This window comes from Danio aesculapii, chromosome 11 (assembly GCF_903798145.1).
Source record: "Danio aesculapii chromosome 11, fDanAes4.1, whole genome shotgun sequence".
NCBI lineage: Eukaryota > Metazoa > Chordata > Actinopteri > Cypriniformes > Danionidae > Danio > Danio aesculapii.
In genome coordinates this window covers 13,710,758-14,287,473 of record NC_079445.1, presented here as the reverse complement: position 1 = coordinate 14,287,473, position 576,716 = coordinate 13,710,758, and the positions used below count along the sequence as shown (strand labels likewise).

The following is a 576,716-nucleotide window of genomic DNA, read 5'->3' as shown; positions in this document are numbered from 1 at the left end:
AATTTACCCTTTGCAAGACCTAGGTTTTAAATTTTAGACAAACAATAACATTTTTAGTTCATGCTAGTTCCCCTTTTATACTGCACAAAGGTATGTACTTATTTGTGAAGAACAAGTACATACATTTGATTGTGTGACAGAAGACAAGTTCTGTATTTGATCATATTTGACTCTTTAATGTACTGTGGTGTTACTTAATTACATGCATTGTCACCATGTAAACTGGCTTCTCATTACTGTTGTCACAGTTACATCCTCCACATTTTTTTTGTATTATTAATGTTCTGCTGTACTGGAGATGAAGTAGCACAGTAGCAAAGTGACCTTTACACACTTAACTTGATGTGTCTGAGAAAATCAAAATATGCATCTCAGCTCTCAGAACTACATAGAGTAAATAAAAACAAAGACTGTTTTTCTTTTTATGCTCCATATGTGGTATTAATGGAAGGCAATGGGGCAAAACAGCCACCAATAGTAAATTAGGGAGAAAAAAATGAAAATCTAACAATGCATAAAACAATGCGAAGCGTCCCTGAGGTGGGCCATCTGGGGAGGAGGGAATTTGCTCTTTCCCCGCTGGAGGGCGGGGCACGTTATTTAAAGGCGTAAAAAAAAAAAAAAAAAAAAAACGCCATCAAAATCCTCAGTGAAAGAGCACTTTTCCCCTCCTCCGGATGTGACAGCCCGAACACTGCCAGTCTGGGACGCTATGCCTTCCAGCTCGCAGGATCGGTGCATTTCGCCAATGGCTCATGGAGCACGAGAGAACGGTCTCCTTTCTCTCCACTCCCAGCCCCTCTCCTGGAGTTTGAGTGCGAGACGAGAACATCTCCTCTCCTGCTCTCCTGTGGGACCCCAGCGCTCCCCGGATGAGCCCACTCACTCCACGCTGCCCCGCCGCTGGCACGTCAGCGATCGTGCGGGTGGGACCATTTGCGGGGGGCTCTGCCTGCCTGGTTAGCGCGGGCCAGCCCATCGCAATGGCTCATCCATACGACCAGACTCGGCTATGCGATTCAGTTCGCTAAACGGCCTCCCAGGTTCACGGGCGACCAGGGTCAGTCCTGCGTCCGCCCCTGTCTTGCGAGAGGAGATTGCTGTCCTCCTGGCGAAGGATGCAATCGAGCCGGCCCTCCAGCCGAGATGGAGCGCGGGTTTTACAGCCCGCACTTCATCGTGCCCCAAAAAAAAAAAAAAAAAAAAAAAAAAGCGGTGGGCTATGGCTAATCCTATATCTGCACATTTTGAACCGCTGCCTTCACAGGCTGCGCTTCGGAATGCTTACGCAGATGCGCATCACGCGATGCGTTCGTCCTCAGGATTGGTTTGCAACAATAGATCTGAAGGACGCGTATTTTCATATCTCCACACTTCCACGCCACCGGCAGTTTCTGCGGTTTGCGTTTGAAGGTCGAGCGTGGCAATACAAGGTCCTCCCCTTCGGGCTCTCTCTGTCTCCGCGAGTTTTCACCAAGCTCGCGGGGGGTGCCCTCGCGCCCCTTCGGCTCGCCGGCATCCGCACGCTCAATTATTTCGATGACTGGCTGATTTTTAGCCCACTCTCGGGAGCAATTGATTATGCACAGAGACAAGGTGCTCCGGCACCTCCGCCCGTTGGGGTTTCAGGTCAACCGAGAAAAGAGCAAGCTCGCCCCCGTGCAGAGCATCTCCTTTCTCGGGTTGGAGCTGGACTCGATCACTATGGAGGCGCGCCTCTCACGAGAGCGCGCCGAGGTAATGCTGAACTGTCAGAGAGTTCGACAGGAAAAAAAGTGGTCCCCCTGAAATTATTTCAGAGGCTCCTGGGGCATATGGCATCCGTAGCCGCGGCCACGCCGCTCGGATTGCTCCATATGAGACCACTACAGCATTTGCTTCACGATCGGGTCCCCAGACGCGCATGGCACGCGGGCCCACACCTAGTGACTGTCACTGCGCTGTGTCACCGCACCCGCACCCCCTGGAAAGGACCCCTCCTTCCTACAGGCCAGTGTGCCCCTAGGTCAGGCGTCCAGGCAGGCTGTCGTTTCGGCAGATGCCTCCAGTATGGGGTGGGGGGGCCGTGTGTAGCGGGCATGCTGCTGCGGACCTGTGGAGGGGAACCCAGCTGCATTGGCATATCAACTGCCTAGAGCTGTTGGCAGTGTTTCTCGCTCTGCGCCGCTTTTTACCGGTGCTGAGGGGGCAACACGTGCTGGTCAGGACGGACAGCATGGCCGCGGTAGCGTATTCCATCCGGATGGGGGGTATACGCTCCCGCTGCATGTCTCAGCTCGCTCGCCGTCTGCTCCTCTGGAGTCATACGCGGCTGAAGTCGCTGCTTGCTATTCACACCCCGGATGGGCTCAACCGTGCGGCCAACAGGCTCTCACGGCAGCTCCTTCCCCGGGAGAATGGCGACTCCACCCCGAGTCATGCGTAAGTATGCACTCCCCCCAGTGAGCCTACTCGCGCAGTTTCTGTGCAAGGTCAGGGAGGACGAGGGGCAGGTCTTGCTAGTTGCACCTCTGGCCCAACCGGACCTGGATATCAGAACTCTCCCTCCTCGCGACGCCCCCCCTGGCGAGTCCCTTTGAGAGAGGACCTACTCTCTCAGGGACAGGGCACCATCTGGCACCCTCGCTTAGTTCTGTGGAACCTCCACGTGGGGTCCATAAGACGTGACGAGGAAGACTTAGGTAACCTACCGGTGGCGGTGGTTAATACCATCACTCAGGCTTGTGCACCCTCTACGAGGCATGCCTACGCCCTGGAGTGGAGTCTATTCACTGAGTGGTGCGCTTCTCGCCGAGAAGACCCCCGATCTTGCCAGATCAGTGTTGTGCTTTCTTTCCTTCAGGACAGGTGGAGCGAAGGCTGTCGCGCTCCACACTGAGGGTTTACGTGGCCACCATCTCCGCTCATCATGGTGCGTGGATGGCGGCACCGTGGGGAGGCATAACCTCATCATCCAGCTCCTCAGAGGTGCTAGGCGGTTGTTTCCACTCCGCCCCCCTCTCATACCCTCTTGAGATCTCGCGGTAGTGCTACGAGCCTACGTGGGGATCCCTTCGAACCACTCGACTCAGTATCCTTGAGATTTCTGTCCTTGAAGACAGCTCTGCTGGTCGTGTTGGCATCGGTTAAGAGGGTTAGGTACCTGGAGGCATTTTCGGTCAGTGACTCGTGCCTAGAATTCGGGCCGGCCTACTCTCATGTTGTCCTGAGACCCCGGCCCGGCTATGTGCCCAAGGTTCCTACCACGCCGTTTAAGAATCAGGTAGTGAGCCTGCAAGCGCTGCCCGCGGAGGAGGCAGACCCAGCCCTTTCATTGTTGTGTCCTGTTCGCGCTTTGCGAATATATGTGGACCACACTCAGAGCCTTAGATCCTCTGACCAGCTCTTTGTCCATTACAGTGGTCGGCAGATGGGAAGTGCCGTATCTAAACAGAGGTTGGCCCACGGGATAGTGGATGCCATCTCCCTCGCCTTTGGGCCAGGGTGAGCCGTGTCCCCCGGGGGTGAGAGCGCACTCCACTACGGAGCATCGCATCCTCCTGGGCGTTAGCACGCGGTGCCTCTCTGACAGACATTTGTAGAGCTACGGGTTGGGTGACACCCAATACATTTGCAAGGTTACAATCTGCGAGTGGAGCCGGTTTCCTCAAGGGTATTAGGCAACCCTTGGTGATTGAGGAAACGATTCGGTTGAGGTGTCGAAACACGCTTGCTGCGCCACTCTCCCTAACCCGGAGATACGTGCGCTTTTTCAGCTTTGTCAGTTTAGTTCCCCATTTCTTTGGCGAACCCTGCAGAGTTCCTCCGAGGCCCCCAGCACCTGACTCAGCGGAGGAGTCAGGTGTTGGCCCGTTACGTTGTCGGCATGCCCGCTGGTCAGCCCGCGTTCTGGGTATAGGTGCCTGCTATGTGTGATCCCCGCTGGCGATCCCATACGTTCACTCAGCCACGGTATAGTCCCCCCTTCTAGGGCAGGCTCGTGTCTTCCCTCCCCGCTAACCATCCTTATGCAAGGACTCCCCATCTCTGGGCTAGTCCATAGGTTGTCACCAGGTCTCCCCCCACTGGGTAACAGGTGAGCTCCGCAGCGTCCTCCCTATCGGGACTGAACGCTTTCCCAACGTACTGTCGTATCAAAACCTATTTTACTGGGTTATTGCGACTCCCCGAAAAACATAACTGTTCTGAACAGGTAAGTGAGGGCCAGGGGACACGTTGGAAGACTGTGTCTCGGGGCGTTGTAGGTGCGCTCGCTCTACTGCGTGGCACACCCTTCGCCAGGGACGCAGTAAGGTTCTTTCGTTGTGGCGTTTTCCATAGATTTCCCCATAGTGGAAGTTTCCACATAGCATTGGAGTTCCCCATCCGAAGGGGAACGCTACGGTTACTAAAGTAACCCTTCGTTCCCCGAGGGGGGGAACGGAAATGCTATGTTCCTTCGCCACAACGATTGTCCCTTAGCTGTTGAGCGTGAAAGTCTCTTCAGCTAGAAAAGGATGTCGAGCATAGCACTGGCTGCGTCTTTATAGCATGACTGATTGTCATTGACGCCAGCTGTGCACGCTGACGCTGCCAACTCATTGGCATTTCATTGGCCCGTTTTTATACTCTTTCAGATGATTGGATTCTGACGAAATCCCCATAGTGGAAGTTTCCACATAGCATTTCCGTTCCCCCCCTCGGGGAACGAAGGGTTACTTTAGTAACCGTAGCGTTTTGTGTGTTTTTCACTAAATCAGTGACATCCTTTTTGGCAAATAAAGAGTTAAAATCCTGTAATTTTCTAAGCAGTTTAGTATTTTGATCAGGACTGAAGGTAGGACATAGGATTTATGCAAAAAAAAGAAAAAAAGAAAATGAACAAAATATTTATCTGATATGCATTTTCTCAAAACGTGTCAAAATAAGATTCATCACCAAACATCTTTCCACTAGCTAAAACACAGAGAAAGTAATTGCCAAATTAAGAGTGGATGTAAACATCCCCAGCAGTACATTAGGGTTAGCATTAAATGTGTTTTGGACATTACTAGCCACAATTAGAGTGTGCATAGATCAGCACCTTGAATATTGTACATGAAATAGTAGAACACCTCGGTAACTTCTGAATATTCATTTCAACATATGGTTTGGGACACACTAATTCTAATTTCCACTGCTATTAAGTTGGATAGCATACAATATGGGATGCAGCAAAATACATATCACACAGCTGTCAAAAAAAGGGCATACTTACAAAACGTGATTTTGTAAAATAAAGAAAACAAATAGTCTGCACTTTCTGCTGGTTCAATGTCCACCTTGTTTGGCATGATTTCTGCCATCTTTTGAAATCATGGGTTTTTATAATAAGATTATAATGTATTGATTGACCCTTTCCATCTAAGTATGTGCTATCTATGTCCCATACAAGCAGCAGTTTTCAAGTGTTGACCAGTCTTAATCTACTAATTATACTGTATGATTTATTTGTGGTGCAACATGGTAGATAGCAATATAAGGGCACATAATATGAGAGTTGTGATTGGTAACATCATCTTTTTATCAAACTACTTGCAAAGGGTCAATTATGGTCAGTTATGCGGCACTGATACAATTTTTGTTGCATTTTATTTTTATGTTTCCCAGAAAAACATGACATTGAAGGTGCATTCAGTAGTATGAAATCACAATAGTGTCGTTGATTAATGTGGTCACATATAAATTACATTGAATTATATTGAGAGCATATAATAATCTATATCATACGTCTCAAACTCCATTTCTGAAGAGCCGTAGCTCTGAACAGATTTGCTCCAGCCCTAATCCAACACAGCTGATTCAACTAATCAAGGTGTTCAAGACTACTACAGACTATTAAGCAGGTGTGAGTTTGAGGTGGTTGGAGCTAAACTCTGCAGAGCTTTGGCTCTCCAGGAATTGAGTTTGAGACCACTGATCTATATAATGATGCATTACCCAAATTGTAAAAATAAACAAAACTACTACTCTCTATCCATTTTTCTCCGTCATTAAATCTGTCCACACCGCATACTTGGCCAATGTTTAAATCTGATTGTTTTTAAATAAGTGTTTTGGCATGCAAATAAAATGACACGATTTCAAGTTGTCATGAGTTATCGAAACTTATTGTTTATTTCATCACTAAAACGTTAATAAGCATGTCAACGTCTAATTTTCACTTTATGCAAAAGGATTTTCTTCAGTATTTAATAAAACATTGCTTGTCATGACATGGTGAACCATTTCTGCATGGCATAAAACATAAATAAAACACCTTTTCTTCAAATTAATTCTCGCAAAACACCATTCTTCATGCGAAAAGTTTAGCACCAAGCTACTGAATGCACTTTTAATTATACGTTACATTGGAAGGTTTGTTGAAGATTATTACATTTGTTTTGTACTTTGTAAATGACTTGTTTAATTTTATTTGACTGCAAATGAATTCCCTTGAAATTATGAACCATTTCAAGGGAATTAAGTTATCCTGCTAGCTGGTCAAGGTGATCTAGATGTGCATGTGTTTTACTATGTGGTTATATTTATTATTTCAGTTCAGTTAACATGTCGAATATCTCTCGTTTTGAAGGGAAACTCAACTTTTTTCTTTTAACTCCATTTAAACAGCTTATTTTTAACATTTTTTTTTAATTATACATTCAGCTGATCTCTTGGTTTGGCTGGAACAATTTTAGCTAAGCTTAGCTTAGCATAGATATCATCATTTGGCATAATTTCGCTCAAAAATGACCAAAGAGTTTGATCATTTTCCTATTCAAAGCTGGATGCTTCTATAGTTTATGTACTAAGACCAACAGAATGAAATGTTGCCATTTTCTAGGCCTGTAAGACTAGGAACTACACTAGCATTCTGGCGTAATAATCAAGGAATTTGGTTGTACCATGACTGCAGCAGGCACAATAATATTATGCAGTGCCTGAAAATAGTGCCCAGCAAGGTAACTTCCAATGTAACTGACTGCCTAGAATCAGGGGCAGATTTAGTGGCTTTGGGGTCCTAAGCAATTTTCAGCCATAGGGCCCAAGTCCTGAAATGCACCCTTTTAACTTTTATTTAATATTTATTTAAATTGCTGTTTTTTTTATATCACTTAATCTTCTTTTTAACATTTTAAATTGATGCAATCTCTCCATTTTAAATGATTAATCTTCTTAAAATGAATTTACAACTAAAAATCATAAATATAAATATAAATATATATATATATATAAATATATATATATATATATATAAATTTGACTGCTGGAATGCTCCATGATGGATTTTATTTTGTAATATGAGTATTATTACATAACATTACATTATTATAATTATTTTATATTTGATTTGTATATTAAATAATACTTATTATAAGTAATACATTTTGAACACCCTCCATACATTTTATAATAACTTTAGGTTTCAACTGGGAACACTAGCAAGGTTTTAACTTACAGTATATTTACTAAATATTAATATAAGAAACTAATCCAAAACTACAACATTATTCATATACTAAATAAACAGCTATCAAATCTACCTAATTCAGCAGGTTGGTGTTGATAGAGCTGCAGAAATAATGGTGTTGCCTTGATTACTGCAGTAAACAAAGCAGCCATGATGTCAAATTTAGCAGGATTTTATAGATTTCATAAACTGCACAGCATTCTGATATTCACAGATTTAACTCAAGCAAACTTTAGCATACAGCCATAAATTTCATAATCAAAAATGATAAAAATGTAATACCTTGCAAAATAGCATTTAAGACTTTTTAATACATTGATTTTTCAACATTTTATTACTTTTTAAGACACCGCAGACACCCTGTATCAGTTTAAAAATTAATTGTCCATTGATCTTACACTACATAGTACACTTTGTAACTAAAGAAGAGGGAAGCTTTTAATAGGAAAATTATCACATCTCTTTGGTCATTTTTGAGCATGATGCTAAAGGAGCTCGGCTGAATGGATTCAGAAATTGTAAAACTCAACAGTTTATCTGTTGATAAACTGTTGTAAATTGAAATTGGAATTATAAAATGAACCTATTTTTTTAAATTGGGGTTTCCTTTTGACATTTTTTAAAATATCAATTTAACTGCCCAAATCATTGGGAAGAACTTTGTGGAAATGTGTTCAGATTCCCAGCAGGCAAATGAGATTAGCATGAATGCAAAAAAAGCCTTTCTGATGTATCTTGTTCATTTATGTGCACATTTTCACCTAACCATGTTCACATTTCATGAATATAAAATAGAATTTTATGGATTAGCTGATCTGTCCTCAACTTGGCCTCATATACTTTAAAGTCTTTGCGTCACTGTGAGTTTCATATTTATTTTCTGGCTCAATTTACTGTCCATCATTACTAACATTCCAGTTCCAATGTGTTCCTCACCCCTAATTGCCTTGTTGTCTGGCCATGGGCCTGACATATCTCTTTTATATAGATGCATGCTTTTATAGGCACATAAATCACACGTAGCTACATATACATATCCATTTTCCTGTTAATGATAATGTTCCAGTGCATAATGTTCCAGTGCATGAGTCCCTAACCCCTTATGACAGGCTGAGTTCAAAGACACATCAGAACAGAGGACAACGTAGGAATACAATAAACTGGTTTTAGTTACTGGATTGGGCATTCCAGTCAGATAGGGTACTTAACTGGCCATCACAGCCCTGGTTCTTCTGATAGCGAGTGTGTGTGCTTTTACTGCCACTGTTGACTGTGTGTTGTGAAGGTCTGCTTTCTAATCAACTCGAGTTGTAGAAAGAGTTGGAACGAGACATTAAAATGTGACGTGTTTTAATGAAATCTCAGCCTCTGTCCTTTTTTGCTCTTTTTTTAGAGTATATGCATAAATCTTAATGTATTACCCATTGCACTTTTTTTGCTGATATTCACTAACCAAAAAAAAAAAAAAAAAAAAAAAAAAACATTAACTAAAATGTACAAAAAAATGTATAAATCAATGATGTTTGTACACATTCATTTACAAAATGTTGTGCACAGCAAAAAAACTAATGAAAACCTGGCATTGTATATAATTAATATGGTTCTTAATTTAGAAATCATGTTGAATAAACTTTTCTGGTAAATGTTGGAGTATAAATCCGTAGTCTGATTTGTGAATTTATTGTTGTTATGTAGTAAATCAATAAACATACAGCATGACTAATCTGATTCAAAAACATATGACACTTTCAAAGTCCCTCAGTTTTTTGTATGTTAGCATCAATATGTTAGTGGTCAACAATGCAGCTCCCTAAAGACACTATAGGAAAATTTTAATAATTTTAGATGCAACCATGCATTTCCTAAATATGTAACACTTTAGAATAATGGTCCGTTAGTTAATGTATTTACTAGCATTAACTTGAAGTATGAATAATCTTGTAAAGCATTTATTAATCATAGGTCTACATTAACGAATGCATTATCAAAATCCAATGTTGTGCTTGTTAACATTAGTTAATGCACTGAGTTAACATGACCTAACGTTATTTAACTTACAGTTGAAGTTAGAATTATTAGCCTCCCTGAATTATTAGCCCCCGTTTATTTTTTTCCCCAATTTCTGTTTAACGGAGAGAAGATTTTTTTAACACATTTCTAAACAATAGTTTTAATAACTCATTTCTAATAACTGATTTATTTTATCTTTGCCATGATGACAGTAAATAATAATTTACTAGATATTTTTCAAGATACTTCTATACAGCTTAAAGTGACATTTAAAGGCTTAACTAGGTTAATTAGGTTAACTAGGTAGGATAGGGTAATTTGGCAAGTTATTGTGTAACAATGGTTTGTTCTATAGAAAAATATATAGCTTAAAGGGGCTAAAAATTTTGACCTTAAAATGTTTTTTTTTTTTATTTAAAACTGCTTTTATTCTAGCTGAAATGAAACAATTAAGACTTTCTCCAGAAAAAAAATTCTCAGACATACTGTGAAAATTCCCTTGCTCTGTTAAACATCATTTTGGGAAATATTTAAAAAAGAAAAATAAATTCAAAAGGGCGGCTAATAATTCTGACTTTAACTGTAAATACATTAACTAGCATTAACAAAGATTAATAAATAATGTAATCAATGTATTACTAATAGTTTGTTCATGTTAGTAAATACATTAACTAACAATAATTAATGGACCATTATTTTAAAATGTTGTCCCTAAATATTTTGATATATTTAAGTGAATATATTTATACAAAATAATAAATGCTACATAAAGACAAAATAATAAATGCTCCACAGTGTTGATGTGAACTCGTCCAAGTGAATAAGTACAAAGAGGGGTGGAACCAAAAAAAGCAAGGATGCACACAATTGCCATTTTCTCCGGTGCACTATTATTGAATTGCATATGTGTCGATAAAAATGAAGTAGCTAAATATAGTGTTTGAACTTTTCCAGAAAACAAAAAAAAAATATACCATAAAAAAAAATACACCATAAAAAACAATACTTCTCAAAAAGGCAACTTTCTCTCCCAATATGCGTTATTCTTTGTTAACAATAATTACTATATAGTTGAATGCAAATATTATTTCACTATTTTAGACTTAGTTTAAAGGGATAGTTCACCCAAAATGAACATTTGCTGACTATTTAATCACCGTCAAGTGGTTCCAAATGTTTATGAAAACCCAACAGTCCACTTTATTAAATGAAATGAGTGTAGTTAACTCAAATTTTACTGAAAGTTAATTCTACTCACTTGAAAAGAGTTTTGAGCTCAGTGTTGAAGGTAATGAGTTTCTTACATACCTCATTACTTTAACTTAAATGGAGTAAGTTCACAGTACTCATACATTAATTTGTTTGTTTTTTAGCTCAAATGGTTCTTTGCAATCGGTTTCCTTCAAACGCTTTGAGTTGCATTAACTTATTGGGTTTTAATGTACTCAAATTGTTTCGTTTACTCAAATGGATTAAGTTCACAGTACTCATTAGGATTAGTTTTTGAACTTAAATGTTTTGTTGAAATTGGTTTCCTCAAATGGTTTGAGTTACCTCAACAGTTACAGTGTATATTTTTTTTTCTGTTGAGAGGATACTTTGAAGAAAGCTATAACCATTGACTTCCATAACAGGGAAAACAAATACTATGGAATAGGTATCCGGCTATCTTCAAAATGTCTTCTTTTGTATTCAACAGAACTATTCTATGTAACAGTGATCTATTCTGATTGGCTAGTGAGATTTTGATAAAGGCTTACTGTCCTAGAGACTTCAGTGAGCGTACTTACATGCATGTTGTTGTTTTTTAGTCAGGCACCATAAATATGATTTCCATTTCCATAATGTTTTTGCATTAGTTTCACAGTTTGATCTTTTCCAGAGACACAACAGCATAGAGCAGATCATACGATAACAAAAATCAATGAAACTTATTAGACTGATCTTTTAGTATTTTAAAAGATAAATAAATAAACATATTTTATTTATTTATAAAATTAAATCTTGTTTCAGGCCTAGCAACGAGAACTAAGGAATGTTACTGTTGCTATTCAGAACTAAGAGCCACTGCATTTTTGTCATTCCTATTGTTGGTGGCTAAATGACCAGGCTTCAGAGCAACTATGCGGTGCATTATGGGATAGCAGAGGGGTATTCTCAGCTTTTGTGCAACGTTTGCTGATTATAGCAGTATTCCAGACTGGTATCCCTGCCCTCAGCACACTCACAGACACACACAGCTACTACATGCATGCATGCACTGAATCTCTGACTGTGAGCCAGGTCACCCCACACACACTTTGGCCTTTTATGCTTAAGATGATTCTGCTCGTTTTGGCAGAGAACTGTAATTACCACATGCAGCCATATTGGAGGAGGAGCTTTACCAGAGCAAGTGAACCAAAACACAAGTTTTATGGGTAGTAGTTGAAAACTTGTTGTTCGGTCTGGCTGATATGGTCTAGACCAGATTGATACCTGCAGTGGTACTGATGGGGAAGGCCAGGCCTGTTTTCAGCTGTATGAAACACAATGGTCTTGCCATTTCCATGGAAATACAAAAGGTAAGATGAGTTATTCCAAGCAGGAAATAATGTTTTATTTTGAGGACTAACAACAAAATAAAATAAAAATGCATATAAAAAAGTAAATAATTTGTACAATTAAAAAAAAAATAATAAAAATTATGCACTTCTTTAACGCAAATTCATCCACAGACTGGACTCCTCAGGATAAAGTTGAGCTCATTTCATGCTAGTGTCTCCCTGTGAAGCTCTAAGAAGCAAGATCCGCATCAAATACCAGCTCATAGAAGCATGTTCAAGTACACTCCTCCTTGGCAGGTGTTGTGCAACAGTCTAGATCATGATTTTAAGGTAAGGTTGCACAGACATTTACAGTGTTCAGCATATAAGTACACCCCTCACAAATCTCTCATTTAAATTAATATTTTCTATAGGATACTTTACAATATTATATTTGTGCACATACATTAGATTAGTCAGTATCGAAGCCAAATCTGGAGCTAATATAACAAAATAGATTACAATAAAAGCTCAAATTTATATGTTAGAAAAAAATGTTATAACATTTTTTTTTTCATTTTTTAGCTTGTAATTTTTTTCAATATTTTGCTTGAATTTAAATGTATTATCTTTTTATTTCTAAAGATGTTCAGTGACTAAATTATATTTTAATAAATATATCTGTTTAATAAATCTGTTTTGTTCAAATTCACCAATGCATAATAATATTCATTTTCAAAATGGGGTGTATTAATTTATGCTGAGCACTGTATGTTTAAAGAAGTTCATGTATGCAAGGACTTTAAAATTAATTTTATTCTACAATAATTTTCCTAGACCTCTCCTAAACAGCTTCATAAAACCTTTATACACGTGCTGACTTTCATTCGTCTGTAAATAAAACGAAATAAAATATATATTTGTATAGCATTACACTGTAAAAATTATCTGTTAATTAACGGTCTCCGTATTTAGTGTTTTTTGCCTATTTAAGGTTGTGAATTCATAATGAGGCCTTGATCTTTGCTTTGTCCACTTTTGATGTTGAAAATTCAACTGTACGGTTTAGCAAAGAGACATTTTTGTAGTTTGAAGTAATATAATGTATAAGAAATAATATATAAATAAATGAATCTGTAAAATAACAGAAAATATATTGGCAGTTTATTACAAGGTTGTTGCAGCATAAAATACAACACCAAACGTGACAATATATCACTTTAAACTATTGAAAATGTTCATAAAAGTCACTTTTTCCAAAAGTGTCAGAGGAAAGATCAAGGTCACAAAAATGAGATTCAAAGGCATGAATAATAGTAATAAATAATGAATAAATCACAAAATACAGAAAACTGTTAATTTATGGATATTTTTTACAGTGTAATACAAACTTTATGATGCTAATAAAACAACTGTTGTTTAAAGAAGTATGCGTATGCAAGGGATATAAAAATTTATTTATTTTGCAATAATTTGTAAAACTGGACCCTAAACCTTACCTAAACAGCTTTATAAAACATACAAACCTTTTATACATATTGATCTTCACTTATCTGTACATAAAATATAATTTGAGTTTGTACAAACTTTATGATGCTAATATAGCTATTAAAATACTTGTAGCTAAATACCTTTTCTGAACATGTTTTAATTGGATTATGACATGTAAATAAATGCTGGATTTCTTTAGCTGTGCAAAAAAAAAAAAAAAAAAAAACTAAAATATTAGCTTCAAACATTCAACAATTATTGGAAACCTCTTGAAGAACTGCTGTGGTTAAAATTGTAGTTTAGCTTAAAAAAAAAACGTATTGTTCCAAACATGTATGTGTTTCTTCCTCTAAACTAGGGCTGCACAATATACCATTTCAGGATTGATATCGCAATTATAGCAAATTAATACTATACAATGTTATTTTAGATTTTGTAATTTTTTTTTTTTGTAAGATTTATTTGCCTCAATATTGTTAGATTCCACTAAAACCATACCATAAAGCACTGTTTATTTCATTTGTATCTATGTTCTGTTATTTTCATCTGTGCTTTATTTTTTTAAATTACATTTTAAAATAATTTTGGATCTTTTATGCAGACGCATTCCCCTACAAAATGATCCCAATGGATGTAAAATTATGAATACTTCCTAAACAAAATACAAAATATCGCAATGTCAGCTTTTTCCAAATATCATGCAGTCCTACTCTGAACACAAAAGAAGACATTTTTGATGGGGAAAAAGATAACTAAACAGTCAATTGACTTTTAAATTGACTTTAAAACCCTTTGACTGCCCCTCCATCAAACGGTTGACCCTGTTTTTACTGTTTTAAATAATGACTGTTAAATAATGGTTTACACACACAGCATTGTTGGTTTACAAAAAATTAAACAAACATCCTGTTGCACAAAAAAAAAAAAAAAAAAGAAAGCTTGTTAAATGAGAATCTGAAATATTTTATGGCATATGTAAAAAAATGAGATTTAGTATTTTAAAATGTTTTATTTTGAATACTTTAAATAAATTGGCCTTACACTTCATATTTTCAGATTTTTCATACCATAAACTGACATATCAACCATTTGGTAGAGGCTAATATTTTAGAAAATATGGAATGTGTTAAAAAAATGCATTGAGTGTGTTAACTAGCAACATTAGGAGTTAAGAAATGCAATCCAAACATTGTTTTTCTTGGTGGGGTAGTCAAAGGGTTCAAAACAATAATAACAACCTTGGAAGTCAAACATTTTTCGATTTTGGGCTGGGAAATCTCTTAAAATATCCCAAGTTTTTTTTTTGTCCACTAGATGTCAGCATTTGTACTTTAATAATTATTTGTAATCCCGTAGAAACATTTGCTCAAAAAGATTAAATGATTTTATTATGAACAATTCTCTACATGATCAGTTAAAGAATAACTAGGTATGATTTACAAAAAATACTTTTACCGCCATAAATTCAGGAATGTAATATATGAGTGTCATGCTCTGCAGTTTTCACTCCTCTCATCTGCTCTGACACAAGGGAGTTTCATTGTACAGCTCAAATGACAGCTTCAGCTTTTATTTTAATTGCACTTCTGTTGTTAAACCTCCCTATGCATACATGTAAACGGAATTAATAAGAATGTTTATGAGTTTAGTCATTAAAAGCCTCTTATTTTAATTCCGTAAACAGAAGATTCAGAAACAGGCTGTAATGTTAATGTGCCAGATGATTATTCTCATTCAAAACTGCATCCAAAACTATCAGTGTGCTGTACTGTTGTAGTCTGGGTGAGGGGTGTGTCTATGCATGCATATGTGATATTAGCTGAACTTTGTCAAGTCAGTGCAGTAAAGACAGAAGTGTCTACTGATGCATGTGACACTACAGCTTCTGACTCCACAACTGATCTCGGAAGGTGAGTGGTGGTTACTTTACTTTGGCTGAATAATTTTATAAAAATTATGTTACTTTAGGATAAATATTTCATGCACTGCAAAACAAAAATGCTTACTTAAAGTTTTTGTCTTGTTTCTTGTCTAAATATCTACAAATTCTTAAATCAGGATGCATTTTCAAGATGAGAAAAAGTATATATTGCTTTGTTTTCAGAAATAATAAGTCAAAATCAAGTGTCTTTTGTTATTAGAAGTAAACAAAATTGGAACACTGTCATTTTAGGTGACCTGATGAAGACATTGGTTGAAACCCCATTAACAGATTATTTTGCTTGTTTTAGGGAAAAACACTTCATTTTGACTTATTTTTAAAAACTAAATACAATATATTTTTTACTATTTGGACTACAAATTAGAAAAAAAAACTCTGTGTAAGAAATAATAGCTTACATTTATATACCTCTTTTGTTTTGAAATGCACTTTTTTGCAGTGTATTACAAAAGAGAAAGGACATGGGTGAATATTTAAGACGCCTAAATCAGAGGAGAACAGAAAGGGGTTTAATGTAAAGTAATTTAAAACAATTACTTGTTACAGTAGGTTAAATAAAAGGGTTATATATCTTATGAATGATCTATCTATCTATCTATCTATCTATCTATCTATCTATCTATCTATCTATCTATCTATCTATCTATCTATCTATCTATCTATCTATCTATCTATCTATCTATCTGCATCTGAAAGAAAGTGAAAGTGCAGCAAGATGTCCTATTTGTGCATATTTTCCACATTACACCGAATATCTAAGAAAACATGGCTGTTCTGTTCTCATTGGTTGTTTCAATAGAATTGACCATCATGAAATTGCATCTAGATATGAAACTGTTACCTAGTGCCAATATTTAAAAATATTTTATAAAGACTATTTTAAGGGTTATTTATTATTACTACTTAAGGGTAAAGAGGCATTACTTGCCAGATTCATTGGTCTTAAAACATTCGTGAAGCTAAAGTATATTTTCAGCAATTTTTGGGACACCCCTCAGACAGTTTCAACCAATCAGCGCAGGCAAAGCAGTAGTTTCCAGGAAACCAGCCTGCTGTCATTTTATCAGTAGTTCACAGTTCACGATGTCACACATAGACACCCACTGACAGTGAGCAAAACTCCCTTACAACTACGTAAGCTTGTTCAAAGTGGCAGACAGTTTTATCTATTGTTTTGATGCAGTATTTAGCAAAAGGGAATAATAAATAGCTGTTAAAAGACAGTTATTGCAGAACTCTCCAGTAACGTGAGGTGAGTAACAGCTTCTAAAACTTATGTAATCACTGACTTATGACTCTTTAAAAATGTAATGAATGCTGAATAATCTAAAATAATGAAAATTTATTTAATTATAGATATATCATTTGAATAAACAATCAACTTCAAATGTATGCAATATAATTTGCGTTGTGTAGCATTTGTTTTTCCTATGGACGTCAGTGGTTACAGGTTTTCAGCTCTCTTAAAAATATCTTCTTTAGTGTTCAACAAAATAAAGAAACTCAAAGGTTTGAAACAACTTAAAACTATTAGTTTGAATGAATTAAATAGTAAGCATTTTTATTTTTGTCTTTTTTTAAACATGAAATTGGTTAATTAGTTAATAAAAAGAAACATGCTTTTTCAGTCAATAAGCTTTGAAGTTGGTTAAACTATGACAATTTGACATGATTTTTCTATAGTAAGTAAAATATTCTATTATTAATTATCATTCTGAACACTATAAAGGAATTTATTTTTGCAATTAGTTTTCATTTTAATATTATTGAAGTTCATTTAAAACAAATAAAGTTTATTAAAATAAACATAACTTATAAAATAAATATAATAAATTCAATCAATATAAACTGATAATAAATTGATAAACTAAATATTGTTAAAAACATGTAAAAAATAAAACTAAATTAAATTAAACAGAACAAATAACGACTATTAAATGGCTACATTTTGGTTATTCTACTGCTAAGGTTTCGCAAGAGAAACATGTCAGAAATAAAATTATCATCTGCTTCCAATGTTTTTATCAGATATTGTTATGTACAATATAATGTTCTAAAGTAATTAATGTCAAATTTTTTAGAAATATTATAATTGTACTTTCTAAATGCTTTTCGCTCTTATTTGGCATGCCAGTTCTTTAAAGTTCAGGCATCCTAAACATTGTACGCATCTTTAAAAAGCACTGAAGTACTTTTTTTATTGTACTTATTGGACATTCTACCAGAAATGTACATTATCTGTTTATGAAATAAGAAACATAAATACAATACATTTCTAAAATGGACTGATGGTTGATATCTGTGAGTTGTTCTGTAAAGGAATATGTCATTTATTTGGTTCTCAGATTTGTGTTCTTTATTAAAAACACTTTACAAATGTACAAACCCTGTCATTGTCCTTGTCCTCAGCCCAATTGAAGCTACAGCTTTAATAGTTTTGTTATGCTAAAAACTGCTATTTGGAAAAAGTTACTTTAGAAATAGCAAGTTTAAGTTGTTATCATTCACATCAATTGATTAAAAACATGAAATTATAAAAAAATCTACAATTAAATACTACAAATATATAATACAAACTCATTTAAAATTGTCCCCATGTTTCTGTCAGTCCTGTCACATTTGCATTAAATGTTACATAAAATGCGTGCAATACACATTTAAGGCTATGACTTGGAAGTGACATCATTTGACAGAGAAGAAGCTGACAGTGTTCAAGGATGCATTTTATCATTGAATTGTATAATTTTATGCTTGTTTTTGTATGATTTTGTTTTGAGGACAACAAGCTTAAGTTAGGCCCTGTCACATCTTTCATAAGTGAACATGTATGTTTCTGGTAGAATGTCCCTTTTAAACAATGAATTAACGAGGTTGATTAGTAAAGCTCTCTTTTTTTGTTGTTACCCAGAGACAGGCATCAACTGTGACAGTCAACCCATATGATGCATACACACACCCCTTAGCAGAGAAACAGGCTGTGATCTATTCCCATTCTTCTTTGAGACCTTCACTTCCAAGGCCTTCCCAAAATCACCTACCACCCAGAGTCCCCATGACTAGCAACCCAAAGCGTTGGGTGATAAAGCCCTTCTCCCCTAAGCTAGAACAGTTGGATTTACGCTCCATATTGAGCCCTACTGACCCACCACAGTCGCTAGAGAAAATGTGGAGTAGCAGTCAGGACGGTGACTCTTTCAGTTATAGCCTGGTAAGCACAACAGTAACAAGCATGCAGCCCACTGTGATGGTGTCATCTGGGAGTGGCAAAAGCACTCCAGAAGTGGTTGTCCAGGCTCGACAAGTGTCTGTGTCTGAGGATGGAAGTGACAGTGAAGAATGGAGGCCCAGTACTCCAAGCAACCCCAGCAGCCCTAACAGCAGCACAGGTTCACATGTCGGGTTCTATTCATTTGTAGATGACCCAGCAAGCCCAGAAGCAGAGCTTAATAAAGTTTACATGGTTTCTCCGACAAGACAGGCAAAGCTGAACACCCTGAAACAGAAGAACACCTTTAAACTGCAGACTTACACAGAGGGTAAGAGACCTGGACGGCTGTTTGAAGAAACGAATGGAGATGACCTTTACAGAGTTGAGGAAGCCTCCACAGTGAATGAAAAGGAGGAAAATCCAGACCGAATTGAGATCATTCGAAATCAGGCACCCAAGAAAAGCCCTGCCCTTAAAGAACAGTGGAGTGCCTTAGAAAATCTGGACCTCAGTAACACTCCAAAAAGGCTTCTGGACGGGTTTAGTTTGCTCTACAAACCAGTGAGTGTCAAGACTGAACAGGTCAGGGTTGAGCCTGAAACCATAGACAAGGAGCAAATCGACTTCAACGCAGCACGAAAGCAGTTTCTAATAATGGAACAATCAAAAAAGAATGCCTTCCAACAGAGTCATCAGCATCTTCCTTACTCCCCCAAAATGCGAGGACGAACTATGTCCTCAACTGCCAGCATCTTTACTCCAAAAGAAGTAAGCAAAGAGAATAGCTTAGAAGAGAATCAGTTCACACTAGCAGCACAGCAAAAGACAGAAGTAAACACTGTGACTGTGACAGAAGATCAAGAAGATGGAGTTCTGAGTGTTGCTACAGATGATGTTGAATCTGGTTTTGGTGATCTAACAGTAGGTTATACCAGTGATGAGAGAATTTCAAATGACCCTTCCATTTCAGAGATGGAAAGCAGCTTTGCATTGCTTAGTACGGAGACCCCCATTCAAAGGGAAATTAGAATTTCTAGGGAACGAGAAGAGGATTTGCGGCGATCAAGGGGTATCTTGCGCACAGACATTTCGGAGATGGTGGAGATCAGGACAAAACCAATTCTTTCCCTTTCATCACAGATAAAAGCTGCAAAATCCAAAGAACCAAACAGAGTGAGCTTTCTTATTCAGAGAGAGCTTGAACTTGAGAAACAACGACAGTTCCCAATCCCAGATCATAATCGGGAAAACCAAGCACAGGACAAGAAGTCATCATTTGAGTCACATCCCCAAGATATTCCAAACATATCTTTGAAGCCAAGTCAAAGGGAAAATGAACTAGAGCAAAGAACAGTTTCTGCAGATGACATGTGGATTACAGAGCAACCTGTACTAGTAGAGGAAGGTGACCTCTCTGATACAAAGGAAGTTCTTTCCCCTTGCTGTCCACATAGACATCCTGATGAATCTACACTTCAGAGAAACACTGACTGCAGCACTTCTGGAAGCAAAGTCCAAATAGGTGCATATTCGGAGGAAAACGACTATTCTAAAGTAAGGGTTTATAATGAAAATGGTGTTGACAGTCGAAACATTAATCCTGGAACACAGAAAAAATCATCCTGGATTGTGGAAAATGACAATAGCATGACACAAAAGAACAGAGTATACTCTCCAACTATGCTGTCCCAACTGGATCTTGAAAAAACTAGGTACAGCTCTTCCTGGAGATCTCACCTAGAGCCAACCAAGTGGAGACCTAAAATGCAGAATGCTCCAGACAGTATCCGCCAAGAAATTGAAGAGGACCTCAGGAGAGAACAAGAGCTTCAAGAACTAAGAGAGTCTCTCTCAGTACCCAACTCAGCTGTGACATCTCTGAAAACTTATTCTGAACCCAGATCTCCACTAATTGGCAATGACGAAAACTTATTATCGCCAGAAACTCCACACATTGTACCTCCAGAAAAGAAGACTGATCATAGTTCCACTTATTCCTGGAGTCTGGCTACTTCTTCTGTATCCCAGCTATCCATGGCAGGTATAATAATCTGTTTGGCTACAATGCACTCAAAACATGCTAAACATAGAAAATGGGTAAGGTGAGACTGCACACAGGTACCATTGTCATTTCAATTACCTGTTGCCAGGAAACTGTCTTATTGTTCTGTATAAATGCATTTCATAACTTTCTTGTTCATAGCTAACTGATTAACTTAAGTGTTAAATGTTTATGGATGTCACCAGCACCAAGGAATGAGAAAGAATTGCCAACTTAGTTTCTGAACTTTGGACATAACATGGTATTCTGCTTCACTGAAGATTGATTAATCATTTACTTTGTGGATGTGAATCTACATTTCAAGTTAAGGTTTACTTTTCAAACAATCAAATGTCATGCTTTCCAATGTAATTTGTGTTGGTGGATAGTGCCCTCTAGATATAAAGCAAGGATTTATGTAAGTCCACAGTACATAAATCAATTCAGAATCTGTATAGTCAAAATATAATAATCAAATTGATATATAATCAAATTGATTCATAGAAGCTTTTGCTTCAACAATGCTCAGTAGAAAACACGAATAGCAGAAGTCTGAGCAAAACGTGCAATAATACAGCGAAAAAAGTATAGTAAAACAACTGACTTATATAAATATGGTTCACACTTTACAATAAGGTTTCCTTAGTTAATGTTAGTAAATGTATTTACTAACATAAACAAATAATGAACAATACTTCTAAACAATTTATAAATCATAGTACAACTCATTATTAAAATCCATATTCATGTTAACTTTAGCTCGGTGAGTTACTATAAACTAGCAATGAATGACTTTATTTTCATTAACTAACGCTAACAAAGATGAATAAATACTGTCATTAATGTATTGTCTATTCATTGTTTGTTCATATTCGAAGATACATTAACTAACTAATACAACCGTATAGTAAAGTGTTACCAATGTGTGAATAAAGCCTAGTTTTGTTTTTTCTTATCTTTCCAGATAAAAGTCAACAGATGGCCTCACCACAACAGAATTCCAGACTGCCCTCTATGTCTATTATAATACCCCAGCCATGGGGCAACCCAAAACCCATGTCTCCAACTGTATCTTTGGTAACCCCCATCAAACCCTTAAGTGCACCGGTTGATATGTCATCTCCCATCTCCCAGAAAGGTCTGACTGAGACATTGCTCAAGGACTTTGAGGACAGGAGAATCAAACTGAAGCTGGAAGAAAGTGCAGTGAGTAATCTTAGTTGGCTAAATGTTATTAAAAAAAAAATAAATAAATAAAATAAACAACCCTTTAAAATATAGTTCAACCAACATTTTTTTTAGAATTTTCTCACCTTACTGTTGTCCCAAATCTATGGAAGAAACATGTCATACAAGTTTAAAATGTCACAAGAATGAGCAAGAAATGACAGCAGTTTTATTTTGGGCAGAACTATACTTTTCCAAGCTTAATGTCATAATCAGCAGTGTTTCTCAACCAAGTTTCTGGAGACCCACCAACATTGCATATTTTGGATGTTTCCTTTGTCTGTCACACCCACTACAGGTCTTTCAGTCTATGCTAATGTCATTTTCAGTCTCTGCTGGTGTGTTTGGTTAAAGAAACACGGAAAATGTGCAGAGCTGGTGGTCATCCAAGAACGTGGTTGAGAAACACTGATATAAAGTAATGTACAGACACACAGTATGACAGTTATACAACTGATTTGAAGGGATAGTTCACCTAAAAAGGAAAAATAAATACTCACTAATTACTCACCCTCAAGTGGTTCCAAACCTTTATGTGTTTCTTTACAATACTGAACATTAAATTAGATAATTTGAAGAAAGCTGAACTCCTGTAACCATCGACATCCATACTAGGAAAAAAATACTATGCTATACTAAGTCAATGGTTACATGTTTCCAGCTTACTTTAAATGTGAAAACGCAGTGCGTTTTATTAATTTGTTTGTGTTGTGAGAAAATGCAGCGTGTTTTATTAATTTGTTTGTGTTGTGTAAAAATGCAGCGCGTTTTATTAATTTGTTTGTGTTGTGTGAAAATGCAGCGTGTTTTATAATTTGTTTGTGTTGTGTGAAAATGCAGCGCGTTTTATTAATTTGTTTGCGTTGTGTGAAAATGCAGTGCGTTTTATTATTTTGTTTGTGTTGTGAGAAAATGCAGCGTGTTTTATTAATTTGTTTGTGTTGTGTGAAAATGCAGCGCGTTTTATTATTTTGTTTATGTTGTGTGAAAATGCAGCGCGTTTTATTAATTTGTTTGTGTTGTGAAAAAATGCAGTGTGTTTTATTAACTTGTTTGTGTTGTGTGAAAATGCAGCGCATTTTATTATTTTGTTTGTGTTGTGTGAAAATGCAGAGCGTTTTATTAATTTGTTTGTGTTGTGTGAAAATGCAGCGCGTTTTAATAATTTGTTTGTGTTGTGTGAAAATGCAGCTTATTTTATTAATTTGTTTGCATTGTGTGAAAATGGAGCGCGTTTTATTCATTTGTTTGTGTTGTGATAAAATGCAGCGCGTTTTAATAATTTGTTTGTGTTGTGAGAAAATGGAGCGCATTTTAATAATTTGTTTGTGTTGTGTGAAAATGCAGCTTATTTTATTAATTTGTTTGTGTTGTGAGAAAATGCAGTGCGTTTTAATAATTTGTTTGTGCTGTGAGAAAATGCAGCGCGCTTTATTAATTTGTTTGTGTTGTGAGACAATGCAGCACGTTTTATTAATTTGTTTGCATTGTGTGAAAATGCAGCTCGTTTTATTAACTTGTTTGTGTTGTGAGAAAATGCAGCACGTTTTATTGATTTGTTTGTGTTGTGTGAAAATGCAGCGCGCTTTATTAATTTGTTTGTGTTGTGAGACAATGCAGCGCGTTTTATTAATTTGTTTGCATTGTGTGAAAATGCAGCTCGTTTTATTAACTTGTTTGTGTTGTGAGAAAATGCAGCGCGTTTTATTAATTTGTTTGTGTTGTGTGAAAATGCAGCGCATTTTATTATTAATTTGTTTGTGTTGTTTGAAAATGCAACGCGTTTTATTAATTTGTTTGTGTTGTGTGAAAATGCAGTGCGTTTTATTATTTTGTTTGTGTTGTGTGAAATAGCAACGGGTTTTATTAACTTGTTTGTGTTGTGTGAAAATGCAGCGCGTTTTAATCATTTGTTTGTGTTGTGCGAAAATGCAGCGCGTTTTATTAATTTGTTTGTGTTGGGTGAAAATGCAGCGCGTTTTATTAATTTGTTTGTGTTGTGTGAAAATGCAGCGCTTTTCATTAATTTGTTTGCATTGTATAAAAATGCAGCGCGTTTTATTATTTAGTTTGCATTGTGTGAAAATGCAGCGTGTTTTATTAATTTCTTTGTGTTGTGAGAAAATGCAGCGAGTTTTATTAATTTCTTTGTGCTGTGTAAAAATGCAGAGCGTTTTTTTTAATTTGTTTGTGTTGTGAGAAAATGCAGCGCGTTTTATTATTTTGTTTGTGTTGTGCGAAAATTGAGCGAGTTTTATTTATTTATTTGTGTTGTGTGAAAATGCAGCACGTTTTATTAATTTGTTTGTGTTGTGTAAAAATGCAGCGTGTTTTATTAATTAGTTTGTTTTGTGTGAAAATGCAGCACGTTTAATTATTTTGTTTGTGTTTTGTGAAAATGCAGCGCGTTTTATTAATTTGTTTGTGTTTTGTGAAAATGCAGCACGTTTTATTAATTTGTTTGCGTTGTGTGAAAATGCAGCACGTTTTATTCATTTGTTTGTGTTGTGTGAAAATGCAGCACGGTTTATTAGTTTGTTTGTGTTGTGAGAAAATGCAGCGCATTTTAATAATTTGTTTGTGTTGTGATAAAATGCAGCGTGTTTTATTAATTTGTTTGTGTTGTGTAAAAATGCAGCGCGCTTTAATAATTTGTTTGTGTTGTGTGAAAATGCAGCATATTTTATTAATTTGTTTGCATTGTGTGAAAATGCAGCGTGTTTTATTAATTTGTTTGTGTTGTGTGAAAATGCAGCGCGCTTTATTAATTTGTTTGTGTTGTGTGAAAATGCAGCGTGTTTTATTAATTTGTTTGTGTCGTGCGAAAATTGAGCGCGTTTTATTAATTTGTTTGTGTTGTGTGAAAATGCAGCACGTTTTATTAATTTATTTGTGTTTTGTGAAAATGCAGAGCGTTTTAATAATTTGTTTGTGTTGTGAGAAAATGCAGCGCGTTTTTTTTAAATGTGTTTGCGTAGTGACGATTTGCAGCATGTGTGCTGTCAAACTGATGAAGTTCTTTTCTCAATTTGCTGGCTTTTTTGTAATTGCATGTGTTTTCTTAAATTGCAGCATGTTAAGCTTTCTCGGCCACCGTTGCTTTAACTTGTTTAAAATGTTAAGACATGCCCTAAAAACACAAGCAATTGATAAATTTTCACTTAAATATAGTTAAACTGAAATGACTCCAATGTGCTCTGAACTGTTGTACCTGGTATAATCCTGACTCCACAATATACATCCTGCAATGTGACTATTGCATATTGACACATTGCAATATCGATACTGAAAGAATATATTGTGCAGCCCTAATACAAACCCTTTAAATGGGACCCATTATGCCCATTTTTACAAGATAAATAAGTGTCTAATGTCCCTAGAGTGTGTTTGTGAAGTTTAAGCTCAAAATACCCCATAAATAATATTTAGCAACTCTTTGAAACTGCTCCTTTTAGGCTGTGTTTCAAACTGGGCCATTTGGTGACTGTCAGCTTATATTTAAAAGAGTTGAATATAAGAAGGGATGTTTGTGCTCTTTTCAAAAGATGGCAGAGTTCTAAACAGCTATGTGTCAGCATAGCAACAGATTCAAAATAGGACTAACATTGTCTATGTGAAACCTTAAAATGTGCATAGAAGCGTGTCAGAAGTAGGCAATCTATAGAGACCATGGAGTTCATTTGTGCATCCTAAAACTAATGGCCGACGGTGGCGTCTAACTTAGGGCTGTCTGTGTTAATGAGGAAGAGATTGTCAATAATGGGCGAGCCTTTTAAGTGTGATTTTAAAAAATAGAATTTTTTTTACCATTAGAGGCTGACTATACAGACACAACTATGTTTAAACTACTTTTAATAGATCTTTGCATAATAGGCTCCCTTTAAAACTAATCTAATAGTACTTTCCTCATTTCTTTCTCTCAGTATGCTGGAATCCAACCTATCGATGCCATAAACAATGAGGTAAGATGAGGTTTTCAATGTCTAGTGCATTCTGCTGATTCGGTTTGATCACGTTGTGTAACTGGTTTCTCTGCAGGTCGTAGAGGCCACCCGTGTAACAAGGCATAAAAACCAACGAGCCTTGCAGTGGGAGGCAGGCATGTACACCAACCAGGAGAGCGAATGAATCGGCGGCAACTTAACAGATGCAACAACATAACAACTGCAATCCTTCAGTGGACTGGATTTAATCCCATACTGCATTTACAAGCAAACTACACTTGCACCACCTCACTATATAAAGTCAATGCATTTCTAACATGGACATTTCATTCACAGTTTAGCTAGCTGTTCAGAATCGACTGACATGGTGGAATTAGGTGTAGGTGTGGAGAGCATCTTGCCTGCTTGAGGTGAAGTGTATACATTACCCAGATTAGTAATGTCACCAACTGTCAAATAGTTTGTAGGTTAGGCTTGCTTTTTAAATGATGAATACAATTAAATAAGTAAATTAGAAGCACGGCCGAGTTTTAACACAAATAGAAGGGCCCATGAAATCTGGACCTGGACACAAACTCATTTAGACACAAGCTTGTAGATTTAACTAAGTAATTTCTACTTTGAAGTAATGCTGAATATCGCTTTTTACTGAAAAATTATTAACTGAAGATTTTTATGTCATTTTTATTTTTATTATTTGTATTGAATATTGAAGTTGGTAAATATTTGGAGATTTTTGCAGTATTGTTAGGCTTCATGTCTAAAAAACTATTTTAAAGTCTTTGCTTTATTAAAGTTGTTTAAGCATTTTGTTTTAGTCTGTGTATAATACCAAGAGATGATACTGTTGTATTATGTTTTTACTAATAGGCCTAATAGTAATCATAAAAGATTTTTTTTATCAAATTCTATATTAAGAAAACCAAAATAAAACGAATTTGGGATTGGTTTACTTGATGTATTTACTAGTCATCTGTATTTAAACTGCACCTGTTTGTTGTGATAGTGATGCTGACTTTGTTTCGAGTTTAAAAAGCTGCGTTTGAGCAATGTTAATATGTTGGGACAAATAAGCTATTTAATTTGTAATTTAACAAAAGTTATTATGGAGAAAAATCTTTCAAGCAGCTAATAGTACGTTCATTATCTGAGCGTCTTGTTTGCTAATGTTCACAAACACATTCTCATCCCGCTGTCAAGAATCTAGCATATCTAGCCTACCTTCTGTCTTTCCTCACATGCATAGTTTCAGGTCCTAATCCCTCTTTTAGCATAACTCTTTGCATTTTTTTATTTTTTTTTTTTGAATTATATTATCAAGCTAAATAATTACTGTTCAAAAACTGTTCTTTTAATTTTTCTTTGAATGCAGTACATGTAAGACCATGGGACTACGGCGCCCCCTAGTGAATAAACATCATTAACATAACATTCTAAAAGAATGCACTTCAATTAGCTGAAGTGTTTGGTCATTTACACAATATATTAAATAAAGCCATAAACCGCAGAAAAATCACATCTGAGACTGAACCCCTGTGTTGGCGACACTTTGTTTTATGTTCTCTGAGGTGAAGTAAGTGCAATCTCATCAATTTACAAGAAGCAACAAGTTTTCTTTAAAATCACTTTCATTTCAGTCACACAGCTTCCATCCTGCATAATCCTTTGCACTTTCATATCAATTAAAATTTATTCCTGTTGGATACACTCCTGTGAGTATGTATGTTGTTTTCTTTCCCTGCATAAATCTATTGAGATCTATTTAAATGCATGTATCCATGTTTAATTGTGTGTATAATAAGTGTAAAATTTATCATGTTGATCTAAAAACTAATATACAGAATAATCTCTTGACCTTATGAACAATACTTGTAGTGGTCAACGTCATATGACGTTGAAGGCAAAATTATTTCCTCCTGTTACATTTTAAAGTTTTAACATTCTTTAAAGTGCTGTTTAACAGAACATTTAAAAAAAATAAATATTTTAATTATTAGTTTTAATAGCTCATCTCTAATAAATATTTTTTTGTCTTTGTCATGATGACAGAAAAAAATATTTTACTGGTTATTTTAGAAGATACCATTCAGCTTAACATGGAATTTATAGGTTAATTGGCAAGTCTTTGGACAATATTTGTTTAATCTGTAGCCAACTGAAAAAAAAAGTGGGATAATAATAAGACTTTTTAATGTTAATATTATTTCTTAATATTATGTTGTGAAAATCTCCTTGCTCTGTTAAACATCACTTGGGAAATGTCTGAAAAAATTCAGATAAAAATTTTACAAGAGCTATTACATTCAACTGTGTGTGTGTGTGTGTGTGTGTGTGTGTGTGTGTGTGTGTGTGTGTGTGTGTGTGTGTGTGTGTGTATATATGTATATATATATATATATATATATATATATATATATATATATATATATATATATATATATATATATATATATATATACACAACAAATAATAACTTGACTTCTAGTTGATCATTTGGTAACGTGGCTTAAATGAAAGGCAAAGGCCTCTAGATTACGCTTATTTTACCAAAATAAAATATGACCATGCCTTGATTTTTAATTATTTAATTAGGACAATAAGGTCTGACTTTGCTTAGGCAAAAGTCGTGGCACTTAACAGAAATAATGTACAATATAGAATAGGTGCTGTGGAAAAAGAATTATTATTGTGCATGACTCCCATGAGCTGCGTCCATACATCTTTGCAATGACTTAAAGAAAGCGTTCTTGCAGGACTCCCAGAGTTCATCAAGATTCTTTGGATTCATCTTCAATGCCCATCTTACCCCAGAACTGCTCAATAATGTTCATATCTGGTGACTGGGCTGGCCAATCCTGGATCACCTTGACCTTCTTTACTTTCAGGAACTTTGATGTGAAGGCTGAAGTATGAAAAGGAGTGCTATCCTGCTGAAGAATTTCCCCTTTTCCTGTGGTTTGTAATGTAATGGGCAGCACAAATGTCTTGATACATCAGGCTGTTGATGTTGCCATCCATTCTGCAGATCTCTCGCAATGCCCCCATTCTGAATGTATGAATCAATGATCAACTAGAAGTCAAGTTATTATTTGTTGCTTTTACAACTGGGATGGCTATATATATATATATATATATATATATATATATATATATATTCTTAACTACTTCTTTTTTTTTACTTAAAGATTCAAAAATCAGTCTCAAGATTCCACCCTGTCAATTAAATGGAGGCCATTCTGACTTTAGTGGAGCCAGTGGTTGTCATCAATAAACTGGGGACATCGTTCTTTGAGATGGCCCTTACACAGACCGTGTACAACCATTCGCTAAGGAAAACAGCAGGAGACAGCAATGCAGCGCAGGCAATGTCCTCACGCTTTCTTCTTATTCAGAGTGTGTTGTCCTCTGTGACGGCAATGTTGTCCATTATTCCACTGAGTCGTATGGCAGACAATCATGGACCTAAAGTCTTCCTGGTGTCCTCTCAAATGGGTTCAGTGTTGGGCATGTTTATGCTTGTCATCTTCATGTACTGTGAGGTTCCTCTAGAGTTTCTTTACTTGGGATCTTTGTTGCATGGATTGAGCGGAGGTGGGCCAATGTTCTGGGCCGGGGTGGCTGCTTTGGCATCTCTGAGCTCGGAGCAGGGAAAACGCACTCTTAAACTCAACACCGTGGACTTCTGTTTTGGGATTGCAGGGGTTGTGGGAGGTCTTCTTTCTGGATATCTGTACCAGGTGGGACCATCAGTTCTCCTCCTGACAGCCATTCTGATCACTGCTGTTGCACTACTGTACTCTGTGTTCGCCCTCTCTGATTCAAGATTGTCCTCCTCTGAGGGTGAGCCACTCCTGCCAGAATCTGAAAGCGGGAACACAATGGATCGAGTTTCTATAGGCATGTTAATGACAGCCATGGTGTTGTTCATGCTAGGAATGGTCGGGGCAGAAAATGTGCTCCAGCTGTTTGTGCTGAAGCCTCCTCTGAGCTGGGACTCAGTGTGGGCAGGATATGGCAGGGCCGCCACCAGCGCCATGTACCTCAGTAGCTTCTTAGGGGTCTTGAGTTTGTTCAATGTGATGGGGGACACAGCCCTTACTCTTCTTGGTATTGTGTCCAACTGCACTGGGATGGCAATCATGGCATTCGCAATGGAAAGCTGGGTCTACTTCCTTGGTGAGTTGATCTTAAGATAATTAAAAATCTTTTTTATGTGTGCCCTGGGTGATATATATTGGAACATCACAAATGGCAATACATGAATAAGTGTCCTAGACCAGGGGTTTTCAACCAAGGTGTTTGAAACCTTGGTAAACTCCTGAGGGATTTTAAATAAATAAGCAAAAAAAAAAAAAAAACTAAACATTGGGTTTGTGTATAATTTTAGTTCTCATTGTCTTACAAACTTGGATATAGGAGACATGAGATGAACCCTCAGGTCTTTTCTACAGAATAGGATAGTGCCATCATCCAAATTCACCACATTTTTTGCATTTGATCAGTTTATTCTAAAGTAAAAAGTAACAAATGTAGTCAAAAAAATTTTATTCTTCTTTAATTATAGTCAATCAACTTTTAATGCTAAGTCATAAACAGTATAAAATGTTCAAATACAGAACAATGGAACATAAAATGTACTTCAAAATCTACATCTTGAATCCAATATGTACAGGCCCATAGCCAGCCTGCTGAAAGGGGTGGTGCTTTTTTCTTGAAAAGTAGACTTTTTTTGCAGTTAATCGCCTCATTTTTTCATTTGAGGTTTATATATGGCAATTTAGTGACATTTTAACGACATTCATTAACGACATTAACGATTCATAACGCCAATTTTTAATGTACCAAAAACAATTCCTAAATATTTAGAATAAAGAAATATAAAAAAAAATACTTTATATTTTATTTTTAAAATACGAAGTTATTACATTATATATCATAAGAAAATAAAGGAATCTGTTAAAGTTCTAAATTTAAAAATGTAGTCTATTGTCAAACAAATTGGCTAGCACATTTAACTTTTTCCTGCATTTGGCCATTTGAATAATAAAAAAATTAAAACATAATAAAATAATAATAATAACAACAATGTAGAGATTCACAATTTTTGTAGTCTCTCTTGTATATTTGAAAATTCATAGATAACAACAATAGCCTAATTAGTATTAAAATTTACTTTAATATGCTTCAGAATTACCTTTTGGTGCTTCACTCGTTTTTCTTTGTCATTTTTTTATTCAAGAATATGGTCCAAGATTTAGAATAAAAGTTACTTGTAAACTGTATTCTCTATTTAACATCAAGCAGTGAAAGAAGACACTTATGTCAGATTCCGCTTGGTCTTAAAGCATTCTTTGATGAGTTATTTTCACATTTTATGCTGGCATAGCAGTCAAAATAGGACAAATGAGCTCATGTATGGGACAAATTCTGGTCGTTTGTCAGTGGGGGGGGGGGTCTTTCGAATTTACCAATAGTAATGACAATATTTATAACACATCTGAAGATGAGACTTCAAAAATCTGACTTAATTTCAGCTTTACTTCTGAATTCACTTTGCAATTTATGGATATATAATGCATATATAAACAATCTTTTGAAGAGTATCCCTTGAAAGAGCCAGATGTGATGCGGTGGCCAGAAATATATTTCAGACAGAATACAAAAATGTTTGTTGAATTAATGCAGACAGAGAAAATAGAGAATTAAAACACAAACATAAACATATACTCAATCCTGTGTTTAACGATTAATCTTTTAATTGTTCATTTTGGGACTTTTAAGTTCTTTATTGTTAATAGTTTTATAAAAAACAAAACAATCAAATATTAACTGTATGTTAACATTATATATAATAACAAAATACTGTAAACAGACAGCTAACAGCTATATAAAAGTACAAATAAATTATTTTATTCTATATTTCGGAAAATATAAAGTAATAAGTTCTTTTTAAGTTTAAATAAAATTGTAAGGAGTAAAAAAATAGTTTTCTTCGGAAATGTTCACAAGTTATCATACAAGTAGTACACATAAAGGGATGGTTCACCCATAAATGAAAATTTACTCACTATTAACTCCCCCCTCAAGTGGTTCCAAACCTTTATGAGTTTCTTAGTTCTGTTAAAATGAAAGAAGATATTTTGAAGAAAGTTGAAAACCTCTTAACAATTGACTTCAATAATAGGAAAAACCAATTATCATCTTTTGTATTTAGCAGAAGAAAGAAACTCATAAAAGTTTGAAACAAGTATAGGTTGAGTAAATGATGACAGAATTTTCTTTTTCGGTGAATCTTTAAGTCAAGCAAAGTAAACCAACTCAAGTGTTTTGAACTCCTGGTAAAGCAGCAAGGGACTCAAACTGCAACAGGTGACAGAAATGGAAGGGAAGAAATTTGAGAGATTGAAAAAAACAAAACTCAAAGGAACAATGGCAACAATGACAATAAAGAAGTTTATTTTTAAAAGTGTCTGAAGAACCAATAATTGTGTGCAAAGAAAAAGACACTACATTGATATATCCATCAGACAACATGCTTAAAGACATTTTTGAAAACTTTCATGTAGAAAAAAAGAAATGTACAATATAAATCAGGACGTAATCTATTAGAGACTGGAATATAAGTACATACAATCACAAAGTGATAAGAACAATAAGTAACAAATTAGAAATAAAAAGAAAAACTAAACAAAACTAAATAAAGAAAGGGGAATTACAAAATTAAATAAAAAAACACAGAAAGCATCAAAGATTAACTTACTGGAAGCATGATGTAGATGAAGAATTTTGCATATAGTATAAAAAAGTATATAAAATATTTTTATATAATATAAAAACAGTATATATATAATATTTATATATATATATTTTTATATATATATATATATATATATATATATATATATATATATATATATATATATATATATATATATATATATACTGTTTTTATATTATATAAAAATATTTTATATACTTTTTTATACTGTAAGCAAAATTCTTCATCTACAAACAAAACATTCTTAAATCTCTTCCCTCATTTGCCCATTCAAAGCTTTGATGCTTTCTGTGTTTTTTATTTAATTTTGTATATATGTATATACATACATTTCATTTTTATTTTTGGGATTAAAATAATAACAAATATGGAAGATGTTCCCTTCCGTAGACCCACTGTGTGATAGATGCAGTCAAACCCCGCCATCGCTCGGTCACATGTTTTAGAGTTGTCCTAAAATAGTTAATTAATAGATTTCGGTTTTTCAATTAATATCAGAAGTGGTGGGAAAACAAATATACCCCAGGTCTATTTTAGCTAAAGTTGAAATCAGAATTATTAGCCCCCTTTTTAATTTTTTTTTCTTTTTTTATAAAAATTAAAAACTGCTATTATTCTAGCCGAAATAAAACTAATAAGACTTTCTCCAGAAGAAAAAATATTATCAGACATACTGTGAAAATTTCCTTGCTCTGTTAAAGATCATTTGGGAAATATTTAAAAAAGAAAAAAAATATTCAAAGGGGGGCTAATAAGTCTGACTTCGACTGTATATTTATTCTTAATTGTTAAACAGCCAGAGGAATCATGATGTTTGCCTGCGTACCCATGCCAACACTGCGAGCTATGCTCTCCAAGAACCTGCATCCTCAACAATATGGTAAACTCACAACTGCAAAGAAGAAAATATATAGGAACAACATAATTGTGAGGTCTTAATGTTATAATGTAAAATAACTGATATATTAAGCGTCTTCTGCTTTGTCTCTTGGCAGGCCGAGTCTTTGGGCTGCTCCAGTTGCTTCTGGCTGTAACCGATCTTTTATCAAACGTCTGTTTCACTTCCATTTACCCGCTAACTCTCAGGTGGTTCAGTGGCTTCTGCTTTATCCTCTCCTGTGCCATTAGTTATATCAGCGCTGTCCCGATCATGTAAGTAAATCTGACAAATCTGATGATTCTTCTCAGATCATGCATAACAGCTTATTTTGTTTTTCAGTTATCTAAGTGGCAGAACCTTGAGAGATGGAGCCATCTGAGATGAGTGCCATTTACATGAAAAGTTTTGATTCACTGCTAAGGAGTCCAAAGAGGGCATGGTGATGAATGAATAAATAAATAAATAAATAAATAGATAAATAAATAAATAAATAAATAAAATGCTTTTAAACTTTCGCTCTCAAAACTTTTCTATATATTCCCCTAGAAACTTTTTATTTACTTAGAAAATCTTTGTGTTTGGAAGCAAAATGTTAATATTCCCCATGAAACAAAGTTTTGTAAGATGGAAAAAAAATCTAAACTAAAAATGTAAAATTGTAACAAATAGGTTTCTGGTGGAACACAAAGGTTTCATGAGAAAAAACAAATGTCTGTCTTGTCAAAAATATATTAATATTATTATTAAAGTGGAAAAACTGTGTTGGCTTCTTTTGTTGCTGATTCTTTGTGTATGGTTTCTTTTGTTACTATTTGATTCCTTGTTGGTATTCACAATTAACCTCCTTTAAAGAGCTTGTTCAATAATATTCATTGAAACATGCATGCTAATTGTGTTTTACTTATTTATAGCCTATTAAATCTACTGCCTAAAATGTAAAAATATACACTGATACTGATAAGTCACATAAATATAAGAGATGAATAGAACATTTAGTAAACATACCTTCACCGCTGTCTGATCATAAATCCATTATTCTATAATTATTCTAATTATGTTTTTAGCTCAGTTGGAGGTTTACATTTTTTGTTGCGTTGTGTGCCTCCTTTTTGTGCAGTCTCTGATCCACCTTTAGTCAAATCTGGCCCTAAAGGTTCTTAAGATGCTTTTATTTTTGACAACACAAACGTATTTGTTAACCAAAATCTTCTCAGTTCTCTTACAAAGATATTCACACAGTCATTAATAGATCTCAGATTTCTTTACCTGTTTGCATAGGTTTTTTTAATAATATATTTGGAGACACCGTTTTAGCTTCTTCAGATAAAAAAAAAATTATCTAATAAAGCTGTTAAAGTCTCAATCAAAATCATTCACAATTGCTACCCAATAAATAGTAAACGAGCTAAATTTAATAGCAATATTTTCCCCAAATGCTAATTTTGTACTTAATATGAAGAAACACTAAATCATTTATTTTTTGAGTGGACTTACTGTAAAGTGTTTTGGATTGACTCTTTCAATTTTTTAAAAGATTCTTATTTCCAAACTTCTGTATATCCCTAAAATTTGCATTCTTCAGTAACTCCTTAAACCTAGACCCATCTCAATGTAAATTAAAAATTAATTAATTTATTGCTTTTTCTGGCTAAATTTTACATCAATAAATGAATGAAATGAAATGAAATAAAAGAAATACCCTTACTTTTTATTTTCAGAAAGGATTTTGATGTATATGTGAACTCCTTAAAAGTCTCTAATGATTATGCTGCATGTAAAACTTTTTCTTAGTGTAAATCTTTTAAACTTATATAATTTGCCGAGGTTTATGTAACCCTTTTGTCTCTTTGTTCACATTGTGTCTTTGTAATACTTTCTTGCATAATAACAATAAAAAAACATTTGGTAAACAATTCACAAATTAAATTATATATATAAAAAAAGTTCTGAACCAGTTAGTGTTTGATCTGTAATGTCCTATAGATGCCACGTGGTGTCACCTAATCGCCTATTTACTGCCTCTTTTGGCAGGCGGAAAAATGTGCAAAACCTTAACTTGACAACCTATTAAACTATTTTAGACAGGTAGTATTGTATTTTGACAAATCACAATTATTATTTCGACGAGTATTTTAAGGAACTCTTGTTAATTGTAATTTTGACGATTTTTAATTTCGACGAGCGAAGAGCATTTCATGCTACAACGTCTTGCCATATAAATACGGCTCGTACGGCTGATGTCGACGTATTTCCGCTAGAATCTCAGCGTCTATGCGAGTTTCCGTTGTGCGTCTGATTGTAAATTAGTTAAAGTGTTAATAAAAAGGCTATATAATAAATAGTTATGAATTCAAGAAGCTTTAAATACCTGCGTCGTGAATGTGCATCTTCTCGGTATTGCTGTGTCCCGTTTTGTAAAATGTCCTCAAGGTTTAATTCTGTGATCAGTTTCCATAGGTTACCTTTGGACAGAGTAACACGCAAGATGTGGCTTCTTAATATTCGGCGAAAGACTTTTGAAGTCAGCCTCAATTCAAGAGTTTGTGGCCGACACTTCACAAATGATGATTTTATTGAGCCATCGTCTCCTACAGCACGCAGACTGCTAAAGAAGGGTGCTGTGCCCACGTTGTTCCGGTGGAACAACTATTCCACATCAGGCCAAAAGCGCTTTGGACTATGGAAAAAGAAAGGTTCCTCCACTGATCAGGAAAAAGAACTTGTGCCTATGGACTTCCAGCATGAGGACCATAATTACTATTGCACATCTCTGGTCCAAAATGATAAGGTTGTGGATCCGACTGATGATCTCCGAAATGAAGTGGAGGTTCTGAAGAGAAAGATTGCGGAGTTTTCCGGCCACCAGAGATTTTGTTTGGGGCGATTTGCTGCATCTGATGAAGACATAAGATTTTACACAAGGTAAGGGCTTAATGATTTCCCCTTGGCTTTCCATTCTCTTTTGAATGTACTGTGATTGTATATTCTCATTTTTGCATTAAAAAAAAAAAAAAAAAAAAACCTAAATGGATATGTTAGATTTTTTTAACTTGTGGTGTACAACTGTAATAATCGCTATATTTTTAAGTTAATATTTTACATTATATTTTTAAATGTTCTTAATTCTTAACACATCAATTTTTTGATGGCCCAAGACTTTTGCCCAGTAATGAATATTTCCATATTTAAAACTTATTTAGGTCTTATTTATTTAGGGGGTTAAATGTAGGCCTATACAAAATTAGTAAAAACAACGACTATTTACATTTATAGATGTAAATAGGGCCAATATTTATATTTAAAGTATGTACATTTTAATAAAATATTGGATTAACAATACAACGTGTTTTTTTTCTTTTCAAAACAAAACAAAACAAAACAAAAAAACATTTTCAAAGGAACATGGAAACAAAAAAGACATACAATACAAGTGTCACCAAATACAATCTTATTTACATTCTGATTTATGGTTAATGGTTGCTATATATAATTTTGTTAAGGGTTGGGTATCAAAAATCAGCAGGCTCCAGATATATATATATATATATATATATATATATATATATAAATAAAAGCACCACAATAAAATGAAAACAGTACATTTCTTCTCAACCATTTACCCCAGTGTGCAGATATTTTATAGGCCTGTTGTCTCAATGAAGGTGTAAGTATTTTCATATTATACACCTCTTTTACAAAACCATGCCATTCACCTAAAGATGGAGGATTTTCCTTGAGCCATTTCTTTGTAATGGCCTTTTGCTAGTTGTTAGTAGTGTATTAAGAAGAAAAGCATCTTTTTTTTTTGTATTTTCGAAGGGTAATTTCCCAGGTTCATGGTTTTAAAATTACATTTCAGATTCAATCCCATTATTGCATTTATCTTGGCAATAGGTGTGTGTATAATATGACAACCCCAAAGTATGTGGAAATGATCAGCCAATACATTTCTACATTTTCTGCAACATTCACCATTTTTTTTGATCTCTAGTTTGAAAGTATTTTATTTTAGGTGTCATAAAGAACCTTACATTTTCCTAAATAAATTCCCTCCATGAATCTGAATTAATTGTGATCATCTGTGTTTCTCAAATATTTAACTGTTTCTCATTTGTTATAATTATATTGGCTTCCTTTTAGCAACACAATTTTCTTTGAAAAATTACTTTGAAACAAAATAACGTCCTTGGCACCAGACACCACTTTAACTGTTTGGAGAGACTGTCTTAAAGTTTTCTGAAATAATTTGATATGCCAGGCTTTGTTCAGCATTACCCAGAGTTCATTAGCTGCTTTATCTTTCTGTCCACTGGAAATTTTCCAGAGGGACTTTTTGGAGGCAATTTCATAATTGTCTGTTTTTCCTCAGCTTTTTTCTCCAAATATGATTTCACTATATTTAGCAATGTGTTTGGGAAGAAAACATAAAACAATTACCCATGATCCCTTGTGTAAATATAGGGACCAATTTAGAGTGATCTATACAAAGAGGAGAGAGGTATGATCTAATTGATTAGAATGATGGATGGATAATTCTAAATATAAGATGCAATAGATAAAGTAAAGTGTTTTGCATTTTTTAGTGATATAAATACTGATGAAAATTTTGAAAATGGCTCGGACAATTGAAACTATCTAACTCAAGAGTTTTAAAGAATACAGCAGAATACAATAAATATGTATGAAAGAATATAAACTGTGTTAGACCAGATTTGATGAAAACAAGATGCTTTTGCAATTTCTTGAAAATGGCTAAAGTCTCACCTGCTGTACACAACAAAGAGAATAGAATAAAATTACATAAAATATGTCAGCTATATTTTTATTTAGTTTTAATGTATTTAGCTGGTACTTAAATGTGGTTTTAAAGCTTGTAACTGCTGTAAAAATATTTTTGTAAAGGTATGCTTATTTGTTTTTTAATCTTACAGGGATTTCTGTGTTTTACATGTTTTATTATATATTATCTGTAACGTCCCAAATCTCATGCAGATTTGCAACGTACAACCACTTGATGGCGTTCTGGAGAATCATTCAGCCTGCCTCCCACAACATGCTTCGTGTAACCAGAGCAAGGGCAGATGCAACAAAGTGTGATGTTCAAGTATCAAACAATGCATCTGTAAATAAGTCTTTTTTTTTATTTATTATTAATTTATTATATCAGGGTTCAACATTAAGGATTTTTTTTCTACTGGCCCCACCAAAAAAAAAAAAAAAAAAGGAAACGTGTACCCATGTAAATGTCTGCTTCCAAGACCTTCTTTTAGCCTCATAATTTGATGTTGCCTTCACTTTGCGGTACTGGTTTTTACCAAGTTACAAAAAAAAAGACATGCTCACAACATCCAATCAGATAAGAGGAACTGAAAAGCAATATGGTGTTTACGACATCACAGAGAAGGTAGCATTAAAGCTTAAAAGCACAAACTGTTTCTCGATTCAAAGACTGTATTTAGATGCAATTGACAAATAGTTGCAGGCAAATTAAACTTGTGACAAGGCAGCACAGATCGGGCCAGTAACAATCCTGTCTACTGTTCCGAGCGCCTCGCACACTGGGCCCGGGCCATCGGGCAGTCGCTATTGTTGAGCCCTGATATCACATTGTTACATGTTGCATTTTGTAGGCAAGAAAATGTAATGTTACCTGTATTTAAAATTTTGTTATTTTAACAGTTTCAGTCCTTGCTGCCCATAGATGAGTTTTTCCTCTTCATGGTCCATCTCTCAGTTGGACTGACAAAGAGGGATCTGGCCCACAGATTCAATGTCCATTGGACCACCGTGAGTCAAATCATTTCATCCTGGGCCAATTTTCTGTACACAATTCTCGGATCAGTGCACATTTGGATGTCCAAGGAGGCAGTCAAGGCTCAAATGCCAAAGGAATTCCAAGACTACCCAGACACACAAGTGATAATTGACTGTATAGAGCTTTGTTGCCGAATACAATCATCTGACCTGTTCCCAGATGAAGGGTATGATTGCACCTTCAAGGGGTTAATTGGCATGGCACCACATGGTGCAGTCACTTTTGTGTCATCTTTGTATGCAGGGTCGGTCAGTGACAATGAGGTTCTTAAGAAGTCTGGGATTGTGTTGTACCTGAAACCTGAAATGGCCATCATGGTTAACAAGGATTTTCTTGTAGATGACTGTGTACCATGCAGAGTTTACAGACCAGCTCACCCATTAACGAGAGAACAGATGGAGGCTGATGAGGATGTGGGAAAGATGGGGGGCACTCAATCCATTACTCAACTGAGGGTCCACATTGAGCATCTCATCTGCAGGGTGAAGCAGCACAAGCTTCTTGATACTGTCATGCCTTTTTCCAGCACAAGGACCATCAACCGGCTATACATAGTTGCTTGCCTTTTTATAAACTACCAGGATGGCCCTTTGTTAAAAAGATGGACATGATTAAAGGAACAATCACTGTTTTTTTACAATCAAAAATATCCTCAGTGTGAAGATAAAATAAAAATACATTTTGTATAATTTTTTTGTAGAGATGGAAATTTGTGCTTTGATAGCATTTCTGTTAATGGGATAGTTCATGCAAAAATGAAAATATTGTGATTTTAAATTTTATGAGCAGCTTTCTTCTGTTGGACTCAAAATAAGATATTTTGAAGAATGCTGGTTACTGGGACTCATCGACTTTCGTAGTAGGAAAAAATAAACTAAGTCAATGAGTATAAATAACACTTAGCCCACAGCAATGGAAACATTCATTCATTCATTCATTTATTTGTTTTCTTTTCGGCTTAATCCCTTTATTAATCAGGGGTCACCACAGTGCAACGTACTGCCAACTTATCCAGCATATGTTTTACGCAGCGGATGCCCTTCCAGCACTGGGAAACAGCAAAACCCAACACTCGGAAACACCCACACACTCTTGCATTCACACACATACACTACGGCCAATTTCATTCTTTAATTGTATTTTCGGCTTAGTCCCGTTATTAATCAGGGGTCGCCACAGCATAATGAACTACCTACAGCCAATTTAGCTTATTCAATTTAACTTTACAGCATGTCTTTAAACTGTGGGGAAACCGAAGCACCCGGAGGAAACCCACGCGAACATGGAAAACATGCAAACTCCCACAGAAATGCCAACTGACCCAGTCGGGGCTCGAACCAGTGACCTTCTTGCTGTGAGGTGATCAGGCTACCTGCTGCACCACCGTGACGCCCTCGCAATGGAAACATGATAAATTAAAATACTCTGCTGTGTTTCTGTATTTTAAATATTTGCACGGTTACAGTATTGTGCTTAATCTTGGTTTGTGTAGGTCTTAAGGCTCCAGTGTATCACTATACCATCCTTCAGATGATGCATTAAACAGGTTCTGACTGACTGGGGATCATTTTAGATTCCATGGCGCTTTTTGTAAAACAGTAACCTGGGTGTCCTGGTCAAATTCCAACAATCAGCCCTTGCCCATCATGGCCTTCTCGTCATCTCCATCCCTTGAGCTATCTCTCGCCAGGGGCGTAGCAACTTGGTGGGATGGGAAGGGGGGGGGGGGATACGTCCCCCTCACTTTTAGAGACAGACAATTTAGAAACAGGTGATTTAGAATGTAAACTTTTGGATTTCATACAGCTGTGCCCTCCACATTTAAAATGCCCACTATGTCCCTGTCTGTGCTCTCCACCTAGCTGGTGTGTAAGTGAGCTTCCTGCTATTGTACTGTGGCTGCCACTCCCTCATTCATTCATTTATTTTACAATTACTTTAAAAAAAAGGTGTTTTTGGGTTATATACTTTAACTTATGTTATCATTTAAGGCCTAACGTCTTGCTCCACCTGCTGTGGCCTATTATTTACCTGGTCAGATCATCTGATGCTTTTAGGCGGCTACCATGGAGACAATGAGCCTCAGTTTCTGTTGCGTCCCGCATCTATTATTCAGGTTTAAGCAGGTGTGTTTCTCTGTGCACAGGGTAAAACTAATTTCCTGAGTGTGACAAACTGGTAATTATTGATGATGATACCTGATTCCAAAGATCTCCTTTCCAATAGTCCTTCTAAACAAGTCACTTAAAGCTTGTTAACCCCTTTGTACGTGTAAAATAAAACTGTCATTTTAGATCACTCAGGCATGCCATATCACCAACATTTCAACTAAAGAAAATGTACAATTTTAATATAAGACATTTCCATTTTCTTGAATACATAATGGTTTCAACAAACCATGTTTTATTTGCTTCTTTCAATGTAGCTATGTGTACAGAGTGAAATATGGACTCTTCAACCAGGTGGTCACCAAAGACAATATGTAACTCCAGAGTTTTAGACATCAAGGAGATCATCGAGACTGATGATAGAAGCACTTAAAACTAACTTATAAACTAACAGCAATCCTACTAAATAAGGGTCTGATCAAGAGACTGTCTACAATGTGTAAGAACAAAAAGGGCTAACGGCTACCTTTTTTATACTTTCCGTACATACATGCTTTTTCACAATCTCCATGTTTCATCATAGGTTAGCTTTGGCCAGTGAAAGTGATTTCATTTACAGTATGTTCACCAACATCATTTTATATTCTGGAAAAACGGTAATTAAATTCCTACTTAGACATAATGAATTTCTTTGCAATGCAACTTTAAATATTAATGCAACTGGTCATGTTGTCTGTCTTCTACTGTTCTTGTGTCTATAATGTAGTCCACGATTTATTTGGACTTTAAAAGCATGGACAAAATGATCAAGTGAATTAATTCTTAATTTAATACAGCTATATTAACCAAAACAATTTATTAAATCTGGTAAAGTTACTATAAAACGGACAAAATAACATGTTAATCCATTTATTCAGCAGAAAAAACAGAAGTTACTTGACCATTCCTTTCTTAAAGGCAGAACAATACCAGGATGCGAGACACGCAGTTTCTCTCTTCTCAACTGTAACCGCCCTTTCCTTTTAACTCGTCTTATCCAATCACAGTCATCCTCGTGTCTGATACTCCCTCAGTTTTTCAGAGTTAGCCAATTATTGAGCTCACCGCTGAGGCTGCACTCAACGCACTCCGCCATTTTGTAGCGTTTTAAGAAAACTCAGCCAAGCAACAAAGTTGAGGATCAGAGCTGTTGTTCCTCTGTGTGCAATGGACGGGTAAGTGATGTTACATTATTATGAATGGAAAACAAGCGTGGCTAACCTGGGAATGAACATTACATGAATAAAACCGTACGTTTATTAATGGCAATGTATTTTTGTATGATTGGACAGCGTGCTCCCATCATCAGTTGCGATTAAATAAATACTTATTTTATAAGTCTATCGGTTTTGTGTCCAAGGCTTGATATTTTCTTGGACGCATTTTCACGTTTGTTTTGTTAGTAGGATTGTGTTTTTCAGCTGCAATTTTAGTGAGCTATTCATCGAAAGGACTTGTTGCATCGTGTATGATTAAAGTTTGAGTAAAAAGAACAGCACTATTTAGCTCTTATAAAAAGGGGAAACACACATGTTACTTTTCCCCCAACCACCCAAAATATATGTAATGTTAGTAAGAATCAAAATGTATTATGTAATTGACATATTTTTTTCCTTGTGCAGCCGCCTAGAGACTGAATTGTATCCTATGGGATCAAGTTATGCAGAATTAGAGTAAGTCCTTCTGAAATTTTACAGACCAGAGTTCTTTCTATTTCGTCCTTCCATATATACACATCTTTTTTCTTTTATTAAAGGAAAATCGTCTTGGTTGCCATAGTTTCCACCGAAACACAGTTCTGCAGTTTCCAGTGAATATAGTTCATGGTATCATGGCTTATTTTAAAGCACTGGAAGTTTATTATTTTATTTAGGGAATTTGTAAATTTTTTAGTTGATTTCTAATTATGTAGATTTTTTTGTGTGCCAAAACAACTACAGGCCTACATAAAACAGCTTACAGAAAATAGTATGCTCAGTTTCAATCAACATCATTTTGGCATCATTATTTATTTGGTAAAGGGAAAAAAAAAACCTAAACATCCTTAAATGTTTTTAGAGTTCCTCATTCTTTCTACCCTATTTGGTGAACAGAACCTAGTTGTGGCTACTACGTAGGTAGCAGTAACAATTGCATTTGTTACTATGGCAGAAACTGTGGTTACTATGCTATGTGGGTCTAAGCGTTGACTGATGAGTTTGTTTGATTAGACCTGGATTAAACCAGACAGACATGCATGACATGCACCATGTAAGATGATACACAAAAACTGAAACCACACCCCAGGTATTTTGCAAAAAAAGAAAAGACTCATGGCACCTTGTTTGAGTTCTAACATCTATTTGCATTAAAGTTTTCCTCTTGGGGAAAATGTATTGGGGCTTTGTTTTTACTCAGTTAATCTCTTTTTCTATTCATTGTTTCAAACATAAAAGCTTTTAAGCTGTTTCATTTTGAGATGAGGACATTTTGAAGCTGTAAGCAAGAGGAGAGATTCTGGGATTGCGTTTACTGTGAGTTCATGTGAAACAGGATGTGGGGGTTAATATTCAACCATAGACTGACCCAAAATACCACTCATATTTCTTGCTCTACGGACGATTTGTGGGAACAAAATAGATTACACGCTGTCTCGTCAAAATCTGCTTATTCTTTTAATGGGAAAAACCTTTAACTGCCATGAACAACTGAAATATTACTCATTAATCCCACTTATTTAGAGTCAGGATAAAAGTTTAACTTTTTGATTAGCATAATGGTTTGATTCTGAAATTGAATTTCATACTTTTGCATGAAATGTTTTTTCTTTTACTTGTTTCATTGGAACTATTTCAGACAAATGCATGGGGTCAGAATGGTTCTTCTTATTCCAGTTAAATAATTTTTGTTTCTGTTTTCCGTCTCTGATTTTTTTTTTTTTGTTTTATTTTACAGCGTTGTTCATGATATTGCAGTTGGTACAAAGGTAAGAATTTTATTTTTAGTTTTTTGATATAGCTTAGATTGATTCAACAAGAGCAGATCAACTCTGTGTTATAAGAGCAGACTGTGTGTATTGAGAACTCGCAAAGCCTTTGTGACTTCCACACCTTGTGCTATCATGATTCATCCTCGCAAAAAAGGTGAATCATTTGAAAGGCAATCAAATATATGTTGGAACAAGTCCTTTAGCATTGTCCTATACCACAATATAAATTTTTTTTTTATTTATTATCTGTATTTTTATGAATAACCTCCAAAAATGTTTAAAATTAATGATGCTTTGTAATTTGTCACAATAAAGGGCTGTTGTGAAATGCATAGTTAAGAAATCCCTAAAATGCTGCCTGGATTAGCTTACACAAGGCCGCAATGTGAACACTCCCGCTCATGCTCTCATTAAAGATTATTTCCTGTGGTATGTGGCTAGTGAGGAGGGACCCACAGGATGTGAAACAAAAGGCTGATTCATGATCATTTAGGTTAGTTTCTTAAATGCTTCAAGTTGAACAGTATCCCATGTTTCATGAAACCTACAGAAACTGCATTTATCTGGGGTTTATCAGATACAGGGAAATTGTAAAATAAATTTTGACGTTGTTTGAAAGTTTCCTAGTTTTGGGTTCAAAATTGTTGTATTAGAGAATGTATTTAACGCTATTTGCGAGAAAAGCTAAAAATCTAATGATAAAAGATTGGCATAAGGTTAGATTTTATTGATTGATTATTGATTCAGTTGTGCTTGCTTTGCATTATTGTGTGCTTGTTGCATTCAACAGTACACTGTATTCATTGAAAGATGTAATATACATAATAATGTGCAATAATCATAATAATGTGCAATAATCATTAAAAAGAACATTAAAATAAAAGTGGTAACAATATAGTCTTTTAATTAACTGGTATCACGGAAAGCTGTTCATTCTCATCCATTAGGCTAAATTAAACTGCAATCACATAATGTGCCATGTGTCTGGGCGAAACTAGATTTACAGTACATCATGGAACATACTTGTCAGTTTTATTTTTCTGTGGCCACTCTGCTATGAAATGCACAATTAGATCAATGGTTTATTTAGATCAAATGTTTTGGTGATCTGCAGACCACTATATTTGTCTTTTGAGAACACTGGTGACAAGCATTTTATTGTATCAGTGCAGTTTCTACCTAAGCTCAATTATTGAACCCATTTCAGAGACATTCCTCAGAGATTGGATTTTTCTCTTGATATGATGAGATGAATGCAGTCTATTCATCAAATGCAAATATGTTTGCCTCATCACTCAACACACACACACACATGTAGCTCTTGTGTTTGTTCAGCAGTGCTGATCAGAGGGAAGATGGCTGGGGGAGGGGCTAATGAGTTACATGGGGGCTCACTTGATGCTATCGGTCTTTTTTCCTTTTTTTTTTTTCTTTACGTGTTTAGTAAAAAATGCAAGTGGAAAGCTGGGGGGTTGCAGGTACTGATTATGGCAATTTACATGAATCCCAGCATGTTTTAGGTAATTATTTTTTGTGACGTTTTATTTGTCATAAAATGCTGTAATGCATATTTAGGGTCTCTCTGAAACAATTACTTTGCAGTTGTTATTTTTATGTAAATTAATATAAACTGTGTCTGGACTTGTGGTCATAACCTGTAGGGTTAGTGTGGTAATGGCTCAAGTTTGAACCGTAATAGTGGGGGAAGGCACACCTGGGCGTTAGAGATAATGGATTCTTGTGTATTCAATTCTGGGTTGGGTTTCAGTTACCTGCAGAGCAGGCACAAGGTCTCCATGGTGAGTGCATTACAATCAGAGCTGCTGTGGTAACGGCCTCATTTTTTTTGTTGTTGTGAATTGTTGCGGTCTTAGCCCCTCCCCCTGAGCTTCACACCCTGTAATCTATTTAGCCAAGTATCCTTTCATGCCACACCCCCAACATGTTTGTTTGTTAAATTGTTAAGATATAAAGCTGTCTGATCTAAAAGCTTTAAAAATGTTCTGGGTTCAACAAGTCAAAAGTCACACTTTACTCCCTCACCCTACTCTTATTCAAAACCTGAGTCTGAGTAGAGGTTTTTTCTTCTTCTGTTGAGCACACAAAAAAGAAATTGTGAAAAGTCCTGGCGGTAACCAGACAGTTGATGGTAACGATTGACTTGCACATTATACTCCATTTTATGCAAGTCAGTGGTTATGTGACTGTTTATTTGCCAGTGATTTGTTTTTCAGAATTTCTTCTTTGTGAAAACAAAGAATTTTAATGTGTGGGTGATCTATCTCTTTGAAGTGTATCAACAGCATATGCAACAGCGAAAATCACAGAAATTTATTTCAAACCTGTTTGTTACAACTTAAATTTCTTTCTTTTTTTGGTCATGCACTTAATTTCTATTACATGTTGTAATTCAGGAATGAAAAACCTCCACGTCCCCTTCACTTTAGAAACCATTAAGCACCATTTAGAAACTGGTGATTAATAATTATATGAATGTAAACTTGTAGATTTTATTCAGATGTCCCCCCTAACTTTTAAAATGTCCGTACGCCCCTTATTAGCTGAAAAATTATTTTATTAGTGGATAATCTTTTTAAACATATTTGACCATGGTTCTGCAATTACATGCTTGTAATTGCCAGTGCAATGCTGCTCTAAAGAGTCTTTCGATAATGCTTCATCAATCATCTGTATTGGAGGCACGAAATATAAACAATACCACTGAACCAAATCAAATGCATATTTTGCTGATTATTGCTGAAAATGATCAGTTACCATCTTTTGGGCTGTACTACTAATTTAAAGGACTGGAAAAATTGCAACAAATCAAGCAGAGCACTTTTTTTACATGAAAAGTACATGAAATATTAAGCTTGTATAATAATAAAAACTACTTTTACCACCTATTAAAGAAAAAAAAAAAAAAAAGAAAAGAACTTTTATTGTCATTGTAGTTGTACAACGAAATTTGTTTGGTAACTCACAGAGACCAGCAGCAATATAAAAAGAGAGAAAACAGACAATAGACATAATACTAAATATAAGATGCAAGATAAAATATACTAAATGTAATAAGTCACATAAAAACCAACAATAGAATTAAATATAATTAAATATAGTTTGTCAATTAAATATAGTTTGTCAAAATGTTGCACCTTTTTATGCTTACTAGGTCCTTCTCTATATGGTTTTGTAGTTTCCACATGCTTTTTCCATGGTTTAATGGGCAGAACAATGTATTCACTAGTACTTTAGTCATTGAGTCCTTGCTGTTTACATCTTATAGTAAGTATGGCTGTGCATATGGGTAACTGTCTGAATCTTGTTCAAACCCTCTATTCAAGAGGTTCTCAGCTCAATTCCTTGATCAACATACCTGCAAAGTTTTACTCATCATTTACTAAACAATAATCTTCACGATTGCTAGAAAGTTACAGGTGAATTTGATCTATATTGGATCTAAAGTCTGCAGGAAAGTGGATCTCAAAGTTGAAAACCTCTTCTCTATACTGTAATGCAACCCTCATAGGTGTGGTCTAATACCAAACGCTGCCAGAATGCAAATTAATCAGAACCATTAGAGAGTGGGAAAACATTTCAAAACTACAAACAGAAAATGTTGTTATCAAGACCTTGGTACGCTTACTATGAATTTCATTTCCGTTCTCTGCATGATAGAGCTACAAAGAAGTTGTATATATTCAGGCAGCAGTTTACTATTAGTGAACATTCTGACAGTTCACATGCTGCTGATAAGACCATTTGCATAAATTATGTAAATATGTTCCACACTCTTCCCGCACGCTATCAAAATGATCACACAAAAATAACAAGGGGAAGAAAATGACAAGAAAGTATCTGATAGTGAAACAGCTCTCCAGATAAATCATGTCACATTTACTTGTCTATTGTGTTTTATTATTGTTTAATAATGAAAAAAACATGTTATTCATAGAATCAGTACTGTAGTTTGGTTTGCACAAGACTGTTCATGGTAACATCCTTGCAAAAACATACGTTTTTTTTTTTTTAGATAGATGTGTCTATGTATTTGTTTGTCACTCTTTAAACGTTTATTGCTAAGCTTACTGTGTCGTACCAAACGCCTGTTGTGTAGCCACCCCCCTCTGCTTTACATGTGGTTCTCATTGAGACGTTTGACTGTGGAATTTTAATATGTAGTGCGCAGGCCAGTGTGGTTGCATGGGCTTTAGGAGTTTTGCTGAATATATTATTTTCAGTTACTTTTAGTCGTGTGCCTTTTATTAGACAGTAAGAATATTGTTTATCTTAGTTGATACAACCTTTGTTACATTGCTTCTGTCAGTTTTCTGTTCTTTGAATACTGACAGGGTTAACAATCGTTAGCTTTTGCTAAATTAAAGAGGACAGAAACAGTTGCAAATTTGTAGTTTTATTATTTTTGTGTGCAGCGTTTTTAGCTGTGTAAGTACCCTGGTATTTCACATGGAGATTCCTTAAGTAAAGTGCAAAAGAGCAAATCCCAAGATTTTGTCTGACCGCTCATTTCTCTTGTTTGGTGACCTGAAAATCTAAAGCTGACCCTTCTCCTGTGGTTTCCTGAGATCTTCCTTCATAGGTTTCTGGTGGGGGGATGTTTTGTGGTTGATCTCTGACCCCACCCACCCTTTAGGCAGTGATGTTTGCAGAGCAAGACTGAATGTAGCATTTGTCCATTTCATGCCTTCAGATGTAAATATGTCCTTACTTGGATCTCTTTTCTTTACTACTACTTGTTGCCATTTATGCTAACGGCTGTTTGTATCTAATAATCAACCATTTTCAAGAGTCCTTTTTTAAAGTTGGTAAACCTCAGTAGTGGCTATGTAAACTTGACATGTTACTGGACACAGTTTGACTTAGATTTTTTTTTCAGAGAGGATCTGACGAGTTGTTCTCCTGTGTTACCAGTGGGCCTTATATCATGAGCTCAGCAGGTATGTGTCTTCTCAAGGGTGGTTGTTGTGTTTTTTTTTTTTTTTTTTTTTTTTTTTCTCTCCTCAAGTGTGGTTGATTTTTCCATCTTAATCATCTGCTTTTCATGCAGCCAACGGCAACGACAGCAAGAAATTCAAAGGTGACATTAGAAGTCCTGCCGTCCCGTCCAGAGTTATACATGTTCGCAAGCTGCCCAATGACATCAACGAAGCAGAGGTCATTGCCCTTGGTCTCCCATTTGGGAAAGTGACCAATCTGCTTATGCTGAAGGGAAAAAACCAGGTATCTATTCTGCTTTGGATTGTTTTAGCATTAGTGCAGAGTCGTAGAAAAAGGTTGACACTACGAAGCTGTCTACTAGCAGCTTGTTAAGGGTGACGTCATGCAAAGCGGCTTCCGGGTGCAATATCAAACTGTATGTGGAGACTGTAATAATAAACACTGTATTACTTTCGGAAGTCATGATCGCACTATATATCCATGCGAAATATCCGATGGCCCGAAAGTAATACGTTTATATATATATATTTATACCAATATATATATTGGTGTCTGTGATGCAGCAAGTCCAGAGACTGTTGTGTACACCATGATTTCATATAAAATTCACTTTAATGTAAGATATGACTGAAAAGTGGTCATAAACTAATATTTTCTCAATTCAGATTAGTAGCTGAATAGTAGTTTTGAACCCGAAAACGGTATACGTCGAATACGTCACGACTTAACAAGGTGACGAGCCCTTGTCTGTGAACACGTATGTATGTATGCATGTATGATAATCCTCAACCATAAATAAGCTCTAAGCGGTCGTGCTTGTATTTGTAAACAAAGAGAGTTACGCAGTTGATGGTTTCATTTTTATTTAAAACTTAAGCATTCATAGCTCCTTTTGTCCTAGAGACAGACCAAATAACTATAGAAAAAAGTTGCTACAATCCTAAGGCAGAATTGCAAACTGCAGCTGAAAGTTTATCATTAGCATTTTAAATTATATATATTTTTCTATAATTGACAATAAAAAAGTACCTAGATATGTTATTTGACTAACAAGGGACTGACTAAATGATCACAAAAGGAAATGTTTATTGAGAACCAAACAATAAAAAAAAAAAAACTAAAGTAGAAACAGCAAACCTTGGTAGTGTTGTCAAATCCATCTTGTTTAGCTATAAATGTTTGCATTTATTAGACTGTGCAACAAATTGTTTGGACTCAAGGCAACAACTGCATAATCTTCATTTTTGTGCAGGCTTTTTTGGAAATGAATTCTGAAGAAGCAGCTCAGACGATGGTTACTTACTACTCCTCTGTAACGCCTGTCATCAGAAATCATCCCATCTTCATGCAATACTCCAACCACAAAGAGCTGAAAACAGACAATTCACCAAACCAAGTGGTATGTGCTTTACATTCTCTGTCAGCATCCATTCCCCACATGCACCACGTACGCAAACTTTGTGAAGCTTCCTCCCAAATTTCTGACTGAGTCACTTGTAAATATTTTTACATGAAGACATTTGGATTTGTTGTATGATTTATCTGATTACATGATCTGTTTGGCTCTCTCCTACACATCCTGTTTTCTGTGGCTGCATTTTCCACATTGCCTGTTTTTCTTTTCTAAAAACAGTTTATGTGCAGTTAAAGGCCTGTAGCATTAAATTCCACAGCTGCAGCCCATCATTGCTCATTCTGAGGATTGCTTAATTTGCCTTGCTTCGTTCTGTTTTAGTAAGCACAAACATAGCAAACACTGTTTATACCTAAGTTTTGTTTAAAGGGATAGTTCAACAAAAATTGAAAATGTACCCACCCTGAAGTGGTTCCAAACCTTTGAGTTTCTTTTTACTGTTAAACACTAAAGAAGATAATTTGAAGTTGAAAACCTGTAAGCATTGATATCCATAGCAGGAAAAAACAAATACTATGGAAGTTAATGGATACTGGTTTTCAACATTTTTCAAAGTCTCTTCTTTCGTGCTTAACAGAAGAAGGAAACTCGTAAAGGTCTGAAACAAGTAAAAGTTGTCTAAATGATGACAGAATTTTATATTTTGTTAACCATCCCTTTAACATAAGCCATCTGCAAGTACTTTTCATTTACATTTTCAGACATAAAAATGTGCAAATAGATTTGGATTTCCTTTTTTTTATGTAATATATGATTTAATAATACTTAAATTGAATATATATATATATATATATATATTTATTTATATTGTGTGTGTTTGTTTGTTTCTACAGAGGGCACAGGCAGCATTGCAGGCGGTGAATGCTGTCCAGACAGGTAGCTTGACTCTAGGTGGTGTTGACCCATCTGGTATGACTGGCCCCAGCCCTGTTCTGAGGGTCATCGTTGAAAATCTTTTCTACCCCGTGACCTTGGATGTCTTGCACCAGGTATATGCTGTTCCTTTCTTACCTAAATCGATAGTTCACTCAAAAATAATTGTAATGTCATCAATTACTCACCTTTGTCATTCAAACTTGTATGACAAACTAACACTCTTTTAAAGGGGTCATGATTTGAGCAGTCTACTTTTTACTTCTTGTCATTGTTCTAAATGAATATCCTGTACATTTCATAGCTGAAAATATCCTTATTACCGAAATAAAAGTTTATTTATTTATTTGTTTTTTTAACATCAGGCCCAGAAAAGGGCGTATAATGTCATGGGAATGTTAAACGTAGACATCCCAACCTGCAAAAAACGTATTTTACCATGGCAATTTGCGCTAGAGGTACTTTACTGCACTATTCATGTAATTTAAGGCTTACTCTATCATTAGAACTAATATGCTCCCTTGAGCATTCTCTCTCTTGGCTCCATGATTTCCAGGATATTACAGTTGAAGTTAGAATTAATAAACCCCCTGAATTATTAGCCCCACTGTTTCTTTTTTTCCCCAATTTCTATTGATGACAGTAAATAATATTTTACTAGATAATTTTCAAGATACTTCTATATAGCTTAAAGTGACATTTAAAGGCTTAACTAGGGTAAATAGGTTAACTAAACATGTTAGGGTAATTAGGCAAGTTATTGTATAACGATGGTTTGTTCTGTAGTCTATCGAAAAAATATATAGCTTAAAGGGGCTAATAATTTTGACCTTAAAATAGTAAAAAAAAAAAACAACTGCTTTTATTCTAGCTGAAATAAAACAAATTAGACTTTCTCCAGAAGAAAAGATATTATCAGACATACTGTGAATTTCCTTGCTTTGTTAAACATCATTTATGTATATTTAAAAAAGAAAAAAAATTCAAAGGGGGTTTAATAATTCTGATTTCATATAATGTATAAATAATGTGCGGGCCTCAGGGAGCCACTATGAATATTCAAGAGGCTTATGGAGCTTCTAGGAGAGATGGGATAATCAGTACCTGATTTCGTACTTCTGTAAAAAACTTCACCCACTAATTTGCACTGGGTATTTTATTTGCACCTTAAGTCAAGGATAGAAACATTTCGGCGGTTATAAAAATGTCTTATTTGTGTTTTTGAAATCTAATATTTAGGACTGACATAACAGTAAGTAAATAATGACATGTCAATTTTAACATCTGGGTGAACTATCCCTTCAGCTGTTGGCAAGTATGATTATTAGATGTTAAAACATGTTCGGTTCCTCAACAGATTTTCTCCAAGTTTGGCACAGTGCTGAAAGTGATCACGTTTACCAAAAACAATCAATTTCAAGCTCTCCTTCAGTTCACCGATGGTCTGACGGCACAACATGCCAAGCTGGTAAATGACTCCATCTATCGGCCACCATCTGTCATGACAGCTATCAAAATTTTAGTTTAATTTAAAGGAAGCTGACATTGAGATAGAATGTGAATTTCTAGATTTCGGCTTGATGTTTGTGGAACCATCTTTCTTTCCTCAGGCTCTAGATGGCCAGAACATCTACAATGGCTGCTGCACCCTGCGAATCAGCTTTTCCAAACTTACCAGCTTAAATGTCAAATACAATAATGACAAGAGCCGTGACTACACTCGCCCTGACCTGCCCACAGGGGACAGCCAGCCTACACTTGAACATCACGCTGTGGCTGCAGCCTTCGGTACACCAGTGTTACTTTTTACCCGGCACATTCTATATCTTCCTCTTTTAGAAAGTCTAAAAGACCTTGTGTTTTTCAGCTGCTCCTGGGATCATCTCTGCTGCACCATACGCAAGCGCACATGCCTTTCCTCCAGCTTTTGCCATTCAGCAGGCTGCTGGTAAGACGACACAGCTTGAGCCTAATGTGTTTTCCATTTTAAATTTATCTGGAGTCCACTGTTTTGAAATGATAATATGAAAGACAATGTCTCGATCAGGTTTGACAATACCTGGGGTTCCCGGAGCTCTCGCCTCACTGGCCATTCCTGGGGCAGCAGCGGCTGCAGCTGCTGCAAGTAGACTGGGCTTTCCAACCCTCCCTGGCACACACTGCGTTATGCTGGTCAGCAACCTGAACCCTGAGGTTAGCAGTTCTGTCTCTGATTTATGTCATCAAGCAAGCTCAGAATTATTTCTTATACATTTAACTCAATAAGTAGTATGCAAAGATGCTAAAGATAGTTGCTTAGAGTTTTGTTAACAGAAACTCTGCCTCAAGTGTCCCCGTCCCTTCTACAGTGCATTGTGTCATTTCCTCCTCTAACATCCTTAAGTTTTATTCAAAAAGATGCCATTGAGTTGAGCTTCTTCACCCTTGTTGCTTCTATATAAATATGTTGCTGCTTTACTTTACATTCCACTCATCTCCTCTAAATATTATACCACAGTAAAAGTGTGTAAATGTTCTTTCTGTTGGCCTGTTTTGATAAAATTTTTGTACAGTTGTGTAAAACGCCATCAGAAAGCGCATTTACACATGCACTTAGTACATTGTTTACTACAGTAACTAATGGCTAAAGATTAGCTTGTTTTGCTGGTAAAGTTTCTTTGTTAACTTTAGCACTATAATTTTGTATTTCTTTATGTATACTGACCTTGTTTTTTTTTTTACCTCCTTTCTCTTATTTCTCTCCCTCCCCGTTCCCCTCATCCCATGGCTCTTTTTTTATTTTTGAAACCTTGTTCTCTTTTGCCATCTGGCTGCACGCACCATATGTCTACTCATTTGTTGTCACTGTACAAACAATTACACCATTATTACACAATCACACACATCAACATCAATTAAAATACACACACACATCTGTCTTCCACACCCCCCATCCCACCCTACCCCAATTTTACCCCTCTCTCTGCTCCCAATCCATTAACCATCTTCATGATCCAACCATCGTTTTTCGCCATTTCCCGTGGAACTGCCTCGCTGCCTTGGATATGTTGAACCTCCACTCTGCCTCCGATCTTTACCTTCTCTTCCTCCTCCGCTGCCCCCCTCTGCTGTCCTTTAAAGAGAGTTACGCCCCACTGCCTCTTTATTCTCTTCGGTATGTCATCCTTTAGCATCTTTTTTTGTCACTTGTTTGTTCTGTTCTTTTTAATTTGATTTTATTTCCTCACAAGGCATCTGTTAGGTCCAATTCTCTGAGTGCCTCGCTTGCTTTCTGCAGTATTTGGTGTGGTGAGATGAGACTTATTCTGAAAAGCTGCAGCTCTCCCTGAACGATGACACTTTCTTTTTTGAACTCAAATGGGAGGCTGCAGCTTTTTATGACAGAACAAAATAAAATGTAAAATGTTGCATGGTTTTGAAAACCGTTTGTTCTCTTTTATCTTTCTTTATTGCATGTCTTTGGTGAAAAGCTGTTTATAATACTTGGTTAAAACTCAAGACTCCTGCTGTTTTTTTTATTTTTATTTATTTTTAATTTTTTTTTAGGTTAAAAACATTTTCATCCTCCTCAAAACTTACCTTTCAAGTCTTCAAACTAAGACTCTTGACTGAATTGAATCTGTTCTTAAAACAACATATACACCCTTTGCAGTCTTCCAAAGATCTGCAGATGCGCTTTTACTCTCCTTTTAAAAATCTTTTTCTTAAGATTTTTTCATTTTTAAAACGAGTTCCTTTTTTCACTTGATTAATGTCTAGCTATAGCAATTTTATCAGCTGACTGTGAATGGCCTTTGTTTTTATTTTTGAAAAAAGCATGTGATGGTGTGTGTTTTTTTTTTTTTTTTTTTTTTTTTTTTTTTTAAATAGTGGAGAATCTTGATAGTGAACTAAAGATTTGTTGCTCAGGCTGTTTTTGAGGTGGATCTGATTATAGCAAAGTGGATATTTGCATCTGACATGGTCCTTTCTCTTTTCAGGAGTATATGGGGATGTATTAAGAGTGAAAATCATGTTTAACAAAAAGGAGAATGCTCTCATACAGATGTCTGATGGGACACAGGCTCAGCTTGGTAAACACTTTAACACTTTTTAAAAATATTTGTTAAAAATATTAACACTTTTTAAATATCATTATTGGCTCACAGAAGAGGCATTTACATATAAACTACTAATTAAAAATTCATGGTTAGTAAGTTTGCACTCAAAGGCTGTGCTTTTTTGATTAAACATTTAGTAATAAAAACAGCAACCTTCTTGCTGTGAGGTGACAGTGCTTAACCATTGAGCCACCATGCCTCCCCAACCATATTATTGTGCAAAATTATTACTGTATAAACTTAAATGCTATGGTTTTTCCATCTTAATCTGTGTTAATGTAATAAATTTTTTGTGGTGGTTAAGTAGAAATTTTGAGTTATTATGATTATTATTGTTGTTACTGCGATATAGCTTTATTAAATGTAAAGGGTGTGTGTTTGTGTTGTCATGTTGATGCATTTTCACTGTCATGCATTATAGTATTGACATCACTTAAAATACAGTAATTGATAGACCTCTCACAATAATCAATATATCACCTTAGCGCACAGCACATGAGCTCAATCATTTTTGGTGATGCAATATATATCACCCATACATAACCAATTCTAGCAACATTTTAGCTAATTGCAACATCACTATCTCTATTGGAGGTGTCGGTGTCGGTTAAAAAAACACTATAGTATTTACTTTTAATTACCATAGTATATTTTCATGTGGGTGCCAGACAACTGAAAATAGATCTGTTAGTAGATATCACAGCCTCTTGTTTGTTAACCTTTATTTAGGTTATGCGTTTTCATATTCTGATTCCAATTACTAATTATTAAATTGTTAAAAGGACTATAATTAAAGTAAATATTCTTAAGAATAAAGTATCATGTGTTCTTTGGAAGAGTGTACTTGCATTGTGATATTATATTGTCATTTTGGCATTATATAATGCGTGGCATAAAATGGTCTTAAAATGACCATGATATCACAATGATCTATTCACCTTATTCTCCATGTACGAGTGGGCGCAGCCATTCTTTTCTTATTATATTATTCTACTTTGTATGTATAGTCATGCAAACACTTGTTTGTAGAGTGAGTAGTTTGATTGTTTTCTGCCGTTTATTATTCCTAGTCATTTCTCCCATAAGCAACTGAATCGGAAGTTCTAAATCAATGGCAAAAAACGAGTGCACTTCTGCATTGAAGAATAAGGTCAATATTTTGGTGCAGACTTAGTAAATGACTAACCTTTTGTGTCTTCCATGGACTTCCTGTTATAAAAACTGCTGTGTATTTACATTTTTAAACCAAATCTCAAAACGGTCATATGGACAGTATATTACTCTGATAAATTAAAAAGAAAATTATAAAATGATTAATGAATACCTAATTACCTTTACGAGTAATTTTAGTAAATGGCTTTTCCACCCATTTTTTCTAAAAACATTGAAACCTGATACACTTTGGCATTGAAAACCATGTCTTCGAGAATGACACTAGATATTAGAGCTGCACAATATATCGTTTTACCATCGATTTCGCAATAGTCATATCGCAAGTATACGCATTTGAATGGAAGCATTCTGGCTTAAAAAATGGACTGTTTGTAACTTCGACAACTTTAATTACGATTCATTTTATTGAATTGTTTATAACACGAAAAACCTGCGGTATTATTTGACACAATTATTTGATTATTCAATTACTCTACCTGAATACAGTTTGACTCCTCAGAAAACAATAAAATCATGCTTTTTTTTTAGCTTGTATCTTTTTCTTTCTTGAATTTATCTATGAGCGACGCAGTGGCGCGGTAGGTAGTGTTGTCGCTGGCTCGAGCCTCGCCTGGGTCAGTTGGCGTTTCTGTGTGGAGTTTGCATGTTCTCCCTGCGTTCGTGTGGGTTTCCTCCGGGTGCTCCGGTTTCCCCCACAGTCCAAAGACATGTGGTACAGGTGAATTGGGTAGGCTAAATTGTCCGTAGTGTATGAGTGTGTGGATGTTTCCCAGAGATGGTTTGTGGCTGGAAGGGCATCTGCTGCGTAAAAACAAATCCTGGATAAGTTGGCGGTTCATTCCGCTGTAGCGACCCCATTAATAGAGGGACTAAGCCGACAAGAATGAATGAATAAATTTATCTCATATAAATTAAATAATTTATATTATTTCCAAATAGTTATTCAATGCTTCTAGTGAAATACTGGATGCTAATTTTAAATCAGGCTATTCCACTGAAACTTTAATTAGCTGAAGGGCCCCATTCAAGATGATGTGACTGAAGCCGCTGGAATGCCCATGACGTGCACCTGTTTTTGCATCTGATACATGCATACTTTTGATGTATATTTCTAATTGGCGTTTACGTGCGTATTTCAGCAATGAGTCATCTAAATGGACAGAAGTTATACGGCAGGCCCCTGCGCATCACACTGTCCAAACATACGACTGTCCAGATGCCGCGGGAGGGACATGAGGACCAGGGTCTCACCAAAGACTACAGTAATTCTCCTCTCCATCGCTTCAAAAAACCAGGCTCCAAAAACTACTCCAACATCTTTCCTCCTTCATCTACTCTGCACCTGTCTAATATCCCGTACGTTTATACAAATAAGGTGTCTTTAAAAATAATAATCTTTTTAAATCCTATGTCTCATCTGTATTTTTTTTTTTCTATTTTAGACCCTCTGTTGCTGAAGATGACCTTAAGCTGCTCTTTGGTAGCAGTGGTGCTCTGGTCAAGAACTTTAAGTTCTTTCAGTAAGTCTGTGCAGTTAAAACGCTAATACTATTGTCTATCTGAATGTGTTAATTTTATTTTTTATTTATTTATACTGGTATTGAAATTGCAACTTTTTGCCTCAATACAATTTGCTTATAACATTCAGACCTTGTAATAGTTTACATATTTTATTTATTTTTGGTAACTTTACAAAAAGGTTCCATTATTTAGTGTATTTACGTACATGTACAAACAATGAAAGCTACAATTGTACAGCATTTATTACACGGTATCTGCAGGGTCTTAATGTCTTAAATCTTTTTTAACTTAATTTTCCTTTGTTCACATGTAGCTACCAAATCTGGCCATTACAATCTATACATTCACCAACAATCCATCTAAATAAAATTTGTAACTTTTTATTTAAAATAGCATTTAATTACTTTACTTAGAGTAACATTTGCCTAAAAATGATCTATTTACTGCTGAGGATACTGACCTGGCCTATATTTTTTATTATTAAATTGTTGTTGTTATTATTATTGTAGACTGAAGTAATTGACTGATATGTTTTGTTTTATTCTTGGTAAGTGTTAAAGGGTTTGTGAATGGATATATTTGAAAATTTATAAAAAAAATATTCAAACAAAATTTATTATTTTTGTATTATTAAATGTATTAAATTGTAATCATTTTTGATAGGGTAATTGAAAATCTATTCTAACTGGGATATTTGAAAATAAATCATTAGCATTTAGCACTCTATAAGTGTACAATTTTCTTCATGGTGCAATGTCTTAAATTTAAATTTGTGAAACCTGCAGAAACCCTGTGTTAGCTTTGATTAATGGAAATGGTCATTTATTGTTTGTTCATGCATTAGCTACGTGATCCTTATTGTAAAGTGTGACCTAGTATTTCTGAATGATCACGTTATTACATTTATTTTACTATTCAATTCCTCTTTATTTCTATAGTGCTTTTACAATGTTGATTGTGTCAAAGCAGCTTAACATAGAAGTTCTAGTAAATTGAAACTGTCTTGAAACAATCTTCAGAGTTGAAGTTCAGTTCAGTTCAGTTTAGTTTAAATTTCACTACTGAAAGTCCAAAGACTGAAAAGCAAATCCATCGAAGCGCAGCTCCACAAGTCCCAAACCAAGCCAGTGACGAGGAACAAAATTATTCATGGATGCAATCCTGTGTCACCTTTCTGTGAAATTGTGAATTCAAAATATGTCTATCTTGCCAGCATGATGTTGGTCTTTTCTTTTCCACTTAGTCTTTCCTTGAATAACTTAATCTTATTTAATATGTGCGGACTTGGCAGCATACTCCATGTATATTTGAATAAGAATATTGCATGTCGCTAAATTGTATGCAAGCATTGAGTTTTTGCATCATTTTGCATCAACACACCTACAAATAAAGATGTGCCGGTTTTGTTTGCTTTGAAGTTAACTCTGCTTGTGCTGAATTTTGTACATTTTATTAGACCTTTAAGGCAGTTGTCAACCTGAAATACAGATATGGCTTGGCTATATAGCAGGGAATAGGTTCTCTGTCACCCTTTTCTTCTCTGATTTGTTTGCATCCATGGCTTTCTTAATCATCCAAGAGATTTTTCTAGACTTCTTGGCCTGTTTCTGCCTTATGATTTGTAAAAAAATCTTAAATAACTGTTCTAATGTGTCAATGTTTTCATTTTCTATGTTACAATTTAATCCTTGGTTAAAGGCTATATTTGACTGCCACTGAAATCATTATGTTAATCATAAACAGAAGTATGCTTTACTAACATAAATTCATCAAATTTCAGGAAAGATCGCAAGATGGCTCTGATTCAAATGAGTTCAGTGGAGGAAGCAATTGAGTCTCTCATCCAGTTCCACAACCACGATCTTGGAGAAAACCACCATCTTAGGGTTTCCTTTTCCAAGTCCACCATTTAAGAGAAATGTGGTTTAGAAGGGGCTGGAGTGGCCAGTCATTTTAAACCTTAATGAGTCTTAATCACAAAGCTCACTTCCGTCATTCCATTGTTTTATTTAAGAGGCATTTTAGTTGATTTTTACATATTGTTTTACATTTTAAATCACTTGTATTATTGCTTTGGCCTGAGAAGTTTTCACTCCATCTATTAATTTAAGCCTGTTTAAGGCTTGTAAAAATAATTTCTGTAGGAGCGGAGAAGAACCACTAAAGGCCTTGGATTATATTTGTACCGTGTGTGCCTTATTGTTTCAGATCTTCAGAACCTCAGTCTAACATCTGCAACCGATATGTGCAAATCTGTAGTTTACTGTGTATTTTGTGCCCTCAGGGCTGAACATTCATGCTCATATGAGACATGGGTAATTTCATCAGACTGATGGTACAGGCCTTAAACTCTCCGCCTCTGTGCTTTGTATTTCCAAGTACGGTTGTACTCAGCATATCCTCAAGCTTAGCATTTATACTGTATCTTGACACTTAGAAAGTTTACAGGCATTTTTCCTGCTTCATAATTATGCAATCATTTGTGTAAAATCCAATAGTGTTGTGTAGATTTGTATTGTTTTTATACTGTGGGCCATTGCATGTTGGCTGTGGTCAATGGACCAGAACTATTTTCTGTTTGTCATGTACTTTGTGTGATGTGTAGCATTGGGCTTTGTGTTATTGTGATATAGTGGATTATTTAAGCTATACTACTTTAATGCCCTATGTATTCATGTACGTGTGTGTACACTACAGCTTGATACCAAAGCCTTTCCTCCATGTACCTTCGTAAGGGACATTCCAACATTTTTTAGACTCATGACATGTACAAACTTGTCCTCAACCAATGAACTGATGTTGGCTTCTCTTTAGAGAACTGCGTCTGTGATGGAAACTACTCAAGTGAATTTGGAGAAGCACCACATATGACTGATAATCAGCATACTTATTAAATTGTTTTTAGTATATGAGTCTTAACAGTTTGGGAACAATGATCTATAAATTGGGGATGAGCATTTATTCTCCACAATGGCCTTCAGTGAGATCTGTAATATGGGTCTGAGCCTTTATTTTTCTGATATTTGTATTTGAAATCTCACAAGTGCCTTTTGAAAAATCATGTATTGGTTGATTTTGCTGATGATAAGTTTGCATTAACTTTTGAAAAGATGTTTTATGATGGACTAAATTTGGCAAACCTCAAACATACATAAAATCAAATTGAACTTGTTTATGTTATATTCCAGACAATATTACTTGTTCTTAACTATTTTAGCTGTGGGTTAGGTTCTATGAATGTAGTTTGTTTTCTTTTGTTATGTGTTTTACTTTGGGACCAATACAAAAAAAGAGGTAGCGCTTCAGAGAAATCGAACTGCTTGTTGGATGTAGATAGCAAGTTGGTTCATGTTGTGGATACGTTGATTCTTTATAGTGCTAGATAAAACCTGATTATGCATTCTTGCACATTGAAAACCCCCAATTTCTGACATCTGCCTTCGATTATAAAGTGCTTTTTCATATAGTTGACATGAGGTGTAAATACTATTTTTGTATCACAATGTTAAAAGTTATGGAGTTTTATATCCACGAAAGTGTATATTTTGATACCGTTATGGACCATCATCATACAAAAAAAGAGAAAGAAATAATTTCAATATAAAACGGTTTAAATCAGGATTTACATTTTTTTTAAATTTTGTTTTGTTTTCTGTCCATACCTATCTTGTTCTTGTGACATTCCTTGCTGTATTTTCCTTTGCTCTCAATAAACATTTGTTTACTCATCTCAGTGCTTGCTTGATGGCTATGTATGTGTCAATATATTACAGATATCACATTAACGCATTTTATTGAAACTGTAGAACAGATTTATTTTTTTCACTGTGAAGTTATAAACGATTTTTGCATGGAATTTCAGAACTGGCTGCATTCCAAACAGATACAAATATACTCTTTAACTGGTCTCAATCAAAGTTTGTAGGCTATGTTTTTGAAAGACTTTTTGGCAAATAACCCAATGATTCTAGTTTACACTTCATTTATAGATGCAAATGGATTGAGGAATGATCTGAAAAGGTTCATAAAGTTTCTTCACTTCATGAGGAACAGAAATACCCGAAAGCTTCCACTTGCCTTGAACTCGTTTGACTCCCTCACGCCCCCCCTTTAGATTTAGATTTTTATTTTGTTTATGTTCCTAGTCTTGTACTTTTATATCAACAGTCACACTATATGTATTGGACTGTTGAATATGACGTAATGGTTTGTACTTGAATTTATGGTTATTAAAAGAAACTTTAACGCATGTGCGCCAGCGCTTGTATGTTCAGTAATTTTAGTTCATACTTTTAGTATAAAATCGTTTGAAAAGTTTCATTGAGTATGATTTAAATACTCAAAAAAAAAATCTCGACACCAAATATAAATTAAAAAACATGAAATTATTAATAATATAGTCTAAAATGTGTTCATGATATCAGAAGGGAACGTCATATCGTTGTTGATTCCCCCTAGGACACAATTTACCGTAACACTATGCACGCTGTCGTCTGTCTTTAATAATCAGGAAGAGGAACTGGACTGGTAGCTAAATCGAACTTCGTATGTGTTTGTAGTTCGTCGCTTTCCTTTAAATATACTAACATAAGCTATTATGATACATTTAAGGTTTATACCTCTGCTGTTGACTTTGTGGGCTGTTTCTTTTGCCCATGACAATGAACATAAATCTGGCAGTACCACTAAACCACCCGCTTCCACTATTAGCAACAGTACCGAAAAGTCTAAAAACAGCGTTACAACAACCAGCAACAAAATGGGTTTGGATCGTCTTGATGGTGCGATGATTAATAGGGCTCTGTATGTTTTGATCGGGATAACGGCAATTGGAGTCCTGTATTTCTTAGTGAGAGCGGTCCGGTAAGTGATTTGGAAATCATGGTTCATGTCAAATGACGTGTTGTTTAAACTCTCCATATGTTTAGTATATCATATATATGTTCAGTACTAGACTAATAGAAAAAAAGTTTCTTTTTTTGATGCGAAGCTATTGCTGTCTTATGCTTTTTTTTGTCCTCGGGGAATAAATTATCTTAATAGTTTAGTTTTAAAAACATTTGGATGTAAAGTTTGTAGCATTACTAACAGATAAAGGCGATTTCCTGACAAATGAATGGATGTTGGCAATTAAATGTGTTTAGACAGATGAATAGCTCGTTGTTAACACTGAGGTAAAGTTGTTTTTATATTCGTTCATTTTTGAACAATGACAACTTGTGAAATTGTTTACCACGCTACTTTGCATAGTGTATGTTTGTGTATATATAATATTCGGCCTGAAATAACTATTGAATCGGCTGCTGATATGATTTTTCAGTGTTAAGACTGTGCAAACATTTTACAGAAATTATATCAAAGAAAAAGTCCAGAATGTGCGAATATAAAGCGAACTTTACACCATCGTACTGTTTTGTTTGGGACGTTCTTAAACTGGCTCAAAGTACCTAAACATCAACTAGAGCAGTGTTTCCCAACCCTGTTCCTGAAGGCACACCAACAGTACACATTTTCAATGTCTCCCTAATCAAACACACCTGAATCACCTAATTAGAACATAAGAAGAGACTCCAAAACCTAAAGTTAATTAGTCAGGTATGGGAGACATCCAAAATATGTACTGTTGGTGTGCCTCCAGGAAAAGGGTTTGGAAACACTGAACTAGAGAACCCCAAATTTCTGACAAATTGTACTTGTAATTAACCCGAACTACTATAAAAAGAATGAGTCCCAATTCCATAGATAAAGTGAAAAACATCACATTAAGGTTTTTCTGTCATTTAAGACTATTATAAGGAAAACGCTTAAAGTGGCTTAATGTACATTAACAACAAGTGGGGAAAATCAAATTTCTATCAAAATTTACTTGTGATTATCACTAACTTTGATTTTATGATCAGCCTTTTTAACATTTGGTTTCCCTCGGTTTTTGTAAAGTTGTTAAGCCTTTCCTTATGATAAACTAGGGGAGAAAACGCTTAACGTGATACTGTTCCGTTTATCTATAGAATTATGGCCTGTTCTTTTGACAATAGTTAGTGTTAATCACAAGTAAAGTTTGACAGAAATTTGGGTTTCTCCTGTGAGTGTTAAGGTACGTTGTTTCCTTATAATGGGCTTAAAACGCATAACATGAAAATTTTCACTCACTAAAAATAGAGCTCATTCTTTTGACATCAGAAAGTGTTTGTCATGAGTAAAATTTGATAGAAATTTGGTTTTCCCCACTTGTTGTTAAGGTACATTAAGCCACATCAAGCTTTTTCCTTATAGTAGATTTCAAAGGGGGAGAAAACCCTTAATGTGATGTTTTTCACTTTTCTATGGAATTGGGACTCGGTTTTTTTGCAGTAGTTGGGGTTCATTACAAGTACAATTTGACAGAAATTAGGTATATTAAGCCACATTAAGCTTTTTTCACGTTAAGCATTTTAGAATGTCCCTTGCACACTTTATGACCAGCCGTACAACTTTGAACGCTAATATTATTTACTTTATAGATGGGTGTGTAACTTTGTTTGCTAAATTAAATACAGCTTAATGTTAAGGGACATTCTAAAGCATTAAGCGTTTTCTCCCCCATTGATGTCTGTTATAAGGAAAAAGCTTAATGTACCTTAATGTAGGCATGGGACAATAACCGTTTTCAAGGTATACCGCGGTTTGGAAAAGTCAGGATTTTTAAAACCATCAAAATTTTCTGCAATACCGTTCCTAAGGTATGTGTACGATTTTTTTATTTTTTTTTTAAACATTTTTTAAGACAACATTATCTTCAGCAGAAAAGATATCTAAAGATGCTGTTTTTGAAACAAATGAATTCAGCACAAGTCAATAATTCATTTAGCCTGACATGTTTACTCTTTCAAAATGTTTAATTTTTCTCGAAATAAAATATATTGTTTTCAAAAGGGGGACAAATTTTGTATTTAGCCCAGACATTTAAAAAGAATATATTTTAGAGCAGTATAATCAATACCGTGAAACCGTATCTTATACCATGTCTTATATATCATGCCTATCTTAACAATAAGCAGGGTAAACCAAATTTCTATCAAATTTTACTTGTAACAAATAATTTCTGATGTCAAAAGAATGAGCTCTAATTTTAGTGAGTGAAAATGATACGTTATGCGTTTCTCACCGATGAGTTCATTATAAAAGGAAAACATGGCTTAATGTACTTCAACAAGTGGGGCACACCAAAAATCTATCACATTTTACTTGTAATTAACACTAACTACACTGAAAAAAGTGGTGCATGCAAAACTGTTGCAAACAATTTATTTGTGTTGAATTTAAACAAACAAATTAAATTTGATAATGTTCAACTTAATTTGTTTGTTTAAATTCAGCCCAAATAAATTGTTTACAACCACTCAACGTAAAAAAAATTTGTATATCCAAGGAATCATCTTTGAATAATTTTTTTCAGTGTACTATCAAAAAACGGGCCCTAATTCTAAAGACAAAGTTAACAATACCACGTTAAGCATTTTCTCTCCCATTGAAGTCCAAAATAAGGAAAGTTAACTTAACTACTGGGGGAAACCAAAATTTAAAAAGACTTATCATAAAATCAAATTTTGTTTATGATAGATTAACCCTTGCTGTCAAAAGAATGTGATTGTGCATCTCATTGACATCCCCACAGCAGCAAATGGAAACACAACATTGTTTACTTTAGCTGTTGAAACAGGGCTCTTTCTTTTGCCAGTAGTTAGTGCTAATTGCAAGTAAAATTTGATAGAAATTTGATTTTCCCAGCTTGTTGTTAAGGTACATCAAGCCACGTTTAGCTTTTTCCTTGTAATAGACTTCAATGGGGAAGAAAACGCTTAATGTGATGTTTTTACTTTACTCTTTTTACAGTAGTTAGGGTTAATTACAAGTAAAGTTTGACAGACATTTGTCTTTCCCTGGTTGATGTTTAGGTACGTTAAGCCACGTTAAGCTTTTTTTCATGTTAAGTGTTTGATAATGTCACTAATGTTATCTACAACAATCATACGGACTGCTTTTATGCTGCATTTCTCGATTAAATATTTTTTTTCTGACTGTTTTTTTGTTTTTGGTTTGTGTAAAGTCATATAGTTTTGAAATGGAATCTAAATCATTTTTGTTCATTTGAAGCTTTTCATTTTAAAATGTTTAATGTTCTCTTATTCCAGTATGAAGAAAACAGGTGTTCAGAGAAAGAAGTACGGGCTTCTTTCAAACTATGATGACACAATGGAGATGGCCCATCTTGAAAGCGATGAGGATGACACTACTGTCTATGAAGCCAAATCTTTGAGAAGGTTTTACATTCTAGATTGTTTTAGCATATCTTTCAAATATAGCACAATCTGCTCAACTTTAGACTTTGGGCTATGATGCTGGAAATCTATACTTCAGGCAATGTGTTGTCTAACCTTTTTTTAAAAACAACTTTTCTGTCTTGTTTTTTTTTAACAGATGAATCTCTTGATGTGTTTGACACTGCAGGGAAATGTGATCCCAAACGTGAGAATCCCATTATCTCCACCAAAATGGTTGCTGAATTATTGCTGATTTCAATGACCATGAGAGGACCTAGTCCGGATTCTTGGATGCCTTTTTTCCCAAGATTTAAATGGAACGTGGGTTTAAACTAGACCAATACATTTTGAACTGACATGACCAACACAATCTTCTTGGAAGTTTTTCAGAAGGTCATAAATTGTTCTGGTGTGGGGGTAAAGACAAAAAGGTTAGCAGAGGATCAAAACTGTGTTTTGTGCCAAAGTTACTTATGCATCATTTATTTAAGGGGTTTGAACTCTTGACTGAGTTGTGTAATAATCAATATTGTTAAAAATGCCCCTCATTTCTCATTCAAAATCACTGAAAACCCCAAAAGTTGTTTGCTAATTTATGATTATTATTGTTTAGAGTGTGTTAATTTGTTATTGTTTTAGGTGAACCTTCATATTATGATAGAAATTTTGTTTTTTAGAAACATATTTTCTTTACTGTCTTTATTTGTTCTTTCTTAATTTCTTTCTTTCCCTGTACCAGAACTACATTGGGTATTAATTTTATAATGATTTCTGGACTAAGTGTGATCAATGAATACATTTTGTGTGTATGAATTTGCCAAATACCAGCCTATGTAAGAGAAGCACTTTGAGTTTTAGGGTTTAGACACTAAAGCACCAAAACAGCCAGTCATAATGTTTATGACTTAGCGACACTCCTGACCATTTCACAGTTAGTTTGATACTGAAGATTTGATAATTGTGAGGGCTTTTTGTCTTTCGAGATTAAGCATTCCCACATTTTTTTCATTCCAAACATATTTTTCATTTCAAACACTTAGTATACATTCAAAAGTATTGTTCCAACTGGATTCATATATGAAAGCTGCATGCATTTTCTTTGTGTGTTGTTAAGGCGACAAATGAATGTTCTGTAAAACAAGTAATCTCTGATTACATGAATCAAACTACAGCAGTTTCAATTTTGCAACTTGATAATTTAAGGGTGATTGAGGGCATTAGTGATGGTTTTCCTTAAACACATTTACTGGCCTATTAATGGTGTCAAATTGAAATGCATGACGTATCACTGTATCAATATTTAATGTACATAATTCCAGTGATTCCTGAAGTGTGCCTTTCATTCATCCTTTTTGTAGTCATTTGACTGGATGTGATTTTGGCTTTTTGTAATAAAATTCTTTTCGCTATTTTCATTCCTTTTAGGTTTTTCTTTGCAATGCCATTTATCTAAAGAGTTTAAAATGGAAAGTTTGGAAACACCCACAAATCAGAATTAATGGTCAATTAAAAACTGAGTGTAATTAGTGTGTTTTGCTCTATAATTGAGAGCTATACTTAATAGTGTTTTTCTTTTTACTCACTTTTTTACTTTTTGTCTCATTTTTAGGCAGTGATTTCCAGACAGGGCTTTAGTTTATTAAAAAAAAATTTGCACCCATATTCTAGATTTGATCATTTTTCATACAAAGTTTATTAATTGGCCCATAATTATATTCATACCGTGTTCAATTGGTTCTGTATGCAAAAGAGCTTAATGTGCACATAGATCATAGCTAGTCGTTTAGCTAATCTTTTTTTTAATGCTAGTGTGTGTATACATATGTATATATGGCCATATATAATTTTTATATAAATTATAGCTAATATATTTAAACATGCGTACATATTTGTAATTCTAACGGTTGAAAAAAAACATGCAAATGGCTGTTTTTGCAATATTTTGAAATCTATGGCATGTATGTAGGCTTACATTTAGATTTATATATCAGAAAATAATTTGCAGTTTAGTGAATAACTACAAGTTGACATTTATTGTCTAGCTTAGGTTCTATTAGGCAAGTTTATATATCTTTTTTTTTTTTCACTTTCATTTAAATTGAAAAAACCTACATAAATACAGTACCGCCTAAATCCGTGCAAGACTGAAATGGACTTGGAGGTGCTCTATCACTGTGAATTTAGCTTACTACAAAAAGGAACTCAGAACCCCATCTCCCACCCCATCCATCTAACATTAATCAAAATGTTTGTGGAAGGTTCACAAAAAATAAAATAAAAGGCATGTTACACATGGATAACATTTACAATCATAATATGTAATTGACTGGGACAAAAATGAAAGATTGAAGCAAGGTGTACATGGACAATGAGAATAAAAGATACATTATAAAATAATTATAAGATGGTTATAAAATAAATAATGAATTAAAATAAATGAACACAACAGTCTTGTAAAAGTCTATATCAGTTCAGTCTATCTGCATAAATAGTATGAATGGTTTCCAGAACTTGTTAAAATTGACAATCTGTCATTTAGTGTGAATCTCAGTTCTTCTAAGTGTAACATATTTCCAAGTTCTCTAGACCACTTTTCAAAGGTGGGGACAGAATCAGATTTCCACATTTGTAAAACTAGTTTTTTTTTTTTTTTTTTTTGCAATACACATACAAAACAGAATTGCTTGTGTTTGGTTTCTACTGCAAGAACTGTCCTTTTTCTGTCTCTGCTCCTAAAAGCCCAATAGGGTCAGGTTCCAGATTCATTGAATACACATTAGAAAGAAATTTAAATATATTTTTCCAGAATGGTAGTTTACTGCATGACCACAAAGAATGAAACAGAGTTCCTGTTCACACATTGCACTTATTACAACATGAAGAGATTGTTGGAAATATTTTATGAATATTTTATGAAGTTTATGAAATTTAGAATAATGGAGCCTATGAATGACCTTATATTGGATCAGATGATGTCTTGCGTTCACAGAACATGACTACATTTTTCAAGCATCCATTCCATCTGTCATTACAAAATGTAATACCTATTTCCTCTTCCCAGTCATGTCTTATTTAATCTGTACTGCTGTCCACCTTCCCTATCAGTAAAGTTTAAATACATTACCAGTAGTTCCAGGATATACAGTAGCAATTTCATGTAATGTAGGTTCCAACCTCTCGGTTTCGAAGTCGTTAATATGTTGGTTTAAATATAGTTAATGCATATTAAAAAACATTTAGCGTCAAGCTAATTTAAGTAAAATTACATTTGACCTCCATTTTTCTATGACTTTCAGTCGCTAGATGGCGTTATGTGTCTGTTTAGTTGCAGAGCACTCGGCTGCTCCTAGTTCAGTTTGGCCTCGTTCCTGTTTTATACACCATTAAAACTGCTAAATAGCAAAAATAGTTATTTTTATAAACATAATTATGCGGGATCAACAGAAAACACTGGTGGTCTCATAATTCAGTCACATATGATCAAAAACCACAAGCAAAGAAAAATTACTGAAAAAAGTTGAGAGTCCTTATCTTGTACTGTAGTGCAAGGAGTAAAAACAGTCTGTTACTCAGACTAAAGCTCATAGCTATCTTTATATGTGTGTGCATTCATTTATATATATATATATATATATATATATATATATATATATATATATATATATATATATATATATATATATATATATATATATATATATATATATATATAATTCATTTTCTTTTCAGTTTAGTCCCTTTATTAATCTGGGGTTGCCACAGTGGAATGAACTGCCAACTTATCCAGCACATGTTTTATGCAGCAGATGCCTTTCCAGCTGCAACCCATCAGTGGAGAACATCCATTCACACACATACACTACAGACAATTTAGCTCACCCATTCATGTACCACATGTTTTTGGACTGTGAGGGAAACCGGAGCACCTTGAGAAAACCCACACGAACACGGGGAGAACATGCAAACTCCACACAGAAATGCCAACTGACCTAGCTGAGGCTAGAACCAGCAACCTTCTTGCTGTAAGGCAATTGTGCTACCCACTACACACACGCACACACACACACACGCACACACACATTACTAAAAGCTTTAGTCTGAGTAAAAAACTGTTTTTACTCCTTGCACTGCTGTACAAATTCAAATTTCATTTGACAAACAGTCATACACAGTATGATATGCAGTGAAATGCTTACACAACCTCTCGTGACCTCTAAATAGTAACAATAATAACAAAATAAAATAATATCAATTACAATAAAATTTAAACTGTGAAGGATAGAAGTAATGCAATAGAAAATAAAAGCAAATATAAAGTATTTAAGGTTTTGAATATAGAGTATGTGGCTGTAGAAAAAAAAGTACAAAAATGTATTAAAACATGTATAAAATATCTGTACAAACAGAAACACAGAAGAGTTTCTAACAACGTGCCTTATGCAAAAGAGAGGAGGGAGTGTCTCCTATAGGTGGTTTGTCAAGCCCACTCACCTGTGTACATAGAATTACACAATATATGCCCAGGGTGTGTGCAAATGTGCAGAAATGTCCAAGAGAGTCTAGTGGTTGTTTAAAGTGCATTTATGTGCAGATGTGCAATGTTCATAAGTGTCTCAATGTGCAAATGTGCAACAATGTGCAAAAAAGACAAGTACAAGTAAAGGACTTTTTTATATAACATTTATATATACAATTGTTAACAATTTTAACAAAAACACAAAATGTATGTTTGTTTGTTTTTTAATGAATATACTGTCTTATTTATAGATAAGATATCTTATACAGTTGAAGTCAGAATTAATCGTTTAACGGAGAAAAGATTTTCAAAACATTTCTAAACATAATAGTTTTAAAACTAATTTCTAATATTTGTTTTATCTTTGACATGATGACAGTAAATAATATTTTGCTAGATATTTTTCAAGACACTTCTATACAGCTTAAAGTGACATTTAAGGACTTAACTAGGGTGATTAACTAGACAGGATAGGGTATAGGCAATTTATGGAATAATGAAAACAATATAGCTTGAAGGGGCTAATAATTTTGATCTTAAAATGGTTTTAAAAAAAATAAAAACTGCTTTTATTCTAGCCGAAATACATCATTTGGGAAATATAAAAAAAAAAATTCAAAGGGGGTTTAATAATTCTGATTTCAACTGTAGATATTTTACTTAAAAGCTATTTAAAAATAGTTCACAAGACAAAAAAAAAAAAAAAAAACATAGCTGAAATGCAATACTGTTCAATACTGTTGTTTACCTGCTGAAAGGGGTTCCCACTTGCAGAAGATGCTAAAAATGGAAGAATATGCAAAAGATGGAGGATTTTTCTGAAGAACAGCAGTCAGTTTAACTGTTCAGAACAAAGAAGAGACTCATGAACAACCATTGCAAAGCAAAAAAAAAAAGAAGAAAAAAATATGTATATCACCAGAAAACTACACACAGTATTGAAAACCATATGTAAATGTTTGCAGGGGGTTCTTTGAATAATTTCAGCCATGTATTTGTTTTGTTAATTTTATATAAACATCTTTTATGTAAAATATCTCTTTTTTATATATATAAAAAAAGTTAAAAACAGGACAGTACTTAATGAAAAAAATAGCATGCATTTTGTATGATAGCTCTTATTTTGCTAAAATTATTATATTGAAAACTTTCGGACTTGACTGTACATACAAACACACACACACACACACACACACACACACACACACACACACATATATATATATATATATATATATATATATATATATATATATATATATATATATATATATATATATATATATTATTATTATTATTATTATTATTATTATTATTTTATTTAATTTTTTATTTTTTGCAACAAAAGAGTGTTCCTGCTGGAACCATTCATTGTCCTGAGATGAGATTTGCTTTTGATGATTCCAGTTGTCTGTAGTCGACACCAATTTACAGACATCCTGAAAATGTGGAGAGACAAGCCAACAAGGAGAGCAAATGACAAATGCAATTGATCTCCACAGCGGGAATTTGAGAAAATGCAACAACAGATAAAAAGAAAGAAATACTGGAAACACATTGGCTAAGCTCTGCATAGAATCCAACTTAAAGAAGCATGCTAGAGGAGAGATTAATTCAGTCCAAAAAAAAAAAAAGAGAAAGAAAAACGAAAATCCAACTTAGTGAAAAGCTACGCTCGGACTGTTTGAAAGGCAGAAGAGCAGTGGTGTGTTGTTGATGATCATCCCAGCTTGATTCAGCACTCCATCTGCGCTCTCAGCCGTGAAAAGCAGCTCCCGCTTGATACCTTTTAGATGCTGCTCGTCAGATAAAAAATTACCTTTTGTGCCTCTTTGTCTGAAATCCGGAGGCTGGTGTGGAGATTTTCCTGGTTCCCCACTGTGCCGCTCTGGCTTTCCTTGGCCATTTGTCCATTGTCTGCACAGCAAGCATAAAATATTCCTCCTGGAAGTTTCATGCAATTTTCAGCTGAAGCCGTAGCTTTTGCATTTGTGTTCTTCTGCTGTCTGCTGCCTGACATCAGTTTAAAAAGCTCAGCAGCATCTGTCATTCTCACCTGTGGGTCAGACTTGCTAAGAATGTTTTTGCTGGTGCTGTGTTCGTGGTGATTCTGGCTGTGAACACTGTTTTAAAGTTTAAGTATTGTCAAATACAACTACTCTTGTCCTTTATCAGGTATAGGTCAGCTTGTACTTATAATTTATACTACTAATGTCAATTTCACATATAACTTCTTCACTTTGTTCTTTATAGAGATGGAAAAAATTCATTCATTTATTTTCCTTCAGCTTAGTCCCTTATTTATCAGGGGTCGTCACTAATCCGCCAACTAATCTGGCATATGTTTTTATGCAGCGGATGTCCTTCCAGCCATAACCCATACTAGGAAACACCCATACACTCATTTATACACAATGGTAAAGAAAAAAAAAAAAAAAAAAAATATATATATATATATATATATATATATATATATATATATATTAGACCAAGAAGGTCGCTGGTGGCATTTCTGTGTGGTTTTCATGTTCTCCCCGTGTTTGTGTGGGTTTTTTTCAGGTGCTCCGGTTTCCCCCACAGTCCAAGACATGCGTGAATTGGTGCAGGTGAATTGAATAAACTAAATTGGCCATATTGTATGAGTGTGTATGAATGAGTGTATATATATATATATATATATATATATATATATATATATACACACACACAGCTGAAGTAAGAATTTTATTAGCCCCTTTAAGCTATTTTTTCCGACTGTCTACAGAATAATCGATCGTTATACAATAACTTGCCTAATTACCCTATCCAGCCTAAATATCATTATTAACCTACTTAAGCCTTTAAATTTCACTTTATGCTGTATAGAAGTGTCTTGAAAAATATCTAGTCATATATTATTTACTGTCATCATGGCAAAGATAAAATAAATCAGTTATTAGAAATGAGTTATTAAAACTATTATGTTTAGAAATGTGCTGCAGCTGAAAAAATCTTCTCTCTGTGAAACAGAAATTCTGGAAAAAATAAACACAGGGGTTAATAATTAAAATGTTAATAAAATTGGTAATTTTATTTACCTTTACTCATTGCTATTATTCAATAAAGCAATAAGTTAAGTTGCATGCATTTCCACAGATTTCTTTTCATCTGACATCAACTGTATTTATTACAGGATTTTTCTGTATTTATTATATGTGTGACCCAGTCATGGGGTAATTTTTTTAAATTAGATTTTTACATCATCTGAAAGCTGAATAAATAAGCTAAGTAAATGAGCTAGGATAGAGCAATATTTGTTTTGATATGATTTGATTAATTTATTTCGAACAGAAATATCATACATAAAAATTTTACAAAAAGTACATTTCAATATGATCAAAATGGAGCAGGCTGAAGCACAAGCTTACAATATTTGGCTAAGATACAACTATATGAAAATCTGGAATCTAGGGGTGCAAAAAAAATCTAAATACTGAGAAAATCACTTTTAAAATAAAAAACAAAACAAAATAGTTTTAATATATTTACAGTATTTGAAAATTAAAAAAAAAATCTTTATGTAACATGATTGATCTTTACTCTATATTCTAATAATTTTGGCATACAAGTAAATTCGGAAACACTCATACAATAATACACTTATACAATAATGTGTTAATATGTAAACTAAACTTTAATATGAACTAATGATGAGCTAATGTGTGCGCTAATCATGAACTAACTTTAACTACAACATGAGTCACAATAGTTCATGTGTGAATAATGGCTACCTTAATTACTTGTTAGTAAATGATTGTTTGTTAATTAATGTATTTATTACCACATTAGTTTATACTTAATTTAACCATCATGAACTCATGATTTGTTAATGTATAATTATATCATGACTTTACTCGTAGGGGCACATCATCATTTTTAACTACTCATGAACTCCTTATGCACGTCCGTCTAGAACATTTACACAGACTAACAATAGGAAAGTGTTCTGTCAACATCAACATGAACAGTTTAAACACAGGGGTTCACGAGTAGTGCCCCTCCGAGTAAAGTCATGACATAATTATACATTAACAGCTCATGTTGGTTCCATTTAGCTTAAACTTAAATGTTAATTAATACATTAATTAACAACATGTACTAACAGGTGATTAAGGTAGCCGTTATTTGCACATGAACTATTGTGACTCATGTTGTAGTTAAAGTTCGTTCATGATTAGCCTGCACCTTAACTCATCATTAATTCATAATAAAGTAATGTTTAGTTTACATATTAATACATCATTATCCATCTGTTATTGTAACGTGCTACCGTAAAGTCAATAAATTTGACTAATACAATGTATTTTTCTAAAAAGGTACCAGAGCAGACAAGTTTTGTGGTCTAGGGTCACATACGGTCATGTGAAAAAATTAGGACATACATTAAATAAAAAAAATTCCATATCTAGACATACATAAGGTCTGTTATTTGGCAGGTCTTGAAATGAGCAAAATTAAACCTTATATGATAAACAACAAAAACAAATCTAATAATGCTATTCAAAATCCTGTTAGTCAGCAGACGTTTTAACTATTGGTTTGGAGTCTTCAGGTGTGTGTTCACAAAATGTCCATCAGACAACTAAAGCTAACACCAAAACAGTAGCAAATCTATAAAAGAAATGAGAAAAAAAGAGTTGTGGTAATTCAGTCAAAGTCTGGACCTCATTCTGACAGGTTGTGGCGAGATCTTTGCAAAACCCCTCCACAATCATCTGAGAGACTGATGAGCTAATACAGAAAACTATTACATCAAATGTGCATCTGAATACTGAATCTAAAAGGGGATCTACTGGCATATGAATTATATGATGTCAGCAAACAATTTTGTGTTTAAAATATGTCTGATAGATGTCTAAACGTAGACAGCTTGGCTAAAACAACGCTAAACTTATGCTGTCAGTAAAAATCTTATAGATGTCTAAGAATAGCCCAAAACTAGACTAGTCATCAAATAGACAGATTAGACAGACTTTATATGCGTAGTCAGTCATTTCTGTTTATTTGATGACTAGTCTAGTTTTGGCCTATTCTTAGACATCTATTAGATTTTCAGTGACAGCTCAAATTTAGCCTTGCTTTAGCCAAGGCGACTATGCTTAGATGTCTATAAGACATCTTTTAAAAACAAAAAAATGTTTGCTGGGAAGTAATCCTTGGCTATTCTATTGTCTTTTTTGTCAAATAATGACATGATGTGAGATATCATGTGATGTTGTTCATCTGTGGCTTTATTTTGCAAATTTAAAGACCTGCCAAGAACCATATAATATTTAGTCCTGATACTGTAGGGGTCTCCCATTTTTTTCCACATGCCTGTATGTATATCTTCGTTCGCCTTTCCTGCCTAAGTCCAACTTTTTTTATGGTTTCCATCTGTCTGTGATTTGGTTAATTATCAGTCTGCGTGTATTTATACCCATCTGTTTCTATAGATCCGTTTCCTTTGTGATACATCATTTTGTACATTCTCCTATAGCTAAACAATTTTTTTATTGCTTGTTAAAAAAAAATTAAGCTCTGTTTTCAGCCATATGTGTTCCTGCAGCAAGTGAATTGTGTTAAGTTTGCTGCCAAAGTTGTTTTTCTCCCAAATTTATGACTGTAATCAAAGCATTATTTAAACAACGCAGCATGCTACTATGCTACTGTAAACATAACCAGCCCACAGGGAGGTTAACTGACCAACTGATTGTCCAACACAATCTTGCGGCAATTCGTACCTTTTTGATTTAGTGGCTAAAGCTGTGGTCACACTAGAGTTTGATAATGCGAAATTCTGTCGTGCAGAGCTACGAAAAGAGGTGGGATTAAACAAGATTACAACATTAAAAAAAGTGAGCGATTGCTCCATGTTATAAATTTCTGTCCAGAGAGGTCATGTTTTGATCCTTGATTGGTCTCACGCTGTCAAGTGATGCGATTTCGCAGGTTAGAGTTCACCAAGCTTGAACTTTTCATCGCAGCAACCTGCGAAAGATGACGCATGACCTTGCGTTTCAGCTCTGATGCATTCACGTGCGTATGAATGGAAGTCTATGGGGAGAAAAATCCAGTGTGACCACAGCTTAATTCGTATGAATTCGTACGATCTAATTCGTACAATTTAGTATGATTTGCTCATCCCCCAATGACGGTTGAGTTTAGGGGTGGGGTTAGGTGCCAGGCCTCCTTTTTAAAATCGTACAATTTCGTACGACTGAACTTGTGAAAAATTTGTACCAATTAGCCACGAAACTGACAAAATGTAAAATACTTACATTTTCTCGTGAGATCAGGCTGGATTGTCTCTGAACTTTGGACTGTAGTGTCAACAGTTTAGAAAACTACAGAAAGTTAAAGGGAAATAATATCTTCATTGTGTTCAACAGAATAAAAGGAACTCAAACAGGCTTAAAAACAAGTGAAGGGTGATTAAATAACAAGTAAATGTTCATTTTTGGATGAACTATCGCTTTAATGGAAAACAAGTCACTGATTTCTGTTGCAGGCTAAAGGTTTGAGTTAAGCTTTTGAGCTCTGTTTCCCCAGGGGTGTATTTTATGCAGTAGTAAATCTGATAGAAATGAGATGGAAAGATAGACCAGTATCTTTCTTTAGTTATCTACCGCGCTTTGTTCCTTCTCTTTTCTTTTTTTAGTCTTCCTCCTCTCCACAGACCCTCACGGTGACGTCCCAGTGAACAAAGCTGGATTGTGGGAAAGCGTGGGCATTGGCGGCTTGGTCACAGACGCTAGTCAAGCACCCCGCCTGAGCAAGCGTTCCGCCCGAGTCATTTTTGGACAGGATTTTTTTTCTCCCAAATTTCATTTGCATAATCCTCCACTAAACGCCCCTCAAACACACACACATACAGGGTTTTTCACTCTGCACACACATCTATTGGACCATGTTCGCTATAACGTTGATGGACACTTCAGAAAAAAAAATCAACCACACTCAACAGTACAGTTCAAGCATTTGATTGAAGGTTTGCTTTCATTCTGCAATTCTTTTGAGTTCTTTCTTTGTTACACCGGAACAAATGCTGTGTAGTGTTTGGTGTCGCATACTGCGACAGGTGGGAAACAAGTAGAATGTAAAGCATGAGACACACACATACTAATTCAGTCACTCAAAACTACTGTGAAATTATCAGTTTGTGCAGTACGGAAGCCTGCAATAATTACCATCTTCTAAATAGTTCTACATTTATTCAGTTCAGTATTGATTCAATAGAGATAAGTACCAGACTCAGCTTTAATTTTCCCTTACCTTATATGCTTTTGACGATATCAAATACTTTTAAATGGTCATTGTCTGCCTTCGTCTATTTATGAGCGATGTCTTGGATGTGATGGGGGCTTGCATGCTCCTGATTGATGCATGCGTGCGAGGTCCGGGCATGCTTGGGATGGAAGCATGTGTTTGTTTTGTTCACGGCATGCTGTTTTATACTTTATATGCTTTTGAAAATATCAAATATTCCTGATATCATTTGCTGAAACTTTAATTCTGTATCAGTATATGGTATAATCACATTATTGAATTAACCTGCAAATAAAATTACTTTATCAGGTATGATGACATAAAACCTTAGTATTTTATTGCATTATTGTGTATACAAGTAACAAAGTAAACAAATGTTGTTGAAAGTAACTAAATGAAATAGCAAAATTATTATAAAATACAATAGTTAACACTTCACAATAAGTCAAGCTTATTTATAAACTTATATCAAGAGGATCACGTGCTTATGATTTTAACATGACTGGTCCTGCATTAGCAATGCAGGATTCACCAATCGGACGATTCCTAACTCACTTTAAATAATCAGAGTTTCTTACCTTCCACCCCTACTCCTCCCTCCTTTCCTTGACAGGGAGGCGTGGCAGTGCAGCGGTTAGCACTGTTGCTTCACAGCAAGAATGTTATTAGCTGCATTTATCATGCCTTAAACAAGCGTGCCAGTGCCAGTGCCAGTTGCGTTTCCACTGTCACTACTGGGGCCTGATCGGGCCAAAGCGGCGGTTCCTCGGGGCCAGCGGCCGGCCTTTTTCAGCTTGCTGAATACCTTGGGCCAAAGAGAGCCAGCTGGGGCTTCGGGGCGGAGTGGAAAGAGAGGCGGAGTTTGCCCAAGTCTGGTAAAGATGGCATGCTGCCATTACACTAGCTTTCTGATTGCACAGGAGTACATGCGCCAAAATAAGTAAATAAATAAGGGAAAGAAAAACAAGTAGCTGGTCAGTTTAAGATAGGCTAGCCTATTGCATAAAACACCTTATAGGCTAGGGGTCTTTTTGCTTATGATCGCCCTTATGTCTTCCTTTTAAATGTAAGGGTGTAGCATAAAATAATGAAGTAGTTTTAGTTTAATAAGTGATATTTCTTTGCTGCGTCCTCGTTGTTGTTTCAATAAGGCATAATAATCTTTACACCATATTAAAGACATAGGAGCCAGTAAAGTTGTCGAGAGTTTTTGTTAAGTTTAAAAGGTGTGTTTGTGCATGAAACATGTGCATTTAAATGCATGCATGTGTGTGTGTGTGTGTGTGTGTGTGTGTGTGTGAGAGAGAGAGAGAGAGAGAGAGAGAGAGAGAGAGAGAGAGAGAGAGAGAGAGAGAGAGAGAGAGAGAGAGAGACCGGGCGAAAAAGCGCTCGCTTCACAACTCTGTCAATGTCACGAGCAGCTAGGTTTCTTTCTTTGTTTAGTTATTTATTTTGGAGATAATACAAAATATGAATACAACAGAAAGACATAAAACTTTACAAATTACGTGTCCACTTTTGTAGGCTCAACACAATAGTGTCATATCTAGATAAAATAGCCTAAGCTATATTGAAACCATTAAAATAATTACAAATATCTGATATAATAAGGACACAAAATAAAAAAATAAATAAACCAATATAAAACAAAAAAGCTATTACAGTTTAAGAATATACAATTCAAATAAATGAAACTGTTTTAAGCCATTTTAAACTTTCATTTTACAAAGGCCTACCTGAAAAAAAAAGATTTTAGATATTTTCTAAAAAATATCTTGCGGTTGCATTTCTCGATCGGGGTTGCATTTCTGTCTTAGTGTTATTGGACCTCAGTGCTGCATTTGATACAATCGATCATAATATTTACCTTGATAGGCTTGAAAATTATGTTGGTATGACAGGTCTTACCTATCTGAATGTACACTGTGGGGTACCACAAGGCTCAGTTCTTGGTCCCTTACTTTTCACACTATATATGCTACTGCTAGGCGGTATCATTAAAAAACATGGAGTTAGCTTCCACTATTTTGCTGATGATACACAACTTTATATTTCCTCTCAACCTGGTAACTTGTATGAATTCATGAAATTAACAGATTGTATAGCTGATATTAAAAATTGGATGAGTAATTCAGATTCAGATAAAACTGAGGTCTTGCTTTTTGGATCCAAAAACCTCACATGAAAAAACCTAGGACACTGTCTAACCCTTGGTAGATTCTTAGTTCAGTCCTCATCTTCAGTCAAAAATTTGTGGGTGATTTTTGATAGCAACCTGTCATTTGAAGGCCAGATGTCAAGCATCTGTAAAACTGCATTTTTTCATCTTAAAAATATTGGTAAACTTCAACAGCGCTATCAATGTCTGAAGTGGAAAAGATTATTTATGCTTTCATGACCTCTCGGTTAGACTATTGTAATGCATTACTAGGTGATTGCCCTGCTGGCCTTATTAACAAACAAATCAAAATACAGCTGCTAGAGTGCTTTCTAGAACAAAGAAATATGATCATATTACTTCAGTTCTTTCATCATTGCATTGGCTCCCTATTAAATATTGTATAAATTTTTAAATTTAAAAGGCTTAACTATTTGGGGGAGCTCCTTGTGTGTTATAGCCCCCCATGTCCACTACCCTCAATTAATTCTGGACAATTGATTATTCCCAGAATATCAAAATGAACTGTATGCAGTAGATCTTTCTCATATCTGGCACCTAAACTCTGGAACAGCGATCCTAGCACAGTTCGGAAAGCAGACACACTCTGTCAGTTTAAAACTAGATTAAAGACACATGTCTTTGCATTAGCATACACATAAAACACAAATGCTGTTGAAATCCAAATCCTCTAAAGGATTGTTAGTCTGCATTATTTAGGGCAACCGGAGCCGGGAATACTTCCCTAAAGACTTTATAATTTGTACGGCATCTGCGCTTATGTTAGAATGTTTATATTATTCCCAAGGTTTCCATAATCCTGGACCAAACCATATCCTGAGCAGCTGCTGTGGTGGTCATGGAGGAGTGGAAAGCATGAGACTGATCCCTGTAGCACCCCAGTGACAGACGAGTCCTCGAATTGATCCTGAAGGGACAGCCTGTACACCAGCCGGTGACCACTCCAACCTGCAGCTTCTCCATGATGGACGTCCAGCATCCTCCAGCCTCCGGCGCTTAAACTGCAGCCCTACACAAGACGTTTGGCCATAGGAGAAATGGTAGTGCCCAACTGAGCCTAGTTTCTCTCTAGGTTTTTTAATTTTCACTTTTGCCATTTGGTGAAGTTTTTTCTTTGCCGCTGTCGCCACTGGCTTGCATAGTTCGGGACTTGTGGAGCTGCGCATCAATGGATTTTCTCTTCTGTGTTTGAACTCTCAGCGGTGATTATTAAACCACACTGAACTAAACTAAACTGAACTTCAACACTGAAAACTGAACTGACACTGTTTTAATTTACTATAATCTTCTATGTGAAGCTGCTTTGACACAATCTACATTGTAAAAGCGCTATAGAAATAATTATGAATTGAATTGAATGGAATTATAAACAATAAACAACGAAGGAGTTTAGATATATTTTTAAATGTATTTGGATCCGACGATATTAATCAAATCGTGCAAACAGAGCATTTTTGGGTGAGTGAAACCAAAAACTTATTTTCTTTTATTAACTTATCTTATTTTCTGTCATAGCATTAGCGCTCAATGTTTGATGGTGTCTATCAAAACGAGGATGTTATAAAACACATTTTCATTACAGGAGAAATTCTGTGGCTTTATATTGTGGATGGTGCGCTGGATCCATCCCCCCGTTAGTGGCGAGACCACTCGATGCACGATGCCAACAGTTGGTCGGCGAGGAAACAAATACTCATTTATTTTCTTTTCGGCTTAGTCCCTTTATTAATCTGGGGTCACCACAGGAAACAAATATAATAAATGAAAATACATGTGCCTGTGTGTATAAACATATAAAGTAATGCTTTACAGTAATTTGTTTGTTTCAGTTGTCTGCATTTTAAGTGTTTTGTGATGATGTGATGGTGTGCTTTGTCTGCCTTCCTGATTCCCGCTGAACTGGGCGGGTTGTGTGACGTTTGATTCGGCGGACGTTCTAGGGGCGGAGTTTGCGTGATGCGCTGCAAGCTACTAGCCCGACAGTGGGCACGCTAAATGATTTCGGCCCCACCGCTCATGCTCTCAGGCTATTGGCATGGCCCGGCCCGAAAAAAGCCCTGGCTCGCACTGGCCCAACAGTGGAAATGCAGCTATTGGTTCAGATTCTTACTTGGCGAGTAGAAGTATCTGTGTGAAGTTTACATGTTCTTCCTGTGCCCACGTGGGTTTCCACCGGGTTCTCCGGTTTTCTCCCACAGTCCAAAGACATGTGACATAGGTGAATTGTCAAAACCAAATTGGCACTATTGATGAACTCCTCATCAGCAATTCCTAATTGCCTTTAGCATACTGTATAATAAGCTGGGGAGTTCTCGAGACCTACCAAAGCTCAAACTCCCCTCTTGCCTTACAAACAGGAGGGAGCCCCGGGCTCGAGGATCTTATGAGCTCAGGGCTCTCTCCCAGGACACCATGCCAAACATGCTTTATAATCAATCAACAGCTAAGTGTGAACTCTTGAAAGTCTCATTAGTAAACGTAAAGTCAAGATAATGGAATAAAATCAATTGATAAAAACCAGATTGATTACAGTTTCTATGTTACTATTAGTTTAAAAATACTGAATTTTATTTAGTATTATCTTTATATAATAAAAGGATTATTGTCAGGATTCTGCTACTTTGGTCTTCTTAATAATTCTTGTCTTGGTGGCAAAGTACGCTAGTCCTGTCATGTCTTGTATGTTGTGCTCAGCTCAGAGTTTTCTCGGATCAAGCACATATATTTCCTGTCATTGTCTGTCTTCATCTTTGAATGAGCACTGTATTGGTCACGCTGGGGCCGTGCATGCTCGGAATGGAAGCATGTGTTTGTTTTGTCTGCGGCATGATTTTTTATTCTCAGCGCCTCAGTTTTTTTCATTCATCCTGTGCTTGTGTCTTACTTTTAGTCTTCTGTTAAAGTTGTGTAAAGCACGTGACCTAGTGTTTACACTGTGTTCACGTGCTTTAAGCAGCGGTCACACTGGAGTTTGAGCTTGCGAAATTCTGTAGTATGGTGCTGCAAACAGGGGCGGGATTAAACAAGATGGTTAGACATTTAAAAAAGTGATCGATAGGTCCATATTTAAAATTTCTGTCCAGAGAGGTCATGTTTTGATCTTCGATTGGTCTCACGCAGTCAAGTAATGCGATTTCGCAGGTCAGAGTTCACCAAGCTTGAACTTGCAACGCAGTGAACTACAAAACTTGTCGCATGAGCTTGCATTTCCGGTCTGACGCATTTGCGTGCTTATGAATGGAAGTCTATGGAGAGAAAAGTCTAGTGTGACCGCAGCTTTAGTGTTGTGTTTCATGTGAACGCACAGTTAATGGCCCTGCCAGCCTGCCCAGTCAAGTTTGCTTGTTTGTTTGTTTTGTTAATGTTTCCCCCTCAGGGTGGTTTTTGTTTCCTTTTTGTTTTATTTTACAATTAATAAAAAGGGGAGCAGCATGGGGGCACAGTGGGTAGCAGGATCGCCCCACACAAGAAGGTCGCTGGCTCAAGCCCCGGCTGGGTCAGTTGGCATGTTGGACTTTGCATGTTCTCCCCGTGTTTGCATGGGTTTGCTCCGGGTGCTCCGGTTTCCCCCACAAGTCCAAAGACATGTGCTATAGGTGAATTGGGTAAGCTAAATTGTCCGTAGAGTATGCGTGTGAATGAGTGTCCACCATCAGCTGGGCACCACTGTGTCCAGTCCTTACCATTCACAAACTGATGGACTGGTGGAAAGATTCATCTAAACCCTGAAAAACATGCTGCGGAAGTTTGTCACAGACGGAGTATGGAACTGGAACATGTGGCTGCCCTTCATCATGTTTAACTACATGGAAGTACCACAAGCTGGCTTTCAACTGGCTTTTCACCATTTGAGCTACTGTATGGCTGGAAAAAACAAGGTTCCTTGGAACTGCTGAAGAAAGCTTGGATGGTGCCAGCAGAAAAGACGGAGGAAAGAAGCAGTGAAATTCATCCAGGAAATAAGAGACCGACTGGAGCAATATAGGGAAGAGGCAACAGAGAAACTTCAGCAAGCACAAGCAGCACAGAAAAAGTGGTATAATCACCATGCGAGATGTCAACAATTGCAACTAGGGCAAAAGGTGCTACAGTTGTTAGGGCTGCTCGATTATGAGAAAAATCATAATCATGATTATTCAAAACGATTATCAGTTGAAGTCAAAATTATTCACCCTCCTTTGAATTTATATATATATGAATTTATATATATAAGATGTCGTTAGATATGTGTGTGCTCTGCTTGTCTCCGAGGCTAAGCGCGCACAAACACAACAGCATGTGCTCTTTCACGCTTTTAAAACATGAATATATTCCAAATGATGTTTTACAAAGGAAATTTTCACAGTATTTCCTAAAATATCTTTTCTTCTGGAGAAAGACTTATTTGTTTTATTTCGGCTAGAATAAAAGCAGGTTTAAATATTTTTTAACGTATTTTAATAGCTCAATATTATTAGCCCCCTTAAGCAATATAAATTTTTGATTGTCTGCAGAAGAAACTACTGTTTTACAATGACTTGCCTAATTACACTAATTAAGCCTTTGAATGTCACTTTAAGCTGAATGCTAGTATCTCTGAATATAGTAAAATATTAGGTACTGTCATCATAGCAAATATAAAAGAAATCAGTTATTAGAAATTAGTTATTAAATCTATTATTTTTAAAAATGGGTTGAAAATAAAACTTTCCATTAAACAGAAACTGGGTGAAATGGTAGCTTATAATTCAGGAGGGCTAATAATTCTGACTTTAACTGTATATATGCACAGTTATTTTCCTCCCTGTAAATAAGGAAAGGGAAATAAATGCAATAGAATAAAAATATGAAACAAACTGTGCTTTAAGCATCTTCACTGTCAGAAAAAAACTTTAGCTACAAAAGTTCTTCAGTCAAGAGAGACATTCGAAAGACATTTGGCGGCAGGAATAATGCGAGCTGTCACTTTAAGAATAGTGCGGCTCTGATATGGTTTCTCTATCAGATGTCTTTTTTTTTCTCAACTTGTTTGTTTATTACACAAATGAGGGTTAATACGAATAATCACTAAACACCGCACTCTGACACAAATGTGCATGTATTTGACCATTAAAGCGCTCACATTAAGATGTCGTTAGATATGTGTGTGCTCTGCTTGTCTCCGAAGCTAAGCGCGCACACACACAACAGCATGTGCTCTTTCACGCTTTTAAAACATGAATGATTCGAACGTACATCAATGAATGATGCGCATCCCGTGCTGCAAACGTTACATTACAGTACATTAGTCATTTTCACGTGGAACTGAGCTTTGCAGAGCAACAAATGTGTACAACTGGAAAGGGAGTGGCATATGATGCAATAATCATTTATCTCGATTAATGGTTTTCATAATCGTTAGAAGCCAAAATCGAAATCGAAACCGGATTTTCGATTAATTGGAAAGCTTAAACTGTTGTTACCCACATCCACAAACAAGCTTTTCACAAAAAGACCATAGACTGTGGCATCAAAGATGGGGCCAATTAACTATGAAGTTCACCACCCTGAGAAATGGGAATCACACCAGTACTACCACATAAACATGCTAAAGGAATGGAAGGAAGCACCAACAGAGACATCATTGATAGTAAAGAAGGTAGTTGATGAGGAAGACCATGACCCTGCAACAGAGAAGAGACCTTAGAGACACCCTGCAATTGTGGATTTGGGTTGTATGGTGAATTTCTTAAAGGCAGAGATACCTCCTTCCCCTCCTAGACCACTTACCATCACTGTTCCCTGAGACACCTGGGTGGACAGAACTGGTCTGGCACAGCATCCACCTTACTGACCCCCCCCCCCCCCCCCCCCCCCTTTCACCCCAGCATAATTCCTGACAGACTTAAATACTTTGAAGGAAGAGATTGAAATTATAAAAAAAGCTGGGAGTAACTGAACCATTAGCCAGCAAATGGAATAGTAAGCTCTTCATCATTCAAAAGACAGATGGATCCTTACATGTCTGTGTAGACTTCAGTAAGATAAATGCCCAGTCACGATTTGATGCCTAGCCAATGCCGAGAATTTATGACTTGTTGAACAGATAGGACAGGCCAGCTACATTACCTCATTGGGCCTGTGTAAGGGGTATTGGCAGGTGCCCCTTGATCCCAACTTCAAGCCATACATCACATTTAGGATGCCTATGGGGCTTTACTAGTTTATAACACAAATCTTCAACTGCACAAGTCACCTGCAAACTTCCAACAGCTCATGGCCAAGTTATCAAAGGTACCATATTTGTATTACTTTGTAATCTACAGCAATACTTGGGCAGACCATCAGCAACATCTATGACCCTGGAGAAAGCCCAAGCGGTTGGGCTGTCCCTCAATATGGCAAAGTGCAAATGGTCTATGCAGGAGACAAGCTACCTGGGATACCCTCTGGGCAATCGCGAGCTATGACTACAAGTATACAAAGTGGAAGCCATCTTTGACCCTGAACAAAAAAGGAGGTGCTACCGCAGGTTCATCCTGGACTTTGCCAACATTGCTACACCATTACCAAACTTACTGACCAGGGCTGGTAAGAACCTAGTGGCAAGGACGGTGCCTGTGAGAAGGCCTTCAACACTTTGAAAGAGAGAGAGAGCATGCTCTGATTGAGTCCTGCAAAGCTCCAGCTTTGAAAAACAGTTCCTGGTGCAAGTTGATGCTTCGAAGAAGGGGATTGGAGTGGTCCCGGCCCAGGGGACAGTGGGAAAGGAGAAGCCAGTGGTATTCCTGAGCAGGAAGCCCCTGCCCAGAGAGACCAGGTATTCTACAATCAGGTATTTCCATCTGGGTTGGGAGTTCAACCTTGAGACAGACCATCGGGCACTGACATGGATTCATACAATGAAAGACCATAATGTCTGCATCACAAGGTGGTACCTAACTTTAGTAACCTACAACACTGGCTGGGAGGTTTAACTTGATTGCTGACAACCTGTCTTGGTACCCGGACAGTGCATGGGAATGACAGTACAGGCATACTGTACTGTTGTGGCGCACACAGTACTAGCACACATTTCTGTAAAAATGAGCCTTAAACAATGCATATGTACAGAAATCTGTTTGCATTTGGCTGCAAAGCACTTAAACAAACAAGGTTCATTTAGGTGAAGTTTGCAATGTACTACATAAGCCCTCAATGATTTGACTGACTTGCCACAGAAGTTGCACATCAACACTGCCAATATTGGTTCAATAACTATACAAAAAGTGTAAAATATTTACCTTTTTAGTGTGGATCCATGTTGTCTGGCAGACTAGACTCGAAAAGAAAAAAAAAATGTAGAATGGTCAAAAGGTTATGCTAGTAACAGTTGCAGGATAGTGGGCATACTAAATTTCTGCTAACTGAAATATAAAATCAACAGTTCAAGTTTGTTCTTTAGACGGTGCTTTTCTTTCATTTTAAAATTTGTACACTTCGCATTAGCAGAGCATGGGTTTGTTTTCAAGCACTGCAAGTGCAAGTTAACATTAACTCAAATACACTTCCTGTATAGTGTAATGTTTTTCTATACAACCTGTGTAAAACATTTTTACATTTCTATTGTGGAGCAATGCCATGTTCAGCAACTGCGGGGCAGTGGGCTCACTAATTTGGTGTCAACTGAAATATAAAATGACGTTGACTGTTCACCTTGGTTTATTGAGCAGTGCTATTCCTACATTTACATATACACTTTAAAAAGTATACGAAATGTTCATAACTTACACTCAAGTTAACAGGAACAAAAATACATCTTGTGTCAGCAGTGCACAATCATGTCTTTCCCCCCACCTTCACAATTTGCAAGTTACCCTATGAAAAAAATAGGCATTAGAGTACTCACCCCTTACATCAGAAATGGGGTCTTTAGGCCATTTACTTTCTGTTTTTTTCTCAGCATGTGTGTCAATGCTTTTTCAGTGATATGCTATTTCGGTTTAAATAGTATTTTACTTTTGCTGCTTTAAAGTTTTTTTTTCTGTAGTTTTTTACAGACATTTATTACTGTGTAGTTTAGTAATTAAATCTTGAAGGATAACAAGACACTAAAACACATTTTTTGAGCTGTTGACAGTCATATATGTGTCCCATGCCGCTATAAACACTATTAGGACACATATATTTCACAAAAAAGTGAAAATTAATTATTTTTGCGTTATTTCGAGCAAATTCGTTCTTCCGGAGCTGCGTCACGCTGATTAGATCTTAGCATGTATTCCAGCGTGGTGACTGGCTGTCTGTACCTGAGAGTACCTTATGACGTCTCTGAGTGTACTGCATTCATACATGAGGAAGACTTGGTTAAAACCTATCTCTACCGCTCTATTGTGTATGCGGTGCAACTTCATTAATATGCATGATAGCTACGAAGATACAATGTTCAGACGGCAGAGAGACGGCAGAGAGAAGCCACGTTGTGTTGCCAAAACAAGTGGAAGAAAAGTAAGAACAGTTTGGAGACACTGGTCGTCAGTTTTGTGTTTATTAATGTGCTGCAACAAAGGTTTTGTTTTCATTTACCGTGCTATGAGACAATTTTTTTTTACCCGAGAGCTTTTCGCATCTGGAAATGGTGAAATCCTGATTTGCTGCTCATCTCCTTTTAATAAAGACAAGGCTCCAGTTGGTGTTGATTGTCCTGTCTCTACAGATTTGGTAAGTGTGTGTGATCAGTGCCCTTTGTTTGTTCGTTCAGATGGCAAAGTTAGTTTGTATCGTCAGCAGTACTCTTTTGGTGTTTAGAGACAGACTTTAGTCAAAATGATTTAGTTACTTATTTAAGTTTACAGTACGTTAATATCACAACAATATTATGGACCGAAAGAAAATGCTGCTCTCCGAGTGTAAACATGTAAACACCGCAACCAAACTATTACCATCGTGTTGAATTTTCACCGCATTTTGTGACAGTCTATACACACACGGCTTTCTGACGCTACCTACCCAGTGCATCTAAGTTACAGAGAAATGCAGAGGTTTTTTTTTCTCTTATTCGACGTGCAGTATCAAACATTCCACAGTCACTGTCTCCCCTGCATCTGTGTGTTTGTTTTGCCGCTGTAAAATAACGTGTGAGACTGATTGGCTGCATAAAATATTGCATATTTGCTATTTAACGTTGGCAGAAAATACCACGTGAAAGAGTAGTGTGTCTCAATTCACAGTACTTAGGAAAACTGAGGAGTTTTTTTTATCTTTTACGACGTGCGGTATCAAACATTCCACAGTCACTGTCTCCTCTGCGTCTGTGTGTTTGTTTTGCCTCGGTGAAAATCAGCGCGTGCCCAAATGTAAACTCCCATTTTTATTGAAATCCTTCCCTCTTTCCCTCCCATGACACTCCCACCTAAGCAGAGCTAGACACACCCACTTTCCTGACTTTTTCCAAGCTAGAAGTGTGAAAACACCCTGTTAAGACAGGGGTTTCATGGCCCTTTAAAAATCACATCCAGGTTTCTGGAAACAACGTTTCTGCAACACAGATTGTCTTGCGTGTCTGAAATAGATGCCTGGAAGTATAGCAAATTGGGCTGGCAAGTGAACTGACTTTCTTAAAGGGTCTTTGGTGATAGCAGAAACATTTGATGCTTAGTTTACCAAATTAGAATCAAGAGCATTAGGGTGCTTTCACATCTGTGGTTTGGTTCATTTGGTCCGGACTAAGGGCAACAAATGATGCATTGTAGCATTTTTCTATCATTTTGGGTCCTTTTCACACCACACTGATTGCTTTGGTCCAAACCAGTTGAAAAGAACCAAAATGCAGTCATGTGACAAAATACTATAGGTAGGCATAGATTAATTTTTTTTTTATCTAGATTAATCTAGATTAATTTTGAAATTAATCTAAATTAATCTAGATTAAAATGGCTCATTCGAATTCTGCTAAAGGCATTCAGAATATGTGTGCTACCCAAATGATAAGTCTTTATGAACGGGTTTCTCGAGCCAGGTGACGCATTAGACCAGGGGGTTATCTCCTATTTCCAAAATGCATCACAAACTGCTTGAGAAACTGTTCTACTATGATAATTGGTGATGAAAATAAATTATGTTCAATAAGATGTACTTGTGTTTACTAACTGTTTATTCAGTTAAACATGAATGTTGAACTGTAGGCCTACATAAGCTCCAAACAGCGATTTCATACTTGCTTTTGATGTACATACATACAGAAAATGCTGCTTCTCAATGCCAAGTTCACAGAGCCCTGACGATGTGTCAAACATTGCATGTTTACATGGGCAACAATACTTTAATACGATTTTAATAGGATTAAAACAATACCGATTAAGAGTCTACCATGTAAACAGAGAATTTTGATTACCTTAATGCGACTAAAGTCATAATTGAACTTAACAGAAATGGAATTAAGACATGTGGAGTATGCATATATTAATGGAATTACTGAAGTAATCACTGCAATCCAACTATTACCGTTATGTAGGACTTTGCGCCATATTTTCGACACAGGCAGCTGTCAGTAAAGGACTGCACACAAAACACACACACACACAAACACGCGCGCGCACACACCGCGAAATGCGGAAGTTTTTTTTTCTTTACGTTTGGCGAGCGTTATTACATTCCATAACACTCTCACCAGTCCTTACCCCTTATTTGCATCTAATACCCCAGTTTGTCATGACGGCATGACTGAAATATTCATGAGTTAAAGTAAAACTGTCGAGTCTGCAGCTAAAGTCAGGCATCCTGCTGGTTTGGATTCAGAAGGGCACTTTGTTTGTCAGATGGCTCACCGGTCAGGTATACATCCGCGCTAAACAATCAAGGTGAAAGTCATCATAGCTTGCCTAGAATAGACCCAGCTCCCAAACTAAATTTCAGAATAGATTAATGGCGATATTTTAAGAGTCTTGCGTTAACGGAGCCATTAACGCCGATAACGGCCCAGCACTACAAAATACACATAACTCATTGCCATATTTAATTGAACCTATTTCCTAAACAGCTTTTCAATTGGTCAGAATTAACGTTCGGGAAAATGCCAAAGGAACTCCCTCAAGTAAACAAACTGAGAGACACAAAATTATGCTTTTTATTATGGAAGGACGACTGCGCTGAATAATTGTATCCCTGGTCACAGTGTACTATATAGTTTGTATACATCACTTTAGACGAACTACAATTTCGAGAATGAAGTGTGGCTGCAGCTGGAAAACAATGTTTTAATGCATTGCAATCAGCGAAGGCGCATTGCAAGTCTCTCCAGGAGGAGCCATGAAATAATTTAGCTAAACTGCCACATGGATATCTTCTGGAAATATAACCAACGATCCATCAGGTAATGTTCTTCTCTCTCTCTCTTTCTGTTTAAAATTGTTGGTAAAGTGCTGTCAAGAAATATTTTTCCTCAACACCCCATAAGATGTGACAGCGCATCGGACTACGGCAGCTGGATTAGTCCAAAAAGGCGCAGTACTTTTTGCGGTTGGGTCTGTTTTAGTTCGGACCATGTTCTCACCACAAACAAACCGCTCCAGGGTTAATTTGAAAGCGTACCGAGGCCACCTCTTCAAGGACGTTTTGGTATGCTTATTTGGTCCGCTTTTGGTGCGCACTTAAGTATGATTGCTACATTTTCTCTAATCTCTTTGTGATAACTAGACTGACCTTTTGAGTTTAAATTTGAGTCTCCAAACAATTATCAATAGATACAATGATCAACCTGGCCACTACCTCTTCCCTATTCATCACTTCCCTATTTATTCTTAACATTCTACTCTCTTCAGTCTCATTCTAGCGTCTTCAGTGTTTTTGGTTCATGACATAGTCCTTGCTTGTAAAAACACACATACATGCATAAGAAAAAAGAGAGAAAGCCATGGTTATCAAATGCTCACTAATAAAATAAATTCATCACTGAAAATGGTTTTGAAGGTAAAATACAAAATTATTAAATCTGTTTGAAACAAATTCCTTTAACAAAATCAACTCATCTCCCATATCCTTACTTTGAACTAGATAACAGTGCCAGAACATTCTTAAAACAAGCCAAATGCCTTAGTAACTAAAAAAACAAAAACAAAACATCAATATTAAGAAGTGCTCCATCAGTCATCAGAGAGCCAATAAAATTGTCATCTCTTGCTGGACTGCGTGGTGCCAAAAATGGTTCCAAAAATGTACTTTTGAAGCAACATGGCCATATTTCTTGTGTTTTAAAGTGTTAACATAATGAGTTGTTCCAACAAGGCCTGCAGAAATTCAGAGACCATTGTTACTTTAAGTTTTATGGGGACAAAGCACTTTTGTGATGTTTTAGAGTTAGCTGGAGCAGAACTGTTTTCTAGTTTCCACTCTTTACTTTAAAACACACAAGAAACTCTTAAAGCTTCATCACTAGTGATGAATGTAGTTGCTGTAAATCTCGTAAAACATGGTATACATTTCGCTATAGTCTCATCCAATGTCAACTGATAGGGGCAGATGCATGGTAAAATTTGAACAGATAGCTGAATTAGAGGCAAATGAGGGCTGATGAGATTTTTTGGGGGGTGGATTTAGGGGGAGTAGAATAGGTTACCCTGAGGCCCTGAGGATTAGGTCGCAGTCATGAGCAAATGTAAGGCGGGAAAATTATTTTTTTTCTGTTCATTTTCGGGTAATGAGGTGTATATTGCTTCTTGGGAGAGTAATGAATTAGAGAATGTGATTCTTTTCAAAATAAAGTGGTACATTCTTTCCCGGCTCATTTTTTCTCTCTCTCCCACTCTCATGCAGTTCTTTGTGTTGTGCAGTTTTATAATCAGGGTGTCAAGCAACAGAATATAATAACCCATAATTTCCTATTAGGCTCATGAAAAAGTCATTTGGGCTTGGAGAAGGCTGTGTGAAAATCTGCTGTTGTTTTTCTGCAGATCTTTTTAGACCCATAACAGATATAAATAGGCCACTGAGTCCTATTTACTGAGAGATTATTGCTTGGCGCACTTTTTATGCAGAGTTTACAATAAAAATGTAAACTCTTATGTTCACAGAGAAAAGGCAACTTTGAGAGGTCAATTTAAAAGTTACTGGGAAATTTGTCACATGACTGATATGAATGAATGTATTAAACTATAATACAATTAAAGCATTACAATGACTATATAAATTATTATATTTAAAAAAGAAATAACAATAATAAATTTCCTCCCAGAAATTAATTATCTCAGGACTCTCACTCTCATTATTACAATTAACTTCCAAAAAGGACACCAAGGCAGCTTTAAAGGGTTAGTTCACCCAAAAACTGTCCATTCTGTCATCATTTACTCATACTTCACTTGTTTCAAACATAAAACTTTCGCCTGTTGAACCACTTGTAAACAGTCAGTAAATTTTTATTTTTAGGTGAACTATCCCTTTAACTTGCTATCAAGTTGTTATGAACCTATTCATGTTGTAGACTAGATAACTGTCGGCAGCTCAAACAGGTTGCTGTTGGATAGGCATATGCCGATATTAAATAATTCAAAATATTGTGATAATTCATTCATTTTCTTTTCGGCTTAGTCCCTTTATTAATCAGGGGTTGCAACAGCGGAATGAACCACAAACTTATCCAGCATATGTTTTACGCAGCGGATGCCCTTCCAGCCACAACCCAACATGGAAACTCTGATACACTCTTGCATTCATGCACATACACTATGGCCAATTTAGCTTATTCAATTCACCTACACTTTCTTTGAACTTGTGGGAGAAACTGGAGCACTCAGAGGAAAAACCCACGCGAACACAGGGAGAACATGCAAACTCCACACAGAAATGCCAACTGACCCAGCCGGGGCTTGAATCAGTTACCTTCTTGCTGTAAAGCGATCATGCTACCCACTGCGCCACCGTGACGCCCATACTGTGATAATGAACATGCATAAAATTGATATTGTGGCCACTTCAAAATACTGTGAATAAAAACAGTGCTTTTAAGAATATTCACATTGTATTTACAGAGTTGTTCATAATGGAGCCAAATGCTTGGAGACTTGGTTAGCTAAACAGTTCAAAAATTAGCATTATCACGTTAATCTGGACTGCTAAAACATTGATTGGATTATTTATATAGGGGACAGTACTTGGCTAAGTGGTGGACCAGGAGCCTTTTCTAATTTCTCTAGTTTAGTTCTAGTTTGCATCCCCAGTGTCGACATGGGTTTCCTCCAGGTGCTCTATAGTTTCACACACGGTCAAAGACATGCGATACAGGTGAATTGGTAAACCAAAATGGCAGTTGTGTGAATGGGAGTGTTTATGGGTGTTTCCCAGCACTGTGGGTTGTACTCTAGTGTATGCCAGAGTAAATGGTGGTTCATTCCATGGTGGGAACCCCTAATAAAGTTGGGAATATGCCGAAGGAAAGTGAGTGAATGTTTATATAGTGCTTTTGTATGTTAACCCTGTTGCAATAAGTCTCCAATAATTAATATACGTTAATTTACCTAAAGTCACAATGAAAACTACAAAAGCTTTTATTAATCTGAGGTGATGTTAATTATTTAGTTAATTCCTAATAATAATTCAAATCATGGTCATTATCACATTCATTTTTATTTAATGGAGTAAATTACTAATAAAAACCAGTTACCACACTATAAAAAGTAAAGGTGCTTCAAATACCCTGTTGAGTACTCAAGGAACTTTTAAATGTATTTTAAGTGCCTCAAAGCTCTTTCTCTCAAAAAGGGGTTCCTTAAAGAACCACTGACAGTCTTTGCAGTACTTGCAGGACCCTTCTGCAGTAATTGGGATCCTTCAAGCACTTTTTGTCAATACTGAGGTTCTGGAGTCACTGTCACCTTACACTACCTTGAAGCACTTTGAAAGTTATTAGCGGAACTCAAATTTAAAAAAAAAAATTTACTGTAAGATCTATAAACTTATATAATGGTTTCTGGTGGATCTCTCTTCTAAAAGCTAGCACTTAAAGGAACCAAGAGATTTTTTTTTGTCATATTTAAAAAAGACAATTGTGGAGACCAGAAAATGAGATGCTTGTTCATTTACTTAATATTTACTTAGTTATTTGTGCTTGTAGAATGATATGAAATTTGGTGTGTGTTTTTCTTTTTTTGTGCAGCACTCACTGTGAACCCAAGAATATCAATGATTAGAGTCTAAATGTTAACTTGATTGCAGTTAGGTGACTGACTGGGAAATTGTGAAAAAATATGAAAATGTAAAAGTAATTTTGGAGGGTAAAATAAAGCCACTACAGAGAAAAAAAGAGACAAAAACATGCACAGATGTGTACAATAATAAAAATGATAAATATTTTAGGGGACTAATTAAATATTCTGTCACTTGACCTCATTAGACCCTTGAATTTTTACATTTAAAACAATAATAATAATAACAACAACAACAACTGCTGCAATAATATTAACAATAATAATAATAACAATAAAAATATTAGGCTATTATTATAAAAATAGTATTATATAACACAGTCCTTCAAAAATCCACTCATGAAAAATATTTAAGATATTACTAAACTTAAATATATAGGCCATGGGCTCTGGTTTATTAATAAAAAAGTATTTCTCCAGTTTGTTTTGATGAACCAACAAGGATAACTTGCTAATGAATGCAGCATTTTGCACATTTTTATTTTTCTGAATTAAATGTTTTTTCATCTGTTTCTTGGATTATTGGAATTGAATTAATTGTGTTGTCAAAAAAAAAAAAAAAAGATTACAGGAACTAATAAAATAATATAAACATGACGCGGACGCGCGCACTTGGATCTCTCTAGTCATTGTGCACATGCAGATGCAGGCCGCAGCAGCGTTTTCAAATAGCGCTTAACGAATCGCTTTTCCTCCCTTTCATGACGGCTGTCATCTCTAACACACGGAAGGTGAGTAAGTTGACAAAATAAATATACAAATTAGATATGATTTGCACACAAATATTTACACTTACATGCATTATTATGTTGTGTAACCTGTTTTAGGAACGTCTCGCGAAGCGATTGCTGTTGTACAAGATTGGGTAATATTTTGTGATAATAACAATCGGCTGGATATACATAATCACTCAAATTACACTTCTACCTCACACAAATATAAATAATTTGGTTTAAAATGTAGATTTTTGTAGAAAATTTTATTGTCATTGAACACGAAGCTTCCATGTCCAATGTTCCAATGTTCCATGTTCCAATGTCCATTGCAAGCGACCGTTAATTTCAAATCAAACAGATAATGTTATACATTCGTACTGCTTATTGGACGTTTTTTTTTCCACAGATATATTAATTTATTTTTTTATTGTCTTCCCTTACATATACAGTGTGTAGCAAGTGTCTTGAGCAGGGTTGCTTAACGTTATATGATTGTTTTAGCTACGATGCTATCTAATATTCTTTCCTCATATTGTTTGTGAGTAATATTACGCATTTATTATTATTTGCCTTTCTTAAACAGTTACCTGTGTGACAAATTATGTCTAAGTTATGTACTTCAATACATTTTTTATTCATTCACTCAAATAATGCACATAAAGCCTGCTTTTTTCCTTCTCAGAACATCCACATAAACCCTGAAATTGTTCAGTATTCTCTCTGAAACAGCCGTTTGCGTCAGCTCAAATGTAAGTATTTTTTTAAGTAACTAACTAAATTGGAAATAAATTTAAGAAATACAATACACTAAATTTAACAAACAATATTATTTAACAATCATTATCACGCTGGGTAACACTGAACTAACAACATTAAACTTGTAACCTTTTAAGTGTCTAAAATAACTTATTTTCTCATTTGCTTGTTTCTGATGTATGCATATTAGGTGTAAATCATTGTGATAGATATGAATTGAAATTTAAAGTTTGCTGTATCAAATCCAGGTAGCAGAGGGACTTTAGGAGCCTGGTTGAAACGGTCCGACACACTTCACTTGCAATGCATCATTTCTGAACACCTTCTTACTTACTGCTGTGGACATAAAAGGTTCAATAGACTTTTTGCTCTGAATGAATGGCTTTAACCATGGTGTGAAGAACAAAAGCTGCTCTTTATTAACAATTGGAATCTTTTCTGGGATCGTCCTAGGCTTTCCCATGCTGATGGCCTGCACCACAGCAGTGCTGGAGCTGAATTCCTGTCGGACAACATCTCCAGGATGCTTCGTTCTATTTGACTAGTGAGTGAAAATCCACATTTTAGCCATCTAGACTTTTGCACATCTCACTTAAATCACAGTAATGCATATCTGGCTAACTCAATAGAAACTGTGTCTGTTCCTCGTATTATTAGATCAAGAAGTAAATTTACTATGTGTTCTAGAAAAAAATCTATTAAAAATCAAACCAGAAAAATGGCAAATAAGTGAAAATATTGAAAATACTATTTTTTAAAGTTCTGTCTTCTAAACGTTAGGCCATTTGCACCTAAATCACGTATTGTAAATGAACAGACAACAATCTTAATGTGCTAATAATCCTAATTTTAATGTCTTACTGAAACCTGGCTTAAACAAAATGACTACAGTATATTAGTTTAAAATGAAGCCGCGTTGCACAAGCGCTATGAAAATAAACTTGAATTAAATTAAATTAATCTATTTATTATTAGATAAAGCAACATAGTGCTTGGGTAATACATTTAAAATTAATAGTTGTTCAATTAAAATAATATTTCTAAAGTGTCCACCAAATTATAGTTTTTTTATAGAGTAGTGAGTTAGTTAATACCACCTCACAAATAAACATGGTTTAAAGTAAATTTAAATGTTGTCATCATTTACCCACCCCTAATATTTTCCAAACCTGTTTGATTTTCTTCCTTTAGTTGAGTGCAAAACATTGCATTTTGATTAAAGCTGAAAACCTTTAACCGTAAAAAATAAATTATAACCATTATAACAAAAGTATGGAAGATAGTGGTTATAGGTTTTCTGTTTTCAGTTCAACAGATGAAAGAAACTTAAACAGGATTGGAACAAGTGATGATGAAAGTAAATGATGAAAGAATTAAAATTTTGGGGTGAACTGTCCCTTTAAAGTGGAAGTGAAACACTCAGTCAAGTTTACATTCATTTGTAAATTGATTTCCACTTTAGTAAAAATATAATAAACAAACTCGATTAATGTAACCATTATTGAAGAAAAGAGCAGTTTACTATAGTTTATATTTTTAGAGCTAGGGTGCAGCTATTTTGAAATATCGATGTGTATGACGTCACGAGGTTGGTTCTGTTCCCTCAGCTGAACAGATACAGTGGAAGTAATGGACTGAACATGGAGACAGGAAAGCCTAATTTTAGACAAAGCTGAAGTGTAGGATGTGCATCATAGAGCAGGTGCAAATACAAGCATTACATTTACAGTTAAAGTCAGAATTATCAGCCCCCCTTTGAATTTTTTTTTTTACTTTTTTAAATATTTCCTAAATTATGTTTAACAGAGCAAGGAAATTTTCACAGTATGTCTAATAATATCGTTTCTTCTGGAGAAAGTTTTATTTGTTTTATTTCAGCTAGAATAAAAGCATTTTTTATTTTTTAAAGCCATTTTAAGGACAAAATTATTAACCCCTTTAAGCTATATATTTTTAGATAGTCTACAGAACAAACCATCATTATACAATAACTTGCCTAATTTCCCTATCCTGCCTAGTTAACCTAATTAACCTAGTTAAGCCTTTAAATGTCACTTTAAGCTGAATACTAGTGTCTTGAAAATATCTAGTCAACATTATTTACTGTCATCATGACAAAGATAAAATAAATCAGTTATTAGATATGAGTTATTAAAATTATTATGATTTGAAATAATTCAGGGGGGCTAATAATTCTGACTTCAACTGTATGTCTGAAACATAAAAATACATTCATACATTTTTATATTTTTCTTTTATTACTGATCGTTTGATGTGCTTTGGTCCACTCTCTTTATTACGATGCCTGACTGCCCTCAATATCTTTAACAAGATCTGGTACCTGACATAATGGAGGCGGGTACTTTCACTTTTTAATATACAGCCCCTCACTTCTCTTCATGTTCAAACCAAACTAAGATCGGTGCAGTTTTTCACCTCACAGGTTTTTTCGTTCTTCATATTCAATGTTGAAAGAATTTTTTAATCGTTGCATTAGTATAAATGTAAATCACCATGTCAGGCAGCGCTGCACCAGTGTGAGAGAGTGGACTAAAGCACATCAAACGAACAGTATAAAAAAAAGAAAAATAGTAAACATATACATATTTTTTATATATTAGACACAGGTTTGTTCCTTGTATTTGCACCAGCTCTGCGATGCGTATCCACAGCTTTACGCATTGTGTTAAATTAGGCTTTCCAGTTTTTGTGTTCAGTCCATTACTTCCACTATATCTGTTCAGCTGAGGAAACGAAGCCAACCCCATGACGTCAGACAGAGCGATATTCCAAAATAGCTGCAATCTAGCTCTAAAAACTACAGTAAAACATGCTATTTTCTTCAAAATGATTACATTAATCGAGTTTGTAATATATATTTTCATTAAAGTAGAAATCAATTCGCAAAATAATGTAAACTTGACAGACTGCTTTGTATACTTTTACTTTTATGCTTTAAAAAAACAATATCCACTTTATGCTAAGGGACCTTAACTACAGTACTTAAAGTTAAATTAATAATATGGTACAATGCACTTATTGGTGCATTTCTCACAACACTATTTACATTTACACAACAGTTAATGCATTTCTCAAAACAATTGGTACAAACTGCAAAACCAAGTTGATAACCTGCAAAAAGCATGTCACTTGCTCAAAATGGAGAGCTCATTCCTGAAAAGCAAGTATTGATGTCAAGTGTAAGTGTCATCAAGATGAAGAGTCCTGACACCATTGTTTATGAACAAGATAGTCAAATGGCTTTGTCATGTTTTCATTATGACAGTTTACTCTGTAAATGTTTTCCAATGTAAAAAAGTCCACCAGATTTTGGTGACACGCCATAAAAATGCTCAAGACAGCACTATATACTATTTGCACAGCCATTTGAAAACTACAGTAAAGTTAGACATCACTGCATTTAGTGAGGTATCTGAGAACAAGACACTGAATATTTATGTTTCACATTTTTATTGCATTTGGTCTTTGCAATTCTAATTTATTCATAGCATTGTGCAGAAGAATAAACACACCCTTATTTACTACAAACATAAACGCCATTTGGGTAGAGCTGTGCACAACTGTAAACAATATTGCAGTACATATTGGAACTGAACCTACAACATACACAGGCCTGTAAAACATTCATGAAATTGTTCAATTTAAAAGACATTTTCAGGAAAAAAAGATTTTTTTTTTTTTTTAATAAAAATAGCTTGAAGGATTTTGACAACTAGTTCAACATTTTTGTATGTAATGACTCAAGTAATGAAATGAGGACTATTAGTTTTATATGGAATGACTATTCAGCATTCACAAGTTTAGTTAATTTTGACTGACATTGCTGGCAGTAGCAGTTTGTTGGAAGGAATGAGAATCTGATTGTCACGGATTGGCCAGGCTCTTCCACCAATTCCACACAGCGCCCATCATCACCGGAGTTCTAATCATGCACAGCTGCACCCAATCACTCAAACACACTATATAAGCACACACCTCACTTCAGTCATTGTCCGGTCTCGTTTCTACGAAGCGGACTCATAGAGAGTACCCTCCTGGTATTCACTATCCTCTTACTCAGCATTTGATACTTACCTGTTCTCTGTTTACTTCCAGTTTGTCCAGCGTTCCCCGTGTCCTGTCAGAGTTGAGTGTTTCGTCAGTCTGTCTTCCCCACAATCCATCTGGTGTGTGCATTCGGTCTTCCTCAGTGTCTGTCATCCGTCCTGCTTCAGAGAAGGAATATACTATCAACCAGAACTTCATTCACTTTCCCATTGTCCTCCTGCTGTTGCTCTGCTGTTAAAATAAATACCGTTTAATATTTACTCACCCTGTTTGTTCGTCTGCTTCCATAACAGAAGACCGGACCAACTACAATCAACAGCATGAGCACTCACGATCCCATTCAGGAGTTGGTGGACTCGCTGAAGAGAGTCCTTCTACCATCTGCACCACTTCCCGAAGCACCACCAGCACCGAGCACTTCTTCGCCGTCCACCCACTCATCCAGTCCCATGGCTCGACCAGCGCCCTACTCTGGCGGCGCGGAGGAGTGCAATGGATTCCTTTTACAATGTTCTCTTGTATTCACTATGCAACCTGATTTATATCCCACAGATCGGTCGAAGATTGCTTTCATTATCTCCCTTCTCTCTGGATCCGCTCTCCGGTGGGCTGAGACCATCTGGCAGCAAGCTGGACCGGTAACGAATTCCATTCATACATTCACGAAGTATTTTAAAGAGGTCTTTGGTCGTGAGGATGGAGAAGTGGCAGCTGGAGAGCAATTATACCACCTAAAACAAGGAGCCATGTCCACACAGGACTATGCCCTCCAATTTCGTACTCTGGCTGCTGCTAGCGGCTGGAATGAGCGATCTCTCCTTACTACTTACCGGTTCGGATTGGCACCCCACCTTCGAATACAGTTAGCAGCCTTAGACGATACTATGGGTTTGGAAAAATTTATCCAACGTTCTCTTCGATGTTCTGATCGTTTGAAAATCTACCAACATGATCCTGAACCAGTCCCTCAAGCACTCCTCCGTCCGTCAGAGCCCGTGGCCCCTCCCGAACCAGAACCCATGATTATTGAATCTGGTAGACTCACAACCACTGAGCGACAGAGGAGGCTGAACCGGGGTCTGTGTATGTACTGTGGTGCCGAAGGACATGCGAGACTGAACTGTCCCATCCGTCCCATTCGCTCCTTGGTGAGTGTTCAGTTCTACCATTGAGAAAATGCACCCCCTCACCACCAATGTTCAGTTAACTACCCACTCTCTCTCTGTTGCAGCTACGGCCCTTATCGACTCCGGTTCAGCTGGAAACTTCATCTCGTACGCCCTCTGTCGCCACCTCCAGCTCCGCACCGAAGCCTCGAAGCACATCTACCAGATTCAACCCATAACCAACGATATCACTTCCCAGGCACGTATACATCGTAAATGTGAATCCATCAATCTCCAAGTTGGATTGCTTCACAAGGAGGAGATTCAATTCCTGGTTCTGGAGGGTGCCACCATGGACATCATCCTAGGGCGCCCGTGGCTGGTGAAGCACGATCCCATCCTCTCTTGGGGTACCGGAGAAATAAAGAAATGGGGTAAAGAATGTATGTCAAGCTGTTTTCCCGATCTACCTTTACAACCTCAACGACCCCTTCCGGTCTACGTCACCTCTGTCGAAAGTCCAGTCGAGAAACGATCCATTCAGATCCCGAAGATCTACTCCTCATACGAGGACGTATTTTGCCCCAAGAGAGCTTCCCAGCTACCTCCACATCGGCCATGGGACTGCGCCATAGACCTGATTCCTGATGCTCCAATGCCCAGAGGTAGGATCTATCCGTTGTCCCTTCCGGAGACTAAGGCCATGGAGGAGTACATTCAGGAGGCTCTGAGTCAGGGGTATATCCGCCCTTCCACCTCACCTGCGGCATCAAGTTTTTTCTTTGTGGCTAAGAAGGATGGAGGTTTGCGGCCATGCATCGATTACCGAACGCTCAACCAAGGAACAGTCAAATTCAGGTACCCACTTCCTCTCGTCCCTGCGGCCCTGGAACAACTCCGATCGGCCCGGATATTCACCAAGTTGGACCTCCGCAGCGCATACAACCTGGTACGAATACGCGAGGGGGACGAATGGAAGACGGGGTTTGTGACCCCTACTGGGCACTACGAGTATCTGGTCATGCCCTATGGTCTGGTCAACGCCCCCTCCGTATTCCAAAATTTCATCCATGAAGTCCTCCGGGAGTTCCTCCATCTCTTCGTCATTGTCTACATAGATGATATCCTGATTTACTCCCGGAGTGAGGCCGAACATCGCCACCATGTTGCGGAGGTCCTGCAAACCCTCCGGAAACACAAATTATATCTCAAAGCTGAAAAATGCTCATTCCACTTACCATCTGTGCAGTTTCTGGGATACATAATAGATCAAGAAGGGGTTCGTATGGACGAGAGGAAGGTCACTTCAGTTATCTCCTGGCCAGAACCCAAGACCATAAAAGAACTTCAACGATTCCTAGGGTTTGCAAATTTCTATCGACGTTTCATTCAGAACTACAGTATCATTACCGCTCCTCTCACCAACCTCCTCAAAGCTAAACCCAAGAAATTATCCTGGCCTCCTGAAGCCGCCGCAGCCTTCCAAAGTCTCAAAGATTCCTTCACTCAAGCTCCACTCCTGACTCACCCCGATCCTGACCTGCCTTTCGTGGTTGAAGTGGATGCATCAACCACTGGAGTGGGAGCCATCCTTTCACAGTCCCACGGTACTCCCAAGTTACTCCATCCATGTGCCTATTTCTCCCGGAAGCTTAGCCCGGCGGAAAGGAATTATGACATCGGGAACCGAGAACTTCTCGCCATCAAGCTCGCCTTGGAGGAGTGGCGACACTGGTTGGAGGGGGCCAAACATCCCTTCCAGGTGATCACAGACCATAAAAACCTACAATATCTCAAAGATGCTAAAAGACTCTGTCCTCGTCAGGCCCGTTGGTCATTGTTCTTTTCCAGATTTCATTTTTCAATATCCTATCGACCAGGATCAAAAAATATCAGAGCAGACGCACTTTCCAGAATTCATGATCAGCAAGAAACCACTGAAATCCCGGCCAAGATCCTTCCAGAACACATTGAAATCTGCCCCATCCAATGGTCTGCTCCTCCAGCCATCGCCACTCCTGACCCCATACCTCCGCCGGGCTGTCCCCCTAATCGGCGATTTGTCCCTGAAAATCAACGGGTAGATCTCATCCATTCTAGTCACACATCTCTGGGCACTGGACATCCCGGGGCCAACAATACCCTCTCGCTGCTATCCCAACGCTTTTGGTGGCCGGACATGGCTAGGGATGTGAGAAGGTATGTACAAGGCTGCAGAGAATGTGCCATATCGAAGAGTCCTCGACATCTACCTGCAGGAAAACTCCATCCCTTGCCCATCCCGAACCGTCCCTGGTCACACCTAGGAGTAGATTTTATGACGGACCTTCCTTCCTCCGATGGTAATACCTGCATCCTGGTCATAGTAGATCGATTCTCAAAATTCTGTCGTCTGATTCCCCTGAAAGGTCTTCCCACGGCCCTAGAAACAGCAGAAAATCTTTTTAACCATGTCTTTCGATGTTTTGGACTCCCAGAAGATATAGTCTCGGACCGAGGTCCTCAATTTATTTCCAGACTATGGAAAGCATTCTTCAAACTCCTAGGTGTGACTGTCAGCCTCTCGTCTGGATATCATCCTCAAACCAACGGCCAGACGGAGAGGAAGATTCAGGAAGTGGGACGGTTCCTCAGGACCTTCTGTCACGGTCACCAGAATTCCTGGAACCAGTTTCTGGGCTGGGCAGAATACGCCCAGAATTCATTGCGACAACCCACCACAGGACTAACGCCATTCCAGTGTATCCTAGGATTTCAACCTCCACTCTTTCCCTGGGATGGCGAACCCTCAGATGTACCAGCAGTGGATCACTGGTTTCGGGAAAGCGAGAGGGTCTGGGACGAGTCACATCACCACCTTCAGAGGGCAGTTCGTAGAGCTAAGGAAGTGTCAGACAGGAGGAGGATTACAGGGCCTGTCTATAATCCCGGGCAGAAGGTTTGGCTCTCCACCAGGGACATCCGCTTACGACTGCCCTCCAAAAAACTTAGTCCCAGATTTGTTGGTCCCTTCACCATCCTGGAACAGGTCAACCCCGTCACCTACAAGCTACAACTACCACCTCAGTACAGAATCCATCCTACATTCCACGTATCACTACTTAAACCCTATCACAACCCTCTGATTCCCTCCACAGAGCCTGGCCACGAAGAGGAACCCCCTCCCCCACTGATGTTGGAAGAGGGTTCCGTCTACACAGTCAAGGACATTCTACGGTCCCGGCGTCGTGGTGGTCAACTAGAATACCTCGTTGACTGGGAGGGATATGGACCAGAGGAGAGGTCGTGGGTCCCCAGATCCGACATCTTAGATCCCGCACTTATGGAGGAGTTCCACTCCAATCACCCCGAGTTCCCAGCACCTCGCGGACGAGGTAGACCACCACGGCGCCGGAGGTTTAGGCCCTCAGGAGCGGGCCCTGGGGAGGGGGGTAATGTCACGGATTGGCCAGGCTCTTCCACCAATTCCACACAGCGCCCATCATCACCGGAGTTCTAATCATGCACAGCTGCACCCAATCACTCAAACACACTATATAAGCACACACCTCACTTCAGTCATTGTCCGGTCTCGTTTCTACGAAGCGGACTCATAGAGAGTACCCTCCTGGTATTCACTATCCTCTTACTCAGCATTTGATACTTACCTGTTCTCTGTTTACTTCCAGTTTGTCCAGCGTTCCCCGTGTCCTGTCAGAGTTGAGTGTTTCGTCAGTCTGTCTTCCCCACAATCCATCTGGTGTGTGCATTCGGTCTTCCTCAGTGTCTGTCATCCGTCCTGCTTCAGAGAAGGAATATACTATCAACCAGAACTTCATTCACTTTCCCATTGTCCTCCTGCTGTTGCTCTGCTGTTAAAATAAATACCGTTTAATATTTACTCACCCTGTTTGTTCGTCTGCTTCCATAACACTGATACTATGATGTGCACAAATGACTAATTATTTTGAGAAATGCATGACCTGCTGTGCAAATCTAAATAGTGTTGTGAGAAATGCACTAAAGTGACTGAGAAAAACTGTAAGTACTGCATATACATGTTATTACATTGTATTTTTTTAATAATCTGCATGTAATTACATCTAATATTAATTTCGGTATTTCAAAGGCCACTTAAATTGAGTCCAAAAACAATATTTGACCTTCATGCATAATTTATCAACAATTTTAACTCATATAATTTTCTCTTTTTTAAATATGTTATAATAAACTACTGGTTAATTTAAAAAGCTAAAAACAACAACATGAATATAATAATAATATATTGCATATGCAGTACACTCTTATATAATTATATATATATATAATATGCATATAATTATAGTGCATTATATATATGTGTGAATGAGTGGGAAAATATGTGGGGTGCACTAAAGAGAGAGTGGTTTCAGACACAGCTTTGGTGTTGTCTTATTTCTTCTTGTGCTCAGATATTTATCTGGTGAGGTTTATGCAGTGTGTCCGGGAACTTGACATGTACGTTGACGGACTTGAGACGCAGAGCAGAGTTGACTGTGACAACGGGCTTCCAGTCCAGTAAAGAATGGTTCCAGAAAGCAGGTAAGACAAAAATAAGCTATGAAATAAAATAAACAAGTAAATAACATGGTAAGAATGTGGTAAAATCTGAAAATGTGGTAAAAAAACATTGCAATCAAAACATTGCTGTTGGGTTTAGGAAAGGGGGTGGGCGGGTCAATCTGTGCTTTTTAGAACACTATTGGTTGGGTTCAGGGAAGGGGGGAAGGTGGGGGTAATCAGTCGGTTGGTCAGTCAGTCAACAGCGGTCTCTGGTGGAGATACGTGAGAACAGCAAGCGTGAATGGCACTCGTGATAGAAATTTGAGATCTGAAAAAAAAACTTACAAAACGGCCACTGGTGGATTCACGAAAACAAAAACTGGAAAAAAAAGACGTAGCCTGGGAGGTATTTTGCTTACTTTTTTGCAGTTTAGGTCAATATTGTGATTATACCGTAAACCATGATTAAAAGCTTATTAAAAGCAATTAATCGCAACAAGAAAAAACAAGAATATCACCAAAAACCTACTGCAGGAAGAGGTGCTAGTGAGGCCAGCAGCAGGTGCTCACCCTAGTGCCCCAGTATAGTGATGGGGACTCTATACCCTCAGTGAGCATTGTCCTTCAGATGCGATTTTAACCAAGGTTCTGAATCTCTGTGGCCATTAAAAATCTTAGAATGTCCTTCAAAAATAGTGTGTCCTTGGTATCCTGGCCTAATTTGCCCTCTGGCCTTCTAACCATCCCCATATCACAATTTGCTTCATCACTCTGTATCCTCCCCACAATAGGCGGAGCGTGTGTAAGCCTGGGGAAGGCTTATCCTCCCCCAGGTCAGAGAACAAGGAGATAGCAGCAAAGAAAAAAAATGCATTGAAAACATGTAACGGGTGTAAGGCGTAATATGAATGTAATTTAATGTTGATGATTAACACAACACTTTAGCTATTGTAAGTTTGTTAATCAAATTTAAAGTCCCCTTCCACACAGAAATGGAAATGTCCAACCCCGCACATTGCACTGAAATGTGCACAAAAATTTGCTGGTCAAGGACATAAGTAATAAAACGACAAATGAGTATTAAGAGAAGGGTATAATAATATATTACACTCGTTTAGCTTGTTTTCAGCATTAAATGAAATTGGTAGTTTCATTGTAACATAGTCTAGCCTGTAGTAATCTTGTTAGGCAATCTTTTGAAGTTTTACATTTTAAAGGTAAAATAATTATTGCTGAATTACAAGTTCGGTTTTCGATTGGCCTCGTGAAAAAGAGAATGATTTCGTATTCTCAGGGCCAGGAAGTTTGTTCACCCTCCGCCTATGCTCCCCACCAATAAGCTGGTGGTGGATGAGGATATTCCCCCCAAATCTGTAAAAATCATAAAATTTGTGATGAATTATTATACTTAATATTTTATCTTGTGTAACATACTGGTGATTTATTAAAAACACACAACACACTTGGAAAGATTTCAGCAGAAAAATCCTGAATTGTTTCCAAATTTTTATGGCTCGTTCTTGCTGATTAAAAAGCTCCAAATAGAATTATATTTAGTTTTTCAAATGTCATAATCCAAGACAAAAAGACAATATCAATAACTCTTTGATTTAACTTAACACTTAGTCTATTGTTAAATAAATGAATTGTATTTAGAGTACTAATAATATAATATAATATAATATAATATAATATAATATAATATAATATAATATAATATAATATAATATAATAAGGTGACACGGTGGCTCAGTGGTTAGCACTGTCACCTCACAGCAAGAAGTTTCCTGGTTCTAGTCCCAGCTGGGTCAGTTGGCATATCTGTGTGGAGTTTGCAACTAAATTGGGTGTAGTGTATGTGAATGAGTGTGTATGGCTGTTTTCCAGTTGGACCATTGCCTGGGTTGAAGCTGGGGCCTACGCTGTGTAAAACATATGCTTGATAAGTTGGCGGTTCATTCCGCTGTGAATAAAGGGACTAAGCCGAAGGGAAACGAATAAATGAATAATATAATACCTAGTTTCATTATAAGTCTCACTGCATGTGTGTGTCTTTGTGTTTTTTTCAAAGCTGTTTTAATGAGATAATGCTGAGATAAAATAATTTTTTGGGGTGAATCTCTTTAATACCCTCCCTAATGTTTAATACACCCACTTGCACTGACATTTCCTTCTTTCCATGCACAGGAGGGCTGATAAAATGTTGAATGTTTCTGCCTGTCACACCTGCAGTGTGGCCTTTCATGTGTGTCCTGTCCTCACTCACACGCACATAAGTGATGCTTCACACTTCTCACCAGTTCCAACATCTCACTCATCTCCAACTGCTTTTTAAGATCTCTAATCTCTTCATTCTAGACAGAAAGAGCTGTGGGCCTTCTTTTTTCCCTTCATGCTCTTCTGATCACAGTTCAAGCCATCATCTTTTCTCTCATCTCTTTTGATTTCCTGTCGCGTATTTAATAGATTATTCCCTTGCGTCCTCACTGCCATATGAAGCCCAGCGGGGGCGCAGTGTGACCACAGTGGGGTCATATGTTGATGTACTGCATGCTGTTGTCTCTTATTAGCAGCCGAGAGTTGTGTAGGGAGCAGCGCACACTAATTAAAGGTATCAAACCCCATCTGTGTCCAATGACAGCGGAGTTTAAGAGTGACACCACAATCCTGTGTGTGTAATTAGATGTCCAGAGGCAGGTCCCCCAGCAGGCTCTTAATGATGGAGCGAGTCAACTCAGGTAATACTCAGTTGCTCATTATCAGTAGACTGTGAGTGGAAGCACTTCTTTTGTCTCTTTATCAACTTCATTCTGTTCAGAACAGTTTTTAACTCAAAGTAATCTGTTCGACATTGACTTCACAAACGGGTCAATTGGTAATCTGTTGACAAGTTGTAGGAATGGGTTTTAAACCACAGCGGTTCGAACTGTAGTTCTGCCGAATGACTAAAAAATATCAGTATTAAAGGTAAAAAACTGTACATTCTAGCCAAACCATTCTTCTGCAATCTCATACCAAAAAACGAAAATAAGGGCAGTATTAATAGCTATAAATGTGGCAGAGCGTTGATATTATGTTATTGTATTGTATTGAAATATGGAGCATTTAAGTGTTGATGTTAAATCAAAAGTAATTCACAAATTCTTAAAAACAAAATGATTTAATGACAATAATTCTCTATGGTTACAACTGAATTAGTTACAAAATAACTTTATAAAATGATGAAGTAGGAAATGATAAAACATTATATAAATTGTACCCAGCTTAAATGTAAAATTAAAGTTACCAGAGGTAGAATGAGAGACACAGGGGGAGGGAGAGAGACAAAGAGCGAAGGCCCAGAAGTTAGCCTGATTGTAGTAGAGTAAGAGAAGATAGACTCCAGAGGAGAAGAGGAGCAGAGCAGGAAACCAGACCAGGAAAAGACAGGCCAGGAATAAGAGCCAGAGCAGCATTTTACCACCTAATTTGTATCTTTCTTGACCATATGATTAAAACCCAAATGCTGAGTCATTACAACTGACCAATCAGCATGTGACCACATCGTAAAACCCCCAAAGTCCACACACCAGGCCCTGATCTTATCAGTATCTGCCTTTGGAGTCAGTATGGACCTTCTTGAGTCAAAAAGACATGTTTTGTCATATAAACAAATGCATATGATAATTTAGCCTTTTACAAAGTATTGCTTGATATGAAAATATAGAATATTACACAGTAAAAATGTGCATCATTTATGGTGATAAAACCTAAAAAATAGGTTTCCTCTTTATTTACTGTGAATAACTAAGAATTAACCTTTTGTTGGGAAAAATATATTTTATTAATATTTCGCCTCTTTTTCTTTTCATTAAAACATTGTATTTGTATTGCTTAAGGTGATATTAACCAAACTTCTTCTCTTGAGTGTGATATGCCTCGCCTACTAATGAAGCATTTTTGTAGAAGTAGATAAAGCTGATAGAAATGCAAAGACCTTATTGTCTAAAATTAACTTGAGCTCTGCAGCTAAACTTCCTGTGAGCAGGGATGGGTTGAACCTGAACACAGAAAATATGCAGGTGAGAAGTCTTATGCTTTTAATGTTAAGCAGAGAATTCGTAGAAAAATATGATGTATGTATGGGTGCAACGAACCAACAGAGAACTGGAGAATGATTGACAAGTGACGAATTGCACTAAACTCCACCTGTTAATATCAGCTTAGTATAAAAGATGGAGTCAGGAAATGAACGTTGTTGCGCACTTCCTGAATATAATTCTTGGCTTGCATTGGAGATACCAGAATTCTGTGAATCAAATTAATTATTTGCATCCACTAAATTGCTAATATGGGGCGACGCAGTGGTGCATTAGGTAGTGCTGTCGCCTCACAGCAAGAAGGTCCCTGGTTTGAGCCTCGGCTGGGTCAGTTGACATTTCTGTGTGGCGTTTCATGTTTGGGCGACCCCAGATTAATAAAGGGACTAAGCCGAAAAGAAAATGAATGAATTACTAATATTTTGCACATTGAAGAAAAAAAGCCTCTCATGATGAACACATATGGAATTGGCTAAATATTGCAACACTTTCCAGAATTTCCTGCATGACATTTTTTAACCAAAATACCAAATCAGTTGGCACTTTTAACCCATTAGGTAGCCCTGTGCAAAAAATAAGTTTAAGGCTTTTATACGAAGTTCTATGAAATAAAACAGGAGATGTAGTGTGTGTATAGATACACGTACTATGTTTATTTATGTTTAAATATGGTGTCATGGCTTTGCAATAAAAAAATCATTATAATGGAAGTCAATGGGGCAAAAACAGCCACAAACATAGTGAAAGGGTAATAAATTTGCCCAGAGTATATTGTAGAATTTTTGAAAGTTTTCAAAGAAAAATAAGATTTGTCATCAAATATTATTCTAATTGCTAAAACATAAAGAATATTGTGCCCAAATTATGACTCGAAATCACCCCTAAGTGGATGAAAACATCCCCAACAGCACACAAGAGGTAAATGCTCTTGGTTGACATTGATATGGCATATTAGAGTTTAATGATTTTACATTTAATTTTTACAAATAATGTTTATTGCATTACCCTAGTGTCGTGTGTTACGGTGATGTGTGTAATAGTTGTATGAATGACACTGAGTAATTTCTATGTGTTTCTCTGTGTGTGGAAAAACAAATGTTTGTGATGAGCGTTGGTTGATTGGTTTATGACTTCACCAAATGTTTTTGGTTGTTTTTGCCTGTGTAACAAAGATACAATTTGTAGATTTTAGTACTTCAAAACCTTTGGGTATTAACGCTATGAATTAATGAAATGTGGTGATTTAGCGGTGGATGGGAGACAACATGAGAAAACTAGGTTGTTGCCGGAAGTGGTACTAGTGAGTCCAGCAGGGGGTGCTCAACCTGTGGTCTGTGTGGGTCCTAACCATAGACTGTAAAAGATATGGACATAGTATCTGTGACGCCACCCATAGGTTTCCGAAGTGCGCAAATGAAGCAACAAGTAGGTGTGGCCAACCGTTTCGCGTGTCATCGCACCCACCGGGGGTGACCAAATAAGCATTTTGCTTAGACAGGCTTTTCTTTGGGAGAAACACTAAATACTTCATTACCTGCAAGTAATTTGTGTTCTGACTAGGCATGGGTCAGTATAAGATTCTGACAGTATGATAATCTTGGATAAAAATATCACGGTTTCACGCTTTTGTGCTCACTGCTCTAAGTGAAGTTTAATATTAAACTAATTTCGAGAGGAGCACGGGCTCATGATTGACCCAGCTTGCACATATTAGCCAATCACGATCATCCAGTCAAAGGATCCTAAGTGCCTATATATATCTCCTCTTTTTCTTTCTACAATTATTGTCTGAAAGAAACCCCCTCCTCCCCTTCTTTCACCTTTATCCAGAATGGGCGGCATGGTGGCCCAATGACTAGCACGGTTGCCTCACAGCAAGAATTCCAATGGCTCTGGCTCCTTGCTGGACCATCTGGTATTTCTGTGTGGAGTTTGCATGTTCTCCCCGTGTCCGCGTGGGTTTCCCCTGGGTTCCCCAGTTTCCTCCCAAGGTCCAAATATGCTGTATATTATAGACAAAATAAACCTAAGTCTCTTTTACGAGACGTCTCGCTCTCAGGAAGTTCACCTTATTATCAGCTGCGGGGGAGTTGTGAGATCGTCCTGAGCTCAATCTCCCCTCACCACGCAAAGGGAGGGAGCCCTGGACTCGAGGATCCCTTGAGCTCAGGGCTCTCTCCCGGGACAGCATGCCAAACAAGCTTTCTATAAATCATGAGCTAAGTGTGAACTCTTGAAACTATATTCTTTTTATGTCTGTGTAAAAACTAAAACTTTTTTCCCCTTTGAAAACAATATATTTTATTTTTTGAAAGATTTATAATAGTTTGGAACAGTAAACATGTCAGGCTAAATAGTTCAAAAGATTAATTGACTTCTGTTGTCTTCATTTGTTTCAAAAACACAGATTTATTTACAATTTAAACCAGCATCTTTGGATATTTTTTTTTGCTGGAGATACTGTTGTCCTAAAAACAACAAAAAAAGTAAATAAAAAAATCTTATACATACCTTAGGAATGGTATTACAGAAAATTTTGCCGGTTTTAAAACCTTGACTTTTCCAAACCGTGGTATACCTTGAAAACGGTTATCGTCCCATGCCTAGTTGTGACCACATGTGCTTGGTTGTATACTAGATCAATAAAGTGTTTAGTCTTTTTAAAACACTGTTGTAATACATTGAGCCACTAAGCATTGTTCTTATGATGTTTTTTTCTACAGGAGGAAAATGCAAATTACTTCCAAATACTTCAAATATAGCCTGTGTTAGTAAATGCAAGACTGTTTATGAAATCCAGGCATAACACTGTGTGACAACATTTCAGATGCCTGTTTTATGGCCCGTTTCCACTGAGTGGTACGGTACGGTTCGGTTTGGTTTGGTACGCTTTTATAGCCGTTTCCACTGTCAAAAAGCATACCGAACCGAACCGTACCGTACCACTTTTTCGGCACCCTTTCGAAAGGGTACCAAAGACGAGAAAGGGTACCAAAAGGCGGAGCTAGACGCGCAGCTGAACGCTATTGGTTTACAGAGATACGTCATTCGCTTACGCAACAAGCCAGAATGAAAACAAAAAACCCGCCATGTTTGAAATACACAGCCGACGAGCCGAGACATTACAGCGGAATGATTTATACATATAATAACGAGCCATGGTCGACCTGGGCTCAAACAAACCTTGTCGTCGTCTTGATAAACAGCCACAAAGCCAAGAAGAAGAGCAGATTTACCCTGTGCCCCGTAGTTTTTTACGAGGCAGTCTGAGGCGCGAGCGGTTTCGCTTTCTTGCTAGCGTTTGCGCGCGTCTCTAACATTATATCTGAAATAACAAACTTCTTGAGCTGATGATAATTACCTGCGCTTGATTATTGATGTGCTTTTAAAACCCGATCCTGTCAGAAACTGACAAACGCGAGAGTGAAGCGTGAAGAAACAAAGGAGAAGCCGGAAAAAAAGGAGCACATTATTTTTTCAGCAAACATGAACAAAATGCCATGATTAACTAACTTATTATCTTCACCTTTTGGACTATTATGAACTCAGATTGACGGAATTACTGTCTAACAGAGGCTACGTGTGTTGCGGAAGATTACAGACACAGATAAGAGGTTTTCACTGACTAGGCTATAATTTGTATTGTTTTGAACCTAAATACGGACGAAAATGTCTGCTGTGTGTAGTTCTTCTGTAGTTGGTAACATTTCGGAGACTGCAAGGGGCTGTATGCGTCTATATATGTTCATTTATTTAGTTATTTAATATAATCACAGACGTTACAGTAGGCTGTTTCGCACTATCATTGATCTGCAGTTATAATCAACTCATGTTCATTGAAAAATTACTAATAAACATTTCTACACAAGCATTTATGTGTATGAAGCATCTGTTTTGTGAGAAGTGCTTCTCATATGATATGTAAGTGACCTGTACAGCTTTATTGTAGACATTTCCTCGAGCGAGAATGACGTCGACTGAAACTGTCTGTCATACACCACGCCCACCAAAAGGGTACCCTTGTTAGTGGAAACGCAAGCCTGATAAAGGTGACCTGTACCGACCCGAACCAAACCGTACCGTACCGGTCAGTGGAAACGAGCCATTAGCCTACAGCTCATCAGTTTGTCAGATTCTGGAGTCCATTACAGCTATAAAGAAAAATATAAAGATAACTTTTCTTAAGTAAAACAAATACATTTATAGAGATGGTATATAAGTATATAATTTCACACCCCTGAGGCCATTTGAATGGTTTGTGAGCACAATTAAGTGCACACAGCATGTCATATCATCTGATAATTGTAGGAAATAATTCTAAAAGCCAATTGACTGTGTAAAGCCACATAAAACAAATCAAAAGTTTGATGTATATGCAGAGTTCAGCAGCTAATCAGCCGGAATCAGCTGAGGTGATGAGACAGTGAACAGCGAGATCTAGTTGTCACTCAAGTGGCCACGCAGACTTAATAAAACAAACCGGATGAGTTATAAAAAAAATTCACCCCCCTCACAGTTGTCATGAAGTGTAATATTAGCTACACTGAAAACCCTAATAAGTTGACTGAATGAAATTGAGAAAACACGTTGCCTCAATTTAATTGCGTAATGGAGTCTCCCAAAACTTGCATATTTAAGTTTATTTAACTTGCCAGTTTGGTAGATTATACTTAAAATTGTTCAGTTCAGTGTGTGTGTCTCTGTGTGTAATTACATACTATGAAAAAAATGCTTAAATGAAAAATAAGTAGCAATTTATTCCCATTATGGTGAATAATTATACATGAAGCTTTGTTTTCTGATTAAAAAAGATACAATGTTTAATTCACAAAAACAGCTTACTACACAAAAAACGTAATGCCATTAAATGCATTAATGTGTTCATGTGTGTTTACAATTAGCAAACAAATTTTGTATTGCGGCAGGAATGAATTATGCAGCTTTTTTTCTTTTTAGCTACCATAGTTGAGGTTCATATCCTGATTCTTGATCTCTGTAAGTCAGAATGTGCAGCTGAGCCCTCAAGGTTTTGTGCTTGAAGTTATAATTATTATTATATCCTTCCTCCTTGTTTGTTGACCCTCCATGTAAAGCTGCAATATCGTCCCAAAAACAGCAATCATATATATTTGCAATTCTGTCATGACTTAACTTCTAAAAATATTAAGTTATATATTGTTATATCTGTATAAATTAAGTACATACAGTATAGTTTCTCATCACTTTTCTTGCTTTAATCGATGCGTTTCAGAAACACAGTTATGACAACCAGAGAAACATTAAGATAGAAAAGTAAAGCTTCAAGAGCTCAACTAAAGCAGCCTTTGATCTCCATGATGGTGAGGTCAAACCAAACATTTTCAATAAAAATATAAACCTCTGTTAATTATCAAATATTCTTGCACAATGACAGAAATGAAGCTAAACTAATCAGTGAAGCTGCTAAAGCTGTTATTTAATGGAGTTGTTTAATCCTCTGTTTTAATTCAGTTGGTTTGGTGTGAGGCTGTGTCTGTAGTTTTATTTCTTGTTCTTCCTGCAGTGATTGGGCTTGTTAACAGCAGGTGTTCATCAGTGTCTGAATTCAAGTCATTTGTTGTCATTCACTATGTCTAGTGGACTAAACTAATTGACTCATTTAGGGACTTGTGAATGAGGACGTATGGTGAGATTTCAGTCACTGCCCACTTTCTCGAAAACAAAGGTCAAATCTAGTACAGTTATTTTCTGAATATCGTACAGAAATAAGCCATTAATTAAGTTCACCTTTTGAGTATTCTGGTTCTTAAGTCGTTCATTCATCACATGACAGAATGTAAAGAGAAATGACTCAGACCGAGGACTGAACGAATCAATTCTCTTTCCAGCTCTAAATGCATATGATTGGCTTCTGTCTTTCACGTGATGAACGACTCAGACCAAGGACTCGATAAATGAACAGATCAAATCTCTTTCCAGCTCTAAATGCATATGATTGGCTTCTGTCTTTCATGTGTTGAATGAACAACTCAACCGAGGACTCGAGAGGTGAACGGATCAATACTCTTTCCTGCTCTAAAAGCATATGATTGGCCCGTGATGAACGAATAACTCAAACCCGATAGAGGACGCGAGAGATGAACGGATCAATTCTCTTTCTGGCTCTAAACGCATATGATTGGCTCGTGAGGAACGGATGACTCAAACTCAATAATGGATTCGAGAGGTGAACGGATCAAATCTCTTTCCGGCTCTAAATGCAAATGATTGGCTTCTGCCTTTCCGCAATGAACGACTCAAAAGACTTGAAAAAATAAACAATACCACCTGCACAAATGTGTGCATGCGCGGATGAACGAATCACTCCCTGAGAGTACTCGTAGTTCCCGAGTCATATTGAAGATTCGTTCAAAATGAATGAATCGTTCAAGAATGACCCATCACTGGTTATTATTATTATTATTATTATTACTGTAAAAAAATCTAAAATTTTCCCTGTTTCCACCGTATTTTTGAAGGTAAAATTCTGGCAACCATCTGCCTTTTTTTACCTCACCGATTTTTTTATTACAGTGTAGTTAAAGCAGTTCTAATCTTAATTGTCTTTTAAACCAAGTTGTTAGTTCAAGCAGGTACACAGAGTTTGAGAGTTCTAAACAACTGTGGCATGTTAAAAATGAATGACAGGTCACTACACAAACCTATTAGGCTAAATATGCATTACACATTCCCCTTTGTTCTGCAGAGCTTAAGCACTGGCTCTCCTGTGCAATACAGGGCATCCAGAAATTATTTGCTGTTCTTTACTTTTTCCACATTTTGTTACATTACAGCCTTGTTATAAAATGGGTTAAATTCATTATTTTCCTCAAAATTCTACACACAGTATCTAACGACAACAGCAATTATAGCAGTAATGACAGGTAAGTAGGTAACTGCTGCATTTTGAACCAGCTGAAGTTTGTTTATTAGGCCTAGAGGGCAAATCAAGCAACTCATTACAATAATCTAGCCTTAAAGTCATGAAAGCCATTATTAAAAATGTGCTTTTCTGCACAAGACATTGACAGCATGTAATATTTTAGCAAAATTTTAATATTAAAGAATACAGTTTTACAGATGCTTGAGATGTGGCCTTAAAATAACACCCCCAATATCTCGATATATATATACATGCAATCTTTTGTATAGGAATAAAATAAAGTAAAATAAAATACAATACAATCCTGTTTTCATTTGCATATATCTTCTACATCTTTGTGAGGTGTCCGGATTTGTGTTTAAATGTAAGTGTCCAGTGTCCAGAAATATGGATAACCTGTGCCTTTCTACAACTTTATCTCGAAGGTCTTTCAACCTTTTTCAAAATATATTTTGTGTTCAACATAAAAGGAAAACCACTTCCCTGTTGGAACCACCTCAGTGTAAGAAAATAGTGAGTAAATATTTGGGTGATCTGCTCCTTTAAAACAGCAAAGTAGCAATTCTGCTAATTGCAGAAAAGTTTGCTATTTTCTATTTAACTATTGCCATGTTATAAAAAAATGTGACTAGATGTGCCTCTTTTATTTACATCAAAGGGCAAAATCACTTGTTGTTTTCAAAGGGAAAATATCTGCCCTTCTTTCTCTCTCAAGCGTCACACACATATTCACGGTGGGAGGCAGGTGGAGCATCTGCGTCCTCCCTAAACGAGGCTATTAAATGCACATCTCCATCTTCCTCTGCATCTGATGGTGGCACCAGACTGAGGCAATTCTGCCCAGCTCGCTATCGGCCCTGCAGCAGCTCTGTGCTGCCACCAGCAGTTAGACAACAGTTCAAAGATGCATGTGGCGATCACTTCCCACCCCGTAGTTCTCACTCAAAAGCCATCATAAGTTTTCCAGCTATCAGAAGCAGCAGTTGGTGGTCCCTAAATCATTCATATAATCTGGTGGAGGCCATGCACTGTGCCTACTGTTGATGCTTGCATTTTGAAAATGTAATAAAGTCGCAGAGATTTGTCTATTTTTTTTTTTATAATGTTTTTGTAGAGTGTGTTTAAATGCTTTGTTTGAACGCAGCCCGAGCACTGACATTACGACTCCCTCTTCTAATTGATTTGTGCACAGAAAGGGTGTTTACCACTGTGTTTTCCACTCTATGCATGTTTTCAGTGAGGGATTGTGTCACTACCCAGTACCCACCCCTGTCCCTTCTGTGCTCCAGTGCCATCAACACCATATGGGGAAACAAAGCCCCTTCTGGTAGACTACTTGAATTTGCCTTTAGTTCTATTGGTGTTTTTTTCTCATGGAATGGATTTGGCCACCAGTAGTTCATGGTGCTAACAATGACAAGGTTGTAAGTTTAATTCCCAGGCCACCCATTAAAGGGATAGTTTACCCCCAAATAAAAATGTACTCATTATTTACTCACCCAGTGGTTGATTGGCTGTCACCTCACATCAAGAAGGTCGCTGGCTCGAATCCCGGCTGAATCAATTGGCATTTCTGTGTAAAGTTTTAATGTTTCCCCCTTGTGTTTGCGTTGGTTTTCTTCGGGTCTTCTGGTTACCCCATGATCTAAAGACATTTGGTATAAGTGAATTGGATAAACAAAATTGCCATATTAGAGTGCGTGTGAATGAGAGAGTGTATAGTTGTTTCCCAGTATTGCAACCCAGGCTGATTCTGATTACGTAGCCCTATATACATTTTTGGAGAGGGCAAAATACATCCCAGGAGTTACGTTTTTTTTGCATTTTTGTTTTCGCAAATCCATTAGAGGCCACTGTGTATGCTTTTTCAGATCTCAAAGATCTCAGATTTCAGTTCTTATGTAAATCCACCAGTGGCCGCTGTCGACTGACTGACGTACCGACTGTTCATCCAACCAATCCCCCCACCCTCCTCCTTCCCTAAACCCAACCGCAGTGTTTTGAAAAGCAATCCTAAAAAAGAAAAGCTGTTATTTACTTTTTGTTTTTGTCTTACCAGCATTCTGGAACCATTCTTCACCGGACTCGAACCTCATTGTCGCAGTCAACTCCTCTCTGTGTTTCAAGTCCGCCAACGTACATGTTGAGCTACCGGACAAACTGTTAACAGTAGGAAAGCCATCGATACAGAGGTAAGCGGTCAGCTGGTAAGTGAGAAAAGGAACAGAGTCATATAGCCCCATAGCGTTCATTTTAAATATGAAAGGCAGCCATAGGTAGCTCTGGCTACATAATTCATGATCTCCAGAAATGCATATAAAGTAGGGCTATGTTTTCAGAATAAGTCTATGCTGTAGTATTGAGTTGTTGCTGTAAAAGTTGGTGGTTCATTCCGCTGTAGTGACCCCTGATAAATACGGAACTAAGCTGAAAGAATGAAAACCTGTAATCATTGACATCCATAATGGGGAAAAAAAATCCATGGTTACTGATTTCCATCTTTCTTCAAAATATCTTTTTCCCAGCAGGCACACAACATCATAAGGCGTTATTATTAGGTTAGATTTAAGTCATGACGTCAGGTGACCAAAATTCATTGTCTAGCCAGCGTCTAAGGACAACGTTATTTTGACGTCCAATAACAACGTCAAATTACGTTGGTATTTGGTTGATTTTAGGTTGTGTTGAAAAATGACCAAATATAGTGTCTGATAGATGTCATGGTGATAATGTCCACACAACGTCAAGGTGTAACATGATTAGACATTGATATGTGGTTGATTTTCAGTTGGACGTCAGACATTGATGTCGGCCTGACGTTGGGTTCTGATGTCAACCTGATTTTCTTTTCCAAACAAAATCCAACATCCCCATGACATTGGGGTACATTGTGGTACAGCATCTCAATGATGTCATATTGACATCCTGTGCCTGCAAGATTTTGTGTTCAGCAGAAGAAAAAATGTCAAACAGGTTTAAAACAAGTGTAAGTAAATGATTTTCAGCTTTAGGTGAGGTATCCCTTTAATACAATGTCTCAAAAGTAACTTAAATTGTTTTAAATAAAACCGTGTGCCAATTGTGAAAATCAATCAAATGTAAATACATGCTAAGTACTGGACCACAATTCCAACACTCAACTCAACCCTATGACTGAAAAAAAGCTATTTTGAATGACCCATCCACCCCCTTCCCTAAAACCAAGATTGTTTTGAAAAGCAATCCAAAAAAACAAAAGCCCCCTGACCGTTTTCGGATTTTACCACATTCTCACCATGTTATTTATTTGTTTATTTTATTTTTTAGCTTTTGTCTTACCTGCTTTCTGGAATTCTTCATCAGACTTGTATCCTGTTGTCGCAGTAATCTCCGCTCTGCGTTTCAAGTCCGTCGATGTACATGTCAAGCTACTGGAAAAACTGGTAACAACGGGAAAGCCTTCTATATGGAGGTAGGCAATCAGTTGGTAAGTGAGAAAAGGAACAGCATCATACTGCCCCATAGCGTTCGTTTTAACGATGAAATTCAGCCATATGTAGCTCTGGCTACATTATTTGCGATCTCCAGAAATGTATATACAGTAGGGCTATGTTTTAAAAATAAGCCTTTATTGCAATATTGGCTGGAAGGGCATCCTCTGCATAAAACATATGCTGGAATCGTTGCCGGTTCATTCCGCTGTGGTGACCCCTGATAGGTAGGGAACTAATCTGAAAGAATGAAAACCTGTAATCATTGACTTCTATAATGGAGAAAAAAAAAATCAATGGTTACTGATTTCTATCTTTCTTCAAAATATCTTCTTTTGTGTTGAACAGACGAAGAAAGTCAAACAGGTTTAAAACAAGGGTAAGTAAATGATTTTCAGCTTTGGGTGAACTATCCATTTAATAAAAAATTTAAACTTAAATTTTAAACTTAAATTGTTTTGAATAAAACCATGTGCCTATTGTGAAAATCAATAAAATGTAAATACATGCTGACTACGATTCCAACATTTAACTCAAGCTATGACTGAAAAACAAAGCTATTTTGAATGATTAGCAATAGGTAGTTCATGCTCTGCTGCGACTGATTTAATTCAGATTTTTAGATTTAGTTGAGACTGATGCCCCTCACACATGACTAGTAATGTGTTTGACAGTTGAGACATCTATCCATCTTTCCTTTCCCATTTATCCATCTCTCTGCTCTCCTTGTCTATCCATCCATCTTGCTGGTCTCATTCCTCACCAGTCCGTCTTCTTGCTGACACTGTCAGAAGAGGCAGTGAGAAGGTGTTCATAGCATATCCACAATGTTGCTGTACTGACATCTTTAAGCTTGTCTGAACTTTGAGCAAGTGCGGTCTACCACAGCTCACATCCAATCAATCAGAAAGAGGGAGAATGAAAGTGAGAGAGGAATACGGGGGTAAAAAAAGAGTAAAGTAGCATAGTGTGGGGTACCTACAAAAGTAACTAAAAGTAGCAACACTGGTAGCTTTATTTTGTAGCATAACAGTATTTCAACCTTTTTTTTTTTCAATTTCTGGACAGCTTTTGTAAATTGTTGGCTGGGTTTGGGGAAGGTGGAGGGTGGGTCAGTTGATTGGTCGGCCAACCAATCAGTCATTCAGACAGACATTCGGTTTACAGCGGCCTTTGGTGAGTTTACACAAGAACAGCGGGTGCGAACGGCACTCGCGAGAGAAATTTGAGATATGAAAAAGCTCATGAAGCGGCCTCTCATGGATTCGCGAAAACAAAAACTGCAAAAATACATACCTCCCTGGACGTATTTCGCAGTCTCCAGAAACATCCATGGGACTACGTTTTCAGAATGAGTCTGGGTTGGGAATAATGATGTGTTAATATGTAAACTAAACATTATTTTATTATGGACTAATGATGAGTCAGTGCTTGTGCTAATCATGAACTACAACATGAGTCAAATGAGGTGATGTATGAATAACGGCTAACTTAATTACTTGTTAGTAAATTATTGTTTGTTAATAAATGTAATAATTACCACATTAGTTCATTCTTAATTCAACCATCATGGACTCATGATATGTTAATGTCTAATTATTTCATGACTTTACTTGGAGGGGCACATCATCATTAACCCATTGTTAACTACTCATGAACTCCTTATTCATGTCCATCTGGTAGGTTTCCACTGAGTAACACTGGAAAGTATTCTGTCAACAAAAGTTTAAACACAGGAGTTTGAGTAGTTAAGAATGAGTTAATGGTGATGTGCACCTTTAAGTAAAGTCATGGCATAATTATACATTAACATCTCAAAAAAGTCTCATTCTGAAAACGTGGTCCCATGGACGTTTCTGGAGACCACGAATTATGTAGCCGGAGGTATGTATGGCTGCATTTAATTTTTTTAAACAAACGCTAAGGGGCAGTATGATGCCATTCCTTTTCACACTTCATACCTCTGTGTGGAGAGCTTTCCCACTGAAACCAGTTTGCCCAGTTAGCTTGTCATGTACGTCAATGGACTTGAGATGCAGAGAGGAGTTGAACACAACAACGGGGTTTGAGTCTGGAAAAGAACGGTTCCAGAAATCAGGTAAGACAAAAATAGAATCCAAAAAATAAATTGAACAAGTGAATAACAGGGTGAGAATGTGGTAAAATCCGAAAACGTGGTAAAAATCAGACGAGGGCTTTTCTTTTTTTGGACGGCTTTTCTAAATCGTTGGTTGGGTTTAGGGGACTAAGTGGGTGGGCGGGTCAATTGATAAAAGTGGTTGGGTTTAGGGAAGGAGGAGGGTGGGTCGATTGGTTGGTTGGCCAGTCAGTCATTCAGTCACAGACAGTCAGTCAACAGCGGCCTCTGGTGGGTTTACGCGAGAACAAGGGGGGGGGGGGTGAATGGCACTCGCGAGAGAAATTTGAGATATGAAAAAACGTACGCAGCGGCCTCTCTTGGATTCGTGAAAAACTGCAAAAATACGTACCACCCGGGACGTATTTTGCCGCCTCCAGAAATGTCTATAGGACTACGTTTTCAGAATGAGCCTTAATTAATAATTGATATATACATTAATAAACAAGTACTAACAAGTACTTAAGGTAACCGTTATTCACACATGAGCTCTTGTTCAATTCAATTCACCTTTATTTGTATAGCGCTTTTACAATGTAGATTGTGTCAAAGCAGCTTCACATAAAAGGTCATAGTAAATTGGAACACTGTAGATCAGTTTTTTAGTGTTTAAGTTTTGTTCAGTTTAGCTCAGTTCAGTGTGGTTTAAAAATCACTACTGAGAGTCCAAACACTGAAGAGCAAATCCAACGATGCGCAGCTCTACAGATCCCGAACCATGCAAGCCAGTGGCGACAGCAGAGAGGAAAAAAACTTCACTAATTGGTAAAAGTGAAGAAAAAAAAAACTTGAGAGAAACCAGACTCAGTTGGGTACGACCATTTTAATTTCTCCACGTTTTGTGTCTTGTGCAGAGCTGCAGTCTCAGCGGCGGAGGCTGGAAGCTGGCCTCAGCGAAGACTCGTCTGTCCTTGGAGCGTCACAGGAATCAGTCTCATGTTCTCCACTCCTCCATGACCACCACAGTAGCTGCTCAGGATACGGCCTGGTCCAGGATATGGAAACCTTGGGATCATCTCGTCGTTGGTCTTGGATCGAATCAGTGACTCTGCATAGTCTGAGGGCCTCGGGATGAGTATCCCCAGGTGGAAATGGAGAATAAAGAGAATAATTAGCATAGCTGCTGTTCATAGTGTATATAAACAAGGTGCAGAAACCTGTGTGGAAGCCCGCTAAGTGGTGCACTGAGTGTATGCTTTACTAAACAGATAGGTCTTTAATCTAGTTTTGAATTGGGAGAGTGTGTCTGAGCCTCGGACGTTATCAGGAAAGCTATTCCAGAGTTTAGGAGCTATAAATGAGAAGGCTCGACCTCGTTTACTCAACTTTGCTATTCTAGGTACTACCTGAAGCCCTGAGTTTTGAGATCTTGAAGAGCGAATTGGATTGTAGCGAGACAGAAGGTTGGTTACAAGACTAGAGAGGCAGAACCCTGACAAGATCTTTTATAGTAGAGCAAACGCTAACTTTGTATTACTGTAATTGTAGGTCGAGTTGTGAGATCTGCTGTGAACAGGGTTTAGGCCCAATAAGTAATAATTCTGTTTTGTCTGAGTTTAAGAGAAGATAATTGTTGGTCATCCAGTCTTTAACATCTTTAATACCCTCAGTTAGCTTGGACAGTTTAGACATCTCTTCAGGTTTAGTTGAAATATATAATTGAGTATCATCTGCATAGCAGTGAAAGCTGATCCCATGTCTTCTAATAATGTCTCCCAGGGGTAGCATGTATATTGTAAACAGCAAAGGGCCTAAAACTGATCCTTGAGGCACCCCGTATTTTACTGGGCTGACTTGTGAAGCCTGGCCATTAATATTCACAAACTGGTAACGGTTAGCTAAGTATGACTTAAACCATTGTCGAGCCTGTCCCTGGACACCTGTAGACTTTAAGCGATTTATGAGGATACCGTGGTCAATGGTGTCAAATGCCGCACTAAGATCGAGTAAAACTAATATCCAGATGCACCCTTGGTCAGCAGCTAAGAGTAAATCGTTGTTTTTTTCACTAATGCAGTTTCTGTACTGTGATGAGCTCTGAAACCTGACTGAAACACTTCAAAAACATTGTTCGTCTGCAGAAAGGAGCATAATTGAGCAGAAACAACTTTTTCTAGTATTTTAGACATAAATGGAAGATTTGAAATAGGCCTATAATTAGCTAAGTTGCTGGGATCCAGTTGTGGTTTCTTAATAATAGGCTTAATAACAGCTAGCCTGTAAGGATTTGGAACATGGCCTACTGATAAAGAAGAGTTGATAATATTAAGAAGAGGTTCTCCTATAACAGGTAGCAATTCTTTCCGTAACTTTGTTGGAATTGGGTCCAACATACACGTAACTGGTTTAGAACTATTTATAATTTTATCTAGCTCTTCCTGTTCTATGATTTTGAAGCACTGTAGGTTATTTAGATTCAGTGGAATGTTTACTGGATCTGAAGAATAAGGCGGTGCAGAAAATTTAATATCTCCTATTTTCTGTCTAAAGCCTTCTATTTTGTTACTGAAAAAAATCATGAAGTCATCACTACTAATTTGCGGTGAAACATTTTGTTCCAAAGATGACTGATTATTTGTTAATTTAGCAATGGTGTTAAATAAGAATCTAGGATTGTTATGATTATTTTCTATCAGTTTGCGGAGGTGCTCAGCCCTGGCAGATTTTAGAGCCCTCCTATTGCTGGACATACTGTCTTTGTACACAATTCTAAAAACTTCTAAATTAGTTTTTTTTCAATTTTTGTTCCAGGGCACGGGTTGCTGTTTTGAGAGCGCGGGTATGACTATTATACCATGGTGTAGTTTTATCCTCTCTAGCCTTTTTTAGTTTGATGGGTGCCACAGTATTTAGAGTGTTAGTAAAGATGGCATCCATATGGCTGGTTACTACATCAAGGTCATTTGCGTTTGCGGGTGCATTTCGAAATAGAGAAAGATCAGGTAGGTTATTTATAAATTCATCTTTGGTGGATGGAACAATAGTTCTACTAGGGCAATATATCGGAGCGGATCTGGTAATTTCAGGTAAACACAGCTTATATAGTAAGAGGTAGTGGTCTGTAATATCATCACTTTGTGGTATAATGTCTATATCAATGACCTCAATTGCATAAGACAGAATTAGATCTAGTGTATGCTTTAAGCGATGAGTTGGACCAATAATGTTTTGCTTTATCCCTAGTGAATGTAGTAAATCCATAAACGCGAGCCCTAATGTATCGTTAGCGTCATCTATGTGGATGTTAAAGTCTCCTACAATTAGTATTTTATCAGTTTTGTACACAAACATCACAATTCCAGGGGAAGACAGGTCACAGGAGGTGGAACAGGAAATACATTTCAGGAGAGAGAGGCAAAAAAACTCCCACTCACCTTGCTCTTGAGTTAGAGCTGTGTGAGATCAGGGAGAAAGAAAAAGCCCCAGCAATCTAGCACACAAAACACACCGACAAGACATAACATTGCCACAGGGGATGGGAACAGGGGGTGTGGATATAATCTGGCAAGGGCGGGCAGCCATCTGGTCCTGCAGCCATGGAGGCGCTGGTCACAGACCCGCCTACCCCCTCCAGTGGGTGAAAGCACACGAAGGCGTTGGGTATCGGGGTAGGGAGTGTCTATTTGTTTGTGTATATGTGTGTGTGTGTGTGTGTGTGTGTGTGTAAGCCTGTAGTCCAACAGGTGTCCTTGACAGGGAGCAGGAATTTCAGAGCGTCTCCTTATCTTGCTATCCGGGAGAAATTGTTTTCCTCCAGCCGAGGCCGTCTGGCAGGAGAAAAGAAAACACAGGGAAGCTGAAAGAGTAGAAAGATACTTCAACTTTAGGTCAATATCTGCCAATTTCACAGATATTTAATGTCCATCACTCGTCTCCAGATCTGGCCAAATCTTGTTGCAAAGCTGCTAACTTCACCCCAATGTTTTCCAGTTTGCGATCTAATATTGCAGTCTGATTATTAGCAAGCCTGCCCATCAGCACTTCAATCAAGCCAGCCAGCCTGGTGGGGTTTTGAGCAGCACTGACCGCTTTCATCAATCGTCGATACGCCAGGGCCCCGCATAAGCCCATCAGCAGAAACCCTGTTATCAAAGTTCCGAATAGATAAATGTCTTCAATATCCTCCAGAGACAGAGCAGCCAGGCACAGGACGCGTCACTTCTCCCACCCGTCCATCACGTATCCAGCTGCAAACGTCCCCGCAGGACAGGTGGGCTCTCCCGAGCCCAAACTTCTTGTCGAGAAGATGGTGTCAATCGCATTCAGAGACCAGTTGATTAAATCCATAATTCCTTATTCGTTTGGATAGCAGGACACGGAGAGCCTCAGAGATAGAATAAGACAAAGACAAGAGGAGCTAGCGAGGAGAGATATGGGACGGAGAGGGGAAAAGTGCGACCGCCTTCACCGAGAGCCAAAGAGAGATTTAAACTAATATAGTCATTTTGTTTCAGCCAGGTTTCAGTGAGACAGAGTGCATTAAGATTGTTATCTGTTATTATTTCATTTAAGATAAGTGCTTTAGGTGCTAGTGACCTGATGTTTAGGAGACCAAGCTTTATGAAATTTGTATTTTTACTTTTTAGTGGTTTTTCTGGTTTAATTCTTAATAGATTATTTCTGGAGCACACAGTACGTGTTATTTCTTGATCTAATAATACGAGGAATAGACACAGTCTCTATGGGGTTAGCCAGATATGCATTACTGTTATTCATGTGGGATGAATAGGAGTCTGTATGGCTAAATTGTGAATTTTGTGAATTTTTACTTACTAGTCAGATAGAGCGAAGTATTCTGAACATGTTGTCCGACAGGAGTTCAGCTCCAACTCGACTGGGGTGCAACCCGTCAGCGCGGAAAATCCTAGGACGCTCTCAGAAAAGATTCCAGTTATTAGCAAAGATCAATTTCTGTTCTTTACACCATGTTAATAGCCATTCATTCAGAGCAAAAAGTCTACTGAACCTTTCATTTCCTCTGCGGTAGGTAGTAAGTGGTCCAGAAACGATGATCTGCGTGGCGGGTCGAGGTGCGTCGAACCGTCTCGATCAGGCTCCTGAAGTTCTTCTTTAGGATCTCCGTCTGCCGGAGCCCAGTGTTGTTCTTCCCCACGTGGAGGACGACGGCACCGAGGCTCTCGGCAGCGCTCAGGATAGTAGGTATCTGTGCAGAAATATTCTTAACTCGGGCACCAGGGAAGCAGAAAGTGCGTACTTTGTTACCTTTGGAGGAAGCGGAGCGGACGTGGTGCACGATTGAGTCATCGATGATGGCCACATCGCGACCCATCCTGCGGAGAGGGGCGAAGCAGTTCTCTGTGTGGATCTCGAACACCGGAGGAGGAGACGTTCTGCCCCAGGACCCGGCAAGCACCTTACGTGGCTACACCCAGGGGCATAGAGCATAGCCCGGAGCCGCGCTCGCTTCGTCTCGAGGGAGCGAATCTGGGACTCCACTGCTTCCAGCTCCAATGCCTCCATCGATTCTTCCCCTGCACTCAAGGACATATACACAAGTGACATTGTACAAGGTAAAGAGCAAAGAGAGTAAGTGAGAAAATAAGTGAATGAAAGAGCTCAGTAGCTTTAGCTGACCAATGGTTTAGCTGACCAAGGCTAAAGCTACAAACGACAGGCGGATGCTCGAGAGACAGAAGGTTTGAAAGTAGATTTGTTTGTATAAGTGTGTTAAGGGATTGTTCACCCTAAGTAGGAGAGACAAATATTTAGCGAATGAGGAGGTATTTTATGATAAAAATGTAAATTGCAAATCTAAACTCCAAACACACGCAGCGAGGCTACCGTCCAGTGACAGTGACGTCATTCAAGCATGCGCCCTCCCTGGCAAGTTTTGTGACTAATGTTGTAGTTAAAGTTAGTTTATGATTAGTGCACGCCTTAAAGGGCACATAGGTTACCCCTTTTTTCAGATTTAATATAAGTCTTTTGTGTCCCCAGAATGTGTCTGTAAAGTTTGAACTCAAAACAACCATCAGAGTATTTGTTATAGCTGTCTGAAGTGTCTGTATTATAACCGGTAAAACTTGTTTGCTGTTTTTTTGTACTGGGCCTTTAAGGCTAGTCCTCCCCGCCCACCGTTCCCACGTGCCTGTCAGCAACATGCCTCAGTCGCCGCCCTCGGCTGCCTCAGGAAGCAGATCTCACGTTGCGTTTGTGAGAAATACTACAGTAAGAACTTCACCAATCAGTATTTGATGCAGTTTTTTTTAGTTGCAACCATGAGTAACACACAAAGTCGTTACAAAGTTCACGTGCACACACAGCGAGGAAACGCACACACACACACACACATAGCGCAGACACACACCTATAGCACTGACATCCCCCTCCCCCCCACACACACACAGAGAGAGCTTCGTTTAGCTTCACACTCTGTTTGCACGCATATATGACAGGAGACAGGATAATCCTCACTGCTGTATGAATATCTGTTATGTTAATGTACAAAATAAACCTGATTTACGTCCACAAACTGGGATTAAAGTGTCTTCTTTTCAAATTGTTCTGACACACGGCTGTGCTGATGAAGTAAAGCTAAACTAAATCGCTGTAATTCATTACACACATGCACTGTTTTAAAACATTTTAAACTTGTAAAACTTACTCTTGATAAAATTTGATGATGATTGATGATCCTAGCAAACTGAACAGATCTTTTATTCCCAGTTGCTTTGCGCACGTCTGGTCTTGTTGATATGATTATACACGTGACTACCGGGACATGTTAATACGCACAGCTGTCAATCAATTCGGTGGGCGGGGGGACCGCACTCCTACGTCAAGTTGCGGTCGATCTGAAAACCGCTCCAATTGGTCCACCGTTTTTATGTTGTTAAATTTGAAAAAAAAGGACTGGGTGTGTTTATATCACCCCAATAGGACAGTCTATACACTACATCTACACACATGTCTGTCCAAACAGCTTTAAAAGTAGATTTTTCACCATAGGTGCCCTTTAACTCATCATTAATCCATAATAAAGTAATGTTTAGCTTATATATTAATACATCATTATTCATGTACTGTTGTTGTTAAGTGTTTCTACATTTTCTAATATTTTGCTGGATTGTCTAATTTTTTTGATCGTTTCAATTTGTTTGAAACAGTCCCTATTAAAATATAGAATTTGAAAGTTCAGTTCCCTATCAGTCTGTACGTCTTATACTTAGTCTCAGATCTCCTCTATCTAAATCTAAATAATTTCTAGTAAATCATTTTGTTTGAGTACAGTAACTCATAAACCCCCAATGTTGGGAAGCACCCATACTCTCTTAAATGCACATGCACATACTTTATCCAATTTACCTACACATATGTCTTTTGACTGTGGGAGACACAGGAGGACCTGGAGGAAACCCATGCAAACAAAAGAAGAACATGCAAACTCATACACAGAAAGGTATCTGCTTGTTAAGTGTGACATCACGTGAAGTGGCTTCCAGGTGCAATCGCCATAACAAACATTATGGGGAGACTCAACAAATGGTAATAATAAACATTTATAAAGCGATGTAATACTTTTGAAAATCACAATCGCAATATATACACTTGAATATACACTTGCCCCCCCCTGTTTACTTTTTCCTCAATTTCTGTTTAATGGAGATATTTTTTCAACACATTTTAAAACATAATAGTTTTAATAACTCATCTCTAATAGCTCATTTATTTTATCTTTGCCATGATGACAACACACATTGTAAAAAATGCAGGGTCCACTCAATTCATTCATGCTGCCCCAACAAAAATTGATTAAGTTAACGTAATACTTTTGACAAATTTATGTGGATTGAACATAAAAAAATTAAGTTGTCGCAATGAAATCTCAAAAATTGTGTTGTTTCAGCTCATTTTAAATAAGTAGTTTAAATTAGTAAAAAAATATTTTTTTAGTGTAATATTTGAGTAGATAATTTTAAGACACTTCTATACAGCTTATTAAAGTGACATTTAAAGGCTTAACTAGGTTAATTAGGTTAACTAGGCTGGTTAGGGTAATTAGGCAAGTTATTGTATAACGATGGTTTGTTCTGTAGACAATCGAAAAAAAATATATATAGCTTAAAGAGGCTATATAAAAAAATGCATTTGTTCTAGACAAAATAGAACAAAACAGACTTTATCCATAAGAAAAAAATATTATCAGACATTGTCACGGTTTATGGGTTTGTGTGTTCTTTCTGTATGTTATGTGTCATGCCTTGTGTGTTGTCGTGTGCGAGGGTGTGTTATTTGTTTACCTTTGGTGTGGACGGCGTGCTTTCTATCAGCTGACTCGTCAGCTGACTTGATCATCCTCCAGCTGATCCTTGTTTGCTGACTATATATTTCAGCCTGTGGTATCTGCTGGTTATCAGTCCGTTGTTTGTCCTTGTCTATTGTTCCCCAGATTCCCTCGATGTTCGTTGAAATCTTTGTGGTTTCCTGTGGTATCCTTTGAGACTTTTTCCCTTTGTTCTTCATTAAAAAACTTGCATTTGGATCCTCTGTCTAAGAATCGTGACAGAACGGACTGATCAAACATGGATCCAGCAAGTATCTCCGGCCTGGCTGAGTTTGTTTCGCAAGCCACCACACGCATGGACAGGCAAGATGAACAGATGACCACCACCAGTCGCGCTATCCAAGCGTTGGTCACACAGGTGTCTGAACTCACCACACAGCTGCAGCATCTTCATACTGCTGGTGTCCAACAGCCTGTTGCAGCAAACATCAGTCCACCTGTTGTGTCCGCATCTGATCAAGCTGCTCGATCTTCCGAGCCTCGCCTCCCACCTCCGGCCTTCTACTCCGGAGAACCGGAGTTGTGTCGTGCCTTTTTAGCGAAGTGCTCGCTGTACTTTTCCTTGCAGCCTTCCTCATTTTCCACGGAGGAGTCAAAAGTGGCGTTCGTCATCACGCTTCTCACCGGGAGAGCAGCGCTATGGGGAACCGCTGTGTGGGAGAAGAAACTGCCATGTTGTTCTTCATTTAAAGCCTTTTCAGAGGAACTCAAGAAGGTTTTCGATCGAGCCGTGGCGGGCAGAGAGGCGGCCCGGATGCTCACGGAGTTGCAACAGGGGCAGCGGAGTGTTGCTGATTACTCCATTGAGTTCCGCACCCTGGCGGCGGAGAGTGAGTGGAACGCTCAGGCGCAATGGGACGTCTTTCTTCACGGGTTGGCGGATCGCATAAAGGACGAGATCTTTGCTTTGGATCTTCCTAAAACCCTGGATGGGCTTATTGATCTAGCCATTCGCGTGGACTCTCGTCTTCAGCTCCGGGAGAGACACACGCGACACACATACGCTCTGGAGAATTCCCCTCTTCCGGCTGCCACTGTATTTCCGGGGTTGGTGGACACGCCCCTCTCGGAACCTGAACCCATGCAGATGGGCCGCTCTAGGCTGTCGCTGGAGGAGAAACGCAGACGCCGCAGCGAGGGCCTGTGTATGTACTGCGCTGGTGCGGGTCACATCGCGGCGCATTGTCCCGTAAAAGCCAGAGCCCGTCAGTAGGTAAGAGGTTACTGACGGGTGGGGTATCTTTGGACAAATCCTCTCTTGCAGCAACACTTTTGAAGGTTAAGTTGGAGTGGTCATCTGGGAATTTTATGACTAAAGCACTTATTGACTCTGGTGCGGAGGGAAATTTTATTGACTCTGATTTAGTTCAAAGACTTGGACTTCCTGTGATTTCTCTCTCCCAACCCATATCTGTTCATGCTCTCAATGGTTTCTCTCTTCCTTCCATTACTCATTCCACTTGTCCTATAAGATTGATCACCTCTGGTAACCACTCTGAAGTTATTCATTTTTTTTTAACAGAAGCTCCTGTCACTCCAGTGGTCCTTGGGCACCCATGGTTGGTAATGCACAATCCACATATTAATTGGAGGCAGGAATCTATAATCTCTTGGAGTGAGAGCTGTCATGCTACGTGTCTGTTGTCTGCCTGTTCTTCTGTGTCTCGTTCTGTTTTTCAGGAAGAACACATGGATCTGTCAAACGTGCCCAGTGAGTACCTCGACCTGAAGAGAGTGTTCAGTAAGTCTCGAGCTGCTTCTCTTCCTCCACATCGTCCCAATGACTGTGCTATAGAGTTATTGCCAGGTACGTCTCCGCCTAAAAGCAAACTTTATTCGCTCTCCGCTCCAGAGAGGGAGGCCATGGAGAAATATATTTCTGATTCTCTAGCAGCTAAGATCATCCGTCCTTCTTCATCACCAGCAGGGGCGGGATTTTTTTTTGTGAAAAAGAAAGATGGCTCCCTCCGTCCTTGTATAGACTACCGAGGGCTGAACGCTATCACGGTGAAGAATACATATCCTTTGCCGCTGATGTCTTCTGCCTTTGAACGTCTGCAGGGGGCGTCCTTTTTTACAAAATTAGATCTCCGCAACGCTTACCATTTGGTCCGTATTCGAGAGGGCGATGAATGGAAGACTGCTTTTAATACCCCCAGGGGGCACTTTGAGTATTGCTTCCTTCCTTTCGGTCTGTCCAACGCCCCTGCAGTCTTCCAAGCACTCGTGAATGATGTGTTGAGAGATATGCTAGATCAGTTCATTTATGTTTACCTGGATGACATACTGATATTTTCCCATTCTCTCCAGGAGCATATTCAACACGTCAGGCGAGTGCTTCAGAGGCTGCTAGAGAATGGGCTTTATGTCAAGGCGGAGAAATGCGTATTTCATGCACAGTCTGTTCCGTTTCTGGGACATATCGTGTCGGTCGAGGGGATGCGCATGGATCCAGAGAAAGTTCAGGCTGTGGTAAATTGGCCAACCCCGGACTCCCGCAAGGCCCTGCAGAAGTTTCTTGGTTTTGCCAATTTTTACCGGCGTTTTATTCGCAACTTCAGCCAGCTCGCCGCACCTCTGACTGCCTTAACCTCCACCAAGACTCCGTTCAGGTGGTCCAATGCAGCACAAGTTGCGTTCGACCGACTGAAAAGCTGCTTTGTTTCAGCCCCCATTCTCATTGCCCCTGATCCATCACGGCAGTTCGTGGTGGAGGTTGACGCATCAGAGGTGGGGGTCGGTGCTATCCTGTCCCAGCGCTCTTCCTCGGACGGCAAGATGCATCCCTGCGCGTATTTTTCACATCGTCTAAACAATGCAGAACGAAATTATGATATTGGTAATAGAGAGCTGCTGGCTGTCAAGCTTGCGTTGGAAGAGTGGCGTCATTGGCTAGAGGGTTCGGGGGTTCCCTTTATCATTTGGACCGATCATAAAAATCTGGAGTATATCCAATCCGCCAAAAGATTGAACTCTAGGCAGGCAAGGTGGGCATTATTTTTCGGACGTTTCGATTTTTCCATCTCGTACCGACCAGGTTCTAAGAATGTTAAGCCTGACGCACTGTCTCGAATTTTTGATCACTCCGAGCATGCATCACCTCCTGAATCCATCGTGCCACGCAGACTTTTTATCTCTGCTGTCACCTGGGAGATCGAGTCGAGGGTCCGCATGGCCTTAGAAGGGGTAACGCCTCCGCCCGGATGCCCACCGAGTCATTTATTTGTGCCAGAGGAATTACGGTCTGATGTCATCCGTTGGGGTCACTCTTCCAAGTTGGCCTGTCATCCGGGGGTGAGTCGCACCTTGTCTCTAATTAAACAACGATTCTGGTGGCCAGTTATGGCTCGTGACATAAGGGATTTTGTGTTGGCTTGCTCAGTTTGCGCTGTTTCTAAGACTTCCAATCGTCCTCCCGCTGGACTCCTTCAGCCGCTGTCTGTGCCGTCGAGACCCTGGTCCCATATTGCGCTAGATTTCGTCACGGGTCTTCCCCCCTCCAACGGGAATACGGTGATTTTGACCGTAGTGGACCGGTTTTCGAAAGCCACTCACTTCATCCCTCTGCCCAAATTACCATCAGCCAGAGAGACAGCGGCTGCTGTCATTGATCATGTCTTTCGTATCCATGGCCTCCCGACAGATGTGGTTTCTGACAGGGGGCCTCAGTTCATCTCTAAATTTTGGAGAGAGTTTTGTCATTTACTGGGGGCGACTGTTAGTCTTTCTTCTGGTTTCCACCCTCAGAGTAACGGTCAGACAGAGAGAGCCAACCAGGATCTTGAACGTATGTTACGATGTTTAGTGTCTCAGAATCCATCCTCCTGGAGCCAGCAGCTCTCATGGGTGGAGTACGCACATAACTCTTTACCAGTGTCTGCCACGGGCCTCTCTCCATTTGAAGGTAGTCTAGGGTACCAGCCACCTGCATTTCCCAGTCTGGAATCTAAAGTCGCGGTTCCCTCCGCCCACGCTTTTGTCCAGAGGTGTCAACGCACTTGGAACCAGGCCAGACAGACCCTCCTTCAAGTGGGTTCGCGCACCAAGGCTAAAGCCGATCGCCACCGGTCTAAGCCTCCCGTTTACGTCGTCGGTCAAAAAGTGTGGCTTTCATCTAGAAATATCCCTCTCCGCACCGTATGTAATAAACTTGCACCCAAATTCATTGGCCCGTTTTCTGTCATCAAGATCATTAGTCCGGTGGCAGTCCGCCTCAAACTTCCTCCAGCGTACAGGAGAATTCATCCTGTATTTCATGTTTCTAAATTGAAGCCCGTTTTTCATACGGCCATAAATCCGCCTACTCCGGTTCCCCCCACCGCCGCGTCTCGTAGATGGGGAGACGGCTTATTCGGTTAAGCGCATTCTGGACTCTAGACGGAGGGGACGAGGATTCCAGTACTTGGTGGACTGGGAAGGTTACGGTCCAGAGGAGAGGAGTTGGGTTCCTGCAAGGGACATATTGGATCATTCTCTCATCGATGATTACAATCGCCAGGTAAGCTCTTCTGGGAGCGCCAGGAGGCGCTCCTAGGAGAGGGGGTACTGTCACGGTTTATGGGTTTGTTTGTTCTTTCTGTATGTTATGTGTCATGCCTTGTGTGTTGTCGTGTGCGAGGGTGTGTTATTTGTTTACCTTTGGTGTGGACGGCGTGCTTTCTATCAGCTGACTCGTCAGCTGACTTGATCATCCTCCAGCTGATCCTTGTTTGCTGACTATATATTTCAGCCTGTGGTATCTGCTGGTTATCAGTCCGTTGTTTGTCCTTGTCTATTGTTCCCCAGATTCCCTCGATGTTCGTTGAAATCTTCGTGGTTTCCTGTGGTATCCTTTGAGACTTTTTCCCTTTGTTCTTCATTAAAAAACTTGCATTTGGATCCTCTGTCTAAGAATCGTGACAGACATACTGTGAAAATTTCCTTCCTCTGGTAAACATAATTTGGGAAATATTTAAAAAAGAAAAAAAATCAAAGGGGGTCTAATTATTCTGACTTTACCTGTATATATCTATGCCTAATATCCAATGGCCAGAAAGTGATTCATTTTTTATAAATTGTTAAAATATTGGTATCTGAGATTCAGCAAGCCCAAATCGCATTGGCCCAGCTGGGACTCGAACCAGGGACCTTTACGCTGTGAGGTGACAGTGCTGTCTTTATAAACTGTAAAACACACAAGGTCATATCACAAAGATCACATAAATATAGTCCGATATGTCTTTGAACATAAACACCTGGAAAAGAAGTGGCATGTGTATATTAAGTCTTTGTATTACAATGAGAGCAGCATGATATACAGTAGTGTTTCTCAACCACGTTCTTGGAGGACCACCAGCTCTGCACATTTTTCGAGTCTCCTTGACCAAAGGAGCTTATTCGTAGAGACTGAAAGACCTGTAATAGGCGTGACAGACAAAGGAAACATCCAAAACATGCAGTGTTGGTGGTCCTCCAGGAACATGGTTGAGAAACACTGATATACAGTGATTGTAATATGAAAAAAAAAAACACTCCCGGCTCTTGGCTGAACTAGGTTAGTATCTTAATAAGAATAAATTGCTTACTTAAATGCAGTTATTCTTACTGATACTTTTAGGACAGAGCATGACAAGCCCTAAGCTGCGGTAACACTGGACTTTTCTCCCCATAGAATTCCATTCATACGCACGCAAATGCGTCAGACCGGAAACTGCATTGCAAATATCAAGCTTGGTGAACTCTGACCTGTGAAATTGCACCACTTGACTGCATGAGACCAATCGAGGATCAAAACATGACCTCTCTGGACAGAAATTTAAAATATGCACCAGTCGCTCGCTTTTTTAAATGTCTAATCAAATTGATTAATCCCGCCCCTTTTTGCAGTTTTGTTGCACAACACAATTTCACACGCACAAACTCTAGTGTGACCGCAGCTTTATTCAGAAACTGTTTTTGATGTGTGGGGATTTAGGTTTGCATAATTGACCCTCTTTAACTATTAAGCAAAGTGTTCTCTTCAAATTTTATGATATATTCCTAATTAAAAATGTTCTTCCTAGATAAAAAAAATCTTAAGTTTAAGATTATTAATTTGTATGTCCTTTACACAACATTTCTTTCTTTATGTTCTTTTAATGAAGAAATGAATGTTAAAAATAAAGGAAATGTAGATATTAAGCTTCCCTGAACTAACAACTTTTCCCTAACTGTATTCTAAACTATGGTTGTAGCCTGGCAAGCTATGCTTTCAAAGTATCCGGCACCTCCACAGCCAAATGAGGAAAATGGCTTCCTCATCTTCTGTTATTTTTATGGTGATTTGCACGTAGTGATTCTAGTTACCCTCGTTTATCTGGAAGATTGGGACTGATGTGGTGGGTGATGGAAATGGGGGTGTTTGTCATCACTCACCCACCGAGAGAATTGTCCCGGGGGCAAGAGATGGTATCGTTATCACGCTGAGAGGAAGTTAAGCTGATTTGGCCTGAGTGAGGTTCATTTAACGCTGCCTCTCGGGAAGACTGAGACTTCGCAGAGGAAATGATGATGATCCTCAAAATGTCATTAGATAAGAACAAACTGATTGCTCAAAATCTCATCTCAATACAGATCTTTAAAACATTTGTCACAGAATTAGGTGTTGAGTAATTGCCACCTCCACAGTGCTGGGGTTAAAGCAAGGTCAATCACGGGTAATAAGTTAACTCCAGGCAGTCTGACAGAAGATGCGTGCTTGAGCAACAAGATAGTTAACTAGAGAATGTTTCAAATGTGGAATTCACTTAACCATAACATACACAAATTTACTTTCAGACACTGTTTATTTTTTGAAAGTTTTTACAATAACTTTGTCTGCCCAAAACCAGCATGTGTACGTGATATTGCTTAAGGGCATTTTCCGAAAAGTAAAAAAAAATGCTGCCTTCGCAGGAAGTAGAGGTGGGAAAGCAACAATGCACTTCAGAATTCAGAGATCATGCTGCATCCTGTCTACTGAGATACTTGATCGATTTTTGAAAGCAACATAAATGTGTCCTTCACTGTCTATGATACCCCTTCATCCTGTCTGTTCTATTTGGTGTCAGTTGAAAAAAAAAAGAAAAGAAATGGATGGTCAGGTTCTGTAAATTTTTGGTCAACCCTTTATAATTTTGATGTCATTTCTAATAAGAAATTAATATTGTGATAAATAATTAAATATCACCAAAGTGTAACATGCACAGAAAAATCATAGACAGTCATCTTCTCTTTGTTTTTAAAACAGACACAATCAACTGAACACTTCTCTCTAGACATAAAGTACATAATGACAATCTACCATAGAAAATACTATACAAATTGCTCTTTGTTTTGCATCAGATAATGGAACCATTGTGCAGCCTTTATCTTTTGACTTTGGTTTCCATCAGTAGGTATTAATATGGCTTCAGTTTTTAACTTGTTATATTTTGCTGCTTTACCTGAAAAACTGAGCAAAATGTAGTTATTAATTATAATATTTTCTAAGGTTTCAGAGGTATTTTGTTAATTTTTTAAAAATGGTGTTATATCAAATAACTTAACCTCATTAAGTATTACTAAATAATAAATTAATCATTAAATCAATGTATGATGATCATGAGCCAATAAAAAAAGTGCATGTCATCAAATTGCTGTACAAGATGTTCATACTGTTTAATATGTTTGTATTATACAGTTATACCATTGTAACAAGTTGTTTTATAATGATATATGAAATTATTTAAACTTTAAAGCAATATATTATCTTTAAAATTGTACATTTATCTTGATTGAAGTTCTGTCATGAAAATATATTGTGCATACAGGCTGATATCTGCATCTATTCATATTGCCAACTCATGCTGCAAGTGACTATAGTTGCTGTTGCCTCAGCAGTCATACTTAGTAGTTTAAACATATGACTCGTTCAGCCATTTTAATGGTCATGTTTTCATTGACTATGCTAAATTTGTGGGATTGCTTTTGAGGCTCTGGTAGGTTGCTTTGTTTATGTGTTTTTGTGAAGGGAGGAAGAATTCAGGAATTTTTTTCACCCTTCTTTTTTCAAACACACCGAATAATTCCGGAATGAGCATATGTGCATATTTATTGACTTGTGTTCTATTTAAATGTTGGCATTTCACTTTGCGGATATCATTGAGAGTCATGTTAACACTGTTTAAAATTTTTATAAAAATGACATGAAGCTTTTGTTTATACTTGCTCAGGTTGTTGCTGTTTTTTTTCTGTCAGCCTGCAGCATTATATTTTTTATACCAAGCACACATAGTGTATGGTTTTAGTGATAAACTGGTCAAAAAGGTAGTCTAGGCACATATAATTTGGTTCACTATAGTTTAGGTCAGCAAAGCAGCCAAAGTCCATAGTCTAGAACACCAGTGTTAAAGGTTCAAGAAACCCTTGAGTACTTTTTTTTTAGATTTTAACAGATTTGTGTGTGTTGAGCATCAATTAAGACAACATTAGCACCTGTTAGCTTTAATTGTGGGAAAAACTGGATCGTTTTGAGCTTTTTTCAGCTAATTTTGTATTCTGAGTTTAAAATTATTATTGGGGCAGGATCGAAATCGGTGATGTAGTGCTATCTGCCTGTCCAGTGATGATGTGTTGGTTTCTCATTATTATATTTATATACCGAGGTTTCTTATCCTATCAGAAGACTCTGCTTCTTAATTATTCATTACTGCACGTGCTTTCCGATGACAGACCCATATGACAGACCTGCCAAGCTGTGAGACAATGCATGGCATGCAGTAGTGTTTGTGAAGGGTCATAGGTGTTTGTTTCCATGGGGTTTGTTGCATGGATTTCCCTGCGATGCTGTCCGGGCTACCGATACAACGAACCTGTTTGTTTGCAGCAAGCATTTGTGTTGGAAAAGCTGTGTGTGAATTGGAGAATGGTGGTCTCTTATCAGTTGAGTTTGTTACCATTCAGACACACCACCTATCCGTGCTACTGTGTTTGTCTATATTTAAAATCCGCCAGATTACCGGAATAGATAGGGAAAAAGACCTGCTGTACTGCTGTCCACTGGGCCTGCATTCAGACGCAGGGATTCAGGAGGTGAGAAGTCCTCCTTATTTATAATGTTTATCTAAACATGATTATTTTCATAATGATATATAAATTGTGGCTGTTTGTATTTTATATATGTATATATATATATATCGGCAATGCCCACTCCTCCCTTTTGCTCACAGTGCTCCACGCCAAAGTACTGAGGTAGACTTGAACTGAAAGAGGAGGGGTTTCATGGCCCTTTAAGTGATTTGGCTTAGAAGCTCTATTTAGTGTGCAGGCTGATATAGGTCTTTTTAAAATCTGCTCCTTTCCACATATGCTTCTGTTAGAGCTGCTAGGGGGTTACATGTGTGTCATGTATGCACACAGCAGCAGTGTGTTATATTTTCAGACAGCATGATTGGGAATATATTCACACTAGCAAGTCTTGGTATTTGCTCTGCATCAATAATCAAAGCAGCAACATATTAGATTTATGCCAAAACCCAACTTATCAATATTGCTATATATTGTTTTGTTACCACACTAAAACTCTCAGAGAATTGTCATGACAGAAATGCATATTTGTTCAAAATACATCTTTCTGTATTGGTAGCCATGTAACATAGTTACATTTTAATTAAACATTAAAGTGAATAAAATGTAAATAGCACAATTTTTATTACATCTAGTGAGCTTTTTTTTGTCATATTTTTTCCCTTTCTTGCAATTCATGTCACAGCTCAAAGGCCTTGAGTGCACAATATTGTGGTGCCATCAGTCAATCACCATGAGGCCTGTCAGGATGTCATTTACCAGCGACTTCAAATTAGCGATGGCATTTTTGATCTGAATTTGCAGTGTCTATTTAAATAAATATTTAAATCTATTTACAATCTGAATCTCATGGGGTGCATATATCTGCATTCTGAAACTAAACTTGTTTTTTTTCATTGCTCATCAACAGTTTATGACTCGAACTGCCCTTTACTTGTTTACTGTGGTGCCTAGGGTCTTCATTAAGAGAACTGCAGTTTGTAGCTACATATTTTTAAGGCAAAGTCCAATTCCCTGTTGTATAAAAATGGCTATATAATAGCAGAAGATCAACATTTGCTAATGGCTGCCAAGTTACAAAAAACATTGTTGAGTCTATACAAGAATTAATTCGCTCAAACAAAAAAGTTAACTATGGACAATTTTAGACTGACTTTGTAAGGGTTTAAAGTTCAGGCTGACTGCATCAAAGCAGAAATCACCAAGCAAGCAAATAGTTTATATGATAATTCCCTCTATCCCCAAAATGCGCATGAAAACATGCAGATAAAAATGTCCAAATGTTGTGGAGATGCTTTCCCCCCACCGCGCAAACTACTTATGGCACATCTCCTGCCATATCCTAGAAGCGGTAAGTGCTGCCCAAATCTTGCCACACCATCGAATGATCACACTCGTGAGCGGAATGTCAGAGTGATCAATATAAATTGCCATGTGCACTGTTGAGATAATGGAACAGGAAAGGTTTTGATGTGTTGTCTGGTGAGGAAAAGATGAGCAAGCATGCATGATTTGACATGTGAAGGCAAAACTCAGCACCTAGCTTTCCTAATGGCTCCATTGGTTAGTTAGGCATGTCCGCAGTTCAGATGCCCCTGACAGTTTGCCACTTTTGCCAAAAAGGGTATTATGCAAAGTTCTGGTTCAATGCCTCCCATCACAAGTACCTTTTTCTCCTAGTGGTCCAGTACTGCCCTCCACCGCCCACCTGCCACCCCTTGCTTTTTGCTCATTTCATTGTTTATTTACAGGAATCCCTGTTGAGAGTGAATGGGTAGATAATGGCGTTGGCATGTGAGACGTAAATAATTGCCAATTTTCTTCCTGCTTTCGACCTGCATCAAACCACTCTGCACCATTTCTGCTTCCTTTGAACAAACTATTAATTGGACATGTCTCCTGTTTTCAATTACTCTAATTGGCTGCACTTGTGAGGTGTACAGTGGGTAGAAAGGACAGCATTTTTCCGCTCATCATCCTGTTTCCTACTTAGACCTCTGGAGAGCCACTGCCATTCCCATCACACTCAAATCCTGAAGGACCTTTTCAACACTTTGATTGGACAGAAGGATCTTTTTGTGCAAAAACACAATAAACTACGGCCCTATTAATGGCTGATGGCTCCTCAAGTGACCTCTAAGTAGCTTTTGTGTTCTCTGCGATGGATGGCTTTCTTTGAGCACCCGTGTTCTTGTCTGTCTTTATCATTAATGCTGTGTTCGAGTCATGTTGGAATAATTGTGTTGAATGTACATGAAAGATGCAATCAGGTTGTAACTTCTAAACTCTGCATTTCCTTTAAGCCTTAAGTTTGTTAATTCAATTCATCTTTATTTCTATAGCGCTTTTACAGTGTAAACTGTGTCAAAGCAGCTTAACATTAAAGATTATAGTAAATTGAAATTGTGTCAGTCCAGATTTCAGAGTTCAAGTTCAGTTTAGTTTAGTTCAGTGTGGTTTAATTTTCATGGCTAAAAATCCAAATATTGAAGAGCAAATGCACAGCTCCACAAGTCCCAAACCATGCAAGCCAGTGGTGACAGCAGTGAGGAACAAACTTCACCAATTGATGAAAGTAAATGAAAAAAAAACCTAGAGAGAAACCAGGCTCAGTTGGGCACAACCATTTCTCCTCTGGCCAAACTTCTTGTGCAGAGCTGCAGTCTAGGCACCGGAGGTTGGTAAATGCTGGATGTCCTCATGAATAAGCTGCAGGTAGGACACCGGCTGGTGTACAGGCTGGCCCTTCAGGATCAATGCGAAGACTCACTAGGGTCTTACAGGAATCAGTCTCATCCTCTCCACTCCTCCATGACCACCACAGCAGCTGCTTAGGATATGGCCTGGTCCAGGGTTTTGGAAATCTCGGGAATAATATGAGCAGTCTAACATAAGCGCAGATGCCGTTCAAATTATAATGTCTTTTGGGAAGCGTACTGCAGCTGTACTGTAGTAGTAATTTAATGGAACTGCAGTAGTTGTACTGCAGTTGGCTGTATTGTAGGACTTCAGTTGTATTGCAGTAATACTGCCCTATACTTAAATAATGTAGTTTTTTTCATGTCCAAAAAACTGCACTTTTCAGAAGTTTACTAAAACTGCAGCATTCCTTTAAAAACTGCAGTATTCTTTAAAAAAAAGAAACTGCAGTATTTTTTGTAAGGACCCTCTCAGTTTACTTATTGTTGCTTCAGTTGAATTGCATATTTTACTGTTGTTGAACTTTATTGCATTATAGTTGCTGTTGTACTGTTCAGTTCACTGCAGTTATTTTTTATTACTCGTTTTTGCAAATAAACTAGAAACTACTAGAACTATAAACTAGACTAGAAAATTACTTGAATCCAAAAAACACCCCTGAAATAAGTACAAAATATTCGTGGAAGATGTTGAAGAACAAACCCCTTGAAACAAAAGTGCAGAACAGTTCTTATCACACCATTGGCATATTAGACTACAGCAGCACAAGCGCAGTAAAGACGGAGTTTATTTGTTTTTACTTCAGTTTACTGCGACTTATACTGCTGCTGAACTTTATTGTACAGTATTTGAACTGTGTTTATACTTCATTGTTTTGCAGTTTTGCAATTGCAATTAATTTTACTGCAGTTATTTTTTGTAAGGGCTGGAAAATCGATTTGTAAGGGCTGTTGCACCTATACTAGTGGATTAGCTTATATAAATACTACTGTAGTAGCATATTACTATAAGTATACTTCTGTTGCTTTTAAGGAATCAGTATGACTAGCTTATGCCAACAATTAACCGCTTTACAAAATCATGCAATACCATCAACTTAATGTTTGGTTTTTACCATCTTTCATGCAGATGCATCTTAAATTTTCTACTTCACATATGATAATGGTGATTATGTTTGAAAAATTTACTTGGCCATTTTTGCTATTGACTCCACTTGAAGGCCACAAGAATAATAATATTTTTAAAAAGACCTTGTAATTGTAAACTTTTGTTTTTTTATTATAAAATCCATTTACATGCACATCATGTAATTATTACTGCCCTGGAGGACTGGAATGCAGTATGAGCCTTTTGTTGGAGATGTATTTCTCTAGAAGTCGAAACATGTTATGTTTCATTATGAAAGTCTTGTGTTGATTGAGGGAATAGAGAGCTGGGGGAAGGACAGAGAGATGGTGAAGCTCTCACACAAAGTTTGGCAGAAGTTGCCATCTGAAACAATGAACGCTGACAACCAGACCTAGTGAAGAGCAGATTACGGACTGTCAAGAAATCCACTGGGGCTCATGCACTCCTAGTCTTTTCTCCCCTCATCCTTCAAAGCCTTTCACCTATTCATCTTCAAGAAGGTGACAACAGTTACAACAGAATCTACAGCTGTGACCGGCATCAGATCGTCCCTACCTGTGGTTCTCATTGGCTACTGGGCTTCTGTCTTCTTTGGTTTGATAAATTAGAAGTTATCCCAAAGCCAGTTATTTGTCACATGGAGTGTTTTACAAGGCACCCCAAAAGACACACTGTGCTGTAATCAATAAGGATGGCAAGAGAATTTCCACTTACTCATTCAGTGAAACAGTGCTTGCTTATTTATTTATTTATTTATTTAGATAGATAGATAGATAGATAGATAGATAGATAGATAGATAGATAGATAGATAGATAGATAGATAGATAGATAGATAGATAGATAGATAGATAGTTATTTAGTAATATGCTGTCTTAACTGCGGGAACTTTTTATAAAATTCTGTTAAAATTCAGCTAATTACGTTCAGTCGTTTTGACAGTAGACTTGAACCCTCTGGAAATTAACCCTCTGGTCTTACTACATATTATGCAACACAGGCTCATTACAAAGCCAGGTCAACATTTCTGGGGACACCGAAATATATAACTGGAGTTATGTTTATTTGCAGTTTTTGTTTTTGCAAATCCACCAGAGGCCACTATGTATGCCTTTTGATTATCTCAAATTTCTCTTGCGTACATCCACCAGAGGGCACAATATACACTTTAGTCCACCAGAGGTGCGTTTCCCAAACAATGACATAACTCGCGGCTGAACTATCATAGTACGATGCATCATTTGGGAAAAGAATGATAGTGATCAGTGTTTCCCAAAACCGTAGATTCTTTGTGCAAGATCCATCGTTTGAATCATGTTTGTTATTACGTAAATTGTACATAATGACGCTCTAAACAGGGTGGAGTAACTACTTCTTTTGAGAAAAACCCCATAATTGTTTGTGCAAATTATATTGTTTTACAGGCTCACGCATTTTTAAAAATCCAATATTAGTTTTGACAAAAACATGCACTTGTTTTCCATAATAATTAAAATATATGTAAACGACACATATGTTTCCTTTACAAATATTATTGAGAATATTCCATATAAAATCACTTAGCTAACACATATTCTAATCTCATATATCAATCATATAAATCGTTAATGGTTGTAGGCCAAATTTACAGTAGGCTATTTATTAAGAAATGAAAAAAAATCATACTTAACCATTTTCTTGTCGGCTTAGTCCCTTTATTAATCTGGGGTCGCCACAGCGGAATGAACCGCCAACTTATCCAGCACATGTTTACGCAGCAGATTTCCTTCCAGCTGCAACCCATCTCTGGGAAACATCCATACACACTCATACACTACAGACAATTTAGCCTACTCAATTCACCTGTACCGCATGTCTTTTACTGTGCGAACACGGGGAGAACATGCAAACTCCACACAGAAACAGCAACTAACCCAGCCAAGGCTCGAACCAGCGACCTTCTTGCTGTGAGATGACAGCACTACCTCCTGCTCCACTGCGTTGCCTATACTTAAAATACTCAAAGTGCACTACAAAGGGAATGCAATTGTCAATATGAAGATCACTAAAACTGAACTGTAAAAATATTTGAAAGAAAATCACACTTAAGAGACATGACTTTTTTTATCAATCCAAATTTAAATATTAGAATGTTCTAAATGAAAAGGCCATAGGGGGATAATGGGGAATAGAACACAACCAGGAAGTATGCTTCTTACTACAGCTCTAGTGGTGTAGTTGCAATCATACAAGTTTGCAATGTAGTTTGCGATTGTTCATTGGACAACGACGTAACGACGAAACTTGCAACCTTAGTTAGCTAATGGTGGCTTTCAGAACCCCAGACCAGCTTGCTGTCGACTGACTCAGACTGACCCACCCACCCCGGTCCCTAAACCCAACTGATAGTGTTTTCAAAAGCAATCTAGAAAAAGAAAAGCAGTGACAACCATGTGATTTTACCACATTTTCAGCCTGTTGTTTATCATTTATTTATTTTGCCTTGGTTTTACCTGGTTTCTGGAACCGTTCTTCACTAGACCCAAACCCCATCATCACAGTCAACTAGCTAGCTACGGATCAAACTGGTAACACAGGAAAAGGCGTTTGTATGGAGGTAAGCGATCAGCTGGTTGTGATAAAAAGAACAGAAGCCGTCGGCAGCATCAAACTGCCCCGTAGTGTTCATTTTAGAGACGTCTTGCTACATAATTCTTGCTTTTTAAAAATGTAGACAGTGTACGTATCAGCAATGAGTCTGTGTTGATATTATACTATGTTTTATTTTCAATAACTATTTAAAATATTGCTTATCATTTCTTATAAGGTTTAATAAAAATATTATATTAAATAAATAAATAAATATTTATTATGGTATTTTGACTGAAAGTAATTTTTCAGAAGTAAGAGTATTTAATTTTTCTGTTCGCTTCAGTTGAAGTGCACATACGGTTTACACTCCTGATCACAATCTTAAGAACAGGGAAAGAATTACACTTATTTACATTTTGTACTGGTGAATCATAACCAAGTTGTAAGTACTGCTTTAAATTGTCTAAATAACAAGGAAGAGTCCCAAATGACTGTGGGCCCTCATCTTCGCAGTAATGATTGGATCTTTCAACTATACAATGCTGCAGTTAGAAATGCCTGTCTGTCAAAAGACTTCCTCCAGCAGAATAACGATGCAGTTTTGAACCATACTACAAGTTCCCCTGTACTAAATCACATTGAAAACATTTGGGGTTGGATGGCAAGGAAAGTTTACAAAACATATATGTCGTTTCTAGATTATGGATCTGGCCCTGAAGCCATCTTCGCCACATGGAACAATTCTCCCACCAGTCTCACATTAAGCATGGTGAAAGGAATGTTTGAAGTGATCAACAAGGACAGCGGGGCTAGTTTTAGTACACTAACTGCTATTATGCATGCCAACAGGATGCTGTTTCTGATCAGGTGGTCTGTGCTTCTGCATCTGAAAGTAATCAAGTTCTGTTTTAAACCCTCCCCCAATCTCTGGACCGCCAAACTGGTGATGTCATCACCCTTGAAGCTTTTTCTTCTCTTTGTTTGAGTTAGGTAAAAACAGCCCAGGACTTCATTGATTTGGTAGACACATAGTTACAGTAGAAAATGGGTAGAAGTGAATGTAAACTTTAAATATTGTGATATGTTTCATTATTCAAAATAAGAATGTTTTAGAATAGTGAACACTTGTTGTATCATCAGTTGCCTTAGTGATTATCAATGCCATTGTGGAAAATTCAGTTTGGTTCATTTCAGGTTTACATGTAAAGCAGCTTTACATTTCAACCAAACTCAATAGTAAAAAAACAGTTAAAGGTTTAGTCCAACCAAAAATTTTAATTAAGTTATTAATAACTCACTTTCATCCCGTTCCAAACCCACAAATGTACAAAAAAATCCTCAAAACAAACCACATACTTTCAGTGGTTCAGAAATATTATCAAACTATAAGCTATGGTGATTTTTATATAAAAACGCTGGTTATTGTAAAAAAATCTAAATCTAAAAAAAACATGCGTCTAATTTTCTCAAAAATACAAAGTTATGTTGCTTGCATATTATTATAGTTTGTCCTAAATACAGTGTCATCAGACTTGACTTTTTTTTTAAATGTCAAGGGCAAATGTTTCTTCATTGCCCCAAACCCTCCTCCAACCCCAGAGGTTTAATGAGGTGTTAATAAGGCTGAGCTCTTTGTGAGAAGCAGACTCTCCACTGAGTTAATGGATTGGAGTGGGCACTGGTCTTGGCTCAGAGGCGAGATCAGAGGCAGGATCCCAGTTTTTACACACTACTAATAAAAATCACCAACATTGCCAAATTACACTTTGGTTTCTCGAGGAACACGATCCAAGCATTCCTCAAGACTTAATGTGGTTATTTGTTATAAAGGGATAGTTCACCTAAAAAATAAAAAAATCTGCAATCATTTACTCACCCTTCAAATGTTCAAAGCCTATTTGAGTTTCTATGTTCTGTTGAACACAGATATTTTGGGGGGAAAACTGTAGTAAATATTTTTCATAATGTAAAAGTTGATAGATACAAGCAATCAGCACCAGTCAAAGTATTTTATGTTGTGTTCAAGAGATTAAACAAAACAAACAAACAAACAAACAAAAAAACAATCAAAAAGCTTTAAAACTACATAAGTAAATGATGAGGTAATTGAAATATTGGGGTGAACTATCCATTTTTCTCTACACATCTAAGGTTCAGAAGCAGATCTGTAGTTGTTTGTCAGCCTTATCAGCTACCCAGCACAAACACACTGATGTGTATAATTGGTTGAATCTTCTATTATGCCATTATCTGCTGATACTAAATATTTATCTGTTCATTATTCCCGCTGAGACTTTATAGGCTATTAGCATAATTAACATAAGCACTTATTAAGCCAGCTAATAGTCTTACAATATGACAGAATGCAGTCTTATTGTTTTTAAATGTAATTGGAGGTTTAGAAGGACTGGACCGTTGGGTAGACTGATCTGGCCTCTGTCAGAGATGTTAAAAGGGTAATTATAGTGCTACTATTATAAGGAACTTTACATGGAGCTAATTTATATTCTTCTTTGTTATTCTGAGTAGTGATTGTAGTTTTATTGAAATACAGTACAACACTGTGATGAAAATAAAAAAATGTTACAAGCTTGCTTTATTTTAATGATATTAGCTTCCCTCATAAATGTAAATTCTGCCATCAAAACTGGTCTGAAACAAGGGTCCCAAACCAGTTTTTTTTCCTTTTTTTTTCTTGTTTACCACACAAAAAATATATTTTGAAGAATGCTGGAAACTTGAAACCATTGTATTTGATTGATTGTATTTCTGATGTTACTGTATTTTTTATTGTTAGGCAATTTAAAAAGTAGATACTGATGTCTTCCACTAATGGTGATGCAAATGATTTTAAATAATCTTTTTTGATTGTAGAAATAATAAATTGTATAAGTGAATGTGATATTACTTTTGACATGTGAACATTGTCCAGTATTTAAATGGAAGCAGGATGTGATGTTCCTTATGATATGTGACAATTTTCCAGTATTTAAATGAAAGCAGATTAACTACATTTTTTAATAATTGAACTTTGGCTAATTAAAGAGTTGAGAAGATAAACATAGTGATTTGAAAAGAGGTTGGAGAGAATAATTTACTCTATACACTGAGGAAGGCTTTGAGTCAAACATTTTTTCCTGACAAATGTAAATTAAAATGTCAAAACAAGAATATTGGAGTGCAGATTACTAATTCCTATATTAGCAATCTAGTATGCCAATAATAAAAAAAACTAATAACACAAGCAATAATATCCAGCTGCAGACCCGCAGACCCACACACGTTTCAGGACACACAATCCAGGCAACACGATCTAGGCAGGGGCGAACCATATATGGTTACCATAGATGTAAATATAAATACAGTTGAAGTCAGAATAATTAGCCCCCCTGAATTATTAGTCCCCCTGTTTATTTTCCCCCCAATTTCTGTACAACGGACAGATGTTTTCAACACAGTTCTAAACATAATAGTTTTAATAACTCATTTATAATAATTGATTTATTTTATAGTTTCCATGAAGAGAGTAAATAATATCTTACTAGATATTTTTCAAGACACTTCTATACAGCTTAAAGTGACATTTAAAGGCTTAACTAGGTTAATTAGGTTACTAAGCAGGTTAGGGTAGTTAGGCAAGTCATTGTATAATGATGGTTTGTTCTGTAGACTATCAGAAAAAAAGCTAAAGCTGAAAGGGGCTAATAATTTTGACCTTAAAATGATTTTATTCTAGCTGAAATAAAGCAATAAAACAAATCTCTAAAATAATTTTTTTATCAGACATTCTGTCAAAATATCCTTGCTCTGTTAAACATCATTTGGGAAATATTTAGAAAAGCGCTGAAGTTTGGCCTGCGCGCTTGCGATTTTAAAGAAACTTCTTTGGTGCGTCAAACTTGTCAATGCTATTATTCAAAAATTTAATGATTTGCACTCATCAAGTAATTGCTTCTTACTGTTTTTATTTTTTATTTTTACATTCTTTGGGCAACTTAAAAACACAAATGTTTTGGCACAATGCCTTCCTCAGTGTGTGATACAATTCTCTCACTTTACCCTTTTATCCCATAGTCAATTACAATGCGTCATTAGTTAGATGGCCACTCTAATTTTCATTTCATTACTCCATGATTAACCATAAGGACTATTTACCTTTATATTTCAAACATTATTTTACAGAGAAATAGCATTTAAATTATCATCATTTGCCAAGTGTAAATCAATACAATGAAAATCCGACAGATTACATTAAAAAATACATTAAACGGTCACTCGATGATTAAAGACAATCTTACCTTCACCTCAACACACATAACCACACAAGAAATATTTACCCTCACCTTCAAAGACATTATTTCACAGGAAAATAGCATATTTACATCAATACAATAAAATTCTGACAGTCCAAAACATTAAAAATACATTTATTATATTGTGTCAATCATCTAGAAGGCTAATCAATGTTTGCCAGCAGTCTCTTTTTCATTTCAGTGTGTCATAATCAACCACACATAAAATACCTTTACCTTCAGAAACTTTATTTTGCATCGCCATTCAGTATAATAGACTGAACATTTTTCTATCAGTCATCATAGATGATCAGTCATTATTTATCTGACAGAGTCAATATAGCAGATACTCCTTTCGTCTGCTTGCTTTGCTGAAACATTTTTTCAGAAACTACATTGGCTAAAGCAGCTTAACAGAAGTTCTAGTAAACTGAAATTAAAACTATGTCAGTCCAGTTTTTAGAGTTAAAGTTCAACTTAGTTTATTCATTCGTTCATTTTCTTTTCAGCTTAGTTCCTTTATTATTCCAGGGTTGCCACAGTGGAATGATCCGCCAACTTATCCAACACATGTTTTACGTAGTGGATGCCCTTCCAGCCGCAACCCATCACTGGGAAACAATTTAGTTTAGTTCAGTGTGATTTAATTTTTACTGCTGAAAGTCCAAGCACTGAAGAGTAAATCTATCGATACACACCTCCACAAGTCCCAAACCAAGCAACAATACATCTTTATATGTAATAAAAATCTTTTTACATTTCATAAATGTGTAACACTATGCTATTATTTTCCTCCAGCGATTAAATAGTAATTATTTGCTTAATCAAATAATAGTCATTGGAGTTTTAACTAATTATATGTATTTAGATTATTTGAGTACCAAAACTGCACAGATGTTAAAATGATCATTATGATATAATAATGAAATAATGACTGAAATGGAAAACCCTAAACTGTTCACAGTCTAATGAATGGCAATTGTAGGATGGATGATCTCGATCGCCATATTTGTGAATAATTGTTGGTGCCGATAATGCTCCCCAAGAGTTAGCCATCATAAAAATTAAAAAGACTGATCCGTCATGAACCATACATGGTTCGGCCCTGCCTAGATCATGTGTCCTGAATTGTGTGTCCTGAAACGTGTGTGGGTCTGCAGCTGGATATATCACAGGGTTTCCATCATTCATCAAAATATTTTCTTTTATTTTCAAAAGAACTGGTTTTGGACAAGTCAAGGGTGAGTAAATGATGGCAGAATTTTCACTTTTGGTTAAACTGTCCCTTTAAAGCTGTATTTTAAATGAATTGTTGTGTGAAATGTTGATAAATGATATGGCCTTAAGGGTAGTTTAAACTATGAGGGCTGACCACATGGCAGATAGCTGCCAAAAAACATTCAAGAGCAAGTTTACAACTTCCAAGTATAAAACTATTTATTGCAGGCATTGAAAGGTGAATCTTGAAATTGCGTAAAAAAAAAAAAAACATGTGTAAGTCCTGATGAACTGAACTGTTCAAGCTGAACAAATGGAAACACTCAGAGCTCAGGGAAGTGAGGTGTCTGGAGATGACTAAAATAGGAGCACCTGGAGTCCAAATTTCACTTGGCGGTACAATGAATAAAACATGGTCATCTCTGTGGCTCACTCTCTTTCTTCTCTCTCTTTCTCTTTGTTCCTTTCTCTCGGTTTCAGTTTCAATTCACTGGGAATTATTGGCATGACAAATAACATTACCTTTGGATTGCCACAGCAGTAGCAGACAAGTGTTTTAATGAATAGAAGGGCTAATAAATGAACTATGTTTAATGAAATATGCCGCGGCAAGAGGTAATAACTATGACAATGGATGATTTATTTTTCAGCAGTATGAAAAAGATACATGCTTGCATATATGAGATAATGGCAGTCAGATCAAAAACATGATCAAGCAGATTTTCACATTTTTCATTAAGCTGCAAGCTGAGGCATGGGAGTTAAGAAAGAAGGAGTCTGGATTGGCCTCTGTGGCCAACATGAAGGAAATGGGAATGACCCCTATAAACAAGATTGAATTGATTAAACTGTTAAATTTTTTAGGAGACAAAATATTGAAATCTACTGGAAGTCAAAAATATCATTAACTGCTTTGGGGTGAGTAATAATCATATTGTTTTTGAAATACCTGTTTTTGTTGACCCAGGTTGGCTTTATTTTCTTTTAAACAGCCCTTATTATCCATTAAAAGGTCGTATTTTGGTTTTGGGGGTCTCAAACAACAATCTAATATGCATGCACGGTCAAAAACACTTAGATTGTCTTATAAATGCATTTATTTTTACCTAATTATCCAACGACAATTTGTTCATTGATTCATTTGTTCCCAAACCCCTCCTTAGCGCGATGCTAATCTGAGCTGATTGGTGATCTGCGCTGATGACCCAGTCTGTTATGATTGGTCAACTGCGTTAAGCGCGAGACAGAGAGAAATGCCCACCACGGCTTATCAACAATTTTGACGTGGTCAGAGGGTATGAGTGAGCATACCTGCCAACACTCCCGTTTTTCCCAGCAGTCCCCTGTATTTTCACTGTGGCTTTAGACGCGATATATGAATATAAAGAGTTAACCAGATACAGTACAAGCGGTTACAAGTAACAAAACACAATTAAATACATAATTTGCAAGCTAGAGAAAACAAGGAGGCAACCATTTTAATTGCACTTACACTTGTAAAATGGAGGAAGAAACTGATCCGAAAAACTGTGTACTGTAAAGTTCCTATCAAGCTCTGACAAAGCATATAGACATATAGTTTATACAAAAGACATATAGGGCCCAACACAACTCTAATTTTCCTGTTTTCCAGCACTTTTTTTAAATAGCAAATCCACTTGCACCACTTTGTGGACTCATGGTTGTTCTGGTCTGGAAAAGAGGTGTGTTAAGGCACATTGTTGGCACGTTGCTATTTTGAGGAACTAAAATAGACTGTACAATAGACCAACTGAAAGCTAGTCTAAAGTTCAGTGCAGAGCGCGTCAGTTGTGTGTCTCGCTTAAACATTGCTTAAAACACACAGCATGTAGAGCAATACAGAAATATCTTTACAAATGAAAAAGAATTAAAGGAATAAAATATTACAGAAAATGTTATTTTCTACATATATATTAAAACCATGCCTCCATGCCTTCTTCACCTCGGGGGCTTTTTTCAGTTTATTCATGACAACTTGCTTTTGTATAATGCTATTATTATTAGTAGTATTTAGTTTCATTAAAAACAAGCTTAGATTTGTCCACCTGTCAGGTTTTGGACCATATGGGGCATAGGACGTGTCTTTGGATATAACTCAGTTTTTTGACCATACTTCATTATTATTAAATGTTCATTTATTAGTTTGCTGGAAATTAGAACTGAATTTAGAAATAGTTTTGAAACAAATCTTTGCACCTAACAAACAAAATAATTATGTAGGCTGATGAATGTCTTCAGTAGAAAGAGTACAACACCGTTTCCTTATCCATGAAAGAGAGAAAGTGAAAGTAAAGGCCGAATGGAGGAGGCTCATTCTGCAGATGATCTATTCAACTGTTTTCTTAACTGTTTTGAAGTGTTCAGTTTTTCCACTTACAAAGTCTGCCATGTAAATAGCAAATGCTCCATGGAGTGATGCAACTGACTCTTAAAGGGAATGGGAGATGAGACTGATTGGTTTATTCTCATTAAGAGAATAAGCTCAACCCTGGTAGACTATGCGCTGTGGGGCAGAGCGTATTTTTCCATCCTTAAAATAGCAAAAGTGTATTCGGACATGCCCTTAATGCTTTTGTACCCTGCGCTTCAGACTTTGCACCTAGATCGTTACAATAGAGCCCATAGTGTTTTCTGATCCTTCCTTTAACAAACAGTCTATAAATCCCCCATTGTAAGCGTGTAGATTGCTGAAGCACTCATCAGAAAAATGACAGGAACACAGTACAAGGCTGGGGCTATAATGTTGTGGTATTTTTTATTTTTGAAAAAATAAGCTAACCACTGACTCTTCAGAGTCCAGATCCGGCCCACACTAGACAGTTTCATCCGGCCCACATACCGCATGAAATGATGGCACTTGGGCGTTCCGCTCCTGTTTTCCAGATATGGGCCACACTTAAGCCAAAGCAATACCACATATCAGCCACAATTCAACTAAATGAACCAGAAGTGACCCTGTTCTGGGTCACAGTTTGCTTTTATTCTGGTCCAGATCTGGCCTACACTTACACTTGCTGGGTGTGTCAAAGTACAAAGGCCACATTTGCCAAATCTTCTTTGGGCCACTTTAGGCTAACGGCTGCATTAGCCAGAGTTTACAGTGGCCAATATTTGCCAAATGTGGCCCACATATGTTTTAAAAATAACTGGGCCACATTTGCCATATTTTCTCTGGGTCACATTAGACTCACAGCTGCAATAGCCAGAGCTTACTGTGCCTATTATTTGCCAAAAGTGGCCCAAATATGTTTTAAGATAACTGGGCCACATTTGCACTCACAGTTGTGAGCCACTTTAGGTTTAGACCCAGATTACTCTTAAATGACTCTGCCACATTTTTGCCAACTGTGGCCCACATTTGTCCTCCATCATTTGGGCCAAATTTATCATTTTTCACATGGGCCACATTTGATTTATCTTAGATTACATTTTGCCATTAGTGGCAAATCTTTGCCTTAAATGGCCCATAAATTAATTTGAATATTTGGCCTGCCTCGCCATTGTACAGGTGGGCCACTCCAGGCTCACATTAGTTTTGTCTGGGCCACAGGAATACCACCAGTGCCGCATAACTGCGTAAAGTGGCCCCCATTCGTATGCTATCTGGGACCTTTCTTCTTGTGTTGCTATTGGCACACTAACAAAAATACTGTTTCTACCTCATTGGCCCCATCCCAAATGGTACACTTCATTTGCACTTTCAGTTCACAAAAACACAGCTAGTCCTGTTTGTCATTTTACGATTCAGAACAATAAAAGCATTGTTAGATCAAGAAAGAGTGAACTAACTGGAGGCAAGTGTTTAGGGTGGCATTTGGGACAGACAGAGAGACAGACAGACAATAAGGTAAATACCTTTTTCGATGAAATAGTATATCATTGTGATTCATAATTTTATTCATTCAAAGAATTCTTGCTGCCTCACATTTATTTGTTGAATCAAATTAACTTTTCTAGTCATCTCAACTTCTACTATCAATCAGCCCAAATAAAGATATTTTCTTAAACTTTGCTTAACTCAAATTAAATATCCGAAACCTGTTTAAATTCTTAAAATGAGTTAAAGCAACATAAAATATTTATTGTCTTGTATTTTGTCATACATTTTTTTTACAGTGCATGTTCTTAGTCCCCACCATAACTGATTTAGCAAATCCTGGAACATTCTGACCGATGAGACAGCTTGTTTTCAGTAATTTATTGACAGATCTATCCCATTACACTACCTGACAAAAGTCTTGTCGCCTATCCAAGCCAGATTATGCTTATTTTACCAAAATAAAATATGATCATGCTTTGACTTTTAATTATTGAATTAGGGCAGTAAGGTCTGGCTTTGCTTAAACAAAAGTCACTTAACAGAAATAATGTACAGTATAGAATATAAAGTCATGGTGCAGTGGAAAAAGAATTAATACTGTGTATGACTCCCATGGGCTTGGACCACTGCATCCATACATCTCTGCAATGAATCAAATAGCAAGTCATCTGGAATGGCAAAGAGAGTGTTCTTGCAGGTTTCCCAGAGTTCATCAAGATTCTTTGGATTCATCTTCAATGCCTCCTCCTTCATTTTACTCCAGACATGCTCAATAATGTTCATGTCTGGTGACTGGGCTGGCCAATCCTCGAGCACCTTGACATTCTTTGCTTTCAGGAACTTTGATGTTGAGGCTGAAATATGAGGAGGGGTATCCTGCTGAAGAACTTTCCCTCTCCTGTGGTTTGTAATGTAATGGGCAGCACAAATATCTTGATATCTCAGACTGTTGATGTTGCCATCCACTCTGCAGATCTCTCGCACACCCCCATACTGAATGTAACCCCAAATCATTTTTTTTACCAAACTCGACTGACTTCTCTGAGAATCTTGAGTCTATGTGGGTTCCAATAGGTCTTCTGCAGTATTTGACTGGGATGCAGTTCAACAGATGATTCATCAGAAAAAAGACTACCTTCTGCCACTTTTCCAAATGATCAACTAGAAGTCAAGTTATTATTTGTTGCTCTTACAACTGGGATTGAAGACAAGACTTGGTAGTCAGGTAGTGTAAATGACAACAAAATTTGATTCTATTTCATAACTATATAGACTTTATCATTTTCTTTAGAGCTGCTGTATTGCATCCTGCCTCAACAATGTTACAGAACTGAACTGAATCCACTGTCTGGTGTAATACTTTAGAACAATGTTCCATTCGTTAATGTTATTTTATGGCTGGGCAAATTAATTATATTATCCTGCGTTAAAGCAGATTTTAATATAATTTGTATTATTTTAAAAGCCCATTGTTCACTGACTCTGAATACACACACAGACAAACAATGAGTCACAGGAGGGGTGGGGTGTTCAACAGTATGGCTTGGGATGGACATCATCATGCTTCTCAACCAATGAGATCATTTGGAATGGGCCAAATGCTGGGTTCACACAAAATGCGGAGCAACACATCACTCATTATGTTGATATACTTCCAACTCAAATGAAATATTGAATATGAGGCTTTCTTTTTGTGCATCATTTGCTCGTAGCAAACCAAATGTAAGGGGACATGGTTAAGAATATTGGGGCTGAAGCCATCAAACTGACATATCATATTGGTGGCATAGAGGGGCCCACAAATTTTTATCACATCTCTAGGAATCATCATCCAGTCACATGGTTTCTTATATTATTGTTATGCCAACAAAACACAGCTCTATCATTTTGTTTCAGACACTTGTTTCCACTTGCACTTGTTTCCACTTGCTTCTGCATGTCTACATTCACTCCAGGATATAATATTGGTGAAGTAAATCCACACTTTGGATTTGTTGTCATATGGAAAGTGGTTGAACTGGATGTTAAAAATAGGATCCAAATCCCTCCCATTTTGAGGCCGACCGCAACGTGACATAGGCGTGTGGTTCGCCCACCGAATTGATTGACAATTTAAAATGTTTCTAAAACAGTGCATGTTGTAATAAAGACAATAAAATCGCTTCTAAATTATTCACCACAGCCGCATGTCATGACAATTATAAAATAATTATAAAAGAAGACAGTTTCTAGACTTAAATCAGGTTTTATTTGTACATTAACATAACAGATGTCCACACAGCAGTGGATATTAAAGTGTATCCTGTCACATTTGCCATGCAAAAACAGTGCAAAGCTAAATGTTTGCGTGTGAGCACACACAAACTTTATAATGACATTGTGTGTGACTCATTGTTGCAGAAAGGCTTGAATTAACTCCACAACAAATACATCAAATAACCATTGGTAAACATCTCACTGTAGTAAGGGAGATCTGCTTCATTCTTGTCTGTCACTGTGCTGCTTATGCGTGAGACACAGCAGGAGAAGCTACACCCATCATAGAAATAGTGAGCGATCTGTTTGGTTCTGACATGCACTTGAGAATGGTAGGTGGGGAGAACCACCTCATTTCTGTTAAAGGCACAGCCAACAAAACAGCTACAAAGTCAAAACACCTCAGATTTCAAAGGTATAATAAATAATTTGATGGATATTTTGAGCTGAAACTTTACAGACACATTCTGGAGACACAAAGACTTATATTAAATCTTGTAAAAGGGGTAAAATAGGCGCCCTTTAATGTAAACAATTAATCCATGCAAGTAAAAAACATTGATTTAGTAATCTTTAAATATAAATCTAACTATTTGCTTTTGCTATAGCATGGCAGTCCTTCTCTGATGTTGTCAGTTTGATGGCTTGGGCAAAATATGATTTGTCATGCCCCTCAAACCTTTAGTTTGCTGCAAGTGAAAGATGAGCATTTTTGCACCATTCCCCGCCCCCTGATGACTGCAGCAGCTGTGAGAATATTTTGTGAGAGTTTTTTGAAGACGACAACAAGTCAACTGAACAATGTCTCAGATAAAATTATATAACAGCATGGGCATCACTTTAGCCCCCCTATATTTATATTTAGCCCCCCTAAAAGTTTTGCGATTTACTCATGGACCAGTAGTTACTGGTAGTTGATATTAAAAAAAAATATATATATATATATATATATATATATATATATATATATATATATATATATATATATATATATATATATATATATATATAATGAATCAAAGAAACATTAACTTTTGTTGTTTCTTTACTCTTATTTAAAATTTGGGTTGGGTGGGTAATAGTACACCACCGTTTTTTAGGACTACACCACTGGTCTGCAGTAATTTAAGATTGACACAGATTTTAAAACAATGTGTTTCTTTGTTTACCATTTGGCTTTATTATATTTATTGCAAAGAACTCCTGAAGTAAATAGTGAATACTGTAAAGTGAAAAAGGTAAACACATGACATTTGTTATATAGTGCTATTGATTTAGAAAATTCATTTATAAAGACTGCTGGAGTAACAAACCTAAATACAAATTTATACAAAAATATACTAATAGAGGTAATTAATTACCAAGGAAGCAAATGATGACCTGAACAGTAGCAAAGATAGCTTAATAAGTTGTTTTTGTAAGCTAACATATCAAAAATACTTTTTTTATGCTTAAATTCTTTGGTTTCCCCTTTATAAAACATGGCAAGCTTTGTTTCCATGTGCACATTTATAACTGAACTATATGTGTCCAAGGCATAGATTAAAACTCGAAACGCTGGACTAATAACAGAGTCAGTGGTCTTTGGTCCACGAATAGACTTAATCTGTGTCCGCACATGTGCATTACCAAGTGCTCTATTGATGGTATGATTATGCCAGTCAGAACTCAGCAGTGCATCTCTTATAGACCGTCCCAAAAGGATCTCTCTGCAGCAGAGCAGCTATTTCCATTATGCTACATTTGTATCTCACGCAATTATTGCTCAGCACAGAAAGATGCAGTTCTGTTCTGGGTTTCTGTTACAGACCCTGATGGGTCTCCAATTACATTAATGGTCCCATTTTGCTGGATAAAAGCCTGTTCAGTTTGGCCTGCAGCTTAGAACGGCAGATCCTGAAAAACTTGATGTGTTTGTGAATAATTTAGAAAACATGTTTGCTTAATGTTTAGTTGTGTTATTTCTGTGTTTATGCAAATAAACTTTAGGGGAGAAAATTATCTAGCAAACAATGTTTTTTTTATCACAAATAAGAAATTGGATTATACACAACAATTTACAATATTCTCCCCAGGTGTTGTCTCAACTACTGTAGATTAGGATTTATTTCATTGTAAATATGTTTATTATAAAATTGTTTCACTGTTGACTATTTATTCAGCTTTAGTTCAAACATTTTTATTAGCAAAAACATTTAATCAATTGTCCTATGTTAATTATTGGCCTTATTTACATACGTAAATGAATCAGGTCTCTTAAAAAGCACATTGTTTTTGTGAATATTAATGCTTTTAAAATATCTATTCTATTCTATTTACATTTTTTGTGTGGCAATGCTAAGAGCTTATCTTTTTATATGATACTTGTCAGTTTTGGAAGTTTGTGTTTTTTAGTCCAATTGTTTATTACGGTGGCCGGGAAGTGCAAAACAACATTACAAAATGTGATCACTTTTACAAAGTTCGAGACAAATTTACATTTTGAAAAACATTTTTACCTATCATAAGACACAATTACATAGGAAAAACAATTTTACTAAGGACGAAACAAATTTACATTTTAGAAAAAAATTAACAAGAGGCAAAACACTTTTACAAGTCCCGAAACAAATTTACAATGACAGATTCTTGACGAAAAGGGACTGTACCACACACCGGAAGTAACGTGGAATGTACCACACACTGGAAAATATCAGCTCGTGTGTGAATAAATGAATGTGAGCCTGAAGTGGCCCACATGTACATTGGCAAAGGGGGGCCAAAGATTCAAATTCATATATGGGCAATTTAAAGATTTGGCACTTATGGTAAAATGTAATCTGAATGTGAGCCTAATGTGACCCATGTGGAAAATGATAAATTTGACCCAAATGATGGAGGACAAATGTGGCCCATTTAAGGGTAATCTGGGTCTAAACCTAAAGTGGCTCACAAGTGTAAGTGCAAATGTGGCCCAGTTATCTTAAGACATATGTGGGCCACTTTTGGCAAATATTTGGCATAGTTAGCTCTGGCTAATGTGGCTGTGAGCCTAAAGCGGCCCAGAGAAGATATTGCAAATGTGGCCCAGTTATCCTAAAACAATATGGGCCACTTTTGGCAAATTTTTGGCGCAGTTAGCTCTGGCTAATGTGGCTGTGAGCCTAAAGCGGCCCAGAGAGGATATGGCATATGTGGCCCAGTTATATGTGGACCACATAGATTAAAGTCACCATCATGGAGAAAAGTGTTGGCTTTAGTTGGGCTCATAGCCCTGAACCTCTTAATATATAAATTTACTTTTGGGCTGCTGTAACTTTTAAGAACTTTGCCTGAATAGTTTATTCATTACAGCAAACAAGCCAAGTAAAAAAAAAAAAAAACTATAAAATGATGTGAGGCACAACCTGTGATGAAATAATATATGTCACTGATCCATTATTAGAAGTAGAATGCTTGAACATGCTTGAACATGCCACAGATTTATGAAGGTTTTTAAGCTAAAAAATTTTATGGTTCAACTTCTGCTTACAGAGACATCAATAATCAGCGTATGAACCTCAACAATTAACAAAATGAACAAAACTCACAAACATCACAAAAAGGATACTTAAAGTTACAAAATCAACAACGTCAAGATAAACAGCAAAATCAAAAGCAAATAATGAAAACTATTGCATAAATAAGCTATATAATGTATTCATACTGCAGTGCATGCTGGGATTTTTGTACTTTGCCACACCCAGCAAGTGTACGGTGTATACCAGATCTGGGCCAGAATAAAAGCAAATTGTGGTCAGTTCTAGTTCATTTTGTTGAATCCTTGCTAATATGTGGTATTGCTTTGGCTTATTTGTGGCCCAGATCTGACATACAGGAGCGGACCGCCCTAGAGCCATCATGCCATTTAGTATGTGGTCCAGATGTAAGTGTCTGGTGTGGGCCGGATCTGGGCCAGAATAAAGCAAACTGTGGCCTAGAATAGGGTCAGTTCTGTTTCATTTGATTGAATTCTGGCTGATTTGTGATATTGCTATGGTTTAATTGTAGCCCAAGGGCCATCATTCCATGTGGTATGTGGGCTGGATGTAAGTTTCTGGTGTGGGCCGGATTTGAGCCACATGAATTTTGCTATCTGGGAAACAATCAGAGCATGGCATATGTTGACTGATAAAGATTTTAAAACAGTATGGGCATGTTTTGTTACTGTGAAAAAGTGACGAATCTGCCAATCTGCAAACGTGAATAATTTACATCTGGAAAGGGGCACCGGTTGACACGGACACCAGTTAAACCGTAACACCAGCTTCTTTCAGTTTACTGTTAAGAGTCCTTAAGCAGATGTTTACACCGTGTAGACTTGACATCATGTCCACGATTACAGCGTACGAGTGGCCCTCGTTAAAATATTGAACACATTGATGCAGTATGTCTGGTGTTTCTGTCTGGTCTGCGTCCTTTATAAACTCCAAGGACCTACCACACGTAAAGCAAAACTGCGTTAATCTGTTCATGTGTTTGCCACAAAACGGGCAAAACAACCCTCGACTGCAGTCCACGTTCTGTCACCATAAACTTTATTTTTGCCATGTACTCCACAGCACGAATTTACCACACTCACCAACAACAACACTTTTCCCTGCATCATTCCCAGTGTATGGTACATTCAACGTCACTTCCGGTGTGCGGTACATTCCCTTTTTGTAAAGAATCTGTAATTGTAAATTTGTTTCGTCCTTGGTAAAATTGTTTTTTCAATGTAATTGTGTCTTATGATAGGTAAAAATGTTTTTTCAAAATGTAAATTTGTCTCGAGCTTTGTAAAAATGTTTACACCCTGTAATGTTGTTTTGCACTTCCTGGCCACTGAAGTTTCTAGATAAAAATATTTCATATAATTGCATATATATTTGCTTTGTCAGATATTTTCTTGAGGTTAAGATGCTGGTATTGTATAGATAAATATTTGTATAGTATCTGTAAAAATTTATTTCTAAATAGTGTGGGCCATAAGCCACACACACACACACACACACACACACACACACACACACACACAGACAAATATTAGATGTGTCACTGCAATATTAGCAGAATATATATGATTGGCAGAAAAAAAAATTTTATAGATAAACTTGTACATAAATTCTAAGCATAGTTTATGGTTAAAAGTATGTGTTTTTGAAAAACTACATTTTAAAGTACAACCCAACATCAGAAAAAGTTGGGACAGTATGGACAACGCAAATAAAAAAAGAAAGTGGTGATATCTAAATTGAATGTCTTTCTCATGATTTTTATTGTTGTATTTTTTTTCAAAATAAGCACATATTGCAATTTTAGTTCTTGCAACATGTTTAAAAAAAGTTGGGACAGGAGCAATTTAGGGCTAGTAATCATGTAAATTGGTAAATAATTATATGATCCGAAACAGGTGATGTCAACAGGTGATTGTAATTATGATTTGGGATAGCAGCATCCAAGAAAGGTTTAGTTCTTTAGGAGCAAAGATGGGCAGAGGATCGCCAGTTTGCTAACAAATACATGAGAAAATTATTGAAATGTTTAAAAACAATGCTCCTCAAAGAAAGATCACAAGACATTTAAATATTTTACCTTCAAAGGCATTACACCTACCGGACTTTCAGCTTTACAGAGCCGATCGAGAGACGGAGTCAACGGGCAAACTGCGCGGTGGTGGGACATGCTTTTACATCAACAGAAGGTGGTGTACGGATGTACCGGTGTGCTGTCCTGATGTGGACGTGCTTTTCATTCACTGTAAGTCGTTTTATTCACCGCGGGAGTTTTCCTCGTTCATTTTCATCTGTGCACACGGGAGTACTACGCTGCAACAGCTGGCTGATCTGATTACAGAGACTAAACATCGACACCCAGACTCTGTTTTAATCATTCTCTGTGACTTTAATCAGGCAAAGCTCACACATGAGCTGTCTAAATTCAAACAGGACATTACATGCCCCACCAGAGACAATAACATTTTGGACCATTGCTACACCACAATAAAGGATGCATATCGCTCCATCACTAGAGCAGCTCTAGGACTCTCTGATCACTGCCTGGTTCATCTTATACCAACTTACAGGCAAAAACTTAAAACTACTAAGACAGTATTAAGGACTGTTAAGAGATGGGCCAACGACACAGAGCAGGCCTTACAAGCCTGTTTTGAATGCACTGACTGGAGTGTTTTTGAAGCTACAGCCACTGACCTGGATGAACTCACAGAGACTGTAACATCATACATCAGTTTCTGTGAGGAGGTATGCATCCCTACCAGGACCTACGTATCATTAAACAATAATAAACCATGGTTCACACCAAAACTTAGAAAGCTTCGTCAGGCCAGAGAGGATGCCTACAGGAGTGGGGACAGGATCTTGTACAATCAGGCCAGGAACACACTGACAATGGAGATTGGTGTGGCTAAGAAGAGCTAAAGCTGCAAAACCAGTTTTCTGTCAATAACCCTGCATCAGTGTGGAAAGGCCTGAAAGACATCACTAACTACAAGACACCATCCCCCAGCATCGACAGCAATAAATATCTTGCAAACGAGCTGAATATGTTCTGCTGTAGATTTGACACTCCTGACCAGACACACCTCACACCCGCCCTGACCATATCCCTACACAGCCATCAACACCTCCAGCCACCCCAACCAGTTCAGTTCTGCCTTTAACACCATCGTCCCACCACTTCTTGAGTACAAACTGACCCAGCTCTCTGTTCCTAGCTCTGTCTGTCAATGGATCACCAGCTTTCTGACAGATAGACAACAGCTAGTCAGAATGGGCAAAATCACATCTGACAGTCGCACCATCAGCACTGGTGCCCCCAGGGATACGTTATCTCCTCACTCCTCTTCTCCCTATTCAACGACGACTGCACCGCAAAAGACCCCTCCATCAAGCTCCTGAAGTTTGCGGATGACACTACTGTTATCGACCTCATCCGGAATGGTGACAAGTCTGCATACAGACAGGAGGTGGAGCGGCTGGCTTTATGGTGCAAATACAACAACCTGGAGCTGAACACGCTCAAAACAGTGGAGATGATAGTGGATTTTAGGAGAAACCCCCCTGCACTCCCCCACTCACCATCATGAACAGTACTGTGGCTGCAGTAGAGTCATTCAGGTTCCTGGGCACCACCATCTCTTAGGATCTGAAGTGGGACAATCACATAGACTCCATTGTGAAGAAAGCCCAGCAGAGACTGTATTTCCTTCGTCAGCTGAGGAAGTTCAACCTGACACAGGAGCTTCTCGAACATTTCTACTCAGCTGTCATCCAATCTATCCTCTGCACTTCAATCATCGCCTGGTTTAGCTTAGCTGCCAAAACCGACCTCTGTAGACTACAGCGAATAGTCCGGACTGCTGAATCACTGGCACTAGCCTTCCTACACTTTAAGAACTGTACTCTTCCAGAGTGAGTAAAAGGGCTCTGGACGCCTCGCACCCAGCACACTACCTGTTTGGACTGTAGCGTCTGGTTGGCGCTACAGAGCACCAAGCACAAAAATAGGCAGACACAAGAAAAGTTTCTTTCCTCAGGCCATCTACCTCATGAACAGTTAATATTTCCCTACTGTGCAATAAACATGTGCTCTCATACACACTTGTACACAGTACCTTGTAACAATATACAATGCAATAAAGGAATGGCAGCAATAAAAAGTGGTAAATGCTTTACTGATCCAACTTTTTTGAAATGTATTGCAAGATTCAAATTTGGAATATGTGTTTATTATAAAAAATAAATAAATCATAAGAAACACATTAAATATTGTTAGTTGTGTTGTCTGCAATGAAATAAAAGTCAAAGTACATTTAGAAACCTTTCTTAGAAAATGTTCTTTTTTTATTTGCATTTTCCATACTGTAAAAACCTTTTCTCATTTGGGATTTTTCAGTCATTTTTAAACATCCACGATTCCAACAGAGATCTCTTAGGTGAACATCAGCTTCAAGAAAAGCAAAAAAGATTACCAGATTTAAAAATAAATAAATAAAAATAAATGCATGCATTAATAATTCAATGTTTTTCAACATTTCCTCAATCATCAACTCACCTTTTGGTCTCTTTGGTTTTTGACTATTAACAATTTTTTTTATGATTCCATCTCACTGATCGTCTTTAGCCTTTGTGAAACATATTTAAGTGAAACGTCTACAACCATAAGTCTTTTCTGATCCACCAGTCAAAAACAGAAAGTGCTCAAGTTATCAAAATAGCCTCTCTGACCCTTTGTGACCCCAGCTATGATGACTTAAGGCTTTCTAATGACCTTCAAATGATTTGCCAGTAGCTCTTCTGGCTGATGGAGATGGAGAGAGGGCTGTACCATCACATAGTGCTTCTTAATCTAACAGCAGGGACTGTGCTGGCCGGCCCACGCTTACCCTCTTCTCAAGCTCATATGAGGAGGGCTAATGTAATCAGTTCAAGCCGCTAGAATCAGCCAGTAATTAGATTTGTCTGTTCATGATGTGTATGCGGAGGACTGACTCATCTTTTCCTTGAATTTATGCTGCACAGGAATGTGTCAAATTAACTTTCGTTTTGCCTTTGAACTTCTCAACTCGACCTGTGGAAAAAATTGCTGAGATTTTTTTAAAGTGTTGATTTTCCTTTTTTTAAACTTTTTTTTAAACTCTGATATCTTGTAGTTCTATTTCAGCCAATAGGATGAGGTTTGGGTGAAGGCTACTCAATTGTCTAAGCAGTGAAATATTAGGTGCATTCGACTTCATGCAGCACTGCTCAGACCGATTGAAATCTGTCTTAAAGCGGTGCATGCCAGGCAGAAATTTTGTCCGGCTTGACGCTGCACCAATGCCATGTGACTGTCACATGTGGATTAGACGATTGATTCAGCCAGTGCAGCATATGATAAGCGACTGCAGGAGCTGCGATGACGACATTTTACATGATTGTCTGAATCACCGCATGACAGCAACCACACACTCCACACTCCAGGACCTCGATGTCACCTTCACCCTACGGCTCTCCGTCTCCTCCTTGGGCTCCACCTCCAGCTGTGGCATCTCCCACAGTCAGCCCCCTGGAGTCGGCGACCACTCCTCCTCCATAGATTCCTCCCTCCATAGACTCCACCCTGGGCCGTCCTCATGGCTGTGTCCTGGGTCACAGACTCTCCCCTGATCACCTCCTTTCACCCTTCATTTTGTTTAGGTGTGAAGGCGCGCCTTTTAGGGGGGGGGGGGGGGGGGGATTTGTACTGTCAGATTTGGTATTCTCAGTTGATCTCTGTTTTCAGCCCATGTTCTTCTTGTGTTCATCCATGTTAGTGACTATCAACAAATATACGTGTTTTGATAATCCTGCGATCCTGTGCCTTCCTGTAGTGAATCCAGGCGTTACACTAAAATTTATATATTTATAAAATTGTTTTATCCTGTCAAGATCATTGGTTCTTTTAAAATGTACTGCTTTTGTCTGTTTGAAAAGAGATAATGAGGTATATGCACACTGACTTTTAATTTCAGTCAGCCAGCCCCAGCTTCAGGTGAATTGTCATCCCATACAAAATTCCTGCGTTTAGATCTGATTTCTTTTAAACAGCAATTTTTAATGCCTGGCTGAGATATGATATAAAGCTGGTATCAGACCAAACAAGAAGCACTGCATTAAATACAATTTTTCCATGCCATGCCTTTAAAATATAGAAATTAATTTTATCCCAGTATTAATGGAGTTTCTGCGCTAGCAGAATATAGATATTTTGCTTTGCAGTACCACAAAAACTAAGCAGGGAGTTTTGCAAATTAGCAGAGCTTACTGGATGACTTGCTATACAGGTGCTGGTCATATATTTAGAATATATTCAAAAAGTTGATTTATTTCACTAATTCCATTAAAGAAGTGAAACTTAATGTATAGATTCATTCCACACAGACTAATATATTTTAAGTGTTTATTTCTTACATTTTTTTTTATTTTGATGACAACTAATGAGAACCTAAAATTCAGAATATAGCTTAAGACTAATACAAAGATTGGATTTCTATAAATCTTGGCAAACTGAAAAGCATGAACATGAAAAGTATGAGCATGCACAACACTCAATGCTTGGTTGGGGCTCCTTTTGCCTGAATTACTGCAGAAATGCGACATGGCATGGAGTCAATCAGTTTGTGGCACTGCTTAGGATTTTTGCTCAGGTTACTCTGATAGTGGCCTTCAGCTCTTCTGCATTGTTGTGTCTGGGATATTGCATCTTCCTCTTCACAATACCCCATAGATTTTCTTTGGGGTTAAGGTCAGGTGAGTTTGCTGGCCAATTAAGAACAGGGATACCATGGTGCTTAAACCACTTACTGGTTTGGCAATGTGTGCAGATGGCAAGTCCTGTTGGAAAATCAAATCTGCATCTCCATAAAGTTGGTCAGCAGCAGGAATCATAAAGTGCTCAAAAATGTCCTGGTGTAGAGCTGCGCTGATCGGGGAACTCAGAAAACACAATGGAACATCGGCAGCAGATGAAATGGCATCCCAAACCATCACTGACTGTTGAAACTTTACACTGGACATCAAGCAACATGGAATGTGTGCCTCTCCTCTGTTCCTCCAGACTCTGGTTTTCAAATGAAATGCAAAATTTACTTTCATCAGAGAACATAAGGTTGGAGCACTTTGACAGTCAAGTCTTTAGCCCAGTTGAGATGCTTCTGATGCTGTATGTTGTTCAAGAGTGGCAAGACACAAGGAACGCGACTGCTGAAACCCATGTCTTGCACACATCTGTGCATAGTGGTTCTTGAAGCACTGACTCCAGCTGCAGTCCACTCATTGTGAATCTCCCCCAGATTTTAATGGGTTTTGTTTCACAATTCTCTCCAGGGTGTGGTTATCTCTACTGCTGGTGCACTTTTTTCTACCACATCTTTTTCTTCTCTTCGCCTCTCTATTAATGTGCTCGGACACAGAGCTCTGTGAACAGCCAGCATCTTTTGCAGTTACCTTTTGTGTCTTTTGGAAATCTGTCAAATCAGCCATCTTCCCCATGATTGTATAGCATCCCATTCATAAATTCTCTCATGGTGCATCCTAGGATAGCATAGCATCCATCGGATGCACACTTCAGTATCTCGCAGGAAGTAGTAGGTCATCCGGGTACTTGCATACTGTTTTTCAAAATCTATGAATTGAAACATACTACTCAGCTCGCATACTGTTTTTAGCGTTGTATATAGTATGGAAGTTTGTGATTTCTTGTGAGGCTTTGATGGTCTTTGCAGGTGTTTTGAGTTAAATAGCCAGTTGTCTTTACTGAGCCTTTTCACAATATTCTAATTATCTAAGATACTAAATTTGGGGTTTTTATTAGTTGTCATCAAAATCATCAAAATTAAAAGAAATAAACACTTAAAAAATATAGTCTTTGTGGAATTATTGTATACTTTATAAAAGTTTCGTGTCTTGAATGGAATTAGTGAAATAAATCATTTTTTTTAATATATTCTAATTATATGACCAGCATCGTAGGCTGTAAGAGTTAAATTCACAGATTCAAGCTCACATTACACCCTTGATCCGATAATTAATGAAACCCAATAAAAGCCAATAAATCATTTTATTATGCTAAACAGAAGCTGAGGAATATGTGTTTCAGAGAGGAACTAAGCTGACCAGTGCTGTAAGGCTCATAACCCACTGAATAGGATCCAAATATTATAAAAGTTGTTTGCAGTCTTTGTGTGTATATTTAAGTATGTGACTAATGTGAATCATTTAGTCTCAACAACTTTGGATGTTTTAAACCCTAGGATATTAATTTTAGTATCTTGGTTGGTCATGAATTTAGTTTCTGCTGGCTTTCTAGAACTTTTTTTTTCCAGAAGGCATTTAAAGTTTAAAGTTTACAGCAGGGCTTCATATGGGACTTCAGAGGAGGTCTGACTCTAACTGCATAGTCGTTTCATATTCAGCCATGTTCTGTGCCTAAACAAGAAGTTTCCTTAGGAAAAGAAGTTTATTCAAGTGCTATTAGTATAGTTTTAAACTTAAAAATTCATTCTACTTCTTATGTACTTACCCTAAAATGTACTTTAGGTACGTCTCAGAAAAATACTTTAAAATTGCACTTAATTATACTTGACTTATATTGACAGAGAAGTCTTATTACATTTTTCTTATTCTTGTTCATTAATGTGATGGCCAGTGTGGTGGCATTTAAGAGTGAGACTGTTTCTCATTACTTTATTATTCACAGTATATTTATTACTATTTTGGGTGCACACAAAATTAGTTATCTGTACTGTATGTTTTGTTAATTTCGTTTTCTTTGAGTTACTGTGCTGCAGTGCTGATGAGGAATGGCGGAGTTTGCGGTTGTGGTCTGACATACTCCATAGATATTTACATTAGATGTCGCCTGCCCTGTTGTTTTCTTTTGGAAGGAATGGGTCAACAGAGCCACCATTTTAGTACAGGGTAGCGCTCCTTTGAAATAAATGCAGGACCTAGCTGCAGTGGAGGATTGTGGCCATCCAGAGCCAGAGATATACACATAAACACATATATCTATGATCATGAGTTTTCCCGGTGGTCAGTACGCAAATATATATATATTTTTTTCGAATTTTTTTATTTTACATCACTTTTCTACATTGATGGATCAGTGACCACATAGGCATTGCTGACAACGAGTCTGTGTTTGTGTTTGTGTGCATGTAAATGTATTATCCTTCCTCCTGTTAGATTTGATCTAATCAGTGTCCTGAAACACACCCCCTGTCCTGCTTTCACTTCTTATACTGACGGAGGGAGTTATTCGTTTGTGAATGAATTTCCATTATAAATGACTCTTTCACTTAGCTGGCAACATTACAAGTTTCTTGCACCGCAGCATCTCGTTGTTATATTTCTTTTGCATTGTTTTCTTATTTTATTCAACAAAACTAGCATAAGCCCAGTATTGAGTACAAGTTGGTGCTACTTTGCCTTATGGTGAATGCAGTAAGTGTCTGTATTATCATCAATAACGTTACTTGTTGAGAACAAAAGTTTGTAACATAAAAACAAAAAGCGAAATCTAACCTATAAAACGTTCTGCCTTTGTGCTTTGTTTTCTTTGTTTGCTCGTTACTACACATGTACACAGCGCTAAAAGTCCAGCATCTTCACGTTGGCACACTGTCTTGACTAGTGCGGTTAAATGACTTTTGTGCTGGGAGCCCTGTTCAAATGTGGCGGTGCTATTGACGCATGCTCAGGGTCCATATGTGATATCTAGTGTATATATCTAAGGACATACTAAAGGGCCGATTTTTCAATTGTTTTAATTATTTCATTTATTAATTTTTTTAATTTTTGTGAAAACATTTTTGACTTTAATAAAAATAATTATTTTGAAAATCTTCTTTTTGTATGCTGGCTCAGTCCCTCACAATTAACATGTATTACAAGTATGATTACGTATTCTTGGTACACTTGGCTTGTAGTTGGTTTTACTCTTGATTGCCCTATTATTTTTTTTCACATAGTATTACTCCCCTAGTTTCTTAAATAAGGCTTAACATAACTTTAGTTAGAGACTAAACTGCAGTTTGGGCTGTCTGAACAGAACACATCTTGCAGTGGCATATCTTAAAATATGTAAATTACATTGCTTTTTCTCAAGATGAACAGCAGTAATGTGTTGCTCTAATTTTAGGCAATTATGGTATTTAAGCAGTTTTTATTAAGTATTTATTACACACTTACCAGCCGACCCCTTACCTTATTATGAAAGGCTTTTCCCACTGTTACCTGTTTGTCCAGTGGCTCGCCATGTATGTTGGTGGACTTGGGATGCAGATAGAAGTTGACCACGATGACAGAATTTGAGTCTGGTGAAGAATCGTTCCAGAAAGCAGGTAAAGAAAAGCCAAAAAATAAAACAAACAAGTAAATACTAGGGTGAGAATGTGGTAAAATCTGAAAACATGGTAAATATCAGGTTGCTGCAACGTTTTTTTTTTTCTGGATTGCTTTTGAAAACATTGTCGGTTGGGTTTAAGGAAGTGGGTGGGTGCTGGTCAATCAGTGCTTTTGAAAACATAGGTTGGGTTTAGGGAAGGAGGGTGGTGAGTCAGTCGATTGGTCAGTAAGTTAGTCAGCCAGTTGACAGCAGCCTCTGATGGATTTACACAAGATTGGCAGGCGTTTGAGATATCAAGAAGCATACACAGCGGCCTCTGGTGGATTCGCGAAAAAAAAAATCTGCAAAAAACTTTCATCCTAGGAGGTATGGCGTTCTCTAGAAATGTACATGGGGTACATTTTCAGAATGAGCCTTGGCTGCCATAAACACACCAGAAACCATATAAATATACTGCTTTTTATGATTCAAATGTGATGGTTTGTAAAGGTTTTAATGGCATTTATTTGAAACCATTATAAACGTCTGTGGTGGTTTGGCAAAGAATTTAAGCAAGACTAAAAAGGAGAAACCCCTCTATAAAAGTGATGTGGTGCGTGAAAAAAAAAATTGTATATTTATATTTTCTCTCTCTGAGTTTACAAAATGCTCAAGTACAGCTTTTGCTGCTGTCCAGCAAACTCCGCTTGAGGCTTTATTAGAAAGGCATGCTTGAAAGGCTTTTCCCACTGTTACCTGTTTGTCCAGTGGCTCGCCATGTATGTTGGTGGACTTGGGATGCAGATAGAAGTTGACCACGATGACAGAATTTGAGTCTGGTGAAGAATCGTTCCAGAAAGCAGGTAAAGAAAAGCCAAAAAATAAAACAAACAAGTAAATACTAGGGTGAGAATGTGGTAAAATCTGAAAACATGGTAAATATCAGGTTGCTGCAACGTTTTTTTTTTTCTGGATTGCTTTTGAAAACATTGTCGGTTGGGTTTAAGGAAGTGGGTGGGTGCTGGTCAATCAGTGCTTTTGAAAACATAGGTTGGGTTTAGGGAAGGAGGGTGGTGAGTCAGTCGATTGGTCAGTAAGTTAGTCAGCCAGTTGACAGCAGCCTCTGATGGATTTACACAAGATTGGCAGGCGTTTGAGATATCAAGAAGCATACACAGCGGCCTCTGGTGGATTCGCGAAAAAAAAAAAATCTGCAAAAAACTTTCATCCTAGGAGGTATGGCGTTCTCCAGAAATGTACATGGGGTACATTTTCAGAATGAGCCTTGGCTGCCATAAACACACCAGAAACCATATAAATATACTGCTTTTTATGATTCAAATGTGATGGTTTGTAAAGGTTTTAATGGCATTTATTTGAAACCATTATAAACGTCTGTGGTGGTTTGGCAAAGAATTTAAGCAAGACTAAAAAGGAGAAACCCCTCTATAAAAGTGATGTGGTGCGTGAAAAAAAAAAATTGTATATTTATATTTTCTCTCTCTGAGTTTACAAAATGCTCAAGTACAGCTTTTGCTGCTGTCCAGCAAACTCCGCTTGAGGCTTTATTAGAAAGGCATGCTTGCTCCCTCACACTCAGCAATTGCTGGCATGTGCAGCAGATCTTTCAGGAAAGAAAAAAACAGATGTGGCCTCTTGTCTCTGTTAACCACATCTCTCTTCAGGCCTTCAAACTGCTTTTAAGAAAGTGACCTATACTACTGACAGATATGTTTTTGAGCATTGTCTAGACTTGTCAAATTATTTCCACAAGGGAGAGTCATTTGTTTGTGAATGGTTTATTAGTAGCAGTGGTAATATTTCCTCTTAGAGCATATATTAGGACTTTCAGTCTGAATATGACCGCTGATGGATCTTACACAGCAGTTAAGGACACAGATAAGAGAATTTCAGAATGCCAGAATGAAGCTAGCAAACCCAGCCATAGGGTCAGCTCCTGTGAGCCATGCTGCCCTCTGCTGGCAAGCACCTAATGTTTTGCCAGGTAGGAAGAAATAACGCAACATAATAAAATGTTTTACTTCACTCAGTGTGATACTACCATTACCACTATTTATTATATGTTTTGAGTCAGCATGTTTAAATGTGAAACAAATGTACAATATTCCAAACCTTTCTAGGGTGTATTTCACAAAACAAGTTTAACTCACTATCTAAACCATGAACTCTGGTTTAAGTAACCCTAAACCTGCTTATTCAAGGTATGCTGGTTCCAAAATTGAATTAAGAATTATTAATAATTGAGAATTAAAAAATACAATGTTTGTTATATGCTAATTGCACATTAAAGGGAGGATTGATCAAACAGAAAAAATGTATAATGTATATGTATAATGTCTCTGCTTAATGTACATATATTTTTATTAATGGTTGATTTGGTTTTGGTTCCATATTTGTTATAAATAGATGCATTTCTAAAATATATGATGTAACTCTGTAATAATGTTGTTATTTAAAAAAAGTTAATGTGAATTAATCATGTGAGATAAAAATTTTACTGTAAATAGGGGTATTTAGAAATTTATTTAAAAACACAAACAAAAAATATCCTGAACATAACCTGCTCCATACTTACATACTCTGAATATGTGTAAGATAATGGGACACTGACTGCTGCTGACCACTAAAATTTATTGGAATAAATATTATTTTATATTCATTTATACAACAATTATTTGAATACGATTGTCTGCTTGTTGTGCCATATTTTACTAATATGAGCACTGTTCCAGCCTCTTTTCCCATGTAGTTGTTTCTTTAGCCAATGTCAGGCAGAGGAAAAATTCATTATAGTTTGAAAAAAATACTGACACTGTTGAATCACACAATTAATTTTCTGACTTTTTTAGGAGAGCATGTAGTTTTGTAGTAGATTGCAAATATGCTGTTTATTTATAACAAGAGTGCTAAAAATGTGTTTCAATGATCTTAGAGATAGGACTTCCACCTCAGCATCTCGTTCCTTTCCGCCTGTATAGTGGTTAAAAGGAAGATTTGGTTGCAATCATTATTTGTCATTAATCATTAATCATTTTATTTGCTCTAGAGTAAATATATTTTACTGCAATGTTAAATTAAGCTTAGTACCTTATTTATCAGGGGTTGCCACAGCAGAATGAACCACCAACTATACCAGCAAATGTTTTACGCAGCAATCTACCCAACCCAGGCTCATTCTGAAAACGTAGCCCTATATACATTTCTGGAGAGCACCAAATACATCCCTGGAAGTATGTTTTTGAGAATCCACCAGGGGCCGCTGTGTATGCTTTTTGAAATCTCAAATTTTTCTCGTGAGTGCCATTCGCGCATGTTCATCTGACATAAATACATCAGATGCCGCTGTTGACAGACCGATAACCCCACTTACTTCCCTTCCCTCTTAAAACCTAACCGATAGTGTTTTAAAAAGCACAGATTGACCAGCGCTCACCCACTACTCTAAACCCAACCGACAGTGTTTTGAAAAGCAAGGCAGAAAAAGAAAAGCCCGCTGATATTATCACGTTTTCTGATTTTACCACATTTTCACCCTGTTATTTACTTAATTAAATGTTTTGCTTTTGTTTTTGTCTTACCTGCTTTCTGGAAACATTCTTAGCTGGACTCGGACACCGTTGCCTCTCTGCATCTCAAGCCACCGGACAAACTGGTAACAAGCCATCCAATACGGAGGTAAGAGGTCAGCTGCTAGTGTGAAAGGAATGGTCCATGTGGTCCACACACACTCACTTACACTCACACACTACAGACAATTTAGCCTACCCGATTCACCTGTACCACAAGTCTTTGGACTGTGGGGGAAACCGGAGCACCTGGAGGAAACTGCACACAGAAACACCATCTGACCCAGCCGAGGCTTGAACCAGCGACCTTCTTGCTGTGAGTCAACAATGCTAACCACTGAGCCACAATGCCTTATTTATTTATTTAGACATTTTTACCTTCTTGTGTAATGTACCATCTTGCTATAGCATCTAAATCCTGTTTGGGTATAATCATTTCACAATCCATTCCACAGGTCATTAAGCACTCCATCCTCAATACATATATGCATAAAACACCTTGAATCTTATTACATAAACACCATTAATCTCCGTACCATCTTTAAGAGCAAAATTAAACTTTCATTTGTATTTTTCTTTTATATGTGTCTGTTGAACTCCCAGTCTACTCGACTGCTTAAATATTTATCATTGCTGAATCACGCATAGTGGAGTGAGTCTCACTCCCTCCTGCTCCCTTGCTCTTTCTCTCTTCCTGTGCACATCTGTCTGTAGCAGTTTTACACTAAACACACCAAACAAGCACCATCAATCCCCTAACCCCTCCTCTCTTTTAATGACTTAAACAGAACACTTAATGTGATTTTACCATGTAGGATCAACAACTTTTCATGTCATGGACCTGCATTTTTAGCAACCAATTAATTTTATGTATTTATTCATTCATTTTCCTTCAGCTTAGTCCCTTTATTCATCAGGGGTCACCACAGTGGAATGAACCACCAACTTATTCAGCATATGTTTTACACAGCAGATGCTCTTCCAGCTGCAACCCAGTACTGGGTTTATTTATTTATTTTGGTTTAGGTTTTTATGTTTTAAGCAAAGAACTTGGTTTGGACTGTTTTCATCCTCCTTTTTGCCCCTTATTATATATTATAGATATTAATTAGAGATAGGATGTGTATTTTTTCTATAACTACAGTTCCTATCAGTATACTTTTACAAGTATGTGTTACATATCTGACAACAACAAGAAAATTGTACCCTTTAAGAAGTCAATTTAAATTCAAGAGTGATTAAATCCAAACATATCATTACAGATTAAATAATTTAGTTCAATTCTAAATTTGATAACTAGGTAAATTTTATTTTTAAAGCTATCATTTTGTTTATTTATTTAGCCTTAACCATTCTAATTTCTTTCCAGCCTTTCCAGTTTGCTGCAGGTGAACGATGGTAAAGAGAAACGCTAAAACGAAACCTTGCAATCTATGTCATTTTCAGTTAAAAATACACCACAATGCCACTTTTAAAAAGCAATAGCCCAAGCATGCTGAAGTTAAATTAGGATTTATAAACAACAAATTGAATAAAACACAGCCAATGGCATAGCGGACAGGCACACATGGCACACTGTGGTGCAATATGCCATTTGTTACTTGGGTTGGGTTGAGATGAAATTAAATGCGTTTAAGACAAAGCCTGCTACCATGCTTCTGCGGCCAAAGCAAATGGAAAAAAAAAACAAACTGTTTTGTTAAGTAAAAATTAAATATTCAGTTTTGAATAATGTCTTATTCTTATTTGTATGACCAAAAATAAATGTTTTTAAATGTTTTCACGGTTACACAATTTTCACTGGGCGACGCAGTGGTGCAGTAGGTAGTGCTGTCGCCTCACAGCAAGAAGGTTGCTGGTTCGAGCCTCGGCTGGGTCAGTTGGCGTTTCTGTGTGAAGTTTGCATGTTCTCCCTGCGTTCGCATGGGTTTCCTCCGGGTGCTCCGGTTTCCCCCACAGTCCAAAAACATGCGGTACAGGTGAATTGGGAAGGCTAAATTGTCCGTAGTGTATGAGTGTGAGTGAGTGTGTATGGATGTTTTCCAGAGATGGGTTGTGGCTGGTAGGGCATCCGCTGCGTAAAACATGTGCTGAATAAGTTGGCGGTTTACTCCGCTGTGGCAACCCCGGAATGAAGGGACTAAGCCGTAAAGAAAATGTATGAATGAACAATTTTCACTGCCTGTAATCAAGTCATCTGATCACCATGAACCAGGACAGGCTTTCCAAACTTGCTATTCTCAGCACTGAAAGCCTTCATGCATTTCAGACATTTCAGATGTTTTTTTTTTTTTCACAAGCTTTTTATGGGTAGCATAAAATGTTTAAAAAATGCCTGAATTTATTGTATTCATATTCATAAAATATAAAATGTCATTTTTCAAATATCACATAAAATATCAACATGTAATAAACTGTAGTAGACCATATGACATGAAACTCGCTGTTTTGATTATGCAGTGAGAGGCCCCGCCTTCACTCTTGCGGGGCCTATGCAGTTTGTGCTATGCCGTTGTGCACAGCACCACACACACTGGACCTTACTCAAATCTTGTGATAGTGATAGAGTTTAAAAAATCAACTCAATTTCCATATACAAATTTAGAATAATAAAAAAAACACTCGCATGAATGATGTTAATGACATAAATTCCATGACATAGGCCTGCTATTCGGATGTAAGCAAGCATGAATGTAGACTAATTCATTCATTAATTCATGTTCTTTACGTCTTAGTCCCTTTATTATTCTGGGCTCGCCACAGTGGAATGAACCGCTAACTTATCCAGCACATGTTTTATGCAACGGATGACCTTCCAGCTGCAACCTGCAACCTAATTAAATAAGTAAAAAAAATCTAAATAAATCAATATCCAACAAAAAGATATAATTGCTAACCTATTTTTGTAATTGACATAGGGCTACACTTAATGACAATGACATTGTTTGTCTGTACAAACCCTGAAATTGTTGGTTAACATTGCATATTCAAGAGATATTCCACAAAGAAATTTTTTTATGTAAATAATCAGTGATGCTTTCTTGATTCAGAAGATGAATTAACTCTCCGGTGGCTCAAACAGAGGATTTCGTCTCGTAAGCAGTGACCATGCTCACAAATGAGTGAGAACTGATGGTGATTCTTTTCAGCACACTGTGAATCAGCTCACATACAGTATGTCATTTTTATTTCCCACTGCTTTTTATACAAACTGACACAAACATTTTATTAGCTCAAATTCAACATAATTTCAAATATTTATTAAGAATAAGTTTTTTAATTTAGAAAACAAAATTAATTTAAACATTAAATTAAAAGTTTAAAAGTAATGACTAAACAACTGTAAAATATAGGCCCTATTTGTTATTATGACCCACAAAAACAGTCATAAGTGTACATTTTTGGGAATTGAATTTTATAGATAAGTATTGATGTATGGTTTGTTATAGGTCAATATTTAGCCAAGATATAGCTATTTGAAATTCTGAGGGTTAAAAAAAGAAACATTGTGAATCACCTTTAAATTGGTTCAGACTAACTTCTTAGCAATGCATTTTACTAGACAAAAATGTTTGTACCAAATTTACCATAGAAAAATAAACAAAATATCCTCATGGAAAATGATGACTACTTAATATTATAATGATTTTTGGCATAAAATAAAAACCATTAAGTTTGATTCTCAAAGTATGTCTGGCTTTCCCCACAAACATACCAGTGCAAAACTGGTTTTGTGGTCCAGGGCCACAACTGTGAAATTAACGTCACAAAGTAATACTTGTAATAGCTAAAGTTTTGGTAATTACAGCTGGCATATTGTTTGATTTGCCAACAGTTTAATCTAGACCTAGTGCTAAATAGCCTACAGAAACAACAAAGTTTAACATGTCAAACACCTACACAGCGATGCAATTATCATTTGTTATCTAATGCGAGTTGTAATTAGGTTTAATTTCATTTAATGACCTTCCTAATGGCCAATATATCCAAAGTTTAGTGTGTAGGTCCAGGCAGTCCCTCTTCCAAGCAGCTCCGCCCCGCAGTCGAGGACAGACAAGCGAAGAAGCTGAGACATCTGCTGAGAGAGAGAGAGAGAGAGAGAGAGAGAGAGAGAGAGAGAGAGATTTGAAAATGAAATTTCACACTTATGAAAGCGACGGACTGTGAGGAGCAGCAAGTTGTTTACGTGCAGAAGAGACGTTCAAAGCGCCACAGCGTCTACTTTGCGCGTGATGCGCCGTGTATTGGTTCAGCATCGCGTCGGTGAACGCGTAATGAGCCAGCAACCAATATAACTTTTATACGGCAGTTCTACACAGAAGTGTGGCAGATTTTTTCCCCCTTTCATTGACTGGTGATAGAGAAGACCGACTCTCTTCAATTGGATTCAGAGAAAAGGACCACGCGCATGTGTGGAGAAGAATAAGGATTTTAGCGAGTACATTTTCGCTTGAATGGGGGTAACTCTGTGGCCACTTTTTACGAGTCCAAGAAAAGTTTTTGAAAGCCACAGGAAGAAATAATGGACGCGAGAAGTAAGCGATGTTATAGTTTATCATGCAGCGCCTCTCTTTCGTCGATTGTCATGGAAACATCTCAAGCTATGGAAGTCGAGATGCTAGATGGATCCACCGTGAGAAGTTCTTTCAGTGAATTTTGACTACTTGTATTTCTTCACAGAAGAATGTGATGCTTCTGAATAAACGCTGCCGCACATGGTCGTTCTTAAAAAGCATATTATCAATTGAAGTTTTATATTTTCCCCGTTTGCGCTGATATTATGGACAAGAACTCTACTATAGTTAATCAGATGGAGTTGACACTTCTCGTGGCTGTCCTCTTATTTTGGATCACCGTGTGTGCTGATGACAGTAAGATCATTTCAGACCGATATGCAGTTTACTGGAATAGCACCAATCCCAGGTAAGAACCACCACCTCAACGTATAACTACTGTAAGAAGTGTGAGAAAAGCTATCGCAAAGTCATGGCTGGCAGGTCTTAACCGAGTTCTTCAAAACTACACTTAAGCCCAGTTTCACTGGCCCGTTTAGCATTTGTTTTTGTTGCTTTAAGTGTATTATAGCATATCTATATTTATTTATTATTATTATTTTTTTTTGAAAACAGAAAACAACTATTATTTAAAGATTCTTTCAAGATAAAAGATTTTTAAAAAGAAAAAAAACTTTATTACAGTTTTATTGAATTTATTAAAATATAATGTTATTTAATTGTTATTTTTTATTTATTTACTTAATTTTAAATAGTACTTAAGTGTTTCGAATTTTGCACTACAGTCAGAGCATTTTAGAAAACAGTTTTACTACGAAAACAAGTGAAATAAAAAAGATATAATATACAATATTACAAATACAATAGACATATCTTGTGAGTAGTAAATTAATTTCCATTTTAATTATGCAGTCAACTTTTCTAAAATAAATAAATAATACATTTTAAATAAAATAACAGATTTTATTCCAAAATCAGCTTGAAGGTTGATCAGGTCAGGCCCATATATTCATTGAAGGACGTATTTAATATATAATAAAGAACATGCATTTTTGTTTAAGATACAAGAACACATTGAAATTAGTTCAAAACATTAAGAGACACTGAAAGTCTTCAATTTGACTGCTTCAAGTGCAGTTTTACTTTTAACCATGAAATATGCACTCAATGGACTCAACTAGGTGCTATTTTAACATCTTGTGTGTTCCATGTGAAAGTACTTATTGGGCTTCTCACAAAATCAGCCTCTCTATGAGCACATTGTAACTTTATAGCCTCATTTATTGCATGCTTACTGTTTGACACATAGTGTCTGCTATGAGGTACTAAGGGCTGTATTCTGTGCTTCATTTTGTGGTGTTTCATCGTGGGATTGATAACCAAAATTTGCTACAAAAGTGATATTCTGTCAGCTTTTGAAGATTTGTTTTGGTATCTCCATGGATTTTCTGTAGGTGGGTACAGTAGACCTTTTGTTTCATATCACCATATGGTTTAAATAGTCTACGATGAAGCCTCCCTCTCTGAACACCCTTCATCAGACCGCTCTCAAAGGCCGTTTCTGGCAGAGGATGTAGCTTTGTGCAACCTCACAGTCAAACTTATACAATACATGCCACAGTTTTAACAAGTATGAGTAATTATGCAGAAGTATACACATATTTGTTCTCATAAATAGTTTTATGCAGAATTTAGAAAGATTTTTTTGAGCTTTGGTTTGAAGTTTGTTGCTTTTTTCTATTGTAAGGACACTGTATATACCCATTTTTTGAAGGGAAGTTAACAAAGATTTAGAGAAGGAAATCTTAACTAACTTAATTCCCCCTGTCTATCTTAAAATGCTGAATAAAGTCTTTCCTCTTGAGTTTATAAATGTTTTTTTTAATAATTTAATATTTTCTTTCCCTCAAGAAATGTGCTTCACATAGATTCATTCTTTGTAATTTGAATGGTACTTTATAATTAAAAGTAAATGGCTTTTGTTTTAAGCATTATATTTATTATAGAGTAATTTAAATAATAATTATTTTTAGCTTATTTTAGAATTTTTAGACCCCTATACCAAAAAGGAAACAGCATATCTCATATTCCATGTACAGTATTTACATCACTGATTACTGCATTGTCTAGATAATATGTTCTCCATTATTCCACCTCTATGTCTGCTGTATGCCAGGGAAAAAAAAACTGCTAAACTAAGATGGGTCTTCCCCCTGTGAATGTGCGAATTCTATTATTAGGTTTTAGAGTTTCTTAACCCCTGCTATTGATTTCACCGGTCTGCCCGTAGATCTATGAGAAATATCAAATCTTCAAGGTTAGGATTGTCATAAATGGGCAGATGTGCATTTTTGCTCTATGAAAATCTCAAATTAGAGTTTGTGGGTTTCACTGAGATTTGTGGTTTTACAGCACACCACCATAAAGGCAAGCGATTCCGTCTTCTGTGGTTGAAATAAGGCCTCGACAGTTTGAGCCTGTTATGAGGCTCAATTAGGAGTGTGAGTCTGAAATCACTTTTCTAAATCTCCCCAATCAGAATATAAATAAATACAATAAAATAAATTTCTGTTCTGTATTAATTAAATCCAGAGGTGTCAGGTTAACCCTTGTGGCTTAATGGTGAGGTAAAAAGCTATTTGGCTGAAAAGTGAGTTTTCACATAGGGTACACCGTCATGCAGCACTTTCGGACATTTTCACAATGGAGGAGGTCAGGTTTGAATTTAGCTTTCAAGTAGAGCAGCTAATAGTTACAGTGAATGCTTCCATTACATTTAGTTTTTATTAGCAATTACCAATAAGCAATTTTACTTTTTAATAGATTGGTAGTTACGTTTAGTTACTTGTTATTATTATTATTGTTTATTTTGATTAATTGAAATGCGTTTTTCATTGATTAATTTTTTTAACTCATTGTCGAAAAATACGCAATTAAAAGCGTTCAAAAATCAGGGTTTTTCTGTTTTGAAGGGCTTTCTATTAACATGTCTACATTATACTAGTTATTTTGTTTTATTTATTATTTATTTATTTTTAGTGTGGTACATTTCTTACTTTGTATGGTTATGTTTTACGCCATTTTTTGACAGTGTAATTGGTTCTTCAAGGTTATGAAAGATGCTTGGTGTCAGAGGATTCCTGTATAAGGGCAAGACCCAGATTTGGTCTGGAATCTGAATCCACATGGATTTTATTCTTGTGGGGTCATTAACCTCTTTTGTGAAAATGATACTTTTATTAATGACTTGACCTTGGATACTTGTGTCAGTGCTCAGCTCCTGTAGGTGGCATTGCACCATGTCCTGCCCCAGTTTGTGGATTTGTCCGCCATTTTGTGAACTCTCACACTTGCCTCTGGAATATGGTGTAGCTGGAAACAAAAAATGGAGTATGGGGTTAATTCAGTTGAATTATGAGAATTAACCAGGAATCCCCCCTCCCCCTAATACACCCCCAGTCCCCTCATTTTTTTTCAGATGTAAATTTTTAGGTCTGGAGCAGGATGTGTATAGTATATATTTTTGACAATTATGATTTATTCACTAAAACAATTTGACTTTTTGTTGAAATATGGAGGTTAGAAAACCTGTCAGCTGAACGTAATTAATTTTAGTGACAAATTATTGTTATAACTAAGGATAAGGATCATCTTCATTGCATTATGAAGTAATTGAATAGACTTTTGAATTTGTTTGCTCAAAAACAGTCACGGTTATGCATGGAAAAATGGTGATGAATTATTTGTATCTATTTTGTTATTTTTTAATTGATCTATGTCATGCTGAATTTGCACCCAGTTCCCAGTTTATTGTGCCTGACATTCATTGATTTTCCTTTTTTAAGCAACGCTTAAGATTCAGCAAGCTTATATTACTTTTTTGTGCATTCATTCTGTTTGTGTGTTTAAAATTTATTTCAGGCAATGAGCGGGTTGAAATTTACAATCTACTTTCATCCAGAATGAAATATCTCAAATTTCACAATGCATGACCGAGTAGTTCTTTAGCTATTGTGACCTTCCATCTCGAGAGTTGAGGGAACAATTTTGCCTTTTTGTAGGAGAACACTCTAAGAGAAAAGCCATTGCAACAACCTAATTGCTGTCCATCCCGTGAATTATTGCAACTTTAACCTGAGATCGGCATTTTGTTCAGCGGTTTAATCAAATTTACTCATCCATTAAACTGTATAAATATAATCATTGTTTTTTTTCCCGGTGACCCTCGTCCATTAATGCGCACTAACTACAGTGAGGGAGAGCACTTAAACTGACAGCGCTCTGGGCACAGTGAATTCGTTAGTTTGGAAATCATATTACACTGGGAATGGTGGTCAGCTGTGTCCACTTGCTAAAACAACAGTGCATTTTTTAAGATGTGTGTGTTGAGTCATGCAGCCTCACTGGGGTTTTCCATAAGAGATTATGGGTTACCTCTTGGGGAACTGTTGGGAGAAATTCAGTTACAGAGGTCTATAGGTCAGCGCTTGTAATGCTTTCATTCTGTTAGTGCTATTTATGGCTGGACCTTAGATTCATCTGCTAATGATTATCAGTGAAAGAAAGGTTTCATCATGCTAAATGCATGGGATTACTGCACAAATTGCATCAAAAGGTTTTAGGTCATACTTTATTTTAAGGTACAATTCTCGCTATTAATAAACTATTGACTATGACTTTTAACCTCAAAAGACTCATACTTCGCTGCTTTTAATAGTTATTAAGGTAGCAGTTAGGTTTAGGTATTGAGTAGAATTAGCAATCTAGAATAAAATCAGATTATCAGATAAGTACTAATAAACATCCAATATTGTAGGCAGGTAATACGGCACTAGTTAATCGAGGGAATTGATACTAATAGTAAGAAGTCTTACAAGGCTCCAATATAAAATTAAAGATTATAGTAGTTGTGAAAAAAAAACTATATATATATTTTCAGATCAATTTGTTTAAAATTAATTAATCAGTTCATAATTGTTTAAGTAGTAGTCTAGGTTCAAAGTTAAATAAAATGAGTCAGAATGGGCTTTTTTGCTTTCAGTGGGTATCAAAGTAAAAATACCACAGATTAGAATTAACCTTAAGTCACTGAATAATGTGAATGGTTGTGCTTTTCATTGATTTTAATTTTAATTGCATGAGTAATATAACCCTCTCCTGCATTATCATTAGCGAAGACAACATTCAAGGTTGATGTTTATAAATGCAAGCTTGCTTGTGTTTTAAAGCTAAATATTTTAGTCTTGAGTGGTTTGAATGGTTTACTTGTTTTTCAAGACCAGATGTCTTGAAAAAGACTAATTAAAGTTTTTAAACAGTGATTTAATTATCTTGCATTTTTAAGTTTAAATGATCTTTTCATCTGCTTTCAGAAAGTTTAAAATCACCCGAGCTTATGGATTAATATAATTATATTTTTATATATTTTTTTTTAGAAAGCAACAGCCTAAATGCTTTCTGTGTAGGCTACGCTATAGTTAGTGTTCATGCAATCATTTCTTTTGTTTTTTTTTGCGGCAGACACAAACCAGTATTAATTCCCAGGACCTTACAGGGCACCTTATCACCCTTGTGTCCTCACTTTTTTGTGTGGTGTTTTATTCTTGTCTGTTTTTATACCCAGCAACAGCCCCAATCACAACGTCACCGTGCCTTCTGTATTACTCATAAATTTTAATGCCTGACCCACATTCATGTAGCACATTGACAGTCACGTGCACACAGGCAGCTCAAACTTGATTTGAGGTAGGTGCGCGTTCATGGGTGGATGTTACCCCAAACAGCAGACAATATGCATGATTTCAAAGTTACATTTTACTTTCGGTTTATACATCAAATTTGAGGAGGCATAGGTTCAAAGGTTGTCTTTCTGTAATTTTATTCACATGCTTTTGGGTTCTGGGTCAAGTTAGCCTGGGACTTTTGCCTCTCTCAGGACCAAGGACTTTCTCATTTATTCTACAGTATTTGTGAGACACACCAAGCCAGAAAGCCCTCCATTGGATGAGATTGTTTTAAAATGATATAATATAATATAATATAATATAATATAATATAATATAATATAATATAATATAATATAATATAATATAATGTAATATAATATAATGGCTGACGCAGTGGCGCAGTAGGTAGTGCTGTCGCCTCACAGCAAGAAGGTCGCTGATTCGAGCCTCGGCTGGGTCAGTTGGCGTTTCTGTGTGAAGTTTGCATGTTCTCCCTGCGTTCACGTGGGTTTCCTCTGGGTGCTCCGGTTTCCCCCACAGTCCAAAGACATGCGGTACAGGTGAATTGGCTGTATGAGTGTATGAGTGTGAGTGAGTGTGTATGGATGTTTACCAGAGCGTAAAACATATGCTGGATAAGTTGGCGGTATATTCCGCTGTGGCGACCCTGGATTAATAAAGGGACTAAGACGAAAATGAATGTAATATAATATAATATAATATAATATAATATAATATAATAATCATTGCTTATAATTAATAATATATAATATAAATAATACTGTTACTCATATTTATTTTATTTTTTTGCACATTTTTCTAACATATTAAAATAATAATAATAATGATAATCATTTTGATAATAATAATAATAATTATTATTATTATTATTAATAATCATTATTATTTTTGCCTTAGTTAAGCGGGAACTATTTTAGTTCTGTTGACGCACATATTGTTGGGTCATGTCCATCCACATATGTATAATTTCTCTTTTCTCTCTTCGAGTGAGTTTTATTCTGAAATACACTCTGCTCTTTGCTTAGAAAGTAAGGACAATGTTTTTGTCTCAGTCATAATCAAACTTGCCAACATTCTGATCATAAAATCCAGGAGATTTTATCCGAGGGGGGTGCACGAAATGAAGAACGGGGAGCGGGTATGAAGATGGTTGAATGTTGGGTTGGTGCGAATGGGGACTAAACCAAAAAGCAAGCCGCATTGTAACAAAAAGCTGAGTGGGGGGTAGTGAAGGGGGGGGGGGGGGGTGTAATTCCGTGAGTTTTCCAGGAGACAGAACAATATGGGAGTTAGGCGGGAGATGGGTCTGAAATACGGGGACTACTGGGAAAAACGGGAGTGTTGGTAGGTATGGTCATAATATGTGAAATGATTTGTTCAAAGGTCTTTTGTACAGGAGGTTTTATAATGCTTAAAACTATTGTTGTTACGCATAAAGCACAATTAAAGTGGTGCTAAAAGCATTATACAGTACCAATAAGACTATTATATAAAACAGTACCATGCATTATGAGGAACAAACTTAAATTCATTTTACTTTTAATTTATTATTGTCCTCAAATAAGCTAAAAGCAAGTACATTTTCGGGTGTCATTATTTAGTTTGTTCTAAAAGCATTATCCCACAAATATACTAATATTTTCTTTTGAGTTTGAACATATTTTAGAAATCAGCATGTTTCCGAGATCATGTTTCTTAATCTTTCTTAAGGATGAGATCATCTGAAGCATTTAAGTGTGTTTTTTTTTTGGAGGATAGGCTGTCAGATGTTTGCAGAAAGCAGTGGGGTTGAGTCTTGAGATGACATAATATTTTTTGTACTATACAGTGTCTTATCAACAGATGTATTTATTTTTAAAAATAATTTTAATCTGGTGACATGGTGGCTCAGTGGTTAGCAATGTTACCTCACAGCAAAAAGGTTGCTGGTTCGAGTCCCAGCTGGGCCAGTTGGCATTTCTATGTGGAGTTTGCAAACCGGGAGCTCCGGTTTCCCCCACAGTCCAAAGACATGCAGTATAGGTGAATTGAATAAGCTAAATTGGCCATAGTGTATGTGTGTGAATGAGTGTGTATGGATGTTTTCCAGTACTGGGTTGCAGCTAGAAGGGTATCGGCTGCGTAAAACAGATACCTGGATAAGTTGACGGTTCATTCCCCTGATGAGTATAGGGACTAAGCCGAGGAAAAAATTAAAGAAAGAATGAATAGTTTTAATATTCTTTTCTGCACTAATAAGTAAAATTACTACATTTATGCTCATCACTATGAAAAGTTATAAAAAAGCATATGCTGCAATAATTTTATGTACTTTAAAGTTTTGTTTAAAACAATAATTTTAGATTTTGCTATATATATATATATATACAGTTGAAGTCAGAATTATTAGACCCCTTTGAATTTGTTTTTCTTTTTCAAATATTTCCCAAATGATGTTTAACAGAGCAAAAACATTTTCCCAGTATGTCTGATAATATTTTTTCTTCTGGAGAAAGTCTTATTTGTTTTATTTCGGCTAGAATAAAAGCAGTTTAAATTTTTTTAAAACCATGTAAGGACAAAATTATCAGCCACTTTAAGCTATATATTTTTTTCGATAGTCTACAGAACAAACCATCGTTATACAATAACTTGCCTAATTACCCTCACCTGCCTAGTTAACCTAATTAACCTAGATAAGATAAAATTAAAAAATATCAATTAAAATATTATTTATTGTCATCATAACAAAGATAAAATAAATCAGTTATTAGAAGTGAGTTATTAAAACTATCATGTTTGGAAATGTGTTGAAAAATCTCTCCGTTAAACAGATATTGGGGACAAAAATAAACAGGGGGGGCAATAATTCTGACTTCAACTATATATATAACTGTTTTCAGGTTATATATACAGTTGAAGTCAAAATTATTAGCCCACTTTGAAGTTTTTTTTCCTTTTTAAATATTTCTAAAATTATGTTTCACAGAGCAAGGAAATTTTCACAGTATGTCTGATAATATTTTTTTCTTCTGGAGAAAGTATTGTTTGTTTTATTTCAGCTTTTTTTAAAGCCATTTTCTGGTCAAAATTATTAGCCCCTTTAAGCTATATATTTTTAACATATAAACAGAAATTGGGAAAAAAAAAATAAACAGGGGGTCTAATAATTCAGGGGGGCTAATAATTCTTACTTCAACTGTACACATTAGAGCTGGGCGATTAATTGAAAAGTAATTGAAATCGACATTCAGAGCCTATCTCGATCAATCGATCAATTTTTTTCCAGGACAATTCTTTCAATTACTTTCCCTACCGCATGTGGAGTCATGTGATCCCACTCTGCTAGGTTAAGGCTGATTTATACTTCTGAGGCCTTTTTGCCACCATATCTGATCTCTGGTCAAATAGGACGATGAACCCATTCTTAAGCCTTAGTTTTCCCTACATTCAAAAGTGATGCCTTGAGACGGCATATTTCCCATTTCATTAAAGTTATTATTTACATTAAAATATTTGTTTACAGAACATGCAAGAAATGCACTGTTTAAAATATTATTTACAGGATATTTAAGAGTTGTTTTATTTAGAAGAGATCATGCTTATTTTCAGCTTTTAATATGAAAAACAGTGAAAATAATTAATTCATTTATTATTATTTTATAATTTATTTATTTAAGTTATTTAGGCAATGTGTGCTTTAATTTCAGTTGTTCAACGTTGATGTTAAATAATCATAAATAGTAGATAGTGTGTGTTTCCTTCAATTATTTTAAAATCAAGTAATGCACCCTTTATTCAAAAATCTCTCACTTGTAATTTGTGAGCACATTTACTGTACAAAACTTGTCAGTGAAATATGAGGGGGAAAAAAATTAAATAAATAAATAAAACAATCGTTTATTAATCGTAATCGAGTTAAAATGTTTTACTTATGAGGCCCACTCGACATCTGCCACATACTCTACTAACTGTGTATGTTATGCTATGTAAAACATTGTAAAAATATTATAAACTAAACACCTTTTTGTTTGAGGATTAGTTAGTTTTCTTGTTTATCAAAAAGTAGATTAATTGTAGAAAGGTATTGTTTATGGTGTATGAAGCATGATTGGTATGCTAACTGAGCTGTGTGTGAGCCTCAGAATTTTCATTTTCTAGATTACTTTGACAGGCAGAGCAAAAAAAAAGAAAAATATGTTAAATAAATGTATTTACAATTTATTTAAATTTATTTATTAATGTTTCACCAAGTGCATTTCAGTGGACTGTCACATTTTACTTAAATAGTATATATTTTTATTTACTTATATAGTGGATTTAGTAAGTCGATATGTTCAGTTTAGTTGTTTGCTGAAAAAAATGTCACATAAGAGCATTGAAAGCCTTTATCTTTAGTGCTGTGAATGAACCAGCTGCTGATCAGGATACGGGAAGATTACCATTGGTTATATTGTGAGTTTAAACAGGATTCACGTGTTTATATTAGATGTGTGAAATGTCTTTGTGAATGTGACAGGTTCTCAGCCCTGTTCTCTGTTCACTTGATGTTCTGATTAACATTTTCAAATACATTATTTTCTGTGTGACAAAGGCTTATAGTGACTTTCAGAATTCCTTTGCTATATCTCATGGGGGGACAATAAGAAAAAAGATGGAAATGTATTATCGAGTTATTTGATTTTATTTATTTAAAATGCATTGATGAAAAATTTGACACTGCAGTACTGGATAAATATTGCAGTGGTTCTTTATGATTATTAAAATATAGAGCATTTTATGTTCTGAATAACCGTTTTCAAAAATCTGATTGACAGACTGTGTGTGTATGTATTTGACAGGTAAAGGGCATTTATCAGGGCAAGCTGAAATAAAAAAAAAAATGGGGTTTTATGGAAAGCTATTCATTGTTTTTGTATTGTGATTAAATGTGATATTTTGTGTATGATGGAAATATGAATTGAAAATAATACATTCATATATACATAACTTGTTTTTCATTTTTAAATGGAGGTCAAGTAGGCTCTAAGACTAAACTACAATTTATTAATGTGATGTAAAATTATTGAGATTAATTGAAATTATTAAAAATCCAAAAATGATAGAACATGAAAATAGCATGGAGTTAATGTGTAATTTAATAAATACATATTACTTAAATTTACACACTGATTAAATATTAAAACAAGATTGACACACATATGAGACTTTTATAAAATCTTTAAATATGTACTCTTTTCCTTTTTTTTTTTTACTTTGATCAGTATTGAATGTGAATAATCTGAGATGTCTTCTTTAAAATATTAAGTAAAAGAAGTGATTGTAATAAATATAAAATCGTTATCATAATCATTATCAAACATATTCAAATGATTTAAACATTTACTTTTTACATTGTTAAGCATCTGCTTTGTTTTCATACATTCTGACACTGCTTGGACAGCCAAATATATGGAATAAAAGCATTTTTTTTTCTGAAAATATTGTCATTTTGTTACTGATGTTTGTTATTGATGTAATTATTGTTTGTGTGTATGATGTAATTGTGTCATGTTGGCTAATTATTGTTAGAGTTTATTCAGAGCTTTGTTAAACTTTCAATCTTGAAGAGTGTATGGAACCTTTTCTAGTTTGACCTAGATATTAAATTATGATGAAGAATTCTCTCAACCACAGGGGCAGTTACAAGGTCAAATGTGTGGAATATTGATACTGATAGCTTTATTCTTAAACATAGAGTGCTGCTTGTGGGCAACTGTTTCTGAGGCTGTATCTTAATGAACATGCTACCTCGTATGTGGCTGATTTTCAAGTCTTTTCTGATTGTTAAAATGGGTGATGTAAAATACTCTCAAATTCTAATTACATGTGTATGTAAATATAACTCTTTCTGATTTTATTTTGTAGTGGATTGTTTAAAGAAGGTGTTTTTTTAGCCAACAGTCAAGTACATGTTCAGTATTTTCATATAATGGCAATAAGTTAATGAACTTAATGATAAATCACAGTAAAATAATTCATATGATTGTATTTGTAAAAAGACAAATTACCTACATCTACAACTGTCAGGTTGTATCGCTATTGGACAGTATCTATGTTTTGCAGTTTTTTACAACCCTTTTTTCAATAGGCACCACTCTTGCTGGTTTTTAAGGCTGTATCTTAATGAACATGCTACCGTGTATGTGGCTGATTTGCAAGTCTCTTCCGATTGTTAAAATGGGTGATGTGAAATACTCTCAAACACTAATTACTGTACATGCAGTATATGCAAATGTAATTTGTAATAAATAGTGTTAGAGAACTATAAACGTAGTAAACACAAAATTATTGTTTGTTCACACAATTTTAAGCACTTTACTTGAGTTAGTTATTTAATATGACTTGATTACAGCAGTTCAAATAAAATTGAAAAGGCTGATTTCTTCACAGACATTTTAGGAGTAGATTTTTCTTGTTTATGTGTATGTAAATATAGCTCTTTCTGATTTTATTTTGTAGTGGATTGTTTAAAGAAGGTATTTGTTTAGCCAAAAGCCAAGTACATGTTCAGTATTTTCATATGATGGCAATAAGTTAATGCATCTAAAGGGTAAATTAACAGTGAAATAATTCATATACTGAATTCTTTAAAAAGACAAATTACTTATATCTAAAACTGTCAGGTTGCATCACTATTGTAACCCTTTTTTCAATAGACACCACACTTATTTTGTTAAAAGTGTACATTATAGTATGTTAAAACTGAAGCTGAACAGTGGGTCATCTTTGAAGTAGAGATTCTGAGCCCTGGAATACAAATATGGGAGCCACTGTCAGTAGAGAATACCAATATGGCTGCTTGAACATTTCCAGTGCCTTTACTTCCTAATGGCGGTTTAGAATGGGGTAAGCAATAAAGTCACTGCATAGATCAGTAGTTTCACTATTATTAAGATTCTTTTCAGTGCAATAATTATTTTCACATTATGGCTGATATTAACATGATTTTGTTTTACAATTTAATATATTACAGTTTAATATCATTATTAAAGCATTAGTGTTTTTAGTTCAATCAACTTAAAGTTAGTGTTAGTTTCAGTGATTTTAAAGAAAAGAGATTTAGAAAATGTCACATATTCTGATATCACATTTTCTTCTTGTGATTAAATGCTAAGCTTTTTGATGTACTGTATTATCACAATATTTACCGAAGCTGCAAGAAAGATTACATTAACAGGTATAATAACCAAAAAATACTTTACATGTTCAGAGTAAACAAATGAAATTGCTAAAGTATGATAAAGTACAAGTCTCTTTAGTAAAAGTGAATTAATTAAAATGTTGGAATATTTAATCAATTCCATGCGTTTTCAATAAAAAAGGTCAGGAGAGGTTGTTCTCCAAGGTTTAACATATTAGCAGTTTATTGGATGCAAATGAATAATTCGGTTGACAGAATTTTGTTATCCTCAATGCAATGCAAAAGTTACATTCAGGAGGTGCGCAACAACTTTCACTTCCTGAGTTCAACTTATATAGGCAGCTGATATTAACAGGTGGAGTTTAGTGAAATTCATCACTTGTCAATCATTGTCCAGTCCTCCATTGGCTGCACCCCAGACATACTCTGCACAACATTAAGAAGCACAAAACCTTCTCAGCACATATTCTGTGTTCAATTTTAACACCTTTCTGCTGACAGGAAGTTTCTGCAGAGCACAAGTTAATTTTGGACAAGCATTTATCTGCTTCTACAAAAATGCTTCATTAGTATGCACAGCATCTCACACTCAACAGTAAAAGTTCAGTTAATATATGATCTTTAAATGACCAATACAAATTATTGTTTACTAAAAAGGAAAAGAGACAAAAATAATGAAAAATATATTTATTTTCCTGACAAAAATAGAGACATATTATTGATATAGTTTAAAAGGTAATTAAATGAATACAATAGATTTTATTTTTTATTAACTCTAATTAATTATTTGATTATGACTTTTGATTACAATGTAACTTAAAACATAATATTACCCAAGATAAATGAATGCTTTTGTAGTAATCATTACATCGACTTTAATTAAATTACCTGATGTTAACAAACAGAGCCTTACTGTACAGCGTTAACAAATAAAAGGCATTAAAAAAGGTACCGAATTTTCTATGTCGTAGGCTAGATAACTGAGTGAAAGTGTTAATGTTTGAAAATGAATCGCCTTTAAGTCTTGTTATGGGGTTCTGTGATGAACAACCACTGAAACACAAAATTCAGAATTTTAATCAAATACATTCTAAAAGTTTAAATAATAAATAATTATTCACAGGATTTTGAAGTTCCCATGATATCAATATTTTGTATGTTCATTATCACAATATTGAATTATTGAATATTGGCATATGTCTAGTGGACAGACAAATATAATATATAACAGTACTATATCATATACATTTTAAGAAAGGAGTGGTTAATATTTAAAATTTATTTTATTTTTTTATTAATGTATATAATAATTTATCTAGCTATCTGCTGTTTTAATAATTTTTTTATTTAATTGAAAGAAAAAAAATCAACTGAGCATATATCAACACATTTTTGCACAGAAAACATATACAATCCTGTCTTATTGTCCCTCATCAAACATTTTAGAGACAACCTGGTATGCAACTATACGGTTTGAATGAGCAATCCCACATGAAAAAAATACTATAGTAATTTCTAATGAATAGTGTTTTGAACCATTCTATAGCAAAGTGTAATAAACTGTATATATTGTAGAATTTACAACTCTTTGTTAGTGACTACTATGGCATACTGTAGTAATAATTAATAGTAATCTGTAAAGAAAGTCGCTGGTTCAAGTCCCGGTTGTGCCAGTTGGCTTTTCTGTGTGATTTGTGTGTGCATGTTTTCCCCATGTTCACGTGTGTTTCCTCCAGGTGCTCCGGTTTTTCGTACAGTCCAAATACATGCACTTCAGGTGAATTGGGTAAATAATTTGGCCATAGTGTATGAGAGTGCATGGGTGTTTCCCAGTACTGGGTTGCGGTTGGAAGGGGATCTACTGTGTAAAACACATGCTAGAATAGTTGGTAGTTCATTCTGTTGTGGCGACCCCTCATATATAAGGGACTAAGCCAAAGGAAATTTAACGAATGAATGAATGGTAAACTGTAATATATATTGTGATATGCTTTAGTTTTAACTACTGTAAAATACCACAGTTTACAGTACAGTTAAAACTAAAGCATATCACATTATATATTATTATATATATTTTAATATAATATAATCTGTAATTGTACAAAATAGTACAGTATTTGGTAGCTTGTTTATATTACTTCAGCTGTATTATATATTATATTATATTATATATTATATACTATACATTGCTATAGTTTTTTTTTTTTTGTCATATGGGATGTACATTGATGTCCTCTATTCTGCTCTGTTTTCTGCTTTCTTACTTCATCATTAGCTCCTCTTTTTTTCTTCGGTCTTTTCCACATGTCTGACTGTTGGTCTTCAGGGACTCTACTTGTCAACAAATCATGGTCAGCAGGATTGAATGACAGCTTTCTAAAAGAGAGCCTCCCATTCAGACATACCAAGTTTTTGACATTTGTTATTCCAGTGCTCTGTATAAATCAATTTGTGATAGCCATCACTCAAAAAAAAAAAAAAAATTAAAATAAATATATAATTTGATAAAAAAAAAAAAAAAGAAGAATTTCTAATAAAACACAAACTAGCACTCTGGAAAAATGTGTTTTACCTCATGTAATAGTCACATGACTGTCTGAAATCTGTTGCCAGTGGTCAAATTAAACGTTTGCTCACTAGGCAGCAGAGCACTTATTGCTTTTGAAAAACCACTGCCTTATGTTGCTTCTGCTAAAGTTGAGGAAAGAGGGAATTTCATGGGTCATTAGCATGGTTCATATCCACGCCTATCACTAAGGACTTTTCAAGATGTGATCTCAGTGGACCTGAATTTGATGGTCTAAAAAGAGAGAGCATTTGGGGCCTCTCCTGGATGTTGGGGAAATTTCAGGGCACTGAACTGCCTGACTAGAGGGAGACCAGGAGTCAAACGGTGACTCAAGGTGCAGTAAGCGATGAACGTTATTATTGCGTTAATATCGCAAGACTCAGTGCTCAGATTTTTTCTACATGATGAAAATATGTTTAAAATGATTATTATTTCCATTTCCACAAAGCAACAAATTACAAATGCTCGAACTACTGTAATTGAGTAGTTTTTCTCAGGAATTGTAATTTACTAAGTTGTTTTAAAAATGTGTACTTTCCCTTGAGAACATTTTTAGTGCATTAGTGGGATTAGAACATTAAGTACTGTGATTCTTGTCCAATCAAATCGCACATAGAAGTAAAGAGGTAAATCACATCATAATGAACTACCTTAAGACATGGGTGATTTATAATTGCAGCAAACTGTTTGAAAGCATTAAAAGTGTCCGAGAAGATGTCCAAAATCTTTACACACATTGACCTCTGGCTCTGGGACTGATTAGATGCATGTCACTGATGAAGACCAAAATGGCCTTAAACACCCAGCAGGCACAGGACGTCAACATGACGTCAGATTAAAGTTGTACCCCAAAGTTGTGTGTGCGTTGCATGAAATGCAAACAGGTTGACGATTTTAAAGTGTTCAAATTAACATTTTTTAAAATCTATCTTTAAACAAATTAAATTAAGAGTGCCTCAGTGATCTATTTAGGACCTTTATTTTTAGTATTTATATATATAATTTACCAGCTATATGCATTGCTGCTCATTTATTAATGTACGCTGATGATGCTGTGCTTTACACTTATGGAAAAAATCCAACAGAAGTTGCTACTAAATAACAAATGAAATTTTAAATGGATGCAAAATTTAAATCTCACCTTAAATGTTAAAAAAACCGTATCCATGCGTTTCTCAAATAAGTGTAAAGTTGGAAATGTTTTAGAAATTTTTACAAATGGGCAAAGTATTAAAAATGTCAGTGAATTCAAAAATTTAGGTATCACGTTGGACTCAAACCTTAATTTTAAAACTCATATTAAAAAAACTTGCGACCACACTGAGATTCAATCTAAGAAATTTTAAACACATCAGAGATTCTCTGACTTATGAGGTCTCTGGTATGTAATTAAATAGTATGATTGTTCCACATTTGTTGTACTGTATAACGAGCTGGTCTCAGGCATGAAAATCATCTTTAAAACCATTGGAATCATACAAGAGAGCACTTAAAAATCTTTCTGTGCCATCATTAGAAAAATGTTAAATTCCAAATTAGAGAAAACATTGCGAATGAAACGTTCTATGGTAAGAGGCAAATGTATTGCCCCTAGACGTAAGACCTCTTTTCGTCAATCTTTTTTTATTTCTAAAGCCATTAATCTATGGAATTCTCTCCCAACATAAATAATCACATGTACAAATTATAAGATGTTTTCATACCTGACTAGGAGGTGGTTTTTGTCAAATAAAATTTGTACACACTGAGTGAGATGTTTTGGATTTGTCAGTATTTTAGTTTATATACAATCATAATTTATATTATTAATCATGATATTATTGTTTACATTTTTACCTGTCCAGGGACTGAAGGTGGAAAATAGCAATCCTGCAACAACCTGGCACATTGCATCTTTCCTTCTTGAAGTTGATGTGATTCTTGTGCATTGTCCCTGTCAAATAAATAAATTCATTCATTCATTCAATTCAACGCCAGGCCGACGTGAACCTAAAATCAACTAAATATCAATGTCTAATGATGTTACAGCTTGACGTTGTGTGGACGTTACCACTATGACATCTATCAGACGTTGGATTTTGGTTGCCATACCTGATGAATAAATGTCAGTATTTGACGTCAATATGACGATGGTTTAACATGTTGGCTTGACGTTGGATTTTGGTCACTTTTAAACACAACCTAAAATTAACCAAATATCAATGTCGTTTGATGTCGTTATTGGATGTCAAAATGACTTTGTCCTTAGACGCTGGCTAGACATTGAATTTTGGTCACCGGACATCACAACCTAAATCAAACCTAATATTGACATCTGATAATGTTGTGTGCCTTCTGGGCAATAACTAAATGCACTACATAATGTTACATTTACACACATCCACCAATTACATGTAAATGCATCAGCTTTTTACAGCAACTACTCACGACTCTTGAGTACTTTTTACTCATATTTTGAGTAATATTTACAACAGATACTTTTACAATGGGCAGTCATTGAGAAGGCAGAGCATGTTTGCCGGTTGCATTGCTAAACATCTGATCTGTGTTGAATTTAATGCCACACATGAAAGTGGCACAGAATCGAACCTTTAAAGAGCACATTACTTGCAGTTTGGGTCACATTTACCTGCAGCGTAAGCTGTGAAGGTGAACGTCCTTTTAAACCAGGAAGAGATCATGAGCTGATTTTTTAGTAATGTCTCAGTGACATTTTGAGATCGGCTTCAAGCCTCAACTTTGTGCCCAGAGAGTGGACACATTTAATGCCTTCAGTAGAGCAGCAAGCTCATCCTGGTCCGATGCCCTTAAGTCTGCCTTTCTAAGTGCAAGTAGGTACTGGCTGAGACTGTTTTAATCTGTCTACAGAATGGGCAATTAGGAAATCCTCGGAAGCACTGGGCCACTGAGCCCTTTATTGAGAAGCTCACTCCACACACAGGGATTAAATCGGCAGAGAGAGACTCCGCTGCAAGGGTCTTTTCTGCCATATTAGCTTTTACAAAAGGGATTTCGAAGGTCTAGGAACAGCAGCCCCCTCCTTTGCTCTTTCCTCCATCAGAGTTTGGAGGTTGCAATTAACCAGGGTTCCCATATAATGATGCATCGGTAAGGGTAGTCACTGCAAAGGTCCCTGCTTCCCAGTGTTTTTTTTTTCTTTAATTTTTGCTCAATGCTATGTTTAAAGTTGAGACAAGAAGGGACAAAGAGATGATATGAGGCTAAAGGAGCATCATTAAAGGCCTTTTTGGAGGAAATCAAGCCTTTAACCAGTCTGCATGAATGATCAGCTTCCACAGACTACAGCTCCTGGATGGCCTTTTGTGCTGGAGAGGGGGTGGCATCAATAAAATGTATTGAGCACTACTCTGTTGACTTCAAAAGCGAGTGGCTCAAACTAGCCAGAATTTAAGCTGATGGATATAGAAGACCAGACCTTTGACTGCTATTTAAATGACATGTGGATGGAGTCTGCTTGGCTTCAAAAAGGCAAATCTATCAGGGGTTGCCACAGTGAAATGAACTGCCAACTATTCAAGCATAAGTTTTATGCAGCAGCTGCTCTTCCAGCTACAACTCAGTACTGGGAAACACCCACACTCTCATTTACACACACACTGATGGCCAATTTAGTTCATCCAGTTCACCTATACCGCATGTCTTTGGACTGTGGGGCAAACCCACATGTACATGAGGAGAACATGCAAACTCCACACAGAAATGCCAACTGGCCCAGCTGGGACTCGAACCAGTGACCTTCTTGCTAACCACTGAGCCACCATGCCACCCAAAAATTCAAATTATGTTATTAATTACTTATGTCGTTACTCATGTCAAATCATTCTCCATAGACAGCAAGTGTCTTGACCCCCTCAATGTCCAGAAAACTCTTCAAGTCCAACAAAAAATCTTCAAAACAGACCATATAAATTCAGTTGTTCAATCAGAATATTATCAATCAATGAGAATCTTTTCGCATACACATAAAACTAAAATAACAACTTTATTCAACAGTTTGTTCTCGGCCTAAGTAAAGGGCACACATAGTGCTTGAATTGAGGGGGGATGTGGGGGGGATGGAAAAAAATGACAAAAAGCATCCCTTTTGTAAAACCATCATCCCCCCTCACCATCCCCTTTAAATTAACAAAAGTGTGTGTAATTTAAAACTTATCATGCAAATTAAATATTTAAATTCTCTATTTATGGTAATTTATGACTTAAAAACAACGATGATTGACCATTCAGAACCCAGTATTGTAATAAGGCAACACGCACAAGTGCAATACAGTTCATTGCATAATTTCATGCGATTTTTAAAAAACATCCAAGAGAGCAGTTCAGACTCAACTTTTTGCATTCTTTAAAAAGAAGAGAGCAGAATGTATGATATTTAATTGTTTTACATCATATATGTATGTTGTACCTGCTGTGCATAACTGCATTTCAGAACAATTTAGGCAGCTTGACGCTAGTGTAACTTAAGCTGTTCTTTATTCACTGCAACTCCGTTAACTGGGCTTGATAACATTTACTTTAGTGACCCTAGTTTCGACGTTAATATCTAAGTTACTGCAGATTCTATGTTCCCTTCTAAAATGAACCATTATTATTATCGCTAAAATCAGAACGCAAATGACGTAATGCTTTTTTAGAATTACCATTGTCCAAATGTTGCTCCGTTTTCTCGAAAATGCTTCCAAAACATCTCAGCCGCTGTACATCTCCATTTCATGTTTTATTTCTGAATGATTCTTGAGCTTTGATATGCGACAATGATTCAGTCATCCATTCATACATTAAAGACATTTGTAAATGAATCAGCTGTTCGAACAACTCAATTAAATGAATCATTCAGTGACAAAGACGGAGACTTGACTCCACCTACTGGCGGTTTTAGTTTCAAATTCCTCTGTATTTTTATTATTATAAATTGTTTTTGTATTCATGCCACTTCTATGCTTTGTTAAACAGTCAATGTATAAGTAAGTAAATTTATCTAAATGCTAACTTAGTTTTTTCTTTGCCATCTTTCTTGTGTCAAGAGGACTTTTGTTGATTTAATCTGATTGTAAGATATTCTTCCTGATATTATTTCAGTTTGTATAAAAAAAAGCTCATGTAGTAGGGCCACGTAAGGTAAACAAAGTAAATTTATATTTAGTAAGGTAAATTTATATTTAGTCAATCAAACAGTTGCTGGTAGTCAAAGACTTACATTGTCAGTTAATTAATTTTCCCTTTTAATTTAATGATTTTCTTAAAGGGCCTTGAAGCCCCCGTCTTAGCAGGGTGTTTTCACACCTCTAGTTTTAAAAAAGTCAGGAAAGTGGCTGAGTCCATCTTTGTTTAGGTGGGAGTGTCGAGTGGCGAGAGGGAGGGGATTGCATGAAAAGGGGAGTTTCAGTACATGCACGTGCTGATTTTCAAAGAGTCAAAACAAACACAGATGCAGGGGAGAAAGACAGTTACTACGTTTACATGGACATCACTAATTAAATTATTTGCCAAATTCTTAATTTTTCAACTGCAGTTTGGCACTTTCACTTTCATTCAGGAACATTTCATGCATGCCCCCGTGACAAACGATATATTGGATGCGAGGAACTGCTGGAAGAGTGTACTTTTAATGGAATGTTTGATACCACATGCCGTATGGAAGAAAAAAACCCTTCACAATTGTCAGTAACTTTTGATGCACTCAATAAGTGCAGAGAATAGTATCAGAAAGCTGTGTGTGTCTGGACTATCCTGTCACAAAATGTGGCTAAAATCTTACACGACTGTGATAGTTTGATTAAGGTGTTTACATGTTTTCATTCAGAGAGCAGCATTTACAGCGGATCTTTTAGCCTATAATATTGTAGTGATATTAACATACTGTAAACTCATTCATTCATTCATTTTCTTTTCAGCTTAGTCCCTTTATTAATCCGGGGTCGCCACAGCGGAATGAACCGCCAACCTATGCAGCACGTTTTACACAGCGGATGCCCTTCCAGCCGCAACCCATCTCTGGGAAACATACACACACACTCATTCACACACATACACTACAGACAATTTAGCCTACCCAATTCACCTGTACTGTGGGGGAAACTGGAGCACCCAGAGGAAACCCACGCAAATGCAAGGAGAACATACAAACTCCACACATAAATGCCAACTGATCCAGCCGAGGCTCGAACCAGCGACCTTGTTGCTGTGAGGCGACAGCACTACCTAATGTGGCACTGCGCAGTAGGTAGATAATTTTGACTCTTTGATTTGTATGTGTTTAAAAACTGAAAGAGTACTGATGACGATACTAACTTTGCATCTGAGTAAACATAAACAAAGAACACGGATCACACACTTACCAAATCTGTAGAGACAGGTCAATCAACACCAACTGGAACCAATGTTCTTACTAACATATTTTTTGTCGCGTGTTAGCAGACCACTGCAATCCACACATGAGTCCAACAATTTCTCTTCTTCCAATTGTTTTAATTACAGTTGGCAACACAACGTGGCATCTCTCTGCCGTCTGAACATGGTAACGGGTAATCTTCGAAGCTATCATGCATATTAATGAAGTTGCACCTCATACACAATAGAGCTGCGCTGATTGGTTCAAACCAAATCTATCTCTTAAATTAATGATGAAACTCAAAGACGTCACGCTGTACCCATCAGTACAAACATCCAGTCTCCACGCTAGAATTTACAGAAGGATTTATTCGCCGTGACGTAGTTTCTAAATTCTTTATAACCCGGAAGAACAAATTTGCTTGAAATAACGCAAAAACAAACAATTTTCACTTTTTTGGTGAAATATATGTGTCCTAATAGTGTTTTTAGCAGTGTGGGACACAAATATGACTGTCAACATCTCAAAAAATGTGTTTTGTGACCCTTTAAAAATGACATGCTTAAGATTGTTAATGGTGGGTGGTTATTTAAAAAGCATTTTCTCAAATTAAAAATGTATTTAGACCTGTTTTGTTATCATTGTGTGACCCATACCCCGGTTGCCCCTGTGCTTTGTTTTTTTTAAAAAGAGGAAGTTAAGCGCATGAATCTGGATGTGCTTGAACACGCACCCTATACTGACACTCAGGAGAAAAATAAAACTTGATTAAAGTTATTTTTGTTTAATGTGCTCACTAAAGGATTCTTGTAGTTTCTTACTATTCCAATTGAACCACTGAAGGCATTTGATCTGTTTTGATGATATTTTTGAGCATTGAGCGTTGACTTTGAGCAAGCCATGATTGTTGCTGACTATGGAGGAGGAGGGAGCTGTTAAACTTCATCTAAAATATGTTCATTTGTGTTCTGTAGACTACATACCTGTCAACATTGCGATGTGAACGTAAGGGATACCCCCCCCCAACAACCCCCACAACGGGGTTGTGTTCAGACTGCATAATTTTCAAAGTAGTCATGTCACAGATGTGTTTACACTGCATGACTATCTGGGTTTGCATTTTGTCGTTGCTTTGTTTACACTGCAAGATGGATCGGCGACAAGGGGGTTTCACACTGCATGACTTTACCGTCGGAAGAATCGCTGGCAACTTTGTTCAAACTACGTCTCACAACCAAAAACACGTAGTATATCTTTAGTTATTAACTACATAATGAGAAAGAATTTACATATTTGCTCACCTGGGTTTGAAGGGAATTAGCAATTTCTCCTCAACTTTCTTTTTTGACCCGGTTCTGACATTGCTCATATGACATTTCTTGGGTCCAAATAAACTGAAAATAAGGGCTTTTTTTTGCCCCCAACTTCCCGCTGGTCTGAAGGTACCCACAGTAGTGAAGGCTGCTCTGTCATTGGCTGTAGGCGATCGCCAATGTAATTTTCAGTCAAAACTCATTTCACACGGCATGATTTGAATCGCAGACAGCTCCAAATATTTAGCATGCCAAATATTTCAAGGACATCGGTGACTCATCGATGATTCTCTCAGATTGCGTCTTTAATTGTTCACATTGTATGATTGTTACTCGCATGAACGAGCACCGATTTTCCTGTGATTTCAGGTACTTGTCGTTTATTTCTCAAAACCTGTCGGCGAGTCAAAATCGGGGCTAAAATCATGCAGTCTGAACTTGGCATAAAAGAAATCCCACTATGATCGACATGTTTAGATGTTATTATCATTATGTGTATGTCAGTTCAAACACGCACCCAAAACCCAGTGTCCACTTTCGCGCCGCTTCAAATAGTGTGCACAGAATCCGTTGCGAAAAAGCATGTATTTATTACAACACAATCTCACGGCAATTCGTAACCTTTTGCTTTAGTGGCTAATTCGTATGAATTCGTACAATCTAATTCGTACAATTTAGCACAATTTGCTCATCCCCCAATGACGGTTGGGTTTAGGGGTGGGGTTAGGTGCCATGCCTCCTTTTTAAAATCGTACAATTTCGTACGACTGAACTCGTATGAATTCGTACAACTTAGCCACTAAACTGACAAAACGTAAAATACTTACGTTTTCTCGTGAGATCAGGCTGTTTCACTATGGATTGCGTCTGATAGTCACACACCGCTACATGAACTATTTTGAGGATTGCATATAAGTGCCTGTAATTGAAAGGAAGGGAATCCGGCTATTTTAAAATATTTTAAAATTGTTTTTAAAGTATTTTTAAAAGTGTTTTCATGCCTAAATAAAATGAAAGCACAGAACAGATTCACATTTAAGAGCAAGGGGCGTCCCCTGGTAGTTAGAAGGTATGGGTTGCGTATATGGAGGATTGGCTCTTTAATGTTTTTTGCCACCCTTCAAAGATTAGGAGAAATAGAGAAAAATATCATTATGGGATGATAGCAGGATATAATTGTAAAATACGCGAGAATCCTGGGAAAAATGGGAGGGTTGACAGGTTTGGTAGACTAACAAATGTTTCAAGGTTTTTTTAATGACATGAGGGTGAGTAATTAATAACAGTTTTAATTTCTGGGTGAACTAACCCTTTAAGACATCATGGCACCTGAAATGCATATTTACCACTCGGGATGGTGGTATTGCTGTACTGCAGGCTGTTTTTCAATATCTTTACTGTGTCGGAAACTAAGAGAGACAAATTTTATCCATTAGACAAACTTTATTAAATCCTGGGGCACTCAGGGGAAAATAGCAGAGCGATTATTGCTTTTTTACAAACGACTAGTTTTGTGTTACACTATATTGCCTCTTTAGCCACTCTAAAAATAATTTCTGGCATTGCCAATGTTGATGCTATGCAAAAGGTTGCTCTCTGCAGTACTGACTTGGTTGCAGTGCCATTGAGCACCATGCTTGTTAATGCCATGCCCTTAATACCTGACTCTCAGGGGGCCCTTTACCCAACACCCACTCTCCTCAGCTCAAGAGCCCTGGTCAGTGGGCAGCATAATCAATGTATAATAGCCTCAGGGTATCATTCTAGTCTCAATCACATCGCCAGAGTGAGTTATGGCTCATCGGTTAAACACCGGCTTTTACTTGTCTGATATCTGACAGAAAACTTGAGACACTCATGAGATTTATAAAACACTCTTGAGTTTAACTGGTATAATTTTGTGGTTGGCAGAGTTTCTAATGGCCAGAGAATTGGAGAGCAGGGTGACTGATGGCCTGTTTGTTGGAAAAAATGAATTTGAAACAAAAGCTTCACAAAACAATTTGAACGCCTGTCTAATTCAATATCATGCTCCTTGGGTGTTGATGTATTAAATAATATGGATAATTTGATTAAGTGACAGTTTAGTGCAATTCAAACTTCTGATATTTGTCTAATCAGGCACAACAAGTCAAACGGTATACTGTGACAGACAGAGTATAACTCAGTATTCATGATGGCAGTATTGATGGTCTATAGGGCCACCTATTAGCACAGAGTGAATTTGTGTTTTTACTCAGCATGTCTACTGTTGTTGTTTATATAGAAAATGTTCACAAAGCTGAAGTCACATCGTTATGTTTTTGGCATGTTCAGGAAAATGCACACTTTTGGTATGGACAGATGTCTAAAACTCTATCTTTTTATATATACTTTTTATTTATAGTATACTTTTTGAATTTGAAAATGAAAACACATATGGTAGTTTAAAGTATATTTTTAATTTTTTGTACATTTATTTAAAGATCTCATGTTCCATTTTTGTCACTGGTGTTACACACATTTTTGTCAACAATAAAGGTTTTATTAAATATTATTTCATGCTTTTTTGACAATTGTGGTATACTCACTAAATTAAGTTTAATCCATTTATATTATAGTTTTTTACAAGTGCCTAACAATAAAAGAAATCACACCAGTGGCAGAGTTGAGTTCCAGCAAGGGAGAGCATGAGCTCCAGTTTCTCCTTGCTGCACTTCTTCTTCAAGTGATGTCACTGGGTTAGGGTTAGAGGTGGGGTAGGTGTATGCATTTAAACAACTTATAGCAGGAGGAGTTGAAGCTCAAGATCCCCCTCATTGGAGGTGAGTTCAAGTGGCTCTGCAGCAAGCAATAGGCTCTTATTCATATTCATGTATTGGTTTTTATTTCAAAAAGATAGATTTTTGTTAGACACAAGAGACACAACTTCAGGCCACCACTACTTTCATTATATACAATATTTATTTAGCATGTTGTGTTTTATGTAATTTACATCTCATACATGATCATTATGGATACATTATTGCATTTTGAATTGTTCATTCATTCATTTTCTTTTCGACTTAGTCCCTTTATTAATCAGGGGTCGTCACAGCGGAACTTATCCAGCATATCCAGCCACAACCCAATACTGGGAAACACCCATACATGTCCTTTCACACACATACACTAAGGCCAATTTAGCTTATTCAATTCACTTATACCCGCATGTCTTTGGACTGTGGGGAAAACCGGAGCACCTGGAGGAAATATATGCGAACAAAGGGAAAACATGCAAATTCCACACAGAAATGCTAACTGACCCCGTCACAGCTCGAATCAGTGACCTTCTTGCTGTGAGGCGATCGTGCCCACTATGCCACCGTGACGCCGTATTTTGAATTAACCAGTTTTTAATTTCTTCCTGGAATTCTACACAGTTAAATAATCAATTATTGGGACAACTTAAAAACACTTAAATTGCCTTAAAAATATGTATTTGGTCAAACAACATATTGTTTAATTTTTAAATTTAAAGAAATTGTACACCTATAGGGTTTTAAAGTGTAATATTTATGTTAAGGCTAGAAACTGAAAAACTGACACTTCTTTGGAATGACCATTTTACTTGGTATTCTGAAATACAATCTAATTCAAATCAACAACCCAAGCTAATGTAGCCCCTTTGTGTGGGATCTTGATTATAGTGAAATTTTGATTGCAGCGCTTTACTCTTAATTTAAATTACTTCACATACCTCAGTCTGTGACAAAGTGACAAATAAACGCTTTTATTATGTTAATATTAATATATTGAAATGTTTCTCTTGCTTCTAGCTTTAAAAAAAATGAAAATAATTAAATTGTACCCTGAAAAAAAGGTTCTGAATTTTTTTTCATCATAATATCCTGTCAACAATACTCAATGCAAATTGCTAGCTAGCTAATTCATTGTACTTAAGCAAAGACTACAGAATACACAAGACATGTTACTCATATAGTTTTAAATGGGGAAAAGTGTAATGGTCAATATTGAAAACGAAGCCCTGCCTATAGTACAGTAATCACTGATTGCTGCTGACGTTTCTCTGGGGAGAAGCTCAACGTGTGCTTTTCAGCGAATACTTGCTTCACAGACATGAGAAATATATCCAAATAAAGCTTGAAATCTGTACTTTTAAGTGCACTTGAAAACCAAATTTTTTTTTGGTTTTGTAATCTGTATGAAACCAACACGAGGTACAGTCCGTCCTATTAAATGCACAGTACATGACAGCAACGACTCAAACTTCACAAAAACTAGTCGCTGTCATTTCTGGAGGGTTCACCATCAACACCAAGTTGTGAATTACTTCAGAAGACCAACGTGATTGGACAAAGCATTATCCAGTGGATGATAATGTGTAAAACTAAATGAGGTTGGTCTCGTGATCTTGTTCCTTTCAAGTGCGCATGTGCATTAGCTTGGGCAACCTGAAAAAAATACCAATTTTATTTGATTAGAATGTTTAGAAATAAAACTTGAGGCAGTTGTTGTTTAATTTTATTGGTTATTCCAAATATGTAATGTAATCGTAACTTTAGCAAACAGTTTTGGAGAATTTGATGTTTCCCCATTTCAGTCAGAATCTCATACAGTACTGCCCGAGAGATGTTTAAAAATGGCTGCCATGTGAAATGACTGCCTTAAAAAGAGTTTGACCTAACCAAGTTAGCAAAACAGCATTATAAAAAGTTTTGGCATTCCATTTATTGTGAAAGCTGTTGTAAAAATGGTATAGTACAATTCTGTGGCATGTAGCATTCACAGAATCAATTATTTGTAGAGGTCTGTAATCAGTTTAGGTTCATTCATTTCAACTGTTGCTGACTTAATGAAACAATCACTTGATTATATGGTTTTTGACAGACAGACAGACAGACAGACAGACAGACAGATATACTGTGGTAGTTTGGTCCCATCTTGTGAATAATGTTACTATATGCCCCATTTAGCCATTTTCAATTCTGTCAGCTTTGCATTTAATTAAATAATTAATAAACTAATCTAATTTTTACATCTTTTGAAAAGTAGCCATGTATTAGAGGATAAAGTAAATCCAGGTGGTTGTTTTCCCAGAACAAAGCCCTTCAGTCTTTTGCAAAAGCCCTCTGCTTTTACAGCAGGCTGCCAATGATCTGTCGGGATTTAATCTGCAATAACAACCACCTGGATGTGCTTTACCTGGATGTACCTTACATGTCACAGTACCACTTGTGTAATATTGCTCATCGGTCTGCAAAAATATCTTTGTTGTCTTTTGCGAGCCAGTGATTTGATATCCATTGTTTAATTTTTGTTGTGTAAAACAGTGTAAACTCATGAAATGGAGGCAGTTATATTACTATAACTATTTTATTATAGATGACTTCAGATTGCTGGATGTAGCTTTTACATAAATCATTTTAAACCACAGAAATTACTTGTTCATATCTACCCCATTTATCTATCTATATATCTCATAGGCAATGAGACACATTCACACAAGAGTAAAGCTATTTGGATTTGAGTAGAAAGAAACTGAATGTTTTATATTCTGAATGTATGCAATGTTTATTTTAAAAACATGCTTATCAAAAAGAGTTGGTTCCGGCCTCCTGGCACATTAAAACTCCCACATTGTCGTACCACATGTCAATAATGGAAAAGTGTTGCTTACAGTAAACACAAGTATGTTTAATATATCATTCAAATGGGGCCCCACGTCCATAAAGCTCTTTTTGAGGTTAGGAGGGGGTTGGGAATCTGAAACATAATATTACAGCTTAGAGTATTCCATCACTGCTTTTACCCTTGGCCAGAAATCATTCAAGACTTTGCTGGTTTGAATTCCCACCATTGTAACCACAGGCTAGTGAAGAATTCTTCGACATACATTACTCAGGTAACCATCAGCCTGGACCATGTTTTCCACTGTTGGGGATTTGTCTGCATCGCACAATGGTAAAAAAGTTAGAAAATATAAGTAATAATCTGCCCTGTTTCTCCCGCACTAGGCAGAACAAACATATGGCAATTTTGGTCTGTTTACTGTGGTACCAGTTAAAAAAAAAAAAACTTTTTCTGGTCTTTCAAACTACTTATTTAAAATGAGATGAAACAACACAATTCTTAAGCTTTTAGGGGGACAACTTAATTGTTTTATTTTAGCACAAAATCAATTTGTGTTGGAAGAACATGAAGAAATTATGTGGAACCCAACATTTTTTACAGAGTGACTTTATATTAGGTGAAAATGTACTCACAGCCTAGTATGGGTATTTTTTTTATGTGTTCATGTGTAAGACAATGTATAGTGGGCATTTTTTTCACCATTATGTTTTTTTCAAGTGTCATCTATTAAATAACATGAACTTATTATCTTATTTTTTAATTTTTGTAATTTGTTATAATTGTTTTGTTTTATAATTGAGGATTTAATAAATCATATATTTCAAATAAATAATGAAAACTTTTATTTTGTTTTCCCCTAATATGCTCACCTTTTTATGCTAACCTTGAAATTATATTACATTTTCAGTAATATATATTTTTTAACATTAAAATTTTTCATTTGTATTATTTATTTATTATTAATTTAGTAATTAAAAATTGATGAAAAAGAAAGATATAAAATATATATTCAATATATATTTTGGGAATATTTTTCATGTTGAAAACGTAGGCCGTTATTTTAACAAATAAACCAATTTAGCATAAAAAGCCCTAAGTTTGCTAACAAAATGTTGGTTTCCCTCTTTCTAACATTTAACAACTTAAAGGTGCTATAGGTGATTGTCTTTAAATTATTTTTGTTGTGTTGTTGTGCACTCATTCACACACATACCATTAGCCCAACTTAGTTTATTCAATTTACCTAGTGCATGTCTTTGGACTGTGGGGGAAACCAGAGCACCTGGAGGAAATCCACATGAACACCATTCAAACCACTGCAGAAATGTTCTAGCATATAGGCCCATTACAGTAAATAAACATTTCTTAATAAGTAGTATAGGCTACTATACAATTAAACCATTAATGTAACCTAGACAGTATATCTTTGTTTTCAGGAGCTTTGGACGTAACGTAGATTGTACTTTTCATAGGTGAACTATAGCTTTCGACATGAGCCATGGCTGCGTTCAAAATGGCATAAATGATTTCAAAGTGCACTACAAAGGGAGGGGAAGGAATCGTAATTTTTTTTTTATCATTGAGTTTTAATGTTGGAACGTTCTAAATGAACAGGGCTTAGGATAACTGGAAATAGAACACAGCCGGGAGTCTAACTACAGCTCTCAAGGTGTAGTTACAAACACACAAGTTTGTGATGCAGTTTGCGAATCTTCATTAGAACAATGGATTTGGGAAATGTCCTGGTTATGTACGTAACCCACGTTCCCCGAATAGGGAACGGAGACGTGTGTCTGTATAAACAGACTACGGGAGCGCTTTAGACGACCGATCACTTCTGAAGATAAGCAAACGGGCCAATGAAATGCCAATTGAATTGGCGGAGCTTAGCTCCACAGCTAAACAAATTAGAGCTATATCCGTCGGCTGCTGGAGCCAGCTTATCAGAATTTGCCTGCTAAAGAGCCGATCGCTCAGCTCCCAGCTGGAGACTCAGGTGCTGTGGCAGCGGAGACCACCTGCTACCCTAGAAGGGGACTAGGGGACATATGGACTAGCCCTAATGAGGGGGAGTGCTACATATGATAAGCTGGTTAGCGATTTAGGGAAGACACGGGACCGCCTAATAAGGGGGAACACACCGTGTCAACAATGCATATGGCATCACCAAATGGGGGTGCACATAGCTGGCACCGATCCTCAATATGCGTGTAGACCAAATGGGCATACCAACCGCACACTGAGCCATGCACTCGACTCCTCCGCTGAGTCGATGCTGGGGGCCTCGGAGGAATTCTCTAGGGTTCGCCTGGGAAGGGGAACTTACTAGTAGAGTAGGAAAAGCGCACGCATCTCTGGGTTAGGGAGCCTGGCACAGCAAGCGTTTGTGACACCGAGCTTAATTCCCCCCCCCCCCCCCCCCCCCCCCCTGATTGATTGGGATTACCCAATAACCGAAAGGAAACTGGCTCCACTCAGAGGTTATAGAACCTCGCGAATGTGTTAGGTGTCGCCCAACCCGCAGCTCTGCAGATATCTGTGAGAGAGGCGCCGCGTGCTAACGCCCATGAGGAGGCGACACCTCTAGTTGAGTGCACTCTCACGTTAGGGGGGGCGCGGCTCTGGCGCACCCTGGCAAGCGAGGGCGATGGCATCAACTAACCAGTGGGCCAATCTCTTGATACCGCACTTCCTTTCTGCCGACCACCGTAACAGATAAAGTAGCTGTTCAAATGATCTTACATTTTGCATTCGTTCCACGTAAAGGCGCAAAGCGCGAACGGGACAAAGCAGTGAGTGGGCTGGGCCTGCCTCCTCCGCAGGCAGCATTTGCAGGTTCACCACCTGATCTCTAAATGGGGTGGTAGGAAGCTTGGGCACATAGCCAGGTCGGGGTCTCAGGACAACGTGAGAGTAACCCGCCCGAATTCAAGGCACGATTCGCTGACCTAAAATGCCTCCAGATCCCCAACTCTCTTGAATGACGCCAATGCGATCAGCAGAGCTGTCTTTAATGACAGAACTCTAAGAGATACCGAATTGAGAGGCTCGAACGGATCTCTCTGCAGACCCGCCAGAACTATAGAGAGATCCCAAGAGGGAATGAGAGGGGGGCGGAATGGATTTAATCGCCGCGCACCTCTGAGGAATCGAATGATTAGATCATGTTTCCCGAGCGTGTTGCCATCCACCGCATCATGATGAGCGGAGATCGCAGCCACCTAAACCTTCAGTGTGGAGGGTGACAGCCTACGCTCCAGCTTATCCTGAAGGAAGGATAACAGAATGCTAATCTGGCAAGTTCGGGGGTCTTCTCGGCAAGAAGCGCACCACTCAGAGAATAGACTCCACTTCAGGGCGTAGGCATGCCTCGTAGAAGGTGCTCTAGCCTGAGTGATGGTGTTAAGTGCTGCGGGCGGTAAGTCACCTAAGTCCTTCGCGCTCCGTCTATGAACCACATGTGGAGGTTTCAGAGATCTGGGCGTGGGAGCCAGATGGTGCCCCGTCCCTGAGAGAGGAGGTCCTCCCTTAGGGGAATGCGCCAAGGAGGGGCTGCCGCGAGGAGTGTGAGCTCCGAAACTCAGGTCTGGTTGGGCCAGAGGGGCGTAAAAAACAAGACCTGCTCCTTGTCCTCACTTACTTTGCACAAAGTTTGTGCGATTAGGCTCACTGGGGGAAACGCATATTTGCACGTATCCGATGGCCAGCTGTGAGCCAGTGCATCCGTGCCGAGGGGGGCCTCGGTCAGGGAATCCGACAATGTGCGTTCTCGGTGGAAGCAAACAGATTGATCTGGGCTTCCTCAAAGCGCGCCCATATCAGCTGGACCGAATCGGGGTGGAGTCTCCACTCTCTTCGGGACACTAGCTGCCGTGAGAACGCATCGGCTGCACAGTTGAGCTCACCCGGAATGTGAATGGCACGCATCGATTTCAGCCACGTGTGACCAGAAAAAAGTAGCCGAGAGCCAGATACACTGCCAACAGCTTCAGGCAGTTGAAATGCCAATGCAGGTGGGGTCCGGACCACGAACCCGCGGCTGCATGCTCGTTGCATACGGCCCCCCAGCCCATGCTGGAGGCATCTGTAATACGACAACATGCCTGGATACTAGCCCTAGGGGTACTCCAGCCCGTAGAAAAGCCAGATCCGTCCAGGGGCTGAGGGTACGGAGACACAGCGGAGTGATGTGCACCCGTGCGTACCCGCACGCCATTCCCGTCTAGGACCTCGATCGCGAAGCCAACAATGAAGTGGTCTTATATGAAGCAAACCGAGCGGCGTGACCGCGGCTGCGGATGCCATATACCCCAGGAGCCTCTGAAAATATTTCAGTGGAACCACTATCTTCCTGTGGAGCTCGTTCAGACAGGAAAGCATTAGCCTGGTGCGCTTCTCGGAGAGACGTGCAACCATGGTGATCGAATCCAGCTCCAGCCCGAGATAAGAGATCCTCTGCACAGGGCAAAGTTTGCTCTTCTCTCGGTTGACCTGAAACCCCAACTGGTCGAGGTGCCGAAGCACTTTGTCTCTGTGCATAATCAACTGATCACGAGAGGAGGCTAGAATGAGCCAGTCGTCGAGATAGTTGAGTATGCGGATACCTGCGAGCTGCAGTGGCGCTAGAGCGCCCTCCGCGAGCTTGGAGAAAACCCACGGAGACAGAGAGAGCCCGAAGGTCAGGACTTTGTACTGCCACGCTCGTCCTTCAAACGCAAACTGGAGAAAGGGGCGGTGGCGTGGAAGAATAGAGACGTGAAAATACGCGTCCTTCAGGTCTATGGCTGCAAACCAATCCTGTGGACGGACGCTCTGAAGCAAGCGTTTCTGCGTGAGCATTCTGAAATGCATTTTGTCTAAATGACAGTTCAGTCTGCGCAGATCTAGGTCTAGATCTAACCCTCTCTCTTTTTGGGCACGATGAAATACAGCTGTAAAACCCGGACTTCATCTCCGCTGGAGGGACCTGCTCGATTACATCCTTCGCCAGGAGGACAGCAATCTCCTCTCGCAAGACAGGGGCGCTCTCGGGGATAACCCTCGTAAAAAGGACAACCGTGAACTTGGGAGGGAAAATAGCAAACTGTATCACATAGCCGAGTCTGACCGTCCGTATGAGCCACAGCAACGCGCTGGGCAGCGCTATCCAGGGCGGCAGAGCGTGCTCTAATGGCACCATCGGAGCCATCGCTGGCAGCTCGGGATGGGAGTTCTCATTCCGGGAAGCGGTGCATCCCAAGGATGAGCTGAAAATAAGAGAATTTCTCTTACCTTCCTCCCTGGATCCCGCGGTGAGGCCAGAGTGAGAGAAAGGAGTCTGTTCTGCTGCACTCTGAGGGCCTGAGGCGAAGGGTCCCGGCGCTGCGAGCTGGAGGGCAGAGTGTCCCAGTCTGGCAGTGCTCGGGTTTGCGCATCTGGAGAGAGGAAACTGCTCTTTTATTGAAAATTTGGATGCCCCCAGCCCGGAGGCCGGCAGCGATGAGTTTAAAGTCATTGTTATGGACTGATGTGATGATCCTCGGCCCCCCCCACCTTGGAAAGAGCAGAGCTAGGGCAGGAGCGTCGCAGTCCCGCTGGAGGCTCGGCGTTGCCGCTTGGCCGGTGGAGCGGGCAGCGAAAGCGGAGCAGATGTTGAAGCCGTGGGTGGACGCCCTCGGCGAGGAGCAGCCGCAATGGAAGGGGCAGCGGGAGGAGCAGTTTTCCGAGCCCGCTGATAGATGACCTCACCCATCGCCTTGGACTGCTCTTTCACCGCGGCGAATTCCTGGGTGAATTCCCTAACGGTGTCGCCGAACAAGCCAGCCTGGGATATGTGAGCGTTAAGAAAGTGAGCTTTGTCAATGTCTCTCATATCAGCCAAGCTCAGCCAGAGGTGGTGCTCCTGGACCACTAATGTGGCCATCGTCTTCCCCAGGGCACGAGCAGCCGATTTGGTGGTCATGAGCGCATAATCGGTTGCCGTGCGGAGCTCATGCAGCAAGCCCATGGGAGAACCGCCCTCCTGCATCTCGGCCAGCTTCTCGGCTTGGTAGCGTTGATAGGTGGCCATAGCGTGCAGAGCGGAGGCGGCCTGGCCCGCAGCAGTGTAGGCTCTGGCCGTGAGAGATCAGATAACTTGCATGCTTTGGAAGGGAGTTTGAGTGGACCTCTCCAAGTGGAGTGGCTCTGCGGACAGAGATTGACAGCGATAGCACGCTCCACCTGGGGAATCGCCTCATAACCCCTGGCCGCTCCGTCATCAAGTGAGGTGAGAGCGGGAGCTCACGAGGACCGGGCAGAAAAAGGTGCACTCCATGCCTGCGTGAGCTCTCTGTGTACCTCCGGGAAGAAGGGGACAGGGGTCTAGAAGGCATCGCCTTCTTCTTCACCCCCACGTAACACCCATCTAAGCGGTCCGGCCGCGGTTCTGGGGGACAAGCCATCTCCAGTCCCACGGCCGAAGCAGCCCGGGATAACACGGCTAACATGTCCGACTCCAGATCCGAAACATTACTGACAAACCCGGAGGGTAGCAGGGGGTCCGGATTCAGCTGTGGAGCTAAGCTCCGCCAATTCAATTGGCATTTCATTGGCCCGTTTTCTTATCTTCAGAAGTGATTGTCGTCTAAAGCACTCCCAATGTCTGTTTATACAGAGTCTGTTTATACAGAACATCAAATCAATGAACTAAGTTTGTAACAACGTAACTTGCGGTTTTAAGGCCGGGATCACACTAGAGTTTGAAATTCTGTAGGACAGTGCTGCGAAAAGGGGCGGGATTATCAAGATAATTAGAAATTAAAAAAGTGAGCGATTGCTCCATATTTTACATTTCTGTACAGAGAGGTCATGTTTTGATCTTCAAATGGTCTTACGCAATCAAGTGATGTGATTTCACAGGTAAGAGTTCACCAGGCTTGAACTTTCCAATGCAGCGAACTGTGAAACTTGTCCCAATAGCTTGCATTTCCGGTCTGCCGCATTCGCATGCATATGAATGGAAGTCTACTGGGTGAAAAGTGCAGTGTGACCATGGCTTTAGTTGGCTAATAATGGTTTTTGGAAACCCCTGATCAGTTTTATTGTTTAGCTGTTCTATTCCATGGTGATGGGGTCCAGTCAGTACAGAACCAGTTTAATTTTCTACTGTGTTGCTGATAAAGAATTTCTTTGGAATGCAAAACAAATGTGTCAGTCTTTGCCTTGATATCATAAGTGTGATGTAAACAGTGATATGGACAATAGGATATTTCTGTTTTTAGGACTCCTTTTTTTCTGGTATTTACTTAATTGAATAACAAAACATCCATAAATATGTAAGTTCTCTTCCACCTAGACAGGTATGAAGAAACAATCAGTATTATTTGAGTGCTGTAACGGCCTGTGCTTATGTTGGACAAAGTGCTTGTCTCCACATAGCCAAGTGAACTGTCATCATAGTAAACCTTGCATGCAAGAAATATTATTACACATGGACAGGCTTTGCTTGCTATACAACTGAAAATGTACTAGCCATAATTCATTTTTTAAATGATTTTTAAGTTTGGAATTGCAGTACTAAAAAGTACAATGAAGATTTCTCACTGGTGAATGATGTGGTGTTATAATGATATCTATGGTCTTCTGTTTGGTGTTTGTTCATGATTTCAGGAGGTGTGGCTTTGGATGGTAGTTTGCATTTTGGGACGAACATGCATTTTCAATGCTATCAGGTTAAAATTAGCATTTTCCCAGATCTCCTACGGCACCTTTAAGTAATTTATTTGTTCAGTTTGAACACAATGCTTTATTGATAAACAGTGCAAAAAAGGCTTGCCCCTGTTTATGAAATTATTTACTCTTCAACAATCAGTCTTCTCTGATTTCTGAACCACAGTCTTAAAAGCACCTAGTTCTTCCTTTCTTTTCTTCAAAATTTGGGTGGAGGTGACCGTATGAGTGGGGCAGAAGACGATGGTAAAGGCAGCGCAATAACAGGAGAGTTAATGGGATTATGCAAATGAGAGCGCCCTTAAAAGGCCCCATTTGATGTGTTTAATGGAGATTATGGAAATGGTTCACTGGCTTCGGCATTTGGAGTGGAAATGAAAAGGTGCTGGAAAGGTTTTGGGAGGAGGTGTAGTAAGGAAGGGACACAAATAAATAAATAAATCCAATGGGACTGCATGTCAGTTTTGTCACAAGAGAAGGCAAGGTGGACTGAGGGATGATCCAACCAGGATGAGGAGTTGAAGTGGAAAGAGTGAGGTCGTTGCTCTTTTGCAGTTTGGGGCAGAGGTACAGTTTGCTCTTTGATTTTTTGGGTCACACTTTATTCTCGCTATTAATAAATGAGTTTTGCTTTAATAATCTCAATTACTTTTTCCTCTGCAACGTTTTTGTGTGACTAATTAATAGTGAGTATTCTCTATTAAACTTAAGTCTTACAGATTGTTTTAATGTTTATGTTATAAACTCATGAAAGTTGGAATATGCACCCACAGACCATTCTCCCCAAAAATGGATTTCATGCTGGAGATAAGTGTTGGGATAAAGCAAAATAATGTGAGTTACATAATAATATTACTTTAAGTAACAAGTAAAGTAACGCATTCACTTTTTTTATCACCAAAATATTTAAGTAATGATGTTTGGGTTACTTTTTTAAATATATCATGTGAGCTACTTTCTAAGTTTAATTAAATAGTTTTTAAAATGAATTACTGAATTAAAATGAACTTACTAGCATTGAATCATGCACTTAGTGAGAAAAACATGCCGAAACAGACAGAAATGAAGATGTCTCTGGCTTACATTTCTGCGATAGAAGTATTCTCATTATTTTAAATGCATTGGAGAAATGGAAACATGGATCGTCTCAGTGTACAGTGATTTTACTTAATTATTAAGATAAAAGGTACAAAAGTAGCAAACACATTGCTTTAAACGCTCATTAATCTGTATATGTGTCATGCACTGGGGTCAGAAAGTTCCCAGAAGATCCTATTATTTTAAATGACATTTTATGTATTTTTTAAGGACAGGTGTTGGTGTAGGTTATACAGTACATTGTTAATTGCAGAGCTCCTCCATTTAATAAAAAAAAAACCAAATAACACTGTGCAAGTTCTGAAAGACATCAAGCATCAGGTAAGGAAAAGTAGCCCAAAAGTAACACATTACTTACAATAAAAAGTAACTAAGTAATGCAAGTTATTTTTTAGGGAGTAACTCACTATTGTGATGCTTTACTGTTGCACAGTCTGAAGTTGAAATCAGTCACCAAAGTGCAGATGATGTTCTGTACCTCTCAGTGAAACTGCCTCTCCAGGCATCAGAAGCAAAAACAATCCATAATTTGCTTAAGACTACATCCCAACTTTCTGTTCTCTTCAGCTGGAGAATCGCAGCTCAAGCAAATGCTTGACTTAACATGCTGCCACATACAATGCCATCTCTATATGTCCTTCATTCATTTTCCTTCAGCTTAGTCCCATTATTCATCAGGGGTCATCACAGCAGAATGAACTGCCACCACCTCTATATATTTAGCTAAATTTCATAAATAACTCTTCACTGCAACAGCACTACTCACACCACCAAACACCATAGCCTTGGAACTTTCTCAAGTGGCTCACAACATCAGAGTGCAGAAATTGGCAGACAGTTACTTAAAAAAAAAGTTAGTATTTAACTTTGCACTGTCCAATGGGGAGTGCACTTTTACGCAAATCAAAAACTTTTTCTTCCAAATGCGCAGTTTGTGTCACCTAGTGGAAACAATGTCCATATTGGGGTGTATTCGACCTGGACCTCAACAGCAGGGTGTTCCCAGGCTGCAGGTATATTCATTTCACAACATTTGCCACCACCACCACCCACTCCATCAAGACTTGTTTCCAAATCAATTACTCTACCCCCTCTTACACATTCTCTGTTAAATTTACCACTTATGTTCCAAGACCCACAACTTTTGCAAATCCAAACTTTGTGCAAACAGCTCCATTTGTAACAAACAACAAGAATCCTTGTCTCTTTTAATACTTTGAGATGCCTCAAGATTCATGCTCTGGTATTACAACACAGACAAGGCCAGTTTGATTAAAATCAGTGGAACTTAGGTTGCAAAGACTGACATCACTACTGCCTTCAAACTGATACCCATGCATCCAGTTACATGACATTTTTTCAGGATAAAATAAACATTTTTCATTAGAATTTCTATTTTGCCATAGGGTAGCCAAAAGTAGCTCCAAAATTTGACATGTTAACAGAAGACCTCCCCACCGTATTCACCTCCTAGACAATTTTTTGATAATTTTTTGATCAACACCTCACAGTCCAAAAAAGTTATTATTTTTTTGGAAATTCCCATCACACAGGAAAGAACAATAGGCCCCACTACATCCATTGATGTTTTCTGCACAACTTAATACCAGGTCTCCCTTCCTAAAGAGAAGATTGATAGAATGACTATCCTTACTGGTTCAAGTTGCTCTAAACATGATCTCCTTTCCCTGCTCAGTCATTTAAACATCACAGTGCACAACATCCCCCAGGGCTGTCCTTTTATCTTGCAACTCTTTTCACTAATCTCTTCAGTTCACACACTTAAGGACCCCATTTTCTTATCTCTAACTTATATTATGGATAATGTTCTTTAGACAATGAAACGGCCTTTCCATTTTTTTAACAACCTTGTTTTGTCTCACAATGACATTCAATTATTTACTGATGCAACTCCCTCAATCTGCTTCAGAGGCTTTTACAGCTGTAATTGCTTTGCATCCCTCTGGCCTCCACAGCTGCAGGACACATCACAGTCCTCAGCACTTTTTGAAGCTTTACCCCATTGTGGACTTCTAACATTATTTAAATTCACTGCAACAATGAAGCAACCAACCACTGCAACAATAAAGGCTATTCCAATTCTAAAACGATTAATATGGAGCAACCAATGTATTGTAGTCTCTAAACACGTTTCCAGTTCACAAAATCAAATCACTGACTCTGTCTCGCTTTATTTTTCTGACATTCAGGACACTGGCTCAAGGGGCTGACCTGTTCCAGTGCCTCATTAATCCGAATTATTATTCCCTCAACCCACCTGTTAAAAACCCTATCCAATGCATCAGTTGCCCAGAATCCTTCAGTCAACTTGGCAGCATGAAGATGCTTTAAATCATTTAACCTTTTATAAAACACCCCATTTCCTAATTTTATCTACTTCCAATCACTTAATTGATCTCATTCTTTAACAGCATTTCAGGAATTCATGTTGGGTTTAAAGGGCACCTATGGTGAAAAATCTACTGAACTTATTAAATCTGCGTAATTTTCCGCGAAGTTATAACTCGCTTATATTATAATATAAGCTTATATTGCGATTTCTGTGGAGCTAAAGAATGGCAATACACTTTATTAAATGACATCTATTTACACAGAGGTTTATATTAATTCTTGGCTTTGTTTACATTTACATTATAGCTTCAAAATACAACACAATACAATCTTTGTCAGTCTCTTTTGTCGAATATAATTTATCCAATATTTTATTTTAGGTTACTCTTTCTGGTGGTTTAACTTAGATAGCTCACCCAGTCCATGCTATAATAAACCTCTACACCAATTAATACAAAACACTATTTTTATATATATATTTCAGAGTACACATCATGCTGTGTATGTGTCTGTGAGAGAGAACAAGAGCAAGTGAGTGAGTGAGTGATAAGGGCTGAACTTATTAATATTTAAGATTGTTCTAAATATGGTCAATAAGGACATTTTGATACTAGGGATAATTTATGAAGTAATAAATGATCATAAGCATACAATATAATAATATGTTAATGTGATATAAACATATAGTATAACATTTTTAAATTATCTAATCCACATACCTACTATGTAGACATCAGAGAACAGTTCAACTTATTGAATCAATGCAGTATATGGCACCTTTAAAGGGCACCTATGGTGAAAAATCTACTTTTTAAGCTGTTTGGACAGACATATGTGTAGATAGTGTATAGACCGTCATATTCGGGTGATATAAACACACCCAGTGCTTTTTTTTTTCAATTTAACAGCATAAAATGGTGGACCAGTTGGAGCGGTTTTCAGACCGACCGCAACTTGACGTAGGAGTGCGGTACCCCCGCCCACTGAATTGATTGACAGCTGCGTCTTAACATGACCCGGTAGTCACGTGTATAATCATATCAACAAGAGAAGACGAGTGCAAAGCAACTGGGAATAAAAGGTCTGTTCAGTTTGTTAGGATCAACAATCATCATCAAATGTGATCAAGAAGAGTGAGTTTTACATGTTTAAAATGTTTTAAAACAGTGCATGTGTGTAATGAATTACAACGTTTTAATGTGTCAGAACAATTATAAAAGAAGACACTTCAATCCCGGTTTGTGGACATTAAATCAGGTTTATTTTGTACATTAACATACCAGATATTCATACAGCAGTGGAGATTAACCTGTATCCTGTCACATTTGTGTGCCAGCAGAGTGCAAAGCTAAACGTAAAGCCAACGTCTGTGTGTGTGTGTGTGTGTGTGTGTGTGTGTGTGTGTGTGTGTGTGTGTGTGTGTGTGTGTGTGCGTGTGTGTGTGTGTGTGTGTGTGTGTGTCTGCTGCGCTGTGTTTGTGCGTGTGTATCTGTGTGTGTGCAAAAATGTATAAAATTGAATTTTATAAAAGGTATAATAAAAAATCTGATTGGTGTTTTGAGCTGAAACTTTACAGACACATTCTGGAGACACAAAAAACTCATATTAAATCTGAAAAAGGGGTAACCTAGGTTTAACCTAGGGGTAACCCTTTAAAGTAAACTTTGATAAACTTAAAAATGAGGAAGGATTGTTGTCATTGTTGTAATCTTAACATGCAGCCTGGGGCATGCATATTAATGATTCTGTGTGCAACGTATCAATCTGTGTTTTGGCTGGTGATCACCTGATGATGCGGCTGCTCGTCAGAACCAGATGATGTAGATATAACCTAAAGTACTGGGAAATCTTAAGGGCATGCCCAGATTTTCTTTATAGTGCACCTTTACAGGAAATTGTCAACCAATCTCGAAATACTAGTCTGTCTTTGTATAACTTTAGTCAAAATTCCATGTTTTCCCCAAGTGGAGAGGCTTACCCATCTGAAGTCCTTATCTCTCTTTTGTCAGCAAGAATGCTCCAAGTCAGGATTTCCTTTCTCTTTCCCTACCTGGTGAGGCTTACCCATCTGATTCCATGAGTCTTGATATCCTGTCAGATTTCAGGGAGAATTCTCCTGGTCAGGCTCTATAGCAAGCCCTGCAAACAAGCCTGCAACAAGGCCATTGAGAGTTTGCTTGCTGGGGGAACCTTGGGCCCTTAGTGCTGGCCCTACATTGGCTGCCCACATTTAGCCCACAGGAAGCCCTCACTAGGCCCACAGAATAATTGTGCTTGTTAAAAGCAGGTGTGTATCATCAATTCTCAATAACGCTGCAGTCACACTGGACTTCTCTACCCATAGACTTCCATTCATATGCATGCGAATGCGTCAGACCAGTTTCGCAGTTCGATGCATTGCAAAGTTCAAGCTCGGTGAACTCTGACCTGCGAAATCAGGAAATTTTAAAATGTCTTATCATCTTGTTTAAACCGCCCCTCCTCGCAGTGCTGTACGACAGAATTTTGCATGCTCAAAACTCTAGCGTGACCACAGCATAACAGTAAGTTAATCACTTAATTATCTTATTGAATTTATCAGTGCATCTATGAATCTATTTAGCTGAGGTTTTAACTGTGTGAGAGATTTAAAAGAATGTCTCTCATATGTCACTCATATTCAAACCTTTTTATGCAGACAAATCATTAAAGCAGGGGTGTCCTATCTTGGTCCTGGAGGACTGGTGTCCTGCATAGTTTAGCTTCAACTTTTTTCAACACATAAAGTTTCTAGTATACCTAGAAAGAGCTTGATTAGCTGGTTCACGTGTGTTTATTTGGGCTTGGAACTAAAATATGCAAAACACCGGACCTCCAGGACTGGACACCCCTGCATTAAAGAGACCCTATCTTCAATCATAAAAGAGGGTCCTGCCTGAGGCCAGTGTGGACTTAGAAGTGCCCATGCAGGCCCAGCACTAATGGAATTTCAAAATTCAATGGTTCTCCTTTGGAGCAACCTGTGTAATAAGTTGGTCGCCTCCCAGTGGCGATCCTTTCCCTCTTTATGCTTTAGTGTCTCTAATGTTTAGTGTCCTGTTCTAATAAAGTTGAAAACCCCTAAAAAATTATTATGTATAAAAGTTATATAATAAAAAGTCAATTCTAATGGATTTGGATGAGGATTGGATGGATTTTGGATTTAATTTTGTTGCGTTTACACGGTTCTAACAGTGAAAGGTGAGTAAATAATGACAGAATTTTCAAGTTTGCATGACTTATCCCCTTAAAGCCCAGGAAATACCAAGCTGTGCCGTCTGCGGCTGGTCTCATCTGGACCAAAAAGCTGTATGTGAACACACCAAAAGGACGACAGCCGACTGACCGGAGAGCGCGGGTGATTTGCCGCATTCCTGTTATGTCTTGATTATGTTTTGATCTTGGGCAGTTCCTGGTTTCTGTGATTGTTTGCTGTCTGGCCTTAACTATTTCTGTTTTGTGTATTATTCTATTGGATGTCTTTTGATGTTATGTTTACTACTTTTAATAAAAGCTGCATTTGGATCCCTAACGCCATTGTCACTTGCCCTACATGTTACAGAACCAGAAATGATTTTGAGTTTTGTGTACAATTAAAAAAAAAAAAAAAAACGGATTGCTTTTCAATTCTGTATCTGTTTCACACATGCAGGGTCATTGAGAATTGACAGTGGTGAATGGCCTTGGAGCTAATGTTTGAAACATGGTCAACTAATGTGTATACCCCATTTATTTATTGCTTAATAAAGTAAATATAAAAAGTTCCTCATTGATTTATTCCCATATAGATATGCAGGACTTGGGCTTGTTGATAAAGCTGTCACTGCAGTTTTACAACAAAATTAAAAGCACTCCTGTGGCTAAACTGTTTCCATGTAAGAAACTGAAAGCTGACCTAGTATATGCTTGTATTTTCTGCAGAACCTTTTACACAGACTCAGCCCTTAGAGCAAACCAACTGATCTCAGTCCATTGCTCAGTGAATTAAGTGAACAGAAGCAGTTGAACATGCAGTGCATTTGAGACAAATTTCCCTGGCCTTTAATTAAAGGGGGTCTCACACATTCCATTGCTCAGTTGTTTGAGCTCAGGATTTAATTGTTATAAGACACTTCAATAAACTGGAAGCACTAAAACTAATTTAATAGATACTTTTTATTTTAGTAATTTTATGTTGAGATGATTATTTATTGTTTTCACATAAATTATTAAGGATCTAGAAGCAGAATGGAGCAGCTACTGTAGCTCTTCATTTAACAGTAAATTAATGCCCATGTTCAATGTACACTGTATCACTTTTGTTCTGTTAATATCTCACTTTAATTGCATTCAGTAACTGTAAATTAGGTGAGTACTAGTGCTACTTAATTGCAGAAATTTAATATGTATTGGGTACTTTAGTGGCTAAGCTTTTGCTTGTTTGTGGATTAGATTATTCTTGGCCAGATTTTGTCCCAACTACTTAATGGCGTCACGTTACCATGCAAATATCTTTTTTTTTTAAAGATTAGCAATTCATTGTGCTAATACACTATTTCTTATAGTAATATATATACTTAGATTTTAGTTATTTGTTTTAAAATTCTAAAATGTATTATAGTAAAGAAATCGATTTTTGGTGTACATTGTGTACAATTTACATTAAGGTACAATTCATTTAAGATTTTCACAACTGAAATTATATTTTCTCATTTAATTTAATTTCTACATTTTCACATTTAGGGGGCGACATGGTAGCCCTGTTGCCTCACAGCAAGAAAGTGTCTGCTTCAAGCCCCGCTTGGGTCAGTTAGCACTTCTGTGTGTAGTTTGCATGTTCTCCCCATGTTCCCGCAGGTTTTCCCCGGGTGCTCCGATTTCCCCCACAGTCCAAAGACATGTGCTATAGGTGAATAAGCTAAATTGGCTGTAGTGTGGGTGTGAATGCAAGAGTGTATGGGTGTTTCTAAATGCTGGGTTGCGGCTGAAAGGGCATCTGCTGCATAAAAACATATATTGGATAAGTTAGCGGTTTATTCCGCTGTGGTGACCCCTGATTAATAAAGGGATTAAGCTGAAAAGAAAATTTTCACAATTAGTCTTGCCCGTTCTCCTGTTCCCCCACATCAAGTGGGAAGTGTTTACTGTGGGTGTTCCTGTCGTCCTGACCTCCTGGTCAGTGGGGAGCCTCAGTCCATTGACCCTGCGGTTCTTCTTTGGCTCTGACCTCCCTTGTCTCTAGTGGCCTATCATCCAACTAGTTGTGCCAGGCTCCAGCTTCACCTCTGTTACTCTTTGCCCTCCTACTCCTCTGCGTTACACACCTCTGGCTGTGCCTCATTTCTCTGTCTTGCTGGCTTTAGTGAGCTCTTTCCCTCCAGTTCTACCTTGGTCTATTCTCACACTGCCATTGCTAGGGTTTTTCCATGTCTCCACCTCAGTCAGCTTAGCCAACATCTCCTCCTTGGCTCTTCAAGTCCTTTGCATCACCCTGGCTCTGCGGCTTTCCATCTCATCCTCAGGCACTTTCTCTAGGGGCTTGTGCCATTTTGCCCCCTGAATTTAGAAAGTTCATTAGAGGGTAGTGCATGTATCTTTACTATTAGACTGGCTGAAATATGTTTATTATTTAAGAGGATGGATTATCTAGACAACTTTCTACCATGCTGCAGTATAATGTTGAAGAAAAGGATTAACTTTGATTCATTATTATCATCACCTTGACTGTTCATTTTAAATACATACATTTTTTGATGACCCTCTATTACATAATTCAGTTCAAGTGATCTTAAATATTTTCTTTGTTATCATTGTCAGGTATTTAAAAAGGACAACATAAAGTGTTTGCTGTATTTGATGTGGTTAGGCAAGTTAAGTTAATAAATAGTTGTAAAGGGACAACTTACTTGTATGTAAACTATTTGCATTAGACAAATATTTGGAGATTCATATCATGCAAAAGAAACATAATAACAACAATATAAATAGTACTCAGTTAGTGTTGGGGGTAACGCATTATAAGTAATTTATTAAAAAAAATTATAAATTGTTTTCAAATTAACAAATTGTCGAAGTAACAAGTAACAAAAAGCATTACTTTTAAAAATAAGTAATATTATTTGAGTTACTTTAAAAAAAAAGTAACCCGAGTTACTTTTTTACCTTGCTTAATCGACTTTAAAAAACATATTGCAGAATATAAATTAACTTAGTCAGGTTAAATCACACAGTCAATGAGAGAGTGTGCTGCGGTGGAACAGACCGTCGACTTGCACTCATCGTCATCATCATCAGGTCTCCTTTTTCACAGCAAATGAGTCAGTGTACTTTTCTAGTAACTGAATATCTAATGATATGGGTTTATTTTGAGTCAGAGGGAATATCCGGTATGTTAGTACTTACTGAAGACGCAAACCATTTCACGGCAACTCTATTCAGTTTACTGAACTGTTTTGACCGGTTCACTTAGAAGATCCAGTTAAAACAAATGATTCATTCGTGAATTGCCCGTCATCACTTCAGTCAGTCAGAATGGCAGGACGGAGACTTAAATTTTTGCAGTGGATTCTTGTTATTAAGAACTCATCAAAGAAAAGAAATGGATTGTTTTTAATAATGTGTAAGTAAAACTCTTGACAACTGCAAGAAACATGACATCAAATACAAAAAACAAAACTGGATGCAAAGCACTTGACCCACACCCCACCTCCAGCTAAACAACAAATGATTGACATCAGTTCAAGTTCTCCAGGTAAAACAATTAAGTCGACTATACAAAAAATTGGTCACTGCTGTTGAGGAGATGCAGCCACTGTCTAACGTTACTGTAGAAGTGACTACATTTTGTAATATTGTAAGATTTTGTTCTCTTTTGGGAGGCATTTTGCACATTTGTTAAGGCCACATGAAGCAACTTATTCAATGTATAAAGCTCAAATATTTATTTTGATTTGGGGATTATTTTATTGTCTTGCTGTTCATTTTGTTATTCATTCATTCATTTTCTTTTTGGCTTAGTCTCTTTATTAATCTGGGGTCACCACAGCAGAATGAACCGCCAACTTATCCAGCATATGTTTTACGCAGCAGATGCCCTTCCAGCTGCAAGCCATCCCTGGGAAACATCCATACAAATTAATTCACATGCATGCACTACAGACAATTTAGTCTACCCAATTCACCTGTACTGCATGTCTTTGGACCGTGGCGGAAACCGGAGCACACGGAGGAAACCCACGCGAACGCGGGAGAACATGCAAACTCTACACAGAAACGCCAAATGACCCAGCCGAACCTCGAACCAGCAACCTTCTTGCTGTGAAGCAACAGCACTACCTACTGCGCCGCCACGTTGCCCTCATTTTGTTATTAAACATTATAAAGGTTAAAAATCTGTTTTGCCCCAATATAAATTATTTCATGTTAATTTTCTTAGGCTTTTTTAAATTGCAGTCTTTATTTCTATGGACAGTGAATTTACTTACCTAATAACAAAAAAACATTCAAAAGTAGCAAACACATTACTTTACATGCTTTCATTAATCTGTATAAACAGCATGTGCAGCTCAGAAAGTTCTCAAAATATAATTTTATCCTACATTTTTTTAAAGGAAAACGAAGATGTAGGTTATATAGGTGGCTGTTAAATGCAGAGCCTCTTGATAAAAAAAGGTGAAAAAACTCCTGCAAGTTCTAAAAGAGATCAAACTTAAATCAGGTAAGAAAAAGTAACGCAACAATAACTCAAAAGTAATATAATGCATTACTTTATTGCACTTAGTTACTTTTTGGGGGGATTAAAGTTACGGTTACTAAAGTAACCTTTCTCCAAGGGGGGGAACGGAAATGCTATGTGGAAACTTCCACTATGGGGATTTCGTCAGAAACCAATCATCTGAAACAGTATAAAAGCGGGCCAATGAAATTCCAATGAGTTTGCAGCATCAGCGTGCACAGCTGGCATCAATGACAATCAGTCATGCTAGAAAGACGCAGCCAGTGCCATGCTTGACATCCTTTTTTAGCTGAAGAGACTTTCACGCTCGACAGCTAAGGGACAATCGTTTTGGGGATGAAGGAACACAGCATTTCCGTTTCCCCCTCGGAGAACGAAAGGTTACTTTAGTAACCGTAACATTCCCTTTCAGATGGGGAACTCCAATGCTATGTGGAAACTTCCACTATGAGGAAATCTATGGAAAACGCCACAACGAAAGAACCTTACCGTGTCCCTTGCGAAGGGTGTGCGACGCAGTAAAGCGAGCGTACCTTCAACGCCCCGAGACACAGTCTTCCAACGTGTCCCCTGGCCCTTACTTATCTTACTTACATGTTCAGGAACAGTTATATTTTTCGGGGAGTCGCAATAACCCAGTAACACAGGTTTTAATACGACAGTACGTTGGGAAAGCGTTCAGTCCCGATAGGGAGGACGCTGCGGAGATCACCTGCTACCCAGAGGGGAGACCTGGTGACAACCTGTGGACTAGCCCAGAGAAGGGGAGTCCATGCATAAGGATGGTTAGCGGGGAGGGAAGACACGAGCCCGCCTAGAAGGGGGGACAAACCACGGCTGAGTGAGTGTATAGGATCGCCAGCAGGGATCACGCATAGCAGGCACCTATACCCAGAACGCGGGCTGACCAGCGGGCATGCCAACAACGTAAGGGGCCAACACCTGACTCCTCGGCTGAGTCAGATGCTGGGGGCCTCGGAGGAACTCTGCAGGGTTCGCCAATGGGGAACTGAACTGACAAAGCTGAAAAAGCACATGTATCTCCAGGTTAGGGAGAATGGCGCAGCAAGCGTGTTTCGACACCTCAACCGAATGGTTTCCTCAATCACCAAGGGTTACCTAATACCCTTGAGGAAACCAGCTCCACTCGCAGATTGTAAAACCTTGCAAATGTATTGGGTGTCACCCAACCCGCATCTACAAATGTCTGTCAGAGAGGCGCTGCGTTCTAACTCCCAGGAGGATGCGACGCTCCGAGTGGAGTGCGCTCTCAACCCCGGGGGACATGGCTCACCCTGGCTTTGATAGGCGAGGGAGATGGCATCCACTATCCAGTGGGCAAACCTCTGTTTAGATACGGCACTTTCCTTCTGCCGACCACCGTAACAGACAAAGAGCTGGTCAGAGGATCTAAAGCTCTGAGTGCGGTCCACATATATTCGCAAAGCACGAACAGGACACAACAATGAAAGGGCTGGGTCTGCCTCCTTCGCTGACAGCGCTTGCAGGCTCACTACCTGATCCCTAACAGCATGGTAGGAAGCTTGGGCACATAGAATTCTATGCACGAGTCACTGACCGAAAATGCCTCCAGGTCCCTCTTAATCGAAGCCAACGCGGCCAGCAGAGCTGTCTTCAAGGACAGAAATCTCAAGGATACTGAGTCAAGTGGTTAGAAGAGATCCCCACGTAGGCTCGTAAGCACTACCACGAGATCCCAAGAGGGCATGAGAGGGGGGCGCCTCTGAAGAACCGGATGATGAGGTTATGCCTCCCCACAGTGCCGCCATCCACCGCATCATGTTGAGCGGAGATGGCGGCCACGTAAACCTTCAGTGTGGAGGGCGACAGCCTTCGCTCCAACCTGTCCTGAAGGAAAGAAAGCACAACACTGATCTGGCAAGATCGTGGGTCTTTTCGGCGAGAAGCGCACCACTCAGTGAATAGACTCCAATTCAGGGCGTAGGCATGCCTCGTAGAGGGTGCTCTAGCCTGAGTGATGGTATTAACCACCGCCAACGGTAGGTTACCTAAGTCTACCTCCTCGCGTCTATGGACCACACGTGGGGGTTCCACAGATCTGGGCGAGGGTGCCAGATGGTGCCCTGTCCCTGAGAGAGTAGGCCCTCTCTCAATGGGACCCGCTAGGGGGGGGAGGTCCTCTCTCAATGGGACCCGCTAGGGGGGGGAGGCATTGCGAGGAGGAAGAGCTCTGATACCCAGGTCCGGTTGGGCCAGAGAGGCGCAACTAGCAAGACCTGCTCCTCGTCCTCCCTGACCTTGCACAGTAACTGCGCAAGTAGGCTCACTGGGGGGAACGCAAACTTGCGCAAGCCCCGAGGCCAGCTGTGGGCCAGTGCATCCGTGCCGTGGGAGCCCTCGGTCAGGGAAAAGAACCACTGGCAATGAGCGTTCTCGGCAGAAGCAAACAGGTCGACCTGGGCTTCCCCAAAGCACACCCATATCAGCTGGACAGACTCGGGGTGGAGTCGCCATTCTCCCAGGGTAAGGAGCTGCTGTGAGAGCCCGTCGGCCGCACGATGGAGCTCGCCCGGAATGTCAACAGCAAGCAGTGATTTCAGCCGCGTGTGACTCCAGAGGAGCAGACAGCGAGCGAGCAGAGACATGCGTCGGGAGCGTATACCCCCCATACGGTTGATATACGCTACCGTTGCCGTGCTGTCCGTCCTGACCAGCATGTGTTGCCCCCTCAGCACCGGTAAAAAGAGGCGCAGAGCAAGAAACACTGCCAACAGCTCCAGGCAGTTGATATGCCAATGCAGATGGCCTTCCACAGGTCTGCAACAGCATGCCCGCAACACACGGCCCCCCAACCCGTACTAGAAGCATCTGTTGAAACAACAACATGCCTGGACGTCTGACCTAGGGGCACTCCGGCCCGGTCCCTCCAGGGGATGAGGGCGCGGCGACACAGCGCAGTGACAGTCACTTGGTGTGTGCCCGTGTGCCTTGCACGTCTGGGGACCTGATCGTGAAGCCAATGCTGTAGTGGTCTCATATGGAGCAATACGAGCGACATGGCCGCGGATGCCATATGCCCCAGGAGCCTCTGAAATGATTTCAGGGGGACCACTTTTTTCCTGTCGAACTCTCTCAGACAGTTCAGCATTAGCTTCATGGTGATTGAGTCCAGCTCCAACCCGAGAAAGGAGATGCTCTGCACGGGGGCGAGCTTGCTTTTTTCTCAGTTGACCTGAAACCCTAACAGGTGGAGGTGCCGGAGCACCTTGTCTATTGCTGCAAACCAATCTCGAGGACGAACGTGTCATATGATGCGCTTCTGCATAAGCATTCTGAAGTGCAGCCTGTGAGGGCAGCGGTTTAAAACGCGCAGATCTAGGATTGGCTGTAGCCCACCGCTCTTTTTGGGCACAATGAAGTACGGGCTGTAAAACCCGCTCTCCATCTTGGCTGGAAGGACCGGCTCGATTGCATCCTTCGCCAGGAGGACCACAATCTCCTCTCGCAAGACAGGGGTGGACGCAGGGCTGACCCTGGTGAAATACACGCCCGTGAACCTCGGAGGCCGTTTTGCGAACTGAAACACATAGCCGAGTCTGATCGTATGGATAAGCCATTGCGATGGGCTAGCCCGTGCTAACCAGGCAGACAGAGCCCTCGCAAATGACCCCATCCGCACGATCGCTGACGTGCCAGCGGTGGGGCAGCGTGGAGTGAGTGGGCTCACCCGGGAAGCGCTGGGGTCCCATGGGAGAGCAGGAGACAAGAGGCTCGCTCTCGTCTCGCACCCAAACTGCAGAGGAGGGGCTGAGAGTGGGAGAGAAAGGAGACCGTTCTCTAGCACTCCGTGAGCCATTGGCAAAATGCACCGATCCTGCGAGCTGGAAGGCATAGCGTCCCAGACTAGCAGTGTTCGGTTGTCACATCCGGAGAAGGGGGAAAATGCTCTTTCATTGAAGATTTGATGGCGTTTTTTTTTTTTTACGCCTTTAAATGAAGTGTCCCGCCCTCTGCCGGGGAAAGAGCAAATTCCTTCCTCCCCAGATGGCCCGTCTCAGGGACAGACCAGCCTGGGATATGGGTGAGTTAAGAAAGCGAACATTGTCAACAACACGCATATCACCAGGTTTAGCCCGAGGTGGCGTTCCTGGACCACAAATGTGACCATCGTCCTTCCCAGGGCACACACAGCCGAATTGTTTATTTATTTTTTTTTTTTTTAGAGCATCGTCAGTTGCGGTGCAGAGCTCATGCTCAGTCCTGGGTCGGAACCATCCTCTCACAGCCGGGTTAGCGCCTGCGCTTGGTAGCGCTGGTAGGTGGCCATAGCATGCATGGTGAGGGTGAGCCTATTGTGCCCATCCAGGAAGAAGGGGATGGGGAAGCTTCGAAGGTCTTGCTTTCATCCTTCACATCACACCCCTCTAATCGGTCTGGCTGCAGCCTGGGGAAGCACAGCCATAAAGTCTGCTTCTAGATTCGATGAAAATATACTCATTATCCGTGCTCATCATCCCGGAGGGAGAGAGGGGGTTTGAATCCTCATCAGACCTTGACAGCCCACCCTCCAAGGATGGTGAGGATGGAAGCGCATGCAGACCGGGCAGAAAAAAAGTGCCCTCAAGACTGCGTGAGCTTACTGTGCACTTCCGGGAAGAAGGGGACGGGAGGCATTGAAGGTCATGCCTCCTTATATCCTCCGCATTATACCCATCTAGTCGGTCTGGCTGCGGGGCTGGGGCATAAACCATCACCAGTCCCACGGCTGAAGCAGCCCGAGAAAGCACGGCCATCATGTCTGCTTTTTAGATGCCAACGCCGCGCTCTCCACCCCGGAGGGAGCGAGCGGGTTCGCATCCTCATCAGACAATGACAGTCCATCCTCCGATAAAGCGATGGACATCTGATCCTTGTTGTCATCATGTAAGAGAGCGACCATCCAAGGATGGAGCGCTTCTCTTCACCTGAAGCTTGGATGGAGCGCATGGAAGAGCGGGAGGTCCGCAGCCCAAGTGTGGCGGATTTACTCACACTGTAACCCTCAGATCTGCACGAGTGCCAACCGCAGTGCGGGTGGCAACTGGGGTGGGTCGCACTTTTGCAAGAGCGAGCCGCGATCTTAGCTGCGCAACAGACATGACATCACAGTGACGACATGCACTGCCCGCGAGCAGTGCATTAACATGCTGGACCCCCAGACATGAAACCCTGTGCTCATGCCCATCATCCGGGGACAGAAAACCACCGCATCCACTAATGCAGGGTCGGAGTGACGTCTTGAAAAAGAGTGACATCTTGAAAAAAAAGCTTTTTTCCTATATACATACTGCTCTTGGAGGACCGGACTCAAAGAATGCCAGGCAAGGGCTAAGAACCCAGCTCGACCGTCTGCCAATGCGTATATCCGCTTATGACCGGGAGAAGCTGCTTCTCTATTTCTCTCTGTGTAGACAGCTTGGAGAAAACCTCAATAACTCTCTCAGAAGCTCGTGAAAGACTCTGAAAGCGAAAGGATGTCGAGCATGGCACTGGCTGCGTCTTTATAGCATGACTGATTGTCATTGACGCCAGTGACGCCAGTGACACCATTGACGCTGTGCACGCTGACGCTGCCAACTTATTGGCATTTCATTGGCCTGTTTTTATACTCTTTCAGATGATTGGTTTCTGACGAAATCCTCATAGTGGAAGTTTCCACATATCATTGGAGTTCTCCATCCGAAGGGGAACTCAATATTTTAATGCACTACTTTCAAAAGCTTCCCTAAGACCTTAAACAATAAAAATAAATATAAACAATAATATCAGAAAGTTATTGTTAACCAGACAATAATGATCATGCAAAAATACAAGACAACACCAGTGGCTTGGTCATAAAACAGGATTGCCAATGTATTGCATGGAAGAGTAGAAGGAACCGCAAAAAGAGGATGTCCAAGAACAACATGGATGTTATGGCTATGATGTTGTTCAAAAGTTCTAATGAGTATTGTTCAAGATAAAGAGAGGGGGAGTATAGCATTTAGTCTCATTCGAGTGCCTTTGTTGAAGTGCAATAAATAGCATGGGTATATGAAGAATGGGTACAAGAAGATTAAGAAAGTTACTGATGCATGTGTGCATATATTTATTTGTTGTGTTTTTCATTTTGTTTTATTAAATCAAACAAGATTTTAATAAAAAATTTTTTTCTTTACGTTTACAATCTTTTTTGTTATTGACCCATTCTTTCATTCTTTGATGTGTAGTAGTATAAGAAATAGCATGTGCTTTTAAAATAACAGTAACCTGTCATCCAGCATCATACCCTGTAATAGTCAGAAAATTCACTCTCGCAGCAGGGGGATATTCTAAAACAGGGGTCCAACAAAATTAGGGACGGCAGTAGGCCCAACAGTTCAGGCTCAAAGAGGAGCTGTGTTCAAAATTTAAAACAACCTTGGACGTGTTATTCTGTCAGCAGCACTTCAAAGTCATTGGTGGTTTGAAGGCAGGAAGAATGAATCAAATTAACTTTGAGAAAATCCCAACCATTTACTTGCCATTCCAGAGGCTGCGGTCATTCACTGCTTTTGTCCTTTGTCTGGTGTCACCAGGTTGATAGGGCTTAATAATAAAGTAAATAGAATACTGGAATAACAATGCTGTATCCCCTGTTAGTTTTTTCCCAGGTAAATTATGGTAGTTAAAAAAAGATGCAAGTTGCCTTTGGAATAACCACTTGCACCAGGCAAGCTGTCAGCTCCTCAGGCTTCTCTCTGTTTCATGGATATACTGATCTGGGGTCCACATCAGAGAGCTTCATTTCCAGTCCTGTTACTTAACTTTCATTCTCTGAAATTGATATCGAGTGATGAGATAGATGAATCGCCCTCTGGGACGTGGGGTCCGCAGCCCCTCCCGGACTGTGATCTGGACAAATGAGTAAGATTTGGGAGATGGAAAGGTATCTTAGCACTAATGTGGTTCTATTCCAGAACGCTCTGAATATATACCCTGACCAACTCTATTATGGTGTCATCAAAGAAAAATAATGACCTCCACGTTACCGACTGAAATTGAAAATCTTTCTCATCTTCATCACCACTTAAACCATTCAGTTTTGCACTGAACCGTCAGGCTTTTCTCAAATTATGTGCCTTAAGATGATTTTCAACAGAGATCTGGGCCATTTATATTCAGGGTTTGGACTTGGACAGCTCTTGTTTTGCGATGATTGATGCAAAACTGTTGCTACCCCCGCAGGCTTCCTTTGCGCCTCGTCCTCTTGGCTGATTTCCTTTGAGAGTGTGGATGCTGCTGCAAAAGCAAAGCACTTGGGTGGAGGATGGACACTCCGGTCCTTTCCTGTTTGGCATCTGTTTCTTCCCACCAACCTGTTGAGACACACAGAGCCTGCAGCCGTTCCATTTAAACAGCAGCCTGTCCTTCTCCTCTCTGCTCCAACTTTCATGTTAACAAGCGCTCCCAGGTGGGAGTTGCCATGGCGATTTCCCCATGGCTGCCTTGGAGACGGGATTGGGGCGGAACGGGGAGCAGGTTTGCTGCAGACAGCTGAAGCCCCCTCTTTTGCCCTCTACTATTTCCTCTCTTATTTTTATGAGCTCAAAGCTAAACTGTACCACTTAGAGCATGGCTATAAATCAACAATTTGTGTCCATCTGTGAAGTTGCGTCACTCAACGGGATCGAATTGTGCATAAATCGCCTTCAAATTGGCCTAAAGTGCTCACTCGCAGAGGTCTCTAGTTACACAGTGATGGTCGTGGATGCAAATTGAGTGATAGTGCAAAAGTTTTGTTTTCATCTCAGCTGAAACATCCATCCATCATGAATTTATTAGTAATAAATGTGCCTTACATGATTGCTCAAGCAATTTGACACATCATGCCAGCTAATTTTTCAGGAAATTGAATACCACTTCAATCCATTGCTGTTGAAGGTGATGCCTTTTTGCATTAAACTGTAGTTTGTGTCCATTTGGATGAACTATATACAAACATCTACTTTTAGTGTCCATGATTAAAGAAGCAGTTTAGGTAGGATAGGTTGGTAAGGTAAGGTAGGGTAAATAAAAAATGATGTAACTATTTAAATCATAGTTTCCTATATAGGATTAATTTCCATTTTCACCATTTACCGGATAATCAAATCTTGCCATGTCATTCAAATTGGAAATATTTATTTAACCAGGCATTGGTGTCTTTAGGAGTTTTGGGATATCATTTGCTGTTTTATGATTTTCCTACATGTTTATGCACATTTTTTTATACAACAAATTAAGCCCTCAAATTGTTTTAATAGTTTAGACTGGTTTGAATGTATTCTCCCCGTCTTCTCATGGGTATAATATGAATATAAACGATATATATATATATATATATATATATATATATATATATATATATATATATATATATATATATATATATATATATATAATATATATATATAAATATAAAGTTGAAGTCAGAATTATTAGCCCCCAACTTCCTAACACACCAACGAATCCCCTCCCTGAATTATTAGCCCCCCTGTTTATTTTTTCCCCAATTTCTGTTTAAGGGAGAGAAGATTTTTTCAACACATTTCTAATCATAGTTTCAATAACTCATTTCTAATAACTGATTTATTTTATCTTTTCATTCTTTTTCATAAATAATATTTTACTAGATATTTTTCAAGACACTTCTATACAGCTTAAAGTGACATTTAAAGGCTTAACTAGGTCAATGAGATCAACTAGGCAGGTTAGGGTAATTGGGCAAGTTATTGTATAATGAATATATATATATATATATATATATATATATATATATATATATATATATATATATATATATATATATATATATATATATATATATATATATATATATAGTTCAGATGCACAAACCTCTAAATGCTATCTGAAATCTCCGCCTAAATGAGCAATTTTCACAGCCTCTTATATTTATGTTCAGTTATTTAACTTTAAAGTCAACGAAAAGAACTGATTTGTCATTATAAAAGTAAAATTACTAAGCCTACGCACAGGAGAAAAATGCTAATTTTAGAAGAAAATATCAAATGGCTTTTAGAGGTTTTTGCATCTAAACTCTAAATATATATATATATACAGTTTTCACAGTATGTCTGATAATATTTTTTCTTCTGGAGAAAGTCTTATTTGTTTTATTCGGCTAGAATGAAAGCAGTTATAATTTTTTTTAAACACCATTTTAAGGTCAATATTATTAGCCCCTTTAGGCTATTTTTTCCCCCGATAGTCTACAGAACAAACCATCGTTATACAAAAACTTGCCTAATGTCACTTTAAGCTGTATAGAAGTGTCTTGAAAAATATCTAGTAAAATATTATTTACTGTCATACATTATCTTACATTGATAAAATAAAATAAATTTGTTCAATAAATCAAAAATGTGTGGAAGATAACAGGAAACAGTGACAGTGGGCTTACCATAAATAATGACATTTTATGAATATCCCCTGGGAACAAATTGAAATGCTTTGCCATTTTTCTCCAATTGTTTGATTGTTGTTGCATGTCTTTTGTGGCACCTCCCTAGAACCTGCATGGTAGAATTTAGCTGTGCATTTTTCAGAAAAAAAAAAATGTTTTTGAAGAAACACAGAGGTAAAATACTTTCACAATTTTGTTTTTATTTTATTTTAATTTGGGCCAAACACCAGGACCAGCACTATGGTTGTGAACCACAGTAAATATATAAACCCTGGCGAATAGATACAATAACAAATACATACTCTTCACAACTGAAGTAGGCTTGACAAAAATTGTCAGTAGACCAGATTGGATGTAATGCATTGGATCAGCATTTTTATGTTATAACAACTGACTTGAAGAAGTGGAATATCCAAGCTAATGAACTATAATAAATTTGTTCTTGTGAATTTGTGTCAGTTTGATACCTTAATCAATTTTTCGCCATCCTTTCCCTTTGTTTTTCACCTTCACTCTGTCTGCTACAAGAAATTTCTAAGAAACATTAATGTGAGCGTGATGTACAGCTGAGATGTCCTGCCCTCTGCTGAAGTGCTGTCAAACCTGCATGTCTCCGTTCACCCCCGAGGTCAGGCAGGAATGTCTTACTGTGCAGAAAAGTGTTTTATTTTTTTAGGGATAGCGATCGGGGAAGCGGTTTGAGTGGCCTCCTCTGTCATTCACGGCACAGGATGATGTGTATCCTGAGGACAATTTCAAATGGCTCCTCTGGTCTCCTCCTTCCTCTCATTGGGAGGGAGCCATAGGTTTTGGGTGGAGTTGGAAGGCCTGCTGGCCAGGGAAATAGTTTTTATTCAATGCATACATAATCAGGCACCCTGTCTGAGCATTCACCTTTCTTTCTCGCTCATACACACATTACCGACAAACAGTTGGGCTCTGAAGCCGACACACATTATTCACTCATTTACACTAACACAATACTTAGCACAGACACACATGGTTGGAAACACATATAGAACTTTGCATTTTGTTCTTTTTATGTCTATATTCCATGTTTGATGACATATTTGTGGGTGCTACATGTATCATGCATGCCCACAAAAACAAGTCTTAAGTAGCTGATTAAGTAGCTCTGATTTTATTGATGGGCTTTTATTAAATCCCAAAATGAGTTTTCCCAGAATGCATTGGTGCTGTTAGACAGATAATGGCAGCTGACTTGCAATCTAGACAACCAGTGACTTAACAGACAGTGTTTTGTATGAGGAAACTTGTGCATTTTTGATGTAATATTCTAACACAATATGCAGCATGATCTTTTAGTATTAAATTTGATGTAAATGTACATGTAAAATGCAAATATGAAACAAGACTGCTTTATTGGTTTTGAATATCTAAAAATAAAATGCTGTGTTTTGAACATGCAGAAATAAAAACATAAAACAATTAATTACCAAGTAATTAATACCAGTGTCAACATCAAGAAAAAAAAAAATATTAAAAAAACCCATACCTTTTTATGACAAGGTTAGGTCAGGTTGTAAAATTTTATCTTGTGACAAACACTATAATACACCCACTAGCCACTTAATTAGGTACACCTTACTAGTAATGGGTTGGACGCCTTTTGCCTTCAGAACTGCCTTAATCCTTCGTGACATAGATTTAACAAGGTCCTGGAAATGTTCCTCAGAGGTTTTGGCCCATATTGACATGTTAGCATCACACAGTTGCTGCAGATTTGTCAGCTACACATCTCCCATTCCACCACATCCCAAAGGTGCTCTATTGGATTGAGTTCTGGTGACTGTGTAGGCCATTTGAGTACAGTGAACTAATTTTCATGTTCAAAAAACCAGTCTGAGATGATTTGTGCTTTATGACATGGCATACAAGATACAGGTACACTGTGGTCATAAAGGGATGGACATGGTCAGCAACAATACTCAGGTAAGCTGTGGCGTTGACTAATATGGGCCCAAAGTGTACCAAGTAAATATGCCCCACACTATTACACCACCACCTTCACCAGCCTAAACTGTTGAAACAAGGCAGGATGGACCCATGCTTTCATGTCGTTGACACCAAATTCTGACCCTACGATCTCCCAGCAGAAATCAAGACTCATCAGACCAGGCAACGTTTTTCCAATCTTTTTCTTTTTCTGTTCTTAGCTGATAGGAGTGGCACCCGGTGTGGTCTTCTACTGCTGTTGACCATCTTCCTTAATGTTCGATGTGTTGTGCACTCAGAGATGCTCTTCTGCATACCTTGGTTAAAACGTGTGGTTATTTGAGTTAATGTTGCCTTTCTATCACCTCTGGCATCAGCAAGGCATTTGCACCCACAGAACTGCCCCTCACTGGATATTTTCTCTTTTTCGGACCATTCTCTGTAAACCCTAGAGATGGTTATGTATGAAAATCCCAGTAGATCAGCAGTTTCTGAAATACTCGGCCCGTCTGGCACCAACAACCATGCCACGTTCAAAGTCACTTAAATCCCCTTTTTTCCTCCCCATTCTGATGGTTGGTTTTAACTGCAGCAGATCGTTGTGACCATGTCTACATGCCTAAATGCATTGAGTGGCTGCCATGTGATTGGCTGATTAGATATTTGCATTAATGAGCAGTTGGACAGGACAGGTGTACATAATAAAGTGTCCAGTTAATGTATAGAATAAATCAAATAACATTCATAAGAAATAAAAATTTGCTAAATATATATTTTTATTTTATTATTTATTTTTTTAGGTTGTCACACTTTACAAGGTTCCATTTACTGTATGTTAATTTACTATGACCTAAACTTTGAACATAAAATAAGAATGCACAATACTTTATTGTTCATTTATTAATCATACCATTTATGAGTCATAGTTCAACATTAACAGCAATATTAAAAATCCAAACTCCGTTTGTTAACTTTACTTATGAAATTCTTACAGAAAGGATCTCAAAAATTGTATTACAGTATTCATTTATTCATTCATTTTCTTTTCGGCTTAGTCCCTTTATTCATCCGAGGTCGCCACAGCAGAATGAACTGCCAACTTATCCAGCACATTTTTTACGCAGTGGATGCCCTTCCAGCTGCAACCCATCTCTGGGAAACATCCATACACACTCATTCACAAAACATACACTTCGGACAATTTAGCCTACCCAATTCACCTGTACCGCATGTCTTTGAACTGTGGGGGAAACCGGAGCACCCGGAGGAAAACCCAGGCGAACGCGGGAGAACATGCAAACCACACCAAAACGCCAACTGACCCAGCCGGGGCTCGAACCAGCAACCTTGTTGCTGTGAGGCGACAGCACAACCTACTGCTCCATTGCGTCGCCCTGTTTTACCATATGCCTTGCAACTTTGGAACCATTCACAAATTCTGACATTGGAAACAGAAAAAATTGTGTGCCTCACTGTACTGTACTAAACATCACTGCTCAGTGGAAACCAGCCATAATTGAATAAAAAGTGATGCAGAAAAATGTATACTCTCACAAGTGAGACATTTTTATAGAAAGCCTATTATTTTTTGCTTAATAGTTAAACCAGATGCTATGAAATAGAAGCAGCAACAGGTCTTTTTTTCTGTATTGTGATTGTTTTATCTGGTGAAAGGGATTATGAAAAATGAGTGGGGATTTGGTTGTATACATCAGTTGTTGAAAAAAAAATCTTTAATTTCAAAACCACATGAATCCTTTTGGATTTAGACATGCCTTGATACCCTTAGCTGTGTTCACAGTTTAAGGCCTTTTTTCTGATTTCATTCATTTTCATGACATAATGTAACCCCGACATATTTTACGCTAGAAAGGAAATCTCAAGCTGACCTCATAAGTAGTTTAACTAGAGCAGGGGTCTCAAACTCAAATTGGCAGGGGGCCATTTCAGTGACTGACAATTCATAGGAGGGCCATTTTAACATTCAAGCACAAGAAAAAAGTGGAAACCTGATGTAATTGATCTTAGGAAAACAGACATGAGGTTTATGTTTCAAGCATTACCTGTCACCAGTGATAATGAAAATCAGCATGTTTATCGTGTCACATGTCAGCTGCTGAAATATATCTGTGGTTGATGTGTGTATGGCCGTGCGTATATGCAGTGAAAACTATTTTTTTCCTGTTGTACATATTGAAGGTGTAGTTTAAATTGCTATAAAATACTTCAAATAATAGGCATAATAATTATTATTCTGTCCCAACCAGTTGTATTGTCCCAATAGCATAAGAACAGCAGAAAGCAGTTTGGGTAACTCAGGTGACTTTACTGGCAATTGTTTTTCTCAATATCTTACTTTATTGGTAAAACTACAACAAAGAGGCGAAAAGTATGTACATATTCACATTTACTTTCACAAGTTCAATTCAACTAGCAGTACAATTTTACTAATGCACATAGTTTGTTATGCAAATCTTAATAAGCATATGAGAAAAATCTATTAAATGAGAACATTTGAATCAAATATTTGCAAAATTATCATATTTGTAACACCACCAGCAAGTCATGAACGTGTAAGTCATGAAGAAGCGTTTGTACAACAAAATACAAGTGGCATAAAACTGATAATAATCAAAAAACCCTTGAATATTTACAAAAACAGAGCTTTAGCAAAAATAGAGCCCTTATGGACTTGTATTTTAACATTTAAATCAGCCACAAAATTGAAACGCATGTCTGTTACTCTTGACCGTACACTGAGAGAAAATGAAAGTAAAACTAATCTGAATGTAGTACTTTAATGTAGACTAGGTGGCGGGTCAAAACCACAAGTGGCTAGACGCAACTGCACAACAATGATAGTGGTACAAAAATATATGTTTTGGCAGGCTGAATCTCGTTATATTTTTGACGTCAGTTGCGGGCCGGAGGAAGGAGAAAGGCTGCAGGCTGGCAGTTTGAGACCCCTGAACTAGAGATTTATTTTAGATTTAAAAACAACACCTGTCCCAATTTACCTTAAAGGTTGATGTTTTTGGGCTCTCGTTTGTTTTTCTTGCTTCTATACCCCTTGCATCTATTTTTATAAGGGAGGCTCTGAATCTTGGGCGCTCAGTGTTTTGGATACTGCTGTGATTTAGGTCAATTGTTGTTTCATTTGTTTTTATAGGCCATTTGTAGCTCCCAAATGAAATGGTCTTGAAGAAATGATATGACGAACACAGTCCACAGAGAAGTCAAACAAATGTGCTCCCCTGAAGTTGCCAGATACAGAACAAGAGACTGTGGGTTTGGCTGAGGACAAGCTAAAAAGTCATTCTACTTTTGGAGGTTCTGTTTGTCTGTCATTTAGTATGCATGCTGTCACGCTACAGGCAGGCCTAGTGCCCAAGACCCTCAGGAGAGAGATACCCTTCCCCACCTAACCTCCAAAAGAAATACTACCAATCCTCATGGGCCACCTTTACCCCTCTCCCCTTGTGTCTCGTCTCTGTTTAAGGTGATGCAATTTGGGCCTCTCAGCTCACATGCTTTAATTCTTAAAGACAGGCCTCTATAAATTATTCATGTTTTCTTCACCAGCGTTCTTTCTGCGCTGGAGTATTACTGACGTATGTTATGAGTGGGTGGAAAGAATAGCCACAAAGGCAAATGAATACTGGGGCCTTCCGGTTTAGCTTCGTGGATTCAGCTTCAGGATACTGAATGTCACAGATACAGAGGACCAGGATACTTTATAGCTCCATAGGAATGGTGCATTTGCCAAAATAACCACATTTGTTTATCAATTACCAGGCTTCTGCTATGTACAGTAAGAGATCATTTGAAGGAAGGTTTTTTCTATCGTTTCATTTTACACCTCAATAGGGTTTTGTTCTTATGAAACAAAATGAAAGCAACAAGATGAGGTTCTAGCTAAATGTCACAGATAGAAACCATGCTTTGTGTTTGATGTGTGCACAATTAGATGTACTTTTTCTTTCTTTTTAGGTGGGCTTCCGGTTTAGCTTTGTGGATACTATTTCAGGATACTGAATGTCACAGATTCAGAGTACCAGAATACTTTATAGCTCCATAGGAATGGTTCATTTGCCAATATAACCACATTTGTTTATCAATTACCATCTGTTATGTACAGTAAGAGATCATTTGGAGGAATTTTTTTTCTTTGGTTTAATTTTACACATCAATAGGGTTTCGTTCTTATGAGACAAAATGAAAGCAAAAAGATGAGGTTCTAGCTAAATGTCACAGATGGAAACCATGTTTTTGGGTTTGATGTGTGCACAATTGGATGTACTCTTTTTTATTTTTTATAAATATCTCAAAGTTTGAGCACAAGCATGATTATTATTAATAAGTGTGAATCACAAACTTCCTTGAGTTAAATTTTTTTTTTATGTATTAAGTTTTATCAAGGCTCAATATCTGTTCATATTCATAGATAGTAGAGAGGTTTAAAAACTGAATTATGGTAGATGCACTAAACAGCAGTGTTATACTTCAGGGAAAAAAAACTGCTGAATCATTTATGAATGTTTTAATGTTTTTTTTTTTTCCTGCAGAGATGCAAGATCAAAGAACAGCAGTATTACAGGCCTTTGCTGACTTTAACATGTGCTTTGACTGTCAACAACTTCTAAAAACAGCTAGAGTATACACACACACACACACACACACACACACACGCGCGCGCACGCACACACACACACACACACACTATTAATATGTTACTGTTAATCTGGAGATGGTGTACTTTTCTTTTTAATACTATTTAAAAAAAAACAACAAAAAAAACAATTGTTTGTATGTATGTATGTATGTATGTATGTATATATGTATGCCAGTCAATGGAAATGTATTTTGCTGATTAATGATGTGGTTTATGGCATCTACCAGTAAGTGTTCAGTAAGTCAGCGGATCAGTAAGTGAGCTGACCTATAAAAATGTTGCAGAGCTTGCAGATACTTAGTGTGGAGCTTTCTCAGAATACTATTTTGGACAGTATGTCATCACAGTTAAGGTGCAAAATGGAGAGTTAGATTGAAGATGGCACTCTGGAAAAGCACATTTTTGGTGGAATGCTGTGCAGTGGCTGGCAAAGAGACTTTTACCATCTACAATAGAAGTGAATTTGTCACTCTCTGGAGAATTATTAATTACAGCCATTTAAATGTAACCGGCACTGCCCATGCACTGCACTAAGCACACTGTTGTTGCAGAGAAATGTGCATAACTCTTAGCACTTAGAGCTAAGAACATGGTAAAAAGATTCTCATTTGCAGCGTTCCATTCAATGACTGTGGCTGGAAGGCTGCTGTGAAAGAATGAATTGGTTTCCTATTTGATACATTTGGTTTAATGTCTAGTGCTGTCTCTTGTGGTTGGTGTGGATTTGCTTTCTAGAGATTTGTTTAGAAAGTTAAGAGTCATTTATACCTGTCATTTTTTTCTCATGCCAGTGATAAGGGGAGAAATGTCCAAGTGAATGGGCCTTGTTGAAATCCTATGCATGACTTTTCAGAAGAGCTATAAATAGATGCCATGGCAAGTCTAAATTAGTAAATTAGTAAAATAGTATTTTAAACATACTGTACATGCACACGAGCACACACAAAAACATGCATACATACATATGTACATAGTGCAAACACATACATATACATATATTAGTGTTAATTTCATTGACTCATTTTTTTTCACTGATGGACATTTGACTTAAGAAAAAATGACAATGTACTGACATTTTCATCATTAAATACAGACAAAACAAAAAATGTTCAGGAAGGCACAATAAAAAAAAATCTAATTAGAATGAATCACCTGTGTTTCAGCAAGGCGAAGTGTGTACATTTGAACTGTAGCCTATAATGATGTTCTTAGCAGAACATGACTGAGAATGCCATGAATTGTCCAAAAAGTCAACATGTGGGAGAAGAAAATCTAAGAGCAGGTATAAATAAATTTGAAGCACGCTTCTGAGACAGCACAAAACACTTAGTTTTAGCAGTCATATTTATAGCAGTCTTTGCCCTCACAGACCATTTGTTTTTTTAAGTAATATTCCTGGTGATTTTGATTAAATTTATATTGGACCGCACACAATACACTTCTAAAATAAAAGCATTTGTCCTATACATTAAATTTACCACAACAAGTTGTTACTTTAATTTTCAATTTGACAACTGCACAAATTGTAAATTGTTTGTGGATGAACAAGCTGCTATGCCAGTGCTTGATTGTGAGATTCAGGGACAATTACAATTTTTGTCCCTTAAAATATGCCGTACAACTAGTATTAGTAAAGCTTATTATTTGTTCATTCATTTCTAAACTGACAGCAGCATAATAAACTTCAATGTCATCAGCACAGTAGAATGAATTATATTTATTTATGCAATTAAATATGTATGCTTGAACGAATGAATAATGCTATAGTGGGTTGATTATAAAGATTCATTTTTATGTGTTGTTGTATTTAGATCTAATGTTACACCACAAGTGTTATATATGTTATATATCATTCATGCTTATACATGTGTTTGCCAGTATATGATGAGCTTGGAAATAGAGATATACATAATTTATATATTATGAGTTAAAAGGAGTAGATTTAGTCAACTTAAGTATTGTAGAATTATTTAGACTAAAACTACTACTAATTCAGAAAAGTAAAATATGACTAAATATGTCAAGTGGCATTTTAGTAAACTAAATAAAATTTGCTGTCAACATTAACACTAAAATAACACACACTATATATACACTAAACTAAAATTAATAATTTCTGCAGTGCAAATGATAGCGAGTGGCTGGGGGTGGTGGTGATCCCCACAAAGATTGCTTCAAATGTGTGCATGGACCTGTAATTTATTTTCATGTCTGGACAAATTTGTGTGGATGGAGCAATTGGCGTTTTATGTACTTCTACCTTATATGACTAATAACTTTGTTCCCATGAGCCCGGAGAGGAGCACAAACCATGGAGTGCATGGGAGGCACATAATTATTGCTTATTTTGCAATCTCCTGTAAATGTTATATTACAAGGGAAATTGACATTATGCGTTCTTGTGTCACAGGGAACATTGTTCCCTGTACCATACATAATTACCTTGTTACAGTCAAAGTAAGACAGAATTAGAGTGTTTTGACACTTCCTGTAAGTGTGGCTCAGGGCTTTGTCAGTGATGGTGTACTCTAACAGTCGGTGGAAAATGACTGTGGTTTGATTGTGGCTAAAAGTAGTAAAGACAGAGGTGGTCTAGCCCAATTTGACAATTTTCCCCTTACTATGACAGGTTTGTTTTAGAAGAACGAAATATTAGTCTGTCATTATCGTCAAAATTCTTATATTTGAAAGAAATATTGAGAGGCAGGGTTCACAATAAAATTGCCAGAAATTATGAGCCCAATTAGGGGCCCATTAATTCAGGAGACATGAAAGAAATCAGAGGTTTCATTTTAGACTTTGTCTGTTAAAACATAAAATTGTGCAATAGTTGAGTTTGTAAAATTGTATAATTCATGTGAATGGATAATGGAAAATAGATGAAATGCGCATATGAGTTTCTAGACATCAATGTTTTCTGACTGCAGATATCTTTGGAACTGTGAGCAGAGCGAGAGAGACATTGTTGAGATATTGAGGTGACATGTGAGACAGCTTATTAATTATTTACAACATATTAATATTTGAACAAGTTTTGTCTGCTAAATCAAAGATTGTGGTCCAACCAACATGCAAAAACATGAATAAAAAAGCAAGGCTTCTTCAGACTCTCATGAGTGTTTGTTGAGTCATTTTCCTAAAAAAAAACAAACAAAAAAAAAAAAACACATTATACTGTATGACTGCAAAATTAACTATGTATACATTTGACTGCTGTAGTGTCCACCCTATAAACAACACCTGATTGTAATGTAATAATGTGAATCCTATGTAACCCTTTTATACAATTAAACTTAAATTCAATTTGACTAAACTATATATATATATATATATATATATATATATATATATATATATATACTATATATATATATAATATATATATATATATAGTTAAATTAAATTCAAGTTTATTTGTATAAAAGGTTACATAGGGTTCTCTTTATTACCATATAATATATGGTAGTGATTTCTAAATGTACTTTGACTTGTATTTATAACAACAAAAATTATTTAATGTTTTCCTCTTGATTTTTATTGTTTTGGGGGTTTTTTTTCAAAAAAAAAAACGTATTCCAATTTTGTACTCCAATTTTGGACCATTCTGCGGCAGGCCAGTCAAGCATCTGTTTCCTCTTTTTCGGCAGCCAGGACCTTGTAATGGATACAGAATATGGTTTTGCGTTGTCTTGTTGAAATACACATGGCCATCCATGGAAAAGATGGCAGCTTATTGTGGTCTAAAATCTTTATGGTTTTTTCAGCATTAATGATGCAATCACAGAAGTGCAAGTTAACTTACCCCAAACCATGTCATTCATTCATTTATTCATTCATTCATTTTCTTTTCAGTTTAGTCCCTTTATTAATCAGGGGTCGCCACAGCAGAATGAACTGCCAACTTATCCAGCACGTTTTACGCAGCAGATGCCCTTCCAGCTGCAACCCATCTCTGGGAAACATCCATACGCTCTCATTCACTCACATACACTATAGACAATTTAGCCGCAGGGAGAACATGCAAACTCCACACAGAAATGCCAACTGACCTAGCCGAGTTGCTCCTGTTAGCAGTCTGGATAATCCTGGATGATTTCATCTTTGGTCTGGAGCACACGGTGTCCATTTCTTCCAAAAATTACCAAAGATACTGATTCATCTAACCATAGTACATGTTTACACTGTGTGATGATCCATCACAGACGCCTCTAAGCCCAGAGAAGGTGCTTCTGGACACTGTTTACCTCATTTTGGCACAGTACATTTTAACTAGAATTTGTGGATGTAACTACATATTGAGGTTTGCAAAAGTAGTTTTGAGACTATGTGATGATATCGCTTATGATGAATGACAATTCTTGATGCAGTGCACCTGAGGGATCGGTCACCACAGTTGTTAAGCTCAGGCTTGCTCTCTTGTCCTTTATGCACTGAAATTCATCTAGATTCCTTGAATCTTTTAATTATGTTATGCACTGTTGAAGGTGAAATATCTAATGTCTTCCTATGTTTCTTTGAGGAACATTGTTTTTCAACATTTTAATAGTTTTTCTACGTATTTAGTGGCAAACTGCTAATCCTCTGCCCATCTTTGCTCCTAAAGGACTTGACCTTTCTTGGATGCTGCTTTTGAAGCAAATCATAATTACATAACCTGTTCAAAATCACATCATTATTTAACCAATTTACATGTTTGCTAGCCCTAAATTGCTCCTGTCACAACTGCAGGTCTGAACGACAAGAAAGGATGTATATATATTTATATAATAATATAATATATTATAGGATACATTTTACATTTCAGTGTAATATTTTTGTGCAAAAAAAAAAGAACTCTTTTAAATATTACTCAACAATTATTGGGTGGCTTGCCAATGTATTATATTGCTCTAATAATTAAATTAAGTCATCTAAATCAGAGGTCCTGTGGGGACCAGACTTTATTGAAGGTAGTGTAGCACAGTTCTTCAGCAACAGTGTCGTCTTTCAAGAATCATAACCAATAGGTCTACATGGCACCTGGTAATACACCTGGTATTAAGATGCAATTTTGTTAATCTGATCACAAGTGGACAACACAGGTATAAATGGTATAAATACAGGTATAAATGGGGTGTGACACGTTTTAATATTTTCCACTTATTACCCCATCCAGAGGTGATAGAAATTGCATTCATTTGGATTACTGTGTTTAGAATCAGCATGAGCTTTATTCACCAAGGGTAATAGAAACTCAGGATACATACATTTTGACACAAGAGGACAGATAAAATAAACATTTTTTTTTTTTAGTTAAAGGAGTTAAAGTAGGCACAATAACCAATAACATTATTGTCTATGACCTAAAAAACAGATTGCTATGTATTTGAGTTGGATATGGCCAGTGTAAAAAAAAGTTTTTAATAGATGTCCTAGTGCATAGAGATCTGTAGCTTCCACCTAAGGGAAGTAGTGTAAATAGTTTTTGGCCTGTTTGAGAGTGTTCATGAATTATGTTACATGTTTTCTCATTGTGTGGATATACAAGTCCTGCAAATTGGCAGGTGCACACCAATTATCTTCTCAGCTGTCCTTACAGTCTGTTGCAGTCTTCATATTTTTGATTTGGTGGCTGACCTGAGCCAAATAGTAATGGAGTTTCACAGAACTGACATAATGACAGCTGAGTAAAACTGTGTCAGTAGCTCTTGTGGTAGGATGAATTTCCTCAGCTGGGAAAAGAAGTACAACCTTTTCCGGGTCTTTTTCACAATAAAGTCAATATGATTGTCCTTTTCAGGCGGTGCCTGTATGAGAATGACACCACTGCTGCTAACGTCCATGATAGTGAGTGGGGAGGTTCAGGGGGTCCACAACCATCTGTACTGTTTTGAGCTTGATTAGCTCTGTTTGTGACTACACCAAACACAGAGCTGGAACTTCTTGTCTATATGCAGACTCATCACTGTCCTGGATTAGCTTATGACTGTGCTGTTGTCTGCTTGAAAGACTAGCTTCAGAAGCTTGAAAGAGGTCTCTTCTATAGTGCTGTTGTTGATGTACAGCACAGGTGTTAAACTCAGATCCTGAATGGCTGCAGTTGTGCACAGTTTAGTTCCAACCCTAATTAAACACCTGATCAAAACCTGATCAAGTCTTTTTTGAAACCTACTAGTAAGTGTGTTGAAGCAGGGCTGGAACTAAGGCCCTGTTTACACAAATACGTTTTAGTTTTAAAACAGTGTTTTAGAATGAAAATGATTTGCGTCCACACTCGCATTTCACCTAGCGTTTCTGAACAACTCTCCATCTACACTACACTGCTGAAAACTCACATCACGTGACCACACACACACTCTGGCATGCACTGCAGCAATGAGAGCTGTGCAGGTTGGACGGTTCATCAAGGATCTACCTCTGGATCTAATCTCACTATATTTGTTAAATGTGATATTTAATTCATCTTGTCTCTATCTAGCGACATATTGACCGAATTTGGTCTTCTGAATCTATTACTTGTTCTCATGCTTTGGCTGAGCGCAGAGATAAGTTAATATATTAATTTATGTAACCACGCACACTGATTCTGCACATTTGACTGATTCCTTGCCTTTATTTCCTATAGTGTATAAACTTATTGTATGTTATACATTCATTATGACCATTATTTGATTATTAAAACTGATATTCAGCAAAAGAAAGGGTATGTTTTGTATTTTTTACTGAAAATGAAAGGAGGCAGTTATGTTATAGGCTCCGTTTTGTTATAAATATGCATACAGTGAAGATGACGCTCATATAAATATGCAGCTACACGATGCCTCAACATTTTTGGTGTCTGTTAAATTGCTAATATCAAAATGAAAATAGGCAGTTCCTTAATTCATGTTTTCATTTTATTGTTAAGAAAGTGAAACAACGTAGCCAGGGTGATGTGAATGATGTTATAAAGTACACTGTTCCCTTTTACCCGACGTGTCTTCTGGAGTTTGTTTTCCATATCAAACTTGCGAAGTCTAAACTTACAAGAATAGTATCCAAGACTGAACTTTGTGTAGGCTACTTAATATTGAGGAAAAAGCCTCCATTTTCAGATGTCTCTGCTTTCCCTCATCCACACTAACACGGAGCAGCAGCATTTTAAAATTAAATTGGCCTCTTCAGCGTTTTCAAAAAGTTTAGTTTTTGGCGCTCAAAAAAACTCCTGCGTAGTGTGGACGGATGGTGTAACCATAGCAAAACTAGTGTAAACGGGGCCTAAACTCTCAGGGCTATTGCCCTCCCGGAACTTGTTTCCCTCCAGGAAAGTTTGACACCCCTGGTGTACAGGGAGAAGATCTCACATCCCTGTAGAGTGCTGGTGCTATGCTGAATCTGCAGAAGTATAAATTGGTCTTTAGCCACTCTGCTCTTCTTTGTGAGTGTGTTTTTGGCCTGTTTGTACAAGGCCACCTAGCTGTGGTGGTGCAGTAATCTGTTTTCTTGTTCAACAAAATGAAACTGAACTTCCGACACGCACATGCATAGTACAAAGCGTTTAGTACCATTATTAGAGTACAGTCACTCACCACAGAGGAATTTGCTCATGCAAATATGTCTAATAATGCATATCATCAGCAAATATTTGAGAAATATTGAGAAATTACAGATGGACTTTTTGTGTTCCTTCTTGGCTTGAATTGTTTACTTGGGTATGTCACTTCAGTTTTTGTTCTTCTGCTCTGATTCGTTGGTAAATAATCAGCCAGGGCGCTCTCTTCAGCCTGATGCTGATGCTGATGCTGACCTGATGCTGATTCTACATGCTAATTTAGGCTAACAAGCTACAACCCGAGCTAACCCAACAAGAGGCAACGCGTGGAACACACCAAAGCAATTAGTCGGACTGACGGTGACCAGCGACCCAATAGCTGACCATCAGCTTGGTGTGCCAGGCCTTTAAACACTGCCTGCTCTCTGCTTTCTGACCTCATTCATAAACATAAGATGCATTGTTAACAATTTTCTTATATTTTTACAGTAAGTTACTGACACACAGTTGCCAACAAGTTACTGTAAAAATGGATTGCAGTGCACTTGAATTGTAATTCATTTTATAATAGAATACAGTTTTGTATAATGCTGCAAAATATGACTAATTTTAATAATTAATGCAATTAAAAAATACAAGGTAAATAAAGCAATACTTAGTTGTAATGCTACTTCAGAATTGCATTGCTTATTACAAGTCTATTCAAACTTTGTTCTTGTAAATATTTTATTTAGTATTTTTTAAAGTATTAAAACATTAAGTTTATATATATATATATATATATATATATATATATATATATATATATATATATATATATATATATATATATATATATATATATATATATATATTATATATATATATATATATATATATATTTACAATTGAAGTCAGAATTATTACCCCCCCTTTTTCTCATATTTCTCAAATAATGTTTAACAGAGCAAGGAAATTTTCGAACTATGTCTGACAAAACATTTTAAGGTCAAAATTATTAGCCCCTTTAAGTTGTATTTTATTTGATAGCCTACAGAACAAACCATCGTTATACAATAACTTGCCTTATTACCCAAACCTGCATAGTTATCCTAATTAACCTATAAAAGCCTGTAAATGTCACTTTAAGCTGTATAGAAGTGTCTTGAAAAATATCTAGTAGAACATTATTTACTGTCATTATGGCAAAGATAAAATAAATCAGTTATTAGAAGTGAGTTATTAAAACTATTATGTTCAGAAATGTGTTGAAAAAATCTCTTTGTTAAACAGAAATTCAGGGGGGCTAATTATTCTGACTTCAACTGTATATATATATATATATATATATACTATATATATATATATATATATATATATATATAATATATATATATATATATATATATATATATATATACATATATATATATATTTATAATATCCTATTACAAGTGTCAATTTGTCAATTTGAATTCTTTCCATCGCTGTTGGGGAATTGGCGATTTTTTTGCTCTATGGGTAAGCTAAAGTAACAACATCTCAGATATGATAAATGTCTTTTTCGATTTGTGTTGCCAGCCAATGATTTATGCTCCTGACAGCTTTATCCACCCTTCAGAAATCCCATGAGTGAGTTTCTTGTCAAAGGTGTTTGCCACATCTGACTACACAGGGAAGAGCCATGCATAGTGCTAATCCTATAGAAAGGCTCAAAAATGTTCTGTGCAAACTATGGGGATTACTGTCCTCTTATTCAGACATAATCCCCTAAAGTGAATTCACTAATGACATTAGCACCTTTTTCTCTGCTGGAGGGGAAAATAGAAAGGAAAGGGCATTGCTCAGAAGGCTGCATGACCTCACATCAGACGTAGTGATTGGGAAATCTCTATGGTGAAATGTAAATAAGTGGGGTGGAGCTTTAGGAAGAAAACAAGGTCCTGATTTTAGAATCTCAATTATGAATTATGCTCCCGCTGTCCTTGATGAGCTCCTTATTAATAATCAGGCACATGTTCGGTTTCTGATGAATTCTGATGCATGGATCTGTGTCGCCAAATGAGACCCCCCTTTACTTTCAATATTGCTTTTCTTTTCTAAACCTGCTGCGTTAAGTTGCATAAGTGGGACGTCAGGCTCTCTGGCAAACATGCTTGCTCGGTCTGTCAGATGTGATGGGGGGAGAATCTGTAGGTGATTAATGAACTTGTGTCTGTAACCGAGATCAAAACGTCTCCGTCAACTCGTGTGGATGTGAGGGGCTGACAGCCTACGGCGGATTAGCCAGCACTGGACTGTTTCCGTCTGGTTCTCAGTTCTGGAGCCTGAGGAGTTAATCTGGACAAGAGAAACATGGCCACACACACCCCCAAAAAAGCACCCTTCAGCCCGACAGGGACATTGTCTGGTCAATGTTTGTATGCATTACCCACAGAGAGTATTTTATGTTTTGTGATGAGTAGAAGTGTTTGACAGAAAGAAGCTCAAGGGTTTGAACTTGACCAGTTGATACTTGTTTCAATGTAATCTTAACATATAGTTTGCACAAAAACTCAGACCTCAGGCATGATTAACTACTGGCTGGTTGATATTAAAGAGCCCCTATTATGTATTAAAAAGGGTCATTTTTTTGGTTTTGGGGTCTCCAACAAAAGTCTGATATGCATGCAAGGTCAAAAAAAACCCTTGATTGTCTTATAATATGCATTTATTTTTACCTAATTATCCCAATTTTCCCATATGATTCGTTCAGCGATTCATTTGTTCCCAAACCCCTCCCTTAGCGTGATGCTAATCTGCGCTGATTGGTCCGATGACCCAGTCTATTGTGATTGGTCGACTGTGTTAAGCGCGAGACAGAGAGAAATGCCCACCACGGCTTATTAACAATTTTGGAGTAGTCAGAGTGCAGAGCAAACCTACCAACACTCTTTTTTTCCCGGTAGGCTCCCGTATTTCAGACCATTTTCCTGCCACCCTCCCATTTTGTTATTTCACCCGGAAAACTCCTGTAATTTCAACCCAGTTTAACTCAGTTTAACACCAGCATATATTGCTCTATTCTTAACCATAAGTAAAACAGTGACACACGTTCAGTATTAATCCACACAGTGGCAAAAGATGAACTATTTTGAAACTTGACTGCCACACGTGTGTAGGAACAGCTGACGGTGGCCATAGCAATGACAAACTGCAGTGGATCGTGAGCTCACAAACACATTTAAATTCATAAACAAAGCAGTACTTGTCGTGTTTTCAACGTGGCTTTAGACGCAATATATGAATATCAAGAGTTAACCAGATACAGTACAAGTGGTTACATGTAAAATACATGATTTGCAAGCTAGAGAAAACAAGGAGGCAACCATTTTAATCGCACTTACTTACACTTGTGAAATGGAGGAAGAAACTGATCCATGAACTCTGTACTGTAAAGTTCCTGCCAAGCTCTGACAAAGTCTCATAGTCTTTTCTGATCCTTCCTTTAACAAACGCTGTTGTAAGCATGTAGATTGCTGAAGCACTCGACAGAAAAATGACAAGAACACAACACAAGGCTTGGGCTATAATGCTGAGGTATTTTTGCAAAAATAAACTTCAACCACTGACTCTTCACAGCCTCATATTTGGGTAGGGAAAATAACATTAACTGTCACACAATATACATAAACGAGATTGTGTATTCTGCACCTGCATGAAAAGCGTAAGCAAAGCAACGTTTGTACCATTATCACAGTAATTTTCACTCACCATGGAGGTATTTGCTCATGCAAATATGTCTGATAATCTGATAATTCATACTGTTTGCAAATATTTAAAAAATGTAGCAAATTACAGCCAGCCCCTTTGTGTTCTTTCTTGATTTGAATTGTTTACTTGCTATGTCACTTCACTATGTATTCACTACGTTTGCTAGATTTTTTTCTAACCTAGCCATGATATATTGTTGGACTTCCAGGGTGTGATTGATTCAGTGCACTGGAAGAATTTTGCAATTGAGACCCTTAAAATGGCTGATCAGTGCACTGACTACTGAATAAGGGTGCTGATTAAGATGCTACCATCAGAATCAGAATCAGTTTTATTGCCAAGTGTGCTTCACACACACAAGGAATTTGTTTTGGCTACAGAAGCTTCCAGTGTACATAAAGTGACAACACAAAATAAATATGAAAAAAAATAATAATAAAAATGATAACATTAAGCAGATGCGGTTAGTCAAGAAACCTGGATGTTAAGTTGTATGTACAGATTGTTATAAATATACAGGTTATAAGGTGCTGTGTACAAGTGCAAATGTAGAAGGTATTGCATTGTTTATTGATATAAGGTGCTGTGTACAAGTGTGTATGAGAAAGTATTGCACATATTTATTGCACAGTAGGGGAATATTTAACTGTTCATAAGATAGATAGCCTGAGGAAAGAAACTTTCCTGTGTCTGGCTGTTTTTGTGCTTTGTGCTATGAAGCGTCGACCAGACGGTAACAGTTCGAACAGGTAGTGTGCTGGGTGTGAGGCGTCCAGAGTGATTTTGCGAGCCCTTTTACTCACTCTGGAAGAGTACAGTTCTTGAAGTGTAGGAAGGGTTGTGCCAGTGATTCGTTCAGCAGTCTGGACTATTCGCTGTAGTCTACGGAGGACAGTTTTGGCAGCTGAGCCGAACCAGACAGTGATTGAAGTGCAGAGGATGGATTGGATGACAGCTGAGTAGAACTGTACGAGCAGCTCCTGTGGCAGGTTGAACTTCCTCAGCTGACGAAGGAAGTACAGTCTCTGCTGGGCTTTCTTCACAATAGAGTCTATATGAATGTCCCACTTCAGATCCTGAGAGATGGTGGTGCCCAGGAACCTGAATGACTCTACTGCAGCCACAGTGCTGTTCATGATGGTAATTGGGGGGAGTGCAGGGGGGTTTCTCCTAAAGTCCACTATCATCTCCACTGTTTTAAGAGTGTTCAGCTCCAGCTTGTTGTATCTGCACCATAACGCCAGCCGCTACACCTCTTGTCTGTATGCAGACTCGTCACCGTTCTGGATGAGGCCGATAACAGTAGTGTCGTCTGCAAACTTAATGAGTTTGATGGAGGGGTCTTTTGCAGTGCAGTCGTTGGTGTACAGGGAGAAGAGCAGTGGAGAAAGAACACATCCCTGGGGGGCACCAGTGCTGATGGTGCGGCTGTCGGATGTGATTTTGCCCATTCTGACTAGCTGCTGTCTATCTGTCAGAAAGCTGGTGATCCATTGACAGACAGAGCTAGGAACAGAGAGCTGGGTCAGTTTGTACTCAAGCAGTGATGGGACGATGGTGTTAAAGGCAGAACTGAAGTCCACAAACAGAATCCTTGCGTAGTTCCCTGGTTTGTCCAGATGTTGTAGGGTATAATGCAGTCCCATGTTGACTGCATCATCCACAGACCGGTTTGCTCTATAGACGAACTGCAGGGGGTCCAGCAGGGGTCCAGTGATGTCCTTCAGACAAGCTAGCAGCAGTCTTTCGAATGACTTCATGGCCACAGATGTTAAGGCCACAGGTCTGTAGTCATTGAGCCCTGGGATCTTTGGCTTCTTCGGGATTGGGATGATAGTTGAGTGATTAAAGCAGGATGGAACTTTGCGCTGTTCCAGTGATCTATTGAAGATATGTGAGAAAATGGGAGCCAGCTGGTCAGCGCAGGTTCTCAGACAGGCTGGTGAGACACTATCTGGCCCTGGTGCTTTCCTTTTCTTCTGTTTACTGAAGATCTGACGCATATCATCCTCACTGATCTGAAGTGCAGGGGGGAGAGGAAGATGGCTGGAGGTGTTGATGGCTGTGTAGGGAGATGGTCCGGGCTGTGTTGATGTGGTGTTGATGGCTGTGTAGGGTGATGGTCCGGGCTGCGTTGATGTGATGTTGATGGCTGTGTAGGGAGATGGTCCGGGCTGTGTTGATGTGGTGTTGATGGCTGTGTAGGGAGATGGTCCGGGCGGGTGTGAGGTGTCTGGTCAGAGATGTCAAATCTACAATAGAACATATTCAGCTCGTTTGCAATATGTTTATTGCTGTCGATACTGGGGGACGGTGTCTTGTAATTAGTGAAACCTTTTAAGCCTCTCCACTCTGATGCAGGGTCGTTAGCTGAAAACTGCTTTTGCAGCTTTTTGGCATAGCTTTTCTTAGCCACACCAATCTCCTTTGTCAATGTGTTCCTGGCCTGATTGTACAAGATCCTGTCACCACTCCTGTAAGCATCCTCTTTGGCCTGACGAAGCTGTCTGAGTTTTGGTGTGAACCATGGTTTATCATTGTTAAATGACAAGTAGGTCCTGGTAGGGATGCATAACTCCTCACAGAAATGTGTAAGATGTATGATGTTACAGTCTCTGTGAGCTCGTCCAGATCTGTGGCTGCAGCTTCAAAAACATTCCAGTCAGTGCATTCAAAACAGGCTTGTAAGACCTGCTCTGTGTCGTTGGTCTATCTCTTGACAGTCCTTAATACTGGCTTAGTAGTTTAAAGTTTTTGCCTGTAAGTTGGTATGAGATGAACCAGGCAGTGATCGGAGAGTCCTAGAGCTGCTCTGGCGACGGAGCGATATGCATCCTTTATTGTGGTGTAGCAATGGTCCAAAATGTTATTGCCTCTGGTGGGGCATGTAATGTGCTGTTTGAATTTAGGCAGCTCATGTGTGAGTTTTGCCTGATTAAAGTCCCCGAGTATGATAAAAACAGAGTCCGGTGTTGTTGTTCTGTCTTTGTGATCAGATCAGCCAGCTGTTGCAGCGCAGTACTCACGTGTGCTTGCGGTGGAATGTAAACACAGACGACAATGAACAAGGAAAATTCTCTTGGTGAATAAAAAGGCTTACAGTTAATGAAAAGCACTTCCACATCAGGACATCACATCTTCTTTAACACAGTTACATCCGTACACCACCTTCTGTTGATGTAAAAGCATGTCCCACCACCGCGCGTTTTGCCCGTTGACTCCGTATCGCGATCTGCTCTGTACAGCTGAAAGTCCGGTAGGTTTAATGCGCTGTCCAGAATGGCTTCGTTTAGCCAGGTTTCCGTGAAACACAGGACAGCAGAGTTGTTAAAGTTCTTGTTTTTGCATGTGAGCAGAAGTAGTTTGTTCATTTTGTTAGGAAGAGAGTCTAGCTACCATAGTCTAGCACAACAACAAACTACAACAACATATGTCTTACCAACAGAAATACATGTTTTGGGGACTGTTTATTTCACTCATCCTGTCCCAATCACAACATAGGCTCATTCTAAAAGCATATTCCTATATACGTTTCTGGAGATCGCGAATTATGTAGCCAGAGGAACATATGGCTGCATTTCATTTTTAAAACTAATGCTACGGGGTGATATGATGCCATTCCTTTTCATGCTTGCCCACTGACGCTTACTGTACCACCGTATGAATGGCTTACCCGCTGTTACCAGTTTGTCCAGTTAGTTGTGCCATGAACTTTGGTGGACTTGAGATGCAGTAAGGAGTTGACCACGACAACAGGGTTCGAGTCTGGTGAGGAACAGCTCCAGAAATCAGGTCTATAAAACAGTCAAAAACAGTCTAAAAAATTAATAAAATACTTGTAAAAAAACTGGGTGGTAAAATCTGAAAATGTGGGGCTTTTCTTTTTCTGGATTGCTGTTTAGAATTGTCAGCTGGATTTTAGGTAAGTGGGTGGGCGGGTCAATCTGTGCTTTTGAAAATATTATTGGTTGTCTCTGGTGGATTTACGTAACAGCAGGCACGAATTTGAGATCTCAAAAAGTGTACACACATTGTTAAAAAAATCGTAAAATTTACGGAAAAATACCGGCAGCCGTGGTTGCCAGAATTTTTCCGTAAAAAATGCGGAAGTTTATAGAACTGTTTAAATTTACGGAAAATAACTGTATTTCATGAACTAATACAAGGTTCAGTTCACAAATACGTAATTTAGCGCATAAAAACGTAGTCATTCAATGCACTAATGTGTTCATGTGTGTTTACAATTAGGAAACAGATTTTCACTACATTAGTAACAACACATTTACCTTTAAACAAAAGAAGAGGCAGCATAACATCAACTACTCTCAGTTCATCTTGGACTTGCACCCAGATGCTACTATCCTCCACAATAGTGACACAAAAAAAGTTTTACAGTATTTTGCTGTTTTTTTTTTTTCTTGAATTTACGGGAAAATACCAGCAGCTGTGGTTGCCAGTAATCAGTAAAAACATTTTACAGTTGTACATTCAGTTTACAGAACTTTTCTGTTAAAAATACATTCCACAGTCTGTATTTTTTATTGAACACATTTAACCCCTTAAATGCCAGAGCAAAATCCTCACTAATGTCCTCACTACAGAGGGTTGAACACTCAGGCAGTGATGAAGTTAATGAGATAATTAAGTGTCTAATTAAAGGAGGATTGAGAATTATTGATGAACAAGTGTTAACAAGCAGAATCACTGAAGGAAAGAACAACACAAATTACAGCCAAAACCAAAGATGAAATCAACTGAAAATAAAACTCTAAATAAAATAATTAATAAAAATAAAACAAATTTCACAATAAAAATGTAATTTCTTAAGATTTCAGCAGAGGATCATTAAACAACTCCACAAACATCAGGAGCTTCACTTATTACGGACCGTTGACTTTATTTCTGTCACATGAACAAAAGCTCTTAATAAAATTTTTGTTGTTCATTTGAAGTGATGATGAGGACCATGATGGAGGACAGAGTCTGTTTTAGTTAGGCTCTTCAACTGGTTCTTCTGACATTAATTTTGGCTTGTAATGAGGGGTCTGAAACAGTATTAGAATCCATATGCAGAAGTTTTATTAAAGGGTTTAGGCAGAGACATCAGTGAGTAAACAGGCAGAAAGTCGGCAACATATAAGCAGTCCAATCCAGTCAACAAACACAGGGGCAAATCTAGAAGATGTGGTGAGAAGGCAGGCAAAAGTTCAAGGCAACAATAAGCAGTCCAAAACAGCGCAAGAGGGCAAAGACAAATAACATACTTGATCAAGGCAGGTAGGGTCATACACAGGCAGGCAGTCATGAAAGTCTCTTGGAAAAACGCTTGGTAATGCAGGTAGACTGGCAATACTTTGCAAAGAAGCATGGCCTGAGCACTCACTGAAATACAGCACAAACAGGAAGTAGCCACAGAGGGAGAGGAGCTGAGTCAGTATTCGGCGAGGGGTCCCTCTGCTGGCGTGGCGTTACAGAACCCCCCCCCCCCCCCCTCTAGGAGCAATTCCTGGAGCTCGACGTGGGTGCCCCTGCGGTCTGGGAGTTGGTCGGTCGGGCCTGGCTTGATGGAACTCTTCAATGAGGGAAGGGTGGAGAATGTCCTTGGCTTAAACCCAAGATTTCTCCTTGGGTCCGTATCCTTCCCAGTCCACCAGATATTGGAGCTGACCCCCTCTTCTCCTTGAGTCCAGTAACATGTTTACCCTGTACACCGAATTTCCGTCAATGCCCAATGACGGGGGTGGTTCTGGGACCTCCTGGCCGGGGTCAGCCTCTGGGTGGACCGGTTTGAGCAGGGATACGTGGAATGAAGGAGATATATGGTAGTTAGCAGGTAGCTCCAACTGGTAAGTCACTTTATTGATTTGTCTTATAATCTTGAAAGGACCAACATACCTTGGACTGAGCTTCCTGCTGGGTAGCCGTAGCTTGATATCCCTTGTAGAGAGCCAGACCCGCTGTCCTGGTTGGTAGGGAGGGTGTGGACGACGTCGGCGATTGGCCTGGAACTCCTGTGTTCTCACAGCCCGCTGGAGCCAGATGTGGGCACTGTCCCACACCCTCTCACTATGCAGAATCAATTCATTGACCGCTGGAACTGCAGAAGGCTCACCAGACCACGGGAACAATGGAGGCTGAAATCCCAAGACACACTGGAAGGGGATAAGTCCTGTTGATGAGTGTGTCAATGAGTTTTGTGCGTATTCAGCCCATGGGAGAAACTCAGACCAGCGACGTTGCTCTCTACTGCAGTATGTCCTGAGATATCGGCCAATTTCTTGGTTAAGACGTTCGACTTGGCCATTAGCTTGGGGATGGTATCCTGATGTGAGACTCAAGTTAATGTCCAAAAGCTTGCAGAAAGCCTTCCACCCCTGTGAGGTAAACTGCGTGCCCCGATCACTCACAATATCCTCAGGTAACCCATAAACTCTGAAAACATGCTGGAACAAGGCTTGAGCGGTTTCCATGGCTGTGGGTAAACTTGGTAAGGGGACTAGATGACAGGACTTGGAGAATCGATCGATTATTACTAGGATGGTAGTGAAATTATTTGATGGGGTGGATGAAATCGATTGACAGATGAGGCCATAGTCGTTGCGAGATGGGTAATGGCTTGAGGAGTCCGGAAGGCAGTTCTTTGGGTGTTTTTGAATGGGCGCAGACTTGGCATGACTTGACGTAGTGGGTGACATCAATATTCAGTTGTGGCCACCAGAATGAATTTTGGACTAAGTGGATAGTATGTGAGATGCCAGGATGACCTGCACATATTGATGTATGGACCCATTGCATGACTCATAGACATAAGTTAGTTGGTACATAGTTCTTGTTGGGTGGACACTGCGGGGGTAACGCTTCGTTCTGTTGCTCACGTTGGATTTCCTCCATTATGTCCCATGACACCAGTGCAATGACCACTGTAGGATTGAGTATGGGTTCCTGGGGGTTATATTATAGTTTATACATTTTATACATTATAGTTTCTCATTGCCTTTTTTGCTATAACTGATCAGTTTCAGAAACACAGTTATAAAAGCCAGAGAAACATTAAGATAGAAAAGTAAAGGTTCAAGAGCTCAACTAAAGCAGCCTCTGATCTCCATGATGGTGAGGTCAAATCAAACATTTTCAATGAAAATATAAACCTCTGTTAATTATAAAATATTCTTGCAGACATGAGAGAATTGAAGTCAAACTGTAATCAGTGAAGCTGCTAATGCTGTTATTTAATGGAGTTGTTTAATCCTGTTTAATTCAGTTGTTTTGGTGTGAGGCTGTGTCTGTAGTTTTATTTCTTGTTCTTTCCTTCAGTCATTGTGCTTGTTAACAGCAGGTGTTCATCATTGTCTGAATTCACTCATTTGTGGTCATTCACTTTGTCTAGTGGACCAAACTAATTGACTAATTTAGGGACTAGTGAATGAGGGTGTGGGGTGAGATTTCAGACACTCTGATTAGTTTCTCAAAAACAAAGGTTAGATCTGTTACAGTTATTTTCTGTATTTTGTACAGAAATGAGCTGTTAACCATCTAACGTGTTTTCACTGTAGATTGTACAGACTTTTACTGTTAAAATCACGGACATTTTTTTACAGTGCAGCGGCCTCTGATGGATTCACAAAAACTGCAAAAAAAAAATAAATAAAAAAACATAGTTCCTGTGACGTATTTGGCGATATATACATTTCCAGAAATGTATATAGAGGTACGTTTTCAGAATGAGCCTGGGTTGCCCAATCATCTCATATGCATGTTTGCTGAGGCAACTATTTGTTTATACACTGAATCAAGTTTTGTTGTTTCGTCTTCATGTTCTTCTGCTTTGTTGGGGAGGTTGCATGTGTGTTATGTTTTGAGCAGAAGTGAGTTATTTTCTCAGACAGAATCGTTGTGAATATACTGGCAGTAGCAAGTGTCGGTACTTGCTTTGTTCCAATAATCAAAGCAGCAGCAGTGTAGTAGATCTATGCCGCCAAGACCAAACAGATCATCACTGTTCTACATATTTGTTACTATATTGAATCTCTTTGAGAGTTATCATGACAGAACTGATTTAAACACATAGTAAAAACAGACACAACTTTTTCTATTGTCTCACACTAAACTTAAATTCTCAGCTGTGTCAGACTAAAGCATGGGCACATGCAGTCTATATTTTCTGTCACCTGAAGACTCTCTCACCTCTTTGTGTTTTCAAGGGTCGTCATAACTGTCTCTTCACATGGCTGTTTCTCCTCAGTGCTCACTGCAGTCACTCTAGAGACAAATCTAAAGGGTTGTTCTTGGATTCAGTGGGTGTCTCTTTAGATTAACGTTGGCTGCTGATTTTTTTTTTTCTCCCTCAGGAAGAAAATGGCAAGAAAAATGGTGTACTTTAACCCTGGGCAGATTTTCCAGGCCTGCTAAAGTGCTTTAATAAAAGGGGCCCCTTCAGTCTCAAGCAAAGCCTGAGCATGGTTTATAGCTGCTTGCAGGTATGGATGACTGTCAATGGCCTTGTCATAACCACACTTTCCAACCCTATTTTGTATTTTAAAAAGGCTACTTACTTGTTCGATTATTAAACTTACAATTTAAGATTATGTTTAAATAACTTTTTTTATTATAATTTAAAAAGATATCTGCCCAGGAAATGATGATCCAATGCAATTTGTCATACTGTACGGTAGAGAACCAATGTTAACAGTCAAAACAAGAAACACATTATTTTGCCTTTTGATTTGTCATTAATTGCATCTAAAAGGTCTTAAAGGGATAGTTTGCACAAATAGTCATCAATTACTTGCCTATTTGCAATTACCTTCTTATGTTCACTAAAAAACGTATGAAAAAAAAAAAAATTAGTTGCGAGATAAGTGACATTATTGCCAAGTATGGTTACACATTACACAAGGTCAGTACACACCAACCTGATTCCAATCAACTAGGTTGAAGAAACCAAACTGTGTTGTCTCCAGGGGCGTCGCTAGACCCAATTCACTGGGGCACGTGCCCCAGTAAAAATCTCCAGTGCCCCAGTAAATGCATTGAGATATGATTTACTTCATATGCAAGTGTATTTATTAAGAGTGGTAATTCCGAAATAAAGACGTTATTCTCTATGTACAACAGAACTAACGCTGGTGAAAGCAATGTAATCAAAAAGCAAACTGACGCATCTACGCATGTGCGCAGAGAACCCGCGCGCCTCTCGCACGCGCTGCTCTTCTGCCGGTGCGAGTCCCGGTAGTTAACATGCGCACCAAAAAAGCAGGCTACCTGCTTGTTATGTGCTGCTCATGCATTGTAAAACCAGCGTAACAGGCTTTTTTGTTTTGCAAATCGACAAAACTAAAGTTTAAACAATATGATGGTGGTCTTACTAAGCATGCCTCCTGATAGATTTTATTGTATGAAGCAAAAAGAAGGGATGACGAGTCAGGGAGGTAAGACTTAATAAACCTAATTCTCTGCCATGTGTCAAGTCTACAACAGATAATTCTATAACACATCTTTTTTTTTTTGTATTTTATTGAATTGTCTATAGAATTTTATTCAAATGAAATTAATATTTATGCAGAAGTAATTTCTTAAATGATCTTAGCGCCCCCCCCCCCCCCCCCCCCCCCCCCCCCTAAAATGATTAAAAAAAATTTTTTTTAATTATATATATATACGTGCCCCAGTAGAGCTTTATGTCTAGCAACGCCCCTGGTTGTCTCCTCACGTTGGCTTGCATTTGGTTCCATCTGGGAAAAAAGGGGGAAAAAGCTGCTTGTGAACACACCAAACGGATGGCAGCTGCCTGAAGCAAGAGTGCGTATTCTGCACCTGCATGGGAGGATGTGTTTTTCCGCACCCATGAAGGGCAGTATCTGTTTTCAGGATCCCAACGCAAGGCCATTTATAATTTCATTTAATAATTTATTCCAGTGATTTTAAAGATGAATTTTCAGCTTCATTACTCCAGTCTTAAGAGTCACATGATCCTTCAGAAATCACTCTAATACTAATCATTATTTTTATTATTATTATTCATTCATTCATTTTCTTTTTGGTTTAGTCCCTGAATCAGGGGTTGCCACAGCGGAATAAACCACCATTATTATTATTATTAGTATTATTAATAATGGTAATAGTAATAAAAGCAATAATGATTATATTAATAATTTCATTTGAAAATACATACAATAAGTAATAAATAAATATTTATTAAATAAGTATTTAATATTTATTTTATTTTTTTCAATTTAAGAAATGCCCCCTTAATGAACAGAATAATTTTCTTTAAAAAAAAAAGAAAAAAAAAACCCGACCCCAAACTTTTTACCGGTAATAAATATATATATATATATATATATATATATATATATATATATATATATATATATATATATATATATTCCTTCTTGACATGCTACTTGCTGTGTCACTTTACTATGTCTCACTCGCGCATTAATTCGTTCAGCCAGAGTGCTTTGTGTCATGTTTAGACATGCTGAATCAAGCCAATGAGCTCCAATGTTAACCTAACAAGAGTGTTTCCAACATGTGGAACACGTCAAACCAACTAGCCGGACCGATGCTGATCGACAGACCATCAAAACCCAATAGCTAACCATCAGCTTGGTGTGTCCTGGCATTAAAATAGGTCCTTTGGGTGCTACGTGGAGGATGCCAAGAAGGCCAGATTTTTTTAAGCCTCCCGTCCTCTTCTTCCCGGAGGGGCACAGTAGTCTCATGCAGTCTTGGAGGGCACCTTTCACTGCCCAATCTGCGTGCGCCTCTGCTTTCACCACCCTTGATGCCGTAAGACCGCTCCTCCCGCCGAACCTTCCACATCCACTGCTCCTCGCCGAGGGCACCCACCTACAAAAGCTGCCACGCCTGCGCCTCCGGCCAAGCGGCAGCTTCGAGCACCTCATAAGCAGGTAGCCCGTCCCGCCAAGATTGCTGCTAAATCTGGTAAACGGACCGCAAAGGTCCCTGAGACGAGCTATTCAGAGAAGAAGGAACTTGCTCATTCCCCGGCTTAAGGCCGGGCCCTACAACCAGTGGCGTTTTTTAATGCCACCAAAATTTTAATGAAAAAGCATTTTTCCCCTTCCCCGGATGTCTTCCAGCTCACAGGATCGGTGCACTTCGTCAGTGGCTTGTGAGGTGTGGGAGGACGGTCTTCCTTCTCTCACACTTCGAGCCCCTCCTCCAGAGCCTGGGTGCGAGGTGAGAGTGAGTCTCTTGCCTCCTGCTCTTCCGTGGAACCCCAGCTCCCCCCAGATCAGCACTCCCTCTCCGCGTTGCCCCATTGCTGGTATGTCAGTGATTGTAGCGATGAAACCATTAGCAAGAGCTCTGCCTGCCTGGTTAGCGCGGGCCAGCCCTTCGCGGTGGCTCATACGCACAATCAGACTCGGCTATGAAATTCAATTCGTGAAATGGCCTCCCAAGGTCACGGGTGTGTATTTTACCAGGGTAAGCCATCTGTCCGCCCCTGTCTTGTGAGAGGAGATTGTTGTCCTCCTGGCGAAGGATGCAATCGAGCCGGTCCCTCCAGCCGAGATGGAGAGCGGGTTTTACAGCCTGTACTTCATCGTACCCAACAAAAGAGTTACAACCAATCCAAGATCTGCGCATTTTAAAACGGTGTCTTCACAGGCTGCCGTTCAGAATTCTTACACAGAAGTGCATCCTCCGGTGCGTTAGTCCTCAGGATTAGTTTGCAGCAATAGACCTGAAGGACGCATACTTTCATGTCTCCATTCTTTCAAACCACGGTCAGTTTCTGCGGTTTGCGTTCGAAGGTCGAGCCAGGCAGTACAAAGTCCTCCCCTTCGGCTCTCTCTGTCTCCGCGGGTTTTTACATAGTGCCCCAGCACCTCGACCTATTGGGGTTTCAGGTCAACTGAGAAAAGAGCAAACTTGCCCCAGTGCAGAGGATCTCTTTTCTCGGGTTGGAGCTGCACTCGGTTACCATGACATCGCTCCTCTCCAGAGAGTGCACCCAGCTGATGCTGAACTGTCAACAGGACTGAGGACTGAAACTGAATTCGACAGGAAAATAGTGGTCCCCCTTAAATCTTTTCAGAGGTTTCAGAGGTGTATGGCATCCGGGGCATGCGCAAATATGCATTTCCCCAGTGAGCCTGCTCACACAGTTACTGTGCAAGGTCAGGGAGGGCAAGGAGCAGGTCTTGCTAGTTGCCCCTTTCTGGCCCAACCGGACCTGGATATCAGAACTCTCTTTCCGATGGCTTCGCGATGGCCTCTCCCTGGCAGGTCCCTTTGAGAGAGGCACCCTCTGGCACCCTCGCCCAGATCTTTGGAACCTCCACGTGTGGTCCTTAGATGCAACGAGGAAGACTTAGGCAACCTACCGATGGCGGTGGTAGTCACTCAGACTAGAAGTGGAGACTAGTCACCGCGCCCCCTCTCATGCCCTCTTGGGATCTCGCCTTCGAGCATGCGTGAAGATCTGTTTGAACCACTCGACTCGACATCGATTAAGAGGGTCGGGGACATGGAGGCATTTTCAGTCAGTGACTCATGGCTGGAATTTGGGCCGGCCTACTCTCACATTGTCCTGAGACCCCGGCCTGGATATGTGCCCAAGCTTCCTACCACACCGTTTAAGGACCAGGTAGTGAGCCTGCAAGTGCTGCCCACGGAGGAGGCAGACCCAGCCCCTTCATTACTGTGTACTGTTCACGCTTTGTGAATTTATGTGGACCACACTCAGAGCTTTAGATCCTCTGAGCAGCTCTTTGTCTGTTATGGTGGTCAGCAGAAGGGAAGTACCATATCAAAACAGACGTTGGCCCACTGGATAGTGGATGCCATCTCCCTTGCTTACCAAAGCCAGGGAGAGCTGTGTCCCCCAGGAGTGAGAGCGCACTCCACTCAGAGCATCGCATCCTCTTGGGCAGGTGCAAGCAGAGCCTCTCTAGCAGACATCTGTAGAGCTGCGGGCTAGGTGACACCTAACACATTTGCAAGGTTTTATAATCTGCGAGTGGAGCCAGTTTCCTCAAGGGTGTTAGTAAACCTTGGTGATTGAGGAAAAATTCGATGAAAGTGTTGTAACACGCTTGTTGCGCCTTTTTCTCTAACACAGAGATCCGTGCGCTTTCTCACTTTGTCAGTTGAGTTCCCCACTTGGTGAACCCTGCAGAGATTCCTCCAAGGCCCCCAGCATCTGACTCAGCGGTGGCCCGTTATGTTGTTGGCATGCCCGCTGGTCAGCCTGCATTCTGGGTATAGGTGCCCGCTATGTGTGTTCCCCGCTGGAGATCCCATATGCTCACTCAGCCATGATGTAGTGCCCCCTCCCAGGCGGACACATGTCTTCCCTCCCTGCTAACTATCTTTTTTATATGTGTACACCCCCTTCTCAGGGATAGGCCATATGTCTACCTGCCACCAGGTCTCCCCACTTGGGGAGCAAGTGGCCTCCACAGAGTCCTCCCTGTCGGGACTGCAGGCTTTCCCAACGTACTGTCATATTAAAAATTCCTAGAATTAACTAGATGCATTACGACTCCCAAATAATATATCTAAGTCTGTAAAAATTCAGTTGAAGTGAGATAAGTAAGGCCCAGGGAACGCGTTGGAAGACGCGCTTGGCTTGGCATAACCTCTCATCGGGGGCAAGGTAAGGTTCAATCATTGTGGCGTTTTCCATACATTTCCCCATAGTGGAAGTTTTCACATAGCATTGAAGTTCCGCCCCCAAAAAGGAATGCTCCTGTTACAAAAGTAACCCTCGTTCCCCGAGGGGGGGAATGAAAATGCTAAGTTCCTTCGCCACAATGATTGCCCCTTAGCTGTTGGGCGTGAAAGTATCTTGAGCAAGAAAAGGATGCCTCAGCTTGGCATTCTTGCCCCATCCACCCCCCCCCCCCCCCCCCCCCCGCCCTAATACTTGTGCTAGTTGGGCACATCACTGCCAAGAACTACCAAACCATTCTGGAGGATCATGTGCATCCAATGGCTCAAACATTGTATCCTGAAGGCTGTGCCATATATCAGGATGATAATTCACCAATACACACAGCAAGACTGGTGACAGAGTTTGATAAACATAAAAGTATCACATAGTGACCTGGCCTCTATTGCCCAAAAAGAATGGCTCAAAATCCCTCTGTTCACTGTGCAGGATGTGTATCTGTCATTCCCGAGACAAACTGGTGCTCTGCTGGCTGCAAAAGCAGGCCCTACACCATACTCATGAATTATTGTGATCTAAAACCAGGCGTGTCTGTCAGTTTTATTGTCAAACCGCTATATAAATAAAAAAATACCTTTGGATTACTCCCTATCTATTACCGCATCTGCCCCATGTTTTTAAGTCTTCTGGAGTCATAAAACATATGAAAATCAGATCAAAAGTCAGTCAGATGCATGTGAGAATAGGATTAGCCTTGTTAGTGAACAAATCATTTAGATTCAGTTAAAAGATGTAACTCAAAAGAATGATTCATTTCAAAAACAGATATTCCGAAGACATTCAGAATGAAAGTCAAACATGTTTGAAATAACAAGAAGGTGAATAAACGATGAGAGAATGTTCAATTTACCTCAATAAATATGTTAATCTGATGTGTGATAAAAAAAAATACAGAAAATGCATAAAAACAAGACAATTTGTACCATTTGTTAAAGGTGTGACTTTCTTTGAAGGATCCTGTTGAATCTCTAATTTGATACATTTCATTGAAGCAGAGAAGGTAGACCAGTAACAAATTATTAAGCTATGTTACTGTTGCTGATTCTGACAGATGTGTCAAAAAAGAGGCTTTAATGAGCAATTTCAATCAATAATCCTTTAACGAAGATAAGAACCCTCTGATGAAGTAGGATGATGAACTCCTGTGCACAACATCCTTTTCTGTTGCTCACTCAACTGCTTTGTTTGTCTCAGCTGAAGCATAGTCAAAGAGCACAGCGCTCTACACATTGGTAATGCACAGTTAAGCAGCACCTCTTTCTACGAATTAGAGAACTGCAATCACACAACGCACCCCACTTTGGCAATCTGCAGTCAATAGGTCGAAAAAGACTTCATTTGTGGGTATTGACAAATAAGATGAAGTCAGGATTAGTTCACTCTCAACTCGACTGATAGTCTCATTCCAGTTGTATCAAGAATACACAGTTGGTTAATGATTTACAAGACTGAGTTTGGGTCAAGATGGTAAAGGAATAATTCACCCCAAATCAGAATTCTGTTATCATCTAGCAATCCTTATGCTGTTGCAAACCTGTCTGCTGTTATTACTGATATCAATAAAATCTTTTAAAGTTGTACAATAGCTTTTAGTGATGAACAAAGAAATTAAAACTATTTCAGCCACATGTGTTTCAGTTCATATTTATGTTATGTCACAATATATGTTTATATTTAGTGTTTAAAATTTTGTGTTTTACAGTACATTTCAGGGAATTTTTTGGCTTGTGTGCAATTCACAAAAACAGTTTTTTCCACATTTTTGTTTGAGGTCATAAGATATATATCTATAATATAGTTATAATATATATATATATATATATATATATATATATATATATATATATATATATATATATATATATATATATATATATATATAAAGTTAATATTAGTATGCATTATATTGTGTTCTTTATATACATTCAATAGCATTTGGTCATTAATCATGAGAACAAATAGAGCAAGCAATGAAATGTTTTTTTTTTTTGGAAAACAGCTAGCAAAATTCACTTCCGTTTCCAAAGAGAGTAGTTAGGAGCATAGTTCCTGGTTGTGTTCTATTCCCTGTTATCCTCCCTATGCCCTATTCCTTTTAAACCTTCCAACATTTCAACTTGGAATGATAAAAAAACAAAAAACATTAAAGACATCTATCTTAGGTGTTATTTGCTTTCAAAGTATTTTTTAAAGTTCAGTTTTAGCAATCTTCATATTGAAACTTTGAAAACATTTCTGCTATTTTGAATGCAGCCCTGGCTCATGATGAAAATTATAGGTCACCTATTCTTTAAAAGCAGAATTTATGTTATGTCTCCAAAGCTTGTGAAAACAAAAAGATATAGCATACGTTAATGCTTTTAACTTATAGTAGGTTATTTATTAAGAAATGTGTCTGTAGCATACTGTACATGACATGGGCCTGTTGGTTAGAATATTTCTGCAGTGGTTTGAATGTGTCAAATTGTAAAAGTAGAATTATACAATAAATAAAATAAAAAATAAAACAAGATCTTATAATAAAAATTCTTATAATTAAGTAGGATTTTTCTTCATTTCTTAATAAATAGCCTACTGTAAATTACAACTATTAATACATGGTTTTATGTTTTAGAATAGAATAGGGAAGATAATATTTGTAAAGGAAACATAGGCCTTATATGTGCCATCATATGTTTCAGTTACTATAGAAAACGAGTGCATGTTTTTACCAACACTAATATTGGATTTTTTAAATGGGTAAAACAATATAATTTGCACAAAAAATGATGGTGTTTTCTTTAAAGAAATTGCTACTCCACTCCGTTTAGAGCATCATTACGGACGTTTTACATTATAACTAATGTGGTTCAAAGGACGGATCTGCAGCAGAGAAACCACGGTTTTGGGAAACACTCATCACTACATCGTTCTTTTCCCAAACGATGCATCGTACTATGATAGTTCAGCTGCGAGTGCACCCCAGAGCAGTTTTTTTGATGCCACAGTGTTTTTGCTTACTTTTTCATCCTATCAACATCGTATGGAATTTTGCTCTGCATATAAAGCTGAGATTAGGAAAAACTATTATATGATGAAAATAATGGGTTAGAAAATAAAAATGGTCATTATTTGTTTACCTTAATTTTATACCAAGCCTGTAAGATTTCCAACATGGATTTCCTACATTCTGAAAATGTAGCACTATATACATTTCTAGAGATCGCGAATTACGTAGCCAGAGCTACGTATGGCTGCATTTCATCTTTAACACAAACACTCCCGGGCGGTATGACGCTGTTTGTTTTTCTCGCATACCAGCTGACTGCTTACCTCTGTATGGACGGCTTTTCTGTTGTTACCAGTTTGACCAGTAGCTCGACATGTACATCGACAGACTTGAGATTGACTTGAGTTGACTGCAACAACAGGGTTTGAGTCTAGTTAAAAACAATTCCAGAAAGCAGGTAAGACAAAAACAAAAGCTAAAAAAAAATTTAAACAAGTAAATAACATGGTGAGAATGTAGTAAAATCTGAAAACATGGTAAAAATCAGTGCACTTTTCTTTTCTGGATTGCTTTTTAAATCACTGCGATTGGGTTTAGGGAAGGAGGTGGGCAGGTTAATCAGTGCTTTTTAAAACACTATTGGTTGGGTTTAGAGAAGGGGGAGGGTAGGGAGATCGGTCGGTTGGTCAGTCAGTCAGTCAGTCGACAGCAGCCTCTATTGGATTTACAGCAGGTGCGAATGGCATTTTAGAGAGAAATTTTAGATCTGAAAAAGTGTACACAGTGGCCTCTGGTGGATTTGCAAAAACAAAAACGGCAAAAAAACATAGCTCCTGGGACGTATTTTGCTCTCTCCAGAAATGTATGTAGGGGTATGTAATCAGAATGAGCCTAGGTTGAAGATTTTTGAAACTGCTGTCATGGTCATGTTGTTTAGATGATGCTATAGACTCAGAAATAAAGAAAACGCCAATGTTTAACTTTATTAATGTGGAAAAACATATTAAGTTCACCTTCCGCTGCCAATATGTTATTAACGAAGTAATATGGGTACGGAAACTACCTCTGGAAGCACCATCAACCCTCAAAAACTTTTGTGAATAGTTTGAAATAGTTTGCCACATTATGACCAGAAAGCTAAAATGCATTTTTAAATTGGTTTTTAACAGGGAAAAATGACATTTTCTGCTGAAGAGCACACCATTTTATTGGCAGGGAAATACTGCTTAAAATATTAGGGTATGTTCCTGTCAAAAGCTGGGTCGCCTCTCCATGCAGCCAACTGCTACTCAAAAATAAGGCCAACGTTGCCTGTGGTAACCATGACAAAGCCAAGTGTGATAAGGTCATTGGGGGTTGTAAGGATTGCATCACAGCTACAGTTGTTTTTTGTTCAGTTTTTTTGAGGGGGGTTGGCTGTTGGGTAGGATTATAGGAAAACTTTTTTCACTCTCATGTTATTCCATACCTGTGACATTTTTTGTAATAAAATAATTCTTTGGAATTATTGTTATTATTATTTATTATGGGCCTGCTATCTCATGTAGCAAATTCAGTGGCACAGATTGTGATGATTTTCTCTGGCTATTTAATGATGTGCAGTGTTTACACATCACATTTTGGTAATACAGTAGTATGGACTCAGCTGACATGGTGATAGGATAAGCACCAATCTGATATTTGGTGCATGCAAGATGCTATACACACTTTATATCATATGAAACCCCTAATGGAAATAAAATGAAACTCTGGGGGCTTTTTTAGTTTATTCATGACAACTTGCATTTGTATAATATTATTAGTATTATTATTATTTATTATATGCATATTTATATTTGCTTTACTAAAAACAAGTTTAGATTTGTCCACTTGTTGGGATTTGAAGACGTATGCATCATCATATGGGGCATAAGAATAGGACATGGTTTTGGATATAAGTTTTCAATAGTTTTTGGACCATACTTCGTTATTATTGTTCATTTATTCGTTTGCTGGAAATTAAAACTGAATTTAGAAACAAATATTTGCACTTAACAAACTAAATAATATATGTAGGCTAATGAATGTCTTTCGTGGAGTGCAACACTGTTTCCTTATCCACAACTGTAAAGGAGTAAAGAGAAAGAGAAAGTAAAGGGGCCAAATGGAGGAGGATTGTTCTTTATCCTCGTGCTGCAGATGGTCTGTTTAACTGTTTTATTGCTAGTGAAGTGTTCATTTTTCCACCCATGTAAATAGTAAATGCAACATGGTGCGACACAACTTTCTCTTAAAGGGAATAGGAGATGAGCCTCTGATTGGTTTAATGCACATTATTCTCAAAACATACCCATAACTCATAAAGAGAAAAATCCAACCCTGTTTGACCATGAGCCAGGGCGCAGAGCGTATTTTTCCATCCTTAAAATAGCGAAAGTGGTTTCAGACATGACCTTAATGTTTTTGGGCCATGAGCTTTAAACTTTGTGCCTATATCATTAAAATAGAGCACATGGTGTGCTTCCTGTAGCAGTTTTAAAATTGTGTTTCAAAAAATGAAAACAGTAAAAATGCACAGCTAGTGACAAAGCTTTGACTCACAATTCTTGAGCAACAGTGCATATGAGTTGGAACTTTTCAGTGGATATAGTTGTTTCAGTCCTAATGATTTGGCACAATTCAAGGTAAGAGGGAAGATCACCAAAAGAAGAATAACTTTTGGTCTGTTCATTCCACTAAACAACAGAACAGAGAACACTTGATTATAGTTGATATAGTTAATAGTTATTATAGTTTTGTTGTTGTTGTTCTTCTGAAGTATGAAAGCAGTTCATTGTAATTGCATGAAAAAAGAGCAACCACATTATTCACAATAATGTTCTGGTAAATACAATTAAATAAATAACATCGTTTTACACTTTAAAGGAACCATTAAAAGTATATGATCTATGGTTATTCTTAAGGAATGTGGTGAGATTCTTGCTTGCTCCTGCATTATCCAAGCTTTGCCCAGCAAAAGGGACCAATTCCATGTTTCCATGGGGCTAAACTGGGCTTGGTGCCAACATTACAGTAAATTCATGACATGGGCATTTGGCCTGCAGTAGAAAAACGAGAGGGTAGGAAGCTCTGGGCCCTTTGTTCTCTTACCCCACTTCCCTTGCAAGAAAAACACCAGGGTCACATGGTGTACGATGGCACTGATGTTCAAACAGACATGAAAAGAGAGAAAGACGAACCTAGAAAAAATATAGATGAGTGAAATTTTGCACGCATGAAAGATAATAGATACCAGACAGCTGTGACTTTAGCCCAGATTGATATTTTATAGGACTTGGTTGCAAAGTAATTATTCATCACTTTCAAAGCAATAATGTTACTTGAAACTACTGAATCCACAACATTTTTTTCAACTGCTTGAAATATTATATCATCTAAATTGCATGTATCTTTTTATTGTATTTATTCATTTATTTATTTTCAGAGAAAAGCAAAATGAGAACTATCTGTCATTTAATTTGCTGGATTTTCCAGATCCATATCCACATCTGTGTTTAATATCCTTCTTGATTTGCCCTTCTAGTGCATAATGGAAGTAGTAATTGTCATAAACATCATACACATTGGCTGATGTGTTTTTATTAAAATTACTATAATTTATAGTGAAAATTAAGAGTTTTTTAGAGTAATTGAAAGTATAAAACCCCTGAAGGGATGCCAGTATATGTATCGTTTCCCAGATTCCAAGCAATTTGTTTGAAAAAAATTAGCCTGGCATGTGTAAGAATTCTTGTCACTTTCTTTGCAAAAAAAGTTGAAGGCCATTTCTTTTGTGCAAGATACTTTTCTTCAAATGATCTCCGTATAATACAGTATATCACACATTCAGTTGGTTCCAAAAAGGAGCCTTAAATGCTTTCATCTGCTCAGTTGGATTACACAAAAAGATTTTTCATGAAAGAGAAAAAGAAAAAAGTATGCAGTTCTTCCTTCAATACCTCCTTAAAATCTAATGTTTTACAGAGGTAGCACCTCCACTTTTTCCTCAACAAAACCAGAAAACACTTGTGGAGCTGCATGTAATTGTTAACCCAAGACCTACATTCCCTACATCACATCTTTAAAAACAAACTCTTTGTGAAGCTTCACATTGCTGCCGAGCTGCTCTTGAAGTTACGGGGCTTCCTGCAATGAAAAATTGAGACTTTTTTGTCTTGGGGAGGGTGGGGGTGTCCTGCTTCTTTGTCTAGATGGAGATGGGTTCTGTGACCAATTAATATTTTATTGGTTAGCAGAGAGCAAGAGGCTCTGTCGTATCTATCCTCCTAAGAAAAAGCCTCTCTTGAGGCCCCTTCTTCCCTTTTCAGGAAAATAACACTGTGTGTCCGCAGTGATGAGAATACCGGTGCTATAAATAAACTGCATTACTTTTTTAGTAACAAGTGATCAAATAAATTACTTGCTGACATAAAATGTGACATGATAAATTTATATATAATTTGCAACTGAGCTCACTGAAGCAGTTTTAGACATCATCTGATTAGGTTCTGTCAGGTGTGTGTGTTGGACGTGGAGCAACCACATGATGATTGGCTAAGAATACATGAGCTTCATTTTCAAAAAGGAGATGACAAAGCCACTACATTTGAAAGACACACGAAAATAATCAATAGTAGCAAAACAAGTCAATATAGTTTGACCATTACATTGTAAAGCAGAATCAGTGTTTTAAAGATGTCAAGGATAATTTTATATTTTATAAAAAAGATTAAATAAATGCTCTAAAAATAATGCTTTAATATTTATACTGTATTTTTGTCAAATTTCTTAAATTTCTGCACCATTTATTTTTAGACTTGTTTGTTGACCAGTTGTGGTCTGTGCAATAAATAGCATAAATAAATAAATATGCAATAAAAGGTTCTAAACCATCTATTATGTTTTATTGTTTAACTATAGAAATAATTTATTTACAATCAAATATTCAATTTGATATGTGTTTCTCACATTATATATAATGTTTAATATTAATAATAATAATAAAAAAAATAAAAAATAACAATAATAGTAATTTATTTATTTATTTATTTATTTAGTTTGGTGTTCATTTTATTTAATTTACAGTATGATATATTTTAGATTTTTTTTTATTAGCACAATAGTTAATTTTTCTGGTAATTAGTTATTTATATAATTTAGCTACTAACCCAGTTGCTGTTTGTGAGAAGTAGCTAGTGACTATGACTAGTAACCTTTTAGAGTAACATGTTCAACACTGGTCCAGACTTCATTAAAACAGTGTGGCGCAGTGGGTAGCACAATCACCTCACAGCAAGAAGGTTGCTGGTTCAAGCTGGGTCAGTTTGCATGTTCTCCCAGTGTTCACGTGGGTTTCCTCCCAAGTGCTCCGGTTTCCAAAAACATGCAGTAAAGGTAAATTGGGTAAGACAAAAATTGTCTGTAGTGTATGTGTGTGAATGAGTGTGTATGGATGTTTCCCAGTGATAGGTTGCAGCTGGAAGGTGTGCTGGATAAATTGGTAATTCATTCCGCTGTGGCGACCCTGGATTAATAAAGGGGCTAAGCTGAAATGAATGAATGAATGAATGACTACTTTCCATACCCATTGTATATTGCATATACGAGTACATACAAAAAAGAAAACTAAAACAAAACAAACAAACAAACCAACAAACAATACACACAATTAGAACACAATTCAAAAATAAGAAACAATTTAATCAACACACAATTCACAAAAAAGAAAGGAACAAAAGACTAATATAGAGACTAAAAATTTTACGAAAGATATAAAATATCATTATTAAAATATAACAATACATAACTGTAGAGTCATTCAGATGGTTTGTAATAATGTTTCTGACTAGTTTGTCTACTGGCTGACTCTGTGTTTAGACAGGCTCATACACATTTTGCTGCTGTTAATATCAAGCTGGAGTTCCCTCCCAAAATAAGCCTCAATTTTTTAAATGTGAAATTTGGTGTAATTATCTGGAAATTCTAGAAGTATGTGGATCTAATGTTGTGGTAGTGTTCACAGTGAAGAAGAACATGCTCCTCAGTTCCCGTTGATTTCTGAGAGCACAGTGTGCACAGTCTCTGCTCTCTCTCTCTCTTCATCTCTGTTAGTGTCTTATTTTAGCCTCTTTAACACAGCTTAGTGTCTTATTTTAGCCTCTTTAACACAGCTCAGGTATTATACTGATCTATAGTGAGTATGTTTCAGTTTTCTTGTGTGATTTGATGGCATCCTTCCGATACGTGATGTATTTGTGCCTGCATGATGTATTTGGGCCTGATTGTGTTGTGTTGTTTGAGTTTCAGCAGTAGTTGTGAGTGAGAGTGTGCTCTTGTGTATCTGTTGTTCCTGACTGTGCAGCGCTTCAACCTGATATGAGCTTGCAGCACTGCATTTTAGTTGCTTATAAAACTTTACAGATCTTTTTTGGATGTTGATCAGTAAAGCGTATTGGCCTAAGTAAGTGCCTATAAGTTGCTTTGTGTAGATGGGTGTACTTTTCGGATGCCCTTACAAATCTGGGTGTGCATAATTTTAATTTCCTCTTGAAGTTCTGGGTCTTTACCCAGCTGGCACACAACATCATAAGACAATTTAATGTCAAGTCAGCGTCTAAGGACAACGTTATTTTGACATTTTGACGTCAAATTACGTTTACATTTGGTTGATTTGACATGATTAGACATTGATTTTAAGTTGATTTTAGGTTGGACATTGACGTTGGGTTCTGACGCCAACCCGATTTTCAGTTCCAAACAAAATCCAACGTCCCCATGACGTTGGGGTACATTGGGGTGCAACGTGAATATGACATCATATTAATGTCCTGTGCCTGCAGGGTAGTGTTCCCAATACCTCACTTCCATATGCAATTGACTCAATTATAGCTTTTATTATTTTAGCCAGATCTGAACATATTCAGGTATTTTATAAGGAACTGAATTTCTATCATATAAAAGACTCTTATTTAATTTTTAACCAACTTAAAGTTTCTGGTTGTGCTTATTTTAAGTCCCAGATATGTGTACTCATAGGTGTGTTCTCCTGCTCTAAAAGTGTATTTATTTTTCGTATCATTATTAAGATCATTTTAGTTTTTAATGTTGATTTCAAGAGCCCATGTTTGGCTGAATGAATTCACAATTTCGAGGAGCTGCTGAAGTCCTTCGTTATTTTTAGAAAGAACAACTAGTTTTATGTTTTTACTTACTTGGTCATGCCATGTGTGTTCCTGACGATCCCTCTCATGTATAACACAGAGAAGTTTATCCTCATGATTGGTCAGTTTCACATAGATTGACAGATTGGCTCTTTCAACCACACACACACACACACACACACACACACACACACACACACACACACACACACACACACACACACACGCACACGCACACGCACACACACACATAAAAACGTAATCCGTTAGTGCCCAAATTTTTTGAATATGTTTACAAATGATTAGGAGCTTGTGACGTCCTCATCTCCGCTCATGAATACGTCTCACACGGTATAAATCATGACCATTTGAGCATCAACAATTTTCACACAACTGCAAAAACCATTGGCACTGCAAATGGCTTCTCTCTGCAAATATTTAAAAAAGAAAAGCTATTGGAAACATACTTGTTAAAAACCATTGATCTGTTTGGTTATTGTTCAGAATATTTTATTGGCTTTGAATCAACTGCTATTCTTTGATCTTTAAAATGAAAAGCTTGTTTTGATGATATATTTAAGAAAACATTTAACTTAAAATTAAAGATTCTAATTTATTTCCCCCCCCCCCCCCCCTCTCTCTCTCTCTCTCTCTCTCTCTCTCTCTTTCTCTCTCTCTCTCTCTCTCTGATTCTGGTTTGGCTTATCCTGGTTTGCTTTCATGGAAAAGGTAAGATACTTTTTTGCTTATGTTTGTTTTTTACTCAAAGTCCATTACTCATGAAAAATCCCCTTCTTGTCATAAGATAAAATTAGAGTAACATCTGTTTGAAATAGTATACCTACTATTTCACTATTTGAAAGAGTATACCATTTTATTTACTTTATCTTTGCTAAATATATATATATATATATATATATATATATATATATATATATATATATATATATATATATATATATATATATATATATATATATATATATATATATATATATAAAGTATTATTAAACCCCCTTTGAATTTTTTTTCATTTTTAAATATTTGCCAAATTATGTTTAACAGAGCAAGGAAATTTTCCCAGTATGTCTAAACATATTTTTTTTTTCTGGAGAAAGTCTTATTTGTTTTATTTCTGCTAGAATAAAAGCAGTTTTTAATAAAAAAAAAACATTTAAAGGTAAAAATTATTAGCGCCTTTAAGCTAAATATTTTTTCGTCTACAGAACAAACCATCATTATACAATAACTTGCCCAATTACCCTAACCTGCCTAGTTAACTTAATTAACCTAGTTAAGCCTTTAAATGTCACTTTAAGTTGTATAGAAGTGTCTTGAAAAATATGTAGTAAATATTATTTTTATTACTGTCACCATGGCAAAGATAAAATAAATCAGTTATTAGAAATGAGTTATTAAAACTTTTTTATTTATTAATTATTTTTAGAAATGTGTAAAAAAAAACAGAAACTGGGGAAAAAATAAACGGGGGGATAATAATTCAGGGGGTTTAATAATTCTGACTTCAACTATATATATATTTATTTATTATGTTTATTTATATTTTTTTCAGCTGCATGGGGCTAATTTTATTTTGATCAGTTGATTTTAAATGAAATAATATATTGTATACACACTTTGGTTCACCATACGTAAGGTATTTTTGAAAATAAGGAAAAACTGAAACCCACTCTAAAGCCAAAGCCTTTGAGTGTGGATCTGCTCTGTGAAAAGTCGGTGAATCCCCACAGGACGTGGCGCTCCAGAATTCAGCCCTTTTCTTCAGAAGCCACATTATGTGTAATGCAGGAGAGGTGCTGTCCTGCTTAGTAATGATTTTCCAGGGGATTTTGAGATGCTTTTTTAGAACTAGATGGAGTAAAACAAGGCACAGAAATGTAGAATATTTCACTGTTACATCAATATACAAATTAGAAAGTAGAAGCAGTGTGCTTTTTAAACCACACTACAGATCTTTTGGGGGTTTAGTTAACCCAGAGCAGAAACCCAACAATTCCAGCTGGCTTGTGCTTTTGAAGATCACTCCTGAGGTCTATAACATGGACCTGGGCTTTGCGGGTTAGTGGAAAAGCCAAGTCGGTGAGCAGAATTTGAATTTATGAGCGTGTGCAGTCATGCAGATGAGTTAGTGTGTGTGTGTGTGTGTGCCTCAATCCAGAGAAGGACTGGGTCTGTATTTACAGTGCACTATGAAATCATGTTTTGTCTAAAAGCAGAGATGATGCTCCAGTCTTTCCCATGAGAAGTCTATAATATTCATTTAATTATCCCCACCTCATAATTTAAGAGCAATTTTGGCCTAAAATTTCTCTCCTGAGTTGTAAATTAAGATGAATGGCTTTCCTCACTCTCTTGTTGCTCCCTTATTTGGGTAGCTTTGCTCTTGTCGTGTACAGTTCTGCTCAGTATCGCTCAACAACAGAAAAAAAAGGTCCAAATGATCTCTAAGACATATTTTCTAACGGAGTTGACAGCATAAGATCTTTTCCAATCTAATGGCTCTTTACTGGCCTAATGATGAATTTCTGTTAAAGCGCCCAGCGTAAAACAATCTCTAATGGCCTCGTGTCATGAGAGAAGAAATCATTCCGGGGGTCAGCATTGGAATTTTCTAGCTCAGCCAGCACTTCTCATTTAGCATTCGCTGTGTCATTCTTGTTAAATAATTGCCTTCCCTGGCTGGGAAGCGGGTAGGTTCTCCTGTTAATATAACTTTAGTAAGAGGCTCTTGACAGCGATATTCCATGATTCAATTAAAATTGATTCAGTTAAGTCTGTCCGGGAATATGGTTTTCGCTTCACTCCTCATAAATTGAGAGCAGAGCTGTTCTACTTCGAGAGATGAGAAATCACTGTTGACATTGCAATGCTGTTTGGAGTTCTGGTCACATGTACAAACACAGTTTGGACAAGAAAATAGTCAGTACTCTCGTTGACATTACATCAGACTATGCAAAGAAATTGTACTATATTGCAGACTCAAACAATTTAATCAACAACAAAAAAAGTTTATGCATGAAGGATATACAGGACTTTTCTTAGTCCCTTAAGCAGTCTTTTCAGGAGCAATATATCTAAATGGTAACAGCAGTCTAGCAAGTGCTATAATGTTAAAATGAGAGTTGTAACAATAGTCAACTAGATGACTATTAATGAACTAGGCTCAATATGCGTAGTGAGTTTATCTAGGTGTGTAGCCTACATACAGAGTTGGGCAAGTTACTTCTAAAATTTATTAAATTATATATTACTAGTTACTGTCGATTTATTGTAATTAGTTACGTTGCAATATTACTGTCTCTGAAATGTAATGTGTTACACTATTTTTGTATTACTTTTATGTTACATTCACCAAAATAACCACAGAAGTACGAGTACAATTCAGTGAGATTTTTGTTTGCACAATGAGCCTGTAAACAGCCAGTGCTTTGCTCAGAAATCTGATCATATCACAGCTTTTGTTTTAAATGTTTCAACAAATTTCAGCAATAAATACAATATTCATTTGTTTTTTTGACACCAGAAATCTCATGTTAAAGGGATAGTTTAAAAAAATAAAAATAGATTCTCTGTTTATTCTCCCTTGTGTGGTTCCATTGACTTAAATAATAAGAAACATGGAAAATAGTTACGTTCACAGCTTTCTTTAAAACATCTTCTTTTATGTTTAACATAAGAAAGTAAAACAGGCTTGTTGCAAGCAAAGGGGCAATGAAATGACTATCGCAACAATATACACGCTCAGAAAAAAAGGTACACAGTGGTACAAATAATGTTCCTTATGGAACAGTTTTGTACCTTTGTAAAAATTGTACCTTACATAGTACAGAAAAGGCCTTTTATGATACTGTTCTGCACCTTTTATGGTACAATTGAAATGGATATACAATTGTTCTCAACTTTATTACAAGATCCATGAAAATAAACATTACTGGAAAGGCAAAGTGATTTTATGAATAATTTCTATATTAAATCATAAATCATCATTTAAAAGCAAATATGCTTAAAGAAACTCATAAACATTAATTATTACGTTCTATAATACAAAACAACTGGTAAAATAAAACTATAAGTATTGTTAACTAAACATTTATGACATTTTTAATAAATGTTTGGGAAGCATTTTCTGATACATTTTCATTATTGATATCCACTATCAATTTGCTTTCCACTACGCATGTGAGCTGGCAAAAGTTTCGCATATGCAAAGTGTTCATGCAGACATTTTAGTATTGTAAAACTAATCAAACATTGTGCATATCGTTACAATACTTTTGCATAATTCTATTTTAAAATTAAGTAAATTAAATTAACTTTTAAGTGATTGCAAAGGTTTTGTGTGAAAATTGGAGAAAAAAAAACTTTTTATATTGATTGTACATGGGAGAATGTACTGCTGTAACATTTTTGTGAAAAGTGTTGTGAAATGTTTAGCAAAAAATGGATCTTTTGATTTATGTTAAAGTATTTTTTACTCTTTATTGTAAATGTGAAACATTTTTTGTTAACTAAAACATTGTTTAATAAATGTATTTGATGTTTTATATTTACTGAAAATAAATTGACGCATTTTGGATACAGAAAAATGCCTTTAAGTGGAACACATTTCACACTGTTAAGGTACAAAGTGTCTTGTTACTGTGGTGGTACCTTCAAGGATCAGATTTGTACAATATTGTATCTGCAGGTTTTAAAAATCAAAGGTACATTTTGGTTTCCCATGGTATAAATCATGTCCTTAAAGTTACAAACTGCAATGGTACAAATTTGTTTCTTTGTCTTAAGGTACAATTCTGTTCCAAAAAAAAGATACTGCCCCAGTGACATGGGTTTGCACTTTCTTTGGTACAAGGTTGTACACATTATAGAGGTTAAGGTATAAGGGGTAAACAGTACACTTATAAGGCCATGTCTACGGAACATTATCAGAGTAAGACTTTTGCTTTAGTTATTTATGCACATTTTATGATCATTTATTTTAGGACTGGTTAGGCAAAGTAGTAGACTACAAACTGCAATGCCTGTGTGTGACCAAGATGTTACAAGGTTTACATATTTTGTTACATGAGTAAATGTAATTATGACAAACAACAGATTGAATGCTTTTATACATTCTAAGGATGAACTCCCGGTAGACACGGTTGTGAACCATGCCGAAGCGCAGTTGTCCCCCTTCACCCGACGGCCCGCACTCACACTGCATTGATGATGTGACTTTTCAATTTAACAGGAAGAAAAGCGCTCACGCTTAGCACGGTGGACATTGCTTTAGCTCTATTGTTTTGGATTATTTTTAATCATTTGATATGCAGTGAGATGCAGTCAAATCTTCTGCTAAACATATCCACAACTTTTGATCATAAATTAAGTCCTAGTGCTGCATGTATTAGGAGGTTTGCTGAAGGTGCAGCTGTTGTGCAGTGAGGGGTTTTTATCTTTAATAAACTATGACAGTTCATGTTCATTGAAAAGTAAGAATGAATAATAAATCCATATGAAATAGTCCCTTATAAGTGACATTGGGTCTTCCATTTCGAGATCAAGCGCGCTTTGCACTCACACTACAAGCATACCATGCCAAAGCCTAACTGAACCGCACTCTGGCACACCTTTTCCAACCAGGCCAGGGCCGGCCACCTGAACCTCATCTGGGCCCAATTCAGAGCACTCACACTTGTCAAACCAACCGGGAAACGCGTCTGGGCACAGCTCAGATAGTCTAGTGTGAGTAAACTCGAAATGTTCCACATGCTATTTTTTTCATTGATATAATGTGTCAAAAATATGCTTAGAACACAGGTATGGGTTAATCTAACATTGGCATGCTGTGTATATTGCTATTGCTGGAGTTGACATGGAATTTGCTAAGCTTACTAAAAGCCTGGGACACATCAAATTCCCGCAAGTAAAAAAATATATATATTTTTTCTCTGGTTTGTGCAGCATGAATATCTATGCACACAGCAAAAAAAACCTTTCTGGTTTTTGCTATATTTTTGAGACTTTCTAGGCCAGAATAAATATGCCTTTTTTATATAAGGATAGACTATTTGAAAATGCGTTTGGGTGATTTCAAAGATTTCAGACTTTCACTTGCAGTTGACGTTATGTTGTTGTGCCATGAGATGGTGACAGAGACTGTATAATAGTAGTCCTAAAATCTTTAAGTAGCAAACACCTCAGAGGACATTTTAACCCCTTGGTATATTCATTCATTTATTAATTTTTCTTTAGCTTAGTCCCTTTATTTATCAGGGGTTTCCACAGCGGAACGAACCGCCAATTTATCCCGCAAATGTTTTATGCAGCGGATGCCCTTCCAGGCGCAACCCAGCATTGGGAAACACCCATATACTCTCATACACTATGGCCAGTTTAGCTTATTCAATACACCTATATGTCTTTGGACTGTGGAGGAAACTGGAACACCCTGAGGAAACCCATGCGAACACGGGGAGAACATGCAAACTCCACACAGAAAAACCTACTGGTCCAGCCGGGACTTGAACCAGCGATCTTCTTGCTGTGAAGCGACAGTGCTAACCACAGAGCCACCGTGTCGCCCGCTCCTGGTACAGTTGAAGTCAAAATTATTAGCCCCCCCCTCCCCCCCCCCCCTTTGAATTAGGTTTTTTTTTTTTTTATATTTCCCAAATTATGTTTAACAGAGCAAGGAAATTTTCACGGTATGTCTGATAATATTTTTTCTTCTGGAGAAAGTCTTATTTTTTCAATAGTCTACAGAACAAACCATCATTATACAATGACTTGCCTAATTACCCTAACCTGTCTAGTAACCTTAATGAACCTAGTTAAGCCTTTAAATGTCACTTTAAACTGTATAGAATTGTCTTGAAAAATAACTAGTAAAATATTATTTACTGTCATCATGGCAAGAATGAAATAAATCAGTTATTAGAAATGAGTTATTAAAACTATTGTGTTTAGAAATGTGTTGAAAAAAATCTTTCTGTTAAACAGAAATTTGGGAAAAAATAAACAGGGGGGATAATAATTCTGACTTCAACTGTATTTGTGCTTTATTTAAAAAAAAATGCATATAATCCATAAAAAGAGCTTAAAAACTAAGCATTTTTGATCATATTGATAAGGCAAACACGCATTTGATAAGGGTCTATTTTAATCGTACTGTATATATGCATAATTACATCAAAACAATATGTTTATGTGAAATTAGTAAAATAGATAGGGAGTGCTTTCACTTTCTGTGACTTCTGTCAACATGACTGCTAAATGTGTTGAAAAAACTCAGCTGAATCTCTGCAAATATTAGCCTCACATACATGAGAGACATAAAGCCTGCATTTTTAAACAAGTAATCTCTGTTTGAAAACAAATGTTGTCTGGTTTAGTAATCTGTATGGAAAGGAGAGTTCTCCATCTGACCTCATTAGCTTGCTAATTAGTTCTCACCTCCGGCATTTAAACACGAACCGTGATGACAGCCACCTGAACTCATGAATGACCATAAGCAAACACAGCGGTGCTGGGTAGAAAGAATTTTTTTTAATTTTCATTGTCAATAAATTGGACTTATGACCCATATGACCTCAGGAGACCACCATGATCAGATGCTGCCTTATTCAAAAAGGGATGCATTTTACAGTTTTTTTTTTATTATTATTAATTATTTATTCATTTTTGAAAAAAGCTCAATAGGATGTGTTTATTTAAGCAAAACTATAAATAAAAGGTTGTGAGATATTATTTTCTATTCAAAGTGATTATTTTAGTTTTTAAAATATAATTTACTCTTGTGAGCAATGCTACTTCAGTAGCTCTACTAAATTAATAAGCTCTTAAAATTTAATAAACACTTTATTACAACCGTATTGCAATCACGTGCTATACCTAGTACTTCAAAAAATATTCTTTTATCCGTGAAAGAAACATTTAATTGATGTTAGTGTAATGGTATAATAATCAAAATTCTTACCTTACCATATTTTGTGGGATAGCTAAATATATTCTCAATAAACTGCATCGTGCATTCAATGAATTATTATGTATTTTTCTTCTCTATACTAGACTTATGTGCAACAGGTAACATTTTCGTTTTTGGACATAACAATCTAATAGCTTTTGCCAGTCAAACACTGCACAGCTATTGCAGCAAAATGGAGATATTAAAATTATTATTATTATTATTATTATTATTATTATTATTATTATTATTATTATTATTATTATTATTATTATTATTATTAAACATTTGTTTGGTCATGTTGCGCATATCAACAGGCATCATTTCTGTGATCAGGTGATGTTCTCAATCGGGCACAATAATCTTAATAATATGTTTTAGTGTGTGTTGCAATTATATTTCTTTATTGGTTAGGATTTTAAGGCTCGTGTAGTCTGAGGCCGGTTTAAAGCAGTTCCAGGCTGGTCTTGACTGCATTACAGTTCAATATCACTTCACCGACTGATTTCAGTTTTTTGCTGCATTAAACAATCTAAAATTAAATCAAAACAAAAAGCTTTGAATGAGATTCATGAAACTAGTTCTAAACAAATGAGTGGTTTAAAGACAAAAAGCATTTTGTTGGGTTTTATTTGATTTTCGCTTTGATTTGTTTTCTTTTTTGTAAAAATGTTTACTGTCATGGTACAGTATATGGGCTGGTATATTACTGAAGTGTGCAGGGGAAGGAATTTGAATAAAAATGCATTTAATTCATAAGTCCAAAAGGAAGGCCAAACCAAACAAAATCAACATTAAAGATAAAAACAGACAATGAACTTAAGTACACTGACAAATGATGAACTCAATGACAAACAAATGGTAGAGTTTAAAGTCTATGAAACTGATAAGTGTTGTGAAACAGAATAAAAGGAAAACAAGATCACAAAAAAACAACAATCGAAAGTACACAATACAGTGACAATACAGTGGACTTGCCTCACAATGTAAGAAGACCACTGTTGAGGGAGGGGGATCTAGAGGAGGACAGAGGACCAGAGTAGAGATGATGGAGGGAGGAGCCTCAGAAGAAAGGAGGATAAGGTCGGAGACTCATAAGACAGCCAGGATGACGGTCCAAGGTTAAGGATAACTGACATAGACTCAGCAAAATGGTGGTCAAGCCAGAGGAGGAGACGGAGAGCCAAAAGGCCAAGGTGAACTGGCAGTTTAAACCTGAGAGCTGGAAATGGAGATCCAAAAACCCACTGTGGGGCCAGAGGGACAGAAGTTCTGAGGCAGAGCTGGGGATGAAGGAGGAGCTCTGTGTAGCTGGAGGGACAGAAAGATGAGGCGCAGCCAGAGGAGTGGAGTCATGAGGTGAGTGATGACTAACTAATGCGGAGCCAGAGGGATGATGGGGGCCCAGTAGAGCTGGTGGGGTGACAGGCCTTGTTTGAGATGGCGTAAGCCAAGGCTGATAGGTCACTGCTCAGACTGGAAGAGAACAGAGAAGGGAGAAACCCATAAATCTCCTGTTCAAACTCCAGTATGTTAAATAAGTCCCTAGAGTCCATAATAAGCTCACTCCCAGTGGCAGGGAAGTGGGTGGGGCCTCCGGTTAATCCTTTGAACAGCTGTCAGACAGACTGCAAAGCTCCTCCTCCTGATCTGTTTTGAAGCTCCAATTGATGATGGCTCTCTCATTGCTCTTTGTCTGTAGTGGGCTCGGGTTGACAATACATGCAATGGGGTATCAGTTGGCTGGTCTGGTCCCAAGGACCTTGCCAGCTCTATAATAGTCTGGTTTTCTGTCATGGTGCGTAGAATGGTATAGAAAAAAAAAGTGCTCAGAAGGAGGAATATAGAATAGAATATAAATTTATTAAGTGTGAAAAAAATTAAGTTTCATGGGAACTGCTGAGTGGTGGGAAACAGAAATGGAAACAAGAGGTGTGTCCCAAATCTCACACTTATGAGATTTTACACATATTTTACACTATTTTGTTGTATAAAAAGTGTAAGTAGTTCACTTACACTGAAATATTCTTTTTTATTCTTAAAAAGAATAAGTGCACTTTAAATACTCTGATGATACGCTTATTTAACTTTTAAAAATAAGTGTGGAATGTTGGACATTTTATGCACTCAAGGACTGTAGCTTTGCTTACAGTATGTAGTGGAAAGGGGCGAGATACCGGACACTAACATTTGATTACTTTATTTATTTTGGATTACGCAAGCAAAATTTTCCTACATAAGTGATTATGCCACCTCCATGGTGAATTCGGTTATACTCGTGGCAGGTACTATTTAGTTTGGTCATATTTTTCAGTAATTTTGCAACCGTCAAATGTCATCTGGAAAACTGTTTTTGTTTCCGGTTAGTAAAAATAGTTAGTGGTTTATTTGGAACAACACTAAATTCACATATTATACTGTTGAGTGTGTATAGTGCATAAGTGCATAGTGCATATATGCATAAGTGTATGTAGTGTGCCATTTGGGACGCGGTGAAAATCACACAAAACACATCAAAAAGTTTAGGAATGTGACATTTATGCACATTGTTAAACTTTGATTTATTTAGTCAAAAAAATTTTAATAAGACATAAATATTTTAAAACTTGTATAAATTCTAATATTATTCATATTTTTTATTTATTTATTATTATTATTATTATTATTATTATTATTATTATTATTATTGTTGCTGTTACTATTTATTGTTTGGTAAATATTTATTTGTTTATATACAATTTATTGATCAAAGCAAATGGATTTTGCACCAGTAAAGTTTAGTTGAGCACATGCATATTTAGGCCCCATTTACACTAATACACTTTAGTTTTAAAACGCAGATTTAGTTTTGCTAAATGCAGATTTAGTCACAAGTTTTGCTACAGTTACGCCTTTCATCCACACTACCCCAGAGTTTTTAAGCCCTGAAAATGGAGCTTTTTGAAAATGCTAAAGAGGCCGCTGTCATTTGAAAACACTTCTGATCTGTGTCAGTGTGGATGGGGGAAAATGGAGACATCTCAAAACGGAGGTGTGGCTGCAGATATTCGCCATCTGATTGGGGCTTTCCCTCAAATTAAGTACACAAAGTTCAATCTTGCACCCTCTCCTTAAGTTCAGACTTCGCATGTTTGATATGCAAAACAAACTCCCGAGGACACATTCGATAAAAACTGTGTACTTTGTAACATCATTCGCATCACACTGGCTACGTTGTTTCATCTTAACAATAAAATGAAAATATGATATCAGGAACTGCCTATTTTCATTTTGATAGTAACTTAACAGACACTAAAAATGTAGCTGTATCTTCACTGTATGCATATTTTTAACAAAATGGAGCCAATAACATAACTGCCTCCTTTTGTTTTCTTCAAAAAATATAAAACATACCCTCTCTTTTGCTGAATATCAGTTTTAACAATCAATAATGGCCATTATAAAAGTTGGACACACAATTAGTCAATAAAATATAGGAAATAAAGGCAAGCAATCAGTTAAATGTGCAGAATCAGTGTACGTGCTTACATAAATTAATAACTTATCTTTGTGCTCAGGCGAAACATGTTACATGAGAACAAGTAATAGATTGAAAAGACCAAAGAGTCATTAGATAGAGACCAGATGAATTAAATATAACAACTATAGTTAGATGAAATCCAGCGGAGGCTTGATAAATTGTCCAACCTGCGCTGCTCTCACCCAGAGTTCAGACATGTGCACATGCTATAGCGTATGCCAGTGTGTGTGTCCAGTGTGTGTGTGGTCACGTGTTATGCATTTTCAGTGGTGTAGAGTGGACAAAGAGCTGTTCAGAAACGCTGGATGAAACACCAGTGTGGACGTGGATCATTTTCATTCTAAAACGCAGTTTTAAAACTAAAACATATTAATGTAAACGGGGCCTTAGGAGACACCCTGCTGTCCGGAGAGGACCCTCTCTACAAGCTGCCCCTTTGTTATCTTAGAGGTCAAAGGTTAATCTGTGTGGGTACTCATCTGGAACCAGCAGCCATGACCAGATTCCTTTTGCTGAAACCATGGTTTCTTCTCTATCATATACACAGAGCACCAATGTACTGAAGGCCATTCATAGCTTTTTTAAGAGGCACCCAGCAGTTGGAGAGGTCTTTAGAAACGTACATTCCCTCCCTTCTGTTTATAGCTCAGTCTGAGCTTAATTAATTGTTTAACAAGATTCTCCAAGTGATGTAGGCTCCTTAGAGATGGTTTTGTAGTAAACCCACTCATTGAAAAAGACCGTTGACAGTTAAAACGTACAGAACATCAGAGTTAGTGCTTAGTTTCGAGCATAAATGGGTGGTTTAAACATAATGTGATAGCTTAATTCATAGGTGTCACTATAAGCTATTTTATTGTGGTAGGGTGGGGGGGTGGTTGTGGTTTAGCTATTCAGCTCCCCTAAAAACATTGTGATAACGTCCTTAAACTAGGTCTTTAAAATAGATCAGTTCGGTCTCCTCTAAATTTCAAATGAAAATAGTGACAGACATTGGCTGCTCCATGTCTTTCAGCAAATTCATTCAGCTTCAGACCTCAGCATACAGAGTGAGTAGTCTCAGAAGAGAAAAATAAGTGTGTGTTCATGGATTTACTGTTATAATATAGACAGTTCTTTGCCATTAATACATTTTTTGCAAATGATCATGGGAAGCATTCGATTTCCCATACTGTAAATTTTTGCTGCTTACACCCCTCACAGCCACAGCTTTTTCCTCCATCAAAATGTACTATTCCTTAAAACATACTGTATAAGACATCACAGTTCAAGTGGCATTATCTTCAATATACATTCAAATAGAAATACAGTAAAAGACAACATTTGTTTTAACAGCATATCAGAGTGAATAACATAAAGAGAAATACTATGTGTTATATTGAATTAGATAATGGTTTATAGTAAATACTGACCCTGATCATGCAAAATATTTTTTACTGCTAGATTAGGGGATTTTTGTCACTTTGAATTAGTGGTTAAGTTGTTTTAAATAACGCATTTAATAATTGCGTTTGTGCATTGAATGTTTTGTGTTTTTACAGTTGACAATTGTGTGTAACCAGGAAGACGTGTTTGGCTTATGAAGCGCTCAAATGTTATAACTAGCCATAAAATGCTTAGGAACATTACAATAATTTACTATGCTAAGGCCCCGATTACACAAATACATTTTCATTTTAAAACAAATAACTTTTGCTATGGTTATGCCTTCCGTCCACATTAACCTGGAGTTTTATGACCGCCGAAAACCGAGCTTTTTAAAAATGCTGGAGAGGCAGTTTTCATTTTAAAATGCTGCTGCTCCACCTCAGTGTGGATGGGTGAAAATGGAGGCGGGGCTGCAGACATTTGCCTTTATGATTGGGGCTTTTTCCTCAATGTTAAGTAGCCTACACAAAGTTCAGTCTTGCACCCTTTCCTTGTAAGTTCAGACTTCGCAAGTTTGATATGGAGAACAAACTCCCAAGGACACGTCGGGTAAATCTTTCAAATGGAACAGTGTACTTTATAACATTCACATCACCCTGGCTACGTTGTTTCACTATCTTAAAGGGGTGGTCCACTACAATATCATATTTTAAATTTAGTTGATATGTAATGTAGCTGTGTGAACATAAACAACATCTCTGAATGTAAAATGTTCACAGTTCAATGCAAAGGGAAAGCCTACAATGAACGAATTTTGGTGACTACAAAAAAATACTTCAGGGCCTGTGAGATCACAAACATACTTTTACCGCGCACACACACTGCGCAGCTAAGTGGCATGGCCAGAGGTGCTGTAATGTTACAGCAGAGGGAGAAAATGCCATCCTGCTATTTCCACAGAGCTTCTTCTGTTTCTGTATTTGGACTTCCAAATGACACGACGCAAAGACAGAAGTGCTTACAGTTCAATATTAATTATGTTCCACAGAATTATAAAATACGTAGAAAGCATGATTTGACAAAACACAGCTTCCAGAATCTCTCCCAGTTCAGTGCTGGATTTGGTTAAAATCTCCTGAAAGAAGGAGCAGCTCCAACAACTAGAAGCTGTGAACTCTGACCTGTAAGTGTTTTTATTTGTTAAAATTGATCATGACATGTACAGTGTCTAGCTTTAATGGTATGTTGTAGCAAAGATGTAATCAATGGGAAATGCTGTTTGGCACCGCAAACGATTTAGCTACAAATTCATATTTACCAGTCAAACTGCTGTACACACACACACACACACGCACACACACACGCGCACACACACGCACACACACGCACACACACACACATGATAATGATCTTGCAAAAGATATGTGAACGATTCTTCTCGTGTTACACACGTCTACAGACAGTTCACACACACACATACACACACACACAATGGCAAACTATCTTAAAGGAGCCGCACCCCATTTTCACTCGTTAGAGAGCTGGCATGAGGTTAACTAACTGTTTACACAAAACGCGCGTGCTTGTACGGGTGTGATGTGGAACTAGAAAATATATCATGTTTTCATGTTAGCTGAGTAGCTGTATATAATCAAAGTGAGATTTATGAAAAAATAACGTGATTTCCTTCAAGTGAAACATGAGCACACATTGCTTTGCATCTTATTAATACAACCAAGCCTTAAAATTACACTCTGGACCACCCATTTAACAATAAAATGAAAACATGATTTAAGGAACTGTCCATTTTCAATTTGATATTAGCAACTTAACAGACACCAAAAATGTTGAGGCATTATGTAACTACATATTTATATAACCGTCATCTTCACTGTATGCATTTTATAACAAAACGGAGCCTATAACATAACTGCCTCCTTTTATTTTCAGTGAAAAATATAAAAAAATACCCTTTCTTTTGCTGAATATCAGTTTTAATATTCAATAATGGTCATTATAAATGTATAACATACAATAATTTAATACAATATAGGAAATAAAGGCAAGCAATCAGTCAAATGTGCAGAGTCAGTGTACATGGTTACTTAAATTAATATATTAACTTATCTTTGTGCTTATCCAAAATGCGTTACCTGAGAACAATGGATTCAAAAGAGAATCAAACATTCAAAAGAGAGTCAACATATAAACAACAAGATGAATTAAATATCACGTTCAATGGCAATTTTAGGATTTTCATTTTAGGGGGCTCAGCTCCTTATAAGGTAAAAAAAAGGTCCTTTGCCTAGAGCGGCAGTTCAGCTTGCTCCGTCCCTGACTGTATGGTATATGCTACACGAACTGTAAAGTGTTTAATATTGGTAGTTCATTTTTAAATAAAAATAGTGAAAGGTTCGTTAAAAGTTAAATTTTTTTGCTGGAGGAAACAGCTGTGCTGATGAGGTAGAGAACGTTGAGAAAACCCGACTGCTCCTTCGGTGACATTGGAATACAGGTGATACAAGGTTATCTATATCAAAGAACTGCAAAAATGCAGATATTATAACAATTTATTGATAAACACACACCTCGTTCTCTCGCTGTCCACAGTTGTGGTTTGCTGATCAAATGAAAAACAAAAGACGGGGAGGAGGCGAACTCTGCCACCGTTTTCATATTAAATTTAAAGGGGCCTGAGGCGATAATTTAGAGTACCGTTTATGAACTAATCGCAAAAGTTTTAGGGGGACTGAGTAGAAATATAGGGCGGCTACAGCCCCCCTTAAATAGGCCTAGCAACGTCCATGATCACGTTTAACAAATAGAGTGAGATTTTGAGAGAAGTTATTTTAAAACTGTAATAATATTTTGGTAATTGTTGTTTTTATTGTATCATTCTAAAAGCCATTTTCAAAAACATTAAGCAAAATCATATTGAACCCACATCACATAAATACTACATTATACATAATATTATTAACGGCTTAATAAATTGTAATATGTATATATATATATATATATATATATATATATATATATATATATATATATATATATATATATATATATATATTTATAGTTGAAGTCAAAATTATTAGCCCCCCCTTTGATTTATTTTTTTCTTTTTTAAATATTTCCCAAATAATGGTTAACAGAGCAAGGAAATTTCACAGTATGCCTGATAATATTTTTTCTTCTGTAGAAAGTCTAATTAGTTTTATTTTGGCTAAAATAAAAGCAGTTTTTATTTTTTATTTTTTTTCATGGTCAAAATTATTAGCCCCTTTAAGATATATATTTTTTGATAGTCTACAGAACAAACCATCATTATACCATAAATTGCCTAATTACCCTCACCTGCCTAGTTAACTCAATTAACCTAGTTAAGCCTTTAAATATCACTTTAAGCTGTATAGAAGTGTCTTGAAAAATATCTAGTAAATTATTCTTCAACTGTATATTTAGCATAAAGTATACTGTATATGCACGTGCACACACACATTCTGTTTTTATTCAGTACTCCGTAATACATTCTGGGACTGCCTTTCACTGAGTTAATTCATGCAATTCTGTCTGCCAAAATCAGGAATTTAGCATTTTGGAACTGCCTTTGAGGTCTGTAAATGCTGCCTGTAGAGGAAACGCATTTTGGATTTAGTACAAAATGTGATTGTGTCAATGTGGATCACTCTGTCAGTTTTACAGTATAGCAAGGATGTGTGAATAGTGAGTGCACATGAAACAGCACAAGAGATTTATGCTGACTCCAGCAATGGGTGTCTACATGCTTGTGAATGTCTTATGGTGAAGTGCAGATCATGGAACTACCTGATTTTTTGTTGGATTATCAAAGATGACCTTTCACAGCCAGTATCTCAATGGGTGGGTTAATTGTCCCAATCACTAGCCATGACACAGTTTGTCTGTGGGATTTGCATGAAATTTTAATGAATGATTGGATTAAAATGGCTAGGGCCATGCTCCCAGCAGCCTGTAGCATGTAATCCCTACTGTGGCAAGCTAGCGATAAGGGCCCAGTGTGAGCAAAATCCCAGAACGGCCGAAAGCAGACACCCAGATACAAGGTTGCACAAATCCTTCTCTGATTGGCCATGCCTAGAGTTTGCAGCCTTTTTCATTGGCTTGCTAGAAACCGTTTGAAAATCACTTGAGTGGCTCAGTGGTAGTGGCTCAATGGTAGAGCACCATTCACATCTGAATTATATGTAATACGATGTTATTTGTTTTCTGCATGGAGAAGAACTAGGTAACAAATCCACAATTCACTTCATACAGCTTATTGAGGACACATTATACTCTATAATAAAGACATGATTTGCATTTTACAAATGAATAATTTATTAATCTGTAATATTATTTTTAATATCATTTTAGGTCTAAACATTATAAAAAAGAAATACATTTTTAAAAATAGCTTTTTAGCAATTTAGATACTCAGTCACCTTATTTTCCTTTTTTTCTAATTTCTCCCAACACCAGGTGCCTACTATAGTATGCAAATGCCACTTGAGGAAAATCCTTGCCCTTTTCACAATAAGGAATCTCAGAGAAGGTGTATTGTTGTCCAGCCTCTTTGATTTTCGTTCCATATCCAGGACTGACAGGCAGTCACCTCAGGGTTTGTGTGAATACAGCAGACATGCACCCAAGCAGAACAAATCTTCCCTCCCTCTGCCCCCTTACAGTACTGTACCTCAGAACACTTCACAAGTAACCTGACTACTACACGCATTCACAATATAGTGAAAAAAGTACATAAAAAGGAAAGAAAGGGGGTGGTGTTACACAATGGCTCTCACATTGAACATGGACACTTTATTTGAATTTTCTATGGGTTTGAAGCAGAGTTCATCTTAGAACAAATCGCTAAATGACCACAGAAATACTGTAGAGTCAGCAGAACTTGAGTTTTAAAAATTCTCTTTTTGCATGCAAACTGTTTCCTAGTGCAGTGGTAACAGCCGTCCTTTGTTCTTTCTTGTTGCAAGAACCAGGATGACCTGCGGATAGAATAATAATACATAACCATGTTATTTTCAGAGTCCAACGCTGTTAAATAGTTCCATCCAGCGCCTGAATGTAATAAAGTTCACGGCATGTGTTCAGCACTGTGAAACTGTAAAGGACATTTTTCTATGTTCCTCATGTTTCTGCTTTAAAAACCTTGATAAGATTGAATTACCCATGGAAATCTGGCTCAGATATGCTATTTTTTCCCAGCTCTTTTAGTTTCATTTTTTTTCCTCCTTTCTCTTTCTAGTTATAAAGGCTCCATACTGTGAAATTCTGCTATAAACATATAAAAAAGGGCCTGGGAACAGGTTAACATTGGCATTTTGCTTCACATTTTTACAAGTGTCCTACAGACTTCAGTGGTGAACATAATATGTCAAAGATTTAGACTAAACATTGTCTGTCAATTTGGATGGAATATGAATGAATTTCTCAGGCTGCATGTAGTTTGTTATCTTTTAAAGACAAAGTGAACACACAGATTATCTAAAGAACGTGCTTTTAAGAGCATTAAGACCCTTTGCACTGCGGTGTACATTTCAGGATATAATGTTCATGCATTCCAAATGAGTGACCGAAATATAAGCGCTGATGGAGTTCACTGAGCCAGCGTAAAATCCTCCGCTACACTGGCAAAATGTTAAAACCTATTTCAGATTAGACAGTTGTTCTTGGATTTTAAGAGTTACATCACCAAATTCCAATCTGTATTTACAAAAAATAAAATTAAATTAATAAATAAATCAACAAACTCTGATAACTTTGTATTAAACATTTTGATTTGTGGCCAAACATATCTTTATGGGTTAATAAAATAAATTTTCTATTGTGCTTAGAAGTATTTAGTGGATGAGCCCAGATTTCAAGAAAATAAATACTTCGTGACATGCTTTTATAGAAGTCATGTTATTTGAAATTTGGGTAGCACTTTATTTTGATGTTCCATTTGAGTATTAGTAGTCTGTCTGCTTAATATCTGTTGAAACTGCTCCTTAAACAGACATTTAACAAAGAAACTTTGCAAGTACATATCAATTTACAATAATCCGAACCCCAACCCTAACCCCAACAGTCACTTATAATCTAATGAGAATTAGTTGGCATGTAGATGCAATGTAACTTTAATTCAACAAACGGACCATCAAAATAAAGTGTAAACGAAATTTGTCTTGAAAAGAATGGGATTGCTCCAGCTAGGTAATTTATATATGGCCCCATTACTTTTAGCAATTGGCCAAAAACAAGAGCCCTTATTGCTGTGTGTCTGGTAAATACACTCCTGCATGTCATTCACTTGAGAGGTGTTATAGGCATTGAGTTTCAGTGTCTAAAAGGCTACAAATCAATGGCATTGACCTGTGACTTTATTGCCTGCTGAGCTGAACTGACAGACAAGTCTTTACTGGATGCCTCGTTTGATCAATTGTTGCAGGGCATCGGTCTCCACTTCCATTCTGTCTCTCTTTAAACCATTTTGTGAGTTGTTCACTCATTCTCTCTTTTTGTGGTTTAAACTTACTGTGTTTTTTTCTTCTTTGCAAAACTGAAAAGAGTGATTTATTCATTATACAGTGCATCCAGAAAGTATTCATAGCGCTTCACTTTTTCCACAGTTTTCATGTTACAGCCTTATTGCAAAATGGATTAAATTCATTTATTTCTTCAAAATTCTACACACAACACCCCATAATGACAATGTAAAAAAATATCTTTGAAATTGTTGCAAATTTATTAAAAAATAAAAACCTGAAAAATCACATGTACATAAGTATTCACAGCCTTTGCTCAATACTTTGTTGATGCACTTTTTTTTATATGATGCCACAAGCTTGGCACACCTGTCTTTGGGAATTTTTGCCCATTCTTCTTTGCAGTACCTCTCAAGCTCTATCAGGTTGGATAGGAAGCAATCGTGTACAGCCATTTTCAGATCTCTCCAGAGAGGTTCAATAAGATTTCGGTCTGGGCTCTGGCTGGGCCACTCAACGACATTCACCGAGTTGTTATGAAGCCACTCCATTGATATTTTGGCAGTGTGCTTTGGGTCATTGCCGTGCTGGAAGATGAACCGTCGTCCCAGTCTGAGGTCAAGAGCACTCTGAAGCAGGTTTTCCTTCAGGATGTCTAGATACATTGCTGCATTCATCTTTCCCTCTATCCTGACTAGTCTTCCAGTTCCTGCTGCTGAAAAACATCCCAACAGCATCATGCTGCCAACACCATACTTCACTGTAGGCATGGTATTAGCCTGGTGATGAGCGATGCCTGGTTTTCTCCAAACTTCAATTTTAGTCTCATCAGACCAGAGAATTTAGTTTCTTATGGTCTGAGATTCCTTCAGATGCCTTTTGGCAAATTCAACCCAGGGAGTGGCTTTCGTCTGGCCACTCTACCATACAGGCCTGATTGGTGCATTGCTGCACATATGGTTGTCCTTCTATAAGGTCTCCACAGAAAAATGCTAGAGCTCAGACAAAGTGACCATCGGGTTATTTATCACCTCCCTGACTATGGCCCTTCTCCCCCAATGATTCAGCTTAGATGGCGGGCCAGCTCTAGGAAGAGTCATGGTGGTTCCAAACATGTTCCACTTACAGATGATGGAGGCCACTGTGCTCATTGGAACTTTTAGAGCAGCAGAATTTTTTCTGTAACCTTCCCCAGCCTTGTGACTTAAGACAACGCTGTCTCGGAGGTCTACAGACAATTCCTTTGTCTTCATGCTTGGTTTGTGCTTTGGCATGCACTGTCAACCCTGGTACCTTTTATAGATAGGTGTATGTCTTTTCAAATTAACTGAATTTACCACAGGTGAACAAACATCTCAAGAATGATCAGTGGAAACAGAATGGACCTGAGCTCAATTTGGAGCTTCACGGCAAAGGCTGTGAATACTTATGTACATGTGATTTTTCAGTTTTTTTGATTTTTAATAAATTTGCAACAATTATTTTTTTTTCACATTGTCATTACGGGCATTGTGTGAAGAATTTTGAGGAAATAAATGAATTTAATCCATTTTAGATAAAAAAATTAAAAATGAAAATGTGGAAAAAGTGAAACGCTATGAATACTTTCTGGTTGCACTGTAGTAGTAGCTTCCTATGGAGGCCTGTTTTCAGTTGATTTAATAGATAAATGAATAGATAATTGTGAATTTAAATCATATCGTTGTGAATCATATTTGTGCTTCTTATTTTTTCCTCGTTTTTGCACCTTTGTTACAATTCCTACTTTATTTTTCCAAATTATTACTCTGTAGCTTATAGTTGTCACTATGTTTAAAAGTCAACTTAGCTCTGATAAAAAGAAATAATACTTGTTAGAATTTGTTTAGTCTACTCCTAAATCAGAACCAAGTGACATTTTCTTAACATGCTCCTTTTTGTTGCTTGGATCAATTTTACCCGCTTCAAAATTGACAGACGATGTCTGTATGCAGTGTGTTTGTTAAAGGGCTCAATGGGAGAGTACCTCTATATAGAGTCAAACCTCTTGACTCAACCCATGACATTCTATGAAAATCTTTTGATGGCCTTTTTACCCTTTCAGAAATGTCTTGCATTCACCACCAAACATGAAATATAGGAGAGAATATGAGATGGATTGTGTTGCTTGTTGGCCGTTCATTTATTTACTTAAACAAATGGATTGAGAAAGGGGGACAGGCCTGGGGGGGGAACTGAAAAGAAAGCAGTCCAGAAGCAAACCGCAACATCGAAGCCAAAATGAGAGCGGGAGGGGGTTTTAGACAGACCCTCCTGGCTGCCTGCTGACATCCTCAAAGGCTTTTGCTTCCCCCTTTCTGAACCCCGCCCACATGTGAAAGAGGTGGAGGTCTTCAGGCCTGCTTCATGCAATCAATTGGACATGGCTGTAGGCTGGGTTTTGGGGCTGAAACAGTGTTTGTTTCCTCCTTGGAAGATGTCTGGGAATCTTGTGAATGGAGGTTGGTGCAAAGGGACAGATGCATGGTTGTGATAAGTTAGCGACGGCCAAGCTTAGACTAATTTCTGTGGGGGGGCCTTAGATTGGCTAGGAGCCAATGTGGGGTCATGAGTTCTCCTGGGTTGTGGTTACTAGGTTGCTCTCTTTTATTGCACTAATTGAGTTTCTCGCTTCCTTAATGAAGAATCTCAGCTGCATATCTTCCGCTGTCTGTGTTGAACATGAACACAGAATGTCGTTATACAAAGACTGACAGGAGAGGTGCAGGTCAACTAACACACTGTTATAATGACATAACAAGTTTGTGTGCTTTTGTCAGGCATTGCTGAGACAGAAAGCTGGAAATGGTTATTTATTATTTGTTTTTACAAATTTAAGTAGATTGAACATAAAACAATTAAGTTATTATATTTTTAAGTGTACAGAGTGAGATAAGAATTATTTTATCACACTTCAGGTTTCATATACCGCACTTGTCAAACTTCCTGACAAGAGATCAGTGATGCTGTCCAACATTTACCATTTAGTATTTTTGAAAACAACCTTCCAAACATATAATTAATAGTGAATTTATTTTTCTTAAAATTCCTTTTAAAATGTAATTTATCTGTACTCTGAAAAAAAATGTCCATTGCAAAATGTTTGCAAACAATTTATGAGCTGAATTTTTAACAAACAAATTAAGTTGAACATTAATAAATTCAATTTGTTTGTTAAAATTCAGCCCATATAAATTGTTTGAAACCACTTACCTTAAAAAAAAAAAGTAAATCCAATGAATCTTTTTTTTTTTTTCAGTGTGTGATGCCATTCCCTTTAAATATAAATGATTCTTCAAATGTAGACACTTCTTCCAGCAACTTAAAATGTGTCTCTTGTATTTTAGGGGGAAATTACATTATGGAATAAAATGGCAGTCTTGATATAGAGCTAGCCAATTTCACAGCTCACATTTTACATACAGTATACTGTGATATCATTAGTGTGTAGCACCATGGCACTGCAGGTGACCCAATAGCAAGTTCATTAATTTATATATACTTAAATTAATATTACAATATATATTTTAAAGCAAATATATAGCAAGTATATGAAGGGTATATATACATACATGAAGGGTTTAGATGCAAATACCGCTAAATGCCACTTCTGCCAAAAATAAGCTAATGATATTGAGCGAACGCTTTAGGCACCCAGTACATTTTCAACTAATATTTTTCGCTCCAAATCATCTAAATCACATTCAGAAATAGCGGTTTGTTTGCAAAAGCCTCTAAATGCCATTTGCCTTTGACAGCAAAAGCAGCTATGTCCCGAGAACCAATTAGAAGGCGCGACTTAAATCATATGTTTTCAATGTAGCGGCGCGCTGATAAGCCGGCTTTTATGATGAGACTGTTTTATTCCACCTCCGATTCAGATTTTAAAAGATGGAGTTTGATGAATTGGATGAGATTGTCCAATTGTCAGTGAATGGCAAATGAAAACGACCCTTACCTCAAACTCTGGGCATTATAAGGAAAAGAAAATACAATGTACAGTCGTAAGTGAAAGTTGCATTCATCATGTTTTTTTTTACAGTGACGCTACTTTGAATCAGTCCGATTTACTATACATTAAACAGCAACACCTTTTCACGAAAGATAAAGTTAAGATGCCGTTCTTTTATCCCACATGGATGCTATGAGGATAACCAAGAGATGAAAAAGAGACAAAGACTGTGAGTATGGTGAGGATGAATGAATGACAGCTTCTAAAAGTGTCTGAAAGACATACCCTTTTTGCCCAGAAGACCTTGTGTTTTATTTGCTAATGTAAGCAAATTTTTAAAAGATAAATATAATGTATAAAACTATACATAATTTATATTACTTCATATTACCTAGATGCCTGATAAGCTTTTTATATTAAGCTTTTTATATTAATGGACAATGCACACAGATATTGATGTTTCACAATGTATTTACATTACATTCTTTGAATCTAAAAAGCTTAGTTTACAATGTTTACATTGCTCTACTTACATTAAATCTAAATCCCAAATATCAGAAATGACAACAGATTGTTAAGATTTAATTAATGTCAATTTTAATGTTATTAATTAATTAATTTACTTGACAAATTTCGTTAATTCATTTTCCTTCTGCTTTTGCCCCGGTTTATTAAGGGTTACCACAGTAGAATGGACCGCCACTTACTTGAGATTTATATATTTTTTTAATTTTAGGTGTTTATTGTTTGGTAAAATCATTTATAATTGCATCTGAGTGATTTTCAGCTAATTACACTGGCTTGTCTCAATAGGTGTATTTAGAGCTTTTTGAAAAAAAAAAGCACAAGTGGATTCAGCTGGTTTTGACAAAAAAAAAAAAAAAAAAAAATCTACCTTGTTAAAAACCAAGGAATTGTCTAAAGTGACATTTTGAAAAATGGTATTTTACTTACTAGAAAATAACCTTATCATTATCTATAAATGAAACTGATAGAAAATGCTCGTTTACAAGAAAGAGGTCTGACGGATTTAGAGGGTTTTGCATCTGAACTCTTCATATATATATATATATATATATATATATATATATATATATATATATATATATATATATATATATATATTAATATATATATATATATATATATGACGTCAGAATTATTAGCCCCCCTGAATTTTTTCAACACATTTCTATACATAATAGTTTTAATAACTAATTTCTAATAACTGAATTGTTTTAACTTTGACATTATGACAGTAAATAATATTTCACTAGATATTTCACTATATGTTCATTTGACTTTTTAAGGCTTAACTAGGTTAATTAGGTTAACTAGTCAGGAGAGGGTAATTAGGCAAGTTATTGTAAAACGATGGTTTGTTCTGTAGACTATCGGAAAAAATTTGCTTAAAGGGGCTAATAATTTAACCTTAAAATGGTTTAAAAAATTTTAAATCTGCTTTTATTCTAGCCGAAATAAAACAAATGACACTTTCTCCAGAGAAAAAATATTATCAGACATACTATAAAAATTTCCTTCTCTGTTAAATATAATATGGGAAATATTTAAAAAAAAGAAAAAAAATGCAAAGGGGGGCTAATAATTCTGATTTATATATAATATATATATATATATATATATATATATAATATATATATATATATATATATATATCTATATATATATATATATATATATATTATATATATATATATATATATATATATATAAATTATTTATTTATACTATAAGGGCTGCTGCTAAGTTTAACCATTTAATTATTTAATTTAAGTCAGCTGAGGGTTCATTTTAGCATCTCAAGAGCCTATCCTGAGTAAAAAAGTAAAGCTATACATTTATTTGTGTCTTTGCAAAGCATGGTCTTAGACAAGGTCTAAAAGTGAGTGAGTGCAAAGCTAGAAAGAAAAGTGCAAATCATCCATTTAGCTTATACTTTGCTGACACAAAACAATGTCTTTGATGGAGACTGGTAATTGGAAAAATCTGACTGTGTTTAATTGGAAAAATCTGACTGTGTTTAATGGCTCCGGTTTCCCCCTGACATCACCTCCTCATCAACACCTAACATCTCCACTGGCCCCTCAGAGCTTTCAAATCATCCAAATCAAACAGGCATGTAATTTCCAGCAATCGTGGTATGCACTGTGCAGAGTGCAAGCTTCATGAAACATGAAGCTTTTGTGAGACAATGTCTGGGTATAAAAAAAAAAAAAAGAAAATTCTTCATATAACCTACAGTCAAATATGTAAAAAAGATTACTTCAAATACATTTTAAAAAATACTGTAGGTTTGAATTCTAAGGTAACAATGTGCTACATATAAATATATATAGAGCAAGAATTTTTCTGGTTGTCATTTCTGTGTGGAATTCTCCCCGTGTTAGCGTGGGTTTCCCCCACAGTCCAAAAACATGAGGTACAGGTGAATTGGATGAACTCAATTGGCCACAGTGTATGTGTCACAGGCTGTTTCTCAATATGCTTTCTTCAGCGATTTCGCGTCCTTGTGTTCTCATGTAACATCATCATCACCCGCCAAATTTCAGTTCCAAAACTCTGCAAGAATGGAGGACGCGTGAAAGTTCCCGGATGTGTTTTTGAAATCAAGGACGGATGATGTGACGGCAGCCACAGGACAACGGTGCCAGTGCACTCACCACACACCAGAGATAGAACCAACTGGGGATGATTGGGAGATGATTGGGAGGCCATGATGGTTAAGGGCTGAGACGGAATTTGGCCAGGAGACCGGGGTTACACCTCTACTATTTACGAGAAGTGCCATGGGATTTTTAATGACCACAGAGAGTCAAGGACCTCGGTTTAACATCTCATTTGAAAGACGGCACCCACTAACAGTATAGTGTCCCCTTGACTTTTACTGGGGCATTAGGACTCACACAGACCACAGGTTGAGCACCCACTGCTGGCCTCACTAACACCACTTCCTAATATGAATGCATCCAAGTATGTGACCATCAGGAAGAACCAGGTAGGAATGCAGCATCTCATTTCTCAGAGGACACGTTCTCCGTTCTCGCGGTCTCCCGAGTTCGTTCTTCCAATGTAACTTGCAAAGAACGGTCTCCACAAAAAAGCGAGTCTGTTCTCTGTGTTCTTGTAATTGAGAAACAGCCACAGTCTCGTGTCTCTGTTGTTGTTCCATGCTCTTTCTGTTTGTATCACGTGATTCCTTGTTCTGTTTTCCCACCGTTTCTTGATGATCATTAGTTCCACCTGCGTCTCACCCCTGTTTGTTTTCAATTCATTAGGTCTTGTGTATTTAAACTCCTGTGTTTTGTTCAGTCCTTCGTCTGGTATTGAATTGTCATCTCTTATCAGTAAGTGGTCGCCATTGTGTCTGTCCTTGTTCCTGTGATTATAATTCTTGTTCCTGAGTATTTTGTAAATAAAAACATGCATGTTATTTGAGAACTCCTGCGTGCGCGTGTGTGTGTGTGTGTGTGTGTGGTGTCCGTGTGTCCCAGTGGTGGGTTACGACTGGACAGGCATCCACTGCGTGAAATTAGATGTCTAAAATATAATATTATATATAAAATGGTGGTTGATGTTGCTTATGACACCTGTTTGCTTTTTAAAACATTGCTGAGCTCTTTTAGACCTCACTGCTTCCAAAGGCGCTTTACCAGCAGGTAAAAGTGCATTATTAGCAATAGGATAATTAATTGTCTGACACATAAAAGACAGGTCCCAGCCCTTTTAGGACCCCTGAAGGACCTTTTGTCTACTAGAAGCTTGTAAATCACACAGGCTGCTAGGCTCAGCCTGGCGGCCCTTTCTTCACATGGTCTCCAGTGCAACACTAAAGCTTGATTCATGTGAAGAAAAGTCTCTTTCAGCAGCAGCTAATATATTTTAGAATTTTGTTGCTTGCTGCCGTGAGTCTCTCAAAATCAGATGCACTATTTCTCTTTAAACAAGAAACACCCGAATGTCACAGTGGCCTTGAGTGAGAACGTGAATATAATTTTCTAGATAAATATAATTAAACCATGTTCGCAACCTGCAAAAAGCAGGGTGCAAATCGTTAGGATTTATTTCAGTGATGCTTGTTAAGAAATGTTAAAAGCTAATTGACTAGTGTATGTTTGAACATCTATGCAGAACTACTTTTCCCACTCATATTCCAGCAGCAACAAAATGCCCAAGATCTATTCCAAGATATAACCACACTATGTAAACAGTCGACACTCAGAACTTGATAGAAGGGCTGCTCACGTTATCAGATCTCCACTAAAAGCGAATGGAAATGACCTTTTCACAGTGTCTGGTATAATGGTAATGTTGTTTTTGTGTGTTTAGATGAATATGGCTATGGTGTAAACAGCGTTTCTTGGTTCAACTGCAGCTGCTCTAGACATACAGAGATAATATAAGGAAATTACAGTTTAAATATTTATCATAAATGCCTTTAAAAACACCCCAACAACAAGGTTTTTCTTCTATATTTCACTATTATGAACAGTACGTTTGCCTGTGAGTTTTCAAACAGCTTACAAATAAACGTCACTATAATCTACACATAAAATGAAATGAAAAATATGCACAATTATACTAATAAATCTCCCCTCATATAAGCATATCTGCCTTCAGCTTCTGTGATCTCTTATCATTCCCTTTATACACTTTGTAGTATTAAATTGTTTACAGTCCAGTTTGTTTGAAAATCCGGACATAAATCTGAACTGAAAAAAAATAAAAAACAAAAAATGTGTGATTACAGATCGTGTCCTTCTTGATGTGCTGTTATGCAGCTTATCAGTGTCACTTTAAGGTGCAGTAATGCTCCTGGGAGGTAAAATACAGTAGCTACTCCAATATGCTGGAGAATTTAACTGTATATATTGTGTTATTCTTAAACCAGAGGTGTCCAAACTCAGTAATGGAGAGCCGGTTGTCCTGCATCAACTTCCTTCAACACACCTCCCTGGAAGTTCTAGTATACCTAGAAAGTGATTGATTAGCTGCTTCAAGTTTGTTTAATTGGGGTTGGAACCAAAATATGCAGTACACTGGCCCTCCAGGACCGAGTTTGGAAACCCCTGTCTTAAACAGTCCTATTCATTTTGGAATTTGCAATTACTACCCGTACTGATATATTGTCACAACCTAATTAACAATGATATCAGTATTTTATGCTTTGAATATCATGATTATCTTAATTAACCATATATTGCAACACTCCTAGTGTTGCACATGAAGGGAAAAGAATTTGCAAAAGATGGGAAAGGTGTAAACTTTCTTGAAACTCTATAAAATCAACTAAAATTTACATAACACTTTTTAATATTTTTTTAACCATTTATATGTGACCTTTATACTTCACTCCCGAACCCACTTCATTCACCCTTCAGCAATACACAGACACTGGACTCGGATGAGGAGGATTTTATTTTGCCCTGCACACAGAGCAGTAACAGTGAGATCAACACGGTTTAACTTTAGCACCCACATCCAGAGCAGTTCTCCCTAACTCTGCTGCAGTCTATACTGAAAGTTTAGATCATTATTATATAAACAAAATAGAAATAAAAAAATACAGAAATGCGTAACTAATATCACTGAAAAACACATTTAATACCTAAACACAAAATATAGAAAATTACCTGCACACAGAGCAGTAACAGTGAGATCAACACGATTTAACTTTAGCACCCACATCTAAAACACATATACTTCTTAGCACTTGCTGTATAGCACATGGGGGAAAACATCAAGATGAGATTAAAAGTATCAAAATCAAACAAATATGAAAAGAAAACGCACTCTATCGATCAATAAATGTATATAAAGTGTGCTAGACTTTTAAAGCTGCATCCAATCAATCATTTAAATGATATTTTATATTTTAGTGTGGAGCTAACACATACCCGACTCACCCACAGCAGTTCTCCCTAACTCTGCTGCAGTCTACACAGACCTCTGTGCGCAATAGCGCCACCGGCGAACTAGCAGGAACTGCACTTCCATTAAAGCAGGATTTAATAATAAACTATTAACATGGTATATATTTATTTCGTTACATAAGATCGTGTTTCTCAACTGGTGGGTACCGGGAACATTTTAGTGGGTCGCGGAGTATGTGGTCAAACAACTTATTTTGCTTATACTGGACTTTTATTTTGAAATTCGTGCGCGACAACCGTACCAGTTGACATGGGGCGCAAGTACGACCACGAATATTTAAAGTATGGATTTACATCTATTGACGACAAAAAAGGCTTAAATCCTCAGTGTGTCATATGTAGTGAGGTGCACTCACTAGAGCATTAAACCTTCTAAATTAAAACAACATTTAGAAACCAAAATCCTGGTTGCAAGGACAACCTGTGGACTATTTCAAAGATGACTCCAAGGGGTGAGGGCATCACAAAAGTGCATACATTTTATTAAATGACAGCAATAAATATTGTTTATTTGTAAGTCTTGGTGATTTCTTATTTTATAATATTCCATTAAAGAATTCATTGACATTTTTTAATTGGATTCAGTTCCACTTAAAATTGAATTATAGAATTGTAATCGATCCTAATCTTCTATTAATAATAATACATTTAAAAAATATGGATTGAAAAAAAATGCTCCTACATTGTGTTTATTTATTCATTTACTTGCTATTTTCTTATTATTAACCAGGGGCATTGCTAGACATAAAGCTCTACCAACCAACCCCCCCCCCCCCATATCAAAAAAAATAATAATTATATATATACATACACACACACTATATATTTTTTAAATAAATATTTATTTAAATAAAAGTATTCTTGTTATTATACTTATTATTCTAAATAATCTTAAATGTAACAGAAAAACAATGTTTAGAAACAATTGGAGTGATATGCTGATCATTTAAGAATCTTTAGCATAAATATTAATTTCATTTGAATGAAAATCAATTGACAATTCAATAAAATACAAAAATTATGTTTTATAAAATTATCTGTTGTCTTAGACTTGACACATGGCAGAGAATTAGGTTTATTAAGTCTTTACCTTTCTGACTCCATCCCTCCTCATCTCCTCATCCTCCTTTTGCTTCATTCAAAAAATCTATCAGGAGGCATGCTTAGTAAGATCACGTCATATTGTTTAAACTTTAGTTTTGTCAACTAGAGAAACAAAAAAGGCCGTTATGCCGGTTTTACAACACGCATGAGCGGCGTGTGACGAGCAAGTAGCCTACTTTTTGGCGCGCATGTTAACTACTGGGACTCGCACTGGCAGAAGAGCAGTGGGTGCGAGAGGCGCGCGGGTTCTCTGCGCACACGCGGAGATGCTTCGGTTTGCGTTTTGATTAAACTACTGCTTTCACCAGCGTTGGTTTGGTTGCACACAGAGAATAACGTCTTTATTTTGGAATTACCACTCTAATAAATACTCTTGCATATGAAGTAAATCATATCTCAATGCTTTATGGGGCACTGGAGATTTTTACTGGGGCACGTGCCCAGTAAATTGGGCACAATCACATCACAAGCACAATCACCTCACAGCAAGAAGGTCGCTGGTTTGAGCCCAGCTGGGTCAGTTGGCATTTCTGTGTGGAGTTGCATGTTCACATTCGCGTGGGTTTCCTCCGGGTGCCCCGGTTTCCCCCACAAGTCCAAAAACATGCACTTTAGGTTGAATTGGGTAGCTAAATTGTCTGTAGTGTATGTGTATGAATGAGTATGTATGGATGTTTTCCAGTGATGGGTTGCAGCTGGAAGGGCATCCGCTAAAAATTCATCCGCAAGAAAATGAGAAACGAATGAATAACTATTAATACCTTTTTACATTTGCGGAGTGACAAGTTTGTGCCAGTTCCCCCGTCTTTAATAACTCGCACACAGAGAAATTATGCTCACATACGACTCGCACATTAGTGTGAAGGTGTGGGGAAGAGAAATTTTGGCACACAGGGTGCATGGCAAGAGTCAATGTGTCACCAGTCACTTGAGGAAATGCCAGATACAAAAGCTGTGGGAGCCCTGGCCTCCAATGGGCAGATGGGAGTTATCTTCAGGAGAGCCAAGCAGACAGTATCATCTCTTAGCCAAGCTCATTAACCCAGTAGCACCAGATCACTAGATCTGCTCTACATTACGAACCCTGAGCTTCAATGCAGACAGAGGCAACCTTCAAATCTGCAGCCAGATGAATTGGAGCAATACCAACAATTTGTATTTGGTATGATTCAGCCTTTGATATGTCACTATGATTGAGTTATTTCTTTTCAAATATTCCAAAAATGACAGACAAGGAATATTTTACAGTATTCTTTATATATATTTTTTCTTCTTTCTGAGAAAGTTTATTTCCGCTAGAGTAAGAAGCGATTTTAAAAAAATTTGTAAAAAAAAAAAAAAAAAACATTTTAAGAGCAAATTATTAGACCTCTTAAGCAATACTTTCTTTTGATTGTCTAAACAAACCATCATTATACTGTGATGGACTGGTCTGAGACCCATGTCTCTGGTGTGGAGACTGGTCAGTTGAACCACTGAGCCACAGGAGAGTTGTGTTGGGCCAGAAAACACTCAAAGTAGGGATCCAGAAAACAAGGATTTTTTTGATAAAATAAAATTATCAGAATAAAGTAGCAAAACAGGCGACAAAGCTTCTTCTCAGATGAGGAATACAAAAGGTTTTTACAGTATAACAAACACACAAGGAAACTCCATGATGGGAGAAAAAACAAACAAATAAGTCAGCAAGCAGCAGTGGAAACCAAAAGAGTCTTACTAGATCAGGTCAAGGAACCATTAGGCAAGTTCACAGGGTACTGACTCAAAAGCTAAGTGAGGAACAAAGAAAAGGTGACAACTTAAATACACAGGCCGGAACAAGTCTGGGTGATCGAAATTAAGGAAACAAGAATACACAAGAAAGAACTAAGGCAGAGGGGGAACACGGGGACCTCTAGGGGAATGGAAACAAAGTGCAGGATGGTGACAAATACAATGATTTGCCTAATTACCCTAATGCCGAGTTCAGACTGCACAGTTTTCAAAGTTGTCGTGTCATGGATGTTTTCACACTGCATGACTGTCTGGGCTAGCGTTCCATCGTGCTGTGTTTACACTGCAAGATGGATCGGCGTCAGGAGGTTTCACCATGCATGACTTTAAAATAGGAAGAATCACCAACAACTTTGTCCAAACTATGTCTCACAACCAAACACGTGAGAAGTGACATGGAAACAACGCGGGGTCATGTATATATTTTGTTATCAACTACATAATGAGAAAGAAACCTTTAGTGGGGGAGAAAATGTTCTTATTTTGCTCACATGGGTTTAAAGGGAATTATCAATTTCTTCTTAACTTTTTCTCATTCGACCCGGTTGTGGTATTGCTCAGATGACACGTCAAACAGACACAGACAGAGTGCTCCTGCCAAATTCTACTAGTTTTCCTCAATTTCTTGGGTCCAAGTAAACTGATAATGAGCACTTTTACCGTCTCCAACAACCTCCCGTGTCCTGCAGGTACCCATGCTAGTAGTGGATGCCTCTCATTGGCTGTAAGTGATCGTTGGTGTTATTTTCAGTCAGAGCACATTTCAGATGGCATGATTTTAAATCGCAAGCAGCTCCAGATATTTAGCATGCCTTAGCGATTCTCTCAGATCACGTCTTTGATAATTCATACTGTGTGATTGTTACTCACGTGAACGAGCACCGATTTGCCTGTGATTTCAGGCATTTGTCGGCGATTTCTCAAACCTGCCGGGAGTCAAAATCAGGGCTAAAATCAAGCAGTTGAATGCTGCATAACTTGCCTAATTAACCTAGTTAAGCCTTAAGATTGTGCTTTAAGCTGAATACTAGTATCTTCAAAAATATCTAGTAGAATATTGTGTACTGTCATCCTGACAAAACTAAAAGAAATCAGTTATTAAAAAATGTTATTAAAACTATTATGTTTAGAAATGTGTTGAAAAAATCTTCTCTCTGTTAAACAGAATTATGGAAAAAAATAAACAGGGGGGCTAATAATTTAAAAGGGCTAATAATTTTAACTTTAACTGTATACTTCCTGTATACAGTAGTCAACATTTAAAGTGGATCAAACATGTTTTTCAAAATTGTCCGAACACAAGAAGGGTGTCGTTTTAGGAAACTTTGATGAAAGGTTTTGATCCACCTCAAATGTTGACTACTGTATATACAGTTTATGATAGGTCTTAGTCCTTGTGGCTGTTAATGTATACTAACATTTTAGCTGAGGTGACTCCTTTTAGCAAGGCATTGAACCCCAACTATTTCCGTGTGCGGTGTGTGTGTGGTGACGTGGTGGTGCAGTTAGGTCAGTTGGCATTTCTGTGGGGGTTTGCATGCTCTCTCCTTGTTGCGTGGGTTTCCTCTGGGTTCTCCTTTCCCTCACAGTTCAAAGACATGCAGTACAGGTGAATTGGGTAAGATAAAATTGTCCTTGGTGTATGTTGTGAATGAGAATGTATGGGTGTTTCCTACTGATGGGTTACAGCTTGAAGGGCATCCGCTGCGTAAAACATGTGCTGGATGAGTTGGCAGTTCAATCCGCTGTGGTGACCCAGATTAATAAGGGACTAAGCCAAAAAGAAAATGAATGAATGGTTGGGTGTGTGTGTGTGTGTGTGTGTGGTGTGTGTGGTGTGTGGTGCGTGGTGCGTCCGTGCGTGGTGTGTGTGTGTGTGTGTGGTGTGTGTGTGTGTGTGTGTGTGTGAGAGAGAGAGAGAGAGAGAGAAAGAGAAAGAGTCACTTTGGATAAAAATGGAAAACAATGTAAATAAAAAAACACACATTAATAGTATATAAAGAAAAATCTGAAGAAATTAAGAATATGTAATAAAATATCTCCTTCTTGTAATTTGTACTTGTCAGGATATGTTTTAATATGTTTTTTTTTAATTAAAAAAAAGAAAGAAATAAGCATATGAAAATGTGTCATGTTTGCAATATGCGGTTGCTAGAGGTCTCTCGCTGTTTATGTGTTTGCAAGCATGTGTGTGTATCTGCTTTAAATGTGTTGCAGGATAGTGTATTGACGTTTCAGGGGCCCGTGGGAGGCTCAACTGGAGCATCCTGCTCTTTCATCTCTGCTCGTAAGAAACACATCGAGAGAGAACTCACAACAGACTTGAGCAAAGGAGCCTGTCATAGTCATGAAGTGTGGTTGAGTTATGTGTGTTTTTATGGCTGCATGTTTTTTTACTCCGTGATTACCATGGGCTCCAGGTTTACTTTTTATATAAAGAAATCTAATATGACACCCAGATCTTTATAGTAGCGCTAACGCTAACTTTGTATCCCTCTAGTTGTAGGTCGAGTTGTGGAGATCTGCTGTGTACAGGATTTAGGCCCAATAAGTAATAATTCTGTTTAAAAGAAAAAATTGTTGGTCATCCAGTCTTTAACATCTTTAATACACATTAAACACTGACAGTACAGACAAGACTGTCAGCTCAGGACCTGACATATAGAGCAGATTTAAAACTATTTACGCTGAATGGACTAAGGTTGTAATTACACTAGGCTATCCAAACTGTGCTCGGACGTGTTTGACACCTGTTAAGTGGCCAACCCTGGCCCAGCTGGAAGAGTGGGCCAGATCTCAGTTAGTTGGGCTGGGGCGGGGCATGAAACCGAAGATGCCACGTCACTCTTAAGAGACTGTTTCATATGGATTTATTACTTATTCTTACTTTTCAATAAATGCAAACTGTCATAGTTCATCACAGATGCAATCCCTCAGCTGCCACCTTCAGAAAATCTCCAATAAGTGCAGCTCGATGAATTTATAAAAATTATGAATGTCAAAAGCAGAAGAGGGGAGGGGGATAATCATGTCCAGGCTTGGTTTAAGGCAACCATGACTTGTGTGAGTAAACCCTAAATGAATGAGAATAGATCACAACTTAAATAGATCAGCGGTCTCAACTTCCAGCAGGGCCAGATTACTTTAAACATACAACCCACTCCCTATCCTTTGGCTTATTCCCTGATCCATCATACACTTTCTCTCCCACAGACATACTCATATACTACATTCAACACAAAAACTATTAAAACAAGCTAAACACTAAAAAATGTCTTCCAATAAATGATAAGCTCTTATTTGGTTAAGTGAAAATAGTTAGGTAATGGGGCTCTCCAATTTTTTATTTTGTGCTTTTGTGCAAGAAAGAGAGAGAGAAATGAGAGGTCTTAGTCAAAAATGTTAAAGGATAGTTTACCAAAAATTTTAATGTACTCATTCTTTTTCAGAACCTTAAGTGGTTCCAAACCTTTACGAGTTTATTTTTATTTCTGTTAATACAAAGAATGTTAGAAGGCATTGACTTCCATAGTAAGAAAACACAAATACTATGGAAGTTAATTGTTACCAGTAAAATATATATATATATAATATATATATTATTATATATATATATATATATATATATATATATATATATATATATATATAAATATATATATATATATATATTTTTTTTTTTTTACATAACATAACATAAGATAACAAAATAGTAGCATGAGTCAACAAATGAAGAAGATAGAACAGAATTAAAAAAATAATAAATACCTATGCAAATTTATGATAAACAATTTATTTATCAGTCTAAAAGCAGTGAAGTAAGAAATGAATACAACAGAACTAAAACATTTGAAAACAATGGATTAGAAATTAGTATAATATGATTTTTGGGAGATGGCATAATTCAATTGGTCTATTAGAACATGGCGAACATTAGAACAGAATACTCAAATTGTTTATGATTTTATTTTTGAATTACTGTAACATGTTCAGTTTGCAGCACAATGTTTCATATTCATGTAATTAATGCATTCAAAACAACAAACAAAAATACACTAGCTAGTTAGGGCGTTAAACTTTTTAAATTGACAAAGCAAAAAATAAATTAAACAACAGCAATGTACACTAACTCCCCAACTAAACAAACAAGAAAAAAAGGGTTTTAGAAATAAATACACTTATCTCCCTACAGCTTCCAAACACAAAGGTAAGTATCAATGGCAGACTGTATGTGGGTTTAAATGCTTTACAACAGATTTTAATTGCAATAAGTTCACACCACTAATAAATTTCCACAGCACAACCAGGCAGGAGAGATTTAACGTGGTTTGTAACTGGTCAGCTTTTAAGCTTGCAGGGCAACGAGCAGCAGGTGCAATTATTTAACCACCTCTCCTCCACACGTAGCTGAGAAACAGGTAACAGAAAGAAAGAGAGGGATAGCATAGATTACATGCTGGATGTCATTTTGTTGTGTGAAACATACCAGCAAACTATCAGGCAGATAGATTGGAGATAATTTGGGTAGCAGGATTTTGGACATAGGGAATTTTACAACTCATAGTTTACCAATAAGCAGCGATTCATTGTAAATCAACAGGTGTTAATCTAAAACTAATTGTAAATAAGATTTTTAATTATTATAATTTTTTTTTAATAGTTTATATCACTGTATCACATAAAGTCAAAACTTAAGAGGTCCTGGGTCCCGTAGTACGGTGGCCAGGAACTGCAAAACAACATTAAAAAGTGTGAAACACTTTTACAAAGCTCGAGACAAATTTACATTTTGGAAAACATTTTACCTATCATAAAACACAATTACATAGAAAAAAGATTTTTTCCAAGGACAAAATTTACACTTTAGAAAAAAAGAATTAACACACAAAACACTTTTACCAGTCCCGAAACAAATTTACAATGACAGATTCCTTAAGGAAAAGGAATGTACCACACACTGGAAGTGATGCAGAATGTACCACACACACCGAAAAATATCAGCTCGTGTGTGACTTTTTAGACAGAGGTTAACTTGAGTCCAAAGGCACAGGTTAACATGAGTCTACAACTATAAAAATCATGGTTTGACCAACTGCGATAAAACATTGTTTTGTCATTTAGAGCTAATCTGAGAAAATATCAGTGTGAGGTTGTGTAGAAATATGTAAACGCAAGTACATGGAAACAAGTTAACACAAGTCCACAAACAAAGCACAGCATTGACTGATAAAGATATCAAAACCGTCCTAACGTGTAGTCCTGTAGTTAGATCGGTCGATTGATACTTGTGCTGCACCTTTTGGCTTGTAAAATATAATGATTTATTTACATTAATTGTGGTTATATACTGTTCTGCCACACAAATATTAAAATCAATAATGTTTACAATGACACTGACACCAAGTAATAATAATATTTATTTGATATAGGCATGATTTGTTGCATGATTGATAAAAATGACGAATCTGCCAACCTGCAAACATGTAAAATTTAGATCTGGAAAGGGGCACCAGTTAACACGGTCACTAGTTAAACCGTAACACCAGCTTCAAGTCCTCAAGCAGATGTTTACACCATGTAGACTTGACATCGTGTCCATGATTACATCGTACAAGTAAGTGGCTCTCATTAAAATATTGAACACATTGACGCAGTATGTCTGGTGTTTCCATCTAGTCTGCGTCCTTTAGAAACTCCAAACACCGACCACACGTAAAGCAAACCCGCGTTAATCTGTTCATGTGTTTGCCACAAAACGAACAAAACAACCCTCGACCGCAGTCCATGTTCGGTCACCATAAACTTGTACCAAAACCATGTACTCCACAACACGACTTTACCGTGCTTACCACCAACGACAACAACACTTTTCCCTGTGTCACTTCCAGTGTGTGGTACGGGCCCTTTCCGTAAAAAAAACATTCATTGTAAATTTGTTTCGGGACTTGTAAAAGTGTTTTGCGTCTTATTAATTTTTTTCTAAAATGTAAATTTGTTTCGTCCTTGGTAAAATTGTTTTTCCTATGTAATTGGGTTTTATGATAGGTAAAAATGTTTTTAAAAATGTAAATTTGTCTTTAGCATCGTAAAAGTGTTTCACACTTTGTAATGTTGTTTTGCACTTCCCAGCCATTCAAGCAATTCAAGCTCATGGCACAAATTAGAAAACATACATATCTTGTGTCAAATTTTAATTCCACATCTTTTTCAATGTTTACTGGGTGTAATGTGTGAATAAAAAGATAAGAAATAATTGCACCTTTCTTTAATAGACCAATTTTGTTTAACGAGTAGAGGGCAGTGTTTTTTACCAGCATCTTTTCCCAGAGTTTGTATCTTTTTATTATATTATGACCAGTGGAGATAAACTACATAGCCAATGTAATTTCATCAAGTGTATATTACAATAATAGTTTTAAGAATCTGTTTGTCTTCCTCATGAGTGAATCTGCACAAATCATCAGAAAGCAGCTGTTTGAGGCTGGGTGGCTAGATTGTTGCTCAGGTAAATTTAGCTGTTGACGTTTAGTTCAATATACTGGGGTCCGTTCTTCATTCCTCGCTTCAATGATCTAAGATGATTTGGCAGATCTTGGATCTTTTAATCTTGATAACTGATCTCAGGCTAATTTAATTCTTCAAACAAGTTCGCGAATCAGATAAAAATGTCTGGATGAACTGATCTGAGATCTCTGCATGTGTTGTGAAGGACAGATCTATCGATCCACGAAATCATGATCAGCAATGCAACGATTGGCTGATGGCACAGCAGTGTAATGACATCATCTGATTAATGTTCAATTGTCAATGTGAGCAAAATTACATAAAATTAGCAGTAAACATTTTGTTATGATACGCAATAACTTTCCACATTTGTTGTGAGCTGCAGGCTTTACACTTTCATGTGTCAAGAGTATTCATCATGTATTTCAATGCATATCAAAGTATTTAATTCTACATTTAGAGAAGATTTCCTTTATTATAGTAGCCTATAGACCTACTCAAGTTTTTTTAATTGGCGTAAGGAATAACTATAAAAATTAATTTTGCATCAAAAAAGCATTTTGATATTGGTAAAGGTGTCAGTCACCGGCATATTAGCAGTCAAAACAAATGCATGACTGCATAAATTATTATCCTTTTTTCTTAAAAAGTTGAACATTGTGCATGTATGCGTTTGTCTCTAAAAAGTTCATCAAATTTTCTCTTTGAACCACCAGGTGGCAGTCTTTGTACTATCACTTAGGAGTGCAAAAGTTGCAAAAGTTTTATTAATATATATATTTTTAACTTTAAGAACTGTTGCTACCAGAACTGTTGCTATGACAACAAGTCTCAAATGAATTTTAAAGAACTAAATGATCTTGGATCGTGTCAGATCGTTAACAATCAAATCCAGCTAACTGAGTAATCCACGTACGAAGAACGGACCCCTGGGCTCCATGCATTCTGTATCCAAATGTAAAGGTGCAGTAGGAGATCTGTCGAAATGCTAACCGGTTAGCATATTACCTTTGGACGGCAGGGGAGGGACTGTGTTTCAAAGCCACGCCTCCTGACATCGCAAACACGCGCAGCAGACAACCACTAGTTCATGTCATTCGCCATTTAGAAATGTAGTTAATGGTTGGCCGGCAGTGTTAAAATCTTTATTATCAATGCTGTAAAAGGTCCCGTATGAAACTGAAAATAGTCACATCAATCTTTCGCCGGAAGATTTCAGTGGCTGAACAACACTTCTGTGCTTATAACCCATTCATAACCACACAATCTACATCAGCTTTGGGGGACTAAAAGAGTTTTAAACATAACATTACCTGTCTAACTGAAATACTTCAGCCATGGTGTCATCCTTTCTACAGTGTGCAAAAGTAGCTCCAATATTGATTCAGGATTTTAAAAAGTTTCAATTCAGCATTTGATTTACCGCAACTGTGACTGTCTTGTCTGCATGTGAACGCTCGGCATGCATGCAGGCGTGCACGTGCTTATAGCGAATCTGCGTGAACAGAGATGTGCAGAAGCCCAAATCTACATTTGTTGACAAACAGTTTGGGCTACTTATCGGAATTATGGGAGATGTCGGCCCGACAATATTTAATTGGATGAATATTTTTTAGTTTTATGCCTTACCCAATAGTATAAAAATACATTTAGATCCTTTACTTTAATCATTACTATTGGACTGGAAAGAGACTTTCAACCAGCACAACAAAAACTTTCTGAAGACAACCACCTACTGCACCATCAACCTACCTGCATTATGGCCCTTTCATATTGACTTTAATGTGAGTTTTCTCATGAAACATGGAATAACTAATTTGATTTTGCTCTGTAGTTTCATTTAAATACAACCACACCCCTAGACACACATGCATAAACATACATAAAAAAGTACACCTACAGCAGACACACACTAGTGTCACTTCCAGAGACAATAGGGATGAGGCAGCGCTAATTATTGTAATGTATCAATTTGTGTAAATGTAACTGCAATGTTTGGAGTGGTGGCAAAACATTGGATCTTTTCTTTTTCAAACATCTCATTTTATGGGGCCTTTGGGTAACATCTCCGTATAGGCTGATGGTCATATGTTGCAGTTTGGAAGTGAAGCGGTGAAGAACTAAGATGCTTGAACAGCTGGCATGTGCCATGTTGAGAGCTCACATTCATCTCCAGAGGAAACTGAACACGGATGGGGTCCAGGCCTCCATGGACACCTGATGTTCCACTAATTGGCCACGGGTGTGACTCTGCTGGCAGGGCTTTGGGGGATAGACAAGCAGATATTAAGTAGGACACATTCCGTCTGATTACCAAAAGTGGATTTTGCGTGGAAGGCAAAGGTACGATTTGATTAAATTATTTTTGTGCTTAATGGAAACTCTTACCTGAGTGAAAGCATCCATTACCCCACTCAAGGGTTTCAAGGCTGTTTACAAAAAAGCTGTTCCATTTACCCACCTGCTTAAAGAAAAAAAAAATGCTGTGAATCTCAGAGCTTTTTGTGTTCTCTTGCAGTATTAGATGATATTCTGGTATGTGCTTTTAATGAAATAGAAATGGCTAAACAAGAAATACAGAATCCCATCCTCTCTGATCTTGTTCCAAATGTGTCAGGGTGAGGACATCACTGTCTCATGTTAATCTGTCGTCACTTATGCACCATTTCTCTAAGCTTTTCTGCAAATTTTCAGAAACACAGTCATGGCCCTCTAAGTGTCAGGCAATCACTGCAGCCACCGACCTCACTAGGACCCCTGCTCTCACATTCCTGCCAGAGATTTTCATACTAGGGGGAATAAATATGTTAGTTTTGCTTACCAATGGAAAATGTTAGTTTGGTCACATGAAGAATGTCTTTGCCAATTAGCCAATCTCTTTTTGTCTTTTTCCCTCCATACTGCCATAGAGTCAGCGTTAGCGGTTTTGTTGTTTAGGTTAAAGGTTTCAGGCTTGCCTTCAATAGGCTTTGTTCCTGCTCTCAGAGTTCTGATCATCGACACCTGGCACACCTAAGCTCTTGTTTAAAAACACTCACCAATCCTAAGACTTCAGACTTTATTTCAAACATGTTAAAAACAAAATAAAATAAATAAATGCAATACCCCTTGATAAATCAGGGACTAAGCTGAAGGAAAATGAATGAATGGGTGAATGAATGAATACAATTGTTAAGCAAAGCAAATAATACTACTCAATAAAAAACTAATTTAACTCATACATGTCCGAAATGGAATTGGAAGAAGCATATGCTTAATCCCACATCTTCTCTACTCTACATCAACAATAAATACAGTTCATAACAATTCAATTCAATGCAATTCAAATTTATTTGTATATAATAATTATTGTTTTAAGGCAGCATTACAATTAAATTAAGCTAAAGTTACCCTCAAATATAAGTTATTATATATTTGAGGGTAACTTTAGCTTAATTTGAGATATATAATATAATTTGAGGTATATATATATTAATATTTTATATCTATAATTAATATTTTTACTAGGAAGCTATACAATATTTATTTGTGCATATACATTAGATTAGTCAGTACTGAAGCCAAATCTGGAGCTTATCTAACAAAATAACTTACGACAGCAGTCCAAAAACTGTACACCCTAATTTATTTGTTATAGAAAAACATTAAATGCAAATTAAAAAAGAGGAAATTGTATATTGTATATTGAAGAAAATCGTAAGCTTGTAAAAAACAATTTGTAGCTTGTAAGTTTGCTTGGACTTAATTGTATTATCTTTCAATTTCTAATATGTTTGCTGACTAAAATATAATTTTTATAAATATATCTGTTTAATAAATCCGTTTTGTTTAAATGCACTAAAATACATATTCACTGAGAAATGGATAAAAATATATTTTCAAAATGAGGTGTATATATATATATAGGTGATGTTTATGTGTAATTAAGTGTATTAGTGTATTAAGTATGTGTTGTCCTGGAAGCCCTCAATGGTTAGCATCATCTCTTCACGGACCTTGGATCCCATCAAAAGTGCTGCTCTCTATGGATGAGTATCCCCAGGTGGCAATAGTGAACAAATTAGCATAGCTGCTGTTCATAATGTATCTGAAGAAGAGATATTAAATGTCATTGCGTAAATGAAGTGCTAAAAATGAAAACAGTAGTTATATAAACAAAAATAGATATAACAAAATATTTCTAACAAATGACTGGTGTATTAAAACAGTGTGTGTCCTACAGATGGTACAGAGTGTTTTTGTTATATGATGCATTGTGTGTATGCTTTACTAAAAAAAATTTTTTCTTTTCCTAAAAAGACCTGCGAGAATGTGTCTGAGCCTCGGACATTATCAGGAAGGCTATTCCAGAGTTTAGGAGCCAGGCTTATACTGGGTTACTGACTTATACTGAGCTTATACTTGGTACTACCAGAAGCCCTGAGTTTTGAAATCTTAAAGAGCGGGTTGCATTATAGTGAGACAGAATTTTTTTAGATAAACAGCTTTATAGGTAGGACACTATTTTATAATCAATCGAATGTATCAGGCTGCCAGTGTAAGGAAATAAATTGGGGTGATATGATCATGTTTTCTTGACCTGGTAAGAACTCTGGCAGCTGCATTTTGAACTAACTGAAGTTTATTAATAGAGGTCGCTGGGCAACCAGCAAACAGATCATTACAGTAATCCAGTTTAGAAGTCATAAAAGCATGAACTAGCTTTTCTACATCTGAGATGGATAGCATACTTCTTAGCGATATTTCTCAGGTGAAAAAAGGTGTTTTTTGTGACATGAGAGACATAATTTTCAAAAGTTAAGTTGTTGTGTATTATGACACCCAGATCTTTCACAGTACAGCTAATACTAACATTGTATGCCTCTAATTGCAGTTCGAGTTGTGAGATCTGCTGTGTACATGATTTTGACCTCAAAAACCCAGAATTAATACTTATGTTTTGTCTGTATTTAAAAGAAGGAAATTGTTGGTCATTCAGTCTTTTACATCTTTAATACATTAAGTTAGCTTAGACAGTTCAAACTTCTCATGAGGTTTTGTTGAAATATATAATTAAGTATCATCTGCATAGGAGTAAAAGCTGATCTTGTGTCTTCTAGTAATGTCTCCCAGGGGTAGCATGTAAATTGTAAACAACAAACGTCGGTTAAGTATGACTTACAGTAAATCATCATAAAGCCTGTCCCTGAACAGCTGTAAATTTAAGCAATCTATGAGGATGATAGTGTTGAATGTGGCACTGATAAAGTCCTGGTAGTAAAACTAGTAGTGATTACTGCCTCTGTCAGCAGCAAAGAGTAAATCATTAGTTATTTTCACAAACGTTTCTGTACTGTGATGAGGCCTGAAACCTGACTGAAACACTTCAAAAACATTGTTCATGTGTAGAAAGCAGATTAATTAGGCAGAAACAACTTTTTTGTATTTTAGACATAAATGGAAGATTTGAAATAGGCCTATATTAATAAAATAACAAAAATAGGCCTATAATTATAACAATAATAACAATCTATAACAATAAATATTCAAATCATTATTTCAAATCATCAAATCTTCACATAATGATCAAATTAACTTAATTAATTGATTAATTACTTAATCAAAAATCAAAAATAACATCATTTTGTAATGTCATTCTTTTCATGCTTTTTTCTAACTAATTAAATAGTAGAAACAGCAATCAAATCTATTCTTTTTTCATATACATTCTGAAAAACATACTGTATGCTTATACTGCTTTTTGAGGTAGGTTACACTTGAACACTGCTTGACCTCCAGATCTAATCCGTTCTACAATTTCACTCCACACACCAAAACACATAAACCTCTTAATGTTGAATGAGCAAAAGGATGTTTAAAGTTACACTCTCTCCTAAAAATATTTCTCACTTCTCCATTAATAAAACATTTTACAGTATAAATTGTGTGATTAGTGATCTAGAACATGCTTTGCCTGTTTATTATGTACATGGTTTAAGTGAGATTTCCAACTTAATTTGTCATCTATTATCATGCCAAATAAAAATTATTTTCATTTATTCTTTCTGTCCTTATCATTTATTTGTATTTGAACTTATATATTTAACTTATTTATATTTGTACTGTAGTTTTATTTACATTTGATAATAACTTATTTCTATCAAACCATTGTTTTTAAATCACTTATTTCAATAGTAATTGTCTCTAATAATTATTTTGTATTTGCCCCAGAACAAATAATATCTGTATCATCTGCAAATAATAATAATAAATAATACTAACTTTACTATTTTTGACTCTATTGTTTATACATAACAAAAATAACTTTGGACCAAGTAATGACCCCTGTGAAATACCACAAATAATGCTCAAGCATGTAGATGAATATTCCCCCAACTTCACACTTTCTTTCTTTTAAATTTGTTTTCATCCAATGCAATATTACCCCTCTTAATCCATATTCATTAATTTATTCATTTTCCTTTGGCTTAGTGCCTTATTAATCAGGGGTCACCACATTAATGAACCATAACTATTCCAGCATATATGTTTTATGCAGTGGATGCCCTTCCAGCTGCAACCCAGTACTGCGAAACATCCATATACTCTTGCATTCACACATGCACTCAAACACTACGGCTAACTTAGTTGATCCAATTCACCTTTACTCTATGTCTTTAGACTGTGGGGGAAACTGGAACACCCGGGGAAACATGCAAACTCCACATAGAAATGCCAACTGGACCTTCAACAGTGCTAACTGAAAACTGCTTGTAATCTCTAGCATTTGTAATTTCCTCAACCAAACCGACTAATGCCATTGAAGATATACTGTTTGACCTGAATCCATTTTTACTGTCATAAATAAAATTATATCTATCTAAAATTGTATCTAGAATTTTTCAAGAACTTTGGAAAACAGATGAATGGTTGATTTTGGTATTTTGATATTTATTATATACAGTGCATCCGGAAGGTTTTGATAGCACTTCACTTTTTCCTAAATTTTTTATGTTACAGCCTTATTCTAAAATAGATAAAATTCATTCATTTCTTGCAAATTTATTAAAAAAATAAAAACCCGAAAAATCACATGTACTTAAGTATTCACAACCTTTGCTCAATACTTTGTTGATGCACCTTTGGCAGCAATTATAGCTTCAAGTCTTTTGAATATGATGCCACAAGCTTTGCACACCTGTCTCTGGGAATTTTGCCCATTCCTCTTTGCAGTACCTCTCAAGCTCTATCAGGTTGGATGGGAAGCGATGGTGTACAGTCGTTTTCAGATTTCTCCAGAGGTGTTGAATAGGATTTTGGTCTGGGCTCTGGCTGGGCCACTCAAGGACATTCACCGTGTTGTTGTGAAGCCACTCCATTGATATTTTGCCGGTGTGCGTTGGGTCATTGTCCTGCTGGAATATGAACCATCGCCCTAGTCTGAGGTTAAGAGCACTCTGAAGCAGGTTTTCATTTAGGATGTCTCTGTATATTGCTGCATTCATCTTTCCCTCTATCCTGACTAGTTTTTCAGTTCATGCTGCTAAAAAACATCCCAACAGCATCATGCTACCACGACCATGTTTCACTGTAGGGATGCTTTTAGCCTGGTAATGAGCGATGCCTGGTTTTCTCCAAACGTAACGCTTGGCATTTACTCCAAAGGGTTCAATTTTAGTGTTATCAGACCAGAAAATTTAGTTTCTTATTGTCTGAGAGTCCTTCAGATGCCTTTTGACAAAATTCCAGGTGGGAAATGGCTTCCGTCTGGCTACTCTACCATACAGGCCTGATTGGTGGATTGCTGCACAGGTTGCTGGTTGTCCTTCTGTAAGGTTCTCCTCTCTCGACGGAAGGACGCTGGAGCTCAGACAGAGTGACTATCGAGTTATTGATCAGCTCCCTGACTAAGGCCCTTCTCCACTGATCACTCAGCTTAGATGGCCAGCCAGCTCTAGGAAGAGTCCTGGTGGTTTCAAACATCTTTCACTTACGGATGCTGGAGGCCACTGTGCACATTACAAATTTCAGAGCAGCAGAAATTTTTCTACAACCGTCCCCAGCCTTGTGACTTAAGACAACGCTGTCTTGGAGGTCTATAGACAATTTTTTGTCTTCATGCCTGAGACCATATATAGACAGGTGTATGCATTTTCAAATCATGTCCAATCAACTGAATTTACCACAGGTGAACTCCACTTAAGTTGCTGAAACATCTCAAGAATGAAGCTGGCGGTCACACTTGACTTTTCTTCCATAGACTTCCATTCATTCACACGCAAATGCATCAGACCGGAAAACGCAGGTCATGCGTCAAGTTTTGCATGTCGCTGTGGTGCAAAGTTCAAGCTTGGTGAACTCTGACCTGCAAATCGCATCACTTGACTGCATGAGGACCAATTGAGGATCAAAACAGGACCTATCTGGACAGAAATTTAAAACATGGAGCAATCGCTCACTTTTTTCAAATATCTAATAAGCTTGTTTAATTCCCGCCCCCTTTTCGCAGCACAGTATGACAGAATTTCGCACACACAAAGCCCAGTGTGACCGTAGCTTCATCAGTGGAAACAGAATGTACCTGAGCTCAATTTAGAGCTTCACGGCAAAGGCTGTGAATACTTATGTACATGTCATTTTTCAAGTTTTTTATTAAAAAAAAGGCTTTTTCGACATTGTCATTATGGGGTATTGTGTGTAGAAATTTTGAGGAAATAAATGTATTAATCCATTTTGGAATAAGACTGTAACATAAAAAATGTGGAAAAAGTAAAGCGCTATGAATACTTTCCGGATGCAGTGTATATTCAGTCCAGTCTACTGCTCACCTACCTGAACTTACCTGATTTTCTTCCTAGTTGCTGTTTTCTGGCTCCTCGTTAATATTTCCTGGCTTTCTTGTTGTCTCCTTATCCTGTGTTTTTATTGTGTGGTTAGCTCATCCACATCATGAAGACATCATTGATCAGATAGTCCAAAAAATGTTACATGTTTTGTTTTTTTGTAATTCTCATCTGTCCTTTTGTTTGAACTTTCATAAGTACTGATCCAATCGCTCAACACTTTTGGATTTTCTAGATTTACCCGTGTGAATCTCAGCTTACTAAAGGAACTGAAATATTCTGTGACAGTGCATCACAGAATATTGACAGTGCATCATAGTGCATGCCCTGGGACCTTCCCATGGTTACAGCTGCTCTTCCTGAATGCTAGGTCAGAAAAAACTTTTATCCTGCAAGATTTTCTTTTGACATCAAAAGCTTTGGACGTTATGTTTTTAACAGAAACGTGGCTGGACTCACTTAAACACCGGCACTTAAAGTCTGGATCAGTCTGAATCAGTCTTAAAGTCTGGATCATTATTAAGTTTTTAATTTAATTTGCTATTATTTCAAAAATTCTTTCAACAATGTGTACTTTCACTTAGACTGTTAAATATGAGTATTCTGACATTATGATATGCATTCTGCCTATATGTATTGCAATGCAGGATGCAATGCATCATTAAAAAATAATAAATTAAAAAATTTGTAAGCAAAGAGAGAAACGCGCCCAAGCTTAAGTATTGAGTTTCTTCTGCTTCTTGAGCTGTAATCCTTAAACTGATATAACCTCAAGCATGTGAGTTTGCATTGACTGTTAAAGAGACATTGTAAACTCTGAGAAATGAGCAAAGTTAAACCATGATGAAGTGGCCGGAATACACCTGTGCTAAATATAAGGCATCAGACTGGACAAAAGTGAAGCAAAAGCAGCAACGGATGTGCGAGCAAGAACCAAGTGAGATGCAGAGAGAGAGAAAGAAGAGACTCTCTGTGAGCTAGACCTACAGTTCATTGCTTGGTAGCTCAACAATTGACTACATGAACACAGATTTATATCTCATCTCTTTCAGTGCATTCACTGTTAAATCAATAACAACTCAAATTAGATGACAGTTAAATTACTCTTTATAAAGAGGAATAAAAATGTCAATATATTTTAACTAATATATTTATCCAACAGTTATAATAGACATAAATTTGATTATTTGGCTATTATATTCATATTAAAATCACTTAAATAATATTAAATAAACTTTTAAATAAAAAAAAAACAAGAGAATGAAAAATGGTATGACTTTGATTGTAAAACACTAAGGAAAAACTTAAGACAACTAGCATACCAGACAGTACTGATTTACATCTTCAGTATTGCGAGGAGCTTTTAAAAAATTATAAAAACACAATCAGAAAAAAAAGAAAGACAAGTACATCCCAAAACAGCTCAAAACATTTAAAAATCTGTTGATTCAAACTATTTCCTGCACAACTGGAACCTCCTTAATAAAAAGAATCATGAACAACTAACAATACAAGATGGAAACACCTGGAAAAAACACTTATGGAACAATCATACAAAGCAAATATCTGCATACCAAAATCCACTAGACTACCCAAATAAAGAAAAAGAGCTAATAGAGTCCTAGTATCCTTAATGAAATAATTAAAAACATAAATTAAAAAGTCCCAATTGGCTATATTGAAACTGTTCATTTGGTTATGAGTGGTTAGTCATTTCACTGAGATATGGAATAAAGGACTAATAATGGCCATATATAAAAGTGAAGACCCTAACAATTACAATAACATTTTTATTTTTTTTTACTTGTTCAAATTGCTGAATTAAAATGAGCTGAAACACACAATTCTTGGAATTTCATTGGGGCAAACTTAATTTTTTATGTGTTAAGTTAACTATACAATAAGCAATAATCTGGGGAAGCTGTTCTGCAGCATCATCAACACCAGACTGATGGCTTCCTTTCAGAGCACAATGTCCTCAGTAAAAGTCAGATTGGGTTTCTGCCAAAAGAACATTAAACCATATCTTCACCCTTCGGACTCTGAGGGAAGACAATACATTAATCAAAACAAAATCGAACAAAATGTTTGCTTGCTTTGTGTATTTTCAGAAAGCATTTATATCAATTGACACAGAGGTCTGCTGTCTGAATTTCTAGAATCGGGTATTGGCGTTGAAACATGCAACATTATAAAATCAATGTATTTAAACAATCAGTGTGCAATTAAAAATTGGAAATAAGCAAACAGAATTCTTCACTCAGGTGCGGGTGTGAGACAGGGGCTGTTCACATCCCCAAGCCACTTCAATATTTAAATAAAATGAATTGGCAGTGCTCCTAGAGCAAGCAGATATGACGAGTCTCACATTATACCACTACAACGTAAAGTTCCTGCCATATGCAGATAATCTGGTGCTGCTGTTGCCAACAGAACAGTGTCTACAGCAGCAGCTTGGGTATCTGCACAGCTTCTGTCAGACCTGGACCCTGACCGTCAACCCAAAGATAACCAAAACAGTAACATTCAGAAAAAATTAAATAAATAAAATAAATAAAAAAAACAGATGTCCACATAACCTGCCACAAGCTCTTCATGCCTGGGCTGAAAGTGGTAACCGAAAGCAAATCTGGCTGTGAATTAACTGAAAGAGAAAACAAGAAGGGCCTTCTATGCCATTAATAAATCAACACAAATAGAAATTCCCATTTTAATCTGGCTGAACTGAAAGTTTTTTTAGTCTGTGATTGAACCTATTAGTGTTAAAGTGTGGCCACCTATTCTCAGTCATGTGTTTGATAAATGGGATAAAAATCCAACTGAAACCCTACTGTACATGCAGAGTTCTGTAGGAACAGCCTAAGGGTACAGAGAATACACCCAGCATTTAGGCCAGTATCTCTACTCATGCACATTGAGAAACGCCATCAAAAATGAGTGACCCCAACTCTTGTTCCAACTTATAATTTAAAGCACTCAAAAACCAAGAAATGGACATTGAAAAAGTCCCCTGATTCAGTCCTGAAGCTACAAACACAACCAAAGCATGAAAAATGGCGAACAGCAGGCAGCACCAGGACACTGACAAGTGCATTCACCAAAATTAAGGTCAAACAAATTATAAATGCAAAGGAAAAAAGTCAACTTAAATATTATTTAGACCTAAAAGAGATTAAATGACAGCAACACACTTAAGTGCAGTAAGGGACAGTAAATTAAGAACAACAATGATGAACTACACACTGAGTGCTCACAATCTGACTGTAGACGGGCTGATACAAACAGTAGTGGCAACCCAGAGAGAACCGCATCTGCCCACACTGTGTCCAGGTGAAGATAAAGGAACGTTCCTCACCCGCTGCACAAACTATCAGCACATGAGAGAAACATTCTAACACAAACACCAGGACATTTACCCTCAATTCACAAAGTTTAACAATAAAGCACAACTTTAATATTTACTAGGGGAAAAGTTATCCTTCCAGCTTCACAATACATTAACAGCTTGATTTATTTACTATTTTTTACAACTACTAGTGTTTATCATGTTTTTTACACATTAAGAGATTGTGGGATTCACTTAAAAGACCCATTACACAAGTTGTGTGAAAAAGCGCTTAAGAATTGGTATGAATTGGCAAATACATCTGCAGGTGCTACCACTACTCCAATTAGGGGTAAATAGGGGCAAATGAAAGATGGCACATTAGATTATTGCTTTAGAGCCAGCAACATCTCTTTGGGAGAAGTTGGAAGACGGCAATTCCTCAGAAGTTTTACAGTGCATTCAGCAACAGTTCCTGGGTGTTCATCTTGTGTCGGGGGTCCAGCATGTTGATGCAGTGCGGCACATAGAGCATAACAAATTCTGAGCAGCTGTTTGTCTGTTTTGGAGGTCAGCATAAGGGAAATGCTATCTCTAAACAGTAGTTGTCTCACTGAATTGTGGATGCTATCACTTTGAGTATCAACTCAAGGTGAGCTGTGCCCGCCTGGGGTGAGAGCACACTCAACAAGGAGTGTTCCTTTCTCTGGGGTGTATTGGTGCCTCTCTAAGGCCCTGTTCACACTATCAGGTCTTGATGCCCAATTCTGATTTGTTGCCTATATCAGATTTTTTGCCTGTCCGTTTACACGTTCTTTTAATTGTGACCCATATCCTATTCATGTTTACACTTGACATACAATTTAATGCGTAAATGCAGTTTCTAGTATCTGCACCACACTAGCCATGATGGAAGAATTGTCTTGTTTTTAGCTGTGCGAAATATGCATAGTTAGCCCAACTTTAAAATAAGAGGGGAAAGGGTCGTCATCGCAGCTTGCGACTATGGTTTATATATGGTGTGCTCCACCATTCAGAGGAATTTGTGGGAACGAGAGAGATCTCAGGTCTGGTGGAAGCAAATTGTGGCAACTGACTAATTTCCTCCTCTATGTTTCCTCTGTTGTTGTTGTTGTTTACCACATCGTCTATGCACACGCTCTTACTTCTCCGTCATTAAACCGCAGAGAAGTTCCACATTGTCAAAAGTTTAATGACGTACAAAACAGAATGCCACAGTAAACCTGATCTGCCTGTTTGATGATAGTCGCATTGTCACATATCCGATTATATCTGATTTATTCCACATATAAATGAGGCCTGAAACCGATCTCTGAATATCCAAATGCATACATTTTTTTTTGTGTTACATGGTCATAGAACAGATCTGATCTGTGTCACATATGAGCAAAAAGTCAGAATTGGGTTACGTTTAACTGGCAGTGTAAACGGGGCCTAACAGACATCTGTAAATCTGCAGATTGAGCAGCATATTACACATTTGCAAGATTCTACAGATTTTGAGTGGGGCTGGTTTAGATTTAATACATATTTCAAAGAAATCCAGATTTAAAGCTTGCGATTTCATAGTATTTTTTTATGAACTTTATATTTTAGTTAGTGTTACCTTCGTTTTTTCTATGCAATGTATGAATATTGGCAAGCATGTCAATAAATATGAATAAAATTATTAAAAATGTTGCTTACTTCTGTGTTGAACCAAAGTGCTGCCATATGCCTCTTTTCACCCAAGTGCATATTTCTCAAATTACAAGAAACAGAGCTTTACTGCTGTAAATTGGATGGCAAAAGCCAATACCATGGACAAAGGGCTTTAAATTTGGTAAAATGCTCTAGAACAATAAATAAATAAATCAAAATAAATTGATGTGACGTGATGTCCATTGAAATGGATACAGGGGTCTGAAAGGGTTAATTAATTCAACCATCCCTGATAATCAGATCTGAATTTAAATAAATTAAAGCTTTGGAATTATTCAGTTTGCCACATAAGATTAGATATTTCTGCATACTTAAGCCATCGGTTCCACTGTAGGAAGTGACCACGACAGATGTTACAGTAGTGCCACAGAGGTTTTCGTCTCTGGATCATCTTTCAAGACTCGCAAAGAGCTTCAACATTTTGTATGTCATGTTTATATATTTACAACAATTCCTTGATCTGTCAGGAGTTCAAACCAAATAATTAGTTTCAAATACATACTTTATTTGTTTTGTTGTATTTTTCAATGGCATACAGCCCAAACATTTTCCTTCAATACAGCACCTTGAACTGGAAACAATACCAAACCAAAAAGCATTGGGTCTCATTCACTAATAATTGCGAACAATATTCGTATGTATATATTTGTGCGTACATACAGTATGGTTAGTGAATGTGACCCAGTGTTCTTATCAAAATGTTCTTTCATTTTTATATTGTGGATTCTGCAAAATGGTCTGAGGCCACTTACAGGCATTATGCAGATGCTCTAGAAATGCACTGACATAATCTAGCAGGTGACATTCTGGTTTTCCCTCTGACAACCATTATTCCTGCAACAACTTAAAAGGCCCTTTCGTTGTATAGTATGTTCAAACACGAGCTCTGTCGTTGTACTGCCAATAATGCACCCCTGCCAGATTATGCCTCCTTTCATTTGCCAATATTTGAATAGGGTTAGGATTAGGTGTTTGGTAGGGCTAGGATTAGGCAATGAGGTAGTGAATTCAGTGAGGGGGTGCATCATTTAGCAGGGTTGCATTTAGGGCTCCATGATTCTGGATAAAATGACAACCACATTTTTTTTTCTTTTTCTTAGAATAAAGATCATGATTCTCTCACAATTATGTAGAACTGTAATTAAAATATTTACCCCTGAACATTAAGTTGACGGAATAAGACAATACTCTTTGCTTCACTCAAATTTAATATTCATTCATTCATACATTTTCTTTTCGGCTTAGTCCCTTTATCAATCTGGGGTTGCCACAGCAGTATGAAACGCCAACTTATTCAGCATATGTTTTACATAGCGGATCAAATTTAGTGTTGTAAATGAAAAAGTAATCAAATGAGAATGAGAAATCAGACAAAAAATATGTAAAAAAAAATAAATAAATAGGTTTATTGATATTCTGTACTCAATATTGTATGCTTAACTGAAGGTTAATATTAGTAGCCTTTTATTATTGTTAATTCTCAAACAAATGGTTAAAAATATTAAATTAGGCCTATTGTTGATTAAAATGCTACATTTTGTATAGACTTGGGGTGGTAGACTTGAATAGACTTTAATTTTTCTGGTCGTTAATCACAGGAAAGTAAGGACATTAGAATATAGCTATTCATAATTCTGAAGTTTAATCATTGACAACTGTAGCAAGGTTCGTTATGTAGTGAAGAAGAAGACAGGGTCGGCGATTCAGGTAAGCAACAAAGTTTTATTTCTTTTTTTTTTAAATGAGTGCACAACACCCGTATTGTGTGTGTGCTCTCTCCCTCTTCTCCCGGCTGCCCCTTCTGTTCTCCTTAAGAAGGTTTTCTCTCCGGCCCAATCACTAGAATAAACAGGTGTTATTTATTATTTCTGATTGGCCTGCTGATTAGCCGCCGGGCTCCAAGCCTGCTCTCCCCCCTCATTGGGTGTTCGATCATGCTTACCTCTCCACATACCCCCACCGCCCGCCTCAGGCTGGGGAGCCGTCCGGCCTGCAGCCCTCCCCCCCCCGCCCTGGAGAGGGAGTCGGCCACAGCCATCTGCGCCCCCGGCCTGTGGACTACCTTGAATTTAAAAGGCTGTAACGCTAGATACCAACGGGTGATCCGCGCGTTGGTATCCTTCATGCGGTGAAGCCACTGGAGAGGAGCATGATCTGAACAGAGGCAAATTCCCTGCCCAGGAGGTAATAGCGAAGAGTGAGAACGGCCCACCTGATCGCCAGGCACTCCTTCTCTATGGTGCTGTACTTAGCCTCACTCTTACTGAGTTTTCGGCTAATGTACAGCACCGGCCGTTCCACTCCTGCCACCTCCTGGGAGAGAACCGCCCCCAGACCCCGATCGGATGCATCCGTCTGTAACAGAAAGGGGAGAGCAAAATCAGGAGCGTGCAATAGTGGCCCCCCGCAAAGTATAGATTTCACCTTTGAGAAGGCCTGTTGACACTGCTCCGACCATTGGACGGTATCTGGTCCCTCCTTTTTAGTGAGATCAGTCAATGAGCTGACGAGGGCCGAATAATTAGGGACAAAACGCCTATAGTATCCCGCCAGCCCCAAAAAACTGTCTCACCTCCTTCTTGGTCTTAGGTCTCGGACAGGTGGCAATAGCTGCAGTCTTATCAATTTGGGGCTGCACCTGCCCGTGGCCTAAGTGGAAGCCCAGATACCTTACTTCCACTCGCCCAATTGCGCATTTCCGTGGGTTAGCCGTGAGCCCGGCCCGTCTCAGCGCCGACAATACTGCCCTCAGGTGTTGCATATGCCGTTGCCAGTCATTACTGTAAATGATGATGTCATCTAAATAAGCAGCGGCATATGCCACGTGAGGGCCGAGTATTTTATCCATCAGACGCTGAAACGTTGCCGGTGCCCCGAACAGCCCGAACGGAAGTGTCACGAATTGGTGTAATCCAAACGGCGTTGTGAAAGCCGTTTTTTCGCGGGATATTGGAGTCAAGGGGATCTGCCAATAGCCCTTCGTTAAATCCAACGTCGAGTAAAATCGAGCAGCACCTAACCGGTCGAGCAACTCGTCAATACGCGGCATTGGATAGGCGTCGAATTTCGACACCGCATTTACCTTGCGATAATCCACACAGAACCGGACCGAGCCGTCAGTCTTGGGTACCAAGACAATCGGGCTGGCCCAGTCGCTGTGGGACTCTTCTACTACTCCCATTTTCAACATATTACTCAATTCTTCCTGAATCACTTTTTTCTTGTGTTCAGGTAGGCGATACGGCCGGGTCCTAATGACCACGCCCGGTTCGGTCTCGATATGGTGCTGAATCAGGTTAGTACGACCGGGCAGGGGTGAGAACACATCAGAGAATTCACGTTGGAGGTGCTGGATATCGAGGAGCTGGCTTGCTGAGAGATGATCCCCTCCGGTGACTCTCTGGCCCCAGGTCATCCTCGTTAGTAACAAGCGTAGCCAGCGCCACTTCCTCCGGCTCCCTCCACTGCTTCAGCAGATTAATGTGATAAATCTGACGTGAATCAGCCCTGTCCGAACGAACCACCTCGTAATCGAGATCACCGACTCGTCGTGTGACCACAAACGGCCCTTGCCACTTGGCGAGTAATTTAGAGCTGGAAGTGGGTAATAGTACAAGGACTTTATCTCCCTGTGCAAATTGAAGTAGTTTAGTGCCCTTGTCATATCGCCGGCGTTGGTCATCCTGAGCCTTAAGCAAATTCTCCGTAGAGAGCCGCCCCAGTGTGTGGAGTTTTGCTCTAAGGTCCAGAATATACTGAATTTCATTTTTACTCTTAGAAGGCTCGTCCTCCTAAGCCTCTCTAATGACATCCAAAACCCCTCTGGGCTGTCTGCCATAGAGAACCTCGAAGGGGGAAAACCCCGTGGAGGCTTGGGGAACCTCCCGCACAGCAAATAACAAGGGCTCTAACCACTTATCCCAATTTTTTCGCGTTTTTTTACGGATCATTGATTTAAGCATGCGATTAAACCTTTCCACCAGCCCGTCTGTTTGTGGGTGATAGACGCTGGTGCGAATGGATTTAATGCCCAATAATCCATAAAGTTCGCGCATGGTGCGTGACATGAACGCGGTGCCTTGATCAGTGAGAATCTCCTTGGAGATTATACGAAACAGAGGTTCCGCAACTCTCTTTGCTGAGATGTTACGGAGCGCTACTGCTTCCGGGTAGCGGTTGCATAATCCACTAGGACTAGTGCAAACCGGTGCCCGCGTGCGGATCGCTCTAATGGCCCGATGAGATCCATACCAATTCTCTCGAAGGGCATCTCCATAATTGGTAACGGGCGCAAAGGTGATTTTGGGGTGGCCGGTGGATTTACCAGCTGACATTCATGGCACGCAGCGCACCATCTGCTAACATCCCCGTGAATGCCCGGCCAAAAGAATCGGGTCATGAGGCGATTTAATGTGGCCGCCTGACCTAAATGTCCAGCCATAGGATTAGCATAAGCCGCCTGGAAAAGCATTTCCCGGTGGCTCTTTGGTACTAATAATTGGGTAGTATCTTCTTTTGTCTGAGCGTCTTGGGTCACTCGATACACCCTGTCATTAATGATCGCGAAATATGGATAGGAGAGGGGCCGGTCAGGCTGGAGGTTTTCCCCATCTATCACCTGCACTCTTTCGAGTGCATGTCTTAGCGTGTCGTCACGAGACTGCTCCAGGGGAAAGTCTTTACACACCGGGAAAATTCCCAGCCCTTCCCCTGAGACAGCGCGTGACGTCACTGCTTGGGATTCCCCCAGCTGAGCGACACACCCCCTACCCGGCGATTTCGTCTTCCAAGACACACCCGCACATAAGACCCCTAATAATCTATTAAATTCAGGCCAATTGGTTCCCAGAATTAGCGGGTGTTTGAGGTGCGGGTTAACTGCTACCTCAACGCTATGCTTTTGACCCCGGAATATCGCCGTTAGCGGGTAGTGAATTACATCCCCGTGCACACACCTTACCCTTACTGTGCGGCTCGTATCCAATGCCGGGTCTTGAAGCAGGCTTGGTGGATGGAGGTTTGGTTGCACCCCGAATCCACCAAAGCTTGATATGTACCCCCTTTTATACTCACTGGTATCCGGTATAGCCCGTCGCAACCGGGGGCGACGATTGGCGTGGCGGGGACCAGAATCAGCGCACTCACCTCCTTCATGGAGCAGGCTTTTGGTGTGCTATTCTTGCCCCCGCGGCGCCAATGCATCGGCCCAGCCCTTCTCACTATACCCCCAGGGCCAGCAAGACCAACCGATTGAACCGGAGAGAGACCTGGCGCTGTCTGGGGAACTGCCAGGGGTCGTGGCTCCACCCTGTCATACGGATATGGCCCCGCCCCTCTTGGGACATTTGGCAGATCCGCCTGTGTGCACCGCCGTCTGGGTGCTGGTGTGGGCGGTCCCCGCAGTCTGGGCCTGGGAACAGGAGGAGAGAGAGAGAGAGGGGGAGAAGAGAGAGAGGTTATTTCGCCGACCCTGGACCTCGCCACCAGGTGATCCTCCGCCAGCCGGATGGCCTTCTCCAGATCCTCTGGCCGGTGGCACTGGACCCACTCCGATGTTCGGGAGGGGAGGCGGGTGATAAATTGCTCCAGCACCACGGCATCCACCAGCTGGTCGGTGGTCCGGCCATCCTTTACCAGCCATCTGCGGCAGGCGTCACGGAGCTGCTGAGCAAACACGAAGGGTGAGCGTACTCCAGGAGATTCTGGGCCGGTAGCTGCTGCACGGCAATTTGAGCTTCGCCTGACAGCAGGGGGATAACTCTTACCGGCCACTCGGCCCGCGGCCAGCAAAACGCCTCCGCCAACCTCTCGAAGAGGTTCAGGAATACTTCCGGGTCGTCCTCCGGTGCCATCTTCTGTAGCGAGATGGGAGGGTGGGCGGCAGATGTCGGAGCGGGCCGGATCTCCTTGGCCAGCAGACTCCGGATTAGCACGCGGTCCTCCCGCTGGGCCTCTACGAGGACTTGGAAGCGTCGTTCCAGATTTCCTCTCAGGTCCCCCAGCGCACGATGTTATTGTTGGTGGAGGGCCGCGAGCACCTGGATGACTTCCGCACATGAACTGGAAGACGGAGTAACCATTCTGGCAGCAAAGTTTCTTCTTCTTCCCGGGTTTCGGTACCACTGTAGCAAGGTTCGTTATGTAGGGAAGAAGAAGACAGGGTCGGCGATTCAGGTAAGCAACAAAGTTTTATTTCTTTTTTTTTAAATGAGTGCACAACACCCGTATTGTGTGTGTGCTCTCTCCCTCTTCTCCCGGCTGCCCCTTCTGTTCTCCTTAAGAAGGTTGTCTCTCCGGCCCAATCACTGGAATAAACAGGTGTTATTTATTATTTCTGATTGGCCTGCTGATTAGCCGCCGGGCTCCAAGCCTGCTCTCCCCCCTCATTGGGTGTTCGATCATGCTTACCTCTCCACAACAACATTATTAGACTTTTTCACTAAAGTCAAACATTTGATTTTTAGATTTCCTCTTGCATTATATTCAACAATATATACTGTATGCTAGAGTACTACCGACACTGTTAAATGTTTATTCACACAGACAACACTTTGTGTTCAGTATGAAAGAAAAATACCTTAAAAACTAGCCTGATCTCACAAGAAAACGTAAGTATTTTACGTTTTTTCAGTTTAGTGGCTAAGTCGTACGAATTCGTACGAGTTCATTCGTACAAAATTGTAGGATTTAAACCCCACCTCTAAACCCAACCATCATTGGGGGATGAGCAAATCGTACTTAACGAATTAGATTGTACGAATTCATACGAATTAGCCACTAAATCAGAAAGTTACAAATTGCAGTGAGATTGTGTTGAAAAAAAAAACATTGCTTGTAATCATAACTCTTAAAATGCAATATGACATTTAAATGATGTGCATTCTTTCAGTTTCACTGCGGAGTGTGGCTAATGTCATGGATGCCATCACTATAAGGAAAAAAAAATAGGCTCTACATGCAAATCGTAATTACCCATATACCCGGTTCCTGACTAAGGAGCAAAACGATCGCTCTTTGTAACAAACTGAACCTTATTTACAACTTTGTTACCTATAATTCACAGCCATACAGGTTATTTTCACTAAAGTTGATTTAATTTGCGGGCTAGCACGTCCTCTCTGTGGTAAGCAAACAGCATTGCAACAGTATTCCCAGCATGCATTTTAAAGGGGAAATGAAGCACTCAGGATTTTGGAAATTGGATTTCACTTTAATGAAAATATATTAAACAAACTTGATTATTGTAACCATTTAGCAGAAAATGGCATGTTTTACTATAGCTTTTAGACCTAGGGTGCCGCCATCTTGGAATATCGCTGTTTCTGACGTGAGACTGCAAAGCCTAATTTAACACAATGCGTGGAGTTGTGGACATGGAGCTGGTTCAAATACAAGCAGCAGATGTGTGTCTAATATAAAATATTTACATTTATTCTATTTTAAAAAAATTTCCCTTTTAATTAACGATCATTTGACATGCTTTGATTCACTCTGTATTACCCTGGCTGACTGCCTGTCTGGGTTTCAACCATGGTAGTAACGGACTGAACACTGGACAGCCTAATTTAACCCAATGCTTGAAGTTGTGGACGTGCATCGCAGAGCTGGTACAACAAATACAAGCATTTAAATGTCTTAAGTTGTGTGTTTTTCTTATGTTAATTCCTTTTGTCTGATGCGCTTTGGTCCACTCTGTCACACTGCTCCAGCACTGCCTGTAGAGGAAATTTACATTCAGATTCTAATGCAACGATTAAAATGATACATGACTTCACGCTTTACTAAGTCACGTCTGTGTGGATTATTTCAAGACAAATTCCCTTTTCAAGTTGATCAACTCGATCTCTCAACATGTATGAAGGATAAAAACCTGCCATGTGAAAAACACGCCTATCTTAGTTTGGTTTGAACATAAGCAGATGTGAGGGGCTGTAGTAGTGCAAAAAAGTGAAAGTACAGCCCCTATTACATCAGTACCGGACCTGGTTGAAACCATGGTTGAAACCAATGACTGGTTGAAACCCATTAATTGAGTTTGTTTAATATATTTGATTGAAGTGAAAATCGTGAGCGATGCAGTGGATAGTGCTGTCGCCTCACAGCAAGAAGGTCGCTGGTTCAAGCCTCGGCTGGGTCAGTGGCGTTTCTGTCTGGAGTTTGCATGTTCTCCCCCACGTTCGCGTGGGTGTCCTCCGGGTGCTCCGTTTTCCCCCACAGTCCAAAGACGTGGTACAAGTGAATTGGGTAGGCTAAATTGTCTGTAGTGTAAGGGTGTGAATGAGTGTGTGGATGTTTTCCTAGGGATGGGTTGTGGCTATAATGGCATCCGCTGCGTAAAAAAAGTGCTGGATAAATTGGCAGTTTATTTCGCTGTGGCGACCCCAGATTATTAAAGATACTAAGCTGAAAAGAAAATGAATGAATGAATAAAGTGGAAATTAATTTACAAAATAATGTAACCTTGACTTAATGCTTCATTACCCCTTCAAGGTATGATGTCTTTCTGGGCACCCTGAGACTCCAAATCAGAAGCACACAGTGTAATATGTTTGGAATTAAGTTGAGTTGCAGCTATTTTAAGCTGATATGAAGGCAAATGTAACTCAAACTACCACATTATATTTTTCTATCATTCACACTCCTAATAAACTATGTTGGTTTAATGGTGTGGGGGATTTTTTCTTGGCACACTTTTAGGGTGCATATGCACCAAATGAGCTGATTATTGTTTCCCTTTATAATGGTATACCCATCTTGTGCTGGATATAGAGCACAGATTCAGTGTTTTACCTAATAAAATGGCAGCCAGTGTGTGTATTAAATGTACGTTATACTGTATGTACTATATTTCTCTCTCTTCTCTTTATGTGTTGCCAAATAATAATAAATTTCCCTCTGTGTAACTTAAAATGATGCTGAAAGTTACACAAAATCCTCACAGTTTGTCAGTAATATGCAGTGAAAAAAATAAAGGAAAATAATAAAAGGACAAGGATGCTTAATTGAATTAGTAAAATGCTATTCATAGCAGTCAATCAAATAATTTAATGTATCAATAATATTTATTCACCAGCTATTGGCAGCTGTGGCAAAATGTTGATAATGTTTGATCTAGCTTGTGCCATAAAAACTTTACTGCAACCCATATTTGCAGCCATTTAAGATGGAGAAGGGTTGTTAATGCAAGCTGACTGGCATTAATGGCTGCTGACTCGACCATGTGTTGCCCAGGAGCTGATGAGCAGCAGGCAGGGAGCTCATCCAGGGCTGACAGTCCAACAAACAGACCCTCAGATTTGGTAGCAAAGCACCCCACTTTCTCCCATGAGTCCTACCCCTCCCTCTCTTCTCAGCTACTCTGATTGATCCAGACGTAGGGTGACCTGTACTGTCAGTCATATCTGCCCGCAAGGTGCTTCCTGTCATGGGCTTGCACGTTTTGTCCACATACACTCCAGAGTGATCAACACTTTCTCTCTGGATATCTTGACACACTCACCTACAGGCTTTAGTAGCATATTAGATTAAAAACTAAATCACAAGTGTAAAGCTTGATGTTGTATGCCACATCTGCTCATAAATATTTAAATATAATGATAATGACATTGCCATTATGCACATTAGCTTCATTACAGTGCCTTGCTGTCTTCTTAGACAGCATCATTGATGTGCCCTCGACACAAAGAAAGTTCCAAAAGACCCTTGTTAATGCTATTTTCAGAGGAAAATTGTTTTGGCATCATCGCACGCTTCCTTTGTAGAGAATAAAATCCCACAATGCATTGTGAAGGGCTCTTTCTTAAGAACCCCTGTAAAGATGGTGGTTGAGCTGAGAAAATACATTTGACAAAACATTTGATTCATTTGTAATAGTTTTTGAATGAATGTTTGTATTTTATGTTACTGCACTTGCAGTTTTATTCATTTACATTTAGTCATTTAGCAGACGCTTTTATCCAAAGCAACTTACAAATGAGGACAAGGAAGCAATTTACACAACTATAAGAGCAACAGTCAATAAGTGCTATAGGCAAGTTTCAGGTGTGTAAAGTCTAAGAAGCAAAGCATTAGTAATGTAAGTTTTTTTAATTTTTTATTTTTTATTTTGAGAGACTACAGTTAGTGGTATAGCCAGAGAGGCAGTTGCAGATTAGGAAGGAAAGTGGAGACTAAATAGTTGAGTTTTTAGTCGTTTCTTGAAGACAGCAAGTGACTCTGCTGTTCTGATGCAGTTAGGGAGTTCAATCCACCAACTGGGCAGATTGAATGCGAGAATTCGGGAAAGGGATTTCTTCCTTCTTAGGGATGGAACCATGAGGTGACGTTCATTCACAGAACGCAAGTTTCTGGAGGGCACATAAATCTGCAGAAGTGAGGGCAGATAAGGAGCATAGCCAGAGGTCACTTTGTAAGCAAACATCAGAGCTTTGAATTTGATGCGAGCAGCAACTGGCAGCCAGTGCAAACGGGTGAGTAGCGGAGTGAAATGTGCTCTTTTCGGTTCATCAAAGACCACTCGTGCTGCTGCGTTCTGAAGCAGCTGAAGAGGTTTGATAGAGTTAGCTGGAAGCCCGGCTAGTAAAGAGTTGCAATAATCCAGTTGGAGAGAACAAGAGCTTGAACAATGAGTTGAGCTGCATGTTCAGATAGGAAGGGTCGGACCTTTCGGATGTTATAGAGTGCGAATCTGCAAGATCGAGCAGTTCTATAAATGTGGTCAGAGAAGTTTAGTTGGTCATCAATCGTTACTCCAAGGCTTTTTACCATTTGGATGCAGTAATGGTTGCCCCATCCATCTGGATTGAAAAGTTATGGTGTAGAGTCGGATTAGCAAAAACTTCAAGCATTTCCGTTTTCGCGAGGTTAAGCTGAAGATGATGATCTTTCATCCAGTGTGAAATGTCTGACAGGCAGGCTGAGGTGCGAGCTGCAACCGAGGGATCATCAGGGTGAAAAGAGAGGTATAGCTGAGTATCATCAGCATAGCAGTGGTAGGAAAATCCATATTCCACTAGTTCCACTTAAACTGTTTATATTACATGTATCCAGAGCTTGACATTAATACCTGCCAAATGCGGATAGATTTCAGCTGTGGCGGGTTAGACACTCTCACAAGCCACTTTGGCTGGTTGAACATCATTTTTAAACTGTAGTTTTCTTAAGAGCAGGGTTCAACAATAAGAATGACCCAATAAGCGTGCAAATGTGTTCTTAGAATCGAGAAGCAGCATGACAGACAAAAACTAATTGTGTTCGCGCGAGCAAAAGAAAGCAGGTGAATACCGAATGAGAGGATGATCACTCGCATTAACAGCTGATGTGATGAGCATGCTCCCGTTTCCTTGCGTGAAGCAACAGTGCCTGGAAACGCAACTGTGATCGGTTCTCTTTCAAATAGACTAGACAAAAAGTTATGCTCATGCACCCACAGTCTTGCTGCTTTCAAGAGCTCCAGATTTGTCTTTTCGTAAGCAGCACCGGTTGCTTTCTCTTTGAACAGATTATTAATTTGCCTAATGTTAACTGTGTGCACTTGATCATCCTTTCATTATCAAACACGGTATGTTTTTCACCTGTTTTCTTTCGCTTACAGTTGTTTTTGTTAATGTGGTTTAATTATCATTTTTTACAATAACATTGCTTAAATGGGAGATTAAATCCTCATGTATGTGTAGTTAACTGGTGATCTGAGAGACCTTTAGCCAGGACAGATTTAGATACATGACAAGAATTATTTTTTAAAAGTCAGTTTTTTGTTTTGTTTTTTTGTTAAATGAAAAGTATAGTATACAGCTATATTTTGCTTGTTTTGACATTTAAAATTTGGCTAAGAAATAATTATTGTTTGGTGTGGTCAGAGATAAAATTGGTACATCCTTAATTTTGACACACAAAAAGTGAAAAGAATGAGGAGGCATGTGGACATAACAAAAAATCTAAATCAAGAAATTTTAACATGTCAAAGTCATATTAATGTGTATAAAATATATTTTCCAAACAAAAAATGTGGCTAGTGAAAATGCAGAATGGGTAATAATGGAAAACTACTAGCCACAGTGGCTGATGATCAAAAAGTTAATGTCAAGCCCTGCATGTATCTTATAAGGTCTATGAGTGAGTCAGATTTGTTTAACTTTCTATTCCTTTTTCAAGTTGTTTGGTTATTCAGCATGTGTGCCTCTTTTTACTTCTGCAACCAAGCGATTGAACAAATGTAGTAGAGTACCAGTACCAGTTTTAATGTTTAGTCGATACCTTGAACAAGGACGAACGATTTTAAACCATTGGAGCTGGACTCAAGGGCTTCGATTGCTGCCCAGTAATAAGGTGTCAAGTCTGTAAACAAGGATGACAGATCCAGATTTGAGGTGACAGCTGGAAAGAGGGTGAGTGAGCCATGCTGTTTTCTGACTTCTTGCCTTTCTGCATACACATACTCCCTTCAGCCTCAGCCTGTCCATGCTGAGATTGCTGTCCAGCCTCAGTTAGCCAGTATGACATCTACACCTTCCTTGCCTTGAAAGACAATTGAAATCCAGTTCTGTTTTGATGTGGCCACCCTCTACCTGCCTTGATAGGTGTGTCACTCTTGGATACCCACCAAAGCTGGCAGCCACCAATGCTTCGTCACCCCCCGCCACATCAGTCAGTCTCAATTGGTGGAGTCCATCCCAGTGTGATTCACACTGACACAACCAGCATCACCTTCCTGCTGACAGTCCATCATGCGGAGGGTGGTTCAGTCATGGCTGCACCACCCCATTTTGCCATCAGCGCCTCTCTGCACATGGTTAATCACAGTTCCTGCTGTCACATAGCAGGGGAACCCATGTTATGGAGCATTCTTCCATATACAGTACACATTCTCAGCCTCTGAAAATCTTCTTGTTTATCCTAAATGTTTACATGCAGCTTATGTGGTTCAAAGAGATATTTTACTCTGTTGCATGATTTATGTTTATTTGTAAATGTCTATACTCTTGAGTCATTGGCTGCTATAGGTCATAGCAGGGCATCACTAAGTTTTTATATACTCACCGGCCACTTTATTTGGTACACCTAACTAGTACCTGGTTGGACCCCTTCACCCTTCATAACTGAATCTATTTCCTTTGTGGCATTGATTCAACAAGGTTCAGGAAATATTCCTCAGAGATGTTGGTCCATATTGACTTGATAGTATCACGCAGTTGCTACAGATTTGTCAACTGCACATTCATGATGCGAATCTCCCATTCCACCACATCCAAAAGGTGCTCTATTGGATTGAGATCCGGTGACTGTGGAGACCATTTGAGAACAGTGAACTCATTTTCATATTCAAGAAACCAGTCTGAGATGATTTACACTTTGACGTGTGTGTTATCCTGCTGGAGGTAGCCATCAGAAGATGGTTACACTGTGGTCATAAAGGGGTGGACATGGTCAGCAATAATACTCAGGTAGGCTGTGGCATTGACACAATGCTCAATGAGTACTAATGGGTCCAAAGTGTACCAAGAAAATATCCCCCACACCATTACACCACCACCAGCTTTAACCCATTGATACAAGGCAGGATGGATCCATGCTTTCATGTTGTTGACGCCAAATTCTGACCCTACCATCCAAATGTCGCAGCAGAAATCGAGACCCATCAGCCCAGGCAAAGTTTTTCCAATCTTCTATTGTCCAATTTTGGTGAGCCTGTGCGAATTGTAGCCTCAGTTTCCTGTTCTTAGCTGACAGGAGCAGCGCTCAGTGTGGTCTTCTGCTGCTGTAGCCCATCTGCCCCAAGATTTGATGTGTTGCGCATTCAGTGATGCTCTTCTGCATACCTCAGTTGTAACGAGTGGTTATTTGAGTTACTGTTGCCTTTATATCAGCTCAAACCAGTTTGGCCATTCTGCTCTGACCTCTGGCATCAACAAGCTATTTGCGCCCACAAAACTTTTCGCTTTTATCAATGAATATTTCCAAAACTATCTGAATTTTTCACACGCCAGTTTTACTAGGGTGTTCTAGGGTTTTTGCTTTTTTGTGTGTAAAAGCATTTCAGCTTGAAGCATTTACCATATGTTTTTCGCAATAAGTAATAAGTAAATTATGTAACTAATAAGCACATATATTGCTTTGGGATGAGTTGTGAGCGAAAGTTTAATAATTGGGTTTAAGTGAATTGTGTTCAAATAATAATTGGATTTAAACACTTAACTGTAATTACATTCAGTATTATTAGTGATAAGCAAAGTAATTAAGCAGCAACACTTAAGATCAATTCAGGAGAGTTTAAAGGGTAAACTCTTATTTACTGAGATTTCCCATTACACATCCAAAAACCTCAATCAAAAATAATTTTTCAAACAAACATGAGTGCTTGTGTGAAAGCCTCCTGGAAAAAATGAACCTTGAGAACCTTGCCAAGAGGCAAGTTCAACCTGTCAAGTTCTGCATTTGAGGACAGACGACAGTGCTGGCTTTGATGTGGAAATGAATGAATTTATTTTAATTCCTTGACAAGGTGTAGCGGGTGTTCTTGGTGGCCAGTGACAGTGGCAGTTGGCGAGTGCCACAGGTAGAGACCTTGATAGATGTCTATGTTTGATCCACATTTACCCACTGGCACTCAGACACTACAGAAGATTCGGTCCAGAAATACATTATCAATTTTATAGAGAGGAGAAGGAAAGTATGCAACCTTAAGCCATTTTCCATACTTAAAATACATCCACATACAGTACATAACATAAAAAACTACATAGCTGTTGATAACAGATAATCGATTCTCTGGCATGTTAAATCTGTTATATGTTTGCCATTATTTTTATTTACTATTGTGTGTGTAACTTTTTATTAAACAACCATGTTCAAAAGACATTCTATGACCATATCCCATGCCACGCTGGGCTAAAACTACGAAAGACAACTTCACTTTTAAACTTAAATTGGCCACCAAAATACTTGGCCTAACATTTACCTCAGGTTTAAGAGATGACCATCTTTATGATAAATATTGTATTCATTTGTCATGGCACAAGTTTGTCATGGCACAAGTTTATTTTTTATTGATAGTTACATTTACTTTGGGAGAGATTTAATATGTATTTGGGAACCACACACAACAGCATAGTATCTTCATAAAACAAAATATTTTGTAATGTTTTAAGAATTATTTCAGTAAGTATTTATCATAAAAAAAAACTCACATTTTCAGAGACTTTCACTATCAGACAAGTAAATTGAAATCTAGAAAATCCTTGCAAAGTAATGATGGCACTCCCATATCTCTTTTCCTGTAAAAGAACAGGACACATTTAATTTTGTCCTGAATTAAAAATGCTTGGCAGCTCTACAAAAATGTGAGAGGTTGGAATACCTGACAGACTGATGTGTCACATGTGTCAAATAAGAAGTGATGGGTGAACCAATCATCTGTTGCAGGTAAAAAAGCATTCTGACAGCTCCAGCCAATGAGGAAAGCAGAAAAGCTGTTGGCACTCTGGTCAATAAAAAATAGCCTTAATCAATGCAATCTATTACCAATTAAAGACCTTAATGAAATAAACTTTTTACATGAAACTATTATCTATTTAGTGTTAGACTATCTAATCCAACAACTAGAAGTATTATTAAAGTAAAAATTCTGGGCATTGTTTTTTCTTATGATTTGATGAATAGTAAAGCCTAAATCTTTATTCATCTGGCAGACTCAGTACTTCAAATAGTAGAAAAACAGTTTAATGGGTCTTGTGGTGACTCTGGACTGGTCAAACGCAGTTTGAATGAATGATCCTGATGCCTCCAACGCCCCCATTCTGTGCACAAGTGCTAATTGAAGTGATAAACTGTTGACCATATGCCACAAGAGAGCATCTTTAGAGTGAAACCAGACACATGGGGCTCATTGATTCATGCTAATTCCACAGGAGAAGCTATTAGATGAAAGCTCTGTGGTGTGCATGTAGAAACAAGTTTATTCTGATGGATAAACCAGGATGTATTTGAACCCTTTCACTCAGATCTTCATATTCGCATGTTTCAACAGTAACAGTAAGAGACGGGAAGCCTAAAAAAATAGAAAGACATAACAAAACTAACAGAAAGAGGCTTGGGCTTCCAGCTCCAAACTGAAGTGAAAATGTAAAGTATAGGGGGAAACAATGAGATGTGAGATCTGAAAATGTGAGTCTGCATGGAATCTGCCTCCTTTGACTTTATAGCCTAGCCTCCTCAGTTCAACCAATAAGGACCTAAACAAAGCAAAAAGATAAATAAATATTATTGTTTAAACGAAGACTCTAAGCCAGGGGTATGCAAGGTGCATGTAGCTTCCCCACCCCAATGGCATTCATTCATTCATTCATTTTCTTTCCGGCTTAGTCCCTTTATTAATCCGGGGTTGCCACAGCGGAATGAACCGCCAACTCATCCAGCACTTGTTTTACGCAGCGGATGCCCTTCCAGCCGCAACCCATCAGTGGGAAACACATACACACATTCACACACTACGGAAAATTTAGCCTAATTACATGGCAGCAACTCAATGCATTTAGGCATATAGACATGGTCAAGATGATCTGCTGCAGTTTAAACCGAGCCTCAGAATGGGAAAGAAAGGTGATTTAAGTGATTTTAAATGTGGCAAGGTTGTTGGTACCAGACTGAGTAGTTCAGAAACCACTGATCTGCTGGGATTTTCAAGCCCAACCATCTTTAGGGTTTACAGAGAATATATCCAGTGAGTGGGAGTTCTGTGGGCACAAATGCCTTGTTTATGCCAGGGGTCAGAGGAGAACGGCAGGACTGGTTCGAAAAAATAGAAAGGCAACAATAACTCAAATAACAATTTGTTACAACCAAGGTATGCAGAAGAGCATCTCTGAATGCACAACACATCGAACCTTGAGGTGGATAGGCTACAGCAGCAGAAGACCACACCGGGTGCCACTAAGAACAGGAAACTGAGGCTACAATTCGCAAAGGTTCACCAAAATTGGACAATAGAAGCCATTGGAAAAACCATTGCCTGGTCTGTCTGCTGCAACATTCGGATGGTAGGGTCAAAAATTGGCGTCAATAACACGAAAGCATGGATTTATCCTGCCTTGTATCAACGGTTCAGGCATGGTGTGGGGGATATTTTCTTGGCATACTTTGGGCCTATTAGTACCAATTGAGCATCATGTCATTGCCACAGCGTACCTGATTGTTGCAGCTGACCATGTCCATCACTTTATGACCACAGTGTACATATCTTCTGATTGCTACTTCCAGCAGGATAACCCGCCATTTCATAAAGTGCGATTAATCTCAGACTGGTTTCTTGAACATGGCAGTTCACTGTACTCAAATGGCCTCCACCTTCATCAGATCTCAATCCAATAGAACACCTTTTGGTTGTGGTGGAATGGGAGATTCACATCATGGATGTTCAGCCGACAAATCTGCAGCAACTGCATGATGCTATCATGTCAATATGGACCAAAATCTCTGAGGAATATGTCCAGTACCTCGTTGAATCTATGCCACGAAGGATTAAGGCAGTTCTGAAGGCAAAAGGGGGTAAGGTGTACCTAAAAAAGTGGCTGGTGAGTGAATATACACTTTTTTTTTGTTTTCATCTGCAACAAAGTCTATGGCAACTTCCTCCCATGCTGTTTCCTTAACTTGCAAGTCTTTATTTTACCAAGTATTTAGATAATAAAGAACTATCACGCTCTATGAGAAGTGTCATTCAAGGTATCTTTAAGGTGCACACAGAGGACAATCGCCTGTGATAACATGTAATTTTGTTTTTGATTGTCAGCATGTTGTAGGCCTATAGTTATTATAATATTTATACATTTTATACATTATCAAACTAGTGTGCAACTTAAAGAGCCCATATTATGGGTTTTTGAAAATGCCCTTCCATGTAGTGTGTAACACAGCTCTAAGTGAAGTGAAATATCCAGCTAAGGCTTAAATCTGTAAGTGTACAGTGTTTAAAACTATTGATTCATCTATAAAAGAGTCGACTCATAGTGCTTCAAACGAGTCGCCTTGATAACGAGTCATTAGGTGTTTCGCGATGACGCAGCCACGAAACACAAGCCTCGCCAGTAGTTACGCGCGCAAACCAGGGAGATTTGAAACCTGCGGCCCCGCCCACTAACACAGAAAAAACACTAGACACACACACACAGACGCCGCCGGTCCAATGAAGTCACGCTGTGCTCAGATGGATAATATTGACAGTCTCTACCCAAAGATGAGTTGTTAACCTGGTACAGTACACGCGGTTACTCTTTATATTCTCTTATCACATGTAAGCCACATTAAAAACGCGACGCGTGCCGCTTTGTTTACGGGTTTAACGTTAAAGGCTTTTGTGAGCTCGCGTTCCACTGCCGTTTGTCGTTGCTATGGCGATCGATCGTAAGCTAGGAGACAGGAGACTCGTGTCACGTTCCCTAGTTCTTCTGAGGAGCGTTGTGTGTGTGTGTGTGTGTGTGTGAGAGAGAGAGAGAGAGAGAGAGAGAGAGAGAGAGACTCGCGTCGCTTTCCCTAGTTCTTCTGAGGAGCGTTGTGTGTGTGTGTGAGAGAGAGAGAGAGAGAGAGACTCGCGTCGCTTTCCCTAGTTCTTCTGAGGAGCATTGTGTGTGTGTGTGAGAGAGAGAGAGGGAGAGGGAGAGAGAGAGACTCGCGTCGATCTCCCCAGTTCTTCTGAGGAGGGTTGTGTGTGTGTGTGAAAAAAGCCTTACACTATGAAGCGCGTGTGCACTGTGACTACTTTTATATAGTTGATTACCAGCTGGGCATTTCACTCTGTCTCGTGCTGAAGCCTGTCACTGTCGACCAATCGCAGCAGGCTGTCATCGGTCCAATCAGCACAGATTAGCTTCGCGCTGAGGAGGGGGTTGGGAACAAATGAATCGCTGAACGATTCATATGGGAGTCGTTGGGATAATTAGGTAAAAATAAATGCAGATTATAAGACCATCAAAGTGTTTTATGACCTTGCATGCATATTAGACTGTTGTTGGAGACCCTTACAACCTAAATATGACCCTATTTCATGTATAATATGGGCTCTTTAAGCAAAACTTAGCTTTTATAGTTCGGACCCCAGAAAAAAAAAAAAGTTGTATTTTTATTCGTTTAAGATCATTTGATTGACTATATAAAATCAGTGGATATTATCGATGAATTTATTGGATAAATTAAATAAATTCAATATGTTTTTGGTCATTATCAATGCACTGTCACTTGAACTGAGCATGAGCAGCGCAGCAAATACATGTACATATAGGCTATATGGAAGACAGTGGCTATCAGCAGCAATGTTTCATTCCACTTATTTTTTATGCGCATTTTGGATAAGTGCACAAAAACAGTTGATGGAAATGCCAAAATGCTTATAATTTTTTTTGATAAGAAAAAATGCACAAGAACTATGATGGAAACACTTTTACAGAACAATTCCAGTTATGTGCATTAAAAAAGTCATATGATTTTGTTATAAGAGATCATGTGATGCGCTGGTTCGAGCCTCAGAAAGTTGTCATTTCTGTGTGGAGTTTGCATGTTCTCCCCGTGATTGTGTGGATTTCCTCCGGGTGCTCTGGTTTCCCCCACAGTCCAAAGACATGTGGTATAGGTGAACTGGATAAGCTAAATTGTCCATAGTGTATGTGTGTGAATGAGTGTGTATGGGTGTTTACCAGTGATGGGTTGCAGCTGGAAGGGCATCCGCTGTGCAAAACATATGCTGGATAAGTTGGTGTTTCATTTTGCTGTGGTGACCCCAGAATAAAAAATGGATTAAGCCGAAAAGAAAATGAATGAATAAATGAATTAGATCATGTGATAAAATGTGTGTGAATGGACAAACAAGCAGGGTGGCCACATTATAAAACATCTGAAATGTAGTTTTGGTCATTCAAAAACGCCATAATCCTTTCAGTATTAGTGTATATTATTGATTACCTCCAGAATCAAGGGGACATTCTACCAAAAATTTACATTATCTGTCTATCTATCATTGTCTGGCTGCTAATAGAACTTTTTAAAATCTCCCACAATGCTCAGTTTGATTCTGTTTCTGTTGTCATTAAATTATAGTTTACTAAAAAATTAAAATGCAGTTTTTTATTTATTGGTTTAATATAGTATGTTATAATAGGCTTTTTGAAAGTATATGTTTGTAGATGTGTTTAGCAACAGTTTTGTGCAAAACAATTTCTTCAAATCACTTAAAGTACTTAACTAATACTTTTAGATTTTTGCGTCATATTATATTTAATATTTAAGTTTTTTTTTTTCATTATTATTTGGGGTTAGGTAGGAAATGGTCAAAATGCAGATAATCCAAAATTCATAAACAGAGTACTGGAGAATGATCAGGACAGGCAGCAAATCGACAATAACAGAACTAAAATACATCAAGGCAATACAATGTAACGCTCTTTTGTTCACAGTGTACAAGAGTGTAGATGCATCCCAAATCGAATACTTATGCACTATTCTACGCCATTTTGTAGTATAAATAATGTAAGTAAGTGCACTTTAATTACCGGAATGATGCATTAATTTAACCGGTAAAATGGAGTGTGGAATGATGGACACCTCATGCACTCAACGACTGCTGCTTTGCTCACGGAGCGGAAGGGGTGGAGCTATCGGGTGCAAATGCTGGATAACTTTATTTATTTAGGATTGTGAAAGCAAAATTCACCTACAAGAGTGATTATACCGCCTCCCGATGGTGAATGTGGTTATACTTATGGCAAGTATTATTTGGTACTTTGGTCATTTATTTCACTAATTTGGCAACCACAAACATCATTAGGGAAATAGTTTGGAATTTCCGCTTAGTAAAAAATATTAGTGTTCCATTTGGGACGACACTACATAAATATACTATGCTGTTGAGTGTGTAAGTGCATAAGTGCATAGTGTAAAGTGTCCCATTTGGGACGCAGCTTGTGTCTACAGTATATAGTCCTTGTAAACACTCTACGATGAGCTTCCAGCTGTGTGTGTGCAATCAGTGAGAGAACTGGAATTGGTGTGTATGAGGTGCAGGATGCTTATCCAGCATATGTTTTACACAGTGGATGCCTTTCGAGCTGCAACCCATCCATACACACTCAATCACACACATACACTATGGACAATTCAGCTTACTCAATTCACCTATACTACATGTTTTTGGATCTGTGGGGGAAACCGGAGCACCTGGAGGAAACCCATACAAACACGGCGAAAACATGCAAACTCCACACAGACATGTCAACTGACCCAGCCGGGGCTCGATCCAGCGACCTTCTTACTGTTAGGGGATTATGCTACCCACTGCGCCACCGTGCTGCCTGGTCAATAATTAATTATCCCAAAATATTAGATAATTCACAATTTTAAGAAAGAAAAAAAAAACAGTTAGTTGTGCCGTACAAGTGTTCTGTGTTCTTTTTTTTTGTGTTGATGGACTGTTTTACTTCCACATTTATTTATTTATTTATTTATTTTTTTGTATTTTCATGGCCAGGAGCAGCTTGCAGTGAGCTCAGAATGACGTTTCCTTAGAGATGAGAAAATGGACAGATGGAGGGTTTGGATGCTCTTGGCTCAATTAGTGCACATTTCATTCCCGCTGCAGCTCTCTGCTGCACACAGCCAGTCCCAACCTTTTATGATTATGGGATTCCAGCCAAACAAGGGCCAGCCTGAGAGATCATTGAGCTTCATGCATTTTTGACAAAAATATTCACACTAAATCATTTAGAATAGGGTGACCCTCTGCTTATTGTCTTGAGAACAACAACTCTGCTCCCAGACTGTGATGAGTACCTCCCTTTGAGATGTCAATATACTTCCTGTGTGCTGCTCAGCTGCGCACTGCATTTCAGCATGATGTTCTCATTTGTTTCTTTTACTATTTATTGTTGAATGTTCATCTACTGGTTTACTGAAGTTTAAAAAAAAAATATTTCATGGAAACCTCTGCTCTCAACCCTGGGGTTTATTCTTTGGACTACTGACCTGCCTAAGCTGTACATGGAGATGCAAGTGGTGATTGCACAAAGGGGTTAAATACTTATCTTAAATATTAACTAAAATATTTAACTTATATGTACACTTAAATATTTCTGAAGGGACAATAGGAAGTCTCTTTTAATGTCTGAGAGTGGATAATAAACCACAAAAATTGGTTCTGACAAAGCGTAAGAAATTATGGAAGAGAGGTATGTTCGGAATTGCTTCCAACGGAGATGTACTCATCTACCGTTGCCATCCATTATCTTTATTAACCTGTTATCATTGAATTACAAAGTGGACATCTTACGATCTCATACAGAGTACTGTAATGAGTCTTGTGAGGCATTCCTCTTGTGCTTTAAGAAAGCTGGTTACAATCTACAATGCTTGACTCTATTCAAAAAGTACCTGGTTTCACCTTTGTGTGAGTGGACAGGAATAAAAACTTAGGAAAAACAGAGGGCAAGATGTGTGTCACTTAGTGCCAATTGTACTCTGTAAAAATATGCAATCTGTGATCCAAATGTGTAAATTCTTGGTTTAACTTATTGGTTTAACTATTTGTCAAGAGAATGTGGTTGCATTCTATTGTTTTTGGTGTACATTTCACCCAGCTGTAAACCAACACAAGTGGCAAGCCACAAACACAAGTGCATATGCATATATGCACTTAAACACACACATATGTGTGTTTGTGTGAGTGAGCCTGCACATGCAAGTGAGCAAACTTGTGTGTGTGTGTGTGTGTGTGTGTGTGTGTGTGTGTGTGTGTGTGTGTGTGTGTGTGTGTGTCTGTGTGTGTGTGTGTGTGTGTGTGTGTGTGTGTGTGTGTGTGTGTGCGTGCGTGTGTGCGTGAAACAAAATTCTAACCTCATGCAGATAGAATAGCAGTAGGTATTAAATCAAAGGGAAGGCTCAACTCTTAATTTTACCCACAATCTTACATTTTCTTTCTCAGATTTTACTCCCTGGAGTATGTGTTGTCACATGCCTGACTCAGGATTTACGTTAGGCCTTACTGTAGGCCTACTGTAATATACTTAAAACACAGATTGCTGTAAAAAATCTGCGAAGCTTTTTATTTTCATTGATGAGTTATCTAGCCATTGGACATCAGTAATCTAATTATTTGCCTTAATCTGAAAAAGACAATAATATGATTGAAGGTGTTTACATGAGTTGCTTTTTGAATGGTCCTTTCATGTTCCCATTTTACATGTTTGTACATAGTTCAATTAATGTCATAACCATTGGGTGCTAGTTTCTTTCATTTTACATAACAGCGTTCATGTTCATACATTTCATTCACAAAGTCCTTGGCTGTGACTCGCCCATCTATCACAACTATTGGGCATAGGGAATGCCATGATATTTTAGCCCAAACCATCACTTATCCAGCCTCATAACTGAGCATGCAACAGTCTGAGTGCTACGCTTCTTTGGGGCTACACTGTAACTCTCCCAGATGTGAGAAAGACATAGAAGGTGCGCTCATCAGAGAACAATACATGTTTCACATTGTCCACAGCCCAAGATTTTTGCTGCTGACACCACTAAAACCAATGTGTGGCATGGCTATAGCAGCCTGGCCGTGTATATGAGCCCTGTGGAGCTCCCAATGAGCAGTTTTGGTGGAAACAGGAGAGCTGAGGTGCACATTTAATTCTGCAGTGAGTTGGGCAGCTGTTATTTTATGTTTTTTTGGATACAGACCAGGTTAGCACCCAGACATCTCTTTCAGACAGCTTCCTCTTGCTTTCACAATTACTCCTGTTGGATGCGGTTCGCCCATCTTGGTGGTATGCTGACACTACCCTGAAAACCATGGCTCTTGAAACATCACAAAGACTTGCTAGTCTGACGTGACGTGTCAAGATGGCGCCAGGATGTTTGCCGGCTGCTCGTCGTGATTCGTCTTTTTTATCTGTTTTACTGTTAGTTTTAAGTTTTTTTATTTCTTGTTTTAACGTGTGTCCAGTCTCCTCTGTATTGGTCTATGACCACCTGACTCTTTTAAACATTCGTTCTGAAGTGACGAATTGGATGACCCGCAATCCAGTTAGCTGGAACTCTCACTCAGCCGTGCCATCCAAACTGACGAGAGTATGTCAACTACCTGGATGTTTATGCCTTTTAAGTAAACGACAAAGAAAGCGTGGGAAGCGGGCAGGACGTTTAGTGAAACTGAGAAAGTTTAGGAGAGGTAATACTCTCTTCTATACCTGCGCTGGATGGTGTGGATCTGCCAGCGCTCCTAAATTGCTCCTACCTGCTGTCAGCCGGCTGCTTTTACATGGTTTTCGGCGAAGACCGGCGTTGGATGATGGAGATTTTCACTCCCCACTGAGCTGCTCGCATCTGGTGCCAGTCGTCCCGTCTTTCACTGGTTTGGTGCGGCAGCATTCACGGAATGTTCACTCGAATCGGTGTCATGGAGATCGCCGACGCGGTGTCAACCTACAAAACCTCCATCTCTTGGGTAGCGGTAAGCTGCATAAAACTGCCGATTCATCTACTTCATTTTCTGGCTCTGCTCCAGTATCAATGGCGTTGATCAATGCAAGATCTCTCTCGAACAAAACCTTTATTTTAAATGACTTCTTCCTCTCACACAACCTGGATTTTCTATTCATTACTGAGACTTGGCTAAACATTGGTGACATGGCTCCTTTTTCTGAACTTTCTCCACCTGACTGTTCTTTTTTCAGGACTCCAAGGTCTGTTGGTCGTGGTGGGGGCCTTGCTGCAATTTTTAAAAATAAGTTTAAATGCAGACTACTACCTACTGAATCTTATTCCTCCTTTGAGGTTCAGTTATTTATGTTAAATTCGTTTAAGTCTGTTTTATGTGCCCTTATTTACAGACCTCCCTCATATCATAAAGATTTTATTGGTAATTTTTCAGACTTTTTATCTTCTATTTTTCCCTGTGCAGACAATATTTTAATTTTGGGAGATTTTAATATTCACGTGTGCTGTCTGAACAGACCTCTTGTTAATGAGTTTAATAAATTATTAGCCTCTTTCGGTCTATCACAATGTTTTGTGGGCCCAACACATGAGCATGGTCATACTCTTGACTTAGTGCTAAATTCTGGTTTCTCTGTCTGTAATTTGCAAATTGCTGACAGTTTTTTCTGACCACAAGACTGTTCTAATCAATTCTTATTTTACTTTTCATTGTCAAGCTGATGATAGTTCTGTCGCTGTTGAGACTCGTGTGCTCTCTGCCTCCACTGCTAGTAACTTTTCTTCTGCTTTTGATACCGGTTCATCAAGATCACTTATGGAGTTTCCGTCTTCTGATATGGGACCTGAGGAGTTAGTTATCCAGTTTAACTCTATATGCTCTAATATTTTAAATTCTGTAGCTCCATTGAAAATTAAGAAAAAGAAAGTTAAAGAGCCCATATTATGGGTTTTTGAAAATGCCCTTCCATGTAGTGTGTAACACAGCTCTAAGTGAAGTGAAATATCCAGCTAAGGCTTAAATCTGTAAGTGTACAGTGTTTAAAACTATTGATTCATCTATAAAAGAGTCGACTCATAGTGCTTCAAACGAGTCGCCTTGATAACGAGTCATTAGGTGTTTCGCGATGACGCAGCCACGAAACACAAGCCTCGCCAGTAGTTACGCGCGCAAACCAGGGAGATTTGAAACCTGCGGCCCCGCCCACTAACACAGAAAAAACACTAGACACACACACACAGACGCCGCCGGTCCAATGAAGTCACGCTGTGCTCAGATGGATAATATTGACAGTCTCTACCCAAAGATGAGTTGTTAACCTGGTACAGTACACGCGGTTACTCTTTATATTCTCTTATCACATGTAAGCCACGTTAAAAACGCGACGCGTGCCGCTTTGTTTACGGATTTAACGTTAAAGGCTTTTGTGAGCTCGCGTTCCACTGCCGTTTGTCGTTGCTATGGCGATCGATCGTAAGCTAGGAGACAGGAGACTCGTGTCACGTTCCCTAGTTCTTCTGAGGAGCGTTGTGTGTGTGTGTGAGAGAGAGAGAGAGAGACTCGCGTCGCTTTCCCTAGTTTTTCTGAGGAGCGTTGTGTGTGTGTGTGTGTGTGAGAGAGAGAGAGAGAGAGACTCGCGTTGCTTTCCCTAGTTCTTCCGAGGAGCGTTGTGTGTGTGTGTGAGAGAGAGAGAGAGAGACTCGCGTCGCTTTCCCTAGTTCTTCCGAGGAGCGTTGTGTGTGTGTGTGTGTGTGTGTGTGAGAGAGAGAGAGAGAGAGAGAGAGAGAGAGAGAGAGAGACTCGCGTCGCTTTCCCTAGTTCTTCCGAGGAGCGTTGTGTGTGTGTGTGTGAGAGAGAGAGAGAGAGAGAGACTCGCGTCGCTTTCCCTAGTTCTTCCGAGGAGCGTTGTGTGTGTGTGTGAGAGAGAGAGAGAGAGACTCGCGTCGCTTTCCCTAGTTCTTCCGAGGAGCGTTGTGTGTGTGTGTGTGTGTGTGTGTGTGTGTGTGTGTGAGAGAGAGAGAGAGAGAGAGAGAGAGAGAGACTCGCGTCGCTTTCCCTAGTTCTTCCGAGGAGCGTTGTGTGTGTGTGAGAGAGAGAGAGAGAGAGAGAGAGAGAGAGAGACTCGCGTCGCTTTCCCTAGTTCTTCCGAGGAGCGTTGTGTGTGTGTGAGAGAGAGAGAGAGAGAGAGAGAGAGAGAGACTCGCGTCGCTTTCCCTAGTTTTTCTGAGGAGCGTTGTGTGTGTGTGTGTGTGAGAGAGAGAGAGAGAGACTCGCGTCGCTTTCCCTAGTTCTTCTGAGGAGGGTTGTGTGTGTGTGAAAAAAGCCTTACACTATGAAGCGCGTGTGCACTGTGACTACTTTTATATAGTTGATTACCAGCTGGGCATTTCACTCTGTCTCGTGCTGAAGCCTGTCACTGTCAACCAATAGCAGCAGGCTGTCATCAGTCCAATCAGCGCAGATTAGCTTCGCGCTGAGGAGGGGGTTGGGAACAAATGAATCGCTGAACGATTCATATGGGAGTCGCTGGGATAATTAGGTAAAAATAAATGCAGATTATAAGACCATCAAAGTGTTTTATGACCTTGCATGCATATTAGACTGTTGTTGGAGACCCTTACAACCAAAATATGACCCTATTTCATGTATAATATGGGCTCTTTAAGCCCCAGCCCTGGGTGAACAGCAATATTAGGGCCCTTAGGCAGGAGTGTAGAAGAGCTGAGCGTAAATGGCTTAAAGACAAACTACAAGTTTCATATGAATCATTGAGAGATAGCTTGACAAAATTTCAAAGGGCAGTCAAAGCAGCTAGATCAAATTATTTATCTGACATAATTTCAAAGAACTGTCATAATTCAAAAATACTGTTCTCTACTATTAACACCATACTTCAGCCTGTTGTTTCTCCATCAATTTCTTCATCTGTTGATACCTGTGAAAAATTTCTGCATTTTTTTTGCTGATAAGATTATTGGAATTCGTTCTCAGATTTCACCTGTAGTCAATGTTACTACAATTTCTGTTGCCCCCTTAAAAAATCTAACCAGCTTTATTCCTGTGTCTCTGTCACAACTTAATGACATTGTTGCACATATGAAGCCTTCTGGTTTGTCATATGATGTAATTCCTGCCACCTTATTTAAGGAGGCGATGCACTCAATTGGTCCAAGTGTGCTTTCAATTGTTAATAGTAGTTTGTCGACAGGTATTGTTCCTAGTAGTTTTAAACATGCTGTTATTCAGCCCCTACTAAAGAAGGTGAATCTTGATGCCTCAGACTTGAAGAATTTAGCCCTATTTCCAAATTGCCTTTTATCTCAAAGATTTTAGAAAAGATTGTGTCTGTACAGCTGAATGAGTTCCTGGCTAATAATAATATTTTTGATAAGTTTCAGTCTGGTTTTAGAGCTGGTCATAGCACAGAGTCCGCTCTATTGAGGGTTTCAAATGATATTTTGTTGGAGGTTGATTCAGGTAGCCCTGTTGTTCTTCTACTGTTGGATCTCACTGCTGCTTTTGATACGGTGGATCATGGCATTCTCACTGATCGGCTTAGAGAACACGCTGGTATCCAGGGTCTGGCCTTGGATTGGTTCTCCTCATATCTGAAGGATAGAACTATCTCAGTCAGTTTGGGCAACTCTTCTTCATCTGTCATTCAATTAATGTGTGGGGTTCCGCAGGGCTCGATACTGGGTCCTGTTTTGTTTTCCCTTTACTTACTTCCTTTAGGAAAAATTTTTGATAAGCATGGTATAAATTACCATCTATATGCTGATGACTCTCAAATCTACTTTCCTATTAAATCTAGGGATCAATCCTCCCTTCAGGCTTTGTTTAATTGTTTGGCTGATGTGAAATGTTGGTTGGCAAATAACTGTCTCCAGCTGAATGAAGACAAGTGTGAATTCATTGTTTTTGGCAAAAAAGGTTTGGATTCTAATGGCGATCTGACATTGCTTCCTGGAAAAAATACATTCCTCTGTAAAAAGTCTTGGTGTCATCTTTGACTCTGAGCTAAAATTTGATCGGCAAATTAATGCGGTTGTCAAAAATAGTTTTTTCTGTTTTAGATATATTGCCAAGCTGAAGTCTGTCTTCTCTTTCAGTGATTTGGAGAAAGTTGTTCATGCTTTCATCTCTTCTCGACTGGACTATTGCAATGCATTGTATCTGGGTGTGAGTCAGGCCTCTCTCTCGCGACTGCAGCTGGTCCAGAACGCAGCTGCCAGGCTCTTAACAGGCACAAAAAAACGAGAACACATTACACCTGTACTGGTTTCCCTACACTGGCTGCCAATCCAGTTTAGAATTCAGTACAAAGTTCTGTTGTATGTTTTTAAATCCATCCATGGCCTGGCCCCTGAGTATATTTCTGAGCTAATTAATATACACCAACCTGTGAGATCTCTTCGCTCTAAGGACTGTCTCTATCTGCAAGTTCCACGATCACGCTTAAAATGTCGAGGTGATAGAGCTTTCTCAGTAGCAGCTCCAAGACTCTGGAACGATCTTCCAGCTTCCTTAAGAACAGCTCCAACTTTTGAGTCTTTTCAGAGGTCACTGAAAACACACTTATTTTCTTTAGCTTTTAATCATGTGATGTGAGTTTATGTATTTTAGTTTTTGTGTATATTTGCATGCGTTTTATGTGTTTTTTGTACAGCACTTTGGTACCCATTGTGGTTTGTTGAAAGTGCTACATAAATAAATTGAGTTGAGTTGAGTTGAGTTGAGTCTTGGTCACAAATGCACCAGCGAGACATGCACCAACAATTTGTCCTCTTTTGAACACTGATATCTCACTTATAATGTTGTATGCGTTGCAGTATTGTAAAAAAAACTGCTATTAAGCTGCGGTCACACTGGGCTTTTCCTCCTATAGACTTCTATTCATATGCACGCGAATGCGTCAGACCGGAAACGCAAGGTCATGCGTCAAGTTTCGCATGTCGCTGCGGTGCAAAGTTCAAGCTTGGTGAACTGTGACCTGCGAAATCGCATCACTTGAGTGCGTGAGACCAATCGAGGATCAAAACATGACCTCTCTGGACAGAAATTTAAAACATGGAGCAAATCGCTGGCTTTTTTAATGTCTAAACATCTTGTTTAATCCCGCCCCTTTTCGCAGCGCCGTACGACAGAATTTTGCACACACAAAGTCCAGTGTGACCGCAGCTTAAAGCTACGCCCCTGGTCCAATTTATTGTTGGAGATTTCATGGCTAAATTCGAGCAGCCTGGTAGCCAATCTTCATTGATTCCACATTCCACCAGTAAGAGCAGACTGTGAAGGTATAATTAGCAGTGTGAAGCTGTGGTCACACTGGGTTGGCACAACTCACAGGAGTTGGAGAAAAATGCTAATTTTATAAGAAAATATTAAATGGCATTTAGAGGTTTTTGCATCTAAACTCTTCAAATATGAAAATGTACTTATTTTTACAATACTATTTTTTTTTATCATAATTTTCTGTTAAAACTTTATTAGATTAGACTTTATTAAATTAAAAACTGAAGCCTACTGGCAAATAACAAACTGGCCAGCGCATTCAACCTTCCTCAGTGAGAATTTGGCCATTTGAATAATGAGATAAATCCAAACATAATAATAATAGTCCAACTTTTGGTATTTCAAACCCCCTGAACCCCCTCAGCTACGCGCCTGACTATTTAATTTAACTTAATAAAATGTATGAAGAGAGGATTAATTAATAATACATTTTAATAGCAGTTAAATCATTAATAGCAATATATAAAATATATAACATATAATAAAAAAAACAATATTCATTCTTGCCGGGGGTGTGAGGGGATTGTATTTAATTGCCCCCAGTCCCCACCAATGTCAAGTGCAAACCAACGCCCTTGAATTGGACAGTGTTTCAGTTATGTTGTCCAACATTAAACTCTGAAAATTATAGCTGCACTTAAACAACCACACAACAAAAAATAATGCTCCTTGCCATGGGCATTGCTAGGCCTATTTTATATAGGCTGTATCCCCCTATATTTCTACTCAGCCCCCCTAAAACTTTTGCGATTAGCTCATAAACTGTACGCCTTAGTCCCCTTTAAATTTGATATGAAAATGGCGGCAGAATTCGGCTCCTCCCCGTCTTTTGTTTTTCATTTGATCAGCAAACCACAGCCGTGGACAGCGAGAGAACAAGGTGTGTGTTTATCGATAAATTGTTATAATATCTGCTCATTTACAGTTCTTTGATATAGATAACCTTGTATCACCTGTATCCCAATATCATGGAGCCCAATATCCCAATATCATGGGTTTTCTCAGCATTCACCTCATCAGCACAGCTGTTTCCTCCAGCAAAAATGTAACTCTTAACGAACATTTCGCTATTTTTATTTCAAAATGAACTACCAATATTAAACACTTTACAGTTCGTGTGGCATTAACTATACCATAGAGTCTTGCACAGAAAGGATTAAACACAATGACTGAACCACTTAGAGAATGTACTCGTTTAAACTCACCGAGTCACTGACAGAGATAGAAACATCAAGTGTTGTCTTGTATTAAAAACAAATACGTATTTATTATTATCATTCAGATCGTGAAATATGTGAAATAGCCTGTATGTTTAAAAATATATATATATTATAGAGATTTAGCTGACCCCCCCTAAAATGAAAATCCCAAAATCTCCCCTGCTCTTTGCCATGACTAATCCCAGACCTCTGGAACACCACTGAGAATAACATAGAAGCAGAAATTCATATGGGTGAGTTAGGTATTTGTACCACTTCTACTACAGAGGTAGCTATTTGTACCACTTCCTTTCTTTCATTCTTCTTTATGTTCAAGACTACTGTCATCCCAAAACAGTCAGTCGTTCAACCAGTTTCAATGGGAGCAAAGCAGGAGGTCTTGGCTCCTATTGATCCATCATTCTTTTTACCATCTGGCTTACTTATGGATTCCATCTCCCACCTTGGACAACTAATTTGTACTTCTGAAAGTGAGATTTGTACCTAGCAAGCAATTTTACCAGCTTGTGTTATAACTTCAGGCAACTTCTGTCAGCTGATATTTTAGATGTTTCATTCTGATATAATAAATTTATACTGTTGTTTAATCAGCGAAATACCAATTTTTTTTTTTTTTTTTTAAACAATTACTCTGCTAAAGGTGCGTCAGACTCAGTATCATGTTTAAGCTGTAAAGTGAATGGTTGAACAATGTTGGTGCTCCACCCAGAAGGGTTCAGAAAGAGTTCAAAATGTAGGGCTGGATCTAGACATTGTATGAATTTGTGGTTGGGTTTCATATAGCATGTGACATTGAGCTCTAGTCTGTTAACTGGAGCTGATCTGGCTGTATTTATTTCTTTGACATCCAATCCTCTTTCACTCAGCTTAAACAGTAACAGCTGACAGCTGCTGTACATCAAGCCTAAAATATTTCCGAAAAGTGTAAAGTTAGATTGTAGGTAAAATACATTTAAAAGTAATGTAATGTGTAATTTTAGGTAAAAGTGCCATATAATGAAAATCTGGATATATGTAGGCATAACTGACTATTAAGAATTCATGGAAATGACATAATGTGTGCCTCAAATACCATTGTTTGCTTGTTCTCATGTAATTCATGTTTGTGTAACATCTAGATGAAAAACTAGTAAATTTGAACGTCTCTTGACAATCAAAAAAAGATCATTTATATGCATGCCCCAGGCTACGTTTGATTGGCCACATCTTATATAATAAGATTGCATTAAGGCTGGGCGATATGTCAAAAAATATTTATTGATAATTGCCATTCAAAATATTTAAAGTCTCCATTTTTCTACACAGTTTCGCTGTTTGTCCACACAAAAACAGAGTATCGGGTGACAAAACTTTCTGAAAACTCTGGCCAGGGTGAAGATTTTTCAAAGCTCCAGGTGCAGCATGGTTGTGCGGACACTATAACCAGAGTTTTTGCTTCCTTCTTCAGTGTGTGCGCTGTTTTTTTCTGTGATTGGCCAACATAGCTAGGTTCACACCAAACTCGGAAGATGCCAATTTTGCATGTTTTCTGTAAACATATCGCATATTCCACATTTTCGACCACTGGATGATATTACGACTATGTTCTCATGTTTGCATTGACTTGTATGCAATTTACTTGCAAAAATAGTTTACCCATTTGAATTATCCCCACTGAACCCAGCATAAAAGCACCATTATTGCCACCTGTTTGTCCAGGGTGAGCTTAATGTGCATTACAGTTACACATTCAGATTGTAATTTTTTTATTTCACGAAAGTGGGGAAAACTCCATTTATTAAAATACCCATGTACGTGTGTACTGTAAAACCCAACAGTCAAATTTATCAAATGAACTAAGTGTAGTTAACTCAAAATTTACTGGAAGTTAATTATACTCATTTGAAAAGAGTTTTGGGTGCCGCAGTAGGTAGTGCTGTCGCCTCACAGGAAGAAGATTGCTGGTTTGAGCCTCGGCTGGGTCAATTGGCATTTCTGTGTAGAGTTTGCATGTTCTCTCTGCATTCGCGTGGGTTTCCTCAGGTGTGCTCCGGTTTCCCCCACAAGTCCAAAGACATGCGCTACAGATGAGTTGGGTAAGCTAAATTGTCCGTAGTGTATGTGTGTCTGTAATGAGTGTGTATAGGTGTTTCCCAGTGATGGGTTGCAGCTGTAAGGGCATCAGCTGCGTAAAACTTATGCTGGATAAGTTGGCGGTTCATTCCGCTGTGGCGACCCCAGATTATTAAAGGGACTAAGCCGAAAAGAAAATGGATGAATGAAAAGAGTTTTGAACTCAGTGTTCAAGTTAATGAGTTAATTAAGTGATTAAGTATGAGTTGATTAAGCATTAATAATGAACACCTGATGTTAGCAAGCAGAATTAAGCTACGGTCACACTGGGCTTTGTGTGTGCAAAATTCTGTCGTACGGTGCTGCGAAAAGAGGCGGGATTAAACAAGATAATTAGACATAAAAAAGCAAGCGATTGCTCAATGTTTCAAATTTCTGTCTAGAGAGGTCATGTTTTGATCCTCGACTGGTCTCACGCAGTCAAGTGATGCGATTTCGCAGGTCTACAAAATGTCTACAAAAGCACTTTGCAAGATTCACTGGAAATAATCTTGTTAGTGGTCACCATTGATGAGAATAGCGGTTGCTTTAATAGGGCTCTTTGGTTTTATATTGCATGTGTTAGGGGAAGCAGACGGACAAACAAGGTGAGTAGATTAATAACGGTGTTTATTTACAACAGTGGAGCACACAAGGAGAACTGATGAGAAGTGACTGGGGTTTGGTTAAGTTGAGGATCCTTTGAGGCAGGTTGGATGACAGACACCGAGGGAGACCGAATGCACACACCAGAGGGTTTGCGGGGAAGACAGACTGAAGATAAACACAAGGCAGACAGGATACCGGGAACACTGGACAGACTAGGAGAAACAGAGAGTTGGTAAGTACAATTTGCTGATATCGAGGGTTAGTGATTACCAGGAGGTGTTCACTCAGAGTCCGCTTCGTAGGAACGAGACCGGACACTGAGTGAAGTGAGGTGTGTGCTTATGTAGTGACTATGAGTGATTGGGTGCAGCTGTGTGTGGTTAATACTCAGGTGACGGTGATCGTTGCGTGATGCTGGTGGAAGAGCCTGGCCAATCCGTGACATTACCCCCCTCCCCAGGGCCCGCTCCTGAGGGCCTATACCTCCGACGCCGTGGTGGTCTACCACGTCCACGAGGTGCTGGAAACTCGGGGTGATTGGAGTGGAACTCCTCCATAAGTGCGGGATCTAATATATCTGATCTGGGGACCCAAGATCTCTCCTCCGGACCGTATCCCTCCCAGTCGACAAGATATTCCAGATGACCACCACGACGTCGGGAACGTAGAATGTCCTTGACCTTATAGATGGATCCGACTTCCGACATCAGTGGGGGAGGAGGTTCCTCTTCATGGCCAGGCTCTGTGGAGGGAATCAGAGGGTCGTGAAAGGGTTTGAGGAGTGACACGTGGAATGTGGGGTGGATTCTATATTGTGGTGGTAACTGTAACTTAAACGTGATGGGGTTGACCTGCTCCAGGATGGTGAAGGGACCAACAAATCTGGGACTAAGTTTTCGGGAGGGCAGTCGCAAGCGGATGTCTCTGGTGGAGAGCCAAACTTTCTGTCCCGGCGCATAGATAGGACCTGGAATCCTCCTCTTGTCGGAGACCTCCTTGGCTCTGCGAACTGCCCTCTGGAGGTGGTGATGAGCGTCGTCCCAGACCCTCTCGCTCTCCCGGAACCAGTAATCCACTGCGGGGACATCAGAAGGTTCGCCATCCCAGGGAAAGAGTGGAGGTTGGAAGCCCAGAATGCACTGGAATGGCGTAAAGTCCGGTGGTAGGTTGCCGCAGGGAATTCTGGGCGTATTCCACCCAGCCCAGAAACTGGTTCCAGGAGTTTTGATGACCGTGACAGAATGTTCTGAGAAACCGCCCCACTTCTTGGATCTTCCTCTTTGTCTGGCCGTTGGTTTGTGGATGATAGCCAGACGAGAGGCTGACGGTCACACCTAGGAGTCTGAAGAAGGCTTTCCATAGTCTGGAGATGAACTGGGGTCCTCGGTCCGAGACTATATCTTCAGGTAACCCAAAGCATCGGAAGACATGGTAGAATAGGTTTTCGGCGGTTTCTAGGGCTGTGGGCAGACCCTTCAAGGGAATCAGACGGCAGAATTTGGAAAATCGATCGACAATGACTAAAATGCAGGTATTACCTTCAGATGATGGGAGATCTGTCATGAAGTCAACTCCTAGGTGTGACCAGGGGCGGTTCGGGATGGGCAAGGGATGGAGTTTACCTGCAGGTAGATGACGAGGACTCTTCGACATAGCGCACATCCCTCGCCATGTTCGGCCACCAAAAGCGTTGGGATAGCAACGAGAGGGTGTTGTTGGCCCCGGGATGCCCTGTGCCCAAAGATGTATGGGTGGAATGAATCAGATCTACCCGTTGGTTTTCAGGAATGAAGCGACGATTGGGGGGACAGCCCGGCGGAATCCTGGATTCGGGAGTGGCGACGACTGTAGGAGCGAACCAGGTGATGGGACAGACTGTGATCTGTTCTGGGAGGATTCTGGCTGGGGTCTCCATGATTTCCGGCTGATCATAAATTCGAGAAAGTGCGTCCGCTCGGATGTTCTTTGACCCAGGTCGGTAAGATATTGAGAATTGGAATCGAGAGAAGAACAGGGACCATCGGGCCTGACGAGGACAGAGTCTTTTGGCTTCTTTGAGGTACTGGAGATTTTTGTGGTCTGTAATCACCTGGAAAGGATGTTTGGCTCCCTCCAGCCAGTGTCGCCATTCTTCCAGGGCAAGCTTGATAGCCAGTAGCTCTCGATTTCCGATGTCATAGTTTCTTTCCGCCGGGCTGAGCTTCCTTGAAAAATAGGCGCATGGATGGAGTAATGCTGGTGTACCATGATGTTGTGATAGGACGGCTCCCACTCCAGTGGTCGATGCATCTACCTCGACCACGAACGGTAGTTCAGGATCTGGGTGAGTCAGGAGTGGAGCTTGAGTGAAGGATTGCTTGAGGGTTTGGAAAGCTGCGGCGGCTTCGGGAGGCCAGGAGAGTTTCTTGGGTTGGTTTCTGAGTAGGTTGGTCAGCGGAGCGGTGATGAGACTGTAATTGTGGATTAAACGTCGATAGAAATTGGCAAACCCTAGAAATCGTTGGAGTTCTTTCACAGTTGTTGGTTCTGGCCAGGAGACAACGGCGGTGACCTTCCCCTCGTCCATGCGAACCCCTTTCTGATCAATGATGTACCCCAAGAACTGAACAGATGGTAAGTGGAAGGAGCATTTTTCAGCCTTGAGGTACAACTGATGTTCTCTGAGGGTTTGTAGGACCTCCGCAACGTGGTGGCGGTGTTCGGCCTCACTCCGGGAGTAAATCAGGATGTCATCAATATAGACTATGACGGAGATATGGAGGAACTCCCGGAGGACTTCGTGAATGAAGTTCTGGAATACGAAGGGGGCGTTGACCAGACCATAGGGCATGACCAGGTATTCGTAGTGCCCTGTAGGGGTCACAAACGCCGTCTTCCACTCGTCCCCCTCGCGTATTCTAACCAGATTGTACGTGCTACGGAGGTCCAACTTTGTGAATACCTTGGCTGATCGGAGTTGTTCCAGGGCCGCAGGGACGAGAGGAGGGGGATACCGGAATTTTACGGTTCCTTGATTCAGAACTCGATAATCGATGCAGGGACGCAGCCCTCCATCCTTCTTGGCCACAAAAAAGAAGCTTGAGGCAGCGGGTGACGTGGACTGGCGGATATACCCCTGACTCAGTGCCTCCTGAATATACTCCTCCATGGCCTTAGTTTCCGGAAGGGACAACGGGTAGATCCTACCTTTGGGCATAGGAGCATCTGCAAGCAGGTCTATTGCGCAGTCCCATGGCCGATGCGGAGGTAGCTGGGAAGCTCTCTTGGGGCAAAAAACGTCTTCATATGCGGAGTAGATCTTCGGGATTTGAATGGATCGTTTATCGACTGGACTTTCGACAGACGTGACATAGATGGTAAGGGGTCTCTGACGTTGAACAGGTAGGTCGGGAAAACATCTGGCTTTGCAGTCTTTACCCCATCTCTTTATTTCTCCTGTGCCCCAAGAGAGGATGGGATCGTGCTTCACCAGCCACGGGCGCCCTAGGATGATGTCCATAGATGCACCCTCCAGAACCAGAAATTGGATCTCCTCCTTGTGGAGCAATCCCACTTGGAGATTGATAGGTTCACATTTGCGATGGATACGTGCCTGGGAATGGATAGCGTTGGTTATGGGTTGACGTGCGTAGAGGCTTCGGTGTTAAGTTGTAGGTGGCGACAGAGGGCGTACGAGATAAAGTTTCCAGCTGACCCGGAGTCGATGAGGGCCGCGACTGAAACAGATACAGAAGGGGTAGTTAACTGGACATTGGTGATGAGAGGATGCATTTTTTCAATGGGTGAATTGAACACACTCACCAAGGGACATGCTGGACGAATGGGACAGTCCAGCCTGACATGTCTGTCGGCACCACAGTACATACATAGACCCCGGGTCAGCCTCCTCTGTCGCTCAGTGATAGTGAGTCTACCAGATTCCACGATCATTGGTTCAGGTTCTGGAGGGACTGCTGGCTCTGGCGAACGGAGGAGTGCTTGGGGTACAGGTGGAAGATCATGCTGATAGACCCTCAGACGATCTGTACAGCGGAGAGATTGTTGAATGAATTTTTCCAACCCCATGGTATCGTCGAGGGCTGCTAGCTGTAGTCGGAGGCTGGGCTCCAATCCGAGCCGGTAAGTGGTGAGGAGAGATCGCTCATTCCATCCGCTAGCAGCAGCCAGAGTACGGAAGCGGAGCGCATAATCCTGAGTGGACATGGCTCCCTGTTTGAGATGGTATAATTGTTCTCCAGCTGCTACTTCTGTATCGGCGCGACCAAAAACCTCCTTAAAATACGTGATGAATGCTCATGCTGTTGATTGTAGTGGCCCGTCTTCTGTTAGGGGAAGCAGACGGACAAACAAGGTGAGTAGATTAATAACGGTGTTTATTTACAACAGTGGAGCACACAAGGAGAACTGATGAGAAGTGACTGGGGTTTGGTTAAGTTGAGGATCCTTTGAGGCAGGTTGGATGACAGACACCGAGGGAGACCGAATGCACACACCAGAGGGTTTGCGGGGAAGACAGACTGACGATAAACACAAGGCAGACAGGATACCGGGAACACTGGACAGACTAGGAGAAACAGAGAGTTGGTAAGTACAATTTGCTGATATCGAGGGTTAGTGATTACCAGGAGGTGTTCACTCAGAGTCCGCTTCGTAGGAACGAGACCGGACACTGAGTGAAGTGAGGTGTGTGCTTATGTAGTGACTATGAGTGATTGGGTGCAGCTGTGTGTGGTTAATACTCAGGTGACGGTGATCGTTGCGTGATGCTGGTGGAAGAGCCTGGCCAATCCGTGACAGCATGTTAGTTTCTCTTTGAAAATTGTAATTATATGTTGTAATAAGAGAAATGAGAAAGAATGTTATCAGGTTAAATAGTCCAATTGCATAATCATATTGTTAGTTCAATTCATTTTAATAACTTATTTCTAATAACTGATTTATTTTATCTTTTTCATGATGACAGTAAATAATGTTTGACTACATATTTTTCAAGACACTTCCATACAGCTTAAAGTTACATTTAAAGGCTTAACTAGGTTAATTAGGTTAACTAGTTAGGATAGGGTAATTAGGCAAGTTATTGTAAAACTATGGTTTGTTCTGTAGACTATAGAAAAAAAAATTGCTTAAAGGGGCTTATAATTTTTACCTTAAAATTGTTTTTAAAAAAATTTAAAACTGCTTTCATTCTACATTTACATTTACATTTAGTCATTTAGCAGACGCTTTTATCCAAAGCGACTTACAAATGAGGACAAGGAAGCAATTCACACAACTATAAGAGCAGCAGTGAACAAGTGCTATAGACAAGTTTCAGGTGTGTAAAGTCTAAGAAGCAGAGCATTAGTAAAATGTTTTTTTTTTTTTTTTTTTGAGAGAGAGAGAGAAAGAGGGCACAGTTAGTGGTATAGCCAGAGAGGCAGTTGCAGATTCTAGTCGAAATAAAACAAATAAGAACCAATAAAGAGACACAGACATCAAGAATCAGAGTATGAGTCTCATTAATGATGACACATTTCATTTTTTTAAATAAAATTTTCATTGTTTAAAATAAAATACACCAGGACGGACATGTTAACATATTATTAAGTGTATTTGTCTGTTTACAAACACACCCAAATCCAAAAGTGGCCACTTTCTCTCCTCTACAAATCGCATGTACAGAAGCTGATCTGGGAACAGTGTGTTTATCACTACGGAGAGTGTCCGTGACTCACACCCTTACATTTATTGACGGATCCAGATATAGGAAGGCAGATGAAGTGAATGCGGCTGTTTTAATTTCAATGTGCTTTCAAGCCAAAATAAAGCAAAAGCTTAATTCTCTTGAAAAGCTCTTGCAATGATATTACATTTGAGATTGGCGCTTTGATGCTACTTTTATTTTATATAGAAAGATTAGAAATTCGGGAAAGTACTTAAATGGGATGATAGCAGGATAGAATGGTAAAATAGGCGAGAATCCCGGAAAAAAGGGAGGGTTGCCAGGTTTGCTCATTACTGTTCTAGTAACTGAATAACCGAGGAAATTGTTTTATTTAGGTTTATTTTGAGATATCAGCCATGTTAAAAAGTAATTTGTGGATAAGTCCTTACTGGAGATGCAAACCATTTCAGGCAATTCAGTTAGATTTCGTGAACTAGTTTGACCGGTTTACTTAGAAGATTCGGTTAAAAAGAACGATTCGTTTGCAAATCGGCCATCACTGCAGCGTTGACTGTCTTAGTGCTCCGAAAGAGATTTTAAATATCATTTGAAAGCAAGGGGTCCTATATTTTCTGGCTCAGATAGAAGCAGTAGGATGAATTTTTAAACCCAGGCTCATTTTGAAAATATAGCCCTATATACACTCAGTCAGTCGACAGCAGCCTCTGGTGGGTTTACATGAGAAAGGCAGGCGCGAATGGCACTCATGAGAGAAATTTTAGATCTCAAAAGCTTGCACAGCGGCCTCTGGTGGATTCGCGAAAACAAAATCTGTAGCTCCTGGGAAGCCAAGGACAATCTTCAACGATGTATATAGGACTACCTACCGATGATCGCCTCACCCACCCCCTCCCCTAAACTCAACTGATAGTGTCTTAAAAAAGCACAGATTGACCCGTTCTCACCCACTTCCCTAAAAAAAACCAACAGTGTTTTGAAAAGCAATCCAGAAAAAAAGAAAGCCCCCTGATTTTTATCACGTTTTCAGATTTTACCACATTCTCATCCTGTTGTTTGTTTATTTTATTTTTTGGCTTTTGTTTTTTCTTACCCTGTCATCGCGAACAACTCTCTGTGTCTCAAGTCTGCCGACATAGATGGCAAGCTAACTGGACATAATGGTAACAGCTGGAAAGTTGTTCATATGGAGGTAAGTGGTTAGCTGCTAGCGCGAAAGTGAATTGCATCATACCGCCCCATAGCATTCGTTTTTAAAGATGTACTTCTGCTTACATTTCTGCATACAATTCACACAATTCTCCAGAAATGTATATAGGGCTACATTTTCAGAATGAGCCTATGTTGGAATTTTTAGATATCCTTTTAGATATCCTAAGTTTAAATATTATTTTTTTCAAGCATTTTCCAGCTTACCATTTTATTGTGACATGATAGGTCTCTGATCTCAATTTTTTATTGTTAATAAAAAGATTGTGGCCTGTGATCTGACTGCAAAACAGAGATGTAGGGGATCCATTCCCACTTTGCCACCTTTCACAAAGGAAAACACAGCTAATGCATAACTACTACATGAAAGGGCAAAATAGGAGAATGAGCATGGTGACAACAGATATACCTCCCAGCAAATCTGTCAACTCATCACTGTAGAGGAGTGTTTGGAAAAAAAACCTAAGCAAGTTCTTTTGGATGGTGGTGGGGTGTGGAGGAAGGGGATCCTGGGAAATGGGTGGTAGTCGTGGCTTGGGTTACTTGTATTTTGGCCCTCTCCACCCAGGGGCCTTCACCGCACTACCACCATCCACTGCTCCTGTGGGTGTTTCAGACACACTGATCCAGTTGCTTCAATAGACTCAGGTTTCTCATTTCCCCGCTGGCTGATGCGAGCTACAGATAACTTTGTCTCTGTGCTTGTATCTTTTATCTCACATCTGGGAGATTTGCCTGGGAGCTGGATGGTGACTACACTGTCTCTTTTGTCTTGGCCCTTGTCATTACAAGGCTCAAGTTGCGGGCGGTGCTGGTGGACCTCCACATGAGCTCCAACCCATCGTGCACACTCACAAACATGCTCAGATGTTTTGTTTTGTGTGTATGTGTGTGTGAAAGTAGTATGAGGTGGCCTACTTTACCTGGTGCAGGTTTAAGTGTGTGTTTTTGGAGGGATTACACAGGCCTTGATTACTGTGGAGGTTTTATAGTTCTCTTAGAAATGATCCCTCTGTAACTGCAATAAAAGAATGCTGGCTAAAGGTTTGGATGGATTTCACTAAACACCTCCCAGCTGGCTGTGACTACATGCCCATGTGGAATACATTTATTGCTTGCACATTCATTAGATTTTTTATGTTCCAGTCCTAATTGGAATTGTAAAAGGGAAACAAATGATAATATATCCTATTAATCTGATTTATAACCTATCCACAGCCTGACTAATGTACTGAAGTAAGAGAAAATGGTGTTAGTGTGTCAGGTCTTACTGTATGCTTTATTGTTGTCTGTCAATTGATTATTTATTTTTTTATTATTTAAACTTGTCAATGGGTGGCACAGTGACTCAGTTGTTAGCACTGTCGCCTCACAGCAAGAAGGTCGCTGGTTCTCAGCTGGGTCAGTTAGCATTTCTGTGTGGAGTTTTTAAAAAAAAATGTATTTAATTTTTTTTTCAAATAACAAACAGACATTTTCAACTTCCATTGTTAAACATATTTAACATTATATCCAAGCAGCATATAATAAACAAAACAGTACAAAATAATAATAATCTGTACATAACAGTACAAAATAATAAATAATAATAATAAACTTGGCGACGCATTGGCCCAGTAGGTAGTGCTGTCGCCTCACAGCAAGAAGGTCAAGCCTCAGCTGGGTCAGTTGGCGTTTCTGTGTGAAGTTTACATGTTCTCCTTGCGTTCATGTGGGTGCTCCAGTTTCCCCCACAGTCCAAAGACATGCGGTACAGGCGAATTGGGAAGACTAAATTGTCCGTAGTGTATGAGTGTGAATAAGTGTGTATGGATGTTTCCCAGAGATTGGTTGTGGCTGGAAGTGCATCCGCTGCGTAAAACATGTGCTGGATAAGTTGCTGCTTCATTCCGCTGTGGCGACCCCAGATTAATAAAGGGACTAAGCCAAAAAGAAAATGAATGAATGAATGAATGTAAATAAACTTTAAATAATACAAAAGAAAATACATTACATTCAGGGGGGTTAGTCCATATAAGCTGACAAAAGCTTAGAGAGCTTTGAGGCACCTTTTGTTTCTACCTGTATTATGGATTTATATAAAATGTTGAAATCACTTTTAAATGCTTTGAAACAAGGCGAAACTTTAACAAATCTACATTTGTGAGTATAAAATTTTGCTACAATCAACATATTATTACACAGAAATTCAATTTCTTTGTTATTAACAAGGATTGAATTTGACAATAGATCAACTATAAAAAAGATGTTCCTGAGATTCAATATCTTACAAGCAGAAAATACAAGCATTACTGTCTAAATTAAATTCATTACATGGATCAATGTCATTAATTGTTTTGCAATGTACTTCTTTCATTTTTTTCTGTGTGGAGTTTGCATGTTCTCCCTGTGTTTATATAATAGTTAGAGGTTCATTCCACTGTGGCGACTTCTGAAATAGAGATTAAGCTGAAGGAAAATAATCATTAAACTTGTAATTTAAAAAAATAAGTTTTTTATAATGACAAGCAAGGTTAATAAATTTCTTCATTTTTAAAAAGCTTCAAGCTATACTTAAAATTATCTGCAATTTCTAATTCGGGGCTAAAATGTTTTTAAAACTTTTTTGTTACATCATAAGATGTTTTGGTCTAACCTCACACAAACACATACACACACAAATATGTTTTCTGCAGCTTTATTTTTATACTTTTTAATCAGAGTAACCAAAAGGTAAAAGTACATTACTCATGCTTTATCTGAACAAAAGTGGTTAAGCACAGGTTCATCTTTGTGTTAACTTTATGTTAAGATTATTATTTCAAAACTTTCTTCAAGAAAACTATAAAGCAGAATGATTAGTTAATTTAGAGCATTGATTCAGCATTACATCCAATCTGAGATAAGATTTAGAATGACGGGAAGGTTGGGGCGAATGCTTTTACAGAGATTGTCATTTCTAATTTGATGTAGTCTTTTTTTTTTTTTTTTTGTGCCACAAAAAACAGCCAACTGAAATTAAATGTTTCAAATAAATGTTGTGCATGAATCAGATGTTTGAAAATGTAAATACTGTCACATGAAGATAGAGGACAATGCACTAGGTGGTGCAGCTCGACTCATGTATTCAGCATTGAACACCAGTGTGTTATAAATGTGTTTGTTTATGGTTTTATTGTAAAAAGTTATTAATACAATAAAAAAAAATTCTATTTATTTTTAAATATTTAATACATCAGGAAATTACCATTGCAGCTTTAATGGTTTCTACCTTCGGCCCACCACCCTCAATAAAGTTTGGTTTTTGGCTCTTCATAAGCAAAAGTTTGGGCACCCCTGTTTTAGAGGTTAATGTCTGCGAGCAAGATGTTTGACTAAGTGGGATGATGTTGAGGAATTGACCCTTCAATAAGCACCGCCCTCCTTAGTTACTGTTGCTATGCCTGTCAAGCTTCCCAGCAAGCAATAGCCATCATTTCACCGGCTAGGTGAAGTATAGACCAGATCTAGCCCGGCTACGTGTAACCCAATTTTAGTCCGAATAACCTTAAATTTGGTTGCATGTTGTTTTTTTGCTAAATAAAGCTTATGATATATATGATACTCCATCATGTAAGAAAAGTCAATAACGTTTATGAGGTTCCTGCAAGTAATAGACATAGTTTCAGTTTCTCGGTGAAGTATAGACCAAATCTAGTCCGGCTTTGTGTAACCCATCTCTAGCCCAAAAAACCTTAAATTTGCTTACCTGTCTTTTTTTTTTGGCTAAATACCTTGTGATATGTATGATATTCCTTCAAGTAAGGAAAGTCAATCGCATAAAGGGTGTTTGGGCTTTTAAAAATATATGCTATTTTCATAGTCTGAGCGTAGCCTTGAATTAGCTCGTCATCGGCCGGCTATTTATAGCCCACTGATAGCCTAAACTATTTGGCCGTGCAGCGCGTGCATCACGCATGCATTATCAGTAAGTGTTAAGGTGTAATTTCGTGACATGTTGTATTTGTAGCCAATTTAGCTTTGAATTAGATGGGCTTTACCCACCTCGCAAAATTGACATAAAAAATTAATTGCAGACTCACTGCCTTTTTATTTTTAATTAAAAATGAATATGGTATAATATATCTTATTTATAATATATAACATATATCTTACGGTAAAACAAGCCAGATCTAATCAAATAAGAAAAATCAATGCAGTTCCGTACTCCACACGATAGATGGCAGTATTGCACATTTATCAAGTCGGCTCGGCTGAAATAGACCAACAAATCAAGAGGAAGAAGCTGTTGTGGTTTGAAGTTTGTAGCGCGTTGGATTGCGAGCGCGAGTGGCCTGCAAGGTAAGTGTAATCTGCTTTAATATCATGTTGTTTAGCAATGTTTTTTATTATATGTGCAAGTTTTAATATAGTATTACGCTAATATCAATGGACAGGCACCATTTATTCCAAAAATTTTAGACAAACAAAAACGGTGTGAGGGAGATTGATAATCTTTTAAACAGGCAAAATTAAACACTTTTTAAGCGAAGTTCGGTGATTAAGAGCATTTATTGTGCACATTGCGAGTCGTCTTAATTAAATTTCCCCATTAAGTCAAATAAAAAAGTCAGTCATGAGATGAAACTTCTGCAGTTCTGGCTTTTAAATCATGTTTGCTTGTGATTTCATAGCAAGAGATTTTTGAACACAAGTACCAAGTTAATTCTGTTTTTAGAAAATCAATTCAAGTTAATTTCAGATTTTTTTTATTGATTTATATTTTATAAATAAACTTTACTATGTTATGGAAAATGTATTTTTTTGTAATATGAGTAACTGTATTTTGACTTGTCACAGTAAAATCAAGTATAAAGTAAGCTGATAGTTATTATTATAATGCTTCTCTAATATTTGTAATTATTTGTTTTTCCTCCACAGATATTTGAGTGTGTCCTTGTAAAATGAGCAGTCTAGCAGGTATGAGTTGCTTAAACACTTTAGACTAAAACATTTACGCTATGACCACATTTGCTGGTTTCCCTGTCCATATGCAGATTGCCCATGTGCATTCACAAGCTGGATGAAGCTTTCGAGTCACATCAAACACACAGAATGAATATTAAACAATATTTATGCATAATCCATATAACGGCTGTTGACAAAGAAACATTGAATATAACACATTGATACTAAAATAATTAAAGTAAATAAATAATTGAATTTAAATGTGTAAATAAGTAAAAAGCTTTAAGCTGTAAACCTGTGGATAATTATTTTTTTATGTTGATAGGTGTTTTTTTTTCTTTTAGTTTTAATACGTAACCATCAAGCGTGATTGTGTCCTAAAGACCTACCTCATTTGAAGAGTCTGTGCATCTACCTCAATGAAGACTTGTAAAAGAATATGTGGTAAGTGTGTCAACCCACCCTCCTTTCATAAATGTATTTGTAAAACTCACAGTTACAGGACTGAGTTTGGAACACATCTCAGTATTTTCTCTCCTTTTTCTGCAGGACTGAAAGTGGCTGAATCTCAATGCACACACAGCGGTGGAGATCTTTATCGTTTGGGCTGAGGATGCTGGTCCTGGGGACAGACCTACAGATGTGGGTGTAGAAGTTTTGCAAAACCTGCTGAGTGTCACATATAGATTGGATGGACTTTTTGGGTTCATGTACACTTAAAGGGTTTTTTTAACCAGAAATTAAAATGTTTAATTATTCATGTCGTACCAAACATTGATTTGTCTTCGAAGTACAAATTAAGATACTTCAGGTGAAATCTGAGAGCTCTCATTCTCTATAGACAGCAATGGTCTTAACTTGTTTAAAGTCCAGATAAAAACCTAAAACATCCTCAAAACAGACCACATTCTTTCAGTTGTTCAATCAGAATATTTTTAAGCTACAAGAATAATTTTGAGTGCATATAAAGCAAAAATAATAGCCTTTGAGTTTCTTTATTCTGTTGAACAAGATATTTTGAAGAAAGCTGAATACCTGTAACCATTGGTATATAACCTGTATTTCCGTGGTATGTTTTTTACAGGTTTTCAGCTTTCTATAAATATCTTCTGTGTTCAACAGGAAAAAAAAATAGTTTTTATCTTATCTTATTTATTATCTTATCTTATTTATTAAGCTTATTTATTCTTATCTTATCTTTTTATCTTATTTTGTCATAACTTTGACATTTATTTATATATATATATATATATATATGTTTGTTTTGTATTGTTTAATGTTTTTAATATTGTTAATGTTGTTTTTATTAATAAAAGCTTTGTTTAATCAGTTTGAATGGATTGCATTTTTGAGAACCTGTTGATCAAAAATGTTGAAATGTATATGTGTATTTTTGTTGTTTATTAAATGTATAAACAATCATTCATTAGCTGAAATTTTGATGACTTGTTTATGCTTGGGCTGTACTTAAACGTCTATTAGATTTTCACTGACAGCCCAAATTTAACCGTTATTTAGCCTAGACCAAAATTCACCGGCTTTTAGACGTATATATGTAGCCGTTGAAAAGGCGTCTAAATCACATCTAGTCTAATCTTGGGCTATGATTAGACGTCTATTACATTTTCACTGACAGCCCAAATTTAGCCGTGATTTAGCCTAGACGTCTAATAGACGTCTTTTTGACCAAAAAATACTTGCTGGGTTTCGTGCCTGGCACGTCTACTACAATGTGTATGCGCCGGTGTCAGACAATCCGAGGGATATAATTAGTCATTTTTGGTGAACAGGTGAGATATCCGAGAAAGCCAGACAAAAAAAAGGACTGCAGTATGCATTACAGGGGTATATTCACGACATAATACGCAACCGATTAGAAAATATTTCAATCAAAATTGAAGCTAGGTTAGCCGAGCCGCCTCATATGCTGACCATTCAACAGCTTAGTTCATGCACAGCAGGAGGGGTGAAATTTAAAAATAATCTAATAATAACAAATGAAACTGTGATTTCTCTTTTTTTAGCCAAAAAGCCTGATAGACTATTGTTGTGCAATGAAATATAGCGTTACTAACCGAAGAGGAAACGCGCATGAACTGTGCTTCTACATAATTCATTCACAGAAAGAACAGTCATAACGGGTAAATTGATGGATTTGTGCCAAATATTAGCATCATTGACCCATAACAATGTAACGTTACAGTAAGTTTATACAGTTTCTATTCTAATTTGCAGTTAAGTGGAAAAAATAGATTGAAATGCAAATCAAAGTATAAATAGCAGAAGTTAACAAATAGATTTTCCCTACCAGTAAATATTAATCGGACACCAAATATAAAAGCAGACACTATCCCGCTATAATACCGTCTACAATGACTAAATCTCCAAAAACCGACAAAAAGATCAGTGAATTGTAGCTCTGACATGGGCACGAGGGTTAAAAATTACTGAAAAACAGCTGGGGGTATAGTATATTGATCGCAAGTGCTCAGTTTGTGATCACATCTCGGTTTTGTTCTGTTGATATGTAATTCAAATATTTGTAGCTTGAAACAGATGGAGATATGATTGCAATTAGTACAACTACTATGGCGAAGGCTTAAACGGAGGAGTGCTCATAATATGGAGCGAAAAAAAAGAAAAAGACAGCTGGGAAACATAACCTGCTTTGTATTTTTGTAGGAAATCTTTTTAGGGTAAGAAATGTGTGAGTTATTGTTGTCGGTCTATCACTGAATGTGTCAGGAATATCAAAACCAACTTAACTCATCTCCTTTAGCACCTTTCACAGAGCTTGATCCACGCTGGCATTTCTCCTCCTAGGTTTTAGGTTTTGAAAAGGGAAAAAATTCCACCACCCTGTCCAAACTTTTAGGATACCGGTATCAGATTTGCACAATCAATATGCACAACTCTTTGGCTTGTTTCCCTCGCTTGAAAGCTTGACAGAGCCCCTGCGCGTAGTTACGGCTGCTAAGCCACGATTGGTGGGTGGCGGTTTTTGGGTGTGGCTTAGCGAAAGATCAATTGGTGGTACTCATGGTGAGAATGAAAAGAATACATCAAGCACTTTTAAAAGAAGCAGAGCAAGATACAGTAAGAGCGACCAAGTGGATGAGAGTCTGTCAACCAATCCTTCCTTTGTGGTCTGAGCTCGGCTTATAACATTATTACAATGCACTTTGCTAATGGTGTTAAATAAAAGACAAAAAGGGCAGGTCAGGGATAGTGGGGCAGCCGATACAGTATGCGTAGCTTAACAGTAATGGCATTGCCATCATACTTTATGTTTGATGCCCTCTGACAAACTCAGATACCTTTACACCGTTCCTTTGTATGTTTTTTTTTTATGTATTTTGACATTTGGAAGTAAGAGGTTTAGCTGAAAAGAAAATGAAAGAATGACATTTGGGAGGGCATCACAATATATGTATATCTGAGACAAGAAAGACATTTACAGGTTTTCCTGCATAAGAGGAGGCCAGCTAGTGACATGCTGTGCAGGTACACCTCAAATGGTGCTCTAGCGACTGATGCTTGAGGCCATGGTCTTTAACCTCGATGTTAGAGCAACCAACTCCCAAGCGGAGAAACACATGTTCGATCGCAGCTCGGAGCGGGTTGGGTGGTGTAGGACCAGCAGGGTTACATAGGCATGTGTGTTTGGTTTCACCTGCATGTGTAAATGTGTCAGCTTGAATGAGTGTGCTACATTTGCACAAGGTATTAATGCACTCTTGTTTGTTTGCTTGCAGTGGTGCATTTTCCAAGACAGGTGTTTACTCACCCCATGATAAAAAAGCTGCATGTTATCAAGCTGTGGAGGAAAGCACTCACAATAACAGACCCCAGCAGCCCCCTAGAGGATGAAATGTTTACACAGAGTGACTTTCATTCCATTTACATTTTTTTTTTCAATTGCTAACAAGCGTTCAGCAATACTTAAAATACTTTTTTTTAATTCTTAACACCAACATACCACACACTACACCAACACAATTAGTCAAACAATTAATTTGCTCGCCAAAACCACATATTGTTAAATAAATACCAACTTTATATTTCAAAAGGCAGGATACTTTTTTTCTACATTTACTAACTCTGTCAAAACACAGTGAACCCAAGGGAAAGAAGAGTAATAGATAATGATGGATTGATAAATATAGTGAAAGGAGTAGGTAATTTACTTAACTTCAATAATATCAATGTCAACATTTTCTCATGTATTAATGATTTGAAGTAGATTACAATAAGTGATGGAAATTGTTTGGATGTTCAATTCAAAGCTTGCCTGTAACTTGCAGTTTAGCAAATGTATTGAAAAAACTGTGGTTTTTCACTTGTACTGTAAATTTAGCCGGTGACGCGGTGGCGCAGTGGGTAGCACGTTTGCGTCACAGCAAGAAGATCACTGGTTTGAGCCTCGGCTGGGTCAGTTAGCGTTTCTGTGTGGAGTTTGCATGTTCTCCACGTGTTCGTGTGGGTTTCCTCCAGATGCTCCAGTTTCCCCCTCAAGTCCAAAGACATGTGGTACAGGTGAATTGGGTAGGCTAAATTGTCCATAGTGCATGTGTGTGAATAAGTGTGTATGGATGTTTTCCAGTGATGGATTGCAGCTGGAAGCATTTCCGCTGCGTAAAAAATATGCTGTATATGTTGACGGTTCATTCCGATGTGGCGACCACAGATTAATAAAGGGATGAAAATTAATGAATGATTATTTTTGCCCATAAACTTTTTTTTTTCCTGCTTGTTGTTTTATTTCTAAATTAGTCAATATACTTTATATTAGTTAGAAAGTTAATAGAAAGTTAGAAAGTTAATAAAATCACAAATTTAATCATTAATCGTATAAACATACCTGATCTGGCATAACCCTGATTTTGAACCATGCAACAAACCCAAATTTTAGGGTAATTGGAACTTTTGATTGGAGTTTGTTGTTTTACTGTATGTGCTGTAGTGAAGAGGCTGCTTTGATGCTGGGGAGAAAAAGAGAATGGAGCAGGTGTACCAACCATACTGGAGACAAACCATTAGTATATCTTGGTTGGAGCTGTTAGATCTTAATCATGTAATCTTCACCCACTATATAACAGAAGTGAATATACATAAAAAATCCTGCAAGGAGGAAAACATCTAGTTGTAAAAGCTACAGTATACTAAAAGGAAATGTTGGGCTTGCCATATTCTACTGAATCTAAGAAAATCATGTATCTTGAGTCTAAAATAAAGGTTACCAGCCAGTTACAAAGTTAAAATTTTTAGATAAACTCCAAGTATGCAAACGTTTATCTGCACATGAAGTCAAAGTTCTAGCAAAGAAACTATCATTTCTGCGTGTTGAGTTGAGTCTTCCTGCAGGTAATCAATCTAAATTGCACTAGCTGGCCAGATTTTTTGTTGTGAAAAATCTTTAATGAAGTGGCTTTCTCTATTTGACCCCATGTCAATCTCTGCTCATCCACTGTCATTGGTCATTTCTGTCATTTCTGCATTAAGATCCTCTTGACCAATCCCATGCTGTTACATACATCCACCATGACCCAGCTAGCAAAATTCATGTGGCTCAAATCTGGCCCACACCAGACACTTTCATCCAGCCCACATTCCGTATGGAATGATGACAATTGGGCGGTCCGCTTCTGTTTGCCAGTTCTGGGCCACAATTAAGCCATAGCAATATCACACATCAGCCAGAATTCAACCGAATTAACCAGAACTGACCCTATTCTGGGCCACAGTTTGCTTTTATTCTGGCCCAGATCAGGCCCACACCAGACACTTGCTGGGTGTGGCAAAGTACAAAAATCCCAGCATGCATTGCAGTATGACTACATTATGTAGCTTATTGATGCTACAGTTTTCATTATTTGCTTTTGATTCTGCTGTTTATGTTGACATTGTTGATTTTGTCACTTTTAGTTTCCTTTTTGTGATGTTTGTAAATTTTGTTCATCTTGTTAATTGTCACTGTTGTTGAGGTTCATACGCTGATTATTGATGTCTCTGTGAGCTGAAGTTGAACCATAACATTTTTTTAGCTTATGAACCTTCATAATTCTGTGGCATGTGCAAGCATGTTATTACATTACTTATAATAATGGATTAAACATTGGTTAACATCGGTGAATTTTCTTATTTCATCACAGGTTGTGCCTCATTTTATTGTTTTTTTTTACTTGGCTTGTTTGCTGTAATGAATACACTTTTCAAACAAAGTTCTTAAAAGTTGCAGCAGCCCAAAAGAAAATTTACATTAAGAAGTTCAGGGCTATGAGCCCAACTAAAGCAAACCCTTTTTTCCATGATGGTGACTTTATTCTATGTGGTCCACATATGTCTTAAGATAACTAGGCAACATTTGCCATATCTTCTCTGGGCTGCTTTAGGCTCACAGCCACATTAGCCATAGCTTACTGTGCCGAATATTCACCAAAGGTGGCCCACGTATGCTTTAGGATAACTGGGCCACATTTTCCATATCTTCTCTGAGCCACTATAGGCTAATGGCTGCATTAGCAAGAGTTTACTGTGCTGAATATTTGCCAAAAGTGGCCCACATATGTTTTAAAATAACTGGGCCACATTAGGCTAACAGCCACAATAGCCAGAGCTTACTTTGCCAAATATTTGCCAAAAGTGGCACACATATATCTTAAGATTACTGGGTCACATTTGCACTTACACGTGTGAGCCACTTTAGGTTTAGACCCAGATTACCCTTAAATGACTATGCCACTTTTTTGCCAACTGTCGCCCACATTTGTCCTCCATCATTTGAGCCAAATATATCATTTTCCACATGGGAAAGTTTTAAGTTTGTGTTTATTCCCTTAGATTCTTGAATGGTGAATACACTGTGGAGGTGGCCATCAATGACTATCTGGATATCTACTGTCCGCATTATGAGGAACATCTTCCTCAAGAGCGCATGGAACGCTACATCCTTTTCATGGTCAACTATGATGGCTATACCACCTGCAACCACCACATGAAAGGATTTAAACGCTGGGAATGCAACCGCCCAATAAGTCCAAATGGGCCCCTCAAGTTCTCAGAGAAGTTCCAGCTGTTCACACCCTTCTCTTTGGGCTTTGAGTTCCGTCCAGGTCATGAATACTACTACATCTGTAAGTAACCTCATCCTTTTTTAATTCCTAAGATTCAGCTTAAAACAATTTGTCTGTTTTCATTTTTCCAGTTGTCAGTATTAACTCAGTATACAGTAATTTTCTGAACTAGTTCTTGAGTTATGGGAAACTGTGGTGTAGATGTTGAAAGATGACATGGTATGTGCAGACCTAATTGCAACATCTTATCAAAAACGTGCCACGTTGTCTGGTCTGCTAAAACACATCATCAGCATTTCTTAATTACATGGCCAACAGCGATCAAGTGTGCGGGAAATGGACCTTTTTAAAATTTCAGTACCGATTGGTACCAAAATTCCAGTTTCATGACAACATTAGTCATAACCTACCATTAGTGTCATCTCCCACAACTAATAAGTCCAAAATAAAATCATCAAACTCTATTGAAAATTAACATAGGGCCCTAGGGGTTTAAACACAAATTTTTCAGTATAGATTTTTTTTTTAATTCCCGAAAGCACAACATTAAGCACTTCAAAAGAATTAAACATAAGTCCATTTCTCTGAATAACATTAAAGACTTGTTCACATTTTCACTATGCAACTCCAACACCATTCTGATGGGATTCATGTGTATAAACATATCCTGAAGGAGTGGCTTCATTTAAACTAATATAGTCATTTTTAAGCCAGTTTTCAGTAAGACAGAGTGTATTAAAATCACTGTCTGTTATTAATTCATTTACAGTGAAAAAAACACAGTTTCTATGAGTTGAGCCAGATATGCATTTCTATGATTTTGTTAAACAAACAAGGACTATATGACTATAATGTGAATGTTTACTTACTAGTCAAACAGTACAAAGCATCCTGGAGAGAGCTCTGGGGTGCAGACCATTAGCACGAGAAAAAAGTCTAGAATGCTCCAAGAAAAAAATCCACTTTTTAACAAAGAGCAGCTTCTGTTCTTCACACCATGATAATAACCATTCATTTAAAGCAAAGAGTCTACTGAACCTGTCATATCCTCGTTGGTATGTACGAAAAGCAGGTCAGAAGCGAGGATTTGTGTCACGGGTGAACGCAATCTGTCTCAATCAGGCTAATGCTTTATGATCTTCTTTTGTTCAAATTATATGATGGGCAGGCATTTATGAGGGTGTGTCTTTCCCTGTTTTACTAATTGTCTTGTAAAAGGTGTTCCTTGGCCTGTTAAAAAGGACTCCTGTTGGGCACAGGTAAAAGTAAAAAGTTCAGGGCAGCATGCAGGATGCAATAATGAGGCAGTTTATCCTCTTTTTGCTCAAGCCCCCAGCACATTTGTCTTAATAATTACAATTAAATATTAATTTCTAATTGTTCATGACTACATACTCTTACTTTGTATGTACTGTAGCTAAACCTTTTAAGGTCAGAAAGACTGAGTAGGCTTTAAGATTAAGCATAATAATCTTAGGTCTTTTTCTACATAAAGGAGTAGCAAAACGTTATGCTACAAAAAAAAAGGATAAAAGTGATAATGCTCATTTTTAATAATCACAACAAATACAACATACTGTTGTCTTAAAGTAAAAATGTACATTTTGTTGAATTTGAACTATTTTGGTGAACTATCACTGAATTTTTTGGCAATTTCATACACTTTGAGGGATACAAAAATGTATTTGTATAGAAAAAGAAACTAAGAAAGATCTTGCAGTATCCCTATACTGTTTGGCCAAAGGCTATAGATATACCCAGTTGGAGTAAAGGGGAGAATGTATATATAGCATAGTAAGCTCTGCCTTATAAGATAACATACAAACAAACAAACTTGTCAATTGACTTTATGCATGAAACATTCATAAGTTAGCTAAAAACTTTTAGTGAGTAATAATGTGCTTTTTCACAGGCAACCTTCAACCTTGGAAAACTGATCCCTTAAGATTCCTGATAATTTAGCCTCAATCAGGGGTAGTTTATTCCTAAACTACCCCTGATACACTAAGGCCAATTTTGTTTACCCTATTCACCTATAATGCGGTCTTTGGACTGTGGGGAAAACCGGAGCACCACAGGGAGAACATGCAAACTCATTATTCTGTTAGTGAATTTGAATTGTTCTTATGGAGTGTTCTTGTGCATGGGAATAGCAATTTGCATAATACACACCCACACCAGGTCCACAAAAGGACTTTCTGCAAAGTGCCCTTGTCCAGAGAAAACTTTAAGTATTAAAATTATGAATTAAGAATGATTTTTTTTTTGCATTTCTTGCGTAATTGTGTATATACATGGCTAGTGAATGAGACCCAATGTTCATAATGTATGTTTTAAGCAGTGTTGTGCAATTTACTTCCAAACTGTAATACATTACAGATTACTTGTTACTGTTATTTAAAAGTAATTCCTTACCTTACAATATTTCTCTCTCAGAATTACAATACAGTATGTATTATAAGTAACTCTTATATTACTTTTTAGTTACTTTCACCAAAATAACTACAGAATTAGAATATAACATTCTAAAATGACAAAATGCACTGAAGAGCATTTTACATCCAGTAGAAAGCAATATGATGTAGCATAATGACTGTGACCTATCCAGGCTACTAACAATATATAATTGGCAACATGAAGGCTCAAGACAATTCAAGAAAGGATGACAGTCAGAATCACTAATTATCTAAGTCGGTTAAAAATATGGTAGAGGTAAAGTGGTTATCTGGCAATATCTGTGAATGGGTTAACTATATTCATATTAGACACAACAGGCCTATATGTAAACTCCAATGCCATGACAAGATGCAGATTTTTTTCTTATTGTTGCCATTATTTTACTCACTTTAAATTCAAGTGGCTTACAACACAAAACTGTCATGCACAAAGTGAGCATGATGAATATAGCTTTCTCAATTTAATGCTCGTGCACAGATTTCCTCTGTTTGTGGACAAAACTGCAAATATACGCTGCTCGCGGCAAATTTTCTCACGCTCTCTCAAATATGCACTGCTCAAGCATAAATTTTCTTTCATGCTCTCAGTACCCTCGCTCAGTGAGATTATATGCAGACTCACAATTTGTGTCTTGTGTTCCTTCTTCTTTTCGTGCTTTTTGATATGATTTATATTGGTGCACTATTTATTAACAATAGTCAAAATACTAAAAAAATAACCAGAGGGAGATTAATGACAACACACGCGTATATTCACTAACCACGAACAGGAAAAAGAACTGCGTTATTTTTTATTTGTTATTGTCTTGCGGGCGAAAAGTTTGTTGTAACGGACGCGTTACTGAACATGTACCAAGCAAAATATTACTGAAAATGTATTAGTAATGCCTTACACTACTGCGTTACAGGAAAATGCAATACATTAAAAAGACATGAGAAGCAAAAGTCTAAATTAGGTCTTTTTGAATTACGTGAGACTTTATCTTTTCACAGTGAAATATTGATTGCGTAACTGTAAAATGGTTCGATATTCTGCTTCAAGAACAATAATCTTACTACCTTACTTGCTTAAAACTATTTATAATTATAATATAATCTAAAATGTCATAATTATTACATATGCAACATCTTTTGTGTTATAACTCATAAGAGGTTTGTTGTTTTTGTGGAATTGTTTCAAAATAAACAGCTATCATACCTGATCCAATGTATAGGTTAAAGACATCGATAGATTTCTGTTTATTTTTAAATTAACTTCCTGACACATCCTGTTGATTCTTAGATTTTTTTTGTGATGTACCATAATGCTACCGGCCTGCTTAATTTCATTTGAAGTAAAATAATCCCAGAAGTAAATTTGGAGGGCTTACTTTATTGTTCCTAAAATGCTGGCTGTGTTTCATGCATAAGCTTGCATAGTGCTCAACACACTCTACACACCTCAACACACTCTAATGATGACTTTGACTAATCACAAGTCATTAAGTTTTATTAATTAAATTATTAAAAACAATTGATCAGTAGTAAATTGATCATTCATTAGTTAACATCTCTAGAAGCTTAGAAGCTACAGTTGTCATTAAATTGGTGTGTCAAGGGGTGTCATTAAATAAAAGGGAGCAGTTCACTGAATAGAAATAAAATATTTATATATCAACATGGGAGTTAGGACATTCCATTTTTAATAAACTGTTTCTTTAAAGATGAAGTGATTGACTGTGGAAAGATCGTCATCTGGATAATTACATAGTCTCAAGTGGCTATTGCTTCAAATATGGTGGTTGAAATTGAGGTAGTGGGTGGCACAGAAATGTTACCCAACCAGCAGGGCATTCCAGACCTTCCTTCAATGATGGCATATTGTCACCCCAGTTGCAAGGGGGAAAAGTATATGGTTTTTCAAAGTGAAAAAAAGAAAAGAATCATGGGTTCAAAGTTTCCACTTAAGGCTTGGTGTTTTTTATGACTGTCCCGAGCTGTTTTTAATGCAGTCCGCCCTGTCGCTTGGTGTGGGACGGACTATTGTGCACCTTTTGTTCTAGACAGCTGCCTGGGCTGAGAAGTACTTAGTCTGGCTATTCATCACATTTCTCTAGAAAAGGGTTTGGCTACTATCAGGATTGTTGCTGTCATAGCCCCTTGTGTTAAAAGACAAAGGGGTCTGCCACAGGGTTACTGGGGGGTGACCAAAACTTAGTTTGGTTATCCCAAAAATAAATAAAATAAATAAAGGATGTCCATCACTTTGGTCAACCCCTCCTCGACCTACTGGAGAGGGTGATTGAGTGAATGACAAGCAAGACATTCACCAAGACACTCGCACACACATACACAGACACACACGCATGCACATACACGCATACACACACACTCACACACAAACACTTTTTTTTTCATGTGCACAAATGGCATAAAGGCTAAAAGTTTCTAGGTATTTTTCAAAACACTTCTATACAGCCTAACGTGACATTTAGTGGCTTAACTAGGTAAATTAGGTTAACTAGGCAGGTTAGAGTAATTAGGCAAGTTATTGTAAAACGATGGTTTGCTCTATAGACTATTGAAAAAAATATACAGCTTAAAGTGGCTAATAATTTTGACCTTAAAATGGTTCTTAAATTTAAAACTTATTTTTTCAATTTCCTTGCTCTGTTAGACATCATTTGGGCTAATAATTCTGACTTCAACTATATATATATATATATATATATATATATATATATATATATATATATATATATATATATATATATATATATATATATATATTCTCATGATTTCCAAAAACCCAACATTACATTTTAAAGTCATTTGCGAAATGATCATCAGGTGGTGCAAACGGAAATTTTGCAAAAAGGCTGAAAAGTATTTTTAATGGTAGGTCTCAAACTCGATTTCTGAAGGGCCACAGCTCTGCACAGTTTTGCTCCAACTTTAATCAAACACAGCTGATCCAACTAAGCAAAGTGTTCAAGACTAGACTATTAAGCAGGTGGTTGGTGCTAAACTCTGCAGTGCTGAGGCCCTCCAGGAGTATTCCAGATTTATTATAATTTTGAAACACATTTCAAAATAAGTTGGAACAGTAAGCATTTATCACTTTGTAATGTTTCCATTCCTTTTCACAACCCTTGAAATATGTTTAGGTACTGAAAACACCAAGTGATGAAGTGTTTCAGGTGTAATTTTTTCCCATTCTTCTAGCAAACAAAAATGTGCTACACATTCTCTGCGAATGATGGTAGGCCAATCAAGTACCTGTATCCTCTTCCTCTGCAGCCAGGACTTTGTAATGTGTGCAGAATGTGGTTTTCCTTTGTCTTGTTGAATTATGCATGGTGTCTCTGGAAAAGAAGGCAGCATATTGTGCAGTGTATATTTAATAATATTTGTGCATATTCTTGATTCAGTGCCACCTGAGGGATCGAAGATCACGATAGTTCAGCTTAGACTTGCACCCTTGTCCTTTACGCCGCACCGAAATTCTGTTATGTACTGTTGAGGGTTAAATATTCAAATGTCTTCTCATCTTTCTTTGAGGAACATTGTTTTTCAAGATTTCAATCGTTTTCTCACATAATTATTTGCAAACTGGCGATCCTCAGCCCACCTCGGCTCCTAAAAGACTACACCATTCTTGGATACTGCTTTTATACTAAATCAGAATTACATCACCTATTTCAAATCACATCATTTAAACAATTTACCTGATTATTAGCCCACCTTGTGATGGGTGCCAGATGTGTCAGCGTTTACCTTTTGTGTCAGTGTTGACTTTTAGGAAGAAAAAAAGACAGAATCTATTTCGCTCTTCCTGTTAGCCTTTATGCATTTCTCCCAAGTTCTGTCAACGACACACATGCCAGTCAACAGTGATGAGTGTGCAAAAGGAAAAGAAAAAGACACTCAAACATCTATCACAAAATTATTTAGCGGTAAAGCGACCATCACACACTTCTACTCAGAGCTTGCCAGATGACAATCACATGCAAAAGTTAAGATCACATGCAAAAGTTAAAACAACTGTAGAAGTCATCTTAAAGGAGATAGGACATTTGTATCCAATGCACATAAAACATTGCGGCTGTAACAAACTGCTCCTGTCCCAACTTGTTTTGAAATGTGTTGCCAGAACCAAAATTTAAATGTGTTTATTTTAAAAAAATAAATTAAAAAATTCATGAGGAACACATTAAATTGTGTTTGTTGTATTGTCTGCAATGAAATACAATTCAAAGTAAATTCCGAAATTTTTACTTTTTTTTTTATTCGCGTTTTTTCATGCTGTCCTGACTTTTTCTGATTTGGGGTTATCCCAGAGAAGGCTTTTGATGAGCAATGGAAACAAAAGAATTAGGTGAGATATGAGTAAGAAGTTTTTGAATGTCTCATTTTCCCCCCTTTGGCCTATTATATAAATTTTTTTTATCCAATCCGTCCCAAGTTCAGAGGGTTTGAGGGTTTTTATTTATTAATCTTAATTCCTATACTGTAAAATGTGATGGTGATACTAAAATACGTACAATTCGAAACAGTATTTGTGTTATAAGTAAATGTTGGATGATACCATGTCAAATGGATGGGGCAGGAAAAAAAAATTAGGTTAAAAGCATAAGGTTATACATTAGATATATCCAATACATAATTTTCATTTCAATTGTTTAGCATAACATAGTGCAACGTACACTATGTCCTACATTTCTTATTCTAGTATTTTTTAGTACATATGTATTTTTTGTTTATTTCTTCCTTTTTTCATATTTAAATTAATAAACATAATAAATAAAGTGTAAAAAAGACTACAATCAAGAGTTATAATTATAATCACACTGCACTTGAATCTAGTTCATGCTGTAATCTGCCGATTGTCCTGCAGGTGGCCTCATAACTCTGTCTTTCTTCACTCGAGCTGGTACGCGAGCTGTCACTGGGGTGGTACCTTTTGAAAAGGTACACATTTGTACTTAAAGGCCGGGTCCATATTAGTACCTCAAAAGTATATATTGGTACTTAAATATTTTAAGAGGAACACTTTTGTACTTTTTAGCTACTACCCTTGAGGAATTAATATGGACCTTTAAGGTAACAATTTGTACCTTTTGAAAAGGTACCACCCCAGTGACAGCTCCTTTATTTCTGAGAGTGTACAATGCTCATAGGGCTTTAGCAATTACTTCAGTTATTAAACCTATTATTAGGAAACCACAACTGGACCCCAGCAACTTAGCTAATTATAGGCCTATTTCAAATCTTCCATTTAAATCTAAAATACTAGAAAAAGTTGTTTCTACTCAATTATGCTCCTTTCTGCAGACAAACAATGTTTTTGAAGTGTTTCAGTCAGGTTTCAGAGCTCATTACAGTACAGAAACTGCATTAGTGAAAATAACCAACGATTTATTCTTAGCTGTTGACCAAGGGTGCATCTCGCTATTAGTTCTACTCGATCTTAGTGCGGCATTTGACACCATTGACCATGGTATACTCATTAATCGCTTAATGTCTACAGGTGTCCAGGGACAGGCCCTACAATGGTTTAAGTCATACTTAGCTGACCGTTACCAGTTTGTGAATATTAATGGACAGCCTTCACAAATCAGCCCAGTAAAATACAGGGTGCCTCAAGGATCAGTTTTAGGCCCTTTACTGTTTACAATATACATGCTACCCCTGGGAGACATTATTAGAAGACATGGGATCAGCTTTCACTGCTATGCAGATGATACTCAATTATATATTTCAACTAAACCTGACGAGACGTCTAAACTGTCCAAGCTAACTGAGTGTATTAAAGATGTTAAAGACTGGAGGACCAACAATTATCTTCTCTTAAACTCAGACAAAACAGAATTATTACTTATTGGGCCTAAATCCTGTACACAGCAGATCTCACAACTCGACCTACAATTAGAGGGATACAAAGTTAGCGTTAGCTCTACTATAAAAGATCTGGGTGTCATATTAGACAGCAATGACTTTTAACTTTTAAAAATCATTTATCCCATGTCACAAAAACTGCTTTCTTTCATCTGAGAAATATCGCTAAGTTACGAAGTATGCTATCCATCTCAGATGCAGAAAAGCTAGTCCATGCTTTTATGACTTCTAGGCTAGACTACTGTAATGCACTGTTTGCTGGCTGCCCAGCATCCTCTATTAACAAACTTCTATTAGTACAAAATGCAGCTGCCAGAGTTCTTACCAGGTCTAGAAAATTTGATCTTCTGTCTCGCTACAATCCAACTCGCTCTTTAAGGTCTCAAAACTTAGGGCTTCTGGTAGTACCTAGAATAGCAAAGTCGAGTAAAGGAGGTCGAGCCTTCTCATTTATAGCTCCTAAACTCTGGAATAGCCTTCCTGATAAGATCCGGGGCTCAGACACACTCTCCTAATTCAAAACTAGATTAAAGACCTATCTGTTCAGTAAAGCATACACTTAGTGCACCACTTAGGGGGCTTCCACACAGGATCTGCATCTAGTTTATATACACTATGAACAGCAGCTACGCTAATTATTTTCTTTATTCTCCATTTCCACCTGGGGATACTCTTCCTGAGGCCCTCAGACTATGCAGAGTCACTGATTCGATCCAAGACCAACGACGAGATGATCCCAAGGTTTCCATATCCTGGACCAGGCCGTATCCTGAGCAGCTACTGTGGTGGTCATGGAAGAGTGGAGAACACTAGACTGATTCCTGTGACGCTCCAGAGACAGACGAGTCTTCGCTGAGGCCAGCTTCCAGCCTCCGCCACTTAGACTGCAGCTCTGCACAAGACGTTTGGCCAGCGGAGAAATTAAAATGATCGTGCCCAACTGAGCCTGGTTTCTTTCAAGGTTTTTTTTCTTCACTTCTGCCATTTAGTGAAGTTTTTTTCCCTCTCCGCTGTCGCCACTGGCTTGCATGGTTCGGGATCTATAGAGCTGCGCATCGTTGGATTTGCTCTTCAGTGTTTGGACTCTCAGTAGTGATTATTAAACCACACTGAACTGAGCTAAACTGAACTGAACTTAAACACTACAAACTGAACTACACTGTTCCAATTTATTATGACCTTTTATGTGAAGCTGCTTTGACACAATCTACATTGTATAAGCGCTATACAAATAAAGGTGAATTGAATTGAATTGAAGTGCACAATGTCGATTTTCAAGTGCTACTTTAGTTATGAGGCTTTTGGAGAACGCTACGGTTACTAAAGTAACCCTTCGTTCCCCGAGGGGGGGAACGGAAATGCTATGTGGAAACTTCCACTATGGGGATTTCGTCAGAAACCAATCATCTGAAAGAGTATAAAAACGGGCCAATGAAATGCCAATGAGTTGGCAGCGTCAGCGTGCACAGCTGGCGTCAATGACAATCAGTCATGCTATAAATACGCAGCCAGTGCCATGCTCGACATCCTTTTCTAGCTGAAGAGACTTTCACGCTCAACAGCTAAGGGACAATCGTTGTGGCGAAGGAAACATAGCATTTCCTGACCCCCTCGGGGGACGAAGGGTTACTTTAGTAACCGTAGCGTTCTCCTTCGGATGGGGAACTCCAATGCTATGTGGAAACTTCCACTATGGGGAAATCTATGGAAAACGCCACAACGAAAGAACCTTACTGCGTCCTTGGCGAAGGGTGTGCCACGCAGTAGAGCGAGCGCACCTACAACGCCCCGAGACACAGTCTTCCAACGTGTCCCCTGGCCCTCACTTACCTGTTCAGAAACAGTTATATTTTCGGGGAGTCACAATAACCCAGTAAAATAGGTTTTGATACGACAGTACGTTGGGAAAGCGTTCAGTCCCGATAGGGAGGACGCTGCGGAGCTCACCTGTTACCCAGAGGGGAGACCTGGTGACAACCTATGGACTAGCCCAGAGATGGGGAGTCCTTGCATAAGGATGGTTAGCGGGGAGGGAAGACACGAGCCTACCCTAGAAGGGGGGACTATACCGTGGCTGAGTGAACGTATGGGATCGCCAGCGGGGATCACGCATAACAGGCACCTATACCCAGTGGGCTGACCAGCGGGCATGCCGACAATGTAACGGGCCAACACCTGACTCCTCCGCTGAGTCAGGTGCTGGGGGCCTCGGAGGAACTCTGCAGGGTTCGTCAAAGAAATGGGGAACTAAACTGACAAAGCTGAAAAAGCGCACGTATCTCCGGGTTAGGGAGAGTGGCGCAGCAAGCGTGTTTCGACACCTCAACCGAATCATTTCCTCAATCACCAAGGGTTACCTAATACCCTTGAGGAAACCGGCTCCACTTGCAGATTGTAACCTTGCAAATGTATTGGGTGTCACCCAACCCGTAGCTCTACAAATGTCTGTCAGAGAGGCGCCGCGTGCTAACGCCCAGGAGGATGCTATTCTCCGTAGTGGAGTGCGCTCTCACCCCCGGGGGACACGGCTCACCCTGGCCCAAAGGCGAGGGAGATGGCATCCACTATCCAGTGGGCCAACCTCCGTTTAGATACGGCACTTCCCATCTGCCGACCACTGTAATGGACAAAGAGCTGGTCAGAGGATCTAAGGCTCTGAGTGTGGTCCACATATATTTGCAAAGCGCGAACAGGACACAACAATGAAAGGGCTGGGTCTGCCTCCTCCGCGGGCAGCGCTTGCAGGCTCACTACCTGATCCTTAAATGGCGTGGTAGGAACCTTGGGCACATAGCCGAATTCTAGGCACGAATCACTGACCAAAAATGCCTCCAGGTACCTAACCCTCTTAACCGATGCCAACGCGACCAGCAGAGCTGTCTTCAAGGACAGAAATCTCAAGGATACTGAGTCGAGTGGTTCGAAGGGATCCCCACGTAGGCTCGTAGCACTACCTCAAGATCTCAAGAGGGTATGAGAGGGGGGCGGGGTGGAAACATCCGCCTCGCACCTCTGAGGAACTGGATGATGAGGTTATGCCTCCCCACGGTGCCGCCATCCACGCATCATGATGAGCGGAGATGGTGGCCACGTAAACCCTCAGTGTGGAGCGCGACAGCCTTCGCTCCACCTGTCCTGAAGGAAAGAAAGCACAACACTGATCTGGCAAGATCGGGGGTCTTCTTGGCAAAAAGCGCACCACTCAGTGAATAGACTCCACTCCAGGGCGTAGGCATGCCTCGTAGAGGGTGCACTAGCCTGAGTGATGGTATTAACCACCGCCAACGGTAGGTTACCTAAGTCTTCCTCGTTGCGTCTTATGGACCCCACGTGGAGGTTCCACAAAACTAAGCGAGGGTGCCAGATGGTGCCCTGTCCCTGAGAGAGTAGGTCCTCTCTCAAAGGGACTCGCCAGGGGGGGGCGTCGCGAGGAGGGAGAGTTCTGATATCCAGGTCCGGTTGGGCCAGGGGCGCAACTAGCAAGACCTGCCCCTCGTCCTCCCTGACCTTGCACAGAAACTGCGCGAGTAGGCTCACTGGGGGGAGTGCATACTTACGCATGACTCGGGGTGGAGTCGCCATTCTCCCGGGGAAGGAGCTGCCGTGAGAGCCCGTTGGCCGCACGGTTGAGCCCATCCGGGGTGTGAATAGCAAGCAGCGACTTCAGCCGCAAATGACTCCAGAGGAGCAGACGGCGAGCGAGCTGAGACATGCAGCGGGAGCGTATACCCCCATCCGGATGGAATACGCTACCGCGGCCGTGCTGTCCGTCCTGACCAGCACGTGTTGCCCCCTCAGCACCGGTAAAAAGTGGCGCAGAGCGAGAAACACTGCCAACAGCTCTAGGCAGTTGATATGCCAATGCAGCTGGGTTCCCCTCCACAGGTCCGCAATAGCATGCCCGCTACACACGGCCCCCCCACCACATACGGGAGGCATCTGCCGAAACGACAGCCTGCCTGGACGCCTGACCTAGGGGCACACTGGCCCGTAGGAAGGTGGGGTCCTTTCCAGGGCGTGAGGGTGCGGTGACACAGCGCAGTGACAGTCACTCGGTGTGTGCCCGCGTGCCATGCGCGTCTGGGGACCCGATCGTGAAGCCAATGCTGTAGTGGTCTCATATGGAGCAATCCGAGCGGCGTGGCCGCGGCTGCGGATGCCATATGCCCCAGGAGCCTCTGAAATAATTTTAGGGGGACCACTTTTTTTTCCTGTCGAACTCTCAGACAGTTCAGCATTACCTCGGCGCACTCTCGTGAGAGGCGCGCCTCCATAGTGATCGAGTCCAGCTCCAACCCGAGAAAGGAGATGCTCTGCACGGGGGCGAGCTTGCTCTTTTCTCAGTTGACCTGAAACCCCAACAGGCGGAGGTGCCGGAGTACCTTGTCTCTGTGCATAATCAATTGCTCCCGAGAGTGGGCTAAAAATCAGCCAGTCATCGAAATAATTGAGCGTGCGGATGCCGGCGAGCCGAAGGGGCGCGAGGGCACCCTCCGCGAGCTTGGTGAAAACTCGCGGAGACAGAGAGAGCCCGAAGGGGAGGACCTTGTATTGCCACGCTCGACCTTCAAACGCAAACTGCAGAAACTCCCCGTGGCGTGGAAGTGTGGAGATATGAAAATACGCGTCCTTCAGATCTATTGCTGCAAACCAATCCTGAGGACGAATGCATCGCGTGATGCGCATCTGCGTAAGCATTCCAAAGCGCAGCCTGTGAAGGCAGCGCTTCAAAATGTGCAGATATAGGATTAGCCATAGCCCACCGCTTTTTTTTTTTTTTTTTTTTTTTTTTGGGCACGATGAAGTGCGGGCTGTAAAACCCGCGCTCCATCTCGGCTGGAGGGCCGGCTCGATTGCATCCTTCGCCAGGAGGACAGCAATCTCCTCTCGCAAGACAGGGGCGGACGCAGGACTGACCCTGGTCGCCCGTGAACCTGGGAGGCCGTTTCGCGAACTGAATCGCATAGCCGAGTCTGGTCGTATGGATGAGCCATTGCGATGGGCTGGCCCACGCTAACCAGGCAGGCAGAGCCCCCGCAAATGGTCCCACAGGCACGATCGCTGACGTGCCAGCGGCGGGGCAGCGTGGAGTGAGTGGGCTCATCCGGGGAGCGGGGAGGAGGGGAAAAGTGCTCTTTCACTGAGGATTTGATGGCGTTTTATTTATTTTTTTTTACACCTTTAAATAACGTGCTCCGCCCTCCAGCGGGGAAAGAGCAAATTCCCTCCTCCCCAGATGGCCCGCCTCAGGGACGCTTCGCGGTCAGTTTTACCGAACTTAGCGGCGCCCTGGGCGGGGGACGCTGGTTGCCTGCGCGATGCTCGGCGCAGCCGCGTGGCCGGAGGCGCAGGCGGGGGCGGCGAAGCAAAGCTGCAGGCGGGCGTCCTCGGCGAAAAAGCAGTGGATGTGTATGGCTCGGCGGGGGGGAGCGGTCATACAATCCCGCCGATAGAGACCTCGCCCATCGCCTCCGACTGCTCTATCACCGGCGTGAATTCCTGGGCGAATTCACCGCCAGTGTCGCCTGAACAGGCCAGCCTGGGATATGGGTGAGTTAAGAAAGCGAACTTTGTCAACGTCATGCACATCACCAGGTTTAGCCTGAGGTGGCATTCCTGGGATCACGGATGTGATCATTGTCCTTCCCAGGGCACACACAGCCGGCTTTTTTATTTTATTTTTTTTTTGTAAGAACATAGTCGGTTGCGGTGCGGAGCGCATGCTCAGTCCTGGGTCAGAACCATCCTCGCGCAGCCGGGCCAGCCCCTGTGCTTGGTAGCGCTAGTAGGTGGCCATAGCGTGCATGGTGAGGGGGAAGGCGCACGCAGCACACTGCGTGAGCCTACTGTGCCCATCCAGGAAGAAGGGGATGGGGAGGCTTAGAAGGTCTCGCCTTCATCCTCCACATCACACCCCTCTAATCGGTCCGGTCGCGGGGCTGGGGGATAAACCATCTCCAGAGCCACGGCCGAAGCAGCCTGGGGAAGCACAGTCTGCTTCTGGTTTCGACGCCGTGCTCAAAGTCCCGGAGGAAGCGAGCGGGTTCGAATCCTCGTCAGACCTTGACAGCCCAACCTCCAAGGATGGTGAGGATGGAAGCGCACGCAGATCGGGCAGAAAAAAGTGCCCTCAGGACTGCGTGAGTTTACTGTGCACTTCCGGGAAGAAGGGGACGGGAGGCTTTGAAGGTCTTGCCTCCTTATATCCTCCACATCACACCCATCTAGTCGGTCCGGCCGCGGGACTGGGGGATAAACCATCACCAGACCCACGGCCGAAGCAGCCCGAGAAAGCACGGCCATCACGTCTGCTTTTTAGATGCCAACGCCGCGCTCTCCACCCCGAAGGGAGGGAGCGAGCGGGCTCGCATCCTCATCAGACAATGACAGCCCATCCTCCGATGCAGCGGTGGACATCTGACCCCCGGTGTCATCAGGTGAGAGAGCGACCATCCAAGGACGGAACGCTTCTCTTCACCTGAAGCTTGGATGGAGCGCGTGGAGGAGCGAGAGGTCCGCGGCCCGGGGGCAACGGATTTACTCTCACTGAAACCCTCAGATCTGCCCGAGTGCCAACCGCAGTGCGGGGGACAACTGGGGTGGGTGGCTCTATTGCAAGAGCACTGCCCGCGAGCACCGCATTAACATGCTGGACCCCCAGACATGAAACGTTGTGCTCGTGCCCATCATCCGGGGATAGGAAACCACCGCATCCAGAAACGCACGGTGGGAGTGACGTCTTGAAAAAGACGCGCTGCACGACCGTGTTGCTCTTTTAGGAAAGCTTTTTTCCTATATACAAACCGCTCTTGGAGGACCGGACCCAAAGGACGCCAGGCAAGGGAGAAATACCCAGCTCGACCATCTGCCACTGCGTATACGCGCTCTGGACCGGGAGAAGCTGCTTCTCGATCTCTCTCTGTAGACACAGGTTGGAGATACCCTCAAAGACTCTCTCAGAAGCTTTGTGAAAGGCTCTGAAAGCGAAAGGATGTCGAGCATGGCACTGGCTGCGTCTTTATAGCATGACTGGTTGTCATTGACGCCAGCTGTGCACGCTGACACTGCCAACTCATTGGCATTTCATTGGCCCGTTTTTATACTCTTTCAGATGATTGGTTTCTGACGAAATCCCCATAGTGGAAGTTTCCACATAGCATTGGAGTTCCCCATCCGAAGGGGAACAAAAGTTACTGTTACTGACAGGGGCGATTTTAGGATTTTCATTTTAGGGTGGCTCAGCTTTACTTAAAAATGTTTGTTTAATATGGATTGTATACTAGTATTCCACTGTATTACATAGACAGGTATAGCCATTTGAGTTCTAAATAAGCCAAATAGGCTCAACCCACCTGTTTACTGTATTAAAAACCACTTTCTATATTCAAGTGCATTTTTTGTTTCCATGTATTAAATGAATAAACTGCCACTTTTATAATTAAATGACATAATATAAATATATACTTTTAAACTTACAGGCTAATTCACATATTTCACAATCTGAGTGATAATAATAAATAAGTATTGGTTTTTAATACTAGACAACACATGATGTTTCTGTCTCAAAGTTGTTTCTGCTCAATTATGCTCCTTTCTGCAGATGAACAATGTTTTTGAAGTGTTTCAGTCAGGTTTTAGAGCTCATCACAGTACAGAAACTGCATTAGTGAAAATAAACAGCAATTTACTCTAAGCTGCTGACCAAGGGTGCATCTCGCTATTAGTTTTACTCGATCTTAGTGCGGCATTTGACACCATTGACCACGGTATCCTCATAAATCGCTTAAAGTCTACAGGTGTCCAGGGACAGGCTCTACAATGGTTTAAGTCATACTTAGCTGACCGGTACCAGTTTGTGAATATTAATGGACAAACTTCACAAGTCAGCCCAGTAAAATACGGGCTGCCTCAAGGATCAGTTTTAGGCCCTTTGCTGTTTACAATATACATGCTACCCTTGGGAGACATTATTAGAAGACATGGGATCAGCTTTCACTACTATGCAGATGATACTCAATTATATATTGTCTATATATAGTCTAAACTGTCCAAGCTAACTGAGTGTATTAAAGATGTTAAAGACTGGATGACCAACAATTATCTTTTCTTAAACTCAGACAAAACATAATTATTACTTATTGGGCCTAAATCCTGTACACAGCAGATCTCACAACTCGACCTACAATTAGAGGGATACAAAGTTAGCGTTAGCTCTACTATAAAAGATCTGGGTGTCATATTAGACAGCAATTTAACTTTTAAAATTCATATATCCCATGTCACAAAAACTGCTTTCTTTCATCTGAGAAATATTGCTAAGTTACGTAGTATGCTATCGATCTCAGATGCAGAAAAGCTAGTTCATGCTTTTATGACTTCTAGGCTGGACTACTGTAATGTTCTGTTTGCTGGCTGCCCAGCATCCTCTATTAACAAACTTCAATTAGTAAAAAATGCAGCTGCCAGAGTTCTTACCAGGTCTAGAAAATTTGATCACATCACCCCAATTTTTTCCTCCTTACACTGGCTGCCTGTTAAGTTTCGTATTGATTTTAAAATATTGCTTCTTACCTGCAAACCTTTAAATAATCTAGGTTTTGTTTATCTAACAAATCTTTTGTCTCGCTACAATCCAACTTGCTCTTTAAGATCTCAAAACTGAGGGCTTCTGGTAGTACCTAGAATAGTTAAGTCGAGTAAAGGAGGTCGAGCTTTCTCATTTATGGCTCCTAAACTCTGGAATAGCCTTCCTGATAACGTCCAAGGCTCAGACACACTCTCCCAATTCAAAACTAGTTTAAAGACCTATCTGCTTAATAAAGCATACACTCAATGCACCACTTAGCGGGTTTCCACACAGGTTCTGCATCTTGTTTATATACACTATGAACAGCAGCTACGCTAATTATTCTCTTTATTCTCCATTTCCAACTGGGGATACTCTTCCCGAGGCTCTTAGACTATGCAGAGTCACTGATTCGATCCAAGACCAACGACGAGATGATCCCAAGGTTTCCATATCCTGGACCAGGCCGTATCCTAAGCAGCTACTGTGGTGGTCATGGAGGAGTGGAGAACATGAGACTGATTCCTGTGACGCTCCAGGGACAGACGAGTCTATGCTGAGGCCAGCTTCCAGATTCCGCCGCTGAAACTGCAGCTCTGCACAAGACGTTTGGCCAGCGGAGAAATTAAAATGGTCGTGCCCAACTGAGTCTGGTTTCTCTCAAGGTTTTTTTTCTTCACTTTCGCCAATTAGTGAAGTTTTTTTTCCTTTCCGCTGTCGCCACTGGCTTGCATGGTTCGGGATCTGTAGAGCTGCGCATCGTTGGATTTGCTCTTCAGTGTTTGGACTCTCAGTAGTGATTTTTAAACCACACTGAACTGAGCTAAACTGAACTGAATTTAAACACTAAAAACTGAACTACACTGTTCCAATTTACTATGACCTTTTATGTGAAGCTGCTTTGACACAATCTACATTGTATAAGCGCTATACAAATAAAGGTGAATTGAATTGAATTGAATTGAATTGTCTCTGTCAGTGACTCAGTGACAGTTAAAACTAGTACATTCTCTAGGTGGTTCTGTCACTGTGTTTAATCCTTTCTGTGCAAGACTCTATGGTATAGTTAATGCCACACGAACTGTACAGTGTTTAATATTAGTAGTTCATTTTGAAATAAAAGTAGCGAAATTTTTGTTTAGAGTTACATTTGTCACTGGAGGAAACAGCTGTGCTGCAACACAATCTCACGGCAATTTGTAACATTTTGATTTAGTGGCTAATTCGTACGAATTTGTACGATCTAATTCCTACAATTTAGTACGATTTGCTCAATTTGCTCAATTTAGGGGTGGGGTTAGGTGCCACGCCTCCTTTTTAAAATCATACAATTTTGTACGACTGAACTCGTACGAATTCGTATGAATTAGCCACTAAACTGACAAAACGTAAAATACTTACGAGGTGAACGCCAAGAAAACCCGACTGCTCCTCTGTGACATTGGGATACAGGTGATAAGGTTATCTATTTCAAAGAACTGCAAACAAGCAGATATTATAACAATTTATCGATAAACACACACCTCGTTCTCTCGCTGTCCACAGTTGTGATTTGCTGATCAAATGAAAAACAAAAGACGGGGAGGAGCCGAATTCTGCCGCTGTTTTCATATCAAATTTAAAGGGGCCTGAGGCGATAATTTAGTGTACAGTTTATGAGCTAATAGCAAAAGTTTTAGGGGGGCTGGGTAGAAATATAGGGGGGCTACAGCCCCCCTAAAATAGGCCTAGCAATGCCCATGGTTACTTATAAGTCATACAATCATTTTTATGAACTAATTGGGTTTAAGATGCTTTTGGGAAACGAACCACTAGGTAAATCTGACTTGTGGCACAATCAACTTATTGTTAATTTATTAATTTTATTTAATTTTCTTTTTTTTGTTGTTGTTAATAGTCTTGTGGGCAGTGTGCATAACACTGTTCTTAAATTAAAAAAATATATAAAACAACCTCACTGTTTTCTTTTCCACAAATTGCACTTGATGACATGCAGTTTCACAGCTCTGTCTTCATATACAGCAACAGAGACTGAAGATGTATACTCTTCACAGGATTTATTTGCTCAAAACTGGCCACTTGATGGGCCCTTTGGAATGAAGGACACATATGATGGACACTTCAAGCACCCATGATCCTTTGAGCAGTGAATTTATATGGTGTCACAGAATGACAACTGGACGCTTGGATTCTGACTTCCAAACTGGCTTTCTTCTCTTAATTCTTTAGGTGGTAACTCTCCTGCAGTGTCTCCAGTCTCTACATTTTCCTGATCTATACTAGCACTTCCAAACTGGCTTTCTTGTCCTGATTTTTCCGGCTGAAACTCTCCTTCAGTGGCCCCAGTCTCCACATTTTCCTGGTCTATACTAGCAGTTCTTTTCTGGCTTTCTTTTTTTGCATCTCCTTCTTGCAACTCTCCTGCCGTACCTCCTTGATCTTGTTCACCAGAAAATTCTTGCACATCATCTATCACTTCTCTTTCTAAATCTGAATTACTACTTCCTTCCTTTTCTTCTTTCCTGCTAAAAGCAGGCCTGATCCATGAAGAAAGTGAGCTGCTATATGGCTGCTGCTGTTACTCCCTCTCCTTCTTTTTCTTAATTCTCTCCTTACAAGGCATTGCACTGCAACCATCAAGTAATCACAACTTACATCAGTACAAAAAACGTTTTGATCTTTAAAACTGTCATGATTTGTATGTAGAGGTCACTAGAGGGCAGCAATTTAATGTTGATTGAACTATAGGTCTACATGAACTATAGGTCACAATTTTTATAATGATGACATATGACAAAGGTATTTAAAATCCATTTAAATTCTAAATTATATTTTACAATAGCTTGGCATTATACAGTGCAAATACACCTGGCCTTCTAGTACAGTTACTGTGTATTATTTGCCCTGTGTTTGTGAATTGGTTGTGCACTCTCTCTTATTTAGTTGTGTAAGATGTTCATTTTCTTTTTTTTTTCTTGGCTTTGCATACATGCAGATTACATTCTTCATGATAAAATATATAGAATGCACAGTGACCTGATGATTTTCTTTCTGATTGTGTAAAGTTTTTTTATTTAATACAACATTATTACAGTAGTAAACCATGTCTTTCTATGTTTATACATGTGAAGATGAGCAGGAAGTATACAATACTATACTTTTTAAAAAATCTAGCCAGCAAACACATGCATACTATAATAGCATTGTAAACTTTAGCCTACCATGCTGTGTGACAATAGGCTATGTAATATGATGAAATGTTAATAAACTCATTCATTCATTAATGTTCTTTTTGGCTTAGTCCTTTAATCAATCTGGGTTCGCCACAGCGGAGTGAACCGCCAACTTATCCAGCATATGTTTTACGCAGTGGATGCCCTTCCAGCGGCAACCCATCACTGGGAAATATTCATACAAACTCATTCACACTCATACACTATGGACAATTTAGCCTTCCCAACTCACCTGTACCACATGTCTTTGGACTATGGGGGAAACCGGAGCACCCGGAGGAAACCCACGCGAACACGAGAACATGCAAACCACACAGAAATGCCAACGGACCCAGCCAAGGCTCGAACCAGCAACCTTCTTGCTGTGAGGCGACAGCACTACCTACCTGTTGCCTTTTTAGATAATTTTTTTTTTTAATTCAGTAAGGAAAATGCTTTATTATTTATACTTAATAAATTACTTTAATTATTTATATTCCTCTTTCTCTTCACAGCCTCTCCACACCCTAACCTTGGTGGAAAGCCATGTTTAAAATTAAAGGTGTATGTCAAGCCTACAAGTGAGTATGTCTGAGTTTCTGCCTACCATGTATTCAGTGTTTTGTTGATGTTATTCATTGTGATACTTTCAAATCACTCCCCATCAGAAATCGATCACACTTTAATTTGATGGTCTGTTTGTTAAATTTAAGTTACATTGCATCTACAGTACATGCCCACTAATTCTCATTAGATTATAAGTAGACTGTAAGGTTGGGGTTAGTGTAAGTTGACATGTACCTGAAAAGTTTCTTATTGTCAGTTAAATATCTGTTGAAGGAGCAGTATCAACAGATATTAAGCTGACAGTCTACTAATACTCAAATGGACCATCAAAATAAAGTGTTTATAAATACCCACCCCACAAAAAAAAAAAATACTGTAGAGGTAAACCTGAAAATTCTGGAGTGTAGATATAGGAACAACAGAGATCAGAAAAATGCCTAGGTTTGTGCAATTTATGTACAAGATGCATCACTCTGGACCTCCACTAGTGACTAAAGACACTTTTCCACTGTAACAGTCACATGTGATTTCAATTGTATTTCCACAATCCTGGTACTGTGTGGCATGATTACAAACCATTCTTGGCCTGAAAATTTAGACAACTGTACTGAGCTGTGCTGGTAGACTGCATATGTGCAATGTCTGTTGCCTTGCTGCCAGTTTTTCCATAGCTGGCAAAGTGTTTAGTTTAGTTTTTTTCTGTTATTCAGCAAAGTAAAAAGCAAATAGTCCTTGCATTACACTTGCAAAAGCAAGGCAATGGCTGACACATTTGTAATAAATTATAAATTTCCAAGAGCTCCATAATCAGCACCAGAGTAGAAAATGAAACCATATACGTTCTTACTTCCCCGGATCATCACGGAATGCAATTATTAAGTATAAAGAACCATTTGGCCCAATAGTGGAATTTTGCAACATGTAACACTTTTATCTGTTTTGGAAATTGGAAAAAAATCAAACAATCTATGGGTATAAAATGCCCTAAATGAGGATTTGACAGACCCCACCACCTAAAGGGGAAACGATGCCTGCAGTGAATATTTCCTATGGTCAATGAATATGCTGTCGCCAATGAAAATTCCTGAAATTATCTAATTAGATTGTTTTATGATATTTGCAATTTGCAAGTAAGATGAAAAAGCCAGGAAGAGGCAACAATAAGACAACAATGGATTTGATTATTAATATGTCTCTTTCTGTCTCTTTTAGATGACTCTCTATACGAGTCTCCAGAGCCGTTTCTGACAGATGACTCCAGTGGTGGTTGGGTATTAATGCCCAGTCTGTGGCTCATGCTTCCTTTGCTTTTACATCTGTGTTCCTCATAGCATAATAATCCTCGCAACCTGACTTTGCCCAACCAGCCTGCCCCATACATCATACACCACTATGATATGTCCTGCACCATCAGTTATGGAGTCCAGCCAACAGAGAGCCAACTTCTCACCATATTCTTGCATATTTATATGGATTTTTACCCAGATTGCAACCCTGCAGGACATCTGCTAACTAACCCTAATTTCATAGCTATTATATCCCACCTAAAATGTCCAAATTCGGGCATTCTTACATAGCACTCTTTCGTGAATGACACAAGGTACATGAAGCGGGCAGCATTTTTGAGCGTGTTCTATTGTCCTGTCTTTATTCCAGCATCATCCATGTGTTAGGAGACAGATGTAAATGACTACCATGTTAATCATATTGTTTGTCTGCCTTAAGCAACATCCAGAGACTTTACTGTCATCTGAGTTTTCACTATTGTGAGATGGTACAAAAAAGTCTATGAGTGTCTCTTCTGACCTTTGTGTGTAACCATATGAACAGATGTTGAAAGCAGTTTCTGTTGCTTACAAAATGATTGTAATCACGTTCCATTACGCAATCAAAAAAGAAAACAGTTCTATCTGTGAATCTGCCAAAGACACTAGTCATTTTTCAAGGGGGAGTGGGGAAAATACTGGCTTTGGTAAAAGACTGCATTCAGTCCTAGAACATTTAAAGCTTTTAGATTCATTTCATTTTTGAGTAAGTTATTATAATTATAATTTTATCATATAAAAAATAATACAATGTGAAAACAAAGAATGAAAGATAATAAATCTGTGTTAAAGGTGCAGTAGGTGATTGCCTTTTTGTTGTGCTGGTTGAAAGTCTCTTCACAGTCCAATAGTAATGATTAAAGTAAATGATCTAAATGTGTTTGTATTTTTATATTCTGGGTGTGGCAAAAAACAAAAATATATATATATATATTGTCGGGCCGACATCTCCCATATTTCTGATAAGTAACCCAAACTGTCTATCAACAAATGTAGATTTGGGCTACGGCGCATATCTGTTCACGCAGATCACCATTAGTGTGTGCACGCCGCACATTTATGACACGAGGAAAATCAAATGCTGAATTTAAACTTTTTAAAATCATGAATCAATATTGAAGCTATTTCTGCACGCTGGAGGAAGGATGACACCATGGCTGAAGAATTTCCGTTAGACAGATAATGTTATGTTTTAAAACTATTTTAGTCCTCCAAAGCTGATGTAGATTGTGTTAGGAATGGGTTATATACAGGGCTTGACATTAACTTTTTTGATAACCAGCCACTGTGGCTAGTACTTTTCCAACATTACTAGCCATTCAGCATTTTCACTAGCCACAATTTTGTTGTTGGGAAATATATATTTTATATGCATAAATATGACTTTGACATGCTAAAATGACTTGATTTAGATTGTGCTATGTACACATACATGCCTCCTCATTCATGTAATTTTTTGTGTCGTGTACGAGCTTGCTCAATGAGCATGAGCAAATGGTTCATGGTTTCATAGTGTTGTATTACAATTAGTTTTTATTTGACTTTTCAGAGCTCAAAATTAAGGATTTGCCGAATTTATCTGTGACCACACTAAACATAAATAATTATTTCTTAGCCACAAATTTTTAATGTGTCAAATCAAGCAAAATATAGCATTAACACAGCATTCCTAAAAAACAACTGACATTTAAAAAATAATTATTGTCATGTAACTATGCACAGTAATCTGTCCTAGCTAAAGGTCTCTCAGATCACCAGTTAACTACACATAAATGGGGAGTTAATCTCCCATTAAAGCAATGTTATTGTAAAAAATGATGATTAAATCATATTAACAAAAACTGTAAGCAAAAGAAAGCAGGTGTAAAAAATACTGTGTGTGATAACGAAAGGATGATCAAGCGCACACAGTTAATGTTAGGTCTGTTCATAATCTGTTCAAAGAATTAAAGCGAAAGCAACCGGTGCCGCTTACAAAAAGACAAATTTGAAGCTCTTGAAAGCAGCAAGACTGTGGGTGCATAAACATAACTTTTTGTCTAGTCTATTTGAAAGAGAACCAATCACATTAGTTGCGTTTCAAGGCACGGTTGCTTCACATAAGGAAACGGGAAAACAGGAGTGCGCACGCATTTTAAACAGTCGCACGCATCACATTAACTGTTCGGTATTCACCTGCTTTCTTTTGCTCGTTCGAACACAATTATTTTTGTCAGTCGTGCTGCTTCTCAATTCTAAGATCGCCTTTGCATGCATATTTTTATTGTCAAACCCTGCTTTTAAGAAAACTACAATTTAAAAATAATTTTCAACCCACTAAAGTCGCTAGTAAGAGTGTCTGTCTAACCTGCCACAGCTGAAATCTACCTGCATTTGGCGGGTTGGCGGGTGTTAATGTCAAGCCCTGGATATATGCACAGAAGTGTTGTTCAGCCACTGAAATCTTCCAAAGCTTGATGTGACTATTTTCAGTTTCATAAGGTCCTTTTACAGCATTGATAATGTAGATTTATATTTAGTTTAACAACAAAACATCAGTAAATAGCACTATTCTGCCTAGCCTGCTTTACTGAGCTGAAGTTGCTTTAATATTCACATTGGTTTACTTTTGAACAATGACAGCCTCCCTATACTGTTTACCATGCTACTCTGAATATTCGCTCTGCAATAACATGTAAATGTGGCTTAGTAATAAGTGAAATTCTTGTGGGAAGAACTAGTGGGTTGTCTGCTGTCATGTCATGGTGCACGCGTTTGCGATTTCAGGAGCCCTGGCTTTGAAACACAGTCCCTGCCCTGCCGTCCAAAGATGATATGCTAACCGGTTAGCATTTTGGCAGATCACCTACTGCACTTTTAATTAAACAAGTAACTGCAGTAAAAATCAAAGTTAATTTTTCACTGGTGCTGAATCTAGAACAAGTTTGTATGTTTCAAACGTTTTTTTTTTTTTGTATTTTTTACAGTATAACAGAATTAAAACGCAAAATAATTAAAGATTAATTTGTTGACACACACACAAGTGGTTCACATTTTGTATGATCTCTCTTATTTTGTAGACAAAAGTTTGACAAATGTGTCAGCCTCTCTTTGCCCACTAACATGACTCTTCTGATGGCTACTTTTTCCGGAGTCTGATAGATGTCTGTATAGTAGTTTATTATGAAATATTGTTCAATTTAGAGACAACATCAGTCACAGTTATCTGTTATTTGCTTCAGAGCAAATAAATTTTACTGCAATGGTAAGTTTTACAACACAAATATTCATTTATTCATTCATTTTCTTTTCGGCTAAGTCCCTTTATTAATCCGGCAACTTATCCAGCACATGTTTTATGCAGCGGATGCCCTTCCAGCTGCAACCCATCTCTGGGAAACATCCATACACACCCATTCACACTCATACACTACAGACACTTTAGCCTTCCCAATTAATCCGTACCGCATGTCTTTAGACTGTGGGGGAAAGCGGAGTACCTGGAGGAAACCCACGCGAACGCAGGGAGAACATGCAAACTCCACACAGAAACAGCAACTGACCCAGCTGAGGCTCGAACCGGCACACTACCTTCTACACCACTGCGTTGCCTATTTGTTACACAAATATTATACAGAATAAAAACTCATGTCATTGATATACATAGAATTTTTATGGCTTATTAAATGTTATTGTTCTATAAAGGGGAACATCAAAGTGACGCAGTGGGTAGCACGATCGCTTTACAGAAAGAAGGTCACTGGTTCAAGTCTCAGCTGGGTCAGTTGGCAATATTGTGTGAAGTTTGCATGTTCTCCAAGTGTTCGCGTGGGATTCTTCCAAGTGCTCCGGTTTCCCCCACAAGTTCAAAGACATGCGATATAGGTGAATTGAGTTGGTTAAATAGTCTATGTGTGTGAATGAAAGTGTATGGGTGTTTCCCAGTGATGGGTTGCAGCTGGAAGGGCATCCGCTGCATAAAACATATGCTGGATAAATTGGCAGTTCATTCTGCTGTGGCGACCCCAGATTAATAAAGTTACTAAGCCGAAAAGTAAATGAATGAAAGAATGAATGTACTATAAATCCATTTGATATAAACTACATTACATTTGATATTACTACATTTGTATTACAAACTGCAGCGTGTTTATTGATTGGCAGTTAACTTTTATATTGTTTCACCAACAGATGACTACAGAGACTGTATAATAATGTCTTTAAAGGATTCCTTCTGTAACTTGCAGGGCTGCGTAGGGCCGATCAGTACTGCTTTAAGTCAATATTATTATTTTGCATTTCTATATTTATGTCATACTAATCTAATTTTTTGTCTTTTATGGGTTTGTTGTTAGTGAATACCCTGAAGTGGCAGAAAAAAAAAATTTTTTACGCCATTTGCAATGTCTTAATGATAAAAAAGGATATAAAAAAAATGTTCTGTTTATCCTGCCATGTATATTGTACTGATTGAGCAATAGTTTAAAATGTCCACTGAAGAAAGCATTTTATTTTACATTTAACGACTATAGAGACATCTACCAGACTCCGGAATACATTTCTATCAGAAGGGTGCTCTTGGTGGGGAAGGAGAGCCCTGAATGGCAGCTGATGTGCTGGAAGTCTTATCTAAGGAATCATCTAAGCACATTTTCAAACAGACACTATCCTTATAGGCGATATGCGGGTGAAGATTTAAGAACCAGAAAGAAATTATATGCTGTCATATAGACACAACAATCATCCATTTTTTAAGAAATTCAAGAAACATGATAATATCTTAAATAGCTTTACATAGATAAAAAAATACAAAACTTCTACAGTGCCAAGTAGAAGAGGAATGTTTGTGTTGAAGATGTGTTTGTTGTCAGGTTGGCTTTCTAACTCTTTCCTAGTTTGTGTCGCTCTCTAGTTCTCTTTATATCTGCCTCTTTCTCTTGCAATCACTTTTTAATGTGGTTTTTCTATGTGCTGCCCCATTATATATAGATCTCCCATACTTGGTCACTGAACAAGAGTCCTCCGGGCCATTAGTGCACAGTCACTGAGACATCACTGACTTTGGAATAAACACTGAAGGACCAAGGCCTTGCACTGCAAACATAAACTCTAGACTCCGATTGAGGGATTACATAGGACTTCTGCTTTTGTGACAGTTTCAAGAAAAAAGTATGAAAATGAGAAACTATGTTAAAATATTTGTACATTGGAATTGTTTTGTGATTGTAAAAATGTGTCATGAAGATTTCAAGGCAGGTCGGCATGGATTGGCAAAGAACAGGAAAATAAAACAGTTTTTTTAAGTTTGTTACATTTTTATATATATTTTTGTTGTTTTTCAATTTTTAAAAAGAGCAACAAGAAGTATTAAAATGTGAAATATGAAATTAAAATGTAGACCCGTGAATATTAGACCAACAATGGTACCAGTTATACAGGTCATGATCAGACAAGTCCGATCTTATTGTTGTTAATGTTGTTGTTGTTGTTGTGGTTGTTTCATGGTTGTCACAATAACAATGCATTCTTGTCCTTTTAGTCATTGTTATTATTAATTTTCATCAATTGTCATTATGATATTATTTTTATTATTTGTTGATTATGTGGATGAATCATATTTTAAGTTTCTACAAAATGTTAAAATGCTCTGGTAAAGTAAAAAGCTCTGGTATAAAAAAATTATTATTATTATTATTTTTTGTTTGTTTAAAATAATGTTTTCTAACATATCCAGTACATACAGTATACTATGATTTCTTTTACTCCTATCAGGAAATATGAGTATATGAGTTTGTATGAATTTATACTGTTTATTTTATTAGAGCAAGGCTGCATTAAATTGATCACAATTTTATATTTTAAAAAATGTTTTCTATTAAAATTCATAATCTTTCAAGAATACTAAAAGTATTTTCTCCACTGTTTTCAGCATTTATAATCAGATAAAAGTGTATCATGCCAATTAGAGAATCAAACAATTAAACCCAATTCAGAAGTAAATCCACAACATCAATTACTTAAAGAGAAATCTAAGAGTATTGATGAAAGTCCAGATTTAACATAGTGTTGAGCTTAGGAGCTTTTCACTACAGGCCGGTCTGGATACCCTACGAAAGCAATGAATAGTTATGTTGTTATAGATTTACTCATCTGTTGGGATTTAATGAAAAGTTATTAAAAATACTGAGTTTTTATCAATACCAGAGGGGAAGGAAAGTTCAGGAAAGAGGGCAAGAATGTCTATCCTGTGCCCTTTTCTTCAGATTCTAAAGTTCTTGTTGTTTTATTACAGGGCACATTGAAATCTGAGTAAAATGCATCCCTACCAAGCGCTAATAAACTCTATTTTCTTTATTTAATCGGGTCAATCCAGCCTGATCTCACGAGAAAACGTAAGTATTTTACGTTTTGACAGTTTAGTGGCTAATTCGTACGAATTCGTACAAGTCCAGTCGTACGAAATTGTACGATTTTAAAAGAAGGCTTGGTACCTAACCCCACCCCTAAACCCAACCGTCATTGGCGGATGAGCAAATCGTACTAAATTGTACAAATTAGATCGTATGAATTCGTACGAATTAGCCACTAAATCAAAAAGTTACGAATTGCCGTGAGATTGTGTTGATCAATCGGATTAATCATTGGTTACGCAAACTTATTTACTTTCTTTAAAATATTAAGGTGTTTTAAGCAATTTTATCTTGAGAGACTGGCACAAATTTGCACACTTTCATTTTAAAAATCTCACATCACGGCCAGACATGCGCCAGACACAACAAGTTTCTGAGTTCTCTCATCCTTCAGACCAAGTTCTTCCTCCGAGGTAATCTGGAAATACTTTCAGTGCTGTGAAGAGTTTGTAAGGCTGTACAAATCACCTGGCTCATTCAAATCACTTTATTAAACAAATTACATTGAAACTGATCAGCACAATTGATGATTTTGTCTTTAACAATGAAAACAGTTTAATATAAGATACTCTGAAACTGTGAATATTTCATTTTTATTTATATTACTATTTTTTAACAATGCGGCTTGTGTTTTGACACTGAAGCATAGAGGACCTTGTTTTGAAGCACTTCACCTCAGATGTTATTAGTTCTTCTTGTTTATTTTTGTATAACTGACCTAAACAAACAAACAAAAAAACATTCAAATTAAGATTAGAGTGAATATTCATTCCAAAAAGATAATCTTTCCAACAAAAATAGCCTATATGAAGTATATATATTTTGTTTGTGCTGGTCTGCTACACAACTGTGGGAGTGAATGATTTGTTTCACTCCATGGAAAACAAGGATTTAATTATAGGGCTAATGCTCCACTGTAATTGTTGTCTCACAAACCTCTGTCATATATTTACGTTTTAAATATAATTAATTATTTTACAGATTATGTCTTAAGCATCTGATTTTTCCTCAGTGCTGATGTGCTTTCATTTTCTCATTTGCAGTAATTTCAGGAAAGAGAGTGTTAAATAGGCCAAATTTAATTCATGATTAACGTGTAATTGATTGTTAATTTAATTGATAATTGATCACGAGATTTTGTGCAAATTGACATTACTAACACAGACCAAGTCAGTTATTTTAAATGAAGAAATTAAACATTATCATTCTCTTGTGCTTTTGAATCAGCCACTAGTAATTTCCTAATTTCACTAGTAACTCCTGCAGCCATGCATCTCTTGGAAGAGATGCATGGCACCTCCCTCATATCTGTAGTAACATGTCCAGTGGAAAATAAATAGAATTTATTTCTATAAAAAGGCATTTTAACACCGACTATAGAACCAAGCCTGTGTATTGCACACTTACATCGCTCGCCCAGGGGTGGGATTAAACAAGATGATTAGACATTAAAAGGCACCTAGGTTACCCCTTTTTCCAGATTTAATATTTAAAGTCTTTTGTGTCCTCAGAACGTGTCTGTAAAGTTTCAGCTCAAAACACCCATCAGATTATTTATTATAGCTTTCACTAGTTTGTATTTTATAGCTCCAAACAGCTTGTTGCTGTTTTTGTGAACTGTGCCTTTAAGGCTAGTCCTCCCATCCCACAGTTCTCTGTGCCTGTGCAGCAGAACGACACATGTTTCAGGCACACACAATCTAGCACACAAAATCTAGGCAAACCATATATGGTAACTAACTAACTCCTTAGGAGAATTATCGCCACCTATTGAATTTCACAAATATGGTTTCCCATTTTAGTCATTATAGTATTATTATATCGTAACGATCATTTTAACATCTCTGCAGTTTCTAAACTCAAATTATGTAAATAAAAATAATAAGTTAAAACACTTAAGACTTTATTCACGTGTCCACATACACAAAGGAAACATAATTCAATTAAATTCACCTTTATTTGTATAGCGCTTTTACAATGTAGATTGTGTCTAAGCAGCTTCACATAAAAGGTCATAGTAAATTGGAACAGTGTAGTTCAGTTTTTAGTGTTTAAGTTCAGTTCAGTTTAGCACAGTCCAGTGTTGTTAAAAATCACTACTGACAGTCCAAACACTGACGAGCAAATTCAACGATGCGCAGCTCTACAGATCCCGAACCATGAAAGCCAGTGGCGACAGCGGAGAGGGAAAAAATACTTCACTAATTGGCGAAAGTGAAGAAAAAAAACCTTGAGAGAAACCAGACTCAGTTGGGCACGACCATTTTAATTTCTCCGCTGGCCGAACGTCTTGTGCAGAGCTGCAGTCTCAGTGGCGGAGGCTGGAAGCTGGCCTCAGCGAAAACTCGTCTGTCCCTGGAGCATCACAGGAATCAGTCTTATGTTATCCACTCCTCCATGACCACCACAGTAGCTGCTCAGGATATGGCCTGGTCCAGGATATGGAAACCTTGGGATCCTCTCGTCGTTGGTCTTCACTGGAATCAGTGACTCTGCATAGTCTGAGGGCCTCGGGAAGAGTATCCCCACATGGAAATGGAGAATAAAGAGAATAATTAGCATAGCTGCTGTTCATAGTTTATAAAAACAAGGTGCAGAAACCTGTGTGGAAGCCCGCTAAGTGGTGCACTGAGTGTATGCTTTACTAAACAGATAGGTCTTCAATCAAGTTTTGAATTGGGAGAGTGTGTCTGAGCCTTTGACGTTATCAGGAAGGCTATTCCAGAGTTTAGGAGCTATAAATGAGAAGGCTCAACCTCCTTTACTCGACTTAGCTATTCTAGGTACTACCAGAAGCCCTGAGTTTTGAGATCTTAAAGAGCGAGTTGGATTGTAGCGAGACAGAAGGTTGGTTAGATAAACAGGAGCTAGATTATTTAAAGCTTTATATGTAAGAAGCAATATTTTAAATTCAATACGAAACTTAACAGGCAGCCAGTGTAAGGAGGAAAAAATTGGGGTGATGTGATCAAATTTTCTAGACCTGGTAAGAACTCTGGCAGCTGCATTTTGTACTAATTGGAGTTTGTTAATAGAGGATGCTGGGCAGCCAGCAAACAGTGCATTACAGTAGTCCAGCCTAGAAGTCATAAAAGCATGGACTAGCTTTTCTGCATAGACCATCTAATAGTAAGATTAAGTGTAATAAACTAATTCAGGATCTTAATATTGTCATACTTGGTTAAAATCGCTTTGTAAATAAAAAGCAAACAATAATGTGTCACATTAAAATGAGTTACTATAGTTTATTATTTAAACAATACATAATATAGTTTATATTTTATTTTATCTTAACTGATTATCTGATTCTAAACTAGTATATTTTACTGAACTGTAATATATATATATATATATATATATATATATATATATATATATATATATATATATATATATATATATATATATATATACATAATTTTTATTATTATTTTAATTAATTATTAACAGTTAATTTGCTTGTGATGCTAAATTTGTTTGCAACTATAATTACAACAAATTACCAGTATGGTTTAAAAACAATATTTTGTTTACTATAAATTAATGTAGTATTTTATATGGGAAATCATTGATAAAAAGTATAAAATACTATTAAAATAAATACTGATTAAAATAATTAATAGTGTTATACATTTATTACATGTAAAAAGATTTTAATTACATATAAAGATGTATTATTGCCTATATTAACTTGCTATTATTTGCTTCATTATAAATGAATCCATTATATGAATGAAACCTGTCCAATTTAAATTGTTCAGCAAGGCCAGCAAACGAGTATCTGCTATGTTGACTCTGACAGATAATAATGACTGATCATCTATGATGACTGATAGAACACTGTTCAGCCTATTATGTTGAATGGCTCCCTATTCGCCCGTCTCGGTCGAAATATTTGTAAAATAGTAAACTCTATTGTTTATTGTGTACAATATTTATTAACAATATATATACAATTATATTGATGACGAGGTTCGAGAAGATGTTAATAACATTAACATATGTCGTAACATCATATGCCTAGATCGTGTGTGCTGGGTTGTGTGTGCCTGAAACGTGTGTGTGGTTCTGTGGGCCTGGAGCTGGATTTTATTGGAGCCTGTCAGTGTGCCTCAGTCTCCGCTCTCGGCTGCCTCAGACAACAGAGATACATAAAGGAAGAAGATCTCATGTAAAGTTTGTGAGAAATACTAAAGTAAAAACTTTACCAATGAGTATTTGATGCATTTGTTGTAGAGTTGCAACGATGAGTCACACACAACGTTATTACAAAGTTCACGCACAGACACACACAAACACACACACACACATAACGGGGACATGCACACACAGAGACAGCGCGCGTTTTCTTTGCACTGATTTTGCACAGCAAATGTGACAGGCTACAGGTTAATCTCCACTGCTGTATGGATATTTGTTATGTTCATTCATTCATTCATTTTCTTTTCAGCTTTGTCCATTTATTAATCTGGGGTTGCCACAGCGGAATGAACTGCCAACTTATCCAGCACATTTTTACACAGCGGATGCCCTTCAAGCTGCAACCTATCTCTGGGAAACTTCCACACACACACTCATTCACACCCATACACTACGGACAATTTAGCCTACCCAATTCACCTGTACATGCAAACTCTACATGCCGAGGCTCGAACCAGCGACCATCTTGCTGTGAGGCAACAGCACTACCTACTGCGCCACTGCGTCACCATTTGTTGTGTTAATTTACAAAATAAACCTGATTTAATGTCCACAAACCGGGATTGAAGCGTCTTTTTTATAATTGTCCTGACACGCGGCTGTGCTAATGAAGTAAATCTGACGTAAATCGCTGTAATTCATCATACACTGTAAAAATTAAAGGTTCCAGGAGGCACTTTTTGGGGGTTTTCACATTGCCACACCGGCGGAACCCTCTAAAGAACCTCTAGGCACCATTTCAAAAAAGGGCAGTTCTTCGAGGAACTTCAAGGGTTCCTGGAGGAACCCTCTTATTACATTTACATTTAGTCATTTAGCAGACGCTTTTATCCAAAGCGACTTACAAATGAGGACAAGGAAGCAATTTAAGAGCAGCAGTGAACAAGTGCTATAGACAAGTTTCAGGTGTGTAAAGTCTAAGAAGCTAAGCATTAGTAAAAAAATATTTATTTATTTTTTTTTGAGAGAGAGAGAGAGAGAGAGCACAGTTAGTGGTATAGCCAGAGAGGCAGTTGCAGATTAGGAAGGAAAGTGGAGACTAAACAGTTGCGTTTTTAGTCGTTTCTTGAAGACAGCAAGTGACTCTGCTGTTCTGATTTAGTTAGGGAGTTCATTCCACCAACTGGGCAGATTGAATGTGAGAGTTCGGGAAAGTGATTTCTTCCCTCTTCGGGATGGAACAACGAGGCGACGTTCATTCACAGAACGCAAGTTTCTGGAGGGCACATATATCTGCAGAAGTGAGAGCAGATACGAAGGAGCAAAGCCAGAGGTCGCTTTGTAAGCAAACATCAGAGCTTTGAATTTGATGCGGGCAGCAACTGGCAGCCAGTGCAAACGGGTGAGTAGCGGAGTGACATGTGCTCTTTTGGGTTCATCATAGACCACTCGTGCTGCTGCGTTCTGAAGCAGCTGAAGAGGTTTGATAGAACTAGCTGGTAGCCCGGCTAGCAGAGAGTTGCAATAGTCCAGTTTAACACTGTAAAAATGAAAGGTTCATGGAGGCACTTTTTGGGGTTCTTCACATTGCCACACCGGCGGAACCCTCTAAAGAACCTCTAGGCACCATTTCAAAAGGAGCAGTTCTCTGAGGAACCCTCTTATTAAGAATGACCAGGAACCACCTTGAGTGCTTTGAAGCACCATTTTATTTTTTAATGCTTGTTTTTCCTATCTCTCTTAATTTATGGTTTGTGCAAACATGTTTAATCACAAATTCAATAGACATCTATCTATCTATCTACACTGTAAACCCGGATTTTGTGCTTATAAAACATTTTAAGCGATCATTACTAATTATTTATTGTTCTTTAAGAAATTGTGTCATTACATTAGAGGGGTGGGGCCTTGATTGGCTGAGGTGATGTGATCAAAACGCTCAGTAGCCGCATTTCCACTATCGGGCCAGTGCGAGCCAGGGCTTTAATCGGGCCAGGCCAGGCCAATAGCCCGGGAGGTTGAGAAATGAGGCCGAAATCATGTCGCGTTTCCACTGTCGGGCTAGTTGCTCGCAGCGCGTCACGCAAACACCGCCCCCAGAACATCCCCCGAATCAAACGTCACACAACCCGTCACACAACCCGCCCACTTCAGCGGGAACAAAAAACTCAAATTATAACCACAAACACAACCTGGCATCACTACGAGAGCAGGAAGATGGAGAACACCGAAGCGATTGCTTTTTTACTGTTTGTGGTCTGTTGGTGTAAGGCCAGACAGCGATCCCTGGATAAGGACATTCGAGTTCGGCGGCATTTACTTCGAACACAGATTTGATAACGTCCTCATTTCTGCAAACGCCGTCTATTTGCCTCTGAACATTTTCCTCGGCCCAAATGTTCAGAAGAGCCCTGGTGTCCTCAACTGACCAGTACTGTCTGCTATCCATTTTTTCTTCTTCTTAGTGAGTTGATCAAGCGTGATAGCAAAACAAATGTAAGGTAAGAAAGCATCTTGTCTCCTCTTTACCTGACAGGAAAACTCCGCCTTTGTACGTAACCCCGCCCCGAAGCCCCAGTTGGCCCTCCTTGGCCCAAGGTATTCGGCGGGCCGAAAAAGGCCGGACGCTGGCCCCAAGGAAGCCCCGCTTTGGCCCGATTACGCCCCGGAAGTGATAGTGGAAACGCGACTGGCCTTGGCTCGCCCTGGCTCGCTCGCTTTAGGCGCGATAGTGGAAACGCGGCTAGTGAGTGCCTGGAGCTTTTAGGATGCTGGGTTACCGCGGATTTTTGAAAATCAACATGACACGGTAAGTGTGCAAAGAAGCTTTTATCAGTTTATATGTTTTTCTGACAAAACTGAGAACTGAAAATCCACACTGATGCTGAACTCAAAATATTGTCTCTGCTATGAATATGTCAGTTAGCGCTATTTTCCCTGTCAGTTCACAGTTAGGTTATAATATTATCATATACATTTGCCTTTCTGTCTAGCCACCATTTATAACGTTAACGTTATCTACTGTTTCTCTGTATGTTCACTGTTTAAAGCATGTTCCCTGTAAAACGTGATAATTATTACACGTTGTGTTGGTTCGTATTAGTAGCACGAGTCCATGCATGAGCACATGCTAGCGGCTAACGCCAAATATTATAAATCTTTAATAACGCTAAAAGTTTCACATGAAACAGATTTTTTTGTGATTTCTTCTCCCCCGTCCGCTGTTCACTTTCGTTTTCTTCCGCGACTCCCCAACCCTCTTCACTGCCGTCCGCGACACCCCTCCGCCATCCGCTGCACCAACACCCCTCACTCCCCAATTTCATGCGCGACACCTCTCCATCCTCGGGTAACATGCCGGATCAGTTACCCCTATCTGTTCTGAGACCTCTCAAATCACAAATTAAGCACTGCTTAAACTGTATAGAAGTTGAGGTCACTAGCAAAATTGATTTACTTTCACAGTACAGTTAGTTATAGTTGCAGCTTTTTCTAAACTTTTTCCCTAAAATTTCTTATTTGCCGTTTAAAGATGGACCTTACGTTTGCAAAAAAGTGGAGGAGTCTTAACCTGCTATAAGGCGGATCCTGCTACGCTGGCCTGCACTTTTTTACAGTAGATCAGGTATGTTTAAGAATGTAATAACATTTTTCTATTATTATTTTATCTCACTGTTAAGTGTTGCTTACAGTATTTTGTGTCACTTTATTATTTACTTTATTATTACTTCAACTTATTATTTACTTTATTATTATTGATTTATTTTAAATTTATTTGAAGTATAATTTTTTTATTTAGTAATTTAGTTTAGAAATATGAATATTCTGTTTTTTTCTCTTGTTTTGCAGGTGTTCTTGTAGTTCAGCAGTGGGAAAGAACCTCAAACAGGAATTTGGTAACACTTTATAATAACTACACACTATAAATCATTTATTTAGCATTAGCAAATAGTGAATTCTTTATTTGTTAAGCATTAACTCTACATTAATAAGCGATAGTAAGCAGTTTATAACTGCAGCTACAAATGCTGTATTATTGACTTACAAACACATTTATAATGTGGTTAATAATTGTACTTTTCATACTTTGTTATTATTCGTTTTTCATTAATAAATTAAGTATCGCATTATTTACAAACCAGTTATTTAAGAGTAGTTGGCTGTTTTTAAAGATCAGTCAGAATGAGTTAGTAAATTATTAATAAATTATTGAAATCAACATTTGTATATCTTATTATTCAGGCATTTACAAATAGTTAATTTGTATGTTTATAAATGCTTTATTAACTCAACTTCATCCAGTTTTGTGACCTAAACAAAAGTGAAGACTATTCATGCTTTATAAATTTCTTATAAATGACAATTAAAGGCTCAGTTAAATTCTAAACAGGAAAAACAACATAAATTACACTATTCATTCCTATTCATTTGAAGATACACAAATAAACTGCATCAAATGAAAAATAAATCTTTGCAACCTAATCTAAAATAAAATGACTGTACAGTTTAAACATTGCATCCTATTATATTGTTAAATTATTATATTGTTGTTTTATCCAATTTGATGTATTTTGACACTCCTGTCATTACAATAATTTCCTTTTTAGATAAGATTGCAAAGATTATTGTTTATTTGCTACTGAGCCTTTAACTGTCATTTATATGGGATTTATAAAGCATAAATAGTCCTCAATTTAGATTAGGTCAGAAAACTGCATGAAGTTGAGTTAATAAAGCATTTATTAACATATATAGTAACCATTACTACGTGCCTGAATGATAAGATATAGAAACATTGATTTCATTAGTTTATTAATAATTACTAACTCATTCTGAATGATCTTAAAAACCACCAACTACTCTTAAATACAAATGGTTTGTAAATAATGCAATACTTCATTTAGTAATGAAAAATAAATTATTTACAAAGTATGAAAGTACATTTAATAAGCACATTATAAATGTGTTTATAAGTCAACAATGCAGCATTTGTAACTGCAGTTATAAACTGCTTACTAACGTTTATTAATGTAGAGTTATTGCTTAACAGATAATGAATTCACAAGATGCTAATGCTTAATAAATGATTCATAGTGTGTAGTTATTATGAAGAGTTACCGAATGTTTGATCGACAGAGTCTGTTTAATTGAGATCTTTCAATTAAAGAGGAGGAATGTTGGAGAGCTGTTGTCAGAGCTTTTACAGCAAACCAAGGTTGGTTCATGTCCATTATATATTTGCATTATTTTTTAACAGTTAAATTATTGAAAATTTCCCAAGTTTCTTCAGAACACAGTTTAAGTTATTTTTAACGATACCTGTGATTTTTGTGTCCCCGTTTTAAAAGTCCAACTTCAATTTAAAGATGAAATGGCTTTGTGACTTTAAATTGAGGGAAAGATGAAGATACACAAGTCTTATAGTTAAATTGGGAATTGGGTCAATAAGTAAATGCTAAATTTAACATTGTAGAATGCATTAAACCTTTTGCACTGTAACTGAAGCAAAAGTAAATTGGTCAAAACCAATTCACTGATTATCTTTTGTCTCTGTCATTAAAAGTTATTTGTTAAACATTATTGATGATTATGTAATGAGAAACATAACTGTTCCTCTCTGTTGGTAGGACTCTGATGATCCAGTCATTCCACCACCTTGAAATCCTATTCTTATTGCGGATGAAGCCTCAGTTAAGATGATAATTGAGGGACAACTTGTGATGGACTGCAACAAAGACTTGTCAAAAGCTGTGCATTCTCTTTGGACTACTATACCCCAAGTCGACGAAGAACACTTTTCTCTTCATACAACAAATTTCTCATGTTGGGCTAGAGTGACTTAAAGCCCAAGCTAAAGACATTAAATAATTAAATTGCTGTTTGATTCACTGCAAAATTTGCACATTTGCGCTATTAGCAATGATTGCTAATGCCAGAAATAAATGTTCCCTGTAGAACTTTAACAAAAATAAAAAAAATTGAAAGGTTGTTTGATTCTTTGTGCTTAAAATTGTAAAATTTCAGTGGCATTATTTTTAATTATAATAGATTACATAAATATAACAATTATCATTGCATAAAAGCATTTTTTTACATTATTATATATGTTACGTTCAATTTAATGATCATTTTACAAAACATATCCTCTATAAAATTAGTAATGTGAACTAATGATGTTTAGTAAAGACTACTAATCCAAATTAGATTTTTCTTCTACACCCACTAAAGATTTTCTTTTAATATAGCTTAACCTATTTAGTTGAATAAATGTAAAAACTAAACTTATTTCGTGCAACGGGTTTCCACGCAACAATCTAGTAAAGTCAACTAATTCGGGTTTACAGTGTATGTATCTATCAATCTATGTATCTATCTTTCTATCTATACATGTTTATAGATTTTTAAAAAATACAATCGCATTTTTCATAAATAATCACTTTTATTAATCAATATACATCACAATTACATTCACATAATATAATTAATAATGTAATATACATTTTAATACAAATAATCAAATTTAAATAATGTCTAGCAATAACAGCCAGCAACATCTTTAGCTGTCCACTGCTTCACATTGGAGGTGTCCCTATAAAAGTAAATTAAAAAGTAGTTAACCTGAGAAGTTATGAAAACAAAGGAAATTCACAATATTCCCAGAGCCATTTTTTTTAACTTATCAAGACATATTCACAAAAGATATAACAAAATGAATAACAAAATGAAACATCAATAAAATTAGGAATTGTCTCAATTTATATAAAAGGATTTTTTTTCACTGCTTGCAGAGTGCCCATGTACATCAATAAAGGCAAAATCCATAGAAAATAGAACCTCTCAAATATCTGAGCACAAGCAGAAATAAGACAACACAAAGGCTGTCTGAAACCACTCCCTCCTTAGTGCACCCCACATATTTTCCCACTCATTCACACAGATAATGCACTATAATTTTGAGTGTACTGCATTTGCAATATTGTTATTTTATTCAGGTTGTAGTTATTAGCTTTTTTTAAAATTAACCATTAGTTGATTAAAAACACATTAAATAAGAGAAAATTATATGCGTTAAAAATTTAATCAATTATGCATAAAGGTCAAATATTGTTTTTGGACTAAATTTAAGTGGCCTTTGAAATACAAAAATTAATATTACAGGGCTCAACAATAAGTTTTTACAATAATACAATGTAAAACATGTATATACAGTACTTAATAAGTGCATTGTACCATATTATTAATTTAATTCCAAGTACTGTGGTTAAGGTGCCTTAATATAAAGTTGGTCTTGTTTTTTAAAATATATAAATGAAAGTAAAGCAGTCTGTCAAGTTTACATTATTTTGCGAATTGTTTTCTATTTTAATGAAAATATTACAAACTCGATTAATGTAACCATTTAGAAGAAATGCCATGTTTTACTGTAGTTTTTAGAGCTAGGGTGCTGCTATTTTGGAATGTCGCCATGTCTGACGTCACAGGGTTGGCTCCGTTCCCTCAACTGAACTGATATCGTGGAAGTAATGGACTGAATATGAAGACTGAAAAGCCTAATTTAACACAATGCGTGAAGTTGTAGACATGCGTCGCAGAGCTGGTACAAAATACAAGGAACAGACTTGTATCTAAAATCTAAACTTTTTTATGTTTACTATTTTTCTTTTAAATACTGTTCATTTGATGTGCTTTGATCTACTCTCTCACACGCAGCGCTGCCTGGCACGGTGATTTACATTCAGACTAATGCAACGATTACAATAATCTTTCAACATTGAATATGAAGCACGAAAAAACCTGTGAAGTGAAAAACTGCACCGATCTTAGTTTGGTTTGAACATGAAGAGAAGTGAGGGGCTATATAGTGAAAAGTGAAAGTACCCCGCCTCCATTACGTCAGGTACCAGATCTTGTTAAAGACATTGAGGGCAGGTCAGGCATCGTAATACAGAGAGTGGACCAAAGCACATCAAACGATCGGTAATAAAAGACATATTTAAAAATGTATAAATGTATTTTTATGTTTTCGGACATACAGTTCAAGTCAGAATTATTAGCCCAATCGAATTATTAGCACCCTTGTTTATTTTTTCCCTAATTTCCAATTTTTTAAACACATTTCTAAACATAATAGTTTTAATAACTCATTTCTAATAACAATTTTATTTTATCTTTGCCATGATGAGAGTAAATAATATTTTACTAGATATTTTTCATAACACTAGTATTCAGCTTAAAGTGAAATTTAAAGGCTTAACCAGGTTAATTAGGTTAACTAGGCAGGTTAGGGTAATTAGGCAAGTTATTGTAATAAACGATGGTTTGTTCTGTAGACTATCAAAAAGTATATAACTTAAAAGGGCTAATAATTTTGACCTTAAAATGGCTTTAAAAAAATTAAAAACAGCTTTTATTCTAGCTGAAAAAAAATTAAAAATAAGACTTTCTCCAGAAGAAAAATATTATCAGACATACTGTGAAAATTCCCTTCCTCTGCTAAACATCATTTGGGAAATATTTAAAAAAGATAAAAAAATTCAAAGTGGGGCTAATAATTCTGACTTTAACTGTAAATGTAATGCTTGTATTTTTTTGCACATCCAAAACTTCACGCATTGTGTGTTCAGTCCATTACTTCCACTGTATCTGTTCAGCTGAGGGAACGGAACCAACCTCGTGACGTCAGACAGTGATATTCCAAAATAGCTGCACCCTTGCTCTAAAAATATAAACTATAGTAAAACATGCTTTTTTCTTCAATAATGGTTACATTAATCGAGTTTGTTTGTTATATTTTTACTAAACTGGAAATCAATTTACAAATAAATGTAAACTTGACTGAGTGCTTCACTTCCACTTTAAAGGGACAGTTCACACAAAAAATTTAAATCTGTCATCATTTACTCAACCTTCACTTGTTCCAATCCTGTTTAAGTTTCTTTCATCTATTGAACTGAAAACAGAAAACCTATAACCACAATCCATACTTTGTTATACTGGTTGTAATTTATTTTTACGGTTAAAAATGTTCAGCTTTAATCAAAATATAATGTTTTGCGCTCAACTAAAGAAAGAAAATCAAACAGGTTTGGAACATATTAGAGGTGGGTAAATGATTACAACATTTTTATTTACTTTAAACCATGTTTATTTGTGAGGTGGTATTAACTAACTCACTACTCTGTAAAAAAAGTATAATTTGGTGGACACTTTATTAATATTATTTTAATTGAACAACTATTAATTTATAATGTATTACCCAAGTATTATGTTGCTTTATCTAATAATAAATATAATTTAATTAAATTCAAGTTCAACGCGGCTTCGTTTTAAACTAACATACTGTAGTCATTTTGTTTAAGCCAGGTTTCAGTAAGACATTAAGATTAGGATTATTAGTGCATTAAGATTGTTGTCCTGTTCATTTACAATACGTGCTTTAGGTGCAAGTGGCCTGACGTTTAGAACAGTGGTTCTCAAACTTTTAAACCAGCGACACCCCCTATGTAAAGATCGTCAAGAACTCACGACCCCCCCACTACCAAAGCATATACAAACAATAAAAATAGCTTTTTTTAAGCTGTTCACAATGTTTACTGTATTTACTATACATTACAGGGCTCAAAATTTACATTTTTGCTTGGTAGTACTGGTGCTCCTAACTTTAAAAATGTAGGCGCACCATTTATTGCTATGTTACTACAAGTTTATAAACAGATTTATTGCATTTGAAATCAATACTAATCAAAACTAACAAGCAAAAAAATATATATTCATGCGTGAGGAAAATATGTCTCAATGAAATCCTGTTATCACAGAAAATACATTTTTATAACATAATTGATTGATCAAAAAGATATCACGGACGGACGCGCCTCACTGGCCCTGCACGCACTGTTTGACATGAATTCATTAATGAATCTGTTAATGATAACTGTGCTGTGTTCTCGCAGGTGCTGTCTGATATTGCACAGATGCTTTTGACATAATACCTTATTATTTGCATACGTCATTTTAAATAGCAATACCGGTCTTTTCATGAGCTTGCAATATTAGTTTATCTTAGTCGGTGCAGCCCTTTTGTGATGGGGTACGTGGTATTAATTTTGCATATAGCTGCCACTTGTGACGGCTGACAGCGTCTAGCATTAAAATGAAGGATTAAACAGAATGCTCTCGTGCTTAAAATGTGTAGATGTGGCAAACAGTTACCTGAAAATTCAGGTCCCATAGACTTTACAGTGAATGTTTAGTTATTTTCATAGCGGACAAAGCCAATGGAAGTCTTTTATCCACTCTTTAATAAGTGTAGATGGTGGATTAACATTCACCACATGATCAGTAATCAAATGTGCCATTATTTTGTAGCTTAGGTGTTTCTAAGTCAAAATCTGTCAGTGTTGTTTTCATTCTCATGTTTCCGCGCTTCAACATTTTTGCCGTTGTAGCTCCTGTCATCTGAAGAACAGGAGGCGTTGACTGAGTGATTGACAGCTGATTTTAACCAATCATTCGTGTTCAGTTCTTAGAGCAGTGGGCCAATAAGAAGAGCGCGAAGGCAGGGCAAGCCGTTGAAGGTTGTTTACTGCGGCAAGTTGACATGACAACAGTTTTAACTGTTCCTGAGCGCTGCGTTTCAAGATGCAAAGATGCATTCTGCTGAATGTGTCCTAAATACTTATTAATCAGTAATATCTTTTGAAAAATCTGAAAATATTAGCTTTCATTTTGTAATGCTGAAAAATATTTATTATAATCACTGAAAATGACACAATTTTTAAATCACTCTCGCGACCCCCTGAAATTATTCTGCGACCCCTGCAGGGGTCGCGACCCCCAGTTTGAGAACCACTGGTTTAGAAGACCGAACTTAAAAAAATAAAAAAGTATTTTCACTTATTTAACATTTTTCTGGTTTGATTTTTAATAGATTTTTTCTAGAACACATAGTAAATTAAATTCTTGATCTAATAATACAAGGAACAGACAGTTTCTATGGAGATTAAAGTGGGACGATCAAAAGTCTAGATGGCTAAAATGTGGATTTTCACTTACTAGTCAAAGCATCCTGAAGATGTTGTCCAACAGGAATTCAGCTCCAGTACTGCTGTGGTGCAGCCCATCAGCATGGGCAAGCCTAGGACGATCCTAGAAAAGATTCCAATTGTTAATAAAGAGCAGATTTTGTTCTCTCAACACCATGTTAATAGCCATTCATTCAGAGCTAAAAGTCAGCTGAACCTTTCATGTCCACAGCAGTAAGTAGAAAGCTGTCCGAGAAATGATGATCTGCATTGCAAGTGAAGTGCATCGGACCGTTTCGAATCTGGCCCTCTGCTACCTGGATTTGATACAGCAAACTTTAATTTCTAGTCGATATCTGTCACAATGATTTACACCTAATATGGATACATCAGAACAAGCAAATGAGAAAATAAGTGAGTGATTTTAGACACTTAAAAGGTTAAAAGTTTAATGTCATTAGTTCAGTGTTACCCAGCTGGATAATGATTATCAAATATTATTGTTTGTTAATGAAGTATTTTTACATTTATTTCCAATTCAGTTAGTTAACTTAAAAAAATACTTACATTTGAGGTGACTCAAACGGCTGTTTGAGAGAATACTGAACAATTTAAGGGGTTTATGGTGGATGTTCTGAGAAGGGAAAAAAAGCAGGCCTTTATGTACATTATTTGTGTGAATGAATAAAAAATGTATTGAAGTACATAACTTAGACACAATTTGTCACACAGGTTACTGTTTAAGAAACGCAAATAATAACAAATGCGTAATATTACTCACAAACAATATAAGGAAAGAAATTAGATAGCAGCATCGCGGCTAGAAAATAAATAAGCAACCCTGCTCAAGACACTTGCTACACACTGTATATGTAAGGGAAGACAATAAATAAATAAATAAAATATTTGTGGAAAAAAGCCATCTAATAAGTACGAATGTATAACGTTATCTGTTTATTAGAAATTAACGGTCGCTGTGCAATGGCTTTCATGGATAGCTTCGTGTTCATGACAATAAAATATTTCGACGTAAATCAATATTTTACATCAAATTATTTATATTGGTGGAGGTAGACGTTTGATGTGATTATGGTATATCCAGCCGGATTGTTATTATCGCAAAATAATAACGTTTACCCAATCTTATACAACAGCAATCGCTCTTCGTGAGACGTCCTAAACAGGTTCACACGAATAATGATGCGTGTAAAGTGTAGATATTTGTGTGAAAATCGTATCTAAGTTGCTGCATTTATTTGCACAAACTTACTCACCTTCCATCTGTTAGAGATGACAGCAGTTCACGAAATTGAGGAAGGAAGGAGCTGTTACAAATCGCTATTTGAAAACGCTCCTGCGACCTGCACCGGCACCTGCGCGTGCACGATGATGCGCGTCCGCGTCATGTTTATATTATTTTGTTAGTTCCGGTTAATTTTTTTTTTTTTTTTGGCAACACAATTAATTCCATTCCATTAATCCAATAAACAGATGAAAAAAAACATTTAATTTAGAAAAAAAATGTACAAATACTGCATTCATTAGCAAGTTGACCAATCTTTGTTGGTTTATCAAAACAAACTGGAGGAATACTTTTTATTATTAAACCAGAGCCCATAGCCTATATACTTAAATTTAGTAATATCTTAAATATTTTTCATGAGTGGATTTTTGAAGAACTGTGTTATATAGTTCTATTTTTATAAAAATAACAATAATAACAATAATAATAATAATAATAGCTTAATATTTATTATTATTATTGTTATTATTATTATTGCAGCAGTTGTTGTTGTTATTATTATTGTTTTAAATGTCAAAATTCAAGGGTCTAATGAGTTTAAGTGACAGAAACTGGAATTAGTCCCCAATAAATTATCATTTTCATAATTGTACAAGCCTGTGCATGTTTTTGTCTCTTTTTTCCCCTCTGTTGTGGCTCATTTGTATTTTATCCTCCAAAATTATTTTTACATTTTCAAATTTTTTCACAATTTCCCAGTCAACCTCCTAACTGCAATCAAGTTAACATTTAGACTCTAATCATTGATATTCTTGTGTTCACAGTGAGTGCCACACAAAAAGAAAAACAAACACCAAATTTCATATCATTCTAAAAGCACAAATAACTAAGTAAATATTAAGTAAATGAACATCCATCTCATTTTCTGGTCTCCACAATTGTCTATTTAATTATGACAAAAAAAATCTCTTGGTTCCTTTAAGTGCTAGCTTTAGAGGAGAGATCCACCAGGAACCATTATACAAGTTCATAGATCTTTCTGTAACTCTTTTTTGAAAATTGAGTTCCTCCAATAACTTTCAAAGTGCTTCGAGGTCTTAGTGTAAGGAAACAGTGACTCCAGTACCTCAGTATTGACAAAAAGTGCTTGTAGGATCCCAGTTACTGCAAAAGGGTCCTGCAAGCACTGCAAAGACTGTCAGTGGTTCCTCAAGGAACCCCATTTTGAGAGAAAGAGCTTTGAGGCATTTAAAATACATTTTAAAGTTCCTTGAGTACCCAACAGAGTACTTGAAGCACCTTTACTTTTTACAGTGTACACATGCACTGTTTTAAAACATTTTAAACTTGTAAAACTCACTCTTGATAACATTTGATGATGATTGATGATCCTAGCAAACTGAAGACCTTTTATTCCCGGTTGCTTTGCCCACATCCTGTCTTGTTGATATGATTATACATGTTACTACAGAGACATGTTAATACACAGCTGTCAATCAATTCGGTGGGCGGGGAAACCACACTCCTACGTCAAGTTGTGGTAGATCTGAAAACCGCTCCAATCGGTCCACCATTTTTATGTTTTAATTGAAAAAAAAGGACTGGGTGTGTTTATATCACCCCAATATGATGGTATATACACTATACCTACAGATACTGTATGTCTGTCCAAGCAGCTTGTTTTAAATTTCTGTCCAGAGAGGTCATGTTTTGATCTTCAATTGGTCTCACGCAGTTAAGTGATGCAATTTCGCAGGTCATGGTTCACCAAGCTAGAACTTTACAATGCTGCGAATTGCGGAAACTTGTCGCACAAGCTTGCATTTCTGGTCTGACACATTCACGTCCATATGAATGGAGGTCTTTGGTGAGAAAAGTGCAGTGTGACCGCAGCTTTAGTCTCTGTGTTTACACCTGGTCCTCGTGTTCTTTCCTCACTTTATATTGTGCTCACTTGCCCTTGTCTGTTCATTCTTGCATGCTACATGTTTCGTGACTGTGCTTCTGCTTCTTGCTGTGTTACTGTTTATGAATTTGTTTCTGTCTTTGTCTAGCATGTGTATGGTTGTCTTTTTCATTAGGCTTCAATTGTCTTCCCTGTCTGGCCTATGCGTTATCAAGTTTGCTGAAGTTATTCTATTAATCTTGTTTGTTTTTTTAGTAGCTTTGAGTGCTTAGTTCCTTTTTATTGGATTTATTTCTTGCTTTATTTCAGTAAGTTGCAAAATTATTTCTCTTTCCTTTTATTTTTTACAGTTTTAGTTTAGTTTCTGGTCAGCAGTGCCTCTCCTAGGCCTTCACCACCTCCTATCTGGGCTTACCATCCCTGTGCAGTCTCCTGTCCTTCTCGCATTCTGTGGTTTCTGACTGCGCCATCTAGGATGCTCCAGCACAACCTCTTTCCCCTGTTAGGTCCATCCAGGACTCTCCTGCACCACCTTGTTCATCACCATTAAACTGTGCTCCACTTAACGCCTATTACACTTCACATTGTCAATAAACGCCCCCCTGCCCTTATTCTGCGTTTGGGTCCTCCTTCCTCTAACCATGTTATGCAGGTGCTGCTTTGATTTTTTGCTGCGCATTAGGTGCATAGCAGTATGTATATGTGTGTGTTTGTGTGTATGTATATATATAATATATTATATATATATATATATATATATATATATATAATGTAATCATTAAAAGCCTGGGTGTTGATCCGCAGAGGACAGTTATTTTGAGAGTGATGTCACGAGCTCAGATTTTGTTGACCAATCAAAGAAAACTGGGCGTTTCAGTTACCGCCTACATGTGAATGATGATTTTTTTTCTTTCCTACCCTGAACCAAAAATTTTGCCAAAATCTGTTTTTTTTTTTTTCTTTTTTAGCAAATTTTCTTTTCTCAAAATTTTTAGTTTCCTCATTTCCTTTATTTCATTTAAGATGAAAAAAATTGAATAAACGCAACTTACATGGACCTGAAATTTTAATTTTATAACAAGTATCCAATTAATCCTAGCTCTAGTACTAGCAGACATGCGCTCCATCTGCAAACAAAATACACACGACTCATACCTTCACTCATTTAGGTTGTTCCCAACAGTTCTCAGTACTTTGAGGTCACAAATAAATTAGCAGAAATGTTCAGTCAAATTCCAGCTCACCTTTGCAATCTGTCCCCTCGGTAACACTTCTCAGATCAATTTGACTTTTAAAAATACATTACTCTTATATTTAATTATCATCGAGTAAACTAATAATAAATTGGAAAAAAAAATCTTCTATATCAAAGACACAATGGCTCATTTACACATCTACATTGTTTATACAATTATAACTATACAGGTGAATGGCATTTTTTTTTTTTCTTAAAACTTTTCTTCTGGGTCGCTGCTCATGTGGTTAACCAGTTGGCTTGTTGAGCAGTACTTTTTATTATTATTATTTTAGGGTGACATGGTGGCTCAACGGTTATCACTGTCATGTCACAGCAAGAAGGTCGCTGGTTCGAGTTGGCGAACACTGTGTTGATGTGGGTTTCCTCCGGGTGCTCTGGTTTCCCCCAGTCCAAATACATGCACTATAGGTGAATTGGGTAGACAAAATTTTCTGAAGTGTATGAATGTGTATGGGTGTTTCCCAGTACTGGGCTGTAAGGGCATCCGCTGTGTAAAACATATGCTGGATAAGTTGGCGGTTCATTCTGCTGTGGTGACCCCTTATGAAAAGGGACTAAGCCAAAGGAAAATGAAATAAAATGATTATTTTAAATAGTTAACATTACATGTTTTTTTTTTTTTGTGTGTGTGTGTGTTTTTTTTTAGCTTAGCATGTTTTTATGCACAAAGCAGTAATGTCATTTAGTCACTGTTTAGTTATAAACTAAAACTTTGATGTGTTTTCTGGACTATTGCATCTAATTGAATCTAATTGATTGGCTTCCTTCCCTACTGAAATATCTACAGTTGAAGTCAGAATTATTAGCCCCCTACTAATAAATTTTTTATTTTTCAAATATTTCCCAAATGATGTTGAACAGAGCAAGGAAATTTTCACAGTATGTCTGATAATCGGCTAAAATAAAAAAAAAGTTTTAAATTTTTTTAAAAGCATTTTAAGGTCAAAATTATAGGCCCATTTAAGTTATTTTTTCTGATAGTCTACAGAACAAACCATCGTTATACAATAACTTGCCTAATTACCCTAACCTGCCTAGTTAACCTAATTAACCTAGTTAAGCCTTTAAATGTCACTTTAAGCTGTATAGAAGTGTCTTGAAAAATATCTAGTGAAATATTATTTACTGCCATCATGGCAAAGATCAAATAAATCAGTAAAAAAAAAAAAAATAACGGGGGCTAATAATTCTGACTTTAACTGTACACACTATATATATCTGTAGTTTTACTTGGTTGGTGATATGCCTGCAGTGAATGCTTTTCTGTGAGTCGGCGTTTGAAATGACTAAGGATCTGCCTGATAATTCACGGGTCACATACACTAGAGACCCACCTAATGCAGCTTCAGCTTCAACCATATGACTTGGTCTTCTCGAACAGTCCTAAGGAACCACATGGATTCATCCAACCATCATAACTCCACTTGCAACAGAGCCAAGGTAAGCAAAAGGGGAAGGAAAAGGGAGGAGACAAGGAAACAAAGTGCATTCCCGTCTATCATTATGGCTAACGTACTAAAACGGACGAGTTGCTAGCCAATGTTTATCATATGCATCCCTCCCTCCTCTCATCTCTGCTGACTATCATACATTTCTGCTTCCTCCAGCATATACACCAGTTGAGTTGTTAGGAGAGCAACGAGGGTTACCAAAAGTATTAAACAGTGGACACTGGGGAGGATCCTATATTTACAAGGATGCTTTGAATCCACCAATTGGGACAGCCTTCTTTCTACATATAAAAACATCAATGAGCAGGTAGACACAGTTTCATAATAAATTTCTTTTGTGTTGATAATATTGTTCCATCAAAAACAGTCACTATCTTCCCTAACAACAAACCTTGGATCACCAAATAACTTAAGGAAATCCTGAATAAGAAGAAGAGGACTTGGAGAAATGTCAATAAAGAGGTTAAGCGGCCCATAACAATGGTCAGACTGAGGCATAAGGATAAAGTGGAGCAGAAATTCACTTTTGGAGATCTTCGCTCAGCCTAGCAGGGTCTTAAAAACATGACTTCCATTAATATGGCTTCCAGTTACCCTAGAACAATCCGGGTGGAGGGTAGCAGTTCTTCTCTTGCTGATGATCTTAACTTCTTTTACTCCAGATTCGAGTCAGATGATTCCTCTCAGCTTGAGTTCATAAGATACAGACCCAAACCTGATAACTCTGCATTTACTTTTAGCTTACAGGATGTAGTGGGCCTTAGAAGAACCAGAAAAAGGACTTCACCCAGCCCAGACAATATCAGTGGTTGTGTCTTAAGATAATTGTGCTCAGCAGCTACGGGATGTTTTTGGAATTTTGTTCCAGAGCTCCATGGACAACAGCACAGTCCCCCAACTATGGAAACATTCAACAATTATTCAGATCCCTAAAAAAGTAAGACCAAAGAACTGACTGATTTACAGCCTGTAGCTTTCACATTCTTAGTGATGAAAACTATGGAGAGAATTACAAAACATCATATTATCAAGGCAACTGACTCTTTGATGGATCCACTTCAGTTCGCAAATCGTGTAGGTAGAGGTGTTGATGAGGCAAAAAAAAATATATATATATATATTATAGAGAGTACTCACAAACAGGTGGAGCACTCTGGCACTTCAGTCAGACTTCTATTTGCAGACTTTTCTCAGCATTTTATTCAATTCATTTCAATTTAATTCAATTTGTTTATTGTCATGTGCACAGTAAGGAAACTGGAAACTTTCCTTGTACAAAGAAATTCTTACTTTGCTGTCCACAGTGAAGTCATACACATAACATACATGACATACACATATTTACACATATATACACAGTGTCATGTTCATGTCTTATAATAATGATGCCAAGTTGGAACAAGTATCTTCTTTATTTACAAGTTCAGTCTGCCTGATACTGTCTTATTCTAAAGCACTCTCTCATCTCCCAAAACCCCTTACAAACCGCTGATGCCATCTAGTGGTCACACACGTCATAACAATATTCCCCTTTTCTCAGGCAAAAAAATTACCATGAACTTTACATCTTTTGTCAGTAACTTTATCTATTTCTCATTCAGTAAGACCCTGTCTTTCATAAACAGTGAATATGTATTTTTCCAGTTTAACCTAAATTCAACCCAACATACCTTATATTTCAACAGGTTTAACATGTAAACTATTAAAATTTCTCTTCTTTCATTTTCCCCATTATAAATTCAGTCTATTAGGCTTTCTGACTTCTCTGGTGGACCTTCTCAACTCAGGAGTAGGTGTGTGAACCATCCATGACAGGTATGTGAATTGTCTCAGGTTTACCACAGGTCATACTTCCCAGCAAGCAATAGCTGTCATTTCACCGGCTAGGTGAAGTATAGACCAGATCTAGCCCGGCTAGGTGTAACCCAATTTTAGCCCGAATAACCTTAAATTTGGTTGCATGTTGTTTTTTTTGCTAAATAAAGCTTATATATGTATGATACTTCATCATGTAAGAAAAGTCAATACCGTTTATAAGGTTCCTGCAAGTAACAGACGTAGTTTCAGTTTCTCTGTGAAGTATAGACCCAATCTAGTCCGGCTAGGTTAGATTAGATTAGATTCAACTTTATTTTCATTACACATGTACAAGTACAAGGCAACGAAATGCAGTTTCGGTCTAACCAGCAATGCAATAGCAGCAAGTGCAGGATACTGGTATAAGTTATAAAGTGCGGTTATAGAAAAACTGTGGTAATATTTACAGATGGATGTACTATAAACATTATATACAGGTGGTATTAGCTATGAACAGATTTACAATAAATGAATATATGTACAGGATGCTATTAATAATCAGGAGTTGCAGATAGATAAACAATTACAAATGTGAATCAGTGTAATGAATATGTGCAAACTTTAAATGTGCAAATGTTAAATAGTGCAGTGATTGTGAGGAGTATAAGTTAGAGGAGTGTGGGGGGTGTATTGGGGTGTATTCTGAGGTCTGTTAGTCTGAAAGTCCATAACCCAGTTGCAGAGAGACGCGTTGATATCCAGGTCTCTAAGTTTGATCACTAGCTTAGAGGGTATGACAGTAATGAATGCTGAGCTGAAGTCAACAAACAGCATTCGTGCATAAGTGTTTTTATTGTCCAGGTGTGTGAGGACAGAGTGCAGTACTATGGAGACGGCATCTTTAGTGGCAGAGAGTCTTTCAGATGTGCCAGGACCAACCGCTCTAAGCACTTCATGATGATGGGTGTGAGTGCTACAGGGCGGTAGTCATTCAGGCATGTTGGGCTGGAGTGTTTGGGCACCGGCACAATAGAGGTAGTTTTAAAGCATGTTGAAACAGTTGCTATGTTGAGCGACAGGTTGAAAATGTCTGTGAATACCCCATCGAGCTGTTCTGCATATGCTTTGAGGACGCGCCCAGGGATACCGTCTGGTCCAGCAGCCTTACACACATTGATCCGACTCAGTGCGGTGTAGACTTCTGAGGAGGTGAGTGTGATAGGTGAGTGGTCGGTTGAGGTAGTGTTCCTGGTGTAGGGTTCTGTATTGTCTCTTTCAAAGCGGGCATAAAAGTCATTTAGCTCGTTCAGGAAGGAGACATTTGTGGCTCTGGGTGTGGACTGGCTGGGTTTGTAGTTGCTGATCGACTGGATGCCCTGCCACATGCGCCGAGGATCAGATTTGGAAAAGTGCTCCTCTAGCTTTATATTTATTTATATTTTATAAATAAACTTTACTATGTTATGGAAAATGTCATTTTTAGTAATATGAGTAACTGTATTTTGACTTGTCACAGTAAAATCTAGTATAAAGTAAGCTGATTACTATGGAGTTATTATTCTTATTCTTATTATTGTAATGCTTCTCTAATATTTGTAATTATTTGTTTTTTCTCCATAGATATTTGACTGTGGCTATGTAAAATGAGCAGTCCAGCAGGTATGAGTTCACTTTAGACTAAATCACTTTAGACTAAAATATTTACACTATGACCACATTTGCTGGTTTCCCTGTCCATATGCAGATTGGCCTTGTGCATTCACAAGCTGGATGAAGCTTTCGAGTCACATCAAACACACAGAATGAATATTAAACAATATTTATGCATTATCCATATAACTGCTGTTTGACATAAAGAAACATTGAATATAACACATTGATGCTAAAATAGTTAAAATAAGTGAATAAATAATTGAATTCAAATGTGTAAATAAGTAATAAGCTTTAAGCTGTAAACCTGTGGCTAATTATTTTTTATGTTGATAGGTGTTTTTTTCTTCTAGTTTTAATACGTAACCATCAAGCGTGATTGTGTCCTGAAGACCTACCTCATTTGAAGAGTCTGTGCATCTACCTCAATGAAGACTTGTAAAAGAATATGTGGTAAGCGTGTCAACCCTCCCTCCTTTCATAAATGTATTTGTAAAACTCACAGTCACAGGACTGAGTTTAGAACACATCTCAGTATTTTCTCTCCTTTTTCTGCAGGACTGAAAGTGGCTGAATACATAGCATTGGAGTTCCCCATCCGAAGGGGAACAAAAGTTACTGTTACTGACAGGGGCGATTTTAGGATTTTCATTTTAGGGTGGCTCAGCTTTACTTAAAAATTTTGTTTAATATGGATTGTATACTAGTATTCCACTGTATTACATAGACAGGTATAGCCATTTGAGTTCTAAATAAGCCAAATAGGCTCAACCCACCTGTTTACTGTATTAAAAACCACTTTCTATATTCAAGTGCATTTTTTGTTTCCATGTATTAAATGAATAAACTGCCACTTTTATAATTAAATGACATAATATAAATATATACTTTTAAACTTACAGGCTAATTCACATATTTCACAATCTGAGTGAATAATAAATAAGTATTGGTTTTTAATACTAGACAACACATGATGTTTCTGTCTCAAAGTTTTCTGCTCAATTATGCTCCTTTCTGCAGATGAACAATGTTTTTGAAGTGTTTCAGTCAGGTTTTAGAGCTCATCACAGTACAGAAACTGCATTAGTGAAAATAAACAGCAATTTACTCTAAGCTGCTGACCAAGGGTGCATCTCGCTATTAGTTTTACTCGATCTTAGTGCGGCATTTGACACCATTGACCACGGTATCCTCATAAATCGCTTAAAGTCTACAGGTGTCCAGGGACAGGCTCTACAATGGTTTAAGTCATACTTAGCTGACCGGTACCAGTTTGTGAATATTAATGGACAAACTTCACAAGTCAGCCCAGTAAAATACGGGCTGCCTCAAGGATCAGTTTTAGGCCCTTTGCTGTTTACAATATACATGCTACCCTTGGGAGACTTATTAGAAGACATGGGATCAGCTTTCACTGCTATGCAGATGATACTCAATTATATATTGTCTATATATAGTCTAAACTGTCCAAGCTAACTGAGTGTATTAAAGATGTTAAAGACTGGATGACCAACAATTATCTTCTTAAACTCAGACAAAACATAATTATTACTTATTGGGCCTAAATCCTGTACACAGCAGATCTCACAACTCGACCTACAATTAGAGGGATACAAAGTTAGCGTTAGCTCTACTATAAAAGATCTGGGTGTCATATTAGACAGCAATTTAACTTTTAAAATTCATATATCCCATGTCACAAAAACTGCTTTCTTTCATCTGAGAAATATTGCTAAGTTACGTAGTATGCTATCGATCTCAGATGCAGAAAAGCTAGTTCATGCTTTTATGACTTCTAGGCTGGACTACTGTAATGTTCTGTTTGCTGGCTGCCCAGCATCCTCTATTAACAAACTTCAATTAGTAAAAAATGCAGCTGCCAGAGTTCTTACCAGGTCTAGAAAATTTGATCACATCACCCCAATTTTTTCCTCCTTACACTGGCTGCCTGTTAAGTTTCGTATTGATTTTAAATATTGCTTCTTACCTGCAAACCTTTAAATAATCTAGGTTTTGTTTATCTAACAAATCTTTTGTCTCGCTACAATCCAACTTGCTCTTTAAGATCTCAAAACTGAGGGCTTCTGGTAGTACCTAGAATAGTTAAGTCGAGTAAAGGAGGTCGAGCTTTCCTCATTTATGGCTCCTAAACTCTGGAATAGCCTTCCTGATAACGGCCAAAGGCTCAGACACACTCCTCCCAATTCAAAACTATTTAAAGACCTATCTGCTTATAAAGCATACACTCAATGCACCACTTAGCGGGTTTCCACACAGGTTCGGCATCTTGTTTTATACACTATGAACCAGCAGCTACGCTAATTATTCTCTTTATTTCTCCATTTCCAACTGGGGATACTCTTCCCGAGGCTCTTAGACTATGCAGAGTCACTGATTCGATCCAAGACCAACGACGAGATGATCCCAAGGTTTCCATATCCTGGACCAGGCCGTATCCTAAGCAGCTACTGTGGTGGTCATGGAGGAATGGAGAACATGAGACTGATTCCTGTGACGCTCCAGGGACAGACGAGTCTATGCTGAGGCCAGCTTCCAGATTCCGCCGCTGAAACTGCAGCTCTGCACAAGACGTTTGGCCAGCGGAGAAATTAAAATGGTCGTGCCCAACTGAGTCTGGTTTCTCTCAAGGTTTTTTTTCTTCACTTTCGCCAATTAGTGAAGTTTTTTTTCCTTTCCGCTGTCGCCACTGGCTTGCATGGTTCGGGATCTGTAGAGCTGCGCATCGTTGGATTTGCTCTTCAGTGTTTGGACTCTCAGTAGTGATTTTAAACCACACTGAACTGAGCTAAACTGAACTGAATTTAAACACTAAAAACTGAACTACACTGTTCCAATTTACTATGACCTTTTATGTGAAGCTGCTTTGACACAATCTACATTGTATAAGCGCTATACATAAAGGTGAATTGAATTGAATTGAATTGAATTGTCTCTGTCAGTGACTCAGTGACAGTTAAAACTAGTACATTCTCTAGGTGGTTCTGTCACTGTGTTTAATCCTTTCTGTGCAAGACTCTATGGTATAGTTAATGCCACACGAACTGTACAGTGTTTAATATTAGTAGTTCATTTTGAAATAAAAGTAGCGAAATTTTCGTTTAGAGTTACATTTGTCACTGGAGGAAACAGCTGTGTGCTGCAAACACATCTCACGGCAATTTGTAACATTTTGAGTTAGTGGCTAATTCGTACGAATTTGTACGATCTAATTCCTACAATTTAGTACGATTTGCTCAATTGCTCAATTTAGGGGTGGGGTTAGGTGCCACGCCTCCTTTTTAAAATCATACAATTTGTACGACTGAACTCGTACGAATCTCGTATGAATTAGCCACTAAACTGACAAAACGGTAAAATACTTACGAGGTGAACGCCAAGAAACCCGACTGCTCCCTCTGTGACATTGGGGATACAGGTGATAAGGTTATCTATTTCAAAGAACTGCAAACAAGCAGATATTATAACAATTTATCGATAAACACACACCTCGTTCTCCTCGCTGTCCACAGTTGTGATTTGCTGATCAAATGAAAAACAAAAGACGGGGAGGAGCCGAATTCTGCCGCTGTTTTCATATCAAATTTAAAGGGGCCTGAGGCGATAATTTAGTGTACAGTTTATGAGCTAATAGCAAAAGTTTTAGGGGGGCTGGGTAGAAATATAGGGGGGCTACAGCCCCCCTAAAATAGGCCTAGCAATGCCCATGGTTACTTATAGTCATACAATCATTTTTATGAACTAATTGGGTTTAAGATGCTTTGGGAAACGAACCACTAGGTAATCTGACTTGTGGCACAATCAACTTATTGTTAATTTATTAATTTTATTTATTTTCTTTTTTGTTGTTGTTAATAGTCTTGTGGGCAGTGTGCATAACACTGTTCTTAAATTAAAAAAAATATATAAACAACCTCACTGTTTCTTTTCCACAAATTGCACTTGATGACATGCAGTTTCACAGCTCTGTCTTCATATACAGCAACAGAGACTGAAGATGTATACTCTTCACAGGATTTATTTGCTCAAAACTGGCCACTTGATGGGCCCTTTGGAATGAAGGACACATATGATGGACACTTCAAGCACCCATGATCCTTTGAGCAGTGAATTTATATGGTGTCACAGAATGACAACTGGACGCTTGGATTCTGACTTCCAAACTGGCTTTCTTCTCTTAATTCTTTAGGTGGTAACTCTCCTGCAGTGTCTCCGTCTCTACATTTTCCTGATCTATACTAGCACTTCCAAACTGGCTTTCTTGTCCTGATTTTCCGGCTGAAACTCTCCTTCAGTGGCCCCAGTCTCCACATTTTCCTGGTCTATACTAGCAGTTCTTTTCTGGCTTTCTTTTTTGCATCTCCTTCTTGCAACTCTCCTGCCGTACCTCCTTGATCTTGTTCACCAGAAAATTCTTGCACATCATCTATCACTTCTCTTTCTAAATCTGAATTACTACTTCCTTCCTTTTCTCTTTCCTGCTAAAAGCAGGCCTGATCCATGAAGAAAGTGAGCTGCTATATGGCTGCTGCTGTTACTCCCTCTCCTTCTTTTCTTAATTCTCTCCTTACAAGGCATTGCAGTGCAACCATCAAGTAATCACAACTTACATCAGTACAAAAAACGTTTTGATCTTTAAAACTGTCATGATTTGTATGTAGAGGTCACTAGAGGGCAGCAATTTAATGTTGATTGAACTATAGGTCTACATGAACTATAGGTCACAATTTTTATAATGATGACATATGACAAAGGTATTTAAAATCCATTTAAATTCTAAATTATATTTTACAATAGCTTGGCATTATACAGTGCAAATACACCTGGCCTTCTAGTACAGTTACTGTGTATTATTTGCCCTGTGTTTGTGAATTGGTTGTGCACTCTCTCTTATTTAGTGTGTAAGATGTTCATTTTCTTTTTTTTTTCTTGCTTTGCATACATGCAGATTACATTCTTCATGATAAAATATATAGAATGCACAGTGACCTGATGATTTCTTTCTGATTGTGTAAAGTTTTTTTATTTAATACAACATTATTACAGTAGTAAACCATGTCTTTCTATGTTTATACATGTGAAGATGAGCAGGAAGTATACAATACTATACTTTTTAAAAAATCTAGCCAGCAAACACATGCATACTATAATAGCATTGTAAACTTTAGCCTACCATGCTGTGTGACAATAGGCTATGTAATATGATGAAATGTTAATAAACTCATTCATTCATTAATGTTCTTTTTGGCTTAGTCCTTTAATTAATCTGGGTTCGCCACAGCGGAGTGAACCGCCAACTTATCCAGCATATGTTTTACGCAGTGGATGCCCTTCCAGCGGCAACCCATCACTGGGAAATATTCATACAAACTCATTCACACTCATACACTATGGACAATTTAGCCTTCCCAACTCACCTGTACCACATGTCTTTGGACTATGGGAAGACCGGAGCACCCGGAGGAACCCCAGCGAACACGAGAACATGCAAACCACACCAGAAATTGCCAACGGACCCAGCCAAGGCTCGAACCAGCACCCTTCTTGCGGAGGCGACAGCACTACCTACCTGTTGCCTTTTTAGATAATTTTTTTTTTTTTAATTCAGTAAGGAAAATGCTTTATTATTTATACTTAATAAATTACTTTAATTATTTATATTCTCTTTTCTCTTTCACAGCCTCTCCACACCCTAACCTTGGTGGAAAGCACATGTTTTAAAATTAAAGGTGTATGTCAAGCCTACAAGTGAGTATGTCTGAGTTTCTGCCTACCATGTATTCAAGTGTTTTGTTGATGTTATTCATTGTGATACTTTCAACTCACTCCCCATCAGAAATCGATCACCCTTTAATTTGATGGTCTGTTGTTAAATTTAAGTTACATTGCATCTTACAGTACATGCCCACTAATTCTCATTAGATTATAAGTAGACTGTAAGGTTGGGGTTAGTGTAAGGTTGACATGTACCTGAAAAGTTTCTTATTGTCAGTTAAATATCTGTTGAAGGAGCAGTATCAACAGATATTAAGCTGACAGTCTACTAATACTCAAATGGACCATCAAAATAAGTGTTTATAAATACCCACCCCACAAAAAAAAAATACTGTAGAGGTAACCTGAAAATTCTGGAGTGTAGATATAGGAACAACAGAGATCAGAAAAATGCCTAGGTTTGTGCAATTTATGTACAAGATGCATCACTCTGGACCTCCACTAGTGACTAAAGACACTTTTCCACTGTAACAGTCACATGTGATTTCAATGGTATTTCCACAATCCTGGTACTGTGTGGCATGATTACAAACCATTCTTGGCCTGAAAAATTTAGACAACTGACTGAGCTGTGCTGGTAGACTGCATATGTGCAATGTCTGTTGCCTTGCTGCCAGTTTTTCCATAGCTGGCAAAGTGTTTAGTTTAGTTTTTTCCTGTTATTCAGCAAAGTAAAAAGCAAATAGTCCTGGCATTACACTTGCAAAAGCAAGGCAATGGCTGACCACATTTGTAATAAATTATAATTTCCAAGAGCTCCATAATCAGCACCAGAGTAGAAGAAATGAAACCATATACGTTCTTACTTCCCCGGATCATCACGGAATGCAATTATTAAGTATAAAGAACCATTTGGCCCAATAGTGGAATTTTGCAACATGTAACACTTTTATCTGTTTTGGAAATTGGAAAAAAATCAAACAATCTATGGTATAAAATGCCCTAAATGAGGATTTGACAGACCCCACCACCTAAGGGGAAACGATGCCTGCAGTGAATATTTCCTATGGTCAATGAATGCTGTCGGCCAATGAAAATTCCTGATGAAATTATCTAATTAGATTGTTTTTGATATTTGCAATTTGCAAGTAAGATGAAAAAGCCAGGAAGATGTCAAAATAAGACAACAATGGATTGATTATTAATATGTCTCTTTCTGTCTCTTTTAGATGACTCTCTATACTAGTCTCCAGAGCCGTTTCTGACAGATGACTCCAGTGGTGGTTGGTATTAATGCCCAGTCTGTGGCTCATGCTTCCTTTGCTTTTACATCTGTGTTCCTCATAGCATAATAATCCTCGCAACCTGACTTTGCCCAACCAGCCTGCCCCCATACATCATACACCACTATGATATGTCCTGCACCATCAGTTATGGAGTCCAGCCAACAGAGAGCCAACTTCTCACCATATTCTTGCATATTTATATGGATTTTTACCCAGATTGCAACCCTGCAGGACATCTGCTAACTAACCCTAATTTCATAGCTATTATATCCCACCTAAAATGTCCAAATTCGGGCATTCTTACATAGCACTCTTTCGTGAATGACACAAGGTACATGAAGCGGGCAGCATTTTTGAGCGTGTTCTATGTCCTGTCTTTATTCCAGCATCATCCATGTGTTAGGAGACAGATGTAAATGAACTACCATGTTAATCATATTGTTTGTCTGCCTTAGCAACATCCAGAGGACTTTACTGTCATCTGAGTTTTCACTATTGTGAGATGGTACAAAAAAGTCTATGAGTGTCTCTTCTGACCTTTGTGTGTAACCATATGAACAAGATGTGAAAGCAGTTTTTCTGTTGCTTACAAAGATTGTAATCACGTTCCATTACGCAATCAAAAAAGAAAACAGTTCTATCTGTGAATCTGCCAAAGACACTAGTCATTTTTCAAGGGGGAGTGGGGAAAATACTGGCTTTGGTAAAAGACTGCATTCAGTCCTAGAACATTTAAAGCTTTAGATTCATTTCATTTTTGAGTAAGTTATTATAATTATAATTTTATCATATAAAAAATAATACAATGTGAAAACAAAGAATGAAAGAATAATAAATCTGTGTTAAAGGTGCAGTAGGTGATTGCCTTTTTGTTGTGCTGGTTGAAAGTCTCTTCACAGTCCAATCGTAATGATTAAAGTAAATGATCTAATGTGTTTGTATTTTTATATTCTGGGTGTGGCAAAAACAAAAATATATATATATATATTGTCGGGCCGACATCTCCCATATTTCTGATAAGTAACCCAAACTGTCTATCAACAAATGTAGATTTGGGCTACGGCGCATATCTGTTCACGCAGATCACCATTAGTGTGTGCACGCCGCACATTTATGACACGAGGAAAATCAATGCTGAATTTAAACTTTTTAAAATCATGAATCAATATTGAAGCTATTTCTGCACGCTGGAGGAAGGATGACACCATGGCTGAAGAATTTCCGTTAGACAGATAATGTTATGTTTTTAAAACTATTTTAGTCCCTCCAAAGCTGATGTAGATTGTGTTAGGAATGGGTTTAATACAGGGCTTGACATTAACTTTTTTGATAACCAGCCACTGTGGCTAGTACTTTTCCAACATTACTAGCCATTCAGCATTTTCACTAGCCACAATTTTGTTGTGGGAAATATATATTTTATATGCATAAATATGACTTTGACATGCTAAAATGACTTGATTTAGATTGTGCTATGTACACATACATGCCTCCTCATTCATGTAATTTTTTGTGTCGTGTACGAGCTTGCTCAATGAGCATGAGCAAATGGTTCATGGTTTCATAGTGTTGTATTACAATTAGTTTTTATTTGACTTTTCAGAGCTCAAAATTAAGGATTTTGCCGAATTTATCTGTGACCACACTAAACATAAATAATTATTTCTTAGCCACAAATTTTTAATGTGTCAAATCAAGCAAAATATAGCATTAACACAGCATTCCTAAAAAACAACTGACATTTAAAAAATAATTATTGTCATGTAACTATGCACAGTAATCTGTCCTAGCTAAAGGTCTCTCAGATCACCAGTTAACTACACATAAATGGGGAGTTAATCTCCCATTAAAGCAATGTTATTGTAAAAAATGATGATTAAATCATATTAACAAAAACTGTAAGCAAAAGAAAGCAGGTGTAAAAAATACTGTGTGTGATAACGAAAGGATGATCAAGCGCACACAGTTAATGTTAGGTCTGTTCATAATCTGTTCAAAGAATTAAAGCGAAGCAACCGGTGCCGCTTACAAAAAGACAAATTTGAAGCTCTTGAAAGCAGCAAGACTGTGGGTGCATAAACATAACTTTTTGTCTAGTCTATTTGAAAGAGAACCAATCACATTAGTTGCGTTTCAAGGCACGGTTGCTTCACATAAGGAAACGGGAAAACAGGAGTGCGCACGCATTTTAAACAGTCGCACGCATCACATTAACTGTTCGGTATTCACCTGCTTTCTTTTGCTCGTTCGAACACAATTATTTTTGTCAGTCGTGCTGCTTCTCAATTCTAAGATCGCCTTTGCATGCATATTTTTATTGTCAACCCTGCTTTAAGAAACTACAATTTAAAAATAATTTTCAACCCACTAAAGTCGCTAGTAAGAGTGTCCTGTCTAACCTGCCACAGCTGAAATCTACCTGCATTTGGCGGGTTGGCGGGTGGTGTAATGTCAAGCCCTGGATATATGCACAGAAGTGTTGTTCAGCCACTGAAATCTTCCAAAGCTTGATGTGACTATTTTCAGTTTCATAAGGTCCTTTTACAGCATTGATAATGTAGATTTATATTTAGTTTAACAACAAAACATCAGTAAATAGCACTATTCTGCCTAGCCTGCTTTACTGAGCTGAAGTTGCTTTAATATTCACATTGGTTTACTTTTGAACAATGACAGCCTCCCTATACTGTTTACCATGCTACTCTGAATATTCGCTCTGCAATAACATGTAAATGTGGCTTAGTAATAAGTGAAATTCTTGTGGGAAGAACTAGTGGGTTTGTCTGCTGTCATGTCATGGTGCACGCGTTTGCGATTTCAGGAGCCCTGGCTTTGAAACACAGTCCCTGCCTGCCGTCCAAAGATGATATGCTAACCGGTTAGCATTTTGGCAGATCACCTACTGCACTTTTAATTAAACAAGTAACTGCAGTAAAAATCAAAGTTAATTTTTCACTGGTGCTGAATCTAGAACAAGTTTGTATGTTTCAAACGTTTTTTTTTTTTTTGTATTTTTTACAGTATAACAGAATTAAAACGCAAAATAATTAAAGATTAATTTGTTGACACACACACAAGTGGTTCACATTTTGTATGATCTCTCTTATTTTGTAGACAAAAGTTTGACAAATGTGTCAGCCTCTCTTTGCCCACTAACATGACTCTTCTGATGGCTACTTTTTCCGGAGTCTGATAGATGTCTGTATAGTAGTTTATTATGAAATATTGTTCAATTTAGAGACAACATCAGTCACAGTTATCTGTTATTTGCTTCAGAGCAAATAAATTTTACTGCAATGGTAAGTTTACAACACAAATATTCATTTATTCATTCATTTTCTTTTCGGCTAAGTCCCTTTATTAATCCGGCAACTTATCCAGCACATGTTTTATGCAGCGGATGCCCTTCCAGCTGCAACCCATCTCTGGGAAACATCCATACACACCCATTCACACTCATACACTACAGACAACTTAGCCTTCCCAATTAATCCGTACCGCATGTCTTTAGACTGTGGGGGAAAGCGGAGTACCTGGAGGAAACCCACGCGAACGCAGGGAGAACATGCAAACTCCACACAGAAACAGCAACTGACCCAGCTGAGGCTCGAACCGGCACACTACCTTCTACACCACTGCGTTGCCTATTTGTTACACAAATATTATACAGAATAAAACTCATGTCATTGATATACATAGAATTTTTATGGCTTATTAAATGTTATTGTTCTATAAAGGGGAACATCAAAGTGACGCAGTGGGTAGCACGATCGCTTTACAGAAAGAAGGTCACTGGTTCAAGTCTCAGCTGGGTCAGTTGGCAATATTGTGTGAAGTTTGCATGTTCTCCAAGTGTTCGCGTGGGATTCTTCCAAGTGCTCCGGTTTCCCCCACAAGTTCAAAGACATGCGATATAGGTGAATTGAGTTGGTTAAATAGTCTATGTGTGTGAATGAAAGTGTATGGGTGTTTCCCAGTGATGGGTTGCAGCTGGAAGGGCATCCACTGCATAAAACATATGCTGGATAAATTGGCAGTTCATTCTGCTGTGGCGACCCCAGATTAATAAAGTTACTAAGCCGAAAAGTAAATGAATGAAAGAATGAATGTACTATAAATCCATTTGATATAAACTACATTACATTTGATATTACTACATTTGTATTACAAACTGCAGCGTGTTTATTGATTGGCAGTTAACTTTTATATTGTTTCACCAACAGATGACTACAGAGACTGTATAATAATGTCTTTAAAGGATTCCTTCTGTAACTTGCAGGGCTGCGTAGGGCCGATCAGTACTGCTTTAAGTCAATATTATTATTTTGCATTTCTATATTTATGTCATACTAATCTAATTTTTTGTCTTTTATGGGTTTGTTGTTAGTGAATACCCTGAAGTGGCAGAAAAAAAAATTTTTTACGCCATTTGCAATGTCTTAATGATAAAAAAGGATATAAAAAAAATTTTCTGTTTATCCTGCCATGTATATTGTACTGATTGAGCAATAGTTTAAAATGTCCACTGAAGAAAGCATTTTATTTTACATTTAACGACTATAGAGACATCTACCAGACTCCGGAATACATTCTATCAGAAGGGTGCTCTTGGTGGGGAAGGAGAGCCCTGAATGGCAGCTGATGTGCTGGAAGTCTTATCTAAGGAATCATCTAAGCACATTTCAAACAGACACTATCCTTATAGGCGATATGCGGGTGAGATTTAAGAACCAGAAAGAAATTATATGCTGTCATATAGACACAACAATCATCCATTTTTTAAGAAATTCAAGAAACATGATAATATCTTAAATAGCTTTACATAGATAAAAAAAATACAAAACTTCTACAGTGCCAAGTAGAAGAGGAATGTTTGTGTTGAAGATGTGTTTGTTGTCAGGTTGGCTTTCTAACTCTTTCCTAGTTTGTGTCGCTCTCTAGTTCTCTTTATATCTGCCTCTTCTCTTGCAATCACTTTTTAATGTGGTTTTTCTATGTGCTGCCCCATTATATATAGATCTCCCATACTTGGTCACTGAACAAGAGTCCTCCGGGCCATTAGTGCACAGTCACTGAGACATCACTGACTTTGGAATAAACACTGAAGGACCAAGGCCTTGCACTGCAAACATAAACTCTAGACTCCGATTGAGGGATTACATAGGACTTCTGCTTTTGTGACAGTTTCAAGAAAAAAGTATGAAAATGAGAAACTATGTTAAAATATTTGTACATTGGAATTGTTTTGTGATTGTAAAAATGTGTCATGAAGATTTCAAGGCAGGTCGGCATGGATTGGCAAAGAACAGGAAAATAAAACAGTTTTTTTTAAGTTTGTTACATTTTTATATATATTTTTGTTGTTTTTCAATTTTTAAAAGAGCAACAAGAAGTATTAAAATGTGAAATATGAAATTAAAATGTAGACCCGTGAATATTAGACCAACAATGGTACCAGTTATACAGGTCATGATCAGACAAGTCCGATCTTGTTGTTGTTAATGTTGTTGTTGTTGTTGTGGTTGTTTCATGGTTGTCACAATAACAATGCATTCTTGTCCTTTTAGTCATTGTTATTATTAATTTTCATCAATTGTCATTATGATATTATTTTTATTATTTGTTGATTATGTGGATGAATCATATTTTAAGTTTCTACAAAATGTTAAAATGCTCTGGTAAAGTAAAAAGCTCTGGTATAAAAAAATTATTATTATTATTATTTTTTGTTTGTTTAAAATAATGTTTTCTAACATATCCAGTACATACAGTATACTATGATTTCTTTTACTCCTATCAGGAAATATGAGTATATGAGTTTGTATGAATTTATACTGTTTATTTTATTAGAGCAAGGCTGCATTAAATTGATCACAATTTTATATTTTAAAAAATGTTTTCTATTAAAATTCATAATCTTTCAAGAATACTAAAAGTATTTTCTCCACTGTTTTCAGCATTTATAATCAGATAAAAGTGTATCATGCCAATTAGAGAATCAAACAATTAAACCCAATTCAGAAGTAAATCCACAACATCAATTACTTAAAGAGAAATCTAAGAGTATTGATGAAAGTCCAGATTTAACATAGTGTTGAGCTTAGGAGCTTTTCACTACAGGCCGGTCTGGATACCCTACGAAAGCAATGAATAGTTATGTGTTATAGATTTACTCATCTGTTGGGATTTAATGAAAAGTTATTAAAAATACTGAGTTTTTATCAATACCAGAGGGGAAGGAAAGTTCAGGAAAGAGGGCAAAGAATGTCTATCCTGTGCCCTTTTCTTCAGATTCTAAAGTTCTTGTTGTTTTATTACAGGGCACATTGAAATCTGAGTAAAATGCATCCCTACCAAGCGCTAATAAACTCTATTTTCTTTATTTAATCGGGTCAATCCAGCCTGATCTCACGAGAAAACGTAAGTATTTTACGTTTTGACAGTTTAGTGGCTAATTCGTACGAATTCGTACAAGTCCAGTCGTACGAAATTGTACGATTTTAAAAAGAAGGCTTGGTACCTAACCCCACCCCTAAACCCAACCGTCATTGGCGGATGAGCAAATCGTACTAAATTGTACAAATTAGATCGTATGAATTCGTACGAATTAGCCACTAAATCAAAAAGTTACGAATTGCCGTGAGGATTGTGTTGATCAATCGGATTAATCATTGGTTACGCAAACTTATTTACTTTCTTTAAATATTAAGGTGTTTTAAGCAATTTTATCTTGAGAGACTGGCACAAATTTGCACACTTTCATTTTAAAAATCTCACATCACGGCCAGACATGCGCCAGACACAACAAGTTTCTGAGTTCTCTCATCCTTCAGACCAAGTTCTTCCTCCGAGGTAATCTGGAAATACTTTCAGTGCTGTGAAGAGTTTGTAAGGCTGTACAAATCACCTGGCTCATTCAAATCACTTTATTAAACAAATTACATTGAAACTGATCAGCACAATTGATGATTTTGTCTTTAACAATGAAAACAGTTTAATATAAGATACTCTGAAACTGTGAATATTTAATTTTTATTTATATTACTATTTTTAACAATGCGGCTTGTGTTTTGACACTGAAGCATAGAGGACCTTGTTTTGAAGCACTTCACCTCAGATGTTATTAGTTCTTCTTGTTTATTTTTGTATAACTGACCTAAACAAACAAACAAAAAAACATTCAAATTAAGATTAGAGTGAATATTCATTCCAAAAAGATAATCTTTCCAACAAAAATAGCCTATATGAAGTATATATATTTTGTTTGTGCTGGTCTGCTACACAACTGTGGGAGTGAATGATTTGTTTCACTCCATGGAAAACAAGGATTTAATTATAGGGCTAATGCTCCACTGTAATTGTTGTCTCACAAACCTCTGTCATATATTTACGTTTAAATATAATTAATTATTTTACAGATTATGTCTTAAGCATCTGATTTTTCCTCAGTGCTGATGTGCTTTCATTTTCTCATTTGCAGTAATTTCAGGAAAGAGAGTGTTAAATAGGCCAAATTTAATTCATGATTAACGTGTAATTGATTGTTAATTTAATTGATAATTGATCACGAGATTTTGTGCAAATTGACATTACTAACACAGACCAAGTCAGTATTTTAAATGAAGAAATTAAACATTATCATTCTCTTGTGCTTTTGAATCAGCCACTAGTAATTTCCTAATTTCACTAGTAACTCCTGCAGCCATGCATCTCTTGGAAGAGATGCATGGCACCTCCCTCATATCTGTAGTAACATGTCCAGTGGAAAATAAATAGAATTTATTTCTATAAAAAGGCATTTTAACACCGACTATAGAACCAAGCCTGTGTATTGCACACTTACATCGCTCGCCCAGGGGTGGGATTTAAACAAGATGATTAGACATTAAAAGGCACCTAGGTTACCCCTTTTTCCAGATTTAATATTTAAAGTCTTTTGTGTCCTCAGAACGTGTCTGTAAAGTTTCAGCTCAAAACACCCATCAGATTATTTATTATAGCTTTCACTAGTTTGTATTTTATAGCTCCAAACAGCTTGTTGCTGTTTTTGTGAACTGTGCCTTTAAGGCTAGTCCTCCCATCCCACAGTTCTCTGTGCCTGTGCAGCAGAACGACACATGTTTCAGGCACACACAATCTAGCACACAAAATCTAGGCAAACCATATATGGTAACTAACTAACTCCTTAGGAGAATTATCGCCACCTATTGAATTTCACAAATATGGTTTTCCCATTTTAGTCATTATAGTATTATTATATCGTAACGATCATTTTAACATCTCTGCAGTTTCTAAACTCAAATTATGTAAATAAAAATAATAAGTTAAAACACTTAAGACTTTATTCACGTGTCCACATACACAAAGGAAACATAATTCAATTAAATTCACCTTTATTTGTATAGCGCTTTTACAATGTAGATTGTGTCTAAGCAGCTTCACATAAAAGGTCATAGTAAATTGGAACAGTTGTAGTTCAGTTTTTAGTGTTTAAGTTCAGTTCAGTTTAGCACAGTCCAGTGTTGTTAAAATCACTACTGACAGTCCAAACACTGACGAGCAAATTCAACTGATGCGCAGCTCTACAGATCCCGAACCATGAAAGCCAAGTGGCGACAGCGGGAGAGGGAAAAAATACTTCACTAATTGGCGAAAGTGAAGAAAAAAAACCTTGAGAGAAAACCAGACTCAGTTGGGCACGACCATTTTTAATTTCTCCGCTGGCCGAACGTCTTGTGCAGAGCTGCAGTCTCAGTGGCGGAGGCTGGAGCTGGCCTCAGCGAAAACTCGTCTGTCCCTGGAGCATCACAGGAATCAGTCTTATGTTATCCACTCCTCCATGACCACCACAGTAGCTGCTCAGGATATGGCCTGGTCCAGGATATGGAAACCTTGGGATCCTCTCGTCGTTGGTCTTCACTGGAATCAGTGACCTTGCCTAGTCTGAGGGCCTCGGGAAGAGTATCCCCACATGGAAATGGAGAATAAAGAGAATAATTAGCATAGCTTGCTGTTCATAGTTTATAAAAACAAGGTGCAGAACCTGTGTGGGAAGCCCGCTAAGTGGTGCACTGAGTGTATGCTTTACTAAACAAGATAGGTCTTCAATCAAGTTTTTGAATTGGGAGAGTGTGTCTGAGCCTTGACGTTATCAGGAAGGCTCTATTCCAGAGTTTAGGAGCTATAAATGAGAAGGCTCAACCTCCTTTACCTCGACTTAGCTATTCTAGGTACTACCAGAAGCCCTGAGTTTTGAGATCTTAAGAGCGAGTTGGATTGTAGCGAGACAGAAGGTTGGTTAGATAAACAGGAGCTAGATTATTTAACGCTTTTATATGTAAGAAGCAATATTTTAAATTCAATACGAAACTTTAACAGGCAGCCAGTGTAAGGAGGAAAAAATTGGGGTGATGTGATCAAATTTTCTAGACCTGGTAAGAACCTCTGGCAGCTGCATTTTGTACTAATTGAAGTTTGTTAATAGAGGATGCTGGGCAGCCAGCAAACAGTGCATTACAGTAGTCCAGCCTAGAAGTCATAAAGCATGGACTAGCTTTTCTGCATAGACCATCTAATAGTAAGATTAAGTGTAATAAACTAATTCAGGATCTTAATATTGTCATACTTGGTTAAAATCGCTTTGTAAATAAAAGCAAACAATAATGTGTCACATTAAAATGAGTTACTATAGTTTAATTATTTATAGTTTATATTTTATTTTATCTTAACTGATTATCTGATTCTAAACTAGTATATTTTACTGAACTGTAATATATATATATATATATATTATATATATATATATATATATATATATATATATATATATATATATATATATATATATACATAATTTTTATTATTATTTTAATTAATTATTAACAGTTAATTTGCTTGTGATGCTAAATTTGTTTGCAACTATAATTACAACAAATTACCAGTATGGTTTTAAAAACAATATTTTGTTTACTATAAATTAATGTAGTATTTTATATGGGAAATCATTGATAAAAAGTATAAAATACTATTAAAATAAATACTGATTAAAATAATTAATAGTGTTATACATTTATTACATGTAAAAAGATTTTAATTACATATAAAGATGTATATTATTGCCTATATTAACTTGCTATTATTTGCTTCATTATAAATGAATCCATTCTATGAATGAAACCTGTCCAATTTAAATTGTTCAGCAAGGCCAGCAAACGAGTATCTGCTATGTTGACTCTGACAGATAATAATGACTGATCATCTATGATGACTGATAGAACACTGTTCAGCCTATTATGTTGAATGGCTCCCTATTCGCCCGTCTCGGTCGAAATATTTGTAAAATAGTAAACTCTATTGTTTATTGTGTACAATATTTATTAACAATTATATACAATTATATTGATGACGAGGTTCGAGAAGATGTTAATAACATTAACATATGTCGTAACATCATATGCCTAGATCGTGTGTGCTGGGTTGTGTGTGCCTGAACGTGTGTGTGGTTCTGTGGGCCTGGAGCTGGATTTTATTGGAGCCTGTCAGTGTGCCTCAGTCTCCGCTCTCGGCTGCCTCAGACAACAGAGATACATAAAGGAAGAAGATCTCATGTAAAGTTTGTGAGAAATACTAAAGTAAAAACTTTACCAATGAGTATTTGATGCATTTGTTGTAGAGTTGCAACGATGAGTCACACACAACGTTATTACAAAGTTCACGCACAGACACACACAAACACACACACACACATAACGGGGGACACGCACACACAGAGACAGCGCGCGTTTTCTTTGCACTGATTTTGCACAGCAAATGTGACAGGCTACAGGTTAATCTCCACTGCTGTATGGATATTTGTTATGTTCATTCATTCATTCATTTTCTTTTCAGCTTTGTCCATTTATTAATCTGGGGTTGCCACAGCGGAATGAACTGCCAACTTATCCAGCACATTTTTACACAGCGGATGCCCTTCAAGCTGCAACCTATCTCTGGGAAACTTCCACACACACACTCATTCACACCCATACACTACGGACAATTTAGCCTACCCAATTCACCTGTACATGCAAACTCTACATGCCGAGGCTCGAACCAGCGACCATCTTGCTGTGAGGCAACAGCACTACCTACTGCGCCACTGCGTCACCATTTGTTGTGTTAATTTACAAAATAAACCTGATTTAATGTCCACAAACCGGGATTGAAGCGTCTTTTTTATAATTGTCCTGACACGCGGCTGTGCTAATGAAGTAAATCTGACGTAAATCGCTGTAATTCATCATACACTGTAAAAATTAAAGGTTCCTGGAGGCACTTTTTGGGGGTTTTCACATTGCCACACCGGCGGAACCCTCTAAAGAACCTCTAGGCACCATTTCAAAAAAGGGCAGTTCTTCGAGGAACTTCAAGGGTTCCTGGAGGAACCCTCTTATTACATTGACATTTAGTCATTTAGCAGACGCTTTTATCCAAAGCGACTTACAAATGAGGACAAGGAAGCAATTTACACAACTATAAGAGCAGCAGTGAACAAGTGCTATAGACAAGTTTCAGGTGTGTAAAGTCTAAGAAGCTAAGCATTAGTAAAAAAATATTTATTTATTTTTTTTTGAGAGAGAGAGAGAGAGAGAGCACAGTTAGTGGTATAGCCAGAGAGGCAGTTGCAGATTAGGAAGGAAAGTGGAGACTAAACAGTTGCGTTTTTAGTCGTTTCTTGAAGACAGCAAGTGACTCTGCTGTTCTGATTTAGTTAGGGAGTTCATTCCACCAACTGGGCAGATTGAATGTGAGAGTTCGGGAAAGTGATTTCTTCCCTCTTCGGGATGGAACAACGAGGCGACGTTCATTCACAGAACGCAAGTTTCTGGAGGGCACATATATCTGCAGAAGTGAGAGCAGATACGAAGGAGCAAAGCCAGAGGTCGCTTTGTAAGCAAACATCAGAGCTTTGAATTTGATGCGGGCAGCAACTGGCAGCCAGTGCAAACGGGTGAGTAGCGGAGTGACATGTGCTCTTTTGGGTTCATCATAGACCACTCGTGCTGCTGCGTTCTGAAGCAGCTGAAGAGGTTTGATAGAACTAGCTGGTAGCCCGGCTAGCAGAGAGTTGCAATAGTCCAGTTAACACTGTAAAAATGAAAGGTTCATGGAGGCACTTTTTGGGGTTCTTCACATTGCCACACCGGCGGAACCCTCTAAAGAACCTCTAGGCACCATTTCAAAAGGAGCAGTTCTCTGAGGAACCCTCTTATTAAGAATGACCAGGAACCACCTTGAGTGCTTTGAAGCACCATTTTATTTTTTAATGCTTGTTTTTCCTATCTCTCTTAATTTATGGTTTTGTGCAAACATGTTTAATCACAAATTCAATAGACATCTATCTATCTATCTACACTGTAAACCCGGATTTTGTGCTTATAAAACATTTTAAGCGATCATTACTAATTATTTATTGTTCTTTAAGAAATTGTGTCATTACATTAGAGGGGTGGGGCCTTGATTGGCTGAGGTGATGTGATCAAAACGCTCAGTAGCCGCATTTCCACTATCGGGCCAGTGCGAGCCAGGGCTTTAATCGGGCCAGGCCAGGCCAATAGCCCGGGAGGTTGAGAAATGAGGCCGAAATCATGTCGCGTTTCCACTGTCGGGCTAGTTGCTCGCAGCGCGTCACGCAAACACCGCCCCCAGAACATCCCCCGAATCAAACGTCACACAACCCGTCACACAACCCGCCCACTTCAGCGGGAACAAAAAACTCAAATTATAACCACAAACACAACCTGGCATCACTACGAGAGCAGGAAGATGGAGAACACCGAAGCGATTGCTTTTTTACTGTTTGTGGTCTGTTGGTGTAAGGCCAGACAGCGATCCCTGGATAAGGACATTCGAGTTCGGCGGCATTTACTTCGAACACAGATTTGATAACGTCCTCATTTCTGCAAACGCCGTCTATTTGCCTCTGAACATTTTCCTCGGCCCAAATGTTCAGAAGAGCCCTGGTGTCCTCAACTGACCAGTACTGTCTGCTATCCATTTTTTCTTCTTCTTAGTGAGTTGATCAAGCGTGATAGCAAAACAAATGTAAGGTAAGAAAGCATCTTGTCTCCTCTTTACCTGACAGGAAAACTCCGCCTTTGTACGTAACCCCGCCCCGAAGCCCCAGTTGGCCCTCCTTGGCCCAAGGTATTCGGCGGGCCGAAAAAGGCCGGACGCTGGCCCCAAGGAAGCCCCGCTTTGGCCCGATTACGCCCCGGAAGTGATAGTGGAAACGCGACTGGCCTTGGCTCGCTCGCTTTAGGCGCGATAGTGGAAACGCGGCTAGTGAGTGCCTGGAGCTTTTAGGATGCTGGGTTACCGCGGATTTTTGAAAATCAACATGACACGGTAAGTGTGCAAAGAAGCTTTTATCAGTTTATATGTTTTTCTGACAAAACTGAGAACTGAAAATCCACACTGATGCTGAACTCAAAATATTGTCTCTGCTATGAATATGTCAGTTAGCGCTATTTTCCCTGTCAGTTCACAGTTAGGTTATAATATTATCATATACATTTGCCTTTTCTGTGTAGCCACCATTTATAACGTTAACGTTATCTACTGTTTCTCTGTATGTTCACTGTTTAAAGCATGTTCCCTGTAAAACGTGATAATTATTACACGTCGTGTTGGTTCGTATTAGTAGCACGAGTCCATGCATGAGCACATGCTAGCGGCTAACGCCAAATATTATAAATCTTTAATAACGCTAAAAGTTTCACATGAAACAGATTTTTTTGTGATTTCTTCTCCCCCGTCCGCTGTTCACTTTCGTTTTCTTCCGCGACTCCCCAACCCTCTTCACTGCCGTCCGCGACACCCCTCCGCCATCCGCTGCACCAACACCCCTCGCTCCCCAATTTCATGCGCGACACCTCTCCATCCTCGGGTAACATGCCGGATCAGTTACCCCTATCTGTTCTGAGACCTCTCAAATCACAAATTAAGCACTGCTTAAACTGTATAGAAGTTGAGGTCACTAGCAAAATTGATTTACTTTCACAGTACAGTTACAGTTATAGTTGCAGCTTTTTCTAAACTTTTTCCCTAAAATTTCTTATTTGCCGTTTAAAGATGGACCTTACGTTTGCAAAAAAGTGGAGGAGTCTTAACCTGCTATAAGGCGGATCCTGCTACGCTGGCCTGCACTTTTTTACAGTAGATCAGGTATGTTTAAGAATGTAATAACATTTTTCTATTATTATTTTATCTCACTGTTAAGTGTTGCTTACAGTATTTTGTGTCACTTTATTATTTACTTTATTATTACTTCAACTTATTATTTACTTTATTATTATTGATTTATTTTAAATTTATTTGAAGTATAATTTTTTTATTTAGTAATTTAGTTTAGAAATATTAATATTCTGTTTTTTTCTCTTGTTTTGCAGGTGTTCTTGTAGTTCAGCAGTGGGAAAGAACCTCAAACAGGAATTTGGTAACACTTTATAATAACTACACACTATAAATAATTTATTTAGCATTAGCAAATAGTGAATTCTTTATTTGTTAAGCATTAACTCTACATTAATAAGCGATAGTAAGCAGTTTATAACTGCAGCTACAAATGCTGTATTATTGACTTACAAACACATTTATAATGTGGTTAATAATTGTACTTTTCATACTTTGTTAATTATTCGTTTTTCATTAATAAATTAAGTATCGCATTATTTACAAACCAGTTATTTAAGAGTAGTTGGCTGTTTTTAAAGATCAGTCAGAATGAGTTAGTAAATTATTAATAAATTATTGAAATCAACATTTGTATATCTTATTATTCAGGCATTTACAAATAGTTAATTTGTATGTTTATAAATGCTTTATTAACTCAACTTCATCCAGTTTTGTGACCTAAACAAAAGTGAAGACTATTCATGCTTTATAAATTTCTTATAAATGACAATTAAAGGCTCAGTTAAATTCTAAACAGGAAAAACAACATAAATTACACTATTCATTCCTATTCATTTGAAGATACACAAATAAACTGCATCAAATGAAAAAATAAATCTTTGCAACCTAATCTAAAATAAAATGACTGTACAGTTTAAACATTGCATCCTATTATATTGTTAAATTATTATATTGTTGTTTTATCCAATTTGATGTATTTTGACACTCCTGTCATTACAATAATTTCCTTTTTAGATAAGATTGCAAAGATTATTGTTTATTTGCTACTGAGCCTTTAACTGTCATTTATATGGGATTTATAAAGCATAAATAGTCCTCACTTTAGATTAGGTCAGAAAACTGCATGAAGTTGAGTTAATAAGCATTTATTAACATATATAGTAACCATTACTACGTGCCTGAATGATAAGATATAGAAACATTGATTTCATTAGTTTATTAATAATTACTAACTCATTCTGAATGATCTTAAAAACCACCAACTACTCTTAAATACAAATGGTTTGTAAATAATGCAATACTTCATTTAGTAATGAAAAATAAATTATTTACAAAGTATGAAAGTACATTTAATAAGCACATTATAAATGTGTTTATAAGTCAACAATGCAGCATTTGTAACTGCAGTTATAAACTGCTTACTAACGTTTATTAATGTAGAGTTATTGCTTAACAGATAATGAATTCACAAGATGCTAATGCTTAATAAATGATTCATAGTGTGTAGTTATTATGAAGAGTTACCGAATGTTTGATCGACAGAGTCTGTTTAATTGAGATCTTTCAATTAAAGAGGAGGAATGTTGGAGAGCTGTTGTCAGAGCTTTTACAGCAAACCAAGGTTGGTTCATGTCCATTATATATTTGCATTATTTTTTAACAGTTAAATTATTGAAAATTTCCCAAGTTTCTTCAGAACACAGTTTAAGTTATTTTTAACGATACCTGTGATTTTTGTGTCCCCGTTTTAAAAGTCCAACTTCAATTTAAAGATGAAATGGCTTTGTGACTTTAAATTGAGGGAAAGATGAAGATACACAAGTCTTATAGTTAAATTGGGAATTGGGTCAATAAGTAAATGCTAAATTTAACATTGTAGAATGCATTAAACCTTTTGCACTGTAACTGAAGCAAAAGTAAATTGGTCAAAACCAATTCACTGATTATCTTTTGTCTCTGTCATTAAAAGTTATTTGTTAAACATTATTGATGATTATGTAATGAGAAACATAACTGTTCCTCTCTGTTGGTAGGACTCTGATGATCCAGTCATTCCACCACCTTGAAATCCTATTCTTATTGCGGATGAAGCCTCAGTTAAGATGATAATTGAGGGACAACTTGTGATGGACTGCAACAAAGACTTGTCAAAAGCTGTGCATTCTCTTTGGACTACTATACCCCAAGTCGACGAAGAACACTTTTCTCTTCATACAACAAATTTCTCATGTTGGGCTAGAGTGACTTAAAGCCCAAGCTAAAGACATTAAATAATTAAATTGCTGTTTGATTCACTGCAAAATTTGCACATTTGCGCTATTAGCAATGATTGCTAATGCCAGAAATAAATGTTCCCTGTAGAACTTTAACAAAAATAAAAAAAATTGAAAGGTTGTTTGATTCTTTGTGCTTAAAATTGTAAAATTTCAGTGGCATTATTTTTAATTATAATAGATTACATAATATAACAATTATCATTGCATAAAAGCATTTTTTACATTATTATATATGTTACGTTCAATTTAATGGTCATTTTACAAAACATATCCTCTATAAAATTAGTAATGTGAACTAATGATGTTTAGTAAAGACTACTAATCCAAATTAGATTTTTCTTCTACACCCACTAAAGATTTTCTTTTAATATAGCTTAACCTATTTAGTTGAATAAATGTAAAAACTAAACTTATTTCGAGCAACGGGTTTCCACGCAACAATCTAGTAAAGTCAACTAATTCGGGTTTACAGTGTATGTATCTATCAATCTATGTATCTATCTTTCTATCTATACATGTTTATAGATTTTTAAAAAATACAATCGCATTTTTCATAAATAATCACTTTTATTAATCAATATACATCACAATTACATTCACATAATATAATTAATAATGTAATATACATTTTAATACAAATAATCAAATTTAAATAATGTCTAGCAATAACAGCCAGCAACATCTTTAGCTGTCCACTGCTTCACATTGGAGGTGTCCCTATAAAAGTAAATTAAAAAGTAGTTAACCTGAGAAGTTATGAAAACAAAGGAAATTCACAATATTCCCAGAGCCATTTTTTTTAACTTATCAAGACATATTCACAAAAGATATAACAAAATGAATAACAAAATGAAACATCAATAAAATTAGGAATTGTCTCAATTTATATAAAAGGATTTTTTTTCACTGCTTGCAGAGTGCCCATGTACATCAATAAAGGCAAAATCCATAGAAAATAGAACCTCTCAAATATCTGAGCACAAGCAGAAATAAGACAACACAAAGGCTGTCTGAAACCACTCCCTCCTTAGTGCACCCCACATATTTTCCCACTCATTCACACAGATAATGCACTATAATTTTGAGTGTACTGCATTTGCAATATTGTTATTTTATTCAGGTTGTAGTTATTAGCTTTTTTTAAAATTAACCATTAGTTGATTAAAAACACATTAAATAAAGAGAAAATTATATGCGTTAAAAATTTTAATCAATTATGCATAAAGGTCAAATATTGTTTTTGGACTAAATTTAAGTGGCCTTTGAAATACAAAAATTAATATTACAGGGCTCAACAATAAGTTTTTACAATAATACAATGTAAAAACATGTATATACAGTACTTAAGTGCATTGTACCATATTATTAATTTAATTCCAAGTACTGTGGTTAAGGTGCCTTAATATAAAGTTGGTCTTGTTTTTTAAAATATATAAATGAAAGTAAAGCAGTCTGTCAAGTTTACATTATTTTGCGAATTGTTTTCTATTTTAATGAAAATATTACAAACTCGATTAATGTAACCATTTAGAAGAAAATGCCATGTTTTACTGTAGTTTTTAGAGCTAGGGTGCTGCTATTTTGGAATGTCGCCATGTCTGACGTCACAGGGTTGGCTCCGTTCCCTCAACTGAACTGATATCGTGGAAGTAATGGACTGAATATGAAGACTGAAAAGCCTAATTTAACACAATGCGTGAAGTTGTAGACATGCGTCGCAGAGCTGGTACAAATACAAGGAACAGACTTGTATCTAAAATCTAAACTTTTTTTATGTTTACTATTTTTCTTTTTAAATACTGTTCATTTGATGTGCTTTGATCTACTCTCTCACACGCAGCGCTGCCTGGCACGGTGATTTACATTCAGACTAATGCAACGATTACAATAATCTTTCAACATTGAATATGAAGCACGAAAAAACCTGTGAAGTGAAAAACTGCACCGATCTTAGTTTGGTTTGAACATGAAGAGAAGTGAGGGGCTATATAGTGAAAAGTGAAAGTACCCGCCTCCATTACGTCAGGTACCAGATCTTGTTAAAGACATTGAGGGCAGTCAGGCATCGTAATACAGAGAGTGGACCAAAGCACATCAAACGATCGGTAATAAAAGACATATTTAAAAATGTATAAATGTATTTTTATGTTTCGGACATACAGTTCAAGTCAGAATTATTAGCCCAATCGAATTATTAGCACCCTTGTTTATTTTTTCCCTAATTTCCAATTTTTTAAACACATTTCTAAACATAATAGTTTTAATAACTCATTTCTAATAACAATTTTATTTTATCTTTGCCATGATGAGAGTAAATAATATTTTACTAGATATTTTTCATAACACTAGTATTCAGCTTAAAGTGAAATTTAAAGGCTTAACCAGGTTAATTAGGTTAACTAGGCAGGTTAGGGTAATTAGGCAAGTTATTGTATAACGATGGTTTGTTCTGTAGACTATCAAAAATATATAACTTAAAAGGGCTAATAATTTTGACCTTAAAATGGCTTTAAAAAAATTAAAAACAGCTTTTATTCTAGCTGAAAAAAAATTAAAATAAGACTTTCTCCAGAAGAAAAATATTATCAGACATACTGTGAAAATTCCCTTCCTCTGCTAAACATCATTTGGGAAATATTTAAAAAAAAGAAAAAAATTAAAAGTGGGGCTAATAATTCTGACTTTAACTGTAAATGTAATGCTTGTATTTTTTTGCACATCCAAAACTTCACGCATTGTGTGTTCAGTCCATTACTTCCACTGTATCTGTTCAGCTGAGGGAACGGAACCAACCTCGTGACGTCAGACAGTGATATTCCAAAATAGCTGCACCCTTGCTCTAAAAATATAAACTATAGTAAAACATGCTTTTTTCTTCAATAATGGTTACATTAATCGAGTTTGTTTGTTATATTTTACTAAACTGGAAATCAATTTACAAATAAATGTAAACTTGACTGAGTGCTTCACTTCCACTTTAAAGGGACAGTTCACACAAAAAATTTAAATCTGTCATCATTTACTCAACCTTCACTTGTTCCAATCCTGTTTAAGTTTCTTTCATCTATTGAACTGAAAACAGAAAACCTATAACCACAATCCATACTTTTGTTATACTGGTTGTAATTTATTTTTAACGGTTAAAAATGTTCAGCTTTAATCAAAATATAATGTTTTGCGCTCAACTAAAGAAAGAAAATCAAACAGGTTTGGAACATATTAGAGGTGGGTAAATGATTACAACATTTTTATTTACTTTAAACCATGTTTATTTGTGAGGTGGTATTAACTAACTCACTACTCTGTAAAAAAAGTATAATTTGGTGGACACTTTATTAATATTATTTTAATTGAACAACTATTAATTTATAATGTATTACCCAAGTATTATGTTGCTTTATCTAATAATAAATATAATTTAATTAAATTCAAGTTCAACGCGGCTTCGTTTTAAACTAACATACTGTAGTCATTTTGTTTAAGCCAGGTTTCAGTAAGACATTAAGATTAGGATTATTAGTGCATTAAGATTGTTGTCTGTTCATTTACAATACGTGCTTTAGGTGCAAGTGGCCTGACGTTTAGAACAGTGGTTCTCAAACTTTTAAACCAGCGACCCCCGATGTAAGATCGTCAAGAACTCACGACCCCCCCACTACCAAAGCATATACAAACAATAAAAATAGCTTTTTTTAAGCTGTTCACAATGTTTTAACTGTATTTACTATACATTACAGGGCTCAAAATTTACATTTTTGCTTGGTAGTACTGGTGCTCCTAACTTTAAAAATGTAGGCGCACCATTTATTGCTATGTTACTACAAGTTTTATAAACAGATTTATTGCATTTGAAATCAATACTAATCAAAACTAACAAGCAAAAAAATATATATTCATGCGTGAGGAAAATATGTCTCAATGAAATCCTGTTATCACAAGAAAATACATTTTTATAACATAATTGAGTGATCAAAAGATATCACGGACGGACCGCTCACTGGCCCTGCACGCACTGTTTGACATGAATTCATTAATGAATCTGTTAATGATAACTGTGCTGTGTTCTCACAGGTGCTGTCTGATATTGCACAGATGCTTTTGACATATACCTTATTATTTGCATACGTCATTTTAATAGCAATACCGGTCTTTTCATGAGCTGCAATATTAGTTTAATCTTAGTCGGTGCAAGCCCTTTTGTGATGGTGTACGTGGTATTAAATTTTGCATATAGCTGCCACTTGTACGGCTGACAGCGTCTAGCAATTAAATGAAGGATTAAACAGAATCTCTCGTGCTTAAAATGTGTAGATGTGGCAAACAGTTACCTGAAAATTCAGTCCCATAGACTTTACAGTGAATGTTTAGTTATTTTCATAGCGGACAAAGCCAATGGAAGTCTTTTATCCACTCTTTAATAAGTGTAGATGGTGGATTAACATTCACCACATGATCAGTAATCAAATGTGCCATTATTTGTAGCTTTAGGTGTTTCTAAGTCAAAATCTGTCAGTGTTGTTTTCATTCTCATGTTCCGCGCTTCACATTTTTGCCGTTGTAGCTCCTGTCATCTGAAGACAGGAGGCGTTGACTGAGTGATTGACAGCTGATTTTAACCAATCATTCGTGTTCAGTTCTTAGAGCAGTGGGCCAATAAGAAGAGCGCGAAGGCAGGGCAAGCCGTTGAAGGCTTTGTTTACTGCGGCAAGTTGACATGACAACAGTTTTAAACTGTTCCTGAGCGCTGCGTTTCAAGATGCAAAGATGCATTCTGCCTGAATGTGTCCTAAATACTTTATTAATCAGTAATATCTTTTGAAAAATCTGAAAATATTAGCTTTCATTTGTAATGCTGAAAAATATTTATTATAATCACTGAAAATGACACAATTTTTAAATCACTCTCGCGACCCCCTGAAATTATTCTGCGACCCCTGCAGGGGTCGCGACCCCCAGTTTGAGAACCACTGGTTTAGAAGACCGAACTTAAAAAAATAAAAAAGTATTTTCACTTATTTAACATTTTTCTGGTTTGATTTTTAATAGATTTTTTCTAGAACACATAGTAAATTAAATTCTTGATCTAATAATACAAGGAACAGACAGTTTCTATGGAGATTAAAGTGGGACGAGCAAAAGTCTAGATGGCTAAAATGTGGATTTTCACTTACTAGTCAAAGCATCCTGAAGATGTTGTCCAACAGGAATTCAGCTCCAGTACTGCTGTGGTGCAGCCCATCAGCATGGGCAAGCCTAGGACGATCCTAGAAAAGATTCCAATTGTTAATAAAGAGCAGATTTTGTTCTTCACACCATGTTAATAGCCATTCATTCAGAGCTAAAAGTCAGCTGAACCTTTCATGTCCACAGCAGTAAGTAGAAAGCTGTCCAGAAATGATGATCTGCATTGCAAGTGAAGTGCATCGGACCGTTTCAATCTGGCCCTCTGCTACCTGGATTTGATACAGCAAACTTTAATTTCTAGTCGATATCTGTCACAATGATTTACACCTAATATGGATACATCAGAAACAAGCAAATGAGAAAATAAGTGAGTGATTTTAGACACTTAAAAGGTTAAAAGTTTAATGTCATTAGTTCAGTGTTACCCAGCTGGATAATGATTATCAAATATTATTGTTTGTTAAATGAAGTATTTTTACATTTATTTCCAATTCAGTTAGTTACTTAAAAAAATACTTACATTTGAGGTGACTCAAACGGCTGTTTGAGAGAATACTGAACAATTTAAGGGTTTATGTGGATGTTCTGAGAAGGGAAAAAAGCAGGCTTTATGTACATTATTTGTGTGAATGAATAAAAAATGTATTGAAGTACATACCTTAGACACAATTTGTCACACAGGTTACTGTTTAAGAAACGCAAATAATAACAAATGCGTAATATTACTCACAAACAATATAAGGAAAGAATATTAGATAGCATCGCGGCTAGAAAATAAAATAAGCAACCCTGCTCAAGACACTTGCTACACACTGTATATGTAAGGGAAGACAATAAATAAATAAATAAATATATTTGTGGAAAAAAGCCATCTAATAAGTACGAATGTATAACGTTATCTGTTTAATTAGAAATTAACGGTCGCGTGCAATGGCTTTCATGGAAGCTTCGTGTTCAATGACAATAAAATATTTCGACGTAAATCAATATTTTACATCAAATTATTTATATTTGTGTGAGGTAGACGTTTGAGTGATTATGTATATCCAGCCGATTGTTATTATCGCAAAATAATAACGTTTACCCAATCTTATACAACAGCAATCGCTTCGTGAGACGTTCCTAAAACAGGTTACACGACATAATGATGCGTGTAAGTGTAGATATTTGTGTGCAAATCGTATCTAATTTGTGCATTTATTTTGCCAACTTACTCACCTTCCATCTGTTAGAGATGACAGCAGTCACGAAATTGAGGAAAGGAGCTGTTACAAATCGCTATTTGAAAACGCTCCTGCGACCTGCACCGGCACCTGCGCGTGCACGATGATGCGCGTCCGCGTCATGTTTATATTATTTTGTTAGTTCCGGTTAATTTTTTTTTTTTTTTTTTTTGGCAACACAATTAATTCCATTCCATTAATCCAATAAACAGATGAAAAAAAAAACATTTAATTTAGAAAAAAAATGTACAAATACTGCATTCATTAGCAAGTTGACCAATCTTTGTTGGTTTATCAAAACAAACTGGAGGAATACTTTTTATTATTAAACCAGAGCCCATAGCCTATATACTTAAATTTAGTAATATCTTAAATATTTTTCATGAGTGGATTTTTGAAGAACTGTGTTATATAGTTCTATTTTTATAAAAATAACAATAATAACAATAATAATAATAATAATAGCTTAATATTTATTATTATTATTGTTATTATTATTATTGCAGCAGTTGTTGTTGTTATTATTATTGTTTTAAAATGTCAAAATTCAAGGGTCTAATGAGTTTAAGTGACAGAAACTGGAATTAGTCCCCAATAATAATTATCATTTTCATAATTGTACAAGCCTGTGCATGTTTTTGTCTCTTTTTTCCCCTCTGTTGTGGCTCATTTGTATTTTATCCTCCAAAATTATTTTTACATTTTCAAATTTTTTCACAATTTCCCAGTCAACCTCCTAACTGCAATCAAGTTAACATTTAGACTCTAATCATTGATATTCTTGTGTTCACAGTGAGTGCCACACAAAAAAGAAAAACAAACACCAAATTTCATATCATTCTAAAAGCACAAATAACTAAGTAAATATTAAGTAAATGAACATCCATCTCATTTTCTGGTCTCCACAATTGTCTATTTAATTATGACAAAAAAAATCTCTTGGTTCCTTTAAGTGCTAGCTTTTAGAGGAGAGATCCACCAGGAACCATTATACAAGTTCATAGATCTTTCTGTAACTCTTTTTTGAAAATTGAGTTCCTCCAATAACTTTCAAAGTGCTTCGAGGTCTTAGTGTAAGGAAACAGTGACTCCAGTACCTCAGTATTGACAAAAAGTGCTTGTAGGATCCCAGTTACTGCAAAAGGGTCCTGCAAGCACTGCAAAGACTGTCAGTGGTTCCTCAAGGAACCCCATTTTGAGAGAAAGAGCTTTGAGGCATTTAAAATACATTTTAAAGTTCCTTGAGTACCCAACAGAGTACTTGAAGCACCTTTACTTTTTACAGTGTACACATGCACTGTTTTAAAACATTTTAAACTTGTAAAACTCACTCTTGATAACATTTGATGATGATTGATGATCCTAGCAAACTGAAGACCTTTTATTCCCGGTTGCTTTGCCCACATCCTGTCTTGTTGATATGATTATACATGTTACTACAGAGACATGTTAATACACAGCTGTCAATCAATTCGGTGGGCGGGGAAACCACACTCCTACGTCAAGTTGTGGTAGATCTGAAAACCGCTCCAATCGGTCCACCATTTTTATGTTGTTTAATTGAAAAAAAAGGACTGGGTGTGTTTATATCACCCCAATATGATGGTATATACACTATACCTACAGATACTGTATGTCTGTCCAAGCAGCTTGTTTTAAATTTCTGTCCAGAGAGGTCATGTTTTGATCTTCAATTGGTCTCACGCAGTTAAGTGATGCAATTTCGCAGGTCATGGTTCACCAAGCTAGAACTTTACAATGCTGCAAATTGCGGAAACTTGTCGCACAAGCTTGCATTTCTGGTCTGACACATTCACGTCCGTATGAATGGAGGTCTATGGTGAGAAAAGTGCAGTGTGACCGCAGCTTTAGTCTCTGTGTTTACACCTGGTCCTCGTGTTCTTTCCTCACTTTATATTGTGCTCACTTGCCCTTTGTCTGTTCATTCTTGCATGCTACATGTTTCGTGACTGTGCTTCTGCTTCTTGCTGTGTTACTGTTTATGAATTTGTTTCTGTCTTTGTCTAGCATGTGTATGGTTGTCTTTTTCATTAGGCTTCAATTGTCTTCCCTGTCTGGCCTATGCGTTATCAAGTTTGCTGAAGTTATTCTATTAATCTTGTTTGTTTTTTTAGTAGCTTTGAGTGCTTAGTTCCTTTTTATTGGATTTATTTCTTGCTTTATTTCAGTAAGTTGCAAAATTATTTCTCTTTCCTTTTATTTTTTACAGTTTTAGTTTAGTTTCTGGTCAGCAGTGCCTCTCCCTAGGCCTTCACCACCTCCTATCTGGGCTTACCATCCCTGTGCAGTCTCCTGTCCTTCTCGCATTCTGTGGTTTCTGACTGCGCCATCTAGGATGCTCCAGCACAACCTCTTTCCCCTGTTAGGTCCATCCAGGACTCTCCTGCACCACCTTGTTCATCACCATTAAACTGTGCTCCACTTAACGCCTATTACACTTCACATTGTCAATAAACGCCCCCCTGCCCTTATTCTGCGTTTGGGTCCTCCTTCCTCTAACCATGTTATGCAGGTGCTGCTTTGATTTTTTGCTGCGCATTAGGTGCATAGCAGTATGTATATGTGTGTGTTTGTGTGTATGTATATATATATATATATATATATATATATATATATATATATATATATATATATAATGTAATCATTAAAAGCCTGGGTGTTGATCCGCAGAGGACAGTTATTTTGAGAGTGATGTCACGAGCTCAGATTTTGTTGACCAATCAAAGAAAACTGGGCGTTTCAGTTACCGCCTACATGTGAATGATGATTTTTTTTTCTTTCCTACCCTGAACCAAAAATTTTGCCAAAATCTGTTTTTTTTTTTTTTTCTTTTTTTAGCAAATTTTCTTTTTCTCAAAATTTTTAGTTTCCTCATTTCCTTTATTTCATTTAAGATGAAAAAAATTGAATAAACGCAACTTACATGGACCTGAAATTTTAATTTTATAACAAGTATCCAATTCTTAATCCTAGCTCTAGTACTAGCAGACATGCGCTCCATCTGCAAACAAAATACACACGACTCATACCTTCACTCATTTAGGTTGTTCCCAACAGTTCTCAGTACTTTGAGGTCACAAATAAATTAGCAGAAATGTTCAGTCAAAATTCCAGCTCACCTTTGCAATCTGTCCCCTCGGTAACACTTCTCAGATCAATTTGACTTTTAAAAATACATTACTCTTATATTTAATTATCATCGAGTAAACTAATAATAAATTGGAAAAAAAAATCTTCTATATCAAAGACACAATGGCTCATTTACACATCTACATTGTTTATACAATTATAACTATACAGGTGAATGGCATTTTTTTTTTTCTTAAAACTTTTCTTCTGGGTCGCTGCTCATGTGGTTAACCAGTTGGCTTGTTGAGCAGTACTTTTTATTATTATTATTTTAGGGTGACATGGTGGCTCAACGGTTATCACTGTCATGTCACAGCAAGAAGGTCGCTGGTTCGAGTTGGCGAACACTGTGTTGATGTGGGTTTCCTCCGGGTGCTCTGGTTTCCCCCAGTCCAAATACATGCACTATAGGTGAATTGGGTAGACAAAATTTTCTGAAGTGTATGAATGTGTATGGGTGTTTCCCAGTACTGGGCTGTAAGGGCATCCGCTGTGTAAAACATATGCTGGATAAGTTGGCGGTTCATTCTGCTGTGGTGACCCCTTATGAAAAGGGACTAAGCCAAAGGAAAATGAAATAAAATGATTATTTTAAATAGTTAACATTACATGTTTTTTTTTTTTTTGTGTGTGTGTGTGTTTTTTTTTTAGCTTAGCATGTTTTTATGCACAAAGCAGTAATGTCATTTAGTCACTGTTTAGTTATAAACTAAAACTTTGATGTGTTTTCTGGACTATTGCATCTAATTGAATCTAATTGATTGGCTTCCTTCCCTACTGAAATATCTACAGTTGAAGTCAGAATTATTAGCCCCCTACTAATAAATTTTTTATTTTTCAAATATTTCCCAAATGATGTTGAACAGAGCAAGGAAATTTTCACAGTATGTCTGATAATCGGCTAAAATAAAAAAAAAAGTTTTAAATTTTTTTAAAAGCATTTTAAGGTCAAAATTATAGGCCCATTTAAGTTATTTTTTCTGATAGTCTACAGAACAAACCATCGTTATACAATAACTTGCCTAATTACCCTAACCTGCCTAGTTAACCTAATTAACCTAGTTAAGCCTTTAAATGTCACTTTAAGCTGTATAGAAGTGTCTTGAAAAATATCTAGTGAAATATTATTTACTGCCATCATGGCAAAGATCAAATAAATCAGTAAAAAAAAAAATAAACAAGGGGGCTAATAATTCTGACTTTAACTGTACACACTATATATATATCTGTAGTTTTACTTGGTTGGTGATATGCCTGCAGTGAATGCTTTTCTGTGAGTCGGCGTTTGAAATGACTAAGGATCTGCCTGATAATTCACGGGTCACATACACTAGAGACCCACCTAATGCAGCTTCAGCTTCAACCATATGACTTGGTCTTCTCGAACCATCCAACCATCATAACTCCACTTGCAACAGAGCCAAGGTAAGCAAAAGGGGAAGGAAAAGGGAGGAGACAAGGAAACAAAGTGCATTCCCGTCTATCATTATGGCTAACGTACTAAAACGGACGAGTTGCTAGCCAATGTTTATCATATGCATCCCTCCCTCCTCTCATCTCTGCTGACTATCATACATTTCTGCTTCCTCCAGCATATACACCAGTTGAGTTGTTAGGAGAGCAACGAGGGTTACCAAAAGTATTAAACAGTGGACACTGGGGAGGATCCTATATTTACAAGGATGCTTTGAATCCACCAATTGGGACAGCCTTCTTTCTACATATAAAAACATCAATGAGCAGGTAGACACAGTTTCATAATAAATTTCTTTTTGTGTTGATAATATTGTTCCATCAAAAACAGTCACTATCTTCCCTAACAACAAACCTTGGATCACCAAATAACTTAAGGAAATCCTGAATAAGAAGAAGAGGACTTGGAGAAATGTCAATAAAGAGGTTAAGCGGCCCATAACAATGGTCAGACTGAGGCATAAGGATAAAGTGGAGCAGAAATTCACTTTTGGAGATCTTCGCTCAGCCTAGCAGGGTCTTAAAAACATGACTTCCATTAATATGGCTTCCAGTTACCCTAGAACAATCCGGGTGGAGGGTAGCAGTTCTTCTCTTGCTGATGATCTTAACTTCTTTTACTCCAGATTCGAGTCAGATGATTCCTCTCAGCTTGAGTTCATAAGATACAGACCCAAACCTGATAACTCTGCATTTACTTTTAGCTTACAGGATGTAGTGGGAGCCTTAGAAGAACCAGAAAAAGGACTTCACCCAGCCCAGACAATATCAGTGGTTGTGTCTTAAGATAATTGTGCTCAGCAGCTACGGGATGTTTTTGGAATTTTGTTCCAGAGCTCCATGGACAACAGCACAGTCCCCCAACTATGGAAACATTCAACAATTATTCAGATCCCTAAAAAAGTAAGACCAAAGAACTGACTGATTTACAGCCTGTAGCTTTCACATTCTTAGTGATGAAAACTATGGAGAGAATTACAAAACATCATATTATCAAGGCAACTGACTCTTTGATGGATCCACTTCAGTTCGCAAATCGTGTAGGTAGAGGTGTTGATGAGGCAAAAAAATATATATATATATATTATAGAGAGTACTCACAAACAGGTGGAGCACTCTGGCACTTCAGTCAGACTTCTATTTGCAGACTTTTCTTCAGCATTTTATTCAATTCATTTCAATTTAATTCAATTTGTTTATTGTCATGTGCACAGTAAGGAAACTGGAAACTTTCCTTGTACAAAGAAATTCTTACTTTGCTGTCCACAGTGAAGTCATACACATAACATACATGACATACACATATTTACACATATATACACAGTGTCATGTTCATGTCTTATAATAATGATGCCAAGTTGGAACAAGTATCTTCTTTATTTACAAGCTCAGTCTGCCTGATACTGTCTTATTCTAAAGCACTCTCTCATCTCCCAAAACCCCTTACAAACCGCTGATGCCATCTAGTGGTCACACACGTCATAACAATATTCCCCTTTTCTCAGGCAAAAAAAATTACCATGAACTTTACATCTTTTGTCAGTAACTTTATCTATTTCTCATTCAGTAAGACCCTGTCTTTCATAAACAGTGAATATGTATTTTTCCAGTTTAACCTAAATTCAACCCAACATACCTTATATTTCAACAGGTTTAACATGTAAACTATTAAAATTTCTCTTCTTTCATTTTCCCCATTATAAATTCAGTCTATTAGGCTTTCTGACTTCTCTGGTGGACCTTCTCAACTCAGGAGTAGGTGTGTGTGAACCATCCATGACAGGTATGTGAATTGTCTCAGGTTTACCACAGGTCATACTTCCCAGCAAGCAATAGCTGTCATTTCACCGGCTAGGTGAAGTATAGACCAGATCTAGCCCGGCTAGGTGTAACCCAATTTTAGCCCGAATAACCTTAAATTTGGTTGCATGTTGTTTTTTTTGCTAAATAAAGCTTATATATGTATGATACTTCATCATGTAAGAAAAGTCAATACCGTTTATAAGGTTCCTGCAAGTAACAGACGTAGTTTCAGTTTCTCTGTGAAGTATAGACCCAATCTAGTCCGGCTAGGTTAGATTAGATTAGATTCAACTTTATTTTCATTACACATGTACAAGTACAAGGCAACGAAATGCAGTTTCGGTCTAACCAGCAATGCAATAGCAGCAAGTGCAGGATACTGGTATAAGTTATAAAGTGCGGTTATAGAAAAACTGTGGTAATATTTACAGATGGATGTACTATAAACATTATATACAGGTGGTATTAGCTATGAACAGATTTACAATAAATGAATATATGTACAGGATGCTATTAATAATCAGGAGTTGCAGATAGATAAACAATTACAAATGTGAATCAGTGTAATGAATATGTGCAAACTTTAAATGTGCAAATGTTAAATAGTGCAGTGATTGTGAGGAGTATAAGTTAGAGGAGTGTGGGGGGTGTATTGGGGTGTATTCTGAGGTCTGTTAGTCAGAAAGTCCATAACCCAGTTGCAGAGAGACGCGTTGATATCCAGGTCTCTAAGTTTGATCATTAGCTTAGAGGGTATGACAGTAATGAATGCTGAGCTGAAGTCAACAAACAGCATTCGTGCATAAGTGTTTTTATTGTCCAGGTGTGTGAGGACAGAGTGCAGTACTATGGAGACGGCATCTTCAGTGGCAGAGAGTCTTTCAGATGTGCCAGGACCAACCGCTCGAAGCACTTCATGATGATGGGTGTGAGTTCTACAGGGCGGTAGTCATTCAGGCATGTTGGGCTGGAGTGTTTGGGCACCGGCACAATAGAGGTAGTTTTAAAGCATGTTGAAACAGTTGCTATGTTGAGCGACAGGTTGAAAATGTCTGTGAATACCCCAGCGAGCTGTTCTGCATATGCTTTGAGGACGCGCCCAGGGATACCGTCTGGTCCAGCAGCCTTACACACATTGATCCGACTCAGTGCGGTGTAGACTTCTGAGGAGGTGAGTGTGATAGGTGAGTGGTCGGTTGAGGTAGTGTTCCTGGTGTAGGGTTCTGTATTGTCTCTTTCAAAGCGGGCATAAAAGTCATTTAGCTCGTTCAGGAAGGAGACATTTGTGGCTCTGGGTGTGGACTGGCTGGGTTTGTAGTTGCTGATCGCCTGGATGCCCTGCCACATGCGCCGAGGATCAGATTTGGAAAAGTGCTCCTCTAGCTTTATATTTATTTATATTTTATAAATAAACTTTACTATGTTATGGAAAATGTCATTTTTAGTAATATGAGTAACTGTATTTTGACTTGTCACAGTAAAATCTAGTATAAAGTAAGCTGATTACTATGGAGTTATTATTCTTATTATTGTAATGCTTCTCTAATATTTGTAATTATTTGTTTTTTCTCCATAGATATTTGACTGTGGCTATGTAAAATGAGCAGTCCAGCAGGTATGAGTTCACTTTAGACTAAATCACTTTAGACTAAAATATTTACACTATGACCACATTTGCTGGTTTCCCTGTCCATATGCAGATTGGCCTTGTGCATTCACAAGCTGGATGAAGCTTTCGAGTCACATCAAACACACAGAATGAATATTAAACAATATTTATGCATTATCCATATAACTGCTGTTGACATAAAGAAACATTGAATATAACACATTGATACTAAAATAGTTAAAATAAGTGAATAAATAATTGAATTAAAATGTGTAAATAAGTAATAAGCTTTAAGCTGTAAACCTGTGGCTAATTATTTTTTATGTTGATAGGTGTTTTTTTCTTCTAGTTTTAATACGTAACCATCAAGCGTGATTGTGTCCTGAAGACCTACCTCATTTGAAGAGTCTGTGCATCTACCTCAATGAAGACTTGTAAAAGAATATGTGGTAAGCGTGTCAACCCTCCCTCCTTTCATAAATGTATTTGTAAAACTCACAGTCACAGGACTGAGTTTAGAACACATCTCAGTATTTTCTCTCCTTTTTCTGCAGGACTGAAAGTGGCTGAATCTCAATGCACACACAATAGTGGAGATCTTTATCGTTTGGGCTGAGGATGCTGGTCCTGGGGACAGACCTACAGATGTTGGTGTAGAAGTTTTGCAGAACCTGCTGAGTGTCACATATAGATTGGATGGACTTTTTGGGCTCATGTACACTTAAAGGTTTTTTTTAACCAGAAATGAAAACGTTTAATTATCTGTGTCGTACCAAACATTGATTTGTCTTCGAAGTACAAATTAAGATACTTCACGTGAAATCTGAGAGCTTTCTCATTCTCTATAGACAGCAATGGTCCCAACTTGTTTAAAGTCCAGAGAAATACCTAAAGCATCCTCAAAACAGACCACATGCTTTCAGTTGTTTAATCAGAATATTTTTAAGCTACAAGAATAATATTTGAGTGCATATAAAGCAAAAATAACAGCCTTTGGGTTTCTTTATTATGTTGAACACAAGATATTTTGAAGAAAGCTGAATACCTGTAACCATTGGTGTATAACCTGTAATTCCATGGTATGTTTTTTACAGGTTTTCAGCTTTCTTTAAAATATCTTCTGTGTTCAACAGGAAAAAAGTCTTCGTTTTTATCTTATTTGTTTTGTCATAACTTTGACATTTTTATATATATTTATTTTGTATTGTTTAATGTTTTTTATATTGTTAATGTTGCTTTTATTAATAAAAGCTTTGTTTAATTAGTTTGAATGGATTGCATTTTTGAAAACCTGATGATCAAAAATGTTGATATGTAAATGTGTATTTTTGTTGTTTATTAAATGTATAAACATAATCATTCATTAACTGAAATTTTGATGACTTGTTTATGCTTGGGCTGTACTTAGACGTCTATTAGATTTTCACTGACAGCCCAAATTTAACCATTATTTAGCCTAGACCAAAATTACCGGCTTTTAGACGTATATATGTAGCCGTTGAAAAGGCGTCTAAATCACGTCTAGTCTAAACTTGGGCTATGGTTAGACGTCCATTAGATTTTCACTGACAGCCCAAATTTAGCCGTGATTTAGCCTAGACCAAATTTTACTGTCTAATAGACGTAAATATGTAGCCGTCTAAACTTGGGCTATGCTTAGACGTCTATTAGATTTTCACTGACAGCCCAAATTTAGCCGTGATTTAGCCTAGACGTCTAGGCTATGTTTAGACGTCTAATAGACGTCTTTTAGACCAAAAAATGCTTGCTGGGTTAGCTCTCTAACAGTTTCATGTGGTGTTTTTTGCAATCTGCAACAATTATGCCTGAGGATTTGTCCATCATCAGTTCTCACTGTATATGATCTTGGAGCTACTTCTTGCAGAACAGTTGCTCTTGTGCTCCATCCATCAGCATCCTCAACTCTGACTTGGTTGTTAGATGTCAGAGGCAGGAGATGTTTTGTGGTCGTGTCATAAAAGGGCTTTTGCCTCATTTTCTGCTTTTGTAATTTATGTTCAATCTTGACAGGATTCTTTTGCTTTAATTTGTCATTTTTATGACTCTGTAATGTAGTCCGAAGTTTTCTTTTCATTAACAGTTCAGCTGGTGAGAAACCGCACTGAAGAGGTGACCCAGCAAGCATTTTTTTTGGTCTAAAAGACGTCTAAATATAGCCTAGACGTCTAGGCTAAATCACGGCTAAATTTGGGCTGTCAGTGAAAATCTAATAGACGTCTAAGCATAGCCCAAGTTTAGACGGCTACATATATACATCTATTAGACGGTGAAATTTGGTCTAGGCTAAATCACGGCTAAATTTGGGCTGTCAGTGAAAATCTAATAGACGTCTAACCATAGCCCAAGATTAGACTAGACGTGATTTTGATGCCTTTTCAACGGCTACATATATACACGTCTAAAAGCCGGTGAATTTTGGTGTAGGCTAAATAATGGTTAAATTTGGGCTGTCAGTGAAAAAATAAATTGACGTCTAAGTACAGCCCAAGCATAAACAAGTCATCAAAATTTCACCTAATGAATGATTATGTTTATACATTTAATAAACAACAAAAATACACATTTACATCAACAGGTTCTCAAAAATGCAATCCATTCAAACTAATTAAACAAAGCTTTTATTAATAAAAGCAACATTAACAATATTAAAAACATTAAACAATACAAAATAAATATATATAAAAATGTCAAAGTTATGACAAAACAAATGAGATAAAAACTAAGACTTTTTACTGTTGAACACAGAAGATATTTTAAAGAAAGCTGAAAACCTGTAAAAAAACATACCATGGAAGTACAGGTTATACACCAATGGTTACAGGTATTCAGCTTTTTTCAAAATATCTTGTTCAACAGAATAAAGAAACTCAAAGGTTGTTATTTTTGCTTTATATGCACTCAAAATTATTCTTGTAGCTTAAAAATATTCTGATTAAACAACTGAAAGCATGTGGTCTGTTTTGAGGATGTTTTAGGTTTTTATCTGGACTTTAAACAAGTTGGGACCATTGCTGTGTATAGAGAATGAGAGAACTCTCAGATTTCACCTGAAGTATCTTAATTTGTACTTTGAAGACAAATCAATGTTTGGTACGACACAGATAATTAAACGTTTTCATTTCTGGTTAAAAAAACCCTTTATAAAGTGTACATGAACATAAAAAGTCCATCCAATCTATATGTGACACTCAGCAGGTTCTGCAAAACTTCTACACCCACATCTGTAGGTCTGTCCCCAGGACCAGCATCCTCAGCCCAAATGATAAAGATCTCCACTGTTGTGTGTGCATTGAGATTCTGCCACTTTTAGTCCTGCAGAAAAAGGAGAGAAAATACTGAGATGTGTTCTAAACTCAGGCCTGTGACTGTGAGTTTTACAAATACATTTATGAAAGGAAGATGGGTTGACACACTCACCACATATTCCTTTAAAAGTCTTCATTGAGGTAGATGCACAGACTCTTCAAATGAGGTAGGTCTTCAGGACACAATCACGCTTGATGGTTACGTATTAAAACTAGAAGAAAAAAAACATCTATTAACATAAAAAATAATTAGCCACAGGTTTACAGCTTAAAGCTTTTTACTTATTTACACATTTAAATTCAATTATTTACTCACTTATTTTAACTATTTTAGAATCAATGTGTTATATTCAATGTTTCTTTATGTCAACAGCAGTTATATGGATAATGCATAAATATTGTTTAATATTCATTCTGTGTGTGTGACTCGAAAGCTTCATCCAGCTTGTGAATGCACATGGGCAATCTGCATATGGACAGGGAAACAAGCAAATGTGGTCATAGTGTAAATGTTTTAATCTAAAGTGTTTAAGCAACTGATACCTGCTAGACTGTTCATTTTACACAGCCACACTCAAATATCTGTGGAGAAAAAAAACAAATAATTACAAATATTAGAGAAGCATTATAATAATAATAATAATAACTATCAGCTTACTTTATACTTAATTTTACTGTGACAAGTCAAAATACAGTTACTCATATTACTAAATGACATTTTCCATAACATAGTAAAGTTTATTTATAAAATATAAATCAATAAAAAATCAGAAATTAACTTGAATAGATTTTCTAAAAACAGAATTAACTTGGTACTTGTGTTTAAAAGTCTCTTGTTATGAAATCACAAGCAAATATGATTTAAAAGCCAGAACTGCAGAAGTTTCATCTCATGACTGATTTTTTTATTTGACTTCATGAGGCAATTTAATTAAGACGACTCGCATTATACACAATAAATGCTCTTAATCACCGAACTTTGCTTAATAAGTGTTTAATTTTGCGCGTTTAAAATGTTGTAACACTCCCTCACACCGTTTTTGTTTGTCTAAGATTTTTGGAATAAGAGTGCCTGTGCATTGATATTAGCGTAATACTATATTAAAACTCGCACATATAATAAAAAACATTGCTAAACAACATGATATTAAAGCAGATTACACTTACCTTGCAGGGCACTCGCGCTCGCAATCCAACGCGCTACAATTTTCAAACCGCAACAGCTTCTTCCTCTTCTTCTTCTTCTTCTTCTGTGGTATTTTATTGGCAGCTTGCAAACTTAGTGCATTACCGCCACCTTCTGGACTGAGATGTGATCATTAGGGATGTGTGTATATATATATATATATATATCTATCTATATACTGTATATTTAAAAAAAAAAAAAAAAAAAAAAAAAAAAAAAAAAAAAAAAAAATTCATTCCAAATATTACATTTCTAGATCCTATTTGCTAGCTGTGTTGTTTTCATAAACTGTATAACTGCATTAACTGTTGAACTTGCTCCAGACAGACTCAATATGTGCTTCAATGTCATGTTCTTAAATACTTTCTGCAATTGTTCTCTTTCTTCTGAATATTTCCTACAAGACAGTATAACGTGTTTTACGGTTTCTGGTTCATTACAATATGCACACATTCCATTTTGATGTTTCCCTATAATACATAATCCACTGTTTAACCCTGTATGTCCTATTCTTAATCTTGTAAACCATGTTTCCTCCTGCCGTATTAGTAAATTGTTCTTTTTGACTATTACCTTCTGTTGAATTTCGAATAAATGTCTGCCTTTTTCATCTTTGTCCCATTTCTCTTGCCATAATCTATTTACTCCATCTTTAATTATTGTTTTTATTTCTGATTTGCTGAGAGGAACCTGTATTTCTATTTGATTTGATTTAATAGCTTCTTTTGCCAGTTTATCTACCATCTCATTACCTTCTATACCAGAATGAGCTGGGACCCATACAAACTGTATATTAATCCTTTGTTGACTCAATTGGAATATTATCTGATGTACTTCACTTAAAAGATCCTGCCTGCAAGCAGATTTCCCACTTTGGATACTCAACAGAGATGACATTGAGTCTGAACAGATCACTGGTTTGTATGGCTTGACTTCCTCTACCCATTGTAGTGCTATTATAATAGCCATCATTTCAGCAGAGTAAATGGAGAGGTGATTTGAGGTTCGTTTTTGTATTTTTGCTCTATATTTGGGAATGTATACTGCCGCACCAGTTCTACCAGTTGATTCTTTTGATGCATCTGTATATATTTGTACTGTTTCATTATACATTATTTCTAAATACTGCTTAATATTTTGATTATCTCTTTCTGATTTAATTACCTTCTTTATTTCCAGATTTATTACCGGAAAACAAAACAACCAAGGTGGAATTGTACTTGTATAGTTATTTATACTACAAGAGATATTACTGATCCCCATTTCTTCTGCCTCTTTGGTACTGCTCCATCCAAAGCTTCTACTATTAGTGCGACCATATTCCCAACATTCATTTAAAACCATTTTTGTGGGGTGTGTAGCTGCTTGTCCTTTTAGATTTATCCAATATGTTAAGGAGAGTTGTAATCTCCTGAGATTTAATGGCATCTCTCCTGTTTCAACTTGCAGTGCTGGAATTGGAGAGGTTCTAAAAGCTCCGCAACATATTCGAAGTGCTTTGGCCTGCATCCTGTCAAGTTCAGCTAATGTGGTTTTTGCTGCTGATTTATACACTACACTTCCATAATCAAATATTGAACGGATTATGGCAATGTATATCTTTTTCAAAGATGACCCTGTTGCCCCCCAATTATATCCTGCCAAACATTTTAGGATATTAATTGCTTTCTTGCATTTATCTATCATTTTTTGAACGTGATTTTTGAAGGTAAGCTTACAATCAAACCATACCCCTAAATATCTTATTTCGCTAGCTTGTTTAAGATGTTGTCCATACAATTTAAGGTTTATTTCAGGTTTTTTTGTTTTTTTGGAAAAACAGATAAATTGAGTTTTTTCCACTGATAGATGAAATCCCCATTCAAATGACCATTTTTCAACCTGACTAATTGCTGACTGCATTCTGTTCTGTAAGTTATCAATTTTACGGCCCCTTACCCACAACGCACCATCATCTGCATATAGTGCTCTATTTATCCTATGTTCCACTCCATCGAAAACATCATTTATCATTATATTAAATAGAACTGGGCTACACACACTTCCTTGTGGGGTACCATTTTCTACTGAATATGTGCCTGATGTCCTGTTCCCTATTCTAACTTCTATGGTTCTTTCCATTAAAAAATCTTTAATCCAATTGAACATTTTACCACCTACACCCATATTATTCAGTTTAATTAACAATCCCTCTTTCCATAGCATATCATACGCCTTCTCTATGTCGAAAAAGGTTGCCAAGACTGATTCTCTATTTATTTGTGCTTTTCTAATTTCATTTTCTAGACTTACTACCGGATCCATTGTTGTTCTTCCATTGCGGAACCCACTCTGAAAAGGTGTAATTATTCCCCTGCTTTCTAAATAATACATTAACCTTTTGGCTATCATTCTTTCCATAAGTTTACATAAGTTAGATGTTAAGGCTATAGGTCTATAACTTGTAATTTCTGATTTGTCTTTGCCAGGTTTACCTATTGGGATTATTACTGAGTGTTTCCATACTCTGGGCAACTGTCCCTTTTCCCAAATTTTATTATAAAGATCGACTATTAAGGTTTTTGCTACATCAGAGAGTTGATCAATCATTTTGTAGCTTATTCCATCTTTCCCTGGTGATGTGTTTTTAACTCCTATCAGTGCTCTCTTTAATTCAAACAGTGTGAAATTAGCTTCTAATGGACTCTCCCCTACATCTTTTTTCTCCAAAACTTCTTTATTTTCTTCAATGATCCTTTGTCTATTAATTAGCTCCTCGTGTGAGAGATTCTGTGAACTATGTATTTTCACAAAACCTTTTGCAAGCATATCAGCTTTGTCTTCATTAGTGACTGCTTCAATTCCGTTATTTCTTAATATTGGTAGAGAAAATTCCATTCTTACTCCACTCATCTTTCTAATCATTCCCCAGATCTCCTTAACGTGTATTTCTGTCCCAATATTGCTGCAGTAATCTCTCCAGTATTTTCTTTTGGCTTCTTTAATGATTCTCTTGGTTTTTGCCTGTGCTCTTTTGTATTCCATTAAATTATCAAAAGTATGATTTAACTTTACAACTTTGAAGGTTTTGTTTCTATTTTTAACTGCACTTCTGCACTCGTCTGTCCACCATGGTACCATTTTCTTTTTCCTAGCCCCTGATGTTTTACCTATTACTTCTTCTGCTGACTCATGTATTATGCTTGTGATCATGTTGTTTAATTCCTCAACATTGTTATTCATGTTCGGCATGGCCTCAATTAGTTTACAGCTTGCTTTAAAACTGAACAGTTCCCAATTAGCTTTCCTCGTTTTCCATCTTATAGCCCAGTTATCTTCTAAATTGACATTTTGATTTCTTAATTTTGTCCAAATTGGATAATGATCACTGCCCATTGTTTTGCTGCTTACTTCCCATACACATTTTCCTGCCAGTTGCTGTGAAACAAAAGTAAGATCGATTGCTGATTCCCTGCCATGAGTAACATCATATCTTGTGGCTCTTCCATCATTTAAACACACTAATTGTTTGTCATCCATTACCTCCTCTATGATACCCCCGTTACTATCGGTTTTTTTACTTCCCCATAATGAGCTATGTGCATTGAAATCCCCACATATTATTAGTTTAGAGTTTCCTACTTCACAAATTTCCTCCAGCACTTCTCTAGTAATTTTTTGACAGGGATTGTATAAGTTGACTATTTTTATTTTTGCTTTGTTGACCCAAGCTTCAATAATAACAACTTCAAGCTCATTAACACCATCACTAGTTTTATAATTTATACCGTTTTGAATGAATGTAACTACTCCACCTCCCATTGCACCAATTCTATCTTTACGCACTGCTGTGTATCCATATATTGTAAAGGCAATTGAGGGTTTCAACCAAGACTCCTGTATGCATATAATGTTTGGTTTTATTGTTTGCTCCTGAATATATAGTTTTAACTCTTGACCATTTGCAATTAAACTCCTAGCATTCCACTGTAGAATGGATAACATCATCAATGCCCACCTCCACATATTGACTGAGTGTCTGATATCCCGGTTATTAATGCTGCGTTAATGTTCTCTACTGTTAGCTCTTCCATCTCTAGATACTTTTCTGCCGCTTTTACAATTATCTTAGTTCTCTCAGTTCTGCTATTTGTCTGAGCTGAACAGTTAATGACTTCCACCATAAATGCTACAAATTTCTTCTTTTCCACTACTAGTGTGTCTTTCGTGACATTACAGCATGTCTGTACAATTGGGGGTTGAGCTGGGGAATGAATAACAGGTATTACTCTGTTAGTTGTAGTCTTAGTTTTAACTTTTTGTATTGCTTCAGCGTATGTAAGCTTTTCTTTTACCTTCACATTTTGGATTTGAACTGCTCTTTTATGTGCTTCACAGCCTTTGTAAGCAGCGCTGTGCTCTCCTCCACAATTGCAACATTTGATTTTTGCTCCACTTTCACATTTCCCATACTCATGGTCCCCTCCGCATTTAGCACAGCGATGTTTGCTCTTACATGCTGCTGCAATATGACCAAAACGCTGACATTTATAGCATCTCATTGGTGGAGGTACATAAGGTTTAACTATGTAACTGACATATCCAATTTTAATTCTTTCGGGTAATTTATCTTCATCTAACGTTACCAGCACTGACAAACTTGGTCCCTTAACTCCGTCGCGTGTATATGGTAAGCGTTTGACTTTGATTACCCGCACACCTCTGACATTTACTCTGATTTGTTCCTCAGTAATCTCTGTTGATACTCCTGATATTACTCCCCTGATCTTTCCTTTTTCTTCCCATATTTGTGGTTTAACTTCCTTCCCAAGCAGTGATTTACATTTCATTAGTCCATGTTGCTGATCTTTATTTCTACATATTATCAATAAGTTTCCGTCTCTCAATGTTTTAACAAATATTACATCACCAACTAGTTTATGGATAGCTTCACTAACCTTTAGTGGATTAAGTGTGCATGGGGATTGAAATCGCAGTATAACTTTTATTTTTGCCGTTTCCTTTTCTTTTCCTTTTCCCTTTTCTTCGTCAGATTCTCTCTGCTTTCTTTTCTTGCTTTTCCGATTTACCGTTTTCCATTCTTGATTATTTGAATTTCCCTCGCTATAGTTGCTCCATCTATCTTCGTCATCCAACTCATCTACCTCAATGTCACTTCCTGCATTCGCCTCACTTCCTGTCCCTCCCTGATCACACCTCAGTCCTCCCGGCTCAGTCATTCCGCCGATCGGAACCCCTCACCAATTGCCTGATTCACATAACAATCATCATTAAACACGCTACCGGATGTGGTGGCGAGGCACGCTGGGAGATTGAGTTCGCAAAAACAGAACTATGACTCATCAGCTTCTTCCTCTTGATTTGTTGGTCCATTTCAGCCGAGCCGACTCGACAAATGTGCAATACCGCCATCTATCGTGTGGAGTACGGAACTGAATTGTTTTTTCTTAACTGATTAGATCTGGCTTGTTTTACCGTAAGATATATGTAATATATTATAAATAACATATATTATACCATATTCATTTTTAATTAAAAATAAAAAGGCAGTAAGTCTACAATTTTTTAATGTCAATTTTGCGAGGTGGGTAAAGCCCATCTAATTCAAAGCTAAATTATGGCTACAAATAGAACATGTCACGAAATTACACCTTAACACTTACTGATAATGCGTGCGTGATGCACGCGCTGCACGGCCAAATACTACAGTGAATCAGTTTAGGCTATCAGTGGGCTATAAATAGCCGTCCGTCCGGACGACGAGCTAATTCAAGGCTACGCTCAGACTATGAAAATAGCATATATTTTTAAAAGCCCAAACACCCTATATGCGATTGACTTTCCTTACTTGAAGGAATATCATACATATCACAAGTTATTTTGCCAAAAAAAGACAGGTAAGCAAATTTAAGTTTTTTGGGCTAGAGATGGGTTACACATAGCCGGACTAGATTGGGTCTATACTTCACCGAGAAACTGAAACTACGTCTATTACTTGCAGGAACCTCATAAACGTTATTGACTTTTCTTACATGATGGAGTATCATACATATATAAGCTTTATTTAGCAAAAAAAAAAACAACATGCAACCAAATTTAAGGTTATTCGGGCTAAAATTGGGTTACACGTAGCCGGGCTAGATCTGGTCTATACTTCACCTAGCCGGTGAAATGACGGCTATTGCTTGCTGGGTCCAATAGTATGATCCTGCACAACTGGAGTGGCTGCACTTTCAGGACCGTGCGTTTAGGACCGCATCTTTAGGACCCTAGTTTTTTGTGACATCGCCACCTACTGGATTGGATGACATTGTAAAACTGCATTTCTAGGACCGCATTTCTTTTCGGCAGCGCCACCTATTGGATTGGATGACATTGTAAAACTGCATTACTAGGACCGCATTTCTTTTCGCCAGCGCCACCTACTGGATTGGATGGCACGGTGAACTGCATTTCTAGGACCATAGGACTGGATTCCCAGCGCCACCTACCTGATTGGATGATATAGCGTAGACTTTTAGGAGCTTTTTTTTTTCAAATTGTGCTTTTTGATGTAAAACGTACCAGAAGTTAAAGTGTGAAACACCTGTTGTGAGTAACAATTTTAAATTAAAACAAATGAATTCACAGATAAAAAAAGAAATTAAAAATGTTTCTTAACTTTACACAAATGAAAAAAATGAGTGCCTTAAAAGACTTGCATTTCTTGAAAAATACTGTATATGGATGAAACCCCTTGGATTAAACTAATTAGCTCAGTATCAGGACAAATACATTGAAATCAAATATAATCAGCATATGCAGTGACTAATTTAAAACCAGTTTGTAAAGGATGTAGAGAGACATGACAGAGGATTTATTCAAGAATGTACATTTATTTAAACATCCACACACAACAGCCACAATAGCACAAAAAGCAGCATTCCTTTAGCTCCTGTGAATGAGAGAGGGAGAGAGAATCTATCTATATCTATATCTATCTATATATAAACAATGAAAAAGTTGAACCATTTGTTATGCAATTAAATTTAAATTAATATTTATTATAAGTAATAAAAAATATATTTTACCATGTTTAACTGTAATATATATTTCTGGTTTAAACTTATGCACTGTTAGGAGAACCAAAAAGGACACCCAACTGCCAGCTGCAAATTTTTAGGTATATAAGAGCAATACCCACCTATTGAATGGTCTCCCTTCTTTCCTAGATTTTTTGTCAATTTTTCGACTAAATTATTCTACTTCACTGAAATAGAGAACAAGCACTGATGGGTTAATGTAAATATCAGTAACAAAAAGTTTCTCTGAGCATTGTGTCAAAATAAATCATATTCTGTAATTAACCTGTAATTATATTTTGTGCCAGAAAGGTAGACCTGCTCAGCATCATCTGAAGACAAACCCCTCAAGACCCCCAGAGCATGTATGATGGCCTATGAAAAAATGATTCATTTAAACGAACTAATGTACCACCACTGAACAGCAAATATCATTATACATGGGTCGATAAATGAGTAACACCCAGCATGCAATTTATATACAGTAGATTTTGTAAGTGCATTATTTGGTCTGGCATACCTCTGGAAAAAGAACATCACAGATAAGCTGCACTTCATCTGTAAACCTCAGTTTTGTTGGTGTCCTGTGCAGTACGTCTTTAAGATAAGCAAAGGGATATCTTGCTCTTCCTCACTGTCTATGTAGACAGGCACCTGGAAAGATGCTTGCTTACGCAACCACTTAGAGGGCTTCCCGTTGAGTACACCCTATGGGCAAACAATGGTATAAAACAATTATTTAGAGAAACGTATTACACTAAAGACAAAGATGGATAAATGTGAAGATCGGTGAAGTACCATCAAATGCTCCTTAGACCCCTTTAACTTTACAATAAAGTCGACAATTCTTTTTTCCTCTGTTGTGGAACAGCCTGAATGTGAAGTGGGATTTCCTCAGAGATGGCACACTTTTTTGGCACCCTGTACACTGGCTGAAGTTTTCCTTGGAGCAAGTTTCTGGCCTCATCGGTCCAGAAGGCAAACCGCTGATTAAAAATAACAAGATTAATCTAAAATACTGCATAGCTTTTCCCTACACTACATTACCTTACAGCTGCATATAGCATGAAACAACTATTGCAAATATTTCCTATTTATCTTAAGATGACGATGACAGTCATTATACTTTATTATACATTATCCAGCAAACACATTTGATAACATCCAATATATATATATATATATATATATATAAAATGGAAAACAGCACATGAAATTTTTCAAAAGTGTTACAGAGGTGCCATATCCTTCTATTTTGAAGTCTTATAATTCATGATGTGTCCATTTTCTTCAAGATAAAGAGTATACAAACAAACATTTAAAGTGAGAATTTTTTTCTAACATTTTCTCTAAATCAGGGGTGTCCAAACTTAGTCCTGGAGGGCCAGTGTCATGCAAATTTTAGTTCCAACCACAATCAAACACGCCTGGGCTAGCTAATCAAGCTCTTGCTAGGCTTTCTAGAAACATCTTTACAGGTGTGTTGAGGCAAGTTGGAGCTAAAATCTGCAGGACACCGGACCTCCAGGACCGTTTGGACATCGCTGCTTTAAACAAACTTACCTCCTGGAATTCAATTGCCACACCGGTCACAGAGCAAAGGGTATACTGCAATAGAAAAGATGGAAAAGCTTTTATTCACAGTGTTGACAAAGGCTTGTTTATACTTAGTTAAAAACCTTAGACCTCACCATAAGCATAAAAACCCCACATTCATTACCACAGCTCTGGCGTGGCAAGCACTAAAAGTAACAAAAAAAGATACAGATGAAAGCCACTGTCTATCTCTTGTAGTTATATTTGTTTGAAATAGCCATTTGTTTAGTCACAGCAACATCATGCCCAGTCTTCTCAGTCCAGTTTCCAGGATCAATTTGTTGTGCAAGATTTCTACAAAAAAAGAAAAGAAAAGGATAAGAACGCAGGCTGAGAATATCAGTACAGTCTATAGGAACGTAGGCAAAATATACCAGTACAGCCTATAAGAACACAGGCAAAATACACCAGTACAGCCTATAGGAACGTAGTCAAAATATATCAGTATAGCTTATAGGAATACAGTCAAAATATATCAGTACAGCCTGTGTACTGTATCATACAGCATGTGTACTGTATCATACAGCATCTCTTCAATTCAGGCAGGGATCTCCCTTGTTGGATCGTTATATGCATCTTGAAAAAGAGAGAGCCTAATAGTTAGTGTATTTGGTAATTAAATAGCTGCATACTATGAATAATTTCTTAAGAATTAACAAATAGTTAGTTCATCACTTGCTAAGCATTAAATCTACAATAACAGACATTAGTAAGTAGCTTAAATACAGCTGCAGATGCTGTATTCTTTATTTATAATGCGATTCTTTTTTCAATAATGAAGTATTGCATTATTTACATACCAGTTATTTAAGAGTAATTGGTGCTTTAGTGATTAATGAACATGTATACATCTTATTTTTCAGGCATAGAGTAATAGTTACTCTGTAAATTAATAAATCTGGTATTAGCTCAACTTCTTAGTTTTGTGACCTAATCTAAAGTGTGGAATATTTATGATTTGTAGATCTCTTATAAATGACAAGGCTCAGTATCAAATGAAAAATAAATCTTTGCTATTTTTAAGTAAGAATAACATTACATTTTAAAAATTAAATTTGATAAAACATCAAAATATCACTATTTCGCAATATGATAAAACATTTTTAATGTTATGCTGTGGTTTAAACTGTACAGTAATTTTATCTTTAGATTGCAAAGATTTGTTTTTTATTTGATTTTGTAAAGTTTTATTTTTTATTGTTTTGTTTTAAATCACTGTCATTCATTTGCTTAAATAATACTTAATTTTGTAATGAAACAAAAATAATGAAATGAAACAATTAACAAATACAAAAAAACAAGCAAGCACATCATAGAGGTGCTATTAATTCAAGAATACAGCTAGCATTTGTAACTGTATTTATAAACTGCTTAACTATGTCTATTAATGTAGATTTAATGCTAATCAAATAATAAAGTAGTAAGTTAACCATTTGTTAATGCTTAATAATTTATAGTATGCAGTTTTTATAAAGTGTTACCCAACAGTTTGAGATAACCTCAGCGAAAATATTCATATAGTTTGTTTTCAATAATATTGGCCATCACTTCATATTGGCCAGGTAGATAGACATTAACATGCCTACACAATAAACATAGATATTAATGTGTAGACATAATACATGATAATAAGACTCTATATGGTCAAGGCCTGATTTATACTTGGCTAATGTGATAAAACAATGAGTAGAAGACGTTTTCACACTTTTACAGAAAAATATAGGTAAATCTGAAACATCTCACACATCAACGTACTTTTTAAAATGATTAGCCGTTAAGTCAACACGCCATTAAATCTACAGTTTCATTAAACCATGGCCACGAATTGAGAACGTTGTAATATTTAATACAATTAGACAATGTATTCCCAATTCGTGGGAATAATTGATTAATAGTTAGCAGCTCTCATTTTACCTGTGTAAACTTCTCCACACTCAATATTATTAGATTTTCTTCTGGAAAAAAAATGGTCGCATATCGTAACATAACTTTCCACAATTTTTGTCCGATACCCTTGAAACTGGGGTAAATCGTGAGGGCTAATCGGGCATTTTTGCATAAACTTTGCACAGTATAAAACAATAACAGTACTAAATAAACACCTTCTTTTACAGTTTAAAATAAAACCTAAAAGAAAATCGGTACTCACATTATTCTTGCCATCCATGTCGTCCATCTTATTAGAGCGTCTATGATCTAATCCGGCAGGTGGCGATGTCACAAAAAACTAGGGTCCTAAAGATGCGGTCCTAAACGTACGGTCCTGAAAGTGCAGCCACTCCAGTTGTGCAGGATCACCCTTCTCTGCTGGGTGTCGACACTGTGCATCGCATAGGGTGGAGAGATGACAACGCAAAACCTCGTGCTATTGTCATGCAATTTACCTCACGGGTAGTTCGCGATGCCTTGTGGAAAGCAGCTAAGAATTCACAGTTTCTCAAAGAAAATAACTTGCGCTTCGCAGGGATCTGTCATTTATACACCGGGAAAGAAGGGAGAGCTTGTGGCCCAAAGTGAAAGAGGCCTGCCGGAAAAGTGGCATATTACATTGGGACACGTCCATTCATTGAAGGTGTGGAGGTTACTGTTTAAGCACTGAAATGACAACCTGACTGTTTCCAGGCATTACTGCTTTTGAGTTTACCTTATTTTTCTGCTGGGTTTATGACTTATTGATTTAAGTTGGTCTTTGGGCTCTGTTCATCTCAATACCTATATATTTAGTCAGTTTTGACTTTTTGCCTTTGTTATAGTCAACAATTGTTCTTTGTCTTTTGTCACTTATATGTCGTTATCGTTCATTTCACTTAATGTCAGGGGTCTAAGAAACAATGTTAAGCGCAAAGCACTTTTTTTGTTTGGTAAAAACTATGGTTCAGACTTTTGTTTTTTTCAAGAAACCCATTCTGTCAAGGAGGATGCTAAATTCTGGAGATCTCAATGGGGGTCTGATATGTGGGTGTCTCATGGGACAGAACGGTCAGCAGGTGTCGCTATTTTCAAAAACAAGTTTTGTGGGGAGATTTTGCATTCTGTTAGTGATGATAAGGGTCACTTTCTATTGCTTGTTGTATCACTTGGGCAAAATACTTCAGTTTTAGTAAATATATATGGGTACAACACTTCAAAGGAGAATACAATTTTATTGAATGAGATCAGTGATAAAATTCAATACTGGGTAGACAAATTTCCTAAATCTTCCATTATTTTGGGCGGATACTTCAATATGGTAATAAATGGTGAATTAGATAGGTTTCCCTCCAGAGCCGCTTCTACAAATTCAATTCTAAATTATTTTCTGTTGAGATTTTCTGTTGTTGATATCTGGAGAGAAAAAAAATCCACAACAGAAACTCTATACATGGTGTAGCAAGGATCATTCTAAAAAATCTCGAATAGACTTTTGGTTAGTTTCTCAGAGTTTAGTTAGTAACTGTAAATTAATTGATATCCACGCTTCTCCGCTTACAGATCACAGTGCTGTTTCTCTTGGAGTTTGTCTCTCTACATTACTTGATGTATACTCATCTTCTTACTGGAAATTGAATAATTCTTTGCTCCAGTTCGAGGATGTTAAAAAGGATATTGTATTATTGATTGAGAAACACTGGAGCAGAGCTTCAGTAGAGAACACATATTGTGGACAGTGGGAGCTGCTGAAGTTTGAAATTGACAAATACTATAGGAAATTTGGCAGCAATTTAGCTAAACATCAACGGGCAGAAGAAAATAAGGTGGTGACAGAAATTACTAGGCTCTCCTCTAAACCTCCAGAGCTACTTTCAGAAACTGACAAACTTAGATTTGCCACCCTACAAATTAAATTACACTTACAGGGCACAAGGAGCTTATATAAGATCTAGACAAAAGTGAATGGAAGAAGGAGAATGTAATACAGCATACTTTTTAGGTTGGAAAAGAGTTTGTTGAAGAGCTCATTAATTGAATCCTTAAATGTTGATGGCATAGTTACCAATGGTTCTAAAAAAATAGCTCATTATTGTGCTAAATTTTATAGCAATCTTTATAAAGAAAGATACTCGGAAGAGGCAGCTTGTAATTTTATGGAATCTGTCAAACAATACAAAACTATTTCAAGTAATGATAGAGACTTTTGTGACAACCCAGTCTCACGGCAGTTCGTGAAATAGTCACGAAATTTAATTTATTGATTTGTGTTCATGGGCACGAATTTCCATCCAATGTATTTCAATAGGAAATCATTTTCGTGTCTCTAGCACGATTTATTTTGCCATAGGGTACCCGATGCAGCGCTTTTTAAAAAAATATTTTTATTAAATATTATTATCCACAGGGTATACGCAGTATTACGATTATTATTATAGCCACAGGGTACCAGACGCAGTATTACGATTATTATTATAGCCACAGGGTACCAGACGCAGTATTTTGATTATTATTATTACAGACACAGGGTACCAGACGCAGTATTTTGATTATTATTATTACAGACACAGGGTACCAGACGCAGTATTTTAATTATTATTATTATTACAGACACAGGGTACCAGACGCAGTATTTTAATTATTATTGTTATTACAGACACAGGGTACCAGACGCAGTATTTTAATTATTATTGTTGACACAGGGTACCAGACGCCGTTTTCTTTATTATTATTATTGACATAGTGTACCAAACGCAGTTTTTTTTATTCATTTATATTTTATTTTATTTTTTCCATAAACGCTGTATTGTTTATTTATTATATTTTGCCACGGGGTATGCAGTATTTTTATTTATTTATTTGTTTATTTATTTATTTATTTATTACCAGACGTTGTGTCTTTTCATAATTTATTATAATAATTGTTACTTTTCTTCAAGTACTATTTTCTATACCGACGCAAAAGGAATTCCATTGCTTTCAATGGGTTGCCTCAGGCGTCAAATGGAGACGTTCAAAGCCTCGTATAATTACCTATTACCCTCGTATAATTAGCCTATTATCGCAGTTTTTTTATTTAAAAATATGTGATGTTTGTTTTGTTCATGAAAAGCGTCTGTAAAGAGGGTCGAGACAACTGTAAATGGGAATATACATCGGTCAACGAGACTTCTATTCAACAGTGAGTTTAACATCGCTCAGCTATTGGTCAAAATGCATCTCCGGTGAGTTCACCGATGAGTTCAACTGTACAGCAATAGGTGGTAGGTTAATGCTACAAAATGTATTTTTTTAATTTTTATTGGAGATTAGTTGGTATTTATAAATATGTTATCATTTACTTTATATTTAATGAGTGAAATTATATTCAATTGCCCAGTTTAGGGTAATTATGCCTAATAAAACTGAACAATAAGTTTGTTTTTTTTTAACTTAAAAAATATTACATTTAAAGTACTAAGTTTTAAAAAAAATTTCAGCTGATCTTTGTATTATTAAATTATTCATTGAAGTTGGGGTCATAGTACGTCGAGATCTATTTTTTACAGTCTATGATCGCAATCCCAAGGTTCATTGCGATCCCAAGGTCCACTGGGGTTTTCCACTCGGTAAGTAAAAAGTAAACAAATAAAGACGATTTGTTGATTTAGATTAGGGGTTTAGAACCTTTATAAAAGCAGGGTAGTTATCTCCTGATGCATTAAATGACTGCAGACTTGATATAAATAAAGCATGTACTGCAAACTAGCGATGTTATCTAATTACATCCAAGTTCATTTATTAAAAAATATATTTTCCCCACATATAGTCGTGCATAGCTCAGAACAATATAGTTATACATTTGAAGATGAGGAACAGTGTTACCAGATTGTTGTTTTCCACAATAGTAATCGTCCAAAATCGAAATAAATTCTGCAATATGCAATAAATATTACCTCTAATAATACAATTGTATTCATAACTACATCAATATTAAAGCAAATCAAGTGTTTCTCTAAAGTTTAAAGGCTACATTGTAACTGCAATTATTTTTCATGCCTTAAAACAGACACATACACATTATATATAATGCCCCCCTTTGAATTTGTTTTTCTTTTATGAATATTTCCCAAATGATGTTTAACAGAGCAAGGAAATTATCACAGTATGTCTGATAATATTTTTTTCTTCTGGGGAAAGTCTTATTTGTTTTATTTCGGCTAGAATAAAAGCAATTTAAATTTTTTAAAAACCGTTTTCACCTCTTAGGGCTTAGTGGCCACATACATGGACAGCACATTTTAGCTCTTATGTCTTATGTTTTATATTTTGTTACAGACATACAGTGTCATACTGCAACTGTTTTGCAGCATATGAAATGTCCCAAACACTATTTTAACTGTCCACAAAGGGCAAAAAAATGTTTTTACTGATAGTCAAAGCATGTTCAAAAATATGTGTGTATGTGTTATTAATGCATTAAAAAAGGCAAGAAAAAAACTGCAGTGTTCAAGGCAGAAATAAAGAGTTTTTCATTCTATTACACAAAGGTGATTTATTGTGTTTTATATAAATTCGGACTTATTCCACATATATGGACATAATTTTTCTCTAAAAGTACATCATATCAAAAGATGATACTTAGGTTTTTATTCTAATCAGGTTCCAATAAGCCAAAATAAAAAAAAATAAAGAGAAATAAAAAATGCATGTAAAAAAACAGCTTGGGCCTTAAGAGGTTAAGGTCAAAATTTTTAGCCCCTTTAAGCTATATTTATTCGATAGTCTACAGAACAAACCATCATTATACAATAACTTGCCTAATTACCCTGTCCTGCCTAGTTACCCTAATTAACCTAGTTAAGCCTTCAAATGTCACTTTAAGCTGTATAGAAGTGTCTTGAAGAATATCTAGTCAAATATTACGTGCTGTCATCATGGTAAAGATAAAATAAATCAGTTATCAGAAATGAGTTATTAAAATTATTATGATTAGAAATGTGTTGAGAAAATCTGCTCTCTGTTAAACAGAAATTGGGGTAAAAATAATCAGGGGGGCTAATAATTCTGACTTCAACTGTATATATATATATATATATATATATATATATATATATATATATATATATATATATATATATATATATATATATATATATATATATATATATATATATATATATATATATGTATATTTAAAAATTAAAAAAATCCTGCATCTTGTAATACATAGGATCAATGGTAAATTTCTGATATGCAAAATAATAATTGAGTTTTACCATTAACATCATGACTAACATAATATTTGAGAAGACAGCTTGTTGCGTCTCTTTACCACAATTTAGAGATGATAGATTCTTTCTTTTATTAAATAAATTGGTAAAGGCCAAATTATACTGGTAATAGTGTATGGTATTGTGTGCAATACATCAGTTTATGTTAAACTTGAGCTCATGTTATGCTTAGAATAATGAAAAGTTGCAGTTTTACCTACTGGAATAAGGGCATAATCAATTACATGCCCTGCAATTTTCCAGCCTTCTTTTCTCAACAGACTTATCTCACTCACTCACTCACTCACTCACTCACTCACTCACTCACTCACTCACTCACTCACTCACTCAGTCACTCACTCACACATATATATATATCAAATATTATGTTAGTCATGATGTTAATGGTAAAACTCAATTATTATCTTGCATATCAGAAATTTACCATTGATCATATGTATTACAAGATGCAGGATTTTTTAAATTTTTAAATCCTAATCTTAAACAGATCAAGGCAAATTTTGGACTACACTTAAATGACATTACAATTGCTTAAAGCAGTACTGATGTATCTAGTAGTTTAGTTGGTTTAACTAATGTCACATCTGTTTTTATTCATTTTAGATGCAGAACCTTTAGACACTGGATTAATGTCCTGGATTAAGTCCAATGTATTTATTGGAAAACAGTAGAAAAATCTGCAAATAAGTGGGTTGCAGACATAATTACTCATCTGTCTTCCATACATGTAGCAAAAGAATGCAGAGGCCATATGAATTCATCTTGACTAAGGGTAAGGTTTTTTTAGAATTATTCATTATTTAAAATTATTGTATTTTCTTTGTTAATATGCACAGATTTGAAAAGAATGTACTTTCTTTTAATAAAGAACTCTTCACAGCACTGCATCTGAACAGTCACAACCTCACAGAGCAGCACAACCGCCCCACTCAGGATCAGTGTTATGGTGCCATTTTGAAGCTGGAACCTCATCTTGTGTACAGAAAAGGTAGAGTTGAAAATTCACTGGATGTCTTGTATTGTGTGGTAAGTCATAGTTTTATTATTTGTTAATTTCATTGCAACACTAAGTAGTCCATTCTGTGGCCAATATGATATATAGGGCATAAAATGGGACTGATCTGATCATTGTTTTGATTTCTAATTAAGTACTCAAGGCGCTACACATGTAGCTGAAGTTAGCATCATTGAGTAGGACATTTCTTTCAGTATACTCTTAAAGAGATAGTTCACCCAAAAATGAAATGAAAACTCTTGTCATTAATCACTCATCCTTCACCTGTTCCAAATGTGTCTGAGTTGCTTTCTTCAGTTAAACACAAATATATATATACATTATATATTCAATGGTTTCAGGTTTTCAGCTTTTTTCAAAAAACTTCCTTCATGTTCAACACAAAGAAACTTGGAAGTTTTATAATAAAGGTTTACAACCACTTGAGGGAGAGTAAGTAGTGAACTATTCCATTAACTAAATCTAGTTGACTAAGATTTACTTTAAGAATAAATCTAGAAAATTGTATAGAAACACATTGCCTTAAACCGCCTTATATGCAAGATAAAACTTAACAGCCCTACTTGAATTAAAATATTACTGTAAGTCCAATAAGATTGTAAATGTTGTAAGTTAATTCAAGTATGGCTGTTTAGTTTCACCTTGTATAAAAACATAAGTGGTTTAAGGCAACAGGTTTCTATGCAGTTTTTTAATAAAATCAACTAGTTTAGGTTAAAACTTTAATGGGTTACAGTAATAGCAGTGAATCAAGCAGGTATAACATAAATGTTTAGCCATGTAAAGTTATAGACTTGTCATAATTTAGCAATATTATTAGGGTGGAGCACTGTATGCTGGTGTAGTTTTCATATAATTGATGAGTCAAAGAGTGTGTTTTAAATAGCAAGAAGGGATCAGTGCAGTCACTATCCTCATATCTGAGTCTGTAGGACTGTCAGATCTGCTTGGAATACATGAAAACATGCTGAAAATGTTGAACTTATTCAAGCAGTTAATTCAAGAGTGCCAGATTTAATGACACTTTACAGATATAAATAAATATCACTGAACTTTCTAAATGAAACCTAACAATCATCTTGATTCTTTGTTCTTTAATGATATTGTGCACTTCTGATACTTTACAGTGGCAAAACCTGGGATAACACATGGGAGCCTTCCAGGAATTCCCGACACTTTACACCCAAGTCTCCTCATGTCAACCGGTTTGCAATATGACAGTCTAGTTACCATAAACACCTGGACTCGCCAAGTACACATTGGTTCTCAGTGTTTTGTAAAAATGTTGCTGTTCTTTAGAATCAGAATCAGAATCAGAAAGAGCTTTATTGCCAGGTATGTTCACACATACTAGGAATTTGTTTTCGTGACAGAGCTTCTACAGTGCAACAGAATTACAGAGACAGGACAAAAAACAGATAATAAATATATTTTAAAAAATAGAAGTAAGTAGTGAGTGCAAATATACAGATTGACAAGTGTATGTACATGTTTATTACTATATACAACGTTATATGTGCAGCTGTTATGTGCAAATTGGCATGTAAAGAGTGTTGTTAAATAAGTGTATGTGTGTATAAAAGTGTATAGCAAGTAGTGATGTTGGTTCCACAATAATTATCATCAAGTGTTCATGAGATGGATTGCCTGAGGGAAGAAACTGTTTCTGTGTCGGGCTGTTCTGGTGCGCAGTGCTCTGTAGCGTCGACCAGAAGGTAAAAGTTCAAAGAGGCAGTGTGCTGGGTGTGAGGGGTCCAGAGTGATTTTGGCAGCCCTTCTGCTCGCTCTGGATAAGTACAGTTCTTGGGGAGTAGTAAGGGTTGTACCAGTGATTCGCTCAGCAGTCCGAACTATTCGACGTAGTCTTTGGAGATCGTATTTAGTAGCTGAGCTAAACCAGACAGTTATTGATGTGCAGATGACTGATTCAATGATGGAGGTGTAGAACTGTTTCAGCAGCTCCTTTGGGAGGTTAAACTTCCTCAGCTGACGAAGAAAGTACAGCCTCTGTTGAGCTTTTTTGACAATGGAGTCAATGTGAGTGTCCCACTTCAGGTCCTGAGAGATGGTGGTGCCCAGGAACCTGAATGACTCCACTGCTGCCACAATGCTGTCCATGATGCTCAGTGGGGGGAGAGCAGGGGGGTTTCTCCTGAAGTCCACTATCATCTCCACTGTTTTGAGCGTGTTGAGCTCCGGGTTGTTGTGGCTACACCAAACAGCCAACTCCTTAACCTCCTGTCTGTAAGCAGACTCGTCACCGTCCTGAATGAGGCCGATAATTGTGGTGTCGTCTGCAAACTTCAAGAGCTTCACAGAGAAGTCTTTTGATGTGCAGTCATTCGTGTACAGGGAGAAGAGCAGTGGGGAGAGGACACACCCCTGGGGGGCGCCAGTGCTGATTGTGCGGATGCTAGATGAGAATTTTCCCAGCTTCACCAGCTGCTGCCTGTCCGTTAGGAAGCTGTTGATCCACTGACAGACAGAGGTGGGCACAGAGAGCTGAGTTAATTTGGGCAGGAGAAGTTTTGGGATGATAGTGTTAAACGCCAAGCTGAAGTCAACAAACAGGATCCTCACATAGGTCCCTGGTCTGTCGGTGTTGCAGAGCATAATGCAGTCCCATATTTACTGCATCATCCACAGACCTGTTTGCTCTGTAGGCAAACTGAAGAGAGTCCAGTGAGGGTTCAGTGATGTCCTTCAGGTGGGTCAGCATCAGTTTTTCAAAGGACTTCATGACCACAGATGTTAGTGCCACCGGTCTGTAGTCATTTAGTCCTGTAAGTTTGGGTTTTTTTGGGATGGGGATGATGGTAGAGCGTTTGAGGCAGGAGGGCACTTCACACAGCTCCAGTGATCTGTTGAAGATCAGGGTGAAGATGGGGGCCAGTTGGTCAGCACAGGACTTTAAACAGGCTGGTGTTATAAAATCTGGGCCTGGTGCTTTTTTCCTCTTCTGTTTCCGGAAGACCTGGCGCACCTCCTCTTCGTTAAACTGTAGGGCAGGTATGGGGGAGGCAGGGGGTGGTGGAGGTGTTAATGGTAGCGTGAAGAGCAGTTCAGAGTGGGTGTGGGGGGTTTTCTCAAACCGGCAGTAAAACTCATTCAGGTCGTTTGCAAGTCGTTCATTGTCTACAGTGCTGGGGGATGGTGTCTTGTAGTTTGTGATGTTTTTCAAACTTTTCCACACGGATGCTGAGTCGCTGGAAGAGAACTGACTCCTTAGTTTCTCAGAATAGTTCCTTTTTGCGACTCTGATCTCCTTTTCCAGTGTGTATTTGGCCTGCTTATACAAGGCCCTATCCCCATTCCTGTAAGCAACCTCCTTGGCCTGACGTAGCTGTCTGAGTTTTACAGTGAACCATGGTTTGTCATTGTTGTATGTGAGTTGAGTCCTGGTAGGAATGCACACGTCTTCACAGAAACTGATATAAGATGTTACAGTCTCTGTGAGCTCATCCAGATCGTTTGCAGCAGCTTCAAAAACACTCCAGTCAGTGAGGTCGAAACAGGCTTGTAGATCCCGCTCTGTTTCGTTAGTCCATCTTTTCACAGATCTTAATACAGGTTTGGCTGTTTTCAGTTTCTGCCTGTAGGTTGGAATGAGATGAATCAAACAATGGTCAGAGTGTCCCAAAGCTGCTCGTTGGACGGAGCGGTATGCATCCTATATTGTAGTATAACAGTGATCCAGTATATTTCTGTCTCTTGTGGGACATGTCACATGCTGTCTATAATTTTTGTAAGTAATTGAATATGTTTTTGAAAAGTGTTATAGCTTTTAAGTACTTTTGCTGTTAAGTTCAGAAAGTTGTCATTATAAACATTTTTGTATTTGTCATGAACTTGACTTGCTGTTGTTGTGAAAGTTTGTTATAATGGCATTTCCAAAGGCATCATTTGAAAAGATTTTCTGCAGTGCAGTTTTACTTGAGCTTGACATACCAGATGTATAACATAAATAAATATCACAAAATAAATAAATATAATAATAATAATACAAAATATACATTTCCTTCAATTATAATTGTTTTTAACCATTTACATATATATGTATGTAATAAAATATTGCAATAAAACATATATTTTTGGTGTTTGCATGTTTTTTTTTTTTTGTTTTTTTTTTTGTGGTATTATAAATAAATTATAAATGTTTCATTAAAAATGTATTCTCTTTATTTGCATACTCATTTACAACACACTATTTTTACTATTTAATGGGCACAATATTTGTCCTTGAAGTTTGACATATATTTATATTTGGATACCTACAGGATGCAGGGTCAATTTACAGGAAATGCTGTACTATATTTGTTTTCAAACATGACATTTATTATTTTATTATTCATTTCAAATGAATGCCTATGATCTGGTTTTACTGTGATCATTTTGCACATCAGGTTACACTCACAAAGGAATCTCGCTGTAAATATACATTTGTATTTTTTAATAAAACATAATATTTAATATGTAATATTAATATGAATTTTAATATTTAAGTTAGAAATTTATAATCTACCTTCAACCGGATTACCAAATAGAGACAACAAGTGTGACGTAGATTGCGACGTTGTGATTGGACTAACTTTAAAGCCAAATTAAAAGATGCTTCGTGTTGCTAACTATGTTTTGCTAACTTTGCCACTTTACTAACAGTGTCCTTTATCAATGAGGTATCGCCATGTTTCAAATAGTTACCGATTAACCAAGATCGTAACCCTAAACCTAACCCTAATTACACATTTCAATGAACTACAATTTGCAGCGCCATGTTATTCCCGTCCCATCTATAGAGTGACAAAGACTTGTGGGTAATGTAGTTTAAAATATTTTTGTAATAAAATGGAATAAATACGATCTTTAATGAACATAGGACTATCTATATAAGGTCATTGTCCATATATTTATGACATATGTGAAAGCCAGGCATAAACTTGTTCTTTTACAATGAGTGTTTTTTTTTAAACAGCTTTTATTGACTTTCAGTATATATCTGAAAACTATGTCCAATATTATTTATTGAATATAGCATAAGTAATAGTCTTGTGGTTTTTCCCTTATATATTCTAATTTGACTTCGAGTTAGAGATGTTTGAAATGTGAGTAATATTTTTATTTTTCCATAGGGCTCTACACATCCCCTGGGAGTAGAAAGGCAGTAAAACCTATGTAGATGTATCATCTGCAACATGAACAAGACATTGTTATTGTCACATGTACAGTTGTGTTAAAAAATAAGCTGTACAACATCAGTATCCTCTTAAATCACTAGTTATTAGCAATAGTGATCAATATTCATCACAAATTATATGAATAATTGGTTAATTCACTGAAGTGTTCAGAATAATATGTGTGGATTTTATGACACTGGATTAATCATGGAAAAGAAGTTTCATTAAAGGTCATCATGTGATGTTTAATTGTTTCTACTTTATTTGAAATATGGATGTTATATTAAAATATGTAAATGTTTATAAATGTAACCTTTTAAAGACTTTTTGTATTTGTTTTGAAAAAAACTCTTTATCAGAATATTTTTACTTTCTAAATCTTTAACTTGTTTGTGTAACAGTATGTTTTGATGACAATGTATGAACATGTATTTAATCCAGGAAATAACGATTCCACATAATGTCTTTGTCCTGCATGTGTCCCTATAATAATAATCTTTAAACAGCTTTCAGTTATTACAGCATACTACACTATGATACTGACAAACGTGGCCTTTGTTATCTTTCTTCAGCAAAGGACTGAATTCTAAAATAAAAAATTTCCCCTTTAGCATACCATATTTATTCAAATTAGTAATACACCATGCAACTTACTGTGTCTTGTGGTGAAACTCAATCTGGATAATTTTGTAGACACTGCATTTAATTATTGCTTTCATCATGGGTTAATTTGCTAATTATTTTCTTTATTAATCAAATGATTTGTAAGAATTGCTGCATTGTAAAAATCATGAAAATAGTAAGAAATGAGGTTACAATGTCGAAAAGATATCTTTACAAATGCTGTGAATAGTTCAAACCTCCAAATGATTATAACACATAGCCATTAACCAACAAAATAAAAATGCAAACCTTCAGATTATCTAAACTAAAAGTAAAATAATTTTGTGCTGTACTTATATGTAAGTATAAGGTATTGAGATGTTTTATGTCTACCAAAAAATCATATTTTATATATTTTTTGGTAGTTTTGAAAATGTTTTAATTGGCATCATTTGATTTTTTTTTGCATTCAATAGAACATTGTACAAATAGTTTTTTTATCATACTATTATTATTTTAATTTTCAACAGAACAACAGTGGTACTGGTATCTTGTAACAATATGTACAGCAGTTTTTGTTGGACATTCTAACAAATGCATACAAATGCAACAAAGCAAAGACAAAAATAAAAGGAGATAAAACAAATTTAGAAAGACATATCGTCACCTTAGAGTTATAAGGTTCTATCTGACATGTTTGTCAAAATTGTGTTATTGACATATTCTTATTAAATGACAACTTATTAACTTTATGGGATGTTTTTTGTATGTTGTAAGTTGTTTAAATTTTAAGACTTTTTATTTAAACAAATGTTACACACATACTGTTTGCTATGACATGCAAAAACTTTGAAGCTCAATATCTCAAAATCATTCAAAACGCAGATAGAACCTTATAATTCCAAGGTGAAGAAATAGTCACGGAGTACCCTCAAGAAAAATCCAGAAGAAGGACCAAATGCGCCAGAACACATCAGATCTTTGATGTAAATCATAGGTAAATTTTTCAAGTGGTAGAAGTCTGGTTGCCTGACTCAGCCACATATTGACTGGAGGTATCTGAGCAGTTGACCACAATGGTAATAATAATAATAAACATTTTTGGCCAAGTATATGCAAAAATTCAACACACATTCTTCATCATAGAATTCATATTTTAAAAGCTCTTAATGTCATTTAATGTATTTATTTTATTTTCATATAGAGTACCTCAAATCTATACATGTTGTAAGCAGTTAGGCGTTCAATAATGCTCAAAATTAACACCACTGATTGATTTAAGAGGCATGCATACATACAGTACGTCTATGTATTTGAAAAAAAAAGAGACAACAATTTGGTTATAGATTATGAAATTCAGATTTTATTACATGCTTTAGATTCGTCTTCTTTCTTTACAGTAAAAGAAAATCTGTAGTCAATGTCATACTCATCAGTTGGAGCTTTATTTAAAAAATGTATGTTCTCTGCTCCGGCCAAAACATGCAGGTACCTTGCAGGTCTCTAGCTTGCACCCTCGTGTCGTAGTTTTTTTTTCTCAGTTATTTTGTTGCTTTCTGAGAATGATGATCCACAGACCTTTCAACCCCTCTTCCTTTAGGCCACATGTCGTATCTTAAAAGAAGAACACAACCACATTAAAATGTATTAACATCCTTTGGACTGGGTAACCTTATGCTTATTTTTGTGTTTGTGCTAAATAATACAAATACATACTTTTCAGTAGCACATAAGCAGGACAGTTCTCTGAAGGAACCAGGATGAGTTGAAAGGTATTTGGTATTTATAATGGTTGGCCATCTTTGCCACAAGAATCCTCTGCTTCTCTTGAAGAGTCCTTACTAGCAGGATGATGTTGATCGCCCTTCTCGTTGTTGTTAGACCGACAGAGTCTGAAATATATTCATAAGAAGAAAGTTGTATCACATGGATTATACATCAACTTTTAAAGAATCAAAACTGACAGAAGTCTAGTGTACATACCATGCTATAAGGCAAAGACATCCACATCACTTCTGTTTTTTGTTGTCTTTGCTTCTGCTAGTGAAAATACAAAACAATAATAGTAACACTTACAATTATTCATTACTATATGTAATATTAATAATAATTTCCTCACCGTCTGCCCACTTCTCTACATCATAAACCAAAGTCTTCCAATTCGTTTCCGGTCACTGCCAATTTCATGGATTCTGTTTTGCAACTTGCATTGCAGAGCTGTTGTGGTCTACAGTGATAAGAAATCAAAAATCATAATACTATTCAAATAGGTTACTGAACATCTAAAACAAACTCTACTGGATGTCTTTACCTTCTGATATCAACAGGTCAGCGAGATGGGCAAATAGTTGAACATCTGCTAATACCAGCACATGACCATGAGAGTTACAGAAGCATGTCTGGTCTCTGCAATCCAAGAGAGGAAACATTGCACTGTTTCAACCTCCTTCCCAACAGTTAAACCACACCTATCCTGGTATGCCAATATCCTGGAAAGCAATAACAAAATTTTGGGATCAGTTTAAGATGCTCATATAGTTCACCAATCTCACATTAAAACTCATGTGCTTTGGCATGACACCAAAATGAAGGACTTAAAGAGGGTGCTGTCATTAGTTAATGTAGTCCACAAATCTTTCTGTAAAAAACAAGTACATGACAGTTTATATCTTCTAATCTAATTTTACTAGGTGAACATCAAAGAGCTGTTTTCTTGTTATTAATTACTTGCATGACCAAATCTGGGATAAAAAGGCCATCATTATGCCTTAGTTTAAATAAAACCAAAATTTCACTCTAGCCCACTGTCACCTAAGTCTACAGATACAGGGACTAATGGAAACAATGAAGTACACACCAACAGTCACTGGAGCAAGGCCCTCTCACAGTTGGGACGACTGGAGTTCCTATGAGCTGTACAAGATTAAAACAGAAAATTAACATTATTAACATTTCAACTTATCCCAAGACTAGTAGACAAGCAGCATAAGCAGACTTCTAATTTCCTGGACTCCATTGTGGACAGTCGAATCAGTTTATGGTCTATAAGGTGTCATACAAATCAGACAAAACAAAATACTTTCTGAAAAAGAAAAAAAAAGGTTGGCCACTAATCAACACATAGAACAAATTGTTTTAAACAGTCACGCCACAATATTTTGTGAGCTTATACTGTAGTTTAATGTTTTTCATAAACAATAGTAAGAATAAAACTTATGCGTCTTTTTCCGTTAATACAATAGTAGTGGAAGAATAAATGCATGTAAATTTTATCTCATACAATCATATATGCCTAAACATTGTAGATATTTAATATACATGGAATGAAAAACTAACCCTTTATTGATTCCAGATTGGTCTTGGCCTTCCTTACACAATGTGTCTGTCTCTTTCTCCACCATACCCTTGGTTCAGTTGTCTTTACTGGAGTTGCTTCCTGCAGATCACCAAGTTGTCATCAAGACTTGAGCTTATAATTGAAATCTTGATCAATCTGAGTATCAAGGTTCAGAAGTTGCTCTTGAAGTTCTAAATCACTCATTGTGATAGGCAGAAACAGACTGAAAGACACAAGGATTAAACAAACAAATACAAATGTGTTAACAGAGATAGAGAGGGACATGTGCAATTTACCAATATAAACATGGGTTCTAAAAGTGCCTTTACCTTTTGCTTATTTGAAAATTGAGAAATTGGATTTAAAGTAATTCGAAGAACCTGAAAACAAAATATTCATATCTGAATATATATATGTATATAGTTGAAGTCAGAATTATTAGCCCCCTTCTGTTTATTTTTCCCCCAATTTCTGTTTAACAGAGAGATTTTTCTCAACACATTTCTAATCATAATAGTTTTAATAACTCATTTCTAATAACTGATTTATTTTATCTTTGCCATGATAACAGTAAATAATATTAGACTAGATATTTTTCAAGACACTTTTATATAGCTTAAAATGACATTAAATGGCTTAACTAGGTTAATTAGGGTAACTAGGCAGGTTAGGGTAATTAGGCAAGTTATTGTATAATGATGGTTTGTTCTGTAGATTATTGAAAAAATATAGCTTAAAGGGGCTTTAAAAAATTAGAAACTGCTTTTATTCTAGCCATATAAAACATGTAAGACTTTCTCCAGATGAAAAAATACTATCAGACATACTGTGAAAATTTCCTTGCTCTGTTAAACATAATTTGGGAAGTATTTAAATTAAATCTATAAATTAAAAGGGGGGCTAATAATTCTGACTTCAACTATATATATATATATATATATATATATATATATATGCATATACACAGTTGAATTCAGAGTTATTAGCCCCCCTGAATTATTAGTCCCCGTTTATTTTTTTTATCAACATCATTTTGGAAATATTTAAAAATTTATATATGGTAGATTAATCATTTTTTGGTCAGTTTTGTGGTCTAAAATGAATCAATTGTGCTCAGACAGGCAGAATTTCAGTTATGTCTGCCTTTTTTGTTCCTTTTAAGGCATGAAAACACTTGATTTGCTTTAATATTGATGTAGTTATGAATACAATTGTATTATTAGAGGTAATATTTATTGCATATTGCAGAATTTATTTCGATTTTGGACGATTACTATTGTGGAAAACAACAATCTGGTAACACTGTTCCTCATCTTCAAATGTATAACTATATTGTTCTGAGCTATGCACGACTATATGTGGGGAAAATATATTTTTTTAATAAATGAACTTGGATGTAATTAGATAACATCGCTAGTTTGCAGTACATGCTTTATTTATATCAAGTCTGCAGTCATTTAATGCATCAGGAGATAACTACCCTGCTTTTATAAAGGTTCTAAACCCCTAATCTAAATCAACAAATCGTCTTTATTTGTTTACTTTTTACTTACCGAGTGGAAAACCGCAGTGGACCTTGGGATCGCAATGAACCTTGGGATTGCGACCATAGACTGTAAAAAAAAATAGATCTCGACGTACTATGACCCCAACTTCAATGAATAATTTAATAATACAAAGACAGCTAAAAAATTTTAAAACTTAGTACTTTGAATGTAATATTTTTTAAGTAAAAAAAAACAAACTAATTAATCAGTTTTATTAGGCATAATTACCCTAAACTGGGCAATTGAATATAATTTCACTCATTAAATATAAAGTAAATGATAACATATTTATAAACACCAACTAATCTCCAATAAAAATTTTAAAAAAAAATACATTTTGTAGCATTAACCTACCACCTATTGCTGCACAGTTGAACTCATCGGTGAACTCACCGGTGATGCATTTTGACCAATAGCTGAGCGATGTTAAACTCACTGTTGAATTGAAGTGACGTTGACCGATGTATATTCCCATTTACAGTTGTCTCAACCCTCTTTACAGACGCTTTTCATGAACAAAACAAAGATCACATATTTTTTAATAAAAAAACTGCGATAATAGGCTAATTATACGAGGGTAATGGGTATGTATACGAGGCTTTGAACGTCTCCATATGACGCCTGAGGCAACCCATTGAAAGCAATGGAATTCCTTTTGCATCGGTTTAGAAAAACTAGTACACTATGTCAATAATAATAATAAAAATACTGCGTCTGGTACCCTGTGTCAACAATAATAATTAAAATACTGCGTCTGGTACCCTGTGGCTGTAATAATAATAATCAAAATACTGCGTCTGGTACCTAGTCAACAATAATAATTAAAATACTGCGTCTGGTACCCTCTGTAATAATAATAATCAAAATATTGCGTCTGGTACCCTGTGTCAACAATAATAATTAAAATACTGCGTCTGGTACCCAGTGTCTGTAATAATAATAATCAAAATACTGCGTCTGGTACCCTGTGTCAACAATAATAATTAAAATACTGCGTCTGGTACCCTGTGTCTGTAATAATAATAATCAAAATACTGCGTCTGGTACCCTGTGTCTGTAATAATATTAATCAAAATACTGCGTCTGGTACCCTGTGTCTGTAATAATAATAATCAAAATACTGCGTCTGGTACCCTGTGTCTGTAATAATAATAATTAAAATACTGCGTCTGGTACCCTATGTCAACAATAATATTTAAAATACTGCGTCTGGTACCCTGTGGCTATAATAATAATCGTAATACTGCGTCTGGTACCCTGTGGCTATAATAATAATCGTAATACTGCGTCTGGTACCCTGTGGCTATAATAATAATCGTAATACTGCGTCTACCCTGTGGCTATAATAATATTTAATAAAAAAAAATTTTCTGTTAGTGGGCGGGGCCGCAGGTTTCAAATGTCCCGGGTTTGCACGCGCAACTACTTGTGTTTCGTAGCCGCGTCATCACGAAACACCTAATGACTCGTTATCAAGACGACTCGTTTGAAGCACTATGAGTCGACTCTTTTATAGATTAATCAATAGTTTTAAACACTGTACACTTTCAGATTTAAGCCTTAGCTGGATATTTCACTTCACTTAGAGCTATGTTACACACTACATGGAAGGGCATTTTCAAAAACCCATAATATGGGCTCTTTAACTGATTAGATCTGGCTTGTTTTACCGTAAGATATATGTAATATATTATAAATAAGATATATTATGCCATATTCATTTTTAATTAAAAATAAAAAGGCAGTAAGTCTACAATTAATTTTTATGTCAATTTTGCGAGGTGGGTAAAGCCCATCTAATTCAAAGCTAAATTATGGCTACAAATACAACATGTCACGAAATTTCACTTTAACACTTACTGATAATGCGTGCGTGATGCACACGCTGCACGGCCAAATACAGTGAATCAGTTTAGGCTATCAGTGGGCTATAAATAGCCAGCCGGATGGCGAGCTAATTCAAGGCTACGCTCAGACTATGAAAATAGCATAAATATTTTTAAATACCCAAACACCTTATGCGATTGACTTTCCCTACATAAAGGAATTTCATACATATTACAAGGTATTTTGCCAAAAAAAAGACAGGTAAGCAAATTTAAGTTGTTATGGGCTAGAGATGGGTTACACATAGCCGGACTAGATTGGGTCTATACTTCACTGAGAAACTGAAACTACGTCTATTACTTGCAGGAACCTCATAATTGTTATTGACCTTTCTTGCATGACGAAGTATCATACGTATCACAAGCTTTATTTAGCAGAAAAACAGCATGCAATCAAATTCAAGGTTATTCGGGCTAAAATTGGGTTACACGTAGCCGGGCTAGATCTGGTCTATACTTCACCTAGCCGGTGAAATGACGGCTATTGCTTGCTGGGCTGTTGTGCTAACCATGTTAAGAGTCTAGGAAACTTGTTAAACGTACTGAAAAAACTGTCATAGCGATTGTAAAAACATGTAACTAGTAAAAAATAGTGTATCCAAGGAATCATCTTTAAATATTCTTTTTTTAGTGTAGATTCCAAAGTAAAAAATGTCTCTGTACAAACTACTCATGAAGCAAATAGAATTGTGTGCAAACTTAAGTCCAAAAACGTACTGCTGAACTTCCAATACCTCAGCCAATAGACAGTGAGCTCAAGATGGTCGTATATAGTGATGCCTCATTTGGTAATCATTTAGATGGGGGAAGTCAAGGAGGACATCTAATTGTTCTCATGGGGAAAAAATGGAAAGTTCTCTCCCCTGTTCCTGGTAATCAAAAAGAGTAATTCCTAGACGGATTTGATAATGCAATATTTCTGACTACGCTGCTCTCTGAGCTGACTACTGGTGACACTAAAAATGCAATACCAATAATTTGCTTTACAGACAATCACTTACTTGCCAATGCACTGAAGTCCACAAAGTTAGTTGCTGAGAAAAGACTTAGTCTGGAAATTAGCAGCATCGAAGAACTCATTCAAACACTCACTCATTTAAAAAGGGCTCTATTTTAAGTATAGAGACATCCTTAAAAATGCTTTTGCGTGGCGAAAAAGCATTAAGAGCGTGCATATTTTGCTATTTTAAGCATGGAAAAATATGGTGTGGGCTGCGGCGCATGGTCTAACAGGGTTGTGCTTATTCTCCTAATGAGTTATGGGTGTGTTTTGCGCATAAACCAATCAGAGTCTTATCTCACATTTCCTTTTAGAGTAAGTTGCGTTGCATGTGCTATTTACATGGTGGACTTTGTAAGTAGAAAATCCAAATGCTTCACTAGTGAGAAAAGTTAAACAGACCATCTGTAGCGTGAGGATAAAGAATGAACCTCCTTCATTCAGCCTCTTTACTTTCTCTTTCTCTTTCGTGGATAAGGAAACAGTGTTCTACGCACTTCACTGAAGACATCCATTACCCTACTTAATTAATTTAATTTGTTAAGCGCAAATATTTGTTTCCTTTGGCCTATACTACAATAAAGCAGTGATTGGTTAGTGATCAGTTAAGAAATTGTTGTTTCCACAGTGTTGTTTCCACATGTGAGGAGTGTGTGTGTAATTTGGTCGTGTAGAATTTTGATTGGTTGTGTTTGGAAAAGTAAAGCAAGTATAGCTTCCCAGCAAGCAATAGCCGTCATTTCACCGGCTAGGTGAAGTATAGACCAGATCTAGCCTGGCTATGTGTAACCCAATTTTAGCCCGAATAACCTTACATTTGTTTGCATGTTGTTTTTTTTGCTAAATAAAGCTTATATATGTATGATACTCCATCATGTAAGAAAAGTCGATAACGTTTATGAGGTTCCTGCAAGTAACCCAGCAAGCAATAGCCGTCATTTCACCGGCTAGGTAAAGTATAGACCAGATCTAGCCCGGCTACGTGTAACCCAATTTTAGCCCTAATAACCCTAAATTTGGTTGTATGTTGTTTTTTGCTAAATAAAGCTTATGATATGTATGATACTCCATCATGTAAGAAAAGTCAATAACGTTTATGAGGTTCCTGCAAGTAATAGACGTAGTTTCAGTTTCTCGGTGAAGTATAGACCCAATCTAGTCCGGCTATGTGTAACCCATCTCTAACCCATTTAAACCTTAAATTTGCTTACCTGTCTTTTTTTGGCAAAATACCTTGAGATTTGTATGATATTCCTTCAAGTAAAGAAAGTCAATCGCATATAAGGAGTTTGGGCTTTTAAAAAATATATGCTATTTTCATAGTCTGAGTGCAGTCTATGTCTGAGCGTAGCCTTTAATTAGCTCGTCATCCGGCCGGCTATTTATAGCCCACTGATAACCTAAACTGATTCACTGTATTTGGCCGTGCAGCGCGTGTATCACGCACGCATTATCAGTAAGTGTTAACGTGTAATCGTGACATGTTGTATTTGTAGCCATAATTTAGCTTTGAATTACATGGGCTTTACCCACCTCGCAAAATTATCATAAAAAATTAATTGCAGACTTACTGCCTTTTTATTTTTAATTAAAAATGAATACGGTATAATATATCTTATTTATAATATCTTACATATATCTTACGGTAAAACAAGACAGATCTAATTAGTTAAGAAAAATCAATGCAGTTCCGTACTCCACACGTTAGATGGCGGTATTGCACATTTGTCGAGTTGGCTCGGCTGAAATGGACCAAACAAATCAAGAGGAAGAAGCTGTTGTGGTTTGAAATTTGGAGCGCTAAGGATTGCGAGCGCGAGTCAATAGTATGATCCTGCACAACTGGAGTGGCTGCACTTTCAGGACCGCATCTTTGGGACCCTGGTTTTTTGTGACATCGCCACCTACTGGATTGGATGGCACGGTGAACTGCATTTCTAGAACCATATTTAAAAATGCCACCTACCGAATTTGATTATATAGCGAAAACTTCAGTTGCAGAACTGGATTCCCAGCGCCACCTACCTGATTGGATGATATAGCGGAGACTTTCAGGAACTTTTTTTTTTTCAAATTGTGCTTTTTGATGTAAAACGTACCAGCAGTTAAAGTGTGAAACACCTGCTGTGAGTAACAATTTAAAATTAAAACAAATGAATTCACAGATAAAAAAAAGAAATTAAAAATGTTTCTTAACTTTACACAAATGAAAAAGTTGAGTGCCTTAAAAGACTTACATTTCTTGAAAAATACTGTATATGGATGAATCCCCTTGGATTAAACTAATTAGCTCAGTATCAGCACAAATACATTGAAATCAAATGTAATCAGCATATGCAGTAACTAATTTAAAACCAGGCTGTAAAGGATGTAGAGAGACATGACAGGATTTATTCAAGAATGTACATTTATTAAGACATCCACACACAACAGCCACAACAGCACAAGAAGCAGCATTCCTTTAGCTCCTGTGAATGAGAGAGGGAGAGAGAATCTATATATATATATATATATATATATATATATATATATATATATATATATATATATATAGATATATATAGATATATATAGATATGTAAAATGATGTATATGAATTCAAAAGTTGAACCATTTGTTATGCAATTAAATTTAAAATAATATTTATAATAAGTAATAAAAAATATATTTTACCATGTTTAACTGTAATATATATTTCTGGTTTAAACTTATGCACTGTTAGGAGAACCAAAAAGGATACCCAACTGCCAGCTGCAAATTTTTAGGTATATAAGAGCAATACCCACCTATTGAATGGGCTCCCTTCTTTCCTCGATTGTTTGTCAATTTTTCGATTAAATTCTTCTACTTCACTGAAATAGAGAACAAGCACTGATGGGTTAACGTAAATATCAGTAACAAAAAGGTTCTCTGAGCATTGTGTCAAAATAAATCATATTCTGACCTGTAATGATATTTTGTGCCAGAAAGGTAGACCTGCTCAGCATTATCTGAAGACAAACCCCTCAAGACCCCCAGAGCATGTATGATGGCCTATGAAAAAATTATTCATTTAAATGAATTAATATACCACCACTGAACAGCAAATATCATTATACATGGGTCACTAAATGAGTAACACCCAGCATGCAATTTATATACAGTAGATTTTGTAAGTGCATTATTTGGTCTGGCATACCTCTGGAAAAAGAACATCACAGATAAGCTGCACTTCATCTGTAAACCTCAGTTTTGTTGGTGTCCTGTGCAGTACGTCTTTAAGAGAAGCAAAGGGATATCTTGTTCTTCCTCACTGTCTATGTAGACAGGCACCTGGAAAGATGCTTGCTTACGCAACCACTTAGAGGGCTTCCCGTTGAGTACACCCTATGGGCAAACAATGGTATAAAAACAATTATTTAGAGAAACGTATTACACTAAAGACAAAGATGGATAAATGTGAAAATCGGTGAAGTACCACCAAATGCTCCTCAGACCCCTTTAACTTTACAATAAAGTCGACAATTCTTTTTTCCTCTGTTGTGGAACAGCCTGAATGTGAAGTGGGATTTCCTCAGAGATAGCACACTTTTTTGGCACCCTGTACACTGGCTGAAGTTTTCCTTGGAGCAAGTTTCTGGCCTCATCGGTCCAGAAGGCAAACCGCTGATTAAAAATAACAAGATTAATCTAAAATACTGCATAGCTTTTCCCTACACTACATTACCTTACAGCTGCATATAGCATGAAACAACTATTGCAAATATTTCCTATTTATCTTAAGATGACGATGACAGTCATTATACTTTATTATACATTGTCCAGCAAACACATATGATAACATCCAATATATATATATATATATATATATATATATATATATATATATATATATATATATATAAAATGGAAAACAGCACATTAAATTTTTCAAAAGTGTTACAGAGGTGCCATACCCTTCTATTTTGAAGCGTTCCATCAGAAGAAGACACCACCACTTTCGAATTAAAGGCATGTCCATCTGAAAGATGCGTCAAAGTGATGGGGAAAAAATCTTTAATTCATGATGTGTCCATTTTCTTCAAGATGAAGAGTATACAAACAAACATTTAAAGTGAGAATTTTTTTCTAACATTTTCTCTAAATCAGGGGTGTCCAAACTTAGTCCTGGAGGGCCAGTGTCATGCAAATTTTAGTTCCAACCACAATCAAACACGCCTGGGCTAGCTAATCAAGCTCTTGCTAGGCTTTCTAGAAACATCTTTACGGGTGTGTTGAGGCAAGTTGGAGCTAAAATCTGCAGGACACCGGACCTCCAGGACAGTTTGGACACTGCTGCTTTAAACAAACTTACCTCCTGGAATTCAATTGCCACACCGGTCACAGAGTAAAGGGTATACTGCAATAGAAAAGATGGAAAAGCTTTTATTCACAGTGTTGACAAAGGCTTGTTTATACTTAGTTAAAAACCTTAGACCTCACCATAAGAATAAAAACCCCACATTTTTAATGTTATGCTGTGGTTTAAACTGTACAGTAATTTTATCTTTAGATTGCAAAGATTTGTTTTTTATTTGATTTTGTAAAGTTTTATTTTTTATTGTTTTGTTTTAATCACTGTCATTCATTTGCTTAAATAATACTTAATTTTGTAATGAAACAAAACTAATGAAATGAAACAAATAATTAACAAATACAAAAAAGCAAGCAAGCACATCATAGAGGTGCTATTAATTCAAGAATATAGCTAGGATTTGTAACTGTATTTATAAACTTCTTAACTATGTCTATTAATGTAGATTTAATGCTAAACAAATAATAAAGTAATAAGTTAACCATTTGTTAATGCTTAAAAATTTATAGTATGCAGTTTTTATAAAGTGTTACCCAACAGTTTGAGATAATATTGAAAATATTCCTATAGTTTGTTTTTAATTATATTATCCATCACTTCATATTGGCCAGGTAGATAGACATTAACATGCCTACACAATAAACATAGATATTAACATGTGTAGACATAATACATGATAATAAGACTCTATATGGTCAAGGCCTGATTTATACTTGGCTAATGTGATAAAACAATGAGTAGAAGACGTTTTCACACTTTTACAGAAAAATATAGGTAAATCTGAAACATCTCACACATCAATGTACTTTTTAAAATTATTAGCCGTTAAGTCAACACGCCATTAAATCAACAGTTTCATTAAACCATGGCCACGAATTGAGAACGTCATAATATTTAGAATATTAGAATACAATTAGAAAATGTATTCCCAATTCGTGGGAATAATTGATTCATAGTTAGCAGCTCTCATTTTAGCTGTGTAAACTTCTCCACACTTATTATTATTAGATTTTCTTTCCACAATTTTTGTCCGAGACCCTTGAAACTGGGGTAAATCGTGCGGGCTAATCGGGCATTTTTGCATAAACTTTGCACAGTATAAAACAGTAACAGTACTAAATAAACACCTACTTTTACAGTTTAAAATAAAACCTAATAGAAAATCGGTACTCACATTGTTCTTGCCATCCATGTCGTCCATCTTATTAGAGCGTCTATGATCTAATCCGGCAGGTGGCGATGTCAGAAAAAACTAGGGTCCTAAAGATGCGGTCCTAAAAGTACGGTCCTGAAAGTGCAGTACTCCAGTTGTGCAGGATCACCCTTCTCGCGCGAGTGGCCTGCAAGGTAAGTGTAATCTGCTTTAATATCATGTTGTTTGGCACTGTTTTTTATTATATGTGCGAGTTTTAATATAGTATTACGCTAATATCAATGGACAGGCACCATGGCACCATTTAATTAACAAAAACGGTGTGAGGGAGTGTTACAAAATTTTAAACACGCAAAGTTAAACACGTATTAAGCAAAGTTTGGTGATTAAGAGCATTTAGTGTGTACATTGCGAGTCGTCTCCATTAAATTGCCCCATGAAGTCAATAAAATTCACTTTTAATAACCCCTTTATGTAGGGTCTCTTATTTGTCTTTTTTTTTTTGTCTTTTCTTTTTTTTTTTTTCAACAAAAAAAAAAGTGAAGCCAAATACCTCGGGGTGAACCCCCAGAAAAATAATAAACAAAAATACACTAACTAAACACCCAAATGAAACTTACTACACCTAATAAAATAACAGAAATAAAAATACAAAATCTACACCTATCTCCCTGACTAACAAAAACACAGGTGAAAATATTTACAAAAAACAAAAGTGGCGTCCCACCCCTACTGCCTCTTACCGTGTATATATTTACAATTAACAATCAACAAACACACAAACCAAACCAAAACAAAAGAGAGAGAGATTTTGATTTTACAAAAACATTTAATTACAATTATTAAAACATTTCACATATCATTTCACATATATTATTATTTACATCAGTTCATTTATAACGAACAATTCTTCATTTATTACAGAACACAGCCCAGCATCACAACAACATTCACGCTCAAAAACAGTAATTGCATTTGTCAATTTATTGTAATTAAAATCAACAACAATTCTAGATTTTATCATGTTTTTAAAAATAGATACAATGTTTTTCCCATTTCTTTGTTCAATTTCGTTTTCTAGAAAAATAGATTGCTAATTTTGCTTGGCCAATAAGAAGATTAATAAGTTGACATTTGTATTTCTGCCATTTGCTATACTTAAAGAGCCCATATTATACATGAAATAGGGTCATATTTAGGTTGTAAGGGTCTCCAACAACAGTCTAATATGCATGCAAGGTCAAAAAACACTTTGATGGTCTTATAATCTGCATTTATTTTTACCTAATTATCCCAGCGACTCCCATATGAATCGTTCAGCGATTCATTTGTTCCCAAACCCCTCCTCAGCGCGAAGCTAATCTGCGCTGATTGGACCGATGACAGCCTGCTGCGATTGGTCGACACGGACAAGGCTTCAGCGCGAGACAGAGTGATATGCCCAGCTGCTAATCTACAATATAAAAGCAGTCACAGTGCACAGACGCTTTATAGTGGATTTTGGCTGCCAGTGGGTGAATGTAAACACAGACGATGGACTAGAAAATACTGACGACTAACTATTTTATTGAGCAAAAAGTCCAAGAACTGGCGAGGAGATCTAGCTTGTCACAGTCTCCAAGCTCTTTTCACATACACACACACACACACACACGCACACACACACACACACACACACACACACACACACACACACACACACACACACACACACACACACACACACACACAGAGCCTGCGCATCCATAGAGGAGCGGCTGAATAGAGAGGGCGCGGCGCTCTGTTATATCCGCGAATACCCGTGCGTTACACACACGAGGAGACAGACACACACACACACACACACACACACACACACACACACACACACACACACACGCACACGCACACACACACACACACACACACGCACACACACGCACACAGGGCCGGCTGAATAGAGAGGGCGCTGCGCGGCGCTCAGTTATATCCGCGAATACCCGTGCGTTACACACATGAGGAGACACACACACACACACGCGCACACACACACACACAGGGCCGGCGCGTCTATAGAGGAGCGGCTCAATTGAGAGGGCGCGGCGCTCAGTTATATCCGCGAATACCCGTGCGTTACACACACGAGGACACACACACACACACACACACATTACTCCTACCCGAGGACACGGCACACACGCCTAGAGCGCTAGTTCAGCTTGCAGGGTGCAATTTAGACACCTCACCTCGAACCTGAGCTGAAATATTTTGAAACTTGACCGTTGCATGTGTGTAAACAGCTGACGATCCGTAATCAAAGCGGCACGCGTCGCGCGTCGCGTTTTCAACGTGGCTTTACACGCGATATGAGAATATAAAGAGTTAACCTGATACAGCACACGCGGTTACAAGTAACAAAACACAACTAAATACATAATTTGCAAGCTAGGGTAAACGAGGCAATAATTTTAATCGCACGTACTTACACTTGTGAAATGGGGGTAGAAACTGATTCATGATGCATTGATCCTTGTTCTGACAGTCTTTACTGATCCTTCCTTTAACAAACTGAAGAAGTCTTCTTTGAAAGCATATAGTTTTCAGAAGCACTCAGAACTGCTCAAGGCTGGGCTATATTGCTGATGTTTCATCTTTGATTAGACTGTCCATAATATCCATCTGCACAGCGTGACTTCATTCGACCGGTGTCTGTCTGTGTGTGTGAGACTTTTTTTTTCTGTTAGTGGGCGGGGCCGCAGGTTTCAAATCTTCCGGGTTTGCTCGCCCAACTACTTGTGTTTCGTAGCTGCGTCATCACGAAACACCTAATGACTCGTTATCAAGACGACTTGTTTGAAGCACTATGAGTCGACTCTTTTATGGATGAATCAATAGTATTAAACACTGTACACTTACAGATTTAAGCCTTAGCTGGATATTTCACTTCACTTAGAGCTATGTTACACACTACATGGAAGGGCATTTTCAAAAACCCATAATATGGGCTCTTTAAAACCTAAGATAAAAACTTGTTTTGTAAAAACAAATGACCCATTCGTGAAATAAATCAGTTAGAATATTAAAAAGTGGAGAAAGTCTCTTACACTCTGTAAAACAATGAAAAATAGATTCTCTCTCAGGACAAAATGGACACTTATCACTTATATTAGGGTTCATTTTTGTTACAAAAGAGTTCACAGCTACAGCACCATGTAATATTCTCCACTGCAAGTCTCTTTTCGTCAATGGTGGTTTATATATAATTCTCCATTCCGGTTTTATTACCTCTTCTACTCCCAGTTTGTTTTTCCATACTGTGTCAGTTCTGTCTTTTTAAAATGTGCTTGTTATTTATTTTCACAATATATCTGTAAAAAATTTTACATTTGGCTGAACTAAAATCAACACTTTCATTAAAACATAGCAATGGACTATTATACCCAACATTTCCAACAACAGGTTCAATTCTGATGTCTGGAAAAAAAATCTTTGTCATCTGGTATAAAAAGATCCCGACTATAACTCTCAATCAGTGTTTTTTCATTTTTATTTAACATCATACTCAATTTATGTAAAAGTTTCTTTGCAAACCGTATTGATCGTATTCCCATACATTTAGCAATATTCGTAGCATCACTCAGTCCAGTGCCTGCTTTGTCAACAATGTCTCTCAATTGTAGCACTTTTTTGGATACTAATATGTCCAACAATCCTGGAGTGTCATCTCCTGACACATCTAGGCGGCCCCCAAAAACCACCGGCTCTTCAAGCAGCCAGAAGAGAGATATAGTGGTTTCTGACCACTTGTGTTTGAACATACTCCATACTTTAAAAACACTTTTGTAAAAGGATGGCAGCCCAGTTAAATCCAAATGTTCACAATCCATTAAAAAAAGAGCAGTATGAAGTTTCAGCTTGTTCACCCCACATAAAACGCTTTGTGCCAAAGGCCTCCACACAAGATTTTTGGGCCCAAACAATAGTCTCTGGATGAACTGCAGTCTATACGTTGCTCCTCTACTCACAAGATCAACCAAGCCTTGACCTCCTTCATCTCTTGGTAAAAGAGAACACTTTGAGGGATCCAGTGTAGATTGTCCCAGAAAAAATTGACCATCTCTCTTTGAAGTTTTGGTAGTAAACCAATAGGGGGGTCTACACACGCCAACTTATGCCATATAGAGGATACCACCAAGTTGTTAATTATAAATGTGCGGCCTCTATACGATAACTGGGGAAGTAACCATTTCCATTTTTGTAAAAGTCCTTGGATTTTCTCAAGCATACCATTCCAGTTCTTTTGAGCACAGTCATCTTCACCTAAAAAATTCCAAGGTATTTCAATCCACCTTTCTTCCATGTTAAACCACCAGGTAACTTGGGAGGTCCATGGCTCCAGCTACCCACAAGCAGGGCTTCACTCTTTTACCAGTTGACTTTAGCAGAGGATATCGTCTTAAAATCACTTACAATAAAATCCAATTTTTTAATATCTTCTGCATTCGATATAAAAACAATAACATCATCAGCATAAGCAGAAAGATGCAAAGAAACATTACAATGAGGAATACAAATACCCTTTATCTCAGACCTTAATTTATTCAGCAAAGGTTTGATAGCCAGTGTATACAACATCCCTGACATAGCACATCCCTGTCTAACTCCTCTCTGTACTTTAAAAAGAGCACTTAGACCACCATTGACTTTTAATACACTTTGAATGTCACTGTACAAAACATTAATCATATTTACAAAAGCTGGGCTGAAACCAAAAATTTCTAAAACCTTTTTTAAATATTCATGTTCTATACGGTCAAATGCTTTCTTTTGGTCTAAAGAGATCAGTCCACAATTAATACTGAATAACTTTGTTACTTCTAAAACATCTCTAACCAAATAAATATTGTCAAAAACTGATCTATTCGGTATACAATAGTTTTGATCTTGATGTATTACTTGACCTATTACCTTACTTAATCATGTAGCTAATGCCTTTGACAATATTTTATAATCGGTACACAAAAGTGATACTGGTCTCCAATTGCTTATTCTTTGCAAGTCTCCTTTTTTTGGTAACAAAGTAATTACAGCTCTTCTGCAGCTTAATGGGAGTAAACCTTTACTCAAACTGTCATTAAGAACCAAAAAAACATCATCACCTATTACGGACCACAAAGTTTTATAAAAATCTACTGGGATTCCATCAATACCTGGAGTCTTTCCACTTTCCATACTCATTAACGCTGTGTATAATTCATTTTGTGACAATGAGAGCTCAAGCATGGCATTAGAATCTTCATCAATCTTTGGGAGATCTTTAAAAAAAACTGAATCTTCTACTTTTTTTTGTACCTTTTCGGATCTATATAATTCTGAATAAAAGTTAACAGCATGTTTACGTATTTCACTAGATTAAAAAAAATTCCTTTCCTGCATCATTTTTTAGAGAATGAATAATTCGACTTTGGCCATTTTTCTATTCTAAACTAAAAAAAAACTTAGGAGCATCCATTTGTGTAATGTTTTGAAATCGTCAACGAATTAATGCTCCTTGTGCTTTTACTCCTAAGAGATCAGCCAGCAAATCTTTTTTTGATTTCCGGGTTTCAACTTGTAGCTGCTGTTGTATTAAACAGGTCTGTTATTTCATCCTCTAATTTTTTCATCGATTCAATAACACCTTTAGTGACATTAAAAGTGTATTCTTGGCATAATTGTTTAATTTGAATCTTGCCACAATCCCACCATTGTTGCAGTGAAGAAGAAAGATGTTTTTGTTCTTTAAAATTCCTCCAAAAAAAGAAAAGATATCAATAAGTTTCTCATCTTTTAAAAGGGATGTTTTAAAATTCCAATAGGCACTCCTAATCTTCACAGAATTAACAATTATATTACAAATAACAGAACAGTGATCTGAAAAACCAACAGGAATTATTTTACAATCTTTGATACAATTTGCTTGAAAGTTAAAAATATAAGATCTATCAAGCCTTGCCATTGAAATAAAATTATTCTTACTATGTGCCCAAGTGTACTGTCTATTTTTATTATGTACATTCATCCATACATCACATAAATCAAACATTCTTACTAATTGTGTAAGCACTTTTTGTGAAGCAGTATGTGGTTCTAAGTGATTTCGATCTAACTTATCATTCTCTGTGCAGTTAAAGTCTCCACCTAAAATTAAAAACTCTTCTGATTTTATATCTTTAAGGACAGCACTAAAACAATTGAAGAAATCTATTCTTTCATCTCCTTTTGTGGGAGTATAAATATTTTAAAAAGTCATTAAAATATTCTCAAGTTTTACTATAATTTTAACTATAAAACGTCCTTTGACTATTTCTTTCTCTTCACATAAAATTGGTGATAACTGCTTTGAAAACAATATAGCTACTCCTCCACTATTAGAGGACATATGACTCATAAAAACTTGACCATCCCATTCTTTTTTCCAGTCTATTTCATTAAATAAATCACTATGAGACACTTGAATGAAGGTAACATCAATACGTTTTAACTTTATGAACTCAAACAGACACATTCTTTTTTGACTGCTTCTAGCACCATTCAAGTTGAGAGTTCCAATCTTAATGTCTCTCATAAATGATGAAAAAATAGAAACAGTCAAAAAAAGAAAAACTTTAGCTGAAAAGGTATTACACCATGTCCTGTTCTTCATCTTCACGCATTTGTTTTATAATTTTTATCACAAATTTTCTAAGACGGTACACTTCCTGATCACAAAAAGCACCTTCTTTCGTGCACCTCTTTACATCTCTTATAAAAGCAGATCGATCTGGAAAATAGTCTTCAGCTTCAATACCTCGCAGTCCCTTTGTTTCTCTTAAAAACTTAGTTAGTTGTTCAGTGTTGTAAACTACTGGCTGCTCTTCATCCTCATTTTGTGATGAAAAAAAAAGAACAGCCTGAAACATTGGAATCTGAAGAATCACTGTCAATGTCTGAAACTGCACTTTCAGTCTCACTCTTGTCTTTTTTTTTTGCCTGTTTTATTGACTTCTTACCTCTGCCTTTTTTCCTTTTTATTTGAAAAATGCATCAGTTTGCATTTCCCCTTCATTTCCATTCTCATTGCTTTTTCCATTGACTGATATATTTTCGGTCAATAATGGCAAAACAATATTACCATTCATGTTATCTATCTCAGAATTTACTGTAGCATGTACAACAGAAGGCCCAGCAACAATTTCAGCCATAGTCAATGTATTTGATTCAGACTCTACAGCCACCTCAGAGACTGGACCATCAGCAGAAGATGCCACAGTCTCTGCAACAGGTGTAATCTCAGAAACACCACTCTGAGCAGGATCTACTGCATCGGGGCAAGCACGGACCAAATGACCAAAATTTCCACAGCCAAAACATTTCATTACACTCTCTGAGGTAGCATAGATTGTGTAATTAAAGTCCTCTACTTTAACATTGAAAGACAGATTTAACTCGTCTTTGTTGTCTTTTAACACCATAAAAACTTGTCTTCTGAAAGACAGTACATGTTTGAGTAAAGGTGATTTACAACCCAGTGCTATTTTCCGAATGGGTGAGACTATCTTCCCAAAAGCAGAAAGTTCTTTCGTGATACATCAGAAACAAAAGGCGGGACGTTCGACACTATTATCCTTTTTGACGGACTACTTAGCGGCAGTACAGGTGTCAGTTCATCTTTCACTACGACTCCGCTTTGCACAACGTCATTAGCTTTATCGATTGAATTCAAAAACAAAACGATCGCGTTATTCATTCTGGACGCAGAGACTATAGAATCACAGCCCACTACATCACCGACCGCTAAAACACATTCTTCCACAGTAGCCCTGCACATCACTTTAATTCCGTGACGCCTAGTTAAAGCATCACAACTCAAACTACCTGACAAAGTCATGCTTCCCGGCAGTAACACGCCGGGAGCAAACTCCCACAGCGTTTACCTACAACAAGTTTTAAATACTAACAATACACACACACACACACACACACACACACACAACAAAAAGATAGAAAGTTAGAAATAGATCGCACTCAAACTCACCAAGCGCGCCTCTCACTCACACGCTGCCTCTGCAAACACACGCACATGCGCACGAGAGAGAGAGAGAGAGAGAGACCGACCGACCGACCGACGCAACAGTCCAGCTATCGGAGGGCTCTAAAATCTGAGCTGAGGGCTGAGCACCTCCGCAAACTGATAGAAAATAATCATAACAATCCTAGATTCTTATTTAACACCATTGCTATATTAACAAATAATCGGCCATCTTTGGAACAAAATGTTTCACCGCAAATTAGTAGTGATGATTTCATGAATTGTTTCAGTGATAAAATAGAAGGCTTTAGACAGAAAATAGGAGATATTCAACTTTCTGCACCGCCTTATACTTCAGATCCAGTAAACATCCCACTGATTTAAAATGACCTACAGTGCTTCAAAATCATAGAACAGGAGGAGCTAGACAAAATTATAAATAGCTCTAAATCAGCTACGTGTATGTTGGATCCAATTCCAACAAAACTTCTAAAGGCTCTACAATGGTTTAAGTCATACTTAGCTGACTGGTACCAACTGTCCAAGCTAACTGAGTGTATTAAAGATGTTAAAGACTGAATGACCAACAATTATCTTCTCTTAAACTCAGACAAAACAGAATTATTACTTATTGGGCCTAAATCCTGTACACAGCATATCTCACAACTCGACCTGCAATTAGAGGGATACAAAGTTAGCGTTAGCTCTACTATAAAAGATCTGGGTGTCATATTAGACAGCAATTTAAGTTTTAAAAATTATATATCCCATGTCACAAAAACTGCTTTCTTTTATCTGAGAAATATTGCTAAGTTACGAAGTATGCTATCGATCTCAGATGCAGAAAAGCTAGTCCATGCTTTTATGACTTCTAGGCTGGACTACTGTAATGCTCTGTTTGCTGGCTGCCCAGCATCCTCTATTAACAAACTTCAATTAGTACAAAATGCAGCTGCCAGAGTTCTTACCAGGTCTAGAAAATTTGATCACATCACCCCAATTTTATCCTCCTTACACTGGCTGCCTGTTAAGTTTCGTATTGAATTTAAAATATTGCTACTGCCTACAAAGCTTTAAATAATCTAGTTCCTGTTTATCTAACCAATCGTCTGTCTCGCTACAATCCAACTCGCGCTTTAAGATCTCAAAACTCAGGGCTTCTGGTAGTACCTAGAATAGCTAAGTCGAGTAAAGGAGGTCGAGCCTTCTCATTTATAGCTCCTAAACTCTGGAATAGCTTTCCTGATAACGTCCGAGGCTCAGACACACTCTCCCAATTCAAAACTAGATTAAAGACCTATCTGTTTAGTAAAGCATACACTCAATGCACCACTTAGCGGGTTTCCACACAGGCTCTGCATATTGTTTATATACACTATGAACAGCAGCTACGCTAATTATTCTCTTTATTCTCCATTTCCACCTGGGAATACTCTTCCAGAGGCCCTCAGACTATGCAGAGTCACTGATTCGATCCAAGATTAACGACGAGATGATCCCAAGGTGGTCATGGAGGAGTGGAACATGAGACTGATTCCAGTGAACCTCCAGGGACAGACGAGTCTTCGCTGAGGCCAGCTTCCAGCCTCCGCCGCTGAGTCTGCAGCTCTGCACAAGACGTTTGGCCAGCGGAGAAATTAAAATGGTCGTGCCCAACTGAGTCTGGTTTCTCTTGTAAGAGGCTAAATTATTATATGCGTTTGTTTATATGACAAAACATGTATTTTTGACTCAAGAAGGTCCATACTGACTCCAAAGGCAGATACTGATAAGATCAGGGCCTGATATGTGGACTTTGGGGGTTTTACGATGTGGTCACATGTTGATTGGTCAGTTTGAATGTCTCAGCATTTGGGGTTTAGTCACATGGTCAAGAAAGATACAAAATAGGTGGTAAAACGCTGCTCTGTCTCTTTTCTTTTCCTGGCCTGTCTTTCCTGGTCTGCTTTCCTCCTCTGGTCCTCTCCACCTCTGAATCTTCTCTGACTCTACTGCAGTCAGTCTAACTTCTGGGCCTGCTCTCTTTGTCTCTCTCTCCCTCCCCCTGTGTCTCTCCTTCTACCTCTGGTAACTTTAATTTTACATTTAAGCTGGGTACAATTTATATCATATGTTTTATCATTTCATATTTGATCATTTTATACAGTTATTTTATAATTAATTCAGGTGTAACTATAGGGAATTATTGTCATTAAATCATCTCATTTTCAAGTATTTGTGAATTCCTTTTGATTTAACATCAACACTTAACTGTTCCATATTGCAATACAATACAATCACATAATATCAACGCTCTCCCACATTTATAGCTATTAATACTGCCTATTCGGCAGAACTACAGTTCGAACCGCTGTGGTTTTAAAACCCAATCATACAGATGGTGCAAGAAACCGGGATCCTTTTGCAGTGAGTTTTTCTGAAATTTACTTTAGCCGGTCTTAGCTGGATTTTTCACAGCTGACCTGGTGAATATATTAAAACTGGGCTTCTAACCACAAGAGTGGGTAAGTCTGCTTTTATTGTTCCTCTATTTGCTCAAATTGCATGAAACAGAATTTACAAGACTGTTATTCGTTTCAGTAGTTAAATTTGGTAAATTTCAGATTACCTCCTCAAGGATGGAAGGGTTCATTTCTGAAGAAAGTGATGTATTGTTTGCTTTATGGACCAAAAAAGTTGAACCTACATTGTGCAAACTTAGCAAAGAAGGACTTAAGTTAACAGGCTCAGACTCTACATTGTTTGCATGGTTTGAATGGTGGGATGTAATTGGCAAAAATGGAAAGAAATCAAAACGTGGTGATATAATTGAAGCGCTAAATTACATGTGTTACTCAGGACTGCGTAACGTGATGTCAAAAATACCTTCAATTATAAAGGCTAGATGTGAAGAATTTAATGTTCACAAATCAGAGGCAGAGAAGTCAGAGGCAAAAATTCTCGATCTCCAGTCACAGCTTGATAATTTACTAGCTGAACAGTTAGCCCTGGCTGAAAAATGCAGAAGTCAAAAAGACACCATTGCAGATTTAAAAGCTATGCTAAAAGGACAGAAGTTTGTGTCTCCCAAAATGCTTCACAGCAATGGGATTGAAAAGCATGTTCACTTCTCAGATGATGTTACCTGTAATAAATCTGAAATGATTTGTTCAGAGGCTGTAGCTCAAAAAAGTTTGCCTGTTTCAGTAATTAAGGTGATGCCACACCATAGCGCAGCAAAGACGCATGGTGTAGAAGCATTAGAGATTCTTAAAAACCCTCAAACCTCAGATGATCACAACAATCAACCCTCAGGCAAACAAAACAGGCTTTGTATGACCTGTAATAAGTTTGGCCACAGAGAGGAACAATGTTGGACTTCGGGGCAGGGAAGACCTCCACCATATTTTCTGAGAAAACGGAAATCACTAAAGAGCAAAAATCAGTGGTCTTCACGTAACAAAAACTCATCTGTTAATAACACACTTAGTGAACTAACTGCATTGTTAATACAAGGCCTGCAACTGTTATCTTCCTTTGCTGGCGGCTTAGCAGCCTAATAGCAATAAAAGTTAACAATTGCTGATCCTGTTTGCATTTCCAAATTTGTTATATTTGTGTTATACACATTTTCATTTCCATAGAACACAATGGTATTTTGTGATACTATATGTACACATAGACTGAGTAATTTCTTAAAACATGATTTTCTTACTGTAGATGTAAAAACACTCAGGTCTGAGGTTTTAGAAGCCACAGATGCATTCTAGACCGCATGTCATGTATAAAAAAGGAATTAACTGTATGCTAAAATTCATTAATTTTAAGGTACTTGTGTTTATATGTTGGATGAGTCTCATCTCCTAAAAGTGGTAAACTCTGCTATCCTCAATATAGCTGCAGTTTAAACTACAAACAGGAGTATAGAATTGCCTTGTGGCTCCAGTGTAATAACTGCAGTAACTATGAAAATGCTTTCTTACAGGATTCAGCCTTAAACATTGCACTTTAGCATGCTCCTTAAAAAACATTGATTTGGAAGTATTTTGAGCCAGATCACAGTCACATCTCATGCTCAAATTCCATCCTGGCTTCCTGTTACAACAGGACAAAATTTTACACACTGTCGTAAAACTTCCACCCTTTGTTGCGAGCATGTTTACACAAACACATAGCCTCAGCTAGAACACTGCCACACAGAGAACAACATTTCAAATCTTCACACATAGTCAAATTCACATTTGTCTGACACTTCTTCATATAGATTTTACATGTTTTTAAGTCTTTTCAATCAGACTTTATCCTAACTATGGGTTTTTCATCTTGTGTTGTTATTTTGGTTTCTTTTGATTATTTAACCAGTTACTTATTATTTGTTTCAACAAAGTTATATCAAAATGTAAATTGGGATTCTAAATCCAAAATGCTGAAATATTGTTGCTTTTGTAACATTATTGACATCTCTACAACAAAAGTTATTTGTGTTTAGTTTGTATTTAATCCATTTAAATGCAATTGTGATTGTCTTTGAACACTGATTTGTTTAATCCACTGTATTTGATTACACTGAATATTTTGCTGATACTCTTAACCAATTACTGTTGATTTTGTTGTAAAGCAATTTAATTTTGATGTTTCCAGATATTGTGTAAAGAGCTTGTTTGCTTTTTATTTTGTCTTGATCTTGACCATATTTTTAATTACATTATTTAAGGGCATTTTGCTTGAGAAGGACTCAAACTGACCACATAAATCCTTTGATCAATGACAAATGCCATGTGCTTGCTTTTGCTGTTTGTTGTGCCATTTGCTGTTTTCAAATACAGGATCCATGGAGAAAAGGTTCACGTCTTCTGATCTACTTCAAGAGAAGAGCAGGGGTTCCCTGCATTCCTCAGCAACTATTCTTGTGGGGGTATGAAGGACAATTTGCATATAAGCAGTGCAACACCATTCGATTGAAACCTCTCACACAGGGCTGAAGGACAACAAAGACTGACCACCCTTATACCTGCAACAAGCTTGGACAGGAACTCAGAAGATAACAGCAGCACACATCGCAAAGCATATTTACATCATTAATGTCACCCTTTTGCCTCTATAAGTGTCACAACGGTGCCAGGGGAGGACTGTAAGAGGCTAAATTATTATATGCGTTTGTTTATATGACAAAACATGTATTTTTGACTCAAGAAGGTCCATACTGACTCCAAAGGCAGATACTGATAAGATCAGGGCCTGATATGTGGACTTTGGGGGTTTTACGATGTGGTCACATGTTGATTGGTCAGTTTGAATGTCTCAGCATTTGGGGTTTAGTCACATGGTCAAGAAAGATACAAAATAGGTGGTAAAACGCTGCTCTGTCTCTTTTCTTTTCCTGGCCTGTCTTTCCTGGTCTGCTTTCCTCCTCTGGTCCTCTCCACCTCTGAATCTTCTCTGACTCTACTGCAGTCAGTCTAACTTCTGGGCCTGCTCTCTTTGTCTCTCTCTCCCTCCCCCTGTGTCTCTCCTTCTACCTCTGGTAACTTTAATTTTACATTTAAGCTGGGTACAATTTATATCATATGTTTTATCATTTCATATTTGATCATTTTATACAGTTATTTTATAATTAATTCAGGTGTAACTATAGGGAATTATTGTCATTAAATCATCTCATTTTCAAGTATTTGTGAATTCCTTTTGATTTAACATCAACACTTAACTGTTCCATATTGCAATACAATACAATCACATAATATCAACGCTCTCCCACATTTATAGCTATTAATACTGCCCATTCGGCAGAACTACAGTTCGAACCGCTGTGGTTTTAAAACCCAATCATACACTCTCAAGGTTTTTTTTTTTTCTTCACTTTCGCCAATTAGTGAAGCTTTTTTCCCTCTCCGCTGTCGCCACTGGCTTGCATGGTTCGAGATCTATAGAGCTGTGCATCGTTGGATTTGCTCTTCAGTGTTTGGACTCTCAGTAGTGATTTTTAAACCACACTGAACTGAGCTAAACTGAACTGAATTTAAACACTAAAAACTGAACTACACTGTTCCAATTTACTATAACCTTTTATGTGAAGCTGCTTTGACACAATCTACATTGTATAAGCGCTATACAAATAAAGGTGAATTGAATTGAATTGAGTTTATGTAACATAAAAGGATGGGCAAGCATTGTAAGTGTTCAAATCAATTTATTCACTCATTCAACAAATAAGCACTATCCATCTTGCTAACTAAAAATAACAATTTAATGAACTTAAGTCAACTAAAACAAAAATAATGAGACAAAAATACAAGCAAAATGAAAAGCAATTGCTCCTTTTTTATACTTCTGTACAGAGAGGTCATGTTTTGATCTCTTATGCATACACGTGAAACAAATTTGCAGCTTAGAGTTCACCAAGCTTGAACCCTGGAATGCAGTGATATATGAAACTTGTCACACAAGCTTGCATTTCTGGAGCATTTCAAAGTGCATATGAATTGAAATTAAAGGGGCAAAATCTGCAATGTGACTGTGCCTTTTGTCTGCAGTTTTGTTTTCTTTAAACAAAATTATTTGTGTGTAAATCACATTTGTAACGTCATGCAGATTGACAAAAGGAGATCATTTCATTGTGGCGAGCCCTTGGTGTACTACGGATTAAGCCAAAGGAAGGTTGTATACAGTAACTAATTTTTACCTTACTTCCTTCTTTCTCAAATTTAACTAGAACATGTGACATCATGTATCTCATTTAGGACATAGGATAGGGTTTTGACTACCATGATATACATAAAACACAGATTTCCTTGAGAAGCATTATGTCTTAATTGTTTAATCTCATCAATGACATGGAGAGAGTTAACCCTCCTATTAACTTAGGGGTCAATTTTATTCCATGTTTAACATCAGTACATATTTTTTGCTTCAAATTGAATGACTTTTTCTAATTTGATGTGATCAACGCTGTAAACAAAATTAACATGGCAAAAATAAATAAATAAATAAAAATCAATGTACTGTACTCATTTTGTAACCAGGGTGATCCTAGGGGTTGAATTCACCCCACGCTCTTTTAGCTGTATAAAACATAGGAGCTTAAAACCTTTACACACATTTGTTTGGGGTTATATTGAGGTCACTAAAACATGCTATATTTTATAACATTTACTATAATGTTATAAATTTAGTACACTCTCAGAAAAAAAATGGTACAATGTTGTACCAAAGAAGGTACAAACCCTTGTCACTGTGGAAGTACCTTTTATGGAACAGAATTGTACCCTAAGACAAAAAAAAAACTAATTTGAACCATTGCAGTTTTTTAAGGACATGGTTTATACAATGGGAAACCAAAATGTTCCTTTGGTTTTTGAAACCTCCAGATACAATATTGTACCTTCATCGAAGGTACAAATCTGATCCATACACATACCACTACAGTGACAAGACACTTAGTACCTTAATAGTGTCAAATGTGTTTCTTCAAGAACTATTTAAAGTCATCTGTTTTGCTGTATCCAAATTGCGTAAATTTATTTTCAGTAAATATAAAACATCAAATACATTTTTAAACAGTGTTTTTTCATATTTTTGTGTAAATGCACCTTTTCTATTTACAATAAAGAATAAAAATACTTTAACATAAATCAAAAGATCTATTTTTTGCTAAATATTTCACAACACTTTTCACAAAAATGCTACAGAAATACAATCTCCCATGTACAATATAAAACGTTTTTTTCACACAATACCTTTGTAATCGCTTAACAGTTCATTTAATTTACTTAATTTTAAAATAGAAATAGAATTATTCAAAAGTATTGTAATGAGATATGCAAAATGTTTAATTACTTTTACAATACTAAAATGTCTGCATGAACACTTTGCATAGGCAGGACTTTTGCCAGCTCACATGCATAGTGGAAAGTAAACGCCAAAAGGTGCAGATACCAATAATAAAAATGTATCAGAAAATTCTTACCAAATGTTTATTAAACATGCCTTAAATGTTTAGTTTACAATACCTATAGTTTTGTTTTACCAGTTGTTTTGTATTGTAGAACTTAATAATTAATGTTTATGATTTTTTTTTAAACATACAGTGCATCCGGAAAGTACGCTTCACTTTTTCCACATTTTTTTGTTACAGCCTTATTCCAAAATAGATGAAATTCCTTAATTTCCTCAAAATTCTACACAGAATATGCCATAATGACAATGTGAAAAAATAATTTTTGAAATTGTTGCAAATTTATTGAAAATAAAAAACCTGAAATATCACATGTACATAAGTATTCACAGCCTTTGCTCAATACTTTGTTGATGCACCTTTGGCAGCAATTACAGCCTCAAGTCTTTTTGAATGTGATGCCACAAGCTTGCACACCTGTCTTTGAGAATATTTGCCCATTCCTCTTTGTAGTACCTCTCAAGCTCTACCAGGTTGGACAGAAATCAAAGGTGTACAGCCACTTTCAGATCTCTCCAGAGATGTTCAATAGAATTTGGGTCTGGGCTCTGCCTGGGCCACTCAAGGACATCCACCAAGTCGTTGTGAAGCCACTCCATTGATATTTTGGCAGTGTGCTTTGGGTCATTGTCCTGCTGGAAGATGAACTGTCGCCCCAGTCTAAGGTCAAGAGCACTCTGAAGCAGGTTTTAGGATGTCTCTGTACATTGCTGCATTCATCTTTCCCTCTATCCTGACTAGTCTTCTTGCTGCTGAAAAACATCCCCACAGCATGATGCTGCCACCACCATGCTTCACTGTAGGGATGGTATTAGCCTAGTGATGAGCGGCCAGCTCTAGGAAGAGTCCTGGTAATTCCAAACATCTTTCACTTACGGATGATGGAGGCCACTGTGCTTATTGGAACTTTCAGAGCAGCCAAATTTTTCTGTAACCTTCCCCAGCCTTATGCCTCGAGACAATCCCATCTTGGATGTCTACAGACAATTCCTTTGTCTTCATGCTTGGTTTGTGCTTTGACATGCACTGTCAACCCTGGGATCTTATATAGATAGGTGTATGCCTTTTCAAATCATGTCCAATCAACTGAATTTACCACAGGTGAACTCCAATTAAGCTGCTGAAACATCTCAACAATGATCAGTGGAAACAAAATGTACTTGAGCTTAATTTAGAGCTTTACGGTGGCAAAGGCTGTGAACACTTATGTACATGAGATTTTTCAAGTTTTTTATTTTTAATAAATTTGCAACTATTTCAAAAATATTTTTTCACTGTTCCTTCAGGAACATCATTTGTACCACTGTGTACCTTTTTTTTCTGAGAGTGTATAATAATAATAATAATAATAATAATAATAACAACAACCATTACAATAGTATTGCGAGAACCACTGATAGTTCCTCAACACAAAGGTCAATATTTCCAGCCACCATGTCTATAAAGACATTCCATGTTTTATTTTCCTACGTCATCCGTTTTGATGACCATGACACAAGACAAGAATGTGACAAACCCACAGCAATACAGGACATACAGAACAAGAGAGTGGCTTTAGTGGTTAGTGCTGTTACCTCACAGTAAGAAGGTCACTGGTTGAGTCCTGGCTGGACCAGGAGACATTTCTATGCAGAGTTTACATATTTTCTCTGTGTTCACGTGGGTTTCCTCTGTGCTCTGGTTTCCCTCAAAAAGGATTTTTTTTCACTGTTCATTCAGACAATACAATACAAATTAGATAAATATGGCATAAACATATGGGCTGCATGTGATGGACAGTCCAGCTATGCCTGGAACATGCAGGTGTACACTGTTAAATCCCCAGAGAAGCACCTGAAAAAAACACATGGCTCAGGGACTAAATGACCATAACAGTACAGTTGAAATCAGAATAATTAAACCCCTTTGAATTTTTTTCCTTATTTTTTTTCTTCTGGAGAAAGTCTTATTTGTTTTATTTTGTTTAGAATAAAAGCAGTTTTTCAATAGTCTACAGAACAAACCATCATTATACACTAATTACCCTATCCAGCCTAGTTAACCTAATTAACCTTGTTAAGCCTTAAAATGTCACTTTAAAATATTATTTACTGTCATCATGGCAAAGATAAAATTAATCAGTTATTAGATATTAGTTATTAAAACGATTATGTTCAGAAATGTGTTAAAAAAATCTTTTCTCCGTAAAACAGAAATTGGGGGAAAAAATAAACAGGTGGACTAATAATTCAGGGGGGTTACGAATTCTGACTTCAACTGTACATCTGACATTTGTTGGGGACAGTGAGAAAAAAGAAGCCAAGGCTTCCCTCTGAGCATCTCATGATGAATAAAATAACATCTTCATTGATGCTCTGTTTAAAAATAAAATCCTTCTAAATGTTTGAAATTGCATACTTTTCTTTCCTAACATAATTTGTGTTTTTGTCCTTCATAAAAGAAATAATTATTTTTTTACAAATTGTAAAAATATGTGTTGGCATATGGTATAAATCGATGAAAACACCAAATACTGTACATACATTCTAATATTAGGTAATTTAGCAAGATTATTAAGATTATGATGATTTGCCTTTTTTTTTTTTGGCTGGGTAGGATTGGGTTATTCTGGGGGCTATTTAAGAATTTAACCATGTGTAAATACATTTTTAAAAAGTGATTCTCACAGAGACCTGTTTAGCAGACCATCATATGTCAATGAGCCACAGTCTTCTGTCTGTGCTATCTATGTGAAAGACATGGATTGTCTGTGCAGCACACATATTGTTTCCAAATCCTAAGAAAAGCATTCTGGAATTTCTTAATGCGGAATGCGTAAACAATGGGATTGACAACAGAATTACCATGACTGAGCAAGATAGCCACATAAAGAAGGCACATCGAGTTGTCACAATTAGGACAGAAGAGAGTTATGCAATTCAGGATATGTAGGGGCAACCAGCTAACAGCAAACAAAAGTAGCACCAGTGCAAGAGATTTCGCCAGCTTGAGCTCCTTCCCATAATATCGAGTGGGGTCTGTCTGGTTGGTGATGACCTTCTTGTTGAGCTGCTTGTGGATTATGAAGAAAATTTCAGTGTAGATGAGCAACATGAGGATGAGTGGTGGCAGCACCCAGCCAAAGAAATTGAAATAGACCATGTACTCCATGCTGATGACATTTTCAAACTCACAGGTTATGAGAAGGTCAACACCCACTGTGCCGTTTGTCTGTTGTAGCTTGTCCAGATTGTTCCAGCCCAAAATGGGCATCAGGCCAACTACGATGGCCACCATCCAACACACCACCACTGCAGCGCCTGCACGATTTGGAGTCACCACTCTTTTATAGCTGTGATGGGGAAAAAAAATAAAAATGAAAATTCATAGCAATTATAATGCCCACCAGCAATGAGGGGAATGTCAAAGTTGTAAAATTAGACCAAAATACAAAGTCACATAACACCTTGAGTAAGGAAAAATTTCATAATCCAAAAAAGCATTGCAGCTCATGTCAATATCAGTTCAATTTTGTTCTGCATAGATCTATAACTCTGTTTCAGTGATGTGCTGTGACTCAGTCTTAAGTGAAAACCATCTATAAATCTGTATGTTATTTGTTTTATAAGTTAAAGTTATTGAAGTAACTTTATAATCTAAAAGTTTAGAACATTGTGAGGTGTACATCTGCAATAAATCCCTATATATATCTGTGATAGATGCTGTGGATATCAGAATTTAAGTTTGGTCATTAACTACACAATTTCTGCTGAGAAGCAAGCATTACATATTCATTCACACAATCCCTTCTCTGTGAAGAGGAGCTCTTTTCAGACAACGCAAATGAGGCTAGTGAAGCATGCCATCCACTCAGCTGGCAAATAGGCTCTAGTTGCATTGTTAAATTATGAATTTGTCCAGTGTAATTACCTTACTAAAACTTAGACCATAGCACAATACCATTTAATTACTAGAATAAAGTTAGACAACGTCTAAACAATCAGAAGCATTCAATGACAAAAAATTGAGGAATACAGGTTTCAAAATTTTAAGATTACAATTTGCACACACTAAATTTGCTGAACTGGTGTACATTACGTTCATGAAGACTCAATAATCCAGTTGTATTTTGGCTACAGCTTGATTTAATTTATGCTTTCTTAAATAATTATTAGAACATAAAACCACTATACAATATAAACTTTAGTTGAGTCATTATTTCATTTTAGTGTCCTTTTTTAGTGTAAAAAATAAATCCAAAATTGAAAATGCTGTCATCCTTTACAACCTATCTACTTTTTTAAATGTAGCATAACCTTCGTTATGAAAACATTTTAGCCTCTTTTTCAGTGTCGTTTCATTAATACATTAACATGGATTCAAAATTAATTACGGATAAAAAAAATTTCCTTTTACACCTTTAGGCAATAAATAGATAGCCTACTGTTCACTACTTCAACACAACCTCCAGATTTTTTACAAGTTATCACAGTTGTTAAGCCTTAAGAGTTGCCTAAAAAACTGGATATTTGAAATGAAAATCTTATTACCTCATTGGTATCTTGACCCTCAGATAGCGGTCAATAGCAATAGCCAGAAGGGCGAGAATTGAACTTTGCGTTAGTACTAGTACAGTACATGCAACCAGCAGACAGCTGTAAAAGTTTGTCTTAAGCCCGATGCTTATGGTAATAGCCAGAGGAATGACAAGTGCCCCGACTGCGATATCCGCCAGAGCTAAACTGACTATGAAATAAATGGTTGTGTCACGGAGAGATCGATTGATTCTTACAGCCCAGACCACCATAACATTCCCAATGACAGAGAAAAGGGCAATGAGCAGCTCCATTCCAATGTACAGATCCAGAACATCCGGCATCCTTGCGAGGTAGATATAAGTGGTCTTGTTTGAGGATAAAATATTTCCCTGAATTAAATCTGACGTTTTACTCTAGCTTGTTATGACACGTTGTTGGCAGTTACATGGCGCAGGATGAAAACAAGCTGGGTTCCAACTCTGAAATGCGTCCACGGCACCATGTTCATCGCAGTCCGACTGCACAGTGAAGCAATACGAGTCACTTTGACCGTCCACCAGCACATTCTGTCAGCAATAGCCTATACGTGAAATTTGATGGGAACCTTCATTTTTAACAAGGCGTACAACGGCTCCGCAAGACCGACTTTTCTCCAACCACACTATATGCTTCATGAGCGCAGGAGACGTGCGGTCCGCCACTTAAGTTGTTATGACGTTTGCGTGCAGGCTGTGCGTGAATTATTTATTAGTATTATTAATCCCTCTTCTTCTTCTTATCCAAAGTAAATCGGATTTTTAGGGTCTGAACCATGTAGTATTATTATATAATAGTAATAATAATAAATAAACAAACACGTATGAACTGCAAAGAATATTTTTGTTTTAAAATTAAACATTTGTTGTTCTTGAGACTTTGACTATGATGTGCATTATTACATTTCTGAGGGTTCACTCAGAACACAAAACTTTGTTTTAGGAATCTGGAAAAAGATTTTTTTTTTGTTCACACAAAACAAAGAAAGGACATCTGTATCTGTTTCGAACAGTAAGTATGTGTAAGCATAAATTATCCAAAATCTTTAATCTGCTTTCTTGTTTTATTTTTTAAACTTCTAATTGAGAATTTTTTAACATGTAGCATAAATCAAAAGAGCTGATGATGTTTCAGCTTCTTTTTTGCAAACTTCTAGTGAAAGTCAAACAAGCTTGAAAAACATACCTGTCTTACCCAGTCTCTTTTAAGTTTTGTATGCTCTTCACTGGACAGATGTGTTTCCTGTAATAGAGCAACATCAGCTTTTTCCCTTTTAAAAAAAAGTGAGGATTCTTTTACAGTACATTTAATAGGGTGCCTCTATATTAAATGACATTATAATAAGTATATTAATAGCCATTAGAAATCATATGTATTCATATTTTACTGTGTGAATCGGAGTAATAGAGGAGTGTAAACAATAATAATTATAAATAAAAGGAAGAAAGAAAAAAAAAGAAAAGAAAATACAAAACAGAAAAACCACAGCGAACACTCCAACCCCCCCACCACCCCCCCACCCCCCCACCCCTCTTGGGGCAAAATTCAAGTCCCCAAATGACAAGGCATCTTTATAACCAAAACTTTTCAATAGCACCTATGTTAACATGTCATTATATATTTTTACTACTGGTGGAGAACGGATAAGTTTAAAATTTAGTCTTGAATTGTATAAGAGAAATAAACCTTTATATTCTCAAATAAAAGGCCCATCCTGGCCGTAGGTCTATGGTTCATTGCTGATGCTGCAATGGAACTTCTCAGCCTGGAAATTGCAGGAATGGTGAAACCCGCGGAAGATTCCCATGCTCAAAATGTTTTCTTGACATCATTGAACTCATGCCTCTGTCGGATCGTTTCTGCTGAGAGATCATGAGCAAATGAGATTTTGGATCTATCATTGATTATATCTCGACTTCTCGCGTTGCGCAGAACAAATTGCTTGTCATGAAATTTGAGAAAACGGATGAAAGAAATGCTGTACTCCGTTTCCCATGCGTTTCTCATCAACAGAAACCTCATGTTTGATGTCAGTCAGGCTGATTTCCAAAACTGAGACAAAGCTATCCATAAATTTGAGGCAGTTGTTTGTGGCATCTAGCTTTGGTTCGAATTTGGAGCGACATGCTTTCAACTCAGTTAGCACCTCAGTTAAATCCGCCATGCTGCCAGCCTCCACACTCTGTTGAAGGTTATGCTTTCGTGCTATGTGTGCTCATCTAACATGCTTTAGTAAAATATAACAGTTCTTCAAAGGCAGTGGTTTAGACATAGCCAGACCTGGGCTAACAATCAGATTTGTAAAAGTTAGGGATAGTTTTTGTGCGAAGTTGTGGAGAGCTAAACTACGCAGCCATCCTTGTCGAGCTCACATGCGCCCCCATGTCTTACAGTTTAAATGTCCTATCTCTTTAGTTTTGTTGGTGATGCTAAAATCCATGTGTGTGGTTTTTAAATCGTGAACACAATTTATGCCATGCCTTTGTCTAAAAACTTCAATGTGATGCATAAAACAGATAAATATCTAACTCAAGACATTTTTGTGCACGAACACACTGATGTAAATTTGAAAATGTTTTATTGTCAATTCAACCACATGTACAGGACATACAGATAATCAAAATTGTGTTACTCTTAGACCCTAGGTGCCCAACATATATTATTGTGTAAAGTGTTTTATCCATTTCTCAGTGAATATGGGTAATATATATTGGTGCATTTCAACAAAACAGATTTTGTAAACAGATATATTTATTAAAATAATATTTTAGTCACAGAACAGCTTGAGAAATGGAAAAAATAATACATTTAAATTTATGCAAAATACTGCAAAAAAATTACAAGGGTTCATTCAGAACACAAAACATTGTTTTAGGAGTGTGGATACATTGGTCATGCTAAACAAAGAAAAAACACAGAAGTCTGTTTCAAACTGTGAGTATTATTTAAAATGTATTATACAAAATCATTAATCTGAGTATTGTGCTGTCTTAATGTTGTGTTATCTAATACTCAGAGAGTTTTTCAACATCTAGCATAATTTTAGCTGGGAATGTCTGGGAACTTCTTTTCTGAAAGCTTATAGAGTGAAAGTCCTACAGAAACAGTATTTTTTGCATTTTAATGGTGTTTAAGTAAATGTGCTTAATTTTTTTATATCTTACCACATTGTGTCACCCTCCACACTGAAGGCTTTTGTGTTGTTGCCATCTCTGCTCATTAAGACATGGCGACGTGAAGGTAGACCCAGCCCTTCCAGTGAAGGATCACTTCCCATTCGCGCACTGCGCTTTGATGTCACTGCACGTAGAGCATTCAGCTCTAAGCAGCTCTTTTTCTGTTATGGTCGGTAGAACGGCCATACGGTTTGAATGTTGTATCAAAGCAAAGGTTGGCCCACTGGATAGTTGATGCCATTACCCTCGCTGTTGCCCAGTGTTCCCTGGGAGTGAGAGCGCATTTAAGAAAGAGCGTTGCCTCCTTTTGCGCGTAAGTACGCTGCACCTCTCTGCATCCAATAACACTTGCCATGCCACTCTCCCTAACCCAGAGATACGTGCACTCATTTTCTTCTGCTTATCTGGCAAACCCTAGAGTTCCTCCGAGGCCCCTAGCAACCGACTCGGCGGAGGAGCAAGGGTGCTGGGGTTTGGTGCCATCTATGCGTGATCACCGATAATGATCCATTCATTGACTTGTTTTCTTACTCTTGCTCTTCAGAATGATTGGTCATCTAGCGATCTCACATAGTGTCTCCAAACGTCTCCATTCCTTCCTTCAAAAAATGTGGGTAAGGATGTAACCAGGACTTTGTTTTGGCTACATGAAATTTTTTTAATGAATATATATATATATATATATATATATATATATATATATATATATATATATATATATATATATATATATATATATATATATATATAGTTAAAGTCAGCATTATTAGCCCCCCTTTGAAATAATTTTTCTTTTTTAAATATTTCCATATTTCCCAAATGATGTTTACCAGAGCAAGGAAATTTTCACAGTATGTCTGATAATATTTTTTTCTTCTGGAGAAAGTCTTACTTGTTTTATTTTGGCTAGAATAAAAACAGTTTTTAATTTTTAAAAATACATTTTAAGGTCAAAATTATTAGCCCCTTTAAGCTGTTTATTTTTTCGATAGTCTTCTAAATCTGAACAAACCATCGTTATACAAATATTTCCCTAATTATCCTAACCTGCCTAGTTTACCTAATTAACCTAGTTAAGCCATTAAATGTCACTTTAAGCTGTATAGAAGTGTCTTGAAAAACATCTAGTCAAATATTATTTAGTCATCATAGTAAAGATAAAATAAATCAGTTATTAGAACTGAGTTAATAAAACTATTATGTTTATAAATGTGTTGAAAAAATCTTCTCTCCGTTAAACAGAATTTGGGGGAAAAATAAACGGGGGCTAATAATAATTGAAGGGGGTTAATAATTCTGACTTCAACTGTATATATATAATTTTTGAGTTACAGAAAAATATTTGCAACGAATAAAGAGATTACATTTTTGTTGTTTTAATCATCTTTGTTTAAGGTGCCATTTCACAATGTTAGTTCACTTCTGCATACATGTATTTGCTATAACAATGAAGATATTTGCAAAACTTATAATAGTAATGGTGCAATCCTTAAAATCATAAATTTGAAAATGTCTGCTGAAAGGTACAATCTGGCTGACAATTATGATATTCACTAAATAAGAAGGCTAATCCATTTATTTTTTTTAATTGTTTTTTCCTCATAACAATAAAGGAGGTCACACTAGTGATGCTAACAAAATGCTTCAAGTGAAATCATCAAACAAAATGACAAGTTGCAATGGAGTTACAAATAACTTTTTTTTTCAGATCTTAAGGAAATAGGAAGAAAGTCAATTTATGTCACCACTCACCAGAGTATTTTTTTAATCTTAAAAAAATAGATGTATTGGAAACTAACACCAGTGACATTTAAATATCAATTCCATTATCCATGAATACTCAAAATATATTTTTCATTGACCACAAAATAATTATTTTTCTTAAGGTTTTGTATAATATATCAAGTTTGCACACAATGACACACAAAGGCCATAAATTCCACCTTGCCAATTTGTCTCCACTCTTTCCTTTTGCTTGCTGCTCCTCTTCGTTCCTCTAAGTTGGTGCATTTCAGAACGTGTTCAATGACGTTGTCACTAATGAACTTATCCCAGGCATCTTTCAGTGAAAATCTGTTGAAACAGGTGGAGATAATGGACAGCTCCATGGAATGTTGTGGCTTCTTGCTCTACCTTGAATAGCATGATGTTCACTCCAGTAAGACCTCTTTTTAGTCAAGTTTTCAATTTCATCAATTGAGTCTTCATCTAGGGGATCTGGATTTACACCCACAACTCCAGATTAACACTGTGACACATAGTCTAGGTTATCAGCATCAGATATTTCAGACTCTGAATCAGAACTAAGATCTATCTACAGTTGAAGTCAGAATTATTATCCCCCCTTTGAAATTTCTTTTCTTTTTTAAATATTTCCCAAATTATGTTTAACAGAGCAAGAAAATTTTCACAGTATGTCTGATAATAGTTTTTTCTTCACAAGAAAGTCTTATTTGTTTTATTTCAGCTAGAATAAAAGAATAAAATATGCTAAATAGAATTGAATAGAATAAAATATTTTTTAAAAAACATTTTAAGGTCAAAATTATTCGCCCCTTTTAGCTATTTTTTTCCCTGATAGTCCACAGAACAAACATCATTATACAATAACTTGCCTAATTAAACTAACCTGCCTAGTTAACCTACTTAAACATTAAAATGTCACTTTAAGCTGTATAGAAGTGTCATTAAAACATTTAGTCAAATAATATTTACTGTTCTCATGGCAAAGATAAAATAAATCAGTTATTAAAAAGGAGTTATTAAAACTATTACATTTAGAAATGTGTTGAAAAAATATTCTCTGCATTAAACAGAAATTGTAAAAAATAATGTGTATACTTTTCCTTTTCCTTGAGTACATTTTTTTGTGCAGTATCGGTACTTTTACTCCACTACTTTCCTTCTACCTCCAGTCACTACTTTATTTGTTCTTGTCTATGGGGATTAGAAAAAGTCCTGTGATTCCTGTCCAATCAAATCACATATAGAAGTTAAATCGCATCATAATGAACTACTTCAAGACATGAGTGATTTATAACTGCAGCAAACTGTTAGGAAGCATTAAAAGTGTCTTAAAAAATTTCAAAAATCTTTACACGCATTGACCCAGAAACTGTTTAGATGCATGTCACTGATGAGAAGATAACGAATGTTTACTGATGAGCGAAATGGCATCGAGACGTCAGATTGAAGTTGTACCCCAATGTTGTGGGTTGACATCATACCCCCAACATAAGTCCGACCTCAATATCCAACCTAAAATCAACCAAATATTGACATCTAATAATGTTACAGCTTGGCGTTGCGTTGACGTTACCAATATGACTATCAGATGTTGGATTTTGGTTGCCATACCTGATGAATAAATGTCAGTATTTGACGTCAATATGACGCTGGTTTAAGATGTTGGATTGATGTTGGATTTTGGTTACTTTGTAACGCAACCTAAAAACAACCAAATACAGTATCAACATCTAATGATGTTACAGCTTGACGGTGTGTGGATGTTACCCCTATAACATCTATCAGATGTTGGATACTTTTACTCTACTTGCACTACATTTTTAGGCAAGTAATGGTACTTTTTATTACTTAGTCAAGTAATGGATTTTTCAGTACTCTTTCCACCACTTTATATATATATATATATATATATATATATATATATATATATATGAACCGCCAATTTATCCAGATTACATTTTTTTCCAACTGTTTACACATGTTTTAAAAACAGCATCTCCTTTTTTCAAAACTCTACACACAATTCTTAAAACTGCAGCTTAATACAAAATGCCTCACATCTGCTTCAAAATGTAACACTGCATTCAAAATGCCGTAAACACATGGAAGAATGAAGCATTTGCATCAAATGGCAAACACTTCTTTCATAAAACAACACTTTTGGATATATCATGTAAACACTGTTGTTCTAAATCTAAAGCTCTTTGCTCTTTCATAGGCTTATATCTACAGGTCAATACAATGTTCTACAGTGACAGTAATCTGCTGAGAGGAGGAACTGGTACACTGTAAACACCAATGACATAAAGAAACAGAAAATATTTATTAGGCGAAACATTACTGATGTTCATAGCATAAAAAACATAAACATACTGTTACTGTATGTAAAAATAAAATGTAAAAAAAAAGTAAAAACAAACAAAAAACAACAACATAAAAGTATATTCTTTAGAGTACAGTAAAGAACACAATTGAGTGTGGGGGGTCTTGGGGGAAAAATCCATCATACCCAATCCATGGCCATCATACACTTTACAGAGCCAGGCTGAGAACAATTTCTTTATTCTTTTCTAAAGGAATTTAGAATTTAGGATTATCAAAAGGTGAATATGTGGTAGGTACAAAACTACAAATTGTTTTTTTTTTTGGGAAAATAACAACCTGGTGTCCCATCACCTTTGAGGCCTATAAAGGCCTATAAAGCAGTGATTGGTTAGTGATCAGATTAAAAAAAATATTGTTTCCACGTTTGAGAAGTGTGTGTGTGTGTGCAATTGAACATTGAGTTAAAACTGAGAAACAGCCTCTGGTTTTGGAGACCTGAGGTGTAGTTTTGCATTTTGAGTGAGATGTTTCAGAAATTGTGTCACATGAAAAGACTTTGTGTGTAAGTAGTTGGAAAAAACTGTAACCTGTACCGCATGTCTTTGGAGAAAACCGGAGCACCCGAAGGAAACCCACACAGAAACGCCAAGTGATCTAGCTGAGGCTACCTAGCACTACTTACTGCGCCACCACGTCTGCTATATATGTGTGCGCGTGCGTGTGTGTGAAATAATTTTTTACACTTGCAAGCATTGAATAGATGAAATCAGCCATGTTGAGTTGTGAAACGTGTGCCAGGTGAAAAGTATTCATCAATTAATGCTTTTGCAACAATTAGGAAACAGCAAAGGTTCCTATATGGGTAATTTTTGACCCATATTTTAAAATTGATGCACAAATACAAAAACTGTGTTTGTTTGTAAAATAAGGCAGGAAAAATAAACATAAAGATTTGTGTAAGTTAAAAACAAGATAAGATTGTGCATTGAAGGGTTAAGTCATTTACATCATATGTGATGTTATATTGTTTTTGGTATTTTTAATTTGCAAGATGTTTTTTTTTACCTTAAAAATGGAACCCATTACTTCTGTACATAACAAGCAGTTTTGTGATGATTGTAGTTTTACAGAAGTAATTAAAACACAATTATTGCCACATTGTTCACTCAAAATTATGTAACTGTTTAAATAACATATTGTTTCAATTGTTTTATTTTTTCTTTTCAAGTGTAATATTGCTGTTAAGCCCATGGACAAAAAAAAAACGCACGTTTTGTTTCTGTAGAATGACACATTTACTATAAGTTAATACTTGCATTTAATCCTGGGCCGGTGGTACAGTATGAGATTTCTCCCTCCTAAAACATTATTTAAAACCACACCTTGCATTGTTCACCATCTCAGCAAACATGGTCCTGTAATAAAGTCGCCTGTAACAAAAAAAAACGCTCTGTATAGTACTTGAATTTAAATTTGAATCTAGGCTACTATAATATTTACATTTTCATCGCTGATAATTACGCACTAGGTAAAATTCTCCTTCGTCAAACATGAAATAAAAAAATGTAAGCCTATTCATTTAGACCATGATTTAGACTGAATATTCAGCTTCACGGTTGCAACAGGGATTAGGAGACGAGACGAGACGGGTCTCTCTCTCTCCCACCCCCTCTCTCTCTCTCTCTCTCTCTCTCTCTTATCTGTGTGACAAATAAACCTCCCTGTCCCCGCCCCTTAGGCTACCAGCACAAACATCAGTGTGATATTTACCTTTGTAACGACATTTCCCTCATCTTAACGCTTTTCACAGTAACCATTGGGTTTTTGAGAAGCATCAAATAAGACGCTGTATTTTTTTCTTCCGGCGGAGACAAATGCAAGGATGATTCTGTCGCCTGTGGCATCGGGAAACGCAGGATTAAGATGTTTCCTTAATTTCATGTGTCGTGGGGAGGTTTTAAGTGCGATGTGCGAGGGCCTTTAACATCTGAAGAACCATGGTCAAAATTATTTCCGAAAACCGCGTACAAATCCTAATATAGCATATTGATGACGTAGGATAGATAAATACATTTTTCTGGGTTTAGAAAATATTCTGGGTTTAGTGAATAGCTAGTCATCAGTGATGTGTCTGTACTGACTACGCGCACTGATACATAATAGTAAACCTGGATATTTTAGATCAGGAACAGATTTATAGACTAAAACAAAACCGTACCGTTTAAACTGACACCCAGATGTGAAAAAAATCGGTTTTCTGGCTTCCCTGATCTGAGGGATTTGTAGGCTATTGGAACTGTCATCGGAGGGTCCATCATGCCCACCTCTCGATCAGACGCGCGCCCTGTGGAATATTGGGTCGATGGCTCGCGTCGAGATGCGACAGTGGAGGATTTCTATAACATGGGCCCAGAATTAGGCAGGTAAGAATTAGCACTTTCAGTGTACACGAATGTTGAACTATTTGTGGCCTATGTGTTCAAACCATGCATGTACGTATTGTTTTTATTACAGCTCGAAATGATTAATTTTACAATTTATGATTTTAAGATGTGTGTTCAAGAGGCTAGTAGGTTTAGTGAGGTTAACGGTGGGCTTAGTGTTGATGCATTCATAGAATTTAAAGTAATTTAAGTTGTAAAAACATGTATGGTTTTGATATAATGTAAATACATGTATCTTATAAGCACATAATATCAAATTCCATCTTTGTTTGTGCCAGTAGTGTAGCCAGAAAAAAAGTTATTTCTGTGAAAATTGGTTAAACGTTTGCATCTACAGCGTTGAATTTATTTTAAACATAAAATGTCGAATTTTAAACATAACCTCAATTTTAAGTGCATCAAAATAAACTACAAAATACAGCAGCTACAACATGTATGAAAGTAAAATACTGTTTTTTTTGTCTTTTAAAAATACCACAAAAGACTTTTACAAGGGAGCATGAAATAGTTTTGCAAACCTTCCTTCAATTGACCTATTCAATCAATTTCTTCATTGTTAAACTGACTCAGTGAAGTAAACAATGTTTGACAGAAACAGCTTTTCTCTGTTTGATTCAGTAAATGTACAGCTAAACAGATGTTCAAGAAAGGATATAAAGATTCACCTAATTCACGATTCGATATGATTCACGATACTAATCTCAGGATTCCCAATTTAGACACGATTTTTAAAACAAAATGATTTGAGACAAATTTATGGTGAACCCTTTAATTTTTTTCTCAAATGCTGTATAATTGTTTAAAGAAATAAAATCTTTTCTGCAATAACTAAATTGGAATTTTAAACCAAATCCAAAAAAGTGAATAATACAAACTAAAGAAGACTCTTTAATATAAACAAACTAAAACTTTGACTCTGCAACTAAATTACAAATGTAAACCAAATTCCAAATCAAAAATAAACAATACAATTTAAAGTAGGGTTGTTAATAAAAAAAAAGCTGTGCTGGAATTTCAATTTATTTTTAAGAAATATCAAAATATCTGCTTTCTGGCATAAGCTGAGATCTTTGCACTTTAACAATGTCTCCTGCTGATGAAAAAACTCTTTCACTGGGGACTGAGATGGCTGGTGTGGAGAGGAAAGCCTTTCCTAAACCAGAGAGCAGTGTGTACAGAGGGGACAGGCCACAGGCATCAAATACTGATTATAATATATAATATATGATATAATAAGCAAATTATTAAAATATGCATAAATTAAAAAGAGAGGGTAGAAAAGGAACAATCTAATACCTGACTCTGTATCAGCACATCTTTCTCTTTCAGTCTCAAAAACATCTTCACGTTTTCTCTATGAAAACACTGGTGCACCGTGTGATGTCCATAATGTTAGCACTTGTCAGAGCAAGCGGAGCTGCAAAATTCTCCAGTCCTCGTGGTTTGGTCTATTAATAACTTTTTGCGTACAGACGTCTCGTCTGTGACAGTAGTTTTTCACTGTGCTGCATCATATTCGTTGTTCTGTTAGTTTAAGTAAACATCTTTTTGCAATATTTTCACACAGTTTTACATTTGTCTGGCACATCTCACCGCTGTCATTTTAGTCTGCCGCTCTTGCTCGCCGCTGATGTGCAGGCAAAGCAAATTTGGGCCTGTAAACACAATGCCCCCTCTGTTCAAAACATGTATCGCGATTCATTCAACATTTGTACTTGTTTGAATCTTCACATATTTTAATCGATTTTAAACCGACTCATGGTGAATCCTTACATAGTCTTTATTTGAATGTGTCTAATGTTGGAGCACATCTGATTTCTGGAAGCTGGTTCCAGCAGTGGGGGGCATAGTAGCTAAAGGCAAATTCACCCTGCTTTGACTAAACTGTTGAAATTTTTAATTTACTTGATCTAAGTGATCTGTTATGATGCGTTCACACCAGACGCAGAAGAAGTGTCAAGCGCGAGTGATTTACATGTTAAGTCAATGCAAAGACACAAATAGACATCCTGCTGCACGATATGCGCGAATGGCGATGGTGACTTGGTGTGAATTTGAAAATGGTAAATTTGAAATAAAGCAGCTCAGTGATCTCATAAACTCCTACAGAAACTTAACTTGGATGATGGAAGCTTTCAGTAGTGCTTCTGACTGAGGCGAGCCCAGTTTGATGAACTGTTGTCAGTGTAGGCAGGAGGATTTTCCCCCGAGACACCAACAACAGGCGCTATGTCATAATCACGCCCCCACAAGAGCAAGCTCCTGATTGATTATTGCAGCTTGAATGTCCACTGAAGTTCAGTTTTTTTAACTTGAGCGATTCGCGTGTTAAGCGATCAAACGTGCAAAATGCTCAATTGGTGCCACGTCATTCGCGCCGCAGGATGTGTATTCGCATCTTTTCATTGACTTAACATGTAAATCACTCGCGCTTGATGCTTCTTCCACGTCTGGTGTGAACACAGCATCAGGTTTGTTTTCAGTGAGTATATATGTAATGTATTGAGGTCCTTAGGCCATTTAGTGACTTATAAACAAGTGCTAATACTTTAAAATCTATTCTAAATGTAACTGGGAGCAAGTGTAATGAGTTGAGGCTGATGTTTTGTGCTCTGGTTTTCTGGTTCTGGTCAGCTGGGTGAGCTGCAACTGTTTGTCTTTTGGGAAGGCTGGTGAGAAGTCCATTACAGAAATTCACCCTGCTGGTGATAAAAGCGTTAAAATTTTTCTCCAACTCCTCACTGGAAACAAAGCATCTAATTTTTGCAATGTATTTTAGATGATAATATTCTTGACCTTATTTTTTTGTTGTTTGACCCCTCAAGCCAAGGTACACATTCACCTTGAGAACCTCATGTTCCCAAATAAAATTACTTTTTTTGGCACATCCAACTGTTAATTTCATTAATTTATTTGCAAAGGGTGTCAGTGGGACTGTAGTCAATAATAAGTAAATCTGAATGTCATCGGCATAGCTGTGGTAAGAAATTTGGTTCTTTCTCTTTACAGTACTTTATCTGTAGATTTTTTTCCATACACTGTAAAAGATATAGACTGAGTATCTGTGACGTCACCCATAAGTTTCTGAAGAGTGCAAATGAAGCTGCAAGTAGGCGGAGTCAACCGTTGCCATTTTGTTTGCTCATCATCACCCCGACCGATCTTTGGGAGAAATGCTTAATACTTCAATACCTGCGACCAGGGCTTTACATTAGATTAGATTAGATTAGATTCAACTTTATTGTCATTACACATGTACAAGTACAAGGCAACGAAATGCAGTTTAGGTCTAACCAGCAGTGCAATAGCAGCAAGTGCAGGATACAGGTATAAGTTATAAAGTGCAGTTATAGAAAAACTATGGTGATATTTACAGATGGATGTACTATGAACATTATATACAGGTTGTATTAGCTATGAACAGAGATTTGCATAAGTGAATATATGTACAGGATGCTATTAATAATCAGGAGTGGCAGATAGATAAACATAATTACAAATTACAAATGTCCATGTGCTGTGGGTATGTACAGTTCAAGTAAATGGATCAGTGCAATGAATATGTGCAAACTTTGAATGTGCAAATGTTAAATAGTGCAGTGATTGTGAGGAGTATAAGTTAGAGGAGTGTGGGGGGTGTATTGGGGGGGCAAAAGAGTCAGTGAGGGGCAGAGTTCAAAAGGAAGACAGCTCTGGGGAAGAAGCTGTTCCTCAGTCTGCTGGTTTTTGTCCGGGGGAGCCTGAAGCGCCTGCCGGAAGGCAGGAGAGAGAACAGTCTGTGAGCAGGGTGAGAGGTGTCCTTTAGAATACTGCGTGCTCGGCGCAGACAGTGTTTCTTCTGGATGTCCTCAATGGCTGGCAGTGTAGTCCCTGTGATGCGTTGGGCAGTTTTCACCACCCGCTGCAGTGCCTTACGCTCAGCAACAGAGCAGCTTCCATACCAGACTGTGACGCAGTTGGTCAGGATGCTTTCTATTGTGCAGCGGTAGAAGTTCACCAGGACGGCTGATGAAAGCTGGTTCTTCTTAAGTTGCCTCAAGAAGAATAGGCGCTGATGAGCCTTCTTGACCAGGCTGGAGGTGTTGGTGGTCCAGGAAAGGTCCTTTGAGATGTGGGTCCCCAGGAACTTGAAGGATGAGACAGGCTCAACGGCCATCCCATTAATGTGGATGGGATCATGCGAGCCTGTTCGTCCCTTCCTGAAGTCCACAATGAGCTCCTTGGTCTTATTGGTGTTAAGGAGCAGATTATTGTCGGTGCACCAAGTGGCCAGATGCTGTATCTCCTCCCTGTAGGCAGTCTCATCATTATTGCTGATTAGACCAATCACTGTGGTGTCATCTGCAAATTTGATGATGGTGTTGGATCTGTTCACAGGCCTACAGTCGATGGTAAAAAGGGAGTAGAGGAAGGGGCTCAGCACGCAGCCCTGTGGTACACCAGTGTTGAGTGTGATGGTGGTGGAGCAGATGTGGCCTGATCTAACATTCTGAGGTCTGTTAGTCAGAAAGTCCATAACCCAGTTGCAGAGAGACGTGTCAATATCCAGGTCTCTGAGTTTGATCAGTAGCTTAGAGGGTATGACAGTGTTGAATGCTGAGCTGAAGTCAACAAACAGCATTCGTGCATAAGTGTTTTTATTGTCCAGGTGTGTGAGTACAGAGTGCAGTGCTATGGAGACGGCATCTTCTGTGCTCCTGTTGCCACGGTAGGCAAACTGATGTGGGTCCAGTGTGGATGGCAGAGAGTCTTTCAGATGTGCCAGGACCAACCGCTCGAAGCACTTCATGATGATGGGTGTGAGTGCTACAGGGCGGTAGTCATTCAGGCATGTTGGGCTGGAGTGTTTGGGCACCGGCACAATAGAGGTGGTTTTAAAGCATGTTGGCACAGTTGCTAGGTTAAGTGACAGGTTGAAAATGTCTGTGAACACCCCAGTGAGCTGTTCTGCACATGCTTTGAGGACGCGCCCAGGGATACCGTCTGGTCCAGCAGCCTTACGCACATTGATCCGACTCAGTGCGGTGTAGACTTCTGAGGAGGTGAGTGTGATAGTTGAGTGGTCGGTTGAGGTAGTGTTCCTGGTGTAGGGTTCTGTATTGTCTCTTTCAAAGCGGGCATAAAAGTCATTTAGCTCGTTCAGGAAGGAGACATTTGTGGCTGTGGGGGTGGACTGGCTGGGTTTGTAGTTGCTGATGGCCTGGATGCCCTGCCACATGCGCAGAGGATCAGAGTTGGAAAAGTGCTCCTCTAGCTTTAGCTTGTAGCAGTGCTTGGCCTTTTTGATGCCCCTCTTCAGATTAGCCCTGGAAGTGCTGTAGGCCTGTGCATCCCCTGATCTGAATGCAGTGTTGCGTGCCTTCAGCAGGAGGCGCACCTCCTTGTTCATCCATGGCTTTTGATTTGGGTATGTGGTGATCTGTTTCTGGGTTGTAACACTGTCTATGGTGGTGTTGATATATTCCAGAACAGAGGAAGTGTAACTGTCAATGTCTGTGTGAGAGCCACATGTGGCCTGGGAAGCAAACATACTCCAGTCTGTGTGTTCAAACCTGTCCTGGAGTGTGGAGTCCACCCCCGCTGGCCACACTTTGATGGTCCTTACTGATGGCTTCACACGGTTGACGATGGGTGAGTATTTGGGGGTGAGAAACAAACAAAGGTGATCTGATTGACCCAAGTGGGGGAGGGGGGTCACAGCATATGCTTCAGCCATGTTTGTGTAAACTTGGTCTAAAGTTTTGTTTCCCCTTGTGTGGCAGAAAATGTTCTGATGGAATTTGGGGAGCACTGTCTTTAAGTTTGAGTGATTAAAATCCCCCGCAACAATAAAAGCAGCCTCCGGGTGAGCAGTCTGTTGTTTGCTGATGGCTGCATGAAGTTCATTCATAGCAAGCTTGGCATCAGCGTCGGGAGGGATATAAGCAGCAGTTATTATGGTGGAGGTGAACTCCCGTGGCAGATAAAACGGTCTACATTTAACCATTAGAAATTCCAGGTTAACAGAGCAATGTCTCCCAACGACGACAGAGTTTGTGCACCAAGCTTTGTTAATATAAATGCATAATCCTCCGCCTCTGGTCTTACCGGAGTCATCCGCCGTTCTGTCTGCTCGGAATGTTTGATGCTCCGTTAGCGATATAGCGTTGTCTGGTATCCCGCTGTTTAGCCATGTTTCTGTGAAAATCATGACATTACAGTTCCATAATCTTTTGCTGTGGTTGATGCGCAGTCGAATCTCATCCATTTTGTTCACCAGTGACCGTACATTGGCGAGAAAGATGCTGGGTAAAGAGAGTCGGTGTGGTGTTAGCTTTAGCTTAGCTCTTAGCCCGCCGCGCTTCCCCCGTCTTTGTTTACGTTCTCTGCGCCGCCTTCGAGCACTTCCGCCCGGCCGTGTAGGGCCGCCAACCCGCCAAATACGGGTACATTTCAGCGGTGGCGGGTAAGACAGACACCCCCACTAGCCACTTTGGCTGGTTGAAAATAATTTTCCCAGATAATAATTCTTAAAAGCAGGGTTCGACAAAAATGATGGTCCACTATGCATGGAAAGGCGATCTTAGAATTGAGAAGCAACACAACTTACAAAAATAATGGTGTTTGCAACTTCACGCGAGCAAAGCAGGTGAATTCCGAATGAGAGAATAATCACTCGCGCTAACAACTGATGGTTTATAACGCGTGCGTGCTCACGTTTCCTTTCGTGAAGCAACTGTGTCTAGAAACACAACTGATGTGATCGGTTCTCTTTCAAATAAACTAGACAAAAAGTGATGAACATGCACCCACAGTCTTGCTGCTTTCAAGATTTCCAGAGTTGACTTATTGTAAGCAACACCAGTTGCTTTTACTTTAACTGTTCTTTGAACAGATTATTTATGGGTCTAACATTACCCGTGTGTGTGTGATCATCTTTTCATTATCACACAGTATGTTTTTTACCTGCTTTCTTTTGCGTTATTATGGTTTAATTATAATTTGTTTACAATAACATTGCTTTAATGGGAGATAGATTAACTCCCCATTTATGTGTAGTTAACTGGTGATCTGGAACCTTTAGCCAGGATAGATTACTGTGCATATGTTTTGTTAAATAAAAAGTATAGTATACAGCTATATTTTACTTTTTTTGACACATTTAAAATTTTTGGTTTAGAAATAATTAATTGTTTATGTTTGGTGTGGTCAGAGATAAACTTGAAAATCCTTCATTTTGAGCTCTGGAAATTATGTGAAATAAAAACTAATTGTAATACTATGAAACCATGACCCATTTGCTCATGATTATGAGCAAGCTAATACACGACACACAAAAAGTGAAATGAATTAGGAGGCGTGTGGAGATAACGCAAAATCTAAATCAAGTAATTTTAGCATACCAAAGTCATATTTATGTGTATAAAATATATTTTCCCAACAATAATATTGTCGCTATTGAAAATTGTGAGTTCACAATTTCACAGTGTCTGGTGATCAAAAAAGTTATTGTCAAGCCCTGCCTGCGACTTATTTGTGTTCTAACCACATGTGCTTGGTTGTATACTATATCAATAAAGTGTATAGTCTTAGAGCCACTAAACATTGTTCTTATGATGTTTTTCTACCGGAGGAAAACAAAAATTACTTCCAAATTCAAATATAGTCTGTGTTAGTAAATGCAATGATATTTATGAAATACAGGCATAAAAGTGTATAACAGTGTTTCAGATGACTGTTTTGTAGCCTACAGATAATCAATTTGTCAGATTTTGGAAATTATAAATGATAAAGTATATTAAATTAAACAAATACATTTATAGAAAAGGTATATACGTGTAGGAACTGCACATAACATATAAATTGTAGGAAATGATTCCTAAAGGCAATTCACTGTGTAAAGCCACATAGAACAAAACAAAATTACAATTTAAATGCTGAGCTCAGTGGCTAATCAGCTGGAATCAGCTGAGGTGACGAGATGGTGACCAGCGAGACCTAGCTGTCACTCAAGTGGGCACGCCCTTAATTATGCAGACTTAATATAACTTAATAAAATTGAAACAGATGAGTTATAAAAAAAATCCACCCCCACAGTTGTTATGAAGGGTAATATTAGCTATATGCACCGAAACCATATTTTGTACCAGGCTGTATCAGCTGTAAAATTGGCCAATTTAGCATTGCAGTCAGTGAACATCTGGAGTTTATGGAGCCAATCCCAAAGGTGAGTCGATGAATTACAGTTTTAGTTACTTACGTACTGGCAACACGAGGGAGAGCGGGAGGTTGCCGCTTGGTTTCTACCCATTGCGTAGCCAGTAAAATTGCCATTATCTGTGTACAATGAATATTCATTCTCTCCATGGCCCCTTAAGGCTGATTTATACTTGTGCGTAACTACACAGTGCAACGACGCATAGCACAAGCTCTGTGATTGGTAGGCTTGGTAGCGCTGAAGAGTGTGGGCGGGGGTAAGAGCAGTGCAAACCCGTTGAAGAAATCCCGTGAAGAAGCTCCAGATGGAAACTGTTGTTTTGTGTTTACCTTATGATTAAAGTTGTTGCACGTCAGCCGGTACACGACTTTGTATGAGTGAATTTTAGCTACTTGTACATAAAGGAAGCATTCAGAAAAAACAAAACACCCATGAGGAAACTCGACACAGAGGAACATAAAAACCTACTGCCAGTTAGCGTTTCGGAAGTGTTATTGCAGAGCAAAACAAACATCACGCAAAAGTATAAATGAACAACTATGCGCAAGGCAGGCGCCATGGGTCACGCCGATCACTCGATGCAGAAGTATAATTCAGCCTTTACCCATCATGGCCTTCCAATCATCCTCATCCACCAAATTGGCTCTATCGCTGTCTGTCAACTCCACCAATAGCTAGTGTGTGGTGAGTGCACTTGTGCTGTTGTCCAGTGGCTGCCGTGGCATCATCCAAGTTGATGCTGCACATTGGTGGTGATGTAGAGAGACCCCCCCCTTCCAGATTGTGAAGCGCTTTGGGTGTATGGCCATACATGTTGCAGTTTTTTTACAATCGCTATGACAGTTTTTTCAATACATTTAACTAGTTTCCTAAACTCTTAACATCTTTGTAGGCTATACAATTAACACATTTCTTGTTGCTTCATGTAAAATAACACCAATTTCAAATGCTTGAACTTCTTTTACACACAAGCACAACCAAACAATGTGATTTTACAGTCAAATTTACAAATACTTTCACGCAGTGTGTCAGAACAGATAACATCATGTTCTAAACAGAACTTCTTTAGGTTAAAGTCAAAGTGAACGGCTGTTCATATTGTGAATTGAAACACAAATATATTCCCTGTATTTTATTCCATTGCCAATGAGAAACAGCTTATTGCAGTTATAAAAATACATAATTCACAGCAGATTCCCATCTAGGAACCACACTCCAATCACAGGATCATATGTTCTAAAAGAGGACTCTTTGGGCTTTTGAAAAGAACAGTGAGTGCATCAAAGAACTCCGTCACCAATATGTTCAGGTAAGGTTATGCAATACAGTCATTACTGTACTATACACAGTGTGTTTTGCAGTAAACTACTCTCTAAACCTGGCGTTCATTAGTACATACAGTAGATATACAGTACAGTACAGCATTTACATACACTGTGTCTATTACTTTCAGAGAGTCATGGAGTTGAAGGCCAGTCGAGTCCCACATGAAATTGTCTCTGTTGACGAGGCTGGCTTCAAACGGGCGAAAAGGCATCACCGTAGGAGAAACATAATAGGCCTAAGTTTTCTGTTTGTATATCTTGCAGTAATGTCCTTTCGCAAATAAAACCTGTACTGCAGCAATTCTGTGCATGTTTTGTTTTTTGATTTTTTAAAATAAACTGTACATTTTATAAAGCTCCTCTGAGATTGTCGTTCATTTTTTGTATTGAATTTCTGCAGCAAAAGAATGAAAATGCATGCATTTACAAAACCCATCAAAACAAATATACAGAGGCTTCGAATATAAGGCAGACCTGACACATAGTATAATTCTGTTTCTGTCATTTTAGCTGATTCAGCTGATTTTTCAATGTGTTAATATTGACGAAATGTTCCTGTTGGAAGAGAACATGTGTTAGTGTTTTGAATAATTATTTGATTTTGAAACAGTTAGCAATTTTTTGTTAGACATGATGTATTGTGTTTGTTTATTCTTGTATTCTGAACATTAGTTTTGGGGTTTAGTTTACAACGTGTGATTTTGAGCATGAAATTAACCGTTTTGCCAATTGGGTGTTTTAGGTGTTTTGATGCATTAAGAGTTTAGGAAACTTGTTAAATGTATTTAAAAAAACTGTCATAGCTGTTGTAAAAAAAAAAAATCAGTAAAAGCACTATATAAATACACATTACATTACACACCGGAAGTGGTGAAAATGTACAGGTTTGTTATAGGTTTCAAAAGTGGGTGTGTCAAAATGGCTCGACAATGCCACCTATACACTTTTGACAGAGTAGCCCCCTACAAAAAAAGTATCTTGGAGCAAAACCCAAAAGGAAGTTGGATAGTTTTTACTTTTTGCAAATTCCAGATGTTGTATTCTACAGTTTTTTTTTCCAACTGCTTACACACAAAATATTATCATGTCACACAATTTTTGAAACCTCTCACTCAAAATGCAAAACTACACTGCAAATCTCCAAAACCAGAAGCAATTTCTCAGCCTTGAACATAATTTTCAAATACATAAGACTTTTTTTAAAACACTACACACAATTATCCTCCTAAAACACAAAAATCTAACAGGAAGCCACTGCTTTCCTTTTCCAAACACTGATCACTAACCAATCACGGTTTTACTGAAGTATAGGCATATAAATAGGTAAAAGGTAACAGGACACCGGGCCTTTCTGGGCCAAAATAAAACTGGTCCACAATTTTTGGTTTTGTACATACTGCATATTCACCTTTTTCTAAATCTTGAATTCCTCTAGAAAAGAATAGAGAGGTTCTCCTCAGCCTGGCTCTGTAAAGTGTATGATGACCCCACACTCTGGATTTACTGTACTCTGGAGCATATGCTTTTGCTTTACATATGGTTTACATACCGTGCATTTTTACATACCACATGTTTATGCTTTTGTTTTATTCTACTGTTTACAACAGTAATGTTTGGCCTAATGAATATTTTCTGTTTCTTTATGTCATTGGTGTTTACAGTGTACCTACCACTCCTCTCAGCAGATTATTTTCACTGTAGAAATTGTATAGGACTGTAAGTAAAAGCCTGTGAAAGAGCAAAGAGCTTTAGATTTAGAACAACAGTGTTTAGATGCTCTATCCAAACATTTAGTATTATGAAAAATATGTATGCTATCTGATGCAAATGCTTCATTCTAACAAGTGTTTATGGCATTTTGAATGCAGTATTACATTTTGAAGGAAAGTGAGGCATTTTGCACTTTGTGGGTGCAGTTTTGAGAATTCTGTGTAGAGTTTTTTAAAAAAAGTGACACTGTTTTGAAAACATGTGTAAGCAGTTGAAAAAACTGTAACAAACTCCTCCTAAGGATTTTTTTCAGCTCAACACCAAAATTGGGTATTGTCATCAAAAGGCCTTGGCAATGTTAAATTGTAAAGATCTACAGTTTTCGTCAAAGGGTGTGTCCGTAGCGGCCTCCCAAACCTTTGTTTCCTCACGAAAAGAAAGTTGTGATACAGTAACTTAGACATGCTTTGTTTGATCTGCCTCAAAATCCACACGTTTGATAAGAATCTTGACCTGAACACGTTAACATGCTAATTTCCCGTTACAGTCATAGAGCCACCTACAGGCAACAGGAAATGGTGAGTTTTACACTGTAGTAGAGTATATAACCAGCACACATAGGAGCGTGCATTAGATTTTAGCTGCTGAAGAAGCCAAACACAGACCCAGCTGCTGTGGCGGATCATACATCTCCATTCGCTTCTTCAGGGAACGTGGGTTATGGACATAGTCGGGAACTTTGACGGGTGTCTAGGAGAGACACAAATGGGAGAGTGTATAGAAAAGGCCACAGCAGCTGAGCCCGTCACACTTTTATAAGAAGTTTGCCAAGCAAAAAACGTGAGCGCACCAAGCGCGCAACCATTTACCTTCCCCAGGCCCTTTAAATTACCAGAGGATGGGGATAATTTAGAATCCGGGGGTTCCATAATTTCTTTTACCTAGCTAACTGAAGTCTAGGGATTTTATAAATATGACAGTGTGTTGGGAAAGCGTGCCAGTCCCAAAGCAGAAGGATGCTGCGGAGGCCACCGGTTACCTGAAATGGGAGAGCCAGTGACAAATGGGGCTTATAGGCTAACCCTATCCCTAATCCTATCTCCATCTGAGAAAGAAGAATCCTCAGTGGCTGAATAACATGTGGCATAGCCAATGGGGATCACGCATGACTGGCATTGATCCTCAGCACGCGGGCAGACTGAGTGGACATACCCACATCGTACTGAGCCAGGCACCCGGCTCCTCCACCGAGTCGGGTGATGGCCTGCTGGTGGCCTCGGTTGAACTCTCTAGGGTTTGCCAGATGGGAAGCTCGCTAAGCAAAATAAGCACACATATCTCCAGAAGGGAAAAACATTGCAGCTAGTGTATTTTTTACACAGAGCTCACTTCCTCCCGATTGAACAGAATTATCCGTAAAACGGAGGAAACCGAATCCACGTAAAGATATAGAATCTCACGAATGTGTTAGGAATCACCCAGCTTACAGCTCTACCAAATTTGTTACAGAGGTCTCGCATACTCACGCCCAAAAGGAGGCACCGCTAGTTAAGTGTGCTCTCACTCCCAGGGGACACGGCTTGCCCTAGCACTGATAAGCAAAGGCGATGGCATCAACTATGCAGTGGGCCAGCCCCTGCTTTGATACGGCACTTTCCTTCTGCCGATCAAACAGAAAAAGAGCCGATTGGAGGCGTATGTTCTAAGTGCAGTCACATTACACGCAGTGTGCAGACAGCAATAAAAGGGCTGGGTGTGCCTCCTCCTCCCTATACGTTACTTTTAACGCATTTCAGTTTTCCACTAACCACTACATTTTCAAGTTTTAAAGTTGCAAATATCTACAAAACAATCAGTCTCTAGCGAATAGAGAGCGAATAGAGTGTATTTCTGGATCTTCAGGTTAATGATAGTTTATGTTCTTATCCTCTGCTTTGAAGTTTTATTTTATTTAAATTTTTTTAAAGAACAGCATATAACATTTTACAATACAAAAAAATACCTGCCAGGGGGTCATTATAAATAAAATACAAATATACAAAATGTGCATATGTAATAATTAAATAAATACATTATAGAGATTTAAAGTGAAATTTTTAAAGTGCATAGGGCTTTCTTGTTTCTTGTTGTGACACGCTGTTTCACTTACCGGAACCAGGAAGTGTGATAAAGTCTGAACCTTTTTACAATATTCTAATTTTACAAGATGCTGAATTTGGGGTTTTCATTAGTTGTCAAAATCATCAAAATTCAAAGATACAAACACTTGAAATATATCAGTCTGTGTGGAATTAATGTATATATGCAGCTTGATACTGGCAAAGTATAGGACTTTTTCATTCTGATGCTGCAGTCACACTAGAGTCAAGCTGCAGTCACATTAGAGTTTGAGAAATTCTGTAGTACGGCACTGCGAAATGGGTGGGATTAAGTAAGATAGTTAGACATTTAAAAAAGTGAGTGATTGGTTCATGTTTTGAATTTATGTCCAGAGTGTAAGTGCCACCTGTCTTTAGTCTTATGGAGGAGCTCTGGATGTTAAAAGCAGGAGAGACAGCAGAGAGAAAGAACCAGGAGTGAAAACTCAAATATTTTAACTCTGAAATGAGAGAATCTCTACATTTTCCGTTTCAAAATGCCAGGTTTATCAAACTGGAGAAAGCAGGGTAAGTCAAGCCTGTTTCTGAAAAGAGAGTTAACCTCTACTCAGAGTCAGTTACCATGGTAACTTACTCTGTCAACCTAACCTGATCAGGAGCAGACCCTTTTTAAAGACAAAGCGGTATTTCTTGCCTTAGCCTTACGTTTTCATCCACCTATTTTTATGCACATTTTGGAAAAAACAAAGACAGCGTTCCGGCACGGAAAGCACATTTTCAAAGCAGAATTTCTTACTTCAGCATTGTTTTTCAGATAAACAAGTATGTTCAGTTGCCATGTTTTCTAAATATGTGCAAACATATTATTATATTTTTATGCTTTAGAAGAGTCAAAACTTTAACCTTTGAAAAAAAAACAAAACTTTTGGACCCTCGGTTGCATTTAGGGTTTTTAACACAACATGTTTTTATGGGTTTTTAACACAACATGGATGGCAGTCTTCAATTTATCTACAAATTAATAAAACTATTAACTATTATTTAAAATTATTATTATTCCGAAAGTAATCCAAATCAGGAAAAGAAGTCATCATTAGCCATAGCAGACAGAGCCGGATAATCGAACCATTTAAAGCTCATCTCATGGTCCGCATCACCTTTTTTATGAACAAAACAAAAATTATTGTATGATAGATATGAACTCAAGCTGGCTGTAGGTGTTGAACTCAAAACTTAACATTCTCTGGCCAGTTTCACCTAGTTTTGCATAGTCTTTTATCCAGTTTCAAAGTTTTCTTGTTCATAATGAATGTTTATTCTGAAAACAATCATCTGGGTTGTTTTGTACTTTTAAAATAATTGGTTTATTTTGGGTTACACTTGCTTAGCAAGTTGATAACAAAAGCAAAACACAGCTCCTGGCTTCACTCAAACAGTCTCTCTCTCGCTCTCTGTTTCGTGCACATAATCTTTTAACAGTCTTCGGTAGACTCAGACTAAAATTCTGAGTCAACTTAATCATTCATCAACTTAACAAATGTCAAACGTTTTTATCTCTTAAAACGAAGCTGGAACTATTCAAAGTTCATACACTGAAAAAAAGTGTTGCATGCAAAACTGTTGCAAACAATTTATTTGTGTTGAATTTAAACAAACAAATTAAATTTAATAATGTTCAACTTAATTCATTTGTTTAAATTCAGCCCAAATAAATTGTTTACAACCACTTAACGTTAAAAAATTGAGTAAATCCAAGGAATCATCTTTGAATAATTTTTTTCAGTGTATTCAGTATGTCTACAACTCAGGGTCCATATTACTATTTAAAGTTCCATCATCAAAAGCATTTTTTCAATCTCTTATTTCTTAAATGCAATGTGTAATTGCTAGGGCCAGACAGAATCTGCGGACGTTTTTTGCTCTTTCTGCAGAGAATTTTGGTAAAATTCTGCAGATTTCTGCGGAATTATTTTGGTAGTATCATAACTAAAACCTTAATATGTAAAATAAAAAATAATATCTTTTTAACTGTTATTTAATGTTTCAAATGCAAATCCAATTAGATTCACTTTATTTGGTAAACAAGCAAGTCTCTCATACAATATATCTACTAAAAGACAGAAAATATTACTGCATTGTACATAAATAAGATGAATATTTTCATATTAGTCAATAATATTACTGTATTTAATTTAAAAACTGAATAAATATAGATTTACACACATTTACTCAAGTAAATAAACAGAATTAATGATGGGCTGAAAATCTGCAGAATTTGCATGTGCAGATTCCATGTGAGCCTAGTAATTACTATAATTTCCTTTGTATCTCAGTGTCTATGATTTTCAACTGAAACACTGTGCTTATCACTTGTTATGACACAGGCAGCTAGCAGCTCTTAGCTGTCTTTGAATGACTAAGGACCAGTAATAATAACTTTTAACACTTTATTTTGTACTACATTTTTACTCAAGCCTATCCTAAAACATATAAAACAGAGTTGACATGCATTTTAAGCAAGTTAGTGCTTTTACAGTCCATAATGGTTTTAGATCATTCAGGGGTTAACTGCATCAGTTTTCAGAGTTGAAGTTCAGTTTAGTTTAGTTCAGTTCAGTTCAGTGTGGTTTAATTTTTACTGCTGAAAGTCCAAACACTGAAGAACAAATTCATCGATGCGCTGCTCCACAAGTCTCGAACAGTGGTGTAGTCCTAAAAAAAAGGTGGTGTACTATTACACCCAACCATTATGACTGATATTATGATAGTGAAATATGTCAAATAGCCTGTACATTTTATATGTTCATATTTATGCTATTTTTAATATTAAAAGTGGCAGTTTTATTTAGTTAATACATGGAAAAAATGAATTGAATATAGAAAGTGATTTGTACTATAGTAAACTGGTGTACTGAGCCAAATGTCTATGCCTGTCTATACAATACAGTGGAATACTACAAGTTTAGTATACAACCCTTCCATATTAGTCAAACATTTTTGAGTGTATTATTTTAAATTCTTACACTTACTACATATATATCACATGTGGTGTGTGATACTTTCAGCTGTCATGTGCGCGCCGTGTCACGACACTCTTTTTGGTGAGGACTACGGTATGAGTGATGTTTCACGGGATGACACCAAAATCGAAAGCTACTTCAGAGAGCCATGTATCTCTGTAAACCCGGATCCTTTATTGTGGTGCAAAGTAATTGAGTCTCGATTTGCTAGGCTAAGCACCCTTGCCCAGTGGTTCTGTGCCTGATGAGCATGTTTTTTTCACCGCCGGTCTAATTGTAAATAAAATTTGCACTCGGGTTTTGATTGGAGACCGACTGATCTTTTTGAATAAAATATGTAGTCCTTATGTTAAGTTTTATTAGCCATGCATGGTAAAATAATTAGGCTGTTTTTGTTTTAAGTTTAAGCAGCATACCTGTAGTTAAATTAGGCCAGCTTTTTTTATTTACCTCCACCGACTGATCGTTTTGAAAGAAATGTTAATTTACCTAATTTTTAAGTTTTATAGCTGTGGTAAAAAATATTCAGGCCATTTTTATTTTAAGTTTACGCAACCAAATTATGCTACCTTCTAATTTTAGTTAGGCTATGTGCTACTTAACAGTCATTTGGTTAAGTTTTGGTGAAACTTATTTTTGCGAACCTTTTACAAAAAAACTAAACAAAAAAACAACCTTTTTGGATCCACATCTGTTGTGATGCTGCTGAAGTAAAATATTATTTTTACAATTGTCAGTTGAATAAAATAACTGAAATGCAGAGTATCATGTGTGTTTTTATTGTTGTTTTCTACAATATAGAAAAAGGTAGGTTATAGATTTAAAAACTGATCCAAAATATGTATAGAATTAATAACACACATATTGAATGGGATAATACTGTAAAATAACTTTGGTTTCTTTTTTTGCAGTTACTGTTGTTTTAAAGCGCCCTGTAATTGGAGAACTGCATTCACATCTTTCTGGTTTTCATGTAGTTCAAGCTCACATGCATTTTGTGTAGATAAACACAATTTGTAATATGACATTTTCATTTTGTGTCTCTAGGCTTATGATTAATTTTATTTACAATGCGTCATGTAGAAAACCTACATGGCTCATGTCAATGGCGGTTCTAGTTTAAATGGCACCCTAGGTGAACCACCTGCTTTTAGAAATGTACTTATAAATAAACAAAATTATTATTATTAATATTATACAATTATTATTCTAAATATATAATAACAGAAATCAATCCTAAATGTAGCCTAACTGGAAAAAATGTAAAAACGCAACGGGAGTTATATGCTAAGATCTCTTAAGAAAACTGGTCCCACTTTATATTAAGTGTCCTTAACTACTATGTACTTGCATCAAAAAATAAATAATAATAATAATAATAAATAAAATGTACTTACTGTGTTCATAATGTATTTGAGAACACTTGTGGTGCTCTTGAGTTGGGATAGGTGTAGGGTTATGGACAGGCTTGGTGCTATAGGTAGGTTTAAGGGTGGGTTAAGGTGTAAGGGATTGTCAACAGTGTATTTACAAATGTAATTACTGAAGTTAATTACAGATGTAATTACATGCAGGTATTTAATCAAGCATAAGTACATAGTACATACATGTATTTACTTAATAAGTACATTGTAACAAATTATTAATTTCTGTGTAAGTACATAGTATTTAAGGACACTTAATATGAAGTGGGACCAGAAAACTTTTGCTTCATTCATTTTCTGCCGCTTTTCCGAGGCCGGGTCGTGGGGGCAGCAGTCTTAGGAGAGAACCCCAGACTTCCCACTCCCCAGACACTTCCTCCAGCTCCTCCGAGGGGATCCCGAGGCGTTCCCAGGCCAGCCGAGAGACATTGTCCCTCCAGCGAGTCCTGGGTCTTTCCAGAGGACCAGTACACAGACCGCATTACTACTGCCGCTGCACCAATCCACCTGTCAATCTCACGTTCCATCCTTCCCTCACTCGTGAACAAAACCCCAAGAGACTTAAACTCCTCTACCTGGGGTAAGGACTTTCCTCCAGACTGGAGATGGCAAACCACCTTTTTCCGGTGGAGCACCATGGCCTCGGACTTGGAGGTGCTGATTCTCATCCCAGCTGCGTCACACTCGGCAGCAAACCGCCCCAGTGCATGCTGAAGGTCCATGTTTGATAAAGCCAACAGAACAACATCGTCTGTGAATAACAGAGATGAAATCTTGTGGTCCCAGAACCGGACCCCCTCCAGCCCAAGGCTGCACCTTGAAATTCTGTCTATAAAAATTATGAATAGAATTAGTGACAAGAGGCAGCTTAGCCGGAGTCCAACATTCACTGGAAACAAATCTCTTATTGCCGGCAATGCGAACCAGACTCCTACTCTGTTCATACAGCGACGAGACAGCCCTCAACAGATCGCCTCTGACCCCATACTCCCCTGATCGAATGCCTTCTCCAAGTCCACAAAACACGTGTGGACTGGTTGGGCATACTCCCATGAACCCTCGAGCACCCTGGTGAGGGTATAGAGCTGGTCCAGTGTACCACAGCCCGGACGAAAACCGCATTGTTCTCTGCTTCCTCAAAAAAAGACATGTCGGTGGGGTTAAGGAGATCCTCAAAGTATTCCTTCCACCGCCCAACCACATCCCCAGTCGAGGTCAACAGCTTCCCACTTTTGCTGTAAACAGCGTCGATGTGGAGCTGCTTTCCCCTCCTGAGGCGCTGGACAATTTGCCAGAATCTCTTTGGGGCCGACCGATAGTCTTCCTCCATGGTCTCCCTGAACTCTTCCCAGGCCCGAGTTTTTGCTTCCGCGACCGCCCGGGCTGCAGCACGCTTGGCCTGTTGATACCCATCAGCTGTCTCGGGAGTCCTGCAAGCCAACCAAGCCCTATAAGCCCAACCAACCATCCCTTACTTCTGGTGTCCACCACAGACCTTACGGCCACAGCTCCTCACGGCCGCGTCAACAATGGAGTCGAAGAACATGGACCACTCAGTCTCCATGTCTCAAGCCTCCCTCGGAATCTGGTCAAAGCTCTTCCGAAGGTGAGAGTTGAAAATCCCTCTGACTTGAGGTTCAGCCAGACATTCCCAAAGGACCCTCACAATACGCTTGGGCCTACCAGGTCTGTCCAGCTTCCCCCCCTGCCAGAGGATCCAACCCACTACCAGGTGGTGATCAGTTGACAGCTCTGGCCCTCTCTTTACCCAAGTGTCCAAGACATACGGTCGGAGATCAGAGATACAACCACAAAGTCGATCATTGACTTCCCCCCTAGGGTGTCCTGGTGCCAATTGCACTGATGGACACCCTTATGCTTGAACATGGTGTTCGTTATGGACAAACTGTGATTAGCACAGAAATCCAATAACAAAACACCACTCGGGTTTAGATCAGGGAGGCCGTTCCTCTCAATCACACCTCTCCAAGTATCACTGTCATTACCCACGTGCATTGAAGTCCCCCAGTAAAACAATGGAGTCCTCAGTCTGGGCACCTTCCAGCACCCCTCCCAAGGACTCCAAGTAGGCCAGGTACTCTGCACTGGTGTTTGGCCCGTAGGCACATATCACAGTGAGAGACCTATCCCCGACCTGAAGGCGCAGGGAGGCGACCCTCTAGTTCATTGGGGAAAACTCCAACACATGGCGGCTAAGTTGGGGAGCTATTAGCAAGCCCACACCAGCCCGCCGCCTCTCACCGTGAGCAACTCCAGAGTAGAAGAAAGTCCAGCCCTTCTCAAGAAGTTGAGTTCCAGAGCCCCAGCTGTGTGTGGAGGTGAGCCCAACTATCTCTAGTCGGTACCGTTCCACCTCCCGCACAAGCTTGGGCTCCTTCCCTTCCTGTGAGGTGACATTCCATGTCCCAAGAGCCAGTTTCTGTGCCTGATGATCGGGTTGTCGTGATCCCAACCTTTGACCACTACCCGTTTCACAATGCACCGGCCCCTTACGGCTCCCCTGCTAGTGGTGGGCCTGCGGAAGATGGTCTCACGTCGCTCCTTCGGGCTAAGCCCGGCCGGGTTTCGTGGGAAAAAACCCGGCCACCAGGCGCTCGCATACGAGCCCCAACCCCAGGCCTGGCTCCAGGGTGGGGCCCTGGCTGCGCCATACCGGGAGATGTCACAGTCCTTGATGTCACTGAACTCATAAGGGGACAAAAATATATATATCTTTTATGTATTTATCTGTTGTCTTACACCCAACTTATGGCTGAGAATTAATGTTATTAAGTTTTACCTCCCCGATTCATCATCTCTCCTTTCTGCTTTATAGCCATATATTTAAAATAAGATCATCATCATATTATAAATTTAACTTTTTCGACTTGCTAAGCTCCCTGTGTGCCAACACATCTGCATAAAAGTTCCTCAGGTTTTACAGTAAGCGGCGTGTAATTTATCAGCGTGCATGTAAACAACCGATATTCACACCGTGAGCAGAGCAGCACATGGGGCGCGCAGGAATGGTTTTCTGCAAATCTTTATTTTCATTTTCATGCTTCAATTACTAATAAAGTTACTGCAGTGACTTTACGCATTTTTAATAATAATATTTAATAATATTAATTAATATTTGGGGTGTATTTCTAGTATTTAATATAGGTAAGTGCTCAAAATATTTTACAATTTTAATGTGAATCTGGATAATTTAATTATTTTAATTATCCAAAATAATTTAAGATTTTAAAGTGTAATCTTGACCTTTTAAAGAACTAGGAGACATTTGCAAAAATTTTTATTTACATTAACATGCATTAGAGCATGTGAAGAGGGATCAAAAATGGTCATAATGGGGAGTAGGTAGGAGCATTATTTGACTAAATAAGCTATAGACTAGAGTTCACATTTCTTTCATTCTTTCATTATTTTATGTTTTAGTATCTTCTAGTCTGCCATTTTGTGTGAATGCACATTCATTCATTTCTACGGCTTAGTCCCTGATTTATCAGGGGTTGCCACAGCGGATTGAACCGTCAACTAATCTGGCAGCAGATCCTCTTCCAGTCACAACCCTGCACAATGCTGGGAAACACCCATATACTCTATAATTCACACAAAAATTCACTTATCCGGGACCTTCACAACAAGAAGGTTGCTTCTGGCACAGCAACCTTCTTGTTGTGCGGCAAGAGCGCTAACAGTCACAGTGCCCTTTGAATACACATGTGTATGGTCATTTTTTTAGTGTACATTTAACAAAATACTCAAATTTTCTTTATTTCAACCACCAGGGGTGCCACATCTGTTGTGCTTCGTTGTGAAGAGAAGCAGACTGAGAAACCTTACGCTGTGAAGGTCTTGAAGAAGACTGTAAGTTGATTTTTTTTATTTAATGTGAAGCTTTTTTCAAATAGAATGACTGTTTGAGATTGTTAATTGTTTCATCAAATCAGATTGACAAGAAAATTGTAAGGACAGAGATTGGAGTTCTGCTGCGTCTGTCTCATCCAAATATTGTAAGAAATTTATGTTTCTTGTAACTCATTGTGAAATTCTCTTCACATTGTTATGCAATATTTCATATTCATTGTTGTCCATGTTAATAGAAATAGACGTGCTGTAATATTACATGCACTTTGTTTTCATCCAGATTCGTTTGAAGGAAATTTTTGAGACAGAAACAGAGATTTTTCTCATACTAGAACTGGTAACAGGTGGAGAGCTTTTTGACAGGTATGATGAAAAGCAAGTCACATGAAAAAGAGGATTAATGACATATTTTGACAGCTTCAAAAAATTGTGATTTTTCAGAATTGTGGAGAGGGGCTACTATAGCGAAAGAGATGCGGCTCATGTTATCAAACAAATCCTGGAGGCTGTGGCGGTAAGACCAAATGAATCATTGGATGTAATAATGTGCAGACACATTTTTTTTTTTTATAATGAAGGTATGGTAATGGTAATGTGAATATTTAGCTTTTAAAGAGGAACAAACATTCTCCAGTTTTTTTGAAGCAAGCAAGTTTGTTTGCTTTGGGAATAGCTTTTATAGTGCAAAATGTAAAAATATTTGCAAATCGGTGGCACTGTGGCTCAGCTTGGCATTTCTGTGTGGAGTTTGTATGTTCTCCCTGTGTTCACATGGGTTTCCTTTGCGTGTTTTGGTTTACCACAGTCCAAAGACATGCAGTATAGGTGAATTGGATAACCAAAATTGGCCATAGTGTATAAGTGTGTGTGGGAATGCAAGAGTGTATGGGTGTCCCAGTACTGGGTTGCAGCTGGAAGTAAAACATATGTAGGAATAGTTGGCAGTACATTCCACTGTGGCAACCCCTGATCAATAAAGATAAATAAGTCGGAGGGAAAAGAATGATTGTTAAAATCATGATTTCAATAACATACAGTAGCTTTCAAAATAAATTTTCAAATTAAAGAGACCACTTTAAAAGTTATTATATTAATAATCTTTGTTTTCTATACAGTCAAGCTTATTGAAAAATTATTCAGACACCAGACATAATTTTTGTTAAATGTATTACTAGTAGGTGTGGATAGAAGTATAACTAAACTTAATTTACCATTCCTCATGCAGTGGACTAAATAGACAAAGGTGTAGCTTGAGAAGTGTAGTCCCAAGGTGTAGGCAGAGTGGTGTGCAGACTGTTGACTGCAACTGCGGCTGCAACTGAGGTGGAATGTGGAGAGCAGGGCCAACCCAACTGTTGTGTGCCGGCAACTTGAAGTTTTATAGTGAACACTCACCAATAGATGGCATTGGCTGAGAGTGTGCTGGGGGCTTGTACATTAGTTGCCAGTGGTGACTGGGCCAGAGGATTGGCAAAAAAACTAGAGAAGTGGCATGAGAGGGAGGCTGGGTAAGATATTATTAGGCCTGAAGATGACATAACGACATAACAGTGGACCTGGGTGAAATCAGCCGGGCCCCTGGGAAATCAGAGCTGGACAGAACCAGTGTATTGATAATTACTTTGGTTTAACTCAAATACATTAATAATTACAATAATATTACAATTTCTGCCATGAAATATTTTGCGGCTCGTACAGTATGATGCAAGTGACTGGGTGCGATCTCACTGCGTTTTTTATAGAAAACTAAAATACTTTCTCAAGTGCCACCCAGTATTGACACTTCTAGTGACTTTTATTGCGGTTCAGCAAGACCACAAGTGTATGAAGCTGTATGTCATATTATTTTAAAGCATTTTAATGTCGTGGGACAGCGAGAACTGATCTCATAAAGAAAGTGCATTGCTACTGTGGTTTCCATGCTCAGGACAAGGTTTTTCAAACAGTGGATCACATCTGCCCTGCTTCAGGAGCATTGCGAGGTATTTGAATGAATTAGTTTTCAGTAAATGACTCCAAATAGACCACTTTCATAGAACAAAAAAGAATGATCTATTATGCTTTGCATGTGTGCATAAGGCATATGGACGATGCTTCCGATCGCCGTGATGCATATAAAAAGTCACATTTAGACAGCTTTGAAACGATAGTTTTAATCTATTTTTCTTATTTTACTTTTAATGTCTTAGACCTAATACTGCTGATGATCAGCGCTACCTCCTGGACTGATCATTTAAAAAAATGCAATGGTATGGGAATGGAAATCAAGAGCTGCGAGTCATTTTACCCTCATCGACAGATGGCATCTTGTGCCATTCAAATGGAGCACCATCATAGCCGAAGTGAAACTTAAAAAAATAAAAATTCAAATATATAACCACCCAAACAAATGTAATTCACCAAAATTTTTGGCACACATACATACTGTCCCTCTAACACATTAATTAAAAGAGTCGCACAAAGTAAACAAAAAAAGTGGCATTTTGAAATTAAAGAAAAACACATATAATGGTAAATACTACACAATACAAACTAACTAATTGAAACAAACAACTCTCGAATATAATCAACATGAATTTTATTGTTTGTTTTTGTAAATGACATGGCTTACATACCTGGTAAGTTTCATGCAAGTAATATGGTTTGCTCTATATAATGCAGTGATGAATTGCATGTGATATGTGTGCACACTTGAAGAGCCACTGAGAACAAAACAGCTGACAAGTTGGAAACACTGACACTGTATTTTAAAAATCAAAGTTCTGCAGTACATTTTGTAACCCACTTAAAATGGTCTTGAAATCAACTTTCGAATAAAGAATTACTAGTTGAAAAAGGCTGCTCATGCTGATGACAATTCTAACGGAAATGTTAAACATGCTGGTAGGTCGCAATGGCACCCTCCATGCAACAACAAAGAAAAAGGTCTATAAAGAAAGTTCACTTTCGCAGTGTATCGCTGCCGCACACTTTAGAGTTGCTGTTTTATATGTTTATATTTATATTTAAACACTGCATTGTCTGAATAAAGTGAACAGTTTGGGAGGGATTCTCTGTCGATGTCCTTAAAACAACAGAAGCAAAAAAATAATAACATGAAAAATCAAGGTGTGCATCAGTGTCTATAGATGTATATGGTAAGTTTAGTAAAGGTTTTTTGGATTCATTAAAAGGTCACCCAGTTTGCTAAGCACCACAAAGTTTTTTAATTGTTGTTTTATATGGAGTTGTAAAAATTGAATGAACATTTTCTCATTGTATACAAAGACTTTATGTGAAACATGTCATGCATTTTACTTGAAAGTCACAAATATTTGTGGGGAATGTGTACAAACCCTGAACAGTGTACTTCAATGATATAACCATAATTTAATTATACTCCTCAGGTGGTTGCTGGGTTATTTATTTCTATCATCTTGCTACATGATATTTTGCTACAAGAACACATGGTATGTGTTTTATGCTACGCCAGTGGGCAAGGTAGCCCAGGCTCACATTATCTAGCTCATAGATGTTAAGCCAGACAACACAGTAGCCAATGCTTACATATAATATAGTTCAGTAGTGTTAAGCTGGTCGGTGAGGTAGCCCAGGTACATATAGATAGAAAGTATTCCATAGCCCATGGTGGCAAAGAAAATAAATTAATAGTATTGGTGATAGATCTGCTCTGCTTGTTTTGGGGGATGTTATCTCAATGTCCATTCTTTTCTACTCATGTCGACAATGCATATTTCTACCATTGTTTGTCTATACATAATCAGTTACATTTGGTTTGTTTCTGTTCATGTTCTTCTTCTTTTTTTTTTTTTTTTGCATATATATTATGTTTGCAGTAGCAATGTGTTATATTATCCGACAGTATGTGAATATACTGGCAGTAGCAGGTCTTTTTTTTTTTGTATGTCACCAAAACATTATCTGCATACAAATAGATTTTGTACTCTACTACTCCTTTAACCATCCCATGTAAATAACCATCCTGTCTTATAATTTGAGCCCAAGGTACAATTAAGAGGTTAAATAGACAAGGACTGATGGGAAAGCCCTTTCTACATCCTTTTTGTAAATCTATTGAGTCAAAAGCTTTCTCTGCAACTAAGCTGAGAAGGATTGCATAATTCTTCCTTTTATTAATATAGTGAATATTGTGCAATATCTCTGACAAACCCAGTTTGAACCTTTCCATAATTTTCTGCAAAATGGATGTAAACAATTTTATAATCTGAATTCAAAACACTTATTGTCCTATATCCATCTGTACCTGGCAATTTACCAGATTTATGCTAATTGCCTTCTCTCCTCCACTAAGATCTCTAATGTGTGTTCATCATTGTGTTCTTTATCTAAAGTGGGGAGATTTAAAGAACTTAAGAACTGCTCAATTTCTTGTCCAGTTACACTCTCGAGTTGGTATATAATTGTTTATAGTTTTATATGTTTTATATGTTTTAAATGATTTCTTGATTCCCTCCAAGTTTGTAGTTATTATGTTAGATGTTGTGTCTCTAATTTTATATTTTACCCTTTTTGTCTGCTGTTAACATATTCTTCAAGCCAACAGTTTATTTGTTTTTGGGCTTGCTTTGTAGAATCGCTGCTTTGTGTTTTCTCTATTTCCTCACTATCTCATTTGCAAAAAAGCAGAAGTATCTTTGGTGGAGCTGTTCTCTTCTAATTAGCACAATATAATCAGGCTCACGCCACCATTATTGTTAGTTTACAAAAATATCTTTAATTCAGTCATTTTGGTTTTAAATGCATAAAAGGGCCTATATTTAGCATTTTTTAGGGGCATGTTCAATATCCTTGTTACAATCTTCAGCGATCTAATCTTTGCAGATTGCTGGGGAACTACAGATCCATCACTGAACTGGACTACAAATAACATCATGCACCTCACACACACCAGTTCCTGTTTCACTCTGATTACACACACACAGCTGGTAACTCATGACGGACTGATTTTGTACGGGTACGATACAATGGAATAAGCAAATCTCCAGTACTTGCCTTGTCTGTTTATGTTAACCAGCCAGAAGTGTTCTGTCACAATCAGCTACAGATACGAAAGAGCTTCTTGTGATGCAAAAGTATAAAATAATCACAGTAATGAAAAATAAAACTTTATAATTAGGAAACTAATTAGGCTAATTTTTAAATTAGAAACAATTTTTTTCTAATTGGAAAAAATTAAGCTAAGCCTTCTCATAAAAAAAAAACAGAAAAAATACTATAATTGTGTATTAAATTCAAGAATCAGTAAGCTTCAAAACTGAAATCTTTTTTTAATGAGAATGCAGCATCGTGTCCATCCATACAGCGGGTGCATTGGACTGTTATGTGTGTGTAGAGAACTCACTCACTCAGAGACTGACTTATTTTTTTCTTTATTCTAATTGCAAAATACATATTTAAACAATAACTCAGCTGTGGTCATGGCAGTGGGATTAACGCTTTTTGCAATGCCCGGTGAGGAGTAATACTTATAATAATAATTCCTTACATTTATATAGCACTTTTCTGGCCACTCAAAGCGCTTTACACATAGGGGGGAATCTCCTCATCCACCACCAGTGTGCAGCATCCACCTGAATGACGCGACGGCAGCCATTTTGCGCCAGACCGCACACCACACACCAGCTGATTGGTGGAGAGGAGACAGAGTGATTAAGCCAATTATGATATGGGGAGGGTTAGGAAGCCATGATGGACAGAGGACAGTGGTCAGATTTGGTCAGGATGCCGGGATTAAACCACTACTCTTTTTTTAAAGAACATCCTGGGATTTTTAATGACCACAGAGAGTCAGGACCTTGGTTTAACGCCTCATCTGAAAGACGGCGCACACAGAGCAGTATAGAGTCCCCGTCACAATACTGGGGCATTAGGACCCACACAGACCGCAGGTTGGGCGCCCCCTGCTGGCCTCACTAACACCACTTCCAGCAGCAACCTAGCTTTCCCATGTGGTCTCCCATCCATGTACTGACCTTGCACAGCCCTGCTTAGCTTAAGCGGATGCTGTGTGGGAGGTTGGAGGGTTCTCCCACTCAGTGGGGCTAACAATGAGTTCAGATGGGATAATGAATTCAGGATCTTTGGACGAGTCATCAGGGTTATGCAGAAGGCACAGAACATCGGCTTTGGTATTCTTCTTTTCTGAAACATATGAAATAGGAGTGTGTGAAGATAGTGACTATCTGGCTTGCCAGGAATTGAGACATGCTTCTCTCAACTATTGCAAGTTCTTGTGATCCGTGAAGATAGTAAATGGATGTTTCTATTTGACCGTATGGAGTAGGGCTGGGTTCTTAAGCACCGACCGATTCGTCTCGATACTACCGAGTATCGAAAAATTCATTTTCGTTCGGTACCAAATTTTGATACCCAAGGGTATAATCTTGTCAACGTCAGTGAGCACCACTTGGAGAAAACCTACATCCTTAACGTGCCCTGATCAAATGCTGGTGATTGGCTGTGGCGAGGCTGTCTTGAAAATCAGCAGTTTACGGCGGTTACGCCCACTCGAGCAGAGCTTGTCAAACAGACATACAAAATCAGTTAACTTTTAGCACTTCTTGCTTGTGTACCGTTAAAGTTTAAGTTTAGGGCCCCGTTTACACTGCAGATAAATGTGACCCATTTCCGATTTTTTGTTTATATGTGACACAGATCGGATCTGTTCTATGACCATGTAAACAGAAAAAAAACGCATGCATTCGGATATTCAGCGATCGGTTTCAGGTCTCTTTCATATGTGGAAATAAATCAGATATATATCGGATATGTGACAATGCGACTGTCATGTAAACAGGCAGATCGGATTTATTGAGACATTCTGTTCTGATCATCATTAAACTTGTGAAAATGTGGTGCTTCTCCGCGGTTTGATGTAGAAGGAAGAGCGTGTGTGGAGATTCCAACGCGGTAAACAGCAACAACAGAGGACACATGGAGGAAAGTGGTCAGTCGCCACAATTTGCTCCCACCAGACCTGAGATCTCTCTCGTAACCACTCATTCCTCTAAATGGCGGAGGCCATCATACAGCAAATTAACCATAAGCGCAAGCTGCGATGACGGACCTTTCCCACCTCCTCCGCCTCAAAATCACTTTAAAGTTGGGCGAACTTCGTGTTGTAACTTTTGCTTTTTGTCGCTAATAATACACTCACTGCGGGCTACATGTAGAACAACTTTATTCTCTCCAACAACACCAGTGCGCACACAGGCAAAGGCTACATTAACTACACACACACACGCATCAGGACCATACCATTACGTAAACTGCGTGGAGGTAAATCTGGACTGAACCATTAACTGCTTATACTACATCAACTACACACACACACACACACACACACACACACACACACACACATCAGGGCCATACCATTACGTAAACTGCGCGGGGGTAAATCTGGACTGAACCATTAACTGCTTATACTACATCAACTACACACACACACACACACACATCAGGGCCATACCATTGCTTAAACTGCGTGGGGGTAAATCTGGACTGAACCATTAACTGCTTGTACTACACACACACACATCAGGGCCATACCATTACGTAAACTGCGTGGGGGTAAATCTGGACTGAACCATTAACTGCTTATACTACATCAACTACACACACACACACACACACACACACACACACACACACACACACACACACATCAGGGCCATACCATTGCGTAAACTGCGTGGGGGTAAATCTGGATTGAACCATTCACTGCTTATACTACACTTCGCATATTTCGCAGAGCTATAAACAAGACAGTTTCTTCCATCGTGGCTAGTGTGGCACAGATGCTAGAACCCGCGTTTATGCATGCATCGAAAATTGTACGGCAAGTGTAAAGACATGAATTGGATATGGGTCACAATTAAAAGAACATGTAAACGGACAGACAAAAAAAAAATCTGATATAGGCAGTATCATATGTATACGGAATTGAGCATTAAGACCTGACAGTGTAAACGGGGCTTAAGTTTGTGTGGGGTAAATTTATTAATCTTTTTTTGACCTAACGTATGCTGTGTAACGTTATGTACTGTTTTGATGGCTTTAAATACCTGGCTAAGTTGATACTAAAATACTTTAAGGTTAACAGTAAATGATGAAGTTTACCTCACATTAAACTTATATAAATGTTCTTATCCTTGGCTGCATTAACAGTTTAGCTTTCATGTTTTCTTCACATTAATGTTATAGTCTCTGCTCCTGCTGACCCTGGAATTAGGAGACCATCAAGTGATAATCCATTTACACTGGCAGAAAAAGTAAAAATGAACAAAGAAAGGAAAAATTAATGCCACAAGGCCGTTACACATTTTATTGTTAAAGGTTTGCTGCCTTTTTCTACTGTGGAGAAAGATTAGATTTACTGGATATGCATTTTTCAATGCCTAGAAAGGAACCAAAAACATAGTCAAAATAAGTTAATGCGATATAAGTGGTTCAATCATAATTATATGAAGCTGCGAGAATACTTCTGTGTGCAAAGTAGACAAAAATAACTTTATTCAATGTTTTATCCATGGGAGGATCAGAAAGCTCTTGGATTAAATCCAAAATATCTTCATTTGTAGATAATTAATGACAGAATTTCAATTTTTGGGTGAACTAAACCTTTAAGCAGCAGTAAGCCTCACAAATACTTAAAATTGATTGACTTAAAACTGCTTGAACTTTATTAAAACTGTTTGCACTAATATATTGTGTTAACTACACTTTGGTCATTTTGTGCTTTTGTTCCTTTGTTTATTGGTCTTAGAGATGAGC

The 576,716-nt window shown here is 37.5% G+C and overlaps 9 protein-coding genes and 6 long non-coding RNA genes across 18 annotated transcripts in view; 8 read left to right on the top strand and 7 right to left on the bottom strand.

Annotated features, from left to right (window-relative positions):
- The first annotated feature begins 15,342 nt into the window (after window positions 1-15,342).
- Window positions 15,343-27,566, top strand: misp (mitotic spindle positioning). 2 transcript variants are annotated; one of them, XM_056468683.1, is made up of 5 exons: window positions 15,343-15,407; window positions 18,348-20,688; window positions 21,653-21,894; window positions 25,839-25,877; window positions 25,954-27,566. In XM_056468683.1, exons 2-5 carry the CDS (start codon window positions 18,492-18,494, stop codon window positions 26,041-26,043), a joined length of 2,568 nt encoding a protein of 855 aa, XP_056324658.1. In that variant the 5' UTR covers window positions 15,343-15,407; window positions 18,348-18,491; the 3' UTR covers window positions 26,044-27,566. The 2 variants fall into 2 exon arrangements, with proteins under 2 accessions (XP_056324658.1, XP_056324659.1); XM_056468684.1 differs by lacking the exon at window positions 15,343-15,407 and adding an exon at window positions 16,547-16,691.
- A 1,517-nt stretch (window positions 27,567-29,083) lies between these two features.
- On the top strand, window positions 29,084-33,948 carry si:ch211-262i1.4 (thymic stromal cotransporter homolog). The gene is made up of 4 exons (XM_056468857.1): window positions 29,084-30,035; window positions 33,434-33,517; window positions 33,633-33,789; window positions 33,857-33,948. Exons 1-4 carry the CDS (start codon window positions 29,084-29,086, stop codon window positions 33,894-33,896), a joined length of 1,233 nt encoding a protein of 410 aa, XP_056324832.1. The 3' UTR covers window positions 33,897-33,948.
- Window positions 33,949-35,779: 1,831 nt separating this feature from the next.
- On the top strand, window positions 35,780-40,209 carry si:ch211-262i1.5 (uncharacterized). Its single transcript, XM_056468147.1, has 3 exons — window positions 35,780-36,439; window positions 38,510-38,639; window positions 39,197-40,209. Exons 1-3 carry the CDS (start codon window positions 35,862-35,864, stop codon window positions 39,941-39,943), a joined length of 1,455 nt encoding a protein of 484 aa, XP_056324122.1. The 5' UTR covers window positions 35,780-35,861; the 3' UTR covers window positions 39,944-40,209.
- A 2,345-nt stretch (window positions 40,210-42,554) lies between these two features.
- ptbp1b (polypyrimidine tract binding protein 1b) lies at window positions 42,555-62,220 on the top strand. The gene is made up of 16 exons (XM_056467802.1): window positions 42,555-42,654; window positions 43,102-43,152; window positions 44,414-44,444; window positions 49,345-49,405; window positions 49,516-49,688; window positions 50,659-50,805; window positions 51,654-51,809; window positions 53,051-53,161; window positions 53,304-53,481; window positions 53,561-53,641; window positions 53,741-53,886; window positions 54,814-54,847; window positions 55,674-55,766; window positions 58,106-58,322; window positions 58,409-58,486; window positions 60,268-62,220. The coding sequence occupies exons 1-16, from the start codon at window positions 42,647-42,649 to the stop codon at window positions 60,398-60,400; spliced, it is 1,698 nt and encodes a 565-aa protein (XP_056323777.1). The 5' UTR covers window positions 42,555-42,646; the 3' UTR covers window positions 60,401-62,220.
- A 756-nt stretch (window positions 62,221-62,976) lies between these two features.
- fam174c (family with sequence similarity 174 member C) lies at window positions 62,977-68,202 on the top strand. Its single transcript, XM_056468729.1, has 3 exons — window positions 62,977-63,350; window positions 66,659-66,787; window positions 66,945-68,202. Exons 1-3 carry the CDS (start codon window positions 63,085-63,087, stop codon window positions 66,946-66,948), a joined length of 399 nt encoding a protein of 132 aa, XP_056324704.1. The 5' UTR covers window positions 62,977-63,084; the 3' UTR covers window positions 66,949-68,202.
- Window positions 68,203-132,200: 63,998 nt separating this feature from the next.
- Window positions 132,201-136,798, top strand: LOC130237804 (uncharacterized). Its single transcript, XM_056468828.1, has 3 exons — window positions 132,201-133,171; window positions 133,705-135,256; window positions 136,748-136,798. The coding sequence occupies exons 1-3, from the start codon at window positions 132,201-132,203 to the stop codon at window positions 136,796-136,798; spliced, it is 2,574 nt and encodes an 857-aa protein (XP_056324803.1).
- Window positions 136,799-180,618: 43,820 nt separating this feature from the next.
- LOC130237215 (ephrin-A2-like) lies at window positions 180,619-412,183 on the top strand. The gene is made up of 4 exons (XM_056468088.1): window positions 180,619-181,408; window positions 384,666-384,958; window positions 405,525-405,590; window positions 406,789-412,183. Exons 1-4 carry the CDS (start codon window positions 181,266-181,268, stop codon window positions 406,905-406,907), a joined length of 621 nt encoding a protein of 206 aa, XP_056324063.1. The 5' UTR covers window positions 180,619-181,265; the 3' UTR covers window positions 406,908-412,183.
- Window positions 412,184-423,958: 11,775 nt separating this feature from the next.
- On the bottom strand, window positions 423,959-428,733 carry LOC130237186 (uncharacterized). Its single transcript, XR_008838526.1, has 3 exons — window positions 428,669-428,733; window positions 428,483-428,575; window positions 423,959-424,019 (listed from the first exon to the last, which is right to left on the bottom strand). It is a non-coding gene; the product is annotated as an uncharacterized LOC130237186 (long non-coding RNA).
- Window positions 428,734-461,882: 33,149 nt separating this feature from the next.
- LOC130237003 (uncharacterized) lies at window positions 461,883-466,673 on the bottom strand. Its single transcript, XR_008838514.1, has 3 exons — window positions 466,582-466,673; window positions 466,398-466,490; window positions 461,883-461,943 (listed from the first exon to the last, which is right to left on the bottom strand). It is a non-coding gene; the product is annotated as an uncharacterized LOC130237003 (long non-coding RNA).
- Window positions 466,674-487,033: 20,360 nt separating this feature from the next.
- Window positions 487,034-488,052, bottom strand: LOC130237375 (uncharacterized). 2 transcript variants are annotated; one of them, XR_008838540.1, is made up of 5 exons: window positions 488,040-488,052; window positions 487,762-487,949; window positions 487,528-487,616; window positions 487,364-487,429; window positions 487,034-487,114 (listed from the first exon to the last, which is right to left on the bottom strand). It is a non-coding gene; the product is annotated as an uncharacterized LOC130237375 (long non-coding RNA). The 2 variants fall into 2 exon arrangements; XR_008838539.1 differs by lacking the exon at window positions 487,034-487,114 and having other exon boundaries at window positions 487,194-487,429.
- Window positions 488,053-488,063: 11 nt separating this feature from the next.
- On the bottom strand, window positions 488,064-488,981 carry LOC130237374 (uncharacterized). Its single transcript, XR_008838538.1, has 3 exons — window positions 488,933-488,981; window positions 488,805-488,849; window positions 488,064-488,227 (listed from the first exon to the last, which is right to left on the bottom strand). It is a non-coding gene; the product is annotated as an uncharacterized LOC130237374 (long non-coding RNA).
- A 15,200-nt stretch (window positions 488,982-504,181) lies between these two features.
- Window positions 504,182-506,357, bottom strand: LOC130237658 (uncharacterized). Of its 2 annotated transcripts, none has more exons than XR_008838564.1 (7): window positions 506,147-506,357; window positions 505,668-505,723; window positions 505,122-505,299; window positions 504,930-505,037; window positions 504,794-504,850; window positions 504,527-504,702; window positions 504,182-504,424 (listed from the first exon to the last, which is right to left on the bottom strand). It is a non-coding gene; the product is annotated as an uncharacterized LOC130237658 (long non-coding RNA). The 2 variants fall into 2 exon arrangements; XR_008838565.1 differs by having other exon boundaries at window positions 504,794-504,847.
- Window positions 506,358-513,878: 7,521 nt separating this feature from the next.
- Window positions 513,879-514,943, bottom strand: LOC130237753 (uncharacterized). Its single transcript, XR_008838573.1, has 3 exons — window positions 514,914-514,943; window positions 514,038-514,225; window positions 513,879-513,946 (listed from the first exon to the last, which is right to left on the bottom strand). It is a non-coding gene; the product is annotated as an uncharacterized LOC130237753 (long non-coding RNA).
- A 19,806-nt stretch (window positions 514,944-534,749) lies between these two features.
- On the bottom strand, window positions 534,750-536,886 carry LOC130237563 (adenosine receptor A1). The gene is made up of 2 exons (XM_056468544.1): window positions 536,558-536,886; window positions 534,750-535,359 (listed from the first exon to the last, which is right to left on the bottom strand). The coding sequence occupies exons 1-2, from the start codon at window positions 536,884-536,886 to the stop codon at window positions 534,750-534,752; spliced, it is 939 nt and encodes a 312-aa protein (XP_056324519.1).
- An 8,696-nt stretch (window positions 536,887-545,582) lies between these two features.
- The window catches only part of si:ch73-60h1.1 (calcium/calmodulin-dependent protein kinase type IV), a 77,703-nt gene continuing 46,569 nt past the window's right edge, over window positions 545,583-576,716 (top strand). The window contains exons 1-5 of the mRNA XM_056468123.1: window positions 545,583-546,251; window positions 567,842-567,920; window positions 568,004-568,066; window positions 568,201-568,283; window positions 568,362-568,434. Coding sequence (XP_056324098.1) covers window positions 546,145-546,251; window positions 567,842-567,920; window positions 568,004-568,066; window positions 568,201-568,283; window positions 568,362-568,434 — 405 coding nt within the window. The 5' untranslated portion in view covers window positions 545,583-546,144. The remainder of the gene's footprint in view (window positions 546,252-567,841; window positions 567,921-568,003; window positions 568,067-568,200; window positions 568,284-568,361; window positions 568,435-576,716) is intronic.

Coding starts and splice junctions, on each gene's coding strand:
- misp (XM_056468683.1), top strand. CDS start 18,492: ATGACTAGCAACCCAAAGCGTTGGGTGATAAAGCCCTTCTCCCCTAAG. Junction 21,895..25,838: donor TGAAGCTGGAAGAAAGTGCA/GTGAGTAATCTT, acceptor TCTTTCTCTCAG/TATGCTGGAATCCAACCTAT. Junction 25,878..25,953: donor TCGATGCCATAAACAATGAG/GTAAGATGAGGT, acceptor GTTTCTCTGCAG/GTCGTAGAGGCCACCCGTGT.
- si:ch211-262i1.4 (XM_056468857.1), top strand. CDS start 29,084: ATGGAGGCCATTCTGACTTTAGTGGAGCCAGTGGTTGTCATCAATAAA. Junction 33,518..33,632: donor CCTGCATCCTCAACAATATG/GTAAACTCACAA, acceptor GTCTCTTGGCAG/GCCGAGTCTTTGGGCTGCTC. Junction 33,790..33,856: donor ATCAGCGCTGTCCCGATCAT/GTAAGTAAATCT, acceptor TTTGTTTTTCAG/TTATCTAAGTGGCAGAACCT.
- si:ch211-262i1.5 (XM_056468147.1), top strand. CDS start 35,862: ATGAATTCAAGAAGCTTTAAATACCTGCGTCGTGAATGTGCATCTTCT. Junction 36,440..38,509: donor GACATAAGATTTTACACAAG/GTAAGGGCTTAA, acceptor AATCTCATGCAG/ATTTGCAACGTACAACCACT. Junction 38,640..39,196: donor AAGTATCAAACAATGCATCT/GTAAATAAGTCT, acceptor TTATTTTAACAG/TTTCAGTCCTTGCTGCCCAT.
- ptbp1b (XM_056467802.1), top strand. Junction 53,482..53,560: donor CGCTGTGGCTGCAGCCTTCG/GTACACCAGTGT, acceptor TGTGTTTTTCAG/CTGCTCCTGGGATCATCTCT. Junction 53,642..53,740: donor TGCCATTCAGCAGGCTGCTG/GTAAGACGACAC, acceptor TGTCTCGATCAG/GTTTGACAATACCTGGGGTT.
- fam174c (XM_056468729.1), top strand. CDS start 63,085: ATGATACATTTAAGGTTTATACCTCTGCTGTTGACTTTGTGGGCTGTT. Junction 63,351..66,658: donor TTCTTAGTGAGAGCGGTCCG/GTAAGTGATTTG, acceptor CTCTTATTCCAG/TATGAAGAAAACAGGTGTTC.
- LOC130237804 (XM_056468828.1), top strand. CDS start 132,201: ATGGATCCAGCAAGTATCTCCGGCCTGGCTGAGTTTGTTTCGCAAGCC. Junction 133,172..133,704: donor GTAAAAGCCAGAGCCCGTCA/GTAGGTAAGAGG, acceptor GAGAGTGTTCAG/TAAGTCTCGAGCTGCTTCTC. Junction 135,257..136,747: donor AGTTGGCCTGTCATCCGGGG/GTGAGTCGCACC, acceptor ATTGTTCCCCAG/ATTCCCTCGATGTTCGTTGA.
- LOC130237215 (XM_056468088.1), top strand. CDS start 181,266: ATGGACAAGAACTCTACTATAGTTAATCAGATGGAGTTGACACTTCTC. Junction 181,409..384,665: donor TGGAATAGCACCAATCCCAG/GTAAGAACCACC, acceptor TTATTCCCTTAG/ATTCTTGAATGGTGAATACA. Junction 405,591..406,788: donor GGTGTATGTCAAGCCTACAA/GTGAGTATGTCT, acceptor TGTCTCTTTTAG/ATGACTCTCTATACGAGTCT.
- LOC130237563 (XM_056468544.1), bottom strand. CDS start 536,886: ATGCCGGATGTTCTGGATCTGTACATTGGAATGGAGCTGCTCATTGCC. Junction 535,360..536,557: donor AGGGTCAAGATACCAATGAG/GTAATAAGATTT, acceptor TCCCCATCACAG/CTATAAAAGAGTGGTGACTC.